The sequence below is a fragment of the Chrysemys picta genome, chromosome 16 (assembly GCF_011386835.1).
Source record: "Chrysemys picta bellii isolate R12L10 chromosome 16, ASM1138683v2, whole genome shotgun sequence".
In the NCBI taxonomy this organism is placed as follows: domain Eukaryota; kingdom Metazoa; phylum Chordata; order Testudines; family Emydidae; genus Chrysemys; species Chrysemys picta.
In genome coordinates, this window is record NC_088806.1 from 31,518,086 (window position 1) to 32,085,946 (window position 567,861).

Sequence of the window (567,861 nt, forward strand, 5' to 3'; positions counted from 1 at the left end):
TCTCATGTGGGGCTAGATTGTCATAACAACCTCTCCAGTTAAGCACTTAAATAGGGGACAAGTTTCCAGAAGTGCTCACTATCCAGCAGTTCCTATCGTGACACTTATGGACAGAGTTTCAAAACATCTCAGCACCTAACAGGCCCCCAATCACTGAGCTCATTGGAGAATCTGACTCTTAGCATCACCAAATCCTCCATGTATTTATTACCTTATTACTCAGAATCCCATCACTGACTCAGTTTAAGTATTTCCGCACAGCAAATCTGGCAGCAGGTGCTGTGTGTTGCAACTGACAATGGAGTTAGCTCATTGGGGTTCTGTCAAGTACATTATGACACTAAGATATCACAATCCTTCCATGGTATAATTGTCCCTCGCAAGAACCTTAACTCAATGGATTTGGAACCAACAGTGCCCTTCTGTTCTCCTGCTATTGAGCACTGGGAGCTTTCAGCTGCTAGGTAGCTGAGCTCAGAGCATTTAAACATTCCCGACCTCTGCTCTCAGAAAGAAAATGAATACAAATTATTCAGACACTCACCAGAGAGTTTGTAGCAGACCTCCAGCTTCTCACGCAAAGTGTCCTCCGCTGACTAATTCAGAGACCTACAGAGCTTCTATGATGGCCTAAGCGAATCAGATGCTTGAGGTTGCACGTGCGGGATTTATAACGTAGTCTGTTTCAGATCTATTTGTTCCATTTGCAGGGAGATGGTCGCTTTAAAGTTAAAAGGGGAAGGTGCTAACAATCAGAAGGCAGACAGGGTTTTGGTGAACAAAGGGGAAGAGGATTGTAGACAGATACTTGTAGATACACACAGCACTCACATTACCAGAGGAAAACCTGCTAATCACTACTTAGAACGTGCCTGAAATCCAAACTTTTAATCACAGCAGACCGCTCCAATCAAATTTACTAAACATATCCTCTTAATGGGGCCACAGATCCTCAAAATTCAGCTCCCTGGCCTCCCCTTACTCTTAGCCTGAGCTCCTGGGACAAAATAAGTTATAAAATAACCAGCTCAAGGAGGGATGAGGCTCAGAACCCCAACGCAGACGGTCGCTGTATGAATAGTATAGCCCAGCTTATGTCTTTGTGCCAAGAAGCCGCTATTTAAATGCTAACTTTTATGAAGTCATGTGTTTGATGTCATGCCACTCGCTTTACTGTTTAGATTCTGACTGGAAAGGCAGGATACTTGGCATACACAGTTATCTGCTCTGTTGACAATTACCTTCCCCACCCTGACTCCCAATTTCAACAGCACTGTAATCGGGGTCCTAGTGGGGAGCCAACTATGGTCACTCAATTAGGGTGAACTGCAAAGAATGGGGCAGATAATCCTCATAAAACTGGTGGATATTCCAATACTTAGATTTACCAACCAGCACAAAACAGCTTCTTTATTACCTTACTGGTTACTCAGAAGTTCAAACACCACAGTTCCCTCAGGCCCCCATCCAGGTGCACACGTCAAGTATGGTGAAAATTTCTGTAAAACTTATTTCCTCATATAAAAAAAAGGGTTCTACCAATCCCAAAGGATCTGACACATTAACTCCCAGGTTAATGAATATTCCAGATCTTACCCAAATACACGCTACAGCCCATTCTTATTAAACTAAACTTTATTAAAAAACAAGAGAGAGTCTGTTAAAAGTTCAATACGCATACAGACATGAGTTCAATTTATTGAGGTTCAGATTCATAGCAGAGATGGTGAGCTTTGTAGTTGCAAAGAGTTCTTTCAGAAATAGTTCATAGGTCCAATGTCCAAAATCATATTCAGGGCATACCAGCATAATTGGGACCTCAATCTTGTGCCTCAAACTTCCCCTGATGAAGCCTAAGCAGATCTGTGATGACAGAATCAGGACCCAATGATCTTTTGTACAATTTCATGTCTTTTGACAAGTTGGAGTTCAAAAGGTAATTAGCATGACTTTGAAGGAGGTCCATCACCAGTACTTAGCTGTAGAATTAACATAAAGCCATTTGCTTGTTCCTCCACCATTCACAGATTATTTTCTATACATTTCAAAAAGAGAGATGACTACAGAGATATCCTGTGTTTAAAATTTATTTAAATGATAGGATGTTCTTTTGACTTGAACTATCAGAATACAGCACAGACAGGGACTGTGGATTACATCTTGACCCTACTCATACATATGTAAATACACAAAAACACAAGTTATCTCCCCATGTCTTGAGTTTTTGCAGGATGTTTAACCCTTTCTGGCCATGCGTCACAAACACAGATCCTGCTTCACTTCTTTCCCTACATGGGTGTTGTTACACTGCTGGTGCGATCCATCCAGAGCTGGATTTCCATAGAGCTGACAAAGTAAGAGCCAAATTTTACTCTGACACACAGAGCAAAGCCACGAGCTTCAGGAAGTTAGTATCCCTTTGTACCAGCGTAATCGAGCACAGGATTTGGCCATTGTTTGTAAATGCTTTGGCCTCCCTTGCAGTGAAAAGTTCTGTAGAAACATGAGGTTATTTCTGCAAAGCACTGAGCAGTTAGCTACTGCCCAGACCATAAAACCAGTTCCCTCTAGCTTGCCAGTAACTTTTGGTTTGGACAGTCACTGCGTCACTAGTAAGTGCAAACTTATAAAAACCCTTTAGCTACGGAAGGGGAAAATTCTTATCATTGTGCGTTGTGGTCAAGGCAGCTACCAGGAGCCGGCCCTGAATACCATGTTGCTATGCTACTTAAAGACACAGCCTCTGGACTAGACAGTCAGATTCATATGGCACTACAGCTTACACCCCATTGATGGGCTACATAGCACCATGCGGACAATGAGACACCCGTGCCAGAGTTTGTGGATGGGGATTGGAATATGTGGTCTCTCTTCTATTTAAATCTGCTCCTAAGCATATTTCCCATCATCACCATGACTCTTCCTTAACCCAACAGCGATCAGTCAAGCCAGATAGCTTCACAAGCTCCTCTTCAAACTCAGCCATGTGTCTGCCTATTTCTAGCCAAATAAAGAAAAACGTGGCCTGGAATGAAACAAAATGATATATTGGCCATGACACAGCAGCGCATCTACAGCGAAAGGGATCATCCAGCTAATGCCACACAGAGAAAGCAAGTGGGATAGCGGAGATGAATGTCACTGCCTCCCCCCTCCTCTCTCTTTCTTATTGGGCAGGGTTGGTGAAAGAAGATACTCCACCCCTTGCAGACTATGGGGCAGCAGTGAGGTGGCCAGCCTGCCGGCAGCTTCGTAATTCCCCATTCACCACTTGCACATGTAAAAGTTCAAACTCACTCCTGAAGTTACAGCAAATTTTGAGCTGCAGAGTATTATGGCAACTCCGCCAGGCCCCAGCCCAATGGGTATAGCAGGTGGGACAAGGCTCTTTACAATACTCTCATTGAACGAGAGACTGGGATCTTTAAACCTGCCTGCTGTTGTGTAAATGCAGGCACCAAATGCTTAGGCTTACAGGCAATCAGAGGCACAGGCAGACTGCCGGAATGAGGCAAGCCACTTCTCAGTTGAACAGCAAAGGAAGGGCTAAGACAAGATACAACTCTGTTCCCAGCTAATTCAATGGTAACACGCCCAGACTTGCACAGAAGCAGGAGGGGCACCCAGAAACCCAAGAGTTCCACAGGCAACATCAGAGTTGTGTGCCGAGGTGCAGTCCCTGCAGAGGGGGACGCACGCAGGAAGACGCCTGCCTCTGTTGGTCAGTCTGGGAGCTGTACTGGGTATCCCATGCAGCCCTCAATGGATAGAAGCTATAAAATGGACTTCCTGAGATGGCAATAAGTGGTAAGTATTGCTCAGCCTGCCCTGGAAACATAAGAATACAGAGCCTCGTATGTTATCCACACTGCTCCTTGTCCCACAGGACTCTGCTGCTCACTACAGAGACAGGTCAGAACTACAACAGGAGACAATACTATGAGCATAGCACCTCTGTCCTCACAATACTTATTGTTGGAGCTGCGGGTGGAGGAAAAGTCAGGAGAATTTTCTCCCCCTGAAGCGCTCAGTGATTACCCAGCCAAGCAATGCACTGAGCCCTCCCTGGATAATGTGCATTAGTATTTGCTAATATACTGATGCACTGTTCACCTCATTCTGCAACTTCAGAGCCTCTCGGTAGTTTCCTCTATCCACCCATGAATTTCACAAGACTCACTAGACACCTCCCGGCCTGTCTATGATGAAAGCAGCTACAGATGGAGGCATTTCACTTTATGGACCAGGGAAGCTCTCTGCACCATTCTCCTCCACTCTCAGCTCCATAACACTTGTAGAAGAGAAAATAAAATGTGACAAGTGCGACGGCTAACAGTGTCCATCAATGTTCAGTGCAGGCAGATGCTGTCTGCCCTGCTCAGCACAAGAGAGTCAGCCACTGCAGCATTAATGGTCACTTTTGCCATTTCGAAGCCCACTGAGCAGAAGTTTGTTCAGCTGTTTCTCAAGGTCTGAGCCTATGAAAAGGGGAGGAATTTGGTGGTTTTTACAATAGAGCCAAAGGGTTCTTCCCTTAGACATTGCCCTGAGATGGTGGTCCAGGCAGACGGAGCTGGGGGCACCCTAGCCACTATTTGCCATTATTAGAGGAGAAATAGCCACAAATTAGTCACACTTCATTTTTTTACAAAGAACTTCATTCTAGGCACAGAATTATCTGGTGCTGCAGATTGCTGGGTAATGAAGATTCAAAGCAAATAATACCAGGGTTTCATTACAATGCAGCTGGCAGCTTTTTAAAACCTTAGCTGAAAGGAGGGGAGGCACAAGATGGTTATTCCATCATTATAAGGCAGATGACACCAGGAAGCAATGAAAAAGCAGCAAGCTCCTTTCAGCCCACACTCAGATATGTCCTTTGCCCAGTGGGCCAAATCCAGCCCTCAGTTATGCTGGTGTAACACTTTAGCACGGCTGCACCAGTGTAACACAAGACACTTTTGCTAGATGTGTCTCAAGACCACCTGCTTAAGGCGCTACCTCTCACTCCTAAGCAGCCTGTGCTGTAGGCAATTTCAACGTAAGGAAACTGGAAGACAGTCATGTGACATAGGGAACAATGCGACAGACACAAACTCTACACCAGAGAATGTGCTGAGTCAGATTGTTAGGAGAGAATGGGCTTGTTTAATTGGAAGCACTGTGGTTTCTTTAAATTGAAAACTATATTTCAGGTTTATCTGCCTCTGCCTTAAGATATTGCCAAGTGGGTTTTGAATACAAAAGACTTACTTTTTTTTCAATAAATAACAAGATTTTAAAATCATCATTCCTATGGCTGAATAAAAGTTGATTCTCCCATCTCAGAATTCTTCTCCCAACGCGCCAAGAGCCACTGGGTATCCAAGGGTCCTAGTGGCCTTCTGGAAGGGATTTTCAATACTGCACATTCTCCCTTCTTCTGCAGCTTTGGCCTTCCATCAGTACGGTTCCTCCTCATCCGTGTCCTGGACAGAAAGTATTGGGAGAGCGAGATTAGGCACGAAGACATGAAACAATTCAGATGTTCAGCACAGACATGAGCTGGGCCAGTTCAGACAAGAGATTAAGTGTTTCCCAGAAGCTGCTCATTTTGAAAAAGCCAGCACTCCTGCAAAGGCCTTAGGCCTAGTGTCTCTATACGAGTCTGCAGTCAAATCCTTCTGGCATGTCACTGAGGAGCCCAGTTAAACTGGCACTGCAAGAAATTCACGTGGAGCAGGTTTAAGAGAAGTAACAACCAAACCTCAAGCACAAGGCACCTGCCACACCAACCCCCAAGCACTAGCTTCCTTTGAAAGCACCACTCCCTACAGAGAACCGATCCAGAACAGCTCAAGCAGCCATTTCCTTCCTGCAAAATCTCCACACGAGACTGGAGAGCCCCCAGCCTGGTGCGTTTAAAAGAAAAGCACATGCACTCAGTGCCTGTAAACGGGCTTGTGGGCAGCCACACAGCACTGCTAATGCATCTAAATCCTACTGCTGAAGTCTGCCTCTGCTCCTAGCAACCCCATGCCTTCAGATCCCCAATATCTTACATTAGTGACCATGATAATCTGGCACTTTCTCGCCTTATGGTGACCTCAGGTCATTGTTCTGACACAATAGGAGGCGCAAACGTACCTGCCTTATCAGCAAAAACCTCCACTGGTTTCCCACCCCTTTCATGATCCAAGTGCAAGCAGCTTCCTTGGTTTTGCTGTGTGTGACTGATTTTACAATTGAAAATATTTTCAATATTTAAAGATGAACAGAAAAACACGTCACATCAGCATCACTGAGACAAGGCGCCTCCTAGAGTGCTAAATATTCTGTTGTCAGCTAAGAACAACTTCTCAAATGACTGATGAAACAGTCAACATGAAATTAACAGGATTAAATCAAACTAAACTAAACTTTACTGAGCGATCAGAGGAAACTATCAGATTAATCCCTCCTTGTTTTAAAAAACTCTACACATTTGATCAAGCCTCTCTCATTGATCCCAACTGTCTCCATTCCTTTGCCTGCTGCCTCCAGCAAATACCACCTGCTTCAGTCCTGTCCCTGTACACAATCTCACCACTGTGTGCGAGGGAACCTTCTCCACTACTTCACCCGTCATCTGCAATAGCCTCCGTCTCCCACATCAACACCAACTTTTCAAAAAAAAAAAAAAAAAAAAAAAACTTTCTGCTTTCTCCCCATGTGCCCCTGGTTTGACCCATGGTAAGTGGAGCAGATTAGGCGACTACATGAGACAGAGACATGGCAGTGAGGGTTGTAGGCTTATTCCCCAGCTCTGTAGCACACTGGGAAGGACACGCTAAGAATGCTCCCTCGAATCACGCACATCAGGGCGCGTGTACTGGGATGTAACGTGCCTTTGGCTGTGCTTGTTCAATGCAGCACGAGGAAGCTTGGATATGCTTTCCAACAAGGCAAGTGCAGAGGATGGAAGGAGAGTTTAGAAGTTCCAGTACAATAAGTTTAAAACCAAAGCCACTGCAGGTACTAGAAGAGGTTGGTGATGGGGTGATAGCAAGTGAACAGAAATAGAAGCAATAGAAGGCACAGAAACCAGAGAGTTGAAAAAGGGTTCTGTTGTGACCAGAACAGCATGAGTATGGAGATTTCTAATCAAAAATACCCAAGCTAACCCAAGTCTGCATGCTACCACCTTTGGAAGAAAGTAAAATGGAGGTATGCGTTTCTGCCTCCAGCCTCTCCATCTCTGCACTGCTTACCCAACAGACACAGCCTACTAGCCCTGCTCCACCTTTGGAGTAAAGAGACTCACCACAGTCTCTGCAGGAAAGGGGCAGCTGAGTGAGTTAAGAGGTTAAAGCACTGGTTTTTCAGCACTGGAAACTTGGGGTTTGATCTGGATTAAGTCTCACGTGAAATGAATTTGGTGGGTCTCAAGCCAATCGCACGCACCCAATAATGCAGCACTTTCTACATGGAAAGCACTGAAAGGCATCAGCTGAGCTGTGTGAAGAGCTCACACTAAGCTCTCGGGCACTATCCCTGGCTCTAGCTACTGCTCTCAGCCCTCACTCTCATGAGAGCTAACAGTGATACAAACACTTACAAGAATGCTTATTTGCACTTACCACACACTGCAAACACCATGGGCCCATCCTCCCCAGGCAGGTGCCCTGCTCCGTGGGCTCAGGCCTGCAGAAAAAGCACAGTGTTAGGTCAACGTGTCTCCCACTCACGCCCCAATACAGCCCCGAGACTGGGATTGTTTTCTAACACACCGGTCACTTTCCCAGTCCCTTTGACTAATTCATCAGAAATGCCTTCTCTATAATTATGTTTTAACTAGCAAAGCAGAAGACCAGAATGTTAGGCTCTTTATTTCAAAGGTTTGGCCATTTGATTTAGGTTTGCCATGCAAACTCCTCCAGCTGTCTTTTCATCACACTATTAACCACAGAAATTGCTGTTTGGCTGGAAAGTTTCAGCTGCCATTAATCAAAATATTTTAGTTAAAAAGACTGTGAATTTAATTCTGACTTGACATCCCAGAAGAACAAAGTAGTGCATTTACAAGGGAGCCAGTTAGTATTAGAATAGTGGGTTTTTGTGATACAGACATTCGGACTGAGACCCTCCACACAGCTTACTGATCTGGACTGGGTTAAATCTGGCGATGGAAGTGAAAGGCTCTCTATCTCAACAAACAGTTTAGCTCAGCTGCCCCACAAAGAGGATGTACAGCACACATTTCACTCAGTTACTTTCCCACAAGGTGTTTTCAGAGACTAACTACCAGCTGACTTGTTCCCATTGACAATGAAGTCTCACTGACAGAACCCCAGATGCTGTGGGTTGAGATGTGGGAGGACAGAAAAAATCCAACCACGACCCCAGGCCAGAGGGGAAATGGGGATTAGGTTCAATGTAAAACTTACTCATCAGAGACTTCAATGGATGATTTCTTATAGCCAGATTTTTTTCTATGCTTTAGGACTCCAAATTTCCTTCCCATCCTCACCAGCAGCAGAATGACCACAATGGCAGAGGGGAGGAACACTAAGATGGATAGCAACACTGCTGAAGTTAGCTGGAAAGAAAAGCCTGCAGGAGAGAGAGAGAGAATAGCAGTAGAATATGGCTTTGTTTTATCTCTATGGCAAATATTAATCCAGCACACAGCATCCTGGCCTTTTTTATAAAAAGCACAGGGCTTGCTGGGGTTAAAGGAACTTGTGACAAAGTCCGGTCAGGGAACTCAAATTCAGAACTAGACTCCTCCCATGGAGGGGAGGACAAAGATTACATCTATCTGGCTGCAGTGAAGGAGCACAAGTTAGGCTATGTCTACACTGGCAACTGAATGACAAAACTTTTGTCTTTCAGAGGTGTTAAAAAAAACACCCCCCCAAAAGACAAAAAAGTTTTTGCCAACGACAAGCACCGGTGTGAACAGCACTTTGTCAGCAGGAGCACTCTCCTGCCAACAAAGCTAACCCATTCGTTGGGGTTAGAAGGTTTTGTCGGCAGGAGAACCAACAAACAGCAGGTACACGGTGTGACTTTTAGCAGCACGGCTGTAGCAACACAGCTGTGTCGCTAAAAGCTGTGTAGTGTAGACACAGCCTGAGAGCAGCACATTCAAAGCCAAGTGAGAGGGGAGTCGCATCAAACTGATGGACACACCCAATCCGCAAGCCCAAGGACCGCTCTCTCATACAGGGTAGATGAGGCATTTGCCTAAGGCAGCTATTCGTTAATGTTTGTGAAACGCCAAGTCACTGTTAAGATATCCGCTCCCAGCAATGCTACCCGATTAATGCTGTACCCTCTGCGGTGGGAATCCGGGACTGCCAATCTTGTGTACTGAGCCTCTGCTGAGGGATGCCCATCACCTCCACTCCCACCTCCTGTCCCCTGTACATGCGCTGACCCCCAATGAAGTTTGGGATGATCTGAACTCCTAAGACAGACACCAGGGTAGATGCCTGCTCTTAGGAAAATGCTGCTGGCTTCTTCCGTCTCCATGCAGGACAGACACAACCTTAAGTTTTCACCAAAAGATCACACACCAAACTGCATGGATCTCAATTTATCTAGCTGGAAAGGAGAGGGGCTGAGCTGATGCCCTGGTTGCATTTAAATCTGTAGTTCCAGGAAAGCTAGACACCAGATCTGGTGCTTGGACTCCAAAGATTTCTGGCAAAACAGGAATGCACTCATGATATATAAATAGGGAGAATATTGCCATGCTAGAGACTTACCCCTGTGTGTGACTGTCAGCTTGGTCTGGGGGATGTTGTGGTGCACATCCGGGGGATTCTTCACAGCACAGGTGAACGTCCCATTGTCATTCATCGTCAAGTTTTGGATAGCAATGGAGGCATCACCTTTGGCAACGTTCCCAACCCATGAAATTCTGTCTCTGAATGTTCCCACTACAGCTGGGTATGCAACAGACTGATAATGAAAAATCTGAAGGGGGAAGACAATAATTGTTCCAATAAGTCATTTTCCAAAAAGGAGAGAGAAAAAACCTCCTTTCGGAGAGTAACGGAACCAAAATGAACGACCCTTTCACAGGCATCCCACCTCAGATACACCAGGGGCTCACAAACCCACAACGCTGGGCACTATTGCACCAGCTTTTCAGATCTTTTTATATTTTTACCTAGGGGGAAGAGAGAGGGTGGAAATGCATGTCAGGGTCTTCCATATCCATGATACAGCCCCGAGGATCTCCCTTCTTGCCCACCAGTCTCCAGGGCTCGCATCAGAGTCACCATCATCTTTCTGACTATGGAGGATCTAAGAAGAGGATGCTCTGGTGCAGTGGTTCTCAACCTGCGGCCCGCTTACAGCCCAATCAGCACACAGCTGTGGCCCATGTGACATCCTCAGGGCCATACAAGTAATATATATTTTGTGTGGATGTGGCCCACATAACACATAGAAAGCTGCATATGCGGCCCACAATGGTAAATAGGTTGAGAACCACTGCTCTGGAGGTTAGGGTACTATCCTGCGACTATGTGACCGTGGGCAAGTCACTTAGTTATTCTCTGCCTCGGTTTCCCAACTGTCAAGTAGGGATAATAGCACATCACTACCTCGCAGGGGTGTTGTGAGGATAAATACATTAGGATTGTGAGACACGATGGTAATACCTGAGACAGACAGCTTTTCAAGATAATCAGTTAAAGCAACAAGGTGGGTGAGGTAATCTTTTACTGAACCAACTGTCGTTGGTGAGACACACAAGCTTTCGAGCCACACAGAGCTCTTCTGCAGGTCACGGCTACAAATACACCGCATGCAATCAGTTCCTTGGTCATCTGGCAGTGCCAGTCCAGAAATGTAGTGCTCCCTCCCCAGCTCTTTGTAAAGCACTGGAACCTTGTCACAGGCATGGCATGACTGAATGCTGCAGCTCTGCAGATCTGACTTTAGTTCACAAAATAGTGCTAACTTCCCTTCAGTTCACTCCTGCTGGCTGGCCACAGGGGACTTACCAGAGCCTATTTCACACAGACACCACCGCATCCTTCCAGTTGCAACCTACCATTCCCAGGAGCTCAACCTCAGCTGAGCAGAGGAACTCACTGATGATTTACACAGAGAATGAGACATTTATGAACGGATTTTACATCTATGCACCTGTGACTGGATTTCATACCACTGCCAACAATAACTGGTAAGAGCCCATAAATCCTTTAGGACCATCTGTCATCATCAGTGCCTGCAGACTGGCTCTCCACACACACCGCTGCCACTCCAAGATAAGTTATACCTGCATTCTGCCACATGGCAAAGCTGCCACGGTATGTTCTGCACGGGAAGCTTTCCAAACCACGTGATCCCCAGTGCATTTATATGGATGCCTAGTTTGCAATGCGACAGTCATCTCTTAGGGTTCTAATACTTTGCATTTACATGGTACCATTCGGCCCAAAGGATTTCAAAGAAATTCAACCTATTTATATACAGCAGCACTGAAATGCAGTCACATCTGCAGTGGAAGGTGATAACCAAAGAGCCCACCACACAGCAGAGAAGCACACTGAGACGAACACTGACTTTTTACACAAAATGCCACGGGATCTTCAACCGTCCCACAGAGTTCTGCCCAGCTGCAAGAAAGATTCTTTGGGACACTCATCTGCAAGCACTTACTGTCTCCGTACGACCACCTGTGAGGGGCTGGTAACTCCAGTCTACAGTCAGCTTCTGAGTTATGGGAGAGACGGAACTGAATGAGCATTTCAGGGTCACCTGTTCATCAACAAAAGCTTGTACTTCAGGATCCACTTTAATTTCCAATGAAAGAGCATTGCAGACACCTGGTGAAACGAGCCCCAAAGAGAAAGATTAGATGGGAATTTTTGTAAGGGACACAAGTGAGATAGCAAAGCCGCCCCAGTGAAGAACTGATGGCTGTCTGAATCTGCACATACATCTATCCCATCCCCTTGCACCCACCCAACCCCTATTGTTCCGAGGTCACTACCAAAGCCCTCCATTACCCAGTCAAGGGGATAAACAAGCCAAAGAGTAGGTAATCGAACGCAACTGGACCAGAGGGAAGGTCCAAAGTGCCAACTTCAGGGCTCTTCTTCTCATTAATAAATCAGCACACAGTCCCTCTCCTGAAGTTCTGTTCTGCATTTGCTCATGCCTGTCTTCTTTATTTTGTAAGCTGTTTGGTGCTGAAAACATGCTTCTTTTTAAGTTTGTAAAGCGCTATATAAGTTTATGGCATTACAGAAGTGTTGTCCATAATAAATACAAAATAGGGAGACTTGAAAACAAATTACGGTATTTTTTCCAGAAATGTAAACAAGTCTTAGTCCAACTGCCTGGACTGTAGAGCGAAGGAAGCAAAGGGAGGTGGGAAAAAGTCACAACTGTCAAGAATTGTAGCCAGGGTCTCAGAAAGTCTGATGGGGAAAAACCATTGGCAAGTGAGTTTATCAAAGGACTTCAAAAAGGGATTTGTTCCATCATCATAAAAACATGGTAAGAAGATAAGAATGGCCATACTGGCTCAGAATAATGGTCCATGCAGCCCAGTATCCTGTCTTCTGACAGTGGCCAATGCCAGGTACTTCAGAGGGAATGAACAGAACAGGCAATGATCAAGTGATCCATCCCCTGTCATCCACTCCTAGCTTCTGGCACTCAGAGGCTAGGGACACTCAGAGCATGGGGTTGCATCCCTGACCATCCGGGCTAATAGCCATTGATGGACCTATCCTCCATGAATTTATCTAGTGCTTTTTTGAACCCTCTTATACTTTTGGCCTTCACAACATTCTCAGTGATGAGTTCCACAGGTTAACTGTTTGTTGCGTGAAGAAGTAACTAGTCATTCAGAAGACACTAAAAATTAACACTTAGACCATGTAGCACTTTTCACTCAAACATCTCTAAGAGCTTTACAAAGGTGAATGGGAATCACTCAGCACAGTTACAGATGAGGAAACTGAGGCCCAGACAGGTGAAGTGATTTGCCCAAACAAGTCACTGACAGAGACAAGGATCGAACCCAGATGGCCTGACTCCCATTCTAGTGCTCCCCGTCCCCATATCCATTTCTATTGCTACAAATACCTCTAAATGATGGAGTGTCTATAGCCAGGGCCCAAACACCGGCATCAGGGGAGGCTCTGCTCCCTAGACAAAGCCTGGACATTTCAACGGCACTTATGCACCATTTCAAATGCTAAGGCTGCACCTAACGCAAGGCCCTCACTCGCCCCCACCTACTGCTGATGGATCCAAGCTGGGAACTGGTGTGTCCAGGTGACTCAGAAAGCTTGCCGGGGTGCAGCTGGGTTACTGTTACTCAATCACTTCTGGGACACCCCATCTGAAGTTACTTACGCTCCCCACCCCAAACGTCTCACTCTTCTCTTTAACTGCCCCAAAACCCTCTCTGCCTCTAAAACACTGGGGGAGGAGGGGAAGACTAGTCACACCCTCCACCAAAACAGAACCCCCTAAAATAGTTCCCCTAAATGTACAAACCACAGATGTACCCTCCATCAGGCTGCCCCAAACACGCTGCCAACCCCACAATAATCCTCTTTCGATTAATCCCACAGACACACCCCTCCCAAATTCCTGCATCCCTCAACCAAACCCCCTTCTTCACCTGTCCCACAAATCCAGCTCCTGCCCCCATGTCTGGTCTTTCCACCTCCAACCTGGACCACCAGACACACCCCCAACCCCACAAGTCGCCATAGCCCTCCATCCACAACCCCTAGTCCTACAGCCCTCCTCAGTTCCACCCCATCATCCCCAATCTCACAGACCCACCCCTGGCCCCAACTCCTCATCCACCCCCCAACACCCCCAACCCCACAGACCCACCCCCAGTTTCCCTAGGCCCCCCATCCCCACACAGTCACCCCCAGTTCCCCTGGGCCCCCCATCCCCACAGACCCACCTCCAGTTCCTCTGAGCCCCCCATCCCCACAGACCCACCCCCAGTTCCTCTGAGCCCTCCAACCCCACAGACCCACCCCCAGTTCCCCATAGCCCCCATCCATGCCCCGGTCCTCCTGCCCCCCCCATCACCCCCCAACCCCACAGACCCACCCCCAATTCCCCTGGGCCCCCATCCCCACAGACCCACCCCCAGTTCCCCTGAGCCCCCATCCCCACAGACCCACCCCCAGTTCCCCTGGGCCCCCCAACCCCACAGACCCACCCCCAGTTCCCCTGGGCCCCCCAACCCCACAGACCCACCCCCAGTTCCCCTGGGCCCCCCAACCCCACAGACCCACCCCCAGTTCCCCTGGGCCCCCCAACCCCACAGACCCACCCCCAGTTCCCCATAGCCCCCATCCATGCCCCGGTCCTCCTGCCCCCCCCATCACCCCCCAACCCCACAGACCCACCCCCAGTTCCCCTGGGCCCCTATCCATGCCCCGGTCCTCCTGCCCCTCCCCCCCATCACCCCCGCTCCACAGACCCACCCCGGGCCCCCCGCCCATCACCCCAGCCGGAAGCGGAGGGCCCCGTCCCCGGCCCGCGCTCACCGGACAGAAGCAGGAGCCCCAGCCGGAGGAGGCCGCCGGCCGCCCAGGCCCGCATCCCGGCAGCCGCTCGCTGTGTTTACGGCGCAGCCAGCACGGGCCTACCTGGCGGAAGGCAGGGCAAGGCCGAGGTGAGGCCAGACCGGAAGTTAGGCTGCCCGAAGGGCCGGGCGTGCAGGCGCAAGATGGCCGCCCAGGCTGTTTCCATGGCAACGGGCCTGGCCCCAGCACTGGCTCTTTGCGGAGGGGGCAGCAGCACCCACGTACGAGCCGCCGATAGTGCTGGCCAGGGGCTCCTCCACCCCAGCCTGAGCACCAGGCATGTGCCCTGGGCACCCAGGGGTCTGGGCAGGTCTCTGGCTGGTCTAGCCCCGCCCCCGTCCTGTCCTAGCCTCGCCCCTGCCCCTCCCACTTTCCGCACCCCTCAGAGCCCCCAACCCTCCCCCCGCTCCTTGTCCCCTGACTGCCCCCTCCTGGGACCCCTGCTCCTAACTGCCCCCCAGGACTCCACCCCCTACCTAAGCCTCCCTGCCTCTTGTCCCCTGACTGCCCCCTCCTGAGACCCTCCCCCCATCCTAACTGGCCCCCTAGGAGCCTACCCCCTACCTGCCCCCTGACTGCACCAACCCTTATCCACACTCCCACCCCCAGACAGACCCCTGGGACTCCCACGCCCCATCCAACCGCTCCCCACCCCCTGACAGCCCCCCCCCCAGAACTCCCAACCCATCTAAACCCCTCTGCTCCCTGTCCCCTGACTGCGATTCCTCTCCCCACCCCTGCCCCCTGACAGCCCCCCCCCAGAACTCCCAACCTCCCCCCCGCTCCTTGTCCCTTGACTGCCCCCTCCTGGGACCCCTGCTCTTAACTGTCCCCCTAGGGTTACCATACGTCCTCTTTTTCCCGGACATGTCCGGCTTTTCGGCAGTCAAACCCCCGTCCAGGGGGAATTGCCAAAAAGCCGAACATGTCCGGGAAAATGGCGGCTCCGCTCCTCCCCGACTCTTCGGCTCTGTTTAAGAGCCGGGCTGCCCGAGGCCCCCGTGCCTCCGGACCCTGCGCCGCCGGAGCCCGGGAGGGGAAGTGCCTGGCTGGGGGCGCAGGGTCCGGAGGCATAGGGGCTGCCCGAAGCCGGTAGCGCTCGGGCAGCCCGGCTCTTAAACAGAGCCGAAGAGGAGCAGAGCCTCCAGCCGCGGCGGCTCTGCTCCTCTTCGGCTCTGTGTAACTGACACAGTGTAAGTTACGCAGAGCCCCCGCGGCTGGAGGCTCTGCTCCTCTTCGGCTCTGTTTAAGAGCCGGGCTGCCCGAGCGCTACCGGCTTCGGGCAGCCCCCGTGCCTCCGGACCCTGCGCCGCCAGAGCCCAGGAGGGGAAGTGCCCGGCTGGGGGCGCAGGGTCCGGAGGCATAGGGGCTGCCCGAAGCCCGAGCGCTACCGGCTTCACGGTTTGCCGGGCAGCCTCCAGACCCTGTGCCCCCGGCTGGGCGCTTCCCCTCCCGGGCTCCAGCTGCGCTGGGGAAGCGCCGGCTGGGGGCGCAGGATCTGGGGGCTGCCCGGCAAACCCTGAAGCCGGTAGCACTGGGGCAGCCCTTTCCGCGTGGCTGGGAGTGGAAGGGAGGAGGGGGCGGAGTTAGGGTGGGGGAAGGAGCGGAGTTGGGGCGGGGCTAGGGGTGGGGAAATGGGCAGGGCCAGGGCCTGTGGAGGGTCCTCTTTTTTTATTTATGAGATATGGTAACCCTATGTCCCCCAGAACCCCACCCCCTACCTAAGCCTCCCTGTTCCTTGTCCCCTAACTGCCCCCTCCTAAGAACCCCCCCCATCCTAACTGCCCCCCAGGACCCTACCCCCTACCTGTACCCTGACTGCCCAAAATCTTACACCCCAAACCCCCAGACAGACCCCCCCCGAACTCCCGGACCCCCCCCCCGTCTCTTGACTGCCCCCTCCAAAACCTCCCTGCCCCTTCTCCGACCCCCTGTCCCCTTGTTGTTGGCCTTCGCCTAACGTCTGTTAAGAACGCAGGGGAGGGAGGCTCCGGGCACCCAGCCACTCCACTCCAGAGGATGGCCCAAGCAACAGAAGGCTGTCATTCAAACAGTTTGATTTTTAGTGTGGCTACAATAAGCAATGTGACGTTGGCCTTCCCTCCTCTCCTACCCCATCCGGGCTACCTTGTCTGTTATCTCTTTTTTTTTTTTAATTAATAAAGAAAGAATGCATGGTTTCAAAACAATAGTTACTTTATTTTGAAGGGAGGAGGGTGGTTGGCTTACAGGGAATTAAAATCAAGAAAGGAGGCAGGTTTGCATCAAGAAGAAACACACACAGCTGTCACACCGAAGCCTGGCCAGTCTGAAACTGGTTTACAAAGCCTCTCTGATGCGCAGCGCGCCTTGCTGTGCTCTTCTAATCGCCCTGGTGTCTGGCTGCTCAAAATCGGACGCCAGGCGATTTGCTACAACCTCCCACCCCACCATAAACGTCTCCCCTTTACTCTCACAGATATTATGGAGAACACAGCAAGCAGCAATAACAATGGGAATGTTGGTTGCGCTGAGGTCTGACCAACAGCACCAGCGAGCTTTTAAACGTCCAAAGGCACATTCTACCACCATTCTGCACTTGCCCATGCTTGCTGTGGTATGGCGTCTGCACGAACCATAACCCAGGAAAAAAGGCACAAAACGATTGTCTGCCGTTGATTTTATGGAGGGAGGAGTGACTGACGACATGTACCCCAAACCACCCACGACAGTGTTTTTGCCGCATCAGGCATTGGGAGCTTAACCAGAATTCCAATGGGTGGCGGAGACTGCGGGAACTGTGAGATAGCTACCCACAGTGCACTGCTCCGTAAGTTGATGCTATCCACGGTAGCGAGGACGCACTCTGCCGACTTAATGCGCTTAGTGTGGACATAGCAATTGACTGTATAAAATCGATTTCTAAAAATTAACTTCTATAAAATTGACCTAATTTCGTAGTGTAGATATACCCTTAGGTTAGTGTGTTAATACTCTTCTTTTATCCAAACGCTTTCTCACCGTCATGAGGTGGGGGCATTGTGTCAAAAACCTCATTGCATAGTTTCATTAAATGACATCACTGCATCAAAATGTCATCATCTGGCAATGTAATGTCACAATATGATGTGTTTTCATAGGCCTCCAAAGCTAATTTTTGAGCCTCTCACAAGCACAAAACAAGTGGCAATCGTGTACAATAAACAGTGTGCAGAAATATATTCTGAGATGCAACTGGTGTTCTCAAAACTAGGAACATAAAGTTATAAATTAGTTTGGGTCCTCAGCAGAGGAAATTATTATATGCTGGACAGCATGTAGCTATGATTCAAATGAGAAAGCATCTAGGATAAACCAGATTGTAGTGCAACTGGTAAGGTGGGTAGGACAGTGAAGGAATATTGGATTGAAATGGATACAGTGAGATGAAAGGCAAACAGTATTTCTTTAAAGATGACTCTGGATTTACTTCCTTTCATGAGATGGCAGTCACTGACAGCAAAATGAATGTGCTCAGGTATCCCTCACAAGTAACCTAGTCTTTGCAAACATTGGAGCTTGAGTGATAGATTGTAGAGGAAGAGTTGCCAGGAGGCAGGGCATATGAGTAGGGAGGGAAGATAAGGAGAAATGTTGTATCTGTAGCATCTACCTTCCCCACTCATCAAATAAAATAGCACTAGCTGGATTCCGAGATTAAGCAAGGTAGGTAGATAGATCCTACTTAATTTGCCTAGGCCTTACAATACTATTTTGAAGACCTGTTTGCTCTAAACCTGCACCAACTTCCCTTGGGAGTTCAATTTATTTAAGTATTTGTGGGTCAGTAGCTTTCTAATCTCATGCCTCAAGCCACCCTTCCTTCAGAACCACACTTGTTCTAGAGCCCGGTCCAAGAGTCTTAGTTTATGCCTTTTTCAGCCCAACAGTTGCAGGAAGACCTAATGAGTGCACTCTGGCGGGACTGGATATCAGCAGGAAGGCCCTGCAAAATAAGTGTATTATACAAAGGGATCTGAGGAAGGTTACTTAGTGGATAAAAAGCTGGTCCTGATATAAGAGGCACTGTGCAAGTCAGCACATGGGAATAAACACAGGAAGTAGTTGAGAGATGTTCAAAGACCCTTGGCCATCAACTTTCAACTGAGCTCTGGAAAATTACTATGCAGGAACAGCCCAGTCTGGTACGGTAGCCCCAGGTGCCTATCACAATCACCACTTACGAAAGGGATCATTATTGAGCAAAGCAAAGTGCTCCCTTCCAAAGGAAATGAATGCATTTCTGCCTCCCACAAGCAAGCAACCCAGGGACTCCTGCATGTCAGTGCTCTGCACAGTTAACTAGTCCAGTCTCCCAAAGAAAATAATTCATTTTAAGTTATATTTATGGTAGGGTCTTGTAAAAAAACAAAAACACTTTCTTCTGGCGTTGTGGAAAGTTCATACTAAACATACCCACTATGCAGTGTAGTTGTAGCATGTTGGTCCCAAGATATTAGAGAAACAAGGTGGGTGAGGTAATATCTTTTATTGGACTCTTGTCTCTCTCACCAACCAGGGCCGACTCTAGCTTTTTTGCTGCCCCAAGCAGCAAAAAAAAAGTGCCGCACAACCCCCACCCCAGCTGAGTGCCGCACCGCCCCCCCCCCCAGCCAAGCACCGCCGGAACCCCCCCAGAGCACCGCCCCCCGCGCCACCCCCCCGCCGAGCGCCACGCGCCGGAGTCCCCCCCCTGCGCCGAGCGCCGCCGGAACCCCCCCCCCCACGAGTGCCGAGCCCCACGACGCCCCCCCCTGCCGCCGAGCGCCGCCGGAGCCCGCCCCCGCCCCCTGCCAAGCACCACCGGAACCCCCCTCCAGCACCGCGCCTGCGCCGCACCCCCCCCGAGCGCCGCGTGCCGGCCCCCCCCCCCGAGCCCCACGCTGCGCCACACCGCCGGAGCCCGCCCCCGCCGGAACCCCCTTCCAGCGCCGCGCCCACACCGCCCCCTCGCCGAGCCCCGCGTAACCGGAGCCCGCCCCCCCCCCAGCGCCGCGCCGCCGGAGCGCCCCCCCGCGGAATGCTGCGCCGCGCTCCACCCGCCGCCCCTTACCAGGTGCCGCCCCAAGCATGTGCTTGGGTGCCTGGTGCCTGGAGCCAGCCCTGTCACCAACAGAAGTTGGTCCAATAAAATATATTTATTTGACCCACCTTGTCTCTCTACTATGTACTGTGGCATCCATTGTTTTCTTACCATAATGAACTTGTGCAGTAAACCATCTAGTTTTTCAATTAAAAACAGGCAAGTAGGACATGCTTTAATACTAAAAATGGTTTATTTACATACAATGACTTGAAAAGCTCATTTAAAATAAGTTACAGTACAAAAGAATATCTGTCTGCACAGATGGGACACAGCCCCTTACTTACTGTAGTTTCTCTGTGCTGAAACAAGTTTTGCAGCAAAAAAAAAAATGAAAATATCAAACGTGTCGATAACTAAGCAGCTGTTTGATTAGTATAAAAATGCTCATGCACATCATCTAGATACTTCCCATGAGTCTTGATCCTACAAGTTGTTCCATGTGAGCAGCCCCTGCACCCAACCAGAGCCCTGTTGAAGTAAATGGGTCTCCTCTCTCTTGAAGGGGTCTGCCCAAGCAGAACAGCAGGCAGGATCAGGGCCTTGAAATTGACAAGCAGAATTAGACAATTATGTTTGCAGAAGAGGAAGTAGAGAAACTATGGAACGCAGAATGAAGGTAATACTGCTCTAAAAATTGCTATTAAAATGAGTAGCTGAATACAGATGGTACGTTCAACTATAGGATGTGGGTTTCCACAGCTGTGTCCGATAATTCAATTTAATCTGCAGTCAGTTCATTTGAAGATCCAAAATAGTAACAGTACAGACTCCATAGCTGTGACTTGCACTAGACCCTCTATATGATTTTGGGACTTGGAGGACAGAAACAAATTTTGGGTCAAATGACATTTGGAGAGTTTGGCTAAGCTGGGTTTACCTATATTAATGTCTTGTGTCCAATGTTTTGTTTTTAGTTTGAAGTGAGATTGAACTCTGTACAAATACGCTCCTTCCCCAACTCACTGCTCCAATCCTTCTTTCCTTGAAGTCAATGGGAGCTTCGCAGGACCGGAGCCTTTTTAGCCCATGGTGTGAAATGTTCCTCCTTGGAATCCTGCTGTAACTGTATGTGGATCCCAGTTCCAAAGTTAGAGTTGTTCAATGAGGGCATAGAAAGGGTATAAGATCCGAGAGGAGAACAGTAGCTACAGCAGGAAGAAGCTGTTGGCAATTCATTTCTGCATTGGTTGCTGCTTCTTATATGCATTCCAGTGCCACAGCGTTGTGCTGCATACAAGCTTACTTATATTGCAACAAAATGTTATCCTTTAGTCACTTAGGGGTGTACATTAAAACTCCTCTTTTATCCAAATCATCATCACTCATTGTCAGGATATGGGGGCACCTATTCCATTGTGTCAAAAAACAGAACAACTGTGTGTTGAGGACAGGCTGGTTTGCAGTTTCTCTAGGCTTACATTGGGGTAGTTATATGGTCACAGCTTCTGACGGTCCACAAAACGAATTTATTTATGATACCCATGATAGGAAAAGAAAACAAATGAACTGAGATAATATAACAAGCATTTCACAGGCAGGGCCATAAAAACAAAACTACTTGTTAAACAAACAAGCTCATATTTTGATTTAATGCCAATTAAATACAGAAACAACTCCGAGGTGTTGATTATTTGTGTTTTTTATTTTAAACTGAGATTTGCAGCAGCACTGAATCTGATGTGCTCACCACATATTTAGTAATAAGATGTGCTACTAGTAACCTGGAGCAGTAATTAGCATTGAGACAAATTCCTTGTGCAGCAATTTGCATATCTAAAAAGGGAGCTACTTGCATCACTGAGAGGTATCAGTGCTGCTTTGGACCTCCCAGAATCTTGATACAATGGAACCAAGCCATCGAACTTTGATATGAAATAAAACTTTACTGTGATTAGGCACAGCTGGTAGTGTTTATTTAGGAGAGATTCTAGGCTGGAACAGAAGTGGCTGTTGCAAGCCAAACTTGAAGGGCATCTACAAACTGTGCATAGGTCCTGGGAAACAACGAGGGGTGCTGAAGGTCAGGACTGAGGTGAATCAATAGAAATGAGTTCGGGGGAACCAGGTCTGGAACAGCAAAGGGAAGTCCGGATTTTGGTGCATCAGTAGAATAGGAATGGGCAGAGACTGCCATAGAATCTGCCCTCACTGCAGCTGATAATAGGCAGGGTTCTCAATCTGTCACTTTCAGACACACTAAGTCACCTAAAATGTCAAACAAAGTCAAACTGAAAAATGCATCCACTTCTAAATACCATTCCAGCCAAAGAAACGGCACACGATCCAAAACTGTAACACTTTCCACTTGGCGTAACAATGGGATCAAAACCCCGTTCTTGCAATAAGCTGTCCCTGTGATCAAACTGTCTCATCATTCTTCTTATTAGAAACATTTAAAGAGCTTGTGAGAAAGGAAAAATAGTGCAAACCAAATTTAAGAATTAAAGCGAGAACGAATAAGAGTGTGGCAAGCACAGACAGTTTGCAATGGGAATGGGTTAACCACTGCACATTTTCATTCAGAGTGACTATCATTCTTCCCCCCCATTTTCTTTTCTACAAATATGGTGGGGGGCGAGGGGGTTGTTTTGTGGGGAGGGAGGGAAAAACAGTACAAAAAAGTTCAAAAAAATTAAAGGCATTTTTCCAACTTTCTTCCACAGACCAAAATGAGAATTTTGAAAATTCTGTTCCTGAATCTTTTAATTTCTTATAGTTCTCTTGGGATTTTTCCTCTTCAACAGAGCGAATCAAATGAAATTCTGCAAAGGACGTACATTTCTCCAAATGGCTACAATGGGATTGAAGACCAAAGACAACTTCACTGTTGATAGGACAAGTTTCCCTGCGTTGTTTCAATGGAAGGAAATAAGATCTCACACTGTATTTTAACCCCACCGTCTTGCCGTGGCACAGATTTTAAGGTGAACAGGGATACCACAGTTGCAGCATCAGACATCTGTAATTCAGCTTTGTTCTAACATCTGAAATCACAAGGATTAGCCATCTGCTTCTGAAACTTCTGCAGGGGAGAAGCTACGGGAAGGAAAAAAAAGACAACATATTACTACAACATTCTTGGGACTTAAAATAGTGAAGGCAGATGATGATATCAAAAAGTGGGAAGGTAAAATGATGTATAAATGCACCAGCAGAGCCTATTAGTAGCAGCAGGAATGTTCTTCCTGTAATGGCCTTAAAACAAGGAAGGCAAAGGGAATCTAAAAGCACAGATGAAAATGGCACTCTTATTTATCCACAAAACAGCTACATACTGGGTAGCACCTGTTCAAGCTTCCTTACCAATGAGCATCAACCCTGACCTGGAGAAACCTCCTGTAGGGTTGAGAGGGAAGTTCTGTCTCCATTGCCTATTCAGGCCTTGTTCGGTCTCTGAGGCTGCCAACGAGGAAGCCAGTCAGTACTAATGGTGACTACGGCAGTAGCAGTTTTTGTAATGTGGATACCATCACCTGTCTGCTAGGAACTTACCTGAAACTTACCCACTCATTTCACACAGGTCATGGAACAGCCACGTAAAAAACCCTCTTCAAAACCTGCAGCGGGTCAGAAAGCTGTTAGAAAGCACTTACCTGCACTGGATGTACTCTTTAGTCAGAGAACCTTAGTCTTCTAATGGGACAGCTACCTTCTCTTCTGAACTCTTCAGCTTCTCCTTTTCCGTTCTAGAAAAGCCGAAAGCAGCCATCAGACCCCCTGCCCAACTGCCCCGGGTTCTGAGTCACAAGGAGGTAATAAGCAGGGATTCTAGAAATCCGTTTGCCTTGGAAAAACATGAAATTTGGTTTGTTTGTTTTTTTAAAACAATCTTTAGTTTTTACTTTTTTGAAAAAAAATAAAAACTATTAATTAAATTTTAGTGAAGTGACAGCAGGAACCCCGCTGCCCAGGGCGTTTCATTTTACGCACAAAAAAACACGGATTTTTATATTTTTTTAAATAGGAGAATTCTGGGGTTTTTTTATCACTGAAAACTAGACTCCCTGGCAATAAGCCTGTTAAGTGGCAGGTCCACAGACAGCTCCTGGGGTCTGCACTAGGGCGGAAGGGAGAATCTATCATTCGGATTTCAATTGGCTGTGACCCCTTCCCCAGAGGTATCCCTGCATAGGTGACACATCCCTCAGTCCCACTGTCAGCACAGCAGCCCCCTTGATATATCCTTGACCCATTCGCACTCTGCTAAATACCAGTTTGTGTTTGGCTGGAAAAGAAAATACCAGTCGTAGCACTACATGACCCACCCAAAGGTCCAGAGGGATGGAGGTGAATAGCGGGGATGGAGTCAACAACCCCTGGAGATCCAGAACAGCACTAATCTCCACTGGTGCCCCAAATTTGTTCCCAACGCATCTCCCCAGGTGCCCCAGCTGGCTAGCCAGCCGGGAGAGCACAGGGTACAGTAACTCTATACGCTAGAAGACATGGTTTCCTCTAGGTTCCTTTATTTGCATGGCAAGTTCATTACATTAGTTGGTTACATGTGTTTAGGCCACAGCATAGCTGTATGTTCCTGTAAATTGCACAGTAACTCAATCACAGCTGGTTAGACATGATCCCAATCACTGCCCCACTTTCACCACCTAAACCTTTCGGACAATGGGTCCATTGTGATCAAGTCTTTTAATGCCACTACCCATAACACTGCATTCAGCCTTCACTCTGGTCCCCCTGCAAACTGCTCACTAAACCCCAACACATCACCCAGCTGCAATGCCTTTAACTACAGAAACAACGAGGAATCCTTGTGCCACCTTAGAGACTAACAGATGTATTTGGGCATAAGCTTTCGTGGGCTAAAACCCACTTCTTCAGATGCATGGAGTGAAAAATACCGTAAACAGAATATATATTATAGCACGTGAAAAGGACTCCTCATTGTTTTTGCTGATACAGACTAACACGACTCCCACTCTGAAACCTTTAACTACAGAGTATCTTGAGAGCCATGAGACAAGCAAATGCTGTGGCCACCAGCTCCTTTTTACAGCGTTCGGATACTGACCCTTCCTACCAACCTGTAGCTGTTCAGTTTTAAGTGGCTGTAAGCATTCCTGCTCCCTTCTAGCAAAGAAGCTAGTTAAATTCCTTCGGAGCTGTAGTTACACTTGATCAGAAAGTAATGAGTATTTGATGTACCCCTTGGTTTAGCAAACAGAAGCTAGGGTTTCTCCTAATCACACAGGACATATCCTCTGTATCAGCCACTACTCCATGGTGCTGTGCTTATCCTTAGACCAGGCAGAGCAAGCTTCCCCCACACAGACATCTCCACAGTTGGCTTCTATCCTGACTTGATGGACCCCCTCCAGGGATAAGAGGAGGAGCTCATTTACTCTGTGAGCTCCCTGGTGTGACTACCAACAAAGGGGCCAATTATTGCCAGTTGATGGTAGGTTTTGCACTATAGACTCTTGGCTGCCCCCGTGCTAGGCACTGGCCAGACCCCTATGAAGATATTTTGAGGTTTCCCAGAAGCCCCTGTCCTTACAGTTCTGTCTCCACCATCTCAGTGCTCTTCTCTTGCTGTCTGTTCCGATAGTGTCGCCAGACAACTACCATTATCACCACAATGATCATCAGAGCACAGGCAGACCCTATGACCAGAGCCAGGATGTGGATTTCCGAGAAATGCACTGCACAGAAGAGAAACAGGTGAGAGAGAGGGGAGCTTGGTTGGGAAGGGACTTAGCAGAGGGCTGGGAGTCAGGAACTCCCGAGTTCAGTCCTTCCTCACCCACATCCCTTATTGCATTAATTTACTTTCCTGATACCTCCCCTTGGTAATCCCTTTCCCTTCGTGCATTCCCCCACACTTGGTAGGAGATCATCCTTGTGCCAGTTCCCTGTACAGCTAACTTCATATTGACCACGACAGTGCCCCGGGCCACGTACCTTGCTGCACAACACGGAGTTGGATTTCGCCAATCGTGCCATCAACATCTGGCGGGTTCTTCACCTGGCAAGTGAACGTCCCATTGTCAGTGGGATTCAAGTTCCAGACGACGATGGAAGCATCGTTCCGGTCAATGTTCCCATCCCAAGTAACTCGCTCTTTAAACCGCCCACTGGTTGGGGGATAGGGCTCCTCATAGTAGTAGAGCACCTGGATGGTCAGAGAGGAAGCTTCATCATTACTGTGCAGTGAGACTGCGCCCTGCCCTGGGGAGGAGCAACCTGCCTGTCTGGAATTGTGCTCAAGCCCATTCTGCAAATGCTCAGAGCATTTATAAAACAGGCAGGACAGGGATCCCGGTGTCTCCATCTCAGTTTGGGGGCAAGAGAGGCAGCATGGATGGAAAGCAGCCATGCAAAGAAGCCTAGACAAGCATGGTGGGATGGGACTGAGGGGACACGTCCCCCTCAAATTCTCTCTCCCCTGTTGATGTCTCCTTCACAGTGGCTGCAGGTGTCCTGCACCCTGACCCCATTTTCTCACCTCTGAAAGCAGCTGCAACTTCACATTCACCAGGGGCCAGTAGGGAGCCAGCAGGGCCCCCAGGTAGCACAGGCTGGAGAAGGTGCGTGGCTCGGGCAGGCAGGCAGCTGTGCTGCGTCAGCCTCTCACAGCAGAGCTCAGAGACCATCTGACCCCTCAGGGGGGATCCCTCCTGGGGCACACCAGGTTCAGGCTGGCCCTCTCCTGACACCAGTGCTGAAGCTGTGTTACATGCATCGAACCATGGCCCTTGCTGACGTACTTCCCCTCCCACTGTGGCCAGGCAAAGTCACAAGCCAGACCTGTGGCTTCAGCAGGGACACAGGACCAAATCAAGCTGCGATGTAAGCAGGTGCAGCTGCACTTGGCCCCCAGCATTTAACCCTACACCTAAACCCTACACCAAAACTACCTAAAAATGGTTCCTCTAGCCAGGTTCGATGGCCAGCAAAGATAGGACCTGAAACCAAAACTCACTGCAGAGGGGAATTAGTCAAAAGAATCTTTTAATCAGTTAAAGTCAGAGTCACCTACCCCACATGCCTCTGCTAATCTGTATTCCCTACCCACACCCTCTATTGTAAGTTACACTCCCATTGCAGCAAGTTCTATGCAGCGGGAGAGGCTTGTATGAGCAATACCTTATCGCTCAACTGGAGCATACTGGTCCCACTTACAGACTCATGAGAGTTCATTCCCTGGGGCTGGAAGTTCCAGGTCACCGTCACACGCTGGCTAACTGGGTTGGAGCTGGAAAAGGTGCATTTTAAGCGTACATTGGTCCCATTCAGAGCTTCTACTTCCCTGGAAGTGTGAACTTCCACAGCTGCCACAGGCCAGAGTGCTGCAGGAAAAACAGGATGGAAATTAAAAAAAAAAACGCTACAGTCTAAAAGAAAGCACCTCACCCTTTCTTGTCCACATTTAGGGTTTCTGTTTGGGGGTTTATTAATTTAATTGGGCGGGGGGTATTTTTAGCAATTGGAGTTTTAGGTAGATGTCCAAAAATTGCAGGGGAGGAGTTTCAGGGCTCTCTATATATAGTGTGTGTAATGAGCAATCTTGGTAATGTTCCCTAGTGCACTTTAATTTAATACAGTTACAAACAGCACTAGATTAAAGCACACTAGGAAATCTTTCATGTTCCCTGGCAGGGTCTACACAGACCAACTGATGTGCAACACATTAATGTTCTTTAGAAAGCACACCTGTGTAGAATGCACTACCCTATTGTGTAGATGAGCCCTTAGATACAAGGAACCATTTCCAGTCTATTTCCATGTTTGTGAATAAACACCAATTTCATTCTTTGTGTGTCAGGGGTCTTTTATCAATATGTATCAGTTAAAACCAAAAACCAGAAGCCCTATCCACTCAATCTGGGCTGGTGCCTGCCCTATCAGCTCCTGTTAATAAATTACATTAAGAATCACAACAAATAGATTTAATTGATAATGATCTTGCATGTATAGAATCTGAAGGAGCCCAAAGTGCTTCACAGACTTCATCAGCTGATACACAAACACAGCACAAGGATGACATCAGGGTGGAGTTGTTCCTTCTGTCCTTGGGTAGGGCTTGGCAGCACTTCTCTATGGGAATGGAGGAGAGCTTGATCCAAACATGGCTTTTGGTCCCCAGTGCTTTGTACTGGGGAGGCATGGGCTGCTGTAGTTCACGGCACTGGAAATGGTCCTTTTTTCCACATTTATAGACAACGATGCTTGCCCAGCAGTGCCTAAAGTCAGAGGGACTTCTGTGTGTGCACAGTTTCAGAGTAGCAGCCGTGTTAGTCTGTATCCGCAAAAAGAAGAACAGGAGGACTTGTGGCACCTTAGAGACTAACAAATTTATTAGAGCATAAGCTTTCGTGGACTACAGCCCACTTCTTCGGATGCATATAGAATGGAACATATATTGAGGAGATATATATACACACAGACAGAGAGCATAAACAGGTGGGAGTTGTCTTACCACCTCTGAGAGGCCAATTAATTAAGAGAAAACAAACTTTTGAAGTGATAATCAAGCTAGCTCAGTACAGACAGTTAGATAACAAGTGTGAGACTACTTACAAGGGGAGATAGATTCAATGTTTGTAATGGCTCAGCCATTCCCAGTCTTTATTCAAACCGGAGTTGATTGTGTCTAGTTTGCATATCAATTCTAGCTCAGCAGTTTCTCGTTGGAGTCTGTTTTTGAAGTTTTTCTGTTGTAATATAGCCACCCGCAGGTCTGTCACTGAATGACCAGACAGGTTAAAGTGTTCTCCCACTGGTTTTTGAGTATTTTGATTCCTGATGTCAGATTTGTGTCCATTAATTCTTTTGCGTAGAAACTGTCTGGTTTGGCCAATGTACATGGCAGAGGGGCATTGCTGGCACATGATGGCATATATCACATTGGTAGATGTGCAGGTGAACGAGCCCCTGATGGTATGGCTGATGTGATTAGGTCCTATGATGATGTCACTGGAATAGATATGTGGACAGAGTTGGCATCGGGGTTTGTTACAAGGATAGGTTCCTGGGTTAGTGGTTTTGTTCAGTGATGTGTGGTTGCTGGTGAGTGTTTGCTTTAGGTTCGGGGGTTGTCTGTAAGCGAGGACAGGTCTGTCTCCCAAGATCTGTGAGAGTAAAGGATCATCTTTCAGGATAGGTTGTAGATCTCTGATGATGCGCTGGAGAGGTTTTAGTTGGGGGCTGAAGGTGACAGCTAGTGGTGTTCTGTTATTTTCTTTGTTGGGCCTGTCTTGTAGGAGGTGACTTCTGGGTACTCGTCTGGCTCTGTCAATCTGTTTTTTCACTTCAGCAGGTGGGTATTGTAGTTTTAAGAATGCTTGATAGAGATCTTGTAGGTGCTTGTCTCTATCCGAGGGATTGGAGCAAATGCGGTTATATCTTAGGGCTTGGCTGTAGACAATGGATCGTGTGGTGTGTCCTGGATGGAAGCTGGAGGCATGTAGGTAAGTGTAGCGGTCAGTAGGTTTCCGATATAGGGTGGTATTTATGTGACCATCGCTTATTAGCACAGTAGTGTCCAGGAAATGGACCGCTTGTGTGGATTGATCTAGGCTGAGGTTGATGGTGGGATGGAAATTATTGAAATCATGGTGAAATTCCTCAAGGGCTTCTTTTCCATGGGTCCAGATGATGAAGATGTCATCAATGTAGCGCAAGTAGAGTAGGGGCGTTAGGGGACGAGAGCTAAGGAAGCGTTGTTCTAAGTCAGCCATAAAAATGTTGGCATATTGTGGGGCCATGCGGGTACCCATAGCAGTGCCGCTGACTTGAAGGTATATATTGTCCCCAAATGTGAAATAGTTGTGGGTGAGGACAAAATCACAAAGTTCAGCCACCAGGTTAGCTATGTTACAACAGAAAAACTTCAAAAACAGACTCCAACGAGAAACTGCTGAGCTAGAATTGATATGCAAACTAGACACAATCAACTCCGGTTTGAATAAAGACTGGGAATGGCTGAGCCATTACAAACATTGAATCTATCTCCCCTTGTAAGTAGTCTCACACTTGTTATCTAACTGTCTGTACTGAGCTAGCTTGATTATCACTTCAAAAGTTTGTTTTCTCTTAATTAATTGGCCTCTCAGAGGTGGTAAGACAACTCCCACCTGTTTATGCTCTCTGTCTGTGTGTATATATATCTCCTCAATATATGTTCCATTCTATATGCATCCGAAGAAGTGGGCTGTAGTCCACGAAAGCTTATGCTCTAATAAATTTGTTAGTCTCTAAGGTGCCACAAGTCCTCCTGTTCTTCTTTTTGTGTGTGCACAGCATCTGTTTGCAGAGCAGCAATATACAGCCCTGTAATTCCATGACAGACATTTTAGAAGATCTACAGAAGAATTCTTCCATTGACCTAGCTACTGCATCTCAAAGTAATTTTCCCTATGTTGATACTCACCCCTTCTTGTCAGCTGTTGGGAATAGCCCACTTCCACCTTGATTGAATTGGCCTTGTTAGCACTGACCCCCCCACTTAGTAAGGCAATTCCCATCTTTTCATGTGCTGTAATATATATACCTGCCTACCATGCATCTGATGAAGTGGGTTTCAGCCCATGAAAGCTTGTACATAAATAAATAAATTTGTTAGTCTCTAAGATGCCACAAGGATTCCTCGTTGTTTTAGTACCGTGACAGAATACCACTTCTGTTGCTGTAGCAAGTGTCTACACTACAGCAGCTGTGCCACTGTAATGTTTGTGGGGTAGACACAGCCTCAGTATCTGGGACACATTCCAGCTGGGGTGATCACATTCTGCTTCTCTCAGTTCCCCATGCAGTCCCAATTGGAAAGAATATTCCTTATCGCCTCTTGTGTAGCACTGCTAAGTGCTGTTAAGCAGCTACTACGTCCTACTCCAGACAGGGTGGGTGACGTCACTTCTTTACACAGTTTGTATTTATTACATTAAGCATTTCATGCACCGCAGGATGAATGGTGCTCAATGAATGCAAGGTGTCCCTGCTTGGGAGCATGCACAGCCCCTGCTAATATTGTTCCACAGTTACTGCCACCACAGCTGCTTGGTGGTGGTTTGGGGGGTGGGTTTCTGTATCTCATTCAGGACGAAAGGTAACCTTTGTAAGGATATCTCAAAGAAACATCAGTAGTTAACCAAACCGCCCCAGCTGCAGTTTATGAAAACAGGTTAACTCTACTAGGGCTACTAGGAAAGAGAAAAGGGGACTGGAAAGAGAGCAGAGAGAGAAGATGAAAAGGCTAACTCCTAGGGAGGCCTTTCAGCTTTGGAGTCCTGATTCTGCTCTTGCTCACACCACCGTAACTGCAATGATAGAGGCCATGTCTACACTACATGAACTACAGCCCCACAGCTACAGCACTGCAGCGACGTTGTAGGAGGCACCTCCTACAATGACAGGAGGGTTTTCCATCATCTAGGATATCCACCTCTCCAAGCAGCGGTAGCTAAGTCAACAGAAGAATTCTTCCGCTTACCTAAGAACATAAGAATGGCCATATTGGATCCGACCAATGGTCCATTTAACCTAATATCTGGTCTTATAACAGTGGCCAGTGTCAGATGCTTCAAAGGGAATGAACAGAACAGGGCAATTATTGAGTGATCCATCCCGTTGTCCAGACCCAGCATCTGGCAGTCAGAGGCTTAGGGACACCTGGAGTGTGGGGCTGTGACCCTGATCATCTTGGCTAACAGCCATCAATAAAACTATCCTCCATGATATTATCTAATTCTTTTTTGAACCCAGTTATATTTTTGGCCTTCATAACATCCCACAGCAAGGAGTTCCACAGGTTGACTATGCATTGTTTGAAGTAGCACTTCCTTATGTTTGTTTTCAGCCTGCTGCCTATTAATTTCATAGCATGACTGCTGGTTCTTGTGTTATGTGAAGGGGTAAAGAACACTTTCCTATTCACTTTCTCCACCCAATTCATGACCGAGCCACATCTACACCGGTGTTAGATGTAGCACAGTGCTCAGGTAGGTGACTTTTTCCCGTAGCCTGGAACACTGGAGCTATGCTGACCTAACCTTTAAGCGTAGAGGAGGCCTAAGTGACATTACTTCTAATTTATACCAGTGTGAGATCAGAATCTAATCAAGTTAGTTGCTAGAATCAAGCTAAAAGGGTTAAGCTATGTCAATAGAGGTGTTAAGGGAGATTTCACTTGAGTTAAGCTAAACCAATTGAGCTAACAATTGAAAAAGCAAAAAAACACCTTTTTTGGCATGGAGAGAGGGCTTAAGTGACTGGTCACTCCGACACCACCTGCATATTGCAGGCTGTGAACCTCGCCCACACTCCTGTAATAGACCCCTTCCCTAAATACACCTCCCTGACAGCAGGGTGACACCAATGAAACCAATCAGGAAACTCCGAGATAAGGCTGACATCAACCCTCGCCCCCCCAGCACATCGCTAGGGCACGCAGCACACACAGTGTTGGAGGAAATGTGAGAGAACTGTGGGGCCAATGTTACTTCCGTCTTAATTAATGTAGTGCCAACACTATACTCTGCCCTGCACAGGGCACAAAGAAAGCCAGTCCCTGCCCCAGAGAACACAAAGGACAGACCCTGAGCAGTCAAGACACAGTGCTGCCAACTCTTGAAATGTTATTTCAAGGCTCATTATAAGTGGTTTTTTTTTCTGGAAAAGGCCCAACTGCTGGAATCAGGTTATTACCTGAAAATCTCGGCTTTCATTGACAAGAGAAAAGTTTCCAGCCCTTGCGGTTTCAGAGAGAAGCCTGACAAACATGATCCCTTCTGCCCCAGCACCAGACGACAGGTAAAAGCACCCCAAACTTCTGATCTTTACATCTCACCGTTCTCCCTGAGGCCTGACATGCATGTGGTTGGCAATGCTGTGACATACTGGATATCCAGAAGTCAGTGGGGGTGGGGAGGGGAGTTGATTTTACTTTTCATAACAATTATAAACTCTTGTTGTGGGCACCTTGGAAGAAGAGGGTTTGAGTGGGGGCAGACAGTGGCTTGTGAGGAGGGACAGAGAGACTCTTCCCCCCAAAGTGGGCAGCAGGGGAAAATGCCCAGAGATGGGAGATAACTCGAGGAGGGCTGTAGTCTCACCTGAGGGAAAGAGGTGTTACTCATCCCGAATGCCCACACAGTACAACACAGCGGCTTCACACAGCAACTGCCTTTGCCTTCGCTAGCTGCAAAACCCACGGAGCCTCCAGCTCACCAGCGAGGCTCACAACAGGGAGACCTCCCCCCCTTCTGACCTAAATTCACCTCTTCCCAGCCTATTGTCCAGGAAGCTTTTTCCTGCAGAAAAGCACAACATTCACCTGGGGTTGCAGAACATGGTTTTTACGCTAAGGAATGCAGCCCACCTTGCATTATGAGCTTTATTTCCCATTGCCCTCTACGCTACTGTATTCGGCAGTATCTGGTGAGGCTCTGAAATATCCAGAATGTAATTCAAAACCCTGGAATCTGGGCTCTTGCCATCCTCCTCACTCAATTTCCAAAAAAATAAAAATAAATTAAAACAAACAAACAAAAAAACACCACAACAAACCATGCCATTTCCCATCTATGTTCATCTTCTTGAAACCAGGACCTCATTCAAAAGAGGGAACACCTCAAATATTTTTTCAAAGTTTTGCATTTGAAAATCTCTTTTTGGCAAAGATCGGCTTTTGCAGCTAAGTGAAAACCACCATTTTGAAAAAACACCTTAGTGCAAACTTGGGCTGTAGGTGTAAATGTTTTTCACAACCGATCACAGAAAAGCCTGTGTGCATGCACACGTGCTGGAAGTGAAGTGACAGAAGCAATGTAAAACCACACGGGGTCTATGGACCAAATTCTGGATCTCTTTGCGAATGTAAACCCTGTAAAATTCCACTGAAGTCGGGGGTATTTATTCCAGATTTACACAGCTGCAATGGATCTGAAACCTGACCGGTCTCTTTAATAATCTCTTTTTAACAAAAGTGGTGAAAGCAGGGCAGTTCAAAGAGTAAAGTCCTCCTGGCTGGAGCAGGGACTGAGAGGAAAGAGCGTGTAACCCGAGCTCAGAATGCTCAGGCCTCAGTCTCTAGCTGGAACACACCTGAACCTGTTTGTCCAGGACCTGAGTCCATACGCACAGTCACCCATGTAACTCTCAGCAAAATCAGCCCCCAAAGACACTCAGCCACGGAAAGAAATGCCAGAGTTCTCCAGGCCCTGACTTTAGGAGGGAGGGAACTGGAAGAATAGGAGGGTCAAGCAAAGGAGGCAGCTGAGGCCAAAGGGGAAAACGCCCGATTAATTCCTTACCTAGGAGCTGTCCCCCAAGGAAGAGCACAGCCCCCATCCAGCTGGGGCCATGCACGGGGGGTGGCAGGTCCATACTCCAGAGACTGAGCAGGGAGATAAGGGAATTTCTCCGAACTGGGGGAGAAGGGAGCTCCCAGGAGTCCTACTGCCAGACACGCCACTAGCGAGAACTCCTTGCCTTGCCCTTCCCTCCCTGCCAGGGCAGCTCTCAACAGGCGGTGCTGCTCCTGCCTGAGTCACTCCCAGAGCGGCCCCAGCCTGGGAACTAAAAGTGGATCCACCACAGCTCTGTGCACAAAGCAGGCGGATTTTCCTTTCCCCTCTGTGTAGCAATCATCACTCCGCCCAGCTTCCCTCCTCCTCCCACTGGGAACCAGCCCTCTGGTTTTGGGTTGTTTGTTTTGTTTTTTTAGGCAGATTTGCTCCTAGAAGAAAGTCAGCCCCAGGGTATTTACATACAGCAGAGAGCAGGATAGCGTGTCCCTGGCAAAGCAGAGTCAATATACAGGGTGCAGTCTCCATGGCAGCAATACAGAGCCCAGCAAGCCCTGCCACGGTTCCCTTTGCTCAGAGGGATCGTGTCCCTCTACGTGTACCCATCCCGCTAGGGCCGTGGTTCTCCAACTTTTGTACTAGGGGCTGTGAAGCTGAGTTCATTAATGTTTGTAAAGGGCTTTGAAATCCTTAGCCCAAAGTAAAAAAAACAGGAGTACTTGTGGCACCTTAGGGACTAACAAATTTATTAGAGCATAAGCTTTCGTGGACTACAGCCCACTTCTTCGGATGCATACCCAAAGTGTTCTCGTTAAACCAGAGATTACACCATTTTCCAAACCACCCCAGCCCAGGGCTTGCATGGACAGGGCTCTGGCATCCTTCCCTGGCACTCAAACACCACAAGGAAACAGGAAGAGATGTTTTTCCCAGCAACATCTCAATGAAGCGTGATAGACACAAACACTAATTCCCCCCTTGTCAGTATTAGAGGAATGTAAATCACTTTCCAACTCACGGTGGTTGGGACCAGAAGTAGTTACTGTCTGATGTTCTATGGCCTGTGTGAAGTCAATTGGATGTCTCAGTCCAGTTCCTAGTGCCCAATCCTCCACACGGCAGGTGGAAATCTGAGTCACGACTGGCACTGACTTGCTGACAGGCACAGGACTGAATGGACAGTGAGACCAAACTCCCCTCTCGCTCCAAGGGGGAGCCCCTGTAGCTCAGTGCTCAGGCACATTGCCAGAGGCAGCGTGAGGGAAACCTTGCCCGCCTGCCGCCTGTGCCATAACATACTCATTCCCCGAAAGGGCAGAACTAGAGGCAAGAGCCAGGAGACTAGGCAGGCTGATAATGAGAGGACTGGAGCAGGGGCTCTCAGATTTTTCCATAGTAGGAACCACATCCTCATCAAGAGGTTCTCTTGGGGACACCTCCCCATCACCATCCCCGAGCATCCTTGCTGGAAATGACTGAACCTTTTATGCAACTGAACATCTGGAAACAAAGGGAGAATCCCAGCACCATGTGCCCAGCCCGCTCTCTGCAGACCAACAGCATAGCTGGTCTAGAGGGCCTCAGTCCTAAAGCACGGTACATTTCTAGTTCAAAGAGTAACCGGTCCCTGTCCAGTCCACTCTGCACAGCATGTCACCAGACTTTCCCTCAGTTGCTATTCTGAGAACATTCTCTCCATTTCTTTCACTTCTACAAACCACACTTATTGGTGGTTTTTTGTTTGTTTGCATGGTGGGACATTGGTTTCCTGCCACCATCTTTGCTGCAGTGCAAACACTCAGTTTAGGTCACTGTCAGAAAATGTGCTGAAGGTGGTGTGTGTGTGTGTGTGATGCACCTATTCAGTCACACAACAGCTACGAGTTACGTCCTGGGACAGAGCACACAGGAGTGTTTTGGACAGAAGCAAGCTGGAAGGCAAAGGGTACATGAAAACGGCTTGGCTCCTGTTTGCCATAGGAAGTGGAAAGGGAGTACTTTTCAAGGGAGCTCAAGTCAAGTACACAGTAGTGATTTTATGATGAGCTGCAAAGCTTGGGGAAAGTTTCTGCAAGGCCTTGGAGGAGGTTAAATGAAAATGAGCATGAGCGGAAACAGAGCAGGAAAGACGACAACCAGCAACGGGGAAACCCTTTCCCTAGCTCCAATGTACGATGGAGAGCACATCTACCTGTGAGAGCAAGGGACTGGGCACTAAAACTCCTGGTCCTATTCCCTGTACTGCAGCTGAGGGTATGACCTTGGGAAGTTACTCCCCTCCTCTGTGCCTCAATTTCCCCTCTAAAATGGGAGATCATGTTGACTTGCCTCTGGGGATTGTGGGAGTTGATTACTATTTGTGAAATGCTTGGAGATCCCTGAAGAAAAGATGCTATATTAGTGCCAAGGGTTATTTCTGATCCTAAACATGCTCCGCTCACTACTGGGTCAGGGAGGGCAGGCTGTGCCCCCACCTGCTGTTTGAGGTGCAGTCCCAAGGAGCCCTTCCAGGCCTGTCTCTGTCTCAGGTACATATATGGCTCTCCTCAGCAGCACCCACGCAGGGCCTCACAGATGTGCCCAGGGTGTTGTGCCAAAGGAGGGAATTTGATAAGCGTTGCATAGCCCTCCCTGGTGTGAGGAAGTGTGTGCCAGGACATAGGAAGAGGCCCAGCTTTACCCATGTTCATGCAAGTTTGTTCTTGCAGACCCAAGTCATCAATTCACAGCTAAGCAGCAGCAGGGGAAACTGAACACAGCTGCTGCCCTGCCCCAACCTGGAGCCACCAGTCTAGTGGGTGAGCTGATTACTGCAGGGACACCTCATGGGATAGGACGTGCCAGAGGGGGCCAGTCGTTCTCATTTATGTTCGTTCTGCAGAACCCACAGCACCTAGGCTCCTGATACCACTGCAGGTTGGTCTAGAATTACTGTGCAGAGGAATGTGGCTTGAAGTCAGGCCTGAACTTGCAGCAGTTTGGCAACAGGCATCTGTTTTTAACCCTTCACTTTTGCCAGGCAGAGGCAGCTAGTCCACTCCCATTCCACAGACGCGCTGGCTTCCCGTTTTCAGGGGGTGCTGACCCATGGGGATCGCAGGGTAGTGGTTTCAGTGTAGATGTTTGGGCTCACGTAGGCAGGGAGAAGCACTGGGCAGGGCATGAACAGAACCACGGTGTGGACAGCATGAGATAATCTGTGACAACACCTCTTAGAGACCACACTCCCTGTGGGAATTGATGCTTTTGCACCATGTCCCTGGAAATGTAGCTTTTTCTAGTTGTTCCTAGAGAAAGAAAAACATACTAGTGCCTTGATTATCAGCGGGCGGGGTCATATTTCTATAGCACCTTACATCCAAGCACTTTACAAACCCCAGAAAGACAGCACCAGAGAAATGCAGCCACCTCTGGGGTGTAGCGTAGCAGCTAGGAACATAGCAGTGGGAAGGATGGGATGTTTGGACCTAGGATCCTGGAGCAAGGCCCTTTCTCTTCTTATGAAAACTGCCCAGGGGGATCTTTAATGTCCACGCAGACAACCCATCAGCTCCTGCTCAAACAAGTCAGCCTCACTGCCCTCCCACGGCTGGGAACAGAGCCCAGGAATCCTTGTTCCTGGTTCCCTGCTCCTTCAAGCAGCTGGACTCCACTGCCTTTGACTGAAATATTAAAAATCGTTTAAAACAGAGTAGGGAAATCCTGGCAGTGTGTCCAGGCAGGTCTCCAGCAGGCAGGGCATGTCCCACAGATAAAGAGTGCAAGGCAGATTAGGAGACAATGACTAGTCAAGAGACTGAATTTCAAACCCAACAAAGAGCCTTCAGAGAAGGCTGGACAATGGCAGATGATTCACCCACTCTCCTCACCCCCTCTCAGTTCCTGTTCCTGGGCAGCAGCCCTCATTGGCCAGCCCCTGTCTTTCATTCACACTTTGATGGGAGAAGCACAAAAGCCCCAACATTAATTAACCTTTTCTGCAGACCATGAAAGCCAAGGCCCTGCTCTTCCTGTATTTCCTGAGAGGTGGGTGGGACTCAGCCAGACATTTCCAGTGCTGGAGTCAATCTCTTTGCTTACTTAGCAAGCGCAGTGGTCTCTCCCACAGCTTGGCCCTTTGAAGATCACACTTCAGTCTAACAAAGAGTCCAAGCAAGCTCTAGTCCAAGGACCTTACAGCAAGTCCTGCCTCTGTCTCATGGGTCTCTCACCCCATACCGCCATGGGTTTCACCCCACGTTCCTCAGAGGCTGGCAGGGGAACTCAGGCCCTCCCTCTATGCTGGTGTCCAGCCCAGGGACCCTGTAGCTGGCAGTTAAAGTCTCCTCCCTCTGACTCCTAGGCTGCTTCCCATCTCTTCTGTTCCCCACAGAGTGACTGTAACCCCTGTCTTTGTCTTTAGCTGATTTTTGATGCAGCAGCCTCATCATACAGCTCCTTCCTATTGCAAACTACCTGGCTTTATAATGACTATGACCCAGTCCCTCCCCAGCTGGGCTTCACCATCAATTAACTGCTCTCTCCAACCAGGTATGTTAATTGGCCTCTCAGGCCCCCATTAGCCCCTTCCGGGCCTGTGTGGGGTACACACCCCATCACAGGGTCAACCCCAGGATGACTGAGCCACCAGTGTGAGGCGGCTGTGAAAAAGGCAAATGCGATGTGAGGCTGTATCAGGTGAGGTATTTCCAGTAGAGCTAGAAAAGTATTAATACCATTGCACAAGGACTGGTGAGACCTCATCTGGAGTCCTGCACACAGTTCTGATCACCCATGCTCCAGAAAGAAGAATTTAAACTAGAACAGGTGTGAAGAAGAGCTACACGGATGATGAGGGGAATGGAGGGCCTGTCTTATGAGAGGAGCCTTCTTCTGCAGAGTATGGATGCGGGTCATTGCCAGGATTATCTATGTGTATCCCATTTCCCTGCCATTGCAGAGGTCTTGGGCACTGGTGCACTTCAGTCCCTCCTGTTCTCTGCCTGTGGCATGTAATAGTCTATTTTCCTGAGGGCTGTAATACTTTGGTCTCGTTTCAGTTGTTGGGTTCATTGTGCAGGTGCTGGATGGTGCTGGTGGCCTGTCACGTACAGGAGGTCAGAGTAGATGATTAGGTGGTTCCTTCTGGCCTTAAACTCTGACTCTTGCAGTACTTTTATTAACCTCCAACAGCCTGTGCAATGTCCAGGGGGGCTGAAAGCCAGGGGTTTAGCTCACCTGTCTGTACTCGCAATAAAGGCAATTCACAGTGTTAGTATCACAGACAGCCACCCTGGGCCAATGGGGGCGGCTGGGCCTGGCTGGAAGCTTATGGGAAGAGTCCGTTCTTAATCTGCAGCGTCTCCTGTCTAACCTTTCGCCGGCTCAGCAAGTCTGATCAGGATCACGCCCCAGGCGCTGCTGGTTAAAGAGAAGCCCTGAGTGCAATTTTGAAAGAAGATGACATAAATAAAATTTCCACTAGCTACAAATAGCATCTCATTACAGGTAGTGCAGCAAGCCCAACATAGTCATAGTTCCCTGGAGCCTTTAAATAATGAATTTCCAGGAAAAAAAGAAGAACCTGAGCTGGATTTCCCAAGCCAGCTGGGGCTGGAGTCTGGGCATATCTGCTGGGAGGAGGAGCAAAGCCAGATACAGGAAGGGCTGTGAGAGGAGATTATGAACTGGTCTCTGTGCCCCTGATGATATGATACATCCCCTGGTCTGGCTTCTGTGGCCATTAGAGGTGTGTCTACACTAGCCTTTTTCCTTACAATCTCCTTGCACTCTCACAGCACCCATGCAGCGCCACCAGGGGCAGCCAGAGAGAGCGCTAACGTTTGAAGCCCTGTACCAGGTAACTCTGTTTGGAGCAGGTCCAGGCGACACATGAAGATGTCGGCACCTTGCCCTCAGTAACGCCCCCAAAGGTGTAGCTGCACCAGTGTTAGCAAGGAGGGGAAATGTCAGGGTGACAAGGTCAGCGTAGAAGGCCTGGGCTTCACCTACAACTTAGGTCAGGGTAGCTACATCGCTCAGAGCTGTGAACAATTTCAACCTCCCCCGCAGTGTAGTCACAGCTTGGTCAAGGAAAGAATTCTTCAGTTGACCTAGCTACAGTGGATTTACTAGAGTGAGGGAGAAACCCTTCCTTCGCTGTAGCGTCTACGCTTTAGTGCTACAGTGGCGCAGCTGCAGCCCTGCGGCGCTTTGCTGTTGTAGTGTCGCATACCCTGAGGATTGGCCTCTCCCCAGCCCTTGGAGGAGGAGAACTGTGCTCCCGTGGGCTCCCCTGGGATGTCCAGATTTGGAAAGAAAGAGAGTTCCCCGGGCCCTAGCAGGCTACACGGGAGAGGAGAGGATGTTGAAGACGTAGGCGCCCCCCCTGGTGGAATTGTGTGGCTCTTACACTGATGATAAAACACAGACATCTCAACTTCCCCAAACCCACAGCTTCCAATGCTGCCTTTGTTCGCTTGGCTCTCTCCCTCCCAGGCAGATCCTACACTAGCTTCCAGGCTCTTTAACGTGCGGGGGTCTTTGGGACAAGATTTGACAAACTAACGTCCCAGCTGCCCTTGGCAGCTTTTACAGGAGAAGGGGTTTATCTCAACACCCCCTTCCATCTGCATTGTGCTGGCTGCTGTTCGGCCCTGTAAACATGAAAAATGAATGTTACTGGAAATAGGCAAATATAAATTCAGGTTTGCAACAGAAGTATAAATACCAAATGAAAATACGGGCTTGCTTTGAAATCCCACACCGAGCTGCTTGCATGAAAGTGAGACAATGAGCAAAACAGTCAAACAAGTTCCTGTTTGGAGCAGATTGGCAATTCCAGCCTTGACCCTCCTGAGCCCTAGACTGTCCCAGGGCCAAAGCCAGAGCTGTCGCACATGGAAGAGGAGCCTCTTTACAGTTAATAGAACAACTGATGCATGTTAAATAACCCAGTGGAATTCTTCCCTGAGGCTGAGCCCCTGAATCCTGCACTAGGGTCACTGTCTACTGGATGCAGCGCTCTCCTCCCCCGTGCGTGCTCGTTCATCAACGATCATTTTATCAGCACCGGATAAATGGATGCACTTTGGGGGAAGCTTCATGTAAAGCATCAGCCAGGACATTTCACTCCTCAACGCTGTTCTCCAGGCTCACTTCTTTGGGTGGGGGGGGACACCCTGCTTCCATGGACAGGGTTCTTGGCAGCTGGAGCGAGGAGTCACCGAGGGTCTGAGCTGATTAGGGGTGCCAAGTTTGCTTGGACGTATTCCTGGAGGTTTCATCACCTGACATGATCTTTAATCAAAGATTCATCTTTAATTCCTGGAGACTCTCCTGGAAAATCCTGGAGGGTTGGCAACCCTAGATCGGATGCTTATCCCCTGCCCTGCCCCAGGTCCCATAGGGCTGTCACTAGGGGATCCAGCTGAATCATGTGCATAGACAACAGGGACTGGAGGGGGCTAAAAACCAAAACCGATTTTGGGATTGCATTAGTCACTAAAGGAAACACTGTGTGTGGAACAGAAGTTCCTTTATCTCACTTTGTTAAAAATGAACAAATTTAATCTGGTACAAAGCTGCTCATTGCAGCGCTATTCAAGAGCTATTAGTATATTAATTTTTTAACTCTAGCCCCCAAATAAAAAAGTTAGCTACACCTAGGGTGACCAGATGTCCCAATTTTATAGGGACAGTACAGATTTTTGGGTCTTTTTCTTATATAGGCTCCTATTACCCCCCACCTCCTATCCTGATTTTTCACATTTGCTGCCTGGTCACCTTATCTACACCCCTGTGCATGACCAGGGCCCAGGTTTGTTGCTTTTCTGCTCTGGGCAAGGAGCTGCCGCTCTGTTAGTCACAAATTCTACCACTAGAGGGAGAAGAGCCACCATCTCCAGCTCATAGTGAACTTTCCTGCGTGACGAACAGGGTGCGTTTTCTCATTCTGTAATCAGCCAGCGGGCCAGGAGATTGGGAAATGGACACAGAGCCCTGCCCCACCACATCACAGCTCAGCAGTGTAACTAGCTATTTATTTACTTCTGGCACGGGCCACCATACACTGGATTCTTTAAAGGCAGAATCCTTGCTCCAAAGAGCGTGCTGTCTAAAGACAGACCGGCTGATAGACAGGCCTTGGGAAGGCATATATATGGTTATGGTAACAAATATGTCTGTGTATTTTCGAGCAGGTGCATACGCTGGGGTTGGACTAGATACCTCCTGAGGTCCCTTCCAACCCTGATATTCTATGATAAGCTCTTCTCAGGTCATTCCTCTGGCTTGTCATTCCTAGCAGCAAATTGCGTGGAGGGAAGTAGTGGCCTCTCCCGTGCGCACAGGGAGAACGTTCTACTCACAGAGGCAGCGTGGTAGGAAGCCCAGCGATGTCGGGGTGAGAAGCTGACATGGGCTGTGAGGCAAAGATGGTTCCAAACCAGGCCTGCAGTGACTGAAAACCACGACACGGCTCCTTGGTGTCGGGTGAGAAATAAAATTGGTAGGTGCAATCCAGTCCCTAGTGGCTTCCCTAACACAAAAGCACCATCGCAGCTGGCACCCAAGCTGGCAGAGGGGCCTCGAGCAGAGTAAATCCAGCACCAAAGCCACAGAATTCATGAGTTACTCCATTTAATTTTGTTCTGGTCTGTTGGTTCCAGGCATGTTATTCAGCTCCCCTTTACTGAGGTTTCTCTCTGAGGTTCCATACCCCACTCGTCACCACAGCACTTGAACACCTGTTTCTTTGTATTCTTGTCCCTATTGTTGTTGATGTTTTGTTTGACAATAGCGCCAAGGGGCGGGAATCAAAGTGGGAGGCACTGTGCAAACCCCTAGCTTAGGCAGAGGCAGTCCCTGCCCTGAAGAGCTTACAGGCTATTTTATGCTCGTTGCACAAGGTGTCTTTGTCTGCCGCTGGCTTTGCGTTTCTTGCAGCCTGTCTAGTGGTTATGTTTGTTGCCGTCACTTTGCTAAATTAACTGTAACATTTTGAACTTAACTCAGAAAATATTGTTTAAAAATGATGGGAGACTCTGAAAGCAAATCTGCTGGGGCCAGGTTGTGTGTGCTCCTCTCGCCAGGACCCTCTCTGGGCTGGCCTGAGAGTCGCCGAGGTGCTTGTAGCACAGCAGCCCCCTCGCGTTCTCAGTGACGCTCGGAAATGTAGGCATCTCGAGCCTCCGCACTTCCTGGCAGGGGGTTGTTTTATCATAGACATTTGCTGTCTCTCTGAGCCGCTTGCATGTTATGCTGGAAACAGTGAGTCTCCTCCGTGCGCCGCTGCACCGATTGTTAGATGCAATTCTGGGAAACAATCCCAGGCCTCTTTCTCATAAACAGAAACTTGAAAGCGCCTGGGTTCTTTCTTTTTGCAGAGCCAGACTGGGTGATGCCAATCTGATTGGAAAGGACAGAAAAGAGAGCGAGTTGGGGGAACGCCAGGATGAAACTACAGCTTGCCCTGCCTGTTTTGGGGCTCCTGCTCTGTGCGGGTGAGTACAACTGGCTAGAGACCACCAGGTATCAGCAAAGTGACCCCCAAGGGCTCAGGCAAGGAGGGTATTGGCGTGTGCCGATGGACAGTCCGGAGCACCGGCAGCCAGGTGTTCTTACACAGCCTCAAAGACTTACAGTAAAACTGAAGTTGCCGTTTGCTGATGAGAAATGTACCCCACTAGCAGTGACGTGAGGGGCAGCGGAGCAGGAATCACCCCCTGCAGAATCAGAGCAGTCGAGAGAGAGGGAATTGAGGCACTTCCGTCTATATTCCTTTTTAAAAGAGAAGTCAGTTGCTGAAAAGATCCTTGTTATTTATCAGCAAATTCAGTAAACTCCAAAGCCCTCACCAATGGTCTGAACAGGCTGGTGAAGGGTACGGGAGGGGCAGTGCTTTGGGCAGCAGAGTGCTCTGAAATCTGGACTCCCCCGTCCTACTTGCTGTTATATTAAATCGCCATGTGCTCTTGGGCCCGTCGCTCTCTAGATCTCAGCTTCACAATGGGTAAAGCAGGGATAATAGCATCCCCTGAACGGATTAGTGTGTGTAAAGCCAACCAGATGAAAGGCAAAGCATGTGGCAACCTAGATTGAAATGCCCATAGGGAAACGGGCAAAAGAAATTTAAAAATAAACTCTGCAGCCACTCTGCCCGTGAGCGGCAAATGCCAGTTGCTGGCTTTGATGTGATCTGAAAGAGTTCAGGTTCTCTCTGGCCATGATCAGTTTGTGTTACTGCACCTGTATTTATTCCCTCTGTCTAAAACAAAGTTCTGTGCCGGGATAAAACAGCCGATCACCTTGGGGACTGTTATAGGACTGGAAATATCCCCTATCAATTCACTGGTGCTGTTTACAATTGTGGAAGCAGACACAATGATTTGAAAAATCAGCTAAAATTAATTGTCAAATAACCATTTTTAGTGCCATCCAAGCAGGATTGGGCACCTGCAGAGACTGGAGAGGTACGTGGAGAAACAGGAGTGATCACTGGTGTATGGCCAGCTAAAATAACCGGTGCCATCCTGGTGTTCTGACACTGTGATTTGTGGTACAAAGGGAACAGTGTAGGACCAACTGACATTAGGGGAAAGAGAGAAAGTTTCCATTTTTGTTACAAAATCAAAGCCTGGGGGGCAGCAAAGGACAGAGGAATTACAGACCTGGAGGCAGGGGTGGGGGGATTAGAGCAAGTGCCCAGTCTTCTAAGTAGCTCCTCGGGTTCTGAAGGGTTTTTAACGTCCAAGACCATTCCCTGCCTTCGTCCCCATCCCATCTTTGTCTATGTTTCTAGGATTGGGAAGTTTGATAACATGGATTTAAAACATGAATGCTGTTGTGACTGTTTTCCAATGTCTGCATGGCACCCAGGCGCTTGGCTTTCAAATCAGCATTATTATTGATTAGTGTTTTGTGTTTACTCCCTAGATCAGGGGTCAGCAACGTTCGGCACGCGGCTCGCCAGGGTAAGCACCCTAGCGGGCCGGGCCAGTTTATTTACCTGCTGACGCGGCAGGTTCGGACAATCGCGTCCCCCACTGGCCTCGGTTCGCCGTCCTGGGCCAATGGGGGCGGCAGGAAGCCGCGGCCTGCACTTCTCTCGGCCCGCGCCGCTTCCCGCCGGCCCCGTTGGCCCAGGACGGCAAACCGCGGCCAGTGGGGGCAGCGATCGGCCGAACCTGCCGCGTCAGCAGGTAAATAAACTGGCCCGGCCCGCTAGGGTGCTTACCCTGGCGAGCTGCGTGCCAAACGTTGCCAACCCCTGGCCTAGAGGCAGATTGTTAATAATAAGGGAAAGGATATTTTAAATACATGAATCAAGCAGAGAGAGGTAGATTTGCTAATAGCTTTTGTTGTTTTCCTTTTGCAGCTGACACCATGGCGCAGGAGAACAGTAAGTTAATTTTACCATCAATGTTTTTAACCATTATAAATATCTCAGAAGTGCTGCTGCTAAGATTGATCCTGCCATTGCTAACCGCTCAGAGGGAATCTAAAAAATGGGGCATCTTTAACCACTAAGGGCATATGCCCATTTGTCTGAGTGCCTGTATGAGTGTGAGCGTGCAAGTGTGTGTCTGGGCCTAACCCAGAACCCACTGAAGTCAATGGGAGTCTTTCCATTGACTCCAGTGGGTGCTGAGCCAGCCCCTACCTGCATGTCTGTCTCTCTGTGTGTTGGGTCATAGAGAATGTCTTTACTACTTCTTTTTCAAAATACAGATCCAGAAAACTTCATACCTGCACACTGGGTTCCTCCTGGCTCCTTTGCAGTCAGTCGGGGAGTCTTATTATTAACAACAGTTACTGAGTTTCCCCACCTGTAACATGGGGATACTGATTCTGATCTGCGTGAAGCACTGTGAGAGCTACCGAGGAATGAGCTAGGTACTATATTATATAATAGTGGCATTGGGATGGCACCCAGACCGTATTTAGGAGCTGGGCCGGAATCGGTTTGTGTTACTGCACCTGTATTTATTCCCTTTCCCTAAATCAACGTTCTGCGTGGGGATAAAGCAGCCAATCACCTTCCCCTCTAATCAAAGCCTTTGTCTGTGGGATTTCATCTCTGTAGTTTTAGTGAGTGTGAGCTCCCAGCCTCTGTAAAGCAAGTGCTGGCTAAAACCATACACCAGGGCAGGTGGGAACACAGATCTTTCTTTTATTGGCTTAGGCACCTTTCTTTTGTCTAGTGTCTCTGGTACACACTGTGGGTCTGATTCTGACCCCCTCCCTAGCACTGCTTTAGTGTGGTTGTAGCTTCGGAATTTCAGTGCAGTTCCTCACGCTCACAAATCGCTCTACAGAGTTAAACAAAACCATTTCTAACCTCAGGCCCTGATCCTGCAGCAGGCAAACCCATGGAACCACACAGAGTCCTGCAGTTCTCATTGCAGGCTCAGGGCCCAGACCCCCAGCAGGCTCTGTCTCCGCGCTGCACAGTAGCTGTGCCTTTACATTTACACCGTGCAATGAACCAGATAATTTCTTTTCACAGCAAACCCAGGCACCTCACTCCGTTTTGCACTTTGAAAAGGACAGCCAGGGGGACGCAGCTTTGGTTTAAAATAACAGTTGCCTCAGTAAGCTGCTCTAGCCACCTCCGCATTTCTAAAGCATCCACCAAGAGTGGTGCAGTTCAGAACCTCTCCCAAGGGAGGGGTAAACTCCAAGGAGACGCATTTCAGTTTGGTGATTGTTATAGGACTGGAAATATCCCCTATCAATTCACTGGTGCTGTTTACACCGATTTGAAAAATCAGCAAAAATGAATTGTCAAGTAACCATTTTTAGTGCCATCCAAGCAGGATCGGGCGCCTGCAGAGACCGGAGAGGCACGTGGAGAAACAGGATTGATCACTGGTGTATGGCCAGCTAAAATAACCGGTGCCACCCTGGTGTTCTGTCACTGTGATTTGTGGTACAAAGGGAACAGTGTAGGAACCAACTGACATTAGGGGAAAGAGAGAAAGTTTCCATTTTTGTCACAAAATCAAAGCCTGGGGGGCAGCAAAGGACAGAAGGAATTACAAACCTGGAGGAAGGGGCGGGGGGATTAGAGCAAGTGCCCAGGCTTCTAAGTAGCTCCTCAGGTTCTGAATGGTTTTTAACGTCCAAGACCATTCCCTGCCTTCGTCCCCATCCCATCTTTGTCTATGTTTCTAGGATTGGGAAGTTTGATAACATGGATTTAAAACATGAATGCTGTTGTGACTGTTTTCCAATGTCTGCATGGCACCCAGGTGCTTGGCTTTCAAATCAGCATTATTATTGATTAGTGTTTTGTGTTTACTCCCTAGAGCAGGGGTTGGCAACGTTCGGCACGCGGCTCGCCAGGGTAAGCACCCTAGCGGGCTGGGCCAGTTTATTTACCTGCTGACACGGCAGGTTCGGACGATCGCGGCCCCCACTGGCCTTGGTTCGCCGTCCCGGGCCAATGGGGACGGCGGGAAGCCGCGGCCTGCACATCCCTCGGCCCACGCCTCTTCCCGCCATTGGCCCGGGACGGCAAACCCCGGCCAGTGGGGGCCGCGATCGGCCGAACCTGCCGCGTCAGCAGGTAAATAAACTGGCCCGGGCTGCTAGGGTGCTTACCCTGGTGAGCCGCGTGCCGAACGTTGCTGACCCCTGCCCTAGAGGCAGATTGTTAATAATAAGGGAAAGGATATTTTAAATACATGAATCAAGCAGAGAGAGGTAGATTTGCTAATAGCTTTTGTTGTTTTCCTTTTGCAGCTGACACCATGGCGCAGGATAACGGTAAGTTAATTTTACCATCAAGGTTTTTAACCATTATAAATATCTCAGAAGTGCTGCTGCTAAGATTGATCCTGCCATTGCTAACCGCTCAGAGGGAATCTAAAAAATGGGGCATCTTTAACCACTAAGGGCATATGCCCATTTGTCTGAATGCCTGTATGAGTGTGAGCGTGCAAGTGTGTGTCTGGGCCTAACCCAGAACCCACTGAAGTCAATGGGAGTCTTTCCATTGACTCGAATGGGTGCTGAGCCAGCCCCTACCTGCATGTCTGTCTCTCTGTGTGTTGGGTCATAGAGAATGTCTTTACTACTTCTTTTTAAAAATACAGATCCAGGAAACTGTATACGTGCAGACTGGGTTCCTCCTGGCTCCTTTGCAGTCAGTCGGGGAGTCTTATTATTAACAACAGTTACTGAGTTTCCCCATCTGTAACATGGGGATACTGATTCTGATCTGCATAAAGCACTTTGAGAGCTACCAAGGAAAGAGCTAGGTATTATATTATATAATAGTGGCATTGGGGTGGCACCCAGGCCGTATTTAGGAGCAGGACCCTCTTGGTCTGTGCTCAGCACATATGCATAGGACAACAGTCCCTGCCCTGACTAGCTCACAGTCTAAGAACAGTGTTACAGTTGACTCGGATGGGTAGACAATGGGGTGAATTATTTCCCCTCTTTCCATTTGCATTTTTCCACTGGGGCATCAGTTGCACTAACTCTCTCTTTCCAACTTTAATTTTTCTCAGTCTAATTCCAGTCCACAGGCAAACAATCTCTCCCCACCCCCATTTACCTGTGCCCCGCCCACAGTCCATTTTCACTCATCAGAGCCATGCCACGCAGTGTGCATGCTTCTGAAATCTGCATTCCGATTGGCCAGTGAGCAGGGAGCTGGAAAAGGTGGTTTCTGGGATTGAGAAGGTTTACATAAGAACGGCCATACTGGGTCAGACCAAAGGTCCATCTAGCCCAGTGTCCGGTCCTCTGACAGTGATCAGTGACAGGTGCTTCAAAGGGAATGAACAGAACAGGGAATCATCAAGTGATCCATCCCCTGTCGCCCATTCCCAGCTTTTGGCAAACAGAGGCTAGGGACACCATTCCTGCCCATCCTGCCTAATAGCCATTGATGGATCTATCCTCCATGAACTTATCTAGCTCTTTTTTTTTAACCATGTTATAGTCTTGGCCTTCAAAATATCCTCTGGCAAGGGGTTCCACAGGTTGACTGTGCATTGCATGAAAAAATACTTCCTTTTGTTTGTTTTAAACTTGCTGCCTCTTTATTTCATTTGGTGACCCCTAGTTCTTGTCAAGTATCAGGGGGTAGTCATGTTAGTCTGTATCTACAAAAACAACAAGGAGTCTGGTGGCACCTTAAAGACTAACAGATTTCTTGTGTTATGAGAAGGAGTAAATAACACTTCCTTATTTACTTTCTCCACACCAGTCATGATTTGATAGACCTCAGTCATATTCCCCCTTAGTCGTCTTTTTTCCAAACTGAAAAGACCCAGTCTTATTAATGTCTCTTCATACAGAAGCTGTTCCATACCCCTAATCATTTCTGTTGCCCTTTTCTGAACCTTTTCCCAATTCCAATATATCTTTTTTGAGATGGGGCGACCACATCCACACGCAGTATTCAAGATGTGGGCGTACCATGGATTTATATAGAGACAATATGATATTTTCTGTCTTATTATCTGTCCCTTTCTTAATGATTCCCAACATTCTGTTCACTTTTTTGACTGCCACTGCACATTGAGTGGATGTTTTCAAAGAACTATCCACAGTGACTTCAAGATCTCTTTCTTGAGTGGTAACAGCTAATTTAGACCCCATCATTTTATGCATATAGTTGGGATTATGTTTTCCAGTGTGCATTACTTTGCATTTATCAGCATTGAATTTCATATGCCATTTTGTTGCCCAGTCCCAGTTTTGAGAGATCCCCTTGTCCATATGCTTGTTGACCCCCCCTCAAAGAATTCTAGTAGATTGATGAGACATGATTTCCCTTTACAAAAACCATGTTGACTATTGCCCAACAAATTATGTTCATCTATGTGTCTGACAATTTTGTTCTTTACTATCATTTCAACCCATTTGCCCGGTACGGAAGTCAGGCTTACCGGCCTGTAATTGCCGGGGTCACCTCTGGAGCCCTTTTTAAAAATTGGTGTCACATTATCTATCCTCCAGTCATTTGGTACAGAAGCTGATTCCAGCAAGGTTTATTCAGTGATTAAAGTGGTCTGAGAAAAGATTGGGGCATCCATCACAATCCCAGACAAAATAAGTGTTCATGCACAAGAGAGACAATTCCCAGTTCAACTTTGTGAGTTAACTGATTACATAATAATGACGATCAATTTTTAGTTCATGAAGCCATTTATAGCTACTTACTGTTATTGCTTGTGAATGCGAAGAGCGTTATACACCACAACTCCCCCCGAACTGATACATTTTTACATTTAACCTAACAATCCCATTTCCAGAATCCCTCCAAGAGGCAAGGCAGTGCTCAAAGTGAGCCCCTCAGTGACACAGCTCCATGGTTAATTATATTTTTGCTGCGTGTAGGACCTCCTTGCCCTGCCCATTTTAAGCACTGGTTTTACTGAATACCTGTGTTTCTGTTGTTCTTTCTTCCCGTTTTGCAGGGTTCGGGGTGGTGATCTCTAAGACCAAGGTGACTCTCACCTGCCCCCGATTCGTTGTGTCAAGCATAGAATGGAAGAAAAACGAGGCATCGTTACCTGGTGTTAGTAAGGAACAGGTCTATGTGATTGAGGAGTACGAGAGTTCCAAGCATGACGGGGAGTATACGTGTGAGTCTGGGACACCCTCCCTCAAACTTCACCTGAAGGCCAAAGGTAAACGGGAGAGAGCGCCCCTTCCATGGGAATAAGCAGGCACATGAGATGTCATGGGAGGCTACAGAGGCTAGCGATTAATTCTGTGACCTTATTGCCTAGAAGATTCACATGCCATAACGTACGCAGAGGCCTGATTTTCAGGGGCGCTGCTGGGACTGACTTCGACACTCAGCTGCTCTGAGGTCCAGCCAGCCCCCCATGAGCACTGCGATTCCATGGGGGCACTGTTCAAAAGAGTATGCGTTTGCCATGGGATGTGTGGCTCAATTACCCCTCTCTGCACTGTTATGTGGTGTGCTTTGCCCTTGCTGTGTCCTCCACCCCAGAGGTGGCTGCATTTCAAAGGCACTTTATACACCTAGCTTGGGAGCTGCTTTGGGATGGGAGAGGCTGTATAAATGTGAGACTATTATCTCTCCCTGAGACCAGTGACCTTTCATGAGCTTCAGAGAATCATGAACCTTCAGGATCTTGGCAGGAGACTCCAGGTCTGGAGGCTTGGAGAGGGCACAGCCTGGCTTCCCCAGTCCCACTTGGAAACTGAATCAATTCTCCTCCATTCTGACAAAGCCCCTTGCAGCCCATGCACTATCTCGGGTGTCTGGGGAGCTGCTTGGGGAGCCCGAGAATCCCTGCACTCTTTCCGACACAGACAGAAAGGGCTGGGGAGGCGGGGATGAGGAGCATGGAATGAGCTGTTACAACCCTGCTGCCAAGGGCCATGCAGAAAAAACAGGGGACATTTCAGTCACTGACCGCTCCAGCCACCCCAGCGGTGTTGGCAGAGTGCGGTGTGTGTAGGGGGGAACAGAAAGGAGTCTCCCTTCCCCCTTCACTCCTCCACTTACTGTTCTTGCCCCCTCATGATGTGTGCGGTCTCCATCCACACAAAGCAAGTGGGTGAGGTCTGGGCAGACCAAACATGGGGCATTTACCCAGCAGTGTCTCTGGGCTGGGACTTGTGACTCCCACCTCCCGCCGTCCCCCTACCTCCCCCCCCCCCCGCTCTGCCCTTCTCCCTCTCGCTGAGCCCCCTGTCCCTTCCCACCACAGTGTGCAGGAACTGTGAGGAGCTGGATGTCTTGACAGTGGCTGGGATCATCATCGCAGATTTCCTCATCACCCTCGGGGTGCTGATCCTGGTCTATTACTTCAGCAAGAACCGGAAGGGGCGAGTCGGTGGCAGCGCCGGAGTTCATCCGAAAGGTAAGAGCTGGTTCAAATCTCTCCTGTTAATAAGTGGCTGAGTGTCTTCAACTGGGGGAAACGCTGGGGTCAAGCCCCCCTCAGGCTCCTCCTGCTGCTTACCACACCCCGTGCCGCCCTTCGTGTGGGGAAGGTACAGCTGCCATTTTGTGCTGAAAGTGCCCCAGGCACAGGAACCCATTGCACAGGCTGTGGTGAAGCAGCCCTGAGAGAGGCAAAGGGAGGGTGGGGCTGGCTGGAAGGGCTGCACTGCTGCCTCCCCGGCGGTATCGCAGCACGGCCGCCCTCAAGCATTCACACCACGAGTCAGGCCCTAACCGCAGGGAGTTGGCTTCAAAATCAGGAGATTTGATTTAAATGAGAAATATGGGGGTTTTGTCTCTGCTCTCTGAGCCCGTCGGTTGGGTCACATTTTTAGTTCGTTCTCTACAGCCAGGAGGGCTAGAAACTGCCTTGTTTTAAAATGGAAGCTGAGATTCTTGTGCAGTGGGGGCACTAAGACATACATCACAAGTCACCGACACTCCAAAGAGCTGACCGCACTGCATTTTGCACCCCAGGCAGAGTGTCCTTTGATTCAGGGCTGGAGGCCTGTGTCTCGGAGGATAGTCCTGTGTTCTGGGTGTGACAAAGGCCAGATGCTCAGGGCTGAGGTGTCTCAATTGGGCCCCCAAAATCGGTGGACACTGTGTGCCCTGCTCCTGAAACGCCCACGGAGCCGTGGGGATGAGTCACGCCTGCGAAGCTCTGTGTCTGCGCTAAGAATCGGTAGTATTCCACCTGAACCTTCTCCCTGCTTTGCCTTCCAGGCCAGAAGATGGTGCGCCCCCCGCCTGTGCCAAACCCAGACTATGAGGTAACGGGAACTGACGGGGTGGGGGTCCCCCTCCTCTCTTGGCCTTTCCAGAACTATTGGGATTGGGGTCACAGCCTTCTTGGTGGATGATGAGAGCTGAGAAATTACAGCATTGGTCCCCTTCCACCAGGTGCTTTGTTCAGTTCCAGGCTTCACCTGGGTGTGGGGGAAGGAGTGACTGAGCAGGGCCATGTGGCTTCCTAAGGGTAGTTAGCAACAGAAGGGTCATCACAGCATGCAGGGTACAGTGTGCATCCCCAGAGCTGCACGCTCCCTGCCCTGTGCCCAAGTCACACCTGGTGGTTGCACTGAGGAGCCCAGCCCTGGCACAGAGCCAGTTGTACAAGGTACTGTCGCTGTGCTATGTTAACGCAAGAGCCTGTTGCTCACATCTGCTCCTGTTCCCACAGCCCATCAGGAAGGGTCAGCGGGATCTGTACGCCGGGCTGCAGTCCAGGGGCTTCTGAATCGCCCTGCGGATGGCAGGTTGGACGAGAGCAGCTAAGGGCCCCCAGCTTCTGTCCCATGTGATACAGATTCTCGGCAGTCCGTGCTGGGCAGTCGCACATTCTGGGGACCAGCCCAGCAGCTGCAATGGGAGACGCTGCCCCTCCTTGGACACCTTCCTTCCTGCCTTTGATTTGACCCCAGGGAACAGACACTGACTAAAGAAACAAGAAGAAAAGGTTTTCCCCATTAAATAGTTGTAGCTTTCTCCTCTTCGGGCTCCTCCTAGGCTGTCCTGATCACGCTTTCCAAACTGTTGGGGAAACCCTTTCACTCTTCAGTTTTATTTATTTCAGTCACATGCTTTGATTTGTCTCTCCAGCACCCTGCACCATTGATCTTGTCCTGACACTCGGACGGCCTCTTCCCTGCCCAGGGCAAAAAGGGACATTGTCCAGTGTCCTGAGCACCAGCCCGGGAGCCAGGAACACCTGAGCTCTGACCCCAGCTCTGACACTGAGTCCCTCTGTGACCGTGGCGAAGTCCATCCCCCTCCCCCGCAGCTTTCCCATCTGTACTACGTGGGCAGAGACTCACCCGCTTCCCAGAGATGCCTTAAATAGTGCTAGCAAAGAGCAGACCCTCTCGGAGCACTGGGGCTTGGCTGGCTCTCTCCTGTTCCTCTGGTTTGACATTAGTTCCCGTTTCCCTGCCCAGGATAGTAACGAGACTGTCACCACGTTCCCTGGGGCTCGAAAGGGAGATGCGATGGTCACTATGGGCTGTGAAGGGTAGACGTGGCCGTGTGCGCATCCACCATATTCCTCCTTGAGCCCTGTCCCTGTCCAGCTTGTGCTCTGCAGTGTTCTTCTGGCCACCGCTAGTGTTCGGGGGTGTAAGTCCCTGGGCTGCGATCTCCGGGCCCCGGTGCAGTGTGTCAGTCGTGCTCACCTGGCCTGTCTCAGCAGTGACAGAGCAGTTCATTGACAACACCGCGCTGGCTGCCCTCTCCAGCCATGCTCAGCACGCCAGTCCTTGCTGTGGGGTCACACACAGCCCCAACACCCCTTTCCGGAGACCTGCCATGGGGAAAACGGGGCTTGAGCCCTTTCTTGCGTCTCTGGGATGGATAAAGTCGGCCTGGAAGGAGGGGATTTAAATATCAGCAATGGACATCTGGAGCCGCCTGGTTTTGCTGGAGGACCCGGTGGTTCTCTCAGAAAGGTTCCATGTATGGGGCCTAAATAGAAGGCTGGGGGTGTGGACTCTTCAGCACGTGCCCCTTCTCCCCCAAGCCTCCTCTAGACCTTGTAACAAAGGGTCATCTGTGAGCCCCCCAGAAGGGCGCTTAAGTGGCTGATTGAGTCTTTAACGCTTATTATTAAATTACAGTAGCACTTGGAAGCCCCGGTCAAGATCCAAGCCCCACCGGGCTGGGTTCTGCCGAGGAACGTAGTCCCTCCCGAGAGACATCACTGTCTCAGGGGGATGAGATGCGTGAGAGGGGACTGGCACCATTTTTCAGATGGGGCTCCTGACCCCCAGTGCCTTAACCACAGGACATTTTCCCTCTGGAGAAGTCCTGTAGAATTTAAGAGCAGCAAAACCCATAGGGTGGTGTAGAAATTAGCCCAAACCATAGAGAACTGCAGACAGAATGTGACCATTTCCATAGGTTTTTCTTTGTACTCAGCCTGTGGAATTCTATAGCAGGGACCCCCGTTCCTGTTTCAGTTCTAGAGTGTGGTCCAAAACCACATCTAGAAATAGGAGCGTTTTCTAGTAACAGTGCGAGGACTTTCCCATAAGGGCTGTACAAACCCCGTGCTCTGAGTGAGTCTCATCTGGCTCACCTCGCTCCAACCCCCTTCTTTGCTGTACCCTCCCTCTCCTGTTCCATCTCTGGCTCTCAGGCTGTGTCCAGGCTCTATGGTGTCTGTTACCAAGCTGGTGAATTTGTCTGTATTGAGAAAGGCCTGTTTGAATGTTTTATGATGCAAGTATTTCTAAAAGTGCATTATGCAGCCAATAAACGGGGAGGGCTCTGCCCCTGGATCCGCATTGGAGGGTGTTTCCAGTTCATTCTTTCTCAACACAACCGTTACTCAGAGGACTCTGCACAGGAAAGACCCAGGACTGCAAAAGCTGCTGGGGTCACCACTGAGGTGCACTGGCAGCAGTGTACAAAGGGGCCCAGGGCTAGGCAGTGGGGTGAGGGGCAGACAGCAAACAGTGGAGTGCAATGGCCAGGCTGGGGAGGGATGTCATCAGCAGAGCTGGGGGTAGGGCTGGAATAGCTGGGGGCTGCAGGTCAGGCCTGGGGCACGATAAGAAGGTTGTGGTCACTTACACTCAATTTAACAAACAATTTTCAAAAGCCACTTGAGTTAAAATTATCCAGTTTCATGAAGGTGGCAGGACAGTAACAAACGTGGGCAATGGGATTGACTTGTTTCCTTTTCCTGAGAGCCACATGGGCAGCTGGGAGCAGACACCAGTGTCTGGCTTAGAAAACTGACTCTGCTCAGCCCTGGGCTATTGCTCAGAGGGGAGACGTCGCTCCGGAGAGGAAGCAGCAGTAAGTGGGGTGGGCTGTGGTTTAGCCCTGGTGTCTCTGCACAGCAAGGAGTGAGCACCCAGCCACCTTCGAGCCCCGGATCAGTGTGCTTGGCCTGGAGGATGTGGTTACAGAGGCAGGCGCAGCTGGGTTTACCTTGCAAGCCCTACATGTCGAGAGGAGAGAGTTTGCAAGCAAGAGCCAAACAGAACCACCCCCACACAGCCCTGAAACCCCCAGGGCCAGGTTCACTGCTGGTACAAATGGGTGTCACTCGACTGAAGTCAATACAGTAGTGAAGTGATTGACCTCAGCCCCCTGGTGCAGCTGCATTGCCATGGCTGGGGTCAGACCAGGGATGTGATTCATTTCACAGTGCAGACAGGAACAGCTGCTCTGGATGTACAGTGGGTCAGATCCTGCTCCCAGCCACACCCACATGATCAAACTGCTTTCCTCAGGGCTGCTGGCATGAGTAACCATCATCTTCCCCACTTGTCAGCTCACTGCAGTGTCTCCACACAGCTATCTACAAACCTACACGTCCCTGTCTCCTCGCTTGGCTGCACTTGTGCCTACAACCATCATCAGCATCATGCGTCCTATGGCTAGAATTGCACAGAGAAAACCAGTTCCAGAAAGAGGCGAATAAGGGAGCTGACCCTTTCAGATTTGCACGGTTTCTCTATGCCCTGCAGTACCAGGCTCACTCCTGGATGGAGTTACAGAGCAGGTCTGCAATGGGTGACCGAAGTCTCTTCCCAAAGCATGGGACGGTCTCAAGAGCTGTGATTTTTGCCTGACCTATGGTTGCTCCTTCTCTGGCACAAGTGGGGCAGCTGAATGTGGCCCCCAACTTAGGGACCAATAACATTTGAATCCTGCCACTTATTAGTAAATCGCATCTACTTACCCCACAGTAATAGCACTTCACTCCTGGCATTTTGGTCTCATGTCTGTCTCCTACACTAGCTCTAGTGTCTCCCTATAATTACCCACCTATCATTGTGTGGTGCCAGGTAATTACACGATCCGCTATATGACCCTAGAACAGCCGAATTCATACAGGGGCATTTCCTCCATGTTAACACAGCTAGCAGCTCTCTGGTGCTCACTAAAATGTGTCACCCAAATTCTTAGAAAGCCAGGAGGAGACCACGACCCACAGGTGTCTGCGACCCGCATGGGGAGGGTGACCTGGTTTCTGAGGTTTTTAACTGCTTGCTGCTCCCATCTGTTACGTGCCACCCATTCTCTGAGAACTGTAATAACCTGTAAACGGATGGTTTTATTCAAGAGCGGGGAGAAGAGGGGGGGCCTTTGGAGGGAGAGGACCCCAGAGAACTGGGGCAGTCAAAGCTGTTGCTGGCCAACAAAGTGTTCCAGTAGCTGTAGTCGACAGGAGAGGTGGAAAAGGCTTCATAGGTTACATCTAATGCATCGCATGGCGGAGGCATGTTTGTCAATCCAAACGCTGCGTTCTACGGGCATGCAGGAAACTAACCTCTGGGACATTAAGGAGCCCTCCCATCAGATCCTGAGACACTGGCCTCCCAGACTTCCCTAGGAGGGCCAAGGAATCTGCCTATCCCTGCTTCACACCCCATTGAGTGCTTTTGGGAAGGAGGAGAAAGGCACTTATGATCCCTTAGCATTTCCCCGAACGGGCAGCGTGATTCCCTCCCCTGCTCCTGTCCTTTCCACGCTGCAGGTGTGGCGAGTGGGTCAGGAACTGGGTGCCCTGATGGTTAAAGAGGCCCTGCTAACGTGAGGCCTGTATGTTCCAGGCTGCTTTCCAAAGGCCGACATGTACAGTAGGACCCAGCTGCTTTTTGCTCCATCACTCGGTACCTTTTGTTCTCTAGCCTCAGGCTCTCAACCCTTTGGCCAGAAGTCTGTCATCGTGTCACAAGAGCAATGAACTTTCCCCAAGAACAAGCAACCAAGGGGTTAAACAACTGCTCCAGGCAGGCAGACATCCCTGCTGGGATCCTAGAGAAATCCCCAAGGCTCCGACCCGGCAGGAGAGCTCTTAAGGGGGCACGTTGCTCAGGGACCTAACTGCCAGCCACAGCGGGTCCCCATATGGTGCTGGGTGAGGATACAAACCAGCCAGGGGGTGGATCTAACGATGTGCACACAGGACACTGACCTTGGACTCATTCGTACTGGGCTGAGGCCAGCCCTGCTTGTCTCCTGCTCTGAGGAAGCGCTGCGGTGGGTTCATGCTGCACTGACCAGCCCATCATTCACCTCCGCTCGCTGACCAGACAAACCCCAGACAATTCCACCCCTTCACCACAGCCCACAAAGAGCGTCGGGCCAGAGTGCAGGAAACAGGCCTCTGCTCAACCAGACGGGGCCGTGGGCAGGGATTTCCCGGTGATTGACGCAGGGGAGGCAAACACCCAGCTTCTGCTCTGACACACCACGTGGCCTTGGTGGAGGCCCTGCCCCTCTCTACCCCTCAGTTTCCCCATCAGTAGAATGGGGCTTACAACGCTTGCCCACCTGAAGCATGGCACTATTATTTAGGGTCACAGAGGGCAGAGCTGGGCTCCATCCCAGACTGACAACTGGGCTGCCACTCGTAATCACCCCCGGAAAGGCAGGGTTGGAGTGGGGCAGCCCCACACCCTAAGAGCTTGTCTGCTTTCGGCTTGTCCCTTTAGCAGTGCCCCCTCTAGTCACAGAAACAGAAGGGCCCGGCTAGGAGTTACCCTCTGTGGGCCATGGGAGGAGCAGGCTGACCAGCGGCGTTCCCAGAGCCCCCTAAGGTGGAGAGGAGCTGAGCGGACTTGGCTCGCTTCGCACCATCATCCCCGCCTGCTGATGGAGAGTGCTCTGCCCTGCCCCCCTGGTGCGCGAGCACCTCCTCTGCAGGTTGTTTTGCTCTGAGCTTTTGCTGTTTCCATTTCCTCCTCTGTCACAGCAGAGCCGTATCTGATCTTGGGGAGAGCTTGCGTCAGCCCCTCTCCAGCAGCAGCAGCACACCCAGCTCAAAGCATCTCCAGGTTTAGTGCTGATGGTTTGCCACCACGCGATCAGGCCGGCTCGCGGCCTGGGTGTGCGCTGGGGGAAGGGACTGGCCGTCGGGGCCTTGGCGGCTTCAGTCGGAAGCAGAAACTGCACATGTAAAACCAAACCTATTTTGGTACAAACTCCTCTCCCCAGCCCCAGCCAGATCACAGGGGGCGGAGGGGCTGTCCTGCACTTCGCAGCCCTCTGATGGAAGACGCTGCAGGATGAGCCACAACGCCACCCTTCCTGCCACAGGCACTCACAGGCAGTTTATAGCTGCTGGGTGTCTCTCCCCTGCCCCCGCTCCCCGGTCTCAGTGTTTTTCTCCCACGCAATGTTAAAAACAACCAACCGCTAGCTCAGCACAGCCAGTCTCCACACCCAGCAGGGGCGGCTCAGGGCCCGGCAGAAGCACCCCACCAGTTTGGCTTGTTGCACTCGGGAAGGGCCCATTACTGATCACATGGGGTCCTGTCAGACAAGGACACTCCATCAGCTGCAGGCCTGCCTGCCATGGCGACCTTGGAATGAGGACAGCTAGGTAGGATTCTGCTCCTCTCACCAGCCCGGGCAAAGCCTCTTTATTGCCAAAGCAAATAATCACAAAGAGCAGAGAGCTCTACGAGCTCCCTTGGCACTGCAGGGAGCCAGAGGGATTTCAGACAAGCAGGGCCCAGGATCACGTGCGAGCAGAGATCATCGATTTCTTAGACACATTAGTGAGATGTCCATCACCATGGTTTCTGGCCACCAAGCTGCAGAGTGAAGGCTTTGAGGGCTGCTTCAAAGACAGCAGGATTCCCCAATATTGTTGGTTCCCATGTGGAAAAGAGAGAGGATGAAGGGCCAAGGGTCACAGTTGATTAGCCCCCAGGTGCTCTCCACTCTCATTTGCGGGTCCTGGTGACTCCTAGGCGGCTGTACTGCTCATTGTCCCGCTCACCAAGGGGCTAGGAGGGAAGGAGAAGGTCAGGCTGCTTTGTAAAGTGTTTCTCTGCTATTCAGGGTCATACACTGCACCCACCACTGTGGTACTTGACCTCAGGAGCTGGGAGCGTGGGGTTCTGATAGGATAAATGGGCACAGACAGCACCTCCCATATCTTCTGCATTCAAAGCTTCAGTATGAAACAGGCAGCCTCAAAACAGAGGAGATGTTGCCTGCACCCACATATCACAACCCAGCCACTGAGTTCCCAGCAAGCAGGACCTTCCAATGAGCACAGTTATGTATTTCAGAACCAGCTGGGAGGAGGCCAGCCAGTGCTCATTTCCCACCATTACTGGTCGGCTCCATATGCCAGTTCATCTTACTGATGCTGGCCTTTCCCTGCCCTCTCCTGCAGTGCTGGAGCAAAGTAGTTGGCACCAGTTTTGGGTTGGGGGGGGGAGCAAAAAAAAAATTATACAGGCAAATGAATCAGCCTGTGCACATCTGGGTCTGTCTGGGGGCAGCCTGTGCCTGGGTGTGTCTGCGATGCTCCTAGACAGGTACTTGGGAGCGTGCTGCTGCTCTAGCCCTTCCTGCCCTCCTGCATCCACTACTGCAGGCGCTCTGCACAGATCAGCCTACTTCAGCGAGAAGGCAGGTATTTAATCTCAGCCTGAAAGTGTGAGAGGGAGGGAGGGGCACCTGGGGCTCAACCCTCAGGAGGTTGTCACTGTGGCTTAAGCAGCCAGCAAGGCACTCCCCGGGTACCGGGGAAATCCCCAAGCAACCAGCACTCTGCGGGGGTGCTGGAAGGAGGGGTGCAGCAGCACCCCCGGCTTGGCGGGGTTTCCCTCACACACAGGGTTTACAGTCTGGTTCAATGGCTCTCAGCCCCCCCACTGTACAAACTGTTCCAACGCCCCTGGCACCCTGTTCCAGCCGCAGGGCCGGAGGGGGGAAGGGGCACAGCCAGAGGGCGTCCCAGCTGCAGGGTGTGCACTGGGGCCGGCTGCTCCAGGATGATCCTTACACCGGGCAAAGTGGGGGTGCAGCATGACCAAGTCAGACCCCCCACACTTCCATTCTCCCTGGTGGGAGCGTTCAACACCTGCTCTGTACAGATCTACATCACTAGCAAGGCCAGGAGCCTCTCCAGGCCCTGAGCGATCTGCACCAGTCCAGATTTCCGAGCACTAAGTGATGTGAAAGGCTGGCCCAGTGACCACTCGTCACTCACCTGGTAGAGCTGCTCATTGGCGATCAGGTTCTGTCGGTCAGAAGCTAAAATAAATCAAGCAAAGGTCAGTGGGAAGCTCGGCAGGAGGGCAGCATTTTCAAATGACCCCAAGTGGTGATTCTCTCTCCCCCACTCTGCACCTTGTACCACCACTTACACCTGCACAGCACTGGGTCCAACGCCACCAGTCTGACTCACTAGCATTTCACACCCACTCCACACTTCCTGTGCATGGGTGGTAACAGCGACACCAGGTGCAGGGCAGCGGGCCCAGGGCCCCTCTCTGCTCTCCACGGACAGCTGGGAACACATGTTGCTTTTGCTAAGCATAGAGCTTTGTTCACACTAGGCCTGTTCTGCTAAAATTTCACTTATTGCTGCCACTGGTTCAGCCCCGCCAGTGGGGGCGCTGTTGTCAAAAAGGAATCAACATCTACTGGTGTCACTGGGTCAATAACATGGTGCTTAAAATGCTGAGAGCTACAGGAGCCCTATCTACACTAGGGCTCCCACTGTCCCAACTATTGGGAGAGCTAAGCTAGCAGTAGCAAAGGTGGGAAACTATTTGCGCAAAAGCCAAACGTAGGCATTCCCTCGAGATTTACCCTGATGTCTCTGCCTAAAATTTCACCTCTCCCCAACTGTACTCTGTGCTGGCTGCTGCCCTTCACTCCAGATATGGCTGTGTTCCCTCGTGCTGACTATACAGTTTGTAAAGTTATGGGAATTTGTGAGGAAGTTACAGAGGATCAGCCCAGAGGTGGGTGTCCTGCAAAATACAGTGTCTCCTCCTGCTACCCCCTTGCTCAGGCAGATACCCACACTCACAGATGACAGTTTCCCACAGCAACATGCAGACACGCAATCACATATGCAGACACCCTCAGACTCCCTCCCCCTGGGCTGACATGCAGTCCTTGAGACGTGCATGTAGGGGCTCCAGGCACCAAACCAGCATCATGTGGGTGAGTGTGATGGAAAGACCCCAGGGATACTGCACAGCGAGTCCTGTCCAACCAGACATTCCCTGTCCCTGCACTGGGCAGCAGAGACACCCCTCCCCCGAGCTGGACAGAGGGGCCTCCCCGTCTCACCTCGTAAGCGACGGCCACTGTCTTGGCCGGTGATGCAGTACACGGCGATTGCCAGGAAGACCGTGGCGATGACATCAGCTACCACGATCCCCGAGATGGTGGCTGCATCCAGCTCGATGCAGTTTTGGCACACTGCAAAGCCACAGACACAACACAGAGTACTGAGAACGGGGCACAACCCTCCACACCCACCCACCTCCTACACACCCAGCTCAGCGGCACAGGGAGCAAGCCAGCAGGAGAGCCCCAGAGGATTTCTCTGTTCCCCCTACAAGGCCCCCCAGTTAGAAATATAACCTCTCTAACACACACACATTCCTCTGCTCTCCCACCTCTAAGGCCCCTCTCAGCCAAAGGCGACTGGACAGGACCCCCGAGGGAGCCTACCAACGCAACGCTGACCAAACAGAACAGTCACTGCTCAGCAATTCCCATTCCCTGACCAAGGCAGGGCTCGGCGCACCCAGCCCAGGGTTCCTGCTCAGAGCAGCCAGCGGTGGGAGTGCAAAGTTGGGATAGGGCAGGGAGCAGGGTCTCTGGTGTGTCAGGGCAGAGCGCTAGCTCCTCCTGAGCCACAGGGCCAGTCCAGAATGAGCTGCAATCATGCATGTGTGCCTGGCGATCCAGGAACCACCCATGCAAACAGGCACCTGCCCAGGCACAAGTGCACATCTTAGTGCCTGCTGCCCGGGGGCCAGTTTTGAACACTGGGGCCCCCATGCCACCACCAGTCCCAGTCTGAGAAGTGCTGAGATTTCTGGCTGAGCACTGAAAGTTAGAGTTCAGAGCTGGAAGAGCCCAAGCAGATCATCCAGTCTCCTCCCTCCCCTACTGGGCCAATGCAGGATGGTTCCTTACAAGACACACAGCCTGGGGGGAAATTTGGGGACTGAGAAACACACACATCTGCTACTGCTGCAGCTTTACAGAAAGCCAATGGAGAAATGGCAGGTGTGTCTCACAGAACATTTTAAAAACTTTAATTTCCAGAACAAGGCCATTTTTCATCAAAAAAATAAGTTTGGAATTAAAAATTCCAGCCAGCTCTAGTTTTATAGATCAGAGGCAAACTGACTGGTGAACGTACTTCGGAAATACACCTGTACAGGAATGATATCATTTTTGCACTTATAAACTCCTCTTGGGTCGTCCGCTTCTGCGCCCAAGTTCAACTCTGAGTTGTTGTTCCCTAAAGTAATTCCATCTCTCTGCCAGTTTATGTCAGGCTGGGGGCTTTGAAACTCCCCGCACTTCAGGACCACGTCACGGCCACGGATCTCCACCTTTACGGCTGCTGTAAAACAAAAACGAAGGCTGGGAGGTGACAGGTACAAAGCAGCCCAGGGGCTGAGCTGTCATCAGTAACTGAAAAAAGAAGAACAGGAGGACTTGTGGCACCTTAGAGACTAACAAATTTATTAGAGCATAAGCTTTCATGGACTACAGCCCACTTCTTCGGATGCATATGCATACAGTAACTGAGGTTCAGAACTCAGGTCTCTTACACAGGCACTTAGAAAGGAGCCATTAGAAAGGAGACCGAGATGGCGTCTCATAGAAACCCCTGAATAAAGGTGTTCTCACTGAGAAAATATCCCTGATAATACAAGCAACAGAGGGTCCTGTGGCACCTTTAAGACTAACAGAAGTATTGGGAACATAAGCTTTCGTGGGTAAGAACCTCACTTCTTCAGATGCAAGCTTTCGTGGGTAAGAACCTCACTTCTTGCATCTGAAGAAGTGAGGTTCTTACCCACGAAAGCTTATGCTCCCAATACTTCTGTTAGTCTCAAAGGTGCCACAGAACCCTCTGTTGCTTTTTACAGATTCAGACTAACACGGCTACCCCTCTGATACCTGATAATACAGTGATAGGTATAATATTCAGTTATACAATTCAGTTTATAGCTAGATAGATATAGATATATAAAACCATTGATTATATTAATAATTAATCATGTTGTTATATTGTGCCAATTATTAGCAATAAATAACAACGCTGGGCCTGATTCTGCCAACACAACTCCTGGGACAGTGCCTACTGCTGGGAGGGAGCAGTCCTATTCGCCCCTCTGGAGCTAGTGATGGTTGGAGTAAGCTGTACATCCATAAGAAGTGTTTGTAGGATCGGGTCCTTAATTAGCAGTATCTAATATCATTATACAGCACTTATTATATTAATAGAATATTGCAACTGACATTTTACCAGGGAGATTTTCACTCAAGCACAAAATAATTGGGCCCAGCATCCTTTGACCTGCAGTAAATTCTGGGCGTGGATATGAGGCCCTGATCCTGCACATTATACACAGGCTGAATGGTAAGTGAAAGGGTTTGCAGATTCCGGGTTATTAATAATTAGTGATGGCGGATGGAATTTTTTAACAAGTTTTTAAAGTAAAAAAGGTGGGGAGATCAGCCAAACCGGATAGCAAAAGGTAGTTCTGTGGTCAGCTCTGTAACTGGTGAGCAAATTAAACTGAAAACCGATTACAATGAAAACAGTGTAAAATTCACAAAATGTGTTTCCGGTGGGGGCAGGGTCGAGCCCATGGGGGTCACTCCCCAGCCTTCAGAACACAAAATAAAGTTACTAGGATTGTTGTTGTTTGAGCACTGACAATGAGAGCAATGCAGCTCATACTGCAAAGCCTCGGCAACACAGACACAGCTGAGAAATTGGATTACACCCTCCACCCCCAACACACACACACATCCCGTTTTTCAGTCACCTCCAGTCTAGGGGTCTAATTCCTGTACCTGTTTGTGTTTGTAAATCAGGTAGTTCGGTGTCTGCTAGTTGCACACTCAATTGTCAACAGTTCAAAAACGCAGCCATAATTATTTGGAGGTGCAAAATCTTGACTGCACAAAGATAGGCTGGCTTGAGGTCTGTCCCTACATTTATATATGTATCATTAATCGCTTATATTAAGATTGCAATTATATTCTAAATTATTATGAGAGAAATACATTTTATTGCTAAAATCATTATTAATCAATAGCTTAATGGATATTAAACTGCCTGGGGTGGGGACTCTGTTCGCTCCCTTTTCTGTGCCCAGAGATCCATGCTTAAAGAGAATAATGATAATTTCATGTTTAAAGGAGCTCAGAAAGAGGCTTTGAGGAACTACACCAACAATTAAAGCAAATATTGAATAATAACAACAATAAATAAATAAATAAATAAATAATTGCTACTAACAAAGCAATATCAAAAGGTAACTGCAAACTAGACATGCAGTTAAAGGGACAGCTTCAACTCAAAAATCTCACTTCTCTATGGAGCTTTATTCTCCTCAAATGACTGCAGTTAGAGAAGGTAAAAGATATTTTCTCTCTGTTTTTGGGTTTACAGTGTTTGAAGTCAATGAGGTCCTGTGTGAACATAGTGCGCTCTTGCAGGGTCGGGGCCTTAATAGTCTCTTTCTCCTCTTCATGAGTCTTTCACGTGGCAACAGGGGCAGAACGGGCCCAAACAGCTTCATTCTGTAGTCCAGTGCTTTTCCCCGTTAATTGCACTGATTACCACAATGTTGGGCCTGATTCTGACTTCACTTGCATCAGTTTTGCCCTGGAGTAACTTTGCTGACTTCAGTGGTGCTATTACAGATCCGCACTGGGGTGATCAGGGATCAGAAGCGAGACCTTTACATTTGTCGTTGTACCAGTTTGGCCAATTGTCAGTTCTTGGTTTCCCCATTGGAGAGAACTCAGAGCCATTTGTCCATCAACCCTCTTGGTGACAATTCACACGCTGGACTGGATTCTGAGGCCTCATATCCCATGAGTGAGGAACTGGCTCTTTTCCGTTATTTGCTTTTCCTGCTCTAAGCTGCTGCCTAGTATTGCCCTGTACCCCCCCCCCCCCCAGGGAGGCAGTTCTGAGAGTCGTGGGCCCAATCCTGCTTCCAGCTAAGCCAATAGGAGTGATGCCATCAACTTCACTGGGGGCAGGATAGGGCCTAATGTGAATCAGGGTGCAGTCTATCCTACTGTAAGGCAGGCTGGGCTTGTAACAGGCACTATACCAGCCAGTAAGTCACCGTAAAGGGCTTACCTTATTATATATGTCTCTTGTAATGTGCAAAAAGAAGAACAGGAGTACTTGTGGCACCTTAGAGACTAACAAATTTCTTCTTTTTGCGGATACAGACTAACACGGCTGCTACTCTGAAATCTTGTAATGTGCTTTCTTTCCTTGGGACATGAATCGATGCCCTGCTATTCAAAATGATTACTACAGAAGTGAGCATGCTGCACAGGTGAAAGGTACGACACTGACCACCCCAGAGACTGAAGCCTTGTGTTTATCCCCAGAGCAATAGGGGCATAAACAATGACCACCTGTGCTCCCTCCAAGTCCCCCTCCCTCCCCAATGAGCTCTAATACAAACATGGGATGCAGAGTTCTGGCTGCCACGGCTGTGAAATAGACACTCTCTGTGACTTTCAAGAGCAGAATGCCTCCTCCATCCAACCCTGACCAAAAAGGGCTTTAAATGAGCTCTGTAGGGTTTTTTACCTTTAGGTTTATTATTGTCTTGTGTGACGACACCTGAGAGGGGAAAAGAAAAAATGTAATTTAGAAGTGCCACAAACTCTCCTGCTTCAGAGAATAACGACAGGACATAGGAAGAAACCGGCCAGTCTCAGAGAGAGGATAACAAGGCTATCTGGGCCGCTTCTCAAACCAGGCTCCTGCTCAGATCAGGCCTGGCAATTCCTATGTTCCTGGTTCCATTTAGTTATAAAGACCAACATTTTCAAAAGTAGCCACTGATTTTCAGTGTCTGGTTTGAGCTTCCCGGGGCCTGATTTTTAGCAGTGCCGAGTACCCACACTTCCAACTGAAATTAATGGGAGCTGCAGATACTAAATCAGGCCCACGTTGGCTGCAACTAGGCACCCCAAAATTGAGTCACCCAAATGCATTGGCCATGTTTTAAAATGTAGGCTTTAGTGATTCTAGAACTTGCTACCCAATCGGCGCATTGAAGACCAACTCCTTCATCATTCTGGCTAAAGGCTCAGCGATCCACTCAAACTTTTTTCCAGGGCTGGGTTGACTGAAGGGAGCATGCCAAGATATTTTGGAGTTGGGGAAATCTATTTATATGGCATTAAGGAACTATTTGTTTTTAATCTTTGTATGTGTACTTAGAGACTGTCAAACATACGTATTCTATAAGTCAGATGAAATAAAATGCAGATGTCTCTTCAAACTCAAACATATAAACACACTTGGCACAAATCAAAGATACAAATATTAATCTAATCTAATTAATTTAAAATAAGATTTAATTTTACCTGCACTCAGCAGGTGCTAAATGTTAAAATTTCACCACCCTTTGGGGTGTGTTCAGCAATCATGTCCCACGTTTAGCGCCATGAACAAGAACGGATAACACAAAGGGGCAAAACATACCCAACGCACACTCTGTGCAATTCCTCTGATTGGAATAGTGTGTAACTTAGGGCACAATGTGGCCCAAAGTTCCATTAACACCAACAAAACACATCACAAACCTACTGATTACATCTGAAGAGAAGTGAGTCTGCATTAGCCAAAAAAACACTTGGGGAAAAGGGGATTGCTTCCCTTTGTTATATGTATGCACTCTCCAGTGAGCTCTACAAACTTTACACACTATATAATATTAAAACAGATTAAAACATCGTATGACTTATTTGCCTAAAATTAAATTATTCTTGGTCACAGTATTTGAGTTTGTCTCACAGAGTATTTAAAGTGATCATGTTTTAGTTGCCAAACTGAACTATATCACCACATGGTCTTCCCTCTCCCCCACTTTAAACTTTGTGAGTGACCTTAATGTTCATGGAAAGCACAAACAGTAGAGATGGAAAAGGCCCATTAGATCTTATTGAGTCCATCTCCCAGCGAAAAACAACCTTCAAAACCAAATCTATATAATACAGATAAGGGTGTATTTCTTAAAAAGGAACTAACAAGATGTGTGCCAGCCCTAACGCTCAGAGCTTTGCCTGCCTATCTATCTATCTGGCTATACACCTTCCCCCTCCATTGATTTGTCTGTGTTTAGTCTTACAGATTGTTAGCGCCTCATGGCAGGGACTGTCTTCTTACAATGTCTTTACAGCACTGAACACATTTGGGGCATTATGGTAATAAAATAGTAATTAATTATTAATAATGCAGGATTGAAGATCTTACCTTTGATGATAAATCCGACCGTTATTACACTGACAAGATACCCAAGTCTCCCCATGGTCCTTCTCCTTAACACTAATGTGCAACTGCAGTTATTTCCTCACTAGTGTAGGAAAAATTACTTCACCCGCTTAAAAAATATAATACAATCAAAGGTCTCTTTTCTAAATGGCAGAGATATGAAACCAGTAACAAGAGCCTTCTCAGATGTTGGCAACAGGAAGCCTAGGAGTGGAAGCTTCTGTCTTCTTTCCTCTAAGAACGTCAGTTTAAAGACGTCAGGGTTGTTACCGAAGTTGTGTAGCTGTCACCAAAGTTGCTGCCAACGCAGATCAGAATACAGTATTCAGCTGCAAATAAAAGATTCTCCCACTAAAAACAAAGAAGGAAAATTGTGCCTAACTTGGGCATCTCCACAAAGTAGCCATACTGCAGCTAACTTCTTTAGGTCCAAATCACACCCAAGGGGCATTTTCTCAGGTATATTATGAGCTGAATTAGACAAGAGTACTCTAACAAAAATCTGTGGTCACCTCTGACTTCAGGGGGTTAATACCCAGCCCTGCCACTCCAACTTTCTCATCTGTAGCAGGGATAGAGTTCAGGTCCTGCTGCTCCAGAAGCACAGGCTAGAAGGGAGCTAAGGAGAACTGCTGTTAGAAGCAGAGGTATAAGTTATGATACATGGAGCAGTTCCTACTCTATCCAGCACACGGGAATGGTGCATAAGCACATTAGCTAGCTCATAAAATATTTTGGTGGTATCTACGCACATGATTAACTTGGTCCTTTGGCTTTAGGATTAGTGTAGCCATTTCTCACCAAATGTGTTTGCTTTAACGTTATTGTTGCCCACTTTTGTGTTCAGCAGTGATTCCCAAGAAAGCCCTTTGCAGGAATATCCATAGATTCATAGGCCAAATGGGATCACTGTGATCATCTACTCTGACCTCTTGTGTAACAGGCCAGAGAACTTCCACCCAAATAACGACTGTTTGAACTAGAATATATTTCAGAAAAACATCCAGTCTCGATTTTAAAATGGCCAGTGATGGAGAATCCACCACGATTAGGGTGACCAGATGTCCCGATTTTATAGGGACAGTCCCGATTTTTGGGTCTTTTTCTTATATAGGCTCCTATTACCCCCCACCCCCGTCCCGATTTTTCACGTTTGCTGTCTGGTCACCCTAACCACGATCCTTAGTAAGTTGCTCTAATGGTTAATTACCTTCACTATTAAAAATTTACATCTTATTTCCAGTCTGAATTTGTCTGGCTTCAACTTCCAAACGCTGGATCCTGTTATAACTTTGTCTCCTAGATTGAACAGCCCATTTTAAATATTTGCTCCCCATGTAGGTACTTCCAGTATGTGAGCAAGTAACCCCGTAACCTTCTCTTTGTTAAAATGAACTGAGCTCTTTGAATCCATTAATATAAGGCATATTTTCTAATCTTTTAATCATGCCCGTGGTTTGTCTCTGACCCCTCTCCAATTTATCAACATCCTTCTTGAATTGTTGACACCAGAACTGGACACAGTACTCAAGCAGTGTCCACACCAGTGCCAAATACAGAGGAAATATTGTTTGTGACCAGCTTACCAAGAGATCACAATTATTATGTATCAGTGACCTGTCCTCTTCATTATTTACCACTCCCCCATCGTTGTGTCATCTGCAAACTTTATCAGTGATTTTATGTTTCCGTTCAGATCACTGATAAGAAACGATCCCTGCAGGACTCCAGTAGAAACACACAATATTGAAGTCCAGGTTCTTCTCACTCTGTTCCTGTGATTCCCAGCAGTCATGTCTGTGACTCCAAATGAACAGAATACCTACTTATTTGCAAATCAAGCCAGTGTTTTATTAGAAATGATTTGTGTTGAAACAGTTCCACCTCGTGGGGAATCATTTTTAAACAGAGAGTGAGAACTCCTTTTCAGCTGCTACACAATTATTAAAAAAAACTAATCAGTTTGTGCAGGTGATCTCAGCTTTGACAAGCTAGAACAATCTGGGTGAGGTCAGTACTTTGAAGCAAGCAGGGCCGGCTCTAACGTTTTTGCTGCCACAAGCAGCAAAAAAAAGCACCGCTCCGCCGACCCCCCCCCGCCGAGCGCCACGCCGCTGGACACCCCCCCCCCCGAACGCCGCGCCCCGCGCCACCCCCCCGCCGAGCGCCGCGCCACCGGAGCCCGCCCCCCCCAGGTGCTGCGCCCCGCCAGAACCCCCCCCGAGAGCTGCGCACCGCGCTGCCCCCCGCCGAGTGCCGCGCCGCCGTAGCCGCCCCCCCCCCCGCGGAATGCTGCGCCACGCTGCTCCCCCGCTACCCCAAGATTGGCCGCCCCTTACCAGGTGCCGCCCTAAGCATGTGCTTGGTTGCCTGGTGCCTGGAGCCGGCCCTGGAAGCAAGTCTGTTAAAGGAAAACCCATGCACTATAGAAAATTGGATTTGTGATTAGCTCTGTATGTGGTCCCTGAGTTAATAGAGAACCCACTGATCCAGCATAGTACTAGGGGATGCTGGGCTGAGTTTCTTAATTTGGGTGAAATGTAAAAACGAAGGACCAGATTTTCAAAGGTATTTAGGCACCTAAAGATGTAGCTAGGGACCTAGTGGGATTTTCAAAAGTGCCTAAATACCTTTAAAAATCTAGCCCTAAGTGATAAGGACTTTACCACTTGAGATTATTAACAACCCCTTGCCACACTGTAATGACACAAAGCCCTTTGGATGAAAAGTGATTTATAAATAGGGCCTACCAAATTCACAGCCATGAAAAACGTGTCATGGACCGAGTAATCTGGTCTTTTGTGTGCTTTTACCCCATACTATACAGATTTCACAGGGGAGACCAGCGTTTCTCAAATTGGGGGTCCTGACCCCAAAGGGAGTTGTAGGAGGGTCAACAAGGTTATTTGGGGGAAGGGGGGTGTCACGGTATTGCCAGCCTCACTTGTGTGTGCCTTCAGAGCTTGGCGTCAGAGAGCAGCGACAGTTGTCCCAGTCGCTCAGCTCTGAAGGCAGTGCCCCCCACAGCAGCAGCACTCTTCCACCAACACAGCTGCATCTATGCTAGAAGTTAGGTTGACAAACTATGTCAATCAGGGGAGTGTTTTTCCACATCCTTAAACAGTGTAGCTAGTTCAACCAAACATTTAAGTGTAGCCCAAGTAGGGTAACCAGACAGCAGGTGCAAAAAATCGGGACGGGGGTGGGGGTAATAGGCTTTTATATAAGAAAAAGCCTCAAATATCAGGACTGTCCCTATACAATCAGGACATCTGGTCACCCTCAGCCCAATACTTTTTATTAGACCAACTTCTGTTGGTGAGAGATACAAGCTTTTGAGATACACAGAGCTCTTCTTTAGGAATTTTTCTGTCGTTGTTGGAACATCACCTCCCCCAACAACATTTGCTATGCTGACACTCTCTCCTTGATGTAGCTGTGTGGATAGGCGGGTTTTGCCAGCACGCCTGTGTCGCTCAGGGGTGTGTTTTTCCACACCCCACTCTGGTAGCTAAGCCGAGATGTTAAATGCAGCTCAAGCCCTGGAAGATTGTGCAGTCTCAGGGCTCACGGCGTGCCCAGAAGCCTGGCCCTGGACTGCGTTCAGCCTGGCGTGGCAAAGGCCTGTGACAGCTTTGGCGCCCACCTATGGGCGTTGTCGCCGTGAGCGTGCTACGAGGGTGTCCCCCGGGGAAGTACCGCCAGCCCCGGGACAGCGCCACGCGCTGCTTCGCCTGCCCCGGGAGCCTTCGGGAGGGACCCTGCCCCCGCCCGCACGCAGAGGCGGCAGCCGAGCCCCGTCAGCCGGAGCCGGGGCGCGCGGGGAGCCAGCCCCGTTACGGGGGGGGGGGGGTGTGTGGGAGAAACGAGCGCCTGGTCCCCCTCCGCCCAACACGTGGCGCCTGCCCACGTGCTCCCGGCCGCCAGGCGCTTCCGGCGCGGGGAGGTGACGCGCGGCGCGGGGCGGTGACGTCCGCGGTTGCCAGCCTGAGGCTGAGCAAGAAGGGGAAGCGTCCGGGCCCCGGTAAGACGCGGCAGCTCCGCCCCTCCCCCCTCTGGCGGGCGGCCCGTGGGGAGCGGGCCTGGGGGGCGGGGCGAGCCCCGGGCCTGCGTGGGGCGGCCGGGCCCTGAGGCGGCCCCCGCGCGGGGCGGGCGAGTGGCCGGGCGGGCCTGGGACCAGCCGCGGAGCCCCGCGCCCCCGCTGTGCGGCTCGGGGCGGCCGGGCCGGCCCGGGCCGGGCCTCGGTTCCCCTCCCCGCCGGCAGCCGCGCGGCGCTGGGCTCAGGTTCCCTGTCCGGCCCCGCACTGCCTGCCCCGGGCTGCCCCGGGCCCGGAGTATAGCGGGGTTAACAGCTCCATCGGTGGCCATTAGCTCGCAGGTCCGGGTGCACCCGATGGTGTGAGTGACCCTAAATCTCCAAGGGTCAGACACTGGGGTTGGAGGACGAAGTGTTTTTGTTCAATGATCGTGACTTTTAAATCTGTATCATTGAACAACAAAACTTCAGAAACAGACGGAAAGAGAAACAGCAGAACTAAAATTCATTTGCAAATTTAACACCATTCATCTGGGCTTGACTAGGAGTGGCTGGCTCATTACAGAAGCAGCTTTTCCTCTCCTGGAATTGACACCTGCTCACCTATTATTGGGAGTGGACTACATCCACCCTGATTGAATTGGCCCTGTCCACACTGGTTCTCCACTTGCGAAGTAACTCCCTGCTCTCCATGTCTACACTATGGGATTAATCCGAATTTATATAATTCGAATTTGGGAAACAGATTGTATAAAGTCGAATGTATGCGGCCACACTAAGCACATTAATTCGGCGGTGTGCATCCACGTACCGGGGCTAGCGTCGATTTCTGGAACGTTGCACTGTGGGTAGCTATCCCATAGTTCCTGCAGTCTCCCGCGCCCATTGGAATTCTGGGTTGAGATCCCAGTGCCTGATGGGACAAAAAACATGTGTCAGTGTCTAATGCCTGCATCTGTAACTTTCACTCTATGCATCCGAAGAAGTGAGGTTTTTACCCACGAAAGCTTATCCCCAAATAAATCTGTTAGTCTTTAAGGTGCCACCAGACTCCTTGTTGTTTTAACAAAAACAAGAAAGCCCAATAATTAGAAAGCAAAGAGGAAAAGGACAGAGAGTGCTGAGGTAGATATGGGCAGGAGAGGGAGAATGGTCAGAAGGAAGATGCAGCTGCCTGTGATGCATGGCATGAGGAGACATGGGGAGGGCATTCCAATTTCTTTCAAGGGGTTTTTCACCAGAAGAATGTTGGGAGTCACTTCTATACAATATTGTGCTTCTGGGGTTTTCTTGGATTTGCTCCATCTGCAAGTTGTGGCACAGGAGCTACCTTTTGGCTTGAATTAGAGCTGTTAGAGCAACAAGGTGGGTGAGGTTTGTTATCTGTTAGAGCAGTCATTTGAATGACATTTCACTATATAACAAATAAAACATTAGCAGCAACTGTCATACATATAAACCTAAATGCTCAATTTTTTTCACTAACTTGAATAATGTGATTTGATGCAGAACTCTGTCTCCATTGAGGGGAAAGAAGAAACGTACTTAGTGCTATTGTGACTTTGTGAGTCCTTGAATTTTTCTGCAGGTATCAGCTGTGTAAACAGGCTGAGTAAGTTTGTCCTTTGGCTTTGCACTAGATTGACTTGTGTACAGCAGTATTCCACAAGCTGCGATTCATGGTCTCTTGAAATGTCTAGAAGGGGATAAATATAAATTGCTCTCTCAGTCTGACAGGGATGTTGTAGTCCAGTGTAGGAACAACCAGGGCTAGTTCCTTGGCTTGCATGTGTTACAAATTAGGAAGTTATTCCATGGCAAACCAGCAAAACTCTAGGCTAAAAGTTAAGCTATTTTGCTTTCTATACTGCCTGTATTTCTGTAGGGAAGGATAGGTGGAGTGGTCTGCCGAGTGTTGCATCTGATTATTGTAATGCTCTGATGAAGAATTAATAACTTTTAGAAGAAATAGTAAGGATCAACAAATGGACTGGGCTTCCTTTCCACCATTAGCTGTCCTCTTTGGGTATTCCTGCCAGCTCCCGTAGTGCTGAAATGGTAGGAGTGCTAGCATAGACCAGATCCCAGCATTCTTACCAGTGATAAAAACAGGAGTACTTGTGGCACCTTAGAGACTAACAAATTTATTAGAGCATAAGCTGTCGTGGGCTACAGCCCACTTCTTCGGATGCATACAGAGTGGAATAAATATTGAGGAGATATATATTGAGGAGATATATATACACACGTATATATATCTCCTCAATATTTATTCCACTCTGTATGCATCCGAAGAAGTGGGCTGTAGCCCACGACAGCTTATGCTCTAATAAATTTGTTAGTCTCTAAGGTGCCACAAGTACTCCTGTTCTTTTTACGGATACAGACTAACACGGCTGCTACTCTGTTACCAGTGATAGCAGATCTAGACAACGTTGCTGTAAAAACATCTGTGTCCTGACTCCATTAGTGTTCCCATCATGGATGTGGTTTCCCAATTAATGCTCGTGTAGGCATGGCCTTTGTCTGCAGTACTGCAACACTGTTTCCATGTAAGATCACTTACTGTAATAGGTACTAAGATACCTTAACAAGAAATGAATTTTGTTCGGTACAGCTAAGCATCCATAACTGAATTCCCTTGCTCTTTTCAGTTTCAGTTCAATGCTTAATTTTAATGAGTTAAAAGGTATCATTAAACATTGAAAAAATGTATCAAGGTAGAGCGCTTGTGTACTCCTTCAATTTTAATAGATGTGAAAGCAGGCATACCATTTTTAATGGTGGGTTCTTAGACGTGTAGTTAAATTGTCTTAAATCTTGGATTCCTAATTGAAAAAATCCTCCCCACTAAGGCACTTCTGGTTTTATTTTTAAACTTTAAGAATTGTAGTTGCTGCTGTTAACCACTGCTTTGTGATTGTCATACCTGTTCTTTCTTCAGCCCCTCTCCCCATGTCTGGATGGAGCACACTTTAAAGTGAAATGACAGACCAAGAGAATAACAACAGCATCTCAAGTAACCCTTTTGCAGCCCTCTTCAGCTCCCTAGCTGATGCCAAGCAGTTTGCAGCGATCCAAAAACAGCAGCTGAGGCAGCTCACTGGTAAGAGGAGAAGGGAGACCAAACAATGCAGCTCCGGTTGCAGAGGGTCTTCCCTAACAACATATCTATAAGGTTTTCATACTCTGGTCTGTGTTAACTATTCAGATTCAGTACCCTGGGCAGGTTTGGGACCATCCATAAACAGAAATATTTTTCAGGCCTGGACACTTGTAGCCAGGAGTCAGAATTGTCGGGTGGCCACAGTATTATTTGTATGTCAATATAGCATCTTACTTTGTGCACTTGAGGTCTGATCCAAAGCCCATTGAATTCACTGGGAGTCTTGCAGTTGACTTCAGTGAGCTTTGGATCAGGCCCTAAATTGTTGAGCCAACTTGTTTGTAGTCCACTAGAAAATCTTGGGGGAGAAGTCTGATCTGAATTCAGGACTGGGAGTTCTGATCCCAGACTGAACACTTACTCTTGCTTTGACCAGGTCACTTGTGCCTTGATACCCCCCACACCCCCAGGTGCTGAGCACAGGGAGCTGTGGGTGCTGCCTCCATTTGGGGAATAATTAGATTAGCTATGTCACAGGAAGTCCTTACGAATTAATGTTCTAAAGATGGACATTAGTGTATAAGGGCTAAATATTATTATTTAAAGCAATACTCTTGTCTTACCACATTCGTATGGGAGTCTTTTGGGAGACAAGGAGGGAGAATGGGAACTGGGCCATGCACCATTGCAGAAGGCAAGTTGTAGAAGTAGCAAGAATGCTTGGGAAAGGGTGTGGATGTCTCCTTGGCCGTTCACCAACCAATCTGAATGGGCAGGGTGACTTGTTTCTTACCCACAGAGTGTAGTGCTCTATTTTATTTTGTTCTGACAGTAGGTCTACTTTGCTTTTCAGTAGCAATTTATCTGACGTGAAAGGTTTAAATTTCTTGTTCTAAGACTTGCACTGTTTGACGGGTGCCTGTGTTCAGACAGTCTTTTCAGAGATAAATGTTTTTAAATGGCACTTTGTATTCTACAAAACAAAATGCCATTGCTTCCTTAATTCTTCAGTGTGGTGTGCAGACAGTGTATGGGCCTGTAACGCTTCTCCATGGCAGTGCCAGTGATGCTGGCAATCGGTGAATATAGTGTGTAGATAGGACACAGGGTTCTTTATCAACTTGTTGTCCAACCCTGGTCTGAGCAGGGTGTTACAAAATGGTGTACATCACAGCCTACATCATCACTACCTTCAGCAGAACTGCACTGTAGCCATAGTGTGCTTACTGCTGTGCTTCCAGATAATGAATAATTCATGGTTTTACATGTAGAAACCTAAGCGTAGGTGTTTGAAATCAGTGACGGCACAAAGATGGGCAGGACCTGTGCATGTCGCTGATAGTGCTCCCTTGGGTTAATTCAGCCCTTTTTGTTCCCAGAGACACACTGCTTACCCTTCATGCTGCAGTGTTAATTTCTTCCTGGGCCAGAGACATGTTTATTTACTATCTTCTGTTTTCCAGCAGATGAAACCTCAGCCAGCCAAGATGACTCGGATAACAGTGTATCAGAGAGTCTGGATGACTGTGACTACTCTGTGGCTGAGATCAGCCGCTCCTTCCGCTCCCAGCAGGAGCTGTGTGAACAGCTCAACATCAATCACATGATCCAGAGGATCTTCCTCATCACCCTCGACAACAGTGAGTGGACATGCAGTGAAGACTTGTGTTACCCACCAGACTCTCAGGGTTATAAGATTTATTTGGCAAGCACAATAGTTCAGCCATGGGAGTAGTTATGAGTGTGTGTTAGTCTGGAGCAATCTTGGCTCCCAGGGGTTGAGATTAAGTCTGAAGACTAGTGTCAGATGTGTGTGATTGCACACTGCAGTCATTATTATTTATTATTTGTATTACTGTAGCCTCTGACTTTAGCAGACACCATCACACATCTCATCAGGATCATCCACTGAGCGCACCTCAGGGGTCTCATACTTGTGTTGTAATGCTTCTCTCTACCCGAGAGCTTATTGAATGTGCTCAAATTATGATTCTTCCCATCATTCTTCATTTTCTAACATACTAAAAATGTAAAATTAATAAGAATCTGAAAATATTAAGCTATATAATTGCTTAAATATATGCATATAGTTATGGTGTACCCTCCTAGGTAGCAGAAAGATGTAACAAATCTAGTGTAAAGGCTCTATTTAGTTACAGAGGGGTAGCTGTGTAAGTCTGAATCTGTAAAAAGCAACAGAGGGTCCTGTGGCACCTTTAAGACTAACAGATGTATTGGAGCATAAGCTTTCGTGGGTGAATGCCCACTTCATCAGACACAATACATCTATTTAGTTGTAAATCAACATGTTTTAATGGTTATATAAGCCAATGAGAATGCACCTTTCTTTAGAAAATAACTGAACTACAAATGGAAAAGTTTGATTAAAATTGATAATTTAAATTGAGATTTTCCACTTGGTGATTTAAATCAATCCAGCCTGGAATAAATGTAAAGCACTAAAATGGAGTTTGTATTATCCCCACTTGGCATGACCATGCAGCTAGGATATGGTTCACATCTTGCTTTCCTAAAACCCCAGTCAGTGCTGATGTGTTAGCCCCTTATTTGTAAAGTTCACTTGTAGGGATTGGATGGGAAGTGATTTACTTGATCATCAGGGTGATTTAGTCGATGTTTCATAGAAATGTAGGACTGGAAAAGACCTTGAGAAGTCATCAAGTCCAGCCCCTGTACTGTGGCAGCACCAAATAAATCTAGACCATCTCTCACAGGTGATTGTCCATCCTATTCTTAACTATCCCATTGTTAGAAAGTTTTTCTTAATATCTAACCTAAATTTATCTTGCTGCAGATTAAGCCCATTACTTCTTGTCCTACCTGCAGTGGACATGGAGAACAATTGATCACTGTCCCTTTTATAACAGCCCTTAACATATTTGAAGACTATCATCAGGTCCCTCCTTATTAATCTTTTCTTGAAACTAAACATGCCCAGTTTTTTTAACCTTTCCTCATAGGTGAGGTTTTCTAAACCTTTTATCATTTTGTTGCTCTCCTCTGGGCTCTTCCATTTGTCCACATTTTTCCTAAAGTGTGACTCCTAGAAGTGGACACGGTACTTCAGTTGAGGCCTCCCCAGTTCTGAATACAGTGGGACAATTACCTCCGTATCTTACATCTTAACTGGATGCTCCAGTTAGTGCACCCCAGAATATTAGTTTTTTTGGAACTGCATCACATTATTGATTCATATTCAGTTTGTGATCCACTGTAACCCACAGATCCTTTTCAGCTGTACCACTATCATCTGGCCAGTCATTCCCCATTTTGTAGTTGTGCCTCTGATTTTTCCTTCCCAAGTGAAGTATTTTACATTTGTCTTTATTGAATTTCATCTTGTTGATTTCAGATGAATTCTCCCATTTGTCAAGCTCATTTTGAATTCTAATCCTGTCTCCAAAGTACTTGTAACTCCATCTGTCTTGGTGTCCTCTGCAGATTTTATATGCATGCTCGCCACTTCATTATTCAACTCATTAATGAAAATATTTAATAATACTGAACCCAGGCGTGACCACTGTGGGACCCTACTAGATATGCTGTCCCAGGTTGACAATGAACCACTCAACTACTACAGTCTTTCAACCACTTGTGCACCCATCTTATAATAATTTCATCTAGACCTCATTTCCCTACTTTGATTATGAGAATGGTATGTTGGACTGTGTCAAAAGCCTTACTAAAATCAAGATAATCATGTCTACACTCTCTCCGCTTCCCCCCTCCCCCAATCCACTATGCCAGAAACACAGGCAAAGAAGGAAATTAGGTTGGCTTGGCATGATTTGTTTTTGACATCCATGCTGGGTATTCCTTATAACTGTAAGCACCTGGAGGATGACACTAATAATTTGATCCAGTATATTTCCAGGTGTCAAAGGTTAGGCTGACTGGTCTATAATTCCCCTTTTTAAAAATAGGTACGTTTGCCCTTCTCCAGTCCTCTGGGACATCATCACCTGTCCTCCACGAGTTCTTGATGATAACATAATGGTGCCAAGATTGCTTCAGTTAATTTCCTAAGAACCCTAGGAGGAATTTCATCAGGACCTGCTGACTTGAGTACATCTAACTTATCTTTCCCAGGGTTGTTAACATTGCGTTGAGCGACTGATCACCATTAACCTTTTCAGTGAAGTCTGAAGCAAAATAGGCATTCAACACCTCAGCCTTCTTGATGTCATCAATTATTAGCTCTCCTTCCCCATTAAGATGAGGACCTACAGTTTCCTCTCATCTCTCTCTTGCTCCTTATGTATTTAAATAACTTCTTATTGCCTTTTATGTCCCTTGCTAGGTACAACTCATTTTGTGCCTTAGCCTTTCTGATTTTTGTCTCTATGTGCTTGTCCTAGTCTTTTGTATGCCTCCTTAGCAATTTGTCCATGTTTCCATTTTGTGTAGGATTCTTTTTTGATTTTCAGCCCATTAAAGAGCTCCTGATGGAGCCATATTCTGTCCTATCTTTCCTTCACATTGGAATAGTTGGAATTGTGCTTTTAATATTGTCTCCTTAAGAAACTGCAAACTCTCCTAAACTCCTTTATCCCTTAGATTTTCTTCCAATAGGAATCTACCAGTTCTCTGAGTTTGTTAAAGATTGCTTTTTTGAAGTCCTTATTCTGCTTCTCTCACTTCTTCCTTTCCTTAGAATCATGACATCTATCATTTCATGATCACTTTCACCCAAATGATCTTCCACCTTCACATTTGCAGGCAATTTCTCCCTGTTGGTCAGAATCAAGTCTAAAATGGCTGTTCCTCTGTTTACTATTTCCACTTTCTGAAACAAAAAGTTGTTCTCAAAGGCAGGAAAGAATTTTGCACCTTTCTTGGTGTCATTTGGCTATGGGTGAAGAATGTGATAATCCCAGTGGAAACCAATTATACGTTGATTGACTGGCCTGGTATTAAAATACCTACTAGAGCACACTTTGTTCTTGCAAAGTGAGCTTCTGTATGTATGTGTAAATTGGGAAGTTCGCTCTCTTATGGGGCTAGCTTTAGTGAACATTGGGAAATTACAATTCAAATGGATTTTTCCCAAACTGATTCTTAAACAGGATTCTGGTGTGTACCTGTGTGTTGTGCAGTGGATGTTGTATTATCGTTTGTGTACCTTTTAAAAGATAACTGGTATATCATGTTCTAGAGTGAAACCTGTTTTTAAGCAATCATACAAAAACCACTTGCTCAGAAGAGAGAGCTTTTAACTAAAGATTCAACAGAATTCCATAGGAAACCTTGTGGCAGGAGGATGGTGATATTTGGTAGTTGTTTACAGCAGTTCGCTCCCTCTAGCAGGCAAGGTCCAATGTGCTGAACGCACTGTCGGTAGGCACGTATTTGTGGTGGTTTGTTTAAGTGGATTTGATTATCCCCAGGTGATCCCAGTATGAAGAGCGGCAATGGAATTCCTGCTCGCTGTGTGTACCTGGAGGAAATGGCTGCAGAACTGGATGAACAAGACTGGCTTGACATGGAAAACATTGAACAGGTATCACCACTTCTCTGTCAACTTGTCTCTTTCAGGTTGGTGTCTGGCAGTCCTGAGCTAAAGAAGGTGCCGTGATTAATAAGCAGGTACCTGATTGCAGAGTATCTCCTCAAAAGTCCGGTCCCAAATGGGTATTTAATGACTCCTATTTAAAGATCAGGTCTGCATAAAACATTAATGATATGGGAGGACAGCTTAACCCGTGCACATGTTACTGAGAAACCAGTGTGCTCAGCTCTTTTTTTGTTGTTTTTAGACTAGGCTAACAATAGACCTTCTTTTGGTAATTTGCTTTGGGAAGCAGCGGCTGTGGAGAGCCAAACTGGCTGCATTCTGGGCACTGGGAAGGCACTGTGGGTTAGGTATAGGTGGTTATTCCTCACCAAATTGAGAAGGTGTCATTAATTTCTGTTCACGGCTTTTGTTAGCTGAAATTGAGATTTACTGATGGGGACGGTTTAGTTCTTACAGTGCACAAAAAATCTGGCTCTCAGCTACTAACAATAACTTGAACTCTGCTCCTTCCCTGCACAGCATATTAGAGTTTACCCTCAAGTGCAGACTTGTTCACGAATGGTCAAATGTCTGCTGCCTGTGACAACTGGGCTGGAAGTGACTTCAGGCTTAGTGGCTGTGAGCTTTGGAGTGCTTATAGGGTTAGCTAATACTAGCTCCTCCTAGTGGCTGCAGAGATCTGCTGCCAATGTGGGAGACTGAATGGGAAGATACAGATTAGGAGTCTGGTGACAGAATGGTTAAAACCCCAAGGCCTCTCCCACTCCTCCAGTTTAATTTGCTGTGTCCGTCTTCTGGAAGGTAAGAATGCCTTTGCTTATAACAGTGGACAGTGGGAGTTGGTGCTCCAGTACACAGTTCCGCCTCCATCCACCTCATCAAAACATTGTAAAGAGACCCGCTCCTCTAACAGGACTGTCATGCTAATGCTTGTCAGGTTTTTTTTTCAAAGGCAAGGGTTACAGACCCCTATTAGTAAAACTGCTGCAAATTTTGAAGGTGGCTGGAGAAGCTGTTGGCCTAGCAGACTGGGAAAAGTCTGGGAAAAGTCTGAGAACCACTGGTCTAGCACTGAACTCTCTATATTTCTCAGTAGGGAAGGAAAGCCTAATGGGCAAAAAGGAGCCGTGTTAGGATGATTCGGTGTGGGGTGTTTTTTGTGGAGGGAATGAGGAGGGTTGTGACTTTAGACACTTGGGATTGTGTGTTTATTTTCAGTATATTTTTAATTGTGTGTCTAGGCACTCTTCACCCGCTTGTTGCTCCAGGAACCAGGAAATCACCTGATTTACATGACCTCTGTCAGCACACAGAATCTTTCAGCAGATAGAGACGCAGGAGAGAAACAGATTCTTCGCTACTTATATGCCTGTTACCAGAGATCAAAGGAAGAGGTAGGTAGGCAGCCTTGGGAAGGGGAAGTAGCATCATATGCGGTCTGATTACTGACCTGAAATGAGCAAGTGGGCAGACTATCCACGTATACCGGTACACTTCAGGGGACATCATTCCTTCTGTCTCAATTCCTCTTTCCACGCAGATAACCAAAGTGCCAGAGAACCTGCTGCCCTTTGCAGTTCGCTGCAGGAATCTGACTGTGTCGAACACTCGCACTGTTCTTCTCACCTCAGAGATCTATGTCAACCAGAATGTCTATGAGCAGCTGATGGACCTGATGCTGGAGGCACTGAGAGGAGCACGTAAGTTATAACTACGTCTCTTTCTCCTGGTGGGTTAGTAGTTATCCTCAGATGACCAAATATTGTTGCTTTTTCTTTCCACTTTATAACAAGAACATCAAACCCAACGTCTCTGCTATTTAAGGTCCAAGCTTGACATTCAGAATCAAGTGAGCCATGTAAGCAGTAGATAGTCTTAGAGAAATGCCTAAAGTAATAGGGCAAGTTTGGTGGCCTTAGGACAGCTCAAGGTCTTGTGTCAAGGTGAAAGTAAAACCAGTTGACGCTAGCAAGACAAACTAACCCCACTAATAGAAACCTGGGGTGAGTGCAAAGCTGGCTGAACCGTATTTTACCCTTTGAGGGTCTGGACATTTTGTTAACTCTTTGTCTTGTATATTTTCATAAACGTAATGGGTAAAATCCTGGTGCCCTTGAAATCGAAGGGAGTTTAGCTATTGACTTGAAAGGGGCCAGGATTTCACCCACTGTAAATAACAGATCTGATCTAATGTACAAATTAAAATCCAAACTTATAAGTTACCTAAGGGGCAAGGAATAAGAATAAGTTCTTTAGACATCTTGGAAGAGGAGCATCTGACCGTGTCAGGAACCTTAACTAATAGGTCAGTTCCTAGAGTTTAAAGTAACCTTTGAACAGGAGCGAGTAGAGTCAGAAATGGGATGGAGCCTGTGAACAGCTCAGTTCTTTTCAACACAAAGTGTAGGGGAAATTGCCGTCTGCTTTCTTGGTTTTCTGTGTCACTAGCGAAGTTAACACTTTGGGCCAAAGTGCAGTCCATGGATACCAGTCACCCAAGAGCCACTCCTGGGGTCCACTGAATTTTATGGGATTGGTGTTGAGAGGAGAACTGGTCTATGAGAGAGTCAGTCTCTCTCTCTCTCTCTCTCTCTCTAACAAAGTATTCTACAGAATAAAATACTGAGACCCCCCCCTTTATAAGGGATTTAAAATCGGAGGGGAAGTTCAAATATGTTTAGTTAGTGTCCTTATCCCATCTGAAAACACAACTATGTCCACTTGGCAGGAGGAAAATGTGTCTAGTGATAAGAATGTTTCTACTGTCCTTGTCAAGCACAATTGGTTCTACTTTAAAATGTATTGGAAATTCTTGTCTCTTGATTTAATTTATCCCTAAGTAGTCAATATCTCAGGAGTCTCTAGATATGGACTTGCTAAAGCATGAGCTAACCCATGCAGCCCCCCAGAGCTTGCTGTACGCGTGACCTGCCATCCGGCTATGGCTGGTATTTGACAATATGGTGTTACCTAATTGGCTGATGGTGAAGGATTATAACAAGATGAACCTGAAGTGTTAATGGGCTGAAGCCACTAAAAATACTTTGAATATTTCTGTTAAATGTTTTTCTACCCCTGCCCTTTACTTCTTTTCTTAGACTTTGAAGATGTGACTGAGTTTCTTGAGGAGGTCATAGAAGCCTTGACAATGGATGAGGAAGTACGGACATTTGGGGAGGTCATGGTTCCTGTGTTTGATATTCTGTTGGGTAGAATCAAAGACCTGGACCTTTGTCAGAATCTGCTGTACACATATCTGGATATGCTCCTCTATTTCACCAGACAGAAAGATATAGCACAGGTAAGTGTGTGTTAGTGCTGGTGAAAAGTGCTAGCTGTCCCCTGGAAAAGTGCTACATAGGCGGCAGCAGAGCAAATTCCCTCTACACTGTCCCACTAATATGCCTCTGCCATTACCCAGAAAGACTACCTCTACATAAAAGAGAGTAATTCACTTTCTGTGGCCCTTTGACGCTTAGCCTTGCTGATGAGCTCGCCAACAAGGAGAGAAACTGAATACGTCCACAGGCTGGTGGGTCTGATGTAGATGTACCTTCCTGTGCGGTGGCTAATGGCTTTTGCTTTGGCTTTGTTACGAAATGACAGGCTGGATATGTGCAGGGCTCACATTCTGCTCTGGTGAATGTGCACTCTCAGTAGTGTGTTGCTATGACCCATGCATTCCAGCTGTAGTAAAGGGATTGTGTATTGGCTGTGTGCAGCATCCTACGTGATTCACAAATTATGTATTTATCTTCATCCTCTCTGAGAAAAAACAAGAGTGAGAATGAAATAATTTGTTCCCCCGTTCCTTCTCTAACAAGTTACTCCTACTGTTCTCTGACCACTCCCAAATCAACAGGTTCTCTTCATACTTTTATGAACAATAGCATGCACCTCTTTCATCTCTTTAGGTTTTTGTAGACTACATTCAACCAAAGGACCCCACCAATGGGCAAATGTATCAGAAGACCCTGCTAGGAGTCATCTTGAGCATCTCCTGCTTGCTAAAGACCCCAGGCGTAGTGGAGAATCATGGATACTTTCTGAATCCATCCCGATCCAGTCCACAAGAGATCAAAGTGCAGGAGTCCAACATTCATCAGGTCGAGCTGAAGTGCATCAGTGCCACTTTCTAATACTGAACCACAGTGTGTATTCCTAAGGAAAGGAAGCCTTGTAATGGGTTACAGCAAACGACTTGGGCTCAGAAGATCTGGGTTCTGTTCCAGGCTCTGCCACAGGATGGCTGTATGACCTTGGCAAGTCACTCCACCTCTGTGTGCTGTGATGCTGTTTCCCCACCTGTACAATGAGGATAGCACAGACCTCCAGGGTGTTGGGAGAATAACTCCATGGATGTGGATAAAATGCTTTGGATTGCTCAGATGGAAGGTGCTGCAGAACTGCAAAATCTTAAAGAACTTTCTAGACATTAATGAATGAAGCATCACAAACCCTGGAAGATAGCTGTAATCCCTGTTCTGCAGGTGAGAAGACTGAAGCACACAGGTTCCCCATAGAGAGCCTGGCAGATCCAGGAGCAGAACCCAGATCACCTGGCTCCCAGTCATGTGCCCTACCACAAGACCATCTTTCCACCCAGTCACCTATAAAGAAGTTTGGTTTTACTTTCCTTTGAAACAATTCATTATATCTCTTAAAGTGTCCTCCTTGCTTTTTGCTGTTGGCTTCAGGGTTGCTCTGTTCATGACATGTTGTCTGACAGGAGACACTGGTAAGGGGGCGTGGGAGCTACACCTATGGGTATGTCTGCACTCCAGCTGGGAGCATTCTTCCCAGCATGGGGTTGACAGACTCGCACTAACTCCCTCTGAGCTAGCGCACTAACAATTGTCACATGAACCCACAACTCCAGCTAGCCACCTGAGCTCGGACCCAGGGGCAGGCAGGTTTGGACTTGGGCTGCTAGCCCGAGTCACTGCCCAGGCAGCAATGTCCACACTGCTATTTTTAGCATGCTAGCTGGAGCAGAGCTCCCATGAGTGTCTAGCCAGGCCGGGAGGCAAGCTCCCAGCGGCAGGGTAGGCAGGCCCTAAGGGACTTTCCAGAAGATTAGGATGACTTGTGAACTCTCAGACCAACCTTGGAAAGTGCAAGTGAAATGGGTCTTTTTCAAAAATGCCTTCAATGATGGATTGGGTTTTTTATTTTATTTTTTGTGACAGTTTATGGCCCAGTTCCATGAGAAAATCTACCAGATGCTGAAGAACCTGTTACAGCTGTCTCCAGAGACCAAACACAGGATTCTGTCCTGGCTTGGAAACTGTCTCCATGCCAATGCAGGCCGTACCAAAATCTGGGCTAACCAGATGCCAGAGATCTTCTTCCAGATGTATGCCTCGGATGCCTTCTTTCTGAATCTAGGAGCTGCCCTCCTGAAATTGTGCCAGCCATTCTGTAAACCCAGATCTCCTAGGCTTCTCACCTTCGATCCCACCTACTGTGCCCTGAAAGAGCTGAATGAAGAGGAGAGGAGAAGTAAGAACGTGCATATGAAAGGTAGGTATGCTAGAAATGTTATGCTCGCCTTGTGTTGCATTTGCTTCCATCTGGGCTCACAAGCACTTTGTCTCCCCTACAACACTATACCTCATGCCTCTCCAGGAGGAAAAGGAGGCAACAGATTAGATGGGTAGTGGGGAAGGAATAAAGAAGCTGAAAAAAGTTAAAATATCACCCACACCAAGTCGGGTCTTTCTGACTGTGCTGAAGTCCCCTTCCCAAACCCAGCGGGGCAGTGTTAATTCACTGGTGCTTTTAATTTATTTAAGGCTTGGAAAAAGAAACATGTTTGATTCCAGCTGTGACTGAGAAGGAGCCAGAGTTTGCCCACAGCTACAATCTGGTGACCGAGAATTTAGTCCTGACACAATACACCCTCCATTTAGGATTTCACAGGTAACTCCTCTGCTAGCCTTGTAAGTCTAGGAAATGGTGGTTATAAACAGTGTTGATAACAGGGAAGTGCCACACAAACCTTTATTTCTTATGGATGTATTTTAAGCCAGGGTGTGTGCAGGCTTGTGGGAGAGATTCTTTTGCCTAGGCTCAGGTAACGTCTGGTGTTCTCAAACGGAAGAATGCTAAATGCATAAGGGAAATGTGTGTTTTTAGTAACACTCTGTATCCATTCAATATTTAAAAAAAAAAATAAAAAAATCACCAGCCAGAAATACTCTTGAACAGGGAGTATCCTCCCAATATCTCAGAGGTCCAGTACTGTTATGCCTGTTTTTCTGACTGTGCTGATGACACCTGAGCTCCAGGCTATAGCTAACAATTCAGCCTGGGGTTTATTTCACCTGTGCTCAAATAAAAGCTAACAAGCCCATGAACCAGGTATTATCTTTGGGCCTACTGAAGAGTTGGACCCCTGGTTTGACTTTGATAATGTCTGGTTCATGGGCTTGTTAGCTTTCATTATCATTTAGCTGCTGATCTTTCCCCAGAAGAGAAAAGGCCCATGTCTCCTGACTGTACTGGAGAGTGTCACTGTCTCAGGATACTTGTACTCTGTAGAATATTTGAACTGCCATAGTGAGTGGGTTTCATTTTAAGCAGGTTAGGAAGATAACTGGCTGCTCTTCTCAGGAAGTGGTCTGCTGGACGCTAAAATGTACCGTTCCCTTAGCCTCCCACTGTGAATTGTTGCCGGGATACTGTGAGGTCACTAATGATCCAAGCATACTCACCTTCCGTGTGGTTTATTATCTAAATATAGAAATAGCCGAAAATTATGCAAATGGCTTTGTTGCTGGGAAACTGAAAATGTATGCAAGGAAACATCACCACATTACCTAGAAAATCACTGACTTTGGTAATCTGAGGATTTACAACTGCATAGGCCAAGCTAGCCATCTGGTGCAGTTAGCACTGGTGGATCACCAGATTTTTCATTCTGCAGACCAGTTTGTAAGAGAGCTCCTTTTCTGGAACTGCACTCTCCCAATCGCTCACTGTCTGATTCCGACAGTATTCCATTTGGCAGACCATCAGACAGTATTATTCATGGGGGATAATTTGAGGACAGTGGATTAAAATAACGCTCACTCAGTTGCATCCTTCTTTCTGCTTATTCAGATGGAATGGAGCAGTTTCTAAAGCTGGTACTGACTGTGCCCTGCTTTTTTCTGCCCTCTCAGCTGCTTCTGCCAGCTGCACAACACCGCTCGGTATTACACAGGCAGGGTACAAGTAGGTGCACATTTATGAGTTATGTGGGCAATTTGTATTCAATCTCTTTTCATCTAGTCTCTGGTATTCTCATTTTTGTTTTGTGGGCAGGTTGCATGATCAGATGGTAAAAATAAACCAAAGCCTTCACCGGCTGCAAGTAGCCTGGCGAGAGGCTCAACAAAGTTCCAGCCCTGCAACAGACAGTCTGCGGGAGCAGTTTGAACGCCTGATGACTGTCTATCTCTCCACCAAAACATCAGTGACTGAGCCACAGATGCTACAGAACTGCCTGAATTTGCAGGTGTCCATGGCAGTTCTCCTGGTCCAGCTGGCTATAGGAAACCAAGGGACTGAGCCTATAGACCTGACATTCCCTTTGCCAGTCGTGGAGCACAGTGCACTGGCTTACGTACCAGGTGAATGAGATCACTCAAGATCACTGCTTTTCATTAAGACAAACACACCTTTAAAGGGAGGGGGCCAAGCAACTTCTCACCTTAAAATTACTTTAGTATCCTTTTCAGTTTGCATTATGTATACAGTATATGGTCTGACTCTTTCGGAGGTGCTGAGCGCCTGCATTTTGCAGGAACTCAACACCTTGCAAAATCAGGGCTGTAGGCCCTGTACAGAAACAATGTGAAGTTCTGCTCCAAAATTTCAAGAGTGCAGATGACAAAGTGATGAGCATCATAGAAATGATTGAGAGCTTAAACTTGTGATTCTAAACAGATTGTGCAAGCTAAGCCAGGTTTGGGCTGGATGTGTGCTGGCATGGGAATTGTCCATGGAAATTCTGAATTTTCCAGGAAGTGATGTGATGTTGGTGATCCAGTAGATAGCGCTGTTCTGTGTCAGAACTGAACCAACACCCCTGTTTGTTGACAGGGGTCACTGTACTGGTGGAAGTGCTGTCTTTCAGATGAGACAAACTAAGGTCCTGGCCCCTTTTAAAAGTATCAGGCACTTTCTGTACGAGCTGAAGTGTCCAATCCCAATGTCTTGCCAGATTCCAATTTAGGCAGAATGTAATTACTCATCTAACATTTCCCCTGCAGTTTCAATTGGATATGGATCCTTCAGCTGTGGTTTACAGTTATGTACTGCTAAACAGCTACCAAGTTTCACCCCAAAGGTGACTTGTCTCCATGGTGGGGGTGAAATGATCTCCGTATACAGTAAATTGTATCAGTTTGGGGATCCTTTAGAATTGGTTTTTTTTTTTTTTTTTTTTTGTAAATACAAGATGTTCCTGTTGGGTCTAGAGATACAGTTTTTACAGGCTGTGCTGGCATCCTCAATAATTGCTTCATTTGTTCATTGGCATTAAACAACCATGTTAATTTTAATCACCATTAGAAGCACTGGGGGGGAAACATAAAGGGAAGGATAGAAAAGAGTGCCTGAAGGAACTTCCTGAGGAGACACTAATACTTATGACTTCTGTTCACAGAATTCTTTGCTGATAATTTGGGTGATTTCTTCATTTTCCTGCGGCGTTTTGCTGATGACATCTTGGAGACTTCTGCAGACTCTCTGGAGCATGTCTTTCACTTTGTTACTGTTTTCACGGGTGATGTAGAGAGGTAGATAAGTTTCCAGCCCTTTGTCCTTTTACATTTACTGCAAAGCATCCAGAGAGAGAAACAAACAAGTAAAAATCATAAGGGGTGTCTTGAGGTTTGATGTAAACGTTAATGACTCAGCTGATCTACCGGAGCGATAGCCAAGAATTTTACCCACGAGAGGCATAATAAGCAAAGAACTTTACCCCAAAGCACTTGGGCTTCATGTAAGGCACAAATGGGAGTTCAGCATTTAGTTCCTTGTTAAAGTCAAATTAACTGTAATGTTGGGAGTCTATCTAGTTACAACTGGTTGTTAGTGAACTTTGAGTCACGATGGACCAACAAAAATTGCTTTCCAGAATCCATTGGTGCTAACGTGTTTGTCCCTCCTTTATGCTGATCACTGGGGCTTTTGATTGTAAGGGTCAGACTGAAAGAAATTTCAAACCAGATTTTTATTTCCAAAGACAGGAAATAATTTTGCACCTTTTTGTTGCTGTTCAGCTGCAGGTAAAGAACATTACAACTAAGGGCTGGGCCAGTTAGAGAGAGTTTTAACCTTAGTGACCAGCTGTGGCGCTAGGGGACAGATGTTCAGAAATGAGCGCTTGCAATTCCAAGTGAAGTCACTGGGAGCTGCAAGTGCTCAGCACCTTTGAAAACCAGGCCCCATGCACCCAGTAGAACTTGTGCTGTCTTTGAAAAATGGAGATTTTGCTTTGTTCATGACTGATTTGGGAAATTTCCTGCTTTCTGCAATTGGATGTTTTGCTAATGATCAAAATAGGGGTTGTCTAGATTGGTCTATTTTAGTTGTTTCTGAAACATCTGTTGCCTCGGTGCTTGTTGCCTAAGCACTGAACAAAATTATGACCAGAGTTATTGATCCTTGTGGTAAGATATCATTGTGTACACTGTGTTCATGCTATTCATTTGTTAATATTTGTGTGTGCATAATTATATTCATGGCAACAACAGGAGCAGGTAAACTCCATCTTCTCCCTGGGGTGCTATTTGCAACTGCCCAGCATGGGAGTTGGGAGAACCGGGATCTGTTCCCACTTCTTTCACTGACTCTGCAGTTTTGGACAGGTCACTAAACCCCTGTGCCCCACCTATATAATGGGGACAATAATGCTTAACCGTTGCTGAATGCTCTCAGATATATTAGTAAGAGCACTCTGTAAGTTCAAAATACTTCTGCTGTTCTATAAGTAGGAGACAGAGGCATTAGACAGGTTCAGCACATAGCTGATATAACAGAATGTTTGCCACCAAAACACATTTGGGCTAGGGCAGAAGAATCACAACTGATGAGCAAGCACAATGTGCAGTAATATGCATCACCGAGAGTGTGTTCTAGGAGGGATGAGGCCAAAAGCTTCAACCTTCACTCCCTTTGTAACACTTCGGTCCGAGGTTTAACCACTAGTGACTGAGAACAACCATGGCATGCTGTTAGGAATGCAAGTGGTAGGTCAGGTTATGTCAGAAGTTTGGCTGCACAAGTGTAGTGGTGTTAGCCAGCCCTTCCCCATGTGGATGGCCTCAATCTTTGGGATTCTCTTTGGTCACTCAAATTCCCCTTTTGCTCTAAACTGCCCTATTATATCGGTTTTTCTTTTCCAGGATGAAGAATCCTCACCTGCGAGCCAAGCTGGCAGAAGTGTTGGAAGCAGTGATGCCTCACTTAGATCAGGTCCAGAACCCGCTTGTCTCCAGCATGTTCCATCGCGAGCGAGTGTTCTGCTCCTACCACCACGCTGCCCATCTTGCAGAGGCACTCATCAAGGTCTTTGTGGATATTGAGTTTACAGGTAAACAGGGAAGGGGAGGGATTTTGTCTCTTACCCTGAGAAGAATCTGTGGGAGGATGTCTGCATGCTGTGACATACCTTGTTCTATTGACAGTGGTGCACTAAACCTAATCTATTCAGGCTTGGTCAAATCCATTAGACCATATTAGACAGATGGCACTTTAGCAAACATGCAGCTATTTTGAATTGCTGATGCATGCAAAACTGCAACATATCAGGAAAATAGATGCTCTGGAAAGCTACATTTCACGGTCTAATCAGGTCTATTAACGCACTTCTCTAGCCATGCCCACTAGGGGTTCCATCCTGCTCCCATTGAAGACAGCAAAACTCACATTGATTTCAGCATGAGGGGGAAATGCCCAGCTGAGGGGGAAATGAGCACATTTCCACACTCACAGACCTTCCATAGATCGCTTTTCTCAGAGACTCCTCCAGACACATCTGTATTCTTACCGCCCTACATCCCAGCCACCATCCTAGCCAGGATTCTCTTCTCCCTCTTGATCACCTCAGTCCGAGAGGGAGAGGTGCTCCCCTCTCCTCTCACAACCAGAGTCTAAGTATGTTGTCTTCACAGCATTTCTGGCCCCTGCTTCCTGGACCTGGAACTCTGCATTCGACTGACCCTTGCACACTAATTTTATATCCTGACATTGTGCTCGTTTATTCAGGGTCCTCATCCCTAAGAGGTATCCAGCAGCTCAGTAGACTGAATCAGCACTGCTTGCCTTACATGCTGAGTGGTTAATCCAGCTCCCACTGAAGTCAGTGATAGCCTTGCTACTGATGTCCATCAGAACAGGATTGAGCCCTTTGTCTGATGGGGGGTGGTTGATGCTGTGTGCTTCAACTTGGTTGCTTCCTGTGAGCTGACAGTCAGCACTTGTGCTATTGCAAACCACTGCCAGGGAAGTGGTTTCAACAACACAAACACAGTGAACTCCCAAGATACTGTTATTAACTGGGATGCTTATTCCAAGGGAAAATGGAGCAAAAGCATCGATGTACCAGTCACTTTTTAAAAGTCTCTTACTTTCGAAGGCACTAGCGTTGGCCTCTTTCCTGTTTCTTTGTGGTAAAGAGGCCTCAAAATCAGGACAGTTATCTCCCCGGTTAACTTTAACAACTCCTTTAAAATAGTACAGGAACCCCTCGGATGTCAGAGTCCTGTCATCTTCCCCAGACTGAGCCAGACCAGTTGCCTTAGTTGGGTAAAACTCTCCAAGTGCATGTAAAGTCTGTATAAAATAAAGTCCCTGGGCTCTGTGAAGCTTATACAATATTGGAGAGGCATAGCAAGAAAAGATCATGCAACAATGAGTCCAGTGACAATGACAAGTTTATATTTGAAAGTAGCGTTTAATTGGCTCTTGCTTCCTGACTTTGGCTGTGTTTCAGGAACCTGCTGTGAAAGTTATTCCTTGCTGAGCAGGGTGCACTGGGAAGTCAGCTTTTGCGTTTTCTCAAGGAAGTGAGCAAGTGTCGCTCTCCCCTGGCCTGATGCTAAGTGTGAACTGTGGAGAGGTTAAAAATACAGTGCCGATTCTTGCTGCTGAATTGAAACTTCCTCTCCCTTTTGCTTTTATTTAGGGGATCCACATCAGTTTGAGCAGAAGTTTAACTATCGTCGACCCATGTATCCCATTCTCAGGTACATGTGGGGGACAGATTCATACCGGCAAAGTATAAAGGTAAGCTAAGATAAGCACGTCAGTAGTTTGTTTGGTTTGTACAATGCTGTATTAAGTGTTGAGTTATGTGTCCTTAAGTTTGAACTGTGGTGGAGCATTAACTCATCATTTCTGTGTGTGACTCATAGGGTCTGGCTGATTATGCCTCGGAAAACCTAGAGGCAATGAACCCTCCTCTCTTCCTACGCTTCCTTAACTTGCTCATGAACGATGCCATTTTCCTGTTGGATGAAGCCATACAGGTAGGGCTTGGAAGGCGCTCTAGCTGTGGCACCAGAAGCAGGCACAGCTCCTGTATTTGAGATGGCTGATTAAAATACCAGACCTATATCACAAGTGAAATTAGGCTTATCCTAGCTCCTAGTGATGTGTGTCTACATCAGATGCTTTTCAAGCAGTTTGGCAGAGTTCAGCTAGATTGATAGTCTGCTCAGGGGAAACCAAGAGGTGGAGTACTGAGAGGTGCTGGAGGGCATGATTGAAGGACATTGGCAGAACTGTGTTGGGACCTGGGACTAGAACCCCAGGGCTCTTGCAGACCAAGATCAGTATTGGGTTGGTGTGGCTGGAGGGAGGGAGGAAGCCAAAACAAAAGAAGGTTTTTCAGGTCAGCACTGAAGTACATTGGCACAGTCGTGAGGAAGTCTACCTGTTGCTTATCTGAGCTATAACTGGCTCATGTGAGTCTTCTTGCGGTTTGTGATTACCAAATCCCTCTGGCCTCCTTTGCAAATGCCTTGTTATCTTAACAGATGCTGCTGTCTCAAGACAGCCTTGTCCTTTGGGCTTACAAGGCATCAGACCCAGATGAACTTCTTTGTCCCCAGCGTGTGATTATTTTCTAACCACATCTTTTGGAGCTACTTCTTGCTACTATAAAAAGGGCCCTTTGTTTGGAGAGCTCAGCTGTGTGTCCCATGGTGGAAGTGTGGGCCTGGGGACTAGCGGATGAGCCAGGCAGCATAGATGTAACCCACCTGCTTGAAGGTTTATAGGTTCTTCCTAATGTTGTTTGTGGTTTAAGTGAATGTTCTGTGTTTGTTTGTTAAACGTATGTGGCCGTGGGAGCCTTGTGTAAACTCCGAGAGAAGAGCTCCTGTCATTGACAGAGTTGGCTCGCTGTGGGACTTACTGTGACCTGGAACTCTGCTGTGTGAGGTTCACTACATCACCGGGAATACAAAGAGATCCACAGCTGCAAAGAAACTTAAAAGTTACTTCCATGTTATGGCTGAATCTTACTTAACCCCAAGAAATGAAATCCTTGATTAATCTGCTTCACCCTTTACTCAATCCTTCTCCGCCCACCTACCAGTTTTTCTCTCCTAGTTTCCCTGATCCTTTTTGAGGCCCTATGTAATTGTTGCTGATCTCTTGTTCAGCTGCAGTGAACTAAACTCTTTTTGGAATCTATCAGTCAGCGCTTCTGCTGGTAGTAGGAAGCTCGTGAGAACTTGTGCTGACATGGCAGAGGAGAGGTCCAGTCTGTAAATTGGGTTCTGTTGTGCCTGGCACCCAGAACTTCAACTGATACTCTGTGTTAATTGATTTCCTTTCTTGGTTTTGGTTTATTTGTGTAATTGGTGCTGGTGACAAATACCCAATTGAAAGTACTTAGACTTAAATTCTCTGTTTATCTACAAGCTACATTGATCACAGGCAGCAGCAGTTAAGGCTTCCCCAAAACTGCTCTGTCAAGGGGCTTCAACCTACCCTCAAGGGAAGAGAGGAGTGCCTCCATGGTCCAATTCAACCCAGGCCCTCTTTCCTGGGGTTGCTAATTTTGTAGTGATGTTTCTCTGATGTGCACATCTGCCGTCTAAGAGACTTCCTGAGACCTACTGAACTCATGGAATGATTTCCCATCTGAGAGGCGATGAAAGCATTCTGAGCTTGCCAGGTTTACTAAGTAGACCATTGCTCACTTCCTCTGCTTTATCTTTACAGTACCTCAGTAAAATAAAAGTTCAGCAGATAGAGAAGGACCGTGGTGAGTGGGACAACCTGTCCCAGGAGGCTCGTCGGGAGAAGGAGTCCAGTCTGCAAATGTTTGGTCAGCTGGCTCGCTTCCACAACATCATGTCCAATGAAACCATCGGAACCCTGGCCTTTCTGACCTCGGGTACGGACAGCAAATCCTGAGAGAGTGGCAGTGGTGGGGAGAGCTTTGCCTGGTTTAAGGGGTTGGTGCAGAAAGGTTGATTTATTTTGATGCTCAGAGAGCTGTTGTCTTTTATTCCAGAGATTAAGTCCCTGTTTGTGCACCCTTTCCTTGCTGAGCGCATCATCTCCATGCTGAACTACTTCCTGCAGCACCTGGTTGGTCCTAAAATGGGAGCATTAAAAGTCAAGGATTTCAGCGAGTTTGACTTCAAACCTCAGCAGCTCGTTTCTGACATCTGCAACATCTACTTAAACCTTGGGTATGTGAGGGTGTGAGAAGCTGCAGCGGGGCAGCAGTCCTGGAGAAATAGGACCCCGCTACACAATGGATTCATGTTGCTGGGGTGGCACAGAAAAGTTATTTCTGGGTATTTATCTTGGTAATTCCATTAGCGGGATGCTGCTGAGGACCAAATTCTCTCCTGAGTTGACTGCAGTCAGCATAAATCCAACCAGAAATTATTTTGAGTTCTAAAACTTGTTTTTAAACCACCACCCCTCATCTGAGCAAATAAATGTTTAAGACTTTAAAGAGGGACTCCGAATAATGGAGAGTCTATCTATTAAGTATAGCAGACTTTTCTCTAGGAAATCTGGCCAGTATAATGCCATTTCATGTGATATATGTAGTTCTGTTTACACTGGGAGCTGAACTCTACTAGCTGTAATTGTGTTTAAACATGGTGGTGTCTAGCAGAGTTCTCTCACAATCCCCTGGCCAGTGTGTCGTGTGGTGGTTTTGTATGTTGTGATGTATTGATTGATTGATTCATTCATTTTTGTCTTTTTTTGAAAATCATGGTAGCCAACCTATGCTATACACTGGCTCCTTGTCCCTGGTAGGATATAACACATTTTATAATAGCGTTTTAAAACACCCCCACCCCACCCCCAAACCATCCACACTAGCAAGAGAAAACACCTACAACCCTGACAGCAGTAGCAGAGTTTTTAAATATGGTTGTAGCTAGTATAAAGCCTATCCCAGTGTGGAGACCGGCTAGAGGAAACGACTTAGCTGTTATGGTTATTATTCTTTCACTTTGTCCTCTCCTGTATGTTTACTGAAGTAATTCAGCTGTTGTGCGGGTCGATGTCTCTGCAGCCTAGCAAATCACTCCTTTTTTCACAAATGTCAACGCTTACATTCTCTTTCTTTTTGCAATTGTGGTTCAGCGATGAAGAGAATTTCTGTGCCACGGTGCCCAAGGATGGGCGCTCCTATTCGCCGACACTGTTCGCTCAGACAGTCAGAGTCCTAAAGAAAATCAATAAGCCTGGCAACATGATAGTGGCTTTCAGTAACCTGGCTGAGCGGATCAAGGTGAGAGGAGTAAGAGGGGAGGAGGACAGTGTTGGTGATTTCATCCATTTATCGATGGTCCCTCTAAGCAGAGTTCTCTATTCATATTTTACTATGAAAGTTCTTGAATGTGCCCCTCAGCTCCTTATCTGATTTATCTCTCTCCTTCTCCCCTTGTCTTCAATTGTGATTCCCCCCAACACCCACTCACGTTCTTCAGTCTCACTCTGGCTCCCAGTCCCAGTATACCTCCCTGGGCTCCTCGTCCATTCACAGTGTCGTTCTGTCCTGGGACTCCATTTCGCAGTTTCTTTGCCCTGGCAGTCCCACTTCTCCCCACCCCGGTGCATCCTGGCTTCTTGTCAGATTTATCTCCTGTTTCCCCATCCATTGGTAGCCAGTCCTTGTCTCCTCCCACACCCTGACTCCCAGCTTCCCTCTCCCCTCCAGTCTGTCTCCCCATCCTCCTTGTGTCAGTCTGCTTCCCCCACCTCTTCAGGGTCTATCTCTCGTCCCCCTTTGCATTCAGACTAGGCAGCTTCCTCTTGCTCACGGCCTGGACAGCAGCAGCAGGGTCACTGAGGCTATGTCTACACAGGGATAAAAGGCGCACGTCTGGCTGGGGTCAGCTGACTTAGGCTCGCAGAGCTGAAAAATCATTGTGCAGACATTCGGGCTTGGGCTGGAGCCCGGGTTCTGGGACCCGGTGAGCAGGAGGGTCCCAAAGCTTGGGCTCCTGCCTGAGCCTCAACGTCTACACAGCAATTTTTAGCCCCAGAGCCAGCTGACCCGGGCCATCCATGCTGTGGGTCTTTTATTTCTGTGCAGTGTACCCTGTGTGCACAGGAGAGAGAGACTCTCTCCTCTTCCTTCCCATGCCCAAACTTTGCACAGCCCACAGCAGCCTAGAGCCGCCGTTTTGAGTAAATTCCTGCTCAGACCCAGGCTGTAGCACGCCCAATGCAGACAGAATCTTCTGGGAATTTAGTTGCTAATATCTAAGAAGTCTCTAATGAGCATACGTAAACTGCAATTTTTTCCCAAGACCAAATGTGAGCAGATTCTCACAAGGATGGCAAAAGGCACCTCCCTGATACACAGGCCAGCCTCTTGCCAAATTTCAAGTCCCCTCTCCAAAGTGTGGTAGTGCTTGAGCTTTTAAAAGAAAAGTTTGCCAGAATATTTTAACATGGGCATAACAACTTATTTTCATAGCTTCATTCTTGGAGATGGCTGAAATTCTCCAAAATAAATTAAGCCTGAGGCAGACACCTGCCATGTAAAATTTCAGCCCAAACAGTTCAAGATTGGCAAAGTTATAAGCAATGAAACCAGTGTCTTACTATGTGAAGTGTTGGGCAACTTGAACAATAGGTTAAAAATACCATCCCTGCTTGTAATATGTGTACGTAGCTTTGTAAACATGCATGGTGTTTTACAAACCAATAAAAGATGATCCCTGATGCAAAGAGGTTAGTCTACCTAGACAAGACAGTATGCTGTAACAGCTTCTGGAAACCCCCTCAGAGATAGTCAGTCTCCGCTTCAGTGCAGGTTTTGATGGAAAGTTACAACCATGATGCTGCTCAGTAGTGATAGCCATGCTCTTCCAACCATGATGTGGGTCAGTAGCGATAGCTATGCTCCTCCTAAAAGCTTCCACCCCCAATTTTGCCCTAAGAGGTTTCTGTCCAGCCAAGGGAAGGCTGGCAATTCCTGTCTTCCAATAGATAATTATATTTTTGATGCTTTTGCTGTGTCTGAAACTGAAACCAGGAACTGATTTACATTCTGATGATACTTTAACAACTGTAACTATGCAAATTAAAGAACTATTAGACTTCAAGAGTTTGCAGAAACAAAGCTGTGTGCCCAGTGTTTATTTGCATGCCATAGCTGTGATGTGTTTTCTGGGTTCCTGCAGTTTCTTAGCCATGCTGATATCTGAGCTCTGGTTACAAACCAAAAGGTTTGGTAGAGCATCCAGTTATGTGCATGGACACATTCTGCCAGGTACTTTGCGAGTGAGAAGTGCCTGACTTTCTGCATTGCTAGGCTCCACCCCTTTGTGAATGTGCGAACTTGAGCTGCTTGACAGAGCTTCACAAAACCTAGTGTTAATAGTTGTGCATGTATCTACCAGTCTCTTGCAGACCGACAGCAGCAGGAAGAGGAGACCTATGCAGATGCATGTGATGAATTCCTTGATCCTATCATGAGCACTTTAATGTCTGACCCTGTGATGCTGCCATCTTCCCGAGTCACCGTGGATAGGTCAACTATAGCCAGGCATCTCCTCAGGTATTCAAGAAAAGTTAATTGTGTCTGAGTGAGGAGTTAGTGATTCACTAAAGGTTTGGTGGGGAGGGGTTAGTGCAGGGGTAGGCAACCTATGGCACGTGTGCCGAAGGCGGCATGCGAGCTGATTTTCAGTGGCACTCACACTGCCCGGGTCCTGGCCACTGGTCCGGGGGACTCTGCATTTTAATTTAATTTTAAATGAAGCATCTTAAACATTTTAAAAACCTTATTTACTTTACTTACAACAATGGTTTAGTTATATATTATAGACTTATAGAAAGATCTTCTAAAAACATTAAAATGTATTACTGGCACGCGCAATCTTAAATTAGAGTGAATAAATGAAGACTCGGCACACCACTTCTGAAAGATTGCCGACCCCTGGGTTAGTGTTTTTGCTTTCAGAGATTCAGGCAAGACAGAGTGGACATCCCCATGCATGCATACAGTCATTCTCCTTTCCAAATTCCCCACAGTTGCTCCAGAGTTTAGGATCTTAGTTTTGTTATATTTGGAACTGACTGTAATCCATCTGACTCTCTAAAGTGCTAACCATTTATCTAGCTGTGTGCAGTTTGTGTGCCCTGGACCCTGTGGAATTCAGCTTTCTGAAACTTAGAAGTTGCATCCATGTCCAGATTTGCACAGACCAGATTGTTTCTCGTGTTTTTAATGGAATAAAGCATATGAGAGGTGCTCAGGCCTACAGATTGAAGGGGTGGGGTGGGGAGATTAAGACTTTTTCTTTTATTTAAAGGTGATTTCAACATTGGGAAAACTGCAGGTGTTTCTTCACCCTGGTTTATTCAAAAGTCAATGGATAGGTTGGACAGTTTAGTGAGTACAGATAAAATCCAGAAATGTCTTCCAATAAAGCATGAGTATAGGAGATTCCTTTTTTCATCCAAATAATAGCATATTTCAGTCTGTCTCTAAGTAATCATCTTCTATGTGTTAAGAGTCAGAGGTTTGCTAACTGATCTGGGTTGTGGCTTAAGTTCTCTCTAAAGTACTGTTGTATACTCTGGTACTGAAGCTTATTGTGAACCTGTTCTGCTTTCCTTGAAATTTTAGCCTCAGATGTACCACTGAGAATGATGCGAGTGATGGTGTCATTTTGGAAGTGTCAGTCTTCTGGGGGATGTTTGGGTGAAGCCTAATGATTACACCTAGTGGCTCATTGTCCACAGGCAGGTCTGATTCACTTGATGGAACAGAGGCTGTGCCTGTCTCTGCTTCCTGTTTCTTGGCTTCATAACATCAGTTTTTAATCATAGGACAGTACTGTCAGAGAATGAGTTTCCTTGACTTTCTCTTTCTTATAGTGACCAGACAGATCCTTTTAATCGGAGCCCCCTCACTATGGACCAGATCAGACCAAACATAGAACTGAAAGAGAAGATCCAGCAGTGGCTTGCAGAGAGGAAAAAGCAGAAGGAGCAGCTGGAGGACACACTGAAATGAACAAATGAAAAAACATCCTGACACAAATGAACAATAATTTGTCTGCAAGAGAGCGAAATCCCCTTGCAGAGATGATGGCTGGTGCTCCAGAGAACCTGTGAATCAGCGCTACCATATACTCTGTACCCAAGATTGCATTTTGTGCATTGCCACTAGACTTGGAGCCTCTTGCTTAGGCCCTTCCTTTTATCCCCTTCTATTTTTTGTTTCCATTAAGACGTCTCAATAATATCAGAAACCTCAACTGCACTACAGCTTCTCAGCCCAGGAATCCTAAGTCCCTTCTTGCTCTGTTGGCCACTGGTTAATTTTCTTGTGTTGTTTGTTCTTCACAGTGTTCACTGTTTCTAATGACTGTCATGTCACACATCTCAGTGGCTGTCAGCCACCACCAAAAAACTCTTCCTTGTGACTGAAGTTTCCTCTCTGTTACTCCTGCTTTGGCTCCAGACTTGTTTAAACTATGTAATGTTCTATCATATGATGTTTAATGTGAAAAAAAATGCCTTTGTCCACAGTAGCTCTTAAATTTGAGGCTTGCGAGGATGGAAGAGGTTCTTATGCAATTTTGTCTGTAAATATTGGTTGTGTACAAGGGTTCGTGTTCAGCATGGTACATTGCAATGGGGCAGCACTGAAGTCAAAACATTTAAAAGATAATATAAAAGTTGGATGTGAATCTCTTAGGGATAGTTGGACTATTTAGCCGTTGCTATAACAAAACTCTCACTGGGACTAGGGAGGTCATGCTGGAAAAACATGCTACTGGTTTTAGAAAAGTCTCTCACTTGGCTGTCGGGGTCAATACCTGCTGTTTTACTCAAGGGGCAACCATGCAGAAACTCGACATATCCAGACACACAGGACAAACTCTTCTCTAATTGGGGTTCCTTGAGTCTCCACATCATTTAAATTAACCTTAATTAGTCATGATCATCTGCTAGGTTTGAGAGCCTGTTGGAAACGGCACTGTCTGTGTATAGACTGTGTACATATTCATACAGGTACACTATAAATCCTGCCTACATTTATACTGTACTTTGTGCATGTTAATATGTATCCAGTATGTATATATACTTAGACACATGCTTTATCAATAAAAATGTCAGGCTTCAAGTTTCTTTGAAGTGCATATTTGGTCTTAAGGTGAACTTGTTCTGAATGGGAGATCTGGGGCAGGTATAACTCCTCTCAAGTGACACTTTATCTCTGTTGTTGTATACAACTATTAAGCTGATTTTTCCCCAGCTGTGGTCATAACCATACCCTTCTACTGGGGACATGTCTGCAACAAGAAGTGCAGAAACAGCTGACATTTTTATAATGAAAACTAAGAGTGAAGCTTGGGCTTACTGTGCAGGTTACCTTAAAGAATCTGTTAAAATGAGTCTACTCGATAAGACCTTAGAACATAAGGCTTCGTCCCTGAGGGTCATATGTATGTGCACTCATGCAAACCTAGAAGTACCAGAATTTGAGCCAAAATAAATAGTTTAATATATATGTTTTATTCTTGAGGGGCAGGTGTGTGTTGGTTAGTTATACTTATGCATGAGGGAGGCTTACTATTCAGCTTGTAGGAAGAGGGGGTTTTGTGCTCGGAGGAAGGGAGTACTACAGGGACAACTATCCAGAGCATCAGGCACAAGGCAGAAAAATAAGAAACGTGATTTTTGTGGTGGCTATCTCCAACCCAGCAACAGTGCTCTAGTTCAGAGGACTTCACCAAGATGGTCACTGAGACTTACTATAATTTTTCTCTCCTAAAACAAAACATGGTGTAGTGTTTACCTAGCTATGGCAGTGATATAGGTTCATAAATGCCTTAGAGCCACTGAGAACACAAATGGGAAGAAACTGGGGAGTCTGAGAGTGTTAAATCATTAAAGTGGGAGGACTTAATCTTAAATTATTCAAGTGTTTTGGAGGCTGCCTTGGTAGGAGACTCTAATCCCAAAGCTGTAACCCAACAAGCAATTTTGTAGAAGTGGCATTTTTGGCAGTGCACAAGGCAGGGGGTTTTCTTCCAATAGGTTTAGGCTTTGCTGACCTGCACACAAATCATATCCCATAGGCCAGGGGTAGCCAGTTACTTTTTTTTGTCAAGGGCCAAATTTCTTGGTCAAGATCCAGACTACAGAGAAAATAATATAAAAAAAGTTAAATAGCAGCACGTGGGCAGGGGCAGGAACCGGCCACAGGAGGCTTCTGCGCGTGCGCCGCTTTGGCTCCCTCGAAGAGACCAGCTTGGCGTTGCGCGTGAGCAGCCGTTCATGGCCGATAGGTGTCTTCGGCAGGCGCCTGATCAAAATGTTGCCTCTGAACGGGGAAAAAAATGCCCCCCGCCCCTTCCCGCAGGGCTGGGCGTGCGCCCGGGCCGTCTGGGGGTGTGGCGAGCGGCGGCGGTGTGAGGCGCTACCGGGGCAGCCCTGACGCCGGGGGCCTTCGGGGTCCTGCTGTAGGTGACATTCAGGCTCCGGCTCCTTCCTCTTCCTCAGGCGCTGCAGCTGCCCCGCGCCGGTTCCGCCATGGCCCAGGCCGCCCAGAGGCTGGTCCAGCGCGTCGCCACCCAGGGCCCGCAGCTCGTGAGCGGTGAGAGCGGGCGGGGGTCTGAGCGGGGCTTCTGGGGGCGGCGCGGCCCGGCCCGGGACCGGCTCTCGGGCTCCGGCCCGGCCCTGCCCCAGGGGGCCGCGGGGAGCCGCGAGCGGCGCGGGCCGTGCTGGGGGGGGCAGGGCAGCGCCTCGCCTCGCCTCGCCTCGCCTCGCGCTTTCTGGCGGAGCTGCGGGCCGTGCCCGACTCGCCCGCCCCAGGTCCAGAGCGGGGCCTGGCCAGCCCCGGGACCGCTCGCGCCCTCAGTGAGCCAGTGTGACTGTGGCCTCCGCCCCCAGCGCGGGGGCCCGGGGGGGCATCGATTCCCTACGTCGGTAACGGTCCAACTCGGGGTGGTCAGTAGCTGGCCTGGGCCACGGGCCGCACCCAGCCCGCCAGCTGCTTCCAAACGGACCCTGACATCTTATGTGCTTATTATCTTGTTTGTTGCTTTATTTGGAGTCTGGACCTTGACTATCCCTTGGGCAGGAAATGGGGGCCTTGACTTCACAGAATTCACCCCCCGGTCTAAGCTGTCTGTGTGCGATGGTGAGTGTATCACCAGGTGGTGTTTCCGTGGAAGACTTGGCTGAATGGCCTTTGTCACTGGATTGTTCCACCTGCTCCAGTTGTCTGAGGCTCTAGGCCTCTGCTTCATTTTACTTTCTTCAGTTGCAAGAAATGGATTTTTGTCGTTGTCCAGGTGACTCACTCTCTGTATCTTGTAGCCTCTTACTTTTTAGCTGAGCTTCTTTCTTTTTAAGTGAGCACTTAGCTAGAGGCTGTATCATACTGTTCAGTGTCAGTGAAAAGGGGAAACTAAACAACTAACAAACTTGGCTATTGTAAGGTTCTGTAGGATTTCATTGATGACGAAATCTGAGTTTGCAGTAAGTAGAGTTACTAAATGCTAAGGGGTGGGGAAGAATAACCTTAGAGAAATTACCTTGTAATGAAGGAACATCCTTTTGAAACACAACTGCCCTTCAAATTAATACTTCTCAGAGGGCTTTATAAAGGAAGGTATTTTTCCTATTTTAGTGATGGGGAAAACTGAGGTACAGATATGAAGTGACTTCTAAAGGTCATGCAGCAGAGTCCATATATCCTTTTCCAGTTCAATACTTTACCACACGGGCAAGTAAACAAACATGGTGGAGAGAAAAAGCGAGCTTATTACCAGCCTCCTAAATGTAAGGCCCATGTCTAACAAGGCATTCCAATTGTAATGGGAAAGGGGTTAGAGGCAATTGATCAGGAAGATGCTTAATAGCCATATTTCCAGAGATACTGAGCACCTGTAAATCTCACTGAAGTCTGAGAGGAGCGAATGCTTAATGCTTTCAGAAATCAGGCCTTTCCACCATGAGATGGATCCTCTCAACATCTTCCTTCTACCCAAAAGAAACCAACCAATCCCAAACCACCTGAAATAAACCAATCTTAACCAAAACAGTAAATTAACAACATTGAAATATAGTGTGTGTGTATATATATTTTAATCAGAACTCCTCCCCTCCTCCCCCAAAAAGGGGGACATGCCAGAGATTCCAATGAGTCTATGATGGATTTTGCTATTACCAATGTTACATGTAAAGTGCACAGATGCTGTGGTGATGAGCAGCAGTATAAAACCAAATTAGAACTGCTTTTCCCCTGCCCCTACACCTGTATCTTTAAAGACAAAGATTGAGATGGATAGGGTGCACTAACTTAGGCTCCGATATTTGAAGTTAGGATGTAGTGATAAGGGAAATGCTGTGTGGTGCAGGACGTGGTGGATTGTGAGTGTAATGGATGTGACAGGTATCTATGAAATAGGGAATCAGGATAGTGAGTTGCTAATAGCAAATATATAAGCTTTGTTTTTGCTAACAAGCTGTATCCGCTCTTAAGAATTCTGCCTGTTCCTCCTCCCTTTTTTTTTTTTTTCTTTTTGTTCTGTGCTAGTCTTGATACCCACTTTATCTTGTACTTTTGGCTCTTTCCACTTGTAGATATCTCAACTGGTGAGAGCTTTGTAATTACAATGCAGCTTTGCCTACAGTAGCTGAGATTCTTTTCCATATGAAATATATGGTCTACTCTGTAATAGGTTTTCATTTAAAAATACTGCAATCTGCCTGTCCAGCTGGGGAGAATATCTCTAACATCAAAATGAAATGTCTTGAAGACTCAAAAATAGAAAAGGTATGACCTACTGAGGGCCAAGAAATATTAAGGGTATTAAATACGAGGTAGTCATTAATAAAACTTTTTACTTCTGTGAGGTTAAAATAAGTGGCTCTATATAGTCTAGGACCTAGGTTGAACATCTTTTGAGGTTTGAAGACCTTAGCTATACTCTAAATCATGTTGCAAAACAACTACCATGGCAGTTGAAGAAAGCATGGGATTTGGTGGAAAGGCTTTCACTTGAGCAAGGGCCCTTGACTTTGGAATTCACTTTCTCAGTTGGTCTAATAGACTGAATTTTTGATCTTTTGGGTGCAGTGCAGAGTGTCTCTCTTTTTCTGAGACTTTCACTTTATGCTGGGTTTAATTTGGAGGGTGGGTTTCCCTCTTTGAATTATTGATGTACAAGCATCCAAGTGAACTCGGAATGTTTTTTGTAAATTAAAAAAATATTGGGTTTTTTTTTTTGTCAAACTTGTGCTGAATTCAAGGTCATTTATTCTAAAACAAAAGATGGAATCTACCTTCATGAGCAAAGACTTCATTCAGCTGTGATTATGGAAACTGGAGAATTTCCACCACAGTGTTAATTATCCTAATAGTGTAGAGTGAGTGTGTGTGTGTGTGTACACTGAGACTTGTATTAGAGATGTAATTTGCAGGCCGCATAGTTTCAAGTTTACCTATTTAATTCTCTTGCACCATATAGAGCATAATTGTCAGTAGTTAAACTCTTGTGATTAAACGCTCTCAGCCTATGCAAGGATATTGTCTTAGGTGCAGAATGCTGCAGGAGTTCTGATTGATTCAAACAATAACACTGTTTTCACATTACCACTTCTGCAGCTTTTGGGGAGAGGTAGTTGTGCTGCCTAACTAGAAAAAGCTTAATAAAATGCATTTCAACAAGTCCCACAATGGATATTAGCCAAGATGGTCAGGGATGCAACCTCATGCTCTGGGTGTCCCTAGCCTCTGATTGCCAGAAGCTAGGAGTAGACAACAGGGATCACTTGATGATCGCCTGTTCTGTTCATTCCTGCTGAAGCACTTGGCATTAGTTACTATCAGGAGACAGGATACTGGGCCAGATGGACCATTGGTCTGACATAATATGGCCGTTCTTATTAAAATGGTTTGACTAGTATAATTCTAACATCTAATTATTCATGCTTCCAATATTGAGGCATGACATCTTAAGAATAGGAGCAACTAAAATGTCTCCTTAGGGTACGTCTACGCTTACCGGAGGGTCCGGCGGCAGGCAATCAATGTTCTGGGATTGATTTATCGCGTCTGGTTTAGATGCGATAAATTGATCCCGGAAGTGCTCGCCGTCGACGCCGGTACTCCAGCTCGGCGAGAGGAATACGCGGCATCGATGGGGGAGCCTCCCTGCCGCGTCTGGACCCGCGGTAAGTTCGGACTAAGGTATTCGAATTCAGCTACGTTATTAACTTAGCTGAATTTGCGTACCTTAGTCCGAAGTGGGGGGTTAGTGGGGACCAGGCCTAAGATTCTTACTATTTAAAGTCCATAACACTCTCTGCTGGCAAAGAACAGTGCTGATATTGATCTTCTATACTAATCATTGTCTGGCAACTTAAATTTGTAGCTAATTGATTGACAATTCACAACCAGCTGGTAGAACTAGGTACTGACCTGAGGTCATCACATTTTAAACCTTTTTATACAGGCTTCCTGAATGGCTGAGTTCCTTGTGATACACATGTTCTGTACTTTAATGTTGTATACAGCCTGATTAAGTGGAGTTGGATGTTGGGAGCACTTTAGACCAGTAATCTCCCCTGGCTTCGGTAAGCTTTGGAGTGGGATGCCAGGTGTTCGTTTTCACCTAAAAACCCTTAAAAGGTTTGGGACCTGGTTACTTGTGAGACTGCCTCTCTCCTTGTGAGGTGCTGCCACAGTTGAGATCAGAAGAGGTGCTTGAGCTGGAGCTTCCTCAATATAAATGAGGAAGCTGCCGACAGGGTGTTCTGTGAAGGGTCTTTGATATTTGAAATCACCATCCCACACCTGGTCTGCCAGAGTCCAGATCTGTTAACCTTCTGAACACGCAGGTAAATTCACTTATTTCCCCTTTCTAAGGCCTGGTCAACATTGGGTGGGGGGGAGGGGGATTGATCTAAGTTATGCAACTTCAGCTACGTGAATACTTAGATCGACTTACCGTGGTGTCTTCACCGTGGTGAGTTGACTGCTGCCGCTCCCCCATCGACTCCGCCTGTGCCTCTCGCGGTGGTAGAGTACAGGAGTCGACAGGAAAACGCTCGGGGATTTATCGCGTCTAGATGTGATCAATTGACCCTGTTGGATCGATTGCTACCTGCCGCTATGGGTAGTGTAGTGTAGACATACCCTTAGTTTGAGGGTTTGGGGTGTGTGTGTGTGTGTATGTATATAGGCAGTCCTTCATGTTGTGAGTTATTTATTTATGGAATAGGCAGCTAGAGCACTGGAGGGTTGCTTAGAGCTGAGTTTTTAAAAATTAAATAAATATCTGCTCATTACCAAGGAGCAGCTCTGACTCTTCAGACTGGGTGCATGTTTGATGAAAGTGGTAAATGAATGTGATGCATGAATAAATATTTGTGTCCAACCCACACATCTGTTTCTTTTAGCCTCCAGTGGATTCATCCTGGTATTTTTCTCTTCCAGCTGCTGTGACTTACTCCAGGCCTCGTTTGGCCACATTTTGGCACTATGCCAAGGTTGAGCTGGTTCCTCCAACCCCTGCTGAGATCCCCAAGGCCATTGACAGCATGAAAGCTCTGGTCAAAAGCTTTCAGTCTGGTCACCTCGCACAGCTCACAGTCAAGGTAACTGCAGGCTAAATAAGAACAGATCTGAATAACAGAAGTGTTTCCCCTGGGGTTTCTCCAGCCATGCTGGTTAACACATTTTTAGCTGGGCTACATCTAGCAACATAAAAAGAAGCCCAGAAAGTGACTTGTGTTTGCTATTTGGACAGAACAGTTAATTTGGTAGACAAGTTGTTGATAAAGCCAGGCCGAACCTGTGCTCTCAATGAGCTCCTTCTGTGACACAAAAGAAGTTTGACTGGACAGATCACTTCTGCCTTATGGTGGCTTTTCCCCTAGTGAGCTTTTATACACATTTTAGTATGGCCAGATGTTGATCTTTCCACTTAGTGTCTGCCGCTGCCTTACTGTCGAAGGGACTTCTGAATGCACTGCCACCCTTCTGATAGAAATATCAACATAGCCAGCACAGTGTGTAGTGTGGTATGAAGGGATATTGGATAATTGACTAGTTTGGAATTGCTGCTTGACCTTTGCAATAACAACCAAAAGCTTAAGGCTAGTTTTAAAACACTGCTACCTTCTACAGTGCAATGAGGAGGAGTGGGGCTGTGTTCTGTTCCTGCCAAGGCAGTGGTTCCCAAACTACTGTACTGGTGACACCTTTCACACAGCAAGCCTCTGAGTGTGACTTTCCTTTTAAATTAAAAACACTTGTTTATATACTTAACACCGTTATAAATGCTGGCAGCAAAGCGGGGTTTGGGGTGGAGGCTGACAGCTCACAATCCCCCATGTAATAACTTCATGACCCCCTGAGGGGTCCCGACCCCCAGTTTGAGATCCCCTGTGCTAAGGGCTGTAACTCTTTTGGCTTAGGCTCATAGATGTATTTTCCCGGTAAAATATTCTATCCTTAATAGGAATGTGGGCATTGACAGGCTGGATCAGACCAGTAGTTCTTCTAGTCCAGTATCCTGTCACTGATGGTGACAAGTACTAGATACTTAAAAGGATGGTGCAAAAAACCTAGAGTTGGGTAGCTATGTGATAACCTGTCCCAAGGAAAGTTTCCTTCTAACTCTTAATTTTTAGAGATCGCCTTAGTCCCTTCTCAACTCTTGCAAATATCTGTTATACATTTGAATATTCATGTCATCGATGTAAATAGCTCTCTATCTCAATCAGTTTTGAACTTGCTGCTTTTCAGTTTCATTGAATGCCCCCTTGTTCTTGTATTGCACAATGGGGTTAGCCTCCAGGCACTTTTATTATTTATATTTTAAAGCAAGGTCCAACAAACCAGTAATTTCTAGGCCCTTTTTCCAACTTGTATACCCCCTTCCTGATCTGTAAAGAGTAATTCAATAATAGACTTCTTTCCCTTAGGAATGGGAGTGCAAAATGAAGACTAGTTCTCTGAACGTATTACCTGCAGATCTGGTTCTTTAATTGACTAGTCCGGGTCTTCTGATGGATGCCCCTTTAACTCTTCACATTTAAATCTCTCTTTCTGAAGTTACCTCAGCATTTTGAAAACCTTGTTCATTTATATGGTGTCAGTCTTCAAAATAACTTTTAAAAATAAAAATGGGTCGTCTTTGCTTCAGAATTAGCTAAAAAGTAGAGGTCTGATCTTATGATCCTGAAGCATCGCACTTCTGCTGCATATTTCTCTAGAGTCTAGCAGATGCAGTTTAAGAGCTGCAGGTATTTTGTGTACAGGGTAATATTTTCCAGGAACGTATTGAACCACTGGCATGCTAGCTTAAAAAGCTTTTACTTGTGCCATGAAAACCAATAGAGCTGTTGTCATTAAGGAGTGAAACACTTGAAGAACTTATAGGTTAAGAGTTGAATAGCATTTTTAATTACCAGCTTTTCATCTAGTAGAGTATAGATGTGCTTTTGGCAGCAGGCTTTTCTTCAACATCCATTCACGTGAATCAAATGTCAATAGGTACCAGATCTGCCCACCAGTACTGAACAGCTATTTCATAGGTCTAGTGTATTGCTTGGCACTAAAACTTGGATGGTCTTTTCAGTATTTATGCTTTAAAGCATTCTCTCTGAAGGGCTCTGAAAGCTAAGCTGTACTTAAGACTTGAGTGCACATTAGTATGTACCATGATTGCTTGGGTGGGGGGCAGTAAATTGTTAATAGCATTCTTGGCTTTAGCTAAAAATGCTATCTCATTAACTTGGGTGGCTTTCTTGCCATCACAACCAAACTTTGTGCATGGTTAACAAAGCAAAGGGAGACGTTACTGCAATAGCAAACATTCTAAATTGTGGCTTTCTTTCTTTCAGGAAGCTCTGAGGAACGGTTTGGTGGCCACAGAGGTGCTGATGTGGTTTTACATCGGTGAGATCATAGGCAGAGGCAGCCTGATTGGATACAATGTTTGAAGACTAATCTTTAGTAGTCTTACGTTTCACTTCTTTGTCCCCTAAGTCTGTAACAGTATTTGACAAAATAAAACCAGGAAATGATGTGGAATTGTGGTGGTCTCTGTTAGTGGTATTTACAGTGTGAGCTTGTCCCCATCCTGTTAGCTTTGCCAGCTGTGAAGAAAGCATCAGTTAGTATCTAGCTGCCTGGAGGCCATCCCTCTTCAAGCATTACCACACACAAGGAAATAGTTATACCCCATCCTGCTTCCATAACACTTGAAAATGTGAATCTTTTACCATCGCAGGTTAACTTGGATTGAAACTTTTTTTCTGGTCATTTAGGACTAGTGCTTGGGGAATGTCTACTGGCTATGAAACCCTTTTGTTTGGTCTGCCAAAGTGTTTATAGCTGGGGATTGTGAACCTCAGATCTGCATCACACAAGCTGGACTTTTTTACTTTTGATTCTGACCGTTTTAGCAGCAGCTGGTATGGAAACCAGTAGAAGCCAGTGCTTTAAATCACGAAACAGCAACGTGGCATCCCAGATTTATCAAATGGTATAAAGCATTCTCTTTAATTCTACCAGGCTGAGTTAAAATATGTCAGGTATATGTAAAGAGCTGGAAGAAAGAAGGTAATCAGAATAGGCCTCTAAAATCTTACCTCACAACCTGAGAGGTGTAAATCATCCAATAATCAATAGTCTTGCTGTGTTCATCTGATCCATATGGTTAACTCTTTTTAAAAAAAACAAACAAACAAAAAAAAGTGGGGAAAAGGGACAGTTTTAATCAGGCAGAATGCTTGATAACGCCATTTCTGCTGAAAGTTATCTGTTTGATGGGACTTATTCTTTACTAATTATATTGCCATAGAAAATAGAGTTTCTGTTAAATTACCTGCTTTTCCATCTTACTTTTAGCAAGACTAGTAGTGGCTCAACTTAAAATCACCTGTTAAGCCTTCTGTAACCAGGCATTACTGCTAGTCAGATAGGTGACAAGTGTTTCTCTACATCATAACTTCATTTAATACATGGCTTCACTAGACAAAATCCAGCCTCCTCCAAAGTAAAGATGTAGAGCAAAGCGTAGCTTCTGTTCCTTCAGCAGGATCTCTAGGCCGTGAAGTTACAGCATTGATAGAAAAACATGATTCATCTTAAGTTTGCTGGCTCTACAGCTTAGCACCTGACCTGTGCATAAATAGAAGATATTGGCTTACGCTGCTAATAACTCCATGAGCACAAAAGTTCATTAGCAAGGACAGAGGGAACAAGCACTACATTTCCAACAAACTTCTGCTGAAATGGGCCTGTAATCTCCGCTACTTCATCGCTAAAGAAAACAAAGTAGGGGCTCTTTTCTCTGTGTCCAAAAACACTATACTTGCTGTGAAACTGGGTATTACATGTACTGGAAAGTAGCTGTTTCATAGCTAGCAAAATCTAGTGAGTTGGAATCAAACCTCTATGCTAGCTATTTTGATAGGGAATTACGGTCTGCTACAATCCTCTCTTGGCTTGCCCTGTGATCTTCTGAGTCTTGCTTTCAGCTCCTTGGTGAGCCTCCAGTACTCTGGGCTCGGCTGCCCTTTGTGACATTAGAAATCTCTTGGAATACTAGGCTAATAGTCCATAGATTACTCTTGTCTCTGCAGCAATACCATAGGCTTTTGTCAAAACTTTTTTTCAGTAGGAAGTCTTGCATTTATCATTTTATTGTGTAACATCCCCACTATGCTTTCTGAATAAATACCTAACTTCACCTGCCCCTGAACTATAGCCAGTTATGAGGTGTAGTTGCTGCTGTTCTATTGCATCGACATTTTGGATGGAAGGGAGAACATCCATTTGAAACAGGAAGTGTTGGAATTAGGCCAGGATACCACTGGTAACAAGCCTAGTCTTAAGTCCCTTGATATCTTAAATGACCAGAAGTTGTTTGGGACTTGACAGTTCTAGGAAGCAACTTTTTTCCATTAGTTCACTAGTGAAAGGGGAGGAGGAGGATGGAGAATGGCACTACCGAACTGCTAGCAAAATACTCTGCAGTATTCTTATACTAAAACAACAAGGAGTCTGGTGGCACCTTAAAGACTAACAGATTTATTTGGGCATAAGCTTTCCTGGGTAAAAACCCACTTCTTCAGAATCTGTTAGTCTTTAAGGTAACACCGGACTCCTTGTTGTTTTTGTGGTTATAGACTAATACGGCTACCCCCTGATATTCTTATACTAGTAAGCAGTTTGTCATTCACTGACTGGCAAACGTTAGACCACCTATTAGATACAATCTCAGCACACATTCCACTTTTGATTTGATATTTTGCATTTCCAGTAGCTAACTTGCTTCAGAGATACCAATACCAGACTCCTTACCAAGCCTGCTCTTATACTATTCCTACCCCTGTTCTCTAGAGATGGGAGCATGGGGCCCCGACACCTTTCTGTCTGTACTACTGAGAGTCTCACATCAAATGCATTCATATTAATATGAAGAATTCCTGAGCCAAAAGATAGGATACCTCATCATCTGGTGGAGCTCAGGCTTGAGGGAATAAGCTGAGACACCAGTAAGAGAGAGCAACCTATTCTGCTCTGTAACATGAGCCACTTAAAGCTTTATTCACATATGCCAGCACTGCAGAAGTGTGCCTTTCACACTTTGAAAGCGTAACACAAATAGCAGGCTCACCATATACAGCTCCGATGATGGAACAGAACTCTATGAAGTACTAAGCAGGAGAGATGCTGACTTTTTCTTATGGAGCAAAAATGTCTTGCTCATAAGCCACAGGTAATGAATTTTGACTGGTGTCTGGCTGACCTTGGGCACTGCTTTCAAAACAAGAGTAGGTAAAAGAATGGAGTGCTTTTGTCACCGCTTCCTTGGGCAGTCTTGGAGTAATCTTTGAAGAACTAACGCCAGCTGCGTCCTGGTGGTGCTCTTGCTTCTGATGGATTACTGAATTGGGGCACAAGCATAGTCTGCTGCCAGCTTTCAGATGACAGATACAACTATGACCCTGATTAGCTGTAGCCATTAAAAAAGTATTAATAATATTGCTGTAGCAACTAAAGGCCCAAATGGAGATTGGGCCTCTCTGCTAGGCATTACACAATAAAAAGATGTGCTCCTTGGCACATTTGTGTGTTTGTTTTTTAACCCCAGGGTCCTGCTGAAAACTCTGGGACCAATTCAGTCCCCTATTAGGTGCCCTTCATGCTGCTCTACAGACAGAAAAGTTGCTGCATGTGGTTTTATGCCATTCCTGTTGTGTGGATGGAGTGCTTGACGATTCATCTTTTCAGTGCCTCAGAGCAGCTGGCAATTGGGGTAAGCTACTCTAAATTACACTGGGGAACAAGTTGGCCTCTCAAGATCAGGTTATGGGTGGCATAAAGGTGACTTAGTCACCTTTGCCTCCATCTCCTGGTTTGTGCCTCCTGAAGGCTGCAGCATAGAATCTGGCTCTTCTGCCTACTTTTCCTTGTTTGAAGTAATTTTTTTTGCTTCCTGGCCCAAACTGCTGGGTGGTGCTGTGTATACCAAGGTGGCTGTATCTTGGTGACAGATGAATATTCATTTTTATTACCCAACCTAGATTAAAGCCCATTGTGCTGTACAAACACTGAGTAAGAGACAGTCCCTGACCAAAGTTTACAATCTAAATAGGTAAGAGAGGAAGTAGCAGTATCCCCATGTTACAGAGGGGAAAAGAAAAGTGAGCCAGAGAGATTAAATGATTATTTTATGTAAGCTATTGAGAGCCTTTCTAACTGCTGTGTAGATTTAAGAGTGTTACTGCCATCCTCACAGACAGTCCCAGCCAGGACTTGGAGAATTCAGAGGGCTTTAGGGGAAACAATATGTAAAAATTGTATTTTTAAAAATGGGTGTTCTCGTCTCTTACAAATACTGCTCAGGTGGTCTGAAGTTTTTACATCAAACTTCCAGGTCTACATTTATGCTCTTTGCATTTTGTTGCTTGGCCCATGAAAATAAGCCTGTTTTGTGGGGTGGGCGTCTGATGCACTACTGCAACATTTGGGTTTCAAATCCTGCAGGGGAGGCTTGTGATGTGGAGGTGGGAGGGGGGGACTTCTCAGAGGATTAAAAAAACAAACTTGTGGCAATGTTTCCATTGCTGTTTGATTTGGACTTTGAGTGTGACTGCTCCTCAGAGCAGGGATCTTTCTTGTTGTATATGTACATCTCCTCACAGCGTGGGGCCCCCAATGTGCTACCACCATTCAAATAATAATCTCTGCATGGTAATAGCTTTCTGTATGGTTGCACTGGAGGGAAAAGACAAGTAGTGCCAGTAGAGAACTCCGCCTGCACTAGGACCCAGGAGCGTTTCTCCTCTCTGAAAGCTAGGCAGGATTTGTAAGACACCCCAAAAGCTGCTGAACCAATCATTCACAGCTGGGGCCAGTGATGGGCAAGACTCCTACGGGTGGAGCTTGGGCTGCAGAGAGGCTTAGGGACTCAGTTCCCAGCTGTCTGGAGAATGACAGTATTGTGGAATTACGTCACCCGCAACGTGTCTCAGTAGCTGACTCAGAGTGGCTTTCATCGGTGATAAGAGCAAGTAACCCACCCTCCCAGCAAGCAAGGAGACTGCTGTGCAGCATCTGCATAATGGGAGACAGGCTAAGCATGGATGGAAAATCCTGAGCCTCCTCTGGTATCCTTATCCCTGCTTCTAGGAGTGGAGCAGTTTGTTGCTATATAACCTGGGGCTAGAGGGCAGGGTCTGTGCTGGATGGCTGGAGCCTGCAGAAAGCAGATAAGAAGCTGTAGTTACTGTAGTGTTGCACCATTTTCTGTACAGGTTTTTCCTAGGCTACCTTAGATGGATCTTTATGAGAAACGTTAGCTTCTGACGTTTAACCAAACACATGATGAATGAGATGCTGCTGGCTTCTACTGCCTCCTCTGCCATAGCATTCAGGGTTAATTAAAACCCCTTAGCACAGCTTTGAACTGTTCCTTGCATATTAAAATCAGTACTCTTTTCCCAGCAGACCCTGCATTTCTGCCGCTGCCTGATGTCATCCCCTTCCCTGCCTCCCAGGGAAACAGCAGCCCTAGCTCTGCAGTGCACATTGCAGTGGAGATTTATAGCTATTCTCCTGTCTCTGAAATTACTTTAAATGGGGAGTGAAGTACAAATGCCTGCCCACATTTTAGGGGAAAGTCCCTGATGCAGCGTGTTTAGCAGAATCAGGGACAGAAAGAGGGCATTGAGTCAGCATGAGAGCTGCAACTGAAACCAGTGTTAAGTGCACACTGACAATAGTTAGCAGTGACATTAGACTTAAAGAAGAGCTGTGTGTGGCTGGAAAGCTTGCCTCTTTCACCAACAGAAGTTGGTCCAATAAAAGATATTACCTCACCCACCTCGTCTCTCTAATTTCAACTATGAGGCATTTAATATGGAAAGAGAAGGCATTAATCTTTTCTTCCACAGCATGCCTGTACCAGTTCGTGAAATGTGACAGGGCACAACACAAGTTAAGAAGCATTGGGCTCCATCACTATTTGGGTGGGACACGTACAAGCTGTGCTGTGAGAAGTGGGGTAAGTGACTCAGAAGGGGGGGCTCTTTCTTGACCGTGTTGAAGTTTTTGCTTCAGCTTGGTGTTGGCATGCTGTGCTGCTGGAAGAGCTGTCTTGTAGATGAGATATTCAGCTGAGATCTTGGCAGTTTGTGGTTATTAAAGATCCCAGTATAGCTTTTTGCAAGCAGAGGGTTGTTATGCTGGCTAAATTGTATCTCAGAATTACACACTGCCTTCCTTCAAGTTTAAGTGAATATGAGACTCTACTGTTTGCACTAAAACTTGTGTGTAGAGTTGTTGGGCATTGCTAAGCAGCTAGTGGATTCCACCCCAGAGGTGGTTGCATTTCAGTGGTGGGAGGAAATGGTCTCTGTTTCTAGCTTACATTTGCAACACCCTCTCAGTGTGAGGGTACTCTGAGAAATGTATTATTATTATTATTAATGCTATATTTTTCTCTATAGCTTCCTCGCTGAATATCTTTGCTAATGTCATTTTCTATATGCAGGATGCTGCTATTTATCCTTCCTTTAACAGGGGCCCTCCCAGCCTTTTCCTCACTGGTTCTATTCAAGGGCTTTAGAGGGATCATCACCCCATGCACTATGCTATGCGCAGTTGGCTTCCTATTTCAGTTTATTTGTATTTGATACAACTTCAGATTGAAGCATTTTCTACACAAAATAAATCCCCGTATGTTTATATATGAAACACAGACCTTTATAGAGGTCCTTGCAGATACAGCTGTTGAAAAGGAAAATCTTGTTGGCCAAACTGCCTGGGCAATTGAAATATACATAAGAGAGTATTTGGTCCCTGTTTGTGTTTAGTTCATAAAATTAATTCAGTTGTACAAGCAGGAAGCTGAGAGTTACCACTAGAGGACATACTTCCCACCTGCCCCTTACAGCCCCGGCGTCTCTTGGAGAAGATCTGCTTAGAACACTTACTGTTTTGTCAGCCTTTGGTAGGTCATGATGTGTCTCAGCAGCTTGGCTTCCGTATCCCCTAACAAATAGGGCCCTTGCAGAAGGCAAGGCAGTTAGATTTTCCTCCATAAGAACATAAAAGGTGACTAGTCAAACTCACGCAAAGAAAGATGCACTCTTCTCAATTGCTTTCAACCTGGATGTTGTTTGAAACTAATTAGGCCTTTTTTTAAATAAATTCTCTGTACAAGATGAGCAGTAGAGCCAGCGCACAAGCACCAAATGCAGACTGGCATGAGCAAATGGAGAGAAGGGTCATCACAAGTGTCAATGTCCAGCATTTTCTAGGCAAACTCCCTCTCTGGCAACTGACACCCCAGAACACAGCTAGTCATAGAAATCCAGATGGGTACTCTCTGCCCTTCATGAATGCTAAGTAATTGAGCCTCCCAACCCCCTTGCAAGGTAGGTCAGTCACCTCCATTTTATAGCTGGGGAAACCGAGGCAAAGAGAGATTGAATGACTTTCCCAAGTTTGTGACAAGCAGGAATAGAAGTCAGGGCCTCACCCCCAGTCTTTAATGAGAGACATTAAAGTTAGTGTGTTTTTAAAAGCCAAATATTTGCATCTAACCTAATACAAGCCCTCAATATCCTCTGCTCTGAGTTTAGCAAGCAATTGGTAATAGATCTATTACCTGTTCCCCCATTCCGTTTCCAATTACTCCACAGGAAAAGGCAGAGAGACTAACCGCATTATGAATGAGAAGCCTTGACACTGAATTGTGCATGTACTGAGCTCCAAACTTTCTTCAGAAGACCATCATATAGGTGTAGCCTGCACATACAGTACTTTCTTTAGAGGCTACCTCGGATCTACTAACTCTCTTCACACACACACACACACACACACACACACTTGCCCTTTTATATGAACTTTTCTCCCAGCATGTCTGGCTCGGAGTTGGCCCTTTAAATCTGGCAATGCCAAGCAGGTGTTGCCCAAAGTAACCATTTTATAGCTGGCAGTTGCTGACTGATCTTCCCTTGCTAGTAAGTGCCTGTTCTGTTTTTCCCTCTACCTGCTGAGGAGATGGCCCTTTTCACAAAGGGAGTCATCTAATTTGAGACAGCACTGAAGTATGATGCTCTGTTTAGCGTAGGTCTCAGTAAGTACTCTTCTTCCCCCTCCTCAATAAAGCCTACGCAACAGCATATGAATCTCACCCCAAGTTTGGCTGTTCATGGGCTTTCCTGCAGGGTCTTCTTGTCTGTGCTCTAGTTCTATCTGACCAGAGGTTCACACCTGCATTTCCAGTGACCTACTGGAGTTAACCATGCTGTGCCAGCAGCTTTACTCAACGCTCTCACTTCTGTTAATGGGAGGGGTCAGCATCCAAGCATGTGGCTGCATGTCCTTCCATTCTATTCTAATCCCTCCAGGTAATCCAAGAATGGGGGTTTGGAAAACTTGTTCTACTGGATTCAAACCTGATGAGGAAACGTGCAACTTCATTTGGATACAAGGATTTTTATTATTATTATTTTGCTTCCTATCCTATGCTGTTCTGTAGCATTGCCATGTGCTGTTAAACATCCTACCAGGTAAGACTGTATGTCACTTGAGAACCAGGTGAATCCTGTATATGATTGTGTAGAATGAGTTTGCAAAGTGCTTTGATGGTATTTGGTATGAAAGGTGCTTGATTAATGTATGATACTATTATTAGATTGTGGGAGGGAATTGACCCTCTTTCTCCTTTGAATGGCAGTGAAGGTGCCCTGGAACAGGAAGATATCTCTAGCAATTATGCATCTCCCACATTTGTAACTTGTCACACAGTACCTAGCTGTGAAGGGAAGTTGTCAGACTCCTTAATGATAGGCTGCAGCACCACTAATTAATTAGAGAAAACAGTCCTGTTTGGGATACAATTGTGATCTTGACTTCCAAAACAAGTGCACTAGCCCTGGGGCAAAAGAGCTACTTCCTGAAGGTAAGTCACCAAAGCTCTTGTTATAATTAACTCAGGCTTCCACTGCAGCTGACCTCTCTATGCTGTTAATCCCCACCTACATTTACTGCTGTGTCCATGGATGAGAAGTTACTCAGGTTCAGACAAGTTTGATACAAGAAGGGTTTGTGATGCAGATGGCACATAAATGCCATATTGCAGAGGCTGCCAAACTCACTTCATTTTTGGACAGGAGATTAGACTTGACTAGTGCAGTGGCAGAGAGGACCTGGCAGCATTCCACCCCATTCAGGGTGCAACCTATTTTAATGGATTAAAAAAAAAAAGTCTTTATACAAGTTTTAATGAAAAAACACCCTAATAATGCTCCCAAAGCAGGACTCCTTCAGCATGACAAGTGTGAAATAAACGGATGACATGCCTACCAACTCAAAATGGGCTGGGCCAGTTATGCTGTATACTCTTTGCTACTACTGCAGATATTAGTGTTTGTTTAATGACTTTTCTCCCTTCTCATCCCCCTTCTCCTTGATTTGACAATGATGCCTTAGGGAAACCCAGTACATTATGTTAAAAAATTAGGTTTTATTTTTAAAATTAATATTAATGGCATTTCTAATGGTTTTTAATTAATTAAAACAGCAATTTGTTGGGATTTAAACTGTCTCCTGCAGCATTCCTAAAACAAGGTGTGCTTCTCAGATCAGAAGCCAAAGCTCAGGGTGGGAGCTTGTTACTGAGAATATGTTACATCATGTGTTGTACTGTATATTTGAGGAAACAAGTCCTGATAGGACATCTGAATTGGATATCAAGCCAATTCTTCCATGACTGATAAATTGGGAGTTGGCAGCAGGTGGACTGTGATTTAGGGAGTGAAATCTTAGAATTACTGTTCTTCAGTCAGGTCAAAGTACTTTTGGTTACTTACTATTTTTTATTAATTTATTTTTCTTCCAAGAATAAAGTTCTTGCTATTTTAGCCTGACTTCCTCTGCAGAATTTGCAACCAGAGAGTTCTGTGCTAGTGCAAGAGAACAGAAACTGATCAGAGTCTAGGCTATTTTCATTGTTCAAGGTGAATTAAGTATAAAAAGTAAACAGACAGCACAATTGATGCCAAGTGAATTAGATAGTTTAGTTAATGGGTGCACAGGGTCAGAAAAGTTTATATCCAACAGAGAACACTCCCTCCAAAACCGGGAATTGAAGTCAAGCACCCTGAATCTCTGCTTTTATTTGATGTTAGCAGATAGCTATGAAACCTACTGGCAAAGTGTGTCTCATCACCCTTTAGTGGCTGGTCCACATGGATAACTGTACACATGCTACCCTTACTGCATTGGCTAAAGTGGTGGAGGTCTGTGCTGTGGATATAAAGGGGTGAACCCTGCTGATCACCTGAGTTGGGGGTCAATATAGTTCCACTTGATAGAATTTCTTAACAGTCTTTAATTACATGATCACATTCTATTTTTCCACAGGACTCCTGCCTCGTTCAATGCACAGGTTGATTCTGCTCTGGAGGATGAATCAGGGTTATGTAGTGAAGGAGACTGTCGTCTGTAGGACCGCTACCTCATGTGTCGCAGAAGTTGGAAGGTATGTAGTGAATGAAGCAGGGGATTGCAAGAAGAGAAAGGATGGTCTCATGGTTAAGACTGTATCATCCGGCATATGCATAAAGGAGCTGAATTAAGGTTGTACAGGCAACCTTAAATCCTGGCTTTTCATAACTTGAGTGCTTGACTTTACAACCTTAGCATTCTTTTAACTTGGAGTTTTGGATGTAACTTACCAATTTAAAAGAACAAACTGAAAAATCATAAATTCTGTCATGTGGAACAATATTGACCCACAACTTGAGTCATCAACAGAGTTTGGACCTTTAGATCACCAGCTTGACTTTGCATCCTCAACGTTTTAATGGAGATGTTTGTTGTAATTATCCTTATTTTACAGATTGGGAACAGAGACACAGATTAATGGATTTGCCCAAGGTCACCCAGGGAGTCAGTGGCAGAGCTTGGAATTGAACCTCCCCCACCCCATGTCCTAAGTCCCATTCTAGTGCCTTAGTCACCAGATCATACTTCCTCTGTGCAGCCGCATGGTAAGGAGCAGGAGACATGGGCAATTGATTTTTGTTTCAACTGCAAGCGTGTCCAGAGTGAAAGCCCCACATTGGTAATAAATATTATGACTGAACTCCCCTACCCTGGGAGCCAGAGCTGACCCTCAGGCACACCCTTCTTCCCACTCTGCCCAGCCCTGGGGGCCAGCAGCAATGTCAGGCATGGTCCTTATTGCTGTTCTCCCTTCGAGCTGAAAATACAGCATCCAACGAGGGCTCGGGAGGTGGGGCTCTGGGACCTCGGCGCTGGGAGGGTTTGAAAGAGAAAGGAAAGCGCACCAGGAGGAAAAACAGGCGCGTGTGCAGCAGCTGATGGGTGGGGAGCAGCACAGTGCGGCTGGGGATGCAGTCATCACTTGCTGCTCTCTAGAGACCTGACTGCCCTGACAGGCCTGGCTCCCCTCACTCGAAGAGAGGGGGTGGATTCCAAGTAGCATCAAAATTGTCTTGTAACCTGCTCAGGGATCTTCCCTCTGAAGACTGGAAATGTTCCCTTGATGGCCATATTGTGTTTGTAAAGACTGGAGCAGTTCATCTTTTGTAACTATCCCTGCCCTGCTTCCCTTCGCTCTGGGAACTGGGATTTCAGCAAGAGGAGGTATACTGGGACGTGGGCTTGGCCTGGCCTAAGACAGCTCACTGAGGCAGGGTGGAGGGAGTGAAGACAATGGATTCTGCTGGCAGTTGAGCCTGACCTAAGAGGAGGGCAGCTGCTGTGGCACCTGAAGTTGGAGAGAAGAGGACTGAAAGGGGCGGGGGGGGGGGCATTAAAATATACCATGGAAGCATAAGGGGACAAAACAGACTGGGGGAAATGGATTGGTGGGCACCAGAGACATGAACAGGCCAGGGGTCCACATGGGGCAAACAGATTTGGGGGACAGGAGGTTACAAATCTGACTTACGGATTTCCAGGGGGTAAATCAGAACGGGGGAGGGGGGGAAAACACACAGGTAGAGCAAAATAGATGGGGTATTACTGGGTGGAAAAGGAACTCCTGCCGTGAATGCTGTGAATGGGGGCAAAAATAGATTTGGTGGGAACTTCCCATCAGTTTCAGGATATTCAGGGACGCACCCCCATGCTCTGGGTGTCCCTAGCCTCTGACTGCCAGAAGCTGGGCAGGATGACAGGGGATGGATCACTCAATAATTGCCCTGTTCTGTTCATTCCCCCTGAAGCATCTGGTCCTGGCCACTCTTGAAAGACAAGATACGGGGATAGAAGCAGCACAGACATAAGCAGCTGTGGAGGGCACAGAAAAGGAGGTCACTTCCCCACCTGCTGATGTCCATCTGTGGAATGCAGTGCATGACGAGCTCAAAACGAGAGAGAGAGAGAGAGATTATTAATTCATGAAATAGAAAATACTGCAAGATGCCTTCCTTTAGTGTGACATTTTCTATAGCTTCAGTTTCAGGATTCTTTATTTCTGATGCAAATAATTCTCAACAAGGAAAGTGAAGGGGATGCTAAATGTATGTGAAGTACAGGCTACGTGGGGACTAAAATTAGTGATGTCCTTTAAAATAAGGGGCGTTTGATAAGTAGGAGAGAGAAATAGAAGATTTCACCTGGTGAAGAACAGGGGAGGGATCTAAGTGTCACAGTGGTTCACCAGTACATGTTTTGGAAGTTGACAAGCTCCAGAATCTCAATTTTCATAAAAAACAAGCAAACAAAAAGGCATATGTGCGTGTTCATTCTGCATTTAGCTCTGGACACGGTGAGATCCGTGTGGGTTCGTGGGGGATTGAGTTCAATGGTCTGGGTCCAGCTCCTATGGAAGATCTGTGTCCCTCACACATGTGATCTGTGTGGGAGACAGCCACATGCAGTAGTCAGGGCAGGGTTGTGGTGCCTCACTAATTCTTATGCAGTTTGGTTGGGTAGAATTTTCTGTAAGTAGGTTTTGGGATTTGTCAGTTGCTACAAGTTTTCAGGCTTGCTCCATGGTGATGGCTTCTTCTTGGCTTCCAATAGGAAGGAAGCCACCTGTAGGAGGAAAGTTCTGCCCAGAATGAGTCTGATACTGACAGCCAGCTGGAGGCTCCAATCCAGGGTGTGGCTGACTGTGTGTTGGTCTGGAGAGATTCCCTGTGAGAACCTGAAGCGAAAAGGTCTGTGTAAGGAGGTTTGGGATTGTTGTATCAGAGTTGTGGTCCATGTGGATCCTGAAGTCTCTCAAGATGATGAATCTTGTGAGCTCTATCCCTATCAGATTGTGTGCATCTCTCTCTGTCCCTCAGGGAAGCCTTTGCTGCCTGGGGATCTCATCAGTAGGATGCCTGTATTTGTTTTCTCTGGATTAAGTGGATGCACTAAAAGAATTGTATTGAGTGAACTTTTTCTGTGTCTTTGTGTAGAAGGGAATGGAATTGTGACTCTGTCACCAGGCTCCCTAGGCCAAATAGAGCAGGCAGGGAGGGGAGACTGGGGGTCCCTTCCAGTTACAGGGCTTGGGGTGGGGGCCTGCCGGTGCTTGGCAGCAATGGGACAGAGAAGTGCTGACTGTGTATGGGATACGTGATCCGGCTAGGGGTGTGTCTGTCTGAGGAGGAGCTGGTAGTGTATGGGGGGGTTCCTGACTGTGCAGGAGCTGACAGGGTATTGGGGAGCTGTCCTTTTATGGGGGAAACTGGCAGTGTATTGAGGGGTCCTATGTAGGAGGAGGGAGGACTGTCACTGAAGGGTGGATTGTCAGTGTATTTGGGGGGGGCGACAGCGAAGGGGGAGGGCTTGTCTGGAGGAGCTGTCAGTGTAGGTGGAGTCCTGATTGGGAGAACTGGCAGTGCCTGGGGGTCTTGGCTGGGGGGCATGTCCGTGGAGGGGGCTGGCTGCAGGGGCTGTCAGTACAGGGGGGTCCAGGCTGGTCTGGCTGGGGGGCTGGGCTTTTTTGGGGGGGCTGGCAGTAGAGAAGGGTCCAGCTTGGCGGGGGGTGGGAGAGAGACTCTGTCCGAGGGAGCTGACCAGGTTGGGGGGGCAGGCTGGAAGAGCAGAGGGGTTCTGGCAGGGGGAGCTGGGCAGGTTGGGGGGGGCGGCAGGCTGGCAGAGCAGAGGGGTTCTGGCCAGGGGAGCTGGGCAGGTGGGGGGGGGAGGCTAGCACAGCAGGGGGGTTCTGGCCGGGGGAGCTGGGCAGGTGGGGGGGGGGCAGGCTGGCAGAGCAGGGGGGTTCTGGCCGGGGGAGCTGGGCAGGTGGGGGGGGGCAGGCTGGCAGAGCAGGGGGGTTCTGGCCGGGGGAGCTGACCAGGTTGGGGGGGGCGGCAGGCTGGCAGAGCAGGGGGGTTCTGGCCGGGGGAGCTGACCAGGTTGGGGGGGGCGGCAGGCTGGCAGAGCAGGGGGGTTCTGGCCGGGGGAGCTGACCAGGTTGGGGGGGGCGGCAGGCTGGCAGAGCAGGGGGGTTCTGGCCGGGGGAGCTGACCAGGTTGGGGGGGGGGCAGGCTGGTAGAGCAGGGGGGTTCTGGCCCGGGGAGCTGACCAGGTTGGGGGGGGCAGGCTGGTAGAGCAGGGGGGTTCTGGCCCGGGGAGCTGACCAGGTTGGGGGGGGGCAGGCTGGCAGAGCAGGGGGGTTCTGGCCGGGGGAGCTGACCAGGTTGGGGGGGGCGGCAGGCTGGCAGAGCAGGGGGGTTCTGGCCCGGGGAGCTGACCAGGTTGGGGGGGGGGGGCAGGCTGGTAGAGCAGGGGGGTTCTGGCCCGGGGAGCTGACCAGGTTGGGGGGGGCAGGCTGGCAGAGCAGGGGGGTGCTGGCCCGGGGAGCTGGGAAGGTGGGGGGGGCGGCAGGCTGGTAGAGCAGGGGGGTTCTGGCCCGGGGAGCTGGGCAGGTTGGGGGGGGGGCAGGCTGGCAGAGCAGGGGGGTGCTGGCCCGGGGAGCTGGGCAGGTGGGGGGGGCGGCAGGCTGGTAGAGCAGGGGGGTTCTGGCCCGGGGAGCTGGGCAGGTTGGGGGGGGCGGCAGGCTGGTAGAGCAGGGGGGTTCTGGCCCGGGGAGCTGGGCAGGTTGGGGGGGGCGGCAGGCTGGTAGAGCAGGGGGGTTCTGGCCCGGGGAGCTGACCAGGTTGGGGGGGGGCAGGCTGGCAGAGCAGGGGGGTTCTGGCCCGGGGAGCTGAGCAGGTTGGGGGGGGGGGGCGGCAGGCTGGTAGAGCAGGGGGGTTCTGGCCCGGGGAGCTGAGCAGGTTGGGGGGGGCAGGCTGGCAGAGCAGGGGGGTTCTGGCCGGGGGAGCTGACCAGGTTGCGGGGGGGCAGGCTGGCAGAGCAGGGGGGTTCTGGCCGGGGGAGCTGACCAGGTTGGGGGGGGCAGGCTGGCAGAGCAGGGGGGTTCTGGCCGGGGGAGCTGACCAGGTTGGGGGGGGCAGGCTGGCAGAGCAGGGGGGTTCTGGCCCGGGGAGCTGACCAGGTTGGGGGGGGGGGCAGGCTGGCAGAGCAGGGGGGTTCTGGCCGGGGGAGCTGACCAGGTTGGGGGGGGGGGCAGGCTGGCAGAGCAGGGGGGTTCTGGCCGGGGGAGCTGACCAGGTTGGGGGGGGGGGCAGGCTGGCAGAGCAGGGGGGTTCTGGCCGGGGGAGCTGACCAGGTTGGGGGGGGCAGGCTGGTAGAGCAGGGGGGTTCTGGCTGGGGGAGCTGACCAGGTTGGGGGGGGCGGCAGGCTGGTAGAGCAGGGGGGTTCTGGCCCGGGGAGCTGACCAGGTGGGGGGGGGGCAGGCTGGCAGAGCAGGGGGGTTCTGGCCCGGGGAGCTGACCAGGTTGGGGGGGGCGGCAGGCTGGCAGAGCAGGGGGGTTCTGGCCGGGGGAGCTGACCAGGTTGGGGGGGGGCAGGCTGGTAGAGCAGGGGGGTTCTGGCCCGGGGAGCTGACCAGGTGGGGGGGGGCAGGCTGGCAGAGCAGAGGGGTGCTGGCCCGGGGAGCTGGGCAGGTGGGGGGGGGCAGGCTGGCAGAGCAGGGGGGTGCTGGCCCGGGGAGCTGGGCAGGTGGGGGGGGCAGGCTGGCAGAGCAGGGGGGTTCTGGCCGGGGGAGCTGGGCAGGTGGGGGGGGCAGGCTGGCAGAACAGGGGGGTTCTCGCCGGGGGAGCTGGGCAGGTGGGGGGGGCAGGCTGGCAGAGCAGGGGGGTGCTGGCCGGGGGAGCTGGGCAGGTGGGGGGGGCAGGCTGGCAGAGCAGGGGGGTGCTGGCCCGGGGAGCTGGGCAGGTTGGGGGGGGCGGCAGGCTGGCAGGAGGTGTGGGGGGGGGGCTCTGCCTGGGGGGCTGGCAGTAGAGGGGGCTCCAGCCTGGCAGGTTGGGGGGGCTCTGGCCGGGGGGGGGGGCGCCTCTCGCAGGAAGGAGGAGCGAGCAGCGCTCCGTGAGTCCCGGGCCCCCGGGCCCCCCTGCGCCAGGGCAGCCGGCCCGTGCGCTCAGGTCCGCCACGGGCCCATTGGGGGGCCCCGCGGCCTGTCTATCGGCCGGGTTCTGCAGCGCCCGCACCGCGCCCGCATGGACTATCCAGGCCCCGGGGCCCCGCGCCGCCCGGGGCAGGCAGCGTGCTCGTGCGCAGGCTGTGCCGCAGCGCGTGCCCGCGCCGCCCTGCCCTTCGGCCCCGACCCTGTATAACGCTCGGAGTTATGCACAGCCCGCCGGTGGGTTATGCCGCAAGCAGGGCCCGGGTACCCCGCTGCCGGGGCCCCGCGCCTGGCACGGGGCTCGGAGTTATACAGGGCCGCTATGGCCGCGTTACGCCGCATCCAGGTCCCGGAGCCGCGCTGTGGTTTCGCCGGTGCCCTGGGTGACGGCCCGCATTATGCAGGGCGTCTATGGGTGACGTATGAATTATCCAGCTGCCCGGGCCACCCCATGGCGGAGCCCCGCACTCTGTATTGCCGCGGCTGCTATGCAGCGCCCCTATCGGCGCGCGAGGTGTATCCAGGCCCCAGGGCTCGGCCCGGCCCCGCTCTCTGGCTCGTCGCCTCACAGTAAAGATGGCGCACAGCGGTCGGTGGCGCTTCCCTGCCCGGCCCGGCAGCGGCGGCTGGGGCCGCCGGGGGCTGGGGGGGTCCCGCCTCCGGGTCCCGGCCGTGCGGAACCTCCGGGCCCCGGAGCCGCCGCCTCAGGCCGGGGCGGGCGAGGGGGAGCTGGGGGCGCCGGGCTCCAGCGGGGCGGCGGGAAGCGGGGGAGGCGGGGCAGTGCCGGGCTCCGGCGGCCCTGGGGGCCCCGCGGCCGGGGTAGGGCCCGGCTTCGATGCGGCGCTGCAGGTCTCGGCCGCCATCGGCATCAACCTGCGGCGGTTCCGGGCGGCCTGCGGGTCCGAGGCGGGCAGCGGAGAGGTAAGGACGGGCCGGGGGAGGGGAGAGCCTGGCCCGGGGAGCCCCGCGCCCGGCTGCGGGGAGCAGCCCAGCCCAGGCGGCTGAGCCAGGGGCTGCTTGCCCCGGAGAGCATCTCCCGCTCCGCCCTGGGGCCGGAGGGCACACCCCTTCCGTGCGCACACCCCGCGGGCGGAGCGGCCCCGGCCCGCGAGCCGCCTCCCCGGGGGGAGCACCGCACCGCACCGCACCGCACCCCGTGGGGTCCGGCTGCTGCCCCCCGGACAGAGCCGGCTGCTCCCCGCCGCTGCCCCGCTGCCGGCGGGCACACCCCCTCTGCCTGCCTGGGGAGCAGGCCACCCTCTCCCGCGCGTGGTACACAGCGCAGCCCGGCGCAGGTGAGCTTCCCCCCACACCTCCTCCGCCAGCTTCCCCGGGCTGGCACCTGCCCACCCCTAGCGGGGTGCGGGGGGGAAAGGCCCTGCTCCCCCGAGGTGGATGTGGGAGAAGGAGGGGATGTGGCAGCAACCGCAGCAGCGTTTTGTAGAGCAGGAGATACTCCTCCCATCCCATCCCCAGACTGAGCAGACACTCCCCACCGGCCCTACTCGGGGGCGAAGAGCAGCCTGCCGCCCCCTCAGAGAGATTGCTTTTCCCCAACTCAGACATTTTGTTATTGATCCTCTTCCTCAGTTCTTTCTCCAGGAGGAAGGCGCCCTAGCAACTGCCTCTCATGGGAGGAAGGCTAGGAAGGAGGGGTGAGGGTGGGTGAAGAGCATGTGCTCCCCACCATCAGTAGCCGCAGAAGGATGTGGGTAAAAAGCTTCCCCCCATCATCAGCAGGTAGGGCTGATAAATGATATTTACTCTTCCCTCTCTATTGTGAGCAAGCGAGGGTGGGTAAAGCACATTTGCTCCTTCCCTTCTCTTGATCAGGAGAGGATGGGTAAAAGGAACTTGCCCCTGTCCCCTTTTATAAACAGAAGGCGATGGGGGTCCACGTCTGACGCTGGATCTTTATTCTGTTCCTTCTAAAAGGGGAGTTATACAGATAAATGCCCCTTCTGATATGTCCAGATATTAGAGTTTCTACATTTGTTTTCTTTAGGATTGAATGGGTAAAGGGATTTAAATAGGTAGGATTGGGGAGCATGAACAACAGCTGCTGGGGGCTGAGGAGGGGGAGGGGAGGGATGCTCTGAAGTGCGCTTGACTGAAACAGAAAGGGAAAGATGTCAACAACCAGCCGCCTCCTGTGTGCCCTGCTGTTGGTGCCACAAGCGCGCTCACACAAATCCCGTTCAACCCTTCTCCCTTTCACCACCCTCAGCTGCACCTGGACTTGGAGGGAGACCCCCAGGGGCAGAAAAGATGGGGGAGAAAGCAGCTTAATTGCAAAAAGGGGCTGGCATTTTTGTAGAGTTGTTCATCTTCCTGCCTTAATTTTTTTCTAAGCGTTTCTAAGGCAGCCAGATCAGGAGTCTGACAACAACCCGCCTTTTGACAGTGCTGGGAAGACATGATGGGGGCGTGTTACTTACTACTAGCTGCAGCATCCCCTTTTCTTGTTTCTCTCCTTTTTGAAGTACTACCATTCACAGCCTTCCAAAGATGGAATTTTTTCTGGCAACATACCAGGAACATACTTACTTTTGAAGGGCCAATTCCATATCTTGATTTAAAGGAAAACTCTCAAAATCACACTCTTAAAAACCAACAGGATTGCTTTCTTATGTTAATAATATCCAAAGTTATTAAAAATGAAATAATTATAGAAAGCTAATTGCTTCTCACAATTTTTAGTGTTTACTTTTTGTATTATCCTCATCCTGTACAGTAAAACCTGGCTGGTCAGTTTCAAATGTTGTTTATAGTAATTTTCACTTTCTGGGGCAGTTTGCTAGCCACTAGCACAGTCCTACAGTATATGAATTTCATGCATTGCAAGGGGATGTTTAATTACAAACAAACTATTATAACAATTTAATGAAAAAATTTCTTTTATTGTAACCTGAACATTTTAACAAAAACAAATATTTTGTTTTAAACCACTCAAATTACGCAGGGGAAAACATCCCTTTACTTAATAACACAAACTCCCTTTGGCTGGATATAATGATTAAAAGATTAGGTTAAATTAAAGTTACTGTATCAACTTGAAGGAAGTTAGTATCTTATAAATATGAACAGGAGTACTTGTGGCACCTTAGAGACTAACAAATTTATTAGAGCATAAGCTTTCGTGGACTACAGCCCACTTCTTCGGATGCACTTCTTCTATATGCATCCGAAGAAGTGGGCTGTAGTCCACGAAAGCTTATGCTCTAATAAATTTGTTAGTCTCTAAGGTGCCACAAGTTCTCCTGTTCTTCTTTTTGCGGATACAGACTAACACGGCTGCTACTCTGAAACTTATAAATATGAGTTGACTGGCAAAAAATGAAATCTGAACAGTCAGCCTACTGATCATAGAATTATTATTTTGAGGCATAGGAGGCAGGGGTTAAAAAGAAAAGAGGATTTATATATGGTAGTGGATTTTTGTCCTTTCATCCCCATGTGTGTTTTGGAATTTAGAGACAATTCTAATATGTATTAGAAAATATTTGTGCCTTTGAATCTAAGGACATCATATAAAGAAAGCAATGAGGACAAACTTGTCCTTTACTGTTAATGAAGAAAATATTTCTTGTCTTAGAGGTAAATGCATTTACTAAATGTTCAACTAGCAAATACTTTAAGATAAGTAGAAGAGCAATATTTTATGGTAATTAACAACCTCTAATTACAACTCTGTATGAGAAAGAGCTTTGTTTGCTGGTAAGAATGGTTTATCTATTAGGCTATGACAAATGACCTTTTAATTTTTATTAAGCTGCTGAAAAACTCCTGTCTTCTAGTGTTATGGGATGGGGGGGGAAATGAAGTTTCCCTGATAGTTTATTGGTTGTAGCCTGTGAGGAAGCATTAGTTGAATTTCAAATGACATCATATAAACCGGTATGGAGCAATACCTGAACTCCTGTTCAAATTTATTTAAAACTACATTGTGAATGGTATTCTGAGACTCCACAGTAGCAAGGCAGATACCCAAACACACTAAAAGTGCCATACAACTTTAATAGATTCAGTGTTTTTTCTCATAACTGGTAGAAACATATTGCTCCCTCCTGTGTTTTCAGTAGGTAGTGTTTCCCTAAGATCAGACTAGCTGTTAGTCTGTTGCTTTTCAGGGACTTGGTTATTTTAACAGATGATCTCTGAATATGGAGGTCAGAAGGTTGGGAGCATGTTCATCATAAAGATTACACTAATCTGAAGTAATGCAGCATATTACTCAAAATCCAGCTCAAAAGTTTGACTCCGTTCCCTGTTGAATGGGATGGAGTAGCATTAGGTTTACTATCTGGCCAATAGGGTTCTAGCCCCTGATTGTGACAGGAATTTGGGGGCAAAGCTTCTTTATCATCCTAACTGCCAAGAGTCCAGTCTCCTTTTACCTGGGACTCATTGTACTTAAGTAGTGTCTTGTGAATAGTTGCATAACATCTACATTGTTCGTGATTTCCATGAAGTCAAGGATTTTTCCTGAACTAAGCTGATCAAAACCTGCTGCTTACCTGCTCTAAAATGACTCATCCTGAGTTGAAATCTTAGTGATTATGTAATATTTTATAAGTCTGAATGGAGCTAAATGTAATGTCCAGGAATCCTTGGAGATCAAAATAGCATGTAAGAAATTGTTGTATTATTGTGTAAATTTGTGTTATGGTCGGTACTATTTTTTAAGCAGCTTTTACTCTGGTCTGGTCTCTTTTATGCAACTACCAAAAATGTGCTGTTAACATTGATTCTAATTTAATGCAACAAAATCAGAAAAACTCAGAGTTAAGTGTTGCACTCAAACTTTCACTCACCTCTTTGTGCCATGGTCCAGAACATAGTCGATCTTACTTGTTATACTGCATGTGCTGAAAATCCTGGGTACAAAAGAGACAAAGAAAAACAGAGCAGCTCTTTCAGATATGACTTCTTGTTTCTGTCCATTCAGTGAAACTTTAACATTATTAACATAATTTTAATTTTCTTTGTTACTCAATAATAATTTAAGGGGTGAGGAAGGCCAATGGATCTCCTCCAATTCCCAGCCAATGTTGATTTTATGCGTATCCTTTGCTCCTAGTACAGTTCAGTTTCTTTCACTGAGCTGCGTTACCTTTTTTTTTTTTCAATCTGTAGAATGAAATACTAAAATGTTAGGCTTTGACTTAGCAATAGATGAGGGAGTTTTAACATAGTAGAACCAAAACAGATTGAAAAAATCTTGTTCACATCAAATCCTTTCTACTTGATCTGAGTGGAACCATTACCTTGAGTTTAATAATCAGGAGGATTCTGGATAGCATTTGTTTACTTATTCTCTAGACTATAATATGGAATTTTTGTATAGTAGAAACCAGGAAAAGTGCTTATGTACAACTGCTCTTTATCAGAGTTAAATGTCGGCCAGCTATGTTGTTTCAAATAATGTTTAATTGAAGCTTTATGTTTAATTAAAGCTATACTTAGTTTCAACTTGATGCAAGTTAAAACAGTTACAGATCCCTGGAAAAGGAGTTTAAAATGAAAGTCAGATCTTAACAGTAATTGAAGTGACACTGGTAGTGTTGCTGTAATTATAAATGGATCATAATCTTCTATGAGGCAAACATCAGAGCTTTAAAGGTTCACTAATGGGTGACTTGTTTTGAAATTGCACTAGATACATGTGTTGGTAGGAGTGGCTTTCTATTACTGCCATAGTCATGCCTGAGCTGAATAGCACAGATCATTTCTTTCCTGCACTTGTATTAAAATTTTGTGTCTCATAACTTCCTCTCCTAATTTTATGTTAAAGGGTCATTGTAAAACTGTGTGTGTGTTTAATTACTGAAGTACAGTTACAGAGCTCTGCCTATTAGTGGTAGCTTATTAAGTATATGTGGCTGGAGAGATTTAGACTATTAGGTATTTATGTAAAGAAAATCCTGACCGATTAAATGCATGTTGTAACCAAAGATATTGAACATTCCTGTTTTTTCACACCTGGTCTTCCTGAATTGTTCTAGGCTCCTTCATAAGAAATATTAAAATTGAAGTATAAATTATAACCATACTAAACCAGGGTCCTGTTCGGGTTCTCTCAATGTTTCCTTACTTTGCTGAATGCTGGTTGTATGCAGCTCTCAGAATACAAGTATGCTGGGTTGTAGATTGTGAGAAAGTTGATTCTTTCTGATGGAATGTTTTATGTCCAACTTTTCAAAGAAGGCAATGATTTATAATGTACTGTTGGGTTATCTGTTACTGTGTCTTGGCATGTTAACAGTATAAGCATCAGAACTCTTTGGCATCATGGTTCTCTCAGCTATGCCACTCACAATACAATCCTTAAAATGTTTTATTGAATTAACATTGTGTCATCCCTTCCTCCCCCGCTTAGTTTTCAAGTGTAGGAGTCAGATTATTGAACTGTGGATATTATCATACCACATCCGATTCAGTCCAAGGAATCAGAGTGGGTGGGGACAGTCGATAACCTGTTGCCTCCTTCAGGTAGCAGTTAATCTTTCAGCCATTCTTAATTTGGGGGAGAAGGTATAAAGAAGTTCTCTCTTCATTGTTAGGGTTGCCTTTCCTCCCATACTGTTGCATGTGTTCCACACAAACACACAATGTTTTGCTATATGTGTTCCATAACCACTTGTTACAAGTTGCAAGAGCACTGCCCTCTCTTTTCCCTTTTGAAACTGTTTGTGATGGATATACATACAGGATTTACAAACATAGGTGCAAAAGCCTGCCACCTGCTCCATTTATTACCACTTAACCCTTTGAGTGCTCTGGCATGTACTGCCTATAGCTAATGAATTGGCATTTCAAGGACCTTTTGATTTGTCTTGTTCAGCTGTTCCCTCTTATTTTATATATTGAAGTCATAACAAGATGATTTTGGGGCATGGTTGAGAGGAGGAATAGGGTATGCAACAGAGTTAAGATTAGGAACCTGGGCAATTCAGTCAGCATTTAAGTCAGTCAGAAGATGTTTGTCCCCACCACATAATTTTTTGAGATTTGGTTTTGAAAATTTATCTAGCAAACTTTTATTACTAGTTTAGAGTATATTTCTAAATTGATTCTTAGCCAGACCCTTTACTTACCTGTTTCCACCACTCTAAACAGCCAGACAAATGTTGTAGAGTGGTGATCATAGGCATTGCAACTTTGTGGAAGCAATAACCTGGGAGCTTCCATCCAAGGAGACTACAGTTATGGCCCCACATATCTCTGAAACTTTACCCAAATTCTAGCTGCATGTAAGGGTGGTAGCAGAAATGCCACTGATCTTTAAATTTGTTAAAAGAATTCTCATTGGCTTAGGTATATAAATGCTGAGGCTAGAAGGCATTTTGCTGGAGTGTTGTTTTGGGAAAGTTCAGATTCCTATAAAGAGAAAAAGGTTACCTGCTTTAAGGGTGGGTATTTCAGTTAGAGGAACTACGTTGTATTGGTATGGAAGGGACAAGCAAAATTCCCACTCTTTTTATTCCCTTTTCAATTCATCCTATAAAAAGCTTGTCTAGAACTTAGCCTGGACTTAGTAAAGCCATACTCTCAAATCGAGAGCCAAATGGCTTTGTTGATGGTTCATCAGTATGAGACAGACAATGGTATCATTGCTGAACCCTCACCTCTGATTCCTGCTCTCACAGCCATTAAAATACTTGTCAGGATACAAAGAGGATCTGGAGATCTCTCTTATGAGGTTATTGAAAGATGCAGTTGGCCATTTCCCCTGGACTTTCTTTACAGATTGGAACAGCATCTTTAGAATACAATTATATTTATGTCCAGAAGTATCTGAATTGTTTCAGTATTCTGCTTTGATGTGTCTGGGCAACTTTGACTGTTAAACATAAAATGGACATGAATGATTAAAAAAATCTACAATTTTTTAATCTATTCTCAGTTCTCTGTTTATCCTAAGTATTGCTTTCTAAATGTCCCACTTAAGAAACTGACAGGAGCAGAACTAGCTTAGCAAAAGTGGTGCATTGACAGGACTGTTCAGTTTCCCAAATTCCATCTGCTTCATTTTTCACTCATTGAGTGCAGGATACTGAGGTGATGCACAGTTTCTGTATAACACTTTGGGTGACCCTCTGCTTCACAGCCCTTACTGAAAGGATGTTGCCATCAGAATGAAACTGTTTCAGGTGTTTCACTTTGCAGAAAGCATTTCCTGTTCACTCAGAGTGAAAATTGTGACTAGAGATTATTCATATAGACTCAAGAGTAATGAGAGCTTGGGCAGGGTTGATAGAACACAACTAGAGGTACACCATCAACTACCTGGAAAACCTTGGACTGATTAAATATTTTGTTAGAGTGTTGTGTTTTAAGTCTAAAAGTTCTTTGTGGCTGCTGCTTGGGATTTAGGTCATGGGAGTGATCTTTGCATTCATCTTAACTCTGTAATAGCACTGGATGTTTTCTGAGTTACACCTAACAAATATTATCTGGCTTTAACAGAGCAGACTAAGCCATATACTACTAATGCTCCTCGAATGCGCACTGTAGTAATTTTGTGAGAATAGGATGTTCAGTTTGAGTTTGTAATTCTAAAATTAGTTGTCAATTGAGACTCTGGAAGCTGGAGTTCTGATTGTGTTTATGCCGCTCTTCCTGTTACTTATAATTGTTAAGGATATGGGGAGCCAGTTAAAAATGTAGGGTTCATTTTGAAGCAGAATTTCTTCTATTCCTGTTCCTCTTTAGAGCTTGTATTATGTGGAGGCAACATCGTGAATAATTCTGCTGTGCTTTCTGAGAAGTCTTACAAGCTGATTTTGCTTTGTACCTCTATTTCTAGCCTAAGTGCCAACAGATGTGACATTCTCATTCTCAGTTTCTGGACAGGCATTCACTTACAAGAATGTGGAAGTCAAATGAGCCCTCACTTTGCTAGGCTGGATATAACAAGAACGCCAAATGCTCTGGTGCTTGTAAATGACAATGCAACTCAGAGCAGTAATTTGGAAATTCAGGGATGTGCTTATTGGGGTAGCTTAAGGATCCAGTTATTTTGATCAGAACGTGCACATGAACATCTAGCTTGATGCTGACATGGTAATTTGTTGCTTTGTCGTCTTTTCAAAATAATGGGAGTGCATTAGATGTTGTGCCAGTAACTACTGGACAGTCTTCAGAGTTAGCTTCTGAAGTCAGACTCTCGCTTGTCTTTCCAAGGAGAATAAGATACTGTAGAACTGGTACGCTTTTGAAGAATGAACCAAAAACTAGGGTGTAGGAGATGAAGTAAAGTAAATCATTGTTCAAATACTTGTCTTTAAATTAAATATGCCCCCTTCCCCCAAGTGCTGCCTGGAAAGTTGCATTCTTATTTCTAGTACTTCTGCCTGTCAGTTTTGATGACAAGAATGATTCCGTTTGCCTCTAAGAATCCATATTATGCTCCAAAACTGAGACACCAGTGGAATCAGTATCTTTAGGAGAACTTTCCAGTCGAAACCCATTTTAAAAATCAGAATTCCTTGTTCTATCCAAAGATGTAATAACTTTGGAAAATATTGTAATGTTGCCCCAAAGTCTTATTAAAGTGGTCTGTTAATTCATAATCATAAAGATTTAAATATGATTTTCTCTCATTGAATTACACTGGTCGTAATGAAAAGATTTTGTCCATTGAGTAAGAACTTAAACCTATGAACTGTCTGGCTAGTCTGTAATATTTTGATAGGAGAGTTTCAGTGTATTTCTGCCCTCTAGATCTAGGGGATGCTCCCTGTCTGCGACATTGGGCTTTTCGCCTCCTTGTCATACTGGAGGGACTAGCCTGTTCTCATCCTTTTATTTATTTTCCCAAGTGACCTTTTTGTGTTGCATTATGTTTTCTCGGGTAAGTGAAGTCATGTTTAAAATCATCATGTTTTTAATCACCCTGTTATGCTTTATGGTAACTTACGTTAAGATAACCAGAGCAATTGTGTTCGTGCTTCAGTCTCCTCAGGATGGAGTGTCAATACCTGTCGCATCTTTAACTGATTCAGCATTCTCTTTACCAAGGCATCTGCTCCTCTCCCTGCACCCCTCTATTAGAAATACAAAGAGTGAGGGGGAAGTGTTCAGGAAGAGAACATAGGGGGAATATTTAATGCTTCTCTCCCTTTTCCACCTGACCGACTTCATATGGACTGCAACAGTTGGGGTCCCTTCTAATGACTCACAGGAAATTTGCTTCTGTTGCAGACCATAGGGAGGCAAATTGAGAGGGGGAGCTCTAGGAGCCATTTGCCTTCTGCTACACTCTGAATTCCTCAGCTCTGCCTCCTCATTTGAACCACTATCTTCCTCGCTTTATTCCAGCATTCTTCAGCAAGGCACCTGTTCTCTCCATCCCCTCCAGAAATCTGCTCTACCTCATGCTCTTTTGAACCAGAGACTCGGTGATGGAGAGAGGTGTGTTAGGATCTTAAGGAAGTGGGATAAGAAGACGAGGGAAAGCACAGAACTTTCTTCCCTATTCCACTCAGTGTGCCTTCTCTGGTTTGTAACAGCAGGACTTCCTTTTTATGAGCCCCAGGAGGTTCTCAACTCCTTTACCTAGTCCCTCTACTTCTTGCAGACTTCACCAAAAGCCCAACCCCCCTCGAGCACCTTATGGCCCCTTTTCCCCATATACCTCTCAAGCATTTAGGTGTTATGAGATGCTGCACAAGCATAAGGTTGGGGGTGGCGGTGTCTCTTAGTGTTCAGATAAATTGTTGGGAGCCCTTGATGAGCCTCATCAGACTTACTAGGGAGTTGATGTATTTACCCAAGTGAAGCCCAACTCTTAAAGGTTGCAGGAGACGGGCTCCCCTTCTGCAGAACTGAGGGAAGGGGTTAGGAGAAACTTCTCCCTTTCCTAATCTTAATTCTCTGCTAAATCCTATGTTAAGACTAGTAGGGAATTAAGGAAATTTATACACACACCCCTCTACCTTTAAGGTGAAGCAAAGGTTGCACATGTGAGTCATGGGTTTGAATACATGTTGCCTTTCAAAAACTTTAAGGTGGGTGGAACCTTCATACATTAGAAACCTATTAAATGAGCAGTTGTTGCACTTCTCAAATAAGTCCTTAACTCAGCCCCAGAAACAATGCTCTAAAAAAAAAAAGTAGGAAGCATTTTATTCATCTATAAAGTTTTTATTTTTTCTTTGATTTAAAAAATACCTGGAATGCCTTAATTTTAATTGTACGGTTGGTGGATTGCTTATGGCTTTTTTCATCATTCATACAAGAAATTTTACAGTACTTTTTGTGCAGATAGCACAGATGCTGAAGGCAATCCTTCTTCATTAAGGACCTTGATCCTGTAAGGGGCTGAGTGCATTCATTGCTTCACAAGATTTGGTTCTGTGATGATATGTGCCAGCCAGTTATCCAAGTATCATTAGACATAGAGCTAGCATGTCTCCATATGTAAATATTATATGCCTAGATCATCCCATTAGAACTCTTAAGTGAAAAGAACAAATGTTAGTATGGGGACAAATCATCACACTTAGTATTGGAAACATGTTTCCAATAAAAAAAAAGATAAAATGAGTTTGCTGTGGTGTATGTTTTTGATACTCTACATGCAAAGAAGGGAATATGCTAGGCTGGTTTTCTACAGAGGCTGTTAAAATAGTTTGTGTCTCTTGTTTGAGATGTGCAGCCTTAACTTTGCATTTGCTGAGTTTCTAACATTAGAGGTGTTTCGTTAGCTAAAATTCATGAAAGATAATATGTACTCAAGCCATTGATATATGTCTGCAACCGTAACTTTATCCATAAAAAACTTTAAGGTGAATATTATTGGAAATGACTTTCAAGACTCTAAACATATACACCCATAGTGTGCAAGTAAATATGCAAATTATTTTTTAATCCAGGAATTCTGCTTTTTTTTCTTGTTTGGTTTCCTTTCAAACTTTGCACGTAATGTAAAGGATTGCCTTCTGAAAACTAGTCTTTCTCATGAAGAGTTGTTGGGAGTGGACAGCATCCACCCTGATTGAATTGGCCCTGTCAACACTGGTTCTCCACTTGCGAAGTAACTCCCTGCTCTCCATGTGTCAGTACATAATGCCTGTAACTTTCACTCTATGCATCCGAAGAAGTGAGGTTTTTACCCACGAAAGCTTATGCACAAATAAATCTGTTAGTCTTTAAGGTGCCACCAGACTCCTTGTTGTTTTTGTAGATACAGACTAACACGGCTACCCCCTTATTCTTTCTCGTTAAGGTAAGTTGCCTGATATTTTTATTAAACTACATTGTGGGCCATCTGAATCTTTGGTCTCTGGATAAAAATCCTTAAACATTTATGTTTGCCTTCTTCTTTACCAGAAAGAAGATAACTCAGGTGTTTTAACAGGCATTTATAGTTCCTCTCTTCTTTTCTCTGAAGCCCCATCTTCAAAGATTTCCAATATACACAAAATAGAAGTGATCTTGCAAAGAGCTGACCATTGGTCTAAATGTATGAGAACATCATAGACTACTGTAAAGCAGAAATGTGCCTGCAACTGTGATCTTTTGAGTTGCAGAATAAATTCTTCAAGGCAGAGAATTATTGTCTTCACATTGTGATGCACAGGATACCCCTGGATGTTTCTTAATACTGTTCTTAGTAGTTCTGGCTTTTAGATCAGTATAGCATGTCTTTGTTCTTTCTGGCCTCTTTCTACTGACAGGGAAGATGACACGAACTCATAAAGAACATCCACAACAAGGAATTGAGAAACAAAAAGCAGATTTGAACGTCAGTATATTTTGATGATTTTCCTTGCTGCGTTGTATTATTTCAACTTCTCCCTTCTTTGTTAGAGTAGTTTTCTAGCAGGAATTAAATGATTTAAAGGTCTGGTTGGTCTTCTGAAAATGTGAGTTGAAATTACTTATTTTTAATGGCCAGGCTTAGGAATTCAGCAAAAGGTTGCTAATTATGGAATTATAGCTGGTAAAAGGACAGTTTAATAAGCCAAAATTGGTCATTCCTGCTCACCCCCCAGAAAAGTTATATTTATTAAGGATTGCAAAGTATTTATATGTGCCTAAGGACCACTTCATCCTCAGTTGAAATATAAATATAGTAGCCACTTTATGGTAGTCATTCTGCACAATAACTTTTAAAAGGGGGAGGGGAAGTGAAGAGTAATGTATCCAATTAAAACTATACTAGGGAAACGTCGATAGGCGGAGTATAAAAATGAGAGTTGGATTTGGCCAAGTAGCATGCCACACAGCATCGTTGTGGGGGCACCATTACACTACCGACCCTGAGAAGAGGGCTGCGTATTGAGTCACTACAGCTCTTGGGTTTTTCCTTGGTGTCTTCTCCCGACTGCATGTTCCTTGGTCTTTAATACAGTTTAGTTTATGGAGTCTGAAATCTCAGCCTAAAGTCATAACCAGATGCACAAAATTCTGCCTTTCGAGGTGAGTGCTGAAAAAGTATTACATTCTTTGTCATCTTAGTGACTCACCATCTACATCAGAACATGGAGGTTATTGGTTTTATGGTTGGCCTATAACATGTATGCTGGATTCTTACAAGATATGATACGTGGCCCACTTTCAAGGAAGGAGCCAGTTAAGCAAATGGCCAAATAGGTCTCTGAACCAAAATGGAGGCTGGGAAATCTGACTTTATCACCTTGAAAGTGGCTGTTTTAAGAAGGGATACATGCAAAATCTGATTCAAAGGCATTTTTTTATGGGATTTATTATGTGAAATTAGAAATCAACAGCTGTCACCTTTTCTGATTCAGAAAATAAGAAAAGGTATGAATCATTCATGTGGTTCAGCACTAGGTGGGTGAAAGCATTTACTCCAGAGCAGTGTGTTGTGATACATTACATCTTGCCCCTTAGTGATTTTTATGAATTATTTCCAATTATAGGAGTGAGAGCTTTAAATAAAAGTTAGTATCAAGGATGTTTCCATCAAGGATGAAATTTTGCAAGGACTTTTAGTGGACAGAAACTCCATTGAAACAAAAGGAGCCCTTATAAAGTTATGAGTTGTGTCCATCAGCACTTCTTGACAGGTTGGGTCTTGTATATTTTCATGGAGGCTGGATTTGTACAGTTTTGGCTTTTTCCTTCTCAGAACATTACAGGAGTGGTTTATATGTTTATGATTAGATTTTTAATGTTATTTAAAAACAACATACAAATTAAGAGTGTTCAGATAACACAATATTTAATGATATTCGGTATCTCGCCCTGTTTGGGACTTGTAATGGTCTACCAACAGAGAATGACTTTACATGCCTTATATGCTACAATTGCCAGGCAGTTTGGGTTTGGAATAAGGTATTATTTTAGCTTAAACTCTGAATTTCTTTGCCTTTGTGGTTGGGCATAATCTTCTGTTGAATAATGTAAATAAATCTTTGTACTTTTTGCTTTTTTTCTGCAAATACTTTTGTGCATTTACGTTGTGTTTTGTATTGTGGTATGCTTCTTGCATAGTTTCCTGATGGGCAAACCACACTGGATTGTATCAGAGCAAAAGTCAGTAAGACCTCTTTTCTGTTGTTTTTTCAGTTTTAAAATAGCTCATTGGAAGTTGAGTCCTTGAAGTATAGCTATTATCATCAGTCTTAAAATATTATTTATCTTTAGCCCAGTCCACCTAATGGTTGAAACTGTGCTAGCAAGGACTATGTTTTTGTCCAATTCTACTGTTTCTATATCAATGGTTCTTGAACTGTAGGCCATCAACTATTGTGTTCATAATCCTTCCAGGTATATTGCAGAACGAAATATTGAGAGCCAGTCAGTAGGGAGGTTGAGAGACTGCCTAGTGAGCTGATTTGTTTTTTTTTAAAAAGTCTAAAAAGTGGTCCTCAGGATCAAATATTTGGAGAGCTGCACTTCCATTATACCACTGTTATCACAAGGTTCTGCGTGGCATAGAGTTCTCCACGGATTGAAACCTGTCCAGTCTCCTTTCCTCAGGGTTTTGGTCCATTGTTGTTCCATTCTCATTCTTTTTCTTCATCCTAGCATTACAACCTATTGCTGTTGGATAAGAAATTCTTTCCCACCCAGCAACTTGTAGCTGTGCACCTTCAGTTCCAAGACACAGCCTCTGTGCCTTCAATCCACAGGTTGTTGTTGTGGTACTTTACGGGAGGAGGGGTTCTACTGTAGGTGGCTGGGGTGGAAAAAGTGGGGGGAAATAGGACACAATTTGGATTGCTGAGGTGAATGGGAGGTCAGAAATGACATAAAATAGTACTGGATCAAAGCTGTGTGGGCAGGGAATGTGGGGGATGGAGGCAGCAGTGGACCATTGCTATTGGGAGTCCTTGCTAAACTTAGCCTCAAGGGAAAGGAAGTGAGGCAACTGGAGGGGATAATGGGGATTTTGAGGTAGAAAGTGAAACTAAATTGACATAGGAAGGGAAAGAAAGAAGGGACTTGTGGAAACATTGCAGGTCTGGAGGACTAGGGCTCTTACCTGAAATTGGAAAGGAATATGGACTAGTGTTCAGAGAAAAGGTTGGGAGTCTGGACACCTGGGTTCTATTCTTGGATCTGGCAGAAACTTCTTTTCATCTTGGGCATGTCACTTACCATCATGATGCCACAGTTTGCCTATCTACCTTCATGTTTGTCAACAACTTTGATCTAAAGAACTCTGTAAATACTTTAAGGATTTGGGAGCTCTGGTCTGTAAAGAATAAGCATAAGTGGTTTCTTGCCTGCACTTAGTACTAGGCTACAGTTTGTTTGAAAATGCTGTGTGTCTATGTTCTTGGCAGCCTTAAATCAAGGAAAATGTATTTGGGACAAATGGCTCTTTGGGATAGGTTTTGGAATGTAACTGATCATATGTAGCTTGTGATTTTTCTGTGCTCTCTCTTGCTCTCTCTCATTCTCTGTTTGGAGAGCATAAACACATGCTAAAATATTTGATGGAGTTGAATATGTAGATTTTTAACACCCACTCCTTTTGTCAGTTTTGTAGAACACTCCCCCCCCTCCCCGGAAGGATTAATCCTTTCTAAGTCAGTTCTGTGTAACATTGTTTACATCTTGCAGTGAGCCCCACGTGTTCAAGGGGAGTGGCAAAAGAGACATGACAAGGCTATTGCTCATTGCAGTGCTGTGTGCAAAATATGAGCCCTTGAGTGATGCACTTCTGCAGCATTCCTTTCACCGCTCTGCTCAGATTTCAGTTTAATTTTATTAATCTAAATTCTACCTTAAATTTAGGCACACAACCCCTGTTTTTCTCTTTCGGTAAAACAGTAACTAGATCTTTAAATAAATATTGTCTTTATATTTTTGAAAATGTATTTGATGTGTATTTGTAGAAGCAAGTGGTTGAGCTTTGCTTTTTTTTTTTTTTTTTTTTTTTTTTTTTTTTTTTAACCAGTGTTTTTCCTTTTCCCCTTCCTTCCCCTGGCATCACCGCCACAGCACTGGAAAGAGAATGTGTAGTAGTGAAAAACTAGCAATTTCTCTTCTCTTCCTTTCCCCCCCAACAATACTGTGTGTGTGTGTGTGTGTACATGCACGCGCTCTTTAATATAAAATACAGAGAATTGTATTTCTATGTGGCAGTCTGGTATTTCAGTGCTACTTTGAGGCCTATACAGATATTATAAATAAATTTGAATGTCAGCATAATCAGAGCTAAGCATATCTTTCTAGTATTGAGTCCATGTTTAGATCTGAGATTTTTGAAACTAAGAAATCTAAATTTTGTGTTGGGCCTTCTCTTTCTGGATATAATTTGCATTATTTACAGTACCTGTCTTTGCAGCTCGTATTAGTATTGCAGTTCATGGATTTACCAGTGTGCCCCTGTATATTTGTTGGTAAATTCCCAGAGGTCTGTGAAATGTGTAGATTGCCACCTTAGTCCATGAGAACAACACAAAAAACAGAATGCAGTGACTTTTTTTGTATTTAATTAGAGCATTGAAAACCAGAGGCAATTTTTGCCAGGCAGGAAAGAATGTCTCTACCTTTAAATATTCACTTAAATCTTAATGTATTCTTAGAGTAGCCAGTAGTAAGAATTTATACAAATTATATTCATTTGCATAAATTTTTTTAAAGAGACAACTCACTGGAACACATTTTTATTCAAAATTTTGAATGAGCTTTTGTTCAGAAAATTGCATAGTATTCCGTAAACTGTCCAGTTCTTTACTACATTATTATGAGATGGCCTTTAGTTGGACCTTTCTTTGTCTTGCTGAAGGATGTTTCAGCTACTGAAGGAGTTTAAAACACAAGGACTCCAGAAACATTTTATCAAGTTAACCCCCACATGCCTTTCATGTCGTAACTTGTGTGAAGACTTGTAGGGAGAATTTTCCCATTGCAAACTATGTAACTGGGTAATAAATGGCAACTTAAAAATGTAATTTCTGGTGACTAGACAGAATACAGAAATCATTTAAACTTTCATTCTGATTTAGTTTTTTACAGAATATTTTGAGAGATTATACATCTTCTAGGCTGATTATGTTTAGTCAGAAGGGTTTCTTAAAATACTGTCGACAGTTCCCATCAAGAGCCTATAGCATAAAGCCTCTGACCTCAGCTCCTGGAATTATGTGATGACATCAGACTCAACTTTCATTTGAAGAAGAAAAAACAAAACCTCTAGCTTTTATGGTTGTAAGTAGAAACTTGTTCACATGAACTAAGTGCAACTGACCTAGTGATGTTTGCAAACAGCCTGAGAGAATAACTGAGATGTTTGAACTGCTGCATGCATCTCAGTATGGTGTTAACGCTCAGATGCACTTTGTGGGAGGCCAGGCCAACACCACCATGGAACTGTAGGACTTGTATATGGCAGGAGAAAAGTGCAGCAGGCCCAGTCAACCCATCTCAAGCAGATACACGCCATATTCTGAGCTAACTACAGGGTTGTGGCTGTCACCTCTACCTCTCCAGGGGGAAGAGGGGACTCCTGATGAGAGAAGGGAGCCCTGTGCTTCTGCCTTTCTAGAAGTGGGGTCCCTGCCACCACCACTTTTAGTGGGATATGACAAAGCCACGGGGAGCTCTGTGTCATGTTGTGCCTAGAGCCCTGGATTGTGTTAATTCACCCCGCCCCATTTCTGTGCCAAATAGATACAATCTGGAGTCTGCCTCTTGGAGTAAAAATATGTGCATGTTGGGCCAATTTCTGACCTCAGATATGTATGCATCTCACATTCAAGTCATTTGATGTTATATGCTTGTGTCCCAGGGCAAAATTTGGCCCTAAGAATATAGATTAGTATGTTTTTGTTTCATTCAGCAATCGGTTTACATAGATTTTTCTCAAACATTTCCTACTGAGAATGACAATTAAGCAGGTTAGGAGCATACAGTAGCTGTAAACAACTGGCTTGACAGCCTTTCAGCAGAAACTCACAGACATTGATGTCCATATGTGTGGTTTAAGTTCTTAAAACCAAGCTCTTGATGCTTCAGTGGTTGCAACTGGGTTTTGTTGCCTACTTTGCAAAAAAAATGGAGCTGGAAAGTGTTTTTCCTTCACATATAAGACACAAACTTTAAAAGGTTTTGTATTGTTTTTCAGGCAAAATATTGTGCCATAGATGCAAAAAAAAAGCTTTGCTATTGGTTCATCTTGGCTTCCTTATCAAGCAAAGTTAAAAATTAAGAGGTGGTCCAAGCTAATTCAGTGAATGGTGCTATTGGTGTACTGTATTGGCATTGTTAGAATTTTTCTTTTCTGTGATTGATTGGCGTTGCTACCTTTTATTTTTAATCACTTACGTTTTTGTAATACCTCTTACCCAGAAGACTCTCAGAGCTCTTTACAAACTTAAACTGTTAAAGAAACTGTACAATGAGGGTCACTATAGCCATCTCTGAGGTGGAATATTACACCATACAACAATACATAATAGTTTAAGACAGGAAGTAGAGTGTGCCACATCATTTGAAACTGCAGAGGAACTTTAGAGCAGGAAATGTAATTGCCCAAGTTGGAATTTGGCTAGGACACCTGGATCAACATGCTGCTCTTATGAAATGTACTATGAAATCTTTAATTACCCCAAATGAATAGGGCTTTTGTTTAATATGTTGTCCAAAAAGTCTGTCTTAGCAGCAGTGCCCCAAGCCATGTTGGAGGAGTATTTTTGCATTTTTCAAAAAGGAGTACCATCTACTGATTCATTGATAGCCTTCGTTTCAGTATCTAGGTGTTCCTCAGTTGTCTCCCATCCAAATATAGATTTAGCCCACCTCTGGTTAGCTTGTGATTTAGTCAGTTGCCCCTCCCCTCCTTTTTTCTCCTATTTTTTTTCTGTTGCAGTTGTGGAAAGGCTAGGCTAAAGAAATAAGTCATGCATTTCATTCTGAAGGCAGTGAGAGTTGTGGTCATTCTTTTAAAAACACTTATCTTTGTTGATTTGTCAAGAAAAATACTAAAACAAAAACATCTGTGGAAAAAAGTTCAGTAATTTTGGGCCAGTTGCTGAGAAAGCTCTGTCCTTTGTTTTCAGATGTGTTATGCTTGAGGTTGACAGTTTCTTCGAAGTGTAACTGTTGATAGGGGTCTTGGTCGCTTAGCAGGTGGTGCTTCTGTAGGTAACTTGGTCTATTGTTATGGAGGACCTTAAAGATGAGGACTGCTGTCCTGTAACTCGATGCCTTACAACAGTGGTTCTCAACCTATTTACCATTGTGGGCCGTATATGCAGCTCTCTGTGTTAAGTGGGATGTCTCCACACAATATATACTACCTGTATGGCCCTGAGGATGTTACATGGGCTGCAGCTGTGTGCTGATTGCGCCATGGGTTAAGAACCACTGCCTTATGGTAAATCAGTCTGCGTGGAGCACTAGAGTGAGGTGCTTTTCCGTGGCTGATATCACTCAGGTGGCCTGGTATTCTATTCTGGACAAATTAGAGCTTTATTTGAGCGGCAGCACTCATTTCTGAGTAAGTAAGTTGCAGGAATCCAGTCTGGGAGTCACAAAGGGGTGGATTAATATAGCCAGAATTTTTTCTGACAACAGGGTACTACTACACCTCTACCCCGATATAACGCTGTCCTAGGGAGTCAAAAAATCTTACCGTGTTATAGGTGAAACCGCGTTATATCAAACCTGCTTTGATCTGCTGGAGTGCGCAGCCCTGCCCCCCCAGAGTGCTGCTTTACCGCGTTATATCCGAATTCGTGTTATATCGGGTCAGAGGTGTATCTTGTTGAAAGATGGTTTCAGCAGCTGAAGTTATTTGAATGTCTAGAAACAAGGATGAATCCAGAAGAACTTTGAGGCTGTGGACTGAGTTGCCTATTGTGTCCATGCTTGCTCGAGGATGGGAAGGTGTATGGTAGCTAGCTTTTCAGAGTGTTTAAGTCTTCCCACTTCTGATTGTTGAGTTTAGTTTCCATCAGCTGCTTTTCATCCATTTGCTGATCTCAAACAGTGACGGGAATAGTTAGGTGATAGGGCTAACCATGTCCGTGAGTAAAAGACCTGGGTATAATCTGTATATTGATGTTTAAGTCATGATTTTCCCAAAGAAGTTTAATGGAGTTGTTGAATAGATTGGGTACTAATATGCAGGTCTAAAGGACTCTCTAGGTGAACACTCTGATAAGGGAGGATAAGTTGCCCATCACCACCTTCCAAGTGTGAGCTGTAAGAAGGGATTACTTACAACTCACTATTTTCCTAGTAACCCGATACCTCTTCAGGGTGGGTTAGTCGTAGGCTGTGGTCTACAGTGACAAGGAACCCAAAGACCTAATAATATAAGCATAGACACCTTCTTTTCTGTCGGTGGACAAAAGATCATCCATAAGCATGACTAATGCCATTTCTGTTTCATGTCCTGGCCTGAAACATGATTGGAATGGGTCCAGGATCCTGACAGTGGGAGGGTATATCAAAGATGGCTTTTTGCTATTTTTTTGTTTTGTTTTTCAATTTAGTGTACTCAGTTGGATAATGGATGGTAACTTGCAATGTTCATAAGGATCAGTGTTTGCTTCCCTATTCACTTTAGGGGATGTGGTAAGTTCCATTTTCATATGGGGTGGATAGTTGTCAGGAGGAGATTTGGACAAACCTGAGGGTCTTTTACTAACCAAGAAGTGTCTGGGTCAGATTTGCATGGCTTCAAAACATTTCTTGTTACCCAAAGAAACTTATACATGAACTTATAAATTACCTAGTTTAAGGCACTGGTAATATAAGGGAACATAAGTCTATTTATCCGTGGAGCTGATAGAGCATAAAATCTGTATTGGAAAGGTTTCACTCTGTGTGGGAGTTCAGCTCTGATCCAGTCCTCCTTTGGTCTGAAAATTTAGACCTTGACTATACAGGAAAGTTTTTATATAATTTCATTTTTTCAGTATAAACTGCCTTGTGTCCACACACACACTTTTTTTTTTTCTCTTGTGTCTTAACCTGTGTTAAGTAATCTGCTTAGGAAGTAACATAACTCTATCCCAGAATGAGGTATTACAGGTATAACATTTGTGTGAATGCAACCCTGTTTTGGATTAATTATACTGCTTCTAGCAGTCTTCCAGTTGCTGTCCCACACTACATTGTTTCATACCTGGATTGGTCTGTTTGTTTACCTGTGGACCCTCTACAGCTCTGGGGTGATCTTGACTGGATGTCACCTTTTTCTATTTAAATATTGGCATGCAGCCAGGTGTGCCCCTTTGTAATTCCAGCTCGTGGCATGTTAACACACCGAGTCACATACCCATTATAGCAGCCATGCTTCTGGTTGATCCTATCAGGAGGCCCTGGACTTTCTTGACTTTTGGGAAGAGGAGCACATCCAAGCCCATCTGAGCAGCAATCACCAGAATGCCAAGATCTACTAGAGGCTGCCAGAACAAATGCAGGAAAAAGCAGTACTATTGGGACGCAGCCCAGTGCTGTGTCAAAGCAAAGAAGCCTCCGACAAAGCGACAAGAATGCAATGGACTAAAACAGGACCGCGTGTAATGCTCCCAATAGTTGCCTGTACTAAGAGGAGCTGGTCTGGATTTTTTTCAAAGGAGAACACCTCTGGGGTTTTGGACAGTTTGGAATTGATTAATGAAGGCATCCAAGCAACCAGAAGGAGATTCTCCCAGACAGCCAAGGTCTCTTTGGCACACCCAACCCTGAGCCAGAGGCCCAGGAACCAAAGATGCCACCCGAATCTCAAGTGGGGCCCCAGCCTGAAACTGCTGAGGAATGGAGCTGTACCAGTAAGTATTATGTCATGTATTGCAGTACAACTGTAGAGGGGGATTTAAACAACTTTGTTCCAAGTCCAGGCTGACCATCACCATGTTGGGAGGACATTCCCTGCCTGCTCAGCTCCCCTTCGTCTCTCTGTGTGCTCAAAATGGCATCTGTGCTGGAGATTTCAAGCTCAGAAGGGTTTATTTCCCTTAACTAGCACCTCACACACCCACTAGTCAAATAGGTTGCCTCTCTAACCCCCTTTCCATGCTGTTTGATTCTCCCTATCCTTCATGGTGAACCATGCCCTCTTCCTCCATTCAAGATGGAAGCACTGTCGGAGTTAAAACCTCAAATACAATAAACATGCCTCCCATACAATGTAAGAGCAGATATTGAAAGAGAAAAAGTAATAGAATAGTTACTTTGGCTCACAGTTTGATCAAGGCCTTGTGCTGCTAGCCACCTTTACATTGTATGAGGTAAATTGTCAAAATTAGGCTACAAGGGCATTTCAAAATGAGTAGTCATTTTTATTTTTCATTCAGCATTGTTAACCCTTTGGGTTCAAACCAATTACTGCATGGGTGTTTGTTTTGCAGTGCTCTCTGTGCTCATCTGCAGTTTTTGTTATAAAACAGAATTGAAAGCAAAGAGAGTGCACTATTTGATATATACGTTGCAAGACAATGCAGCGTTCTTGGCGCTGCTCATATTGGTGGTGTGCTTCCCTTCAATTCTTGTACCAGCTATGGGGGCATCATTTTGGTAAACAAAAGTGCTGCATATCTTCCTGGTTTGCTCATTTTCTTTTTGAACATGATCCTTCTCTGCCTCTTGGGATCACACCTTTGGGTAACATCCTTCAGAGTAAGCATAGCCTCCAGAGGTGCACGTGTAATTACTAACCTGCCCCGTTTGCTCCCCCAGCCCATACACCGCCCCCACCATTGGTACAGGGGCCCTATATAAGGGAGAAGTAAGGGTAGAAAACATCTTATCTCCAAGCTCACACCAGACTGGACAGAGCAGTTGGGAATAGTGTTCTAAAATTGTGAAAAAGCAACAGTTTATCATTTTGTATTAGGACAATAACTACTTGTGCTTTTTCTCTGTTCTTCTAGTGCCTGAAATGCTGTGGCCCTCACAGACAGGGGTCTTATCAGCTGCTGAATGCCTGGCATACCTCTGAAGGAAGTGAAAGAGGGCAAAGAAGGACAGGTTCAGTGACCTCATGACTGTATCCTATCAGAGGGCCATAAAAGCAGAAGAGGGAAGGGAAGATTTCCTGCAACAGTCTTAGAGGCTCTGAACAGACTGCATGGACAAGGACGTTCAGGAGGAGGGATGCTGGACCTAAAGGAGAGGCAAACAGCTCTGCTGGAGAACATTGTGTTGCTATATTCACAGCCACCACCCTAACTTAGCCTGGCTCTGATCACTGAGGAGAACCCAGAATACTGGGGAGCCCCTTTGCACGTCTCCAAATGACAGGGCCTTCCCACACCATTCCGCCCCAGGACAGCGAACAGTTTCTACTCTTCTACCTTTGCTTTTTTGTGGGCCCTTAAGCACAAACTTGTGTGCACTCAGCACTCTAGTCATGTTCTGCCACAGTTCCATTGGTTTTAAGTTTGCAGTATAATAATGAATCAATAATGGTTTTGAATATGTAAAACTCTGCTGAAAAATTTAATTGAGGTATTGCTTCTCCCTAATAATATCTTTACACAAACACCTTTCTTTCATTTTCTTGTTTACAGTACACTAGGTTTCCACAAGTACACCCTGGCCTGAAAGTTAGCCCAAAACACATCCCTTACCCTGTTTCCCTGACTAGTTGGATCACCTTGTGGAAAGGCAGCCTTTTTGGCTGTTCATAATGTACAGAAGTGTCTCCACCTCCTTCTCCCACCCACTGGTGAGGATCTCTTGCTTGCTCTCTCAGATGATGAGAAAAACAGAGCAAAATGCACTTATCCCAATAGGCAAACATTGTTCAGAAACATCCAGCCTTGCCATGAGGCACCTCTACCCTCCCTTCAGTCTTTCAAATGCACCTTCCACTGTCATTCAGCAGCTCCTCAGGTATAGTCAACAACTTCTGTCTCCTGTCTGATTATCCAGTGTAAGGCTTCATAAGTCAGGGAACCAGAGAGTTAGCTGGGTCTCCCAGGATGACAGGAGGAATCACAGCGCCATTAATGTCTGTAGACCTGGGAGAAAATTTTCCCTTTTTCAGTGCAGAAAACAGGGCAGAGGTTTTAAATAGCTTGGTATCATGGATCTTTCCTAACCATCCCACATTAATACAGTATCAGTAAACCTTGCACAAGGATCAACCAGGGCTTGCACCATGGAGAAATACCCCTTTCTGTTGACAAATTCTGAGGCTTGGTGTGGGGGGCAAAGAATGTGGGGCAGGGTGGTTAAAAAATGATGATTTAAAAAAATAAATACAGATTTTTATATTTAAATTGGAATTTTTCTTTTTAAAAATAAACTGTTTAAAAATAAATCTGAAATTGTCAATCTATGTTAAGACCTAAGCTTGTTATAATTTATTAAAATTATTTAAATAGTGTGTGAGCCCTCCTCAAATTTTAATGACTTGAAGGGTACAGTTATATACAGAATTAGGGAGGAAATCATCTTTAACTTTTGAAGTCAACTCCTGCTTTATAAATACTTTACAATGTCATGTCTGTTGTTTTCAATTTTTCAGTGGAGCAAGTGCTGGTATTTATATTTTTCAAAACGTGTAAATATTTTCAGTTTTTGTTGTGCAGGAAAGCTTTTGCCTTAGTTACTTTCGGATTCAATTTAGCAAGCAGATTCAGAAAGACTATTTTCTTCATTTGGACTAGTTAATTCAAGGTTCAGAAACAGGGAGTTTGAAAAAAACTAGAAAGCTGCTTTTCCTCCTTAAATCTATGAATAAAAAACAGGGGTGAGAGGAGGGGATGGGATCTACTAATTGGGAAAACTTGAAGGACATAGGCAAGCTTTTCAAAGTTATTTAGGCACTTGAAGATGCAAATAGGTGCCTCGTGGTGATCTTCAAAAATGCCTACACCAGTAGGTAGGTGCCTAACTCTCATTTGACTTCAATCTGTCAATTCACTAACTACAGTTATGACTTCTTTTGTTTAATAAATCTGTTAGTTTTAAATGCAAAACATGTTTTGATAAACTTACTTTTTTTGCTTATGTATCCAGCACATTTAAGGAAGCTTTATTTAACTACTAAAAAACAATTTTAAAATATTATTTTTATACATTTTTAATTGAATTCTACTTTCCATCCAAATGCAGCTTGACATGGTTTCCCAAAAAAAAAAAAAGAAAATCTAATGTCATTAATCACTTTCTTGCATAATAAAAAAAAGTAAAAATTAAGACTCTGAATAAATGTATTTTAAGCTATATAACTGCTTAAATAAATATAAAGCTATAGTGTTGCAGTAAATTTGATACCTTTTTGTTAGTGGCTATATTTGGTTGCAAATGAACGTATTTTAATGTTTAGTATGAACAGCCAATGAGAATGGACATTTCTGTAGGAAAATAAGTGAGGTAAAATGCCAAACAAGATTAAGATCAATGATTTAAGTCCAGGTTTCCTGTTTGCTGATTTAAATCATGATTAAAATTTAGTGATTGAAATCCCTGTGATTGAAATCAGTCCACCCTGGCATGGGTCCTGTCAATGGCCCCAATATAACTTGGGGATCCCAACTGTGCCAATCCATTAATAAACTTCTATGCACTGGCAAGCCTTATGACCCTGGGGTAGCAGCACACTCTCAATAGCACGATGATAGTCCTGACAGTTGGGTCTAGCAACACCAAACTGGTAAGCTACTGCATCCTGAAGTTCTGCCACCATTGCTGGTCATCCCGCTTCTGCAGCACTGTCCTGTCCCACCAGTCAGTGCTAGATGGCCACACCCAGAAATGGTATTTCAAGTGAAGCTGTTCCAGGAAAACGTCCTGCCAAAGTAACAGCTCAATTTTTTCATCCTTCTCCTCGTCTAGCCGTCTCACTGTGTCTGTCTCCCAACCCATCCAAAGCCATTCAGTAGTTTGAATGATGAAACATTTGGTGGAGCAGTTTGTTTGTGTTAATGATTCTCAAGATTGCGGTATTCAGTAGTGTTTCCTCTACTGCAGTTTGAAAATAGTGCTGGCTTGCAAAAAACAGTAGAAATTATGGGATGACAGGAGAGGAATCATGGGACTTTAGTTTGAGCCCATGTCCCAGAATTTCAGTAGGTTCCAGTGGACCTTCCACAGTGCAGCATGACAAAAATCCCAGAATGTGTAGGGTCTTGCAGCAGAACATTGCACCATGGGATATTTGCCCAGAATGCTGTGTGGTTATTTTTCAAAAACACAGAGCTGTGTGGGCACAGTGATTTCGAAGGGAAATAGTTTAAGTTGGCATAAACAAAGTGGTGTGGACACATTCTTTCACTATAGTTATACTGGTATAATTGTAGTGGAAAAACTTATACTGAAAAAAACATTCCAGTGCCAACAAGCCCTTAGGGTAAACTGTGTAGTTCCTACGGGTTAGGTCTCTCTCTCTAGTTTGTGGAGAAGAGTGTATTGTGTCGTACAAGGTACATTCTCATCCGAATGTGCTGTTTATTCCCCTCTCAACTCTTTTGATCATTCTGTGGCTATCCCCCATGACTAGATACTATTTCCTTTTTAGCCACGGTTTGCTGAAGGAACAAGCATTGCTATAGAATAGATTTTTTTTCCTGGAATTTTTTGATGGTAGTTAAATTTTTTTAAAGTTCATGCCCATGTTTTTAACTTTAAAAATCACTTTCATTGCAGGATGAGCAGTTCCTAGGTTTTGGCTCAGATGAAGAGGTCAAAGTACAAAGTCCCACCAAATCTCCCACAGGTATGTTTAGCTCATAGGATTGGAAGTTGAGTGGCATGTTGTCACTTTGCATGGTTTAGTCCTGCCTCTCCCTGTTCCTATTGCAATAGCTTATTCTAACGAGAGTTCGCTGGAAAACAATTGTAGGTCTTTTTGTCCTACTCTGAGTGGACCACTTAGAGAACTGCTGTTTCTGAGAGTCTGTGCTTCACCCATATCTAGCCCAGGCTGTCCTACTTTAGGATCTGCTCTTTGGCAGGGTCCAGCACTCACAATATAAAGCGCTTCTTAGAGTTTTGTCATCGTATAACAGGAGATATGTCAAGCATTTTTGAATAGAAATAAGGCTGACCTCCTGATCTTTTGATGTGGATTTGGAGTCCTTCACTTGCTCTTCACTCTCCAGTGAGTGTAATTAAAGTGAGAGGAGCCTTTTAACCCACTGGTCTTTTTTTATTAATGAGAGGAGGTGGTGAGCAATGACAAAGCAAGCAAAAATGGAAACAGACGAACTAAAATTAGACCTGCTTAATCTTCCTATTTGTTACAACGTTATATCTTTCACTTCTGAAATATAAGGGTTGGAGTCTTATTGAAGATATTAAATTACATTGGGCAGTCTTTATTAAATTTACTTTCACAAAAAAACTCTGAATTAAAGTGAACTTGGGTAGCTTTCTCTGGATCTTTTATTATATGGAGATATACCTATCTCATAGAACTGGAAGGGACCTTGAAAGGTCATCGAGTCCAGTCCCCTCCCTTCACAGCAGGACCAAGTACCATCCTTGACAGATTTTTGCCCCAGATCCCTAAGTGGCTCCCTCAAGGATTGAACTCACAACCCTGGGTTTAGCAGGCCAATGCTCAAACCTGAAAAATCATAGACTCATAGGACTGGAAGGGACCTTGAGAGGTCATCTAGTCCAGTTCCCTGCACTCATGGCAGGATTAAGTATTATCTTAGAAAATGGCAACAATCTATTTATTTCCAGAAATACCAAGTGAGGATGGTGGGGAGCTCCCATTCTGCCTCAATTCCAGTTCTACATGCTGGGTATGTGGCAGTGGGTGGAAGTGTGGGGGAAGGAGATAAAGAGATCCTGTGAAATTTATGCAGATGTCTAATACACTAGCACTCAACCTATTCCAGCTGATTGTACATCATATTATCTGTCTGGCATTAGTTTTATTGTGGAAAATCTCAACAGCCAGTTGATCCCGGTACTAATGATGGTACTAACCTAATATTGTGGAAACCCCTCTGCAAACAATTGCTACTCAGTTGTATGTAGCAGCAGTGGCCCTAAAAAAAAGTTGTAACCTTTTTTTCCTCCCCTCTCATTACATTACATTTTTTTTGAGAGAATGGCCCTGAAATCATACGATTGAGCATGCACACAGTGCTCTTTAAACTCTAGTAGTAGCATCATCAAGATGTAATTTAAAGAAGTCTACAATTGCTTTTTCCAAGTACCAGCCTGGCATACGTAGGTTTCAGTTTATTTCTAAAAAACCTTAAGGACTTTGAGGGAGTGAACTTCCTTTTCCATTAGGAGGATGTTTTCAAGAATTTTTGAATTTTAGTTTAACAGGAGATGACACTTGGAACCAGAGAAGCCATGAAAATTGGTCAGGTTCAAGTCCACTATGAAGATGGCAAATCCTGTGCATGTTTTTTGGCTGGGAGTCACTTCATTCCATCAGAAAGAAATGGATTCACTGTAGTTCCTTGTACTCCCCATTTCCATGCTACTTTGATACTATGGCATGCTTTCTTTTGGAGACCTAGAGACAATTCCATCTTACCTAAAAGTTGTATGTGTTTGTGGAACAACAAAATAAAACCTACATCCAGTCTTTTGATTCAAATCGGCAACTGTTTAGAACTGACTCTATCATGGTCTGTCTGTCTGATCTATCATGAAGCAGGGAAGTTTTGTGGGAAAGAGAGAGTGAAACTGATATTAGAAGGTTAGACTAACATTTGAAGGGAGACTAACAAATGAAATGTGAGTAAATTTATGCCTTAACTGAAGGTGTGATGAGGTGTCTTTTGCTAATGATGGTCTAGTTTTATGAGTGTGTCCAACCCTATGGTAGGCTTAAGTAGCCAAAGGGAGTGATGGGTGAACATAACTTGCCAATGAAGATATGATGCATTTCTCTGAAATACTGACACAAAAGTAAGCCTTAATAAGGGTAACCCTTCTGATATGCAATCAACACTGCCTAATCTGGGTTTTTTAACTCCATTTTGTTTAGTGTCTCTGATCTGATTTAGTGAGCCAATGGTACATCCTTGATATGAAACTATTCAACATTTGAATTTGTGTGAAACCAAACAAAGATGGAGGGCTTGTGAAGAAAGGTGCAATAGCTTATTATACTTCCTTTCAGCTCTGGAGCCCTACGTTCAGATTTTGATTTGGTTGCAAGTGAATGAGTTTGATCGTCTTAACCTAGACTTGAATGGATAAATGTCCCCATTACAATATTCTACCCAGCTTGGCCTAGACAACAATGTCTGCTTAGGAGAGACTTTGTACTACAATCATGTGAATGTCTCCGGTAGTCGCTGACGTGCATTGGGAGAGCTGTGTGGGGACCCAGTGTGGACTATAGGTTGAGATTAAGGTGCATTGGCAGAAGTGGATAATGAAATCTTGCACAACACATGCCTGACACCAGTTCCGAGTGTAGTCACAAGCACTAAATTTACTCCAAAATTAAAACAAAATCTTGAATTAGTAAAATATCAGTTTTGATTCACGCTTTTCCCAAATGCTATTCTTGGCGGGGTGGCCTTTGTATTAGCAGTGGGAGTGGATGATAACCAAGAAAAATATTTTTTTTTAAATGAACTAGTTTTGAACTTTTTTCATTCTTTGTATATGATGTTTCAGGAAAGTTGATCTTGGGAGTTACTGTTCCCTTCAAAAAGTTGTTTTTGGTATTTGTTTTTATAAATGTAAAAGTTCTTTTGGAGGAAAGATATTTGTACTTAAAGTACGTTTTGGAAAATAAGCTCTTTATTATAAGGGAAGTGTTTTGTTTGTCTGTGGCAGAACCCTTTTATGTACAGTTCTTATTAATAAGTTGTATTCATAGTGGGTTGGTGGATCAAAATTATGGTAGCTTGTTCTATGCATGTAAAGTTACTTGTGATGAATAAAGTCAAATGTGACCTGGATAGTGTTGTAACAGCATACAGAAAAGCCTAACATGTGCTCTGCATTCTCTACTTCCCCCTCAGTGAAGTCTAGTCCACGAAAACCTCGTAGGAGACCCAGAAGCAGTCCTGATCCAAGTTCAGCTGCACACTCAGACTCTTCGTCAGTGTGTTCTCCCCTGAGCAAGTCTGAAACCATGTCCATGGAAAAGGTAAAGAAGAAGGAAATTAAAAGTGGGGAAAAGAGACGAGGAAGACCTCCAACTCTTAGTAGTGTGAAGTTCAAGTTATCACAAGTAAAGGACACATCAGATATTCATAAGGGGAGCAAAGAAACAAAAGAGAATCTGAAGAAAATAAAAAGGGCACCGTCCACTACATTTCAGCATGCTGCAAAAATCAAGAAGTTACGAACTGGTAAACTCTCCCCACTGAAGTCTAAATTCAAGACTGGGGGGAAACTTCAGATTGGGAGGAAAGCGGTTCAGATTGTGCGCAGGAGAGGAAGGCCACCGTCTTCGGAACGTTTAAAGACTGCCTCACCACTAGTCATTAATTCACAGCTGGAGAAACCCCAGAGGGTACGTAAGGAGAAAGATGGCACACCACCACTTACAAAAGAAGAAAAGACTGCTGTCAGACAGAGCCCCCGCAGGATTAAGCCTGTTAGGATTATTCCTTCTACCAAGAGGACAGATGCAACAATTGCTAAGCAACTCTTGCAGAGGGCTAAAAAGGGGGCACAAAAGAAGATTGAGAAAGAAGCAGCTAAACTGCAGGGTAGAAAGGGAAGAACTCAGCTCAAAAACATCCGGCAGTTCATCATGCCAGTTGTGAGTGCTATCTCTTCGCGGATCATTAAAACACCCAAGCGATTCATTGAAGATGAAGACTATGATCCTCCTATTAAAATAGCTCGCCTAGAGTCCACACCAAACAGCAGGTTTAGTGCTACATCTTGTGGGTCCAGTGAAAAATCAAGTGCGGCTTCTCAGCACTCATCTCAGATGTCTTCAGATTCCTCACGATCTAGTAGTCCTAGTGTAGATACATCTACCGACTCTCAGGCGTCCGAGGAGATGCAGGCACTTTCCGAAGAGCGCAGCAATACTCCAGAAGTTCATACCCCTTTACCTATTTCTCAGTCCCCTGAAACTGATAACGGTGATAGGAGAAGCAGGAGGTTTTCAATGTCAGAAAGGAGTTTCGGGCAAAGGGCAGCTAAAAAACTGTCGACCTTGCAAAGTGTGTCCCAGCAGCAGTCCTCTTCCTCTCCTCCTCCACCTCTGCTCACTCCTCCCCCACCCTTACAGCCTGCTACTGGCATCTCAGACCACACGCCGTGGCTTATGCCTCCAACAATACCGTTGGCTTCACCTTTTCTGCCCACCTCTGCTGCACCCATGCAAGAGAAACGGAAATCAATTCTACGAGAACCAACATTCAGGTGGACCTCTCTGAAGCATTCTAGGTCAGAACCACAGTACTTTTCCTCAGCAAAGTATGCCAAAGAAGGTCTCATCCGTAAACCAGTATTTGATAACTTTAGACCCCCACCACTGACGCCAGAGGATGTTGGCTTTGCATCTGGTTTTTCAGCATCTGGTGCTACGGCTCCAGCTCGCTTGTTTTCTGCTCTTCATTCTGGAACAAGATTTGATATGCACAAAAGAAGTCCTCTGCTTCGAGCTCCAAGATTCACTCCAAGTGAGGCCCACTCCAGAATTTTTGAATCTGTAACCTTGCCTTCATCTGTTAGTCGAACCACTGCAGGAACTTCTGTGACAGGCATATCTTCTAGGAAACGAAAGAGAAGAGTGTTTAGCCCGATCCGATCAGAACCCAGATCTCCTTCGCACTCCATGAGGACAAGAAGTGGAAGACTTAGTACCTCTGACCTGACAACTCTCACCCCTCAATCTTCTGTCTCTTCCTCACTAACTAGCATGTCTGTTAGTTCTCTTGCCACTAGTGCCTTAAACTCAACTTTTACTTTTTCTTCCCCTCCCCTGACCCAGTCTGGGGAATCAGCAGAGAGAAGCCAGAGACCAAGGAAGCAGATCAGCACTCCAACTGAGCCTTTCTCATCCACTAATCCTACTCCTCTGTTTCCCTGGTTCACACCAAGTCCCCAGACAGAGAGAGGGAGAAATAAAGACAGGGCTACTGAGGAACTGTCCAAAGATAAAGACGTTGACAAAAGTGTGGAAAAGGACAAGAGCAGAGAGAAAGACAGAGAGCGAGAAAAAGAGAACAAACGCGAATCAAGAAAAGAGAAAAGGAAAAAAGGGTTAGAAATTCAAAGTAGCTCCGCTTTATTTCCTGTAGGTAGAGTGTCCAAAGAAAAAGCTAATGAAGATGTTGCAGCAGCATCTTCCGCTAAAAAAGCTGCAGGGCGGAAGAAGTCTACAGCAATAGATCCTGTAGCAGATGCTGCCGCTGTGGCTCTTGTAGATATGACAGCTGGCAAAACCAAAATGCCTAAGAAAAGTAGAGGGGGCTTAGAAAAATCCGATCTAGATCTAAGCCCCACTGTTCCGCCCCTGGAGAAAGACAAAGCCCTACGCCTCTCTGCTCCTTCGTCAAGCACTGTTAAACATTCCACTTCCTCCATCAGCTCGATGTTGGCTCAAGCGGACAAACTTCCAATGACCGATAAGAGGGTGGCCAGTCTCCTAAAAAAGGCTAAAGCCCAGCTGTACAAGATTGAGAAGAGCAAATCCCTCAAACAAGCGGATCAGCCAAAAGCCCAGGTATTCTTTCAGACTTATTCATGAGCGGGCTTTACAGTGCATTTTGTTTTGTACTTGGATTGAAAATTGTTAATGTCATTCAGATGCTGAAAGAGAACAAATAGCATATTAATTTGAATAATTGTTAGAGCAACAGATGGTAACTAATTTGAAAACGAGAAGCACTGGGCAGAAGTTGAGGGGGAGATAAAGCTGCTGGAGTCAGTTCAGGATGGAGTTGCACACGTTTTCTGAGAACGGTGCAGTGTAATTGCTTAGTAGATTTTTCTGGCGAAGTCTGGTGGAGATGTTCATCTAGTGTATGTTGAGCTTATAAAGGCAAGGCTATGGCAAATCATATAGTCATCTCTGGCCCCTTGATTTATGTTTCTGGTACCCCACTTGCTTACAAAGCTGACATCCAAAAATGACAGTGGTCCTTATCTGATTTTTGTTTAAGGTGCGTATTGCCATGATCTCGGTCTCGTGGGATGGAAGTGAGATCCCATGGGATTTTGAGTCTAAAGGAATGGGACCTCACACATCCCTCCTTCTTGGCCCCAGTGTTCTGTCAAATGCTCTCACTGTAGTCCATTTTGGCTACTAAAAAAGTAGACATCATACAGACACATTTTCAGGTAGTGGTTCCTATTTTGGTTTAAACCAGAATTTGGCCTGCTGTCAGTGGTAACATTCAGGAATTGCGGAAAATATATTTTTTTCAGTAGAAAACCTCCAAAGTTTTTCTCCCTGCCATCAAGTTCTGAACCCTCCCACTTGTCTACTCTATACCACTCCATGCACTGTTGGCCAGTTTCACATTAGGGAAAAATTACTTGTTCCTAAAATTCAACTTTATGGGAGTATATTTGTTCATCAGAAATAGCCCTGAATCTTTGGGGGGCAAATCCTGGGAGAAAAAATTAAATTACTCGATTTCTTTTAACAGCAGGGATTAGAGGCTGGTTGTGCTGTAATTTCTAGAACCTTATAAGGGGGAATACAGCCTTATTTTCATATGTCCCACTGACTACAAGGCTTTCAAACAGCCTGATTCACTTCTCTGTCAGGGTAATTAGACTGGTAGGATGCTTTAGCCTCTTTTATCCTAATTATCCGTGCCAGCTCTGATGTTTTGGTACTGATGCATTTTACATGAGTATATAGTATTAAGGAATTCAGGTCCTTGAAGTAAGAGGTTAAAATTGGTTATGGAACTCTAGTAAACATAATAAGCGTTCTGCTTTACTGTTCTCTAAAGTACATCTTCACTGGGAAGGAGGCTATGAAAACTATAGCTGACTCTCAGATTCTTATGTGACCTACAGTTTGAGCGTTTGGTTTTAACCACTACCTTTTTCTTTAAGTGTGCGTGTGGTATTTTCCAAGTTCACTCAGAATCCTTCTTCAGAAATGCCTGTGTTCTTGCACACCTGAAACTTAGGGTCAAGAGAGTGATTCATCAGAGACTTCAGTGCGAGGACCACGAATAAAACATGTCTGCAGGAGGGCGGCTGTAGCACTAGGCCGTAAGCGGGCAGTGTTTCCTGATGACATGCCTACTCTGAGTGCCTTACCATGGGAAGAACGAGAGAAGATATTGTCTTCCATGGGAAATGATGGTAAGTTCAAGATTTTCATCTTGGGGTCTGTGGATTCATACAAAATTTTGATGCTGTTGCCCATTAGTTTAGTTTCTTGTGGGGCAATACTTATATGGTTGAATATATGTTTCTATAGAATGGACAACATGCTGCATAAGATTATACAGGGGAAGGTCTGAGTTAAACAGATATCAGATATTTTTAATAAACTTCCAGTCTAAAAGGTAATTCATTAATCCGTTGACCTCTGTTCATTTGATATTTCATGGCACAAAAGTTTTATAAGTTTTTCTCATCTGAAATCTTAAACAAAAAACACTCAACTTGTATGCCTCTGAGGATGACCTTACACTTTTGATGGGATGGATGATTTCTGAGTAAACTTAAGACTTCTGAAATGGTGCTGGTGGCCGCTGAATTCACAGCAGATTTTTTTTGACAGATAAGTCATCAATAGCTGGCTCAGAAGAGGCTGAACCCCTTGCTCCACCTATCAAACCAATTAAGCCAGTTACCAGAAACAAGGCACCCCAAGAGCCTCCAGTGAAGAAAGGTCGGCGCTCAAGGCGCTGTGGGCAGTGCCCAGGCTGCCAGGTTCCAGAGGACTGTGGTGTCTGTACTAACTGTCTAGACAAACCGAAGTTTGGTGGGCGCAACATAAAGAAACAGTGCTGCAAGTAAGTGTATATTTGACAAGCTGTTTAGCTAACCCTTGCGTTGAGAGAGGAAGCCCTGGGATTATAGGTGGAGATTTTCTCATTCACTGCTTAGAAGCAGAGTTGACAGGCTTTGAAGGGAATCCCTTTTGTTCAGTCTTGGCTGGTGTTGGGTAGAGGTAGGTAAAGGACAAAAGAAAAGGAAATTGCTGGAGTATTTTTGCTCTGAGTTGTGGACACCCCTTCTTCTCTACTGCTCCCCCTGCTTTACTGCACTTCCTAAAAAAACTTGAGAGGATTGTAAGGCATGTGATATAGCAAAATGCACTGATACTTTATAGGTAATTTAATAATTAGGCAAGATTGAAATTTATTTTCTCAGATAATATATAAAGAAGTGGATTTCTTGCAGCATATGATATCCAGTGTGTATTTAACATGCAGTGAAGGAAACTCTGGACATTGGCTGAAAAATATCACTTTTGTTTCTTGATCCTTTTTATCAGTTCATCTAAACATTTTTGTGTACAAACATCCCTGGATTTGGAACTTACCTTCCTCCTCTCTACAGTAACTGCATTAGACTGGTTTTACCAGCCTGGATAATCTGTTTGAGAAGGCAGCAAGTGAAGTGGCATAAATAAAGATTGTTGTGATATGAAGGCTATTTATAAAGTATAGCTGTGAGAATTGCTGCATAGCATGCAGCTGTGTGAAAACAGTCTGCAGAGTACAATCCGTAAGTAGTCTGTCTCCAAGCAGCTTTGCCCTGGCCGTGGACAAGGTTTCAAAACCCGGGGTCCTGCTGCAAGAGCTAAAGGAGAAACAAACGCTAATTCAGTAGACAACAGATATTGTATTCTTAATTTTATATGAAATCTAGGAATTTAAGTTATGGCAAAATAACAACTTGATGACCTTATCTCATCCCACTCTGTATAAATGAAGGGGCTGTTCCCATGTGGGAGGGATTCCATTCTTATGAACCAAGTCCAAATTAAGTCACCAAATGGTTGGCCCTACCCTAATTAGCCTTAATCAAAATTCAGAGAACTTGCAGTTGATGGATTTGACATTGTTTTCCAGATCTTCTGTGCCTCTCAAATCCTAGTATATGAGAAAGGGAACTGATAGAGATATCACCATGATGCTGACAGAGCCACTCTGTTTCTTGTGGCACTATTCACATACCTTTGCATTGGATGATTGTAGTAATTATAAGCCAAAAAGAAACTCTAGGATTCCTCAGTCTTAACACTTTTGAAGAAAAAATGAATGGTTCAAAAATGGTAATGGGAATATTGACTGGTGAAAAGGCTTTTTCAGCAGCAAACCCTGCTGAAGGGTGCTGCTGTCGTATATCAGTTTCTGACTGTTCCAACTTATCCCTTTCATCTCAGGATGAGGAAATGCCAGAATCTGCAATGGATGCCTTCAAAAGCTTATCTCCAGAAGCAAGCTAAAGGTATGCAGTGTGTATAATGGACCATCTTTTTGAGAAGTGGGTACTAAATTCATATCTGAAGCTTTTGTGGCTGCATTGAGCAGTAGAGCCAAAGACATAAGATGCGTCTCAGACAAAATTATTGCAGAGAGCATGATCCTGTAGCCCATACCAGAGCTTCAGGGGAGGGTACAGAACAGGGCAATTATGGAGTGATCCATTCCTGTCTTCTGTCAGTCAGAGGTTTAGGGTCACCCTGACTGTGGATTTGCGTCCATGACCATCTTGGCTAATAGCCATTGATGGACCTACCCTACGTGAACTTTATCCAGTTCTTTTTTTAATCTAGTCATGCTTTTGGCCATCACAACATCCCATGACAATAAGCTATGTGAAAAAGTACTTCCTCTTCTTTGTATTAAACCTGCTGCCTATTAATTTCTTCAGGTGACCTCTGTTTTTTGTATTGTAGGAAAGGGTGTAAATAACACCTCTCGATTCATTCTTTTTGTTCCATTAATAATTTTAGAGACCTCCACCCTTTTAGTCATCTCTCTTCCAAGCTGAACAGCTCTAATCATTTTAGTCTTTCCTCATATGGAAGCTGTTACATACCCTTGATCATCTTTATTGCTCTTCTCTGAACCTTTCCCAGTTCCACTGTGGGTTTTTTTTGAGATCAGGTGACCAGAACTGGACACTGTTTGAAATGTGGGCATGCCATGGATTTATATATTGTCATTATAATATTTTTCTCTTATTTTCTATCCCTGTCCTAATAATTCCTAACATAGCATGTTAGCCTTTTTGATTGCTGCTGCACATTGAGCTGTTTTGAAAGAACTATCCACAATGACTCCAAGATCTGTCGTGGCTTGTACCAGCTAATGTAGAACTCATCATTGTATATGTATATTTGGGATTATTTTTTCCAATGTGCATTACTTTGCACTTATCAGTGTTTGAATTTCATTTGCCAATTTGTTACCCAGTTTTGTGAGATCCCTCTGTATTTCCTTACAATCAACTTTGGACTTAACAATCTTGAATAATTTTTTATCGCCTGCAAATTTTGTCAAATCACCATTCACCCCCTTTTCCAGACCATTAATGAATATGTTGAACATGACAGGACCCAGTACAAATCCTTTAGGGACCCTGCTGTTCACTTCTCTCCATTGTGAAAACTGATAATTTACTTCCTATCTTTTGTTTCATAGTTGTGAAAAAGAAAGAGAAGAAATCCAAGACCAATGAAAAGAAAGAGAGCCATTCTGGGAAGAACCAAGTGGATTCTGGACAGAAACCAGCTCCTCAGACTGTTTTAGCAAAAGAAGATAATGCCTTGAAGAAGAGCAGTGAACCTGCCCGAAAGCCAAGTGAGGAGAAAAATGAAGAGGGAAATACCTCTGTCCCAGTGTTGGAGTCCAAACAGGTCACTGCTTCTGGTGCCAGAAAAACTGGCAAACAGGCACCTCAGCCATTGCAAGTTCCCCTTTGTCAGCCGCCTAGCTCAGGACCACTGAAAAAAGAAGTATCTAAAACCATACCTAGCGAGCCCAAGAAAAAACAGACACCCCTACCAGAATTAGGTAAATGAACAAATGTAATGAAAATTATCAGTCACTTGTTCAAAAACAAACTAAAAACTAGATTATTATGTAAGAACTGAGAGTATTGTATATTGGCTATTAAACATCATTGAACAGTATAAAACTGGAAAATATTTTATATACTGGTGGTATCACTCTAAAATGTTTTGGGAGTTGTTTGTTATTTAAATTGGATTTCTTTATATTAAACTTAATGTGTGTGTGTGGGAAGGGATAAGGATGTCTTATCTGTATGTTTTAGTTTTCCATTCAAACCCTGGTAACCTTAAAACAGAGATTTATAGTGTTTAGTTAAACTTTTGTTATTATCCATAGTGGCACATCACAGTAGAGTGAAAGTGCTAAACAAAGTCAAGAATCCCTACCTGAAAAAGTGTAGTCTAACAGATATGGATTGTTACTATATGGGCAGTTTTGAGGCAGTCTGTCAGTGTTGCATGTGTTATGCTCTGGGGAATCAGGTGGGTTTTCAGGAGTGTTTTGTGGGGAGTGCATGTTTGCTGTGTTGTTTAGGAGGCTGCATAAAGCATAAATGGTGGTGTTTAGTCACTAAAAGAGTTAAGGGAACAGTTGGGAGTAAAGATTGGGCAGATCAGGGAGCAAGGCCTAAAATATCTTTTCCTCAAGTGCATTATTTCTCTTCTGTTTCCTGGAAGTGGTTATTCATTCCAAGATCTAAACGTGATTTTTCTTTCCTTCCCTAGGCATAGAGCAAAGCAAACAGAAGAAAGTTACTCCCCGTCCAAGTTTCCCTGTGAAACAGAAACCAAAAGAAAAGGTGAGATTGTTGTTGTTTTTTTACTACATATTCAGCAAATTACAAGAATTTCAAAATTAGTTTCTATTGTCAAATACAGGTGTGCAACCCTAACTTACCTTGTTGTGGGCTTTTCATGATTAGGTAAAGTTATTAGTGTGACCAGCATTTTTAGAATTAAACCCAATCAGAATTAAATTCAGTTTCTTGCCCCTGGAATGTCAATCTAAAATAGACTTCAGTTTGATTTCTATCATGTTTCCAGATCCTTTAAACACTTTTAAAGGAAGAAGTTTCCATTACTTGTCCCAAGGGCAGAGTTTGCAGTTTCTTACCCCTCCAGACAAGCCTTACAGATGTAAAAGGCTCCTCCTACCTCCATTGTACCAAGTTCCCAAATTACACAACATGCATTTAAGACATAATTGATGCATGTCAACTTGTTTTACTAAGAAATCTAAGTAACTGCAAAAATGAGTTCCATTTTAACTAACAAAATATGAACAATTTTAATTTTTAAAAACAAGTGTGATGTTTCAAAATAATAATAATAATAATAATGGAGGTATCCCATCTCCTAGAACTGGAAGGGACCTTGAAAGGTCATGGAGTCCAGCCCCCTGCCTTCACTAGCAGGACCAAGTACTGATTTTGCCCCAGATCCCCAAGTGGCCCCCTCAAGGATTGAACTCACAACCCTGGATTTAGCAGGCCAATGCTCAAACCACTGAGCTATCCCTGCTGGTAACTGCAGCTTTTTTTTAATTTCCTTTGAAAAACAAACAAAACTGCCCATTTTTTAATTCCATTTAAAAAAAATGGAAAATTTATATAGACATTGATTACCCACAGAGTTGCCGCAACATAGTAAGTTAAATACCAGCATTGTCTTGGATGACAGAATGTTGTGATTTTAGAATGCAATACGACAAGCATAATTCTGTGCATGAAGTGCTCTAAAAAGGATGTGCAAAACTGATCTTCTGCTCACACTTTCTATAAGAACCTTAGTTCTGAGATGCACTCAGCTTCTTTGTATAAGAATTATCAAAGATTTATTTACTCTGGTCAATCCTTTCGTAAAATAGTTATTTGGGGTTGGGATAAATGCAAATGTCTTTTCTTTACGCTTTAGGAAAAACTTCCTCCAATCAACAAGCCAGAGAACAGCACACTGAATTTGCTCAGTACGCTGTCAAATGGAAGCAGTTCCAAGCAAAAGACACCTACAGATGGGGTCCACAGGATCAGAGTGGACTTCAAGGTAAGGGGTAAAATATCTTGGAAATATTTTGAGTGTAATTGGCTGTAAAATAAACATTTGGAGCGGTTTTCCCCCTCAGGAATGCTATTTTTAACTTTTTTAGTAAGTGATGTACTGTGGTATGCTCTATTCTAAGATGATATCAGTAGGAACCTCAGTATCTCTCTGAAAAGTCTTTCTGCTGTTGGAAGTTCTTCCATCTTCTTTATTACAATGTCAGTGTTGGATGAAGAGACTATTAGAACTTTAAACATAGTTCTCAATATAAGAGCGAGAACGGATGAACAGGAGTTGCATTGTCAAGGAAGTAATTTCATCAAGGTGGAACTGTAAAACCATGACAGCTACTTGAGTAAAGAGAATTGGATATTCTGTTAATCCTGTGCTGTTCACAGCAGCACTGGGATATGTTCGGGAGTTAAACAGTTGAATTTTGCATCTTTTTTTGTACATTAGTCACTTAAATATATAACATAATCAGCACTTTCCTAATCCACCGTGGGAGTGGGAGTCTCTCTTCTCCAGACCCTCAAGAAAAGTTTTAAAAGCAGAGGGTGTACTGAGGTCTTGTATTACTAAGACTTCATACTTTTATAAACTATATTACAGTAAACTGTGAAGTATGATTAGACTAATCAAAACATAGAATTGTGAACATTAGTGTATAAAGTATGCCTTGTGATATGTTGTCCTTCTTATATTCACTAACTAATACACAAACCTGTCAGTTACAGTGGGTCCACTCAGCAAGAATTAGTAAGATGTGACTTCTGTTTTTAATTTATATTATATGACTGGACCTAAGGTATGAGTTTTTAAATGTTTTGAAACTGAAGCTGCTTAGGTACGCTGACTAACAGCAGTTGTGCAAATGTTGTGCTATACTTTTTTTTTTTTTCCTAATGTTGCATTTCTCTTCTGCTTGATGTACTCTTTTGTGCTTTCAGGAGGACTGTGAAGTGGAGAACGTTTGGGAGATGGGTGGGCTAGGCATTCTGACCTCGGTACCTATCACTCCCAGGGTGGTCTGCTTTCTCTGTGCCAGCAGTGGACACGTGGAGGTAAAGCATTTTGTTCTGCTGTTGATCTTAGAATGTTTACAAGCACCGAAGTATTCAGCAATTGTGTATGCATTTCCTTTTTTGTTAAATCATGTTAAACAAGAGGAAATTCAGGCTATAAGCTGTAACTCCATCCTTTGCTAACCCTGTTGTGTCCGACAGTACCTAAACACGTGGTATACGAAATCAGCTACTGTTTGAAGAGTTCTGTAGTCCTCCAAAAGAAGTGATCTGATCTATGTTAGGTATTAGGGTAACATTTTTAAAAACACCTAAGTCCCATTTTCAAACATGACATGGGAACACAAATCTCATTGAAAGTCAGTGAGACTTAGATGCTTTTGAAAATTTTGCCTCACATGTATCTCAGCCTGTTAAAGGTTTCATGCAGTAGGGGATATGTTTGTCCCTGAAAAAAATACCTGTAGTGCTTTGTGACCACCTAGACAGAACAGGACACCAGTTGAAACTTCTGAGTAGGGCTGTCAAACGATTACAAAAATTAACCGCGCGATAATTTGCACTGTTAAACAACATTAATAGAATACCATTTATTTAAATATTTTTGGCTGTTTTCTACATTTTCAAATGTGTAGATTTCAGTTACAACACAGAATACAAAGTATACAGTGCTCACTTTATATTTATTTTTGATTACAAGTATTTTCACTATAAAAAAATGGTATTTTTCAGTTCACCTTATACAAGTACTGTAATGCAATCTCTTTATCATGACAGTTGAACTTACAAATGTAGAATTAATACTGTTTTATTTTTGAATGCAGTTTTTTTTTTCTACAGTGTAAAATTTTAAAGCCTGCAAGTCCACGCAGTCCTACTTCTTGTTCAGCCAGTCGCTCAGACAGATAAGTTAGTTTACATTTGCAGGAGATAATGCTGCCCGCTTCTTGTTTACAATGTCATCTGAAAGTGAGAACAGGCGTTCATATGCACTGTTGTAGCTGGCGTCACAAGATATTTATGTGCCAGATGTGCTAAAGATTCATATGTCCCTTCATGCTTCAGCCACCATTCCAGGGGACATGCGTCCATGCTGATGACAGGTTCTGCTCAATAACAATCCAAAGCAGTGCGGACCGATGCATGTTCAAAACAGAGCAGGGGGCATACAATTCTCCCCCAAGGAGTTCAGTCACAAATTTAATTAGCACATTTTTTTTAATGATCATCATCAACCTGGAAACATGTCCTCCGGAATGGTGGCCGAAGCATGAAGGGGCATACAAATGTTTAGCATATCTGGCACGTAAATACCTTGCAATGCTGGCTACAAAATGCCATAGAAATGCCTATTCTCACTTTCTGGTGACAGTGTAAATAAGGCTAGGTCTACACTACCTGCCTGAATCGGCGGGTAGAAATCGACCTCTCGGGGATCGATTTATCGCGTCCCAACGGGACGCGACAATCGATCCCCGAATCGACGCTCTTACTCCACCAGCGGAGGTGGGAGTAAGCGCCGTCGACAGGAAGCCGCAGAGGTCGATTTTGCCGCCGTCCTCACAGCGGGGTAAGTCGGCTGCGATACGTCGAATTCAGCTACGCTATTCACGTAGCTGAATTTGCGTATCTCAAATCGACTCCCCCCTGTAGTGTAGATGTAGCCTCAGAAGAGGGCAGCATTATCTCCTGCAAATGTAAACAAACTTGTATGTATTAGCAATTGGATGAACAAGAAGTAGGACTGAATGGACTTGTAGGCTCTGAAGTTTTACATTGTTTTGTTCTTGACTGCAGTTCTGTAACAAAAAAAATCTACATTTGTAAGTTGCCATTTCCTGACAAAGAAATTGCACTACAGTACTTGTATGAGGTGAACTGAAGAATACTATTTCTTTTGTTTATTGTTTTTACAGTACAAATATTTATAATAAAAAATATACACTTTGATTTCAGTTACAACACAGAATGCAATATCTATGAAAATATAGAAAAACATCCAAAATATTTAATAAATTTCAGTTGGTACTCTGTTTAACAGTGCAATTAAAACTGCGACATGGGTGCTTAAAGTGGTTTGTGTGTGAATTCCAGTGTAAAATATTTGAATGCAAATACTTGTTCTGTGAATTCTAAACCAGGGTTAGAAACAGAATAGAGAGCAGTTGGGTTTGGTTGAGAAGTCAACAGTGTTTGACATGCTGATGTTTTTTCCCCCTTGTAGTTTGTGTATTGTCAGGTCTGTTGTGAGCCCTTCCACAAGTTCTGTTTAGAAGAGAGTGAGCGCCCTCTGGAGGACCAGTTGGAAAACTGGTGCTGTCGTCGTTGCAAGTTCTGTCATGTATGTGGAAGACAGCATCAGGCAACAAAGGTACTATGTGATCATTTTGAGAGTGCTGTTTTCTTTGCCCATCATAGAATCATAAAATCATAGACTATCAGGGTTGGAAGGGACTTCAGGAGGTCATCTAGTCCATCCCCCTGCTCAAAGCAGGACCAATCCCCAATTAAATCATCCCAGCCAGGGCTTCGTCAAGCCTGACCTTAAAAACCTCTAAGGAAGGAGATTCCACCACCTCCCTAGGTAACCCATTCCAGTGCTTCACCACCCTTCTGGTGAAAAAGTTTTTCCTAATATCCAACCTAAACCTCCCCCACTGCAACTTGAGTCCATTACTCCTTGTTCTGTCATCTGGTACTACTGAGAACAGTCTATATCCATCCTCTTTGGAACCCCTTTCAGGTAGTTGAAAGCGGCTATCAAATCCCCCCTCATTCTTCTCTTCTGCAGACTAAACAATCCCAGTTCCCTACTTCCAGGAACTCTGTTTAGTTTAATTTATTTAAATCATTTAATATAGGACTGTATGTTTTGTGGGCTTAGTATTGGGATAAAGAACCTTTCAGTGCATGTGACAACATAGGATTGTCATTCTGGTGAATTCAGATTGACTAATTTACATATGACCTATTCCTGGCACACTGAATATTGAATCTAGTGTAAAATGGATTTTTGCATTTCTGTAGCAGTTGTTGGAGTGTAATAAGTGCCGAAACAGCTATCACCCTGAGTGCCTGGGACCAAACTACCCAACAAAACCCACCAAGAAAAAGAAAGTTTGGGTGAGTTTGCTCTGCTTGATTTATGGTCATTAGGAGCTACCAGCCAAAGCTCAAGCTAGTCAAACTGCAGATCTTTGATACATGATGGGGTTTCTTAGAATTTGTAATTCTGTCATAGTCTGTGTACAGCCTATTAAAGGGTGCTTACTGTTTTATAAGGTAAATTTGAAAAAGTTTTATTATTAAAGACTGGCTTTTGAATGCTCTCATGGTGAATGAACTCTCTAGCATTGTGTGAATGAAGAAGGACAGGGATACAAGAGGAGACACCTGTCTTTTAGCCTTATTATGAATCCTCCTGAGCAAACTGTGTGGACAGGGGCCAGGGAATTCCCTTATATTAGTAAGTAAACACATAAGATTCCATTCTGACATTACTGTCAGTGGACATCGGTATGGTGATGGGTGTGAATGGGATTAGTGTGCTAGACTGTTCCTTGTATTTCAGGTTGTTAGCTCTTTGGGGAAGGGACTGTCTTCCTCTGCACAGTGGCTAGCACATTTTGGATACTACTGTAATATAAATAAGGGTTTTATGCTAGTATACCTATGGCTTTGTCAACTTTCTACATTAGCCCTGCCTAAAATAAGAGGTTGTACTGAATGTCTTAAGAATTTTGTCCTTGTCAAAACCATGGTTGTTTTTTGTTTGTTTGTTTTTTTCAAATTAAAGAAAGGTTTGAGATTAATTGTACCACAATTTCTAATGGCAAAAGTGCTAGACTAAAGCATATTTTTCTGTTGCATGGTCAGCTTTTTACCATAAGGAGGGAAGCATCTTCTCTGCTACCGATGTTGTCTGAAGTGAGGGAAATGCCTAGCCATCTAACATGGGCCCAGAGATGCATATATGTGGGATTCATTCACTCACACTCACGTTAAATAATAAAAATTGTGAAATGGATCTTTAGAACCCTCAGAAGATAGCAAAGATGCTAACTCCTGTCAATCTCTGTCCCCTCTTACAGATCTGTACCAAATGTGTTCGCTGCAAGAGCTGTGGTTCAACAACTCCAGGCAAAGGATGGGATGCACAGTGGTCTCATGACTTCTCACTGTGTCATGATTGTGCCAAACTCTTTGCTAAAGGTACAAAACAGTTGCAGTTGCAACATTGTTTATGGTGAATGTAGTTTGAAGCTATTCGCAAGGCGATCACAACCATTGTAAGGAAATGTTATCACAGAATGAAGTGATGGCCTATGAGGCAGTTGAGCAGTGTTGCTGATTCCAAGCTATAGTGCCACTCCAGTGTCATGGCCAAGAACCAGTGAAATCATAAACTATGGACGCTTTTGGTATGTGAAATCAGGGGAAGTAGGGTTGCTTTTTACAGTGGTTAACCAAGGAAAGTCAACACTGCCTCTTAGTGACAGACTTTGGGACTTCCATATAATAAGCACTATAAATTGTTGCAGGGTTTATTTCAGAACTGTTGTCTAAAGATCCATACCAGCAGTGGAGAAGGGGCTACAAAATTTAAGACCGGATCATGGCCTGATTTAGACCATGTCTATATGTATAGCACTGCAGTGGTGCAGCTGTGCCAGGGCAACACATGTGGTGAAGACGCTCTAGGCCAACGGGACAGAGCTCTCCCGTTGTCATAAAAAAACTACCTCCATGAGCAGGATAAGCTATGTCAGTGGGAGACGCTCTCCTGCCAACATAGCACTGTGCACATGAGTGCTTATGTTGGTGTAATTTATGTCACTCATGGGGGTGGAATATTCACACCTCTGAGCAACATAAGTTTTGCTGGCATGGGCTGTAGTGTAGACATAGCTAAAAAACCAAATACTTTGGGTTAGGTGACCTCTTCCTCTTCCTCAGTCTCCCATGTCAGTTCAGGATCTGAATCTAAGGGGTATGGATGATAAGGGGAGGGGTAAATGACTAGATCCTGGTAGGAAATTAAGTTTATCCCACTTGCCAGATTAGCAGGATAGGTTTTTCTGTCTTATTTTGCCTGTAGAAGTATATCTTTTTCTCTTTCTCACTTTTCCCTACAAAGCTATCTGGTCAGTCTTTTATTTTGTTACAAATCTTGCAATAAAGGTAAAAATGTAGTGCCTTCTTATAGTGGAATTGTAAGACCCACATGGACTGTAGTGTATTTTTGTAGGCATTCTTATTTTTACTGTGTGTTGTAAGGGTAGAAGTAGGAGCAGTTTACATTTGTGCGGGAAGATTTCAGTGGGTTTGCTTCTCAGAAATATAGTAAGCAGCCAGACAGCCTTTGAGATGTGCATGCAGCAGCTGGAATGATGATTGAAGGTCCTGGCTTATTTACAGGAAACTTCTGCCCACTCTGTGACAAGTGCTATGATGACGATGACTATGAGAGTAAGATGATGCAGTGTGGGAAGTGTGATCGCTGGGTCCACTCCAAATGTGAAAATCTTTCAGGTGAGGCAAATTGTCTTTACTACTCAGCAGGCTCTCCTTGGCCCCTGGACCAATAATATGGCTGCATTAAAAGTTTCCATGTATGGGTGTTGCCACTAGACTACAGGGATCAAATTGTAGACATTCCTCACTACTAGAGTGTATGTTGGGCGGTATTTTAAGAAAAATATTGATCTTCCTACAGTTGAATCCAGGTTTAATACTGACAGTTTTCTGCAAATTTTGATATCCTCCTTCACAAGCTACCTAACGTAATAGCACCGTAGCTGAGTTCCACAGTTACTCTCTATGCAAAGATCATAGAATCATAGAAGATTAGGGTTGGAAGAGACCTCAGGAGGTCATCTAGTCCAACCCCCTGCTCAAAGCAGGACCAATTCCAACTAAATCATCCCAGCCAGGGCTTTGTCAAGCTGGGCCTTAAAAACCTCTAAGGATGGAGGTTCCACCACCTCCCTAGGTAACCCATTCCAGTGCTTCACCACCCTCCTAGTGGAAAAGTTTTTCCTAATATCCAACCTAAACCTCTCCCACTGCAACTTGAGACCATTACTCCTTGTTCTGTCATCTGCCACCACTGAGAACAGCCAAGCTCCATTGATTGTTGATGGGAAAGACTGGGTATCGCTAGACAAAGCAAGTGTGGTATATAGAGTGGTTCCTTTTTTCTTTTTTCTTTTTTTTTTTTTGGCCTCTCCCTTTACCACTCCTCTAGTTAAGCAGCTCAGGTTGTGTTTGTTACTTTTTTTTGTCTCCAGATGAGATGTATGAAATCCTCTCTAACCTTCCTGAGAGTGTGGCATACACTTGCATTAACTGCACAGAGCAGCACCCTGCCGAATGGCGGCTGGCACTGGAAAAGGAGCTGCAAGTTTCTTTGAAGCAGGTTTTAACAGCCTTGTTAAATTCCAGGACTACCAGTCACTTACTACGTTACAGACAGGTGGGTTCACCTCTGCGTTGAGCACAATTTTATGAGTTGCCCATCTCCAGATTGAGTTCTACTGTTGCTAGATGTCTTCTTTTGGGAAGTTGATTCATTGTACTTGATAAATCAAAGTATATGTAATTAAGTTTTTATTTTATATGGTAATCTACGTAGGTAGACATGAAGGATATATAATCTTTAAATTAGTGTAGGACAAGTGGTGTTTTAGGGAGAGGGGGAATTTGGGACTTCAGCAGTAACAATGTCTCTGACTGAGGGTGGAGACTTTATGGTTGTAAAAAGTGGTCAGACTTGTGGAAATGAATTTGTGTTCCCACAGCTGATCACTGCCCTTTGCACGTGAACAAGCGGCTACTTGCACCCATGCTAGGAAATGTAATAAATTGTGAAAATCCTTGCAGAGGTGCCGGGGAATTGCCCCTGTGTAGTTCACAAAGCTGTGTTTTATGAATTGGGTCTTGTTGCTGCTTAAATTCAGCAGTGAAATTTCGGAATGTATTCATTTTAAGCTCTGCTGCCGAATGATTTTGCTTTCCTGTCCAGGCATCGTTATGCATGTGTTTTTTGCCAAAGTTCTGGGATAGCCTCCCTTTTGTGCACAGTACGGTTGAATTGCAATAATGGGATAATAAAATATCAAAACTTCCCACATATGCTTATCATTTCCTGTGTGAAGTGACACTGTGGAACTACATTATAGGGCAGTGGAAGTTTAGGTCTCTTGTTTTGTATTCCCTACTCTGCCACTGTGCAACCCAGGATAAGTCCCTTCCCCACTCTACCTCATTTTATCCTTCTGTAAAATGGAGTCTGATTACTTACCGCACAGGATGACAATAGGCTTAATTAACGTTTATAAATCACTTTGAGGAACAGCAATGTACAAGTACAAAGTATTACGTGAAGGCAGGGTGTTCCGCAGGCATGTATTTGTGTGGCTGCATTTCTGAATGGTCTGAAAATTGGTCCAAAACTTTGGCAGCTTGCCAGAAAGTTATTTTGTACAGCACAATAGGTGAGCATGTTATTTTGGATAAAAATGATCAGTTCATGCCTTAAGAAGGAGTCTAAATTAGACACTAAACAGAAAGATAATAAATAGGAGGGTGTGAGCGAGGGGAAAGAATAAAGATTATGACCGTGAAATAGCAAAAGGAATTATTATTGTAGATTGCACAACATTTTAGTTCCACAGTGAATTATTTAATACAATTTGGTGACCATGTCTGAATGAGGAGTAAGGGTAGAAGTCAGCAGTAGGAATCAGTTTAAAAAGAGAGTCATTTTTCCCATTTATTTTTTTGAGGAGGACTCAGAGCTTTGTCCATTGAGCCTACTGTTCTTCCTACTAACATGTGACTTTGTTTTGTCACCTATCTTCATTTCTGCAGGAAAAAGTTAGTGCCTTTAAGTGTGACTCTCACTCAGTATAACGCTGGATATAGAATGTTTGTCCTTTTCCTTTGAATGTTAACAGGCAGCCAAACCACCGGATTTAAATCCTGAGACAGAAGAGAGTATCCCATCCAGAAGTTCTCCCGAAGGTCCAGATCCTCCTGTTCTAACAGAGGTCAGCAAGCAGGAGGAGCAGCAGCCTCTGGACCTGGAAGGAGTGAAAAGAAAAATGGATCAAGGAGGTTACACTTCCGTGGTATGTCAAAGTTAGGGGGTAACTTCTCATTCTTGTTATAATTGCTCAGTTATAATAAATCCCCTTTTCTGGTGACTATAACGCCATCTTTGTGAAGTAGCTCATAGAATGCCTAAGTCCGATCTTTATTGAACAAGGAAACTTTTAAAAATATTAAATAATATTAAAGGGAAGCTTTTAAAATATTAAATTTACACCATTTTGTTGCATGTTGTTTTACACTGAGAAGGCATTTAGTTACAATTATTTCTGTTGCTGGTGAAAAATCTGTATCCAAGAAAACAGGAGGAGAGGATACCTTTTGTGTGTTACTTCTAACTAAATATATATAGCTCAGTGACTTCATTGATTTTGTTTTCATCTGAGTTCTCTGGAAATTAATTATTCATATTTAGAAGGAAGAGAGTCTTGGGAGCAGTATATGTAAAAATGCTAATATAACTGAATCAGCTTGCTATGTAAGGAACCAGCATTGAATAATGTGATAATCTTACCAATTTTATTTTTTTCAGAAGCTTTTTCATTTTAAGATAATCTTGCCTTTGAATGCATATTCTATTTCCACTGCAACCACAGGCCGTGTGTCTTTAAAATAACCGCAAAACTTGACCAAGACACTGTATAAAATGGCAGTTTAGTTACCTCATAAGATCTGTTTTGCTTCTCTTGGTATTGGGTGAGGGAAAATCATGTAAAGTTCCACATCACTTAGAAGCAACCCCGCCAGTCAATTCGCAAATCATTGTGCAACTTGAGGTGTAAAGGGGGCAAGATCTGAGCTTTTGAGGAGGAGCATCCCATTCCGTGGGGGCTTACCATGCAGACTAAGAATTTGGAGATGGCGCAGGTGTGCAGAAGAGGGTAACGTTGATATGAACTGTGTGTTTTCTTGTAGTTGGAATTTAGTGACGATATTGTGAAGATTATTCAAGCAGCCATTAATTCAGATGGAGGGCAACCTGAAGTTAAAAAAGCTAATAGCATGGTCAAGTCCTTCTTTATTCGGGTGAGGAATACAGTTTATTTTTAAATGCTGCTTTCTACGTAATTACCTCTTTGTTTTAAAATTTAAAAAAATAAAAATAAAAAAAAAAGTTTGTCCCTTGATTCCCAAACTTCCAGATTAGCTGTTTGTGCTGCCACTGGAATTCAAAGAGTTCATCACATTCTGTGTACTTAGCATCTTTCTGGTTAAGCTATTGGTTAGTTGGCTGTCCTTGGGAAATAAGTTAGTACCTTGGCACAGTTCTCAACCTTAATGAAGTCTTCTTGGCTGACCTGAGATCTGCACATTTGCTGTGGATTTTGGATGAATTTCTTTGATCTTTTCATTAATATTTTCTTATATTTTAATTTAGCGTTGTTTTTATTTCAGCAAATGGAGCGTGTTTTTCCATGGTTCAGTGTAAAAAAATCCAGGTTTTGGGAGCCAAATAAAGTAACAAGCAAGTAAGTAACTGTTCTGTATCCAGAAGCAGCACCCTGCAGTTTGTCAGCTGTCAAAGCAAAAAAAGAACAAGACATGCTGTTAGTTAGTAGTAAAAAAAAAACAGTCAAATTCCCAGATGGGTTTATTGGATGCATTTTGTGCTTCTGAAGCTGAGAGACTAAAAGCATGATATAGAGCCTGGTTTTGTGTGTGCTGATGTGGTGTGAGCTGCCCTCTGTCTAGCATCGCCTTCGTTCTGTGTTTATATCATCCCTGAAGGAAACAGACGACAGCAACACAAATGTTGAAATGTAACTGATTGGTAGTAGTGATTAGTTGAGAGCAGAATACAGGTTTTAAGTATTGAAAGGAACTGTAACTGGATACAGACTGTAGGTTGTTTACAGTATCCAGGTCACTTGGTAGAGCCAGGTCTGACCGTTGACTCCTCTTTACATTTTCAGCAGTGGGATGTTGCCGAATGCAGTGCTGCCCCCTTCACTTGACCATAATTATGCTCAGTGGCAGGAGCGTGAAGAGAATAACCACACTGAACAGCCCCCTTTGATGAAGAAAATCATTCCAGCTCCAAAACCCAAAGGGCCTGGAGAACCAGATTCACCAACTCCGCTGCATCCGCCGACACCACCTATCTCTAGTAAGAAACCAGATCCCTGTAGAGGTGACCCAAACCCTGATGTGCCCATCCTTCTCCAAAATCTTGAGAGCCAAGGGGTAGACTGTATTAGCTCCACACGGAGACTTGTACATGTTCATTCTTTGAGAGAATTCTTGGGTGTATTTGAATAATCTGTGAATGGGTTCATGGTCTCTTGCTAGTTCAGCCCTTATCAAGCAATCAGCATATTTGCTGTTTGCTGGAACTGATTGAGGCACATCCAGGATCCTGGCAGCTCCACTCAAGTAAACTGGGCACAAGGGCCGGCTGTAGGGAGAGGAGAAGAGGGCAGCAGGACCTAGGCTGCTGGGGTGGGAGGCAGAGAGGAGAATGGCAGGGACACGATACAGAAGGCAATATGAAGTTGCAGAGCAGTGCCGGGGCAGAAGAAGAACAGCTCCATTAAGGACACCAGGAGCTGCAAGGATAGTCACCACAAGCGAGATCAAAGGAGGCTCCAGTTGGTCATGGGAGCAGCCCTATATCATGGGACTATTACACAGGAAGTCTCAGCCCTTGGGGTGGTGTCTGTCTTTTCTTCATCCTTTTTTCTCTCCCTGCCCATGAGGAGGGGGAGGTCAGGGGACTAGGTGTGAGACCTGACATTCTACTGGTCCCTCTACCTGTCTCTTCTGGGTCAGGAAGAGACAAATACATAGAAATGCCTGGCTTGAAAGGAGGCTGCAAAGGAACACCTTAAAAGAACTTAACCTGAACAGTTGTCTGGGATTCCTCTGCTGAGCCATGGCCAGTATCATGTTCATTTCTCCCCAGAAAGTGGCCCTGTAGCCCCTGAGGTCTGCCTTACTGACCCTGGTCTTTGGTTTGAAACATTCAGGCTAGTAATGAAAGCTGCATATGCTGCTATTTGACTCTTCTACATTTGTGCACTTAAAACTCTTAAACTGACAAGTTTTCTAAATAAGTATTTCCCTCTCCCACTCTCTCTTTAAGAACCAGTTGCCAAGAATAAACATTCTTTCTTTTTGCTATAAGGCTCTGATAGAAGCCGGGAGGATAGCCCTGAACTTAATCCACCTCCTGATGTGGAAGACAATAGGCAGTGTGCACTCTGTCTGAAATATGGTGATGATAGTGCTAACGTAAGTATCTGCACAGCACTCTCTCTATAATAGTGACAGAGTATGACGATGGATTGTCCTTTTGAGCTGCCATTGGTAACAGGATAGATGCTTACTGATTTCTCTGGTCATAGTTAATATTAAAGTAGTATTGCTTGCATTAGGTCAAAAAAACCTTTTTCTTTAAGCCTGGTTTGTTCTGATCAGGAGTGTGGTTTGGTTTTAATTCCAAATTTAATTTAATTTTATTTATTTATTTTTTATTTTTTTGGCATTTTAAGAGTCACTCTTTTGTTACGAGTTCACGAAATAATGCATAGAGGGAAATTATGAGCTGCATTTATTTCCGATGAAATTTCTGATTCTGGGACACAGACAGAAAACCTGTAGAAACAAAAGTTTAATTTTTCAGCTTCCAATAGCACATTGAGCATATAACAGGTTAAAATTGGAGCTTAACTACTATTTAGGCTGTCCTTTTTTTAAACTGAGATTACTGCTAATTTGCTAAACTTCCTTTTTGGGTGGATTGAAATCCAGTGCAAGTGGAAATTTGCTGGGATCTTTGTGCATTGCTGTACCTTAGGACAGTGGTTTTCAACCTTTGTTGAAATGTCTAAGATTTCGAAAGGAGTGCACACCTCCCAGGAGTCTGCAAATGAAAAAAGATTGAAAACCACTGTCCTAAGGAATCTTTGAAAAACTATTTATTACATGTTTTTCTTTAGGATGCTGGACGTCTCCTGTACATTGGCCAGAATGAATGGACACATGTAAACTGTGCTCTATGGTCAGCAGAAGTGTTTGAGGATGATGATGGGTCTCTGAAAAATGTACACATGGCTGTGATCAGAGGGAAGCAGTTGGTGAGTATAAGCAACTGTGGCTTGGTTAGGGTTGAGACTGGAGTCCATCTAAAGGAATTCTTGTGGGTTTTTTCCCTCCTCTCCCTTCCTATTATTAATGTAAGTTTTACCACTGTCTGTAACATAGAGTATGTTCTCTAACTAGTCCTTCGGCTGGCTGGCTGGCATTTGAAAGCCTACTTTTCATCCTGATGCAGTGTGAACTCCTGGTATAGAAAAATGTTGGAGACCAAAGGGTTAATTTGCTTGTAATAGGAGGGCAACACTTTATGGACTCAGAATTTTACAGGGGAATCTCCCATGAACAAATTCTTTGTGAGTTCAGCACTTAAGAACCATGGCAACAATGAGGGATGTCAATTGCACAGCTAAATGTTGCACTAAAATATGAAATGTATAACTACATACTGCACTGTGACTCCCTTCTGAGAACAAACGTTACTACATGACCGCAGGAAGGGGGATCAAAGCCTGAGCCCAGACAAGCCCCACTGCCCCAGGCGGAGGGTCCAAAGCTTGAGCCTCACAACCCGGGCTTGGGCTTCAGCCCCAGGCCACAGCAAGTCTAACACCAGCCCTGGCAACCCCATTAAAATGGGTTTGCAACCCACTGTGGGGTCCTGACTCACAGTTTGAGAACTGCTGCTATATATAGTTAGGACTTTCTGGTTCATCTCTGTCTGCATTTGCCTTTAGCGGGGAGGGATAGCTCAGTGGTTTGAGCATTGGCCTGCTTAGCGCCCAGGGTTGTGAGTTCAATCCTTGAGGGAGCCACTTAGGGATCTGGGGCAAAATCAGTACTTGGTTCTGCTAGTGAAGGCAGGGGGCTGGACTCGATGACCTTTCAAGGTCCCTTCCAGTTCTAGGAGATAGGATATCTCCATTAATTTAATTTAATTTTAATTTATTTAAAAATTTGATTCTAGTGAGGCTTGGGTAAGAGAGAGACGCTATTCCTAGATCAAAATTCCAGGATAACTGGGCTGAAGAGTGTTAGTTCAAAATAAGTTATTGACTGAGCCAAAATGGCTGCTTGCCATTTGTGGATGTTCATAAAATCCAGGATAGGTTGGTTACTCTTTAGAGATCTCACCTACAGAGAGAGACATCATCATAAACTCTGCAAAAGGTTTTTCTAAATTCTGACCAGACTTGGAAAATGGAGTAACCTTCTTATTGTGACACAGTGGCTGCTTTCTTTCTAGAAGAAAGGAAATGGGGCTGAAGGCAATGGCACAAATCAAATTGAAGTAATCTGGCCAAATCTTGGTATTGCATCATTTCCCCCTAAACAATGATTTTCATATTAAAGCTTCAAAAATAGTGATAAATTGTGCCTGTATTTTGGCCAGCAGCAAGCCCTACAGGAGGGAGTAGTTGCCATTTCTAGGTCAGGGGTGCACATGCACAATGGTGCAGGCTTCATCCAAGCATACCTGTGTGGTTCTTGGCCTGAAGGATAAGCAGGATAACCTCTCTGTGGATTTTGAGGGATCCAAAGTTTAGGTGGAAAATAGTATGGTCTTCAGGGAATTTTCCTCTTTCTCCACTGCAACCCCCCCCGTCCCTCCCCTCCCCCTCCCCCCCGCGCACACATGTGCGCTGTCTCCTGTGGATGGGTTTTTGGATGTGAGCCTATGCAAAATAACTCATTGTATAATTTTTGACTTTCATTAACATAAGCTCATTCAAAGTCTAACCCCCTTTTTCAGTCTGTGAAAGAAACAAATGATAGTGACATGATGATTTGTTCGAAAAGACGTCTCTGTAATTTTCCATGTTTTGGCTTTGTAGAGATGCGAGTTCTGCCAAAAGTCAGGCGCCACAGTAGGCTGCTGTCTTACTTCCTGCACTAGCAACTATCACTTCATGTGCTCCCGAGCCAAGAACTGTGTCTTTCTGGATGATAAGAAAGTGTACTGCCAGCGGCATCGTGACTTGATCAAAGGAGAGGTGAGATCACACTCTCATACCCCTTTTTGTCCAAGGCTTGGAAGAACTGTAGCAATAAGCATTTTTATTTCTTAAAAGGTTTAGGTGAATGTCCTCTTCATGAAAGTAAGGATCTGACACACCAGTGGGCAAGAGAGGTTAGTGATGTGACTAACAGCTCTGGATAGGTGTGGCAAGTGCTGTATAAGTCTCCACACAGCCCCATCTGAGAGACCAAATCAAGTATCCGTTGAGCGAGGCTGGGTGAAACATGCATGTTTCCTTTAAAATTAATGTGTTGCTCGGGGGGTTCTTGCTCTAGGTGGTACCGGAGAATGGGTTTGAAGTTCTTAGAAGAGTTTTTGTGGACTTCGAAGGGATCAGTTTGAGAAGAAAATTTCTTAGTGGCCTGGAGCCAGAAAACATCCACATGATGATTGGTAAGGCCTGTGTCTCTTAGCGGTTGTTCTATCTTTTGGTGCTGGAATCTGATCTCCTCTCTCTTCTAGAACTCTTCTTGTCCTCTTTCTGGTTTAGGTTCAATGACTATAGACTGCTTAGGAATTCTGAATGATCTGTCAGACTGTGAAGACAAGCTGTTCCCCATTGGTTATCAGTAAGTATAAACTGTTGCATCATTAGGTAGATCTTACTGTACTAGACTCTTATCAGTCATGGGCTCGATCCATAAGTCTTTATTCAGGGAAATTTCCATTGAAGCTGATTGTAGCTTGCTTGAGCAAAAACTGCTCAAGAACCTTGGGATTTGGCTGGCATGACTCCAAATAGTACAGGAAGCATATAGCCTCCATAGTTTTGAGAAGATGAAAACTGAAGACAGGAATGTGGAGGTCTCTCTCTACATTAGTGACAAAATTTATTTTACTTTCTAAATATTTTCCAGGTGTTCCAGGGTGTACTGGAGCACAACAGACGCTCGGAAGCGCTGTGTGTATACTTGTAAGATCATGGAATGTCGACCTCCTGTCATAGAGCCAGATATCAATAGCACTGTAGAGCATGATGAGAACAGGACAATTGCTCATAGTCCAGCACCCCCAACAGGCAAGTCTCTTAAGATACTTTTATAGTGGCAAATCCTCTGTATATTTTTTTCTTCAACCATATGGCTCATTATTTTTAGTAAGCAGGTGAGAGATATTCCAGAACGTGAATTTTTTGTCCTGTGCTCAGTGTCCTGTGTGTTCTTGGACATAGAACTTGACACAGAATACCCTCTGTGCTGCAGAAGTGTGCTCCAGTGTCTTATGATTTTATTTTAGAAAATTGTTTCTAAGGCTCAGGGTTGCATAGGTAGTCTTGGAACCTTGAACCAAAGCTGATGCAGCATTGCCTTCCAGTCTTCAGCTCGAGCGATTGTGTCAGGCTGAGAGCTGTGAACTGACCCATTTGTCACAGGGGTGTTAACTCTGAAACCAAACATTATGCTTTAAATGTCAATATTGGTAAATATTTCACTGCTGTTAGTTTTAGCAAAATCCGCTAACTGCTATGCCTGTTCCATAATTCCAGACTGCTTCCTACTCTTCCACAGATGCTGACAGCCTCAGTTACCTCCTTCCAAGCTGTCAAAACCTCCAGCTTCACTTCCAGACAACTTCTACAATGCAGTTATGCGTTGTCAGTACAAAAACCTGCAGTATATTAAAAACATACACAAAAGGGCGTCTGTCTTATTATTTTAGGCACCTCTGACAAAAATAAAAAACAACCTGAAACAGCTAAATGCACCAATAATCTCCAATAAAATTCCTCTCCTCTTCAAGCCCTACATCCTCAAAAGCCTGAGTATTCAGATAAGCCTTGTATTGCCCCTTGAAGATCAGCTGAACCTAGCTGTTCTGACCTAGAGCGAGGATAGCTCCCAAAGCAATGAATCTCTCTGAAAATATTCTATCACCTTGGGGCTCCATTTCAAGTCTCTCTTGATCACAACTGTGGCAGTATTGCACAAGAAGAGACTGTTTCTCAGGTCGGCAGGTCCTAGGCCATTTAGATCAAAACCAAATTATTTAAATCCTCCATTTTTCATTTAAAATACAGTTGCCACAAAATTTCAAGTTTGCTGCCCCAAGACTGCTGCAACAGAATCCTTTGAGCCTTGCTGTAGAATTGAAATCGATCTTGCTGAAAAGTACATGAGGACTTTGACTGTAGTGCAAGTCTATGGATAGAAGGGGAGAGTAAGGGTTTGTCTACACACTGTGGCAGTGTGCACTAGACTGGTGTAAATTGCAAATTGTAAATTGATCAAAAGCATTGCTCTGCCAATGCTTTCTAAGAGGTTCCTCATGTTAACATAGTAGTGTTTCAGAAAGAACCACATCAGTGGGCACTGGATGCCTTTTAGAGCATGTCAGTAGGGGCTACATGGGGCAGTTGGGGCACACCAGAATGTACACTCCTCTGGTATGCAGTGCTTCACTGAGTACCTAAGTAGGTAGTTATAGCCAAGGCTTGGGAATCAGGAGACTTTTTTATTACTGTAGTGGCAAAGGTGTTCATGGGGCTTTATTGACATGTAAAAAGATAAGGTCATTACCCCAGGGCAAAGTATTGGAGAAGCTGCCACATGGGTGGGTCATAAATTAGTTTTACGTTGTGTGTTTTTTGTTTAAGAGTTTCATCTGAAAAAACGTATTTCGGAGCAAGAAATTAGACTATTACTTCCTGAGGATCTAATACAAGCTGTCAGTGGTTTTATGTTTTGTTTAAAAAATGTATCTTGACTTCTCTGAGTGAAACTTGTCAACAACAGATGGTCCAGGGTTTTAGTTTTTAATGTCTGAATTTTTATTACTCTTACTCTGCAGCAGAAACTCTATCCAAAGAGAGTCGAAATACACCAGAAATGGTAAACCCTCCATCTCCAGATCGTCCCCTGCATTCTCAAACCTCCAGTTCCTGTTACTATCCTCTGATCTCAAAAGGTCCCAGGGTCAGGACACCAATCTATCCCCTAACACAGCGGTCTCCTGGGTCTAGGCCTTTGCCCTCTGCAGGTATTGTGCTGCCTTTCTTTCGTTGTTTTTGTGTCTCTCTCATGCTTTGTTTCTCAGAAGTTCTGCTCACTTTAGATACTCAGTTTGTTTGTTGTGGAGATGATAGTGCAAAACGGAGCATGAGGGAAGAAGAGAGATTCTGGGGGATGTGCGGGAGAGGTTATTTGTCAAGGGCTGCATACTCAAAACAAAATATGCCCAGGAAAAGGCTCTAGAATTGTAATAGCTCTCAGCAGCGGTCATAGTTTTGGCTTATTAAGGTCCCAAAAACTTGAAATGGCACTTTTTAGTGAGACTCAGAATTTCAGTATCTTGGGTGATGTAATTCTTTTGTGTGGTGATCATGTGTTCTTTAAAAAGCATTTGTAGAAACTTTTATAAAAAGCTTTGAAATCCTTTGGATGAAAGATATACCAAAGTTCAGTTTTAGTCAAAAAGAGGGCATACTTACTGAATTATTTCCAGAGTGTGTTGAAAACCTACATTAAGTATCAGTTCAAATTTACTTTTAAAGACAAAATAGTAATCCTCTTATGTTATCCTGAAACTACTTTGCTCTGACATTAACATGTGTAATGTTGCCAGCAGTGAGAGGTAGCAGGTAAAATAACACTTCTGAGTTATTTTGAATTCATTTGTTTAACTTTTGTGATATCTTTGTAAATCAGAATTAGTTCTTGCATTTCAGAGACTTGAAATTGTGTAGCAACGAACCCTACAGGGTATGATTCAGAAATTATCAACATTAGCTTCAAAAGATGCAGAGCTGACAATATTGGATGTTTACAAAGAGACTGATTTTGGGGGAACGCGTATCTTCAGTCTTATTTCTTCATTTTTAATTTGACAGTATTTCTAAAATATATTTTGTTTGTTGAATTTCTTAGATATGTACGTCGTTTGTATAATCAAATGGCATGTATGTGTTGGCTGTGTGATACCCATATTGTTTCACTGTATTTTTTTTCCCTGCTTTTCCTCTTCAGGAAGTCCTACACCAACGACCCATGAAATAGTAACAGTGGGAGATCCTTTATTATCCTCTGGACTTAGAAGCATTGGCTCTAGGAGACACAGTACCTCCTCTTTGTCACAACAGCAGTCAAAACTCCGAATGATTTTTCCCACGAGAGTTGGGAACACTTACTCCAGACACACTGTGCCTGGAGTATCTAGTATCGGATCCTCTTCCGAGCATGAATCAAGCTCAAAAAATATAGACAGCTTCAAAGGGTCAGTGAATTTAAGTGCTCCAAGTGCTTTAGCTCAAAATAGCCCTAACTCTTCAAGCTCTCCGAGAACGGTAGCTACAAGTGGAAATAAAACTTGTCATTTGGGTGGATCTCAGTCTTCAGAAATAAAACACTCTACCAGTTCAGAGTTGATGTCCAAAAGCACATCTTCAAAGGGAGAGAAGACAAAATTGTTGAGCTCAAAGGACTCAGATTCTTCAGCTCATAGCTTTGCTTCATCTGGGAATACTAAAATGTCCACCCAAGTGCTTAGTACATCAGGCATAGAATTAAACATTCATAAAAAGGGAACTTTTCAAGAACCTTCTTCTGCAACACTTTCTTCCAAAGATACAATGCCCTTTCCATCTTTCCATCAGAGAGGCCCAAGGAAAGATAGAGACCTACATATGGACCTCATACAACCAGAAAAAATCCCTTCTGTTGAAGACTTAGATGGAAAGAACTTAAAGCCTGCTGGAATGAGTAGCAGGTCTTCTGCAGCAAGTGACCACGTGGTTTCTGTTTGCAGAGACAGACGACAGAAAGGAAAAAAGTTAACAAAAGACACTTACAAAGAAAAACATTCTGTAAAACCTTTTACAGACTCGAGTCAATTGACCACCTGTGATGAAGGAAGCTTAAAACCAGAATTCATAAATCAGGTTTTGGCAACTGAACAGATTAGTCAGAGGTTGTGTAGTAATGTTTCTGCTGAGAAAACTGGGGATAAGTCTCCACCTACACAAGGGGCATCTAAAGCTCCATTGGTGCAAGTTGAAGTAGCCTCAAAGGAAGCACAGGCTCCTAGAAAACGCACAGTTAAAGTAACCCTGACTCCTCTTAAGATGGAAAGTGAAAGCCAATCTAAAAATGCACAGAAAGAAAATGATGCCGAATCGCAGAGTAAGGGTGCAGAACCAACTGCTTTGACAGAGCTGTCTTCAACTTCTGAAAGCCAAGGAGATGGTTCTGTTGTCCAGGGAAGTCCAAGTGATACTCCTACCCAGGAATCTCAAAATAATTCTTATCCGAATCTGCCTGTTGAAGACAGAAACTTGATGCTTCAGGATGGAACTAAAGCTCAGGAAGATGGTTCCTACAAGCGGAGGTATCCCCGGCGAAGTGCTCGGGCAAGATCTAACATGTTCTTTGGATTAACTCCTTTGTATGGTGTGAGATCTTATGGAGAGGAAGACATTCCATTTTACAGCAACTCAACTGGGAAGAAGCGAGGAAAGAGGTCTGCAGAAGGACAAGTAGATGGTGCAGATGACTTAAGTACTTCGGATGAAGATGACTTGTACTACTACAATTTCACCAGGACAGTGGTTTCCTCAAGTGCAGAAGAGAGGCTTGGATCCCATAATTTATTCAAGGAGGAGGAGCAGTGCAATCTTCCAAAAATCTCCCAGTTAGATGGTGTGGATGATGGAACAGAAAGTGATACAAGTGTTACAGCAACAACAAGAAAAGTAAATCAGGTAACCAAAAGAAGTGGCAAAGAAAATGGGACTGAAAACTTAAAGCTTGATCGAGCTGAAGAAGCTGGAGAGAAAGTACAGGTCACCAAGAGCTCCACTGGCCATAAGACTGACCCAAAGATTGATAATTGCCATGCTGTGAGCAGGGTTAAAACACAGGGTCAGGATTCCTTGGAAGCTCAGCTGAGTTCCTTGGACACAGGCCGTAGAGCTCATGCTAGCACACCCTCAGAGAAGAACTTATTGGATACTTTTAACACAGAACTGCTAAAATCAGACTCTGACAATAACAATAGCGATGACTGTGGAAACATTCTGCCTTCGGACATCATGGACTTTGTACTAAAGAATACACCATCGATGCAGGCTTTAGGAGAAAGCCCGGAGTCCTCTTCATCTGAACTTCTAACACTGGGGGAAGGGCTAGGTCTTGATAGTAATCGTGGCAAGGACATGGGTTTGTTTGAAGTGTTTTCTCAACAGCTGCCAACTGCTGAACCAGTGGATAGTAGCGTTTCTTCCTCTATATCAGCAGAGGAGCAGTTTGAGTTGCCTTTAGAACTTCCATCAGATCTCTCCGTTCTAACTACTCGTAGTCCTACTGTGCCCAGCCAAAACCGCAACAGGCTTGCTGTAATTTCGGAGTCTTCACTCTCATCTTCAGGAGAGAGGTCTATACTGGCTTTACCTTCCACAGAATCTGGAGAGAAGAGAGTTACAGTCACAGAAAAATCTGCCTCCGGTGAAGGGGATGCAACTCTTTTAAGCCCAGGGGTAGACCCAAGCCCTGAAGGACATATGACTCCTGATCACTTCATCCAAGGTCACATAGATGCAGAGCACATAGCCAGCCCACCTTGCGCCTCAGTAGAGCAAGGACATGGCAGCAACCAGGATTTAACTAGGAACAGCGGTACTCCTGGACTCCAAGTGCCAGTATCGCCTACTGTTCCTCTTCAAAACCAAAAATACGTTCCAAACTCCACTGACAGTCCTGGTCCATCTCAGATTTCTAATGCTGCAGTACAGACAACCCCGCCGCACCTAAAACCAGCCACTGAAAAACTTCTGGTAGTCAATCAGAACATGCAGCCTCTGTATGTCCTCCAGACTCTTCCCAATGGTGTTACACAAAAAATACAGCTGACTCCTTCTGGTAGTTCTGCACAGAGCGTAATGGAGACCAATACTTCAGTGCTAGGGCCCATGGGCAGTGCACTTACATTGACTACGGAATTAAATCCAAGCCTGCCATCATCTCAGTCTTTATTCCCCCCCACTAGCAAAGGACTGTTGCCTATGTCCCATCACCAGCATTTGCATACCTTTCCCACAGCTACTCAGAGTGGTTTCCCACCAAATATTGGCAGTCCTGCATCAGGTCTCCTTATTGGTGTACAGCCACCTCCTGATCCTCAACTTTTAGTGTCTGAAGCAAGCCAGAGGACAGACCTTGGCACTACAGTTACCACCCCAACATCTGGCCTTGGGAAGAAAAGGCCAATATCCCGACTGCAGTCACGAAAGAATAAAAAGCTAGCTCCGTCCGGAACCCCTTCTGCCATAGCTCCTTCAGATATGGTTTCCAACATGACTTTGATTAATTTTGCTCCCTCCCAACTTTCCAACAGCCCATTAGATTTGGGGACCCTTGGAAATTCGACATCCCATAGGACTGTTCCCAATATTATTAAAAGGTCTAAGTCTGGAGTCATGTATTTTGAGCAAGCGTCTTTGCTGCCCCAAGGTGTGGCAGCGGCCCCTGCTGCGGCAGTTGGCACTTCACCCAGCATTATTGGACCAGATGCCGGCCACCTCACGACAGGGCCGGTGTCGGGACTAGCATCAAATTCATCAGTGCTGAATGTAGTATCCATGCAGGCCACAGCAGCACCTAGCACTGGTGGGTCAGTACCTGGCCACGTTTTGGGACAGGGTTCTGTAACATTAACTAGCCCTGGATTGTTGGGAGACCTTGGCTCAATAAGCAATCTCTTGATCAAAGCCAGTCAGCAAAGTCTTGGTCTTCAGGAACAGCACATGACTTTGCCACCAGGTTCTGGGATGTTTTCACAACTGGGGACGTCACAGACTCCAGCTACAGCAGCAATGACAGCTGCATCAAGCATATGTGTATTGCCTTCCGCACAGACTATGGGCATGACAGTTGCTCAATCATCCACTGACCCAGAAGGTCCCTATCAGCTTCAGCATATGACACAACTTTTAGCCATCAAAAATGCTTCTTCCCAGCTGGACCTTGCCACCGCTTCAGCACCTCAGTTGTCAAGCTTTCCACAGCTAGTGGACATTCCTAACAACACAGGCCTTGAGCAAAGCAAGGTTTCCTCAACTGCAATGCATGCCAGTTCAGCTTCGCCTGGAGGCTCCCCGTCATCTGGCCAACAATCTGCAAGTAGCTCAGTGCTCGGTCCCACAAAAATGAAGCCAAAAATTAAACGAATTCAACCGCCTTTAGACAAAGCGAATGGAAAGAAGCATAAAACTTCTCACATGTGGACCAGTCCCCCTGAAGTACACATTCCAGACAGAGGGGCCAATGCTGTATCCCAGGTCTCAGCTGCAGGGTAAGAGAAACATATGTTTGCTTTTGCGTATCCTTGAGGTTTTGTTACAGTGGTAAAAAATTGGCTCTTGTTGCACTTGTCCCCCACATCAAATTTCCTTTTTATCTTCTCATAGAGAATCCTTTAGTAGTAAATTCTAGAGTAACATTCACTGCCATCAATGGACATCTGGACAGGGAAAGCAGATTTCTGAAGATGTCAACACACAATCTTTGCTTTCATTCATGGTTGACAGCCCTTACAGATTGTTGGTAACCATTTATTTGGGGGAGCAGAGTCGTTTGCAAACATGGTACCTCTAGCTGTGCTATAATTTAGTTGGTGGTTAGCGATCATGTTGATAGATGCTTTGGATCTATCAATACACACTTTTTATCTTAAAATCTGGCAGCATTTGGCCTGATTAGAACTTGGATTGGAACTCTGCAAGGAAAGCATGGTGGTTATAGGAAATGCTGGTGGTCTGAGGAAGTTGCACTCTTCCAAGTCATTACCAAGAGACTTCTCTGGTACGTTCCTAATGGAAGTACTTTGCTGCTCGTGATACCAGCTTTTTAGGTAGAACTTAAAACTGAGCCTCTGACCAGTTATAGTCATTTGAAGATCCCATGGTACTTTTTGCAAGCGGAGAGTTAGTCCTAACATCCTAGCCAAATTTCTAATTGGACTATTACAATCTGCCTTCCCAAATAACCCTGCTATTTCAAGTGGCAATGGGATTCCGCACACCCTTTCTGTTGTGTGCTGTTGCTGTGTGCTGGAAAACAAGTGTCCTGTTTCACTTTTGGAAATGTCTATATTTTAGTGGCTGGTGAAGTGGGATCCCTACATGTAGTTTGTAAATTGTTTTGAATTCATTCTGCCTTATATTTTGCCCTCTCGTTTCTCTTTTTTCTTGAACACCATGGTACGATTTTAAAATGTCATGGGAGTAGAATACTCAGTTAAATGTTGTTAATAGCATGTTAACGCTGCTGAGATTTAATTATATGGTTAATTGTGTGTAAATGCTTCTAGAGCCTTGGATAGATGTCTTTTTAGTTGTTTAATTATTTAAAGGGTTAAAGCTGTATGCCAGTTAATGTCAGTAATCACATTGCATTTTCATCATGCAACAGAGTTTTCTCTTTCCTTTGGAAAGAGGACTCACAAGTTATAGGGAATGTTTATAGAATTTAAGGCCAGAAGGGATAATTAGATAATTTAGTCAGATCTATATATATTACAGGCCGAAGAATTTCACCCTATTACTTCTGTACTGAGCCCAATAGCTTGTGTTTGCTTTTCATGAAGATGTTTTAGTCAATCAGTCTGCATTTGAAGAGAGTTTACCACTTTCCTTGGTAGCTTGTTCCGATGGTTAAATGCCCCCACTTTTTAAATGTTTGTTTTCTAACTTGAATGTGTCTGGTTTTAACTTCCAGCCAATGGTTCTTGGTCTTCAGGAATAGCATGTGACTTTGCCACCAGGTTCTGGGATGTTTTCACAACTGCCAGTTAACATCAGTTTATAGAATTTAAACTATTTTAAAGAGCAGTTCAGTACTTGGTATATTCTCTCAGTGAAGTACTTATACACTGTAATCAAGTCAACTCTCAATCTTCTTAGGTCCTTTCCAGTCCTACATTTATATCATTCTTTGATTTGTTTTGATAAGCTAAACAGATTGAACTCAAGTGTCTCACTGTATGGCAATTTCTTTCCAGTCTTTGAATTGAAGTAGCATATGTCTTGGTGATTTTACTTGAAGTGCAAATCTGTAGGAAGAAGGGAGAATAAGGACTGTGGACCTGGGTGTTGAATATGACACTTAACATTTTTGTTCAGAAAGTCCTCCAAGTGTCCTCTCTGTGTGACATTGCCAACAGTCCATATGATAAGGGATTTGACCAAGGGCAACCCAGCAATCCACTGCAGTTCCTGGAGGGCAAGGGACCTGCCCAAAAGTACTAGGCAGGTCCCTTGACCTTTTACTCTGGTTAGTTGGATCATATGACTCAGTTCTACAGTTCCTTGATTTTTTTTAACTCAGTGCTGTAAGTCTGTTTTGAAAAGCAATTGATCCACAATCTTCTAGACATAATTGGACTTCTATTCTAAATATTCTAGGCTATTTTTTTTTGCCAGCATACCATCCTTTATGGAGTGTCCCCGTGGCTCCATGCTTAAGATTATGCAAAAACATCCTTGTAAAGATCCTAGAGTACTCCATTCCTTTGAAGTGCAAGTTTTGGATCTGACCTAAAGCACTAGCAATTTGATCTACTTTCTGTCCTCTGGTTTCACAGTAGCATTTGTTCCTATTTTTGTAGTTTGCTGAAATGCTGAATCACTTATGGCAGTCCCACTAGATCCATTAATTCTTGGTCGCAGTAAATTTTTGTTTGTACAGTCTTCTGAATTATCCCAAATCTTTCTGTTCCAGGACTCCCGCAGTGAAGGCAGACATTCAAGATACAAGTATAGATCAGCTACCACAAAAGCCATCTGGGCAGCCTGCAGGGTAAGTATTAAAACAAACCTTTCCCATCAGGTTTTGCAGATTTATATTCAGTACCTTATAAACAAAATAAAACTCTGTTCTTCCTTCCTTGTATTTGTTGTTGTAAATTAAAATACCCCGGTAGCTTTCAGCCTGGAATGTATGTCACTTGTTAGCCACAATATTAAATCCTTGTTTAATCTAGTAGAACAAGATTCATTGTAATAACATAATCCAAGTACATGCCACAGTGATAAATGTCACAGAAATAAATGTTAATGTATAAGAATGTTTTCATTTTCAGTTGAAACCAGCTGGTTTCAGAATACTTGATTCAGGAGTAAATGTGTGGAAATAGTTGCATACCGTTAAAAATGTGTGCCTTATTTCCAGTCTGAATTTGTCTATCTTCAGCTTCCAGACATTGGCTCGTGTTATACCTTTCTCTCCTAGATTGAAGATCCCATTATTAAGTATTTATTCCCCAGGTGGATTCTTATAGACTGTAATCAAGCCACTCCTTAACCTTGCCTTTGAGCTCCTTGAGTCTATCAGTATAAGACATTGTGAAGTTCTGGGGTGCAATCAACTTTTGTCTAGTTAGGGCTGTGTGGTTCATGGTTAATGGATTACATACATTTCACCATGATATTATTGACCAGTGAGTTATTAGTTTTCCAATATAACTTTCAAGGCATATTTTGGACAAAGATGATTACGGTAATGTGTAGGGTGTGAATACAGAGGTGCTTTCCGTCACAGGCATGCAGTTTGGTTCACTGTTCTCTTGCACAGTCAGTTTCTCTCTTTCTGAAAGGATCCTTGTAAACAGCTATTGGAGAGCTGAAAAACTCTTATAGACATATTTGGAATAAGAGTATTATTTAAACTGTGCTCTATTAGAAACTAGAAATTTTATATTTAATCAATTTAAAAATATTCAAGTTGACATTGTCTCTGTGAAACACAAACAACCCCCCCAACTGGTTAGATGGCTCAGCCATAGAAAAAAACAGGAGTTGCCTTCTGTGGGGTGGTTTATTTCCAAGGATTATATTTCATTTTTTTTCCTTTTCCCCAAGGCAAATGGCAGTTCTTACAGAGCCGCAGTCAGTGCAGAACACAGCAAATGAGCAAGAAAATACAGGTATGTCACTTCTTCCAAAAATGCAGTTTCTTGGCAGTCTTTGGTGTTGAACTATATAGTCACTTTCATGTTTGACCGCTTTAAAGAACTCTTAGTAGCCACTGTATTGTTTTCTGCTAGTTTTGGAGGGAGTTATGTTCCAGACACAGTCATGTGAATTGCATGTGTGGTTGTAGTTGTAGAAACTTGCAACTTTGATTTTTATGTTCTCATGTTGCGGTGTAATCTGGCTTTCACTTTCTAAATGGATGTAAAATCCATGCTCAGGACCTCAGTTCTTGATCAGGAAATGAGAGCTTCAGAACAGTTCCAGACTTTAGAATGCCCATATACAGAGAACGGAATTAAAACTGTGGTGGTAAAGCTGTTGTCCCATTAACTGCAGTTTTCTTTCTGTTCATCATCACCAGAAATTGATATTCCTGTAGTAGCTCCCCTAGAGTATGGTTCATGGAGAGACCTGTCTTTGTTTTCCCATTGCCACTGGTGATGGCAGATGGTTCAGTAGGTAGTCCATTATTGTGGAACTTTAACAAGTCACTTAATCTCATTAGCAGAATTGTTCTGGCTGAGTCCACGTGCCTGCATGTGGACATGGATTCTGCTGAAACTGTACAGCGGATTACTATAGTGTATGCTGTTCTCCCCCATGCAGAGTTAGATGTTAAATTACCTTACAGATTCTACAGGTTGTATTAACCTCTAAAGCAACCAGGAGTTGGTTTGCATGAAAAGGATCTCAAAACGAGGGAGTAACCCAGGCACACTGATAAGGGAGGCAGCTCTTACTAAGAATGATACTTAAGTTTTGGTGGCTTCTTAGAAATAATCATCCATTGTTCAAATCTGGGACAAATTCTTTTCACCATTAGGGATCTGTTTGTTTGGGGGGGGGAGGTACAATAAAGCTTCATTCTGCCCAAGTGCATCTTCATGTTGGTCTGTCTGTCTTCCAGGACCCAAAGCTCCTGAGGAGGAGGAAGGCACTTTCAGCTCCCCACTTATGTTTTGGCTGCAGCAAGAACAAAAGAGGAAAGAAAGCCTTGGTGAGAAGAAGCCAAAGAAAGGACTAGTGTTCGAGATCTCAAGTGATGATGGTTTTCAGATCTGTGCAGAAAGTATTGAAGGTGAGGACAATGATTTCTGATTGCAACTTTCTCTGAGCTTTGTTCCCAGAGGTTAAAAACAAAAGATGCTTTTTGAGAAATTGTGCTCTCTGTATCAAGCTTCTTCAGAATAGACTTGTCTTCTCTCAGACATAAAGCTTTGGAACAAAATCCTATGCCAGAGTGCCTGGTTTGTGTTAAATGTCTGCATTGGCCCACTTTGTCTTGAATCCATCGACCAGCAATGTTGTTGGTATATAAAGGAGTGGTGGGACAAAGCAAATAATTAACACAGACCAGGCATTAGGTAATCTACATTTTGTTTCAAATGTCATTGCTCAAGCAACTTATTTGCCTGTGCACCAATACGTTTTTTTGGAGAGGGTGAAAACTGTATAACTACAGGAGAAGTAATGAGTTTATGGCCACTGATTCCATTTCTCTTTATATTTGCCACATGGCTTATTCACACTCTGCCACAGGAGTGTTTTGCTAGATACTGATCGGTACTGTGTGCATACGCATACACGCACAGCCTCTGGACTTGGCTGCGTTACTGCAGACCTCACTGAATGAGAAGACGATCCAGAGACGTACTGAGCAGCTGATCCAGTTACTCCTGATGTCTGATAGATGCAAAGCTTCTTTAATTGTTTTGTCTTACATTTTCTAATCCCAGATGCCTGGAAATCACTGACTGATAAAGTTCAAGAAGCTCGTTCCAATGCCCGTCTGAAGCAGCTATCATTTGCAGGTAATACCAAGCACTGAGGTTGTTTCCTCTTTGCCAGCGAGTGTATTTTAAGAGCAGATAAACCAGTGTCATGAGGAAATTGTCAAACAAGAGTAGAGTCTTCAGAAGAAAAAGGGCAATTGCTTATAGACAGCTCACTTCTTTAAAGGAGAAACATTTTCGGCAGTAAATATTTTGATTGAAGCGGGGAAAAACTACTCAAGGTTTGCATAAATAAAAAGCTCCAATATTGTAGCAACAGTAACTTTTATATGAGAATGATCGGGTCAGTGACTTTCTCTCTTATTACCTGATGCGTTACTTTGTGTCAGGGATTGTGTTTGATCCACTGAGCAAGCTACATTTGCTGTGAAATGTTGGGCTTTTATTGTACAAAGATTAGGCAATTTTGCTGCTTCTTCAAACAAGAAAATTATTCTACTTCTCTTAATGTATGTGGCTGGCCACCTGAGCCTATTTGACCTTTTTATTCTGTGTATTAGCTGCACAAATAGCACTAGTTTAGATGTGTCCTGAAGTTCTGCCATGAAGTTGTTTAACAACATGGTATGATCAGAAATCTCCTCACTTCAGGTCAGACTGCCTACAATGGCATGTAGCCGATCTGCAATGCTAGCAGCAAATACCTCCAACGGCCAGTGATGAGACTCTAAAATGGGAGGGCTATGAGTTACTCCAGAGAATTCTTTCCAGGTGTCTGGCTGGTGGGTCTTGCCCACATGATCCCCATATTTAGGGCCAGGAAGGAATTTTCCCCTGGGTCAGATTGGCAGAGATCCTGGGGGCGGGGGGGGAGGGGGGTTCGCCTTCCTCTGCAGCATGGAGCACTGGTCACTTGCAGGTTTAAACTAGTGTAAGTGTTGGATTTTCTGTAACTTGAAGTCTTTAAACCATGATTTGAGGGCTTCAGTAACTCAGCCAGAAGTTAGAGGTCTATTATAGGAGTGGGTGAGTGAGGATCTGTGGCCTACAGTGTGCAGGAGGTCAGACTAGAGATCATGATAGTCCCGTCTGACCTTAAAGTCTATGAAGCACTAATGTAACTGCATAGCATACAAGTGGAATGCCCAGAGTTACCCTATAAGCTCCAGTGTGGGTTTTTTATTAGTTAGGCATAGTTTATACATCTGTTATAGGAGTTGGCATTCTGACCAACTTAATCACTATGTAAAAGCCACTGTCCTAGATGATTGTAGTTCATCTGCTAGTTGCTGAACTGGGGATAGGTCTTGATGCAGAGACTGAAACAAAAGAATTTTTATTTTAAGTTCTCATTAGAAATCAAACAATGTAGCTAATGCAGGGCTCTGGCAGGAGCTTCCACTGGTTTCTAATGGGCTGGTTTATTTTCCAGGCTGCCTGTCTTCACTGTCTCGTAATTTCTTACCATTTCCTTTTGTCCTTGTTCTAGGTGTGAATGGTTTGAGGATGCTGGGGATTATCCATGACGCTGTTGTGTTCCTGATTGAGCAGCTTTATGGAGCAAAGCATTGCCACAATTATAAATTTAGGTTCCACAAACCAGAGGAGACCAATGAACCCCCATTGAATCCCCATGGCTCTGCTAGGGCAGAAGTCCACCTCAGGTAAGTGTGAGCTTTCTGATGGGCGGGACTTGACCTGTCTACTAGCCAGCGTAAGAGACTTTCCCTTGCAAGTGAGGGGGAATAAACTGTAAACTTCTACAAAATTTAAGCTTTAAACTAAAAACAAGATTATAGGTTAATGGTATCTTCCAAATGTAAACTGATGGCCTGTATATTCCTGAGTCTGCATGCAGCTCTAGTACTTCTTCTGTTGCTCTTAGCTTTGCCAAGCAGTAGGAAATTGAAATTAATAAGACTGCCCACTTTACCACTTCCATTCACAATCCTAAAGATTGTTTATTTGATGTTGCTGCCTTACACAGCTTTGATCAGCACCTGAGGTGAGCATGAATCACTGAGAAGGAAGTGAAAGTTAGGCCAGAGAAGTGATAGAGTAACCGACACACATAGCCCTTGCAGCAGCCAAGATATTGTTGAAAACTAACTTTGCCAGTAATACACATGTGCTTTGCCCTCCAGGAAGTCAGCATTTGATATGTTCAATTTCCTGGCTTCTAAACACCGACAGCCACCAGAATACAACCCCAATGATGAGGAAGAGGAGGAAGTGCAGCTGAAGTCTGCTCGGTATGCAACTGGATTTATGTCTCCAAAAGGGAAAAGGGGAGGGTACTAAGAAGAAAAGCCAAATATTTTGGTCTTGTCTATTGCACCTGGAGGTGTGGTGTTACAACTTTAAATGTACAAAACACTAGAAAACAGATTGTAGAGGACAATCCTGCATTAGCAGGGGGGCTGGCTACTGAACATGGCCAGCCCCTCTCTAATCTGTTTTCATGCTACTGCAGGATGTTCTGATCAGCATTCTGGGAGAATAAGGCAAAAAAGTTTACTTTACTTATATTAAATTTGCAGAAGAGGAGAGCTGGTTAGCAGTAAGGAGTTTGTCTGAGATCTGAGGTTGAATTAAGAACAGCTTTATAACATAATATTTATAGAAAAATACACTGTATTAAACTTGGTTGCTTTCTCAGTGGGCATTGGGCTGCAGTGTCACAGTGACTAAATGTTAGTATTTTTGAAACTATACCGACTAACGCTTGGCATGGGCTCTCGAATAAAGGTGATCACTTAGCAGTGTCTCTTTGTTCTAGGAGGGCAACTAGTATGGATCTGCCAATGCCCATGCGATTCCGACACTTGAAGAAGACCTCCAAGGAGGCAGTTGGTGTCTACAGGTATGGTTTTACTCTGGTGCTTTAACTCTGTCTAGGGCAGAAGGTGATTAAAAATTGAAAACCCTTTCTAAAGTCCGACTGGAACGTTGAAGGGAAAGAGTTCTCTCTCCCCCTTCGTCTCTTCCCTTTCTTTGTTTTCAGGTCAAATCTTTACAAAGCTGATCCTCAGAACAAACCACTTATTCCTGCCAGCTCACCTTGGTGATAGCTCAGGCGTTTATTTCTGGGGTGGGAAGGGAAGCTAAAAAGATTTAGGTTACTTGCATATGATAAAAACACAGTGAGGAGAGTCAAACCCTTCGTCCGTTGATGAAGAGTTAGCCTGTGTGCTAAGGTTTTCTGATCTTCAGTTGATACAACATGGTCCAGTTGCATTGGTTGATCTATTCTCTTACCTTGTTACTAGGTCTCCCATCCATGGCCGGGGCCTATTCTGCAAAAGGAACATTGATGCAGGTGAGATGGTGATTGAATATTCAGGCAATGTTATTCGCTCCATCCTCACTGACAAACGAGAGAAGTATTATGACAGCAAGGTGAGTTCTGTGGCTTTCATCAACGTTTGTAAAAGGCACAATTAAACCCATTCACAGCACTTTTCTCTGGTTGGCGAGCTGAAGGGGGCATTCCCAAGAGGAAACTGATAATTGTCTTTCACAGGGGTTATGGAACTGAAACCCTGTGTAACTATGGAAAAAATATATGCCCTAATGTGTGGAGTCCTATAAAATAGGAGTACTATGTAAGTGCTAATAATCTTCAGTGTACTGTACAAACAGCTGATCCTCACAACCCTCTGTGGGATAAGGAGTATAGATGGGGAAATGAAGGCAGAGGAGCTAAGCTGTTTGCCCCAGTTCAGAGAGGGGATTGGTGTCATAGCCAAGATTAGAACGGAAGAGTTTCTGGCTGCCATTCCTGTGCTCAAACCACTAGATAATTCGTCTGACAACATAAATTGTAGAGGCCAAACAAATTTTACATTCTGATGTGTGTTTGCTTTGGAGAAGGCCTGAATTAAATGCCCATTGTTGGCAACTTCTCCTATACATATCAGCAATTTCTTCTTGAAGACTCTTTTCTGTTTGTGTTGACGTAGACATTAGCAGAATAATGTTGAACTGAAAATAATTATGAAAAAGAGAGAAGTTTCACATTGTGACATCCCAAGTGCTTTCGGACAGAGCCAAAACATGTTTGTGGTGACTTTAAAACTAGTGACTTCCAGTTGCAATGCAGTGTTATGACCTCCAGCAGCAGTTCGTAGAGAATGGGCCCCGAGCCTGGCCAGACTGGGTCTGTGGGGATTGCAAGGGGCATAGATGTGTCTGTGTGGGTGCAAGGGTGGGTTAAAGGGAGTCAAGTAAATGTATCGTGCAATAGGCGTGAAAATTGCACCTGAACTCTGTAGTTTGGGGTTCTAGACTTCCCAGTTTTTCCAGCACTGACTGGAGCTCTAGCATCACTTCCTTTGCTTCCTCCAAGGGCTTAGGAAATATTTGAGCCCTGCATCAGCACTGTGGATTCAAAGGGTATGAGGATAAAATGGCTCAAGCAAGTACCTTATAACTGAAGAGTGGCTGCAGGATTCTAAGGAGATCATGGTTCCACACCAACTATATTTTGATTTCTCTTGTTTAGTTATGGTAATAAACAATCTCCTGAAACTCCAGGCAGGGGAGAGGACTCTTGGCTTCCCTGAACTCTAAATGCCTTTCTTTCCTCCATGCCCAGGGGATTGGCTGCTACATGTTCCGCATTGATGACTCCGAAGTGGTAGATGCCACTATGCACGGAAATGCAGCCCGCTTCATCAACCACTCATGTGAGCCCAACTGTTACTCCCGTGTAATCAACATTGATGGCCAGAAACACATCGTCATCTTCGCCATGCGCAAAATCTACCGCGGGGAGGAACTCACGTATGACTACAAATTCCCCATTGAAGACGCCAGCAACAAACTGCCTTGTAACTGTGGCGCCAAGAAGTGCAGGAAATTCTTAAACTAAAACTTTCATTAGCTGTGAGTGAGCCCTGAAGGGCCTGGGGCGAACCAAAGTTACAATGCATTTCCTTCCCGCCTTTTGGGGGGAGAGGGGAGGACAGAGACGGAAATGAAGATTGACGGGGGCTCAGGGACGTAAGTGATGGCTGCGCTTCTCCGCCAGAGTCCACATCTTCATGTCTCACATGCGCACACTTATCTTTTGTGAAAGACACGGATGATCAGAGAAGATCCTCAATATGATTGTTATACTTTTTCCACTTCCCCCCCTTTCCTTCTTCTCCCCCCCCCCCCCCTGTATTTGTCATTGTGGGATAGTGAGCGGGAGAGGGGGAAGGGTGGATGGATGAGGCAAAACAGACCAAAACCCATATGTGGGTAGAGGCCTCAGATTTTGTCCTTTGTTGTTTCTGGTTTGTCAGGACTCTGTGACCAGCTTTGCCAGGAACGGCAATGTGGGGTTTTCAGTTTCCTTCGCTTGCTGTGTCATAATTTAAAAAAGCACAGTACTTGACTGAGCTTTTCCTCAGGAGAGAGACTGTATCCCATCAACCAGCTCCATGAAGGATGTTCTGAGTGTCTGGTTCCTTCCACCATGCATTTCCAAAACACTATTTGTGAGCAGGCTGGGTCTTATCCGACTTCTTAGAGCAGCCATAGGTGGCCCCAGTGCATTTCTCTTGGTTGGTCTGTCCTTTATTGGGGCCTGGGAAGAGTAAATAAGACTAGGGTAACCTACAGCAGCCTGTAAGTGAACTGAAAAGGGTTTCAGTAGCATTTTCCTCTGAAATTCCTGTTTTTGTATGAGAGAGTTCCTAGCTATTTTAGTAAAGGAAGGGGCTGTGTTGGGTTTATGCCAACTGATTACAGTGATTCACTCTTCAGGATTTACAACCCAAAGTGGAAATCCTTGTCAGCAAAGGCCTTGTTTCAGTAATTAAGTCCTTTGTAGAGTAGGAACAACTCTTCTCCCATGTTTCTGCCGTCAGAAATCGGCACTCTTCTTTGGTCTAGGGAGAGATCTGCTTCCTACCTCTGACCTGCCCAAGCAATGGAGATCCATGAGCCGAGAAGCAGGACCTGCAGCTGTCCGAAATGGAGAGCAGCTCTGATAGCCAGCCCGTGCTCCCAGACAGAAACCAGCAAAGGCGGTTTGCAGAGATTGCAACTGGAGAAGCTCTGCTCACGTGGTTTAAATAATGTAGTAGGATAAATGAATCAGGCAAATGAGTGATTTCTCTAAGCACATCCCTCTCTCTAGATCCATTTCTAGGTTACGGTTACGTCAATCTTCCTTGTAAGACATAGGAATAGGCACCAAAAGGGGGTTTTAAAAGCTCAGTAGACATGCAAGGCCAAACACTAACAGTCTGAGCATACTCCTTGTAGCATTTAAAAATGTTTTTAGGAAACCAGTTTGCAACTGCCACAATTAAACCCACCTGAGTGAAATAGTAAATCCATTTAAAAAGCAAAACAGAATGACACTAGTCCTGGTTCAAGCGGGATAACTTCCCCCCTTTTGGATCCAAAAGAGGGGAAAAAAAAAAAAAAAAAAGAGCCCCAACCCTATTAAATTAAGTGATTGGATTTTACTCTGTTCTGTTTACAGTGTAGTATTTAAGGTTTTATAAATGTAAATATATTTTGTATATTTTTCTATGAGAAGCACTTCATAGGGAAAAGCACTTATGACAAGGCTATTTTTAAACAGTGGTATTATCCTAATTTAAGATAATCTGTTTTTAATAATTTTTTTATTTTCATAGGATGGTTATAGGAAATATCTGGCTGGACATAGTCTGATCCTTCCTCCTGAGAGAGGGATACTTTTATTTTTATTTTACTTTTAATCTTGTTCTCCCTTGTTGACTTAAGTAACTGTTTCCTGGAAGCTTTGGCTGAACCTTAATTATATTGATTTGTCAAGGGAGAGGGCATGGGGAACAATCACCCAACTCAGGAGGAGTTTGACTCAGTGGAACTTTATTTGAACATCTGTGTTAACATTTTTTGGTACAGTTTTCCTACCGCTGGGCAGAAAGAGGCATGATTCTGCCTTGACACATGCCACTGTTCTGTTTATAGAAAGGTGAAGGAGAGGGGGTAATAATCGCTATCTTTACTTTTTTCCATTAGTTTGTTCAGAGCTCAGAATTAGGAATATGGCAGGAAATACGAATTTTTCCACCTTGCTCTTTCTATTTGAATCTTGCAGAGCAGACATGTCCTCCTCAGTAATTCACTGATCCTGCCAGGATACTTACTGAGCGTGAGTGGTCCCTGCACCTCTGGAGAGATCACTTTAACTTAAGCCCAGGACTGTGATTGGTAGCAGGGAAAGCCAACTTCCCATCACTCACTACTGTGTTTCTAAAGCAGCTTCACTGGATAAAGAGACAGAGTGGGTTTTCATTCTCGGAAAATTCTCAACTCTTCAGCCAGAGAAACTTGGTCCTGTGGAAATTGAGCAAAGCAATAGAACCACAGTCCTGCCTTTGTTCACCATCATTGTTAGGAACAGGTGTGGGATTTGCACCCACCAATGCACTTCTCAGCCCTGAGTGCCTCTCACTTGGAAACATATGAATTTTTCCTTTGAACAGTAAAATCATAATGTACTCCTCTCTCATCTGTCCCTGTGGACAGGCCATCTACAATTTGCTGAATTAGCAAATTGAAAGGCTGCTATGAAACAGCGTCAGCAGCCACCTATGGAAATTGGACAGCATTGACTAATAACTCCTAGCGCTCACAGTCTAGCACTATGTATCTGTGCCATTCAACCCCACAGACCTCTTCCTCTGACCTGAGAATGAAATGCAGCACTCAGAAGGGTCAGGAATTGCTGTTTCCTTTTTTTATTGCACTGTGTGATTATTATTTTGTAAAACTTTTTTTAAAGGAAAAATCAAAGTCAAAGCTGCACGTGTTACTGAAATGATTTGATGCACTGACAGTTTGGGAATGCACACACACTGAGAGACCAGAAAGCATGTCTGGGGCAATCTCAGCTCAGAGTCCCTAGATGCAGCTCTTCGTGGCAGTGCTGGGGGACAGTTCCAGTGCTGGACACACCGGTGAATTTTAACTTCAGAATGGTCTAGTTCAATCATTTTCCCCCTTCTCCCTCCTGCTGATATCCCTTAATCTGGCAGAGAATTAGCCTCTGCAGCTGACAACAATCCCATTCTTGTCTCTTGCCAAAAATCTGTGTAGCTATCAGCTATTTAATAAGCAAAATTGAGTCCTCACCAGAAATCCACACTAAGAGCAAGCTCTGATCAGGAAACACTGCTCCCACAAACTCCCTTAGGAAAAAAATCAAGAAGAGGGGGAAAAATAAGTAAAGGAGAAAACAGAAGAGAGATACCACCTGAGTCCCTCTGAGAACCAGGCACTAGAAATTTCCTCTACCGTGAGGACTGAGAGCGCAAATGGATCAGGCTAGAATTTGGTAGAAGGTCCAGCTCACTGAATGCTTTGCTGCTATACCTGTTGTGGCTGCCTTAACTAGCAGCCACTGTGGCCAGTGAAACTGTCTGTAAACCAGAGAAGCTGAATTGTGCTGACTTACAGGCTGGGCCAGGGGTCCCCTTGGCTCCCCACTTCCATTGTTCTCACCAGTCTATCTCCAGCACAGAGGTTTTCAGTCACTTACAGTTTTAAACAAATAAAAGGAAGGTGGGGAGAAGCCTTGGCAGCTAGTATTTAAGTTTTCAATGATTCATCTGTAAGACACAGGCCTATGTGCCCTTTAACCCTGTCCTGCCCAGGCTAATAGTGAGCACAATGCAGCTTCCTCGTATATGAATGTATATTTTATAAGGACTGACATAGATCATGATATCTGAAAATACTAAAAGTCAAACCTTAAGGCATTTATTTTTATTTGTACAAACCAATTTTTTTAAAGGAAAAGCGGGTCATTGCAAAGGGCTGGGTATAATCTTTTTATTTCATTTACTTTCATTTCCAAGCAATACCAGGTTCTTCAGCAAGATGGTCTTTGTGCAGAATCATGCCATTCAAACCCATACTACTGGTCCATACTCAACACATTTGCGAGTTTTTTTTTTTATAACTATAAATATGATATATATAGGAACTAATATAGTAATGCACCGTGTAATGAAGCCTAGTTCAGTATCGGTCCATGGCTTTTAATTCTCTTAACACTATAGATAAGGATTGTGTTACAGTTGCTAACAAAGGCAGGAAAAATAATCAAGCTGTGTACTTCTGGGTTAACAAATGTAAACTGAAGGGGGCTTGCTTGGCACTAGTGCAGAACACCTCAGCCTGAAGAGTGACAGCATTCGCATTCAGGAGCTTGCTGCAGAAATGAAATACTTAGCCCGTAGTTTCCCTGCTTGAGGATTTTTCTGACCTTCAGTGTTACCAGTCAGTACTTGTACAACTTGTTTTTTTGTTTTTTGGAATTTTTTTTTTTTTTGGTTATGAATGTTGGGGTACCACCTGCATATAGGGAAAAATGTGTTCTGTGCTTTCCTGGTATCTTTTTAACAAGGTACTGTAGCTTTGTCTATCAACCAAGAACTATACTTGTGGTGTTTCTTTTATTAAACTTAACAGTCTCTTTGGTAAATACAGATAGGTGAATAATTGTTCAAAAAAAAAAAAAAAAAAAGCTCTACAATGGCAAGGTTATGTTCTAGAAATAATACATTTCTCAACAACTTATCATGTATAACAGATCTTTTATTTCTTTCTTTCTTGTGTTCTTCCAAGCTTCTGGTTTTAAAAAAAAAAGGAAAAAAAAAAGAAAAAAGGAAATGTCTAAAGTACATCAGTGTTAACTCCCTGTCACAGGGACGAAGGAAATACTTTAATAGTTAAAAAACAATGCTGAAAGCTCTGCGAAAGACTGAATGTAAAAATAAAAAAGTGTATATAGTTGTAAAAAACAAAAAGGAGTTTTTAAACATGTTTATTTTCTATGCACTTTTTTTTATTTAAGTGATAGTTTAATTAATAAACATGTCAAGTTTATTGCTGCAGAGGGTGACTCTTGATTTACTTTATTTTTAAAAAGCTGGAGAGGAGGAGGTGTTCCAGTGCCACCATCGCTCAGCCTCATCATATGAATCACCCTTTCTTCAGAAAAGGCACATGGGTATCATGTGGCTTCATTATTACTATTTGCGTTGTAGTGCCATAGATCTGACTGGTGCGCTGCGAAAGAAATGAGTCCCTGCCTCAAAAGGGGATGGTTCTTGACAGGTAACCTTGAAACATAAGGGCATGCAGTGATGTCATGAAATAAAAATTAGAAGGTACAGACGGGAGAAAACCGTGCTTGGGAGGTTTGAGAATGGGTGGTGTGGAATTCGAGCTCCCTTTACCTTTGCCAGGAGCTGAAGAGGAGTTTCCTGCAGTAGCGTGGCTGACGTTGTATGAAGGGATGCAAGTGGCTCAGGCAAAAGGTATGTAGAGAGGGAAGAAGCTAAAAACAAGGCAATTTTGAATTGGCTTCTGAAAGCTCTGGGATATCGAGCAGAGTTGCTTACGGAGATGATGGTGCAGGCAGCAGTAGTAATGGAGAGTGAGCTATTGAAGGGTGAGGAAGGAGGCCTCGTCCCTCCCAAGTCCTTGATCCCTCATGGTCACAGAACAAGTGAAACACCATTTGTAAAAATCACCCAGGTGTTAAGTAGACCCTGTGCCAAGAGTGTGTGTGTGTACTTTGTGACTTGTGTGTGGGATTTTACTGTGGCATTGGGCATCCATGTTCTAAGCTCTTCAGGAAACAGAAACATTCACATATATTCAGCATCTCCCTGTCATCTTGGCCTGTGATACAGAATTAGTTCAAAGCATTATGAAACTCAGCTTAATGGAAGGAAAGTTAGTTATATTAGTGTAATCAATGTTTATATGCTGCTAGAGCCCAAAGGCCTCAGTTGGGATTGGAGCCGCATTGCAGGACACTGTACAAACCGCCAGCCAGCCAACAGCCACAGATACACTGAGGGAATGCGGATCCAATGAATCTGGGGAGGAATTGGCCCTGCTGGGTTAGTTTCATGGATGGTGGATGGCTGGTTTCAGTTGAGGGCAAAGAAAAGAAGGGGAAGAACAACAGGCCCCGCTTGTCACCTCTCCAGCGATGCCCTTTGCTGTGGTGCCTGGAGAACCATCCAGAGGGGCATCCTGAGGCGGACAAGACACTGACAGTGGGGATTTGATCAGGGCTTTTCCTCAGGCATGAAGCCAGCACAGAGGTGTCTGAGGGAGAAACTGCTTTGTGGGCAGTGAAGACTGGGAACACTGGCAAAGCGAACACAGGTTGACATCACCTTAGGTAAGTAGGTCACCAAGTGGAGTGGAGCAACATTAGGGTTACCATGTTTAAAAAATAAAGAGAGGACACTCCATGGGCCCCGGCCCTGCCCCCTTTCCCACCCCCAGCCCTTCCCCAAAGTCCCCGCCCTAACTCTGCCCCCTCCCCTGAGTGCCCCGCATTCCTCCTCCTCCCTCCCAGCCACGTGAAAAGGGCTGCCTGAGCGCTACCGGCTTCACGGTTTGCCGGGCAGCCTCCAGACCCTGCGCCCCCGGCCGGCACTTCCCCAGCACAGCTGGAGCCCGGGAGCGGAAGTGCCCGGCCGGGGGTGCAGGGTCCAGAGGCATGGGGGCTGCCCGAAGCCGGTAGCACTCAGGCAGCTCGGCTCTTACAGAGCCCAGGAGTCAGGGAGCTCAGCAGCCCCCGGCGCCCACTCTAAGGTAAGCCAGGGAGTATTTTTCCCGGACATGTTCGGCTTTTTGGAAATTCCCCCCGGACGGGGGTTTGATTACCAAAAAGCCGGACATATCCGGGAAAAACCGGACGTATGGTAACCCTAAGCAACATTATGAACTGCCTTGAAGGTAAAGACAAGTATCTTTTATTTGATATACAGGTGAAGGAGGAACTGGCAGAGGGACTCAGGGCCTGACGTCAGAATCCCGAGGATAACATCTTGGCAGAAGCATGGTGAAGACACAAGGGGAGTAAGGGTGCAGGAGTCCAAGCCAGATGAGAGGGTTCTGTAGCCAAGACAGTCAAGGATCCAGGCTTGGACAACAATTTTGGCTGTGTATGCAGGGGGGAAAAGTCCAATGTCAGAGGAGACGTGTAAGAAAACTGAAGATTTAACAATGACCTGAATGTGCATCCAGTTTATTTCCATGTCTGTGCAATAGAAACTGGTAGTGCTTTGGGTGGGGCTAGAACCCCTTTCCCTGCCCTCTCCCCCACACATCCTGTTACTGACCTCAACGCCTGCAATGGTTTTAGTGAGTTCAGCTCACATTTGACATTTTGAATGTCTGGACCCTGCAATTCCACTCCTGTCCTTGCCTGCAGTTAACAGCCACAGGCCCTCTGGAGGCTTGATCTGCCTCTAGCATCCTGTCCCTGGCCAAAGGGCCATGTGAACATTAACTTCCCCTGCCGCTCTGCAGTGCGGTGCCCCCATCTCCTCCCCCACTCCTATTGGCTGCTTTTAGGCCAGTCCCCAATTGTGTCTCCAGACCTCATTCCTGGCTTGTTAGAGGTGCCTTTTCCTGCCTCTCACTGTGCTGTGAAACATGGCTACAGCCAAGGACAGAGCGGTTCTGCAAACAATCTTTAACCCCAATACTCCTTTTGGGGATATCCCTGGGTTAGATGAGGAAGAGGAGGCAGCAGCAATCCAAGGAGAAGGTGAGGTTTGATTCAGCAGCAGTTGTACCTCTGGGGCCTCAGATTCTTGCTGGTAACTAAATGTCTGTGCAGTGGCTGTGATTTACCCTTCCAGTGGCGGACTTTGCCATTGAGGAGGTGTGCGCTGGCACTGGTTAATGAAGGGAAGAACTGTCTTCATTGTGAACAATGGCACTGCTGTAATCCAAGAGAAGTCAGTGGAGTTACACCAGACTAGTTGCAGGGATGTTGTGGAATGATCCAGTGTTCCCCTGGCAGTGACTGATAGGGGCTTGGAAGCTAGGGCAGAGCTCACTAAGCGCTGGAAGGAGAGCATGCTGATCTCTAGAAAGACATGCCAGTTGGACTAACTGGACCCTATGGGACTAGGGCCCTCACTAGTTAGCACCTGAAAGCTCTTCTCAGCCCTGGAGGGGGAAATCTCTACAATGCAGACAAAGTGATGCAAGAGAGCTGCCTGCTTGCCTCTTGTCATGCTGCATGTCTGTCACTTAGATGAGAAGAGAACAGCAGGTCCCTGCATCTATGACTCCTTACCAGATAATGGTGCCGCTGGGAGTTGGGGGAGGGCCCCCAGAGCAGGGCCACAATTACAGAAGGTGGGGTAGCAGATACCTGCCTGATCACCTCAGCCTGCCTTCTACATTCGGCCAGTGCAGGCATCTCGGGGCCCCATCGCCTTCCCCCAAACTCACAGAATTGTTACAAATAACCAAGGAGTCAGGCCTGGATCAGGTGCTGAGTGGATCCCATTGGACCCACCCCTGGGTCAGGCAGTCCTGTGGAAAGGGATCACACAGGAGACAGGAAAGTTCCTCTTCTAATTCACTGGGGAACAGCTTGAACACTTTGGCCTTGGGGCCAGGACCCAGGCACTTTGCAGTGAGGTTCCTGGTCTCTCTTTGGGGCAGCAGGTTTAGGTGAATCTGAATGTGTGTGGAAATTAAACTGCATGTTGGATTTAAATGCAGCCTGCTGCCCAGTCTGCATTCCTGCCTCAGTAAAGGGGATCTGCCCAATGGGGATCTGCTGTCACAGCAACCCATGACATGCCTGGGCACCTCTCTCAACCCTTGGTGGATCAGGAAGGCAGAGCCCAAGACTAGCTCAGAGCCCCCATATTAACCCCCTGCTCCAGTGGGCTCTCCTGTCCCATGCCTGGTGGTGGTGAGACTCTCCCCTCACTGTGCCCTGGTCTGGCACAGGGGATCGCCCCCACCCCTCCCAAGCTTTGGGTGTCTGCCCAAAGCGCTGCATAAACGAGGCTTTTCCTTTATGCATGTCACAGATGGAGCTTTCGCCTCAGAGCTGCTGGAGCAAGTCAAAGACCTGGAGCTGCAGGGGGTTTTGGCAGCTGAATCGGGAGATGTGAACACGGCCCTTGAGAGATTCAGCCAGGCCATTCGGCTCCTTCCGGAGCGAGCCTCGTGCTACAACAACCGTGCCCAGGCCCTTCGTCTCAAAGGGGATGTGGCAGGTAAATGAGGAGGGGAGTTGTGCCCATCACACCTGGGTTGGCAGTTACGTTGGGGAGGGCAGCAAACAGATGGTCTGACTGGTTCTGGGGTGACTGGGCCAGGCGTGGGGTCTGATGGGCAGCAATGGAGTCACAGCACAACGTATGTGAATTGCACACAATAGAGAAGTAGGTTCTAGGCTCAGGACTGGGAGCCAGGAACTCCTAGGTTCAATCCTGACATGTGACCCAATGTTTCATGTGATGTACCTGTGACCCAGGACTTTCTTTTGTGGGTCCTGAAATGCCCATTTTTTCGGTCCTATTGTTTGTTCCAGTGTGTAGTAACACTGGGTAGAATTTGCTCTGTATTTACCAGGAACACACTTTCAGAGTGATGAACGGGGTTTGGAGTGGAGTAAGATGAGTAGAGACACTACTGGAGATGCGCTGGGGTTCACAGTCAGTGTTCATGATTCTTGGTCCGTGTTCCATAATAGATAAATTCAGAACAAGTTCTCTCTCCCCTCTGAAAACCTGCCCATGTTGTGGATGGGTCAGGAGCTGGTGCACAGCATAGAAAATAGCAACAGAAGGTCCTGTGGCACCTTTAAGACTAACACGGCTACACCTCTGAGCATAGAAAATAGGTACTTTTTTATCTATTGAATGAACATTTCATGACCCTAAAACAAGTCCTCACAAAAGGACCCTGTTTTTTTTATTTTGAAAATGTTGTTACAGCATCTCAGCTCTGAGACACACTCCGAGGATGGCTTTGGCCACTGCCCTGTGCCCCATCTGTACGAGAGGGATAATACTTCGCTCTTCCAACAGAAGGCAATGGAAAGTACCTAGTGCTGTGCATACTGATCATGGATCTGAACCCCCAGGAGCCCACAGCTGAGTCCCAGCACATTCCACTGACCAGGGGCAGGCAGAGTTCACCCTTCTTCCATTCTGTCTCCACACAGGTGCCCTACAGGACCTGGACACAGCCCTGCACCTCAGCAGGGGCACAGGCCGTGCGGCATGCCAGTGCTTTGTGCAGCGAGGTCTCATCAAGGTGCTGCAGGGGCACGAGGATGATGCCAGGCAGGATTTTGAGCAGGGAGCCAGACTGGGTAGCGCCTTTGCTCGGCACCAGCTGGTCCTGATGAACCCCTATTCAGCGCTCTGCAACCAGATGCTGTTGGAGATGATGAGGAAGCTGCAGAATCCAGACATCTAGGGAAGCAACTAGAGCCCATCTGTCCAGGCAAGGGGTCAGGAGAGGGTTGCCAATGAATCATTCTGCTGGGCCAGGCAGACAGGATGCCCTCCACCTACCCCACATGAGCTGGGGCAAGGGGAGCCTAGATCAGGGGTTCTCAACCATTTTCTTTGAGCCCCCCCTCCTCCCCAATAAAAACTCCATGGTCCAACTGTGCCACCACAACTTTTTCTGCGTATAAAAGCCGGGGCTGCCGTTAGCAGGTAGCAAACAGGGAAATTGTCCGGGGCCCTGTGCCACAGGGGGCCCTGCAAAGCTAAGTTGCTCAGGCTTCGGCTTCAGCCGCAGGTGGTGGGGCTCAGGACCCTGGGCTGCAGTCCTGTGCGTCAGGGCTTTGGTTTTCTGCCCTGGGCCCTAGAAATTCTAATGCCAGCCATGCTTGGCAGACCTCCTCAAACCTGCTTGCGGCCCCCTGGTTAAGAACCACTGGTCTAGATTGGTGCATCCTGAGCAATGGCCAGATGTTTGTGGGGAAGTTTGTCTTTTGCAGAGCCTGAGGCATCTCAATCCTGGCAGCCTCTGCTGGCCTGGCACAGGGCATGATCTGCAGTGTCTTTGTCACAGGCTGGTTCCCAGATGAGGCCTCCAGGCAGGTGAGCCACCTGGCAGGGCCTCCCCAGGAGATGGGCCACTGTGTACAAACCAGCACAAGCCACTTCCTCCCCAGAAGCATTGTCGTTTCTAGTAAAGCGTTAGAACCTCATGAGTGGCTCAGAATCACACCATATTCAGGACAGGCCTCCCCTGCGGCCATTTCTCTCACTTGCCTGCTCCAGAGAAGAGCTGACCCTGCTTCAGCTTGGGCACTGTTCTTCCCTATCCCAAATAAACTCTCGAGTTTGACTGGTGCTTGGCTCCAGTTGTCTGGATGTAATTAATGTTCTTTTCACTTTTAGATGTAAGTAGTAATGAAAGAGTGCTCTGAAAAAACCCAGCCCCTTCCTGTGTCCCTAGCAAATGTAGCCATTGGGTTCTTCGGTTCCCCAGGTCCTTGTTCACATGTCACTCAGCTGGGGCCTGGAACTACACTGGCCTATGTCAGTAACAGTAGCCCAGTGGACTGGGTCTTTGGAAACAGGATTCGATTCCCTGCTCTGGCCCGGATTCACTGTGGGATCATGGGCCAGTCACTCAGTCTTTCTGCCTTGGTCCCTTCATGCGTTTGGCTTGTCTTTTTAAACAGCGTTTTGAGGCAGGGACTCTCTCCATGTGCACATTCAGCACTTAACACAATGGGGCCTCGATCGTGACTGGGGCTTCTCTCTCTTCCTCTTCGATGGTGGTCTGTGAACTGATTGCTTTCCTAAGGCCGGCAGTGGCTTAAGGACACTCTGTCCTTTCATTTGCTTGCACTCCCTCTCCGGGCCCAGCATGATGCGGTTGTGTTTCGGTCTCCAGCACTGACCCCCGCGGCCTGTCTAGCTTCAAACATTTCCCACTTGAAATCATGGCAAACACCCCTCTTGACACGGGTTTTTAACCCTCTTTTCATTTTGTTTCCAGAACATAAGGTCTAGTTCTAAGCTAGGTCAGAATCGGGTAGGGGGCAGAGACTGGGCCTGCTCCATCCTAGCCCACAGCATTGGCCTGGGGTTGCCCAACGGGCATTTTACATAGTAACTGTGTGCGGTAAAATCACAGTAGCACCAGTTAATCCGACCGAAGCGTTCACACGAGCCAGCGGCCCCTGGTGTGACCGGATCCGGTTCGGATTGGTGTCAGGTCGAGCCTTTGGCTCCACCCTCCAGCCAATGGGGTCGCAGCCAGGCTGCAGCGCCGGCCCCAAGCGAGGCTGGGACTGCAGCGGGCGGGCGCGGAGCCAGGGCCGGGCCGGGCCGCTCCGCGAGCTCCGGGCAGCTGCCGCCGGGCCGCGCCGCGTCGTGGGGCCGCCCCGCCGGGATGGGCGGGACGCTGCCCGCGGCCCCTGCAGCGCCCCCAGGTAACCGCCCGCAGCGAGCCGGGAGCTGCAGCCGCCGCGTGCTCGGGGCTCGCTCGCAGCAGAGCTGGGGGGGCCCCGGCCGGGCATCGGCTGCAGCCCGTGCGCCACCCCGGCGCCTCTGCGCCAGGTGTCCCGTGTGCCCCGTGTGCGCGAGCCCTGCCCGTGTGCCCCGTGTGCGCGAGCCCTGCCCGTGTGCCCCGTGTGTGCGAGCCCTGCCTGTGTGCCCCGTGTGTGCGAGCCCTGCCCGTGTGCCCCGTGTGTGCGAGCCCTGCCCGTGTGCCCCGTGTGCCCCCTGTGGGCGAGCCCTGCCCGTGTGCCCCGTGTGTGCGAGCCCTGCCCGTGTGCCCCCTGTGGGCGAGCCCTGCCCGTGTGCCCCGTGTGTGCGAGCCCTGCCCGTGTGCCCCCTGTGGGCGAGCCCTGCCCGCTGCGTGTGTGAGGGCCAAGCCCTGGGTGTGCCTGCCTGCGCATGTGCCCCGTGAAGGCGCACCATGGGGACAGGTGAGTGCGTGTGCCGTGGGGGGTTTGGTGTGAAACCTCCCCCTCCACCCGCCCCCGGTAATTCCCAGGGTGGAGGCCTGGCTGGGGCTGTGCTGACAGACCCAGACCTGCAGTTTGGGTGGTTTCGCTCTGAGTGACGGGGTGGCCCCCGGAGGTCTCCAGGGTGTAGTGGGGGCCGCACAGCAACAGTTCATCCCCTAGCATCCGTGCCCCAGTGATGGATGTGTGAGAAACGCATGGGCAGACGCGCTGTACTGTTCACTGCCCCAGGTGTTAGCTAGGTGATCACCCCCTCGCTTGGCCAGGCAGGCAACAGACACAAGTTCAGGAGTGGGGGGATTCCCTCAGAGCCCACTCAAGGAGCGGCATCCCTGCTCCGCCCTCCCCATGGCACTCAGGTACCATCTGACTCTCTCCTAGCGCTGGGGCACTGGTGAAACTGGGGACCCGAACAGAGCATAGATGGGGCTCGCCAGGAACCTGGCCGGCTGCGGTGCCGCCCTCTCCCACGTGCTGCTGCTGCTGCTCCACATTGAGGTGCTGGTGCATTCAGGTAAGGCCCTTGCGTGGAGGAGAGTGCCCGTGCCCTGGGCAGGCCTGGGCCCTGTGCATGGAGAGTCCATGCAGTTCTGGGACTGGACTTGCCCCCTGCCTCCATCCCTTGAGGGGCCCCCTGAAACAGAGTGAACAGGTGCCAAACCTAGCCCTCTGCATTGGCTGTGAGGCAGGAGGCTCCTGGAGGCCCTGCCTACCAAGACTCCCTTACCTGGTCTGCTGCAGCGTCCTGGGCCCAGGCCGGCCCAGCTCCCCAGCGGCTGTCTCAGCCAGCTCAAAGCAGCCCCGCTTAGATTCAGCCTCCAGGGACTTGGTCCAGCCACCTAGAGCCTGTTTTTGTGTTGGTGACATGGATCCCTGGCGTGTATGGAGCGGAGGGGGGGGGGGGTGGTTCATAGGATGAGCTCCTGGCTCAAGTGTGCTGCTTTGATGGCTTTTCCCTCCTGATTCCCTGGCAGGGCTGGGGGAACCAGATCCCAAGATTAACGGGCAGTCACTGTTGGTGAGCACCATGCAGGAGGATGAGAGCCGGGACTTCACCTGCCAGGTGGACAGCTGGCAGGCCGTGCCCATGCTCACCTGGTACCTGAATGGCAAGAAGCAGGAGACCAATGGTTCCACAGTGTTGACCACCTTGGCGGAGGCCTTTGAGCAGAGCTCCAGCACTTTCACAGTGACGGCACAGCGCGCAGACAGGGAACTGAACTGCTCACTGACAGACCCGGCCTCTGGCAAGACCTCCAACGCCTCGGTGCTCCTCAACGTGCAGTGTAAGGGCCGGCTCCTTGGGCTTTGCCAGGGCTCCTGCTCCGTGCGAGCCAGGTCCTTCGTTCAGAGAACTCGTTAGAGGAGAGACCAAGGGGCACCCCTCCCCACAACACACACCTTAATCCCATCTTGCAGCCCCTCTGCTATTCCAGCCATGCCCCTTCTTTCCCTCTACAGCTCTGCTAGTACCCCTTGATTCCAAGCCATGGCCCCTGGCTAGTCCAGCCCTGCCCCTTCTCTCCTCCCAAGCTCTGCCTGTGCCCCTCAATCCTGACCCCACTATTCCAGCCCTTCCATAAGCCCCCAGCTTTGCTGCTGTTCCTCAGTCCTGGCTCGCACCCCAAGCAGAGGCAGCTGGTCATACAGAGCTCTGAGGTAGACACAGTACCCTGGGCTCCACCAGATGTATTTCGCTGGAGATCTGAGAAAGGGTTGGGCTCAGCTCCCCTGAACAGAGAGGCTAACAAGGCCCCTCCTGCACTTTCTCCAGCCAAGTCCCAGGCACTTAGACACGATGGAATGGGAGAGGCTTCCTTCCCACCCATGCTTGTGTGTCTGGACCAAGGAGGCAGCCAGAGCAGGGGCTGGATTGGAAGGGGTTAATTGTGCAGTGCTCTGGATGCCCTGGCCAGTTGCAAGGAGGCTGTCATCATTATTCTCATTAGCAGCTAATTGGGGCCCTCAGGCGCTCTGTGCTGCCAGCACCTGAGGGATTTGAGCCCCGCACCTCGTAGTCAGATGTGCAGAGAACACAGGACACTGACCTGAATCTGGCACTAATAATAACGAAGCCTCCTCATTAAAATGCTGCACAAACATGAAATTATGGGTTTTCCCTCCCATCGCTGAGACAAGAGGCCAAATTCAACTCTGGCAGAACCCTGCCCCATAGCTCATAAGTCCCTGCTCCCAGCCCACAGCCGTGAGCCCTGACCCCCAGATCCCTGCTCTAACCACTAGACCCCACTCCCTGTCCCCAGCTCTAACTGCTAGACCCTGCTGCCTCTCCAGGGTCAGCATTCACTAGGTTCAAGACCAGGGGCCAGCTTTGTCTTATACACATTTGGTTTGTGTCCTTTCTTGCCCAGTTAAACCGGAGATCATGACGATGAACGCCAAGTACCAGGAGGCCAAGGACCCGGGTCTCCTCATGGTTCTCTTTGTCCTGGTGCGGGCCAACCCCCCAGCCAGCATCACCTGGATAGATCAGGATGGGCACGTGATGATGAATACGTCTGACTTCCTCATCCTGGACACCAAGAGCTACCCCTGGCTGACCAACCATACCGTGCAGGTGCAGCTCAGCAGCGTGGCCAAGAACTTCTCTTTCACCGCAGCCAACAATGTGGGCATCACCAACTCCTCCATCCTGCCGCCGGGTAGGTGGGACCCTCTGGGAGTTGGGCACTGGGGCTGGAGAGCATTGCAGAATCAGGGCCCTTCCCCCACATCTCGTCTTGGTCTGAGGTGATTCACAAATCCAGCAAGGGTGGGAGAGGCTGCAGTCTGTGCAAGCAGGGCTGTGGGACAAGTACCTGAGTGAGGGGATGTCCATGGGGAACTGGATGTTCTAAGAGCTTGTGGGGATGGACACTTCTTTCCTATTACTGCCCTGTAGAGGAGCTGATACCTCCTTTGTCTCCCCAATATACACCTGGAGGGCCTCCTGGAGGGGAACGCCCTGTATCCTACTCCCTCCCCCCCCCCCGAAAGCATCTCTGTTTTGTGAGAACAATTTTACAGAGGAGCCCAGCTGTGCTTGACGCTCCCTGCTCCACCTTGGGGGAACTGGGTAGTGAATGTAGAGACTCATGTTATCCTTCTGAAGCGCAACGTCCCACAGCTGAGAGCAATTATGAGCCAAATCAGCTGAGAGGAAGAAAAAATGTGAATGATAGTTGGGAATACGTTAACAACACCTTACTAGATGCCTAGAAGCCCACAAGGAAGAACACCGTGTTGGTTAAAAAAACGACCTTTAAACCAGGTCGTTTTTTTAACCAACATGGTGTTCTTCCTTGTGGGCTTTTAGGCACATATATAAAACAAATGGAAGAAAGGGGAAGTTAATAATAATGACTATAAATCAGAAGTTAAGAATTGTAGAAAATTAATAAGGGAAGCAAAAGGACACAACTCTGCTGGCCACAGATTTCTCCTTAAGGACTTTAAAAATATATTAGGAATAAAAAGAATCCTAACAATTATATCAGTCCACTGCTAGATGGAAATGGTAAAATTATCAGTAATAATGCAGATAAGGCAGAAGTGTTCAATAAATATTTCTGTTCTGTATTTGGAGGAAAAACAGATGATATAGTCTCCTCACATGGTGATGATAACACTCTTTCCATTCCACTAATATCTCTGGAGAATGTTAAACAGAAGCTAGACATTTTTAAATAATCAGGTCCAGATAACTTGCATCCAGAAAATTGTAATAAATTGGCTGAGGAGCTCACTGAACTATTTATGTTTATTTCCAATAAGGCTTGGAGCACTGGGGAAGTTCCAGAAGACTAGGAGAAAGCTAATGTACCAATTAAAAAAAAAAGATTAAATGGGGCAACCCAGGTGATTGTAAGCCTGTCAACCTGACATCGATCTTGGGCCGGACAATGCAGTGGCTAATATGGGACTTGATTAATAAAGAATTAAAGAAGGATGTAATTAATGCAAATCAACATGGGTATATTGGAAAATAGATCCTGTCAAATCACTTGATATCTTTTTTTGATGAGATTACAAATTTGGTTGATAAACGTAATAGTATTGACGAAATAGACTTCTGTAAGGCATTTAACTTGGTACTGCATGACATTTTGATTAAAAAAAAAAAAGTAGAATAATATAAAATTAACATAGCACACAGTAAATGGATTAAAAACTGGCTAACTGATGGGTCTCAAAATGTAATTGTAAATGGGGAATCATCATCAACAATGTGTGTTTCCGGTGGGGTCCTGCAGGGACCGGTTCCCTTGGCCCTACGCTGTTTAACATTTTTATCAGTGTCCTGGAAGAAAACATAAAATCATCACTGATAAAGTTTGCAGGTGACCTAAAAAATATTGGGGGAGTGATAAACAATGAAAAGGACAGGTCACTGGTTCAGAGCAATCTGGATCGCTTGGTAAACTGGGTGCAAGCAAACAAAATATACATTTTAATACGGGTAAATGTATCCATCTAGGAGCAAAGAGTGCAGCCCATACTTACAGGACGGGGGACTCTAGCCTGGGAAGCAGTGCCTCTGAAAAACACTTGGGAGTCATGGTGGATAATCAGCTGAACACGTATCAGAGGGGTAGCCGTGTTAGTCTGAATCTGTAAAAAGCAACAGAGGGTCCTAAGCTGAACATGAGCTACTAGTGTGATGCTGTGGCCAAAAATGCTAATGAGATCTTGGCATGCATAAATAGGGGAATCTTGAGTAGGAGTAGAGATTTAACCTCTGTGTTTGGCACTGGTGCGACTGCTGCTGGAATCCTGTGTCCAGTTCTGGTGTCCGCAATTCAAGGGGGATGTTGATAAATTGGAGACGGGTCAGAGAAGAGCCATCAGAATGATTAAAGGACTAGAAAACATGTTTTATAGGGATAGACTCAAAGAGCACTATTTATTTAGCTTAACAAAGAGACGGTTAAGGGGTGACTCGATTGCGGTCTATAAATATGTACATGGGGAGCAAATATTTAATAATGGGCCCTTCAGTCTACCAGAGAGAGAGAGGACAAGATCCAAGGGCTGGAAGTTGAAGCTAGACAAATTCAGAGTGGAAATAAGATGTCCCTGTTTAACGGTGAGAGTAATTAAGCACTGGAACAATTTAGCAGGGGTTGTGGTGGATTCTCCATCACTGCTCTGGGAATTATTTGGGGCAAGTTCCCTGGCCTGTGTTATAAAGTCAGACTAGATGATCACCATGGCCATTCCTGGCCTTGGAATCTATGGCTCCCCCATCACAGGTTCATATATGCCAGACAGCCTCTGGTGCCATATGGGAATGGCCAGTGAGCAAGCCCGGGGGTGGCGTAGGCCTGTGTGTGCTGCGTCTAGAGGTCTCTAATGCGGGTGCCTGGCTCTGGTACAGGTCTCCTGGATACCCGTGTGGAGCTGCCCCTCCTGGCCATCATCGTTGGAGGAGCCTTGGCACTGGGGACTCTCGTCTGCCTCAACACCCTCATCATCTGTGTCGTCTGGAGGAAGGGGAAGAAGGCGTCAGGTGAGAGGGACGTGTCCTTGCATTGCCGGTGCCCTGGACACCAGGGCTTTTCTTTGGGCCTGGGAGTGCTCCCTCCCCCAACTGCTTGGGTTATGGGCCCGGGTGCCCCTGCCGCGCCCAGCTCTGTGTAAAGGCCAGGATGCCAACTTTGCCCCTAACGCTCTCTCTCTTCTTTGCCAGGGCTCTCTGGACCTACACCGCCGCCTCCGAGGTAACCCACCCCTGCCCCTCGCTGTGGGGTCTGTTCTGACAGTACGTGGTGGAGGGGTAAAAGTGCCTTATTTATCCCCCTCCTCCACCCTCACTGAACAGCCTGCAAACCCCCACCACACACCTGTGCCTGTCTCTTTAACCCCTTCACTGCTTTGGCATGTGCAGTTTTTGGGGAGGGTCTACTAGGAGCATGTGGGGATTGGCTCAGTTCCATGTGGTGGCCCCTGGGGCTGGGGTAAGTTTGGTGGTGTTGCAAGGTGCCAGATTCACAGTACTGGAGATTGGCGTCCTCTATCCCCAGAGCAGGGCCAGCCCGGGCACCCATGCCCTGCCCCGCCTTGGAGACCCTGTGTAGGGGCAAGAGGGGAGTCCTGGAGGGCCAGCTGGAGCGGACTGTAATTTGCGCCCTTGGGAGCTAGACTGACTCCTGCCAACTCACTTCACAGAGGGGCCCCAGCTGCTGTCTGGGGACAGTGTCAGTCCCTGCCAGGCGGGCAGGGCTCCCTAGCCAGACCTCCCCCCTCGAGCAGCGCTGGTTCCATGGGACATGGATGTAGGAGCAGGGGCTGAGGGCCAGCCCAGCCCGGAATGAGCCAAATCTACTGCCACATAGGCATGACCTGCGGGCAGGACCTCTGGGCAAGAGGCCTGCACTGCAGTATGTGCTGTGCCACTGGAGGGGGATCTTGCAGCCATTCAGTCTTCGTTCTTGTTGCAGCGATTCCAACAACCTGAAGCTGAGCAGCGTGCGACTGCCACGAGAGAACATGTCCCTCCCATCCAACCTGCAGCTCAATGACCTCACACAGGAGGCCAAAGGTGTGTTCCTTACCAGAACTGGGCAGTTCAGAGGGATGTCCCTTCTGAGCTGGGCGCAGCTGCCCATAGCAGATGGGGTGGGATTTCCCATTGACCCAGTGTGAGCTTTTCCTGCATCTGTCTGGGGCAGCGGCTTCCCCTTTGATTGTAGGTCTGTACTTTGGGCTGGGTCCCTGCTGCATTTGGAGGGGGGGCTGGGACTGGACCGGTATCCCCAGGTAGGGGAGTCCCAGTTCTGATGGGGGCAGTACAGACATGTGGACACAATGCGTGTGACTCCTCCTCACTCCAAACACCACCTTCCCCTGACAGCCAGCCGTGGAGACGCAGGAATCCAGACTGAGCGGAAGGACGATGCCCTATCAGAGCCAGAGAACAGCCTGGGCCTTGGTAATAGAGGTAACAAGTCTGGGCAGCTCTCTAGGGGCCGGGAGTGGATCTGGGAAAGGTGGTTCCAGCCTGTGATGGACTAGTGCAAATGGCTCACTACTGGGTGCAGTGTCAGCTCATCATTCTGGGATGTATTAGCAGAAGTGTGGTAAGCAAGACACAGGAAGTAAGTCTTCCGCTCTACTCCACGCTGATTAGGCCTCAACTGGAGTATTGTATCCAGTTCTGGGCACCAATTTCAGGCAAGATGTGTACAAATTGGAGAAAGTCCAGAGAAGAGCAACAAAAATGATTAAAGGTCTAGAAAACATGACCTATAAGGGAAGACTGAAAAAATTGGGTTTGTGAAGACTGAGAGAGGACATAACAGTTTTCAAATACATAAAAGGTTGTTACAAGGAGGAGGGAGAAAAATTATTATTGTTAACCTCAGAGGATAGGACAAGAAGCAATAGGCTTAAATTGCAGCAAGGGAGGTTTAGGTTGGACATTAGGAAAAACTTCCTAACTGTCAGGGTGGTTAAGCACTGGAATAAATTGCCTAGGGAGGTTGTGGAATCTCCATCAGTGGGGATTTTTAAGAACAGGTTGGACAAACACCTGTCAGGGATGGTCTAGCTAATTCTTAGTCTTGAGTGCAGGTGACTGGACTAGATGACCTCTCGAGATCCCTTCCAGTTCTATGATTCTATAACGCAAGAACTGGGGGTGGTGGTCACCAAATGAAATTAATAGGCAGCAGGTTTAAAACAAACTAAAGGAAGTATTTCTTCACACAATGCACAGTCAACCTGTAGAACTGTTTGCCAGAGGATGTTGTGAGGGCCAAGACTATAACAGAGTTCAAAAAAGAACTAGATAAATTAATGGAGGATAGGTCCATCAATGGCTATTAGGGCAGGGAGGGTGTCCCTAGCCTGTTTTCCCAAAGCTGGGAATGGGCAATGGGATGGATCACTTGATGATTACCTGTTCTGTTCATTCCCTCTGGGGCACCTGGCATTGGCCACTGTCGGAAGACAGGATACTGGGCTAGATGGACCCCCCGTTCCGTCTCCTCCACCTAGCACGCCCTGCCTGTGCTCCTCCCACTTGCTGGTGATCAGCAGGCACCGGGGGAGAGGGAGGAGGTGATTGGCAGGGCTGCTGTTGGGTGCTGAGCACCCACTATTTTTTTTCCAGGGGTCTCCAGCCCTGGAGCACCCACAGAGTGGGCGCCTGTGGGTCTGATCCCGTAGGGCTGGTCTTATCTTCTTAATATTATTTAATTTACATGTTTAGATCTTTGCATAGATTGTCATTATTCAAACCTATTTAACTTAAATACTAAAATGGGCTGAAAGTGGAGGGGCTGGTAGGCAACTTGCATGATACACTTTGAAATGGCCGAGAGTTGGGGCTTTAGCGAGCCTGGGAACAGTGTACCACCTGCATCCCCTGACCCACAACCTGGGCTGACTGTGCAGCAGGGCCCTTGTAATGGGATTTCTTTTGTCCTCCAGGTTTCGGCCGGTTCCCGATGGTTGGGAACATTTACAAAGTGTCCAGCATGAGCAGTGATGAGATCTGGCTGTGAATGTGTAGGCAGGACACTCCTGTGGGGGTCCAGGGTCTCCCTCAGTCTCCTGGGATGAGTCCACTGATCCATCAGCACTGCAGACCCATCCAGGAGCTGCTGTTCTCCCCAGGATCCCAGACTACAGCAGCCAGCTCAGAACAAGCTCTCCATGTAACCACCACCAGAACTCCAGGTGAGAAAGTTCCTGTGACGGCAGGTCTTCCACGCCATCCTACCCCAAGGATCTCTGGGCTCTTCTGCTCTTGCACTTGAGTAGGTTAGCTAGTCTCACCTAAAACAGCATGGAGTCTGATTTTTAAGAACTCTCCAGTGTGCTGTAGGGCAGGTGGAGCACCAAGAGTGGGAATGGCCTGTTCGCCTGTCCAGGAGCAAGAGAAATTCATACATGTAACAGCCATGGTCATTTCATGTCTACTCAGTCATGGGAGCACCCAGCTATGTCCATCTCTGAATGGATCAGGGCTGCGTTCTGGAGCTCCTGTGAGGAGTCTGAAACTGCTGGGAGTGGAAGAGGGTGAGGTAATGTCAGCATCTTAGGGAAGCATGTGAGGAGGGGGGATTGGCAGGAAGCCTGGCTTGCCCAAACTCCAATCTCAATCAGTCAGACATTCCCTCTCAGGCCTGGCCAAGTACATAAGCCCAGTGGCTCCTGATGTGCTGCTTGGGGTGGTAGGAAACCCAGAAGATCAGGCTCTAGGTGTTCCAAGCTAGGCTTCAAAAATTAGGGACCACTTTGGAAAACATGGCCTGTCCTGTGTGTGTTGAGGATCATATCATACAGTGGGAGATGGAACAGACTTGTCTCCCCATGGGGCTGGGAGGGGAGAAGCACTCCAGGAGCGGTATAGTGCTGAAACCCAAAACAGCAAGCACTGAGGCCATTATTAGTGAGCTGCTCTAGTTCTGTGTACTCACCCTGATAGGGAAAAGTAAACCTCACCAGTTTGGGATGAGGGAACACCAAAAGAGTGCAAGTACCCCCTGGTGCTTCTCAGCCTCCAGTTAACTCCAGCCCTACCTTGGGAGAGCAGTGCTGGGCTGCTTCTGGTTATCCCATAATCAACCTCTTTGTGAGAAAGAACATGGGGTAGTTTCTGCTTGGAGCCCACAGCTGTCTCCTGGAGAAGAACTAGAGTAATAAAGGGAAGTTCATAATCTTTGAAAAGAACATTTAGGAGAGATGTATCCCTGCTCTGTCCTCAGTTACACTCATGCAATTCCCCTGTGGACAAGGGATAGGTATGGGTGTGCCTGAGGGTAGTTATCACTCTAATTCTTCACCCCTCTGAACCTGGACACTGCAGCGCACACAGGACATTTCTATGTGAAAAACCACTGCAGACCCTAACCATCCATTGCAATAACTGCTGTGCAATTCCTCCAGGCCAGAGTTGCTGCAGCACCTGGGCATTAGGACGGCTTTGAGGTTTTTTAGCCTTTGCTTAGTTAGTGTCTTGCTTATGATCTGTGTGTCTTGCTAGGGCAACTCTCTCTCTCCATCAATGTGCATCTGGAAAGAGCAATTCTTTCCTGGGAGACTCCCATTTGTGATCCTTCTCTCATGCCAAGACGACCGAATAAGCACAAATAGAGGTGCTGGTGGAAATAAATACATCTAGCCATGCAGGCTGTCCAGCCTCTGAGTAATATATTAAGCTATGCATCAAATTATCTAGCAGGTGTTAGCTCAGTTAGTTGTTTTAAGATGCTGCATTGTTAGCTGAGGCATGTTTTTATGTAACTTAGGCACTTAAGAATAAAATGCTATAATCAAAGTGTAATGCAGAGCTCTTTCTACATTGAGTTGAATGCTGCTATGTCTCTGGCAGGAGTTGATGGGATGGAGGGACTTACTTACCTTGTTGTAGCTGCTTTAATGAGGGAGCCTTAGGTGGTCCTCACCCCAAGGATCTCTTTCAGAGCACTGACTCAACAGTGTCTGGAAATTTCTTCCAACAGCAATAAACCAAATAATTGTCTGTAGCGGTGGCTGGTTATTTCTGGTGATCTGTCTTCTCTCCCAAGTGCATGACAATACTGGGCCAAATTCTGCTGGACGTTATGAGTGTAAACCAGGAGTAACTGTGGGATTTACACTACGCTGAGATGGCTCAGAGCTAGTGCCCTCATCTCTACTTGGAGGCTGAAAAAGGGGACATTTCATGTGTTAACTGATACTACCTACAGGAAACAAAGGGGAAAGCAGACCACACTCTGCCTTGAGCTGAAGGCAGCACCACCCTCTCCCTCCTGTCAGTCCCCTTAGTTTTCTCCCTGGAGTGGCTGCTAATGGGCTCCTGATACAGAGCAAAGGTCCATCCACAGCACCACTTTCTCCCCTTCGATTGCTTCCACTGACCGCTCTTCCCTCTTGCAGCACAGGTTCACACAAGCACATGAAGTGTGATGAATACATCACTATTAGAAATGCCTATGCCCATCTCCAGCTGAATGACATGGTTGTGTTTCTCAGCGCTGTTCATCTCTGCAATTAGTGGCTGAATCTTGTACTCATCTTGAAATGGAAACAGCTGCAGAGAAGCAAATCAAAGCCCATTCCTGCAGGGAAGTCCTGGCTCCCTAGCAATGCAGGGTGAGTCTTTGGGCTAAATTCTTTTAAATATTTGCTTGGGGGAAAGAGTCAAGCTCCTGGTCTTTAGCCCCAACTCTGAAGCCTAGCAGTCTGGGGAATGGCTATAAAAGGAGCCTCAAAGGAAGGTTTGAAAGCTAAAATCCTCTGGTAATTGGCAGCACCTTAGGCAGCGGGCAGGGCTACCAAGCAGGCCAGAGCTTTATAAAGCAGTGCACAAGCGATCAGAGGAGCGTTTACAAGGGAGTTTAGGGGGGAGGCCGAGGGGCAGGGGCCCCTCGCTCCTTCCTTCAAAGCAATAAGCTATACTACAGTCACAACTTCTTCACTTAAACAACACCCTTTCATTAACTAGGAGACCATGCAGGCAGCAGCACAGTGGGGGCTATCCAGTGTATTGTGCTGAGTGCAGCATGTATGTGCAGGGAGCTCCTGGCCCTCACAGACCGCGTACGGGCTTTGGAGGCCAGGGTGGCAGAACTGGAGGAGCTAAGGGAGGCAGAGAGGTATGTTGCAGAGGCTTTCTGGGACACTGTAGATTGGTCCCACCTCCAGTCAGACAGCCCCTGCACTGGTGACAAGGCTGAAAGGCCCAGGGAAGCAGAGCAGTCAACAGGTGCAGAGGGAAACCTTCCCATAGCTGGGGTATCCTCTCACACTGAGGTTACCTCTTCTGGGGAGGGAACTCCAGTCATTAGGAAAAGACAGGTGTTTGTTAGTAATGGGAGATTCAATCTTTAGAAACAGATAGCTGGGTTTGTGATGACCAGGAGAACCGTTTGGTGACTTGCCTGCCTGATGCAAAGGTGGCAGATCTCTCGAGGCATCTGGATAGACTTACATGTAGTGCTGGGGAGGAGCCAGTGGTCGTGGTACATGTAGGCATCAGTGACATGGGGAAGGGTAGGAGAGATGTCCTGGAGGCCAAATTTAGGCTGCTAGGGAAGAGACTGAAATCCAGGACCTCTATGGTGGCATTCTCAGAAATGCTCCCAGTTCCACACGCAGGGCCAGGTAGGCAGGCAGAGCTTCAGAGTCTCACTGCGTGGATGAGACAATGGTGGAGAGAGGAGAGGTTTAGACTCATTAGGAATTGGGGAAACTTTGGGGATGGGGGGAGCCTATACAGGAAGGATGGACTCCACCTAAACCAAAGTGGAACCAGACTGCTGGCACTTAACATTACAAAGGTTGCAGAGCAGTTGTTAAACTAGGAGATGGGGAGAGCCAACCACTGCAGAGGAGCATGTGGATCAGACAGAGACTTCTCTTAGAGGACAGTCTATTGATAGAGATTCTCTAGGTTATAGTCAGGAGCAGAGGATGGAGGAGGATAATGTAAGGGCCAGATCAGACAAGAAACATTCACATAAAAAAGAATCTGACACATCAGAAAAAGGGCAGACAAATAAACAGTGACAAGTTTTTAAAGTGCTTGTACACAAATGCTAGAAGTCTAAATAATAAGATGGGTGAATTAGAGTGCCTTGTGATAAAGGAGGATATTGATAGAATAGGCATCACAGAAACCTGGTGGCCTGAGGACAATCAATGGGACACAATCATTCTGGGGTACAAAAGAGATCAGAAGGACAGAACAGGTCGTGCGGGGAGTGGCACTACATGTGAAAGAAAATGTAGAATCAAATGAAGTATAAATCTTAAGTGAATCCACATGTTCCATAGAATCTCTATGGATAGTAATTTCATGCTCTAATAAGAATATAACATTAGTGATCTATTATAGACCACCTGACCAGGACAGTGATAGTGATGATGAAATGCTAAGGGGGATTAGAGAGGCTATCAAAATTAAGAACTCAATACTAGTGGGGGATTTCAATTATCCCCATATTGACTGGGAACATATCACCTCAGGACAAAATGCAGAGACAAAATTTCTCGATACTTTAAATGACTGCTTCATGGAGCAGCTGGTACAGGAACCCACAAGGGGAAAGGCAACTCTCAATTTAGTCTTGAGTGGAGCGCAGGAGCTGGTCCAAGAGGTAACTATAACAGGACCGCAAGGAAATAGTGACCATAATATAATAACCTTTAACATCCCTGTGGTGGGAAGAACATCTCAACAGCCCAACACTGTGACATTTAATTTCAAAAAGGGGAACTATGCAAAAATGAGGGGGTTAGTTAAACAAACAGAAATTAAAAGGTACAGTGACTAAAGTGAAATCCCTGCAAGCTGCATGGGCGCTTTTTAAAGACACCATAATAGAGGCCCAACTTCAATGTATACCCCAAATTAAGAAACACGGTAAAAGAACTAAAAAAGAGCCACCGTAGCTTAACAACCATGTAAAAGAAGCACTGAGAGATAAAAAAGACTTCCTTTAAAAAGTGGAAGTCAAATCCTAGTGAGGTAAATAGAAATGAGCATAGACACTGTCAAATTAAGTGTAAAAAATGTAATACGAAAAGCCAAAGAGGAGTTTGAAGAACGGCTAGCCAAGAACTCCAAAGGTGGTAATAAAATATTTTTTAAGTACATCAGAAGCAGGAAGCCTGCTAAACAACCAGGGGGGCCCCTCAATGATCAAGATACAAAAGGAGCGCTTAAAGACGATAACATCATTGCAAAGAAACTAAATGGATTCTTTGCTTCAGTCTTCACAGCTGAGGATGTTAGGGAGATTCTCAAACCAGAGCCGGCTTTTGTAGGTGACAAATCTGAGGAACTGTCACAGATTGAAGTGTCACTAGAGAAGGTTTTGGAATTAATTGAATTTAACATTAACAAGTCACCGGGACCAGATGGCATTCACCCAAGAGTTCTGAAAGAACTCAAATGTGCAGTTGCAGAACTATTAACTAGGGTTTGTAACCTATCCTTTAAATCGGCTTCTGTACCTAACAACTGGAAGATACCTAATGTAATGCCAATATTTTAAAAGGGCTCTAGAGGTGATCCCAGCAATTACAGACCAGTAAGTCTAATGTTGGTACGGGGCAAATTAGTCAAAACAATAGTAAAGAATAAAATTGTCAAACACATAGAAGAACATAAATTGTTGGGCAAAAGTCAACATGGTTTCTGTAAAGGGAAATTGTGTCTTACTAATCTATTAGAGTTCTTTGAAGGGGTCAACAAACATGTGGACAAGGGGGATCCAGTGGACATAGTGTACTTAGATTGCCAGAAAGCCTTTGACAAGGTCCCTCACAAAAGGCTCTTACGTAAATTGAGTTGTCATGGGATAAAAGGGAAGGTCCTTTCGTGGATTGAGAACTGGTTAAAAGATCGGGAACAAAGGGTAGGAATTAATGGTAAATTCTCAGAATGGAGAGGGGTAACTAGTGGTGTTCCCCAAGGGTCAGTCCTAGGACCGATCCTATTCAACTTACTCATAAATGATCTGGAGAAAGGGGTAATCAGTGAGGTGGCAAAGTTTGCAGACGATACTAAACTGCTCAAGATAGTTAAGACCAAAGCAGACTGTGAAGAACTTCAAAAAGATCTCACAAAACTAAGTGATTGGGCAACAAAATGGCAAACGAAATTTAATGTGGATAAATGTAAAGTAATGCACATTGGAAAAAATAACCCCAACTATACATACAATATGATGGGGGCTGATTTAGTTACAACGAATCAGGAAAAAGATCTTGGAGTCATTGTGGATAGTTCTCTGAAGATGTCTGCGCAGTGTGCACAGGCGGTCAAAAAAGCAAACAGGATGTTGGGAATCATTAAAAAGGGGATAGAGAATAAGACTGAGAATATATTATTGCCCTTATATAAATCGATGGTATGCCCTCATCTTGAATACTGCGTACAGATGTGGTCTCCTCATCTCAAAAAAGATATACTGGCACTAGAAAAGGTTCAGAGGGCAACTAAAAAGATTAGGGGTTTGGAATGGGTCCCATATGAGGAGAGATTAAAGAGGCTAGGACTTTTCAGCTTGGAAAAGAGGAGACTAAGGGGGGATATGATAGAGGTATATAAAATTATGAGTGATGTGGAGAAAGTAGATAAGGAAAAGTTATTTACTTATTCCCATAATACAAGAACTAGGGGTCACCAAATGAAATTAATAGCAGCAAGTTTAAAACAAGTAAAAGGAAGTTCTTCTTCATGCAGCGCACAGTCAACTTGTGGAACTCCTTGCCTGAGGAAGTTGTGAAGGCTAGGACTATAACAGCGTTTAAAAGAGAACTGGATAAATTCATGGAGGTTAAGTCGATTAATGGCTATTAGCCAGGATGGGTAAGGAATGGTATCCCTAGCCTCTGTTTGTCAGAGGGTGGAGATGGATGGCAGGAGAGAGATCACTTGATCATTGCCTGTTAGGTTCACTTCCTCTGGGGCACCTGGCATTGGCCACTGTCGGTAGACAGGATACTGGGCTGGATGGACCTTTGGCCTGACCCGGTCCGGCCGTTCTTATGAGTCCAAACAGCTGCATGAGCAGAGTGAGGGTTATGTCATTAAGGAGATGCTCTGCCCAAGCTGATTTCAGGTACCAAAGACATTGTTACCCTTGCTGAGGTACTCCCACTCGCAAGCACTTGTTTAATGCTGAATCCTCTGGGAATGAGCCAAAGAAAAAGGGTCATGCAGCATTTACAATTAAACACCACGAGCTAAATTCTAACCTCTACTAATTCATCTGAGTCATACGCTGTCCATCTGCCAGTACATACAGAAAAGATAGAGGTTTCAGTAATGCTTTGCCTTGCTCTGCTGTTTGGCTTAGGCGAAGGCTCTACTCCTAGGTGCAGCCCCAGCTCATGAAGAAAGGGTCTTTTTCTCAGCTGAAGCTTAACACTTCTGTCTCTCCTGCTTGTGAGGGTGGATTCGATGGAGGACTCCCTACGTTTCTCCCTTCAGCCAGGGCTTTGAAATGCTGTGGGGGAAAGGAGACTGTGTTAGTGCAGTGACTTGCTCTGGTCACTTAACACACACAACCAGCCGTTTAGAGATAATATATTTAGACCAACAAATGAAAAACAACTCCCCAAAACCATCAGAATTCCACAACGACAATATTGTAAGTGTGAGGCATTCTTTCAACTCACCCCCACAAAAAGGCACACCTCTAAGTAGAAAATTGATGCAATTTGAAAAGCTACTCAACTACATTCATGAAACATAAAGGCTTCCTTTCCACTCTACACAAAATAATCTGTTATTTAGAGAAAGTAACTACATTGATAGATAAATTTGAAGTAGGAGGAAAGGGGAAACATACGGGGCAATGGTCCCCACACCTCCATAAACACATTAATAAAAAATTAAAAGTACATTCACATTCATCAGTGGAACCTAAGTCTCCTTCAAAGTAAGTGAATTTGTGGTACAGGGATTGGCAAATGCTGGAGGGAATGTAAGGGAAGGATTTTTCCATATATAGCAAAAATTGAAGACATTTTGGAAAGTCCTTGGAGACTTAAGAAGGGAAATAACAGGGCATCAGTATTTTATTGAATTGTCCTACAAACTGCTTTTTATAAGAGCCCTAAAAAATTGATTATTCTTTCTCCAGCTGCTAGTAGAAGTACCACAGCATTTGGTGGAAGAGGAGTAACTCCCCTAAAACTAGTGACTGAGATCAAGAAGTGTGGGAAATTCTGGTACTAGAAAAAGTAACAAGTCAGCATTCTACAGCGGAAATGGAATAGCTATATATTGAAAGGGAGGAGGTGGGTTGGAGTTTGCGGGAAGAGGGTCACTATATGCAAGTGTTGGATGAAGGAATCCTTGTGAGTCATGGGAAGCCTGCGAGGTGAAAAATGCATTACAGCTAAAATTGTTAGGAAATAATGGTAACACTTCAGAAAGTGATGTTCTTTGGCCAGGACAGGCACTGTTGTCATGGGCTCTTCAGCAGTGCAGGGGAGCTATTGTGAATTTCAGGACAAGTGGCTTAACACTGCCCCCCCCTTGAGCATTCTAACAGTGATAGCCTGGAAGGTGGTGGACACTGGAGTCACCTACCTGTGAGTTCTTGAACTCTGAATACAGCGAGAAGAGGACGTGCAGGGACTGGACCCGACTCTTATAGACAGGAATGTCCAGAATAGCTAGGACAAAACAACATAAGGATTCTAAGTACAATGCTGCTGCCTGGACGTTGGCCCTCTCCAAGTAGCAATACCCTCTGCGCATCCCCAGGGCTTTGGGGCTTTACACACACATCTGCAGTCACCAGGAGATGCATCAGCTTAGGTCAGGGCTGAACTTGCCTCCAGGTGTCTCTTGCTTTTCCTAACTGTGGTTCCATCTCTAGTGCTACTAGGCTACTGTGCAGTAAGGAGTTTAGCAGTGAAGGGTGAATAGGCCAGAGCCTGCCCCGAATATTCAGAGGGAACAGACACATTTAGAAATAGGGAACCCATCTGTTTCTCCACACAAGGACATGATACTGGGAGCACAACACCCATCTCCAGGAAAAACAAGTTTTGAAATGAAAGCGCTAGGTCAGGGTCATTCACCTTGATGCAATGTGGAACAGCTACAGGTTCTGAAGGGATCTCCTGTCAGCCCGCCCACACCTGGGGCCTGGGGACATAAAAGACTAAGCTTGAATGGGAGGGGAATGCAACTAATGCATCTGCAATACCTCCTCCAAACAGCCCGAGAGCACTGCTGTCGGGAGGAAGTGCTGCCTGCTCAGACACCCCCTTAGGCACATAACACTTCGTAATTTGCGCATGGTGGTGCTTGGAGGATGGTGAGGAGCTAGCACTCTGCTCCTTCTGAGAAGAAGATGAGAGGGACACGTACAGGTCCTTTGCTTACCACATATCATGTCAATATACTCAGCCAGGCCGCAGTTGATGTCCGCAGTTGGAAGGCTTACCTAGAAGGGACATGGAAAGAGTGACTCATGATCCAGCTCTTGTTCAGTGCCCGTACAGCGAGACTACGCGCTAGTGTTACCTCAGCACAGAGCAGGCACAGCCTGCTTTGTATGGATGGAAGCCGCTGAGGCCCATTCATCACTTGGTGTCTCTGCCAACATGGGGGACAATTAGTACCAGCTGTGTTGTTGCTGGCTGTGATGTGGATGCCTGTTCACTAGGAATTGGGCTGAAACTTACTCACCCATTTCACACAGGCATCACAGGGTGGCAGCTTTCAAGCACCACTGACACCTGGCTGGCTTTGAGCTAGAACATACCAAATTGCCTAGTCATTGGTTGCACAGTGGTTTTCCTTCATATCGATACAAGAAACCCAATAGCTCTGAGCCAGCCTGCGTTAATGAGGGATAACACAGAGTAGGCAAATAGCAAACAGGCCAGAGTGAGACAAAAGCCCAGATTATGCCTGTAATACGCAACTGGGGTAGCTGTTAGGCAGGCTGACAACATACCTTTCCCAAAAGCTCCTCAAATTCTGGGGACCATTCCTGCATCAGAGTCTCGATATCAGGCATTGGCCTGCAAGGGGAGAAGAACAACCCTCCACGTAAAGACACAGTATGCCAGCAGTAATTTTGCTGGATGTGGAGCTTCCTGACAGTGCACTGACAACAGACTGGTGTGAATGGGGAGAGCGTGACACAGCAACTGCACTCTTGTCCTCACAGAGGGAGAAAACAGACACACATTCGTGCCTAGGAGCACACACAAGTGTGGTCCTGATTAAGCAGCTTTTATGGTAGTCAAAACAAGGTGCCAACTCCATATTGCAAGAGACAAGAGCAAGTCATCCACAGATTTCACTACACCTGCTATAGAAGGTGAGTTAATGTACTAGACTTCACCTCTGGAGGTCTGGGATCAAGTCTGATTTGGATCACATGGGAAAATGAGTTTGATGGTCTCAGATTAATCCGCACATCTGGACATCACAGTCTATATACGGTACACATCTCTTCACAGGAGAGGCTTGTGGGATAGCAGGGGGACTGCTGGCTGGGACTGAGGAGTTTTGGCAGAGGTGTGTGGTGAGGTCAGGCCTGGAAAAGCAGGGAATATGCAAGTCAGGATTGGGGATACTGGCAAAGCAGGGTGAGAAAGCTTTTCTAATAAATAATAGTCCCTTCCTCAAAGCGCTTTTGCAAAGGTGCTCAGCATCATTATCGCTGTGCAAACTATCCCTGGCCCAAGTGAGTGTCACTCATCACACTCGCTTTAGTGGGGACCAAACTCACTTGCAGAGCTAAAGACACAAACACAAACAGCTGTATGTTTCAAACTCAAGGCAGAGTTTTGCTGAGGAGTTTTGAATCAATAAGAATTCCAGTTAAGACTGGATGAGCCAAGTACAGGTAACATGGAGAGAGTGCACACATTAATTCCTAACTGTTGCCTGTGTCAGAGATTTTGACTTGTACACACAATCCATAGCTGTAACCACTTACCAAGTATCTGATGGGAGATCAATTCATTCTTCACAGTCATGGCAAGAATAACTCTGATGAGGTGATGTTTTTATCTTCTCTAAATAAACCAGGTCTAACTCTGTATCTGCATTTCTAAAACCCCTATCACTGCAGTGCAACATACTGTAGGTCAACAAAGTTCCTCCTCTCTCCTGATTGCATTTTGAAAAGAGTTAACGATAGTTCTTTGCTGTCATACAGAGCCTTTCATCTCAGGGTATCTAAGCACTTCACAAACATTAGAGAAGCCCCTCAGTCCTACTCTCAGGTAAGTTAGTATTACTATCCTCATGACAGGTGTGGAAACTGAAATACAGAGTAAGTGACTTGTCCAACATCAAACAGGTCAGTGGGAGGGGGAAAATAGAACCCAGGAGTCCTGACTCTTAGTCCCCCACTCAGGCTACTTACACATGCACCCTTTCTACAAGGGCAAACTAGACCGATCTGAATTACACAAAGTCAGCAGGAGAGAAATTCCATTGATTAAAGGACACTCAAACTGCATCTCTGCATGCAAGACAAGCGGTAAGGAGTAAGCAGAGTAAAATACAAATGCAGGAGGGTACAGAGAGCTCACCTGGTGTAGTGAACAGTAGCAGGAGGTTTGAAGCGATGTAACTCGCTGATGCTCTCGATCCAGTTATCAATGGCTTTGGGATTCTTCTCTGCATTCTCCAAGCTCTTCACTTTTATTTGCTGCTGAGAACAGAAATGCGAATCTGGAGACATACTTTCCAAGGCTGGTGGGTCCCTGCAAACCCTATGCTTCATTCCTGGCTGGGCTGTGTGGTTTTGTTCTCTTTCCCAGCTGCGCTATACCATCCAGTGTCTGCATACAGGAGCAGAAGAGCATCTGGGAAAGAACACAGTGACTCAAACCAGACAGCAACAACCACAGGGGAATGAAGCTCTGACCCAAGGAAACAAATGGATCCAAAGTCTGTTTATTAAGACGTGTGTGTGAATGAGAGCAGGCACACTGTAGTCTAAAGATGTGGGTGGGAAAGATGTTTTCCTGTTCATGAGAATTTAGTCAAATCCTACCTGTGCTGTAACCATGGCAGTTGTACAGTCACACGGGTTAGAACAAGACTCCCATCTTTCTACCAAGCTTAGTGTGGGGTAACCAGCTCTTTTCCCTTCATAACTTACTGCAACGTTGTGCTGTTTGGAGTTTTCCGTTAACCAGAGAGAGAGCACTGTGGAATCTGACTGTTTTGTGGATGGCTCATCCAGTACCAACAGGCCAAGGTTATCTGGCTTCCCATCAGGACGTGGAACCTGCAGAGCAACAAAGAGGAACTGAATTTTTTTCCCTTCTATATTCAAAACAGGAGTTTGAAGGATGTTTAAAATGAGCCTCTCTAAATTGCTGACTTGGAAGATCAAGTCACTGTGCTACAGACTGGCCTTAGAGAAAGAGGTGAGAGAGAGACAGTTGCAGAGCTGCCTGGCACTTCTGGAGCAGAAAGAGCTGCAGCTTAAATGGGATGCTACAGAAAACAGAGCAAGAAGGAACATCAGAATTAAGGGACTGCCTGAAACCACTGAAGGAGGATGTACATTGCGAAATTGTTAAAGCTGAGCTCACTGGAAGAGGTGAAAGTGGAGAGAGCAAATAAAGCTCTGCTCTGTCCATTTCGGTCTCATAATAGACTCAGAGATCTGATTGTGAAATTTCATCATTATCAGCAGAAAGCTTTAATTATAAAAAAAACAGAGCATTCAGAGCTTTTATTCAAAGGCCTCAGTTTTTCCATAACCTCTGTGCCCTTACTTTAAAAGCGAGAAGAGAGCTGGGGGAAATTACAGCAGCACTCAAGAGGCCAGATATCCACTATAGACGGGGATCGCATTGCCATAGAGACATACTTGGAGATTTTCTGGGTGAAAGTGCAGACGTTCACAGTGCTCCTTCCAAGCATACGGACAGGTCAAAGGGGGGTGGGCTCCCATATACCGAAGCCTGACAGGTCCGTGGGGAGGATGCATGTGAGATTCGGTGATTCACCGAGACATTTGGGAAATTAGACCACCTGGTGAGCCTAATCGATTTTTAGTCAGTGCTCCTGGGATAACACCCGACATTTGGATGGGGGTTAGGGAGTCAATGGACATTTTGGCCGTTAGAACCTCCACAGCTTCAGTGTATATGTAAACTGAAGCCAGGGGAAGTTGTCACTGTTCATGACAACGTTTGCTGGGAGGGTAGGGGACAAGGAACTACCCTGACAGGACACCTACTTTTTCAAGCTAATGATAGCTGAGTGTATGTTGAAGCCACCACGTTGCGAGATATACATTTTAATCTCATTACTGCTACAGGCAATTATATTATTTACTGGCCTGCGGACAGAGTTTTACAAGTAGCCCTTAGGTTTCAGATACCCTTCAATTGGACTAGCTTAGTACCTGATCGATTTCAAAATTTGCTTTCACTGTTACCAGAGGTTCAAAGAATCTCTGAATTACAAGGGCAAATTCACATGCTTCAAAATATATATCAAGTTGAAAAGTATGCCTTTCATACAGCTTATAGAGGGTCTACTTTATGTACTAAGTATGATGTATTGTGCTTTGTGACTAAAACTGTACAACAACCCCATCATATTACTACTATGGGAATGTTACTGCTTGTATTGTTGTTTAGTTTAGGATTATGTTATTGTTGTTGTAAAGGACGTAATAATAGTAATACTTTTCATGTCCATGCTAATCATGCATTGTCATTGCATCCAATCAACAACCCTTTAGATTGAAGTATTTGATGTAGAATCTGCCATCCAAGGCTTGTTACAAATGGAGGTTTAAGGATGTTAGTTGTGCTAGACGCACAAAAGGGGGTATGTGGAAGTAGAGCAAGAACTGACAGGGATTTGAAGGGGATTTCTATGCAAACAGTCTCCTCTGTGAGCAAGAGTCAGGCTAGCTGTAATCCTAACAATGTGAGATTTGTAGAAGCGAGCATTGTGTGAGGCGAGTGGGAAAGGACTGTGTGAGAAGTTGTTGCAACCTTGAGTTAGATAAGTATGGAATGTAGACTATAGTTTAAATTGGTGAGAAAAAGAAGATATCAGGATGACCTATGTATAAACAAAATGCAGCTGTTGCTTATTATTGTATGTAACCAAAGGTATAAATGCTTGTTGTAATTGTTTACCTGTAGAGAGACCTGTTTAGCTCTCTCCCTCCACGCAATTGCTAGAGATAATAAAGTATCTGACTTGCTGCACCCAACCTGAGAGTGAGAACTCTGTTTTTCTCTTGCATGGTGTCAAGTATCAGGGGGTAGCCATGTTAGTCTGGATCTACAAAAACAACACGGAGTCTGATGGCACCTTAAAGACTAACAGATTTATTTGGGCATAAGCTTTCGTGGGTAAAAACCTCACTTCTTCGGATGCATCATTTAAGGTGCCACCAGACTCCTTGTTGTGTCTGTTTTTCTCTGACATGGTCAAAAGAAACACTGAAGGATGAGCTTTTAGGAACATAAGACGTAAACTGGGAGTGAGTCCCGGGGCTGCTGAGCCTTGCCCCCTACCATCACAACCAACCTTGACACACAATCAGACTCATAAAATTGTCCAGCTCTCTCTAAAACTAATTGAGTTGTTTGCCACCACAACTTCTGTTCCAGAACCTCACCCCTCTGATGGTTAGAAACGGTCTTCTAATTTCCAACCTTAATTTTGTTCATGGCCAGTTTATACCCAAATATTGCAACATTTTGGAGACCGGGCAATTATATTTGGAGAAGACTTCAAACGCACACATACGCCTTACTGGGACAGATTGGATAAAAGAGACAAGGTAGACAGGGAAGCAGGTGCAGAATTGACTTCTCTATGCCAACAATTCAATATCTCAGATTGCTGGAGAGAATTGCACACTGGGGAACAAACTCTCACGTTTTAATGCATACCCTCATAATTTATATAATAGAATAGAGTTAATGTTAATCACTAAATCCTCAGTGAAGCAGACTAGTGCTATGGAAATTGGCACCACTACGTGGTCAGGTCCTGCCTCGCTGAAAGTAATATTTGCTAGCATCATCCTAAGATCACTTCTTTGGAAAATGAACTGCTTGCTTCTGCTGGACAAAAATCAGGTTGCAGTAATTAAAGAGGACATTGTTCAATACTTTAAAATAAATGATAAGACAATATAAAAAGAGGTCTTCTCTGGGAGGCAGGTAAAGCAGTATTTAGGGGCCAGTTGATAAGCAGAGCCTCTAAATAGAAAAAAAGACAGCAGCACTTAAGAAAAATAAAACCAGAACTGCAGATAAATATGTTGTGACATTCATAAAAACACAGGTTCAAAAAAGTATATAAACAATTAACTAATATCAGGGGAAACTGAATGTGCTGATGGCAGAAAGGGATTAGAGAGGAAAATATTATTCCACCAATTAAAAACAATCAGCAAAAGACAGTTACACAATGCAGTGAAACATATGCTACTTTTGTTCCTTATTATAAAAGACCCTAAACTTCAGAGTTTGACGTATCTGCGGTAATTCAAAAATATTTGGAATTAGCAGGCTCGCCAAAGATAAACAAAACTGATAAAGAAACTTTAGATAAAGAAATAACAGAAGAAGAAATCTCAAAGGCAAGAACAAGTGTAAAGAAATAAAACTCTAGCACCTGATGGTTTTCCAGGTAAATTTCACATAGTAGTGAAGAAGTTATTAGTGGGTCCCTGAAGGGTATCTTCAGTGCTAGTCTGCTATGGGAGGGACTTCCACAACCTATGAAAGAAGCTACTGCTGGTCTCCCTAAAGTTGGAAAAGACTTTACTTTATGCAGCTCCTATAGGCTCAGATCACTGATGAATCACAGCAAAGATTTAAAAAAAAAAAAAAAAAAAAACTAGTTAGCTGTCTGCCATCCATGCTCTCAGTTTATATAAACCCAGATCGAACTTGACTCATTAAGGATAGACACTGTCAGCCAATATTTAGAGAGTACTCTGAATCATTCATAATGCCAGTTTAAAAAAAAATAATTATGCTATCACTTGACCCAGAGAAAACATTTGATGGAATAGAGCAGAACTTGCTGTTTTGAGTCCTGTCCCAGACATACAACACTGGCCCACAGTTCCTTAATTGGATAAATGCTCTTTACATCAGCCCAAAAGCAGCTGTGGGAATTAATGGGGCTTAATCTCCCCTGTTTGAATTATACAGAGGGACTAGGCTGGGATGTCCATTGTTTCTTACTTTTTGCATTGGCCATGGTGCCTTTGCATTGAGGATAAGGAATAATGAATTTATCACAGAAATAAAATTTGCAGGAACACAATAGAAAAATAACTTTTCAAGCTGATGATGTAATATCTTTTATCTAACCCAAACATTTTCCTAAAATCAGTATCTAAAATAAATCCATGACTTTGGAAAGCATGTAAATTTAACAAAATTATGACAAATCTGAAATGTTAGCTATGAATTTGCTGGACTCTGATAAGTCATTCCTCCAGAAAACATTTGGGTACTAATGGGCAACAAATTCTATAGGGTAGCTAGAAATTCAAATCTCAAACAACCTAGAAGAGTTATAGCAGGGGTCGGCAACCTTTCAGAAGCGATGTGCCGAGTCTTCATTTATTCACTCTAATTTAAGGTTTGGCATGCCAGTAATACATTTTAATGTTTTTAGAAGGTCTCTTTCAAAAAGTCTATAATATATAACTAAATTATTGTTGCATGTAAAATTAATAAGGTTTTTAAATGTTTAAGAAGCTTCATTTAAAATTAAATTAAAATGCAGAGCCCCCCACACTGGTGGCCAGGACCCAGGCAGTGTGAGTGCCACTGAAAATCAGCTCACGTGCCACCTTCGGGACACGTGCCATAGGTTGCCTACCCCTGAGTTATAGGATTAAAATGTCAAACCACCAAATTTTAGCAAATAAAAAGAGATCTGGAGTGTTGGGGTATGTATTCTATTTCTTGGTTGGGAAGAAGAGCCACAGTCAAAATGACATGGATATCTTTCTTGTTTCAAAATCTTTTGTAACCACCCCAGATAAAAATCCTAGCAGGAATACAAAGGTATTGGTCAAGCCAGCCAGCTCAAAATAGTAGCAGAATGGGAGCATTCTAACCCAGTCACACTCTGGGTCTTTATTGAAAAAGAAAACCGTAGCTGTGTAAATATTGCTAGGCTACCAAGGATTAAGAAAAAAATCTAGAAATTTATACAAATCCTTTAGCAAAGGCTATTCTATGGGTCTGTTTAAGAAGTAGGTAAAAAACTTACCTCCTGACACTCTGACGGGGTGCACCAACCCCACACTGGACAAGCAGGGGTTAACGCCACATTATGGACCGAGGAGGCTAAGTCCCCATAAGTGGGTTTGGGCCCCTAGTCTGGCACCCTGTGTGCTGAAATTGCTCCTCTTGCAACAAAGAGAAATGCAAATGCTGCTTCTCTCACTAAATTACTATTGTTTTTATGGGAGAGAGCACTGTTTGACCCTGCACAACAGGAGTTACAGGGGAGGGTCTGAAAGCTGGGTACCTTTAAGAAGGCATCAATGTCCCCAACAGCTGGAATGAAGTCTGGAATGAAAGGCTGCAGTTTGTGTTCAAGCTCTATCATTTGTGGAGTGTACCTGAGAATTACACAGGGAAATTATCGTCCAGAAAAGAAGCATTTCCTTCTGTAAACATTTCACCCCCCAGAAAGGCATCCCAATGCAGACTAGTGCTCCTTCTACTCACCTCCTTATGTACTGGAAGAGCTCTTTAATATCTGCAGACACTGGTAGATACTCGTAATCTGCAGGGTTGTAGGCACTAGAGAAAAGAAGAGATATTCAAGACCAATAGATTCATGCAGATTAACTTTATGGGGTACTTATATCTGATTCTCTGTGGGTGTGTTAGAGGAGGAGAGGGCCTTGGATGTCTTCCCCAGCTTAGCACACCCATCCTGAGGGATGGATCTGGCTACAGAACAAATTTACAGAAGAGATCAAGAGAATCCAGTCTCTGACATCTTTAGGAAATGCTGCAAACTCTTCCTCTTTGAAGACGTGTTTCCATCATAAGAACACCACTCACAACACTGACACCCCCTTTTACCAGATACTCCCTTTTTTGATTGGAGTTTAATAAATAATACCATGATGATGGGCAGCAGACCAGACTTTCAACAAAGTTATATTACAATAAGTGTAATGATATAACAATTATTTCCCTTGGGGCAGGCTGGTTTGCATGCTAGACATCTGTATGTAAATTATGGAAATGAATTGTCTGCAAAAAGGCAGTAAATGTACTCTATCTTTGTGCAGCACAATGCATTGAGCATATTAATGGGCCTCCTAATGTATTAATTAATTAGCCCTCTATTAGCGCTAGTTTATTATACTAAGTCTCAGTTTATGCCAGGCAACTTGGGTACCCCCTACACTGCCTCAAAGAGGCTGATTGCATTGGTTATAAAGTTCATGAGTAGGTATTGGTAGGAAGAAAACTGGGCAGCAGTATTTGAAATCTAAGAATCCTACTGTGTCAATGAACAAGTCAGAATCTTGCTTAGGAATCCAATTTTCAAGCTCTCTAAGAACAGTTCTATTGTATGAACAGTGCATCTTTTCTGATGCTTTTTAAACCCCAGTGACACTCTTCCTGTCCACATGGGCAATGGAATTCCTCCTCCCCACTTAATATAGCTATATCCTTCTATCTTCATTTTCAGGGCTGATACTCTGAAAGCAGCTCCCCAAAACCTTGGATTCAGACTTACAGTTCCCATTGCAGCACTCCAACCCCAGTACCACGGAGCTGTTTGAAGACATTGCACCTGCACATGATCTACCTCAGCTTTTAAACCCTTCATTCCCACACTATCTAACCTAAAGACATATCTGCACAGTATTGCTAGAATGTAACATTCAACTGGCTTGTTAGGAGTCTTCTCAGAATGGAGACCCTGACTTTAATTCACAGGGTTAGTCTCACTGTTATTAGGAATTAATAATCCCTCATACCCCTCCAGAGGGGCTCCATGCTCCTCTTCATCATCGTCATCATCCGAGTCAGTTTCAGACGAATCATCTTCATCCTCCCCATCCTCATTCTCACTAAATCCTTGCTGGGGGGCCAACTGGGCTACCTTCTTCTCCTGGGTCAATGTTAAAACCAGAGTTATGGTGCTGTAGTAAGATGAGGCCCTGAAACAAACGCTTGGTTTCAGAGGCCCGGTATGAGGCCTAAGGCCTGAACTAAAGTAATGGTCAAGACTTTGCTAACGTAAAGCAAAGTTAAGCTGTGAGCCAGAGGCAGCCCCTGCTCACAGAAGCTGGTAAGGAAAGGGCTGATGTTGCACAAATACACATACAGTAACTCCTCACTTAACATTGTAGTTATGTTCCTGAAAAATGCGACTTTAAGCGAAACGACGTTAAGTGAATCCAATTTCCTCATAAGAATTAATGTAAATGAGGGGGTTAGGTTCCAGGGAAATTTTTTTCACCAGACGAGATATATATATACATACACACACACACACACACACACACACACACACACACACACACACAGAGTATAAGTTTTAAACAAACAATTTAATACTGGTACACAGTGATGATGATTGTGAAGCTTGGTTGAGGTGGAGGAGTCAGAGGGTGGGATATTTCCCTTACTGCCAAATGATGAACTAGGAATTGGCTGAGCCCTCAAGGGTTAACTCTCTCACTATACAAGGCAGCAGGAATGGAGGGAGAGATGTGCATTTCCCTTTTAAGTTCACTGCCTTATTAATTCGATCAGCTTGCGGATACTGCAGCTGCTGCAAGCTCCCTCCATCCTGAGCCCTGGTGTGTCCCCCCTGCTCTATGGAAGATGGGGTAAGCGGGGTGCAGGAGCAAGGGGGAGGGGGACACCCTGACATTAGCCCCCCTCTTCCTTCCCTCCCGCCCCGCACAGCAAGCAGGAGTCTCGGGGAGCAGCTCCAAGGCAGAGGGCAGGAGCGGCACATGGCAGTGGGGGGGAGGGACAACTGCAATTGCTTGCCTGCTGGGCAGCTGCTGCACAGGGAACTTAGGGGAGCGGGGAGCTGATGGGGGGCTGCCGGTCCACCCTGGTTCCAAATCCCCACCAGCTAGCTACAACAGGCTGCTCTTCCTGCAAGCAGTAGACAAAGCAGGCAGCTGCCAAAGACATTAGAAGGGAGCATTACACAACTTTAAACGAGCATGTTCCCTAATTGCTCAGCAACTTAACAACAAAACAACGTTAACCGGGACGACTTTAAGTGAGGAGTTACTGTACCTAAAAGGTACTGAACACTAGAGATACCAGAACACTCTGATACTTGCACATTCCACACAGATAAAAAGGACAGGGAGAAAAGGGGAATATGATGGATAGAGTTGTTTTGTTCGAACCAACACATACAAGGTGAGAGGCGGCACCTTACTGCGTGGAGGAGTTGTACCTTGCTATGCAGAGGGGTTGCACCTCAATACATCAGGAGTGATGTGTTACTTGTTTGTACCTGTGTATAAGAATGCACCCCTGAGCAGATATCTTTGTCCGGCCTAGGGGACAATGGAAAGTCCCGCCACTGACTGAGCCGGTCCATTGTCAGAGAGCACATATGTACTAGCAGAACCGTAGATATCTAATCCGGGGAGCTAGAGACTGTGTTCCTCTTCGACAATAAACCTGGCTGGGTGCCTTCGTACCTTACTAGAGTCTGTGGTCATTGGGGGTTCTCTCGGGGGTCTGCTGTGTCAGCGATCTGCGCAGAGCCAGGGCAGCACAGAGAGGGAACACATGCACACAGCCGAATGTTATCAACATTGAAGAGAGCAGAGCACCACACCGGTAGCTTCTGACGACAGGTGCAACATACATTTCCAACAGCCCCATTTCCCAGCTTTATCATCTTTCATTCTAAACAGAAAACACCCTCTGTCCAAAACTGCCACAAATGGGTGGGGCACAGCAGTGTAAAAAACAAACAAACAAACAACTTCCTCTAGTGGCATAGAAAAGGAATGCCAGCACAGGCATTTAATCTTAGTCTGACTCGAATGGTTTTCAGTGGTGGGGGGAATGTTCAGTTCTAATAAATAATAATTTGTCCTTCTCTTAGAGGATCTCAAAATGCTTTACAAACACTACTCCATCCTCTCCCAAGTCCCTGCGAGGTAGCTGATAGTATGACCCTACTTTACAGCCAGAGAAACTGAAATACTGATAGGGGGAACTGGCTCACCCAAAGTCATACAACTAATTGGTGGCAGAGCTGGAAACAGAACCCAGGAGTCCTGATCCAGAGTCAACTTATCTTCTCTAACCTGTAAAAAACACTCCCTGCCTTTACAGCCAAATGTGGGTGTAAGCCCTTGATTTTTCGCCTCTCTCTTTTTATCCCACTTCAGCCATTGCGTGACAATGGGCCTGGTATTCATTATATCCACTCTGGATGGTGTCAGCTGCCATGATGTGAAAATCCCCTTCCAGATCTATTCTCCCTAGTACGCTTAAATTGTTCCATCTGTTCTAATCGAAGGAAAGAACAATCTGACCCCTTCTTACCTTCACCCTAGTATAAATAATGTGTCTTGCCAAAAGATACTGCAACTACATTTCTTTCTACTCAAAATGGGTCAAACAAACAAACAAAAAAAACAACACAAAAACAAAAACTTTCCAAGCTGCTTTGCTGCAATTTCCCCAGTAAGACTCAACATGCAGATAATGAAGCCCCAGTAGATGGGGCTACAAAATGCTGTGATCAGCAGAGAAGAACATGGGCAACCTCATACCTTGTTTATTTCTTCATCATACTCATCACTGCTGTTATCAGCCATATTTTTGAGCTGTGGGCGTGTGGATCTAGGACCTGTTGAAGAGATCACCAAGAATGTATGTTACCCAAGTTTGGGTTGTGGGATTGCAGCATGGATTGTCACATTGAGGCACTTACAAAATGAAGCCCTTACACCCAAGTTTAATAATCATGCTTACTCACAATTTCAACATGCTTTGGCTGAACTAGAATATAATGCAGGGGCTGGCCCTGGTGGAGAAGCTCAAATCCATGTTAAACCAACCATGTCCTAGATGCAGACCTAGATTTCAGTGACAATCTGATCTCACTAGCTTTTTTGCAATGAGCACATTACATTAATAAAAATTTGGGAATTTATTCTATTTTACCAATGAATCTGCTCACGCTCCAATTTTATGGAGAAGACTTAAATCCCATCAGGGTATTTTTAAGAAAATATAATTATCAAAATCAAGTTGCCAATAGCATACCTGAGATTGGTCAGCATTTTAATTTTAAGGAAAGAAACAAACTGTTTTAGTAGGAAAGATAGAAACAGGATGTGAAGTTAGACTTTCCCCTACCTAGCTGCCGTGGAGTTGGTGTGTAGATACTGGCAACCTCTTCTGAGTCGTTAATCTCTAGACTCTCATCATAGGGCTGGTTTTCAACTATTTTGGTCTAATAAGAAACACACACACTTTCGGATGACGTTTACAGGGAAGAACACTTTCTCCTTCCCGTTACTGAGTGCGGGCTCTCCCTAGTTAATGACTGCAAAGCACTTTAAAGATAAAAAGCCTCTTAAATGCTGCCAATGTTAACGGCCCAATCTTCCGCCGTGGGTGCCTCCAGGGACGGTCCCAATGCTGCACGTGGGGGCTCCGGGGTAGTCGGGCGTTTAGGGACCCAGAAGCCCAGCACGGCCAGGGCCCCGGACACCACTGGCAGGGTCGCCCCGCAGGCCCGGGGCTGGCATCACACCGAACGCCACCCGCGACTGTTTCACTCCCCACGCGCCCGCCTGCGGTCCGCGGAAGACTCGGGTCCTGCTCCGGGCACCGTGTGCGGCGCTCAGGCGGCCGAGGGCCTTTCCCCGGCGCTGCCGGGCTCCCTCCCCTCCGCCGCGCCGCCTCCCCCCACAGGCTGGCGCTCGGACACCTGCAGGGCCTCCGCCATGTCCCGGCCTTTCAGGGCGCTGCCCGCCGCCCGGACGCCATCTTCGCCTGGCCCAGCGTGTGTACCGTCACCCTGGAGATTGGCGAGTAACTCTCGCGAGAACTTGCAGCCCCAGCTCTATGGTTTTCCGGTGACCGGATCGGCTCACCCAGAACCACGTCGACAGTCTCGCCCCCCCTAGTGTCTATGGTTATGGGGAAGCTTTGAGCAGCGGCCCCTAGCGGCTGAACAGCTTCAGGGCAAGAAAAGAGTAGACGGCACGTAGGGTTTTATTTCTCCAGTCCCATGCACAGCTCCAACTCTGTTCTAGATCGGGTTGGATTGATCTAGCGCAGGCTCACCCCTCCCAACGCAGGGTGAAAAGGGCCGAGCTGTTCTAGTTCGAGCTAGATGGGTTTACAGCACCGCAAACTCCCATCATCTGAATGCAGGAAGGATGGGAAATGGGCTGCATTGTTCTAGAATGGACTAGACTGACTCCGAGCAAAGCGAATCCTTCTAACTCCTCTAAGACTACAAGGCCAGGGGATCTTTCTAATCTGTCTCAATTTGCGGAGTGCACTTCAAATCCTCCATCAGCCTGTCTGAGAAGGAAAGTGCTGTAGCCATGCGAGTGGCAGGATATTACAAAAAGAGGGTGGGCCAGGTAACATCTTTTACTGGACTAACGTCTGTTGGTGAGCAAGTCAAGCTCTGGAGTTTACGCAGAGCTCTTCTTCGGGCCACGCAGAGCTCTGTGTAAGCTCAAAAGCGTGTCTCTCTTACCAACAGCAGTTGGTCCAATAAAAAAATATGACCTCACGCACCTTGTCTCTCTGGGAAGGCAAAGGCAGGGATCAGGTTTGCTCTACATCAGTAGTTTTCACTCTGAGGGCCATGGATGGAGACAGCAGGGGCAGGATAGGGCAGAAACTCTCTTACTATGCGCAGTCTCCAGATGGACATGCCCGGACTAGTCTGTGCTCTAGATCAATCTAAACCAAACTGGGTGGCAGGGACAGGCCCTCACTCCACGTCCTAGGCCCTGCACAGCGCTCCATAGGGGTCAGCCCGCCTGCTGGGGGCATCTCCCAGAGCGGCCGGGGGGGGAGCTGTGGAAAGACACGTTCTAGAGCAATTGGATCTAGACCTTCCCCAGCCCCCAAACAGGCGGGGAGGGGGCCGATCAGACAGCAGCCCCCGAGGCACCTGGGGCTGGCAGGGGGCTCAGAGGCGGCCCCCACGCCGGGGAGGCGGCGCGAGTCTCCCCACAGAGGGACAGGGCGCTCGGGGGGAGGGGCAAGGCGGAAGGGCCCAGACCGGCGCCCCCTACCGAGGCGGGGAAGAGCAGGACGCTCCCGCCCCCTTGCGTGGCGCCGCTTCCGGCTGGGGACGTGGCTCGGCGCCGCCATCTTGTGGGGCAGCTGGAGGGAGACGCGGCGGCCGCTGCCGAGGCAGCGAGAGACTGAGCGCGCCGGGCCGCACACACGCTCCGCCGCCATGGTAAGGACCAGGCCGCCTCCCCAGCCTGGCCTCCCGGGTAGCGGGCACTCGGAGGGGCTGGGGCCGGCCGGGGGACACGAGGGGAGGAGCTGGGCCCAGCCCCGAAAAAAGGGGGCACCAGGCCTCTTCGTGCCCCTTCCTAGCGCCTTGCCGCGGGGGCCGCTCCGTGGAAACAGGCCGGTCCACTCACCCGAAGCCCCGAGCCTCCCCACCGGCTTGTGTCTCGCTGTCGCTGCAGCCGTGGTTCTCAGACCCTCGCATGGGCCTGGCCCGCCCTGCGCCCTAGCAGCGGCGGGTGCCTTTCCCCGGTACAGCCAGCGGTCCCCTGCGTGTTCATTGCACGCATCCGGGACATGCTGTCGTGCTTGCCCACCTGGGACTGGTCCTCAGAGGAAACGGGGCCTGGGTACGCCTGTGCCCCCTTGCGAAGCAGCCCTCTGCAGGGTTCCCAGACCTTCCTGGAACCAGCCCCAGTGTAACGGAGTGTCTTGGGGCACTCTGCCTCCGGTTCTGCATGGTGCAGACCTCCACTCCCATTCTTCATCACATAAGACCTCTGCAGCAACGACAATAGCTGCTTACAAGGAAAATTAAACTAGTATGGTTTGGATCTCAATCTAATTTGACAGCTGAAAACAAGGAGGACCAGTTACCAGCAAGTGCCTGTGGCCCGGAGTTTGAGAACTTCTGGTTGGAGCACAGGGTTTGGAGTCAGGATTCTTGTAGTCTTCTTCCCATTGCTGTCTCTCAGAGTGAACTTTGGCATGCTGTTTTGCCTCTGTATATTTGTTTCCCCACCTATAATCTGGGACTAATGGTACTGATGTGAGAGTACTGAAAATATTGAGTAAAGCAGTTAGCACTTTTCAACTATGAAATCTATGGAAATGCAAAATATTGCACCCTGCAATACATGAGACAAATGGACTATGTGTATATATGCATATATAAGATCATGATGCATACATTTGATTAAAATTGGCTGTTTGAATTACGGTATTACCATATACGCTTTTTTTAAAGTACTGTACAGGCAATAGCAACCCTGTGATGTAGATGTTCTCAGTTTTAGGTTGGTAAAATTTGAGATACAGAGCAGTTAAATGGTTTGCACAAAATCACATGAATCAATGACAGGTCTGGGAAAATAATTCATTTGTCCTTACAATCCTGTCCTCAGATCCCTGTCCTTATAGAAAATGCACTTATGTTGGTTTCTTTATATAGTCCATGGCCAAGGTTTTCAAAACTAAACACTGACTTTTAGTTCCCAACTGGAGATAACCATTCTCTGAAAATAAGGTATTTCGCACTTTCTGAAAATCGGGTTCCTTTAAGCCATGGCAAATTGGGCATGCAGATAGTGCCATAGTTTAATATTAATCCAGAGTTTGTACAAACATGAAAGAAGAGCTACATGATCTATATATGAACTTAGATCTATACAAATTGTTACTAATCTTGCTTCATGCAAGGGATTTGAAACTGATAGGCAGTTATTTTATTCTCTTTTTATGAACTCAGGTATTGTAGCTATTTATATTGTAAAGAGGCTAGCTTGGCTCCTAATTGCAGTAAATTACATTTCACTCTCCTTCCTTTGTAGTAGCATGGCTTGTACACAATTTCAAGCGTGTGTTTTTTATCGCCAAAGATAGTGTGTAATTTGCTTACATTGCTCAATAAATTAGTAAATGGATTTAAAACCGTTTCATACCCTGTTGGAGGTGGTGAAACATCTTGGATTTGATCAGAGAAAATATTTTTAATTACAACTTGTTAAATGAACTAGAGGAAAATTTGACAAGTCATGACAATCTAGCAAGCAAAGTGCAGCATGAGATAATATACACAAAAGGACAGCTTAATTTAAAAGGACATTAACTTTTGGGATTTCTCCTTTGAATAATTATTCTTCCCTCAAGCTATTTTTGTGATCTTTGAAGTTAATGGGAAAAAATATTTGTACTAAGGGCAAAAAAAAATTGAAGTAATTTGAACCTTTTCTTAGTAAGCAAAATGTGTATTGCATCAAAATCAAGTGCTGTATAACTTAATCCTTGTTTCAGGTTCATAGATCGTAACTTAATCCCTGTTTCAGGTTCATAGATCGTATCAAATCCTTTCTATTCAAATATTGGGTAGTGACTGAGTATTAGTTTGATATAATTTTTCACTATTCACAGTTCACAGCTCCTTCTACAAGGAATTGCTTTGCTATAACCTTTTATTGCTGGGAAAATGCTGTACTTAATTTAGTGAAGCTAAGAACAATGTACTTTTAAAACAAGTTCCAAACCAAGAATACCTAGTTTAACTTTTGTCCTCTATCCAAAGGCATTGTTTGCATAGCACAATAGGGATTTTAAGTACCTTTAAAAAGGCTTATCCCTTTCACAAATTAGTAGTCTGAAAAGAATTGTTATGGCAGGTTGAAAATTTATCTTACTTTTTTAAACGTGTGTGTCATGTGCTCTCTCCACCCAGAAGATACTGTCCTCTCAGTAACAAAATTGTCAATTAATAAATGGAGCCATCCTTCTAAAACCTAGTTGAATATTCGAGTGGCACATTTGCAGTATTAGTTAAATCTAATAAAAGAAATCCAAACAACTGAATCTGGTGTTTGCTAATGTATTCTGTCTTTAAGTACAAACAAGATTTGTAAGCTGCCATATGTAATAGTTCAGCATAGCTTTGGTTATCAATAGGAATTTCTTGAAATATTTGATCTAGTAGCCTTAGATTACTCAGATCACTGGGAAATTTAATATGGTAAAACAGTATTTTCATACTCTAGATCCTTGCAGAGTAGAGACTGAGAATACTGTTAACTTTTCTGAATCGCCTCTCTTGACATGCTTATCAAAGTGCTATGTACATCAAATCAACACTAACAGGCCAATGTCTAAAGCCACATGGTGTGACTGAACAGTGGAATATGCTCAAACCTGACACACACCCTTTTTACAGTCCTATAAGCTGTTCTGTCTGGGTTGTCAATGATTGGGATGAAGCAATGACACATCATCAGCCTTTGCTTCCAAAGTGATAGCTCTTGAGTCAGAGGTATAGTGTCAATTACAGGATCTGTGGTACCTTATAAGCATACAATAACCTGTGACTAGTCCCTTAGGTAAACTTATGTTAAATGCCTGTACAGTTTAAAGGCCTTTTAAGAATATTAAGGCTGTCTTTAGTGTAACCTCATGATTTCTTTTGTGTGTGTGTTTACTGTCTCATTCAAGTGATAGTCAGTCAGACTCAGCCATCCTAGGAAAGTTGAAGGCTGTAAGCATTTCATTATTACAATCCTGTCCTTGCTTTCCATTCACAATCCTTTGCTTCATCTGATGGGAGATCCCATCTCCACAAAGGCTGCCAGTCCCTCATACAGAAGTGCCCTTTTAAAGAGGGGCATTACCTGTGAGTGATGCAGTAAGTATGCTTGGTGCATCTGGACTGTCCAGCACCATGCTCTGAGTCCCTACTAGGCAATGGTTCGAGCCTGAGGCTCACTTCTAACCTGTGCATATCATGGATTTGCATTACTCTCTGAGTTGTTGGACTAATGTAAGGACATTGCTGTCTGGATGGGATATAATCAGTTTAATCAAGGCATACAAGTATTATATCCACTATGAATGGCTTGTACAGTGTGCGGTTATGAGCATATTTTGGCAAAGGGTCTTAAATTTGTCTATATTTGATATTTGCAGTATTTGCTTAACCAACAAAGAGCTCAAAATAAAGAAGCAATGGTTGAGTCTTTATGAGACTTCAACAGAATCTGCCTTGTATGGCCAAACAATTCAATTAAGTTACGGTAATCTTTTTCCAGTAGAGAAAAATTATTTGGTAGGAAGTTGCAGGAGACTGATAGAACTATAAGGGATAAATTGGCATCTGTCTCACTACTTTTGAATTTCATTAGTGTGATAACATCTATGAAAAGCCCAAGAGATGCTCAATTAACAGTAATTAATGTTTAATATTTTATTAGCATAAATGTGTTATCAATTGACTTTTTAAAGGGGTACCGTGAAAAGAAAAATTAAATTTAAACGCATTCCCTCATTTGTTCTTAATGTTTATATTAAAATAGAATTTAAAACAATTCTACCTTACTTTTCAGTATCTCTGCTTTTAGATTACTTTTTGCGGTTACTCAGTTTGGATAATAAAGCTTGGCTTGTCAGTTTAATGATAACATTCAGAGCTCTGTGTTTGTTCTACTCCAACTACACAATGTTCCAGTGTGAATTTCCGGTACAACCTGGGAATATCATTTAAAAAAATCCAATTTGGTGAAAAGAATATTTAAAAGAAATCTCATTAAATCCTTTCTGTTGATAGTAGATGTGGTAAAAATATTATAATTTTCCTCAAAGGCTAAATTTTGGGCCTAAACTCCATAAATGTCCCTTTTAAACAAGCTTATCTATGAAAAAGGTAGCAGCATTTTAATAATGGCCAAAGTACTTTGAAGGCATTGCAGGAGATTAGTTTTAGTAGCTGTGTTCTGACACTTGCCCTTTCCATTTGCAAGTGATCTTTTGGTGTGATTGTCTTCAGTGAGGTTACTAATAGTTCAATGTTAATGGAGTATGTAACTTACTTTGCTACTCTAGCAAGTAGCATTTGAGATCCTTTTTTGTGTGCTTGTGCTTTATTAAGTCAACCTGAAAGACTTGTTCAGAACACTTTTGAGATGTTACTGTACCCTACCCCTGTGTTAAAACTAGTCTATGAATTCAGGTTAGTTAGCTATGTCAGCTCTGAACAGAGTGACATGAATTAGTTGGATTTGGGGGATGGGAAGAGCACCAAAAACAGAAGTGGGTCTCCCCCTAGAAGAGTTCTGTTCTCCATGCTAAGAGGAAGCATGGATGAAAAATATACATGTTCATGTACATGTTTTTTATTTATCACTAAGTATGCTTGGCACTATACAGATGAGCATGAATATATGGTCTCTGACCAAAGAGTTTCACCTACACAAACAATTAACATTATCTCAAAGGTTTGTGAGACTGTCTAGTCTCAGAAAATCTGTTTGCTTGATGAATGAAACTAACCACTGCTTGTATTCCCCATAGGTACTCTTGGCGGCAGCCGTCTGCACAAAGGCAGGGAAGGCCATAGTTTCTCGGCAGTTTGTGGAAATGACTCGAACCCGCATTGAGGGGCTGCTGGCAGCCTTCCCCAAACTTATGAACACTGGGAAACAACACACATTTGTGGAGACAGAGAGTGTGCGATATGTATATCAGCCAATGGAGAAGCTGTATATGGTATTGATCACCACCAAAAACAGCAATATCCTGGAAGACCTAGAAACACTCCGGCTCTTCTCTAGAGTGGTAAGACTTTATTCCAAGCTTAGTTGATACAAAATTCAGATGATCTTGTCCAGAAGCAGTCATGTTACAAAGTGCTGTATTGGAGAGCTATTACTGCTGTATCTACTGCCTCATAACAGAATCTGATTTCCTATGGTCCATTAGTGACCCAGAAGTAGTCATTGAGTCTGATCCCATAAGCTTCTGCACTATTCCTTGACTGAGGCCAATATGGAGGAAGTGTCTGGTTTTGAAATAATCAATGAGATTTAAACCAAAACAGCCCAATCCTTTAGTAAATTAACATTTGTTAACAAGTATGTAGTGCTGTAAACAAAACCTTAGTGCCAGTTGTACAAAATAAATAAGTAGAGTGGATTTAATTCACTGTATGCAATTGCTATAGTAGTAATCCTACTGTAAAAATCTATCTGCATATGTATTCATAATGTCTATATAAAGCTTTGTCTGTCAGCCAAATATAGCCAGGGTAACTCCTGGAAATCACAGCTTGGCTTGGTATCTGCTGCCATTTCAGCCTTCTATTGTTAAAATATAGCTTAAATAGAATATTATATTTAAAGTTAGTCTTAAAAATGCATGCTTTAATAGTGACACTCAATCTGCCTATTAAGCAGTGGAAAAAAGCAATGATTGGTTAATGGCTTTAAATAGATAGCATTGGGGTGGCATTTTGGGGCCAGGTGAGGTTGAGAGGGTCACAGAAGTGATGCCTTTGGTTGAAATTAACCCCAGTGCAGATCCTACACGAGGCCTCAGCACCGCTTAAGTCTCACACCATCAAAATAGAATGTAAGTAGTGCATAGGCCTTCTGCTAAATCTCTGCACAGGGGTGAATTCACCCTGTACAGGAGGGTTAGCTGAGGTAGTCATCTTCTCTTCCTCTGTGGAAACTCTTCTTTAATTATTCTCCCTAACCAGATTCCCGAATATTGCCGAGCTCTGGAGGAGAACGAGATCTCTGAGCACTGCTTTGACCTGATTTTTGCCTTTGATGAAATTGTTGCCCTGGGCTACCGTGAGAACGTAAACCTGGCACAAATTCGGACCTTCACAGAGATGGACTCGCATGAAGAGAAGGTGTTCCGAGCAGTCAGAGAGGTGGGGCAGAGCCATTCCATGTCTTAGTTGTTTGAAATAGTCTGTCGTGTGTCCAGGAATTACTGCTTTTTGTACTGTGAAGTTGCTGTTTATTCCAGGTTTGATCATAACCCTTAATTCTTCAATGATCAGATTTATTTTAACATTTTGTAAACAACCTGTCCTGCCTTCATCTCCTCTTTCTCTCATTGATTAATGCATGGAATAGATCAAAGTCTTAAAGGTCTAGTCAGTCTCTGGTCTTTTTCCTCTAGACTCAAGAGCGTGAGGCAAAGGCTGAAATGCGCCGTAAAGCCAAGGAGTTGCAGCAGGCCCGAAGGGATGCAGAGAGACAGGGCAAAAAAGCACCAGGCTTCGGTGGATTTGGCAGCTCGGCTGTGTCTGGGGGCACAACTGCGGCCATGATCACAGAGACCATTATTGAAACAGAGAAGCCCAAAGTGGCACCAGCACCAGCCAGGTAGGAAACTGGTTCAGGTACACTAGAGCCCTGCCCGGGACTAGTGTAGATCCCTGCAGCAGGACTGGGGTCCTGCAGTATCTGTCGCTGTAATAGCAGGAGCGGGATTAAAATGGTCTGGTGCAGGGCTCTAAGATAGAGCACTTCCATCAGCAAGAGAAAAGATATTGTGGACTGTTTGTTAAAATGAGAGTCCAGTTTTAGGTTGTCCTGCTGATTAACTGCTTTGCTAGACAAGTGAAATTAAATGATAGAGGCATGTTAAAAAATGCACATAATGTGTAAGTGAGGGAGGTACCCATGGACAGTGTGTGTGTGCTAGTGCTCTCTACTACCTTGTGCATATGTCAGTTTCTTCTTCTAGCTAAGTTAGAGCTTTTCTACCAGCTAATGTGTATTTTGGATGTTTTGAGCTTTCACTTTACTTCATGATTCTGCATGTTTGCAGCTTTCTAGTAATCATGGTGCTTCTATGCATGCGGATGCTGAGTGGAATAAAGATGCTGGAGACTCCCACTGGGTTGTTTTAAAGCAGTATTGATAATTTTTGTAAAGCAGAAACCTCTCTTCTGAACTGGGGTGGATCTGTGCTTGTAGTTCTAACAGTCTAAATTGCTGCCCATGCCTGTCGCAGCCATCATATGATCTCTAGACTGTCCTTTTTATTTATAGGAGTTTTTGTGGCACTCACCACTACAGTATCTAAGTGCCTCATGTACATTAAAGAAGCTAACCTGAGAGATAGATTTGTGAGGCAGGACAGTATGATTTATCCTCAGTTTACAGATGAGGAACTGAGGTATGGATTAAATGACTTGCCTAAGGTCACAGAGCAATTGGCAGTGCTGGAAACAGAATCCAGATTTCCTAAGTCCCAGTTCAGTACCTTACCCACAAGACTATCCTTTCTCTTAACGTATCTTGAAAAGGGCTCAAAAAGTAAAAGCTGCGATGTTGGAATGGTCTAATTGTAATGATGTGAAAAAAATTGTGGAAAGATTGTATCTGCTACCATAGTTGTCGGATAGATGCTTACATCTTATTTTTGTCCTTTAGACCATCGGGTCCCAGTAAGGCTTTGAAGCTTGGAGCTAAAGGGAAGGAGGTGGACAACTTTGTGGACAAGCTGAAATCAGAAGGAGAAAATATCATGACCTCTTCTGTAGGCAAGCGGTCCTCAGAGGCAGCCAAGGTTCTCGCTCCACCCATTAACATGGAGAGGTGGGTATTGTCCCGGGCTGTAAGAGGATGCTCTTTTCAGTGTGACTGCAGACTCCAGTGATGGCTTCTAGATCAGTCAGAGCTCTTCACTTTATTTTATAAAACAGATTTCTTCCCACCATTTGATTCTTACATGCTGACCTTTAGCTCTTGTGTAAAATTTTCAAGAAGCTCTGAATTAGTTTAGGCAAAGTCCCATTTTCAAAAGTGACTTAGGTGGTTAGGAGCCTAAATCTCACTGAAAGCTATTGGGACTCATGCTCTTAAGTCATTTAGGTGATTTGGAAATTTTACCCCTCATCTTTTATTTCAACTATTCAGCCTAATTTTTCCCTTTCTCCCAATACTCTTATTTCCTGGTGTCTGCATCCTTCAGATACTTTGAGACAGCTATCTTCCCACCTCCCCCATCTGCTGTTAGCTAAGCTATACAAGTTTTTAATAGTTCTTCATACTTCCATTCCTCTGACTCCTTAACTATTTTTGTTGCTTTTGTCTGGGACTTTTCAGTTTGTTGGCCGATACCAAGTATTGAGGTGGCTGGATCAGAAATCTGCTTTCCCTGTTCTGAGTGTTGGTGGAATCTTGAAGAGTTCCGACTAATTGCCAGTTAGAGTACATGTGTGCACATTTCCGGTTTTCCGTGTTGGAGCACAGAGCCATCTGCTCCCATTAGAGACAACATTATACCAGTTTTATGAGGTTAAGTGAAAAACATGACCAGGGCTGCCCTCCTTTCTAGGCAAGTTTTCATATTGCCTACATGTTTTCTATTCTGTACTGAATAGAAAGCTTGGCAGTGCAGTACATAAACTTGCTTAGTGTCTTTTGAAGCACCAAAGGTGTCCATTTGTTTTTCAGGTAAAATGTAGAATTCCTCCCACTGTTTAGCTCTTCCTTTTGAAAACTGCCTGAGCTTTCTGCAGAAGAAGGGCCAGGGTTCTGTATTTGGGCTCTCATCTGTTCAAGACTTATACCACACTCAGGTGATTCTAGTGTCTTCTGTGTGACTCTGTTTTGAGCAGAAGAGCATGTTTCCATAATTCTGTTCTGCACCACTCGCTCTGGGTCATTCTTTTTATGACAACATCCTCTTGGGCACCCTTTTAAAAAACTTCGTTTGTCCCTGTCAGATCTTAAAAGGAGGAAACAACTATCTTGCCTGTCAAACCAGCGTATTTGGTGTGTATTGGGCTTTCTTTTCTGTGCAGCGTGCATATGAAAATCGAGGAGAAGATTTCCTTGACTTGTGGCCGTGATGGTGGGTTACAGAACATGGAGCTGCACGGCATGATCATGCTGAGGATCTTAGATGAAAAGTTTGCCCGGATTCGCCTCCATGTAGAAAATGAAGACAAGAAGGGGGTACAGCTACAGGTAAGGCTGGCTTCCGTACATGCTTCTGTCATGTATGGTAGCAGCACTGTATTGTATATTTTTATCCAAGTTCTCCCAATAGATATGGTGGAAAATAGAACAGTTACAGTAAATATAAGTGCAGCACAAATAAAGGACTAAATCTCATGCTCAAAAGACTCAAGTTAACTTGAAAATACAGTTCCTTACACTTATCATCATGCTCCCACAGCCTTATCTATCCCGTGATGAACATTGACGCACACTTGATTTCACTTGGACTTTGCAACAGTCCCAGTGTGTTGCTTGACACTAGTTATATCATGAGAGCTTCCTTTGTAAGGAAGAGAATGTTTATATCCAGTTACTCTCAGCCAATGAAGAAAGATTTAATCAACCAGAAAACTGCTCATTTTCCCAGTTACTTTTGCTGTTGTCATTGATCTTAATATCAGAGACCGTCTCTAGAACCACAGCTTCTGAGTTTACAATACTGACTGTAACCCAAGAGACTGTCACATGTTCGACTTTTCCTCTCTCCATGTGGTTCCGTGTGCTTGCTGAGCCCTGAAGATTTCCCCACTTTATATGCCCTGTGTCATGGCCACCATTACAACTCCTACAAACTAGGTAGTGCTGCTGCTTACCTGGTCAGAGGGCCTTGTGTTTAGTGATGGCAGTCCTTATCACTTTCCCAGGGGCTGAGAATTCTTCCTCAACACTCCAGCACCTGCTGCTCCAGGAAGAGTCAGGTGGCAGTAGCAGCTCCTCTCTCTCCAATACAACTTAGATGCTAATCACCAAAAAATGGCTTTGCTGAAATAGCTGCTCACATCTGTTGCTATAGTATAATAAATTCATTCTTTATAATCCAAGTGTTAATTTTCCCTATTTAGATGGTTTAACTTTTGCATTTATCTGAATTTAGTCAAGGAAAACAGTTTCACCGGTTTCTAGTCTGTTCCACTCAGTTGCAGAAGACTGCAAACACGGCAGGGGGCTGTTCTTTTGTTTGTTAAAAATAAATTCAAATTTGAACTTATTTTTAAGTGGAAATATTCCTGCAGATCTCAAGCTTCATTAAAACTTATTTTATAAAAACCTAAATGTCAGCCCCAGTTTATCTGCCAGAATCCCTTTTAAAAGGAAAGCTTTGGAGGAACAGAGAAATAGGCCAAATGAAACTTTTTGGTAAACTGGCCTTTTGTTTCTTGGAGTGAAGTCTGCATTGCCGAGCAACCGTGATCCTGTAGCACTTTGCAGTCAGCAGTTTTCCCTGGCAAAGGTATTCATGTGTGGTCAGGAGCACCTCACAAGAAACAGTATTACCTAGACACATTTGTGCTCTCCATTGAGTTAAAACTAAAACAATGAACAGTTTACCCAGTCTGTGTCTTACCGTCTCCTTCATTTCAGACTCACCCAAACGTGGACAAGAAACTTTTTACTGCTGAATCTCTGATTGGCTTGAAGAACCCAGAGAAATCATTCCCTATTAACAGTGATGTGGGGGTGCTGAAATGGAGGTTGCAGACCACAGAAGAGTCTTTCATTCCACTGACAAGTGAGTGTGAGCGTGCATATGACATTCTTCAGGTAGGATACTGGAGCCTGGGCTGAAGAAGCTGTGACTGGTCTTGGATAGGAAATGACAGCCCATCTGCTACAGCAGGCTCTGCCTTCAGCAGAATGTTTTACTCTTTGATATTATCCAAGGGAAGAAACCATTTTAGTGCCTCTTCCCTCTGTAACAATCACTTTAGCCAGTCAATAGCTATTTTCAGTAATGCTAGATAATACTGAGTGTCTTGCTCTGGAACTCACTCAAGTGGGCTGGCAGCTCTTGGGTGAGATTGAGATTGATGACTATTCCTCCTTCATTCAGTGCTCTCCTGCATTTTTCTAAGTATGTCTTTCTCCAGAGGCCTGTTCCTGTAAAACAGTCACATGATCCAACGTGCGCTTTTGTGCCCTTAGTTAACTGCTGGCCATCGGAAAGTGGGAATGGTTGTGATGTTAACATTGAATATGAGCTGCAAGAGGAGAGCCTAGAACTGAATGATGTGGTCATCACAATCCCATTGCCGTAAGTAGGATTTGGGGATGGGGCCGGGGTCAGCAAGTACCTGTAAATATTCTCTAGGTTCTTTCCCTTTCCAGCAATCATGAGGGTAGCATAGGAGGGGACGGCATTCATGTGAAATGCATGTCTGCGGTAAATCCAGTGCTGTCTTGTTCCCCCATCTGAGGAGCTGAGACTGCCTCTTACCCTTTGCAGACTGACTGTTCTCCCTCTCTCACCCATGGCTAGGGCCCTACCAAATTCATGGTTCATTTTGGTCAATTTTACAGTCGTAGGATTTTAAAAATCGTAAATGTCATGATTTCAGCTACTTAAATCTGAAATTTCGCTGTATTGTAATTGTATGGATCCTGACCTAAAAAGGAGTTTGGGGGGAGGGTGTTGCGGTACTGCTACCCTTACTTCTGCGCTGCTGCTGGTGGCAGCACTGCCTTCAGAGCTGGGCAGATGCAGAGCAGCGGCTGTTGACCAGGAGCCCAGCTCTGAAGGCAGAGCTGCCGCCAGCAGCAGCACAGAAATAAGGGTGGCGTGGTGTGGTATTGCCACCCTTACTTCTGCGCTGCTGGAAGAGGCACTGCCTTCAGAGCTGGGTGCCCGGCCAACAGCTGTCACACTCTGGTCACCCAGCGCTGAAGTCAGCACAGAAGTAAGGGTGGCAATACTGTGACCCCCTAAAATAACCTTGTGAACTCCCTTTTGGGTCAGGACCCCAATTTGAGGAAACGCTGGTCTCCCCCATGAAATCTGTATAGTATAGGGTAAAAGCGCACACGAGACAATGATTTCACAGGGGGAGATCAGATTTAATGGTCCGTGATGTGTTTTTCATGGCCGTGAATTTGGTGGGGCCTATCTGTGGTTCTTGAAGGGCTTTTAGGAGGTGAGCTGTCCCCTTTGGGGTTGTTACAAGTGTGTCTTTAACCTGTGTTCAAATGAGCTAATGTGCAGCTCCTTATTGCCCTGCTGTAGGTCCAGTGTTGGCGCCCCAGTGATTGGAGAGATTGATGGGGAGTATCGCCATGACAGCAGGAGGAATCTCCTTGAATGGTGCCTGCCAGTGATAGATGCCAAAAACAAGAGTGGCAGCCTGGAGTTCAGCATAGCCGGGCAGCCCAATGACTTCTTCCCGGTGCAAGTCTCCTTCATCTCCAAAAAGAATTACTGCAGCATACAGGTATGGCCACCCCCCCTTTCTTATGTGTCCTGGTGCAGGGCTTGCCTAGAAGCCCAATGCACTGCAGTCCTCGGAATGAACAGTTGCAGTGGCACACTAATTGTTTTGTGGATAGTGCCCGGCTCTGCATTCGTAGCACCAACTCAGCTGTGTCACTGATACTCCTGGAGACTGTCCAGCCCTTGCTTCCCTTTGCCCTGCCACATGCTGTGTTGCACCAGCCTCTTCTCAGATAGTTTCTCTTCTTAATCTTTTTCTGCTGGATCTTCCCCAAGAGCAACCTCTTCATTTTATATTGCTGCAGTTCCCACTTGCTGCTTTTCAGCCCTTGTAAGTTGCACGGAGAATACCCTTCCTTCAGCCCAGTGCATTATTCCCACCTGGCACTGCTGAAGGAGTAGGCAGCAGTAATGAGGATGGCTTGTGCTGGGATTTCTCAGATCTCTCAAGCTAGGGAGGTGTTGCTAGATTAGCTCTTAAATGGGAATCCTCCATGAAATGGTTAAGTGCTGCCTGAAGTGGTTGTGATGAATCTACACCATTTGCATTGCTGCAATCGATGCAGCGAGTGTCAGTTTAGCAGGTGTGGTGAAGACACGCTAAATCCATGGGAGAGCACTCTCCCATCGATTTGTGTACGTAAGGGAAGTTGACGGGAAATGCTCTCCTGTCTACACAGTGCAGTGTAGCCACCACGGTAAGTGGGTCTAACTACATCGACTTCAGTTATGTTATTCTCGTAACTGAAGTTGTGTAAGTTGGATCGATTTACTGCAGTAGTGTAGACCAGCCCTCTGTAAGTGCACACAGCCTGATGCTAGGGGCATTATGCTGCTATCTCCTTCAGAAGAGACAGAGTTCCTAGGCACCTGTGTTAAAGATGTTTTTCATGAGCTGGGGCGTTAATGCTGGTATCCTGGCTAAATTCCATCTCAGAAAATCCCACTCAGCTTTTCTAAAACTTGCCCTGCAATTTCAGTTGGATCTGGCTTTCTTCCTCAGTGCCTCTCCTAAGCATTAGTCACACTTGTCCTCATGAGATGGTGGCTAAAGCAATCCATTTATTACAGTGTTTGAGAAGTGTTCTGGGGTGGAAGGCAAAGGATGATCGATCAGCTGAAGCAAATGAAAATTCCCTTTGTCTTAGTGTGAAGGCTTGTTTGGATGGGGTAAACAGCCCCAGGATGTGGAACCGAAGGCTACTTATCCACCTGCCTGGTCAAACTGAGCAGCTGCAGTGTGACCTTTCTCCACCTTGAACCTTAACCAGAAGCAACAATTCAGTTCAATTCTGTCCAGGGTGCTCTGAGCAGAGACTTAGTTGTTACCGTAAATGAAGTAACTGTCTGGATTGTTGTCCTCTAAGGATAGCTGAAAACTAAACTCTTCTTACAAGCTCCTAAGTTGAGGTTGACCTTGTGGCTCAGAGATGATGTGCCCAGTCACCCCAACCCCTTTGTTGTCCTGGTTTGAATTGAAAAAAATCTCTGCTTAATTGTGTTTTGGAGGTAGAATATCAAGTGCTGAACTAACTGTGTGTATTATCTCCACAGGTTACCAAAGTGACCCAGGTAGATGGGAACAGCCCTGTAAGGTTTTCCACTGAGACCACCTTCTTGGTGGACAAATACGAAATCCTGTAACGCCAGCAGCAGGGAATAACAAATGATTTTTTTAAATTAAAAGAAAAAAAGGCTGAAGTTTATTCTGATGTCTGGAACGCCGCAGCCCTCTCTCTGCTAGGACACACGGCTCTGTCTGCCCAACTGCAGTGTTTCTGGGTCACGGGCATTCTTTGGCAGAGAATTGACATGATCATATGGGGGAAAGGCTGCTAATTTCTTTGGCAGATTTTACCGGCCAGCAGTAAAGCAGGATCTCCATTGAGAAACCCTGGCTTTAATACCTCCCCTTCCTCTCTCCCACAAAGCTGGCTACTTAGCTCAGTCCCAGAATGAAACTACACCTCATTCTCTTTCTTTTTAGTATATCAAGAGTTCTGTTTCTTTTTGTTATGATTGTTGCCGTTTTAACTTATCCCCTGCCTCCAGACCTTGTTTCCATGGATTCAAATATGCATTAAAATATTCTATACATGGGCATTATGCCTTCTGGATCCCTTTCTCTGGGGAATGGAATAAGCTGATCTGACTAGGCCTCGGTTTTAAAGCTGAGGTTTTGGGTGGTTGTAGTAAACCTGTTCCTCTCCTTTGCCTGTACTCCTGACTTGCTGTCTGTTCAACTCTGCTTCTCAGTGATGGACCTGCACTTGGGCCAGTTCCCACAGTGAGCCCATGTGCCCTTGGTGTGAGTTAGAGCAGAGTTGTCTCCCAGCTGGCAGAGAGAATGCAGCTTCTGAATTGACTGGTTCCAACTGCAGGAGGGGGGAGCTCCTGGAAGTACTCACTTTTGCTGGAATTTCCTGTCACTGTTTGGTGTAGCCCCTAGGCCAGATGGATAAAATCATTTTGCCTGGTTTAAGTGAAAAATCTTTGGAGCCTTTCTTGATCCGTTTGAATCTTCCCCAGTAAATTGATCCCCCATACCTAGTATGCATCTTAGCCCTTCCTAGATGCAGCTTGTAAAAGGGTATGGCACCTGCCTTGTTCAGCCCCATAAACAGATGTGAATTACTGACATATTCATGCTTGTGTAAGTCTGAGCAGAGGAGATTGATCCTGTTGGCACTTATTGATGGAGTAGAAGGAAAGCCTGGGTTGCAGCACAGAGATTTCAGGTAAAAGTCAAATGTACTGTAGTGCATCTAAGTTTGCCCTGTGGTGTGAGGGCTGCACACAGCCACACTCCCTTGCACTACAGAAAAGGTGTTCCCTCTCTGATGAGGCTGGAATAGCATTGCCTACCCCGTCCTCACTTAAAACACTTCTCACCTACTTTCTTTAGAACCATTTTTGATGACATTGGGTGGTGGTCTCTGCCTGACTACATCTGAGCTGTGCCTGGTCTGATCGCACAACTTCAACAAGGAACCTTGCTAACCACCATTGTAGCAAGGCCTCATGGTTCTATCCAAACTTAACTATTTCGCTGGTTTGTGGGTGACAGGAAATGAAGTTTCTTGCTCATGGAAGTCCTAGAAACGTGTGCACTGTGCTCCAGCGGGAGAACACCTGTTTGAGACTAAGTGCACACCAATGCTTGTAGGGTCACCTGCCAAAGAAGTTAGCTGTCTCTCCCCTGTTCCCTTAAATGCATCAGTGAGGAAACGTAGCTCCAATTCTTTTCATGCGAGGGTGATGTGTTCTGGGGGAGGGGAAGCAAATCCTGTCCTGTAGTTAAGTAGACTATGAATCTTAATTCAATTGTGTTCAAGAGTTGCTTGTCTGTATGATTTTAAAATGGAGTCAAGTTTAGTTTCAAACATCAAAGGAGCATTTTTCTTAAATTACTTTGGGGGTAATATTTAAAAAAAAAAAAAATTTTGTAACCCTGTATAATAATGACTTAGGGAATAGAACACATTCCAGTGTACACAAAGAATACAAATTCTTTAATCAAATAAAGAGTATTATAAAAAGCAATCATCCAAGGCTTTGGCCTATTCGTGTGCTGGAATGGCTCAGCTTTGATTTGTTCACAACACACTCTGGGAGGCAGGGGGAGCCAAGAATATCAGAAACAGTGACCACAGCTCCATGGAGTTCATTGGAATAATCCGAATTGGGACAGCTCATGGGCAAGAGTTCTGTCTTATTTCCTTAAAAAAAAAAAAAAAAAAAAAAAAAAAAAAGTAAAAATGACTGAAACTTCATTAAGGATTTTTGCTCTCATTGAATCTTTCCAGGTTGCATTTTGCTGAGCGGAATTGGATGACCACTTCCCTGTAACAAACACTTTCCAGACTGTTTCTTGCCATATGTTATGTGCAGAATCACATCCAGCAGTGTCTGCTGGCTCTATGTAGGTATGACCTGGATGACTTGAGAGAGGCCGTGACTATTACTCTGTGTAGGTCTTGAGCCTGTTATTCCAATCAAGAAATACTAAACCTGGAAAGGGGGCTGGGAGAGTATTTGTTAGTGAATACATTACAGTATGACTGAAATAAATTAAGAGGACTCAGGTATTTTAATGTTGGGTTAAGCGGATATGGAGACCCTCTAGCCGGTGCCTAACAGCTCTAGCAACAGTTACCTTGCCTTTCTGCTAAGCCTTGGTCCCCTGTAGGCCTGGAGCCAGCCCCCCTGCTGTCTCCTCAGCAGCTCTGTGAGCACTCCATGCTGAGAAATGTCAGAACATCCCGGAGATTTGAAAACGGAGGAGCGCCTGCCTATGTAGCTAGATGCAGGGCAGCTGAGTTCAAAACAGTGAACCAAGTGGTCACAGCGGGCATTGTGAGGTACTGGGAGAGGCCAGTTATGTTGACATAACGAACGGCAGCGTCTACACTGACGCTTTTGTTGCTTTAACTTTGCTACGAAAAGCTCTCTGCCTTTCGTCAAGGGGGTTTGATTTCGTCAGGGAAACAGCACAGTTTTGACTCCAAAAGTAGCTTTGTCGAGTGTACACCGCTGTTTGGTAAGAAAAAGCTGCTTTCATTTTTATCCCATAGTCCTTCCTCGGTTCTGCGCATTGAATTACTAGGAAGACATGGGTTCTTCATATAGACCCCTCCCTAGCTTCACGTGTCCTGGAATGTGGCTACAGAAGACTAGACAACCACTAACTAATTGCTGAGCATTCAGCAAAACATGTCTCTGCCGACACTGCCCAGTTCAACTCCTACGCTGACCCTGCTTAGAGTGCTAAAGACGATGAGCACCAGGTTGCTATTTCTGAAAGTCATTTCCTGCCAGCTCCATGGACACACCTGGGCCCTTGAACTAACTGTGTTTGTGCTGGACCAGGAAGCAAAACATTATGAGCAAATTTAACCAAGTGGGAGGTCTTGTACTGCACATTGCCATTTCAGCTGTCCTGTTCCGAACATTTCCTGAGCTCCCGGGTCAGGGTGCTTCATTATAATGGAGAGGGGTTTGGGTGGCCAAGAGCTGATGTAATTTAAACGATAAATGGATCTATTTATTTTTGTAGTTAATTTGGTTTTAATTTGGAAAGTGTTTGGAGAGAGTCCCTGACTGTGTTTATCCCTCCTCTTCGACAGCAGCTGGCTTTGCTGCTATCTGGAGCAGGGTAATTTAGCTTAACTCTCCTATGAACTGTGAGCATAGCTAGTCTGTTTGTTACCACATCCTCAGCCTCTGATTTTCTGTTTGTTTTTTTAAGCCAGCAATTATATCTAGATTGTTAGCTCAATGTGGAACAGGGACTGTTATTTACCATGCATTTGTTTAGTGCTAATACGCTGGAGCTCTGACATGGTTGAGGGCTCTAGGTCTAGATATAGATGTGAAGAGCTAAAACCTCACCAGCCCCCATGCACATAGTATGTCCCCTTGGTGGGTTTTGAAAATAACTACTAGTTTGGCCAAGTTTATACTGTTCAGCCCAAATGTGTTTGGAACTGCAGGTTCATGCTGTTTCCAAAGCCCAGTGTCAGTCAGGGCCCAAGTGTGTGGTGTATCGCTGCCCACTTCTCTCCCTTCTAGGAAACTCTGGAGTGGCTGAAATCTGCCCTCATGCCTGCTCTCTTCCTTCCTGTTCTCATCCCCCAGCTCTTGGATGTCTCAGCTGTACAGTCTGTTGCATAACTAAAAATGTAGGGCTTGATAGACTGCAGATGTTGACCTGTGGCATTGTCCAGTTTACTCAGTGCCTGTGGGAACTGGAAGCTCAGGCTACAGGCTGCATTGCATTGTGCTTTCATCATGTCATTTGTCAGAGTGGATCTGACTAGGGCGTCTGGCAGTTCCTCCTGTCCTGAGCTGCTTCTCAACAGTGCTGTGTCTTGCTCACTCCATGGCTTCCAGTCTTTAGATAGTGAAATAGCTGCTGAGTTTAAAGACCCATTGGGCTGCAGTGATTTAGTGCCCTGTATCTAGTCAGGCTAAGTTTCCCTTCTGCACAGCTTTGGGAGGGCTCAGTGACTCTGAAGAGAAAGCAGGGCCAGGAACATTTCAAGGGGTTTTGTCTCTTGATTGTGGGAATCTATGCCTTGATTTTTTCTTTTCCCTTTCTCAGCCCTACCTGGCTTTTCAGAGACACCTTCCCAAACCTGTCCCGGATTGGTCTGTGCATGGACCAGGCAAATCACTGCTGCATGCCCCCTCTATCCTGTGTGAGTGAGGGTCTGTGGCAGCGCTCAGCTAGGGAGGTTGCTGCCAGGAAAATAAGGTCTGTTCTTGGAGCTAGGTCTAGGTCAGCAGCAGTAGTAGAGCTCCTCGCAGTCTTTGCCATCTACCTTTTTATCATTAAAAGGAAAGGGTTGGAGAAGTATGAGGGGATGAAGTAGGAGCCAGACTCGGGTTCTCTTCAAAGAGAATAAACACCTTTATAAACATATCAGCATATACATGTACTTACAGCTATACACCCTATCAAACCACTACACACTCCTCACAATTCTCCCCTGAAGAAGATGAAAGAACACATCCCAGGTTGTGACACAGATGTTCCTTACTGCACTCCAGAAAGTGCTCAGAAGTGGTAATGTCTGAGCATGAGATCGGAAGCTGAACTGATTCCCTGGGTCTTTATGGTAAGTCTCTTCCCTTCTGCGTGTAGTAAATGGACAACCAATCTAATTCTCAATTACTGAGGGACAACTGCCACTCATTAATATATTTTACTTTCCACAATCAAATCTCTGTGCAACTTTTCATGAGTGATATGTACCTGGGTATTTGGATTCTAATATCTAAACTGTATTGTTAAATCTATTCACCTAAATTTGGGTTATTGCTGATTATGCACTAGATGTATCTTATGACTTTAAAAACAAACTTTGTATTTGTGGATAATCTCCGCACTATACCTGGCTGTACAGACACTTTTCTCCACCTATGTATTATATAATTTTTTTTAACATTACCTTAAATAAACATTTGAAATCGGTTTTTGCTCCTGGAAGCACCGGGGGGGAGGTGCTGCTGTTTGCAAAGTGCCGTTGAGTCCCTGTGCTGGGAAGGGCTCTAGAAATGCACAGATTTGTTCTCTCCGCAGCACTGACTACACACAGCTCCAGGCGCCAGCCCCAATTGCTGGGTGCAGCCCGTAGTTGCAGGGCTGTGCAGACCACGGAGTATTTTTAACCGGGGCAGAGAAAGGAAGGGGGTGGGGTGGTCCTGGCAGGAATCCCGCCGTCTAGGCTAGAGTCTGACCTTAGGCAAGTCCACTCCCCTCTCCCTGCCTCAATGTCCCCAGCGGCAGCCGGCTGCGAGGCTCAGTCCCTTGATGGTGGCAGAGGACGTTCAGCAGCTCCGCGGGGCGGTGGGTGAGTCCCTAGGCAGCCGGGGCGGGGGCAGGGCCGCCGGGACTGCCCGTTCCTTTGTCCCCCTTAGCCGGGGCCAGCGGGGGGCGGGGCAAGGCGACCCCAGCCTCGTGCCCCCTCGCTCGGCGTCGCGCGGCCCGCGAAGAGTTCCGCGCGCGCGCGCGCGCGCGCCCGCCCGCCGGGGGGGGGGGTCAGTTTCCTCACGCGCGCCGCCCCCCCACCCCCCCGCCCGCGGAGGGCGGTGACCGAGCCCCGCCGCCACGCGCCGAGCGGCTGCTGTGAGGGGAGCGCGGACCTGCCAGGTAAGGGGTGGCCGGGGGCTGGCTCCGGCCCCCCGAGAGAGGGGCACCCGGGGCGGCCACAGGCCCCGACCGGACCGGGCCGGGCCCCTGCGAGGCGGCCGCGGGGCTGGGTGTGAGCCGGGCCGGTCTCCGCTCGGGGCCGGGGGCGGGAAGGGGCGGCCGAGCCGCTGCTGCTGCGTTGGCAGGCGGCGTGTGCCCCGCGTGCACCTGGGCGCGGGCTCGGAGCTGGCGGCGGAGCGCTGGGGCAGCCCCTGGCCGGCTTGCGGTGGGTGGCTGGGCTGCGAGCCCGGCGGAGAAACGGGCTAATCTCGCCGTTAAAGCGGCCCCGGTGCCGAGCTGGGCCGACGGGACAGCAGAGGAGAGGACAATGCCGCTCCCCCAGCAGCGCTGTTCGGGTTAGAGGGGAGCGTGTGACACAGCTCTGCCCCCTACCTGGGTCCGGGCTCGAGCCGTCCCAGAGAAATGGCTTTGGCAGAATTCTTTGCATTTCTGACATGGTCTCCCATAATCTGTAACAGCAAGTCTTTGGCAGGCAGCCGCCTCTCTCCAGGAAGGTGGGGGAGCTCGGGGTTGCGAAGCCAAAGTGAGGGGCGATTCTTACAGACCTGTAGCCTCCCCATTTCGCTGAGAGATGGGATTAGAGTCCCTGGGCTATGCATCCGAAGAAGTGAGGTTTTTACTCACGAAAGCTTATGCCCAAATAAATCTGTTAGTCTTTAAGGTGCCACCAGACTCCTTGTTGTTTTTGTAGATACAGACTAACACGGCTACCCCCTGATACTGGGCAGTTTAGTGCAAATGGCTATTCAGAGTCCAGCTACACACAAGGGGAGGCATCTTGGCTGAATGGACTGATGGCTAGGGGTTAGGAGCCAGGAATCCCAGCTTTGGTGTTGACTTGCTTCGCCTCTCTCTGTGCCCATGAAATGGAGGGAGTGATGCTAACTAACTAGGCTTAAGAGTGGTAGCTGTGTTAGACTGTATCCTCAGAAAGAACGAGGAGTACTTGTGGCACCTCAGAGACTAACACATTTCTTTGGGTATAAGCTTTCGTGGGCTAAAATCCACTTCATTGGATGGATGCATGCAGTGGAAAATACAGTGGCTTAGTGTCTGTGCTTTGGGAACGGTCACTTCTGTGTGAGTGGGGCAGGAGGGCTCTTGTGTGGCCCACTGTTGCCAGCCCAAAGCTGCTGCTGTCCTTGTGGTTATTTAGCCATTGGCAAGTCAAGTGAAGGAACGACTTGAGCATAGAACGCACTTGGGGGAGAGGAAGGTGATCAGGAACAGTCAGCATGGATTCACCAAGGGCAAGCCATGTCTGACCAACCTGATTGCCATCTATGATGAGATAACTGGCTCTGCGGATATGGGGAAAGTGGTGGATGTGATATACCTTGACTTTTTAGCAAAGCTTTTGATACCATCTCCCACAGTATTCTTGCCAGCAAATTAAAGTATAGATTGGATAAATGGACTATACGGTGGCTAGAAAGCTGGCTAGATTGTCGGGCTCAACAACCCATAGTGATCAACAGCTCGATGTTTAGTTGGCAGCCGGTATCAAGGGGAGTGCTCCCGGGGTCAGTCCTGGAGCCGGTTTTGTTCAACCTCTTTATTAATGATCTGGATGATGGGATGGATTGCAAGTTCGCAGATGACACTAAGCTGGGGGGAGAGGTAGATATGCTGAATGGTAGGGATAAGGTCCAGAGTGATTTAGACAAATTAGAGGATTAGGCCAAAAGAAATCTGATGAGGTTCAACAAGGACAAGTGCAGAGTCCTGCACTTAGGATGGAAGAATCCCATGCACTGTTACAGACTGGGGACCGACTGGCTAAGCGTCAGTTCTGCAGAAAAGGACCTGGGGATTAAAGTGGATGAGAAGCTGGATATGAGCCAGCAGTGTGCCCTTGTTGCCAAGAAGGCTAAAGGCATATTGGGCTGTGTGGTGAGGTGACAACTCACCGGCACGGCGCCTCCTGCTGGCCGTCCTGGGAATTAGCTCTCCAACCCAGAGCACCCTCTGCAGGCCAGTGTCTCACCTGCTGCTGGCCCCCCGTGTCCCTCCCAGACCCCGGTGCCCTTCTAGATCAGGGTTCTGCCCCCAGCAGTAACCCCCAATCAGGATCTCCCCACCCCTCTGTCACTACTGCCAGTCATCATCTACCCCCCACTTACTGGGGCAGACGCAGTCTGTAAACCACTCTTCATCGGCAAGGGGGGTTGGACCAGCTGCTTCTGCCTATCTCTGGGCTGCCCTCTGCAGCCCTAGTACCCTTGTGGGCCCTTAACTCGGCCTGCAGCCTGGGGCTTTGCTAGCCTGGAGCTCCCCAGCTCCCTCTGCCCCTCCCCAGCACTGCATCACCTCAGGTACCCTCCTCAGCTTCCCAGGCAGCCAGGTCCTTCTCTCTCTGAAAGCTAGAGAGAGTGTGTGTACTAGCTTCTGGCCCACAGGCCTCCTATCAGGGCCAGCTGGGCCCCGATTAAGCTGGCCACAGCTGTGGCTGCTTTCCCCATCAACCTACCTTTTCCCAGCTGCAGCCTTCTCCAGGGCTGCTTTAACCCCTTCAGGGGTGGAGCAGGGTGACTACCCCGCTACAGGCTGTATTAGTAGGAGGATTGCCAGCAGATCAAGGGAAGTGATTATTCCCCTCTATTCGGCACTGGTGAGGCCACATCTGGAGTATTGCGTCCAGATTTGGTCCCCTCACTACAGAAAAGATGTGGACAAATTGGAGAGAGTCTAGCGGAGGGCAACGAAAATGATCAGGGGGCTGGGGCACATGACTTACGAGGAGCGGCTGGGGGAACTGGGCTTGTTTAGTCAGCAGAAGAGAGGAGGGGGGGTGGATTTGATAGCAGCCTTCAACTACCTGAAGGGGGTTCCAAAGAGGATGGAGCTCGGCTGTTCTCTGTGGTGGCAGCTTACAGAACAAGGAGCAATGGTCTCAAGTTGCACTGGGGGTGGTCTAGGTTGGATATTAGGAAAAACTATTTCACTAGGAGGGCCGTGAAGCACTGGAATGGGTTACCTAAGGAGGTGGTGGAATCTCCCTCCTTAGAGGTTTTTAAGGCCCGGCTTGACAAAGCCCTGGCTGGGATGGTTTAGTTGGGGTTGGTTCTGCTTTGAGCAGGGGGTTGGACAAGATGACCTCCTGAGGTCTCTTCCAACCCTAATCTTCTATGATTCTATGAGGGCTGGGATCCTGTGAAGTGGGGATTATATATTTTGCCCCTTATCCTTGTCTATACACAATCCTGGGGTTCCCGTTGGTTTGGTCCTGGTAGGTCTCAACTTGGCTGTCCCCTCTGTGACAGGGAGTGATGGTTGGTGGGTAAGCCCACACCAATCAATAGGAATCCTGATCTCCCATGCTCATGCCTGGGAGGTTCTTCTATGGACAGACATGCTCTTTCTGCCCCAGAGGAAGCTGCCCAGCTGCTCTGTGCTGAGTTTGAGGATTTTCTTCTTAAAGGGCCACATGCTTTTTCATCCATCTCCATGTAAAAATGCTGAGATGGCTGAATGGGCCTTGATTTCAGCTGCTCCCTGTGCTGGGTTTCCAGCACTTCTCTTTTTAGGACTCGGACACCTTCTTTGTCAGTAGTTAGGGGTGTGAACTGCCAGTAACATTAACACCCCTCACCAAAAGAGGCAGGAACAGAAGCTCTGGTCTTGGGCTCCAGCCCAGTGCACCTTCTGTGAGGCCTAAGAGCATTTTCTGGGGGAATTTCTTCTTCCTGCCTTGTGATACTTTACCTGAGATGTGTGATAATGCTGCCAAGAGTGGGAGAGTCACCAGGTGCCTAATGCTTGGCAGGTCTGCAAATAGTCTCAATTCCCTTGTTACGTCTGTTTGTTGAGCTTTAAAACAGTGGCACTTGGGAATATCTCTGGTTGGACTCTCATGTAGTGTCCCCCCTCATGCCCTGGTGTTTTGGCTGGTGCAAGTGAGCGCTGCTGTTCTGGCTTGGTGGGATTCCTCAGAGCGTCTGTGGGTGGCAGTAGAACAACACCCTGCTGCTCTTCTCTTATTGGACCTGGCCCCTGTCCTGTTCCCATGTAATGAATTCAAACAGCCTTTATAAATGATGTTCAGGTCAGATCTGCCTTGGGCCTCCTGGTGTGTCATATCTGCCACTTGAGATTTGTTGTGAAATACAGGTCAAGAACCTCAGCCTTGTTTTCTTTTATCTGGGAAAGGGAGTGGGGTGGGATGCTGCAGTTTGGATTGAGGGGCATAGGCAGAGCTGGGAGGACAGGGCTGGAATAGCAGGGAGCTATGAGTCAGGATTGAGGTGCATCAGCAGAGCTGTATGCATGTGTGGGGAACCATGGGGGACTGTGTGTTGGGATTGAAGTCATCTGCTGATCTGGGGGTGAGGGCATGGCTCTGAACTGGGATACTAGCAGGGGGTTGCAGGTCAGAATGTGGGGGTAGCAGCAGAGCTGTATGTGCATGGGGGACTATAGGGCAGGGATAGCAGGAGGGCTGTGAATTGGGATTGAGATGTATTGGGTTGCCCAAACTCAAACCCTTCCATGGTACAAAAAGGCAGAATAGAAATTTATCTAGTTAATTCTTTGGAGACTGCAGTCTTGTTCCTAAGCATTAATTTGACAGGAAGTACTGTTGTGGTAAGGTGTTAGCTGTCTTACCTGAGGATTCTACATGTATTAGGTACCCTGTTTAATTGAACATCTGAACCCAGTCCATTTGAATAAACCCTTCCAGACCTGCCCCTAGTGGGTGATGGGGGAGGCAGCGCTTGTTTTATGGCTTCTTTCTGCTCCTCTGGACGCCTCCCTTTGCCTTTGGGTCCTTTATGTTTCCACAGTGTTAAAAAGCAGGTCCCTATTTTGACTCCCAAATCTCCCTGGCTAGCAATACCTTGTGGTGGCAGACAAAACGGAATGTCTGGGGGGCAGGAGGGTTTGCCTGCTGTGTATGGAGTATGGCAAGAGGAGTTGCGGAAACACTTGGGGCTGGAGATGGAGCTGGCAGCTGTGCACACTTTAATGACCCCAGTAGGGGAGCTCATTTCCTCCGGGGAGCTGAGATCAGTGGGTGGGGCAGAGAATTCTTTGTCTCCCAATGTAACTATCTTGGAGCTAATTTATGTTACTGTTATTGCCAGGCGTGTTGTGTCGCCTTGGCAACATGTGACCAGGGCTCCAGTGTGTGTAGTCTTTGGGATGGAGAGTGTGTGGGGTGTTTCCGTCTAGAAGGAGCCATTGGAAAAAAGAAAGAGGGGAAGGAGCCTCTGGGGCAGGCTGGCCTCTCTACTGGGCCTTGCACCTGTGATGACATGGCCAGCTCTGTGCTAAGGGGATCAGAACAAATACTGTAGCTGGAGCCCCAGCCGTGGGGAGCACGGCCTTTGAGATAAGATCAGACCCAAACAGCGGATTCAAATCCAGGCTTTGGGGCCGAACTGCCCTCCCAACCCTCTCCTCTCAACAGGCTGAAATGTGGAGTGGGGAGCCTGGGTCAACTCCAAGCTTTCCTGAGCACTGGACTGTTTCAGCTTGTTGCAGGGATGAGTGCAGGCTGAGCTTAGCCTATTCACAGCAACTGGCCCAGATGGGATGTTTCAGACACTGTGACACCAGCCCGTATTAGCCCTCGCCAATCAGGGCCCTTGCTGCAATTTAGTTACTGTGGGCTGCCTGGCACAAGTCCCCTTCCCACCCACGTTTGTCTCCAAGACAATGCTCCCGCCTCCGACATTCCCAGGCTGGAAGCAGAACAGCCCATTGCTCACTGGGACGGGGTGGCAGCTTTGGTGCCTTAAACACATTAGCAGATGTGGAGTGAATGTGCAGCCAAGTTGAATGCAGGGCCTGGATGCTGTGTGGTGTACCCGTTAACTCAGCTGCTCTGACTGCTTCCAAGTGACTCATTGAAGGGAATAGGGGGTGGGGGGAAGAAAGAGGCCGGGGATGCTATATTTCAGGGCATATAACATAGGGTGCTGCAATTCCTTGTGGGTTACCCAAGTCCCCTCCTCTCATGTGTTCCCTCTGCCACACCTGCATTCAGCCATTAGAGAGGATGATAGACATTGTCCAGCTTCCATATGGTGTGTGTAGATGTACACATGGCCAAATACTGTTCTTGGGCACCCCAGGCCTCCATACTCTAGATGCATTTGCAGGCTGAGTCCAGCCTGCCCTCGGTAGCTGCAGATACAACTAAATGGGGCACAGATGGGTGCTCCTTCACCTTGTGTTTTGTTGGTTTTAAGTAAGATAACAGCAGGTCCCATCTACAAGGTGCTTTATAAGCATAAATTAAGCCAGGCTCACAGTGCCCTTGGAGGCAGGGCAGGGTTATTATCCCCATGAGAAAACTCAGGCACAGAGAGGGGAAATGATTTGGCCACGTGGGACTTGCTGGAGGTGTGATATGCATCCCCCTCTGTTCGGTTGGGGGTGGGTTACAGTTATACAAAGCTGCAGTCATTATGGTGTCTCAAAGGGACCTCACTGGGAGGCTCGTGCAGTGATGCACAAGAAGAAAGGAAGGTGAGCACTTTGGAAGGCAGTATCTGAGTCGAATGGACCAGCTGGATCTCAAAGAGAAACAAACTTGATGAGACACCCAGGAGAAAAAAATCCTCCTTCCCCAACCCTCCTGAAGCCAAACTATGCTCCCAGCCCTACCACTGCATTTCAGAGTGTTGCCACTGATAGCCCCAGCCCAAGAGAATGGGGCAGGAGGGATTCAGCCACAAGGCCAGTTGGCCCCCACTGCTCCCACCTGATGCTTCAGTTCACTGTCCCATCCCCGTATTGTGACCAGGCCACAGAGACTACTCAGCTCACCAAGACTCCAACAGCAGCAGCTGACATTTGAGTGCAAGCTCCAGCCTGAGTTGTCAAATATTTGTAATTTTCATGTCTGAATGAGGGGCTTTGGCAGAGCTGGGTTTAGGATCCCAGTGCTGGAACAGTAGGGGGGCTATGAGTTGAAATTGAGGGACTTTGGTAGAGCTGTGGGGTGTGCAGGGGGGGAAGCCCAGGGCTGGAATAGCAAGGGTCCTGTGAGTCAGGACTGAGTGGCACCAGCTGAGCAAGACTGAAGTTCATTTTTGTGGGTGGCCTCTGTGCACTCATCCTCCTTACGCTGAGGTAAAGTCCTCCCCCTCGCTTCCCCTCCCATGCTCACCTATTCCCTTCCTGGAAAGAACAGAGGTCTTTTTCTTAACTTTTTCAATCATTTTATGTAGGGATTTCTGTGGGAGACATGAGCCCTGTGGATGCCAAGGAGGGAGCAAACGGGGGGAAGTGACCTCATGGGAGAGTGTGAGGGGTGAGCATGGTCTGTGCTGTTTGCGAAGGCTCTGGGGCTGCTTTTCTGGTGACCGTTGCTATTTCATGGTAGCTGAGCCCGACCCTTTGGCATTTGCAGCCTGCGCCTCTTTTCGTGGCAGGAACAAGTGAAGTGTTTTGCAGGCTGCTGTGAGAGAAGAAAGGCTGCCTTGTTGCTGCCAGAGGTGGGGCACCCGGCTGGGCTGGGCCTCACTCCCTTGCTAGCATTCCTAGAACAGAGTCTGCTTGTGAAGGGCAGCAATCACGCTTCGTGCTGGGGCTTCCCAGGAGGTGAGGTGAGAGGCTGGGATGGGGGGCATGGAGGAAGCATGAAATATGCCCCGAGGGGGGCTCCCCAATTCCTTATCTCCTTGCACTGGGGAGTTCCCTTTGGAGAGCCTTGGAGATAGCCAGGTCCATGGAGTGGCCACTGGCTCCCCCAAGAATTCCAACCGGGGCACTGGGATGGGGGAGATGGTACAAAATCTTTGTGGAGAGGTCTGGGGGGGATCAGTGTCCCCCTCCTCTGGAAAGCAGTAAAATCCCTTATAAGGATTATAGCATCTCGATGGTTATGGGCTGGGGGAGGTGCCCTGCTAGGCTAACGTGAGAGCAGGAAACCTGGGCTTGTCTTGTAGTTAGAGTGGGGTGGGAGAGGAATCAGAACTCCTGGGTTCTATTCCTGGCTTGAGGAGGGGAGAGGAGTCTAGTGATTAAAGCTGAAGGGTGTGTATGGAGAGTCTGAGAGTCAGGACTCCGAGGTTCTAGTCCTGGCTCTGGGATAGGAGAGACACCTAATGGTTAGAGCTGGGGCGGCAAGTCTGGGAGACAGGACTCCTGGCTTCTATCCCCTGCTCTGTTATAGACTGCTGTGGTGACTTTTCCTCTCAGTGCTGGAGTTCCCCCATTTGTAAAGGGGGTACCCCCCCTCACGGGAGCTGGGTCAGTTTGGTGCTGCCATGCCCAGATCGGTGGAAGATGCCAGAGCATGGCCCAATGTGACGCTTGCCCCTCACTCCACATTGACTCTGTGGGTTTGGCTGGATCCGGTGGCCTGCTGTGGTGGGAAGGGGTTAATCTCCAAGCATGATTCCATCCTGGCCTCCCTCTCTTCCTTTTCAAGAGTCCAGCCCCCTGCCTGCCTGCCTTTCCTCTGGCCAGCAGCAACCCAGAGCTAGCAGCTGGCTGCAGCTGCTTCTGTGGGGAAGGTGCAAGGGTTGGGGAGAGGTTAGGGCTGTGGGCCCTGCTGGCCTGGCTCTCCCCACTGGGGTCTCCTGCCTTGATGCGCCTGTCACCTCCCCAAGGAGCTTGCAGTACAGACTGTTCTCTACAACTTCTCCCACAGCTGGGCTAGGCCGCACCTCAAGGCCCTGGTGCGAACAGAGCACAGGGACATGAACGCTCTGCCACTGAAGCTGGTGGTCGGTGCTTGGCCCAGTGCCAGGGTGAGGATCCAAGGGCAGGTAAGGTGCGGACCTTAAAACCACACTGTGGCTCGGGAGGTGGCGTGAGTGTATTGGAGCAGCGGAATCACATAAATTCTAAGTCTAGCCCTGCCCAGTGCTCATGGGTCCAACGGGCTCCTTGTCCTGCCAGCATCCGGGCTCAGACCCTGACTTGAGGGAGCTGGGGTCCAGGCCAAACGGGGGCTCCTCTAAACACCAGGGGTGGCTCTGGCCCAACAGGTGGTTGGCGCAGGCTCAGCTGCATGTTGCCAAATGGTGCCTGAGCAGGAAGGGGAGCAGGTCCGAGAGAGCTCCAAACCGCTCCACTAATATGCTATGTGGAAGCTGCATTTCCCCCCGCCCGACCCCATTACTGTGTCTCCTACTCTGCCACCCCCGATCCCGGTGCCACATCTTTCCTCTGCCCCCAGTGCCACAGCCCACAGGAAAGGTCCTGGCTGCACAGCCCACACAGAAAATCTCATTTAGCAGGTTGGAAACTCCTTTTGCAGCCGTGGGAAAGTGGCAGCAAATGGAGAGACGCCCTGGTGGTAATGAGCTAGTGCCCCCTCTCCAACTTGTTCACAAAAACACACACCGGCCCTCTATGCAGCACTGGCTAGTCCTGCCCCTCAGTAGCTGTAGGCTTGCATGTGAGAATCAGGGAGTGAAGGGAAACGGCCCTGCATCACTGTCCAGACAGTGAGATGAGGTTCAGGTGAGCTGAGCGTTGGCAGCTCGCAATGGCAGGAGCTCAGTCCCTCTGACAGCCAGATCCACATAAATTCTCCTGGCTCTAACCCCTGAACTATCACTCAGCCTCACGTCCAGCATGCTCCTTTTACAAATAATATTTCCAACTCAGCTCCTCCACTCCATACCCAGGGCCCAGCTTGGGGGAAGCCTGGCTTCCCTTGGTGTCAGTGGGGGCTGCTATGAAAATTGGGCCTGAATGCCAATCTAGGCACTTCAGTTTGAATTCTGTCTGGTCTTACTTCCTGATGCTGTCCTCTTTCAGCTGCCTATTCCGGAGGGAGCCAGGGTCTTTACTGTGAGCTGATGGTTATTTTGTTCTTTCCCAGCCCTGGAGTCAAAACAGTCTTTTTCCAGCCTTTCATTTTTTCCGCAGTGTGTAATAGCTACGCACTAGCTCCCACTCTTCCTGGCCAGGCTTGTGCTCTCGCCCTGGGTATGGTTTGTGCTAACCACAGACCATGCTTGCTTTGACAGAGTAGGGAAAGGATCTCTCCTGGCTACACTGGTTGAAGCCTGAGGATCGGTAGGCTAGGATTGCCAGGGCAGCCTGTAGATAGCTCTGTCTCTAGGGAGAGTAGGGGAAGCCCAGACTTTGCCCATCTAAGGGGTATGTGCTGGCATTTGTCCCAGAGCCCAGTCATGGGTTGTACATATGCTGTACAGAAGAGCAAATCACAGCTGCCTTCAGCTGGAACCAGAGGAGCATTGCATGCTGGGCTAGCACTGGTATTTTCCACTGGCCTAGGTGTTCTGATAGGTGAAGGCAGCACTGGGTCTCCATGAAGCCCTTGAGGTGCAGTGATCCCAGGCTACACTAGGGCTTTGTCTAGGCCCTCACACTCTACTAACCCATCTCCCACAAATGTCCTGTCTTCTGGATGGGATGTGGACTGAAGTCCTGGTCACTTGGGAGCAATAAAGTTCCCAGGACACTTTCCACAAGCCGGGGCATTGACTCCAGTGTCATGGCCAAAGCCCATCTTGGGTAATTACTCTCTGCCAATCCTGCCCCCAGCAGTTTGTTGGATACAGGTGGTTATTCCCTGTCTGCCCTAACCTGTCACTGTGCTGGTGTGTGGCAGTTGCCACGTTTCACCCCAGAGGTGGCTGTATCTCAGTCCTGAGGGAGTGATGTTTCTGTAGAGCACTGTGGGATCCTTCTAGGTGAAAAGTGCTATGGAAATTTTTCCCCTCTTCATGGTCTGCCTCCAGGCCCTTGCGATGCGTTAGACACAAGCATCTGTGAGATCTGGGTCCCTTTAATACGACCCAGGAGCAACGCAACCCTGTTCTGGCTGTGTCTGTAATGGGTGGGCTGCTAGATGTGTGGGAGCAGAGACTAAACGATCGTTCCATGCACTTGGAGTGGCCCTAGCCCTTGGCAGGAAAAGGCACAAGAAATGCCCAGCTGGCAAAGGTGAGCTGGTGGAGAACAGCAGGGAGCTGTCGAGAGGTCAGGAATCGCCACTGACCCCTGGTGGGACTTTTGGAGTTGTTTTGATCAAGTTACTCCAGCCCATCCTGTTCTCTCAAACCCCGCTGGGGCCAATGCTGACCGGGGGGCGGGTGAAGCAGGGACAGGGAAGCTTCCTGGGGGTAACTGAGAGGAGAGTTCAGTGTGTTTTCCTGAAAGCACATTGGGGCTCTTGGGAGTGTCAGTGGCTGCATTTGTGAACATTGTTCTCCATTGGCAATGATAGGAGAAGGCTAAGTCCATGCTATCATCTGCAATGCAGGCTTAGCCTGTAGATGGTGCACTGGTGTCACACAGCTTGGCTTGCCTTTAGTGAGCCATATGTGACCTAGTTCTGCCTTAATACCAGCAAAATAACATTTTACAACGAGCAGAGGCCTGGTCGGGGAAGGAGGGGCTGGGCTGTCTCTTCCCCAGACAAATGTGACCAGCAACTCTAATTCCTCCCAGACACTTCCTCTGTAGTCCTGTTTGAGCCCTGCATTGCTGCGGGGCTCAGTAGTCCAGTGCATCTTTCCAGCTCTGAATATCCCAGCACAATACTCTTCCATCCGAGTGATTTGTCTACAGCTCCTTGGGGAAGGAGTGGTGGCTGCATCACTTGGGGTATTTACACCAGACTGGTTGAAGAGCTGGTGCCTATATTATAGGGGAGCAGTGCGGCTCTTGGTGGGATGCAGGGGCTGAAGGGTCCAGCAGATCCCAGCCTTCTCCGGAGCCTCTTAACCTTACTCTGAAGCAAAGTCATTCTTGCTAAAAGCGTAGGCTTCACCCCACCCTCATTGCTGACAGGGAGAATGTTAGTGCTTCACACTGTCTCAAAATAGTGGTTTGGGGGCAGCTGCTAGGAACCCAGGTGATACAATCTGCCCCTGACCTGCACTCAGACAACACAAGGCTGGGAGCAGTCCTTATAATTATGTGGTAATGTCACAAGCCATGTGGTCTGTAGTGGGGGAGCCAACAGAACCCAATGAGCCACAGGCCAAATGGAGTGAGGTCTCTTCCCCACAAACTGTCCATCCTCAGATCTGCTCTGGAAGCTCTTACAGACCAGGACAGCAAGGAGGGAGTTACTGCTGCCATCCTGCTGTAGGGTGACCCCAAGATGGAAGTGTGCGATGCATGGAGTGGGGGTAAATTTAGAAACTGTAGCCTGGCCCAGCCTGCTAAGCTGGCCCAAGTGGTCTGAGCGCCAGAGTGCAGGAAATCACTGGCTTGTGGGGTTAGTTTCCTCTCCAAGCTGCTTTATTTATTCTTCCTGCAGGGACAGAAACCCTGCCCAGGATGGTAATGTAGGAGGAGCTGAAATCGGGTTTCAGTTAGTCAGTTTGTGTGTGTGCGAGTGTGTGTTTGAACATGCATGTAAATGTGGGGCATGTGCAGACATGCAGAGGGTCCGAGGCGCTGTGTGCGCACATATGAATGTGTGGGGTTCTAGTTCCCTAAGCAGCACCTGGGAGAGAGACTGGCTGGTGCACGACATCCCTGCTGACTAGTGGGGCGGGCTGCTGGGCAAGCATGGATGCATTGTCATATGTAGTATGTGTACATCTGTATCTGTTCGTCCTTCCTTCCCTGCATCCCAGATGTTGGGTTTTTCCCTCAGTGATGGTTTAGTGATGTAGATTTTTAAAAATGAGCCTCTACAAAGCTGTTGTTCAGTTAAGACTCCCTCTTTTGTTCTGTAGTTATGCCCTCTGTGTACAAGTGTATGTTAGTGAATGTGTGTGAGAGAGAGAATATCTCTGGATGGATGGACGGACAGAGAAATGTAATCTTGAGACAATTTCTGAGCATCTGGAACCAGGAATTTGCCATTAAATGTAACCCTTGGAACGGAGACATGGAACTGAGCCCCTGGCTAATCACGCCATCCTAGGGCACATGGTATGAGTTGGGCTCTTAGCTCAGGTGTCTTGGCCCCATTCTAACCCTGGGAAGTTGCCTGCTGCCTCCCTATAGTTCCCTGAAGTTTCACTGGAAGAGAAGATTCTTTTTCCTGTCCTGCCAGTCTGAGTGCTGTTAAAGAGCTGCTGTGCTGGAGAACTGGCTGGCCCGTTCCCGTACACCTCCCCTGACCAGCCTTGTGCAGGGTTTATGATGGTAACGTAGTTCATGTTTGTAAAGAGCTGGGAGATCCTTGGGTGAATGGTGAAACATGCTCTGCACACGTTCTGTAGCATACTATACATAGGGGCTCTAAGTTACTGTGCTTTTTGGGTGTTTGTGCCGCTCACTGTCATTCCGCATCAGCGGAGACCCTGTGGCAAGGCATGTTTGCAGAATTACCCAGTTCAGTTGCAGTCCAAGCCAGATGCCCCTGTGGTCATTTCCCCATTGACTTGAGCAGGAGCAGGCAGAGAGCAAATGAGGCTCAGGGACTCCTCATGCAAAGCCCAGCTGGTAAAAGAGAGTTATGAGGCCAGAAATTATGCCCCCTGGTGTCCAGCTCTCAGAGCTGCAGCCATCAACTCTCCTAATGCTGGCTCTCTTTAGTACTGGGATCCATACACCCCACCCATTTCTAGAAGAAAATAATGCCAATGTGGAAGCTGGGTAAAAGCCTGGAAGCTGCTTGTGTCTATGGGTAGGTGGGTGGGGGGAGCAGCGTGATGTAGAATGTGTACTGCTGATGACATGTTGCTTTTCTTTGGAACTCTTCATCCAAGTACTTCAAGCTGGTTACAAACAGTCATGAGCTCTGACAGCCTGTGTGGATAGGTGGGTGTGATCCCCACTGTAGAGATGGGGAAACTGAGGCCCGGAGCAGTGAAATGACTTGCCAGAGGTCAGGCTTGGAATAGAACACAGACATCGTGATTGTCTATCCCCTGCTATAATCACTAAACCACTCTCTCCTTTCATTGATTGGGCCTGGAAAATGGGGCCTCTCGATCACTCACCTGTGCTTGCTGGGCTGATTTGAACTTTACTCTCAGCTTGTGACCTTGTGTCTCATTGGTCCAACCTCCTGCATCCCCTGTTGGGGAGGGAGAGGCGCGTCTGTGCAGCATAGCCCCATGCACATCGCTGGTTTGGTTCTGTCGTTGTATTCCTGTTACCGGAGGGCTCTCTCAAGTCCTAACACCCCCTCTGTGTTTCTGGTTGCTTCCCAGGAGAGTGCCAGGCACATTGATGAAGTTGCCATGGAAGCGTCAAACAGGAATGTTACCAGTCCAACCCGCAAAGTCCAAGCAATCATCCAGGTGAGTGTGTGCCGGGGTCACCTCCTCCAGCCAGTGCATCAGCACTGCTGCCTTGTGCTGGGGAGGGCAGACTGAGAGAGGTTTGGGGGCTAATGCCCTGTCCTTCCATCACCAGAGACTGCCACTGGGGTCACAAATGAGCAAAGGTTATTGGTCCTAGAGAGGGATTCAGGGGCGATGCTGAGAGTACTGGCGATACAGCTGCTTAGATCCCCATAGTGATGGGGCCAGCAGGAAATCAGGGCATCCCGAAAACCAAAGAGAGCAGCCCCAAGTGCTGGGAGATGGGCCTGGCAATCCCCTGAGAGTATAGGGAGAGTTTATTCCCTCTCCCAGGCCTGGGCAGTCGTCATATATGGCCCTGCTTCTGTTATGGGCCAAACCCCAATTCCAGATGGGGGTTCTAGATTGGGCAGTTCAGCATCCATCTACTTGTACTTTGGCCCAGGTGGCCCTAAAGGCTCCTGGGGGATCTTGTGGAGAGGGGACATGGGAACAGTTTGCCAGAGAGGAATTGTGACCCCATCACGGTAAGAGCCTGTTGATGATTTGTGGTCAATGAGGCATGATCCCCCACCCCAGAGCTGGAGAATGGCATGGCTCTGTGCCACAGATCCCACCCTCCACTCCCTCCCAGAGCTCAACTCTGAAGGGATCTTGGTATTCTGAATAACCCCAGGACTAGGGTGTGGGTGACAGATGCTGCCATTGGGCCTTTCCTCCCAATCCTATTATGGGATTGGCTGTAAATCCAGTTGGGCTAAATGGCTAGTACCTTGGATCCTATTAAAAAGAACCTGAGCCCATGGAATCCCCCTTGCCCTAGGGCTGGGCTATTGTCACTTTTCATCCTTCTAGTCTCCTCTTCCCCAAGCCTGCAGCACAGAGCAAAGATCACAGCCGGCCTGTCTTGAGATCTGGAGACATGGGGAAGGCCCAGTACCCTCGGACTCCACATCTGAGGAGTCCACTCCTCAACTTGCTAACCCGCTGTCTGGAGCCCACACATGGCTCTGGGAAAAGGGCTGAGGGAGACACCCTCAGAATGTGGAGCCAGGGGCACAGCAGTCTGTGCTTGTGGGGATGCATGTCCGTATTCATGCATGTACATGTGTGTGCATGCAGCTGATGGGGTCTAAGTGAAGCCTGGTTGGATTCTGGTTTACCTGCAGTAGGATCAGCCCAGGGCAGTGAGGAGAGCCTTGCCCTGCTGGCTGCAGCCAGCCATCCTGTGAGACCTCCACGTCCGCTCTTCCCTGTCATATAGAGCAGAAAGATAAGGAGCCCATAAATATTTATGATCCATCTTTTCTGTGCAAAGTGGGAACGGAGATAGAACCTATCTGAATCACTGATTGTGGACGGGCTGCTGGGTAGGAGCCAACCCACAGCACAGACCCCATCTGTCTCCTTGTCCACCCATCCATTTACTGGCATGTTTCAGGGGCTAAAGCAGCTCCGCTGCAGTAAAGGAACCAGGAGAGCATCTCCCAGTTGGAGGCCTCAGCAAGTGGGAGTGAGGGGTGGATGCCTCTTTGTCATGGTTCGGCCTGGCCCAGGGCCTGCAAGGGTGCAGTGGGGTTATGGCTGGCGTGTTTTGTATCCCCACTGCCACTTCTGGCTTCTCCAAGCAGGGGAAGGTTTGGCCAGTGAGTTCTTTCTGGAGCAATGATCCAGTATGGTGGGATCTGGGTTGGGAATTCCCCCACCAGTGCTGGCTCCACCTGCGCTCAAGCCCTAGAGATGAAGCCACCCATGTATGGGCAAGTCCTTAGAACATGCCGCACCCCTGCCTATCATAAGCCCCGCTGGCCTTGCTCCTCATTTCAGGGGTCTTGTTTGCACACCCTCACCTGTGCCCCAGACATGTACCAGCCTTGTCCCCATGGATCTGGGGTCCTTCCATCCCTGCTCCCTCTCGTCCTTTTCCCACATGTGTGGTGCTGCCAGGGCAAGAGCCACCTCCTCTGCAGCAGCTGGTGCCATATCTGCCTCCCGAGATGTATGTCCTCGTGCCAGACTGACAGCTCTGGAGCCCTCTGCTTACCTCCAGAATGGTCAGTGGCAAGGTCAGCATCCACAACCTGGCCTGCGCTGGAGGGGTGAGAAGAGAGGGCAGTCCCAATGGCCTGTTCAGCCCTTGACCTTTTTGCTGACACTGCCCGTAAGGGACTGACTGGGGTGGCTTTTGTGCTGTGGATGCTAGTCCACCAGGAATTGACTGAGACTCACCAAACTCATTGCATTTCCTGCCAGGTGGAAAACCTCTTTGTCCCCCATCTAGGAAGGGCTCGGCCCAGTGACCTCTCCCCTGAGTTCAGGGATGAACATGTTCTAACCAGGGGTTCTGCTTTATCCTTCCCTACAGAACAGTCCTCTGGACCTAATAGACATGGGCAAGGGGCTGAAGGTCCAGACCGACAAGCCACATCTGGTGAGCCTGGGCAGTGGCCGGCTCAGCACTGCCATCACCCTCCTGCCCCTAGGAGAGGGTAAGTTCCCCTTGCCTGTGCTGTGACAATGGGCCGAGGCTGATAGGGATTAGGAGCTCACCTGGGGGAAGGGGTGTCACTTTTCCTGCTCTCCCGTGGCTGAGACCCCCTGTGTAACTTACACTGAGCGGAGACCAACCGTCACACCATGGGAAAGCCAGACTGTGGAGAGGGTGTGTTTGTAATGGGTAGAACTGGAGGCTGCTGGGTTTCCATTCCCAGCTGTGTTATAGACTCACTGTGAGGCCTTGGGCAAGTCCCCTACACCCTAATTTTCAAACTGGCTGTTAATTTTGAATGCCCCATTTTAGGACCCTTGGGCCTGATTCTAAGAAGTGGTCATTAATTTGGGGGTGATCCAACTGGAAACCCTAGGGCCTGACTTTCAGGGGTGCTGAGCACACACAAGCTTCCAGTCATGTCAGCTAGAGTTGTGGGTGCTCAGCGCCCCTGGAAGTCATCCCCTAGGGGTCTCCAGTTGGGCCCCCCAAATTAGTGACCACTTCTGAGAATCTTAGCCTGTACCCCTCCATCCCCATTGCTAAATGGAGCTAATATTCCTGCCCTGCCCCAGTATCTGATATGGACCTCCTGCCTGCCTGGATTGTAGGGTATAGTTAGTGAAAGATTACATGGTGCTTTTGGAGCCCAGATGAGAGGCAAAAGATAGGGCTATTGATGGCCTGGCACGCGAGACGCTGCTGCACTGCACTTGCCTTCTGCCACCGTCGATGCACAGACTGAAGGCAGCGTGTTATCTGTGTGATTCCCTCTACTCTTGCTGACTACTGTCAGTGTTGGCCTGACTGCTGCTGCCAGCCATGTCCTTGCCCCCCCCCCCCCCCCCCCCCCGTCCCCTCCAGGTGTGTGGACTTTGCTGTGATCCACTTTTGTGTGGCTGTAACTTCCTGCAGGGTGCTGAGAAAGCCCCACTAGATGCTGAATGTGGGATTTGGAACCTGGGTTAATCTCACTGAAAATGGGGGTGGGGAGGCACAGTCTGGATCTGGCTGGGATACCCATAGCCCCTGGGGGGTGGGCACTAAATCCCACCCATCTTTAGTCCCAGCAATGGGAGCTGGTGCTGCCACACCCTCTCATCTTGCAGGGACTTGGGTTAACATCTACATTGACGTTCCTGGTTTATGTGAGCTCAGCAGCCCAGAGCCAGATGGGAACCAGCATCCCAGCGAGAGCTGGGCTGGCAATGGGATTCAGATCCAGTCTTGGCTCCCAAGAACGGAGGGAGTGAGAGGCACATAGGGCAGCTGTTCCTTCCCTCCTGACGGTGAGTGGCTAGCTCATTTTTGTGGCTCCCAGAGGCGCTGGAAGCTCTTGAAAAGTTTCAATCCCCAATAACACCCCGCCACCCCTCCCTGGCAGCCCCTGTGAATGGCCCTGCTACAGGGACAAGCACATGATGATCAGAACCCAGTTGTGCTTCCCCATCCCTGAGCCACTTGCCCCCTGCCTCTCAGTTTAGGATCAGAGACTCCAGCTCCTTCATGGATCAACCCCTCCAAACGTCAGCCCTTCTCCAGCAGTCGGTGTTGGGAAGCGAGCCTTAGGCATGCATTTGTGTCCAATAATTGTTATTGAGGCCATAGTGCAGTCTCAGATTAAAGATCAGATTAAAAACCGGAGAGAAGCAAGAGCCAAGCTCTCCCTGGAGACATTGCTGTTAGCAACCTGTCTGCCTCTTTGGCCTGAGAGGCAGGGAGCTGCCAAGTCTGCTCCCTGTGGAGACGTCCAAGATCTTACTGGGAAGGATTCACCTGTGCACGCGTGACATGCCCACAGACCCTACCGAGCCCCCTGCACTTCAGACAGGGAGTGTGCTTCCTCCACCAGGGAGGGAAGGGGAGCAGAGCGGAGCTTCTTCTTGGGCCATGCACTTGTACCTAGTGAGCCTTGCTTTTGGACACATAGTCAGCAAGGGCCTGAGAGTGTGAAATGGGGGGGAAGAGGGGGGCTAGCCAAGAGCTTGGAGTCTGTTCATCACATAATCAACAGAGGAAGCTGCTAGCGATAACTGGATCAAAGGAGAGTGGGAGTTGCCTGCCCAAGGAGGCAGCTGGAGAGTGGGGTTGCAGTGGGGTGGGGGGAAGAAGAGGTGGAGGGGCCACGGGAACTTGCCTGTCTGATCAGAGAGAGTGAAGGAGATAGGAGCAGGAGGAGGAACCTAGGGACACAGTGGTTAGTGTGAAACAGGATTCTTTATCACTAGCCTCCTCCTGCCTCTTCTGCTGCATCTCTGCTTGGGTTCATGTTCCTAGAAGGGACAAGACTGGGATGTGTGGGTTGCTCTTTGGGGGTGACTGACCACCGACATTTAGCTCTCTGTTGTCTGTGCCCAAGTGGCCCCATGTCTTCCCAGCAGTTAATATGCTGAGACCCTGCAGGGATCCAGTGCTGCCCAGGAAACAGCATGATCAATAGCAGCCCTGATAAAAGCCCCCAGGAGCATGGGCTCTGACCTGAGGACCTGCAAGGTCCCATCTCTCTGGCCTGGCCTTTGCAGTCTGGGCCACAAACAGGAGCCCAGTGCTAATCTCTGCAGCCAAGGAGAGAGCAGCACTGTGCTGGGCCCTGCAAGGCTGTCGAGATCTTGCCTTGTGGAAGGACTCCCCTCTCCTCTGAAGTACGAAGCATCCCTGTTCCTCTAAGTGCTGCAGAGTGCGGGGGCCGGAGGGACAAATCAGCACCGCCACACACTCTGTGGGTGCAGACTGCCCTGCCTTCGGAGCTCTAATGGTCAGCCTGGCCTAGAGGAATGAGCACAGGACTTCTGGATCCCATGTCATGCCCCTATATGAGGGGCTTGTACCTCCATTTCCTGAGGTGGTGTGTGGGGGAATCAGTGGCTGTTGGTGGTTTGTGTGTGTGTGCAGGGGGCGATGTGCAGGAGCTGGGAGAGGCTGTTTCAGTCCCTCTCTAGGGGACCCACCAGTGTCTAAAACTTGGTGGCTTGACGCCCAGGCCTGCACTTGCTCTGCAGCATCAGGACAGGAGCTCCCCTCAGCCCTGGTTGCACTCCCATTATTCCACAGAGTTACGTATCCTCCCCCCACCCCTTCCCAGTTCAGGAGCTCCTCTGGGCAAAAACTACAGAGGCTGCTTCCTGCCCAGCCCCCATCTTCCTATCACATGGTGCCCATGCGGGGTGGGGTGCACACCAAGTGGGGTTTTGGCACCAATAATACAGGGTGAGTGGTCCCCTCTCAGCCTCTGTAAATGGGGGTGCTTGACCTGCTTTGGCCTCCCATCCCATGCACATGATCTCCTTGTTATGACCCAAGGAGCATTCAGCAGATGTTTCTCCTTGCAGGGAGGACTATGATTGGCTCGGCCGCTAAGGACATTGTTCTGCAGGGGGCTGGGTTGGCCTCTGAGCACTGCTACATCGAGAACGTGTGTGGGACCCTCACCCTGCACCCCTGCGGGAATGCCTGTGCTGTTGACGGCCTGCAGGTTAAGCAGCCCACTCGCCTGACCCAAGGTAAGGTGCCTACCCTTGGGCATCAAGGCTGGCTGTGGTGGGAGCAATGCATGAGAAGACACTCCTGACCACTCAACTAGCTCCAGGCCTGGGCCCCTCAGTCCCCACAGATTGGTGATGTTTGGGTCAAGTTCTGGCTTTCCTAGCTTTGTAAGGTGGATCCTGACTTCCTCTGACTTTGGATATGTTTGGAGCCAGCTGCAGGTCTGCAGCTAGGGTACATCTTTGCCTTGGAGCTGGGTGAATCATAGTTATCCTGAGAGCAGGTGAGGGTAACTGGGCTTGAGAGAGCGCCCAATGCAACTTAGCCCAGCCTCACTGAGTTTTATGGAAGCTTTATTGAGCTGGGATTGGCTTCAGGGTGAACTTGGCTTGTGTTTTCAGCGAGTCACTGCTTTCAGTGGAACGAAAACCCCAGCCCTGGGTGCAGGCCCAGCACCAGTGGTGACTGCTAATTAGGTGAAGCCCAGTTCCAGTAACTATCCTGTTGGGGTGCTGGGTTAGTGGGGTTGTCCCACCAGGAACAGAAGCTGGCTTGGTTAGTGTGCAGATGGCATGTGGTTCTGATTGCGCAGCTTCATTGGAGTCCTGGCTGCACAGAGATTCCTCCTCCCCATCCCCCTTCCTGAAGGAGCCCCCAACATTTGCTGCAGGTTTGGAGTCTCCTTTATATTTTAGCCATTGAGTGCTCTGACTCAGCTGGAGGGATCTGCGTTTGCCTCCCTGGTTATGTCTACACAGCAAATAAAAATCCGTGGCTGGCCCACGCCAGCTGACTTGGGCTCACGGGACTTGGACTATGGGGCTGTTTCCTTGCTGTGTAGACTTCTGGGCTCAGGCTGGAGCCTGGGCTCTAGGACCCTGTGAGGTGAGAGGGTCTGAGCCCGAAGTCTACTCAGCAATGAGAGAGCCCCACAGCCTGAGCCCTGCGAGCCTGAGTCGGCTGGCATGGGCCAGCTGCAGGTTTTTCTTTGCTGTGTAGACATACTCCCTGTCACCTTGATGAGGACCAGTTCTCCTTAACATCTCGTTGTCTCTGCCCTTGGAAACGGCCCATGTGCCCAGGGGATGATACTACAGGCCCTTCTTGCCAGTGGTTAATTGGAATTTTCCAGGCTAGTATTTCTGAAGAAGTTTCTTGCCTTGCTAGCATGGGTGTGTGCAGTTCCAGAGCAAGGAAGGTTGGCCATTGTGGAAATGCAAGACTCCCAGCTTGCCTCCCCATCCTCTCAGCCTTCCAGGGCTCCATGACGGCAAGGACAGCACAGGCAGCTCTGCTGATGGGAATTTCTTTAGCCATAATAATCCTTTCTAGAACCTCAGTGTGACTCACTGGTCAAGCTTGTGTTGTGTCCCCTTCTGTTGGCAGTTGCATTAGAGGGTAACAGCCTATTACTGCTACCAGCTAATGGGATTACTCCTTTAGTTTTTGTGGTCAGGGTGCTGAAGATTCTTGGGTTCAAACCCTGCTACAGGCTCAAGCAGGGGGCTATCATCATTTGAGAGGTCAGTCTTTCTGGTGTCTAAATGAGGGCTGTAAAGAGGAGAGAGTGCTAGACTGTCTTGGGGGGAAGGCAAATTTGGGACTAAGATGAGGGGTGGATGGGGACAGGTGTGACCCATCCTGCATCCTCAGTTTGTCCCCTAGGAGCAGGTTTGAGCTAGAATCCCTAGTAGCTGGAAGCATGGCATGGACTAGCCCTATTGGCCCATTGCCACACAATGCTGTCATGCATGGTTCTTAAAAAGAGATGCCTGCTGAAATTCTTTGCACCAGGTCACAGATTGCACTGGAAATGGCTCTCTGCTCACCTGTGCCCCAGTTCCTTGCTACCCCATGGAGAAACGCTGCTTTAGGGGAGCTGCCATGCGTTTTGCCGGGTAATCGGGTATTAAGGTCTCTGGCACAAAACACAGAATCCAGCTCCCCCTCCCTGATGCAGAGTTTACACTGTCAAATATCAAAGGTGCATTCTGAGCCATCTTCTGACAGCTGCAGAAAGCAGAGGCAGGATCAGCTGCCAGGAAATTATTAGAGCCTCTAATAATGGTTGGGCTTGTTTGAGGCAGAAAGAGGAATTTAGAGCTGATTGTTTTAAAAGAACTGATCAGCTGACAAACAAACAAGGCTTTTTAATCCAGATGCTTGCTTTTCATGTAATTATTTCAGCTTCTAGGTTCAGCTTTCCTGGGCCATTTCCCAGGCTGTCCCCTTCCCCATCTATCCTTAAAAATATCAGCATGCCTGAGTCACGCCCTCTCTGATGTACTTCCTGTTGGTTTCATTTGCCATGACCGGGCTCCCTCATTTCCCTGCCCTTTCCCTTTGTCCCATGGTTGAGATTTGCCTGGCTTAGACTTGAAGCTCTTTGAGGCAGGGTCCCTGTGTCTCTGCTTGACCCTTTACAGAACTTGTGTGTGTGGGGGGGGGATTGTCCATGTTAACAGGCCTTCTTGTTGGGGTCATTCTAGAACTTTGATTGCCACAGTAACGTGGTGCAATGGCATCGTTCTAGAGCTTGAGATGCCATAGCAATGAGATGCAGGCTTGTAACTGTCATGGCCAGCTGGTGGCATCTGCTCCACGAGGGGGCTCTGAACACTTGAAGAGGAACAAAGGGGCATGAGCCTTGCTCCACCTGGAGAAAATCCAGCTTAGAGGAAATGATGCAGTGTGGCCTCTGGAGTCACAGGCACCATAAGTGTTATGGGATGGCCCCGAGCCAGACCTTCTTTCTCCCAACGGCTCAGAACACATCTGAGCTAGCCCTGATTCCTCTGCCTGCCACACTGGATCAGTCCATATGGCTGGGGGTCCTGAATCCTCGTGCAATGCTTCAGAGAAGGCTGAAACACCCTACCAGATGCCTGGCCAGTTGTGCTGAGCTGTGGGTGGGGTGTGAGATCTTGGCTCAGCTCAAGGCACTGCTGGAGACAGGATACCGGACTAGACAGACCACAGTTCTGATCCTGTCTGATCATTCTGATGGCCGCTGGGCTGTGAGGCAGAGCTGGCCTCATGTGAGGGATAGTCTGAGCTGACAACCACCTTGGACCTGTGTCTCCAGTAAGGTGTTTTGTGAGGCAGCGGGTGCGGGCGACACACCTCTCTGCTGGCAGTGTTTGCTTAGCTGTAGTGTACCTACTCCCGTGTGCTCCAGCGTGGGCTGGCTCTATAACGCATGGCACAAGTGGCCAGCATCCTGTCAGGCCCCTCATCTCCCTCTCAGTACAACTGGGGACATAATCCTCACCCAGCCAGCAAGACTGTCTGTGATGTAAGCTCCTCTGTTAAACCGTCTGCTGTCTGTACCCAGCAGGGAAGGAGCAAGGTCTGTGCTGCCCCCAATTGGGCCTGTTGTCCCAGATGGAAACCCCACATGCTCCCATCTAGCTGACGTGGTGCCTTGTACCCATTGACCTTGATTTGTAGCACAATACAGGGTGCAAAGCAGATTGTATGTGACTTTTTCTAGTACTTATCACCGGGAATGGGGAACCAGGAATCCTGGGTTCTACGCCTGACTCTGTTGCTGACTCACTGTCTTGGGCCCTCTCTGTGCCTCAGTTCCCGCACTTAGAAAAGGGTGCAACGACACTGGCCCTGCTTTGTAAAGTGCTTTGAGATCCTGGCAGAAATGCTAGTGTTAGTTATCAGAGATTCCCCAAGGCACTGGCTCTGCAAGCCCACAGGTCACATGACCTCTTTGTTCAGTGGAAGGAACGGGAGTGGGAGTAAGGACTCCTGGGTTCTTTTGTTCTTGGCTCTGCTACTGGTGCTCTTGGCTTGACCTCTCTGTGCCCTGATTTGTGTCTGTGAAATGGAGATACCAGCTCCCAGCCTCATAGGGGAGGGGAGGTTGAACCAGTTGATATCTTCACCAGGCTTTAAAAGTACTGAGGGTTGGGTATTGCTGAGCTCAAACTGGGATGAAATGGTAATCCTCACATGCTCAGATTTCCTATGGGCGATAATAGGCCCTGAAATATGTGCAGGGGACTCTGCCTTTCTGTACAGGCTGCCCTGCTGGGGATTTCGCTCTTGCTATGCCTCATAAATAAACCCCCAATTTAGCTGTAAATGACACATTCAGCCTTAATACTTCATGGCTGAATGACGTCTTTCACAGCACTGGCCCCGGTGTTAGCGTAGTTACAGCTCGTAGCGGTTACAATGTTGCTGTGTGTGATAAAGCAGCTGCATAGAGCTGCAGGGGGGAGGGGAGATGGGGGGCACAGGGAATGTTTGTGCTCGTTTTTTTGCTTAAATGTTTCTTAGATATTTGTGTTTGGTGACCTGTTTGGTTTGGTGACCTGTTTGGTTCCTAACTGACATTTCTGCCACAGGACAAGTGCAGTTCATTACAATCAACCATGCAGGTGCTTTGGAGGATAAGGATTAAAATTCAAAATGATCTGGACAAACTGGAAAAATGGTCTGAAGTAAATAGGATGAAATTCAACAAAGACAAATGCAAAGTACTCCACTTAGGAAGGAACAATCAGTTGCACACATACAATGGGAAATGACTGCCTAGGAAGGAGTACGGTGGAAAGGGATCTGGGGGTTATAGTGGACCATAAGCTAAATATGAGTCAACAGTGTAACACTGTTGCAAAAAAAGCAAACATCATTTTGGGATGTATTAACAGGAGTGTTGTAAGGAAGACATGAGAAGTAATTCTTCTGCTCTACTCCATGCTGATTAGGCCTCAACTGGAGTATTGTGTCCAGTTCTGGGTGCCACATTTGAGGAGAGATGCGGACAAATTGGAAAAAGTCCAGAGAAGAGCAACCAAAATGATTAAAGGCCTAGAAAACATGACCTGTGAGGGAAGAATTGAAAAAATTGGGTTTGTTTATTCTGGAAAAGAGAAGATGGGGGGAGGGCACGGGGGGGGGGGAACAGACATGATAACAGTTCACGTATGTAAAAAGTTGTTACAAGGAGGAGGGAGAAGAATTGTTCTTCTTAACTTCTGAGGATAGGACAAGAAGCAATGGGGCTTAAATTGCAGCAAAGGAGGTTTAGGTTGGACATTAGGAAAAACACTTTGTAACTGTCAGGGTGGTTAAGCACTGGAATAAATTGCCTAGGGAGGTTGTGGAATCTCCATCACTGGCGATTTTTAAGAGCAGGTTAGACAAACACCTGTCAGAAATGGTCTAGATAATACTTAGTCCTGCCATGAGTGTCTCTCAAGGGCCCTTCCAGTCTTATGGTTCTATGATTCTATCTCAGGACAGGAATGGTAGCGAGTGTAATAGATCAAGACTGAGGGGCACCGGCAGAGCTGTGTGAGGTGGGGAGCCCATGGCTGAGATAACGGGTGCACCTGTGGGTTGGGATAGAAGGGCACTGGCAGAGCTGGGGGTGGAGGAATCCCAGAGCTGGGATAGCAGTGGGGCTGTAGATTGGGATTGAGAGGCACTGTCAGAGGTGATGAGGGAGAGAGCCCAGAAGAGGAATAGCAGGGGGCTGTGAGTTGGGATTGAGGGACATTAGCAGAGCTGGGTGAGGGAAGCCTGCACTGTGTTTTGGTCTAACCCAGGGGTTTTCAAACTGGGGGGTCGTGACCCCGTGGGGGGTTGTGAGCTGTCAGCCACCACCCCAAACCATGCTTCACCTCCAGCATTTATAATAGTGTTAAATATAAAAAATGTGTTTTTAATTTATAAGGGGGTCGCACTCAGAGGCTTGCCATGTGACAAGGGTCACCAGTACAAAAGTTTGAGAACCACTGGTGTAACCTATCTCAGGGTTTCCCCTCTTGCATGTCCTAGTAGTGATTGGCAGCACTCTGCACGCAGATCCACTCCTCACGATGCTGGTTCCTGAAGTCTCTCTTTGCAGGAATCTGACTTGTGCAGAGCATCTGAACACAGCCTGACTGCTCCCAGGGAGCACGGTCAGTGAAAGTGCCTTTGCCTTGCTAACGAAACCCCAGGGATAGGCTAAATCAGATTTGTCCCTGAGTCTAACGTACCCTCTAAATTGAAGATTGCTCCCAGCTACAATCACTATAAACAGACTTGTTCTCACACCCCACTGCTCCTTCTCTGTGCTTGTCTGGGAAGTCCATGCATGAGAGAGTGAGATCCCGAGGCCCAGTGCATCTTCACACTCTCTGCCTGTGGGCAGATAGAACAATATACACACATACCACTGGGCACTGGCCCACAGGCAGTCTAGACAGATGCAGACAGACACGTGTGGACACACGCATGTTTGACTGCCACCTATGTCCATTGGCTGCATTTCTTTGGGTTGTATCTCACATCAGAGCTGGGATGTGATCCCAGTATGTGCTGGCTGCTGTAAGTGAAGCCCAAAACATGCTCTGTGCAGAGGCACCGTGGGCTGTTATTAAGGTGTCATCATTTTGCTGTATGGTATCCAGGGGAAGGGAGCAATTCAGTTAATGATAGTGCAGTAGAGACACAGTCTGATACAGACCTTCGAGAGTGGCAGAGGAGAATTTCTCCAGACCTGACCCTTCCCTCTCCCCCTCCCCCCCAATCTCATTGCAACTTCCTGCAACTCCTTCTGCCCCACTCCTGGCCGTGCCTGGCAGCCTCTCCCAGATGCTCCTGTGCAAGGCTGGCAGGTAGGCTATTGCCCTCTGATACCTTCCCTTTCCAGAGCCTTCACACTTGGGGAGATTTCTGAAGGGAGAAGCTCGTGAATGGAGGCAGGTGATGGATCCGGCCTTGTTCAGAACATTCTCATGAGTGTGTTGTCCTGGAAGCCATCTATCTTGGGGAAGGGATAGCTCAGTTGGGGGAAGGGATAGCTCAGTTGGGGGGAGCATTGGCCTGCTAAACCCAGGGTTGTGAGTTCAATCCTTGAGGGGGCCACTTAGGGATCTGGGGCAAAATCTGTACTTGGTCCTGCTAGTGAAGGCAGGGGGCTGGACTCGATGACCTTTCAAGGTCCCTTCCAGTTCTAGGAGATAGGCTATCTCCATTAATTTATTCTGGTGAGAGGTAATATCACCCATCATTCAGCTTCTTATCTGGATGGATGCAACCAGGAGAGAAATGAGGGCAGGCTGGGTCCTCGGGGTGGGAGAACCCAGGGTGCTGGAGGTGGACACCATCCCACCAAACCCTGCTGCTGCTTGCAGTCTGCTCTATTTGATTAGATTGGCAATAACAAGCTTCCTTGGGTGCCAGATCCTCCCTCCAGCCCCTGTCACAGGAGGGTTCCCTATTAGAAAGGGTAGATATTTAACTCCTTTTCCATGGGAGCAGGGGAACTGGGGAAGGCTGAGGACTTCATTGTGCCCTTCTTTTCTGTTTTCACTTCTTTCCCCTTCTCTGCCTGAATTATCCAGCCCTGGGAGGCACTGTGATATCAAACTGGGAGTCTATTCCTGGCTCTGTCACAGATTTGCTGTGCAACCTTGGGCGAGTCACTTAACCTCACTGTTTGCCTATCTGTAAAATGGGGGTGATAAATGGCTTTGAGAGCCATTGGCTGGAAAACCCTTTGTAAGTACTCAATGTAATTGAGACAGAGGAGTAAATTCTGAACTCTGTTATTCTGGGACATTGCAGATTTGGACACAGCACCATTCTATGTCTTCACCCCCCAAAGACTTGATTCAACTGCCTCATATTAGTGTAAATCTGGAGACACTCCCCTGAAGTCAGAATCATTACCTGCTCTAAATTGATCTTGGTGTGACAGAGATCAGAATCTGGCTGCTGGCCAGGAACGAGCCCAGGCCCATCGTGAGCCCATGGTGTTTCTGTGTGAGGTTCTCCTGCACTGTGTCCGGGAAATGAGTCTCCTTTGGAGCAAGTTTGTCTACAAGGGCAGCAGAAACTGTTTCTCTAACAAGAAACTGCTCTAACAAGCATCCCCTGTGCTATGTACCACTGTTGTTGGCCAAGGATTTACTGTCCTGTCTCATTCTGTGCTGTCTTATTTTGTACAGCAATTAAGATATTCTTTCAATCCTCCTCCTCGTCAGATTGCCCAAGTTGTGCTGCTAGGGGTGGTGCTCCCTGCTATACCTGTACTCTTGTGATGGAAATTACATTAGCAGCAATTAATTCTCTGGATGTAGCAACAGTAATGTTAGCAGGGCCGTCAGCATGGAAGCTAAGCTGTTCAGAATTCCTGTTCAGAATTCAGCCATTTCCTTTGATAATTATGTATATTTTCCACATTACTCTGGAAACTTTGAACCAGATGTGTGAAAACTCACCTTAGAATAGAAAATTACACACTATAAGCGACTCCAAAGATGGAGCATCTGAGGCCCATCACTTAGGCCTATTAGAAAGCAAAGACTAATTAGGCCAAGACACAGGGACTGAAGGCCAACCAGCCCATGCTCTATGCTTATCTTAGAAACGTGGTTAAAGTGTTTCATTATATTCAGCCCTGACAGTGCCATACAATGTGTGTGTACACACACATGAGTGTGTGCATGTGCTCTCTTCCTCAATCTGGAGTCACTCCACTGACTTCACTGGAGTTTTTCTGCTGTAACAGAGCACAGACTTTGGACCACACGTGCTAGAGCATAAAATTTTACATCTTCTAGGCTGTACAACAAGAAAAAAACACCTCAGAACACTTCCAGGTTTCACAAGGACAAAGGGGCTTATTTTCCTACCCTGTCCTTCAGTAATGTTTTTCACTCTACCGCAGTCAATATCTTTGTGCAAAGATGGTGTCATATTTTCCACAGCTGCTTTAGTTTTCCAGTTGAATCACTTTTTCTGATCATACTCTTAAAAAAAAACATTTTTAATTTTTCTTTTACAGTTTGGAAACCTTCCCTGGGGTGTTATCAGGGATTTTGATGGAAAATAATGTAGATATTTTTCTCCGTTACTGAGTCACTCGGAAATCTTCACCACTGTCACCACCAGACTTCTATTATAGTGTAGATTGCCTCTAACTCTGGGAAATGTTTGGGAACATTGGAATTCTTCTTAGCAGGATCACACACACATACTCCCCTCCTGCCAATAAAACATTGCTGATCAATAGTGCTTCCCAGTTCTGTGGGGAAAGAGGGGAAAATACCACACTATATGTATTCCTGATGCTATGCATCCTGAGCACAATATTTTCCTTGTCTACACTGGCACAAGGTTTAACTGCTTCTAAAAATGGCATTACTCCCAGTGATTGATACTGCATCAGTGCATCAAGTTAAATCTCATCCATAACTTTGCTTGAATGCGCTTTGCAATGTGTGAGCTGTGCTGCAAGGCAAAGTAGGATCTTGTGTTTCTGGACGCTTTTTACGCTACCCTAACTAAACTAGCAATTAGAGCAGTGGGGTCGGACGGAGTGAGGGCTCCTGGGTTTTATTCCCAACACTGTCACCGGAGCTCACCGAGCGAGTGAGTTAAATTATTTAAACTTCGAGTTAATTTTGTCCCTAGTATAACTCCTTTTAAAACTATGGAGTTACATGAGGGATGAATTTGGTCCTCTGTGCATGGGTTTCTGCATTTGTAAAATAGGACTGTTAACATTTCCCTCCCCTCTGTAAAGCGGAGAGGCTCTCAGACTAGAGCAGCTATATACACGCAAACTATTCCTTTTTGTGACTTGTTTACCAGAATTGTACTGCTTGTGTGGGAGGAGTATCTCTTCTACTATTTATTTTGGTAGATCTGTGTATTGTACGTGGTAACATGGTACAAACCCCCTAGAGCCTGATTGTCCGTTCTTGGGCTACCCTCTGCTCCACAGAGCTGCATTTGAGATTAAATCTCTCTAGCAGCATTTGACCCTGGCTCTTCAGCCTGTTTGCAAAATTGTTTTTCAAAGCTGTCGTGTGGATTCAGAACCGTAGGCTCATAACCTGTACAGATCTCCTTGGTGTGTTTTGCAGCTATGGTCCCTGCCTGGGGGCTAGTACTTTGCAGGGTAGTGGCCTGTTTCAGGTGTCACCTTATAGCAAGGTGACTTGAGAGAGTTTAGGTCTGGGTCAGGCTATTCAGGGAGTAAATTGCCAATAAAGAATGAATCAGAAAAAAATAAACTAAGGAAAAGCTCCTGCTGAATGGTCATGACAGTGAGACACAGACACCCGCATATTGCCTGGGATGGGGGAGAAATGCAATGGTTGGAAATGGGACTCAGCCACAGAATTCTAAGCACTACTGTTCCCGTGAAATGGTCTTGCTGATCCTGTGAGGTACTGAGCTGCCTCGCTTTCCAGGGACTTACAGTACTCAGCCCCATGCCCTCATTGTGAGGTTTTATATGCAAACAGAAATGCTGCTTTTGTGCAAAGTTTTAAATGTTTGGAATCCTAATGGGTTTCCATCTGCTCCAGGTGGTGCTGTGAACCCTTCCCCCAACTGCAGTAGGCCACTGGAATCCACTGCAAGCCAAGGCTGAACTGGCCATGCTAATTTTAATGCCCAAGCTGGGCATAAAGTGCGGGATGTAAAACAACTATCCGCAGAAGCAGTAGGAAGTAAACTTGTCAGAGTTCACTGCTTTACTAGCTTAGAGCAAGAGACATTAACTGTATTACTCCTGGGGGAATTATGCACCACTGCGCAATGCAGAATTTTGCAGAAATTTACGTGCGCGCAGAATTTCCTTTTCCCCACAGAAAGGGGCTGCAGTGCTGCTGGCCACCACTAGGGGCCACTGGACTTGGCAGAGCCCAGCTCTCACATAGAAGACACTGCAGGGAGAGGGGGAGGGAGCTAGAAGGTTTTCTGGCAGCTGCAGTTCCCAGCATGCCCTGAGGGAAGGAGAGGGTGGCGTGCAGGAAACTCCATGCAAGCCTGGGACCGAGCATCATGCTGTTTCTCCCTTTGGATCCTTGGGCTCTGGGGGGGAAGGGGAGGTGGGTGTCTGGGCTGGGGGGCATGGCTGGGCTCTGTGGGGAGGGATGCAGGTATCTGGGCAAGGGGGGGGGGCTGTGGCTGGGCTGGTGGGGAGGAGAAGGTGCAGGTATTTGGGCCAAGGGGGCCCTGCTACTGGGCTCTGGGGGGAGGGGGTGCAGGTATCCAGGCTAGGGGGCCCCATGGCAGGGCTCTTGGGGGGAGGGGAGAGAGGGTTTGGGTGTATTGGCTGGACTTGGGGGGGAGAGGTTGTGGGTGTCTGCCCCTCCCCCAGCTGGGCTCCGGGGGGTGGGGAAGGGGGCAGAGAAATAGGAACTGGGTTATCATAGGGGTTTCTTTAATTCTACTCCTGGGGGAATGTTCGAGTGTATGTCTGTATTGTTACAGGTATCAGAGGGGTAGCCATGTTAGTCTGAATCTGTAAAAAGCAACAGAGGGCGTCTGATGAAGTGGGCATTCACCCACGAAAGCTTATGCTCCAATACCTCTGTTAGTCTTAAAGGTGCCACAGGACCCTCTGTTGCTTTTTGTATTGTTACAGACATACTTGCTGACAGGTATTTTGAAAAAAATACCAGAATAATTGAAACTGGTGTGATTAGGCAGTGTTATTTTGATAAATAAAAATTGCAGAATTTTAAAATATTGTGCGCAGAATTTTAAAATTGTTGGTGCAGAATGCCCCCAGGAGTAACTATATACATTGTAGTAAATGGCACCACTGCCCTCTACTGGCTGAAATCAGAACTGCTCTGTTGCATGCCAGAAGCCCTGTAGGGCTAATGTATAAAACAGTTTTTTTCTGGCTTGGGTGGCAGGTTCATACTTTGGGAATGGGAAGCACTCAGTTCTGTCCTGGTGTTGCTCTGAAGTTCTGAATGACTGGACATTTGTTAGAGCAGGTGTCCCCAACCCTGCAGTCTGATGGGTGTGTGCAGAGCCCTGTGGGCTGCCAGTGTGGACTGGATTGCAGGATCTGGGCCTGTATTATTTTTATCTTCAGAGTGTTCCCTTTAAAATAGAAAGTGTGGGCCACCATAGGAGCCTACACTGTGGCTGATCTGACTGAGGGGAGGCCCAATGCTGGGACCTGCAAGGAGTGGCAGTGGCTTAGTGTGTTGCACTCTGCACTACTTGCCTGGTGGGCACACTTTGAGGCTACAGCAACCTTTGCTCCCCATTGCAAAAATGGAAAGAAGGTGGCAGAGACAGAGGGAGAAAGAAAGGCCAGAAGGGACAATAAAAGAGGGGGATGAGAGTTATGTCTGTGTGGGGCACGGGGCATGGGCATCCGGTGGATCTCTGAAAAAAAGGGCCTACCCAGGGCACAAATCCAGGCACCGCCAGGCTGGGCTAAGGGAGACAGACGGTGGGCATGGGCGTGGACAGGCGGGATACAGTGGCTGGAAGGGAAGATAGAAGCAGGCAGGCATTTTCCCCTTCTGCTAGGGGAGGGGGCAGTGCCTGCTGCACCCTTCTCTCCCTCCCTCCTGCTCCTGAGAAACAGAGAGAAGCTATACAATGCCTTAAGCGAAGCTTCCTCCTGCAGCCCCCTTCTCTACCCTGACCCCTCGCCCGGCCAAATCCGCTCCAGTGTCTCCCTCCCCTCCCTATTCTGGCACCCCCCCCCTCCTCCCGCTTTATCCTCTTCCCCCCCCCTCCAGCTCTCCTCGCTGTCACCTCCCCTCCCGGGGGCGGTGCGCTCCCCTCCATTGGAGCCGCGGCCGCTCTGTCTGCGGGGAGGAGCCGCCCCCTGAATAGACCCTTCGACTCCGGGGCTGGCACCGGGACGCCCGGCAGCGGCGCGGAGCTCGGCTCGGCTCGCAGCGCGTCCTTCCAGGCCGGTACCGAGCTCATGGTTAGTGCCCTGCCGGGTACTAGCAGGGTAGGGAACGGGGCAGTCGCCTCCTCCCACGGCCAGGCGGAGGGACTGGACCCCGGCCCCGAGCACAGGGAGCTGAGGGGCCCTGCCGGCTGTGCGGCTCCCCAATGCCGGGAGCTCGGGCGCGAGAAGGGGGCGCTGGTGACGGGACCGAAATAGGATAAATGTAAGCGGAGCGCACGGGCTGGCCGAGGGGCGCAGCAGGGAGGGCCGGGGCCAGGCGCTCACGGCAGCCACTTGCTGGACTCGCGGCCGCAGTCGGTGGATTTCGCGTGTGTGCAGCGCCCAGTCCGTGCTGGGAGCCCGGCGAGAAAGGAGCCCGGCGCTCCGTGCCGGCCAACGGGGAGGCCAGGGCTCGCCTCTTATCGCGGGCTGGTCCTTGCGCTTAGACTTTAATTATAACTCCTCCTCCTCGCTATTTTGGGAGGCTAGAATGTGGTACCAGAATTAGCTTTGGGCGCTGGAGCGTGGCAGATGGTAGAAGTCTCCTCCCACCTGGCTATAAACTAGCCAGAGTTGTGTCTTAGTGGCATCTCTGCGGGCAGTTGTGTGTGCGCATTCACTCGTGTACCAGTATGTACATGTCTGTGATGTGTGTATTTGCATGTGGCTTTTTAAAAGGATGTTTTCTTAGGCTACTGAGTATTCTTTGTTTGAAAATAATTGGTCTTGTTTGAACTGGGGAGTGAAATTTATTTCCCCTCTGATGTGTTGGCATTTTTCCTTGAGACCTCGACAGCTGTGCAGCTGAAACTGACTTGAAAAAACGCTGCAAATAGCATGAAATACTAGCTAAATATGTCCCCTGTGTATTATATATACATGTACATGTGGTGAATGTGTGCTTGAGGGGAATTAATTGCACTTATTTTCATATGCGAGTTGCACATGGTCATCCCAAATGAATGAAAATAGAAAGTTTGTTGCCCTTCCAGCCATCAGTGCTATTTATATCACAACAGAGAACTGCTAAAGATACAGTACTAAATTCAGCTCTGGTTTAAGTGGCTTAAAACTTTATTGAAGTAGAGTTGTACTTCTTTGGCCCATAAACATTGTCCTCTAAACACAAGTGGTACACTTTAACTGTCTCTGTCCCCCAAATGATGCATTGGTGTGATTACATGCATCCATCACTCCTGGGAATAGTGAAATCCTGAATGACACACCTCCCCATTGACTTTGTTTTCCTTTCTTTGTGGTTCAGATATTGGAAAATTCCAGTATTTATTTTGGGTTGTTGTTATGTGTTTGGGGGGAAGCAATGATATATCACAATGCCGTTATAAACTGGGTTCATAAGTGGCTGCCACACAGTGCTGTTTGCAATCTTCACTTTTTTATCATAGAATCATAGGGTGAGTATTTTTTTTTCCTCTTTCAGGTTTGTTTATTTTGTGGCTGTGAGAGCAGGAGCAGGTATGGGACCTGAAAAAACTTGGGTGGCTTTTTTTTTTTTAAACTGACTTGATTTCAATTTGATGACACCCCTCTAAACAAAGTGAAAGTGAGATCTGTATTGTATTCCTGGCTGTGAGAGCTGGAATCTTAGTCCCTCTGGGTTGTGAAAGAAACACACTTGTGTCCACATGAGCAGGACCATGGGGTAAAGGGAATATGTCCCATTTATGTTTTGGGGGAGGTCTGGATTGTTGTTGTCTGTTCCTTTTCTAGTGTTCTTAGAAATTAAAGTGTTTTTTTTTACCCCTTCTCTACTCCCCACCACTTTTATCTTTCTTGATGTTGGATTGCATTGGAGCCAGAAATCAGGGTTCTGTGAGGTGGTGATTTATCTTTGAATTTTCTGGAGTGGAGGAAGTCACACAAAGGGCTGGGGCTAGAGCATGGAGGGAGACCTCATGAATAATAATCCAAACCCCAGGGAATAGGGAGGCAGGGGAATGCAGGTTAGTCCTTGAATGTTTAGAACCAGGGAACAGATTGTTTTAAGAGGGGGATTTGCCCAACCCCCTCCCAAGTACAGCACTGATTACATACTGGGGAGCTTTTAGTAAAGAGCCAGGCATGTAATTCTGAGTCTCCAAATGATCTGTAAACCCAGCTGTCAGGGTTTATACAATCCCAGGATTTCTACATGAGACTTTCTTTTTGTGTTAAAAAGCCAAGGAGCATTGGAAACTTGTTGGGGTCTGTGTACAGAAGTGATTTCCCCAAATGCCACTCTCTGCTGTAGGAACCACCTGTTTCTTTAAAGCTCTCTGTCCTTGACTTCCTGCCCCTGTTTCAGCTTTTCTGGGTCTAATGTGGCTGGATCGAGGCAGGTTGGAGAAAAAGCTCCTCGCTCACCTCCTGTGGTTCTTCCCCTGACACTTCCCCCTTCTTCTAGCCTGTTGTTAGAGATCAGAGAATCTTGTGACTCCAGTGGAAGGGATGGGGCTTTGATTAGTGTCTGTAGTTGGAGTTCTGCAGCAGATGTCTTTCTCTCCATGCCTCTCGGGATGGTGGGAGCAGATTGAGGATCCTTACAAAACTTTTAATAAAATGGACTGGTGTTGCTTGTTAGTTTACTAAACTCTCTAAGGGCAGTAGATTATGCTTTCTTGGTCACCAACAGCAGAGAGGTGTAAAAGAGAACTGGATAAATTCATGGTGGTTAAGTCCATTAATGTCTATTAGCCAGGATGGGTAAGGAATGCTGTCCCTAGCCTCTGTTTGTCAGAGGGTGGAGATGGATGGCAGGAGAGAGATCACTTGATCATTACCTGTTAGGTCCACTCCCTCTGGGGCACCTGGCATTGGCCACTGTCAGTAGACAGGATACTGGGCTAGATGGACCTTTGGTCTGACCCGGTACAGCTGTTCTTATGTTCTTATGTGCGAATGGTGGTGGGAGAGAGCTTCAGGGTCTACTGAGGGTGGGAAGGCAGGGTTAGTCTGTGTACATAACCTGTTCCCAAGAGACTTCATGGAGGAAGTGTAAAACTCACACCCAGGCTGTGTGAGAGTTGGGTGTTAATGAGAGAGGGTCCTGCCTGGCCCAGTCAAGCCCCAGAAGCAGAGATGCTCCATGGTGACAGGGCAGAGGCTGCTTTTCATCTATTCACGAAGGTGTGACCATGACTTTCTGCTCCGTCCTTGGAGGTAGAAAACCCCCCAAACTTCTTCCCAGAGACAACTGCAGAGTAGCAAGTCGAACTGATCATGGACTGTAGAGACCATGCTGATAGTTGTGTTAGAAATGCTTAGCTACTTAGGGAGTGACTGGAGTCTAGTAGTCTAGCAAGGAAACTAGAAGTTAAGCCTCCAGCTCTACCATTGACTGTGTGTGGCCCTGGGCCATTTTACACTTAGCCTATCTGTGCTCTTGCTTAACTAAGGCATGAATTGGTTTTAGGGTCTAATCATCAGGTCTGGAATAAACAGATTCCCTAAAACCACAAATCCCCGCAGGGCTAGCTCAGCCTGTCTTCCTGATTTGCATAAATCAAGATCCATGCAGCCAGCTGTGTGTGAAACACACTAGACCTTCAATACCAAGGCCTGATCAGCCCTGCATGGACAGGAAAGGTCCCATGGCACTTTCTGTAAAGTTTTTGTCCAACATTTTCCCTCCCCCACTGCCATGCACTACTTCGCTCCTGTGTCCTTGGAGGTAACCACATCTCAGGTTATGCCCATAAAGCGTGTTGGGACCCTCTGCCAAGCGCTATGGATGTGTGAAATGTTTCCCTCATTATGATTGCTAAAAGGAGGAGTGTGTATTTCTCAAGTAGAGTAGACCTGGAGTAATAGGATTATTTAGGGTGACCAGATGTCCTGATTTTATAGGGACAGTCCTGATATTTGGGGCTTTTTCTTATATAGGCTCCTATTACCTCACACCCTCTGTCCCAATTGGTGTGTGTGTGTGTGGGGGGGGGGGGGGGGGTAGTGCTGTATGCACTGTAGACCAGGGAACTCTGTTCCTATGCTGTGGTTAATCCAGACAACATGTCAATGCTGCTGTAGTCCTAGCTACTATTTCCCAATAACTGGACACTAGTATAAAAGCTATGACTGTCTGAGCACTGGAGAGAAGGCAGGAAACCCAGGCCCAGCTCTAGGTTACTGGCACACGGCTTGCTACACGCCCTCCCCCACATTTTTGTTTCTTAATATTTCTTTTCCCGTTACTTTTATTTTTCCTGTTTTTTTAGCACAGTCTTGTGCTTTGGGGGCTTTCCCCCCTTCCCTTCTTTGTTTGCCTGATCTGGGCCTTTGTTTTCTCTAGCCTCAATCTATGACCTCAGGTACAGGTTATACCAAAAAACCCAGGCTTCAAACCCTGCCAGACCTGCCACGGGTCTTTTCCCTGCAGCAATGGACATTCAGACTGCCTCTGCTGCCTTGGGGTGACTCATGTGCCCTCCAAATGTAAGGTCTGTTCAAGTTTTAAAAGCAGATCTTGAAAGCTTAGGGAGGACAGGATGAACTTGCTGCTGATGGAGCATTCTCTGAGACTCCTGGGGTCTGAATCCCCTCACCTACTTCCTGTACTTCAGCTCCAGGTGCTCAGAGAACCTCTGTGATCATTGTGGCTGCAGTGGTAAGCAAAGATCTTGGGGGCCATTCAGAACTATCTAGACCTTCAACAAAGAAGAAATCCCCTCTCCAGAACAGTAGGGGAAAGTCACCGTCTCAGGAGACCTCATGTCCTGGCATGGGTACTGCTAAGGCGCCCATCTCCTCTGGTACTGAGATCTTGTCACTGGATAAAAAGATTACACCATGTACTGAGAATCACATCCAGTAAACAGCTTGGAGCAGTACCAATATCAGTACTGGACTCAGTGCCTTCAAAACACAAGGACTCTTCTAAATCCAAACTGAAATAGTCATCAGTAACAGTGTCTTTATCCAGCCACGGAGAACACATGGACTACACTTTGGTACCATCTTCGATACTTCCTGATGTACTGATTTCAGAGTACCCAGTACTGTTCAGGGTCCTCTTCCATAAGGAATGTGAGTTACCATTGCTGAGGGGTACCGAACGACATTCCCAGCTGGTACTGACTTATCTCCTGGAGTCGACCCTTCCATCTGCGACAACTGCTCATCCTGGGGTGCTGATACAGCCACTGGTTCCACACCAACCTTTAGAAGGTACTGAGAGGGACTTCCGGTTGGTACTGACATATTATCTGGAATTCCCTTACCAGCCAACAACACCTCAGCCCTCAGTACTGATGCAGTTGCAGGACTCATCATGTTACCAGCACAAACACTGTTACCGGCACCATTTTCTTCTCCTCCCCTGATGGTCATGGGCGAGGACATCTCATTCGCTTCTGAGGTGTCTATACAAGGCTCCCCTACCTTTCCATTTCAGCCACCCCTCCTTGAAGTGCACCCTGAGGAAGAAACTCCCAGCAGGTGGTGTACCCAGCAATATTGGCAAGAATAAGCTTGGGGGTCCAACCCCCTTCCCTTATGCCCCACCACAATGGGTTTTTGAAACCAGGGGGCCCCTTATGGCAAGCTCTTCTACAGGGTTCCATTGTGTAAGAGGTCATGCCAACAGCACCAAGCCCAGGTCCTGTTCTGCAGGAGTTGCTTACAGACGAGCAACAGCCAACTGGGGAAGAATAAGTGCCTCCTTCCCATAAATCTTCCTCCTCACCAGATGCCTGACTCCCTGGTTGTTGAGGTGGTTAATGAATGAAACAGACAACATTGTTGCCGATCAACACCATCTGACAGGAAACTGAAATGGCTAGACCTCCTTGGCCGCAAAAGCTACTCCTTGGCCTCATTGCAGTTCAGAGGAGCCAGTTGCCAAACCCTGAGGGCAAAATATGATTTTACGAATTATTACAAATTTTTCATCTTTTATTGAATATCTGCCACAAGACAAGAGGGAACAATTTCAGGCCCTCATAAAAGCCATAAAATCATCAAGGCTTCTCTCCAGGCCTCTCTTGATGCTGCCAATACAGCTGCAAGTTCCATGGCTATGGCAGTAGTTGTGCACAGAGCATCTTGGCTGCAGTCTCCGGCCTCCCCCAGAAGGTACAAAATGCCATCAAGGACCTTACCTTCGAAGCACCTAAGTTGTGCAGCAGCGCCACGGGTGGATCCCTTCATTCTCCTGAAGATACCCAGGTGACACTACAATCACTGGGCATTTATATACCTGTGACAAAGAAAAAATATAGTAGATCGTAGACAGCTCAGTGGTCTCATCTAGTCCACTACCAGCTCACGAGACTGGCTGAACCCTACAAGAAGAAGCCCAGATTCACTGAAAAGGGCCATCCTCCACAGTGTCACTGCAGTTGGCAACATCCTCAAAACAACCATTTTGACCCATTGGTCGAAGGCCACAAACTGTTTTCCTCTCTGGATCCTACATTGAACCTATTCCCGCTTCCACCCTTATGGGTATCGTCTCTCCTATTTTCTGCCTTCCTGGGAGTTCATTACTTTGGACAGATGGATGTTGGAGGTGATTTCTGTAGGCTATTCCATCCAGTTTAGCATCTTCTCACCCTCCCTCCCCAACCCTCTTCAGAGACCCTACTCATTAGTGTCTGATATCAGGGGGTTGGTTCAAAGCACATCTGGGATCTCCTGAAGCGTTAAGAGGCCTGTCTGTCTGATGTCGTTGCTGTTTGGTTCGGCAGTCTGGCGCCCATAGTGCATTCACTGCCTCCCCGACTTGGGTGTAGTGCCCTTGGCCTCCCATAGCAGTGTGGCCAACCAAGTCTCAATCAAGCCTTGTGCGCTCTGCTGAGATAGCTCTGTCTGTCTGTCATCAACAGGGGTGTTGATCTAGGGGCCCCACAGCAGCAGAGATGCCCCCCAGCTCCCTGCACAGGCCCTCAGTCATTGAGAACCATTGGAGTGTGTTCCCTGGGAGAGGGGCATGTGTTGTGCCAGGCACCTGAGCCTCCTGTTATGGTTGTTCCTGTTGCCGAGCTGTTGCGCTGCTTTTGGGGTGTCACATGGGGTGTCCCTCCTGCCACAATAGAGCAAGTGGTCCCTAGGGCAGTCCTCTCCCTTGGGAGGCAGGGGACAGCCCTGGTGTAGCTGTCCTGGCAGATCTGCCCTGCGGAACCGGGGCTAGGCTACAAAGTGGTGGTGGTGGTGTAGAGTCTCCCTCTACTCCCCCTGGGGAGAAGCATTTGTTTCTCAGCCTGTCTCCATGTCCACATCCTACCAAGTGATGGGATGTCCCTCCAGACGTTTGAATGGCCACAGGATGTTCGTGTTCTGTTAACACAGTAAAGGTTCCAGTTGTTTGCCTGTGACCCGTGGAGGCAAGTGCCATACTGCTACTTGCTGGCTCTGCCTGCTGGGTTGCTCAGCCCAGTATGGTGTTGCATGCTGGGATGCTCCCTCTACAGTCCAGGGGGCAGAAAGCTGATGTTGCCCTCTCTTATTTGGTGTGCTTGGGGTGGAGGACCCAGGGGTGTTTTGATCTGGGCTTTCAGACCAACCCCAAGTCTTAATAAAGGGCTGGTTAACCTCTATACTGGCCCCATGCCAGTGTCAAGATAGGTAGAGGTTCCTGCTTGTGCTCCTCTGTGCCCCAAGCCTTGCTGCAAATTCTTGCCACTGGCACATTCTGTGCGTGATGATAACCTAAACATGAGCAACTAGGTGCTCTGTAGAGCTTCCTCCCCTTCCCTTCATGGTGTTGGATGTCTGTCCAAGCTCTGCTGCTCAGGCCCACAGCACCCACTGGGGGGAAAAGGGGAGCGTCCCAGTCCCTCTCCTTCTCCTATGATTGTTTTTCCCTGCATATCTCACTCCCCTTGCACATCCCACTCCCCCAAGACAGAAGTTCCTTCCCTCCTGTATGCTCAAAGAACCATCCCCTGGAGGGAGGTATTTTCAGCCCTGGCTGAAGCTGAAAAGCAAGGTTCCCCAGGGGATTGGCAAAGTGCTTCAAAGCTAGGCGTGTCTGGGGAGCATTCCAGCTCCTTCCCCTCCCACTGCAGGTCCCACAGACATGTTCTGCAGTGCGTTCCTTGCTCAACACAGAACAGGGGAGGGAAGCTGGGCCTAGGAATGCCACCCCCAGTCAGTGCTCTGGGGTGGGGTCACACATGGTGGCACATCGCTTGCCAGCCTCTGACTTTGGGGTACCATGTGGCAGCATTCTGTCTGGTGCTGAGGGCTAGCCTGGGTCTGTAGCACTGGAACAACATCTCTGAGAGCCCGGCCCTATGGGCAGAGAGCTGACCTGGGCACCGGGTTTCCTGCTGTTTGGCTTTAAGTTTCAACCTTAACTTTTTCCTCCAGTTTGTGGGGGTGGAGCACAGGAATTGGCAGCGGGACTCCTGAGACACTACACCCTGCAGATGTGGATCCCCCGTACCTCTTGCTATTGGGCCCTTCCTCTTTCTGTGCCTAAGCCTAACGTCTGCCCCATGGGCCTAGTCGGGTCTGTAAGTCGTGGGGTGGGGTGGGGTGGGGGCTTGTTTGTGAAGGTTTGTAAAATGCTTTGAGATCATCTGATGGTGGGAGCTAGTGGAGAGCAAAGGGTTAAATGAGTCTGATTTTCTGTATTCGCCATCTGTCTAAGTTAGAACATGACCTGGTTCTTCCCTCGCTTATTCGAGTCCCATTACACAGACGTCGGGGAACTTCCCCAATAGGAGGAGAATCAGACCGGGATATAGATCAGCATTTGTCAGCATACCAAACCCTTTGCAACGTCTGACTCTCCCTCCAAACTCTGAATGTTCAGTTCCTCCCCAGCCAGGGGAAGCAGTTCACCCTCTTCTTTCTTGCTGGTTGGATATATAACAACATACTCTCTTCTCCAGGCTGCAAGTTTGAGATTTCTGTGCTATAGACTCTCTCCTGTCCACTGCAGACAGGAAGGGTCTGTGCTTCTTATTTCTACTTTCCGTTAGCTCTGCCTTCTGCTCCCCTTTGTAGGTCTTTATTCTGGTAACTGAGTCAGGGTCAGCGGTGGGGCTCTACTTAGGAGCGGCTCTGGCCTTTTCTGGGTTGAGATCCTTGCCTCTAAAGTGTGACTTGTTGGCACTGCTCTGGGACTTGGTCAGGCATGTTGATAGCAACAGAAGCAGGGCTAGATGGCAAGCATGGGTGCTCACTCCTTTGCACTCAACAGGCCATGAACAAACAGCACATGGGTCAGCCGGGGAGACTATGCCAGGCAATTGAAGCAGGAATGGTCCTGCCTGTGGTCAGGCCAGAGCCCAGAGGAAATTCCACACAGTCTCTGACCCTTGCACCCTCCAGGAGAGATTCCAGCCCCCAGCATTGCTCAGCCTGGCAAGGAGAGAGATCAGTCCCTTCCTCCTCTTCCTGTGTCAGGTGGCGAAAGCAAGGGCGTTGCTGGATGATGTGAGCAGCAGGTGAAAAAAACCCTTCATTGTGCAGTGTGTGGAGTGCCACCCCAGGGGCAGAGTCAAACACTGCTGGGCCTTGCTGGCCCTGACTGATATTGGCCTTTATGGCTGTGGTTGGGGCTCATGCTTCAGAGCGTGTGCTGGTTCCTGTAGGGGGTCAGGTAGAATAACCTCCCACCCAGGTGCAGCATTGTCCCAGGTGCTCTGTGGTCTCTTCTGCTGCCTGCTGAAGCCTCCATGTTAGGCTAGGAACTGGAAATGCTGAAAATGGTCTGATCTGGTACAGCACATCCTGAGTCCCCTGGGATCAGCTTACAGATGTGGGAATCTTCTCATCTCAGGAACAGTCAAGAAAGAAAGAGGTGCAGGAACAGGAAGCGTTTCACAGACCAGAGGTGTATAGCAAGAGCTGGATGCTGCAGTCTGGCATGGTTATGGATTTGCTCGTACAAATTTATGTCTTCTCCTTCCTCACTGTCTGAAAGGGCTGCTTAGAATGAAGGGACAGGGACTAGCTTCTGTAACAGGCTGGGCTGGACATGGCAACCATGGCTAATTATAATTGCCGTGTGTGTCCTGTTCATCTGTCGCCCTTGAAACACTTTACACAGGTAGGTAAATAGCCTCCTCCTTGTGAGCTCTGCACCTGACCCACCAGAGAGAAGCAGTGTGTCCACACTGAGTCCATGACAACCCCATTCTCCTGAGCCCCAGTCCTGTATCTAATTCACTGCCCCATGCCACCTCCCTGGACAGTCATTGTGTCAGCTATCCTGGTGTCAGTCTAAAACACTCCTGGGATGAGTATCCAAGTACCACGCTGCCCTTAGGCCCCCTTACAAGAATGATCCATGCTCTTGACTATAAGGTCTCGGCAGCTTTGCTGAGACCACACCTTGCCCGTCCTTGGCTGATGGTGCATAATGTAGCAGCTTCTGTGAAAGAAGACATGTGGATGTCATCAGAGAGGCCCAACCAGACCCTGCTGAATAGGAAGTAACTCGCCACCCTGGCCTTCTCCTCTGCCCACTCAAAACTTGTCTTAAAGATATTTAAAGCCTTGACCTCTTACGTGGGGCTTGGTCAGGAGGGAGCTAACAGGAACAGCTACAGCCGGCAGAATTATCTGCCTATTCTCTATAACCAGCACTTTCAAACCTAGCATTAGGCACCTATTGCTGGACTCTGAGGGGCTGAGCATGGCTGTTGCACATGATGTGAGCTGTGGGTGCTCAGCACCTCTGAAATTCAACCACTTATTTGGGTGCCTGATATGGATGTAGGTGCTGGACTTTAGGCTCCTTGTTTTAAAGATGCTCTATTTACTTTTGGATTAGGCTCTCCATGGGCTCTTCTAACACTGAGTTTCACAACCCACTTCCAAGGTGATATTGACCCCATTTTACTGCTGGAGAAATTGAGACAGATCTGAAGTGACTTGCCCTGTGTCACACAATGAATTTGTAGCAGAGCTGGTGCAACCCAACCTATAGACCTAAGGAGTCCTGAAGTGAGGAATATACCAACCAGCCTCTCTCCCTTTACTATATTATCCACTGCAGTAATTGTCATGTGTTGAGAGATTTGTGTCTATATTGAATTATGAAATTAAATTGTACAGAGATGGTCTGGCATTTGGCATGGCTATATCCCCCTGTACCGCCCCCAGGGGATCTTTAAATACACTGTATCCACCTGCATGTTTCTCTGAGTTTCCAGCCAGAAATTGTAACTGGGAAAAAGGGGTCAGTGACACCATTGTTGTAGCCCTGCTGCTCACAGAGACCTGTCCATGTTACAGCAAGGAGCGCAGCGGCTCTAGAGTAGAGGGGATGGATTCTGGCAGGGCCTACATGCTCTGTGGTGGAGTATCCACTCCTCATGAGTGTGAGGGACAGTTGCTAAACACTGCTTGGGACTTGAGCAAAGATTGTGATTTGCAATCCCCTTTCCAGCAGCCCTGGCCACAGCTCAAAATCCTGTCTGTCAATTAAACTTTATTGTAGTTGTGCAGCAGCACCACTATCATTAAGGTTCTGTCACAACGTCTATTTAAAGGTTCCTCTTTCAAAGTACTCTAAAATTGACATGCTGTATCAGATTTCTATGAAATTTGGTGCGCCTCAGGTGGGTGTGGGGTTGGATTAGTGACCCATATTTGGAGTCATTTGAGCCAAGGGTTCCAGAGATATAAGCCCCTCCCTCCCAGCCCCCCACAAACCAGCCATATTAAAAAAAGCTTTTAGGTATGTGGTTTTTGGTTTTGCCCAGCACTAAAGACCAAACTATTGAAGTTGTGCAGGTCAACCTGGTTTCAAACTGTAAAGTTTTACCTAAGGAAATATGTGGCACTCACTAGGACTATGTCTACACCGCGCACTTTACAACAGCAGCCGCACCGTTGTAAGGTGTGCTGTGTAGCTGCTCTTTATTGCCAGGAGAGAGCTCTCTTAGCGGCAAAATAAAACCACCTCCAACGAGGGGCAGTAGCTTCATCGGCAGGAGCTCTCGCTGAAGCACTGTCCACACAGGTGCTTTTCGTCGTTAAAGCTTTGGTTGTTCAGGGAAGTGTTTTTTCAAGCCCCTGAGCAACAAAAATTGCATCAACGAAAGTGCCAGTGTAGACATAGCCTACGTCGTTGGGGGACTCAAATTGAGAACAGTATTGAAGAAAATGTGCACTTGTTACACTGCCCATGCCCCAGTACAGAAAAATGGCTAGAGGGTTTCCATTCCTGACATTTTATATGCTTTAATCCCGACCTTTTTTTTTTTTTTTTTCCTTTTTGACCTTTAATAGTGGAAAGTATTTTGAGGAGGAATCCTGTGGGTGAGAGGAATGGATTGTAAAAGGAGATAAAGAGCTTGTACATTTCAACAACTGTGGGATTGGCAGAGTAAAGCTATGTATTGATGGGGTGTATTGGGGCATTGCTGAAAGAGGGAAGAATTAAGGTTGCATGGGCAACCTTAACTGTATATTTCCTGGTTTTCATAAGTTTGAGTTTTACTCAACTCAGTGGTGTGGAAAGGGATGATATACAGTAGTTACGAACAATACAGGAATGGAGGTGGTTCATAGCTCTGAAATGTTCATAACTCAACAAAACGTTATGGTTGGTTCTTTCAAAAGTTTACAACTGAACATTGACTTAATACAGTTTTGAAACTTTACTATGCAGAAGAAAAATGTTGTTTTTAATCACCTTAGTTTAAATGAAACAAGCACAGAAACAGTTTCCTTACATTGTCAAATCTTTTTTTAAACTTCCCTTTATTTTTTTAGTAGTTTACGTTTAACAGAGTATTTGCTTCTCTTTTTTGTTCCTCTCTCTGCTGCTGCCTGATTCCATATTTCCAGTTCCAACTGAGGTGTGTGGTTGACCGATCAGTTCATAACTCTGAGATTCTACTGTACCACCAAGCAACCTTAACTCTGGGTTAATATAGTTTTTTGGCGTTGAATATATATTTGCTATAAACATTAATTTAGCTGTATGAGGCCCCTTTAATTGTACGTGGGGAAACTGAGCACAAAGCAGTGACTTATCCAGCTCACAGGGAATTTGTGGCAAGGCCAGGAATAGAACCTGGGAGTTGCAAACACCCATCTCCTTCTCTTGCAGCTATACAGTGCTCCCTCTGTTAAGGAATGGGAGGAGACTGGGGAACAGCCTGAGACCGAAAGTAAAGTGGTGTAAGAACAGAAAGCTACCAATAACATGTTAGGAGCCCTACTGCTTTGTAGGGAAAAATTCTCTCCTCTCCCCAATTCCCCTTTGATCGACAACGGGAAGTGTGAGATTGCCTGGGGAAGTGGAGTGAGAGCTCTCAGCAGATACTCGAAGGGAGCAGTTTGTTGATATTGAGGAGTGTTGCCACTTAGCCCGATATAAATATTACTTACCAAAACCTGTAACACCTTACCTGTCCCCAAAAGTGCCCCAGTGCCTGCACTGATGTATTGGGTTAGGGCTAGTTACTGGTTTGCTGGCTGCGTGAAGCTGAATGCACTGGCCACATGGCTAGCCAAGGGACTCCAGGAAAGGCATACTCCCTTTTTAATAAGGTAGTAATTCACTTTCCACGTGGAAACACAGTGCTGGGACCTGGTCTTCTCTGGGTTGCTGATTCGGAGAGTCCGGGAGTGCATTCCCTCCAGCCCAGGGGCAGAGTCACTCTTCAATCCTCCCCCATTTATAGAACTCATCATGGGCCCTGATTTCAGAGGCGCTGACCTGCAGCTGCCAGTGAGGTCAGTGGGCCCAGATAATTTGAAAATCAGGCTCCTAGTCTTCAGTGATGGCCTTTTTACCCCGACAGCCTCCATGCACATGCATCAGCCATGAGTGCCTTCCCCTCTCCTAGGGAATGAAAGCAATCATGTGTGCTGGTGGGAGGCAGGTGGCACGGGTTTGGCATTTGGCGCTGATGTGTGTATGTACAAGGCTTGTGTTTATACGCCTGTCTGCACATCCCCCAAGCCACATTCCACACTCATGGCTCATCACCAGCTTTCTCCAGAGAAGTCAGTTGGTTTTGGCCAAAAAAGATGATTTGCTCGTGCAGACAGGAGCTGTCTTGTCTGCAGTGCAGACTGCCAGCTGTGGCATCCCTGCGATGTTGCTGACTTCCAGTAAAAGGTGAATCCTGCACACAATCCCGCTTCCCCCTGGAACCATGCACCCTATCCATACTTCTGTTTCCCCACCCTCTTGCTCAAGATGCTGTGTACTCCCTCATTTCCATGATGCTTTGGGGGAAGGAAATGGGGGGAGGAGATATACCCTAGATTTCAGCCTCTCTCCTTGGTCCCTGAAGATGGCAGAACAGCCTGTCCCTAGGAAGAGCCCTCAGGGCTGGGCCGTACCTTGAAGCCCAGCTGTTCCTGGCTCCATCCTGCCTCTTTCCAACACTTTCTCTCTGTGTCTTGTGCTTTCTCTCATGAGTGCAACGTGGAAAATAACACTCAAGTGAAGAGCAAAGGCCTGATCTCAGTTTGGAATAGCAGAGGCTGAGTCTATTCTGTTCTATATAGGCTTTTTTATCACGCTTATTACTGCAACATCTGAGCACCTTCCACTAATGCATTAAACAATGTGAATACATGTCTGTCACATTTGTTCTCTCATTCTCTGCCCAGAGGGAGAAGCATTTGTAAAGGAGTGTTTTGGTAGGTTTTTGTTTGTTTGTTTAAATAAATATACCTGTTGCTATATGTTTATATTAGAAAAGACAAGGTCAAAGAAATGTGCCTTGCTCTTGGAGTGGAAAGTGGTGAGATTTGTGATGGTCCTTAGTTCTTGGGGAGTTCATAACACAGGTTCTGTCTCCCTCACAAACAAGCTTTACTCCTATTGTTGAGAATTCCATTGTGCCAAAAGAGCAAGGTTGTTGACCACAATCTTTATCCTAGAGCATTAAACGGTCTTTTAGATATCCTCGGCCCAGGCCATGGAGCGCTTTGACGATAAGGACTGAGACCTTGAACTTGAACTTGATTTGATATTTTATGAGAAGCCAATGCAGAGAGTGGAAGACAGGTGTGATGCATTCATGGTAGCCAGTGCTGCTGAGGAAACGCGCTGCAGTGTTTTCTACTAGTTGGAATTTCCAAAGTGCTGAAAGTTTCATGCCCAGGTATGCCACGTTACTGAAGTACAGCTGAGAGATGACAAAAGCATGAATAACTGAGGCCAGGTCACCTTCTGTCAGGATGGGGTGGAGTCTCCTAGCCAACCAAAGGTGATAGAAAGCATTATTCATGGCCATTGCAATGTGAGAGCTCAGTCAGTGAGGAATCCAAGAGTACTCCTAGACTGGACTGAATTGACAAATTGTGGATGTGAACCTTCAACCTCTGTACTGTGGCTGTAAACTCCTCAAAATACTTTCCTCTGCCCACCAGTATCACCTCTGTTTTGCTTGGGTTCAGATTCAACCAACTGCTCTTCATCCATGAGCTGATCTCATCCAAGCACTGGGCGATCTTGTTGGTAGTGGTGTGGTCGAATGTGGTGAAGGATAGATAGAGCTGTGTCATCTGTATATTGATGGCATTTGAGTCCCTGTGATCTGACCAGTTCACATACTTGCTGGATATAAATGTTGAAAAAGATCAGAGAGAGAATTGATCCTTGTGGAACCCCACAAGCAAGGGGTAGTGGTAGAGGTGCAGTTTCCCATCTTTGGATGCAAACTGTGGGAAGGACCCAAACCATTTTAATGTATTGCTCTGGACTCCTGCCACCTCCCTCAGGTGAGACAGCAGTATCTTGTGCTCAGCAATGTTAAACGCTGCAGAGGCGTCCAGGAGGATGAGAATAGATGTTCATCCGTGCCACAAAGCAGTTTCAGTTCCGCATCCTGTCCTGAATGCAGATCCTACCAGGTCTAGATTGCTGGCTTCAGTGAGATGAGCGTGCTCAGGAAAGGGAGGTTTGGCTAGGACTGATGCAGCCTTGCTGCCAGGCCATGTCTAAGCAGCGCTACAGCTGGGCTACATGTATCCTAACCTGCCTTAGGAAAGGAAAGGAGGATCTGGTGATGCAGGAAGCCTTGGGTATGGTGAGTCAGTGACTGCACCCATAATCAGTGGTCCCAGCACAACAGCCTCCCAGTGATCCCTCAGTCTTATGGTATTTGCATCATGTCTCTGTGCAAACTGGCTCTTATTTCCCTCGCTGCCCTTGGACTTGAAGCTCTTTGGGTGGGTGGGTGGATGGATACTCCCATCTCAGCCCAGGTAGGAGAGAGAAAGGGGTGCAGTAGAGAGCAATTGTCTGAGTCGGGAGCACAGCGTTCCTTGTGCAGGTACTGCTGAGCTCCTCTCTTTAAGATGCACAAGGCTCTTCTTTTCCAAGCTGCCACCTCCTTGCATGGCTCCCTCTGCCCATTCTTGGGAGGCACAGATGGGCGGAGCAATAACCAGTAGCAGAATGTCTGACGGGAAGCGAATGGCTCAGTGGGGAGGGTCAGATGTCTAGTTAGCAAGTAGGTTTGAGGGGCTTCCCCCAAACCACCCCCAATAGGCTTGTGAGGAGCTATTCATTCATAGCCTCATGCCTCCTGACAGGCTGTGGTCCTGCACCATAAGCTCTTGTTCTAGTGCATCCTCACAGCATGTACTATCTGCCGTGCCCGCTGAGCAAAGTGACACGCCAGCTTCTGTGAGTTCCACATCAGCCCTGTGACCCGACGACAAATCTCCAATGTGCCTAAAACCCACCAAGCCCCACCCTCAACCCCTCTGTACCTGGCACTTGGGTGCTCCCTGCTTACGCTACACTGCCAGGCATAAAGGGGCAGGCTAAGGGTTCTCTTGGTGTCTCTCTGCCACCAGAGGCTCCTCAGGCCTGGCTCTTTCATCAGGAGCAGTGTATGCAGCTCCAGTGTGAGCAGTGGGATCACTTCATGTGTCCCAGGGTAGAATTTGGACTTGGCTCGGTGTAAATCCTGCTGGGACTTCCGTAAAGCTCCTTGTGGTCCTTCAGAAAGTGAAGTGTAATGGCAACGATTCTGTGCCTAGCTCAGTGGGGTCCGGCTCCATGACTCGGGATCCTGGTGCTACGGTGATACAAAGAGTGATTCCATCAACATGCCTGCTGTCTCAGGGCAGCTAGACAGCCAGCTGATATATTTGGGACAGAGATCCTGCCAGTTCCCATGGCCATGCCAGAGGTTCCCAACTGCTGGGCTGCGTTCAGTGATGAATCCCTTGGGGGTGGAGTGTGGAAAGAGAGACCCCCAAGGACTGGGGTGGTCATGTTCACTGTGTGCTATAACCTGCTCCATCTCACTCTCTTTCCCCAAGGGTGCATGATCTGCCTGGGGCAGTCAACCTTCCTCCGGTTTAATCACCCTGCTGAGGCCAAGTGGATGAAAAGCATGATCCCAGCTGCAGAAAGGAGTCCTGGGGCCCCATATGGACTCACGGCAGGTAGGTGAATCCTCCATGCTCAGGGCCTGGGAGTGAGGACACCTATGTTTTATTCTTGACTCTGCTGCTGACTCAAGCAAGTCAGTTTCCCCTCTCTGTGCTTGTTTCCCCACCTCTAATGTGGGGATAATAACCCACCTCCCAGGGGGGAGTTGTGTCAGTGCCTGTGGGCCTGGGATTGCTCTGAGGAAGAAGATACCCCCTGTGAGTGTTAATGGCAGCAGACTGAGGTTTTGTGTACACCATACAGCTTTTAGCGGACACGGCTGTGCCGCTAAAAGCCGCGCAGTGTAGCTGCTGTTTGTCGGCAGGAGAAAGCTCTCCTGCCGACAAAAACTTCCACGCCCCCACGAGCGGCAGCAGCTTTGTCTGCACTCCTGCCGACAAAGTGCTGTTCACACCGGAGCTTTTCATCAGTAAAACTTCTGTCGTTTGGGGGGGGGGGGGGAATTGTATTAACACCCCTAAGCAACAAAAGTTTTGCCCACGAAGTACCAGTGTAGACAAAACCTCAGAGTGTAATGAGCTCAACAGAGCCCAGATGTTCAGTAGGGCAAAGGTCAAACCCTGGGCCTTGGAGAGAGGAGTTTCGGGAGGGAGCTCTGCCAGGGCTCAGATCGGCATTTCTGTCCAGTGCTGTGGTCTTTTAGTCTGCAGCTACCCCTACTCTCTGCCAGGTTGTTGCTGCACTCTCTGAGCCACTGAGAGTCACAGTGCTGGGTTTGGTGCCTGGGCAGAGCCGGAGAGTGGCAGCGATGTCAGGCAGGAACTTCTCCCTCTCTCACCAGTGAAGGAAGGGGAGCAGAGGACTCATTGGCTTCTGAAGGATCCGGTGGAGGCTGCTGCTGGAAGTGGGAGATTGGGCTTGATTGACAGGTCTGCTCCTATAGGCCAGTTCTGCCATCACACCAAATGGAAAGGCCATGGTCTAGTTCTGCAGTCCTTACTCAGGCAGCACTCCTATTTGCTTCAGTGGGAATTTTGCCTTGAGCAAGGGCTGCAGAGCTGGGCCTAAGCCTCTCTACTTGGTACGATGGCAGAACTGGTCTATAGGATTTGCAGATTTGTCCATCAAGCCCAGTCTCCTACTTCCAGCTGCAGCCATGACTGACCCCCATTAAGGCTGGCAGTGAGTGACTCTGGGGGAAGCAGGTGAGGTCTGATAGCTCAGTAAGTCCATTCCCGGGAGAGCATGCTCCTAACATGGCCATACAGCCGCACCTTGGTGTAATGGTTCAGCATATGTCCCAGACGGTTGAGCTGCAGGATGGCCTGCACAACCTAGGATTTAACATCTCTCAAGCTTTCTACTCCCTGTAGCAGTGTTTGGTTTAACCCTTCATGTGCTGAAACCAGAGCACCCTCACCAAGATATCTGCTTGACCCTTCTTGGGGCTGGGCAGTGAGGCGCTTTGACTGATGCAGACTAAATGTTGTCCTCCTTAATGGCCCCTTGAGACAGACTTGCTGACTTGGTGCCTACAGTGGGAAGAGTTCAGCGAGAGTCTGTGCTGGTAGCACAGCAATAGTGGGAGCCAGCCTGGGAGATAGAGAGGGAGCAGAGGGGGGAGTTCACAGAGGCTTTCCAATAAGGGAGTCTGGCTGTTGACGGCTAGTCCTTTCCTGCTTGCATTCCTCTATCTGTACAGTGGGGCTTATATTGGGGGCAGTCTCTGAGCACACCCCTTTGTGGCATGGCATGCTACTGCACCAACCTACATAGCTTTCAGCACATCCAGTTGCTGCAGTGACTTAGGCTGAGTCACATCAGAGTCCACCCCTTCCTGGGCAGTAAACTCCAAACAAACACAAAAGCAAAACAATCCTCTATCCCCCGTGGGCTCAGTTCCTAGCCCCTCCTGGGCTCTACTCAGTTTCCATCACTGTTTTATAGAGCCTTGATTCTTGAGGCAGCTCTCCCTGGAGCCTCTAACCCCGGGGTTTCTGTGGGAGCCTCCTTCCAGATTCCCCTCTCCTCCTAGCCGAGCATCTCCTGGCTTTTTATGAGCACTAGGTGCTCTCTGATTTAGTCACCTGACCCCTCAGCAGCTACTCCACCTTTGGGGCTGGGACCAGGCCCCATTAAAGGGCACTCATCCAGTGACAGGGCCCATGACCCCGACTCCTTGTGAGATTAAACTCCTTACTGTTTGGAAAGCACTTTGAAGAGCTGAGTGCTTGGCAGTCAGGGGGAGGTCAGGCTGGCATCCTGCACCAGCAGTTTATAGCAGAGTGCATCCCTCCCCCCAAGCACCCATCATGGGCAAAGTACATCGATGAGGCACTGAGAAACCCCAGGGGTGTATTCTTGGTCCCATTGAGATTACTAGCAGAGCCCTTGCTGATGTTAGTGGGGCCAGGATTTCACCCCAGGACTTGGTGTTGGGACCCGATCGGGTGCCTGGTGAGAGTCCCATGTGAAGCTGTCTGGGGCAGGAGGGCATGTTCTGTGTAAGGAATGCTGGCCGTGGTGGAGCCCTGCTGGCTCTCCCTCCCTCCTGCGATTTTTGTTTCTCAACATTGTAACCACAGACCCTGATCATGCGGTGTTTCCTTAAGCAGTGCTGTCTGGGATGCTAGCCCCCACTTCTCATGCGGGAGCAGTGCTTATGTGGCCGAGTTCCACCTGCCCCCGTTCACTCTACTTTAATAAATGAAACATGCAGGCGGTTTGGCAGGTGAAGCTGCTATTTGCTCATTACATAAATGATCGTTATTGAAGATTCCGTTAAAAACTCCATTACACTGAATGCAGATGTCACCCAGCACAGATCTAGGGCCATCTTGAGAAAAGCCCTGCACTAACTGGATCTCTCCGTTTAGACCTACCAGTGTCCCCACTCCTGCCGGGGGCCATCGGGGCCCTGGGCCCTGATAGAGGAGCTGTTAGGAGTTTTGTGTTTCCAGCTGGTGAAAAAATCCCAGGGTTGGGGACAGAAATGTTTCTAAAATGATCTCTCTGCTTGCTAAGAGATGCCTGCTATTTACGTGTATATGAACAGCATTTACCCTGGTTTGTGGCCTTTCCGTTCCTGCACCCACTGTTGACTCAGCTCAGCAACTGCTCTTCTGTTTGTTAATTATTAATACGTGTCTCCAAAGAGTTTAATTGTAGCAGCTCCTGAGCTGAACCCTTGGCTGAACACAGGACCTGGCTGGCATTTCACACCAGTTCTCCTGGTCACAGGGCAGGTTCCAGAGACCTTCTAGCCCTCAGAACAGCATAAAACACAAGGTCACGAGCCTCATCTGATGTGTCGAAAGCAGGGAACCCTCCTGGAGCTGGGTGGGGGAGCTGCAGGCAGCGCTTGTCTGTAAGGGCAAATAAATGCAAGATTCAAAGGCTGTTTCTTCAGCCCGGGGGTTCCTTGTTACTTTTTTCCATGGAGTGCAAGTCTCCTTCACCTTCTGTGGCTGTTCTCCCCGTCTGCTGCCACTGACTATTGATGGGAGACTGGGCTAGATGGGCCTTGCTTTGATCCAGGCCAGTGGCTATGTGCTGTCTCCACACACCTTCTCAGGCTGTGCAGAGCTTCCATTACCACTCCATACCTCCCCTGCAGCTCCTTGCGTGGTGTTGTGGCCAGGACGTTGCTGTGCTCTGGCTATTCCTGGTTGCCAGAATGGCCCCTTGGGGCTATAGGCAGTCTTCAAACATAGCCCCCAGGAAGAGAAAGCACACAGGTAGGGCAAAGTCTTCTCTGCCCTGCTCCCCTGCTGTCCCTGCACAGCCAGGACAGAATTTGGCCCACATTCTTTACCAAAGCTCACAAGAGAGGGGCCTCTTTGCCCACCCCACCTGTCCTCTGAGACCCACTCCCATCAGGAGAGGCTTGGGTTCTACTCCCTAAGAATGAAGCACTGCAGGGACCTCAGATTCCTCATGCTATGCAGTCACACACAGCCCCTAAACCCCAGGTGTCAGGGGACGGGAGCTTAATTCAGAATGTCATCGTCCCCTTTGCAGACTTAGCAGCCCCAATGGAGATAAGCTCTTTCTCTGTTGCATCAGGGTTGTGTTTGTCTGGGCCTGTAGAACAGAAGGCATTAGCTGTTTGCATGGAGGAATGGGCCGCTAGCTGCAGCATCTCAGGCTCTGACTGCTGTCTGGGCCCGCATTGGCTGTATCAAACTAGCTAGGGTGATGCACAAGGAGAAGAGACAGCCTGTGTCACAAGCCTGGCAGTAATCTGCCTGGGGTAGCTTGATATCCACTAGTGTGTGTGTGAGGGACCACGTGCTGCTGTTAACCTGCTAGCATGCGAGGGAAGGGAGCATGTGGAGCCAATTAGTGTGTCAGAGCTTCTGGAACCCCATGCTTTTCTAGGGGTGTGTGTGCACATACTTTCTAGGCAATTATTTCCTGCATGCCGGTCTCGAGCGCATATCTGGGCTGTCTAGTGTACATGACCCCTAGCACACACACCCCCAGGAGGGCCAGGAACTATGCCTGGGTGGAAATTAGAGAGGAGGGGCCTTACACTTTTAAGACTTTTCCCTATGGCATTTTGGTCTATGGCATAGAAGTGTCCATTCCCTGCATACACAAGAGTCAGCCTAGGATGAGAGTGGGGAATTGTCACTGGTTCCCAATGGATACATCCAGCAGAGCCCTGTTCGATGTCAACCAAGGGCTCCAGGCAGAACTGAATTCACTTTTCTTAAGTAATTTGATTTCTGTCCCTTCACTGCCTCTGACTGCCTCTGCAGTGAGTGCTGGTCCTGAGGGCGCGGATCCCAACACTGCAGTCAGCCAGGGGGCCGTCTGGATTCTGGCTTGCTGTGGTTTCAACACGATGAGATGCTTTTCAAAGGGAGCTGGTCCAGCTAGTCTGAGTCACCTCTGAAAATGGTCTCCAAGCTGAAGGCTGGTCCTCACCTGCCTGTAGCCAACCCTGCCCTGATGTTTTGAAGTGAGAGCTCTGCAATGTCCTTTGCTAGCATGTGTTTGTCTCCCTGATGACTATCGATGGTGCTGGGCACTGGGGAGACATAGGCACAGAACAGGTTGTATGAAGAGGAGGGCCTGGAAAATTGGTAGCTTTATTTTTTTATCCAAAAAATCAGATTTTTGTATTTAAATTAGAAACCGTTTTATTTTTAAAAATAAACTTATTTAAATGTAAATGTGAAATTATGACCAACCTACGTTAAGGCCTAAACTTACTGTAATCTATTAAAATCATTTAAATTGAATAAAAAATATTAAGCCGTAATATTTGCTGTGAAGTTTTGAAGAAAGTCAGTCTCTGAACTGGAAGTCACTGGCTAAGCACCTGGAACCAGAGTTTATTGAAGTGCTAAACCAGCTTTCAACAGCAGTATCTTTTCTGCAGGTGCAAAGAAAATATTTTTTTCAGTTTATTCAATTATTTCAATTCAATAACTAGTTCAGTCAAAGTTCAAAAACCATTTGGAGTTGAAAAAGCAGGAAAACTTGTTTTCCTCTTTCAATCTATTAATAAAAACTAGGTATGAGAGGGTTGAAATCTACTCATTCTAAAATCTTGAAGACCAGAAAAATCGGTTCAATTCCCTAACTACTACTTTTATTTAATAAGTTAATTTTAAATGCAAAACATATTCTGATAAACTTTTTTTTATTTTATATCCAGCACATTTAAGGTAGTTTTTTAATTAATAAAAACAAAATTAAAAAGCAGCTTTTGTGAATTTTTAACTGAATTTGAATTTCCATCCAAATTGAACCAAATCACAAGTAAAAAATTAATCATTATCTGCTTAATAAAAATGTAAAAAGTAAAAATCTGAATAAATGTCTAAGCTATACGATTGCTTAAATAAATGTGTATAGATATAGCATATCCTCCTGGTTGGCAAAAAGAAGCAACAGATTTCATGTACAGGCTGTATTTAGTTGCAAATCAACATGTTTTAATGTTTACCAACAATGAGAATCAACATCTCTTTATGAAAATAACTAAAAAATACAAATGCAAAGCAAGATTAAAATCAATTATTTAAATCAAGGTTTCCTGCATGCTGATTTAAAGCATGATTAAAATTAGTGATTTAAATCAATCCACCCTGCTGGGTCTTTTATGCCCTGCATAACCTGTGGGTATCGATGCCAGGCCCCTCTAAGGGGAAACTGAGAGATTCTTGGGCCTCCCCTGTGCTTCAGAGAATGTCTCATTCTGACCCAGACATCCTGGTCAGCATCTTCCCGCATCCAGTGCCTTGGAGATGGGGTGTGCTGAGAATTTGCTGTCTTGAGATCAGTAGAGGGCAGGGCTCTTATGGGCTTTCACTCTTAGGACAATCCAGCCACTTTGCCAGCAGGAATGATTCTGATTCTGATTCAGAGGTGTTGGGCTTTGCTGGCTGCGTGGCATAGACCTGATACAGGCAAACCTGTGATGCTTCTTATTGCAGGCTGAGCGTGTGCGGCAGACCCAGAAATTCTGTGACCCATCAGCCCCAGCCCTTCCTTCCCTGCCACCCATAGCTAAGTAACTGTGGAGTCAAGGCCATATGTACAGTTGGAGGAAGGAATTGACACACTTTTATTCAGTTAGCTTTTATTGGCAGGACAGGCTGTACAAAAACGCTAGACTGCTCAGGTCTTTGCAGGGCAGGTCTGCTCCCCTCAGGATAGGATCACTCCCAGTGTCTGGGGCTTGATCCCCCAGGGCCAGACGTGTGTCATTCCTCAGCTGGTGGCAGGTGGCTCTGCTGTGTTGTTCTGTCTCCCGTGGTCAGGCGCAGATTTTCCTTGTCTCTCTGCAATGAGACATCTCTTATGATTCTGGGTATCTGAGGAAATCTCTTCCTTGCACTCCCTCATATTTAGGATGTGGGGTGGAAAGTGTCTGTGTCTCAGTCTCTCCTCTGTCCTGCTAATTGCACAGTTGCTTCTTTCTGGGTTCTGACCAGGCCTTGTGGCTCCCAGTTTGCACCTGGTTCTCAATTCGGTGGGAGTCTGCCTTTGTTTTACCATGTCACTATGGCAAAATATTATCTGGTCTCACTTTTCTGGGCAGGGACCTGGCACAGTCCAGCGTGTTGCTGTTCTTGATTTGTTCTTCCCAGTGACAGGTGTGTTGGTGTTTTAAGCATTGGTCGATCACACAGGCTGAAACAAAAGGCTGGTGCTTCCAGATGAGAAGTACAGAGAATTCGGCGTTTGTTTGAAGTATGGCGATCCCTGTGCGTGCGCTGCAATAGAATTTGGAGGCATGTCAGGCTGTTGCTGGTGGTTACCTGAATGGGACAAGCTGACTGGAACAGAGGGAATGATCAAGGGAAAGTTGGTGTCAGGTTTTCTTGGCCTGCCTGTTGCAAATGGGAAGTGCTGTCTTTCCGGTGTGACCTCTGTCTCTGTTCCCTTTCTTGTACAGTCATTTGCATTCTCTCTTGATTCAGGAATACTTGACTGACTGAAATCGGCTTGCACGTCTCTCTTCCAGGTGATGAGAGTTCGGGGTCAAGACTCGTGGGTTTTGTTCCCAGCTCTGTCACTGCCTCGCACTGTGACCTTGGGCAAGTCATTTACACAGGTATAGAATAGAGCTAATGATGCAAGGGTTGTGAGGCTGCAGGATGTCTGTGAAGTGCTTTGGGATCTTCAGACCAAGTGCACATTGTTATTATAATAACCAATTTACTCCTATGAAATAATTCTGCAGGCAGATGTGGTCAGGAATCTTGTGTCTGCGGAAGAGCTGATTTAATGGAAATAAATTAAGCTTTGGTCTGCCTGGAACTGATGAGCAGATTAACCTGCCAATCAATCCCCTCTCTTACAGTAACTGGCCATGAGACCATGGCTTTGCCCATTAATTCAACACTCACTGTGAGCCACTCGTGCTGGGAGTCTGTCTCGTCTTCCAGAAAGCCAGACCATAAGTGCCCCTGATTGGGTTATCGCTCTGGCAGTATTATTACTGCTTCTCCATCCTTCCCCTTCATGATTCTTTTAATTTATTAAAGGGAAAAAAACCCAGCCACTCTCAATCCCGGCTGGGATCTAACCGTGTCTGACACATGCTGCAGGCCAGAGCAGTCTGGTTTCAGCTTGACATTTATGTGGCTTCGAACAAGAGCAATACTTTCTCCATGAAGCCAGCTGGCAGCTCCGACAAGTAGTGGGCATTGGCCATCCAGGGGGCCCAGATAGCTCTGCAAGCAGAAATTGGTGCCCCCCAGGTGAGTGCTGTTACCCCCCTGTGTAGAGACTGGGATGCTGTGGCACTACAAGGGGAAGGGATTAGCTCAAGGTCACACAGTAGGTGAGTGGCAGAGCCAGGAATAGCACCCCGGAGCTCTGGAGTCAGGCATCCTGATCTAACCACTTGACCACATTGTCTTCACAGCTAGAATGACTGAAGTGGCCATTATTGGCCCTGTAGAAGTCGGGTGGAGACAGGAGGGTTGGTCTGTCCATCATTTGGGTATCAGCAGGCACTCGAAGGCTTGTGTGTGCAGAAGGGAGGCATCCTAGAAGCTTGTGACCTAGTTGGCTGTTTTTTTCCCCTCTGCTGTGTTTGCTGGTTGCTGCTGGGAGCGTTCGAGCTGGAAAGGTGCCCTGAGGTTGTGGCTTAATTAATTAGTGTTTGCAAAGTGTTTGGAGATGCTCCGAGGAAGGGTACAGCAGCACAGAGTGATGGTGCTGCTGCTGCCCTTGGAGGGAGCTGCCTCCAGATGTGGCTCAACCCAGCCCCAGAAAACTGTATGGGAAGGGGGAGCTGGTACTCAGGGGGTGCAGAGTCGCTAGGCAGCTTTTGGCCAGCTCACATGTGCAGTGTTTGCCGAAAAAGAGGGAAGACGTCTAAACTCACCTGCTGATGAGGGTCTATCCTGGGGATGAGCGTAAAGGGTTAGTTGAGTGCTATTGCTTCTCGGCGCCTACGTAGCTGTGGGGAGCTCGGGTTCTATGAGGCTAGCATTTGGGACCTTGAGATACTGTGCCATGGATAGTTCTCGCTTGTCCTACGGGGCCAGTTTAATGGGAGCCAGAAGCTTCAATACACCTTGCAGTTTATTGAGCAAGGAGCTGATAACCCCACACTTGTTTAGCAAAGGAATTGGCCATTTGCCACCTGCTGAGATGCCTAGTGTCCTGAGGCATTGGGGGCCAACACAACTTCAGCTCAGGGGCTTGGGGGGTGGGGAGTGTTAGTTCAGACCCAAGTGGCAGGAACTGTGGGAAGAGCCACTTTACATTTATCCCCCATGTCCTGAGGCAAGTGTGTGGCCTGGTCTGGTTTATGGCTGACACATGCTCTTCTCTCCCCCACCCCCAGCTCAGCCTGCTAGACCCTATTTAGAGACGTGTTGTATAGTTCAAACTCTAGACCCCGGGCAAAGGTTATGGAAGCAGCTGGCTCCATGCTGGTTAGTTAAATTCTTTCTAAGGGACATTCAATCAAATCATTTAATTCTCTTCCCCTTTCCCCCCTTATTGTCCCTGAAACTCTTTGAATCCCCAAGACAAGCCCCCAGAAGCCCCATCCCCAAATCCCACCCAGGGAGCAGCTGCCCCTCCCTCCAGTCTGCCTGGATGTCTGATTTTGTGGGTCTTACATGTTCTTCCTTCCCCTGTCCCTGATCGCAGCTGGGGAAGGAAAGGGGGTGTTGACTCGGCCTCAGAGAAGCAGGGGATAGTGGCACTTTGGCTGGGAGGGTGAAATTGGAAGTGCTCTGCACCCTGGCGGACGCTCTGGAGGAGGCAGCACCTCCTCCCTTCTGAGTGGGAGGCAGATGCTCAGCCACATGACGTGTCTAGAGTTGGCTCTCATTTGCTGCAGCTCCCTCCCCTCCCTGCACGGCCGATTCAGTTTTGTCTACAAGACTCCAGAGGAAAAGTCAGGCAGCCCCAGGGACTGATTATTATGTGGACAGGGAAGACACAACAGCCAGTGCCATCTCCGTAGGATGAGGTGAGGTATGTGCAGCTGTTCCCTGCCCAACTCCCAGCATGCCAGTGATAGCACAGGCAGAGCCAGGAAGAGGATGCATTAGCATCACAGGGCTTTGCAGTCTGTGTGCTGGAAAGAGCTATCAAATTTCAGTTGCCTGGGCAATAAGGCTAGTGGGACATCCGGATAGTTACTGGAATATAATCCCCGGGCACCTGAGCTCCCAGGAGATGATCAGCACGGGAGATAACAATACTTCATAAGGGCATGGCTTGCCCTGAACCCCAGGGGGAGTAGAGCAGGGTTAGGGGGGACAGTTCAGCACAGGGCCAGCCCTGTGTGCTTGAGTTTCAGTAGAGGTCCCAGGACCTGTTGCTAAAGCAGCTGTTCTGTACGAAGCATCTCCAGGCGGGAGATGAAAAAGACTCTTGTGTCTGACTGAAGCTGCAGGAGGAATTTAAGGAGGTGGACTTTAGCTAGGTCAGTTGTTAATATTCCTTTTCTTCCGAGATGTGCCCTGGACTCCTAATGGCCCCAGGGAGTCAGGGCCTCTGCGTGGGTCACATCCAGAAGATGGCACCTGCAGCAACCCCATGCTGTGGCACTGGCTTGGAGAAGAGCACTCAAAGGAGCATGGACATTGCCAAGCTGTCTCTGACTGTGTCTTTCTAGTGCTTCCTCTCCTCTCCCAAAGAGGCCAGTCCCAGCTGCTTAAGTGCATGTTTCCCTCTAATGGCCAAGTATGGAATAGCCTGGCTATCGGAAAATGTCTTCTGAAACCTAGTATCAAAGGGGTAGCTGTGTTAGTTTGGATCTGTAAAAAGCAACAGAGAGTCCTGTGGTACCTTTAAGACTAACAGATGTATTGGAGCATAAGCTTTGGTGGGTGAATGCCCACTTCGTCGATGCATTCTGAAACCTAGTCCTCATGCTTAGAAATTGAAGGGTTAATCGCTCTTATCCTGTCTAATGGGGCTGTGGGTGTTCCCTTTTGCATTGCTGGCACCACTTCCGACAGTGCTTAGCATTCCAGCCAGCATGGATATGCAGCACACACCTGTAGTGTGGCTTCGGCCTCCTCCAGAATGCAAAGTGCTGGTTCAGAGCAATTAGAACTTCTATGGGGTATTCTGTAATGTGGGAAGTGAGGAGAGAAGGAAGATTGGGAGGTGGAAATCTCTTGTGGGCGCCTCCTACTGGCAGCTTCCTGCTGGAATGTTTCCTGTGGGAGAAGACAGTGATTTGACACTGGCTCCCATCCCTTCCCCATGTGGCCTCATGGTCGTGGCTGTGGTAGCAGTAAATAGATGTTCCCTATAGAGGAGAGGTAGGCAGGTCCACAGACCGAGCCCAGACCCATCCACCATTGGTGGCCATTGGTTCCTCCACCGCCAGCTTCTTGGAGAGCAGGCCCTGGGCTGCCGTGGTTCCTCTGGAGTCTCCAGAACTGACTTGCAGCTGGGGTTTTGTGGGACAGTGCTTGGGCCATCCTGCCTTAGAAACGGGAGCAGGACCTGAATGTTTGCTCCCTAGCGCAGGCTGGTTCTGGCCTGTCTCTGCCCACATGGCCTGGTTGAGTGGAGGGGTTTGGCATGGGCTGGGCTGTGAGGTTAATGGTGCTGTCTCCTCGGCTAACGTGTGCTCCTGTCTCTCCCTCTGGCAGAATCAGAGTGTCTAGTGAATGGCAACCACCAGCTGTCTCTGAATGATGTCCATAAGGGGCAGGGAGTGAGGCCTCGGCCCAGCCACAGCTCCCTGGTCAGCTCCATCGAGAAGGACCTGCAAGACATCATGGACTCTTTGGTGATGGAGGACTCGAGCTCTCCCAGGAAAAAAATCTCTGCCAATGCCCAGTCCCCTGTGTCCTCAGTGATGAATGGTGGTGGGCACTACTTCTTGTCCCCACCCTTGAGCCCTGGGGCCATGTCTGTGGGCTCCAGCTATGACAACGCATCCCCACCCTTCTCCCCGCTTTCATCCCCAGCCAGCAGTGGCAGCTGCACTAGTCACTCTCCCAGTAGCCAGGAGCAGGGGCCGCCCATCCCCCCAGTGGTGCCAGTGAGATCTTCCAGCTACAACCATGCCATGCAGCCCCCACAGCAGCGGCCACCTCCACCTCCAGGTGGGGGCTCCAGCCTGGACCTGAGGGGCAGCACCATAGGCACAAGTGGGGCCCATCTTGCAGGGAGTCCCAAGATGCAAAGGAGGGCAGTGCATGGCATTCCCCTGAGCCCCAAGCCTGGCCAGAGAGCCCTGCCCCCTGAAGGCCCTGGGCTTTCAGCCTTCTCCAGCACCCGGAGAGCTGCTGAGAGCGCACAGCTGGGCCATCCTAACCAGCACGTGCCCCTGGGGTCTGTAAGCCCGAGCGACTATGTAGCAGGGAGCCCCCAGGCTCAGCCTACCAACATCCCCAGCAGCCCCCGGCTGGCACCCAAATTTCAGTCACCGTCTTCTCAGAGGTTGAAAATTGTGGCTCTTCAAGAGCGTCCACCCAGCCCCTTCAGGGAGGGCAGGGAGCCCCCTGGCGTTGACAGGCACCTGGCCTCCAGCCCCTCCCGGCAGGTGTTGGCAAGAGGCTTCCAGCCCCTGGAGACTGTGGGTTTCATCCACGTCAATCAGGACAGCCGCTCTCTGCAGCCCCCTGAGAGTCCCAGAATGGGCAGAAGGAGCGTGGAGAGCATGAGGGATTTGCCTCCCCTCAGCCCTTCCTTGTCTCGCCGGGCAGCACCCCTGCCCTCTGCCTTGTCTCCCCAAGCAAGGAACCCCCAAGAGAGTCCCTCACAGCAGACCAAACTGGCCAAGGAGGTTCCTGAGAGCCCTCGCATCCGGCGCAAGGCAGCCAAGCCCCTGGAGAGGCATGAAGACTTCTCCTCCTCGTCCTCCTTGACGGGGAAGAATTTGAGAACCAGGAGCCCCTCACCCATCTTCCAGGCAGAACTTGTCTCCCAGCGTAAGCCCAGCTTTGGCATCACCCTCAGCCCTGCATACAGCCTGGGATCACTGGTTGTGCCCTCACCCCGTCAGAGCCCCCGGGCACAGAGGAAGCTGTCAGGAGATCTGCGGCTGCCTGTGAGTACGAGAGAGCGCAAAAACAGCATCACTGAGATCAGTGACAATGAGGATGACCTGCTCGAGTATCACCGATGCCAGCGCGAGGAGCGGCTGCGTGAGCAGGAGATGGAGCGCCTGGTGAGAGGCATGGCATGCCATGGGGACAGGATGGGATGGGGTCTGGTGGGGGGTAGGGCATGGGATGGACGTGGGACCTGGGAAGGAGTCGGAGATGGGGCATAGTGGGGGAAGCACTATGGATAGACGCTGAGCTCTAGGGCAAGGGGGAGCACTGGGTGTTGAGGGAGAAGTGAGGTCTTTAGTCCACACTCGTTGATACTGTTGCCCATTCTGAGGAGCACGGGTAATGCCACAGTGGGTAAAGCACTGGATGTTTAGGAATATCCGGTTTGTCCAAGCCCCTTGCAGCAGCTGGGAAGAGGCTCTTGGTGTTGCTGGAACTGGTTACAGTGATGCTGGCTAGGTTGCTTTGACTTAGACTAAGGCTGATCAGGTCTCAGGGCACCAGTTGGTCCTTGAGAGTGTCAGGAAGGAGCTGCCATCCCACTTGGTACTGTTGGCCAGCTGCATGCTGGGCTGTTTTGCCTCCCCACTGTGCATCATGGGAGGCAGGACACCAAACTAGCTGGGTACGTGGTCTGAACTGTGCTGTTCAATCCATTCCCTGTGGGATTTGATTCCTGGGCCCTTTCTGCCCTGCTGACTTCAGATTCACATGCTGTATATGACTGGCTGCGTCCTCCCACAGATGGGGCAGCAGTGATAGGAGCTGCCCCACTCATTAGTCTGCTGAGCAGCTGGGTAAGACTGCAGGTGACCCTTGCCGGCTCCCCTCAGCACAGCATCCTCAGTTGAGGAGTTAATGTGCTGCGTCTCTGACCTGCATTCATCACAGCTGTAAGCTCAGATGCTATTATCTGCTGACTGTATCCTGGTCCCCTCCAGTTTCACATCATGTCTGGCAAGTTCATTGGAGCCCTGGGGGTCTGCTGTCGCCCTTGCTCCCTGTCAGAGCGGTGTTTGCTGAGAGTGAGGCACTGGCTGCAGTGACCCCCTTTCCCTCCCCCTCTGCTCCAGCTGGCATGCTGCTTTCTAGGAGCAATAGCACTGCGGTTCCTGCTATAACACCCATTACACACCCATGGCAGGGCACATAATTAGTGGTCAGAGTAAGGCACTTATTGGTGAGCCCCAGGCTTGTAGCTTGATACAGAGCCTGGAAAGCTCTTGCCTTGTGTACGTGACCTACAAGCCCCCTGCCCCCTCCCCCCTCAAATGCCTTCAGGGATTTGTGAAGGGGAGGCAGAAAGCCAGCCACAGTGCCCTCCACAGGCCCAGCCCATCCCTCGGATAGGGGAGAGAGCGGAGCGCTCTGCTGATGGCTGAGGGGCTTGTGGCATTGGCTACTGGATTGCTTCGGCCTTGCACAGTCTCCAGGATGCAGAGGGTCTGGGATCCTCCTTGCTCTGGAGCAGTTGTCAAGCCCTCCACTAAGTCTGACTCTGCCCTGTGCTTTCACACGCTGCTGTGGGCCTGACCCTGCTGTGCCACATACTGGTACGCAGACCACATGGCACTGGAAGGTGTATACATCATTGGAGAGCTCTCTAGTTTCTCCACTCACCTCACTGGCACTATACGTTCTTGCTGTCACAGTGACCTGGGATTTTTTATACCCTCGGTGATGTTTTGAGTCTGACTCTTTCCAAGCCCAGATACCAGGGAGCCCAGGCAGTTGCAATAAGGGCTGGTGTATTCTTTGCATAGGGCCTTGGACTTGTACTGTTTTCAAACCCAGACCCTTTCTGCAGTGCATTTTGCTGCAGTTACGAACAGCTGCATACCAATAATGTGCATAGGCCTCTGAGTATCTGGACTCCTTGCTTATCTGGAGAGATTGGGCCTCCCTTCTGAATGCAGATAGCTGGATTATGCAGAAGCCAACGTGCAATTAACCATCATAACAGGACAGGGAACCTAATGGATTCAAGTCAGGACAGTGCTGGCTGGTTATGAAGCTAAGTGATCTGCATTTATGTGGGGTGAACTGTCAATCTACAAAGCCTGTGGGTGGTATTATTGAGTTTCCATGTACAGGGTGCAGTGTGAGCCTACAGGATATTGACTGGCACAGTCTGGCCTGTATGTATAGGACTTTTCTCTAAATGCAGGCCCTCAGGATTTGACCATATGCTCTCTGGGGGATGCCAGACTCCAGCTTCGTGCCAAAGTAATTAGCTGCCTATGCACTGCAGTGAGACCCTGATTTCCCCTCCCTTCCGTGCTAGGGGCCCATTCCAGCCCTAAGGACTCATCCCTGAGAATGGTCCTTCCTTCCCCCAGTACCTCATTGGTTGGGAATTGGTCCTGCTTTGAGCAGGGGGCTGGACTAGATGACCTCCTGAGGTCCCTTCCAACCCTGAGATTCTAGAATTCTAGGATTATGCCAGCCCAGGAGAGGCTTATGGCATGCCTCAGCTGCCCATTGGTGCCCCTGCTTTGGGGATAGCAAACACTGAGGCACCGTGCCAGCTGGAGGTTTATAGCGCCCTTGTTAATGTGCTGTCTTTCTCTCTTCAGAGTCTACATTGGGGAGTGCCTGACTCGCACGCCTGTTCTCTCTGACCTGCGAGTTGATGGTCTCTGTCGCTGGGGAGTGCATAAACCCTCAGGCAGTGGCTGGAGGCATCAGGTTGTGGGAGGAGGCATAAGGGGTGAGACAGGCATAGCACAGACAGGATGGGAAGGTTGCTCCTGCATATCCCCCTCCCTCCTAACAGGAGAGCGAGAGCTTCTGGGCACTTTGTCTGCCCCAGCTATAGGGAGGCACGTTCCCCTCTGAGCAAGGCTGGGTTGGGAGCCTGGGACTCCACAGACGCTGGGCCGAGAGGGGAGAGGGCCAGGTGGGTGCTGGGAATCCATCTTGCTTTGCTGTGGGAACAGGTCAGAGGGCAGCACCCCATTTTCTTAGAATATTCAGATTTAACCCACTCCAAACATGGGGCCTGGCTTCCTAACCCAGCCCCTTCTGTGTCTCTTGGCTCAGCGGGAAGCCGATGTTGTCCTTGCCCCAGGTAGTCTGGTCCCCAGAATGGGAGGGAGGGAGTTATGAAAGCACCTACAGCCCTGTGAATCCACAGCAGCAGAGCGCAGGAATGTCTGGGGCAGTCCAGTGTGGTTGGGGTTCTGCCAGAGCCTGAGCCCAAGGCCAGGCTGTGCTTGGACCTGAACATCCACCCCCAATATTATTAATCATCTTTGCTACAGTAGTGCCTAAGGACTAAGCAAGCATGGGGCCTACTGAGCTAGGGGTGCCAGAGCCTGGCAGGCTGCCCTTGCCCCCCTTGTGAATCCTTCTGGTGGCCAGCGCAGTGCAAGGGGGCCATCAGGTGCCTGGTGCAGGCTCCCCAGGCTGTGGAGGGGGCAGCTAGGCACTGTGGGTTCCTGAGGTACCTGTCAGAGGCAGGTGACTATCCCCCTCTTTTATCCAGGGCCTTTCTGCCTGAGGCCATCCCCTCTGTTCCCCCAACAGGGAGCTGACCTGGCCCACAAGTGGAGCCCACACCCATCCCTCTCTTGAATGTCCTTTGCCCTCTGCAGTGCTTTCCCAGGTCTCCCAGTCTGTCACAGCCTCTCCCAGCCCAGTCAGGTCAGGATCATCAACCGCCATCGCACCCATGGGGAGACCGAGGCACATGGAGGGTGTATGTCTTGCCGAACGTCATGCAGCGTGTCTGTGTCACCGGCACAGCTGGGAATAGAACCCAGATGTCCTGATACCACCGGGTGTCCTGACTCTGTCCTGTATTATAACCACAAGACCATAATTCTCCTCACCCAGACTCAGAGGAGGATGGGGGATCCTTTCTCCCAGGCTGCATCTGGCTGGGGTGGGGGAGGGAGCCCTGTTTACTCAGAACTGACTCAGGTTGGAGCTGCAGTTTGCACTCAGACTGCCTGATTCACCGTCCAGAAATAACCCTGTGGAGTGTGCGTGGAGAGCCATGCAGCTCCCCAGCCTGTGTGATTAGTCTGTCTCTGACTCCCAGCCGGTCACGTGTCTCCCGCGGGGCAGTGGGTTGGCGCCCTGCATGGGGTGGTGCTGAATCCAGGTGGGCGAGAGGGTGAAGGTGAATTGCTTCCCTGCGGGAACATCCGACGGACCATGCAAGTGGGGCTGGATCCCTCTGTGAGTATATGGACCTGGGGGAGGAGGTTATGTGGGGGTGGGGCTAGCAGGAGCAGCTGTGAGCGGGGTGCTGAATCCCTTTGAGCCACCGGGAGCACTTCTCTTGTGGCTGTTGCAGTTCACCCTCTCGGTCTCTAGCCAGGGTCAGTGCAGGTTGGAAAGGCTGCTGCAAGGGTTTTTGTGCACCCTACCCCTGGTTTTCCTTTGTTCCTCTCCCTTTCATTGCTCTGCCCTGACCTTTGCCCCGTTCTCCTCCCTCGCTCTACCTGGGCTGGGAATGCACCTGGAGCAGCGTGGGTGCTTGCGCGGCTGTGCTATGCCAAAACTAAACGCACTCTGCTCTGGCCTGTCAGTCATTGTCCCAAGACTGGAATAGCAGGGGGCTGCAGGTTTGGACTGAGCTGGCAGAGCTGTGGGAGGGAGGTCGTCATTGGCCCTCTGATGCTATGTGTGGTGCCTGCTGCTGTACAATCAGTCCCTGATTTTCATCCCTTTCTGAAGGAAAAAGCTGGCAAGGCCCAGTGTCTGCTATCTGGGCTCTTCAGAGACTTCATCTCAACTTGCAGGGCTGTTTAATGGTTGGTGGCACCTTTGTGGCATGCGACCCGTATCTCTGTGGGTCCATCAGGCCACTGGCTTTCCAGACTAGTTGAGATTGGCTGTGAGACTGAGCTGGTCCGGGTTGTGAGTATGTGTCTGCATATGTGTATGTGCACACGCAGCTCTTCTTGCTTCCTTAGCAGTCTCCTGCACTGATTCACGGGACAGCACTGGCATCTGCAAAGCAGGTGGTCACTCATGCGCCTAGGCAGTGATGGGAGCAGCCTGATGGGAAGAAGTGGAGGCCGAAAACCTTTTGGAATAAATTCCTGGGATTGGGATTGTCAGGCTTTGGGAAGTAATAACAAGGGGTTGCAGGCACCTGGTGGTGGGATGGGGCTGCTCGGGAAAGCACCTCAAGGGGTAGCCCGGTCCCCTGCATACCAGACAAGTGCCGTGTGGCTCGAGGTTCCTTGCAGCGTGAACAGTACCAGTTAGGGACAGAACATGGATTAGTGGTTACAGCAGGGCACTCAGAACCTGGAGTTCTGGGATCAGATCCTCCATGGACTTGGTATGTGGTCACGTTAACCTGTATGAAACAAATGATTCAAACAAACCCTTCCTCGTCCCTCCCTTTCCTGTACATTGGAGTGAGTAATAGCACTGTACTCTGGCCCAGAGCCAGGAGTGTCAGGGAGCAACATCTGGCAGAGGGCGGGGGCAAAAATGTGCTAGGACGGGTTGTGTTGTGTGCACACTGTGTAACTAATGAGCGAGGGGGCCACTTGTTCACCCAGGTAAATCTGGGGAGCTCTGCAGGCTTTTAGATAGACACACGTGTCCTCTCACCTCCCAGGAGTGTGTTAATGAATGAGAACCAAGTCCCTTGGCACCAGGTGGGGATTCGTAGAGCCTTGGAGAGGCCCAGTCCTGCCCCTCATGATCTACAGGGGATTGAACACTTCACTGTGATTAGGAATTGACTGGTCCTGGCAAGTCTGTTTTGTCTCGGTGCTGCTTCTCTTTTGGGGGAGGGGATTGCTTATCTTTTGTAAACAGGGGGTCCCATCTGGGGTGTGATTTGCAGCAGCTTGAGACGCTGTAGGTGACCATGGACACTGCAGAAAAGGTGGGAAGCGGATGGGTCCATGCATTCTGCTTCCCGAGGTGACTAGCAATGTAGATAAATCCCTGCTATATGAGTATGACTTTTGTCCTGAGAACATCCCCTCAATAATACGGCACCGGCTTCTGCTTGGTTTCCTACTCTGGTGGGAAGCAAATGCTGCCAGACTCTGGGGGCTCAGATCATGGGAGGGAGAGTGCTGTGGAATCAGTGATTCTGGGCTGGAAGCAGACAACAAAAGCCATGGAGGGAGCTGGCAGAAGCAAACCCTTCCTCTGGTTGTTGCAGAAGCAGCTGCCCCAGAAGCAGGTGGGATGCTGTGTCTGGGTTGGTTTTCTGGGGGGATTCGAAGAGGATGAGACATTTGTTGGGGTTCCCTTGTTTTCTTTTTCCCCTCCCCAGATGTCCTGGAGCAGCTAGATGGGCTCCATTGAAAGCAGTGGAGGCTGCGCCTCTATCTCCTTCGATCCCCACTGCAGGGCAAGGCAGGCTGGCTCCACACCCATCCAGTGGAGAGGAGGACTCTGGGAGCCTCCCTCTGGGCTATGTGAAGCTGTGCTGCTGAGCTCTCTCAGTGGCCAAGGCATAAAGCTCAGATTGAGTTTCACAGCTCCAGGTGCCCTTCTGGCCAGCACTGCCTTGATACAAATCCGAGTCCTGGGAGAAGCCCTGCTCTTGAAACAGCCCCTGGCACCAATAGGCAATTGTCTCAGGTCCCTGGTTCAATTGAAGAAGAGCGTTAGTCTTATTTTGGCTTTAAACCAAACTTAGTTCAGTTTAACTTTAGTTGCTTAGGAATCAGTTTAAACTAAATGGCAGTCAGAGCATCCACACACTGGCCTGCTCCAGTTCAACTAAAATGGGCTTAACAAACAATTTAAGCTAAACCAGTGCCACTCTCTCGCGTACGCCCAGACCCTGCCCCATGCCCTTGCAGCTGAGCAAAGGGCTGTCTCACTCAACCTGCCTGCTCCTCCCCACAGGGGTCCTCGTCCCATGCAGCATGCTACCCCAAGCTGGTGGGCCAAGACTTGTGATGGGGAGCTGTGTGTTCATCCAGTGGTGGGAAGAACAGGGCCAGTACGCGGGGGATAGAGGGGTGGGGGGTCAGTGTTTTAGTCCAATACAAGTATCACTTCAGGGAGTTTGATGTCATAGGGTGATGCAGGGATGGAGTGCAAGAGGGGAAAGCCCCGGACAGTGGGGCCTGGGTTCACATGCCTCCCAGTTCCTGCTCGCTTGGCCCCCCCCCATATCTGTGTGAGGACCCATCCCAGCAGGCAGCCCACCCACACCTTCCTCCCTGTAACCCCTGCCCAGGAGCGCCAGCGCCTGGAGACCATCCTGAACCTGTGTGCGGAATACACCAGAACTGATAGCACCACAGACACAGGCAACTCGCACCAGCACTTCCCGAGTGATGGAGATGCGACCATCAACATCCTGAAAGCCAGGAGGCACTCCAAGGGCTCGGCCAGCCTGGCTGCCTTGGGCCTTGGCAAGGCCATAGAGGAGACTGGAGAGGCCCTAGGGCCCCAGCAGAGGGAGAGCCTGGAGAAATCAGATGAGGAGAATCTGAAGGAGGAATGTAGCAGCACAGAGAGCACGCACCACGAGGTGAGGGGAGGCAGGGCCCAGTCCGTGGAGAGAATCCACCAGGAGGGATGTGGGGTCAGGGCCTGCCCAGTGCGTGGAGAGAACCCACCAGGAGGTGGGGGGGACCCCGCACGGCGCAGAGCACATACCACAAGGTGCGTGTGGGGGGCCCACAGCACAAGAGAGCACCTGCCCTGAGGTGGAGGGGATGGAGTGTTTTTTGGGGGGGGGGGGGGGGGAGGGCGTGTCCTGCAGGGGACTCAGACTTGCTTATGACCCGAGCTGGGCATGGGCAGTGATGGGTTTCTGGGTGTATCAGAGGAGGGAGTGGCTGTGAGCTCTGGGGCAGGGCTCTCTTTTTGCTGAAGTGATGTGCCCACTCCCTACTCTGTGAATAGCAAATAAGCAGTCCCCCAGTGACATCACCGTTTCTCCCAAGCAGCACGAGGACTCGACGGGCTCCAAGACCAAGGAGGCTGCCCTGCTGGAGGAGGAATGGGTGCGGGTGCTGGGCCACGTGGATGAGCTCAAGAGCCATGTCAAGGAGCTGGAGCAGCAGCTGCAGGAGTCGTCTCATGAGGTGCGGGGGGGACCCTTTCTACTGCTCCTGGTGTGGGGGAAGGGTGCAGGACACCCACTGGGGCCAAGGTGGAGCCCTGGACTGGACAGGGGTGAAGGGCCCTGGCTGTGGGTTCAGAGTGGAACAGTGCTGGGGTAAGTGCATCCGGCATCCCCAGCCCCACTTCTCTGGAGTTCTGTGGGACTCTGCCCTTAGAGAGCTTTGGCCGGGCTCCACTCCCCTTAGACAGGGGAAGGACCCAGACCAGAGCCTTAAATCTGACCCCTTTAAAGTTTTGTTTGTTTTGGGGGGGGAAAGAATGGAAGGTCAGAACTAACCCTGACAGGTTGGGTCTGGCTCTGACTTGAGGCTTCATGGGGCCTGACTCTAATTCCCATGTTTGATGGAGCAGAGATCCAGAGGGGAGAGCATGTGAGGTCTGAGAACCATTGAACCTGGCCATTAGCCTCAGCCCTGACCTCCATCTGGGCCTGACCCAAATCCAGTTGCCCTTCTTGGCTCATCTCTGCCAGCAGAGCCATGTTCCACCCAGGTGTTGCTGTGCCTCGGGGGGCCCTGCCGTGAGGTTGGGAGATGAGGGCTGGCATGGGCAGCACTGCTGTAACATGGCTGTGTTTGCCTAGGCGGAGATGGAGCGGGCACTGCTGCAGGGGGAGCGGGAGTCGGAAATGATACAGCTGCAGCAGGAACAGAAGATCGTGCAGCAGCTGCAAGAGAAACTGTGCGAGCTGGACTCCAGCATCCAGAAGGAGCGGGACAAGGTAAACCCCAGAGCTGAGAGTTCCCCTGTCTGTGCCTTGGAGCAGTGAGTGCAGGGTGCACCCCAGAGCCCCCCCAAAGGGGCTGCTCAATCCCAGGTCCCCTCTCTGCTGGAAAGTGTTGTCCCTGCGCACATACTTCTGGCTCCGGTGTCGAAGAGACTGACCCATCTGGTCACCCGCTGATCTTGGAGGAGAATGGCACGGGTTCTGTGCAGTGCACGCACCGGCCAGCCGTCCCCAAGAAAGCTTGTGTCATCTCCCTCTGGGCCCCCCTTCTCAAACGGTTTCCCATCACCTCCTGGGTGGGCATCTAAAGTGCCATTTCCATGAGGAGGGGGCTGCCCCGGGCACATTTGTCCCCAGATAGGAGGTGCTGGATTTATTGCAGCCAGCTTGAGACAGCACTTCCTCTACTCATAGCATTTCCCTTCTCTCTGCTGTTGTCTGGGATCCTGGAGCAGACTGGCCACTGGCTTGGGAGCTTTGTCAGCCTGTCTGGGGTTGGAACTGTCTATTCTTGGGGCTCTGGTGGGGGAGGGCAGCTCCTTTCGGTGCTTGGGGTGCACTTTGGGAGTCACCTTTGCACTCGTTGAACCTTTCCACAAGGTGCCAATCTCTGGAGCTTTCTCTGTTGGCCTCAGCCTTCACCTGGGCAGCACATGGGTTACTGGCCCATCATGCCCCTTTGCTTCCTACACTGACCTTGGTGTATAAGGTTTTGCAGTGAGTTTGTCAGTTCTGTATATGCCCCACCAATCGTCAGCTCCAGGTGCTCATGTGCAAGTGGTGATGAAGCTGCAGTGCTTTGCTTGCTGGAGACCCTCATGTCGCTCCATTTAAAGCATCATTCAGCTTTGACCATGATGCCACCATGGGGTCATTAATTTCCCAACTTGTTGGCTGAGACATGGTTCCCAGAACGCTGGAGAGGAGGGGGAACAAGAGCCAGACTGCACCTTCCAAAGACCATTATCTCAGCCCCCCTTCCAGATCTGGGGTCTTGCTTGCTCCATGCTTCTTAACAGTGAAAACAATACCTCCACACCTATGCAGAAACGCACACAACTCCAGAAAGAGATCTGAATGCAGTTTCCTCTGTGGTACCCGTGGCAACCTTCCAACCCTCATCCCTGAATGTCCCCTGCAATAACCTCTGCAGGACAAACTGTACCCCCATTCCCATCAGAAACTGCACCAAAACCCCCCTTCCTGCTGATGGTTTCTGCCCTTCACAGCAACAGAACCCTCTGCTGGTGCCCCCTCAGAACTGCATATCCACACAGGGACCTATCTCAAGGAGTCTTGTTGGAGATGATCCATTCCCGTGCAGGAAGGTAACTGGCTGCACTGGAGCGCAGTCCCAGGCTTGCTGGAATGCGTTACTCTGTGGAGCAAGGATCAGTGGGAGCTGAGCGCATTCCCAGCAGTGAGATCAACTTTCACTCTCCGTCCAGCTCTCTGAGAACCTTTGCCCTTGTCCCTCCAGGGATTCCGTACTGCCCCACACAGTGAATGGATGTTTGTGCACTCCTTGTCCTCTCCATGGCAACCCAGTGGGGTGTAGCCATGCTGGCACCATGGCTGGAAATGCACCAGGTCCTGATTCATTTCATTGGTGATTATTTCTGAGGCTGGACGAGGTGAAGCCTGTGAGTGGCAGGACGCAGGCAGCCCCTCCCGCACAGATGCAATGTGCTGGGGTGGTTGTTTTTTAAAATTTTACAGCCCTTTTAAAAACCATTCCTAGTGAAACAACCGGCTCCATATGGAGTCAGGAGGGGGACTAAAAGAAACCACACTCCCAAAGCCTCTGCCGTCTTAACCTTCGCTTTCCTAATCAGTCTGCACTAAACTCTCTCTAACAGCGCCCACTCTGAAATGTGTCTCTAATCCCTCATGCCTCTGCATGCTATGGGGCCCCACATAACCTCCAGCACTTGTGCACACAGCAAACACCTGGGCTTAACTAGGGCAGCTGTTCTTTAGCAATGCTGTGCCCTTGAGACATGTCCTCTGAGCCGCCCTGGACCAGGAATCAGTGCTTCTGGACTAGCATCTAAATCCACCCATTCGTATAAATTCAGATTTCCATTAACGCTGTGGGAGCATGTGAGAGAGAGACATGGATCACTGTTCATAATGTTCCTGGTTTTTAAATTTCCTTCTGAACATTTAATCACATAGTGCAGACAGAGGAGAAGGTGCAGGGGGCACATTAGGGACAATCAGAGTAACCGCAGCTGGACATGTGCCTTTGGGAATATTGTTTGCTTTACACAAAAGATGATGAAAAATCAAAGCTAATAGACTTTCATATTTGACTTGGGTTGAGAATTGAAGCTTTCCTACATGATCTTTATTCACCCTGGTCTGAGGGAGCAACATGGAAATCCACTTCACTAGTGAGCAGCCCCATTGGCTGCTCCTCTGACCAATTAGACCCTCTCTGTGACAGCTATGTGACTGCTTACCAATTGTTAGTGGCATAGCATCCCTGGATCCAGGTTAATTTGGGGACACAGCTGCCCATTCTAGCCTAGCTGTAACCAGGTCCTTTGACCCACTTCTGGTTGTAGTGTAGATGAGTTCCTGGTGTAGCTAGTAGCTTACCCTGTGGGGCACTGACGTGGATTCTCATGTTGATAGGGGGTCTCATGCGCTGTCTCTGTTGGTTACAATGGAATGTTTCCTGGCCTCTTGCTAGGAGTTGGCAGAGGGAGAGGGGGATTGAGTTAGCTCCTCAGAGGATGTTACTCCTACATTTTTCTGCACCGTGATTCTGATGGTTTAACCCCAGGGAGTGGAGAATCAAGCTTGGAACTCTCTAGGTCACCACCTCCCTCCCCTCTGGCCACTGCAGGAGCATTCATTATGGTCTGTCTGTTCTGTGAAGATGCCCCTGTGCCCTGCACCCAGTATGCCCCACTTCATACTGGGAGCTGTATATTTAACGGTTCCTGGGAGCTCCTTAATTCTAAGGAGGATTTTGCCTGTGGCTTCGATGTGGTGACTCTGCTTGCAATGTGGGGTGAGTCTGACCCAGATTGCAATGCAGAGCAATGAGGCATCTCTGATTACAGTGAGCCTCCTGGCTTTCACACTGAAGTGCAGTAGACACCTGGAGTGCATGTGGGTTTCTTCCCAGTCTGGAGACGTGACTCACTCCACAGCACTTTGTCAAGTTAAACAAGCCATCTGGCATGAGGATGCTGGCATGCTTGCGGATTGCTAAAAGGCAGCAGACTACTGCAGGGATGGGGAGGTGGCAGGGTACTTGATACAGCTCTGCCCGGGAATTCTATTGTCACTTAGAAGCAACTGACTTAAGTGGATGTAACTAGCTGGGCTTGTATGCAAATTCTATTCTATGAATAGAAATGAATTGTGTGATCTCATGCATGCGCATGTGTAGATAGGTAGTACAGTGTTGTCTGAAATGCTGGGTGGTCATGAACCTTACTCACATCAGTCTAGTGCAGGACATCTGGCAATGTTTGGCACTGGAAATTTGGACCCTAAAAGCATAACATTAGTGGTTAGAGATTTCCTAGAAAACTGCAGGAGCTTGTTTAGATGAGCCCAAACCCTCCATTTAGCAGCCTCTGAGTGTGATGGGGAGAGCATGGATCTCCTGTTTTGGAGACAGCCCACAGCCTTCCAAGGCCTGTACTCATGTTACTATATGGAGGGATGATACTCAGAGTTATAAGGTGCAAATACTCTGAGGGGTTGCTTTCTAGTGCTTAGAGTATGGGTCAGGGAGTCTGGACTGCTGTGTTCTATTTGTGGCTCAACCACTGACTTCCTTTGTGTTCTGAAACAAGTCACTTCAGTTGTTAGTGCCTCAGCTTACCTACCCATAAAGTGGGTTTCATAACACTTCCCCTCACAAAAGTGTTGGTAGGGGTAATCCACTTCTGTTTCTGACTCTTCAGATAAGAGATTCCCTAGAAGCCACAGAACATTGTGCCATACCTAGGTAGATGATGTAAATGCTGGTGGTCACGGGTTCATACTTTTTTTAAAAACAGTTGCCCAGGTAGCCAGCACTCGGTGCCGAAAACCAGAAATAATAAATGCTAGAGCTGAGCCCAAACTAGTCCCAGATCTTTCATTCATAGATTTTAAGACCAGAAAGGACCATTAAATCATCTAGTCTGATCTCTTATATAACACAAGCCAGATCATTGTATCCAGTTACTGCTGTCTTGAGCCCAATACTAATATAATATAATATAATTAATATATTGCAATAATCTGACCATCCCAAACTTCTCAGCAGTTTAGATCCAAACTTCATGGCTCAAACCATTTGTAACATATTCCGTACTGCCCGGCTGGTGCCACCCTGTAAATAGACGCTTGTGCCCTGTCCAAGCAATTACTGCCACTGTTGTTATCTCATTCAGTCGCAAACTTCTCAGCGAGTCCCGGGGGTTGTCTCATGTAACTATGGATTTGAAAACAATGCAGGGATTGGAGGGAATATTCATGTTTCCTCTTTCTCATTTGCACTAACTGGTCTCATCATTCTGCATTGGTATGAGAGAGAGTCTCACGTTACAGGGTTTTGATGCAGATTTACCCCAAATTAGGGGTAATCCAGTCTGGGGTTTCCCCCATTCAATTTGGTGGAGGTAAAATGGGCAGGATGGGAGGAAGGATCGTCATGGGGCTATTGCTTGGGAAAGGGAGTCAAGAGTTTCCCGGTTCTCCAACTGGCTCACTCTGTGACATTAAGCAAATCACTTGCTGTCTGCCTCAGTTTCCCCACCTATAAAATAAGTATAAACTCCACCGGACGTCTTGAGACCAAAGTGCTGCTCTCATTGGTTACATTGCATTGCTTTGTTAATCCAGGGCACATGAACAGTGGGTTTTTATCATCAATTTTTATGCTGGCAGAACCCCCAAAAGAACCCTAGGAACTGCAGGGGGCTCAGCGTCTCTGAAAATCCAGCATGTTGATGCAGGACTGAAGCCAACTACATATTTAAACTGGGTGGGAGAGTGGGGTGTGAACCAGTTTCTTCCTCTCTTTAGGCCAGGGACAAGTGTCCTCTTTATATCCTCTCTGTCACTAACTCACTGAAATAAAACCTGAAATGTTCCCCAGGACCCAGGGAGTGAACCTGTATTAACTGAGAGGAGATTGGATCTTAGTCTCTCGTTTTTCATGTTGTCCATAAGGAAACCAGAATGCCAGGACATCCCTGTCTATGGAATAGGACATTTGACTGGTAGTGTCTTCTCTACATTTTTCTTTACAATTATTTGATGGTGTCCTGGATTTGAAATATCTGTTTTAAAATGATGTTCCTGAGACTTACTTAAGACAAAATGTAAGGCCTACGAAAATGCCCCTGATGACAGGCTGTGCAGGACACCTAATTGACAAAGCCATTCCCAGTGCTGTGCTGACATCATCCCTGATGATGAAGCCGTGTTAACAGTAATCTGCTCGAGGCCTAGAGGAGCCTGGTATGTGCTTTCTGTAAAGCCTTTGTGTTGAGACGTGAGACTGAGGTCCAGTCCTGTGCAATAACTGTTCTAATCCAATCCAGCCCTGGATGCCAACTGCTTTTGCTTTTTAAATCTTTTGGAAAATGCCTCTTTGACATGCCCTTCCCCTGTCCCCCTTCTCTCTCTGGCTTGAGCCACTGTCTAATTCTCCAGCTTCTGCATGGCGCGGATTTGAGAAGTGTGTTTTCTCTCTTTTTTTTGTTTTGTTTTTTGTTTTGTTTTGTTGTTTTTTCCCTGATTCAGGAAAGGGCAAAGGTTGATGCTGAAAGGAAGGAGCTAGAGAAACTCCAGGCGCTTTACAATGAGTCGAAGAGCCAGCTTGATAACTGCCCTGAGTCAATGCGGGAGCAGTTACAGGACCAGATGAGAAGGGTCAGTTTTAACCCCCACCCTCCTGGATCACTGCCCACTCCCCCTCTCATCTATGCCCATAGCTCCAGCCTGAGCTAGCACTGGTGCCATGTGCCAAACTGAATGCAGTACACCAAGGGCTGGAGGAGGCTGGCATCCAGGTGCCATGGTATTGGTAAGTTTACCACCCAGGATGTAGGCTGGCTGGTGCCCCAGCACTTGCAGAGCGACTCTCCCCTGCTGTTGATACTGTTCCACATGTCTCTGTCTCCGAATGCCATAACACCTCACGGCAGCCTCTCCTCTTGGCAGCAAGTGAGAAGGGGCAGGTTTCTTTCCCTAGTGCTCTCCTCCTTTTCCACCGGCCGCTTCTCTGGTCGCTGCTGCTGTTCTCTGGGGGACGCTAATGTGGCAAGTGCTGCAAGCCTCCCCCTTGTATTAGTGCCTGGAGGGGGAATTCTGAGCACCAGAGCAAATCCGCCTGTCCCCAGATGTGAATTCAGTCCCATCCTTCCCCCACCTGCCAACAGAAACCAGCAATTTGGCTGCTTGGCCAGCTCTGATTTTGACTAGAGACTCCTATCAAGCATGGAAAATGAGCAACCACCCAACACTTGTCTCCTTGAGCTAAATCCTCCATCTTGGTGCTGCTCTTGAGCACCTGCCTCTGCCAGGGACGACTCCTGTGTGGCTGGAGGCCAAGAGATGTAAGGTGGGGTTTCTGTTTGGGCCGTTTTTGTAGAGGAGTCTGCACCAGGGCGCTAAGGAATGAATGTCTCTTTCAGAGACCCTAGGCCTGATTACTTAGACTGGACCTGCCAAAGGAAACTCTTGCTCTGCCCCTTGAACTGCCGTGCAGCAAGGATCCTCGGCATTGGTAGAGCTGGAAGAGGCCTATTGCAAATGCAGGTGCAGCCAGCCCCTGGGTGCCGCACTGATACTGCACCACGTTAGCCTTAATCCAGCCTCTGTGAAAGGAGAGGCCGGCAAGCCTCAGGGGACTAAACTCTGTATCCGTTTTCTGCTGTTTCCTGTGAACATGTATGTATACGATCCAGGCCAGATAATGTCAATATCACAGTGCTGCAGCATTTTTTCCCCATTAGCTGGGATTTTCCAGGAGCGCCTGGGAATGGAATATTGTCCTTTTATTATGCCAAACTCTTTTAGTGCAATAAATTAAAGCCTTTTTCCTGGTCCCCGCAGGAGTCACAGCTAATCCCAGCCTGAAAACCTATGTCCAGTTTAAAATGGAACTCAGCAGATGTCTAATGCAGAGAGTGACATGTAGAGCAGGAAATCAGTGTCTCCCCATTGACACTGTACAGGCCGTTTCCACTAAATAGATGCTAAAGGGTTTGCATGGGAAAATTCTTCACTGAAATGGGGCACGGTCAGGCTGAAAAATAGATATTTTAAATAAAATGCAAAAATCCCAACCAAGCTAAAACCTCACCCTAACTTCAGCTGCTTGTTACTAACAGCCAGGGTGACTGGAATGTAAAGGATTTAAAACATCAGATGCACTATTTCCCCAAGGCAATGTTTGCCTCTTGCTTCCTACACAGCAAAGCTAGCCTGGTCAGTTTCTTTTTCGAGTTCCTGTGCTCCAGCTCCTGTTGGATTTGCAAGAGTTGCAGAGGGCTGTTTACATCCAAACAAAACCTTGTTTAATTAATAACATAATGACTAAAGGCTCTTGCTGTTAGTGTAGAATTTACAAACCCTGAATTGTATCCGCACTTGCCCAGGAGATGCCATCCACCTTTAAAACAAAATAAAACAAATGGTTCTTACCCCAAGCTCAGTCCTGCACTGTCCAGGAGGTGATCTAGCTCAAACCCTGTGAGTCTCGTCCATCTCTAGGCTACGTGGTCACATCCCTGGAGCACACTAACGTGTTGGCTTGGCCATACTAACTATGTTAGTGAAAGACCTTCATGTAACCCCAGCTCGACAGCCCCACTAATCCATGCCCACTGAGTGCCCAGCTGGCACCTTTCATAGAAGTAACTTTTAAGAAAAAAAAAAAGGTAAGGGAACAAATCTGCTGTTTGAATCTCTGCTGCCAAGGATCAGTGGGCTGTGCAGAGCCCCCGCCAAGACTGCTTTGCCCTGACCCTCTTTCCAGCAGATCACAAGTCCCCTTTGTCCCATGGTGCAGGGGCCCTGCACATTATCCCCTACCCAAAGCTATTCTTTCTCCTTCACTGCCGTAGTCAGCAGGGAACGCTCTGGGCTGGACTTCTCTCTGCTGGTGTGTGAGTATCACATAGGTTTGCAGCACTGTGGGAGGACTGGTCGGGCCAGCGAGACTGGTGGGGAGAGTGCACTTCTTGTCTAGAGTTTGTGCGTGTGGAGCAGGAGACCTTGCCTGGGCAGGTCCCTGGGCTGGGCACGATTGCACGTCCCTGTTGAGCAGGAGGTCCATGACGCGCTCAATCCGAGCCACCAGCTGTGCACTGCCCCTGGTCCTCCCAACAAGCAACAGGGAGGTGTAGAGCTTCCCTCCTGCTGCAGCAATGGCGCTTTGCCCCTTGCTTTCTCAGTGACCTGCTCTCCTGTCAGAGCAGTCCCTGTGCCATGGGGGAGAGGGGGGAGGTGCTGCTACCAGGGAGGCATCTCTGTTTCAGAGGGTGCTGAGCATCCATGGGTGTGTGTTTGAAGGAGGCAGAGGCCCTGGAGACGGAAACCAAGCTGTTTGAGGACTTGGAGTTCCAGCAGCTCGAAAAGGAGAGTCGCTTGGAGGAGGAGCGTGAGACCGTGAGCCAGCAGCTCCTGCAGAGCAAGGCTGAGTGCCACCGCAGTATCGCCAAGAGGAAGGTGGGGAGCAGGCCCTGGACCCTTGGGCAAAGGCTATGGAGCCTGGGCTCTCCCTTGTCCCAGAAGTGTCCACTGCAGTGAGGGGGAAACTGGCTTGTCTGTAATCCCCTCCCAGCCCACCTTAGCCTAGGACTCCCCGGCCCAGCTTTGCTCTGGTCTGGTCTGCTCTCCTCTCCTAGCCCAGCCCCTTCCTTTAATGCCCTAGGCCCTGTGCTGTCTCTGTGCTCACAACAGCCCTTTGGCTCCCGAGCACTGTCCCCTCGCACACTTCTCTCTCTGCCCCAAGCCAGCCCTGTGCCTGTTCTGGGAATGGATGGAGGGGCTCCAAATACCTGCCCAGACTGATAAGGCTTCTCCCTCCCGGCCAGCAACTTCTTCCCAAGCTGTCCTGCAGGGCCTGATGCCAGCTCACTCTTGCCTTATTTTCCTTAAGGAGCGGGTGGCTGCATTGGAAAGCCAGGCCAATCACATCCGGCTCCAGGCTGCCCAGGAGTCTGAGCGCCTTGCCAAGGAGAAGAATACCATGCTGCAGCTGCTGCAGAAGGTAACATCCTGGAACCATGCTGGATGGAGAGGGGGAAAGGGGTTCACTGGAGTAGAGTGTGCCAGGCCAGGCACACTCACTAACAGAGTGCACTGCCTTGGGGGTCTGGACCCTGTCTCTGCACTGCTGTGTCCTTCAAGTCCAAATGAGTCCATGTAGCATATGTGCTCTGCTCTCCAGCAAAAGGGTCACGTTACACATTGCCTGTTGGAAACGGAGAGGGCAACTGTGCTGGCACGGCTTGTCATGTCCCTCCCACCTTGAGCCCAGATTTTTCAGCTGGCCTGTATCCAAACACTGCCTCCAATTGGGATCCCAGCTGTACACCCTGCCCCAGGCTCACCTAGTGATAGGGAGAGGGCTGAGAAACCCCTCTGCTTGGGGCTGGGCTAATGCCACTCGTGTAACTGTCACTAGCTGCCTCTGCGTGTGGCTGGGAGAAGAATGGATCTTAGCAGGAACCTCAACGATATGGGTCTCTGTCAATATGGGTGCTGTCAGGAAGGGCCCTAGTGGTTTCTGTGGCTGCCCTGGTGTTGGCCTCACTTTGGGATGTTTTTCAGGACAGCCACTAACTCTCTTGCTATCACCCTTTTTCTCCTTGTTGCTGTGCACTCAGGAGAAAGAGAAGCTTGTTTCCCTGGAGAGACGGTACCATCTTGTTACGGGCGGCAGGAGCTTCCCCAAAACATCATCTGCGCTCAAAGAGGTAACTAGAGGGAAGAGGGATGTTTAGTCACTAGACCTGCCCTCCCTTCGCAGTGCCATGCCTTCCTGGGACTCCAGCTGCCTCGATGGGCCCCTGCCTCTGGCCTCCACGAGGTGTAAACAGTGCTCAGAGTTGTGTGATTGTTGGCACAAATGCCTGAAAGTCCCAGTGCCCTGACAATGAAAACACCTGTCAGCTGGAGAGGGCTCGCTCATTGCAGTGGGGATCCTGTTTCCCTTTGACAGACCCTCCCGGGGGCAGAGCCACCAACACTGTGGAACCAGAGTTTAACCTCTGCATTTGGAGCTGTTCCTTCACACATGGGTTTGCTGTTAGCTGGGTGTGCTAGTCATGCCATGCACCATGGAGATTAGAGACTGGTTCTTACCTGGTTGGCCCCAAACACTGGCAGGGAGAGGAACCTGATCCAGTCTTGGGAGCAGAGCATCATTCCCTGGGTTGCCTTGGACACCTGAAAGGGGGGTGGCCTTTGGCTAACTCACCACAGCCCCCAGACCAGTCTGTGCTATTAGGGTCTGGCTAGCATCCAGTAGCCCAAGAGTGCATGGCATGTGTGAGGATGGGGGTTCTAATGGAAATCTTGCATGGCTGCAGGAGCGTTTCTCAGTACATCCCATTGCTCAGTGGGGACTGCAAGCACCAGCTGGGGCTGGAGTCCCATGTCACGAATCCTTGTTCCATGTGCCGGGGGAAGAGCGTGGCACTGGCTCTGTGCAGGTGCCCAGGATTCTCACTGATGATGCATACCAAGGTGTTCAGCATGGGAGGAGGGGATTGGCCCATTACCCCCTCCACCATCAACTTTATTAAGTACCTTTATTCTGGGGAGGGGCAAAGTGAGCTAGTGGCCGGCTGGCCCTTCCACAGATTCCACCATATTGTGCATGATTGGAATTGGTAGCCAGGTGGGCGTAAGGTGGGAGTGTGTTGATATGGAGACTAGGAGCATCTCCAGGGGAGGGTTGGCTCTACACTGTGGAGGGCACAGACCCTTCTCCTCCCTCCTGTAGTTAGAACTCCCAAGGGCAGAGCTGTGACAATCCAGCCATGGGATATGTGATGCCTGGTGCCTTCAGTCCTGCTACTGAGATGGTCTGCAGGTGAAATCTTCCCTAAGGCTGTGCCATGAAGCTGCAGTGCTCTGTCAGCAGGGATCGGCTGGCTGGAGGCTCCACTAGGCGATGTCCCTGCTTTCTGCCTGAGGCTGTTCAGTTGGGGAGGGATTCCTCTGTGCTGTTTTGATCTCGCTGTTTCTGTGCCTGCTTTGCCCTGATGACCTTTACCCTCCAACAGGAAACCCTTCATATCTCAGAGCCTTATGACCTGTTAGAGGAAACTAAGCCCCAGAATCCCCTGCTAGGGGCAAGCGCTTCCTTAGGCCCTTTCTCCGCCCACTCTTACCCCAAGATGCAAGAGGTAACGAGACTAACTGCACATGCTTGCTTGCTCACTGCTTCCGCTCCCCTGCACAGAGTGGGGCCAGACTGCTATGTGCAGCCATCTTATCAGGGTCTTGTAAATAATTCAGTCGACAGGCAGGCCAGCAGATCTCTTAAATTGGCTTGTGTTGCCATCAGTGACTTAGGCCCCCTGAGATAGGCATGGAAAAGGCTCACTAACAGGGCACCATCAGATTAACAATCGCTTATTTCTCATGCACCTTCAAACACCTGGGATTAACACTCCTCACAGTTGATGCTCTTTAAACTTCATTCAGCTGCACAGCTCTCGTTTCTAGACAGTTTGGCTTCCTGGTTCACTTGCATTGGCACCATACTGTAGTGTGGCTTAAATCCCAACAAAATGCCTTGTACGTGTTTTTCCCTCCCATTCCGCAGACTGCAAGCCTAAAGCTCCCCAACAACATCCCTTTAATTTCTTCTATTTGCCTGTTTGTTTGTTTTCTATTTTTTTTAAATAGCATCAAAGTCTTTGATTTAGAAATAGTGAGAGAGCTGGGAACCGGTTCCAGACCAACTGGCAGGAGAGGTTGGGATTCTTAACTGCAAATTGCTGCCAGTGTCTAAACAGTTTGGGGCTTTGGCAAACATTTCTATTAATGATGCTTGGCAACAGATGCCTGATGCTTCACCCTATCACCTGCGTTGTCTGGCTGGCGACAGCAGGGGGCACTCTGGATGGGTCTCAGGGTCTGCACTGACCCACCCATCCCCTTTGCTGTGTTACTTGGTAAAGGGGGAGCTTGTTCCAATACCACATGCCAATTCCTACCCATCAATTGCTCTTAATTTAGTTGCTTTCCTTGGGCCAGTATCCCAAGAGCTGCGTTTCCCATTGCTACTGTCTCCCCGTGGTGCTGGAGTGGAGCATGTTGGGCCCTTCTGATGGTGGGGTTGCATGTGGATGTTTTGTGTGGTGTGTGCAGTAAAGCTCCGTTATAGGCTGAGTACGGCAGCAGCATGCGGTCCCTTCTCCCACCCGCCTACCACATGTTCCGAAGCAGGCCAGCTGAATCCATTTCCATCTAGCGATCCCTCTGGATCAGATGCTAATTCAGATGCCAAAGGACTTCCAGATTCCCTGTCTCAAACTGTCTCAGGTGGGCACGTTGCAACCAGGTGGCACTAAATGCAGCTAAGCTGCCGTTGGCCCAGTCCTCCAAGTTCCAGGAGAGAGAGAACAGGAGGGCTGGCGACCAGCGGGTGGCACTAGGGAATCCTCAAGCTCTAGTGGAAATAAAGCAGCAGCCTAAAGGCTGTGTACCTTTACCATTTACCTTTACAGTACTAAAGGCTGTGTACCAAATGGCTGTGTACGCCATGGTGGTGAAAGTTGGGAGGTTCCTATTCTGTGGACAGCCAGACAGCCTAAGATAAAGCCAATTACACAGTGGTGTAACTTTCAGAGACTACAAGTCCCAGCATGCTCTGCCCCCATCCAAGTGGCACTCCTGGGATGACAAGTCCTGCCCTGCAGCGCTAGGCCTTGTGTCCCCACAGGCTGCGCCTCTCTCTGGAAGATGAAGTCGGAATGTAAACGAGCTCAGCCACCTGCACTGTGGAGCCTAGGCAGCACGTGTGGAGCTTTACTGCTGTGCCATGGGACCCGTGCATGAGTCTAATTCTCCCCCTTCTCCATCGTGGATTTCTAGGAGTACATGAGGCTGTCTGACGTTTTCAGATTCTACTGCAATGTGTACGGCCCTGACCAGGACACTAAAGCTTCTGCTGTTGCCACTGCTGCTGCTCCACTCGCTTGCTTGCTTGCGGTACCTCCTGCAGCCAATGAGGTACCTGCTCTGAGCATGCTGAGTTTTGCTTACACTGTTTCTGGCTGGGTAGCAAAGCCTGTACTCTAGTAGCTGACACTGAGAGCAAGGTTGTCTTATTGCTCAAGATGGGTCAGGCTGGTGCAAGGGATGGAGCCACCTTGCCATCACCGGTTCCCGCAACGCCCCTTATTGGAGCAGATTGGTTTTGGCTTGGTACAGCCCCCTGGCCTGCAGCTGAACAGGCAGTGAATTCATGCTGACTAGTGAGGGAGGCTGAAATGGTCATTTCTAGTGACTAGGGATCTCTCTCCTCTTATGCTGTAAAATAGAGCGCTTTAGACTCATAGACAGCACTGGGGGGCTAAGTTCCCTCTAAGCTGTGTGGCTGCACAGGAGGTATGTGGACATGCAGACAGGGAGAGGCACCTCTCCGCCAGCCTCGGAGCTGCCAGGGAGAGGCGCCTCTCCCCTGGCCCCAAACTGCTGTGGCGAGAGAGGGCTGGGGGAGTCCTCTCTCCCTGCCACAGCTCCAAGGCAGCCGGCACCCCAAACCCCTCTGCCCCAACCCTGAGTCCCCTCCAACCCCCCAAGCCCCTCATCCCTGAGCCCACCCCAGAGCTTGCACCCCCAGCCAGAACCCTTACCCCCCCCACACACACACAACCTCCTTCTGGCCCTGAGCCCCTTCCTGCACCCCAAACCCCTCATCCCCAGAGCCCACACCCCCAGCCAGAGCCTTCACCCCTCCACATCCCAACCCCCTGCACCAGGCCTGAGCTCCCTCCCAAACCCCGAACCCATCGGCCCCTCACCACACATCACCTCCATATTGGTGCACAAGTTCATTCCGCATATGGATGTAAAAAATTAGAGGGAACATTGCTGGGGGTGGGGTGAATGAGTTAACTCTGTAGTCCTCTGAAGTTGGCTACCTGGGGCAAGGTCCCTCCCTGTTCTCAGTGGAATTCCCCTATGGAGAATTTGACTGCTGGGATCTGCAAGTGAGATATGTGGGATCAGCTTTAGGTTGAATTAGATCTTTGTTACAAAACGACCGTTCAGCTTGGCATAGACAGTCTCAGCTGAATGGCTGGAGTAGCTTTGGGGCTGCGGGTCAGGATTGAGGGGCATCGGCAGAGCCGTGTGGGGGGAGCCCGATACTGAGGTAACTAAGGATGGAGGTGACTTGGCAGAGCAGCCTGGGGAGCCTTACACACTGCCAGCCTGGCCTCTCTCTGGCTCCAGTGGGTGCAATCAGTCCCAGGAGCAATAATAGTTCTGCCCAAAATTAAAAAGTAAAGTGACTCCCCCAGCAGAGCTTATGCAGGTGCCACTTCCGAGGTGCTGCAAGACCTTCAGGTGAGCGGGTGACAGCTGGGCTCAATGCAAATAGCATCTGTTCCTGATGCTGCTCTGTGGAGCTGAGCCAAAAACCTCTGCAGCTTGTCAGGAAGTTAAACTCTTCTAGTGTAATGACCTCCTCTGGGATGGGCTTTGGGGTTGCTGAAGTCCTTGCCTGCTCACCTCTCTGGCTGGCTGGCTCTCATTGCTCTAGTCCTGTTTCCGCTTTTCATTCTGCTGCTTCTCTCTGCCCCAGTACGTGACTGTTGACCAGCTCTCAGGGATTCTGGGCAATGTCAGAGCTGACCTAGGGCTGGCCCCTCCTGCTTCCCCATTGGGCCATCACACTTCAGGCTTCACCCCTCAAGTTGCTTCGTCTGCAGGCTGCCTTCCTTCTCCTGCGCCACCTCTCTCCTCTTCCTTCATCTCTGCTGAGGTTTGTGTCCATTGCATTTCCCTCTTGCCACCCCTCGGGCTTCAGCACCCCCACACTGTGTGCCTGGGATGGGTCCCAGAGAAAGGCGGCCAGGCAATAGGGATCCCTTCTGGCCTGGGATGGAGTCATGCCCAGCACAGACACCACTAGCGTCATCGGCACGTTAGCTTGCCTTGGCGACCTTGGCAAATGCTGAATCATCCATGGAGGCTGATCCATCGCGGTGCAGAACACGCACATGGCTTAGAGGAAGAGCTGGTCCTGCTGCATAATCCCTCCCCAGTGCCACCAGACCAGCCCCTCTCGCCAGCTCTAAAGCCTCAGGACTGATTTAATGTTAAGCTCTCATTTGGCTGTGATGAGGGAGCAGCATGGCTCACCCCTGAGGGTGTGGGTGGGTGGGGGGTGTCCAGCCACAGAAGGGAAGGCAGATGTGGGGCTCCGGGGCCTCTGACCCACAAGCAAGCATCCCGCACTGCCATGTCAGTCCGCAGGGTGGGGGAGACAGGCTGGGATCCCCAGGTTCCTTCTCTCACTGCAAAGCAGAATTGTGTGCTGCTCCCCTGCCCTGCCCAGTGCCCTCATCACAACACTCAGCTGGAGGAGGAGCTAGGACTGGCAGCAAAGGGGAGCAGACCCAGCAAGAGGACTGGTAAGTGGTGAGAGTTCATGGCCTAGGACTGTGTTTATGCCAGGGATGTCTGACATCTTCCTGCGTGTGCAGGATCCCTTGTGAGCCCTGCAGCATGCCATGAGTGGAGGGGGAAGGAATGACACCCTTTTGAGCCCCAAGCTGTGGGTATCTACTCAAAACAATCTGTCCCAATACTCCTGGGTTCAAGGGGGGTTTGAGAATACGTCTCCATCCCAACCTCGACCCTGCTGCACGGTTGCTCTGCTTTGCTACAGCTCTAGGGTTAAGCAGGAGTAGCTGTCTGCACAGCTCCCATTGCAAGTGTTGGTGCTGTGCGTCCCCTCCCTGCCTGTGTCCCCTGCTGCCTTTCATTCATCTCAGCCCCTCTGTGAGGACTCACAACGCTCCCACAGGGCTTTCCTGCCACATCTAGATGGTTTCACTGTAAGCCATGCAGACTGGGGTTGAGTGGCTTTCCAGTGCTCACATTAGTGCCTGCTGCTCTCGCTCCTTGATGATGGGGTTGGGGGTGGAAGATCCTGGAGCTGTTGTCAGCACAGTGCTGGGGTTTGGCTGCAGATGAAGGGTCCCATGTTTTAATTCCCAGGAAGAAAGGGATGGAGCCAGTTTGGGACCCTGGTGGGCTGTAGGGAGCACTGGGTTCTGTTTCCCTCTCCCCACATCCAGGTCCCTGGTCTGAGCATGCAGGGATGGTGCAGGGTTTCTCTGTTTCTCATTCCCTCACTGTTTCATCCTCCTTCCCTCCCCTCCTGTCTCTCACACCCTCTCTCTTTAGATGGAGAAGCAGCTTCAGGGGGGCCCAGTGCAGCTTTCTGCCCTGGATTTAGAGAAGTGGTACATGGCTCATTTCGAGGCCTCCTCCCCTGCCTCTCCTCACTCCTCCCCTCCTCCTCTTCCTGCTAAAGCTCACTCTTCTCGAAAGCTGTTCCAGGTAATTGCCCCACCCACTTCCCATCTCCGGGCCCTGCAGGGGTGGACAGTTATGGCCTTTTGGGTGCTCACAGGCTGCAGGGTTGGGATCACAGAGGTGCCTGGGGAGGGGGCTGTTGGCAGCAAGGCCGGCTGCAGCTGGACTCAGCCAGTTAGATTAGTGAGACTGATCACCCAATAAGGGAGTTTCCGAGCTAGGGATGTTCTGAGTCCCTTCCCAAAACCGGCTGGGATGGTGGGAAGACACAGGTAGTGTGACCCGGATTCCCAGCTAGTGTCAATTGACTTAGCTCCCATGAATCAATGGAGCCAATTTGCACCCGCAGTGGATTTGACCCAGAAGTTGGTTGTTGCTTTGATTTCCCACTGCCTGGCTGGGTCCGTTACTCTCACAATGTTGCAACTGGCGATTTTGGGGGAGAATTATCAGCTCAGGGAAGTATTTATTATTATTTATGCCATGTCATGCCGGCACATGGTGCTTAACAGATGCATTAAAGAGACTCTCCCTGCCCTGTTTTGTGTAATTTAGGACTCGTCTCCACAGAACACAGAATCAAAGTAATGAAATGATTTGTAGTTCACTTTTAGCTACTCCACTGCAAGTCTGTGAGCCCCAGTGCCAAGTGAGAATGAATTTAATGGATTATTTATCTGTGTAAGACCTGTTGCAATAGCTGCTCATGCAGATTTTCCCTTGGGGAACTGATGGTTCAGGTTACAGCCCCTTTAGTTAATTGGGTTCCAGACCAGCCCTTGATCTCAGCTGAGGAACAATAATCTGTTGAATGACACTGAGTGTGGAGAGAAGTCCCCGCAGTAAAAGGCTCCCGCAGTATACCACAAGGCCCAGGCACCAAACCCCAGGAAGTGAGAGCTGACCCTCCCATGTCCAAGTCCGCTGCATGCCGCAGCAAGCTTCTTTAGTGCCTGGGGCTCTGCAAAGGAACCAGAGGAGCAGCTCTGGGAAAGTCTGAATCCTTGCTCTGTACCTGTGCATGTGCCATTCCATCTTGGTGGGGGTTGTACTCGGGTTTGTAGAGAGGTGACGGAACACAACCTTATGGGCTCTGTGCTCACTCTCAATGAGTCCAGCTCACAGGAGCTCAGCTGCTGAGTCCAGAAGTTGCTTTTGCTCCAGGTTGGGACACCGGTCTCCTCACCAGGGGTAAAGGCTCTGCTATTGGAATAGAGTGTAAGGCAACCTAGAGGCCAGTTTGCTCTCACTTGGTTGTCTCAGCCTTTGAAAGCAAGTGTGAGTCAGAGACACTGCACCTTGAATGAAACACAATCTCACTGTAACTGGGTCTCTTCTCACTGTAACAGTGGGAGTTGGTTTTCAGAAGGGCAGGTGTTTGCTCAGAGAGGGCACGTTCCTGGGCCCTGGGTATTTTGTACCCTAAGCAGCAGCTGGCCAGCATGGGGCACATTCAAACAAGATGGAGCAAAGCCCTGGGGAATATCCTGTAGGGAAGGAGCCTGTCCTGAGGGACTGGGGCTGAAGGGACGGAACAGAGATTAGCGTTAACTCTACTGCTGTTAGCAAGCCGGGCCCTCAGGCAGCTGCTGTCTGCACATGCGTCTTATATGTTGAGAAGATGCAGATCCTTCAGGTAGATCCAGGCTGCCAACTTATCAGATCCCATTTTATCCTCCTGTTGCTACTTGGGCTCCTTTCCCCTCTCGCTGCCCCTTTAGGGGTTGAAGTGGTTCAAATGCCATAAATCCTTGTTACGGATGCTGATGGCTAACCATCAATTCTCCCTAAGCCTCAGCCAGTCCACAGGGTCCTGTGCTGTGCCCTTCATCTGCCCTTTTTAGTCATGTCTGTGTTTGTGTCCAGGTCTATCGTGCTAAGATGGACAGCGACACCGGCAGCACCCTCCCACGCACAAAGAGCGGGTCTGCATCATCCTCGCAGCTCAGTGTGGCCACGTTGGGACGCAGCTCCTCCCCAAAGGTATGTACTCGGGGGGGCTGCAGGACCAGCATCGTCACTCATTCCCCAAAGGCAGGGCTTGTTCCAATCCATTGACTTTGGGGGTCCTGGGCTCTTGGGCTGCAGGAAGATAGTTGGGAGACAGTCTGGAACCCTGACTTGACGCCCTTTCACAGCAGTACAGCAGGTTGATCTGTTAATATCTCCATCAGCCAGACTGTTTATAACTAAGGCCCTTTACTGCAGTTTGAGCCCATGAGCCAGAGACTGGGCATCCCACAGGGGCACAACCCACAGGGGCTTCTTCATCCTTGTCTTTTCACATCCCTAGGGTCCCCTGCACCCACAGAATGGCACAGGTAGCCTGCCACGGAACCTGGCAGCCACACTGCAGGACATCGAGACCAAACGCCAGCTGGCCCTGCAGCAGAAGGGTAAGTACCTGCTCCAAAGGCATCCCACAGGGGGTGGGATTCAACCTGCCCAGGGAGTGAGAGGAAGATACTCCTACCGAGGTGCTCCAGACTGCTGAGTAGTTTCTGTGGGAGCTGGGGTTGCTCTGCCCTTGCTTGTGCCCTGTGTCCTGCACAAATATCTCTGCTCGTTATGTGTTACTGCTAGCTGTGGTTCATTAGACATCCTGTCTGGGGAACTCCGAGGGCCTTTCTCATGCAGTGGGAGGAGGAGAAACACCCACTTGCCTGGAGCTTTTACTACTCTGCTCTCCTGAACGATGCAGGCCCAGACCATGATCCAGTCTGGCTGTGCGTCGCAAACCCAGGAGGCTCTGGTGGTGCAAACAATTGAGAGGGGGAGGGATAGGGAGGGTTCCCACCGATCTGCCTCTGGAGGGAGGGTTGGCTTAAGATAAATTGTCTCTTTGTGAGAATGGTCCTGGGTCTCTCGCTCCCTGGGCTGGAGTTACCAGAAACTCAGCAAGTACCCAGCCCAGGTTGGGGAAATCCGAATCCGAATCCACTGGGGAGCTTCTGCAACTCGTGCTGAGCTGAGCCTCATGTACTGCACCTGCCTCCCAGGTGCTGGGGGACCAGTTTGTGGCAGGAGGGAAGGATGAGAACACCTGGGGGCCACAATTGAAACAGAACAATGATCTAGGTTGCTATAAGCCCCTCTCACTCCAAGGGGTGTGTCAGGCTGCTGCCTATGCCACTGGCTTTGGAGTCTGGAGCAGTAGCTGGGTCCATCTTTGGAAGGGTGATGGGCTGAGTTCCCCAGCTGGGATTTGAACCTGTTTCCCGGGAGTCAAGGTGTCTTAGCTGATGCTTGGCCCCTGCAGCCATAAACGTGTCCAGCATGAGGTGGTCTCTACTAATGGGGGAGAGGAAATGAAGGAGTAAGGTTCCACGTCAGGCCTTTTGACAACCTTGTGACTTTAATATGACTGGTCAAGTCAGCTGGAGTAGACCACGAGGATCATGGGAAGGGGAAAGGTCAGGACTCTCACAGGTGGGTGGGGGGATGTCATCACTGAGTTGTCACATGCTGCTTTGCTGTACGTGAGCAGCATTGGCCTGTCTGGCCCCAAGCGCTCAGTTCAGCTGGCAGTTCCCAGGCTCTGTCCATGCTGGGCCCTGGTCATGCTCCAGCATGGCTGTTGCTAGCAGTTGCTGTGACCCATGGCACAAGGCTGTCTTGCCGGAGAGCCCAGCTAGGCCTTTAGCAGTTTGGCAGGATTCTCAGAGGAAGAACTCCCATCAGTGGTAGACCCAGCCATGTTGGGCATCCTGCTGCTAGCCCAGCAGTGCTCCCAACAGATGTCATCTTGCGACTTGGTTGCAATCCCTCTGACCCTGGTGAGATCTGTTAATTGGCAAGACAATAGCATGGTCCTGCAACACAATGAAATGTGGCAGGTCCCATCTGCCCACAGTAACCGTGCCGGGCTGCCACTTCCTGCAGCATGGCTGTTCGAACAGTGTAGATGAGACTAAAACCTCAGCTAACCCAGCAGCAGCCACAGGGAGCAGGCAATGCCCAGGGCCGTTGTGCAGGAGAGGAAGAAGCCAGGAGCCTGCCAGGTTTGGTTTGTCTCTGACACGGATATTGTGGCTTTCTCATGGTCTCTTGCTTTTCCCCTCTGTCCCCTCACCCCCAGCTCCACACGGTGCATCTCCAGCTATTACACTCCCAGGAGAGCCCTTGCAGCCAGGTGATGTGTCAGGTAGAGACTTGGAAAGGCTAGGACTCCTAGATCAGCCCCTTAGGCAGCAGCATGGCTGTGTGGTTCAAGAAGACACCTGATGTCATCTGCCAAGGGTGGGGAGGAGGCACAGACCCAACCCCAAGGCGTCAGTGTGTCTGTGAGTCCGTCTGCTAGCAGCGCCAGACAAACTGGCCAGATGCTTCTAGGACATCTTCCCCCAAGAGCATCCCCAGCTGTGTCCCAAAGGGGAGGTCTCCAGCTTGCACTTGGGAACCAGCTTGTTTTCCCCTGGCATTAGGGGCTGGTGCTGACTGAGGTGGTGGCTTGTTCCTGACCAGCCCAGGGTTTCCCCTGCATCAGAGAGGGAAAGCCCTGAGCATTTTTCTCCCCCATAGGCCATGTCAGCCAACATCTTTCCTACTTTGGTCAAATGAGCTCTGCAGGACCCTGTCTGCCTCCTCTTCCTCCACAGCAGCTGTTTGCTCCTTTCGGTGCCTGTGCCTGCCATGCAAAGCGCCAAAAGCTGGAACTCCTTCAGGAACCTGCTGCCTGGTCCTTCTGCCTCCCTGCATCCCCCTCTCCCTGCTGCACCCCCAAAAGCCCCACCGAGCACGCGAGCAGTTGTGTGGATTTGGAAAACCTGGTATCAGGCTGCCTGGTCTATGAATGCTTTGCCCAGCCCTGCCAGACTGATGCATGCACCCTCCCCTTGCTGCCTCTGCTCTGAGTGCCTGAGGGGATGGGCTGGAGGCCAGGGGAAGGTAGAGGCCCAGCTGGGATGGTCCGTACAAGCTGGGAACCTTGAAGGTTGGATCTGGCTATGTGCATTTTTGGCAGGAGGGAGGAGTGGGTAACTGGAAAAGGTGAGGAGCCCCTTGAGGAGACACACTGGGAGCTTCCAGTGCATCCACCAAGTGACCCAAGAGCACAGAATGGGAGTGGGGTGTGCCGTCGGTGGCCCGTGGTCAGACCTGCCTGATTCCGGTCTCGCTGCCAGCTCCCAGATGGGAATTAGAGCTGGGCAAAGTCGCCATGCAGCAGGGCTGCTGCAGCTGCACAGTGGTGGCAGTGGCTCCGACTCCTCAGGGTGAGCGACTTTCCAGGGAAGCCCTGGTTCCTTGGCTGCTGCATGGTAGCAATGTGCCTCCTGCCCAGAGACCAGGCTTATCCCTGGCTCCTCACATGCACAGCAGGGAATTCCCTTTGCCTTCAGACTCTGCCACCACTGCAGTTCAAATCCACATTTCTCTCTATCCCACTTACTCTACGTTCCCACAGTGCTGCAAAGGGGCTGCCGCAGGAAGGGGGCTGTAAAGGGGTTTGGGTCATGGGTGGGGGAATTCTCGGGAGACTTAGTGTGCTGCTTCCCCTTTGGCTGAACAGGCAGAGATGAGGAGACAGGGACATGTTTGCACTGGGAAACGGATGGGCACGCACAGTGCTTAGCAGGGTGCATATTCTCACACTTGGATGGATGTCATAGGAGATTCTCTGCTCACCGTCATTAATGCTCTGATAGGTGTGGACATAGACATGGACACTTAAACAAATGGCCACATGCTTGTATTTCCAATCGCGCGCTACGCAGACTTCGTCCATGACAGCTGGATGCACTGGGCGGTTCAGACTCGTGCCTTCCTGGCCAGAGATGGCCCAGTAGCAGAAGTTTGGTGTGAGCCATGAGCCCCGGGTAGTCACGGTGCTGGGCACAGAGTGCAGGCTGCTTGAAGGCTGCCTGCCAGTGCCCAGGCCATAGCTCCAGTAGCCAGTCAGGCCCCCTCCTTACCCCTGGTGATCTGCCCTCTGTTCTTCTTCCCTTGGGGTACAGGGCAGCAGGTGATTGAGGAGCAGAAGCGGCGCCTGGCGGAGCTGAAGCAGAAAGCGGCTGCTGAGGCACAGTCCCAGTGGGAAGCCCTGCACGGGCAGCCTCACTACCCCCCTTCTTCCTACCCTCCGCTCATGCATCACTCCATTCTCCATCATCATCCTCCCCATGGCATCGGGCACCGGGCCGAGGACATGGACCACGCCTATGACACACTCAGCCTGGAGAGCTCAGACAGCATGGAAACCAGTATCTCCACTGGTGGCAACTCAGCCTGCTCGCCTGATAACATGTCCAGGTAATCCGGGCGCCTGCACTCTGGGCAGCCTGCGGAGGGGAGGGATGCACACGGGCTGGTCCCTGTCCTGACAACAGGTGATGTGAAGAGAGTCTGCCCCATTCAGGAGAGACCTCAGCACATTCCAGATGCCTGGCCTGGCCTGGCCTAAGGGGGCAGCCAGCTGGCTTGGGGCTGAAAGCCTTTCACCACAGGGCTGCCAGGTTGGTAATGAGCAAAGCATGTCCAGTGGCCTCTGCATGAGGTGAACTGGGTGGAGCTCAATGAACCTAAGGTGCCTACGTGCCTAAGGTCTCTGATGGGCATTTACTCTGGGCGGCTAGCACCTACCATAGCTCACACTTCTGTGGCAACGCTATTTTTAGCAAATTTGCTAGATGAGAGCTAGTACAGGCGCATCTACTCGAGCGGAGAATCACCCCCCACACACATCCAGCTCAAGTGTAGACATACCCTAAGTGCTGGGGGCAGGGACCTGGTCACTAGGGGGAGGGAGGGCTAGTTAATAAGTGCAGGGGCCTACAGTTTCACTGGGTTGACAGATAAGCCATTTGTGAGCATTTCTGACAACTTCATTGCAGCCACCTTCCATCATCCATCCCACACACACCCCAGCCCCGCTCCCCTGCTCTGAGACTCCCCAAACTCCTCAGCACTCGTCTCAGAATCCTTGGGCAATAACAGCCTCCCCCAAGCTGATTGTTGGGGGGCTGGATGAGCCTGGTGAAGCTTGAGGCTAGCTCCCCTTGCTCTGCCCAATACGAGAGCCTGACTCACAGGTGTTGGGAAGCTACTGTGCTGGGCTGTGCACAGCAGCCATGCAAGCTGGGGATTTACTGGCTTGTGTATGCTCTTCGGGAAGGAATCCAGAGCTCAGGCGTCAGTAAAATCATGAATTCTGTCTGGGGCTCTGTCTGCTCTGCAGCAGGGTGTTGGCAGACAAACAAGCCCATAGAGCTTATTCATGTTAATTCTGTCGGTGTCTGTGGTGATTGGTGGTGTGAGGTGATCCTGTGGCAGACGCAGTGTTTAGAGGCAGCTCTAGATGTCTGAGAGGCATTGGGCTGGGGCAGAGCAGGCGATGTGGCCCTGTTTGATCCCCCAGGTCACCCTCTACAATGAATCCCTGACTGCAAACAGACCCCAATAAAACCCATGGCTGGCACAGTGTTCTGCACCCCAGATCCAGGCCCCTCCCTCTCAAGCGAAAGGAGAATTTCCATGAGCTGTTCCAGGGCCTATATATCCCCTGGATTAGTGTAAGCCCTTTGAGACAGAGGTTGTCTTCCTTCGGGCACTACCATAATACACTCATGCAGATTTCCCTGGATGTCAGGTGAACGATCCATGTGTGGATGTCTCCCTGAGGAAGGGACATGCTCCCAAAATGTGTTTGTGGGCCCCTGCTGGGGCTGAGACAGAGATGGGAGTGCAGTGTCCAAGTGCAGAGGGACTCATCATAGCTCAGGACAAAAACCTACACTTCCTCCACAGAGTAGATGCCACTGCCAGTTAATCCCTGAGAGCCCTTTCTGTGAAAAATCATTCCCTCACCGAGGTCTGGCTCACTAGCCTTGGCTCTTTGAGTTCTCAGGGAACTGGGAGTTTGCTTGGCCCTGCTGCCTAACCAGTGCCCAGGGGTGGGCGAGCATGGGATTCCTAACTGCCATCCTTTCCTGTAAGGAGACACTCTCCACCTGTGTGGAGCAGCCAGGCTCCTGGCCCAAGCGGGGATTGCAGGCTGTGATGGTATCAGCTTTGTCTTGCAGTGCCAGTGGGGTGGAGGCAGTGAAGATCGAGGAGATGGAGAAGATGCTGAAAGAGGCCCATGCAGAGAAATCTCGCCTGATGGAGTCACGGGTGAGTGGGTCTGTATGCCAATGCTAGGGAGCTACACTCAGAGCATTCTCACCCTCTTGTTTATGGGGATGCGGAAGCTTTCAGGGAGAGGGGATCCAGTCTCCAGGGCTGTCAGCCATCCACTGTCACACCCACAAATCCTGCATCATTGAGTAGTGCCTCTGGAAGCTAGTGCCGGGCATGGGGTAGGAGGGCAGAGAGGGGATCTTGCCATGTCCTTTACTTGGCAGGAGCGGGAGATGGAGCTGCGGCGACAGGCCCTGGAGGATGAGCGCAGGCGGCGGGAGCAGCTGGAGCGGAGGCTGCAGGATGAGACGGCTCATCGGCAGAAGCTGATTGAGAAGGAGGTCAAGATGCGAGAGAAGCACTTCTCCCAGGTGAGAGCGGGATGTGGAGGAGGGCTGAGCAGGGGATGAGGAGGCAGTCCTTTTCCCATCTGTCTCTGGTGTTAAGGAGGCTGCATGGTGCCGTTTCAGCCATAGACCTAGCATTCATGAATGCATGGAAGGTGCCACCTGTCATGTAGTTCTCTTGGGTCTGATGTTGGAGCATCTGGGGCTGAGGGGTAGGGACAGGATCAAGGTCTCTTGTCCCCTTTTGAGACTTAAGAGGGTGACACATCTGGTGGCAGCATCTTGGATGCTACGAGTGCCATGGGGCCTGTGTTGGCTAAGTGCTCAACTCTCCCACTTCCTTTACTCTCAAGGGCGGCGACTGCCATTGGGGTGGCACTGATGAGGCTGCGTTGCTTCTCCAGGCACGGCCCCTGACCAGGTATCTCCCCATCCGCAAGGAGGATTTCGACTTGAAGACACATATTGAGTCCTCAGGCCACAATGTGGACACCTGCTATCATGTCATCCTGACCGAGAAGATGTGCAAGGGCTATCTGGTCAAGATGGGTGGCAAGATCAAATCCTGGAAGAAGCGTTGGTTCGTCTTCGACCGTATGAAACGCACAGTCTCCTACTATGTCGGTAAGAGCACCCCACTGCTGCCTGACTGCTCCCCAGTCTCTATACAAATACCCCACCCCACCCACCCGCCACCAGTGGTGTATTTAACCCTCAGAAGGACTCATCACATTCATGTCACTGACAGGGTGTCTCAGGACTCTCTCTTCTGCTGTGGCTGCCAGAATCCCTGGCTCTAGCTAACCCATGTGGTGTCTGGCTCAGTTCCAGCTGGGAACCAGCCTCCACCCTCGTCTTGCTGCCTCCTCCTCTGTGAAGCCTGGTGCTTACAGAGCCTTGCCTTTCTCTCTCATGCAGATAAACATGAGACAAAGCTCAAGGGAGTGATCTATTTCCAAGCCATAGAGGAGGTTTATTATGACCATCTCCGCAGTGCTGCTAAGGTGAGGCTTGGGTCCTGTCCGTGGTGTGGGCTGGGGGAGGGGATGGGCTGGCTGGTTAATGCTGTCCCAGGACGGGGGTCCTCTAAAATACAATGGTGCAAGCACTGCTTTACAGCACTGGGCCGCAAGAAGCAACATTCTGGGGCAACAGGATCCCATGATGAAGCCCATTTGCATCACAATACCCACCCCAGTGGTAAGTCACAGCAGTGTGATGTGTCGTGGGCCCCTGGGAGCCACAGATGTCCCACAAACCCCAGACTCACCCCATTGTAGCCAGCAGGGCCCAGGCCCTTGGCACCAGAAGATGTGCCGCTCTGGGCCAACAGGACAGTTGCAGAGCCTGTGCTCTAGAGCCTCTCCCACCCCCAGGGATGGGTGGGATTAGTTACTGCCAAAGCTTCCTGGAGTCCAAATCAGGTTGTGGCCAGTGGCCCAGATGCCAGAAATAGCCTTAATGCTGCCCATTGTCCAGGTCACTGCTGCTCTCTCCACCAAGGGGTGGGTGACTCTGCCAGAGGTTCAGCTGGCATGGGGTCTGGACATGGCTGGGAAGGGGTGTTACCTCCCGGCACGTGGAGGCCTGTGCTGGGGCAGCTCGCCCAGCACTGTGCGCTGAATCCTCTAGTACAGCCTGAGCCATCTCCCTCCTATCTGCGGGGGTAACTCCAGCAAGCACTCCCTGTCTGTCTGCTGGGAGATAATAAATCGAGCATGTGGACATAGTTAAATGTCTGACAGACAGTACAATGCCAGCACTTGGGCTGCTAGTATCTCCCTGGACGTTGCAGAGTCTTGGCCCTCCAGGAATGAGTGGGCAACAGGCCGAACTACCTCTGGGACCTCGTTTTCTGCAGCTTTCCCCAGAGCAATACGACCGTCTGGAGACCTCTGCATGCACAGGCCTGTCCTCACAAATCTTACTGCATAGAAAGCCGGGCAAGTGTAACAGTATCTGAACCCAGGGCAGGCTGAGCTCTTTGTCTATTTCTCTCTCTTTTTCCCCCCCCTCCTCCTTCCTATCCAGAAAGGACTTTTCAACCTCAGCCTAGCAAATGTATGTATCCTGCCCTCCGGGCTCTGCTGTGCCAAGCACTAACCCTGCTTTCACAACGGGTTCCCTTTAACCCTTTACTGCCAGGAGTGCTCTAACCTGCGCTGTGTTGGTACTAACAGCAGAACCCTCAGGCTGCTAGTCCTGGGACCAGAGAACCCTGGGGTTCAGGTGCAACCAGAACCAGCCTTGTTCCTTCAGAAAGCCCATGCGCTCAGCCGCCTCTCTCTCTAACCTAACCACACCAGCTCCCCCCCTCCCCCTACCTTCCCTCACTTCCATCTCCAAACCCCTCTTCCTGGGGGATGGTGCCTTGAGGCAATAAAGTGGCTGCAAGTGCCTTTGGAGTCCCTGGGGAGTGATGATGCAGACTTTGCAGGGGTGAAGGCCCTTTCCATCCCTGGAACCTTGGAGCAGCTAGCAATGCTCCATCAGCACTGAACAAGCTGTCAGGCACCAGCCCATGGGGTGCACAACAGCTGGTCCCCCCTCACCATGAACATAGCTGAGCTCTGGGGCCCCCAGTGACTGGATGAGCAAGGCCCAAACTCAGTGTGTTTTTAACATGTGACTCACCTGAGGGGAGAAATTTCTCACTTTAAAACCAAAGTTGTGAAAGCTGCTACTGGCAGGGTGGTGAAGCAGGGCTGCATTGAGCTCTCTGTTAAGCCCACCCATTATAGTTTTGCTGGCTGGCTTTAAAATTAGTAATAAGTGTGGAAAAATAGCTACCAGTGTCCACCTCTGAATTCCAGCAGCCTTCACCCGGTGCCAAAGGAGAAATTTCAGCTAGAATCTGCTATGGGGAAATGAGGAAAATGGATGTAGCAGTATCTGGAAGCACATGTTGCGGGGGGCAGTAGCAAGAGGCAGCATAATTCTATCTGAAGATAATGCAGCCTGCTGCAAGCCCAGGAGAGTGGAACCACCAATGACCCCTTGAAGGTGAAGAAGCTGCCACTGCTGTTGGGCTGAAGGGAAGGTAGTGTGACTCCAGGAGCAGGCATGACTAGGCCCTGAGCCACCTGCCAGCAGAGTTGATTGAAAAGTCCTGTTGGCCTTTGACAGAGCTGGAGAGTCTCATATGCTGCAGAAGGGAAACATCTCTTTACTTTGCACTGAGCTGTAATTCCATGCTGGCAGCATGGGGGGAACTCTTTTCAGCACTGTCGTCCCTGGGGCTGCCTATGGCTGCAGTGGGAGTGTCTGGCTGACTTCGACAGCTTTCTGAATGAAATGAGTGACTTTTCAGACCCCTGGTATAGTGGAGCAGGGTTCAGATACTCAAGGCTGGGGTCACAGAAGAATCCTATCCAAGCCTGAGGGACAACCATCAGGCCCTTGCATCGCTGTGAAACACTCAAAATCTGAAATCCCACAGGGCTGGCTCCAGGTCTTCATTCTTCTGAGGCCACTGTACTGAGTTCCATGCAGGTCACTCCATGGGGGTGTGTCTTGGATGAGATCTTGAAGCCCAAGGGCCATTCCATTCTGCCTGGACCTCCATCTGCAAACATCACGTCTTCAGTTTCTGCCTTCTTATCTCTGCCTCATTGCAGAGAGCAAGGGAAATCGGTAGGGATGAGCACAGAAGACAGCAGAGCCATGTCTGAGGAGAGCATGGTGGCAAGGAACTGCTAGGGCAACAACCCAGAGGAAAATGGACAGCCCTGTTTCTCCTTGGGAAGCCTGAATAGCATTTCCCTAGCTGGAGAAGACAAGACTGGGGAGGTGGTGATAAGAACTGTCTGGTGGAAGGAGGTGGGGCTCTCACCTGGAGCCCAAGGAAGGAAGTCAAACAGAGGGAGACAGAGTTTGAACCCAGGAGTTCACTACAGCCTGCCTAGGCTCGGGGCTTACCAGAATGGGCTGTGCTTCAGGTCTCTGTGCTGCCTATGCGGAGTTCTAGCTGACTAATCAAGCCAAGTATTTGGACTCTATGGGAATGTCAATGCAAATGCTTGTCGAGGTACGTTCATCCCTGAGGAGCTGACGAGTCTCTGGCAGGGGTCTGCCTTGGGTGAACTCACTGAACAGAGCTCACAGGGTGAGGCAGGAGTGCTGCAGGCCCATAGGTTCAGCCTAAGGAGGCGGTGAAACTGGCTTACCCTAGCAGGAGAGTGAGTCTGACACACTGAAGGGGTTCCTCCTAGAGTCCATTCCAAAGGTGAGGCCGTAGCACAGATTCTATGGATCTGTGACCCCTTTACTCAGCGGTTACGGTGCTCATCTGTGATGGGGGGACCCTGCTTCAATATCCCCCTCTGCCTGGTTAGGAGAAGGGATGTGAAGGGGGACTGCCCAGGTGAGTGCTCTAAGCTATGGGCCACAGAACTGTGGGAGATCTCCCTCATGCTTGCCTCTTGAAGCTGTTCTACTGGGCTTAACTATTTTTTGGGCCAGCCTATTGGAAAGACTCCCTCTATAGTCTGGTGATTAACCTCTGTGCCTAGTGTGTGGGAGCTGCTGGTTCAAGTCCCCCACTGGCCTGTGGAGAGAGCTCTCCACTAGCCCAGATACAGGCTCTGGTCATTGGTGTACGTAGTGCTTATGGGCCTCCTGACTCTTGCCTCTTGAAGTCGTTCCACTTGATTTAACTATTCTTCGGGCCAGGCCAAAAGCCAGAGTCACTCTTTAGTCCAGTGGTTAGGGTACTAGCTTGGGTTGTTGGAGAGCCTGGTTCAAATGTTCAGCAGGCGTTTGCACAGGGATTTCCTGCCTCCTCAGTGATTGCCCTTTGGGGTGGAACATCCATGTCTGAACCCCCTCCCTTTCTCAGGAGGCCACTGTCACCTTTGGACAGGGAGGGGATTTAAACAGGGCTTGCCCATCTCTGACTCTCCCTGAGAGGTGGGAGATCCCAGTTCACACCCCTCAGCAGAGAAGGGGAGTGACCTGGGGTCTGCCACAGCCTGGGTAGCTAGCCTCTGGGGACAAAAGAGTGATTTGGGTCTTTTGTATGGCCACCATTACTCATTAATTAAACCAGCAAGAGCTGCTCTGTATAGTCCACTGTCAATTTACAAGGGCCTGCACCTCAGGCACCAGACCCCCTCCACCGAGGTAGACAGGGAATTTGAACCAGGGTCACTCACATCCCAGAGAAGTGCTCTAACCCCCCCTTACCATCAAGAGCTGTGGAGGCAGACTTTGGCCCATTTATTATGTAGTTAAAGTGGACCAGTGTCAATAGAAAAGACTGAGGGAACCCTATGTCAGAATACCTCCCAGGTTGGCACTTAGGCCCTTCACATGAGAGGTAAGGGAGCCTGCTTCAAATCCCATCTCAACCAAGCACAAAAGGGATTTGAACCAGCAATTCACCCTCCCTGCTGGGGGAAGTACCCCAACCACTGGAGTACAGCAGGATTCAATGTAGGTTCTAGCCCAATTACTGTTGAGTAGGGCTGTCAATGAATTGTAGTTAACTCACATGATTAACTCAAAAAAATTGCAATTAAAAAAAATTAATTGCGATTAATTGCACTTACTAGAATACCAATTTAAATTTATTAAATATTTTTGGATATTTCTATGTTTTCAGTATTGATTTCAATTACAACACAGAATACAATGTGCACAGTGCTCACTTTATATTATTTTTTATTACAAATATGTACAGTAAAAATGATTTTAAACAATAGTATGAGGTGAATTGAAAAATACAAGTACTGTAGTGCAATCTCTTTATTGTGAAAGTGTAATTTACAAATGCAGATTTATTTTTTTTTGGTTACATAACTGCACTCAAAAACAAAGCAGTGTAAGTCTACTCAGTCCTACTTCTTATTCAGCCAATCGCTAAGACAAACAAGTTTGTTTACATTGATGGGAGATACTGCTGCCTGCTTCTTATTTACAACATCACCTGAAAGTGAGAACAGGCGTTCATTCGCATGGCACTTTTGTAGCCGGCGTTGCAAGGTATTTACCTACCCGATAGGCTAAATATTCGTATGCCCGTTCATGCTTCGGCCACCATTCCAGAGGACATGCTTCCATGCTGATGATGCTCGTTAAAAAAAATAATGCATCAATTAAATTTATGACTGTACTCCTTGGGGGGAGAATTGTATGCCTCCTGCTCTGTTTTACCTGCATTCTGCATATATTTTATAGCAGTCTTGGATGATGACCCAGCACATGTTTATTTGAAGAACACTTCCACAGCAGATTCGATAAACGCAAAGAAGGTACCGATGTGAGATTTCTAAAAATAGCTATAGCACTCAACCCAAGATTTAAGAATCTGAAGTGCCATCCAAAATCTGAAAGGGACGAGGCATGGAACATGCTGTTAGAAGTCTTAAAAGAACAACGCTCTGATGCGGAAACTACAGAACCCAAAACACCAAAAAAGAAAATCAACCTTCTGCTGGTGGCACCTGACTCAGAGGATGAAAATGAACATGCATCAGTCCGCACTGCTTTGGATTGTTATCAAGCAGAACCCATCATTAGCATGTCCTCTGGAATGGTGGTTGAAGCATGAAGGGACATATGAATCTTTACCGCATCTGGCACATAAATATCTTGCAACGCCAGCTACAACAGTGCCATGCGAATGCCTGTTCTCACTTTCAGGTGACATTGTAAACAAGAAGCAGGCATCATTATCTCCTGCAAATTGTAACCAACCTTGTTTCTGAGTGATTGGCTGACCAAGAAGTAGGACTGAGTGGATTTGTAGGCTCTAAAGTTTTAGATTATTTTATCTTTAATGCAGATTTTTTTTACATAATTCTACAGTTGTAAATTCAGCTTTCATGATAAAGAGATCGCACTACAGTTCTTGAGGTGAATTGAAAATACAATTTTTGTTTTTTACAGTGCAACTACTTGTAATAAAAAATAAATATAAAGTGAGCACTGTACACTTCGTATTCTGTGTTGTAATTGAAATTAATACACCTCTACCCCGATACAACACGGTTAAGCAGCGCTCTGGGGGACGGGGCGGCATGCTCCGGTGGATCAATGCAAGTTCGATACAACGCGGTCTCACATATAACACAGTAAGATTTTTTTGGCTCTTGAGGACAGCGTTATATTGGGGTAGAGGTGTATACTTGAAAATGTAGTAAACATCCAAAAATATTTAAAATAAATGGTATTCTATTGTTTAATTTTTTTAATCGCTTGACAGCCCTACTATTGAGTTATTTAATGAAGATGGACCAGCTTCAATAGGAAAGAGTGAGGGCCCTCCCTCCTCCATTGGAATACCACCTAGTCCTGCGCTTAGGCCATTCACTTAAGTAGTAAAAGGTTCAAATGCTAACGCTTGTGCCTAATAGAGTGCTTTCCCTGCCCTAATGGAGCCAATTGATTTGCTGAATGCTGCCTAGGGTGCATCATTAACATGGGGAGAGGGTTTCAGTCGCTGCAACAGATGCTCCAATGGGAGCAAGGCTACAGAACTGTTCTAATTGCATTTGTCTTTATTTTCTTCTAGCAACTAGCAGATATTCTCCCCATTCACTTCCGAAGAGAGGTTTGTCTCAGTGCACTTGTCTCTCTGCCTCTCACTCTTTTCTCTTGTTTTGTGGGGTGACTGCCTGACTGGTTGGGTCCCCAGCCTATTTGTAGCAGTTTGCATGCTCACTTGTTTTTAACTAGCAATGCACTCTGCAATGGGCTCTATTCTGTATTGCACTTGGCGTTTCTGGACCAGCAGCCGAAGGCTCCTTCCCTCTGCCTCCGAGCCTCACCCTCTCTCTGCAGTGGGGTTGGGGGTTCCTTTACAAGATTGACTAGGGGTGGACTGTATTGGTCATGCTCACCATACACTCAGAGTTCTTTAGGCCTGCTCCTACCCTGTTTCCCCGAAAATAAGACATCCTCCGAAAATAAGGCCTATTTACAGTTTTGCCTCTCGTTGTAATATAAGGCATCCCCCGATAATAAGACCTCCCCGATAATAAGGCATCCACCGATAATAAGGCATTTTTCATTTCTGAAAAATAAGACATCCCCTGAAAATAAGACCTAGCGCATCTTTGGGAGCAAAAATTAATATAAGACACTGTCTTATTTTCGGGGAAACAGGGTAGGATAGATAGGGGAAGTTTTCCCTTCAACTTTGATAAGAGTAGCATCAGGTACTGTGTAAAAAAAAAAAAAAAAAAAAAAAAAAAGTGACTAGGATGAATGAGCATCCCTTGCATTTGCCATTGGGGTTTCATGCAGGGGAGATCAAAGTGCTGGTTGGAACCACAAGCACTTAGGGGCTGTGAGGGCTGGGCTGAGTAAGATGGGGAGAGAATTTTAGGGGGCTGGACTCTGGGTTGCAGAAATGGAGGAGAGCGGTAAGTATCCCTACCTCCTTTGCTGGACCTGGTCCACAGAGGTCAAAGTGCCACATAGCTGTCTCCTACTGACTCCAGGCAGATGCGATTCACAGATGCCAGACCTGCAGCTCCCTTCTGCCCTTGGTAAGGGTCATGTGCCAAGGTCTGAGCCTCTTTTATACTGCCATTCTGTGCTGGCCTCAGCCTGGCTGGGGGTTAATCTGTGCATGCCGATTGGCTGCTCAGGAATGTGCTGTGGGATTGGTCTGATTCTAGGAGCACCACCCTGCCTGAGTGGATGGATGGCTTACTTACCGAATTTGTAGGAAGAATGTATTATCAGCTGGGAAGTCAAGGCACAGAGCTGATCTGACTTGGCTATGGCCATGTTTGCACTAGGAGAGCCAGGGACAGACCCCCAGGGTCTTGACTCCGTTCAGTAGGTCGCAGTGGCTCTCAGATTGGCTGGTCGTTAAACACAGTAGTGGAACCTTTAGTCCTGTGTAAGCTCCATTCTCCACAACCCTGGTGTCCTCAGTGCTGTTCTGGTCTGACAACACAGTTGGATTGGAATGAGGAGTCAATACAGTAGCTTCAGCTTTTAGGTTTCTCTCCTTGTTCTGGGAGATATCTACCCTGTTGCAGCCATTCCTCCTCCAGGGCTGTGGCTGCAGATCTCAAGTGCCTGGAGTGCCATCATCTCAGGACGTCCTATACTTCATCTTCCCCTTCTCCATTCATTCAAGCTGCTACCTCATTCTTCAGGCCAAATCCTGCTTTCATTGACGTCAGTGTAGGCAGGTTGGCACTAGGGGCTGCCCCCACTCTGCCCAGCAGACATGTCTTCCTCTCTCTAGGATGGGTGGAGTTGGGCAACAACATGACAGGCAGCTGTACAGGCTTGAGCCTCTGACCTAGCCTTGTTCAGGTAGTAGTCAGCTTGATTGTAGTCCCCAGCACTGTTCCATGATGGTGATGCTTTGTCTGGTCCTGCACTGGTAGCCCAGCAGCTCTCTGTGCCTCACAGGCTTTGGCACAAAGATAAAGGACAAATGTGCCTCACTAGGGCCCATTTACCAAAGGACTGCAAATGCTCAGCATGGGGCTGAATCTCAGCACTGCTCTTTCCCTTCCCTCCCCTCCCCTCCCCCCCGGAGCACTAGCTGTAGTTGGAAAAGTCCTCAACAGGCCGTAGGCTGCTGTTGGGGTGTGTGTGGAATTGGGTCTATCACTGGGGGGGAAGAGCTGGCTCTGTAGTTACTGCAGGAACAAGCTCCCCATGTTTTTCTCTCCCCTCTGCAGAGTCCCAACCCAGCTCTTACCTTCTGCGTCAAGACCCACGACCGCCTCTATTACATGGTGGCACCATCAGCTGAGGCCATGAGGATCTGGATGGATGTCATTGTGACTGGGGCAGAGGGCTACACCCAGTTCATGAATTGATGGGGACCAGGAGTGCTTAAGGTGGAGCTGTTCCAGACCTGCCTTCTCTTCTCCCAGATGGATTTGCCATTGACAGTGCCAAGATGAGCTGGAGGCCCCACCACCACCTGGATACAGCAGACAGCCATTTCCCTGCCACCTGGGGTGTTTAGCCCACAGCAAGAAGATCTTGAATACAGGGGAGCTGCCTCCCATGCAGATGTTGGCTGTATCATGCCCTTTGGGCCCTGGTTGGTTACACCTCCCTGCTGACTAGAGGGGCCTGGCCCTAGGTCCAGCACTCTTGCCCTTTTCCCAAGAGAGATTTGGGATGTTATTTGAATAAATGTGGGGTGGTGGGTTTTTTTCGGGGGGGGGGGGGAGAAGAGAAGAGAGATGTTAAAAAAAATAGGAAAAATCAACCCTGTAAAGCCATGATTTTGTTACAAAATCCTTATTTTTTCATATTGTAGCCATTCCTTGTGGAATAGTGGAATCGCTGTTGCGTTTCCCCTTCCGCCTGCACCAAATGCCCTGCGCTTTCTCTTAAACACAGTGTGGGTGATAAGAGTGATGGCACATGCCTAGCTAGTGCCCAGGCGTGGTGTAATTGCTCTCACGTGGAACAGAGAGGTGTTAAGCAAGGCTGGGACAGAGTCCTAGCCAAGAGGGGTTTTTTTTATATATGTAACAGAACAGACTTTTTTATTCTTTGATGGAAACATATCAATGGGCTGAAAGGTACAAAGCGGAAGAGCTGCCAAAGACCATCCCACCGGTTCCAGTGCAAACTAGGCCTGAAGCTGTTGGATTAAGGAACTAAGCTCTCTCAATGCTGCCACTTTTTTAAACTGGAGATTGTTGGGCATCACTATGACAACTGCATCACAGATGCATCTAGCGCATCCTACCAGCACCTGTGACCAGACCCCTGTTTGCTCCACTGTCTGCTTGACTTGTTTCCTTTTCTTGTGCCATTCTCACCAGTGCCAAGGCTGCTGCAGGTGCCAGGATGTGCACCATGACAGTCCTGCCAGATTTACTGCAGCTACCTGTAACAGTGAGGGGTCTGTCCATGTCAGACATCTCTCTGCTCTCCTGTGCCTTGACCACCTCAGAGTCTGGGCATCAGCACAGGCAAGGTGCCTGGTTGTAAGGTTCTGATGGTGTAAAGCTAGAAGTAACTGTGCCAGGTGTGCAAATGCTGTGGGATGAGGGGGAATATTTGTCTGCCAGGGCTTGTGATCTCTCTCATGCACTAGGCACCAAGGTGTAGTCTAATGAAACCAATGGCTTGTTCTTCTGACACTGTGAGCTTTAAAAAGTGCCTCACCCAAAGGAGATGCCAGGAGGGCAGGGCAAGAAGAATGCAGAGCCTGGTTCTTAAATCTAGGTGCCTACAGTTAACTGTCTGCACATGCCTCATGGGGAGGCAGAGCCTAAATTCACATCTAAAAGCCAGATGGTATGAGGTGCTGAGCCCCCTCAGAGTCCCAGAGAGCTGAGGGTGCACAGCCCCTTGCAGCATTGGGCCCATACTATCCAAGCCTGAAGCTGCTCAACCTGTAGAAGTGGAAGCACTGGTGCTTTGAGTGGCTAAAAAATTGGGCCCCTTGACATCTTATGCCCCTTTAAAGTGGCTACCTATACCTACCCCTATTAGCAAAATCCAGCTGAGAGCTAGGAATTTCCAGAGCCTTCCTCTAGGGCTTAGTGAAGAGTTAAGTTTCACAAAGCTGAAAATCCCTTGAAAGAACAAGACTATTTAAATCCCACCTTGCTTTTATAACCTTGAAATCCTTATTTTCCAAATATCTTTTTTAACCCTAGGTATTTGAATTCCTACAAGTGCCACTGCTGTTAGGCCTTGCTCTCCTTTTGTCCAGTTTGTACCTCCCTCTGCTCATCTAGGCTGGGGACAGGTAGCAGCCAGTCCAGCCTCTCTTTTTTCAGTAGTTGTAGACAGACTGCAAACAATAAAGCCTTTTGAGTAACAGACTTGAGGTTGTTTCCACCTTCCCTGCTCTTGACCACAGCCAGCTGGGCCCTGAGCCAAAGGGTTCTCAGTAGGCACTGTGCTGGGAAGATGCCTGCCTTTGAATGTGCTCTGCTCTGCCCTGCCCCTATGGAGTTTAGAATGGTGACAGCCACAGTGGCTGTCCAGACAAAATAAATAATTCAACAAACTCTACAAGTTTAACTATTTACACATTTCTCTGAATGAGGGGGACATGGAAGGGTGGCACACAGGGAACTTTGTGAGAATGAAGGGATAAAGGATCTGTGGTGGGTAATGAGCTGAGACTAGGGGATGTAGGGCCTCAGCACAGACCTCCACAAGAATCAGGCCCCAGTAACCACCAAGGCAGGTATGACAGCAAAGACCAGTTTGATAAACATTAATGACACAGCAAAAGCATGAGAGAATGGCAGGTAGGGGGCTCAGCAGGGCTGCAGGCCCAGGGCTTTAGTCACAGCTATTGTTCACCTGTGGCTGCTTTGCTGTCCCAGCAGGTAGAGAAAGAGGGGGCTGCCCCAGATGAGCCCCCCACACACACTTCCCTAACTGGCTATAAGGCCAGGGTACTGTTCACTACCCATGGGCTTGTTTCCTCTGGCCCGGCTGCTGGGAGCCCAAACCACTTCCCCTATCATTTCAGGTTAAGGAGGAAGATGCAAGCAACAACAATCCAGGCCCTGAAGGGGGTGGAGGGGGAGCCAGAAGTCAGGCGGTCGCCATAGAGATCCAAGAGTTGCAGGATTACACCATTGGTCCAGCCAAATCCCTCCTGGCAGGGGAGAATGCAGCATTAGCAAGGCACATGCTGTTATCCAGGGCTGGAGCTTACAGATGGCTGCAGCAGGGAGACTGATGAACCCCAGCAGCAGCTTCCAGCCCAGCAATTTGAATGGAGGCAAAACAGGGCCCCTCCCCCCATGAGGAAAGCACATCCTCCATGCCTAGTGAGAGATTCTGCGAGCACACATCCCCACCCTATAGGCATTGAAGCATTTCAGTACATGCTCTTACCTGGACTTGGTACTCTCCTCCTGTCCCTGGCTTCCCATCTCCATCCACATTGTACTGAGGAGAAAGATGATTATTCAGAAAGCCCCATTAGAGTGGGAGCTAGAATGTTCCCACCTCACAGAGTCCAGGGAAAGAGGGGCAGGCACAGACTCCAGCTCTTGTGTGTTCACGAGCACAGGTGCTTAAGGCAGAGGAAGCTGTACACCAGGCAGGGGCAGAAAGCAGCACTGGAAGAGGAGGGTAGGGACAGAATGACAAAGACCTCCCAATAGGGGAGACCTGTGGCTGACAAGCCACACCCATGCTCAAGTCCACTCAGGCTGAACTGTCTGAGATTGGATCTGGTGCCTCCACACCTGAGGCCCTGCTCTGAATACAGACTGACAACGGAAGAGTTAAAACAAGATGAGGGTCGTTTAGGGCAGCAGCCCAGTCTCTTTCCATGCAAGCACTAGGCACTCTGAGGTAATCACGACCTGCTGCCCAGGGTCACAGGGGAGAGTGTGTGCATGAATTCCACTTGAGAGCTCCTACCCACAGGGGCTGCAGCCTGCCTATCCGGGACCACCAATGACTTTACCTTTTCGAACATGGCCTGGTACTTCTTATATAAGGCAAAGTTGGTTCTGACCCAGTTCTGCGCCAGGACAAAGGCAATTTCTTTGGCTCTCGAGGAGCTGGACTTGGCCAAACCTGTGAACACAGATAAATGACTGAAGGTCAGGGACCCAGTCACAGGGGATGCTAGAGCTCCTGCAAACACTAGCCTGTCCATCCCTGCAAGAGATGACTCTAGAGCCCTCACTGGAGCTCAAGGCCTCCCCAGGAAGCCTGGCAGGGGCTCTGTACAATTCTTCCACCCCCTCCTCCAAAAGCAGGCTTCCACAGGTTGGGCCCAAACTCTGTGGGTTTTGCCTGAAGGCCACAGATCAAGGCCCTCAGGGTTTATGGACTCGAGCAGCTGTGAGGAGGGTTATTGGTGCCCCCCTGGCTTTTCCACTGAGCAGTATCAGTAGTTGGATGGCCCACTGTAGCAGCAGTTTGGGAAAGGCCCAGGTGGGAGAGTCTCCCCCAAACCAAGATGGCACTGTGACACCTGGGCTCTCAGCAGAGCTCCCAGCCTGACCTGCAGCTGCTGCAGAGTCAGGAACCAAACCCACAGAAACAGGATCAATCCACAAGGCTACAAAGCAGCATCAGAGTGGAGGGCAGGGATTGAGAGGCATAATGCAATACCTAGAGATGGAGCACAGCTGGGACAAGGTACAAGGAAACAAGGGGCAGGTCCTAAAGCAATTTGGAGGTCTGGTACCAAACACAGCAAATTTTCCAATGGGCATCCTGTCCTGCAAACTATGGATATGAGCACAGCAGCATCCTTACCTGCAATCACCATATGCTGCAGTGGAGGCCAGGCATTGGGCAGGTCCCACTGCTCCCCAGTCCTGGCAAGTGAGGTAGGGATCCCGTTCTTGTAGGACAGCACTGTGCTCCCCTGCAAACATAGACAGCATATTGAGTGGTGGCACTGGGCTCCCCAGTGAGTCACCATCCAGGAGACAGAAGGCCACAGAAGGGATCTAGGGAGACAGGACTTTGTTGGCTAACCTGATCAGCTACTTCTAGCCCAGCCCAGGTCCTGAGGTCCATCAATGGCTATTAGCCAGGATGGGCAGGAATAGCGTCCCTACCCTCTGTTTGCCAGAAGCCGGGATTGGGTGACAGGGCATGGATCACTTTGGGGCACCTGCCATTGGCCACTGTCAGAGGACAGGATACTGGGCTAGATGGACCTTTGGTCTGACCCAGTAGGGCCATTCTTATGCTCTGGGATGGGAACAGGCATAGCCCAGTGTAGGAAACGGGCTCTAGGGGTCACTAGTGGGTTGTGCTAGAGGAGCAAGTCCTGGGAATCTCCTGGCAAATACTTGGGATGGGGCCACATGAGAACTGGGCTCCAGCTCCACCTTGCTCTGCGCAGACAGCATGTGCCAGGCTCAGTAGGAAGGTATGTGGTACCCTCCACTGTCTGCAAGGAACACTCCCCACGTGATGGGCTAATGGCGACTGACTGGTCTGTTGCGGTGAGGAATCTTACCCACATGAACCCAGCTCACCTCTAAGTACCGCACTGCCCTCTCAGCTGCAGCCTGGTCTGAGAAGCAGTCAGTCCACAGGGGTGCCAGGTTGGAGGGGTAGAAGGCTGGGTTTGGCTGCTTCTTCAGGAGGTTGAAGTCCAGCCAGACTCCAGCAGCCTCATTCCAGAAGACAGCTTGGACTGCCTCAAGCCTGTGCTCCAGAGCGGCCTGGAACTGGGCAGCCTTGATGGTGTTTCCTTAGAGAGAGAGAGAGAGAATGGCTGATTACACTACTGAGGGGCTTGCGGAGCATCCACAGATTAACTACAGCAGAACGCAGCCTCTCCAGTCCCAGTGCACTCTAAACAGCATAGCCTGTGGCCTTTGCTCAGTATTAGAGGGGAGGAAGCTGAAACCCACTCCAGCTCATGCAGAGTCAGCTACAGTCTTCCAGCTCCTATTTGCTGCCACAGCCCCAGGATGGGGAAAAGGCAGGTGTCCTAGACACAACTGATCCCTACAATGCCCATCCCCTACACACCTGATGCCCTCCCTAGGCTCCCAGCACCTGAGAATTAAATAAACATAGAAATAAATGAAGTGAGCAGCAAAGTGGCTTTACCTGGGGCAGAGAAGAGTTAAACGGCTTCCTGCTCCCACTTGCAGGAAGATGCCACTAGGCAGCACTGCTGTTTACACAAGCTGCTCTGTGGGCAGCAATGCTACAGGATGCTGGGCCCTTTCCCCACACAGGGGATGTTGCCCCAATAACAGCATCTTGTGTCCCTGTCTCGTGGAGGGGGGAAGAGATTCAACAGGCATCAGTATCTCCAAGGGAGGCACTTCCCAACAGGCTCTTTACCCAGTATCCTGTAGAATGAAGCCAGCAGGTGCTCTGTCTTGCACAGAAAGGCATTCAGATCCACTGGCACTACAGCCCTGGCTTTGGTATCCTTCAGTGTCGCAGGGAGCGGGGGAGACCAGGAGAGGAACCAGCGAGAGGAAAAGTCCCAGCCTGACTCGGCTGCTGATTTTAGCTCTGCCCAGAGCTCCTGCCTGGCATCTGCAAGACACACAGACTGGCACAGATACTACTCAATGTCCCCTGTGGCAGAAGATTTAGTACCTCTGCCCAGGGTGACCACTGGCAGGAAACAGCAGAGAAGGGATCTGGGGCTTGAACACAGGTTCTGACGGGACGTGTGTCAGTGCAGCTGGAACCAGGTCCCCAGACTGGGGCAATGAGGATAGAAGCCTCCGTTAGAGCATGGACCCTAGAGGCCAGAGCACTGACCCCCAAGCACAGACAGACATAAGGGCCATGCTGGTTCAGCCGGAGCACGGGTTAAGCTGCTTCTATCACACTTTCTTAGCTCCATCCCCAGGCTCCTTAGAAAGAAGGAACTGTTAGAGCACCAAGCCTGGGGAGCCTGAACAAATCCTGTCCTGCAGAACTGACACAATGTTCCCCTGGCTGAATCATGTAGGAGCCTGAACCCAGACAGTCCACGGAGAGTGAAACCATCTGGTGGGCATGATCCCACCACCCAGCTTCCCAGGAAGGACACCAGGATTCTGTGCAGAGAGCTCCAGAAGTGATCACAAGAAGCCATGGCCAAAAGGAGCCTAACCCCCAATGTCACCACATCTGTGCCATGGCCTCACCTCCCACAGATGCGTATTCCATATCCAAGCCCCATCCCAGCTCTCAGGAATCTCTCCCTGCCTCCCCCTGGCACATGGGTGCCCACATTTAGGTGCAGTCAGTGAAGAGCAGCACAGGCTGTTCTGTTCTAGTGGGCATTAGAGGGACAGCATCTGTCACATGACAGAAATCTCTCTTTACCTTCATTTAAGTCACTTGCCAACTCCCAGTCTTTGCTGTAGGACTCTGGTCTGCAGGGGAGGGTGGACAGGGATTGGGAGGCAGAGAGATCACCAGGTCAGTCCAGTTCTTAGTCATTTCCTTGCCCTAAGCAGGCAAAGGCCGGGATGCCTGGCATGCAGAGACAGGTCTCACAGTGGCTGTGCACAGGGGAAGCCAGAAGCTGAGGTTGTGGGTGAAATCCTACCAGTGGTCCTACAAGGACCAGCTGCCAGGCACTGCAGCGTGATGACCCTGTCGGACATTGAGGGCAGCACGAATCCCATAAGGCACTGCTTCACCCTCAGCCCACCTTCAGCAGTTCCAGATCTCAACCAGCAACCCAGCTGCTGGGCTGGAGAGTGCCTCGTCGAGCTGTCTGCCCAGTGGACCCTCAAGTCTCCAAGGGACACATTCCTCGGGGTAACAAGAGGCCATGATACCTTTGCCTGCAGCTGCAGGTCTTGCCTGTGCATGCTCTGGGACAGGCGCGGCTCTGTGCAGCAGCTTGTTTTCTGCAGAGGCTGGAGAAGAACAGCCCACTCTGCACTGGGATGTCAATGTCCTATCACAGGACAGGACTGGGAAGAGACAACACAACCATGTCCATTGGCACCTGTCTCCATCACAGGGGACGGGGAATGGTCTGTGAAACACACTCAGTGCCACTGTAGAGCTTTGCTAATGACCTGCATGTGCAACAGCCCCCAAAAGACGGGGGCGGGAGGGAGGATTATCCCCCTCTGTTGCTAGAGAAACTGGGGCATGGGAGGGACGGGTGAGTCACTTGCCCAAAGCCACACAGTGAGTAAGTGGCAGAGCTGGGAATAGAACCCAGGAGTCCTGACTCCCCCTCTAGTGTAACTCCATTAGATGGTGCTTGTTGGGATGGTACCTGGGCTCCCCGATCTGAACGTTGTAGTAGTTCAGAGTGTGATTCCTGTCCCCAACTGTGATGCTCACAGAGCGATTCCTCTGCCAGAACTCGTACTCTACCTCCAGCAGATGGATATTCTCCCTGGGAATCAGACCACAGGCATGGTCAGTGTCTCCTCACGGAGCAGTCTCTTTTCATGAGGAACAAATCACCCAATCATGGGTCTACCCAGGAATTGGGGCGACAGGAAGCCCAGTAGGGAATGAACCGCTCCAGGGAACTTCCCAGTGGGCTTTGCTCGGTGTAGACTTTGAAGGGCATACACAGCACAGACCATGACCTGCAGCAATGCTCCTGCTGCCTCCAACACATGCTGGCCAAGCAGAGTGCAGACCAGACTGGCCCTGGGACCAGTCAGTAGATGGCTCACGTGGCAATGCAGTACCAAATATTACAGCGATGGGCTCTTGCTGAGACTAGCCAGGCTCATTGGAGCCTGGGGTGTGCTTGGAAATCTCAGAGGAGAAGAGGGCATATGCAGGGGCATGTGTGCACCCAGGGAGGGGGCTTTGCCTATTGGTAAAGGGGGGCGGGGGTAAGAGAGTCACAGACACCTGGAGTACAGAGCACCAGGCTCATGGTCACTCAGGTCCCATCCTGTCTGCACATCAGCCAGTGCCCACCCTCACTGCTATGCAAGATCCTCATTGGTGCCATAGGAGATGGGGGAGCTTTATTATCTTAGGTTACAGGGTGCCAACCCATGTCCTCTACAGCCATCCGAACCTGATCCTGAGGGAGAGCCCAAGGGATCAGCACCAGCCATGGGGGATGGGGGAAGAAGTAAGGAGAATCCACCCCTGCCCCCTGGGACATATGGGGTACTGGTGACTCAGACTCATAGACTTTAAGGTCAGAAGGGACCATTATGATCATCTAGTTTGACCTCCCGCATGATGCAGGCCACAAAGCCGTCCCAACCCTTTCCCTTGACTCTGCTGTTGAAGTCCCCAAATCCTGTGGTTTAGGCTTCAAGTAGCAGAGAATCCTCCAGCTAGCGACCCCTGCCCCATGCTGCGGAGGAAGGCGAAAAACCTCCAGGGCCTCTGCCAATCTACCCTGGAGGAAAATTCCTTCCCAACCCCAAAGATGGCGATCAGTAGAACCCCGAGCATGTAGGCAAGACTCTCCAGCCAGACCCCCATTGGCCATTGATACTATTTACCAGTGATGGCACGCTGTTCATTTGACTAGCAGAACCTCATGCCCACCTGAGAAACTCTATGTCATTGGCGTGGGCCAGGTAGGCATCCATCATCAGAGTGAGGAAAGGTGGTTGGCTCCGGCGCAGGTAATAGACTCGCCCTCCATTTGGGATGTGCCCATACCTGCCCATCAGGGGAGAGACCATGTGTTACACAGCCCCAGGGGAGGAGGATGAAGGGCCCTGCAGAAGCCTCCCCACTTCCCACACTGCACTCGGAGCAGGGCCCTGCAACTGTGAGGAGATGGCAAAAGTTGGAGGACAAGATGACTATGCTCTCATGACAACTGTCCCTGCCCAAGGATCCTCAAAGTGACACCCTCTCAGCAGAGGGCACTGCCAGAGCCACGGTTGTGTCACTTGGTCAGTTCCTCATGCTTGGACAGGGAACGAGTGGCTTCAGAGTTGAGGGAAGAAGGTAGTGAGCCTCCAGCCAGCCTCCTCTCTCTACGTGCCTTAGGGCAGGGTCTCACCTGTCCACCAGGTACAAGAAGTTCTGTATCATCCCCTTGGCTGTGGTTGCCATTTCAGAGAGGAGCAGCCCTTCGATCACCCAGTAGGAATCCCTGCAGCACAAAAGAAGCAGCTGCACGAGCGATACCAGATGCTCTGGGCTTGTGGCCCTGCATGAACCAAACGTAAGCTGCTCCATGCGGACACCCGATACTCTCCTGAGCATTGGGATTCAGGCCAGGGCTGAGGACAGTCTGTCTGCACCCACACCTTTCAGTCATGGCCGCACCTAGTGTGCGACAGGACAGCTTGTCACATCGTTTCAGCAAGTACAATTATTTGAAACAACCCCCATGTATGTTGGCCAGGAGAACAGTGCCAGTGACAGCCAGGCTCAGCAAAATTCACCAGCTCAACCGGCATGGGGCAGAGCCAGGGTTCCAGCTGTGGCTGCAGCTAAGTCAGTTCGAGGTGTAACCAGTACAAGGCTCTAACACACCAGCTGTTACTCACCAGTAGTAAAATTCAATGAACCTGCCACCGGGCACCATCAGAGGGTGCGGCACATAAATCTGAGAGTAAAACATCGGGCGAGTCCTAACGTCATCTTTGATCTGAGAGAGAGATGATCCAAGTTGGTCACCACTCCCCACAACCCTTTCCCACAATCCCCAGCACCCTGAGCCAGTCGCCTCTCCTCCAGCCCCCACAACTAGCCTGGGCCGAATCGTCACCACACTCGCATTCTTTCCAAATACAGCGCACAGAAGCAGGGTCACCCCCCACATATCTCTACCTTTCTCCCTAGGGATTTCCACTTGGCATTCAGATCCGATGCCCATGCCTGGAGTTTCTGGTCAGAAATCTTGGCTAAAATCTGGGGGCTGGAAGATAAAGAAGGAAACATATTCAAGAGAGGAGACAGCCACAACCAAGCCCCTAGTCAACACAGGCAAGGGTTGCTTCCAGAAACTGCATGTGACATACACTGCCTGATATAGTGCAGCAATCTATGGGTCACAGCACCCTTCTTGGCTTCCACTCCCCGCAGTGCACAAGTCAGAATGTGGCTAAATTAGCAATTTAGCTCTAGAGTCCCAAGCTTCAATCCTCAGTAGATCACAGATAGATTTGGAGGCATGATGGGTGTTAGCCTGAAAAACCAATCTCATGTTCTAGTCCATTTCATAACAACTGGCACCCTCTGCTCAAGCCAAGCCAAAGACTAAACTATCAGCAAGGTCTGCAGGTCAGGATGGAGGGGCATTGGCAGAGATGAAAAAGCAGGGAGGCTGTAGGTCAGGGCGAGGTACATTGGCAGCACTGTGAATGGGGAGCACTGATTACACCTTGCACTGATTACAGCTACCACATCCCCCAGGTAGTAAAAACAAATTCATCACTTCCCAAGAAAGCTGTAGTCAGCCCCCATCTCCGGAGTGGGACAGAGCCCAGCACAGTGCAGTCTGGCTCCCTTACTTCCATCACCAGGGCTCAGGCTCATCATGCCACACTCACGCTTGCACAGGCCCCTTTGTGTTCTATTCTGTACCTGCTCGTCCAGTCCTGAGGTTCCCATTGCTCGAACTCCTGTCCAGGGTCACTGAAGGATGAGCTCACAAACTGTTGCAGCTGCTCTTTGGACAATATCCCCCCCGGAGTCACATTCACTAGCTGCTGAAACTTCTTCAGAACTAGGTCTGGGAAAAAGAAAACAGCCTTCACTGTCTACTGCCTTGGCTGAGGTTCTGCTGAATCTGCCAACAAGGGGACCATAAGTGGTGAAGCCACAGTGACTACTTGGTGTAGTATGTACCAGGGCACAGTGCCACTATTCCCAATAATTCACCTGTGCATTAGTACCAGAATTCCCAATTATCCTGTATGAGTGTGGTGAGATGGGCACAGGGCCCAGCTTGTACCAACAGGCGGGTGTGGGGTTAGACTGCAGGTATCTGGCAGGAGGGAAAAGAGTAAATACAACAGTTCTGTGGCCCTAGCCATACTGTCATTGCTGACCTGGAGACTCCCGCAACGGCATGTCAACAAAGTGTTTGTCATCAGAGAAGAGCCTGGCCAGCTGGACCTGCTTCAGGAGGTCCCCAGTGCAGTAAATCTGGCTAAGGAGAGAGAGAGAGAGAATTAAAAAAAGAGTGAAATTCAGACACAAGCAGGCATGTTCTAACCCATGCGGTCCAGGCAATTCCTCAGGAAGCAACCAGCTTATTTCTGCTAGATACAACCTGCTTCATTAACTGCAGAATGATACAGGCTTGCTAGCACAGACAGCAACCCACACATGCTGGAGCCTTAAGGCAGGGGCCAGTCCACACACCTATCACACCAAGCTGTGTTCAACTGGGGGGGGGGGGGGGGGGGGGAGAAAGGGGCAAGTAACCAGTTGCACAGTCAGTCAGCCAGCCAAGGCCTGTTAAACCCACTTATCTGTAGGAGTTTAAATGTGGTCCCTTAATTCTTAGGCATGGATGGTGCCTAAGAGACCATTTACACTGCAAAATCAATTATGACTTGGTCTTACCTGACAAACAGGACCAAAACATGTCAACTATTTACAGAACCACATAACAGACCTGTAAAAGTACCTGGCTAGAGCATGGCTCTGTGACATGCAAGGGCAGGCCATATGCACCAGTCAGGCACTATCCCAGCTGTGTTTGAAGGGACACTGCCTACTTGGAACCCTATCAATGTTAATTAGGGTTTAAAGTACTTCCATGTCCCGCCTTCAACTCCCTGACTCTCTGGGATTGTTCTATCACATTTTCCTGTTTAGTATCAGGGGGGTAGCCGTGTTAGTCTGAATCTGTAAAAAGCAACAGAGGGTCCTGTGGCACCTTTAAGACTAACAGAAGTATTGGGAGCATACATCTTGCAAGTCTTGCATCTGAAGAAGTGAGGTTCTTACCCACGAAAGCTTATGCTCCCAATACTTCTGTTAGTCTTAAAGGTGCCACAGGACTCTCTCTTGCATTTTCCTGTTTTTTTTTTTTTAACCTATACAAACAGTACAGAAAGCTGAAAGATTCTGCACAGAGTAATCATACTGAAATGAGAGAGAAGATTATTATTATAGGTTGGGTTAAACTACTTTGAAACTGGTGAGTGTAAACTTCATTCAAAATAAACCTAAGAAACAATAGGGGCCTCAAATTAAAACACAGACTCGTGTCACCATTCAATGTGGGTGGGAGGCTTTGCTGGGGATTGTTTGGTATAGTGGTGTGTTTCTCTTCCACACAGACACAAGAGAGACACAAAAGTAGTAGAAAGCCAGAGGCAGCCTGAACAACCACTGAGAGCATGACCCTAATGTGATGATCGGGCCTACAAATTTATTCTAATTGTGAGCTCAACAGTAAAAAGTACATGAAAGTTCATAAAGTGTCACATTAACCTAGAACAAATGTTTATGGGAAAAGGTACAGAAGGGAGACTGACTGAACTAATCTAAACAAAAAGGCCTAATGATACAACTCCAGGATTGTGCTGAAATCATGCTTGGTAAAAAACGAAGATGTAGAACCAGAAATTAATCAATCAAAATTGGTGTGTTGGATATTAGCCCTACTAGTGAACAAATAATAAGGGGATAGGCTATTCCACCCATCACTCCATTTTTGGGTTATTGAAGAAAGAATGGATGGGGCAGCCTTTCACAGCTGCCACCCCCACCACCTTCGTCCTAATCCTGGGGGATGTCTTGACCAGACCGGGCCAAAGAGAAGACTCTAGATAACATTACCACCTATATCACTTCCAGCTGAATCCCAAACAACGCCTGAGATAAAATGGGCTCAGACTTTAACAGCAACAGCAGCTCTAGCCCATCTCAACTAACTGTCCTTTTGGGTAAACGAGAAGTTATTACCATCTTTGAGGCCATCTAAGAAACTGCCAAACAGGATTTTTCCTTCTAAAAACTTCCCAGCTAAAGGAAAAGGGAACAAGGAAATGTTGCTAAAATTAAAGCCTTACTTAATGTTGGGATTCCCGCCGAGACCTTTTCTACTATCCTTATCCAGAACACCTCGTCCAGTTCAAGGAGAACACTTTATCTAGCTCTTTGGAATCCAAAACCTCGGACTGAATCTGGACTCGTCACTAAGGTTTCTTTATTGGCAGCTCATAAAGCTATCCCTAAGGTGATCGGGCTCAGGTGTAGGGAGTGGGTTAGGGAGCATAACAACTCCAAAGTACGTAATTATAAATCAGATTATATACATATTCTAAAGCACACTGACACATGCGCATTACATTCTAGATTGTATCACATACTTCATGGTTGTCTTACTAATTCTGTGAACCAATCCCTGTAGAGATCATGAGCTGTCTACGCACTATAAAGTGTGCTAGTAAGCAAAGCTGCAAGCTTATCACATACCCCTCTTGCTACTATTTCTTTATCTACTAGCTATGTATTATTTACAAGGCCATTTGTGCATTCATGCTTTGTCAATTGTTAACCTATTTCCTTACTTCTGTTTTCTTTCACTGGCCTAACCCCACCTGTGTGACCCCACTCCTCCCGACGTGACCTTGCATGCACCATGTGTGCAAGGTCACAGCAGCGGGATCAGTGCGGTATGGTCTTCAAAACAGCATCCCCTGTCCAATACATGTGATTTTGTCTCAGTACCAAATGGGTGACAAACCTTAGAAAAGCAGGGTTGTCCTGTTTAAAACCAGATGAATGGCCTGTCTAAGTGAGCTCCTCAGCCATCTCTTTTAAAACTCTTGGATGCAAGTTATTTGGACCTGATCATTTTAAAATGTCCAACTTTAGTAGCTTCTGTTTAACATCTTTCAGAGATACTAGTGGAATGAAAAACCATCACCACCATATAATGAGACTATCCCTATACTATCTGTTCCCCCCCACCCCATTATAGAACAGAAATATTTAAACACCTCTGACTTTTCTACATTATTATTAAAAATTCAACCATTTCCATCCAGTAATGGACCAACACCATTGTCAGGATTCTTTTTGTTCCTAATATATTTAAAAGAACTCCTTATTGTCCTTAACACTGCTAGCTATAGATTCCTCTGTGTCCCTTTACTTCCCTTATCAGTTCCTAACTTCTAATTTCTTTTTACTATCAACTTCCCTTTTCTTCCATTTGCTATATATATTTTAATAGATGCCTTCACTTTCCCTCTAAAACAGGTCAGGTTTGTTTGTTTTTTTAAACCATTATGGCCTTCTTCCTCAATTGTAGGATTGTGGCTTTTGGGGCATCTAAGGTGTTCTTAAATGATTCCCAATTATCATTCACATGTTTCTGATTAAATTCTTCCCCCCAGCTGATTTGGCTCATAGTTGTTTTCAGCTTTATGAAACAGGCCCTGTTAAAGCACCAAGTATTCTGCTTCTGCATTATAAATGTGATCAATTCACAAGTTACAAATTGCAAGCTAGATTCTAGCCTACCACAGTTCTGCTTCTGCTGCCCCCCCCCTTCTCCCACAAATATGCTACCCCAGAGTGTATGACCAGCACTCTCCTCCCTTGATCCAATTCCCACAGCATCTGGGCTTGAGCTTCACCTACTCTTTTGTTCCTTATGCTATATTTATTTTACACCCACAGAAATTATGTCGACAATTGTTTTCAATTGTTTAAACCCCCCTCCGCCGCCCATACGTATTTAAACTCATCCATTGGGGCCCATCACTCTTTCCAAACAGGAGAGGGTAAATTAAAATGGGAAGCTTGTTACCCTAGTCATAAAGATAAACTGATACAGTGCTTTCCATCCAAAGGCCTCAAATCATATTACAGAGGAAGTCAAGAAATAGAGAGGAAAAGTGACCAAGGGCAGAATCGAAGGGTTCCCCGTATAAGGCTCCTGACCTAACCAATAGATCCTAACCCTTCCTGCAGTGAGAACTTCTCTAACAACATGCAGCAGGAGGAGAGATGGACCACCCTTTTTAGCAGCTTCAAACGGGCTCTGAAACAATCAGGCAACAAAAGCTCAATAGACTATGCTAAAATTAAGTTACCTTAGCCATTCAAGATTTGAATTTCATAGCACAGGGATGCTGCAGAGTTACTGGCAAAAAAGTGTAGTTTCAGTAACCAGATCTCTGCTCATTGACTCCCTATCCCACCAGTGTAGTATCTGTGCACCTCACTGTCATGCATTCATCACAACACCCCTGTGAGGTATGGCAGTACTATTATCCCCATGTCACAGCTAGGGAACTTAAGCAGAGACTTGCCCACGGTTACAAAGGGAGCCTGGGGAAACTGAACCCAGGTCTTTGATGGCCCAGGCTAGTGTCTTATCCACTGCACCATCCTTTCCCTACTTCCTTCAGAACTCAGCCTATAGAACCCTTTCATGTACACAAAACTACATGACACAGGTGAGTGCTATAGGATATTGACCATTCTTCACCTGTCAATCTAGCACCTTTCAGAGTTATTTTGCATATTACTACAGAGCTTGAGGCCCAGCTGAGATTGGGGCCCCACAATGCTGGGCTCTGTACAAATAGAACTATACAACCCAGCAGAGCTAACCATCAAAACAGAGGCAGAGGGGAGCAGGGGAGGGATGGATCATGCACACCAGCAGAGGGGAGGAGAAGGGCCCATAGGAGGGTTGGGAAAGGGAGGGGAAAGGAGTAAAGATCTTAGAAAGTGTACACACACACACACACCTACCTACCTTACATGTCACTCAACATATTCTTATTGCTCCCCAATCTTCTACCAGCACTGTGCGTCTAAACAGCTCCTATTTGTATAGCACAGCCCAGGACACTTTCTTGGCAAAATAATTAGACTATGTCCCTGCCGCAAGATCAATCACCAGGAGACCCACCAACCCCCCAGGGACCCAGGAAGTAGTTACCTCTCACAAGGAGGTGGGAGCCCATTGACCAGTTCTTGCCATCCTGGCACAGAAACAGAGATGCCAACAAAAAAGCACCAGGCTGTCACCAAAATCCTTGCAGAGCAAGCCATTTGAGAGGAGAAGAATGAAGTGTTTGCTCTTCTGCTGAATCATTAAGTTAGTTGCACCAGATTCCACGCACCTGTGCAAAGGTCTGTGAAGCAAAGTCTGAGATAAACTGCATGCATTAAGGGGGGCTAGCATTAGATTTCAAGAGGTGTGGCTGCTTCTACAATCCTTGGCAAAGAAAATTATTTGGAACTATTTACAGTAGCTTTAACTCTCAGACACACATCAATAAAGACAGAGTTTTCAGGCTATTAACCCACTGATAACAGTTCAAGTCTCTGGCGCAGGGTGGGGTAGCTCCAGGGGCTCTTTTGGCACCATATGGCAGTAGTGCACCCCATCATGGGGTGAGGATGGGGAGGAAAGGAACGGAGTTCAGCAACAGAACAAACATGTCCAAGTACACTGTATACTACAGAAAAAGGCCTGTGTGGAGGGACTTGTACTCCAAGCCCCAACATCAGGCACCTCATGAGGGCACAGAGAAGGCCAGAAAAGGAAAAGAGCAGGGAGGGAGTGAGGATGGATCCATGGATGGACAGAGGAAACAGAAGGAACCAGGATAGATAAAAATCAATGATTTAAAGAAAAAAATCGGATTTTTTTTTATTTAAATTGGATTTTTTGATAAAATGCTTTTTGAGGAAAAAACCTATCTAAAGATAGTTTTAATTAAGATATCTTTGAGCTATAATGTATCTCATCATGGAACAAATTATAAATTCTAATTCTATAGTATGAGACAATATATTCATGTAATGTTTAAGAAAAGTTTTGTAAAAGAGTTCCAATAGTTCATGGATTAGGGACCCAATCTGATGGGGTTCCAGGGGCTTCTGTATAGATTATTTAGGTTAATCTTTCTATCTACTCAATGGGACTCAGTGCTCAGTCTAGAAGATACTATCAGAGATGCTTAGTTTTGCCGTTCTCAAATTGTGGATTTGTGTCTCCAGAGATAAAACATTTTTGCTGTTAACAAGCATGTTAAGATAAATAATATATAGAGGGGAGAAATAACAGACCTCAACTCTACTGTCCCTCTGCAAATTTGTATACACAGAGTCAATCCCTTACTTCTCTGTAAAAGTGCAAAATTTCAAAAAGTTCAATGAATAGAAGATTATTGGGGGCAGAATAGATCTGGACAAGGAGAAGTCTGGAGATAAATGTGAGAAGGGAGGGACAAGACCCAAGAACCTCTTAAAGCCAACTGGCAAGGAGGTTATAGAAATGTCCTAATTCTGATTCACCAAAGAACGTCATGTGAAAGCTTAAATAAAAGCCAGGGTCACACTGATCATTAAAATCATTGTGAAATGTATGTACAGATAACTCCATATATGGAGTCATATATATATACTGGAAATACTTGGATACATGATCTAAGACTGCAGGAGTCACAGGAGAGAAACAAGTTTTCTTTCAGACAAAAAGATGTTTATCAATCTCTCTCCGTTGGATGTAAATTAAGTATTGTCCCTTTACATACAAACTTTTGAAGAAATGTGAAGTCAACAGGGCTGCAGCACACTTGAAAAACAATCCATGGGATGGTTATACCTCCCTTATCCTGCACCTAGGAAGTAAACAGGAATTGCATTTACAGACTCACTATCACCATTGGTTGAAGATGTTGCAAAAGTCTTTGGGTGTGAAACTTCTTTAGACTGCAGGTTAACTTATACTTAAGTTTAGTCTCTAGAAATCATGTAATTTGTATTTATATGTAACCTTTTGTTCCCAATATCTTTACTGTCTCCTGAATCTGTAGTCCTTGATAATACACTTATTCTTGTTTTCACTATAAAGATATACAAGAGCTGTGATATTAAGTCAGGTGCTGATCCTAAGTTAACTCACACAGGCTGGCATGTACACTGTTCCATTGAGGATAGCAGACCTAGTATTTCTGAGAGTCTTCAGTGGATAAGGGGCTGGATACTGAAGTGAATGCTTCAAAGGGGCTCAGGGACTGGGATGCACCTATTGTTAACCTGCAAGGCAAAGTAACGGTTGGCATAGCCCAGAGGTGTGTGCTTGGGTGGCTAATAGACTAGTGGTATCAGGGAGCTGACAATCAGTTAAGCACAAGAAACGTCCCTCATGCTAGAGCCAGGGGAGTAACAAGGTGATTCTCAATCCTGGGTACCCCGAGAACCATCAATGTTCTCCATAGCCCAGGCAACAATCGAACTAAGTCCTTTTACCATGAGGGTCTCTCGCATTTCCTCTCAGATTCTATGAATATGCAGGGAGCAACTTCATTTTGCAACAAGCTCCTCCAAGAGTCCTGTTTGTTTTAAAGATCTGAGTTTAGTGCTGATTAAAGATGCCAGCTTACCAACCCTGGAGACTGACTTTACTATTCACCCACTCCACACAGCAGGGGCAGTAAGTCAGGCTTCCAGCCCATGCACTGCCAGCATGCCTCCAGCTTGACCTGGAGGAACCCCCAATAAGGGAGTTCCATCTCCTAGACCCAGCTAGGCATTGCCCTCACAAGGGGCCAGTTAGTACAAGAGGGACAAAATGGAGACCTGTCTCCTAGCAACTTGATTGAGACCTACCAATTTGTTTCATAAAAGCTACCAAACAGCCTCAGATGGGGACAATTTTTGGTCCTTTACATCCTTGCCCTGGATTTTGGCAACAAAGGCTCCAGTGCTGGTGTGTCTGCGCCACCCCCAAACTCTCCAGCCCATTAAGTCCATTATTTTAAATTATCACTTTTGCCAGTATCACTGGAAGATACAAGTCTCACTCCCTCCCTCTTGATATTTTCCATTTGGCAAGTAGTAATCCCTTTCCTTTCCCCTCCCACCCTACATTTAGAATGGCATTTTAAGATCACTGCTGCTTCATTTTATTTCACTAACAGTCAGGAGAGATTTTATATCAGTGATAGTTATATGAAGACAAAAGTCACTTCCCTTCTGGTCCTCCCACAAATTCTGGCAGCTACTTGTAGAGAGAGATGTGCATTTCAATAGAATGGGGAATGTTTCTTTTAAACCTGTGCTGCACTGAGATTTTTTTTTTTTTAAACTGAGCAGAATACTCTGCATCAAGCTATTCTGAGGCAGGCTGCTACTCACAGTCCTCTTCAGAACGATACAAACACACATAACAGGCAGTCAAAACACAACGACCCATGCCTTGCAGTATTCAGGAAATGCTTGAATGCAAAGAACATCCTCTTCCCAAAACCTCTAATGCACTCCAGCCAGTTTAGCACCCCATGCTTTCCGTGCTCTAGACAAGACTTTGGGGATCTCTACACTCCAATCGGCGCTATGACTGCAGCATGCGCAAACATACCCAGTATTCCCAGCCTCAGGGGACCAAACTCATGAGTTGGACACCAAAAAGCCTGAGGTTTGTTTATTTATTTATTTTCACACACACACACACACACACACACACACACACACACACACACGGGTTTTTTTGGTCTGATTTTTGAACTCCCTTTGCCATCCCCAGTGCAGGTAAGAGGGAGACAGTCAGTACTGGGCGAGGTGATTCCGGGCCCAGCTGCAGCTCTCACCCCTCATCAGCCCCGCCCCCATAGGCGCTCACCGCCCTGAGGTAAGCCCCCCTCAGCCTCACCTCCGCGCCTTTGGGAGCTCTTCCCGGGCCTCCGGGGCAGCTGCAGGGGCTCCTCGCGAGCCGGGGGCCCTGCCCGGGCCGGGCGTGGCAGCGAGTCGGGGAGGAGCAGATCCGCCATCCCGGTTGCTCGGAGGCGCGCGCAAGCCCGGCGCCTCTTCACCCCCCCGCCCAGCGTCGGGTTCCGTGGCTGAGGGGAGAGAGAATGAGCGCGCGCTCTACCTGGCGTACTTTTGATTGGCTGGCTGCCCCTGGACGAATAACCAATCAGAGGGCGCTCATTCCCCAGAGGACTGGTCGGGGGCAGACTAGCTGCTGTGCTGCTGGGTCAGCCCTTTGGAAGCCAGCAGGCCGTGCTCCCAGGCCGCTCTTAGTGGAGCTAGCTGGGGTTGTAGCCCGCTAAGGTGCCTGCAGCTGCGGCAGTCACCCTCTCACGGCCCTGTAGACAAGACTTTTCCTGTGTCCTGTCAAACTGCCCCCCCCCCCATTTTTTTTTTTAAATAAGGTAACAGCACATCACTGAGTGGTATCAAGCCACTTCGGACAGTTGACATGAACATAAGATTTTCTATTCCAGATTAACAGAAGCCTCTACCCATTTCAGAAGGCTAATACTACCTCTAGTGTAGTTGATCAAGTTTCATAATTAAGTATGGCACATAGGTAAGGTGTAGGAGCTAGTTTATAAGACAGAAAAGGTGTTCTGGTGCCAAGTGCTAAATAAAATGTAATCCCTAAAATTACAAAAAAAGGCTAAAGAACTGTAGCCAAAGACATTACTAAAATTTGACCCAACACCAATCCAGGGGTAGGATCTAGGGGTGGAACCTCACACACACTATTTCAGGCACCTGAGATTCTTACCACCATGATCAAAGACAAGCAAGAAGTTATAACAAGGTTTCTGAGTTTTTCCTTCCCCCCCATAATGAATGAATATTAGGAATCTTAAATTCAAAGCAAGTCTCATTAGTAGTTTACCACAATTAGCTTACTTTTCTGTCTGAACAATCTAGTGTTAACTGAAGTTATTAGAACTTTAAGTTACAACATACAATTTTAATATACCATTAAAATTACTATGAGAACAGTTTATTTCCTTGGGAGTGCTTTTGAAAACATCTCACCAATGATGCTGAAGTCTTTGGTGGTGTCATCACATTGCAGAAGCAGTGCTGGAATAACAAGTTGGTTCTTCTTGATGGTGTGTGATGGCTTGTTTACCTTTTGCTTGTTTGGAGATGAAATAAACAGGAGTGTGTTGAGTTGGTATCTCAATTCAGAGAGATTTACACTCTTCTTCCATAGTCTCACTGAAGGTGGAAGACTCCTCTTTCAGGGGCTTGGCAGGATTCAAATATCAGCTGCTGTCACTTTTACTGGCTCAACACCTTTATAGGATGGTCCTAGTAGCATCTTCAGTTCCTAAATATACAACCTGCTAATACATACACAGCAAAGTTGTAAATCTTCAACATCCTGGTCATATTGCTTGTCTCGCTGATGGAAAACAGTGCCATTTACAGTCAACTATTTAGTTCATTTGGAGATATTCATCAAGGTTTAATACCTGAATTTGTTTCAAATTACTCCAAACCCATTTCTATTTAAAATTTGCTCTGCTTTTAAATTTTGTAAAAAGCAACAGAGGGTCCTGTGGCACCTTTGAGACTAACAGAAGTACTGGGAGCATAAGCTTTCGTGGGTAAGAACCTCACTTCTTCAGATGCAAGTAATGGAAATCTCCAGAGGCAGGTATATATCAGTGTGGAGATAACGAGGTTAGTTCAATCAGGGAGGGTGAGGTGCTCTGCTAGCAGTTGAGGTGTGAACACCAAGGGAAATTTTGGTAATTCTTAAACAGAGTCTAAACTTAAAATGGTCAAAGGCAGCGTAGTCTAAATACTTAAACATGTGGTTCTTTTCTCAGAGGTTGGTAAGAAAGTTTCTTAAGCACTGCCAGATACCTAATATAAACATTCTATAGTCAAATAGCTTCGTGTAGTAGTAACCAGTTGTAACAAGATTACTTGATTTTATATTCATACATGAATAGTGAGATGTTATGTAACAGTGCTATAAGAAAGTTATTGTATCTATATGCAAGTATATAATGCTAAGTGTTTGCAAGTTACCATCACAAAAGGAGCGTATACCACCTTAGGCATTTAAGGAATTAGAAAGGTTCTAACCACTGTGGTAGAAACCTGTAGAAGTAATCAACATCATTCCCATTTTTACATATTTCCTTAGCATTAAAAACAGACTTTAGAGTGCCTATTCAAAAAACAAACAAACAAAAAACACCCACCTTTCAACTAGAGTATGTCTAGCATTCTTTGTGCAAGGTTAAAACTGAGGTGTCTTTCTGGAGAAAGGGTGATAAAAGATTCCTGGCCTAGCTTTTGTGGCCTTGATAAACCAGGTGCTCATATCCCTTAAAGAAAGGTATCCTGCTCTTTGAGAAGGCACTCCTGTAGGCTATTTTACTTTTAACCAAACAGTTCCCAACACTACTAATCTACAGTAGCTTCACCCATAATTCACAATTGAAGAGTTCTTAACAAATGCTATCTATGCAAGGCAGTTGTCACAGCATTTATATTGCTAGAAAGATGTTTAAAACAAAAACTATGTACAGTATTACAACAAAACAGAAGAGTGGTAAAGGAAAGTGTTATTTGAAAAGAAGGCACCAAAACACTGCTCTTCTGTAGCAAGGTGGACACAGCAATACCAAAACTATAGAACTTCCATATTATAATGGAAAGAACTATTCTTTTTACCGAAGACACTAGTCAGACTCATGGACTTATTTCACGCATAGAACATTTCCAGCTAAAGAGGTAGTGTTGCCTGGTGAACAGCTCTGGTTTCTATTCCCAGATTAGCCAGTAGCCTGTTGGGTGACCTTGGGCAAGTCACTTCACCTCTGACCTTTTGTAAGGGGTTTTGAAATCTACTGATAAAAGCCCTATGTAAGAGCTAGTGCTTATTATACACCCTCCCTATAATTACTCAGTTAATATAATCACAGCAGAGAATATCCATTTGATAAATGCTTCAGCAAACTCAACTGTGATAAGTATGGTATGGCCTGCCTGAATACAAAGGTGCAGCATAATTCATTAACAATGAATCAATTGTTCAAATCAAATTGGTATTTGCAAAGGATGTACTGATTAGCCAAGCCTGTGGGCAGGTGCTTTGGAAGGTAATGTACCCTTCCTGTTGAGGACTGGAATTATGTGGAGTGCTTTATTTCCTCCGCACATGGCTGTCAATACACTAAAATCCTGACTTGCAACAGCCTGTGCTGTCCCAGCCCTATGCCTCTCCTAAGCAGCCTGTCAGTTATGAAGTGGCTTTGCAATATGCACAAAAACCCACAGAGCTGTGCAGAGATTAGACTTTTTACTCTTATTTAAGCTAAACAGGCACTGTAGTAATTGAATGTGTCACTAGCACATTTCCACTGGTTTCAGAAGGCTAGTTAAAATTTGCAGTCCAAGGTCATCGTTCAAACTGGCTCATTTAAAAAAAAAATCTACACATCATGGATGAGCAATGTGTTGGAGATAGGTGTCCTGCACAGTAAGTGCTAATGAAATCCAGCCTAGCACCTTCAACAGAAGCCAATTTGTACACAAGACAGTGCTGCTAACAGTTAAGAAGTTATCTTGCAGATGGCACTGTTCTGCTATTTGCTTCAGCTGTAATACTGCTGCTGAGCTTGTAGAATTCGGCTATACAGAAAGATTGACGCCCTGTTCTGCAATTGTTGCTTTATTTCTCAGGCCAGCCTGAAGTGCACACAGCAAGAACATGTATACAGGATTTGGATGGAGGAAAATAGGAATGAAACTTCTTGCACAGTAGTACAGAAAACTTGTCTGAAGGATAAAAGCAACAGGAAACAGACACCAAGACAAATCTGGAGTTCCAGTGAGCATTTATTGAGCTTAATCAACAAAATCAGGATTTTACCATTCATCTTTTCTGTACTCTGAACTCAGTGAAGATTTTCACATAGTCACAGCCTTCCATCACACACATGTACATACAGATATACACATTCCCAAGGAAAACTCAGCTCCACTGGACATTTGCCAATTAAACAAAAAGCCAATTTTTCCCCTCCCTCCCTTGAATGTTCCAAATTCTAGTCCACCCTGTTCACTTATCAGTGGAACACAGCCCTTTTAACAGGGGACCAATGGATTATAAACTCATTTGAATTGCAAACAAAAAAAACCTTTTTTTTTTAAATAAGTTCCAGTTTGTTTCAATAAAGGGAACAGTGACTATTTTTCTCCAGACACCCCTTCCCACAATTAATGGTTAAAATACAGCAAGCCTGTATCTTAGTATACCCTATCCCTCCCCTCTCCCATCCCCAATTTTGTCTACACAAGAATTTAATAATGCTTCAAATAGGGAAATACTTTAAGCTGCAGAACAGTGAAGGTAGCAAAGCTATAAGGCATACTACCCTCCTCATGTACCTATTTTTCATCTGTCTGACATACTTTTCACTCCAGAGATTATGTATTTGCTGTAAAGAGAAATCTTGGTTTAAAATTGGACTAAAAAGGGTCATGGCATCCAAATATTCTTGGCTTGGACTAATTTTACCAAACTTCTGCAGTGGCAGCAACATTATTCTAGTTCCTGAGAGCAGAGTTCACTCTGTTCCCATGAACCAATAAGCTCCTTGGCATCGGCAGCATTATCAAGTCCATTGCCGGCAATGGATAGTACACCAATAGAATCGGACTCCTGGCATTAAGAGACAGAAGTTCATATTTATAAAAAACTAACTAGAAAAGGGCTTTAAACACAAAGGCTGAATGATGGTCTCTTCATACCAGCATTGTCAGTCACTGATGGAATACAACCATCTGAAGCATTTCTAAATCCTTGGTGCAGACACCCTCCCCACTACTAAAATAAAGAACAAAGTTAGTCAGAATGAGATGATTTGATGCCAACATGTATGCAAAGTCTGTGTGTCGAGCTTTCATGTTCTCACCCAGCTCCATATAAACAGACACAAAGCAGAAGGCAAAGGAAAGATGCTCCCATCTCATTCTGAAAATGAAAATATTTATGACCAACCCACCCCCCTCCCCTTGGCGAAACCCACCAGCTTCAGCAGTGCATTTGTACAATACACTTTGCGAAGCCAGTCTAGATTTTTAGTCACGATTCAACTGGCTACAGACTTGTGCCCCCATTTCACTACCACCTCCTTTCTCTTGTGGGATTTAAGATACAGGGTCTAATATCAGATTTATAGGTTAACAATGTGATTTTTTGCCTTCTTGGGGGAAAATATGGAAAAGCATGTAAAATTCTCAATATCCCACTAAGAACTTGACCACAGAGAACAAATGTTTGACCTGGGGATTATTAAAAGCAGGTACTTCCTCTGAAATAATGAATACATGGAAATGTTGGCAAGTAGTCTGTAAAAATAAGGAGCCAGAAGAAACCTGACAGTCAAGTTTTACACACTCCTTGATGAGGGAGAAATAAAGACTAGGATTTGCCTAGTCATTTGGAGCATCTTTCCTTTTGCAAGTTCATGTACGTTTTAGAGATAACCTATTAGCACCAGAATCAGACCGCTTCCTTCCTCTAGAGAAAGCCACCTAAAAATGGTGCCCCTGATAGTCTAGGTAAGTGCCAATCCTCAGAGGCTGACTTTAATACTTTCAATTTAAAAATTCTGTGCTTCAAGAGGGACCATCAGAACATGGCACCAGGCTAACCTACCACAAATCCAGACAGAGCATGCACTTCTGACTCTCAGCATGGCTATCCTGTTCTCATTGCATGTGCATGCTCTGTCATAAGATAATTTTTATTTACACTTTTCTTTTTATCTTTGTTGCACTAAAATGATCCCTCTTCTGCTTCACTGAAAAAATCATAAGCTGGCTGCAGTACAAGAGCAAGATTTTACTTTTGGTCAAAATTTACCACCCACAAACTCCCTCCCTCCCCCAAAAAGCACCCTAAAACTAGTTTACATTTGGTACGTGCCAACTTGATAAGTGGCTCACAGAGGGCCTGTGACCAAGCTCTTGAGTTTGTACTTTAGTGCAGCATTTGCTACAGTTATTACAGAGTCACTGTAGATTTGGGGGGGGGGGGGGGGGGGGGGGGGGAGGAGAGAGGAGGGACAACACTTTTCACCTTGAAAGTTATCATCAGGAGGCACCTGGCTCTATTTCTGATCCTCAAGGAGTTTAATGGATAAATCTGCCTCCCCCTCCCCAAATAACCCAAACAAACAATTTCACTTTTTATAGTCAAAATGGGGAGAAATTATTATTAATTCCCATATCCATATTCAGGTAAACAAGCATGGTGTGAGTACAGCATCAGTATATGCTGAGTACAACTGACCAAAGGGGACTGCTTTCATCCAGGTGCCTCCTGACAAACTGTAGTTGAACAGGCTAAAAGGAAATTAAAAAAAAAGTTTACTGGTTTTGATTTGTCTCACTCCTTTTGCCTGTAGATCAGGCCAAACATCAAGCATGTTGGGAGGGGCACAATTTAAAGCAACACTACTTGGCCATAAAGCATTCTCCAGCAATATACAACGCAGAATGACAGACAGCAATTCATGCCAAAACATAGATGGCAAGCAGTTTTCTGTGGCTTCAGAGTTAACAAGTTAAAGGATTTGCTTTTTCCTGCTCAAATCTATATAAAGGTTGTTTTGGGCAAAGTATGCACAATGCTGCAGGAGGTGAAACACACAATAGAGCTCCAAAACTGTCAGTTTATGCATTTAAGTTGGTTTTCTATTGTTTCTTTTAAACCCAAATTCACACCTATGTTCTGCTTAGCTACAATGATAGCTGCTGGATTTCCTTCATGCCAAGGTGGAACACAGGTCTTTGCCCTCAGAGCTTGTAAAGTTCCTGGAATTTTAAGAGGGAAATCAAAGAGTACCTCAAACAAGTTAAGCTATGGATTTTGAGTCTTTTCCAACCCAACAAGTAATCTTTTCCAAAAAGAGCGGCACAGGACAATATTGCAAGCACCAGAGCAAACCCACCCTGACAAGGGACACTTGTCTAGGCCTGCTCTTCATAGAAGTTAGAGCACTTTTCAGGTGTTTAGTGTTGCAGAAAACTGAGCCCCTCTCACCGTTAGCTGCTCCCATAATCAGTCTAATCCCTTTAGCCCCAGCAACTTTCATTAAAAAAAAAGTTATATGAACCCAAAACAGAAAAAAAAACAAAAAAAAACAAAACAAAAAAACTTATTTACAAGTTTATACAAGTATACACATCCAATTTTCAATGGGACACTGTGCCAGAGGAAAGAGGGCCATGGTTCTGAAATAAGTCTACATATCAAGTGCTGTAACTACGAATGGAGACTTATGGAAACCAGTCTTTAGTGTTCTGCTAGAGCATACGAGCTTTTCATATGGCTCCTGCAAAAGATGATAGGCTGCTCTTTCCTTCTCGAGCTATGATGTTGCACCTAATCAGCCCAGATTTTTAGTTGTTTTTGTCTTAAATACATGTATTTACAGTGTGGGTGAACTGCAGTTGCATATCAACTCCTCCAATTTAAAAAAAAGTTAAACAAAAAAAAGTGTTACATTACTGATAGTTTCATCTCGCAGCCCTGGGCTTGAATATTGTTTGGGGAGGGCAAAAGAAGGGTTGGGAACTTTTGACCTGGAAAGAAAAAAAGCTGTTGATTCCACGGGCTGTATTTGAAAGGTGATATTCTGAATGGTCTCATAGCATAAGGCACTTTGCACGAATAAGTAACAAGCTGTTTAGCTTAAAAACGGATGAGTAACCAGGGAGAAGTTGAAATGCACTCAGTCAGCTGTTGGAGAATTTGAAATTGCAGACAAACTTCTGTTCATCAAGTTTCTTCTCTTTTCAGGGTTTCTCTTCTTCCCTTGCTGCTGCTGCCCCTGCGCCCCCCAAAAGAAAAAAAAATTTAAAACCAGCAGTTTAGTGCAACTAATGTTCAATCAGCACACAGTGCAAACAAGTGAAAAAACAAAAAAAGTATTCCTTCTTTTATCTTCTTTCTTCCTTGCTGCCAAATTTAAAAAGAAAAGAAAATACGTCTGAGCGCTTTAGTCTTCATAGTTCCAAAATGAAAAGAAGATGAAAAACCCAAAAAGAGAAGGATATCCCCAAAGAAACAATGTGTCACAGATCTGGATCAAGGGGCTTCAGCTTCTGGTGTTTGTAATCAAAGCCTAAAAAAAAAAAAAAAAGATCCTGCAGTTAATTTTCTCTATAATTGTTTTCAAAATCAAGGAAGAAAATACAAAAAAGTAATTCAGTTTTATGATTTAGCAGCTTTGCTAAAGCTAACTGAAGCTCTGGTCGCTTTGCTTGATCAGTTACACAAGCCTAACATTCCCTACTAAATGAAAGGATATAGCATGGTATATGTTGATAACTGCTTTTATAGCAAACATAAGACTGTTGAATAAAGTAATAAAACAGGAAGCAGCCACTCATACTGGGTGATAGAAAGGAAACAGCCCAAAAGATGAGTGCATGGAAAAAAGGAACTTTCCTTTAAAAATAAGAAGCCATCATTTGGTTAAGTGGCTAAGCTCTTTAATTAAAGATTTCAGAACAATTTACTTACAACTCTGAAAGCCTCCTGTATCTCAAACACCCAAATCACAAGTGCAGGCTACACTTCCATGCCTCAGACTACCCACAATACAGACTTTCCGCTGTCAGTGGCTCTCAATGGCAGCTCCAAGAGGTATGCTAGCACCATTCTGCCTTCTGAAGGCATTCTAAACTTGTTTTAACCAATTCCCGTACACTAAATCTTTAGTTAAGGTATTACAATTAGTCACCAACTTTTTCCTTCAAAAAGGAGGCTGCTCTGCCAACCACACAATGGGTATAAGTTAGCCTGTCTTGACCAGAATTATTAGTTTCCCCTTCAATATTTCCAGTGAGGAAACAAATGGTTAATTTTTCCTTGGCATAGTTTAATGAGGTTAAATAGTCTCCTCCTATATCTAGTTTCACAGCGCAGCTCTTTCTAGAATAAATAGATTATGCATTGTTTCAGAGATCCATTAAGATTCTTGATCAATGTTTTGGTTCCTGCTTCCAGAAACAAAAGAATTTACTTTCTCCTTTTCTATCATCTATCGGGAAGATAGTACGACGGAGGATTAGGAGTCAAGCGTCCACAAAGTCTCTGGAGGTCTATGCTGCTGAATATAACCTCAGGGGAGGTTAACTAGCAGTACAATTCCAAACAAACATGAGGGATTTACTTCATCAACTGCAAACATTTTTGCTGAGTAGGCTGAAGCATAAGCAGGAGAATCTCACTCTGTGGTGCTGGGAAGTCAGACTAGCATTTTTTTTTTTTTGGGGGGGGGGGGGTTGTTTTGTTTTGTTAAGCCATTTCAGAGAGACATCTAGTGGCAACCAAGGTGAATTACAGAAATAAAAGGTTTCAGAGTAGCAGCCGTGTTAGTCTGTATCCGCAAAAAGAAGAACAGGAGGACTTGTGGCACCTTAGAGACTAACAAATTTATTAGAGCATAAGCTTTCGTGGACTATAGCCCACTTCTTCGGATGCATATGCATCCGAAGAAGTGGGCTATAGTCCACGAAAGCTTATGCTCTAATAAATTTGTTAGTCTCTAAGGTGCCACAAGTCCTCCTGTTCTTCTTTTTACAGAAATAAACCATCCTCAACATACACAGCTTTTTTCTCCTTCAAGGAGCCTACACAAGCAAATACTGCATCTCCAATAGATCAGGAAATGGGAAAGACTGCAGGCTCCTGGTAGCCTGAATCTGTTCATTTTAATAGGTGAAGTGCTCGGCTCACTGTTGCCCAAACAGAATGCATCTTTCCTTAGCATTCCCCACTTTCTCACTGCAGAAATCACCCCATCCTTCCTATACTCCCTATTACTCCATAACCCAAGGATCATCTTTGGCATCTCCCTTGCCTAATACATCCCAGATAATGTTCAAATCCTGCCATTTCTTCATTCATAACATTGCTAAAACTCTAGTTCAGGCCCTCATTTTCCATCTTGCCTACTCTAACCTTCTCCTCCTTTGACCTCATTAATACTAGGGATGTAAATATCTGTTAAAAAAGTGAACTGGTTAAACAATTAAAATTAATTTAACCAGTTAACCGAGGTTGCTCAGGCCCAGCCAGTGTGGCGGGAGCTGGGGTCCCTCCCACCAGCCCGGCACTACTGGGGCTGGGGTTCCTCTGGCTGGTGCAGGGTCACCAGGGTTAACGGTTAAGGTTGGTTAACGGTAAGTCTAATGCTTACCGGTTAACCTGTTATACCCCTAATTAATACACGCATTGCTTCTCCCAAATCCATTCAAAACAGCTGCTCAGACATTTTTCTTACCCATCACACTCCCTTTGTATGAAATGGAGTACCAGCACAAGGGCTCAAAGTTAAAACTTTGTCCTCACACTCAAGGCCCTTCACAACTCTGCCCCTCCCTACTCATTTAAATCACCTTATTGCATCAGCTTTTCAACTTCCTCCACTCCAGTAATGCTAGCCTCATCCACTTGTTTCTCAGCTTCTCCTACAGCCATTTCTGCACTTTCTTTCTTGCTGAACCTCATGCAAGAGCCTCCTCGAATTGATCCATAAGGCCATTACCCGCTCCCTCACCACCCACCTCTGCTGTAACCCCTATAAGAACTCAGTTAACCAATAGCAGCTGTGTCAGTTGCGAAGAGCCAGTTTCTAAAAAGAAACTGAAATCAAGACCCATAAATTCTCTGCAATAGCTAGTCTACGCAATGAGGTATATTTATTTTAATTCCTTGTGTCACACTCCCTTGTTAGCTCTTTGGAGCAGAGACTATCTTACTGTATTGCCTATACCAGTGGTTTTCAACCTGTGGTCCACAGACGCCTGGGGGTTCGCAGACTATATCGAAGATTTCCAAAGGGATCTGGCACCTACATTTGAAATTAAAGAAGTGGCCTGTACAAAGCCTAATAGAATGGTATCTTGATCAGGGCCTTTGGGTGTTACCAATTAATGAATCAAAGAGGATTATAAGAGTCCAAAATCCAGCAGAGAGCCACGTTTATTGCCTCTTCCCTTCTCAGAGTTTCTTGTGACCAGGCAAACTCTTTTCTTACCTTGAAAACGCACACAAAAGTCAGCAACTCAAGTGAGGAAAAGGCTGCTTCATACAATAAATTAATTGTAAGCATGCTATGCTTATTCATTAATTAGTTCATCCATTGAGTTCACAGCACCTGTTTGTGCATTTTGGCACAGTATTACTGAACAAGAGGGTATGCAGGAGAATGACTGAGTTCAGATACCTGTTTAGATCTAAACAGCTAGTCTGAAGGTTACCTCCTTATTTACTGCAGCTCACCCAGAAGAGCCAACCATGAAGAGTGGAATGGACAAAACAAAAATCAAAGGAGAAGGAATGGTAAGAAAAGTGAAGTGATCCATACAAATCAACTTGTTCTATCTGCCTCAATTTATTTCCCCACTGCCACACACCCAACCTTCAATGCAGTGGCTTTCTGAGCAATCACATACGCACATGGTTAAGGTTTCTCATCATCTACGGGTTCGGTGTGGTATTCTGCCACATACAGGCTCTTGTCAATGTTGCTTGGGATGGGTTTAATTTCAGTTCCCAACTGCTCCTCAATACTTTTCAGGTTGAATCGATCATCATAGGTGATCAAGTTGATGGCCAGGCCCAGGTGACCAAAGCGACCTTCACAAAAAGAAAGACTAAAGTAGTGACAGTTTTATCACACAAGTCTGTAGATTGTCACATGACCAGATTACATGTGATCATGCAGTAATTAAAAAAGGTAGTTTCAAACATGACTGACCAATCCAAACCCTCAAGCACATCAGTACAGTAGCTATTTCAAGTTTCACATCCCCATTTATTGCTGTAGAAAAGGAAAAAAAACGTGACAGTTCTGCTCCCCACAGGAGAAAAACAATGTTCAAAATACACCAATTAACTCTATAGATTTCTGAACAGTCTCCTTTCAGGCTATTGTTCCCTGTCTGGTGTCTGCCCAATGACAAAATTCTATTGAAAAGTTAAGCCAATAATTGTATGCAATGGTTTTGGGGTTTTGGTTTGGTTTGTTTGGTTTTTTTTTTTTTTTTTTAAGAAGGGGGGAGAATGTGCGCAAAATTCAGTGTTTTCTATTCTCCCTCACCCTGATAACTCAAATTTTACAGATTGAGTCCTCACTGATGTGCCTTTGCTAGCTTGGAATTAATAATTTTAAGTTTCAATCCACTGACAGGCATCTGACAAAAATCTTTGGAGTATACACAGGAAAAAAGCATCATGGCTACAAGTGTGTGTTTACCAGAGGTAAATAACTGAACTACATCATCCTGCCTCTCCCCCCTTAGCTTTCCTTTCTTTCTATTCTCTTTAAACCTCTTTCTCACCACAACCCCCCAAAACATTCAGCTTCTCCCCAAAAAACAAAAAAGTTGGTATGTCTATATATGTAACTATTCATACTAAGTTATGGTTGTGTTTAAACTATTTTGAATATATTAATATTGTTGATCCTGTATTAAGATTTATATACACATATACAGTGTCAAGACATTAATTGCAAGTGTCTTATTGTTAATGACCCAAAGTATCAACACAAATCTTCTCTCCCCCTCCCAACAGAAAAAAAGTATGTGTTTAAAATGCACCTGCACACAGCTATTTAAGTAGTTTTCTTAGATTGCCAAGAGAAGGAACCTGTCAGCCTTAGGAGGCTGAAAATATATTTTGATTAAAATATTCAAAAGTTAACAGATATCTGGGCCAATTTCAATACCCTAACCATTTAATCCTGTTTTGTATCATGCTCCAACACACCTTAAAATAGAAGGTCTTTACACAGCTTTTCCCTTGATGAAACGGGAATGAAGTTTGTCTTTCTACAGGCCAAATGAAAACAACCCACCCACTCGCTTCAAGCCATTTTAGAGATACCCACAGTGTTTCAGAATAAAAAGCAGAAGTTTGTTTATTATTTAGTAGCACAGCTTCCCTGAAGAACATTTCCCTTCCCTCACCTGATCTGCCAATACGATGGAGATACGTCTCTGCCAGCTTTGGAAAATCAAAGTTTATCACCACATTCACAGCTTGGATATCAATACCTCGGGTAAACAGATCTGAAACAGAATTCCATTTAATTAATGGATTTTATTTCACCAAAAACACACTAGCTGGAATGGGAGGGTACAACAGGAGCTAGGGGAAAAAGACTACCCAGGATGGAGAGGTTACTTGAGCATGATAAAATACCCTTAAAACATTGTTAGTATATTTAAGAAACTGGAGGGTGAACCTCTCCTGCGAGAACTGCTTATTTTGTATTTAATTTTTGTTTAAAAAAAAAAAAAAAAAAAAAAAAAAAAACTTCCCCTCACCCACTTTGGGCATGGATAACATTGTGAAGAAGGATCAAGACACGAGCTTTCCAGACTTGGTATTGAGGATTCTTCATATGAACAACTCCTCTAGCATTTTGCTTACTTCTTAACATCCATTTCACAACACCCTTTCCCCTTGAAGGAAAGTACACCATTTTCAATTGAATCTCTAAAGGCCTATACAACTTGTTTTCCATCTAATTTAACTATTCTGCCTTACTTCTGATGCATTTTGGAGAAGTTAAAAAGTTACTATTCTTAGAATACAAGCTTCCAATCATGTACTGAATTGATAAAGTCAGCAACACCACTTGTCAGCAACTACTGCAGTGGGGGAATCCTGACAACAGGCTGAATGAAGGCAGGACTGCACAGTGTCACACAGTTCTTTAAGTGTTTGTTTAAAGCAGAACACTTAAAAAAAATTCTTCAAAATAAGAATCAGCAATTTACCTTAATTTTATCTTAAAAAACCCACGAATGTAACAGAACAAAGTTAGTGCAGACATAGTACCAACATACTTTTTCAGCTAATACATACTTTACATGTATAAAAATTAAAAATACTAAGGTTGTGGCAAAAGCTAAATTACAAGAAGGATTCATAGGCAAGTTTGATCCTCAATAGTTGACACAATAGTGTGTAAACGTAAGCTATACTGCTCTATGTAGAAATTACTTTTTTAGTATCAAGTTCGGTCATGACTTATGCACTCGGTGGTAGTTATCCTTTCCAAAACTAAACACCAATTTATGATGAAGTAAGGTAATGACTGCTATCTACAACATATGGGGATGCTCTGCAGGATACTAGGAGCTTGGCCAGACTATATAACTGAAAGTAAGAGGCCCTAAAGGAAATACTACAGTTATTAAAGTTTAAACAATTTTTTTTTGTTATGCTTCAGCTGCTCCTAAAATTATCCTATGTAAAGAATTATCCTATGTACATAACTGCCTTAAAAGCAGTCCATGTGTCAAATGCAAAACTAATCAAAGGGTAGTCTTATAAATTACTCTTACACAATTGTTTAGGTGGGACATGAGTAAAACTCAGCATAAACAGGAAGGATGCTACATGGTTCACGATAATATGCAAATAATGAATGCCTCAAACATTCCAAGTCAGTTTTGGAGGAGGAGGAGGGCAGAAGAATTTAACATTTACCTTTGTCCTTATTTAGCCACAGTTTGCATATATATGCCTGAAATCTCCTGTTAGGAGTTCTCTCTCAATCTTACTGGATAAATTCATGGTGGTTAAGTCCATTAATGGCTATTAGCCAAGACGGATAAGGAATGGTGTCCCTAGCCTGTCTGTCTGTCTGTCAGAGGACAGAGATGGATGGCAGGAGAGAGATCACTTGATCATTGCCTGTTAGCTTCACTCCCTCTGGGGCACCTGGCATTGGCCACTGTCGGTAGACAGGATACTGGGCTAGATGGACCTTTGGTCTGACCCGGTACGGCCTTTCTTATGTTCTTACTGTAACATTTAAATAGTAATGTTACATAAAGATACAAATTGATTGTTTAATAATTTGTTAAAGTAAGCACCTAGGGGAATAAAACAGTGTTATAAGAAATAGCCAGCATGGATTTGTCAACAAATCATGTCAAACGTATCTAATTCTTTGTCTGGGTTACTGGCCTTGATTTTAATAAGGCTTTTGATACAGTTCTACATGATTCTCATAACCAATTAAGGAAACCTGGTCTAGACTGAATTACTGTGAGGATGTGCATAACTGGTTGAAAGATCGTACTCAAAGAGTAGTTCAATGGTTCACTGTCAAACTTGGACAATCTAGTGGGGTCCCAAAGAGGGTCAGTCCTAGGCCTGGTACTATTCAGTAGTTTTATTAAAAACTTGGGTAATGGCGAGGAGAGTAAACATATAAAATTTGCAGATGATGTCAAGCTTGGAGGGGTTGCAAGCACTTTGGAGAACATGATTAGAATGCAACATGATCTTGACAAATGGGAGAATTGGTCTGAAATCAAAAAGATTAAATTCAATAAAGATAAATGTGAAGTAGTACATTTAGGAAGGAAACATCAAATGCACAACTACAAAATACAGAATAAATGGTTATGTTTATTTTTTAGAACATTCTTTAGAAGAGATGTGGACAAACTGAAGAGAGCCCAGAGGACAGCAACAAAAGTGATGAAAGGTTTAGAGGAAAAAAACCCTGACCTTTAAGGAAAGGTTAACACAACTAAACATGTTTAGCCTTGATAAAAGAAGTCCTCACTCAAACTTCACAACTGTCTTGAACTACGTTAAGGGCTGTTATAAAGAAGACAGTGATCAACTGTTCTCCACGTCCACTGAAGGCAGGACAAATAGTAATAGGCTTAATCTGCAGCAGATTTAGGTTCGATATCAGGAAAAATGTTCTAACTACAAGGGAAGTTAAGCTCTAGGAATAGATTCCGGCATTCCCTTCACTGAAGAAGGGAGAACAGGCTGGAGTAACACCTGTCGGAGATGGTCTAGGTTTACTTGGTCCTGGCTTAGCACTAGGGGGCTGGACTACATGACCCCTCAAGGTCCCTTCCAGCCTGACATTTCTAATAGTCTTGAAAGATTCTGATCACTGAAGGCAAAGTATTAGTTTTCTTCATTATGATAAAAAGCAGGTGAATTGATTGTGTATATAGTCTGGTTCCAGTTGCAACCTCTAGAAGTCAAACGGTCTGTTTTTACTACAAAACTGAAAAATTAAACAAAAAGAAAGGAAACACTTACCAGTGCAAACAAGATTCCGGCATAAGCCATTTCTGAAATCGTGGAACACACGATTACGGTGTTCCTGGTAAAGCAGAAAAAAATATTAGCAGCTTTTACAAATTGAAACATGGATCCTATTACTCCGCTCCCCCATGAGCTGGAATAAACACTGGAACATGCAAAACTGAACACACTCTTCAATTCTACTACTACTACTGAGCACTTCTTGTGCTTTCATCCATTTTATAAAGTGCTTCACAAAAGAGGCTTTTGGTACAACTTTTGGGTATAGATATTTAACTAAACTGGTCACAAACTAATGCAGATTAATTGATGCAATCCACCTGGAGGGCAGGGCCAGCTCCAGGGTTTTGGCCACCCCAAGCAGCCCCTCCCCCCCCCAAAGCCGCGATCGTGATCTGCGGCGGCAATTTGGCGGGAGGTCCTTCACTCCGAGCCGGAGTGAGGGACTGTATCGAATTGCCGCCGAATAGCTGGACATGCCGCTCCTCTCCGGAGTGGCCGCCCCAAGCACCTGCTTGACAAGTTGGTGCCTGCAGCCGGCCCTGCTGGATGGACAATCTGTTTAAGAGTGCCTCTTAAAGTAAACGAATTTAAAGCACTAACTGAAGAGTGTCTATCCAAAGGTCTTGTATGAATTTAATTACATCAGCTTCTGTACTGAAAAGCTACACAAAATTGTATTTAGAGAAGGCCTGAAGCAGACAGATTAAGTGATTTGCCTGAAGTCACAATAAATCAATTGGGATTAGAAATCAGGTCTTGGGTTACAGACATCCTAAAGAAAATCTAAAATTTGCAAAGTTACTTATTTTCATTCCAGATATTTTGACTATCAAGTCTTTTTCAAGACAATGGGTTATTTTTGTTGAGTAAAAATATTCAATTTACTTTATTGCTTAGAGATTCATAATTTAGGTTATAAATCAATGTATGAAAAAAAATCAGTCTCTTTCTGCTAACTCAAGTCTTCACTCACTACTTTTGTTTTTACATATCAATAACCATGGCACCACCTTGGCAGCACTGAAAAAAAATTTAAGTAGTACCAATCTTAGGCAACCAGTTTAAATAAACGATAGGCCTGAGATGCATAAACAAATATGCACTGCATTGTGCTGTGAAGATCAGTTAGTTGGAAATCTGATTTGTGCCACTAAGAACCAACTTTTTATTCAGATTTCAATGAACAGTCAATATTGAGAGCAGCCAGAAAACACCATATAAAAGTTTGTTTACAGCCCAGGGAGTATTTGGATTATTTGTCTTACCAGTGAGTAGCAGCTAAAAAATTCTAACATACATTTGTTTTTTATAAATTGGAATTCAAGATTTCAAAATGAAATTCAGTTACAAATGGCATCTGAGCCTACCACCAATTTTTGCTAGTTTGGTGAGACGTGACATTTAATATCAGTACCCGATCAATATTGAAGTCTGGAGCTAAACCATGATGAGAACAGACCGAAAATTGTGAAACATATCAATGGAATCACATAAGACAACTTAAATGTAAAACATGAAATGTGTATCAAAACTGGTTTTAATTAAGGTGTTTTTGATCATGTGACTGAGTTGCTGTGCCAAGAAATATGATCAAGATTTCTTTAACTAAACTAGCTCCCATCTTGAGACAATGACGTCAACGTTAAAAAACAGTACAACACTTTTGAGTTCCAGTTCTTGAAGGACTAGCAAATCCGGACTAAATATTACAATTCTAATTCACACCTGTATTAAGTTTTTATCAGTTGCTTTCAAACTAACTGGTATAGCTTCACACTCACCTGCCTCATTTTAGCATGGATATAGAAACAGGAATAGCCCAGCTGGGAAATCTTCTTGGCTAGCAGTTCAACCCGTTGTGAGGAGTTGCAGAAAATGATTGACTGGTTAATCTGGAGCTGAAGAGAGAGGAGGGGGTGGGGGAGAGTGTTAAACAGCAGCAGCATTTTACTTACAAAGCTTTGAAATCTGAGGGGAATGCATCCTTTTCAGGAATGCAAAACATGAATCTGGGATTCCAGCTAGAAGAAGTCACTCACTCTTCTGTCTGCAAAAAGAAGATAATGACAGTTCTCCCATCAGGAGGTCTGCAGTTTAATAGTACAGCAAGAGAATATGCATTTTCAGAAAAGATCCTGGGCTTCAAATTTCAAAGCTACAGCATGAAAGTAAATAGTCCAAGATATCACTGTTCATTTAAAGAAAGCCAGTTTTTAAACAACAAAAACACTAGGTTAAGGAAAATCTCTTTTCTTGCCAGAATGCATGTGACGTTGTGCAGTCTATATGGTTTTACAAAAATATAACTGAATATAATGTAACTGGGATATGCTTCATGCAAAAGGTCTCTTGTAAGGTATCATTACAAAGCTCATAATCTACTGAGTGTGATCATCCTATTTGTAGAAATGTACCACTCTTGTATCTAAAACTAGAAATATAAAACATAACTCTGAGGGCCTATTGTAATTATGTAAAGTGTGGGCCATTAAGGATGGTTTGGAATCTTGACTCCCATTGCCTGCAGATGGCTGTATTTACCTGTGAGTCTTCCTGTATATGTATGTGCTGGCAAGTGAGTAATAAAGTCTTGCAGTGACATGTGATCATGTCACCTGAACTGGAATCCATCTTTAACCTGGTGCTTTTCCAGTGGGGGGGGGGGGGGAAAGCCCAGAGGGACAAAGGGTTCATAGATTCAAGGACTGGAAGGGACCTCGAGAGGTCATCGAGTCCAGTCCCCTGCCTGCATGGCAGGACCAAATACTGTCTAGACCATCCCTGATAGACATTTATCTAACCTACTCTTAAATATCTCCAGAGACGGAGATTCCACCCTAGGCAATTTGTTCCAGTGTTTAACCACCCTGACAGTTAGGAACTTTTTCCTAATGTCCAACCTAGACCTCCCTTGCTGCAGTTTAAACCCATTGTTTCTGGTTCTATCCTTAGAGGCTAAGGTGAACAAGTTCTCTCCCTCCTCCTTATGACACCCTTTTAGATACCTGAAAACTGCTATCATGTCCCCTCTCAGTCTTCTCTTTTCCAAACTAAACAAACCCAATTCTTTCAGCCTTCCTTCATAGGTCATGTTCTCAAGACCTTTAATCATTCTTGTTGCTCTTCTTTGGACCCTTTCCAATTTCTCCACATCTTTTTTAAAATGCGGCGCCCAGAACTGGACACAATACTCCAGCTGAGGCCTAACCAGAGCAGAGTAGAGCGGAAGAATGACTTCTCGTGTCTTGCTCACAACACACCTGTTAATACATCCCAGAATCATGTTTCCCGCCTTATGCAAAAGATATATAAAGGGGTGGAAGAGAACAAGGAAGAAGAGGAGCCATCATGAAGAATCCCCTAGTATCACCTGAGCTGCAACAAGAGCTGTACCAGGGGAAAGAATTGTACCCAGGCCTGGAAGGTGTCTAGTCTGAGAAAAAACTTACTGAAGCATTTATGATTAGACATAGATATGCGCATTTTATTTTATTTTGCTTGGTGACTTACTTTGTTCTGTCTGTTACTACTTGGAACCACTTAAATCCTACTGTCTGCATTTAATAAAAATCACTGTTTATTTAGTAATTTACTCATAGTATGTATTAATACCTGGGGGAGCAAACAACTGTGCATCTCTCTCTATCAGTGTTATAGAGGACGAACAATTTATGAGTTTACTCTGCATAAGATTTATACAGGGTAAAACGGATTTATTTGGGTTTAGACCCCATTGGGAGTTGGGCATCTGAGTGCTAAAGACAAACACACTACTGTGAGCTGTTTTCAGGTAAACTTGCAGCTTTGGGACAAGTGATTCAGACCCTGGGTCTGTGTCTGGAGCCAGACGGGAGTGTCTGGCTCAGCAAGACAGGGTGCTGGAGTCCTGAGCTGGCAGGGAAAACAGAAGCAGGGGTAGTCTTTGCTCATCGGGTGGCAGCTCCCAAGGGGGTTTCTGTGATCCAACCCGTCACAATGCATATCTCTGCCATTAAGTTATGTTCTGTAGGATAAATTAAGTGGTTCAGACTGGTGTTCTAGTTGCATCATGCTGACCAGTAGCATACTTACCCTGGAGAATAGCGTATTGAGGCAGTGTACTTTCTGCCGCTCAGTTACATAGGCATAGTACTGGGTAACTCCCTTCAAGGTCAATTCCTCCATCAGGTTAATCTCATAGGGTTTCTGCAAATGGGAATTCTGAAATAAAGAGGCGTTTCAAATTAAATTAAGGTAGAAAAGACATGCCTGTCTACTCAAAAAATTAAAGTATTTTCTTACCTAACCTACTATCCTACCATTTGAGATGCATCAAATACACAAAGATGCATCACTTGTCAACATAGTTATGCTAGCACAACCACAATAGATAAAGCCAAACAGGAGTGTGCATCCCCAGACTGCAGTTGCAGAGAATTATTTTCTCTTATTAATATTGGCTATGTACAATGCAAGTTTATTTAATATTCCCATTTAATGTTTTTAGGATACAAAACTAAATCCAGAATGCAACTTAGAATACCCATGCATAAATCACATCAAGGGGAGAAAAAAAAAATTGTTTACATGATGGCACATTTACCTATGTGCATGAGGGAAAAGTCCACACATCCATGCACTCCATACCCAAATGGGCATCAAGAGCCCACTTACCATGAACTTCTGTACACTAAGAGGGAAAGTGGCTGAGTAGAGCAAAATCTGCCTGTTTTTAGGTAGCGTAAGAATAATGTCCTCCATTATTTGAACAAAATCCTGAGACAGCAATTTATCTGCCTGCAATGAGAAGGAAAAAATATATATCACACACACGAGTGCTGCAAATTCCAGATATTTTGGATTAATGTTAAGTTAGAAGAACATGAAATATAACTAATGTTCTCCTCAACCTGTGGGGTAGAAAGCTTGCTTTGAGTATAATGCTTCATGGACAGCTTTATTTACCTACTAGGGAAAAGCTTTACTTCAACTGCAAACATGAGAAATGCAATTTATCCTGCCTCACTTCCAACGCTTCCAATTTAAGAGCTATAGCAGACTGAAGAAGGAAGAGCAGAAGATTACCACATTCCTTAACTGGAATTCATAGATTCTAAGGCCAGAAGGGACCCTTGTGATCATCTAGTTGGACCTCAACTCAAGCCACAGAACTTCCACAAAATAATTCCTAGACTCTATACATCTTTCAGAAAACATCTGATCTTGATTTAAAAAATTGTCAGTGATGGAGAATCTACCAGCATCCTTGGTAAACTGTTCCAATGGTTAATTACTCATTGTTTAAAATGTACACCTTACTCCTAATCTGAATTTGACTTGCTTCAGCATCCATCCACTGGATTATGTTACACCTCTCTCAGCTAGAATAAAGAGACCATTATTTAATACTTGTTCCCCATGTACGTACTTACAGACTGATCAATTCCCCACCTTAACAGAAGAGCAGCCATAATAGGTTGGATGACTGGTCTATCTAACCCAGTATTCTGTCTGTGATAGCAGCCTGTGCCAGATGCTTTAGAGGTAATGAACAGAACAGGGCAATTTCAAATGATCCATCCCTATCGTCCAGTCCCAGCATCACACAGTTGGGAGGTCTAGTGACACATGGAGCACAGGGTTGTGACCTTGAGTATCTTGTCTAACAGCCACTGATGGGCTTATCCCCCATGATGTTATCTAATTCCTTTCTGAATCCAGTAATTCTTTTGGCCTTCAAAACATCCCATGGCAACAAGTTACACAGGTTGATTCTGGGAAATACTTTGTTTTAAACATGCTGCCTATGAGTTTCATCTTGTGTTACGTTACCCTTTGGGTAAATAATATTATCTTATTCACTTTCTCCACACCATTCATGATTTTATAGACCTCTATCACATTCCCCCCTTTGTCATCTCTTTTCTAAGCTGATCAGTCCCAGTCTCACTATCTTCTCATACAGAAGCTGTTCCACACTCCTAATAATTTTTGTTGCCCTTCTCTGCATCTATTCCAATTCTAATGTATCTTGTTTAAGATGGAGCAACCAGAACTGCATGCAGTATACAAGGTGTGGGTGTACCATCAAATTTATATAGTGACATTATGATTTTTATTTTATCTATCCCCTTCCTAATTGGTCCTAACATTGGCAGCTTTTTTGACTGCCACTGTACACTGGGCAGATGTTTTCAGAGGTATATCCACAATAACTCCAAGGTCACTTTTCTGAGCGTTAACAGCTAATTTAGACCCTATCATTTTGTATGTATAGTTGGGATTACATTTTCCCAATGCACATTACTTCGAAATTCAACATTGATTAAATCCATACACCGTTTCATTCCCCAGTCACCCAATTTTGTGAGATCCCTTTGTAACTCTTCGCAGTCAGCTATTTGTTAAGTGAAATAGATTAAGCTCCTTGAGTCTATCACCATAAGGCATGTTTTCTAACCCTTTAATAATTCTCATGGCTCTTTGAGCCCACTCCAAATTTTCAACATCTTTCTTAAATTGGGGACACCAGAACAGGACAAACTTTTCCAGCAGCAGCGCCACCAGTGCCAGACAGAGGTAAAATAACCTCTACTCCTACTCTAGCTTGCCATTTATGGATCCAAGGATCGCATTAGCCTTTTTGGCCACAGCATCACACTAGATTAGGTTCAGCCAATTATCAAGCATAAATCCAAAGTCTATTGGATGTAGCAAGCTATTTCTCACATCCCCACTCTCCCAGCGCCCTGACTCAGATTCAGTTGTTTCAAGAGAAGTTAGAAGGAACGTTGCTTTTACTCTATTGGAGAACAAATGTTTAACAATGGACTCTTCAATCTAGCAGAAAAAGGTAGAACATGATCCAATGGCTGGAAGCTGAAGGTAGACAGATTCAGACTGAAAATTATGCATAATGTTTTTAATGGTGAGAATATCCATTTGAACAGTTTACCAAAGGTTGTGGTGGATTTTTTAAAATCAAGATCAGATGTTTTTAAAAAAGATATGCTCTAGGAATTATTTTGGGGAAGTTCTATGGCATGTGTTGTACAGGAGGTCAGACCCCTTGAAATCTATGAATCTAATGGATCTTTGAATATCAATTTATACTGAGAGGTTTGTATTACAACAGTCATTTTAAATGGAAGAGTAAGAGCTACCCATTTCAGAAGAGATTGTTAACCTAATGCTCAGTGGTCCTACAAAATAAGGGGAAAGCAAAGTTTCCCTATCAGTTTGCTTCTATCGGTCTCTGAGAAAAGTACATGTTGAAAACTCTTCCCTCTCAGATGACTTTCCCCACCCAAAAATGCAGAAATGGATCAATCTCAGCTTTATGGTGTCTACAGAAAGTCTGACAATTTTAATGGCCAGCAATGTTCAATGAGCAGGCCTGCAGAGATGTGTCATTGTTGTAACTTCCTGTTAAATATCTTTCCATGTTTTGCAGATCGTTAAGACAGCAACTTGCCTCATCCAGTACTATCATCTGGACGTGTTCAACCTTTGCTACTCCTTTCTTGATGAGATCCAGAATTCTCCCAGGGGTAGCTATCACCACATGCACTGTAAATTTTAAAAAGAAAATACATTTAGGTGGATTTTTGCTTGGATAAGAAACAGTACAAATACACAACATTGGCTTGGCTGACAATTACACTAAGTCAACTTTAAGGGCCTGTTTGTACAAACAGTTTGTGAAAATTGGGGTGTAAATCTGTGTCAAGGTAGCCTGACATGTACTAATCATCTACGTGGACCCCATTCTCGCTCACTATAAGTTCTGTAGCATGCTCGGAAGTATTCCTGTTTCAAAGCGGTGTAGATCAAAGTGCACTACAGAACTTATCGTGCACTGACGCAGAGTCCACCTGGACAGTTAGCACACAGCATATTTACACCCCAGTTTCCTGCAAACTAGATGCTTGAACAGACCAATCCTTAGAGATGAATGTAGAATGGATGCATAAAACCTCAGCCTGGCTCATAAAAGGCCAATGCTAGGATAATAGCAGCTGAAAGGGAGAGATTTTAGTGCTAGGCTTTGCAGTACTGTGCAAGCCACTAAAGAGCAGCAGCCTTAATTGGGAAGTGTCCTAACCTGTATCATCAAGCCTCATTATGTCATCACGCAGATTGGTTCCTCCTGTTGTTGCCATCACTTTGGCACCTCCCATGTGTTTGCTAACTTGGATACAGATCTGACTGACCTGCAATGCTAGTTCTCGAGTGGGAACAATCACCATTGCTGAAAGAGAAGATACACAAAATCCTCAGCACAGGATGCATTATGTCTTAATACTGCCTTCCTCCCAGTTCAAAAAGGCACTAAATAATGATTATCCTAATGAACACATGCACTCAAACGCTATGATGGCTAAACTTTAGCAGGTTTAAGGAGGTCTATGAAAATTTTTTATGACTCATCATGGAAACTGCATGGGTATTCTTCATGACAAGGAAATATTGCTGTGTTGAAGCACTGTAAGTTAACTGGCATTCCTTGCATGCTATTAAATAGTGCCAGCCACAACTTATATCCCAGCCACCTTTACACCACACTTTTCAGGGCATATAAGCAAGGATGAGGAGAAATTTGTAGTAGTTGAGATTTTCAAAGCAGTGTTGGGGATTAATTTGAATTGAAAGCGTGTCCAAATCCCCAGGTTGCTTTGAAAAATTCAACCACCAATTTTAGGTATTAATCTGCAGGCCATCAAGCTACACTGACGCCTACAATCTTCTAATGTCTCATCCCACAAATACTGACGTGCAGCAGCCAGGCTACTCATGTTAGTTCCTAGATGGAGCTTCATGTAAACTTGTCTTCAGCTCACCTTGTATATTGTCCTTCTTTAAGTCTAGCCGTTCAAGTAAGGGAATGAGGTAGGCTCCGCTCTTGCCCGTTCCATTTTTAGCTCTAGCCAAGATATCCCTACCAGACAAAGCAATGGGAATACTCTCCTCCTAAAAAGCAAGCACAGGGCAATGCAACAGTAAAACAACCTCAACTACAGCTTTAAAAAAAAAAAAAAAAAAAAAAAAAAAAAAGGCCCTGTTTAACACTGACCCCGATAAGGGACAGGAAAACTTTCCAATGCAACACTGAGTTATAAGACCCTATATATGAAAGTACACCAGCCTCATCACAAAAACGACAAACTGATCAAGCAAAAGCATTTCAGCATCCCACTTATGAGAAAACTGCTCCCAGTATCCCATTTATCAATGCCCCACTAGTCTAGCCTGGTCATAGGCAGACTGAATGGAACAGCTACCACAGGAATGATCCTAATGTGCAGGGTGTACACATATTAGGTGCAACGAAGGAGATGGGGGAAGAGGTGCTATCAAACTATCCCATGGGGAGAGAAAGGCTCTCCACCCTAACCCCCATTCCAGACACCAATTAGACCGGAAAAAGGTCTAGGTAGGAAGTAAGGAAAACTGCCTGCGTGACTTCAGGTCCATGTATATATTTTAACATTACACTGTGAAAAGAGAGGGCTTATTAGCTTTTGAAATTTAAGACATCCTCTATGGTGCCAGCTTCAGACTCAAAGACCAGAAGTATTTTTCTTTCTGCTGTTCAGATAAAAGTATAAAACCATTCTTTAAGACTTAGAGCCTGGGTGAAGATAAGCGTTCAGAATGCCTTGTATCATATTCCCCATGATGAGGTGAAACGGCACAATTGTGTGTACTTTAATCCTTCTCCAGTGCTCAATTTAAAAAAAAAAAATGCAGATCACAAAACAAGAGAAACATCAGAACAAGGGTGTGAGAGGACTTTACTGGGGGTTGGGGGGGGGGGGGGGTTGGGTTGTACTAGCTTCCATTGAAGTGCATCTCAGTGACCTTTTGTCCCACCTCTGCTGAGAGGTTTGTGATTAGACTGGCACAGAGTTGCAACTAAGGGGTGAGAGGAACTGCAGTAAGATTCTACAGAGATATTTTGTGATGACGACCTCTGTGGTACTTAGATCGACACAGAGCTATTAAATTTGTCCATAAAAGTGAACAGAGAAGATTGCTGACGTCCATGGGACTACTTACACACTGGAAGTATCTTAGCGAATTGTTGCCTACAACCCCCTAACCTCTCTATGATGAACAGAAGAATCATATGTCAAGCCTTTAAAAGGTAAAAAACCCTAATTTCTATGTTACTGGGTATTTTTTGGTTTGGTATGAAGTGAGTTTCTCAGAAATTATACTGTCAAAGCCTCAGTGTCAAAACTTCAAGGATGCCCAAAAACCTGTAAATGACTGACTATGAGATAGCTAAGATGAAGCAATCAGCATGTGGCACAAAGAATCTGCTCTGTACTAACCTGAATAGGAGATGGTTTTTCCCAGCCCATTTCAAAAATTCCCATCAGCAACTCCCGTTTCAGACAGTAATCTTCAAACTCATTTCCTTTTGTGGAGGTCACATCCTGAGTAGTTAAGAAAGTAGAACAGTAAGACCAGTTCATACAAATTATCCCCATAAACTGGTCCGACGAAATAATCCAGGACTAAGACAAGGCAAAAGGGAGTAATAAGCCCTTTCCAACCATCCATCATACAGTCGTTCACAAAAATCTGTGTAGTGCAACCACGGATAATTAGGTAGTATTGGTTACTGGGGACCAAGCAAAGTAATCTGCATACACACTTAGTCTCTGTTTTGCAGCAAAAGCACTAAGACTTCATCCTGTAGTATTCTTAAAGTAAAAATATACCCTGAGTTTCAACATACTTGAGAGAGAAAGGAAACATATTTGCCAAGTATCTCTAAGAATGTATATTACTATCTACTTTTAATTAAGTTTTAAAAATAGATCAGAAATGAATTTTCTCACTGTTAGCACACCGTCTCTGCCATTTATCTCACATCCTCAACCCCATGCTTACAGTTACCTTTAAAATATCCTTACCGAAGTTTTGATTCTCAGATCTTTTGGAGGGAGTTTTAAAGTCTTCTTCCAGTCATCACCAGGTCTGCAATGTGAAGGCACTAGTTAATATCCCTAAATAATTCTATTCTGTTTTAAGTAACAATTAGTACTTTGCACAAACTAACAAAACCTTAACCTCTCAGGCAGGTTATTTCCCCAGTTTTACAGATGTGGAAACTGAAGTACAGAGATTAAACCATTTACCCAAGGCAAGGAGGACCATGACAAAACAAGAATTAGAACTCAGAAGTCCCTGAATTCCCCAAACTCGGAGCATTATACTTCTCTCTAAACAGCACCCACTTAAATGGTGCAATGTAGTAAATTGGGGAGGAAGGGATAGCTCAGTGATTTGAGCATTGGCCTGCTAAACCCAGGGTTGTGAGTTCAATCCTTGAGGGGGCCATTTAGGGATCTGGGGCAAAATCAGTACTTGGTCCTGCTAGTGAAGGCAGGGGGCTGGACTCGATGACCTTTCAAGGTCCCTTCCAGTTCTAGGAGATAAATTAATTAATGGAGATATCCTATTTATTTATTTAAATGCACCAAAGAACCTGGCCTAATTATTTCACCCAGAAATGCTGCTCTTATCTTAATAATAATTGTAAGAGAAGAGTCTCTCAAGCACTGATTATCTACTCACTCTTATAACCATTAGCAAATATGATGAAAAACTTTTCACCTCATCAAGTTCCCCTCACTATTTCAGAACCAAACATGACAAGTAACATTAGCCAACCTTCATAACCTGTATCTACTCCCAACAGTGTCAAGTGCTCATAGCTAATGTCTTGAAAGACAGTAAGAACCCATAATTCATTTGTCTAATTTGTACAATGCTAACCCATGAGGGGGAAAAAGAAAAAGTTTTCTTCCCACCCCCAGCTGATAATCAATTCACCATGTCCTATTAGCCAGACTCTCAGCAAGGAATAAGATTTTTGACTATTTAAACCAAAACTATACGTTGGACCACTTTTATTAATTGCATTCTTTTCATCTCAGAGGCAGTTTCTTCAAAATTACTAAAGCAGTTAAAAGCATAAGTGTGCTTATAATTTTCATTCATACACTATAGAAGAAAAATAATTATCCATACACAAAAGTGTCTAGTTCTTATAACAGACCAAAACTTGAAACTGGATCTGGACAGTTCTTTCCTCCAATTTCCAACTCCCAAATCCACATTTTATAATGTGTTTTCAGACATTCCTAAGTTGGGGAGGAGGAGTGAGGGGGTTTTAGTGTTGCACTTGTTCCAGGTACACTTCATTCAAACCTGTACTGGTATCAAAAGAAGTGTTAAACTGAGGGGATCAGACATTTTTTAAATAATGTTTTGAAAATCACCCAGGAAAGAAAGTGAATGGTTTAGGTCAAATAAAAACTGGCATTTCCAGTTTTTAAATATTTAACTCTAGTTCTAGCATTTACTGAGAAATATCTACTAAAATGTCATGTAATTGAACTATGTGTGTGTGTGTGTGTGTGTATATACACACACGTGTGTGGGGTGGGGGACAGAGACAAGACAATACTCAGAACAAAGTGACTAAGGTCCATCATGTGTTACAACTTGCCACTTGTATTAAGCTATGGTCATACACACTTGTATTAAACTACAATAGACTCCACATCTTCCCCTCATCCTTAGCATCGATCCTGAACAAGTGATCAGGATGAGAAGGTGTTTCTCAGGGGAAAAGCTATCAAGAAAAGAAATTAAGGTAGGCCATCAACCTATGCTTTTCAATAGTATACAACTTGAGAAAATGCCTTAACTATTAATTCGCACAACTGATAAATAACCAGGATCTGTCAGAGAAAGTCCATTAATTTCACATTTATTTCTGAATTATCAGTAGTTCATATTCTTCATCTGACCGCCCACACTGAATTTTAAAGTAACAATAGAACATAGAACTTAAATATCAACACAAGAAATCTTAAATTCTCTCCAATGCCTGGTAGCTCAAACACTTGTTTAAGATGCTGCTTAACATATACGCAAATACTTACTTAATAGCGGAGGTCATACTCTGTGCTTGCTGTTGAGTGCCATTATTGATTGTGTTGGTGTTTTTCAGCTGGTTCATCTGTTGCTGAGTCTGTGTCCCCCCACCTCCTGGGCCCCCACTTGGTTTTACAGGGCCTCTCAGCTGCCCATTCTGACTGGATAGACCCATTATAACAGGGTTCTCTGTTCTGGCCGTGCTCATGTTTTTCTTTGTAAAGATGTCTTTTTAGACTTCAAAACTTTGAAAGTCAGTACAGAAACTGTAATAACAGTTTATTAGACTCTCCAAAATGAAGAGATAAATAAGTCTTGCTCAATATATGAGTCCTTTATTGCAATGCAGGCAAGCACCTGTAAGTCACTCAACAGTAAAGTAGTAACTTGCTCTGATGCACCGTGGAACAACTTTTTTTTTTTTTTAAAAAGCCCTCTAACAAAGTTGAATTATATCTGAATTCACTCACTTCAGTCTGAAAAAGATACAGGAAAAAAAACAATTAATACATGGACTGAGTGTGTAAAAATATATCACATTACTATTATTACAAACTACTTTGATACTTGAACCAAAGCACTACCAGAACAAGCATCCAAATCCTCGGTACTTTAAACAAAGGCACCCAAAAAATCAAGTGTCACGAATAAACCAAAAATTAAACTTCCCTACTTAAACTGAGCACACAACTATCATTTTATGGCATCATGTGGAACTCTGTAAAAATGTGTACTTTTAACATCTTTTATGTAATGAAGTGCTTTACATATATTAACTACACCCCAGGTATGAGTCACAGAGATTATTTCACCCAAGCTTGAAGTGCAGCCACCTCTGGGGCAGAACACAGCAGCTGTTTACCACCACAAAGCAATGCTACATATCAATTAAGGACAGGAGATGAAGAATACCACCGTATTATAAATTATAGGGAAAACTGGGGGTGGAGGGCACTATGCAATTACTTTAATATCTCAATTGGAGGAAAAGGGGAAGAGAAGAGCACACTAATACAGTAAGCAAGATGAAAATCATCTTAAGTAATCTGAGAAACACTGGAAATCTGAAAGTTATAAATTCTATTTCTATTTAAATAGAAGTTTAATTTTAACAGCTGGTTTAACAGGTAAGATGTACAATTTAAACAATAAAACTTCAATTTCAAAACGGTGAAACCAAGTCCTTCAGTCTCAGTGAATCAAAACAGCTTCCTGTTTTATTACATTCACAAAACCTTATATATAGCATTACTCACAGTGGTTAAGTTTTCTAATTAGAGATGCAATTCAGATACAAATGTATCAATAGGGATTTCCTCCTTAGTTTTTTAATTGAGCTAACACCCTTTGCGTTACATTCAAAATAACTGTCACTGAAAAACCCTAACCCTGAAAAACCTGCCTGGTGCGCTCAGAAAGAGATACATACAAAACAAATTTAAAGTTAGTGGCAGAGTATTGGAAAAGTAACTGTAACTAACTGTTTGGCAAACAAGATATCAAAACACACACACACTCTTTATAGAAAGCTACTAAAGTACAAAATTGTAAGATTAATTTGTTTGAAGTAATCCTAGAATTGTTACTAACAAGTAAACTCTACAGGCCTATCAATAGCCTTTTCAAAAAAGGATTTACAGGCTTGACATATAGTAAGTATCACCAGAAAGCAGCTGCATTTTACACAATAAATGCAAAACAAAGGCAGCATTAGTTGATTAATGCACTCTTATAAAAATGTTGTTTATAAGATACCTCTCTCCATTACCAGGTAAAATCCACCCATAGAATTCAAATACTAACATTCCTTAAAGCGACACCAATATCTAGTCACTTTCAAAAACAGTTAAAAGCAGTTTCAGGTACTACAACCTGCTTCTGAGTATTTCTGCCAACTTTTATGGTTTTATAATCAAGTTTATATTTTTTTTCCAAACAGTCCCCTTTTCCTTTATTTGTTTCAAAGTAAAGACAGAACAAATGACTTACTAAGGAAGGGAAACAATTAAAATTAGTATGTGCCAACAGCACAAAGCAATCTTTTAAAACAAAAAACAAAAACAAAAAAAACCACACACTTTCCTCCAGTCTCTGGTCAGTCATTTTAGATGTACTCTTGTTATGAGTAGGTAAAATATTTTCAGATGGATGTCATTTTCAAGTACCTTTAATTTACAGTGACACTGCCATAGACCCAAAAATATTTTAAAGTGTTTAATAAAATATTTTCATTTTTAAAAAGTCAAGGGAAACATTTGGATTAAGACATTTCCCTTGTGTTACAACTCAAATATCAAAGCATATAGCTAGGACAGGAGAACAAAAAAATATAAACAGCAGAGAAAGATACAGCAAGAGGTAAATTCAACTTTAAACTTTTTTAATAATGTGTTGTTAGTACCTCACTTTCATTTTTATTTTACCTGGCAACGTGCCTTTAAATCTTAACCCACACCCACAGTAGGATTCCAAAACTTTAAAGTATAATATATAATAAAGTAAAACTATATTTAATAAATCTGAACAAACCTAAAATTCAGGGACAAGCAACACCACCAGTTGGAAAGCTAGTGCCCTCTACTAGTAAAGCTCACCACCCCCTATTCTAAGCATTTCCTTTCTTGATTTTGACCACGTATGCAGACTATGGAAGCCGCTGCCTACACATTTCTACTGCCCTTTCTGCAGTAAACATCCTCCTTTCCCCGAGGAACTTTGATTTTTGCCTAAAAAGAGCACACAATGCTACATGAACAAATACAAAATTAGGGGGCGCTTTTTAGGTGACCCCAGAAACCACGTCTTCCATTGTTTGATAGGGTTCAAATAATCCTCTAAAGTCCTGAGGCCGAGGTGAGCTGCTCCAGAACCGACCTACATTTCCTCTAACATAAGGACCTCACTGCAGCTTCAATCAGTTTAGAAATTTCAACCATAGTCTCATCCTTCTCCCCACCTCCCCCCCAAAAACTGAACGTTTCATTTTCCGAAACAATGGAAAGCAGCAGCTTAAACACTTATTGCTTCACTCCCACATCGCCGTGGGCCTCTGCCTGGGAGTGACAGGGGCTTTAGGGAGAGTGTCCGGAACAGTTTCTGCAAAGCTTGGGGAAGGGGGCGATTTCACCAGGCAAAAACAGGGGCAGCCCGGCTCCACCACAACCGAGGGGCGCCCCGGTTTAACAACAAACGTTCATAAGCCGCGTTTATTTGCGGCCAGAAAGGAACAGCCTGTAGGAACAGGCACAACCCTAAAAGTGTATCTGCGCAACATCAGCGGGCACCCGACTCCGGCAACATCCGTCGGGGAAACAAAAGACCATCCCCGCCCCCTCTGGGCCCCAGACACCGAGGGGGGCGGTGCTCCCCAGATACACCAACCCTGCACGCCAGTCCAGGGCAGGGTCCCCCCACCAGAAACACCAAGCCCCCCGGCACCCCTCAAGGTCAGGCTAGCAGATGCACGCCTCCCCCCACTTCACGGCCTCCCCCCCCCCCAGCACCCACACACCCCGCAGCGCCGCCCCTTCGCGAAGCGCCCGCTCGCCCCCAGTGCCCTAACCCGCCTGCAGGGCCCCCTATGGGACACCGAACACACCGACCCCAGGCGGGGGGGCGGATGAGACCCACCAACTCCCTCCGCAGCGTAACCCCCCACCTAGTCCGGAGTGGCCGCCCGCTAGGCCCGGCCCAGCCCAGGCCCGTCTCCAGAGCAGGCCGCAGGCCTCACCAAAGCACAGGCCGATGCCCGCCCGCCCCCATACCCAGCCCCGAAGGCCGCTCCCCCAGCACCCTCATCACCGCCGCCGCCGGCTGCGCTCCCCGCTCTCCCGGGTAAAAAAGTCCTCGCACTCGCCCGTTTGGTGCCTTGTTATGGCGATTCGACGCTCCAAGATGGCGGCTTCCTTCTTCCTCCCGTGTGCCCTCCCCCTCCCGGCCGGGTAGGCAAGCAGGCCGGCCCCTGGGCCCGCCCCCGTTACCTCAGCGCTAGCCTCGAAGCGGCCTCCTGGGGGAGCCGGTGCGCCCCGCACCAGACGCCAGGTCTTCACACCCTTGCCCCACAGGCAGCGGCCCCACGCAGCCACGCCCCCCACCTACCCCAGCGCCCACGCGGAGCCCCCCACGAACCCGCCGTCACCTGCTGTTAGGCGCTGCCGGGCTTTTCCTGCCTAGAGCCCGCTCCGCGAGAAGCCGTGTGTCCCGTTACCGCCTCGCCCCGCGGCATGCGTGCGGGGCGTCCTCCTCAGGCTTGTACCCTCCCGCCTCAGCTCGGCCTCGGCCATTCCCACGCCACGCCACGCTCATCAGCGCTTCTTTTAAAGGGGACAGTCACAGCCTGCGTTCGGCATCTGCTGCTCCCTGCGGGCCTGCCCGAGGCCCACCAGCTCCTCCTCCTCCCCCTCGCGTCACTTAAAGCTCCGCTGCCCTGGACAACACGGGCTCCCTGCCTCCCTCCCGGGCCGGGGCCAGAGCCAGAGCCGCGGCCGCACCGCGCGGCGGGGGATGGGCTGGGTTGCGCGCGGTTTCTTCGCGCACACGCGCCGCCATCTCCAGCCGCGAGGCTGGGCGCGCGATTTCTAGTCGGCGTGAAACGAGGCTCCCCGTGTGACTGAGGCGCCCCAGACAGCAGCCGCGTTCCCCCCCTGCGCGAGGGCCGCGCGCGCTCTCACGTGGGCGGGTAAAAACCGCCTTAACCGCGCCTCAGGGAAGCGCGGCGAGAGGCGTGAGGGAGTTTCACGAGCAGGGAAGCGAGAATGTGCGGGTCGTAACAGCGCGCAGCCAGCCCCCTTCTGCTGCATCCATTCATAAATGGAGTAGCATTAAACGGCTGCTTTAAAGGGGTCTCCGCGTGGCTCTCGTCCCTCCATCAGCGATTCTCAGCAATAAACTGAAGGAAACCCCCGTAAAATCAGCCCTGAGAGAGAGACTTTAAACAGCTGCCTTAACATTCATCCAAGACGAGGGAGCGAGTGGCCCTCCAGGTGAGACAGTGACTTGGTTGGTACATCTTCTCAGTTAAGCGTCCCCCTACCTACCCCCTCTTCATTAATTTTCCTTGAAGTAATTACACGTGCAGAAATAGAACAATGGCTTTTTTTTAATCATCCTTTCATCCAAATCCGAACTACTGTCGCTATTCCAACAGATTTAGAGCCAGATTTAGTGTGATTGTTTCCTCCGCGGTGATATAGTTTTAAAATTAGCGACTTTAAAAATGAAAGCAGAGTTAAGTCTCATTTCTACACTGATAGTAATTAGGAGACTGTGAAATTATTCCTGGCCAGCATGAAATAATTTTATTAAGGTAACTTTAAAGTGAGTCAAATAGAAGTAAGAGTCAGACAACAAAACCATTGGTGATATTCTCAGTTATAACGATCATGGTGACCAGGACTTTCCTTCTATCCTTAATTAGAAATGAACAATTGTGGCAACAAATATATTTTACAGAGGACAAAAATATTTCAGTTTTGCTGCACCCACGCTATATTTAATCTCAGGTGGAAAAATATTGAGTGCTAATGGGGAAAAAATAATTTGGAAACTAAAGCTCACTGTTGAACATGAAGGAAAAACTAATTTTAAAAATTAGATTAATTACAAGGAAAACTTGTCTTAATAGTACACTTAGTTGCAAAATAGAAAGAAAACAGTAATTTAGTAAGCAAGATAATTTGGCTATATTCCCAAAGTATTTAAACTTAGTACACAAGTTCCTATGTCCATCACTCTCCCTGCTTAATTTGTTATAACTATTGAATCCACTTTAGAATTCAAGGTTATTTTTATTTATTCTTACAGCGGTCAGCACTTATAGCTGTTCTGATCTCAACACAAACTTTTTCTCCATGCCTTGTGCCTTCCTTTTATGCTCTCCCACTTAACCAATTAGCACTTTAATTACTTAGCTGCATTGTGGCTTTTAAACCATTAGTTACTAAGACACTATCACATCATTAGTCAATAAAGTACCAAAAAATTAACATTCAAACTATAAATGTTTAATTTTGTATGGCAGGACCAGGAAGAAACCTCTGAAGACATCAGGGAACATAGGAAAAGCAGATTTGTAAGTACTATCAGGGACAAATTTAGGGCCAGGCGACGGCCGGGGCATCAGGCTTGGGGTGCTGTTTTTGTTAGTGACAAAAGGGAAAATAGAATGCTAGAAGTAAAATGTGTCAGGTATTCTGTATGTAGTTTCATTGTTCACTAACCTCCTAGAATGTACTGGACCTTTGTAGAATCTCATCGAACCTTCTAGACTTTCAGACAACTACGTTTTCCTTGAACCTCCTAGAATGTTGTCCGCCATGCCCTCTTGGGTATATAAGGGGCAGGGCATCGCGAGTCAATCTTATATGACAGGGATAAATCATGCATGCAAATTGTGCATCAAACTCGTGAAATGGGCTACAAATGCAATAAAAAATAAGGTATTCAAAAGTTTAACAAATGGAGGTGGGGGGGAGGGCACTGGAGACGTTTCTCGCCTGGGGTGCCATTTGGTCAAGGGCTAGCCTTGAGTACTATATCTGAAACTTTCACCCACAGAGCCTTGTATTTAATAAGGGTTGGTCTCGGGCGTAAGTACGGAAGGTGCTGGAGGGCCTTGCAGTTCTATGCCAGTGATGTGCTGGAGGAAACTCTTTGGCATCAGAATAATAGAAAGGGGTCCCAAGTCCATGGAGAGTTGATTTTCCTGCTTCGAAGGGAGTCAGCCCCTCTCTGGATACTGCTAACGTATCCCTGCCAAGGATTATTTATTTCCATGTATTGTGTTCTGCTAATCAACATAGTATGTTTTTTCAGAAAGAAAATATGTTTCTAGCTAAATGCACTTCATACACATTTGATGCCCAGTAGTCCTGCCTTCTTCATGAACTTTATTTAAATGAGAACATAAATGGATTCACCAGTCTCTCACCAAGTCTGTCCATTGGCTCATCCTGGTACATGGGGGGGGGGGGGGGAAATTTTGGGAATCCCGTGTTAAAATAATTAGTAGTATAGTGTTCTATGCTGACTCCATAATTCACAGGCCATCTCAGCCTTTTTCTCTGGCAGTGAAGTTGGTAAGTCTGGAAAGCTTATGCTCAAATACATTTGTTAGTCTTTAAGGTGCCACAAGTACTCCTGTTCTTTTTACTGTTACACCAGCCAGTTTCTGGTGATGGAACAAGAAGGTGAAAATATCGCTTAACCTTTTTTTCTTTTTACCTAGGTCCTGCAGGCCAAAAGGCTAACCCTGTGTAGTAGATATTGTCTAATGGAGGCTGGTAGCTGGGGTATTGATTAACTTAACTGTGAGAACTTCTGTGGATAATTCAGAGTGCAAGTGGGATGTACAGATGTAATAATTTGGGAATCTGTCTACAAATTTTTGAATTCTGGATGATATAATTGTTGTTATGAAAGATGCTGTATCATGAATGCCTAGATGTATGTGTATCCATCATGTCTTCCCAGCATGACAGCATGTCTTCCTCATACTGAGTACAGTAGGAAATACTTAAAGTTAATGACAATATTTTGGTCACAATATTATTCTAAAAAGTAAAAACTAGCTGCATCTTTGGGAGACCAGTTTTATTTTACCCCTCTGAAGGGAGTAGGGAAATAAAGGAGCAGAACAAAAAATGGCCAAATGTCCAGGAGGGGTTTAATAAACACATAGGAACAGAGGAACCAGACAGGAAGAGGAAGTGTGGGGGTAGGAAAGAGTAAGGTGATCATGCAAGCTGGGCAACGACTTCATGAGGGAGAAACAACACAACAGGCAAAAAGTGCATGAGGCAGGGGACGCTCTGCCTGCCTTCCTGGCCGCAAATGGTCCCCCAAAGAACTCACAAATGAAGAGCTAGTGACGGATATTGCGGTTTAAGACGTTTATTGTTTTGTATGATATGTATACTCTGCTGTGTTTGAAGAGTATTAAGGTGTTAGCCTCTGTGGAGTGTGATAAGTTCTTCACAGTTACTGTCTCTCCAGAGACAATTAAACCGTAACCAGAAGCTTCGCACCTTTGCAGTGCGAAGGAGGGAGAGGGTGTGTTTAAGCAACTGGACTATCTTGGGGGTCAGCGCTTGTGCTGGGGGCCTAGGGCAGGTGGGCTGAAGAGCTCCATTTCTGTGAAGGGATAACTGAGAGTCAATGAGACACCAGGGAGGACAAAGTTCTGCAGCCTGATGAGACCCAGCGAAGCTAAAAACACCCAGGAAGTCAGAGGCTTAGATTACCCTCACAACTTGTGGTCTCTGGGGATCCAGTCACTTATGTGGGTTGCCCACCTATTGTCTTGCCTGTGGACTACATGACCTGCCCATCTCTGCTTTGCATCATACATCACCTGCACTACATCAGTCACCTCTGTATGCCTTCTGATCTCATTTGGTAAAATTCTTCTGCCAAACAGCCATGCAAAGCAGAATAAACCAGGAAACTACCTTTAAAAAACAAAAACAAAAAAACCCTCTTATATAAGCACTAACAACTATCTAATAACACATCTATTGAATTCTCAACCCAGCTAGTACATTTCCATAAACTATGATCCATATACCCAATGTATCTGCTACCTAGAGAGAAGCTACCAGCACATCACTCTGGAGTGAGTCTTTAACTCTCATATTCCTCAAATACCCCTTCTCCAGGCGGGCTAATAAGTCTCTGAGTCTTTCAGGACATTTAATCTCCCTCTCTGATCTTCTCAGTATCTCCTCCTTTCATTAGAGTCTGAGTTTTCTTGTTGCTAGCTTGTTGCTTGTTTCTCCTTTGTCCATTGATAATAAACAATCAGTAGCGCCAGAGTCCATATCGCCTGTCAATGTTTTTTAACTTTCTGGGATTACACTTAGATCCCTTCGATTATGCCAATATTTGTCCCCTTGGTCTGTCTGGAGTACATAAATTCTTGGATGCAGCTGTTCTTTAATTGTATCCCGTTAGCCCCCATTATTAGAGGTGTGAGTCCTCAGGCGCACTCTATCACCTGGGCTAAGAGATGGGAGATCATGGGCCCTTTTGTCAAAATAATATTTCTGCTTCCACTTCTGATTTTCTTTCATCTTCTGTATGATTTCATTGTCATGAGATTATCATTGATGGGATCTGATCTTTCTTCCCACTAACAGCTGAGCTGAAGAAGAGCCATTCTCTAGAGGTGTACTTCAGTAAACCAATAAAACTTTATGCAAATCACCCCCATTGTCAAAAGTCTTTTTCATAAGGTTCTTTACTGTTCATATAGACCTTTCCACAGATCCATTCAATTAGGGGTAATTTGGACTTTTTGTGATTGAAAACTCCAATTTATGCCAAATTGGCTAAAATCTGCGCTGGAGAATTGTGGCCCATTATTGCTAAAGACTTCATGTGGATTTCCATGTCTGGAAAATACTCCTTCATGCTGGCTATCACTGACTTACTACTAGTACTGTGCAGTGTGCAAATTTCTGAATACAGGGAATAATAATCTGTGACTATTAAATAATCCTATGATTGCCAGTTAAATAAAGTCAGTGCCTACCTTCTCATAAAGCCTTTGTGGAAGTAGGTAAGGTCTCAGTGACTCTGCCCGCTGGCGTGGCTTGTATTTCAAGCATGAAAAGCAGTTTCCTACCATATTAGCAATGTTGTGATTGATCCACAGCCAATACATCACCTCTTGTGCTCGTTGTTTGCACTTCTAATCCCTAAACGACTTTGGATATTTGGTAGCACTTCTTTCTGGAGGCTCACTGGTATTACAACCTTGCTGCCCTTGAAAATCACCCCATCTGTCACAGCAAATTCGTGTCTGCAGTCTAATAGTCTCTTATACTTGGACAGCAACTGCTTATTTCTTCAGGCCAGCTTTAATTATCACTTCTTTCAGGATCCCCAATAATTCCTCTTTTTCTTGTTTCCCCTCTTATTTGCTGTAATTTTTTGTTAGCTATGTGAATTGACTTTACAATCAGATCTACAAAGGCTTGCATCTCTATCTCTGAGGCCTTCTCTGGTTTCGTAACAGGAGTCACCACTCTGGAAAGTGCATCCACAATAAACATTAATTTACCAGGTGTGTAGGTCACAACCGAATCATACTTTTGCACCTTTGTCATCATTCTTTGAATCCTTTAAGGTACAGGCGCTTGGCAGTTTGCCAAATAATGCAATCAGATACATGGTCCGTTTCAACATCAGGCAAACAATATTCCTAAAAGATCATTCTCAGTTGGTGCATATCTGGTTTCTGCATCAGTCAGTGGTTTGGATGTATATTCTACTGGTTGTCCGCAATCGTGTTTCTGTAAAATCACTGTGCCTAACCCAGATTGTGAAGCATATGCTGAAAATTTTAATATGCCTGTTTTGGTGCGTACTATTTCAACACTGGCTTTTGTATCAGTTTTGGTATTAAACTTTCCCATGATTCCTCCTGTTCTGCAAACCAGTACCATTAATTTTTACTTTCTAGGAGTTTCCTGAATGCCACTGCTTTTGTAAATAGATTAGGTATGAATTTTCTAAGTTAATTAACCACTCTCAGGAACCCGGGGATGTCTTTCGGTGAGATGTGGCAATTTCAGTGGCTGAAACCTTCCTCTTATCAGGTTTGACATCTTTGTTGGAAATAATATCTCCAGCGCAAGTCAGTTCTGTAACCTCTAAAATAAATTTTTCTCTATTTAGTTTCAAGTTTGCAGCTCTAGTTGCATTCAAGACTTTCTGAAGTCTACAATCATGCTCCTCTTTAGTTGAGCCCCAGATGACAATGTCATCCATTGAGTTGTCAACACCATTAAAATGTTCATAGATCATGTGTATGATTTTTGTGGTACGCTTCTGGTGATGAAGCTATGCTGAAGGGTGGATGTAAGAATCAGTATCTTCCAAATGGGTATTAAATGTGCACAGTTTTGAGCCGCCTTCAATTAATTTTTGCTGCTAAAATGCTGAGGAGGCATCCAATTTACTGAACTATTGTGCATTCACAAATTGAGCCATAAGCTCTTCTCTGGTTGGCAATTTTAAATGTTTTCTTTGTATGGCCTTGTTGAGGTCTCTTGGATCTAAGTATATGCATAGCTGGCTGTTATTTTTCTCCACAATGACTAGGGAGCTCACCTATTCCGTTGGCTCCTAAATTTTGTGCATTGCTTGTGTTGCTTCCACCTTGCAAGCCCAGCCTTGAGTTTATCAGGGTGTGCAAATGGCACCTTTCTACATGGATGGATAACTGACGGAACATGCTTGTTTATCTGGATTGTTTGTTCACCCTGCAAGCATCTCAACTCTTGAAACAGATCATGATATTCCCAAATGAGTACCTCATAGTCAGGTTTAGTATGATCTTGTAGTAAGAACGCCTGTTTTACCAGATTTTCACAAGCTGCCAAGCCTAAAATTCATGACACCTCCTTTGGTACTACAACGAACAGTAGCCTGTACATAACGTTCTTATATTATATGCTTGCAGTGCATATCTCCTTCACTGGTATATTTGTTGCAGAATAACCAGTTACTTTTATTTTTGTCTTACTTTTAAGTTTTGGTCTTATGTTCAGTTTCTTATTAACCTGTGCTTCTGTGTCCAATTTGAGTAGAATAATTATTTCATCCACTTTCATTGGTAATATCCAGTCCCTCTCATCAGTTTTGCTTGATCCCAGAACGTCTACATAAAACTCCTCATCCAGCTTGTCTTCAACTGCGTGCATTTGACTTTTCTGCCTTTGGGATCTACAGCATTTTGCAAAATGTATGTATGTATTTATTTATTTATTTATTTTGGCACATTTATAACGGTTTCCCAAAGTCACAAAACTCTTTTGGGCCATGCTGCGATCCACATCTTCCACATAACTGTCTGTACCCAGTCTACCTGCAGTAGTGGTTTTCATAGTCAGTGGTTCCACTTTTTGATTTGACCTTTTCTGGCTTTTTTGTACTTAGTACGTGGATAGTCCCTGCTGGTGAAGTCAGCTCTTTGACTTGTGCTTTCACAGTTTCTTCTGCCCTGCATCTCTGGAAAGCTTTTTCTAAATTTAAATCTCCTTCATGGAGTAGTCTATTTCTTAGAATAATCTGTGGCATTAAAGACAATATGTTGTCTCTGACCAGAGAATCTGTCAGCTCACCAAAGTTACAGGTTTTACTGAGGGTTCTTAATTCTGTGACACATTGCTCTATGGTAAAAAGCAACAGAGGATCCTGTGGCACCTTTAAGACTAACAGAAGTATTGGGAGCATAAGCTTTTGTGGGTAAGAACCTCACTTCTTCAGATGCAAGTAATGGAAATTTCCAGAGGCAGGTATAAATCAGTAAGGAGATAATGAGGTTAGTTCAATCAGGGAGGGTGAGGTGCTCTGCTAGCAGTTGAGGTGTGAACACCAAGGGAGGAGAAACTGCTTCTGTAGTTGGATAGCCATTCACAGTCTTTGTTTAATCCTGATCTGATGGTGTCAAATTTGTAAATGAACTGGAGCTCAGCAGTTTCTCTTCGGAGTCTGGTCCTGAAGTTTTTTTGCTGTAAGATGGCTACCTTTACATCTGCTAAAGTGTGGCCAGGGAGGTTGAAGTGTTCTCCTACAGGTTTTTGTATACTGCCATTCCTGATATCTGACTTCTTCACTACGCAAGAGGATAAATGGACACAAGTCAGATATCAGGAATGGCAATATACAAAAACCTGTAGGAGAACACTTCAACCTCCCTGGCCACACTTTAGCAGATGTAAAGGTAGCCATCTTACAGCAAAAAAACTTCAGGACCAGACTCCGAAGAGAAACTGCTGAGCTCCAGTTCATTTACAAATTTGACACCATCAGATCAGGATTAAACAAAGACTGTGAATGGCTATCCAACTACAGAAGTACCATCGATTTATTTAAAAAACAAAAATAATAAATCGATGGTACGCCCTCATCTCGAATACTGCGTACAGATGTGGTCGTCTCATCGCAAAAAAGATATACTGGCATTAGAAAAGGTTCAGAAAAGGGCAACTAAAATGCTTAAGGGTTTGGAACGGGTCCCATATGAGGAGAGATTAAAGAGGCTAGGACTCTTCAGCTTGGAAAAGAGGAGACTAAGGGGGATATGATAGAGGTATATAAAATCATGAGTGATGTGGAGAAAGTGGATAAGGAAAAGTTATTTACTTATTCCCATAATACAAGAACTAGGGGTCATCAAATGAAATTAGTAGGCAGCAAGTTTAAAACAAATAAAAGGAAGTTCTTCTTCACGCAGCGCACAGTCAACTTGTGGAACTCCTTACCTGAGAAGGTTGTGAAGGCTAGGACTATGACAGAGTTTAAAAGAGAACTGGATAAATTCATGGTGGTTAAGTCCATTAATGGCTATTAGCCAGGACGAGTAAGGAATGGTGTCCCTAGCCTCTGTCTGTCAGAGGATGGAGATGGATGGCAGGAGAGAGATCACTTGATCATTGCCTGTTAGGTTCACTCCCTCTGGGGCACCTAGCATTGGCCACTGTCGGTAGACAGGATACTGGGCTAGATGGTCCTTTGGTCTGACCCGGTATGGCCTTTCTTATGTAAGCAGTTTCTCCTCTCTTGGTGTTCACACCTCAACTGCTAGCAGAGCACCTCACCCTCCCTGATTGAACTAACCTCATTATCTCCATACTGATTTATACCTGCCTCTGGAAATTTCCATTACTTGCATCTGAAGAAGTGAGGTTCTTACCCACAAAAGCTTATGCTCCCAATACTTCTGTTAGTCTTAAAGGTGCCACAGGACTCTCTGTTGCTTTTTACAGATTCAGACTAACACGGCTACCGCTCTGATACATTGCTCTATGGTGTCATCAGTTTATTGCATGAATGTAAAAAATTTGTCTCTCTCAAAGGTCTCTTTCCTGTTTGTCATGCAATGTTCCTCAAATTTAGTCAGTATTTTACTTAACTTCAGACCTTCCCCCTCAGCAAACTTAAGTAAGTGTGTGTGTGTGTGTGTGTGTGTGTGTGTGTGTGTGTGTGTAATGCCTCCTCTCCAGCAACATGCAAAAAGATTTGCCACTGTGGCTGCTAAATACAATTAAAATCTCTGTTGGAATTTTTTCCAATTCTGTGCAACATTGCCTGACAGTTGCAGACTGGATGGAGGTTGCAACACATTCATTTTTGGCTTTCTTCCTTCTAAAGCTAGCCAAGCTACTATTGTGCTCATAGAATAAATACAAAAGCTTTTGTTCGTCTCTGTTTGTTGCTCCACATGCTCCTCTTGCCTCTGCTTTCAGTTTTAAACCCAGGAGTTAACTTCAAAATTACTGCAGTCTCCTTCTCACTCTGCACTTCTGACATCATGTAATGATATTGGGGTTTATTAAATAACAAACCCGTGAATGAGAAATAAATAAAACTTTTATTTAAATTATAGAGAATATCTGTGGTATACAGCTACACTGTGTTCTCAATCCCCCTGTTTCCAGGGCATATCTCAAAATTCTTATTCATAATACTGTCCCTTATGAGTGAGCCTCTCTATATTATAATCTTGAACAAACATATCTCTATAGACTCTATATTAGGAGGTTTCCCAAATGTATCAAATACTGCAGTGCTCTGTCCCAGTGAAGAAAAGCAAGCTATTTAATTTGTATTGTCATGATTTTGTTAGGTTTGATGCAAAATAACAAATATATAGACTCATAGAAATGTAGGGCTGGAAGGGACCTTGAGAGGTCATCAAATTCAGCTCCCTGTGCTGAGACAGGACCAAGTAGACCTAGACCATCTCTGACAGTGTTTGTTTAACCTGTTCTTAAAAACCTCCAATGATGGGGATTCCACAACCTCCCTTGGAGCCTGTTCCAGAGCTTAATTACAGAGTTAGGTTAGATATTAGGAAAAACTTTCTAAGTCTTCCTTGCTACAGATTAAGCCATTCTCTACTTGTCCTACTTCCAGTGGACATGGAGAACAATTGATCCCTGTCCTCTTTTTAACAGACCTTTGAAGATGATCGGGTTCCCCCTCGGTAGTCTTTTCTCAAGAGTAAGCATGTTTAGTTGTTTTAACCTTTCCTTATAGGTCAGGTTTTCTAAACCTTTTATAATTTGTCACTCTCCTCTGGACTCTCTCCAATTTGTCCACATCTTTCCTAAAGTGTGGTGTCTAGAATTGTACACAGTACTCCAGCTGAGGTCTCATCAGTGTTTGAGTAGAGCAGGACAATTACTTTCCATGTCTTACATACATCGGTCCTGTTAATATCCCCCAGAATATTAGCCCTTTTTGCAACTGCATCACATTGTTGACTCAGATTGAATTTGTGATCCACTATAACCCCCAGATCCTTTTCAGCAGTGCTACCATCTAGCCGGTTATTCCCCATTTTGTAGTTGTGCATTTATTTTTTCCTTCCTAAGCACTCTGCACTTCTTCTTGTTCCCCCCCATCCACTAGTCAATAACCCTATCAAAGAAGGAAATTAGGTTGGTTTGGCATGATTTGATTTTGACAAATCCATGATATCTATTCCTTATAACCCTGATATTCTCTAGGTACTTACAAATTGATTGTTTAATAATTTGTTCCATATCTTTCCAGGTATCAAAGGTTAAGCTGACTGATCTATAATTCCCTGGGTCCTCTTTGTTCCCCTTTTTAAAGATAGCTACTAATGTTTGCCCTTCTCTAGTCCTCTGGAACTCCCCCATCCTCCATGAATTCTCAAAGGTAATTGCTTACAGTTCTGAAATTGCTTCAGCTAGTTCCTTATGTACCCTAAGATGAATTTCATCAGGCCCTGACAACTTGAATACATCTAACTTATTTAAAGATTCTTTAACCCATTCTCTCTCTATTTTGGCTTGTGTTACTTCCCCCATGTTAATATTAGTTGTGTTGAGAAACAGTCACCATTAACCTTTTTAGTGAGGCTGAAGTAAAATAGGCATTAAACACCTCAGTCTTCTTGATGTCATCTGTTATTTGCTCCCCTTCCCCACTAAGTAGAGGACCTACACTTTCCTTCATCTTTCTCTTGCTCCTAATGTATAAAGAACCCCTTTTTATTGCCTTTGATGTCTCTTGCTAGGTGTAATGCATTTTATGCCTTAGACTTTCTGATTTTTCCCTACATTCAAGCCCCATCCGGCTCCCATCCACTTACCTACATGCCTCACTCCCTCTAGCCATCTCTTACCTGCCTGCAAAACTCTACCTGTGCCACCACACTGTGGCAAACATCCTCCACATTTGTGAGGCCTCTCGTAATCCTCCTTCCCTGGATTGGAGTTGATCTGAGCAATGGAGAGTGATGGACAGGTGTGCCAGATTTTCAAAGGAGCCCAGCATGCAGTCAGTTCTAATGCAGTCAGTAAGAACCATTGGGTGCTTGGCTCTTTTAAAAATCTGTCCCTTAGGAGTTTTACTTTCTGCCATGGCCCAGCAGCACAAGCTAAACGGCATTGGGGCTAGTGTGAGGGCAGGTGGTTTAGGAGTGTACAGGCTGTGCTGGCCTATGGATGTAAGCAGTTCATTTTAAGGTCTACTTATAAATTTTTAATTTCCTTCAGGCTGGTACTTGTAAAAGTTATTCAGACTGAAAGTCGTCTCTGTTTTGCATCTGTCTCTATTCCACTTTCAGTTCTTGTTTTGATGCAAAGATTCATAAAGTCTCCTTTCACGGGAATACCCCAAATGTTGTCGTCATCCTGCCACCTCTTCACCATTAACACTCCACCAGAACTACCCAGATTGTCACATGGCTCCGATGACAGATTGAAATTCCCTAGGGGATGAAGTCTTTTCCTAATGTCAAAATGACCAGGAATCTCACTTCACTCTAGCTGCTGCAGGGTCAGGTTTCTCAGCTCTTCATTACAGGAGAAGAGCAGCTTGGCTGGGCCTGATGATTTCTCTTTGAGCCAGAATTTCTATTATCCCTTTTATCATGGATGATAAAACTAAGATTGTTTGCTAGGTGGTCCTGGGAGTCAGGATTTTATTTCCAACTCTACCACTGACTCACTTTGTAACCCTGAAGAATGAGTCACTTCATTTCTCTGAGCTTCTCTGTACATATCTGTAATACTGAGATGCTGTTGCCCTACCCACGTGAAGCTTCATTGATTATTCAGAATAATTTGAAAGGCACAATATGGGCCTACTTCTGTGAGATACTGAGCACTTCCTAAGCCATGCAACAGTGACATTAAAACCATGACACCATCATGAGACCAACTCTGGAGTAGTGCGCTCTCCTTAAAAGGACTGTCGGGCTAAAACCTTGGCACGGACCCTTTGAATTCTCTTGCAAATAATTAAAGATCCATGGCTCTCTTTGCAAGAGTAAGGGTATTACCCCCAGTGTCCTGACCAGGCTAAGCCTGGGCAAGTGCATGCTGCCTACTATCAGCCCTTGCTTTAATTTGATAAGGTATGGTTATTCACCTAAAGCCAGTAAGTTGGTAGGTGTTGGACATCTGGGATGTTCTGAAAGAACTTGGTCACAAAGAGACTATCTGTAATAACTAAGGCAGGGAGAAGAGTAGAAGATAGATCATCTCTGTCTCTCTTCTTCCCTTCATCCCCTGGAAGGCACGGCCCAGGTCTAGGGCAGGAGATGGCTGCAGTCCCCTGGACAATTAAGCACTAAGGAGAGTGGCTGTTGCATGTAGTTCCTGGGGAAGGAGACCAATAACACCCCTCTGAAAGGCAGCCATACAAAGGGTTGGAGGTGAGAGGCTGTAGCAGTCCAGTGGCCTGGCAAGATGGAGGCTGGGAAGAGACAGCCCAGTAGGAATCTGCCATGGTGATAAGCAGGGGCCAGGGAGCAGAGTGGGCCTAGGAGAAGCTGCTCCAGGGTCCCAGAATATTAAGGCGATGCTGGCTTACAGAAGGTGTGGAAGCTGCCAGGGAGCACGGACGGTGGCAGATTCAGCGTGAACCAGGAATGGAAGGGGCAGTCCATTAGATGCTGTAGAAAGGCACAGGATGCAACTAGGCTGAGGGGAAGTTTCCCCAGGGAAGGGGTAGATGTAAGGAGAGGAGTGGAGTTCAGAGTGAGACCAATAGGGGAGCAGCTACCTACTCCAGCAAAGTAACACATGACAGATGGAGAACTGAGCCAGACACGTGGGTCTAGTGTATACAGGAGAGCAGGACAAGGTAAGTCTGAGGAGGGGCCTTGCATTGTGATGCCAAAAGCTGAAGACTGTTGAGCAGAGAACATGTACCTGCCAATAAGGAGATGATGCAAACGGTGTCCCATGAGACCAGTACCACCACCAGGGCCAGGCCCTATCTTGCAAGTCTTAAGAACTAATTTGTCCTCCCAGGAAGGAATAGAGTTGAAGGTGCCTGATGAACCGTGACAGGAAGGTTAGCCTTTCCCCTGATATTGCCCAGCCCTGCAAGGCAGAGTTGACTTTTCACTGGCACAGGTTTTGCCCCTAGGGTATCTGCTTCCTTTCCTTGTAGCCAGCCAGCCATATCAGATAGTCTTTTCCTGTTAGCTGTATGTGTGTGTGTGCACACATGCATGCTGGGGACTCACGGTGTTACAGCCCTTACAGCCCAGCCTTTGAAGTACCTGCAGCCCTTGCGTTTGAACTTTTGGTACAGTGTCTGAAAAAGCTTGATGTGCCATGGTATCCATGGAACCCCAAAATATTGGCAGTGCTGCAGTTTTTGAGGTCTACTCTTTTGTGCCCAACTCTGCTCGATGCATTTCTTCCTGAGAGATGCAGCATTTTGGCAGTGGCTACAGCGAAGGCCCCTCTCATTTTGTAATTTTGTAAACTGCCTGGGTGCGTGCAAAGATGTTTAGTCACTAAATAATAGGGAGTTCGGGGGGGTCCTGGTTTATCTTAACTGGCTGGATGCATCAGTTTCTTCAGGCTCCCAGCAAACTCAGCTTGAGAGTCTGGGAAAGGAAGGGTAGGACACTATCAGGGGTGTCATCAGACATCACCGGTGTGGTGCTCTGCTTTGTTCAATTATAACAACAATCAGAGGTGTAGGGGTGTGTGTGTGTGTGTGTGTGTGTGTGTGTGTGTGTGTGTGTGTGTGTGTGTGTGTTTTCCCTCTGTGTGCTGCCCCGGCTCTGCAGATCTTGTAAGAAAAACATGATGACCACAGACTCCGATAAGGTACGAAGGCACCCAGCCAGGTTTATTGCCAAATGAAACAGTCTCTAGCTCCCCGAATCAGATGTCTACATAGTACATATGTGCTCCCTGACAATGGACCGGCTCAGGCAGTGGCGGGATTTACCACTGCCCTCTAGGCCAGACAAAGACAACCACTCAGGGATGCGTCCCTAGACACAGGTACAAACATGTTACACGTCACTCCTGACATATTGAGGTGCAACCCCTCTATATAGTAAGGTGCCGCCTCTCTCCTTGTACATGTTGGTTCGAACAAAACAACTCTAGCCATCATATTCCCCTTCTACCCATCTTTAGGATGGGTCAGCCTGTTCCTTGTCATCTGTGTGGAGTGCGCAAGTATTGGAGTGTTCTTGATACCATCCTGGCACATGTTTATATCTCTAGGGCCTGCCTCTGGCTCACAGTTTAACTTTGCTTTATGTTAACAAAGTCTTGACCATTACTTTATTTCAGGCCTCAGGCCTCATACCGGGTGTCTGATACAAGGGTTTATGTTTCAGGGCCTCATCTTACTACAAGGGGCAGGCTGTCATTACGCAGCTCCGTGCAATAGCCGAGAGTTGCTGGACCTGTTTGGAGGTAATTCTACCTCCATGCTTTGCTGCAGAAAGTTGAAAGGTCAGAAGCCTGTTCCTAAATGGAGGCATCTTGTTGCTCCCTCATGTCTCTGTATTTGTAAGGCTCATGCCTAGCAGGGTTATACCAGATACATGCATGGTTTCTGCGCAGACTGGCCCATAGTTCACACCGTTGGAAGATGTTTCCAGCCTACATTTCCCATGGCCCCATTTCATCCCATTTGCTTCTAGTTACACCCTATGTACTATAATAATAGTGTGCTCTTTGGTAGAACTTTTCAGCTGTAGATTTCAAAGCACTTCACCAAGGTCATTGGTATCATTATCCCCATTTTGCTGATGGGAAAACTGAGGCATAGGGAGGGGCTGTGACTTGCCATGGTCACCCAGCTGGTCAGTGACAGAGTTAGGAATAGAACCCAGGTCTACTGCATCACAGTCCAGGGGGCTACATTGCCTCTCTAAATGATGCCCTTCTCTTTTTTAACGCTTATGTCCTTCAAGTACCTGTAGCTATCTGCCTTCCCATGGGCGTTTAGTCAAATTTGCTTCTTTAGCTCTCTGTCCTTCCAGCCGCTAAATACTGTGTGTTGCTCTTCCCAGTACTGTACTATATGACTCTGGTACTGCAGTGTCCCAGACAATTGCATTCTGGTGCTCATGAGCCTACAGAGGGCCTTGCTCTGTCAATGTACCAGCCAATGTGCCATGTCCTATTCCCCTGGCAACAGCCTGCCCTAGCAGAGTGTGAGCTCTCTGCCTCTTGTTTGGATAGCTGCTTTTCAGCCGTGACTCCTGGGCCATGAAGGCGAGTCCACACAGGCCACAAAATGAGTGTATGTGTCTGTCTGTCAGATAGGGTGGGTAAGGTACTCTTTTATTGGAGCAACTTCTCTGGTTAGCTGTCTCTCTCCACATTGGCAGGCAGGAAGTGGCAGGGTGGGTGTGGATGAACAGTATATATTCCATAGGACCAGCCATGTGCCCAGAACAGAATGCAGCATCTTAGGGGCAGAGGTGCTTCTCATCACAGCTGCCTGCTTGTCTTCAAGCTGATTGCCTTACAGGCAAGGGAATGTGGACTCACTGCAGCGGTTCGCTGCTCCTTTGTGGAGGGGCATAAAGGCCAGTAAAAGCATGGAGTGTGCCCCGCACTTCGTCTGCATGACTTCCATTCAGACATCCTCTCCAGCATGGCAGCCTCAGTGCCAATGCACTCTGCCTTGCAGAGATCAGGCATTACCTTTGTCAGAGCTTCACACCTCCACAATAAGGTCTCTGTCTGGGGTGACCATATTTCCCTATGCTGAATATGGGACAGCTGGTAAAATTACTCCTGTTCAAGCAAATTCAATGGCAGTATAACCATTCAAATTAACATCAAGTTGACTGAGTCTCTTTTAAAAAGAAATACTGAGTAATTGGATTCTTTTTATTTACCTTCTTCTCTTTAAGACTTAAGGGCTCACAGAGGGAGAGGTGATACATACACACTCTCTGGTATACCTCTCTCACACAGGGCGGGTGACGACCCGACCCTCCCTGCCAGGCTCTCTCCACCCTCCATGCCTGGCTAGGCCCCCGGGATGGACCCACCTCTCCTGATACCTGGTGACCTATCTTCCCAAGGCAACATGTGGGGGGGAACGCAGGGTAACATGCCCCCTCTCCTCAGATTTCTGCCAGGGTTCACACCAGAATGGGGCCAGCAGCAGCCTTTTGGCACGGTGCAGTAGAGAAGAGATGGGAGCTGCTTCCAGTGCCGGCTGGAAACGGGTCCGGGGAGCAGGGCCCCGCTGTCTGAGACCTGGCACACAGAAGGGGCTATGCTGACAGACCAGCAGGGGGAGCCGCCAGCCCCGCCCACTGCATCTTCACTGCCTGCCTTGCACACCCACCCCCATTGTTGGCCACTGTAACACCCCACTCACCACTGGTGGGTGGATGGCTGGTGAGCCAGGATCTGGCCAGCAGCTGGACCCACCTGTACTGATGGGGGGTAGACAGAAAATACGGGACAATTTGCCTGTTTTTAGAAAAAGTCAAGACACCTGCACGAGGGCTGAAATACATTACTGTCTCTTTAAAAAGGGGACATCTGGTCACCCTATTTCTGTAGAAACAAGGATGAAGAAAAGAAGGCCAGGATACCATGCTGCTCTGTCCTGCTGAGCTCATGGTTGGGTTTAGACACCATGAATTTGCCCTTCCCTCTCCCACTGATTTTGCAACATTTTTAGACAGGGCAACCAACAGCCCCTGCACACCAAGCAGAGACATCATCCTTCTCAATGGGAATTTGAGTAATGCAGTAGCTACATGGGTACTGTATAATCAATTGGACTCTCTTACTTTACACAGAGTGGTGTACAAATATTAATTAATTACTTATCTATTTCCCCATCCCTGCTCCAACCATTCTGCCAGTGTCCTTCTGGAGCAAACTGTTTGATTACTTTGGATAATGATGAGAGCCGAAACAGAAGGAAGAAGAGAAAAGCTGAGGGCTTAAAGCAGCTGGTGCTATTAGAGTTAGAGGGCCATGACAATCCAGTCCATACCCAATTCAGGGCATTTTGGGGGTTGGAAACAAACTTTTCCCATGAGTAGAACATGTCTTAAAATCTTAAATATTTTTTGTACATTGCCCAAACCCAGTGCAGTGTCTTCTATAAAAGCCTCTAGACTCTGTATTTTAAAAATCAGTTTAAAGTAAAGATGATAGAGCGAGATTCTAATCTGATGCTCAAATAGGTCATTCTGAGCTTTGAGCTCATTTGCCTTGCAAAGTTGAAAAGCTCAATACTTTGTTGATGAGAACTAGATTCCCCGCCCCACTCAGTTAAATTATTAACCCCTCATCAAAAAGGGAAGTTGGTTGATAGTCTCTGTCAGAGCCACTACCCAAACCACTGGAGGAGAAAAACTGCCTCTCAAATAATGGGGCCCTACAGCATCTCTATGAAGAGCTATGACATGGTAAGTCACGCACAGCTCTTTGTTTTTACAATGTCCATGAGGTTAGGTTGAGGATTCTGGGGGGTGACCGGTATTCTATCTGGGCTGAGGAGCTTGGCTTTTAACCTCTCCCACCCACAAACACATTTTCCCCCTTTAGGTTAGATAAGTTTGGTCTCGAGCTAAAATTTCAAACCAAGGTAGTTAGACCCCAAAGCATCTATTTAGGGATGTTTTTGCTAGCAGATGAGAATGCCAGCCCTTCTCACATGCCATGATTACTTGTGCCATATCTTTAAAGTGTTTTCATCAGTGCTTGGCTCTACAATTCTCCTGCTGTCGGGGCTGGGATTGCCGGCTCTGTTCTTGTGGCCAAAAGGCTCATTCTGAGATGGTGGGAATCAGATGCGTCTCCTTCCTAGGTTAACTTGCTGAGAGAGAAGCCCACCTTGTGTAGTCATTTAAACCAGCAGAGAGTGGGTTTAAAACACGTATTCTGACTTGACAGCATTTTACACCACTGTGCACTGGTGTAAATGCACAAGGTGCAGTGCCATGGGAAATCAAACCCACTAACTTTAACAAACAGGAGTAATTGGGTAAGCTACAATAACCTTGGGAAACACATGAAAGACCTACATCCCACAATAACATAATTGTACACTCATATCCCTGCCTGCATTTTATCCTTTTCTATGAGTGGGTCGTCTTGCGGAGCCTGCCCGAGAGCAGTGCTGTGGCGTATTTTTATTAGAGGTTTTTTTACCAGGAGAGAAGCTATACTACAAATAGCCTAGATCTGAATTATAACACAGTATATTCCATCTTCTAATTAGCCTTGTAAATTGAAAACAATAATATCTTTTAAAAGATGATTGTTCCATGCTAAGGAAAGCTCACGGCAGATTTGCCACAAAGCCTGGCTTTTAAATAGAGTGGCTCAGAAGTTTTTCAACTTTTTTTTTTTAATTAAAGATGACTTTTCGAAGGAAATTGTGTTTTTTGTTTCTGTTCAAATCAAAACATATTCATTCCATTTTGGTTTAATTTTTCCCCTTACCTTTTTTTCCCTTGTTTCCTTTGAAGGGGGGTGGTGGTGGAAAGGTGAGAAAAGGGAAAAAGCAGCCCTCACCTCCCCCCCCCCAAAAAAAAAAAAACAAACAAACCCCAGAACAATTTTTGATTTGTTTGGTTGAAAAATCCTGTGAAAACTTTAAAATAAAATGAACAATTATTTTTGTCAGTAGTTTTTTTTTTTTTTTTCAAACGATACTTCCCCTTCTTTGATCACCCTGACCCCTCCTTTTAAATGAAAGGCTCAAGCAGGAGAATCATGGTGGTGGAGTTTAGCTGGGAGTAAGGCAGAGCTCACTCCTTAATGAAAAAAGTGAAAAGTGGGCAAAGCACGGTGAGCGGCGGGTGGGGGTGATCAAAGTACAGAATCCAGTGGGTAAGCTCCGCAAAACAACAACTAACGGAATCTTAGACCAATTCTGATTTTTTTTTCTTTTCACCCTCCTCTTGGTTATATGTCTTATATATAAATTATCCTATTGGCAGAAAAACATCTAAAATCAGTGGTGTGTCCTTACTGCTTAACCTGCCCAGGTCCAGACAGGGGATGTAGTCTGTGACAGACACAAAATTATTCATGCAGGGAAATTAAAGTGCTGTGGGATTTGTTCCTTGGTTGTGAATAACTTTCCAGAACTTCAGCTCCATGACTTTATCTCATCTGTAAATGATATTCAACTGTGAGGGGAACACCAGATCTGTGTGGAACATGGATGACTTTGGGACTGAAGAGATGGGCAATTGTGAGGTAGAGTAGAATCAGTTTAATGTCCTCCTAGCACTTAAGGGAGGCTGAACTTGATGAACTAATAGGGGGATGTCTTTTCCATCTCTATTTTCTAGGAGCCTCTTAAGCAGAAAGCCTGAGGGATTGCATTAAATAAATTTAATCTAATCTACCTTCCTGCAAGGGGGGAGGGGGGAGAGAGAGAGAGACACACACACACACACACAAAATTAGTGCCATGGTTGGCTTGCCAGTTCTGTTTTATTTTACATGTAATTCCCCATCATTACACACACATACCCACAGCAGTGACAAACAGAAGCTATTACATAATTCTCCTGTTCTATTCCTTCCTCCTTCCTTATTTTTAGGCCCCTTTTTCCTTCTACTAGAGGCTTTCGCAAGCACACACATGTTTTCCCAGCAAATCCATCCTTAAAGCAAAATGTTGAGTCCCTGGCCAAGCAGCAGGAGTTGGAAACAGCCTATTGTCCCTGCGAGTCATGGGGACTAATCTCTGCACCTGCCATACTGAATGCTGTAAGGTCCCTCACATCTGTGTTCCAATAGCCCTAGTGTGTCACACTCTATGTAACTCTTGTTGCTGCGCTCCAACCCCTTTCTGCTTCAGCTTGGATTCAATACCTAAATACTTTGTCTCTTTGACTCATCTCTGTCCGCTCCCACCCACACTTGCTGCTCTCTCCCAGCCTGAGACGTACATGAGAGGACAGCGCAGTCACAGCACTGTGCACATTTCCCAAGCCAGAGGCGAGTGGCTTACAGTAAAAAACAAACAATACCCTACCTGTCACCTTATCAGAGATGAGATGGTGGTAGATAGTGGTGCTCGAGTGCTGCATCTTCTGTTGTAAATGCAAGGTGATGCTGACAGCCACTCTGTGCAGTTAAAAACCGTTTAGCACTGTGCAGTCACTGCTCATGTTTTGAAGGATTGCTATCCTTTTGTTTTGCCACTATGCTGCACTCTTGTGATTAATCCTGCAGTCCCAAATTGTTCTGCAGCATCTCCTCCTCTCTCCGATGCTTGGAATCCCCCAACCCTTCCCTGGCTCTCAAGCAGCCTGTTTTGTTTTATTTTGCGAAGGGAAAATGTAAGTGTTGTAGAGAAGGAACCTTTGTATGCATTTGATGAGATGCTGTGCACGTTCATAGTGTCACATTAATAGTACAGCAGCTGGGGGGCTGCAGATGGCATAGATACTGAGGGCCCTTTGAAACAAGAACCCCTTAAGGATGTATTTATCAGGCATGAGGTTATATAACCACCCCAGCATTGGGTTAGACCTTGGCCATTGGCCCTTGCCATGATCAGTGCTATTAGCACAAGTTCCATGGGCATCATTAACTCCTGGTATGTACATGAACTAGGCAGTTGCTAGGAAATATTTTTAGGAACAGAAAAATATGAAATTAAGGGTAGTTTAAAGACTCCCTTTGCCGTCTCTCCTCCTTTGCAGCTATTTGTTTTGCAGAGTTTTAGTTAGTGGAGGTGAGTGTTGGTCCCTCCAGGCTGGTGCCCTGCTGTTGCTTTAGATGAAGGCAGAAAACCTGACCAAGGTGTGTGGTTTCTTTCCTGACCTCTTGGCCTATTGGCTAACTCCCAGGAGGAGGCGCTGGGGAGACACGAGTAAAGCAGCACCAGCACCTTACTATTTTCCAAAATTGCGCTTTAAAGATTTGCGTGAGTGCACAGCAGCTACAGCTCTCTGCCACAGTGCAATGTCCCAGGGGTTGCTCTCTACGGGCGAGAAGCTAACAACATGCCATTGCCTCAAGCGAGGCCATCACTTGCTACAGCCAGAGATCGCTTGTGTGTGTTTCAGGGGGGTGTCCCCAACCAGGGAGCTTTCTGCCTCTGCCATGTGGCCTAGGGTCTCATGACTGGGGAGATTCACACTCACTGTATTTCACAGGACACTTGAGATGTTTCTAAAAAAAAAATGCAACCAAAAAAAGAAAAAAAAAAAGCTCTGAAAACAGCTCAAGCAGGAACTATGGCTAATGGGGGAAGGTGCAGCAGGTGCAGGCAGCTACAGCTGGCAGTGAAAGGTATGAAAACAGCAAGCAGAAACTTCCGCTGTGGTCAATGCAAGTCTCAGTCTCCAGAGAAGGTGTTTGGGAGGGGGAGAGTGTTCAGCCTGACTGCAGGGGAACCCTTACCATCTTCTAGTTAGTATTTGTTGAGCTGTCCCTGCCCACAGCCAGCCCCTGCAGCCACCCCCTCTCTGCACTCCCCTGCCCCCAGCCAGCCCGTGTTGCTCCCCCTGCCTCCAGCTAGCCCTGCCCCCCGCCCCTGTCTGCAGCCAGCCCCACGTCCACTGGTACCCTGCAGTTCCCAGGGCAGTATCCCTGCACACCTGCTTCAATGAGGGGGGCAGGGAGCAGCTGGGACCCACACATGTGCACACCTAGGGTGACCAGACAGCAAGTGTGAAAAATCAGGACGGGGTGGGGGGTAATAGAAGCCTATATAAGAAAAAGACCCCAAAATCGGGACTGTCCCTATAAAATCGGGACATCTGGTCACCCTAGCACACCCCCAGGGTGTGGCGGGGACCCACACATGTGAAACGGAGCTCATTTCTAGTTCAGGCCCATCTTTTGAAAAAAGAACTTTAGGTAGGGTTAACATACATCCGTATTTTCCTGGAGATGTCAGGCTTTTTGGTTCTTAAATCGCTGCCCGGGCGGGAAAATACGGACGTATGGTAACCCTATTGGTACAAAAAATACATACTGTGGCACATTCCTTAAATCAGAACTTTTTATAAGGAACCGGTTGTTAATTTTTTAGCAGCTTATCACTGGCTATCTGTGACATTTTTGCCATGAACCCTTGCTTGGCCCTTTGTTCCTCTTCTCCTCATTGATTTCCACCCTCCCCTTTTACTGAGCACTCTTGTTTTGGCTAGCAGGCTCTATCCATTGCCTGCCTGGAGCAGCGCAGAACAGTCAGAGCATGTGCTCCACTGTGAGGGCTGGGCTTTGCCAGCTTTCTAGTGCTCAGGACTTTGATTTGATTTCTGCTTTGAATAAAAAACTTGGTGTGTGATACAGCTCCATGGGTGCCAAAAGGACTATAAAAGTGAGGAGGGCAAGCCCCCCCACCAACAGGATCTTCTCTAAGTCCCTGCCTTCCTTCACTCCTTACTCTCCTTGCTGGCAGCCCAAGGCCTTTGGGTAGTGGGTCCATTCTGCTTCCCAAACCTGGTTAGGCCCCAGCCCCTAGAAGCCACTGCTGTGGTTTCAGCCACCAGCAGGTGAGGGACCAGCTGCAGGCATGCAAGACAACACAAAACCGGAACTGACCAGCATGATGCATGTGCCACAAGGCAGAGCAGAACCCAGCTGCCGCCAGCCAGGCTCAGTGTGCTCCCTCCCAGCCAGGTTTTTAAAAGTAGGAGGCAATGGCCATCCCATCTCCACTGCCTACGTACAGCTCACTCCATTGGCCAGCTGCTGCATTGTTCCCAGTGCAAATCTCACTTTGTGTGGCAACATCACAGCCTGCGCATTGGGCGTGGACCTGATATCACAAATTCCCAGCAGTAGTTCAGCCCAAGGAGCTCAGACAGCCATGGTGTCACGCTGCGGGACAGTACTGAGTCAAGAGGAGTGGCAATACATTCTCTGTCTCAAAATACAGCATGGTTTGTAATCACCCTACAGACAAATCAAAGAAAGTCCTTAGGGCCAGTGTGTGAAGGTAGTTTTGGGAACAGAATATGGAATTAACATGATAGAAAACTACAGAAAAGTTAATTAGAGGGACACAACCAAGCCAGGTAAAATGGGCAACACAATGGTGACTAAAGTTCAGTGTTGATAAGTACAAAGTAATGCACATAGGAGGGGAAAATGTACTATTCGTAGCCCTTACAGGGTTCTGAATTAACTGCATCAAGTAAGGAAAGGGCGTGAAGGTGGCCAGCTCGATGGAGGGCTCTGCCCAGTGTGCAGCAGTGCTCAGAAAGCAAACAACCTGAGTGTCAACAAGGAATAGGGTGGAGAATAATATGGAGAATATTCTAATGCCTCTATATAAACCAACAAGACATCCTCCTCCAGACAGTCTGTGTAGTTCTGGTCCCCCATCCCAAAAAGGATACAATGGAATTAGAAGGGTTCAAAGAAAGATGACAAGAATGATCAAGGGCTGGGAAAAAACTCTATGAAAAGAGACTGGGATTGTTTACCTTAGCAATAGCTGAATAAGAGGGGACCTGATAAAAGTCTATACAATAATGAATGGGACAGACACAGCCGATTGGATGCTTGTGTTCACCCTGTCCCATAACACAAGAATAATGGGACATTCAATGAGATTGAGGGTGGCAAATTCAAAACTAACCAAAGGAAATACTTGTTCACGCAGTGCGTACTTAGACTGAGGAACTCATTGCCACAGGAGATAGTTGAAGCCATGGACTTAATAAGATTCAAAAGAGATTGTATATTTATATGGATAACAAGAATATCAAGAAATATTTTAGTTAATGATAAAACATGTAATGGATGGGAGATAAATGTTGGCTTAAATGCTGGAGTAGGAGGTTCTAATGATCAAAGATCAGGATGAGACCCTCACTGGCGGCAGATTATCTCACATTTGCTGCTGGAGGTTTCCTGCACCTTCCTCTGAAGTGTCTGGTGCTGGCTATTGTCCAGAGGCAGGGCCTTGGACTTGATCGGCTAGGTGACTAATCTTGTCTGGCATTTCCTATGTAATGGTTGGGCTTTCTCCTGGGAAATGGCTGTACAGAAACTGCAGCCTGTAATGGGATTATTCTCCTCCTGTTCTGCAGAATTTGCTGGGGGAATTCAGTGACTACAATGACAATGACAACACCACAAGATCCTACGATGACTACTTTTGTCCAGAATCAGTCTCGTCACTGGCTAGCGATCCCACACATCCTTTCAAGAAGATCTTTGTGCCCTTAGTTTACCTTCTGATATTCCTTCTGGGGACCTTGGGCAATGCCCTAGTATTGATCATCCTGGAGCGTTACAAGCGCGCCCGCACTACCACCGAGAACTTCCTCTTTCATCTAGCCTTGGCCAATCTGGTGCTAGTGCTCACCTTGCCTTTTGGCGTGACCGAGAGCTTGACCGGCTGGATCTTCGGCACTTTCCTTTGCAAAGTCCTCAGCGCTGTCCACAAAATCAACTTCTACTGCAGCAGCATGCTGCTGGGCTGCATCAGTGTGGATCGCTACCTGGCCATAGTGTATGCTATCCACACCTACAGGAAGCGCAGAGTCAGGTCCATCCACCTCACTTGCCTGGCCATTTGGTTCATCTCCCTGGTGCTGACCTTGCCCGATCTAGTGCTCATGGAGGTCTGGTCAGACAAGAGCAACCACAGTGTCTGCAATTTCCAGCAAGTTGGGATTCATGGCAGCAACATGTGGCTGGCAACCCGCTTCCTGTATCACATTGTGGGTTTCTTCGTGCCCCTGCTGGTTATGTGCTACTGCTATACAGCCATTGTGAGGACCCTGTGCCAGTCTCAGCGACTGCAGAGGCAGAAGGCCGTGAGAGTGGCCATCCTGGTCACAGGGGTGTTCTTACTCTGTTGGAGCCCTTACCACATGGTCATATTTTTGGACACGCTAGACAAGCTGGAAACCTTACCGAACGATTGTGCCTTGGCGGACCAGCTGGGCACCAGCATCATGGTGACAGAGGTGATTGGCTTCACACATTGCTGTCTCAACCCCATCCTCTATGCCTTTGTTGGAGTCAAGTTCCGCAACGACTTCTTCCGGATCCTCCGGGACCTGGGCTGCATAAGCCAGGAGACCCTGCAGGAGATCCTTGATGTGACGAGGAAGAGCAGTGGGATTGAGTCGGACACCATCACTTCTGTCAGCACCTTCTAGTGGGGAAAGAACTGGGCACGGGGCTGAGATAGACCTTGGTGTTCCTGGCCAGCAGAGCATGTAATGCCTTTGGTGCAGGACTCAGCTCTGCGCCTCAGTATCATCCCTACCACTTCCCTCCTCTCCACAAGAAACTGAGGTCTAAAGGCCACCATTCAAACAGCAAATACTTGCCAACTGTTACCACATAGTTACTTCCTGTGCTAAGTATATGGAGAAATGGTTTGTGGTAGCCCTTGGTAAATACTGACTTTACATAGCAACCACTGCAAAGGGGCTTGCTGGGACCCTAGTAAGTTAGCTCGGATACTGCATCCTTCCCACTGGAGGAGCCCCATGTGCAGAGCCAACCACAGAATTGGGCCCTTAGAAAATGACAAACAGGAAATTCCAGACGACGGAGAGATTTTTATCAGAGAAATGGAAGAGCATGATTTAGTCTGTGCAGCTCATTAAGGTTCTCAGAAGAAAGTGAAACAGCCCGATTATTGCTTTTAATTAGAAACCGTTCTATGTTTAATGAAAGTCATGTAAAATATGACAACATTTAGAGTACGTTTTAGTTAGTTTGGAACGTAGCTGCATGTTACACACCGTTCTGGTCAATACAAAGGACTGGACACTGCTCTTCTGACTGCATCACAGAATCTGGAAGTAGAAGAGGCCTATAAGGCAGCCAGCCCATCTCCTCCAGCCAACGTGGGGTTGTCTCCTGTTGTGCCTTTCCTGGGGCTTTGGGCAGGTTGAGTGCCTCAATCCCCAACGGCGGCGTTTCTGCGACTCACACTGGGAGACTCTTCCATAGGCCCAAAGACTTTACTGTCAGGAATTCCTTTCCTGCCCATCAGCTGCATACTTTCTCACTCACTTTCAATCCATTTTATTACTATTAATAATTCCAGTTACTGACTTACTGGAACTAATTGATTTCCTTTGAGGGTGAATATTCTTTGAGCAGGCTCTGTCCAGCCTTGTAACTGAATGCTGGCACAGACCCTCTCCTACTTTGATTACCGGGGGGGGGGAGGAGGAGGGAAATAAGGCTGAATGTGTTACTGATTTGCTTTGGGGGTCGGTTGCTGTATCTCTTGGTTTTAAGAGCAAGGATTCCCATTATTCCAGAGTAAAACAGAACATGGAAGGAGAAGAGGAGTTTGGGGGGGTGGGAAGGAGGTTGTTTTTTTGTTTTTGTTTTTTCAGGGGGGGACAAGGGAAAGTTTTTGCTATGCTTTGTACTGTGCTTTCAGGCATTCTAGTGCTACTTGCATTGATGGTGTTTTTAAAAATTTCACGCATTAGATTTTAGGGTAAAAAGGTCTGAACTTTGACTTCATACCAGAGTTGTGGGTACCCCGCAGCGCTCAGGATCAGGCCTCTACACAGACATGCACCAAACTAACGACAGCAGTTTTAACCCACAGCTGGGGTTATTTCAGTGCAAGTCTGTGTAGAGCAGCCATAAGGGACTCTGTTTAACTGGCTGTTTTCCATTAGCTATTGTCACATCGACACGGACAATGTATAGGCAATGCTGCTGCTGCTTTCTTTATATTTTTCTTAATAGGTAATTTTAGCTTGAAATGTATGTTATAGTTCTGTCTAAAGAGCCATTGGCCACCACTCATCCGAGGCACAACCTAACCACAAATACGTTTGTAAAAATCTGCTCCAAAATTAACCTGATTTTCTAGGCAAAACTAAAACTATTTCTGCTGAACAGTATTAATTTCAGTGTTGTCAAACTGCCCATGTGGCAGAGTGGATGTTTGAGCTTTGTGCTAAGGTTACTAGTAGCATTCACCCAATAACAAAAAGAGACCAACTACAATTCACTCACCCCTTTCCAGAAAAATGATCTGTCAGAAGAAGAATCTGTAGGGAATGATCCATATTTAAAGGATCACCATTGGGCTAAATTCAGGCCAAAATGGAGCATTGGTGAAGCATTTTACCAACTCTAACCCCAACAGGAAAAGTCCAAGGTTTAGAGATTTTTTTTGTTTTTAATTCCAAGGGATGCAACTTTAACAAAAATAAAAAACAAACGTTCCCTGTGGTGTTCACACCACAGCCACTGAGGATCCCAGTGAAGCTGATGAGGTGATTCTTATGGTCCAAGCAGGGAGAAATGCCGAAAAGTTTGTTTAAACTGTGCTACTGTGGCAAAGTCCAGCTACAGTTTGTACATTATTTCAGTGTTCATAACTCAAAGGGGAATTTTGAGAGGCTTTATTTTTTTTATTATAACTTATATCTTGTGTCCCTATAAACTCACCATAAATTTTGTCTGCTGAGTTTTTTTTAAATGAACTATAATGATTAAATAAAGTACTTTTTCCACCTCGCATGTCTCATGCTTCTGCAGAAAGTCAGCCAGAATTGTCAATATTCTGAAACACAGCCAGATCAGAGAGACCAATGAATAGCTGCTGGCTGGTCAGATGCCTTTCTGATAAGTTCTGTATGGAGATAAAAGGAGCCTTTCATGTGTTGCTTATGAGGCTCAATGGAATTTGTTCTTTTCACTAGTGCTGCAGCAGGCTCTGTTATTTTAGGGCACATGTAAGAGCCAGGTTTTGCTCAGTTTTTAACCAAGGACTGCCTAGACCACCCATCACTACTGTACTGAGACATCAGCTAACCCTAATAGGTTACTATAATCTACTTTATTCACGTTTCAGAGTAGCAGCCATGTTTCCTGTATCCGCAAAAAGAACAGGAGTACTTGTGGCACCTTAGAGACTAACAAGTTTATTTGAGCATAAGCTTTCGTGGGCTACAGTCCACTTCATCAGATGCATAGCATACTTTATTAAAGTTTCAGATTTGCCAACCCATAGCAGAGTTGGACTCAAAGCTCAGCCACTTTAATTAAGAAAAAAAATCAACTGGAGCTTGTTTCATTGGAGAGGTCTTATTAAAGTGCTCACAGTGCATTAGGCCTGAGGAGAGTTGGTGTTCCCAGGTTTCCATAATTGCTGCAAGACCTGCCTGGTGGCAAAAACACTTATTTGTCTGCCTGCGCATCCAAGTTTGGCCCTGGCTGCAAGAAGAGGCAGCTCAAGAGTGAGAGACTGCATGGTCTAGCAGTCTGAGCAAGGGATTCTAAAGCTGTGACACTAATGCCTGATGTGGCCTTGGTCAAGTCACATAGACTTAGTTTGACCATCTCCAAAATAGGGATAATACACTGCTCTACAGTCCTGCCTGCTATGTGACGCTGCAGCCCAGTCTTGCAGATCCATGGCTACCTGGCAACAACTCATCATCAAGCAAAGAGAAAAGAGTGAGTCAAAGAAAGAGGAGCTTCACCAGGGCTTAAATTCAGCTGGAGCACACCAGAGTGGAGCTCTGGTAAATAGTTTCAAACCTGCGGAGGCATCGGGGCTAAAGTCCCAAGCCCTGGCGCCCCTCCACCCCCAAGCTAAATCCAGGAGCCCCTAATGGGGTGGGGTGCTCCGGGAAATAATCTTTGAGAATTTAAGCCCTGGGCTTCACCAAATCACACAGGAAGTTGGACATCGAATGCAGCAAAGTCTGTAACAGATGTTACATGCCCAAATCACTGAGCAGCTCCAAACAGGTCAGTGCAACAGGGCAGAGGAGCAGTGATCATGTAAGAAATAGCTTCTCTGGACTGAGAACTGGACCTGCCCCGAGCCCATACCTGAACAACTGGGACAGATGGGCCTTTGCCTAGATAGAATCCAAGGCTCAGCCTGGTGACACACAGTGATTGGCAGCTATCAAAAGGACAGTGCTACCAAAGTTTGGTAATCAACAACACAGGCACACAAGTGCACATACAGCAAAGCACCCACAGGGACATGTATCTCGAAGACCCAGCGTTACTGCACAAGGTGAGTAACTTCTTTCTGCATGCCAACTGACAATACCCTGGGCCCCTATAATGGGGTCAGCACCTGCCTCTCACAAGTGCCCCCTCTGGTTGGGTGTGTCTGCAGTCTTTAAACTAGTCCAGCCCTGATGTTGGGCTGTATCCCCAGGGCTTCCTCCCTGGAGCCACTATCTTCCTGTGGCCCTCCCCAGGCTCAGTCCCGGCTCAGTGTCCACAGCCCGCCCAGAGTTCCTTCATTGCTAGCAGGGCCCAGGGGATCAAATTGTCTTTGGCTCAGTCCTAGCAGCCAGCCAGGAGCCTCTCGCTCCCCCATTCCCTGCCTCCACTTCGCTGTCCATTGTGCTGCAGATCCCTCAGCTAGACAGGCCTGCAGTCCTTTCTTCTCCAGCTTCCAGCAGCAAGTAACTGCTGCGCTGCTCTGCAGCTCCTTTTATATGGCCTTCCTAGGCCATGATTAGCTGCTTCCTCTGCAGCCACTCTAGCCTGCTTGGAGGACTGCTCCACTGCTCCTCCGCTGGGATGAGTGTAGCAGGACCCTGAGGCCACCAACAAGGGGCCTCTGGGCCTAGTCCACCCCATCACAGCCACAGAAAGGCAGGGGGGAGGGGTTCCCTCATGTTTGCCTCTTGAAGCTGTTCCACTTGACTTACCCACTCGCTGGCCCCTAGAATAGTTGAGATGCCTTCTCTAGGCCAGTGGTTCAGTGACTGCTGTAGATTGTGGGAAATGCTAGGGCAACACACCCACCCTGGTCTGTTAAGAGAGGGCTTGACTAGCCATTTCCTGTATCCCACGTGTGCACCCTTAACTTTGGGCTTTCATGATGGGGTGGTTCCTCATTGTTGCCTCTTGAAGCTGTTACACTTGAATTAACTATTCTTTGGGCCAGCCCATGGGCAAGACGTGCTCTGCAACCTGGTGGTTAGGTTACATGCCTGACCTGTGGGAGATGCTGGTTCAAATTGTCCCTTGGCCTGTGGAGCAGATTGAAGAGGGTTCTCCTGCAGCCAAGGTGTGTGCCCTGGGCTTTGGGGTATAGTGCTGAGTGGCTCCCTCACTCTTGCCTTTTGAAGCTATTGCAATTGACTTAACAATTCTTCAGGCCAGGCCAAAAGTTAGAATCCCTCTATAGGCTGGTGGTGAGGGTACTTACACCTGGGTTGTTGGAGAGCCTGGTTCAAAGCCATACTCTGCCTATTCAGCAGGGGATTGCACAAGGATTTCCTCCCTCCCAGGTGATTGCCCTTTGCAGTGGGACATCCTTGTCTGAACTCTTCCCTGGGAGGTGGGAGCCATCAGTTCACACCCCTCAGCAGAGAAGGGGAGTCACCTGGGCTCTGCCACAGCCTGGGTGTGTATCCTAGCCACTGGGGACAAAAGAGAGATTTGGGTCTTTTGTATGGACCGAATTACTCATTAATTAAACCAGCAAGAGCTGCTCTGTAGAGTCCACAGTCAATATAGCCTGCACCTCAGGCACCAGATCCCCTCCCCTGAGGCAGAGGGGGGATTTGAACCAGAGAAGTGCTCTAACCCCCATACCATCAAGAGCCGTGGAGGCAGACTTTGGCCCATTTATTATGTAGTTAAAATTGGACCAGTGTCACTAGCAAAGACTGAGGGAACCCTATGTCAGAATACCTCCCAGGTTGGCACTAAGGCCCTTCACTTGAGAGGTAAGGGAGCCTGCTTCAAATCCCATCTCAACCAGCACAAAAGGGATTTGAACCAGCAACTCACCCATTCTGGAGAACGTACCAAAACAACTGGACTACCAAAGGATTCACAGCCTGAGTTTGACCCAATTATTATTTAGTGGCGGTGGACCAGCTTCACCAGGAAAGACCAAGGGAGCTCCCACATCAAAATACCTCCCACTCTGGCACTTCAGCCATTCACTGGAGATACGAGAATAAAGTTCAAATCCCAGCTCAGCAAGCAGAAAGAGGGTTTGAATCAGCAACTCCTATGTTCTTAGCCAGGAGTGTAATGCGTAACTTGTCTCAATATATTGAAGTCTGCTGCACTATCTCTCTGTGCAGAGCTGGGACAGCACATGGAAAGAACACACACACGTACACTGACTGACATCGTTTGCAATCAGGGAGTGAAGATTATTTTGTAGCCTTTGACGACTAGCTCCAAGGGAGCAGTCAGAGAATAAAGCCAACAGTGCTCCTTTCCTTCACTGCTTTTGCCCAGCAGGAGAGAGACTGGCTCAGGAGCATCCATGGCTCTGCAGTTCTGAGAGAGCAAGAGGGCTTAGACACACATGGTTTATGGTGCAGAGAGCTGGGCTGACAGCAGGGCAGGGAGGGAATGGGTTCTTTTATTGCCTCATGGTAGCTGTTTCCAACTGAATGGAGAGGATGAACTACCCAAAAAGCAGCTACAGAGGGTTAACCAGTGGCCTAGCTCAGCAGGACATTGTTGATCATAGGTGCTACTACAGCATCAGATCCTGCTAGGAGCAGAAGACTGCTGTTGGCATCATTGGAAAGGATTGCAGTTAAAAGCTAAGATTTGACTTGTAGTTCGGATAATCTGGGCATTAACAACATCTCTGCCCTTCACATGGCAACAACTCTCCTCATTACTCAAACATAAGTTGGAGAAAACAACCAGAAGAAAAGCATGTGTCCAAGCCAGTTCTTCGCTGGGGCACTACCAAACAGCAACTACCAGCTATATGTGATTTGATGTGAGCCCCCAAGTACAGTGGGCCACACTAGCTAATGTTGAAGAAACTCAGACCAGTGAAGACAGGCTCCAAGGATCAGGTTTTGAAACTTCTCTTTTTAATAAAAAGGCACCTATAAAACAGGTCAATACATTACAGGCAGCACAGATACCCAAAAAACAAGCCTAAAAATTGTTTCAAAATAAAAACCAATAAGATGTCTTCACATATTGTATTTATATATTTATATTTTTATATATATATTTATATAATGGTACAAAATGACTGGGGAAGTTTCTCCATGGGATGACAGAGAAAGGGGGGTCAGTCACTGTTACCTTGACATGAAAGCTAATTCTGGACATGTGATTGCTTAAAATTGCATTGGAAAGACGTTTTCCTTTGTTTGGAGCAGGAAAAAACATTGACATATCATAGTTAGAAACAAAGGGGCATCCATAACCATGATTGGGTAGAATTCAGCACACAAAACTGAAGCCAATAAATGAAGCAATAAAGCACAAGACAAGATGAGACCCAGCGCACAGCAGAGGGTGACAGAGCAAACAAGGGGTGGCTACTGTTCACCTCTGAAAGGCTCCCACCATATTGCTGATGAACTAGACCTGTTTGGGAGATGGTACCCGAAGCAAAAAAAGGCACCACTCAGCCTTGCCGGCCTCCAGATTCAGACATCATGAAGACTGGCTGCTAGGGCAGTGGGGGGTTGGTTACAACTTCCCAGTTGGCTGCTCTGAAGACCAAACAAAAAGTGCCCCAGGAGGGCCAACAGCCTTGCAAAGTACCAGAATTTCACTGTTGTATTGAGGGCGGTTGGGCTGTAGGCCTTGCTCCTTCCCAACTGTCATGCATTCTAAAGTGGGATAAATATCATCACTGTCACCTTCCCTTTCTGTTACCTGGAATGCCATCACTCCCACCTGCATCTGCAAGTTCTCTCTCTCGCTCTTCTACACAGCTGCACTGACTTTCCTCACACAGACATATTGCAAGTTGCAGGCCCTGACTCATGTGAGGACAGTGCTGACAGAACAGAGATCCAACACCTCAGGACCTTTCTCAGCTAGACTAGATGGGTAGGGGGAAGTGTAGGAGGTCTACACACTGGAGCTTTTAATCACTCAGGGGTCAAAGCAATGGCTGTCTGGAGACAAAGCTTAATTTTATTTAAAAGATTATGGCTTCAAATAGAGAGACTTAATGGTGGGGGGTGAAATGCCCCTTAACGTATGGGGCCAGGGGCTTTTGTGGTGCATGGGGCTTGTGCTGGTCCTGAGCAACTCCCAATGGTGTTTACAAGGGAAATACTAGCAGGGGTTACCCCCAACAGCACTGCCAGGGGGCAACATGGAGAAATAGGGAAGGTTTGTTTTACAGTATGGTTTGTATTGTTCTGCTTGAACCAGCTCTTCCAGCACCAATCTCCCCCTCTCCAGTCTCTGAAATGGGTAAACAACCACCCCGGTTAAAAAGCAAGGTGCCTGAGTGCACTTAAGAGTGGGAGGTGGAGGAGACAGCCCTCTTGGCCCTTCGACAGGGCAGGGCACTGTCCCAGGCAGAGATGGGCAACGCAATGGGTTGTTCCCATTTTACCAAATGGGACAGAGCTGGAAAAGTGCCTCTGGTTTTAGCCCATTGCTGTTCTGAGAGCCACACTCATGGTCCCTAGACACAGGCCCAAAGCAAAAGACCAGAGCTCAACACCCTTCCCAGCCAGCCCCATTCCCACAAAACACCCTCAAACTTGGGAATGGTTCTGTCTAAACTTTTTGGTTTCAGCCCATTGGGATCTGGCCTAAGAGACTGTTGGGCTGGTGCAGTTCAGCAGCCTTTGCTAACAGATTCACTCTTGGAACCACAAACAGAAGGTTCACTTTTCATGCAGTGCTTCTCAACTTCTCGGTGCAGAAGCTTTATTTCTCCTCCATTGTGCTGCTTGGGGAAGGGGCCCCTTTGCTATGAGAGGGGCAACAAAAAGGCTGGCTTTTCTGAGATAAACCTCAAATTGGTGGTAGATTAGGGTGCCCCATGGTCATTTGGATCCATTTTTTAGAATATTTTCCTGCAATCCACAGAGACTGCATGCACACATGGATTATCTCCAACCTCCCTTCAAAAAGCGGTCATAGCACACTCTAAGAACTCTCTGCAGGAAGAGGGTGCCAGGCATGGGGACACTCCCCCACACGAAACTTATGCTTGCAGTCCTTGCTTTAAGCAGCCTACAGCGGTAGTGGAAATGAAGTCCCAGCTGCTCCTATGAGTAACATGGAATGACCTGTGGAGGAGACATCTCCCAGCATAGCTTCTAAGACCAGATGAGACCATTGTGATCATCTAGTCTAGCTTCCTGTATAACACAAGCCATGGAACTTCCCTGAATAAATTACTGTTTGAACTAGAGCTTCGTTTAGAAAAACATCAGCTCAGTCTGAGCAGGAGGCCTCTTGTATCCAGGTGGAGTATTGCATGCAAGGACTTGATGTCTCTACAGGCTGCACATCCATAGTAGAGAGCAGGGCTGCTGCAGGTGGTTTCAGGGTATAAAGGTGGCCTTACAGCTGCTGCCCAACTGCCTCTAGGGCCTTTCATGGAGGAGTCTGGGATTCCAAGATTGAGAAAATGCTTGGAGAACCTTTACCATAAAATGCCTGCTTTTATGCATCAGGCTAGCTCTCCCACAGAAATGTGTGCACTTCGGAGGCAAAGGACATAGTGCAGCAGGGTGAGATGCATGAACTCATGTAAGTGGGAGCAGAGCCAACAAGGAGTATGGGATGCTTTGGTGGGGGTGTGTCTGTGTGTCTTGAGTTCCCTCCTGGCCTCTGCACAACACATCCAGGAAGCACAGGATGAAATCAGCCAGTCAGAAATCCCAGTGTTCATTCTGCTATCTCCACTCCACAGCGACATGCACACAACACACAGAACATCTGGGGATGGAGAAGGGAGCAGGGAGTGTCATGATTGGGTGGAGGCCTCATGGTCCAGTTACTTGTTACTTGCAGAGTGGGATCAGACCCCCCACCCTTCCCTAAACTAAACAACTGGGCCCTCTCCTTGCTCATGCTACCAGCAGCTTCACCACGCAGCAGAGACAGATAAAGACCACTATCCATCCCAACCACCAAACAGCGTCTCCCACAACCAACACTGTTTTATAGATATCTCAGCAGCTCCAATCCTGCAGGTGGATCCATAAGACTGGGTGCACCCCTGAACCGAGTACAGGCCCAGAGGGTCTGACTGCAGAATCAGGATCTAAGATGTGTATATATGTCTGTTCAAAACCATGCATCCCCGCACACAAGCTGTTTTGATGCATGAATGATGTGGGGCTGGCAAAGAGGCTCTTTTGCAGAGGGCTCTCTCAATACCCACTCACCTCCTCCCACTCCCCTAGAACCTCCTCTGCAAGAGTTTTAAACCTTCATACATTGATTTTTTGAAAAGTTTTGTTGTTGTTTTAAAACAGAAAATTGAGGCTTCTATTAAAACACAGAAATACAGACAATTTAAAACCAGCACAAGTTTCTGCCTTTCCCAGCCCTATTTACAGCTCATTCAAAATCTTGTTGTACATTTTGGTTGTTCTTTAAAACAAAACAAAAAACAAAGAAAACCCACACTACGAGGAAAAAAAAAAGGAAGATTTTACAAACTGCCGTAGGGTCTGGAAGCCCCCGGTCACCACTTGGGTTTCAAAAATAATAATACCCCCGCCCCCCAAAAAGGATTCACATCAATTTTACTGCACATCTGGTTTTCCTTATAGAGGCAAATCCAATATGAAAAACCCTCCGCACCCCCACAGGCCCCAGCCTCCCGACCCTAATCCAAATAAAGGTTTAAAAAAAAAGTTTCTACAATCGGCCCTTGCCCCTCAGGACATGATTAGAAAGGCAGGTTCGCCATGTTTCCAGGCCCGGAGATGTAGCTCATTTGGCTGTCCAGTGAAACACTCCTCTGCCTCATCTGGTGTGTGACCATAAGGTTCTGCTGAGGTGGGGGCCCCATGAGGGAGCCCTGAGGCGACATCATATGACCCGACTGGGCGTACATTTCCCCTGACACAGACATGCTCCTCTGCTTAGCCTGCATCAGCATGAAATTCTGCTGGGCCATCAGACTCTGCTGGGGGGACATCATGCCCTGGTGCATGCTGTTCCCCATCATGGCTTGCTGGGGTGGCATACCTGTCCTGCTCAGCATGGACACCTGTCCAGGGTGGCACATAGACATGTTGAGTCCCCGCTGCATGCCCTGCTGCCCTGGAAGGCTGGGGGTGCTCATGCCTGGCCGTGTGGGTGGCTGCTCAGCCATCATGTTCTGCAGGTTCATGAGGTGGAGGTTGGAAGGCTGTGATTTCGGTGCTTGGCTGTCACTCTTGGGGAAATACTGCAGGGTGCTGCTCGGCTTCTCTGAAGGGATGATCCTGGAGAGGTCAAACTCAGGGATGCCCGTAGGTGTGGGGCGGATGACCTCACTGAGCTCAGGGTCATTCAGCACTGAAGCCACACCCGGAAGCACAGTGGGATAGGGATCTCCAATCCGAGGAGGGATGTTCTTGCCCAGCATGTGCTGCTGGGGGGGCATCTGGCCAGGCTGCTGGGAGGGAAGGTCCTCTGGTGGCAAGGGCATCCCGGGCGGGTAATGTTGCTGCATCCCAGCCCCACCTCCTGGCGTCATGGGCATACCCGCAGCTGGAGACTGCATGGCATTGTGGGGCTGCTGCATGCGGGGGAACACCAGCTGGTTGGAAGGGATCATCTGAGAATTGTTTGGCACAGGGCCGCAGGGCTGGTTCAAGGAGTCCTGGGGCCCTGGAGGCAGCATCATGGGATTTGGGGGGGGCACACCCGCCCCCTGCGCACCAGGGTGCATCGGAATGTTGGCGCCCAGGGGATTCGGCGAGGACATCATGGACGTCGGGGGTTCATGGGAGAGTGGCTGCTGGCCAGGCAAGTTCATCCCCATGGGACTCTGCGAGGATGCAGGCCCCACTGAGTTCAAGTGCAGTTGATTTGGCTGATTTCCTGTGATACCTAATGAAGGGGAGAAGGAGAGTTAACTCAATGCCCATGCACCTCCTCCCACTGCATGCAGAGAGCATGTCCCTGGTGCTAGCAGCTCTCTCCATTGAAATCAGCATCTAAGCAGAGATCAGCTCCAGCCAGGTTCCCTGGAGTGTTCAAACCTGGCCCAGCTCTGCTCTCACTGCTAGACCCATGGAGAGGGTCTGCCATAGAGGGTCCATCAGGGCAGTAAGGTCAGCGAAAGAGTCCCTAAGCCCAGGGGACTCTGCTGTCAGACCTGATACCTGCTCAGTACCCTCACCCAGCACCTCATTGCCATGGCAGCATCACACCCTGCCCCATACCAGCCAGGTGCTAGGCTGTACAGGGGAGAAGTGAGCACCACAGAGCACATGCTTGGGAGGCCAGCCCCTCCCTCTCTCACTGAGGCAGTAACGGCACATCAGCACTGCATCTGGGAGCCAGCCTCCAGCCCGGGGCCACAGATTTGTGCTAGCATTCTAAAAATAGCGGTTTAGATGGTGCTTCGAAGTTGCAACTGTGGCTGGAGCTTGGCTCTCAAGCCCACCCCAGGCATCAGAGCCTGAGCTCCCGCCCAAGCTGTAACGTCTACACAGCTATTTTTAGAGTGCTAGCGTGAGTCTGTGGACCCAGGCTGGAAGGCTCACTCCCAGATGCAGTGTAGACTTGCCTTAAGAGGGCCCGCTGGTAGGTGCTGCTGCTTCTGATGAGAGCTGCTCCAGACCTCAGAGCTGGCCTAGTGCAGGCAGGGAATAGGTGGGGTTCAATGGATGTTACCGCAAGACTCAGTCGGTCATTGGCCATACATAGGGCTTGTGGCTCTTACCAGCCCAGCAGATCCTGTTCCCCTCTGTTGCTACGCAGGCTGGGACAGTACAGCACAGCAACCTCTCTACTGTGTTGAGCACAAGGAACACCGTCAGCACAGCCATTAGTTGGCAACCTCTGTGCAGCTCCAAGGTGCCCCCCAGTGGTGGATACCGAGAAGGACAGCACAGCTACCCACCTAGCGCCCAGCACTGCCTGGCTTACACAAGGCTCACAGCCAGCATGGGAGGGAGGTGTGGGCCCCCCACTGTGGAGGTCAGAAAGACTTTCTGAAATCAGAACTAAGGAGTTCTCAGATTATGCCTCTCTCTCAGCTCTGACTGTGCAGGCCCTGGGAACCTGCATGGACTGGATAGCCCAGTCCCTGCTCAGGCTTTCCCATCCCACTGGGACATACCTTGCTGAGACCATCTGAGGTTTCCTACACAGCAGAGCTCTGGGCTGGAGATAGTGGTGATGATGGGACATCTCTGGTAGGAGGGGGAAATTTAAGGGCATCCCAATGGTCACAGCCCCCTCCCTCCTCGAAGCAGGGCAAACATGGTTCCTGGAAACCTAGGTCTAGGACTCAAACAAGGGGAGTGGCCAAGTACTAGAGCATGGGCTGCCATCCCAGAGACAACACTCAGCAGATGGTTGAGGGAGGAACACTGGGCATGTGGGGGCAGAGAGGAGATGACAAAGAGGATAGGGAGATAAGTAAAATCTAGGGGGTGTTACATCATCCCCATGCCCGGTGGCATGGTACATGTAGCTCACATGAACACTGCATCTCCCATTATCTGTTTTATCCGCAGCTGATCTTGGCTGTGTGCTGGGCTAGAAACTCTAGTGTCTCCTGGGCTCGCTATGTTTGCCAGGCAGATCAATGGCACATGGAGAAGGCAGCAGCTGGCCCTGGCCAGTCAGTAAGAAGCAGATGGCAGAACAATGCCAAGCAAACAAACACTTGCCAGCTTCGCACCGGGTTCTGGAAGCACCCAATGCCTTTGCAAAGCTGCGGCAAGCTGGGAAACCAGCCTGGGAAGCCAGTTCAGCAGTTCCATTTAAGGAGCTTAGTCAATAGTATCCAGGGAGCTAGAGTTTCCCCCAAGGCCTTTGGTTACACCTGAATGCAGGACAGCTGGATGGGCTCCATTGCTTTTACTTGTGCTAGTGAGAACACTGGGAGCCCAAGACACTCAAAGACACCCATACCTCAGACCTGACATCCCTATGTCTCACCTAAGGAGATGTAACCCTTGCAATAATCTGTACCCCTAGCATCCTGGTGGATTTACAGGGACTACAGTTACCATTAATAACCCAACTGTATTATACTGCAATTAACTGGCTGGTGTGTATATGGCACTGTTGCCCTCTGCTGGCTGGAATCGGAATTGCTTGCTGTGTGTCAAGGCCTCATACTACTAACAGATAGTAATTTTCCTTGAACTCAGTTGGTCAGGCCAATGCTTTTGGAGTGGGCGATCCTGGGTTCTAACCTGCTGCCTCTGTGACATTTTGAGAGGCCACAGCAAGGATGCAGTCATGAAGTTTACTATATTAAGTCATACATTTGGGTAGGAGTGATCCTTCCACAGCATGGTGCACAACAAGGATTACACCCTGTCCTGTCCCTGTAGAGGGCTCACTGAGTCTTCTCCCTTGTCCAACTTCTTCCTCAGGCTTCTCCCTGTGCCTGGAACAAACGCTTCTCTTCCCTACAGGATAAATGCTCTCATCTGACTCAATTAACCCTTTCGTTCTCCTTGCTTTGCAGCTCCAAATGTCTGTTCCTATTCTGACTCTCAATTAGCACACTTTTCTACAACATGTCCCCAAGGTACTTTCTAGTCATCAATGCACTGAGCCCCATGCTCCAACAGAGGTAGGGATGGATAGGGAAACAGGAACAGACAAGTTAAGTGACTTGTCCAAAGCCACAGAAGAGCTTGTCCAAAGCACAGTGGCAGAGCTGGGAATAGAATTCCTGATCTCCACTCTGAGCATCAGAACCACACCCAGGTGTTCTGCCTCCCAGGCCTGTGTGTGAGCCACAAGACCAGTCTTACCCCTATAAAGCCCAGCTCCAGCTTGCTCTCCCTGCTGGCGCAGACACAGTCCCAGAAGAACGTACCTGGCATGCTTCCTGGTGGGAGCATAGGCCTGTCTGGGAGCAGCTCATCATCAGAGGTGGCGATGGTTTTGATGGCATTGTGGTAGAGTGGTGTGGAGCTGGGCATGGCATACTTGGACATCTGTGACATCATCAGCGAGAGGGGGTTCTGGGAGGGGGATGGATCTGGAGAGGAAGTAAAAGGTATGTTGGGATTCATGGTGCTAGAGGGATTACTGGCTGGCGCAGAGGAACTGCTCCTAGGCCCAGGAGGGAGCGAACCTGCAAGCAAGAGAGAGAGAGAGACCAGCTTAGTGCTCCCTGCAAGCTGCAGCCTGCTCCCATCGGGCAGCATCCCCAATTCTCTGCTTGGAACACTGATGGACCCAAACCAGGCCTGGCCCCCAACCAAAACCCCCTATGGACTCTGGGGAAGTTCTGTGCTGGGACCACCTGCTATGGTTGACACCAGAGCCAGACACCCCAAACTATGGGGGAGTTAGATCTGATCTAGTCCCAACTTCCAAGCTCTGGCCCTTCCCTCATGAACTGAAGAAGGGGAGGGGCAGGTGCTGAGGGGAAGGCACTGAGTTTGAGGCCTTTTTCTAGACCTGGATACAGAAAACTTTGCCCCTTTTCCCTACCTGCTTCTTTTTAAAGTTCCCGCTGGATGCCTGGGGGCAAAATACACACTAACTTCAAGAGCAAACACAGAGAAGTCAAAAACTGGGGCATGCGTGTGCATGTCAAGTATGCGGAGGCCAAGCGTGAGTAAGAAAAATGCAGCAGTTGGTGGCCTGGCCGACAATCCGCTCTGGGTGGAGTACAAGATGGGACTGACGCCACTGCACTAAGTAGCTCTGAGCACATGCTGCCTGCACCATGCAGGGCTACCTGGAACCGTTCTTCCAGCACTAGATACCTCAGGGGCCTTACCCTGACATCCCTTCCCTGGATGTAGCTGTGGGTAGGTTTCTGGCTCTCAGTGTGTATTGCGAGGATGCAAATTACCCTGGTGGGCAATGGCTCTGCATTCACTCAAGGCCTCCTCAAGCAAGTAGGCATGGATGGGAACAGCCTGTTTGTACAGGGGAATGGGGTGGGGGTTTGCTGGGAAGAGGTGTTAACCTTGCTAGAAGGCATGGGGAGAGAGGTGAACCAGCCCCCTAGTACCTAGGAAGGAACCCTGCTTTCTAGCCCATCCTGTTACCCCTATATGAGTGGCCGTAGAAGAAAGAAAGTGGGGATGGGGAATCCTTGTCATATCATCAGAGGGACAATGAAAGACTCAAGTCAGGGCCAGGGGAAACTGAAGCACCAAGAGGTGAAGGGACTTGCCCAAGGTGACAGTGGCAGAGCAAGCCTTAGAGTTTTGAAGTCCTCACTCTAAGACTCTGCTTTGACCATTAGACAATGCTGCCTGCATAAATAACTGGATTAAATTCTGATCTACCTGAAAAATGTCTCCCCAGACAACAGGACCTGGGGCCTGAGAAAAGAAACACAAGGAAATGCAGGGAGCTGGGCATTGGCCAGAGACATCTTGCAATCCCCCCAACCTTGGAGTGCACCAAGACAGGTTTGCTCAGTGACAGACACACTCCCACTGTCCCCTCCTTTCAGTGCACTTCCCCAAGTCAGGACACATGTTTAAGGACTCTGTCTCCCATCAATCCATTTTTCCATCCCTACCCAACCCTGGAGAGCATGAGCCACTCAGCAGAGGGATTTGGGAATGCTGGCATCCTGGCTCCCCATTTCTAATTTGGTCCAATGTCTCCCTCCAAACCTCTACAGTGCACGTTAGGCTGCCTACTGTTTTCCTCCTTGTGAATAAGAAAGCACAGCATCAGGGGTGAGGTGGGGCACAGCAAATCACTGGCATTAATCCCCAGAAGAAGCAAGTGCAGGCTTGCATGTGTCGGGCAGGCCAGGCTCATTCAGCTCACCAGGAAAGAGCAGTCCCTCTCCAGGGTGTATGCATTTCCCCTAATCTAGGCTCTTGCTCCCTTCTTCCCGATGCTGAGCCACATTGCCCTGAGGCCTGGTGCATGGCACAGAAAGGGAGATGGTGTGTTCTATCTCTTTGGAACAGGAACTGGGCTGCTATCACAGCACTTCCAGCTGCCAGACATCCCCATGGGCCCTACATGCCCACTCGCCAACCCCAAATCAAAGATTTGGGCCCCAAATCCCAGCACAGGGAGAGCTGGCTATGGGAAGGCAGGTTCCCACCACTGCCCTGCAAGGAAATAGCCACGTAATCATTACTAGTCTGAGTATATGGAAAATATGGGTCTGGAAGCCACAGAATTATTGGGCCCTATGAGAGTGACCAGCAATGTGCAGAGACCTTTGGAGCACCAGGTTTAATTCTATGGCCCTATCCCACTTACATACACAGTTTAGCACAGCTTACCCTGATCCAGCCCTCCCATGGAAGCTGACGAATTCATGCTGATAGGCTGCTTGCTCTGGCTGACTCCTGGACTTGGCAAGGTGGTTTTGGGAGATGGCACCCACCCGGGTGAAGGAACGGCCATGGAAGGGGACTTCAGGCGGCTTGGTGAGCTGGTGGGAGACCTGACGTTGAGGGAGGAGCTCATCACCTGGGGCGACTTCAGGGGCCCAGACTGGTTGGAAGGTGGCATGCTGACCATCTGCGAGGGCGTCTGGGGAGACTTCAGATTGGCAGATGGGGAGGGGACAAGCGGTGAGTGCACCTGGCTGAGCGTTGGGGACTTGAGGTGGGCCATGCCAGGGGAGTTCATCTGGGTGATGTTGATGGTGAGGTCGGAGGGCCTGCGGCCCAGTCCCCGTGAGGGTGCCGGGTGCATGTTGGCTAGGTTGCCCCCTTGGGTGGGAGGGGGATTGGAAGCTGGCGGCAAAGGGATGTGGCTGAGCCTGGTGGTGCCGCCGATGTTCCCAATGGACATGCCACCCTGTTCAGGGCTGAACATGTCTGGGGCACTGCCCATCTCCTGGGGCATGCTGGGATAGGGGCCCTGCCCGCCTGAGAAGCTTTGCTGCCCTTGGCTGGGGAACTGTGAGGGGATCATCATCTTCTGTGGCCCCCCCATCATTGTGCCACCACTACCATTCTGAGCCCTCACCCTGGCCAGATCCTCAGGGCTGATGCCCTGGTGGCCTATCATGTCAGGGCCCCTCATTTTCTGCGACATCATCATCTGTTGTTGTGGGGTCATCTGGACATTGAGGTTCATGTTCATGTTCATGTTGACATTCATGTTCATGTTGAGGTTCCCAGGTCCCATGGGCGCATCCATGTCTCGGAGGCTCGACTGGCTCATGGGTGGGCTCAATATCCCCCGGGTACCCGTGAAGTCCATACCTATGGGTGCGCCACCTAGGCTCTCTCCTGGCATCTGTCCAGGGAACATGGACGGGTCGATCTGCCTGTGAGCCTGTATCATCCTCTCCATTTCCAAACCTTGGCTCATGGAGCTGCCAGACATCCCAATGGGCCTCTGCATCACCACCGGGCGCTTCTCCATCAGCTGGTGCCTCAGGATCTCCTCCCTGGCTCGGGGGTTCATGAACCGCTCAGGGTCCCCTTGCCCTGAAGGATAGGGCAGGCTCCCTTGTGGAAAGTTCCCTGGGCCTCCTATTGGAGGCATATCATCATTCCATCCCATGCCAGGCCTGACTGGCCGCTGCATAGCATTCATGGGCCCAAGGGCATCCATGGGCACATTCTGCATCCCGCCAAAGCCAGAGACCCTCTGCATCTGATTTCCAGGGAACCTTGGCCCTGGGAAGGGGGGTGCTCCCCTCATCTGCATGGGGTCCTGGACCTCAATGGGCCCCCTTAGCTGGTTGCCCATCCCTGGAGGCCACGGCTCCCCAGGTTTGCTGTGATAGGGTGGTGGCGGCCCCCGAATCATCATGCCACCCATGGACTGTGGGATCATCATCTCCTGCATGGGTCGACCATGGATGCTGATCTGCTCCTCCTTCCGCCGCTTCTCCTCATAATACTCCTCCTGCAGCTTCCTCCAGGCCACTTGCTCTGGCGTCAGGCTGTCCTGGTTCAGCCGCTGCATCATGATGTTCATCTGCTGCCCCATGTCAGAGCCTGGGTGGTGGGGGACCTCATGCTCCAAGCTGGGGCCCCCCAGATTCTGCGTCTGTGAAATCATGGACTGCAGGGGCTCTTCATACTTCTTCATGCCCGCAGGTGGGAGGGGTGGCTGGGTGAGTGGGGCCTGCGACTGGGGAGTGGGGCCACCCTCACCAGCACTTTGGTTGGACTTCATGAAGGGCTCAGCCTCACTGCTGCGCAGCAGCAGGCGCTCAATGTCCCGCAGGGTCTGCAGGGAGCGTTCCCGGTGCTCCAGCTGCTCCTTAGAGAGCCCCTCTGAGTTCATGGGGTTCCTGGGGCCCAGCACTACCTGCCCATTTCCGCCTGCCCCAGCACTGGTACCATCTCCCAGTAAGTTAGAGCTGGAAGCACTAGAAGAGTCCACCTGCCCAGGCTGCATCGGGTTGGTGGAGGCGTTGGGCGTGTTGGGGTGGTTGCTCCCTGGCTGGGTGCTGCCGCTGCTATTTCCCACAGAGTTGGGAGTCAGGTCCCGCCGAATGTCCTCTCCCGTCCCTTCCTGGGGTAGGGTAGTTGGTGCAGGCAGAGCTTGCTGACTGATGCTTTGGGGTGGGGGGGGCTGTGCTGGGGGGGGCTGAGGCTGTGCCTGGTTGCCCTGCGATGCTGGGGGCTGGGACTGTGGAGTGCTGGAGGCAGGTGGGTTAACTGGCAGTTGCTCGGCGACTCCCAGTACCTTGGGAGTCGGAGCCTGTGAGAGAAAGGGGAAGCCAAAGTCAGCAAGAAACACGTAAGGCAGGTGTGTAGCCCCAGACCTTGGGTGGGCTTTGAGCCCTGAATCCCTACAAGAGCCAACTGAGCCCATCCCCCTTGAAAGAATGTGAGCTGCAAGTGGGGTCAGGGTGTGACTGGCCGTGAGGACATTAGCCAGCAGCACGCACAGACAGGAGTGTCTGGCTCACACCCAGCCATACCTGGTCTAGCTTTGCCCGGGGTACATTCTGCTGATGATAGGTCAGGATGGAGTCTGCTCGCCCCTGCAAGACGGCTTCTGCGGCACTAAGAGAGAGAGCAGCCAGTCAAGAACAGCAAAGTGTCAAGCCAGAAATACTTAGCAACAACCTGGGTCCACAGGCTCAGAACTCCCAGCAGGGCTCCCTTTGCCCGCTGGCCCCCTAATGGAATGCCCAAGCCCCCTGGGCTCATGGTGGAATCTCAGAGGAGAGTTGGCACTGAACTTCCCCCTCTTCTGCACAGATCTCAGGGCATCTCTCTGACAGGAAAACATCTGCCTTGCAATTTCCCCTTCCCCACCCCCTGAACTGTGCATTGCGCTGGGCTCTGCACTGGTTGCTGTGTGCTGCCAGAGGGATATAGCCTGGGAGGGAGACACTGGGATATGCTAGGACTAGAACCCCATGTTCTTTGCAAATGTGAAACAACACAAAATAAAAGCAAAAACAACTATCAAATGAAAAAAAATCACTGTACAGCAGGGGCTGGGCCCAGCTCCTTGCACTGGGCTATGTGACCTGGCGCACAGGGTGACAATGCTGCTCAGGTTTAGCCTGGCCATCCCTCTGCCATCATAACAGGAAGGGATGGGGGAGTGCAACCGGACCAAATCTGAGTGAGTAGCATTGTGACCTAGCAGATGATGTTGCAGCACCACTCACTGAAATTTGGCCCAGCCACACCCCAGTCCTCATGATGGAGGGGCAGCTGGGCCAAATCTGAGCAGCACTGTGACTCCGTGTGCCAGGTCTCAACACTCAGAGTGGGGAGGTCCTGCAGGATAGGAGCTGCTGCAATGGGGTGAGTGTGAGGCAGGCTCGCTCTGTGCCCCCTCAGGGCCTCCCACTTCTCCTGGGGGCAGGACCCAGCCCCTCCCACATGGATAAAACAGCACAAAGTTCCTGAAAAATAAAAGGAAAAATTATAAAAAATAAACAGAATTTCACAGGACTTTAGCTATGACCTAAGCAGGCACTCTAAAGCTATATGTTCCCCAAGAATCAGCGGTTGAGATACTGCAAAAGAATGAAGGGAGCAAGTCGAGGGCACCCAGTAATCTGGAGCGTTAGCACCCAGTGCCTCCCACTGCAATCTGTTCTCCCAGGGCCCTTCCAGATCACACCACTAATCCATCTAACCAAGTATCCTGCCCTCTGGCAGCAGCCAACACGTGTTTCAGTGTTCCTATGACCTTTTATTATACATCTGGCCAAATGCACTCTGTGGTTCCTGTTGCAGCTGGCAGAGCTAGGGCACTACCAGGAGGCAGATCACATTTAAGATGAAATCTCTCCACCAGCAGCTGACAACTATGCAAAGGAGAATGCGGATTGGGGGATGGGGGGAGACGTCATGCTAGGGGCAACCCAGGGAACCTCCAGTCCCCACCTTCTCCAGAGGCTGCAGTGCTAACTGCAGCATGTAGGAGGCAGCTGTGGTAAACCAATCCAAGTGGCCAGAGCCAATGGGGAGGACTGGGGAGGACACAGGGGTTTACCGCTTACGTGTTAGCAAGGTGAGTGGTGAAGACGTAAACAAACTGGGAAGGCTGCTTTCCGGCACCACCACCTCCACTGCCCCCAGCATCGGGTCGCAGGCCAGGAGCAGCACCATGTGGTGCATTGGAAGAACTGGTCTCATTCAGGTTCGGCAGCGGGTTGGACCCAGGACCAAGCTGCGGGGCTGTGGACATTGCAGGATCTGCTACATTACAGTCTGCAGAGGGCACAGGAGAGAGCAGCTGTTACCAACAATCAGCATAAGACAAACTGCTGGGAAGCACCGCGCAGGATGCCAGAGCTAAACAGCACACATTGAATGTCTGGACTAAGGGCAGTTACCAGAGTGAGGTGGGTATAACACAGGAGTTCAGGGCTGGAATAACAGGAGTCTGGGGGGTCAGGATTGAGAGGAACCAGCAAAGCTGCCTATGGTGTGGGGGAGCCTGGGGCTGGGATAGTGGGATCTGCAAGCTGGCACTGGCAGAGCTGTGCGTGTCGAGGGAGCCCAGGACGGAAGTAGCAGGGAGTCTGAGTATCAGGATTGTGGGGCAGTGTCAGAGGTGAGTGTGAGGAGAGGATTCAGTGTCTTTGCTCCAACAGTCTACCCTGAAGTTTATCCCCTTACAAAACACAGGAAAGAACATGTGTTGGGGAGCAGGGCCTCTCTCCTACATCTTCCCGCCAGCAGGGCAGGGCTATGCATTCCCCCAGCCTCCAGCAGATGGCAGCACACAACAGGGCTTTTTCTGGGCCTGGATATCTACAGCCTCCCAGAGAGATGTGAGGAGCAGGGAGTGGCTTAGTTCCTCCCCTTCATTTTCCCTCCTGGTGAGTGATCAACCTCAAACACCCGCAGCCTTCCCCTTCCAGGGCAATTTCCAGAGAGACACTCCGGGAACACTGCACACTGGAGCGATAATAATTAATCATTATCAATTATTTAATAATACTCCTACTTAATATTAATAATAATTGTAATTAACAACAACACTTAGTGCTTTGCATTTGCACAGCGCCCTATGGACAGCTGGGGGGTAGTTAGTAGATATTCTGCATTAGCACTTCCACTTGCACAAAGCCCCCTTGAAGCCAGAGCCACACTCATCCCCCCAGGCCCTGAACTTGACTGGGAGTGCAGAGCTACTGCACCTTCAGGTGAACTACGAGGCTCTAGCATTAAATAAAGGACGAGGCCGGGATGGGTCAAGGCCAGGATTCACCCAGAGCTTCCTCTGTGCACTGTCCAAACTATCCTGTGTCTCTGAGCAAGACTTCCCTAGAGTGTCTGTGCTGGGAGGGGAACCAGGCTCTTGTCTCGGTCATGGGGGCAGTCTGAGGAAGGCTCACTCCTCCCCATGTTATGGGGATCATGGTGCCTGTGTTGGCAAAATTCTATGCAGAACTGTTAAAATCCAGCCATTTTAAACAGGAGAATGGCCATTTGTTCGCCAGCTTGTCACACATGGCAGCATCCTGACAATCTGCTTACAGCGAGCCTCAGAAATAGCAGTTAGTCTTACCTTGCACCTTTCACCCATGGATCACAGTGTGTTTTGTAAAGGGCAGAGCAGCATTATCCCTTTCTACTGAGGCACAGAGGAGAAGTGACTTACCAAAGGTCACCCAGTGAATCTGTGGCAGAGCCAAGAAGAGAACCCAGTCGTCCTGACTTCCAGCCTAGTGCCCTGGGCTATACTGCCTCAAACCCAGTGATCTAAAGGGAGGAGCCTTGAACAGCAACTTGCTGTAAGCCCTTGTTTGTTTGCACTACACTGAGTCAGACACAAGGGCAACTCTGCAGCTCCTTGTATGCTTGTCCATTTTCTTTGTACTGCCTGCCTTGCTCTGCACCCAGCTGTAGGCCTTCACAGCAGAGGGGAGGATCCTCGCTCTAGGATGATGCAGAAATGCGCATTTCCAACTGGCAACTTTCCTGCAGCAAAGATAGTCAGACTCCCATACAACTTTATGAAGCATTAACATGGAACAGCAGCCTTGAAAGTTGACAGTGAAACAGTCAAATAAGTTCAGTTACTGTGCGTTGTGCTGCAACATTGCAAGTGGCTAAAACATCCAATTCTTGAGCAACAGTCTTTGCCATAAATAATGCAGGCAGAAGGCGCAAGGCCAGAAGAGGAAGCTAGTGCACTACTAAGACTTTGAGGCTGCTGTGCTTTGCTGTCTTCACTTTCCTCTCCCTCAACCACATCTCTTCAGCCTCTGACTCCCTGTTGCAGGGCAGTTCACCAACATGGCCTGTTAGCTGCATCGTCCCACCCTATAGTGTCTATATTAAAAGCTTTGAAGTCACTCTTGGAAACATCCTTGAACCTGAGCCTAAGTTGGCCCAGTGGCCTTGGAGCATCCACAAATTCTCCATACAGGAGATCCTTCAGAATGCGCCCATCATCTATCCATTGCAGATAACAAAGCCAGCAACTGTGTTTAAGAATAGTGATTAGACTTGGCAATTTTGCTTTCTCAGGTACTTTGGTGTCAGAAACTTTGGTTTCTCACTTGATATTTAGAATATGAAGACGACAATGGGTGTGGAAGGTGTTTAGCCTACTCATGTCCACTGTAGGTGGTCCAAATCTTGCCACTATACAGCAGTATAATTAAAATGCACAGCTGGTAGACCCATACCTTGGTGTGGGTCTGGGGGATGCCTTTCCAATGTGAGAATTAAGCTCATCATATAGAGGTAGGTTATCCAGAACAGTTGATCCTAGATAGCAGAGCTTGTGACAAATTCTAGCATGGTACTAGCTATTAAAACTTTTGGTGCAGTCCACACACGTGTGCCATAATCATGGTCTTCTTTAGACCAATGATTAGTCCAAATTTGTCACAAGCTAGTGCAAAGCTACTGCCACGTTGCTAAAGGTCCTCTTCACTGTGTGCGGCAAACAGTGCGCTGTCAGCACAAAGAAGTTCCCTTATCAGCAGGTGTTTGACTTTGCTGTTAGCTCTTATATGTGCAATGTTGAAGTGTTGTCTGTACACCCTCAGTGCTAGATGAGAAAGCATGACAAAGCAGCAGAGAGAAGAATATATCGAAAAGTGTTAGTGCCAAAACATATCTCTGTTTAATACCACTGTGGATTACAAAGCAGTCAGCTTGATCGTTATCATATTGGACTGTAGCCTTCATGCCATTGTGGAAAGATTGAATTAGACTGAGGAGGACTGTGAGTGGGGGAGGGGGCGCAACAAATTCTCTTGCAATTGGAAAAGACCCATTCTGCTGACCAGGTCAACAGCCTTTGTAAGATCTATGAAGGCCATGTAGAGAGCTTTTCCTTGTTCTTGACACTTTTCTTGTAGCGGCCTTAATGAAGACTATGTAGATAGCTGATCTACTGGCACAGAAGATACAGTGACTCTCTGAATATATGCGTTCAACAAGAACCTGGAGTCTTTTGAGGTTGACCCGTGCGAATGCCTTACCAGCAATCCTAAGGAAAGAGATTCCTCTGTAGTTTTTGCAATCACTCCATTCTCCTTTGTTTTTATACAGCATTAGGATGTTGGCATCATTCATGTCTTGCAATACCCCTCCTTCCCTCCACCAGGCAAACAAGACATTGGGCAGATGTTTAAGTCTTATTCCAGTACTTCAGCTGGAATTCCTTCTTTTCCTGTAGCCTTTCCTGGTACTAGGGAGGTGATTGCCTTTTCAAGCTCATTTATAGACGGTTCAGACTATCAAAGAGTTTGATATAGAAGCCTGGGGACTGCATTTAGTGCTGCTTCAGAAAGAGTGGTTTCATGTGACTAGAGCTTGTGATACTGCATCTATTTGCTTCTGTTGATGATGTCGTCTCCATTAAGAGATTTGAGTGGGCAGTCTTCCTGGCTGAAGGTACTATTGCTTTCTTGATTCCATCATCCTCTTAGACCTCCATTCTCAAAGGACATTTGTATCTTTTCACACACAGAGAGCGAGAGAGCGAGAGAGAGAGAGAGAGAGAGCCAGTACGATTGAGCACGTTGCCTTGATGTTTGTTGCAATGTGCTCTTAGCTATTCTGAGGTTAGCACATATTTCAGGAGAGGGGTTCATGTTGTAGTGGATATACAGCATGCATTTTGCTTCAATAACTGGAAGCATACTTCAGAGTATGTGGCAAACCAGTCTTTACCATGTACAGTCTTTTTACTGAAAGCTAAGATTGCAGCTATGTGGATGGAGAAGATAACAACGCGAGTCCCTTATGTCAAATTGGGAGCCTGGGTTGGAGAGGGTGTGGGGGAGGTATTCATGGCTAAAAGCGTCTGGAGTTTTAAGAAATACAAACCATCATGAATATTGATCTAGGAAAATCTCCTCTATCATTTTAGGGGCAATTGCTCTGATTCACAAACTCTTAGCTTCACACTTTTCTTAATGTTCCAGTTTTACCATGTTCCAGTTGCTGTGAGCAGAATTTAAACACAATTCTGGAGAGAAAGGGAAGTGAATGGGATAGATCGATCCAGGGAAACAAATCTAGCTTTTTCTTCCAGCAGCTGGGGAACTTGTCTGTTGGGAAAGCCATTGGCAGGATGAAGAGTGAGAATGTGAAGGATGGACCCAAATGGACCTGACCCAGCTGCCTCAAAAATATTTTCACTTCCACAGTTTGAAAACAGTTGAATTCAAGATGCAACAAATCAAAGGATTTTGCTGTTTCTGGAAGGCAGGAGGGACCTTCAGTTTGTTCACAACCCACCCCCACACAGACATGTCAGATCACTGTGCTATTTATTAGGCCAAGGGAAGTGCCTCAGCTTCCAGCTAAACACAAAATGACTCTTTTTTTAACATATGAGATTCCAATGGGTGGGGAGGGAGGACCGAGACGGGGGAAATGAGGAAGCGGAGGCTTAAAAGTCACATGAAACCTATTGATAAAACGTCACCATTCCCCAGAGACTTACAATAAAAACCGTCAGGGCCTCAGAGCAAGCTTTTAACTTGATTTAAAGCCTTGATCAGAAATTAAGGCAGTGTGCAGTGCACTCTGGTTAACTCAGCCCTGTCCAGATTCTTGGCAGGCCCTGAGCATTTCCCTCGATGCCAGAGCACAACCGCCTGCAGGCAGGGTTGTAGTGACTCCAGAGTGGATGGTCCGACAGTACAGTGTGAACAGGGATCTAAATCCATGCGGGAGGCACTCTCTGCAGCACAGCGCTCACGGAACATGATGAACTCTGTGCATGCACACTGGCCTGCAAAACAGCACTGAAGCCAAGTCAGTGCCAGCCATGCACAACAGCCCAGCGTGGCCAGCCACCTGTCATGGGGGTTGGGGGGGAATGTCCCCTCATGGAGACAGGGCCAAGAGGGCCTCCTACCCTCACACTGCATTCAACAATCCTCCAGCACACTACCACCTAAACCACACTGCACAAAATCCACCTGCAGAGCACCATACCACACCTCCCTCACAATACATACACACTGTGTGCAATACCACAACCCTGCAGTATCAACACACGCCTCACCAAGTGCCCTGTTAAGCCAGCAGACAGCTTCTTCTGGGAGCCTTTGGTTGCCATCGCTTCCGTCTCGGACAGACTCCAGGGCAGGAACTAGGCATGCAGTGATCTCGGGGCTGTTTGGGGAGGGGATACTCACTGTGTGTGCTGCTGATGGGTTTGTCGTCCTCCTCGCTGTCCGGACCTGAGCACCATTCGTCCCCGCTGTATGGCTGTTTCCTCTCCAGCACACACCGACGCTTGCTGCGGGGAGCCACCTCACCTGCAATGGGATAGAACCTGTCAGAAAGCGGAGAGTGCCATGGCACAGCCATGGACTGAGTAGGCTGGGGCTCTGCCCCACCATCTCCTGGCACTTAGGGTCATGCTAGCAAAACCAGCCAGGGGAGTCCAATGAACAGAGGGGCAGATGTACAAGAGTTCAGCTCCCTGTGACAGGCGTCACCCTGGCCCTGACAACCAGCCTCTGTCTGCATCTTGCACTAAACCACAGCAATCCCACCCAGCATGGAGCCATGTGGACTCCTGCCCAATGACTGAACAGCCCTACGTGGGTCAGAAGCCCTGCTATCCCCAAATAGTGCAGGACTTGCATCGAGTCTCCCTCCCTACATTGCACAACTTGGAAGCAGCATTTCCATCTCTGCCCAGAGACCATTGGCTGAACTGTGATGTGCCTGCAGCAAGGCCCTGGTTGTGCTGTGGGTGAGGACCTGTTAGCATGGCTTTGCAAAGAGGCATTTAGCAGTCAGAGCCCAGGCTGGGAACCTGCTACCAGGACCCGTTCTCCAATGCAGTCATTCCTCACCTATGGGGGGGGGGGGGGGATGGGATCACAGCCTGAGCTGGGTCCAAACTGCTGCCACAGAACTGTTTAAAACAGTGGGAGATTGTTTGTCAGGGATCTGGAAGCTTTTGCTGGAGCCCCAGCACCGTCCCGGAGCTGCGACCCAGACATTAGCCAGAGGAGGCAAAGCTGCTGCTGGAGTGCTGATCAGGAAACCTCCCATCTCTGCCATTCACAAGAGCTCAGTCTGGCACAACAGACTGACATGGGGGCTCATTAGAGGCCTGTCAACTCCCATCTCCCTGCTGGCTGCAGCAGAATTGTTCCCAGCAGGGTCCCACCCAGAGGTTTGCCCTGAGTAGCAGAAATGTGCCAAGCAATGGGGCTCCTACCCTCCCTTTGGGAGACGATACCGCAGCCTGAGCCATCTCACTGAGTGGGCACTTTCCTGGCATCCAGCCCAAATTTTCCCCTCTCAGTCTCAGTCAAGTTCTTCTCCCTTATTGCTCCTGCTCTAACTCCCCTCCCTGCATGGGGTTCACATTCCCCAGCTCTCCTCCCAGTCAGACACAATGAGTGCTCTCCCTTGACATCTTGGCCTCAGCATTTAGACGCTCTCCCCAGAGGCCTGAATCTGCAGCCGTGTATGGTGACTGGCAGGGAGAAATGCACCACTGGTTTTCATACAAGAAAAATCACTAACCACCCCTTCCTGCCCCCAGAAAACGGCAACTAGTTCCAATCAGAGCAGAATTAAAGGGGAAGGGGGGGGCAGGGACATGATTGCAAAAAAACATAGAAGCTCAGCTAGGCCAAAGCAACAGGTACATGCTGCACTGGGGCAGGGATGTAGCTTTTGCCCCAGAGATGGCTTCCTGCCTCATGGATTCAATGGTCTCTCAACAAGGCAGCAACAGGCAGGAGAGCAGTGCGTCCCTCTCCCAGGGTTTTGTCACGTTCGGAACCTGGCCTGTTCCATTCCACCATCATCAGAACATAAGAACAGCCATACTGGGTCAGACCAAGTCCATCTAGCCCAGTATCCTGTAATCCGACAATGGCTAGTGCTTCAGAGGCACAGAATGAACAGAATAGGCAATTATCAAATGATCCATCCCCCTGTCGTCCAGTCTCAGCTTCTGGGAGTCAGAAACTTAGGGATATCCAGAATGTGGGGTTGTGACCCTGACCATCTTGGTTTTGGATCTATTCTCCATGAACTTATCTAATTCTTTTTTGAACCCAGTTATACTTTTGGCCTTCACAGCATCCCTGGAAATCAGTTCCACCGGTGTCCAAGACCACCCAGCAGGCAGGAGGAAAGAGTAACATACAGCAAGGATCAGCATTGCCAACCCAGCATCCATGGGTTTTTTTGGAGGGGGTTGGGGGTGCGGGTTGAGCCTTGTATTCACATCAGCCCATCCATGGTATGTGACCAGGAGAGAGAGCTCTGCACATATCTTTGCTAGTAAGCATCCTCGCCAACTGCCTCAAAGGATGAATCTCAGGCTGCAGCTCTATAAACACAAGCAGCTTGGAATACGAGATACTTTATTATTCTTTGAAAGGAATCCATATACCTAGAGCCCTACCACATTCACGGCCATGAAAAACGTGTCACGGGCCGCGAAATCTGGTCTTGTGTGTGCTTTTACCCTATACTATACAAATTTCACAGGGGAGACCAACATTTCTCAAATTGAGGGTCTCACCTAAAAGGGAGTTGCGGGGGGGGGGTCGCAGTATTGCCACCCTTACTTCTGCGCTGCCTTCAGAACTGGGCAGCCAGAGCGCGGCGGCTGTTGGCCAGGTGCCCAGCTCTGAAGGCAGCGCCCCGCCAGCAGCAATGCAAAAATAAAGGTGGCAATACCATACCATGCCACCCGTACTTCTGTGCTGCTGCCTTCAGAGTTGGGTGGCTGGAGAGTGGCAGCTGCTGACTGAAGGCCCAGCTCTGCAGGCAGGAGTGCAGAAGTAAGGGTGGCAATACCATACCAGGCTTACTTCTGCGCTGCTGGTGGTGGTGGTGGTGCTACCTTCAGAGTGGGTTCCCAGCCAGCTGCCACTGCTCTCCAGCTGCTCAGCTCTGAAGGCAATGCCACCACCAGCAGCAGCACAGGTAAGGGTAGCAGAACCACATCCCCCTACAATAACTTTGCAACACACACCCCCCCACAACTCCTTTTTGGGTCAGGACTCCTACAATTACAATACTGTGAAATTTCAAATTTAATAGTTGAAATAATGAAATTTATTATTTTAAAATCCTATGACTGTGAAATTGACCAAAACAGACAGTGAATTTGGTAGGGCCCTACATATACTCAAATGCTACCTGGCTCCTGCTGCGAGCGAGGGAAGGCTTTGGCACTAAGCCCAAGGTTGCGGGGCAGAGATTTCCAGGGGTGGAAATGGAAGGGAGATTTAGGGCCATTTGAGGGATTGGTGCCATAATACCCTGCCATTTTATGACACTTGTACACTGAAGATCTCAAAGCAGTTTGCAAGACTGGTATTGTCCCCATTACACAGAGGGATAGACTGAGGCTCAGAGATGGGGGAAAGACTTGCCTAAAGTCACACAGGGTGTCAGTGTCAGAGCCAGGAATAGAACCCAGGAGTGGTGACTTCCAGTCCTCTGCTGTAACCCCCAAGACATCACACCCTCATTGAGCCTCTTACACGGAACAGTGTTTAGAGGCCAGATTCAAGATAGACATCAGTGAGCTGTAGCTGAATTGGGAGGCCAAAGAACTTACATAGGAGAATCAGGCATTCTAGACTGAGTTATTTTAATAATTCACCTGTTCAAATCAATGCTTCAGTACACTGAGCCAAAAGCATAGTTGGATTCAATAAAGGATTGAACATTTACATGGATAATGAGAACATCCCCATCACATTAGCTAGGGCTATGAACTCTCACATTCCAGGGGATTAGCCAACCTCCCACTGTCACTGAGGAAGAAACCTTCCTTTTAAGCAGGACATAGTCTATAATGGTGTTTCTTGCACCTTCCTCTGAAGTAGCTGGCACTCGCCATGGTCAGGGACAAGACATTGGGCTGGATGCAGCTCTGGTCCAAGCCAGCCCGCCAGTTTCTATGTTCCTATAGAAACCTAAACAGATCTTTGATCATGAGACATGCTGGAATATGGGCCAGAGCAGCAGTGCTACTCCTGGGAAGAGCAGCTCCAGGTTACCAGGTGTAAAGATGGCCCCTAAGAGGAACCAAGGATACTGCCTGAGGTTCTCACTTTGCAATTCACTGGCAAAATGCTCCCAGGTCTGCTGTGGTGAGTGTCACATGCAGCCCTTTGGCACAGTGCTCTGCAGTGCCCAACAAGCTGTGGGAGGCTGGTTAGAACAGGGAAGCCAATGGTCAGGAAGTACTGACTCAGCCCTTTTCCAGAAACCATGTGATTTAACTCAGAAGTCATCCACTGCAAACAAAACCACTAACTCCTCAACCAGTGACTCTCACACCAACTCCCTCTAACTAAGGCTAGGCAGAAACAAAACAGCTGCAAGGGCACCACAAAGAGTGAGATCTCTGGCAACAGCAATTAGACAATTAACAAAACCTGTCTCAGTTCTGTGCTTGGAATCTGCACTATTAGGGGATTTTCACCACAACTCCTGATGACATGCTGCAGCTCACTAGGGCCCTAGAAGCAAGTACAAAACGGAGCCCAGTATGGGGTATGTAGGGTGTCTGGGGTGACGCTGCCAACCAGTGCAATCCAAGCATTCCCCAGCAGAAGGTGCTGTGAGGAGTAGTGTAGGAACACAGGCCATGAGTGAACTCACAGTTATTCCAGCACCACCTGCAGGGAGAGGGCAGCCCAAGGGTGCAGGAGCACAGGCTGAGTAGGGGAGCTCCTAGCTAGCCCAGCAGGGGCACTGCAGGATCACAGGCTGCAGGGAAGGCTCTTAGCTGTTCCACACCCAGTTCCCACTAGGATGCGAGGGACAGTTCAGAGAGAATCTCTCCAAGGCAAAGGTTTTTGAGAATTACCTTTCGATTCCGTGTCCAGTGAGGGGGTGCTGGCTTCCCGCTGCTCTCCTGAGTCCACCGAGATGCTTCGTTCCCGTTTCACTTTGCCCTTCAAGGACCCAAAGTTTGGGACAGCGTTCTGGCTGTTTTTCAGTCCAGAGTTGCCAGGAGAAATCTGATTGGCTTTGCTGCCATGATTTCCCGCCCCCACGCCCTTAGACCCCAGGTTGCAGGTGGGTCCTTGGCTCACATTATGGTGCTGAGACTGGGTGCCGCTGTTACTTGTCTTTCCATGATTGGTCAGTTTATTGTCAGGGTGCATTTGATTGGCTAAAACTTCTGGCAGCGACAGTGGAGGGAGCTCCAAGTCCCTGCTGTTGCTTCCCTTTGGTCAAAACACCTGCAAAAAGAGAAAGCAACCAATAAACCTCCGTGCTCTACATGCCTACCCCACCAGGAGTGCCTGTGGGCCTCCCCGCAAGCCTTCCAGGGTGCCCACAGCCCAAGTGCCTCCTCCCCTCCCTCCATCGAGAGTGCTTGCACCCCTTGTGCCTGTCCCCCATCCCAACTGAAAGTGTCTGTACCCACACCTACCACTATAAGTAGAGTCATGTGTGGATACGAAGTTTATATTCGTATCTGCTCTGCAATCCACAAACATAGTCCATGGATATCCTCAACCCCGCAGATTTGCAGGGTTCTAACTTTTAGCAAAGCCCAGCATGCCCAGTTCAGTAGTCTTGGCACATTACACATTACTAAGGATGGACACAAAATTCTACATACTGGGTCATCCCATGACACCACCTCTTCACCCCCCAAAAATAAGCTTTGCAGGCCTTTTTGCCAGGAATAATGGGATTCACACAGTAATATTTTCTAAGTTGCCTATTTAAATGCTACATTGGGGACCCAGGAGATCACAACTGTCACTGTGCTGCATATCTGGCTGCGTGGATCTTCAAGGTGGCAGCAGGATAAATCAGGCCCTGACCATTTGAGCTAAAGGAGAAGCCTCCTTTGCTAGAAACAGTAGATCTATGACACACAGAGAAGCAATTCCACCAAGTAGAGGCAGGTATACAAAAACATGCAGGCATATATACCCACCAATTCAATACGGTATGAATAAAATGGGGCTATTTTCACTCAAAGCTTGTCCTCTCTTGAATGGAAGGACATCCAGCACAATTCTTCCACACTTTCAGACAGATGTGTGTGGATAAATTGGAGAAAGTCCAGAGGAGAGCAACAAAGATGATTAAAGGTCTCTAGAAAACATGCCCTACAAGGAAGGATTTGAAAAAAAAGAGAAAAAAAAAGCTTTATTTAGTCTGGAGAAGAGAAGACTGAGGGGGGGACATGATTACAGTCTTCAAGTAGGTAACAGGTTGTTATAAAGAGCGGGGTGATAGATTGTTCTCCTTAACCACTGAGGACAGGACAAGAAGCAATGGGTTTAAATTGCACCAAGGGAGATTTAGGTTAGACTTTAGGAAAAACTTTCTGTCAGGGTAGTTAAGCACTGTAACAAGTTACCTAGGGAGGCTGTGCAATCTCCGTCTTTGGAGGTTTTTAAGAGCAGGTTAGACAAACTCCTGTCAGGGATGGTCTAGATAATACTTAGTCCTGCCTTAGTGCAGAGACCTGGACTAGAGGACCTATCGAGATCCCTTCCAGTCCTACGTTTCTAAGATTTTGCAGGTGTTTCCCAGAGTACAGAACAAATTTGTACAGTGAACAGAAATACAGAGCCCTCAGGGCCTTAGCACCCCAAATCCTACTGCCCATTTCTCAGCCAGCCCCAGTTGTTGCTAGTACTGAAAGAGCCTTTCCGGTGCTTTGCAAAACACACGAGACATGATGCCTACCAGTCAGCATGTGGTTCAACCAGATGGACAAGAGGTAACAACCCAGCCTACTGAGGGGAGGGATGCAGTGGGGGAGAAATCCAGGGAGGGCAGAGAGAGCAGGAGGTGAGAGGGGGCTGTTCTGAGCAGGAATTAATGAACAAGGCTGAGGGAAGGAGACAGTGGGATGGATGGAGGAGTGGGGGGCAGAGGGATAAGAGAGAGGCAGAAGTGGGAGCAGGCAGAGGAACCAGCCAGCCAAGCAACAATCACTGCTCTTGTAGGGGGCAAAGCGGTAGCTTTAGCACCCGCTACAATGGCCTGAGACAGGAATGCTTGATGGATGGGAAAAGCTCCATACCAACCAGAACTTCCAGCTGGATGTTGTGGTGCAGCATGGGGCTGCCAGGGATAATGGGGTGAGGTCTTCACCACACCAGACCTTGGGCACAGTTCTCTAGATAGCCCCACAGGGTGCTCAGAGGGAAGACGGGAGCAAAGGGCACATATGGGAGGCTGGGGAGCAGCAGGTGTGTGTGTGTGGTTTGTTCAGGAAATGCAGATTCAGCCTTTATTCAGCATCTATTTGACTTAACACAGGACTCTTCCACCCATATCCTCATCCCGTCCCTGGAGCTCTCCCATGTCTCTGCCCTGGATGCTGGGATAAGGAGTCTTGCGGTGACTGGAATGAGATGCCAGGTATTTGCTGGGTCCATTATCTGCTCTGGGGAGCCATGGAGCACCACTCACAATTCAATGGGCTGCCTAGGCAGCTGCAGCCTGCATCCCTCATGGCTTGTCATTGTTCCCTGCATGCAACAAACAACGGCTCACTTTAGCAGGGAGCAATAACCCCAATGAGGCCAGAGTAAATGCAGTACCACAATGGGAGGAGAGGAAGAGGCAAGTGCACTCAGAGTCACCCAGGCAGAGACAGGGGAAGCAAGTGAAAGGGAGTGGTGTCTTCCCCTGCCCTGTGCTCCTGACAAACCAACAGCAGTGTGAGATGGCTCCTGCACTTGAGAAAGGAACAGGGCAAAGTGTATCCAAACTCTCCATGAGAAGTACCCTGCATACTGTGCCAGGATCTTCCAGAGACACACCCCATGTCCCTCTGCTGTGTTGGCCCTAAAGATACAGACACTCCCCTTCACTCCGTTTTTACTTCCTGGGGGGAGCCTCCAGCCATCTGTTCGTGGAAGCTGCTGTGGTGTTCTCTGCTTGTTCAGCTCTGTTAAACTCTCTACTCTGCCCACAAAGGAGCCTCCTCCCGTGCATAGGCAAAGAGATCACCCCACCACACCACACACAGGGTACCAGCCCTTCTGCCTGGGCTCTGCTGCATGATGCCGGGCTGCCCTACCCATACGCTGAATACAGCTATTTCTGCCAGCCAGGGACCAGAAGCGGTGGGCACCAACCCAAACCCCAGGGCTCTAAATAGAACTGAATCAGCTCAGCAGTGGGATGGATGCCCTTTCTGACCTGCTCAGAGTGGACCTGGGGACACGCAATGGGGAAAAGCCAAGTCCCACTCTACTGCAGCAGGATGTTGGACCTTGAACAAGATGCAGCAAAGCAGCCAGTCTGCCTGCTGCAGATCTGTGCTGTCCAAGAGACAGGAACGGCCTCGGGGTCAGGTCAGCCAGGACCCAAACTCAGGCAACCTGCCACCAGTTCCCCCATAACCCCTGCAAGTCCCGTCACAGTTTTGTGCCTCAGTTTCCCCATCTGTAAAATGTGGGATGATAGCACCTGCCTTGCCAATGGGTGTGAGACCAAACCAGATGGGACTCAGAGGCCTGCAAGTGCAGTGCTGCCACACAGCCTGCCCAAGCATTTCTAGTTAGTGAAGTGAGATCCCTCCTGCACCATTTGGCCTATCACTGCTTCCTAACTAGCAAGTCATTAGTGGCTCCCTCCTCCTCCTTATCCCCACACACCTAGCAGAGGGCTCTGCTTTAGCCTAGAGGAAGATGGTGAGCCATGGTGCTGATTAATTTTCACAGCACATAAGGGAGTAGCTAGCCCTTTAAGTGTCAGCCAGTCTCGCTTGCTTGCTCTCTCTCTCTAGGGACCTATTAATAGCAGCTGGAAAGATCACATCACTCTCTGGATATTTATACCCCTCATTCCACACTAGGAGAGATTTATGTCAGTGCTGCTGTCCCAGTGCCTGGCCAATTGCTCTATCTAACTGCTTGCCGGGGGAGGGGAGCAGAACAGGGAAGGAGACACTGGGAGGATGAGCGAAGAGGAGGAGAAGGTCCATATGGTGCAAACTGCAGCATTAAGCACACAGGCTGCCTGCAGGGAGCCCTCAGCCCCTCTGGAAGCTGCTATTGCTGCCAGACGGCATTCCAGAAAGCAAGCCCTGCAGCAGTTCCTGCTGCTGGTGGCCTGGAGCCTTTGCCTACTGCTGAGAGATCCCAGAAAGCCAGCAGTCTATGCAGCACATTACACTACAGCCCTGAGGGTCACACACTTGACTTGAGGCTGGGGCTCCACTGGCAGGCAGAGAGATGATGCCATCCTTCCTCTCAGTAGCCATCCCCTTGTGCACAGCATGCAGGATGCTTTGAGATCAGCAGGGTATCCAAAGTTTCACATAGACACAGCACCTCATTGAAATGGATCTCAAAGTGCTTCACCAAGTACACACCCAGCAGCACCAGGATACTGCCAGTTCAGGGAGGTGGGAGAGCACAGTACTGTATGCGTCAGTGATGGGGGGAATCATGGCCAAGGACTGGAGTGTAAACTTCTACTCCTAGGAAATGTGCCTAGGCTTGGTGACACTTAATGACCATCCAGGGCAGAGAAGAGGCCCTTGGTTTAAAGGCTGAGTTCACAAATCACACATACCCACTAAGCTGCTAGTACTTTTGGGGGCGGGGGTAGGTCTGAGTCAGCCTTGCTAGAACCCAAACCCATGGGTTCTGGAGAGTCTAGGTGCTTGAGACCCACCAGCCACCCCATCCAAGCAGGCTTGAAAGTCCCTAGAGACAAGACAAGGAACACTTCAAACTGGGAGATTCTCTCATAAAAGCCCCAATGCTTGGAACATTTCCATTGTCCATGGGTGACAAAACCAGTGAGCAGACTGACTTGATCACTATGGATTCTGCTGATAGGCTCCACAGGGGCTGGGGCCTGTGCTGCCAGCTCAAGGGCACAGCTGACTAGAGAAATGCCCACTGTTCTCACTTCAGTCATTAACCCTCTGGCTGCCCCTCTGAACTGCACAGCACCAGGACAGAGTGCTCGTGGTCCGGGCAAGAGTCAGCTCCGCCAAGCACAGACAAAAGTGGGACAGAGCCGCTCGCAAAGAGTGGAGACAGCACCATCACGGTGGTTACAGGGCTTCTGTGGGTGATGCAGTGAACCTGCTATATAGACAGCCCTTTTAGCAATAATAAAATCATTAAAATAGTGAAGGGGAAAGGTAATGTTTAAATTAAAAAGTTAACAAAAACGATTTACATCCTGCATGCACAACAGAGATCCACATACCAGGCCACCCCAGAGGCACCCCAGCCAGGCACAGACAAAGACACGGAAATTGTCTGAGCAGTAGCCATAGTTTCCTTCCGAGTCTCCCACAGCTTGGACTTTGTGCTTGGAGGGGGACCTATCTGCTGTGTTTGGCAGAGGAGTTAGAGAGGACTCTGTTTGCTGCTGTTTATTAGGCCATGCTGCCTTTGGGGATGGGTTCTCTCAGATCTCACTGGCATTGAGAGGCATTTGGATATGAGGTGCCCTGTAAATAAAAGTTCCCCATTGCAAGGGATTCTCCAGAGCAGAGTCCTGGTTCCTTCCAGCCCAGCTCCATTCTAGGGCAATTAGCAAAGCCCCTACCAGGCCATGCCTGGACTTGGAAAATAAGTCATATTTTAAAATGTGTTAGCTAACACGTGTTAACATTAGTGTAGACTAGGATGGAACAACCCTGGGGGGCCTAGTGACCACCATTGCCAGTGAGCTGCCCCCATCTGCCTGGTCAAGCCATGGCTTCAGAAGATTTCTCTTTAGATCAGGCATTTGCCTCAGTTCCCTCCCCCTTAGTTACAGAATCAGGTGAGTTTTGTGCTCATGAAAGGTTATCACCATCTCCCTGAGCCAAACACAGTGTAGATAGCCACACACAGCTCTCTGATGCCTTCTCAACCTTGACCAGCAGCCCCCTACCAATTCCAGCCCTGGGCTTCCCACACACCGCTTTGTCAGTGCCCCTTGATACCAACCAGCAGCCCCTGTTATTTCAGACCATGGCTCCTCCCTCCCTCAACACTGCCAAACCCCAATCCTGAGTCAAGCCCCCCTGCTAATCCAGGGAGGTTCTCCTACTCACATTCTAACTAAGTCTGTCCTCCCTTAGTTTGTGAGATCCAACAGGATTGCAGCCAGAAGCGACTGCCTGCAAGTTTTTACAGTGCCTTCGGTAGTAGCAACAGTTGCATCCTGTTGAAGATACATAGAGAGATAAGCCACTTCCCCCATCAATCTCTCTGCAGGGAGATGATGGACTTCTGGGTGAAGGGGCAGATGAGGAGTTTAGGGAAATTGCCCAGCAGACATGTTAAACATCTGGACCATGGAAAGTGCCTACATGGACCCAGGGTGACAAATGACCCAAAATATCCCTGGAAAGGACACATCAAAGAGAACGAGGCTGCACAGAAATGTGGCTACCTTGACAATTACTGACAAGACAGCAGGTTTAGCAGAAACCTTACCCTTACCTGGCAACTTTAAAGACAGCAGCAACTTTTGATTCCTAGTTGTTAAAGCAAGGAGCCAGGACTCCTGGGTTCTATTACTGGCTCTGCCACTGTCTTGTTGAGTGACCTTGACCAAGACACTTCATGTCTATGTGCCTCAGTGTCGCCATCAGTAAACGGAGATGATAACCTAGTGTGCTAAGGGATAAGTGAAGCTTAATAAATGCCTCTACAGCCTTTTGAGATGCTAAATGCAAAACATCACAGGCAAATATTTGGTTCTCTGCACACTCAAAAAGCCGCAGACCTAAATCAAAAGACCTTTAGACAGGAAAAAAAAAAAAAAGCTAGTTTCAATAAGTCTCTTGCAGTCTCAGTTTGATCGATAGAGGAGGAGGAGGAAACTCCAGGCTGAGGAGTGAACCTGACACACACTCAGTCCCGGAATTGCTAGCTGATATTTCAAGCAACTTGAAACCCTGGTGTGTTCTCGGAGGAGTTTCTGGTGAATCATGCTCCTGCTCATACTGAAAGGAGGATAACACAGATTCCTGACGCAGCCACAAGAATGCAGAGGCTCCCCCGCCCCCCATCTCCAGAAGGAGCAGGGAAGCCACCCAGCAGCCAATCCGCCTGCCCTGCTACTTCCACATTTCAGTGCAGACTGACACCACTGCAGTGCAATCCTTCAGTCACACCAGCCAGCAAGAGGGGAGCGCACAGCGCACTGACAGAGCAACAGCAAGAAAGGAAGCAGGGAAAACCAAAAAACAAGACAATTAGAGAAGGAAGGAGACTGACCATGTCAGTGACACCTCTCTACCCGTCAGCAAGGAGACACTTGGTCAAGAAGTCATAACAGGCCAGAGTAAATCTGGAGTTACATGGGCACAGGTGAAACCAGAATTGGGCTCTCCATGTGCTGTGCTGTCATGCCCCATAGAATGCAAATGCCCAATGAGTGGACACATGGAGAGATAACGAGGAGTCCGGTGGCACCTTAAAGACTAAGATTTATTTGGGCATAAACTTTTGTGGGTAAAAAAACCCACTTCTTCAGATGCACGTAAATCTGTTAGTCTTTAAGGTGCCACCAGACTCCTAGTTGTTTTTGTGGATACAGACTAACACGGCTACCCCCTGATACATGGAGAGATGGGGCATGACAAAGCAATGCAGCAAGCAGAAATATTCATCCCTGCCCCTCTCCTCCAGCCAGTCCTTTTGGTAACAGACAGGTTCCTACTGCAAATACCCAGTCTCTCACATGCCGCTAAACCGCCCCCATCATGCCACAAGAGGCCCTGATCTGAAGTACCTCATGGATACCCCCAAACCTTCAACCAGGAAGTCCTCACTTTGAAACGAGGGGCCCAGGACAGAACCACTGTTTCCCACAGAAAGCCCATTAGGCACCCTTCATGGGTCAGCAAAATAAATGACCCCAAAGACTGCTCCCCACCAGACAACAGGACCCCCTGCCTACAGATCTCCGTTGGGAGCCTATTACTGGCCAATAACATCTCATATGGAAAATCCTACAGAGGTCAAGAGTAGAGATGGTCGGAATATTTTCAGTGATGTAGTTTTGTTGAAATATGCTGTTTTGTTGACACCAAAATGTTTTATTGAGACTTACTGATTTCACCAAAATTGTCAATAGGAACGTTTCTGAAGTCCAGGGCTCTCTAGTCACTTCTGACCAGAGAGAGAGAGACCAGAATTGAAAACTTCAGCTGTTCTGACACAATTTCTTTTGATGAAAACATTCAAAATGTTTTGTTTCCATTCCAATGTGGAACAAAAGCAAATGTCAAAACCTTGAAAGTTGTCACAAAATGAAATGGTCATTCTCCAGCCAGCTCTAGCTAAGAGACAATGATAGGCACTGCCAGCACAAAGCAGGCATATACACAAGACCAGCATTGTGTCTCTAACAGAGAACACCAGAAACCTCACAATAGAGGAGTATGGACTATCCCAGCCATAGGGGAAGAGTTTTCTCACCCCCTACCTCCAAAGTTAGTGGCCACTTTTTTGAAGCACAAGGGTTTATATCACTGCTAAAATCAAATGCAATCCAAGCCAATACTATGGACATTCTTGTTATCCACATAAATGTCTGAAACATTCTTGAACCCTGCAGAGCTCTTGGCTTCAATGCACCATGTGGCAGTGAGTTCCACAGACTGATTGCGTGCTGTGTAAAAAAGTGCATCAGTTTTAAATGTGCTACCTTATCAATAAAAGAACAGGAGTACTTGTGGCACCTTAGAGACTAACAAATTTATTAGAGCATAAGCTTTCGTGGGCTACAGCCCACTTCTTCGGATGCAAGTGGGCTGTAGCCCACGAAAGCTTATGCTCTAATACATTTGTTAGTCTCTAAGGTGCCACAAGTACTCCTGTTCTTTTTGCGGATACAGACTAACACGGCTGCTACTCTGAAACCTACCTTCTCAATGTCACTGATGTCGTTCACTCCTATATCACAAGGCAAGGGGAATAGAAGAGCCTGACCTCTCTTCACTATCCATTCATTTCTAAATCTGACAGAATAATGAAAGTGTATTGGACTCACAAGCTCTATAGCAGGATTTAAACAGCCCTTCAGAAAGAACCTAATGCGCTGTTGGATCCTACAGGTGATTAGAGTAATTTTGACAGAATCCTATTACACCCACGAGGGCTTTTTCAAAGGGCAAGAACAATACTTTACTTTTCCACAGTGTTATTGGGCCAAGGATCTCAAACCATTTTAAAAGGGATGAACACTCAAAATCCCTCTTCCATTCTCTGCCTAGGGATACACATCCCCCACGTTATAGATTTGGAAACCAAGGCCCAGAGAAGCTGACAGATTTGTCTAAGAACAGAGGGAATAAGGACAGAGAAGGGACAGAACCTCCCCCTAAATACTGCTTTGCACCTTCCCCATTTCACTGCAGGTTGCTCATGCCATCTGCCCCCAGCAATGGCCAGTCAGCAAAGGGAGCTCCCCTCTGTGGTTCTCTGGCTATAGAAAATGCTACTTCCCTGCTCGAGCATGGCTGAGACTCCCTTGCAGGCAGCTCCCCTTCCCAGTGATTCCCGAAATCAGTTACCTGGTTTGCTGATTGCTTTGGGGTCTCAGCCCATTTGGCAAATCCTCCCCAGCCGCCCCACACATGTCAGATGTTACAGGGAAGAGTCAGGTTTCAGAGTAGCAGCCGTGTTAGTCTGTATCCGCAAAAAGAAGAACAGGAGTACTTGTGGCACCTTAGAGACTAACAAATTTATTAGAGCATAAGCTTTCGTGGACTACAGCCCACTTCTGTATGCATCCGAAGAAGTGGGCTGTAGTCCACGAAAGCTTATGCTCTAATAAATTTGTTAGTCTCTAAGGTGCCACAAGTACTCCTGTTCTTCTTTTTTTTAGGGAAGAGTCAGTGCTCCATGCTGTTCTCACACACATAGCCCAGCTATTCAATGGGACTTTTTCAGGGGTCATACAGAGATCAGATAACCTGATTCCCAAAATGGAGGAGAAGCCAGTAAGAGAGCTGTAGTGATCCCATTGCCCCACATATGAGGTGCTGCAGCTACCCACTTCCCAGCACTACAGGCCTGCAGTGATAGGGAGCTCAGGCAAAAAAGCCATGAATATCTAAGGCACTTGCTGGCTATTCAGGCCTGGGGAGCTTTGATTTCTATTGAGGCAGGAGCTCTCCCGCACTGAGAGCGAACAGGCCAGAGTCACAAGCTGCTGTTGGGAGCCAGCGGCCCATACCCAGCATCTGGTAAACATCTCAGAACTCTTAGATTGCAAGGGGAGGTACTGGCACTGCTCAGACGGAGCTGGGCCTCGCAGAGAACAGAGCCCCAGCACGGCTGGGCTCAGGCAGAGCAGGTCCTGGTAGAGGAGATACTCATGAACATTAACCCCCTCCCCAAGTGCCCGATGAACAGCCCCAGATCCTGTTACCCAGAATCTCCTGAGACCTTGTCCTTCCCCCAGCACCCTATTCTGCTACCCAGAAGATCCCAGGACCTCAGCCTAATCCTCATTCTTTGTTACCTAGACAATTCCTGGGGACCCCCTCAGTCGCCATGACATGCAGCTGCTTAGTGGGGGCAAGAGCATTGGTGAGATCTGGACTGCAGCATGTAAGGGGAAAGCTGCAGCTTCCCTATTTGAACCGCTCTCCCATGTGACGTTGCCAGCCCTGGCGCAGCTCTGCAGTCCAGCCCCCCTTGGCCCAGCCACTACATAAGATAACAGGATCCCCTTATGTAATTCTCACCATGCTTGTGTACTGATGTCATTGCTGCTGCAGGAGCAGTGACCTGCTGTGGAATTCTGCAGCCTCTGGCTTTTGCTCTGGGTGTGGACCTCTGCCCCCCACCATTCTAACCATCCCAAGGGTGCAGGGCTCTTGGGCAAGACCTTGAAACCCCAGCTCATCATTGCTCTCCCATGGGTGCTATGGGAGAGCCACGGCTGGGCTTGGTCAGTGTGCAGTGCATATGCCTGATGCACCCACCTCTGGAGTGGAGAGTATTTCAGCAGGGCTGCATATAGAGTTTATGAAACACTTTGTGATCCTTCAGGATTAAACAAAATAGTATGATCCCAGGACTCCAGGGAGTGGCCAGTGAGAGGGGCCATAGGCAGGCAGGAGAGATGCAGAGGACAGGCATCAGGAGCAGTCTGCAGACCCACATTTACCTGGATCAGGATCCAGGCATGGATGCTGGTAGGCTACTAATACTGCCAACTCCCTACCTGTTGCTTTAACACCTTAACCACTGTCCCTTTCTGTGGCAGAAATTTTCTTTCTACATGCCCATTGTGCATTGGCCCTTGAAAGCATGAGTGCTCCCATCCTGAAAGGGAGCAGCACAGGTGCTTTTAGCCACATTTACCAGCTGCAGCTGGCAGAGTCAAAAGGATTAGTCTTCGGGCGAAGAAATTCCAGCAGGAGAGCAGGAAGGGCTGCTGAGAAGATCAGGTCCTGGGCTGTGGAGCCTCTAGATCTAAACCCAGTAGGAGAATGGAAGCCATTACCATTTCATGGCTATTTGGTGGCCTCTGTTCAAACACATCATGTGATGGGATGCTCACCCCACACCGGAAAAGGAAGGGGTTAAAAGCAGCCTAGGGAGGCTGTGCAGGGATCAGCCAATTGGAGAGAGGCTGCACAGAACAGTCAATCAGGGCCCATAAAAAGACAGCTGCAGGGACAGAGAGACAGCTGCTGCAGGGAGCCTAAGGAGTAAGGGCTGTGTTCCTAGTGGGCTGCAGGAAGGGTAGCACCTTGGACAGAGCAGTTGCTGGCAGGGACTGAGGGAGCAAGCGGGAGCTTCTGGCTGGCTGAAAGCCCTGAGAAGAGGGTGAAGAAGGTGCTGGGGTCACAGGGAAGTGGCCCAGGGAACAGAAGCAGCATTGAGTGAAGTTAAGGAGATTCAGCAGGAGGCTGCTATCTACAGGGTCCCTGGGTTAGGACCCAGAGTACTGAATGGGCTCGGGTCACCCCCCACCTGCCACTGGGGAAGTGGCTGGATGGTTGAACTAAAATACTTTTCCCTCCCTCCCTCCCCCCCATTCCCCCAAAGTGTGAAGAAACGGATGGTGATACACCTGGAGGGCTGAATCATGAAGAGAATGCTGCGGTAATTGGACTGAGACTGGTCTGTAAGTGGAGACAATGATGGGAGAGGCACCACCTGGAGGGGGCACACCGGCTAGCGGAGCTAATCCCTGTAATGGATAGCAGGAGGCGCCGCTCCAGTGAGTGGACTGTGTCACACAGCACTACACTTGGCACTAACTGTTCCTTTTCAGCAGAGATGGCAATGACTGAAAGTGCCACGGTGCTACACCCCTCACCTGCAGGCAACCCAGGCCCCTCAGTACCTCGCAAGGAATGGGGAAAGGCCTGGGCATTTTGTGACAAGGCTATGCACTGCCAAGGAGGGGACGAGAAAGACGGTAATGAAGAGGCCCTCCCAGTCCAGCTGCTCGAAGTTGGGCCAGGCCATGTGTTGCCAAGACAGCGCTGGCCTGTGGTACCCAGCAGGTGTCTGCACTGCATGAGAAGGGAGTGCTGGGCTCCCCATCATCCCCGAGGGCTCCTGTCCTCAGCAAATCCATCCCCTTCCCAATTCACACATGGTACCCAGCCCCCAATCCCCACCCCCCAAGATCACACCTGGCTCCCTATTGAAGAGGCGCTCCACTCCTTCACTCCCCATGCCAAAGGCTGAACTAAAACAATCCGTACCTGGCACCATTCCCTGCAGGCCCTACATACGCATGTGGCTTTCCAAAGGAGTCCCTGGGTATTTCAGACAGCAGGCCTCTGTACAACACCAACAGCCTGTCCACAAGCACCACAGCTATCTCTTCGTGCCAGCAGCTCAAGGGTTAATGCTATTTTAGCTCAGGCTGCTCACCTGATTTGGGAGGTCGGGGAGGAACCAGTGTACAGACACTTCACCTTGAATGGTCCCTTGAAATGTGTGTTAACTACTTATGCTAAACAATCTTTTCCACTTGGTAATAAGCTATGACACTCTTGTCTCCCAGACCCGAAGAAGAGCTCTGTGTAAGCTCGAAAGCTTCTCTCTCTCACCAACAGAGGTTGGCCCAATAAAAGATATTACCTCACCCACCTGGTCTCCCTAGTTTCTCCTAGAGGCAGCTCTGACTGAATCACTAGCAGCAGCCAGCAGAGTGGATCAGCTGCTTTATAAGTGAACTTGCTTCCTCAGCGTCTCCTTCTAATGTTCCTCCTCTCCACACCCCTCTCCTGGAGGCAGCCTGGCCCCTGGGCACAGAGGGCTTCACTGGGCCTAGGGCACTGCTAGCTGCTATCATTCCATCACCTAAGAACCAGAGGGGTTCAGGAAGGGATTGCCATATGCAAGTGTCAGTGACTCACATGAGACTCAGCCTCATCTCCTGGGGGCAGAGGGATACACACTAGCTCAGGTATTACCTAGTAACATCAGATGCAGAGCTCCCAGCACCTAGTCTCCATCCCAGTGTGCCTGGGGCAGGGGTCCCACACAGGGCACATACATCACTTCTCTCCGCCCCAAGAGAGGAAGGGAACAATCACACTTTACATTTTTGTAGCTCCTCTTCAGCAGAGAGTCTCAAGGGGCTGCACTCATGAGGGAAGCAGCTATCATCCCCTTCGGACAGAGGAGAACGGGATAAGTCAGTGCCAGGCCTGTAATACCCAGACTCCCTTCCCTGAGCCCCTCCCTGCTCTAACACTAAGGTCAGTCTCTCCCTCAACAGTCCCACCTCCCAAGGGTCAGCAGGCTACTAAGCTCAGTTTTCCCAGGGCTCACACACGGGGCATTAGTGCAGGCCAGGCACTTACACCTCAGCGAGCAGCAAAGCCCAGGGGGCTCCTTCCCTTTGACTAAACTCTCCCTTCGCAGGTGTGGCATACAGTTCCAGCAGGAACCCTGTGCCCAGGGGATCAGACAGGCCACTCACACTCCCTGTCTGCACCCAAGGTACATTCCACGCCAGCGAGGCCCTCACACAGAGTTGCCTACCCTGTCTTCTTGGATCTTCCTGTGTGGGGATGGTCAGTGCCTCCTGGGATTAAACCCACAGGCCACTCCAGAAACTTGGAGCAAATCGAGGGAATTTGCCTTCAGCTCCCAACATGGAGGAGCTGTCAGCCAGCTCAGGCCAACCGAACTTCAGCACACCGGAGATTGCAATGAGGAGACTTTCAGTGGCAACTTGGTGAGTAGCCTGTCTCTAAACCTGGCCCGTGGACTATGATCTTGTGCCACTAGGTGTCACCGTTGCCCAGGGGATTCAGTTAAACTCCCAGGCCTTACAACAGCTGGGACTGAGAACTGGCAAACTCACTCATCTCCAGCAAGGCAGACAACCCTGACACCGCACAGGAATGTTTTACCTGCAATTTGGACCCTTTCCCTTGGCCCCAAGTCCTGAATCTGGGAACAGGAGCATTCCAGGGAGCAGTTACTGCAAGTGCTGTAGATGGTGGCATGGGCGAGTAGAGCCATGTACCCCTTATGCGCCACTGGCAGGAACCCAGCAGACGCCAACTCAGATAAACAGTGCATGGAGAATTCTGCTATGAACTGCCAGAGAAATCTCAAAGCACTCCTCCATCCTAGAGCAGCTGAAGGCTCCTCAACAATCTGCATAAAATCCTCCCAGAAACGGAGACTCTAAGCCATGCAAACTGCCATCACCTCCTGCTTTGAACAGGGGTGCAGCCCATGTGGACTACAACTCCCATCGTGCAATGCTCCAGCTAGATCCAGGTAAACTAGTCATGTTGCATGCTGGGACCTGTAGTCCAAACAGTCCGCCTCTCCATATCGAAGAACAGGGTAGCTGCTACGTTCATTCTGCAACCAGCAAAGGTTTGGCTCCGTGGAGCCTTACAGGGCAATGAACAAGACTAATTTTAACCCAAGGGCAGGGGGAATTTGAATCACATAAGTGTGCTCTGGTCCTTCTCTACATACCACACATATCAGCTGCAGCCCTAACTTTCCTGGGTAGCCTCTAAAGTGCTCCTGTTTGGGAAAGATTTAGGTTCCCCTACTCAGACCTGATGGCCCACTCTGAGCCCCAACAGCTTTGCATAAAGGGCATGATCATCTCTGAGTAGCATCAGGGGACTCAGGCTGGACCACTTACACCCTAGTGAGCAGTTTAAATCACAGAGACGTACATCTGTATAACACTACCACCGATGGGAGGCACTGGCATGCAGGGAAATGATGGAGACAGTTGGGAGTGCAGGGGTGGTTGCCCTGTACTGCTCTCACTCTGCACAGAAAGCACTTTCTAACTGTGCTGCCTCGTATGAGCCTGGGCTGCAGATGAGACATGAGAAGCCACCAAACACTCCTCTGAGATTATAAATAACAGGCCCGGCATGCAGCGAAAAGCTTTGGCTCTATATTTAAACCTTGACTGAGGTCGCTTCCTTTTCCTGGCAGCTCCCCACACCCCCCTTTGCTCTTATTTGCATGCAATCATGACTAAGGCGCATTGGGGTTTAAGGTTAAAGGGGAAATAGCCATGCATCTGCCTGGCAGGAAATTCCACCGTGGGCGACCTTTCACCTTTTACAGTGCAGCGTCAGAGCAGGCAGCTAGAATCCTGCTAGCAAAGCAGTGGCAGTTGCCTGTAAGAGATCGCCAGAGCGGAAGGAGCTGGGACAGTCTCAGGGTGTCGAAACTTCAGCACAGGGGCCTCTGGATTGGGGGTGGGGGAGACAGGGGAAGGGGAAAGAAAAGCCCAGAGAGGGATGAGCAGGCACAGAGCACTCCCCCCTCCATCACTGTATCAGAGTTTGGGTTTTGCACTGCTGTGCAGAGTTTGGACACCACTAGGGGTTTTCCCACCTAGCATCCTGAAAGGGCATCAGCTCCACCAGCCCCCTGTGCTTCCTGTCCCAAAAGCCTTCCTCCCACCTTCACGTGAAGTTTCTCAGGCTCTCTCATTCTGGTGGGCGCACATAAGTGAGACACACTCCACAGCACTGGCCCAAGTCTCAGGTTATTCTGCTTTTCTATAGGATATAAGACCAGTGTCTCCAAGCCCTTTAGGTTCCCTATTTTCCTAATTCTCCAATCACCCTACGAAGTACAACAGACTAAGGACAGGAATTGCTCCCCCAGCACTGAAATGCAGCCCTGCTCGGGTGAGGCATGGCATAAATTTAACAGCAGCACAGTTGTGCCACACAACAGCTTACTTTTTAAGGGGCAGGCCCAACAAACAACTTTTCCTAGTGCTCCCTACAGAGACTCCTTCTGCACAGAAGGGAAAGATGCCTTGTTAATTTATAACATCCACAAAGTTGGCAAGGAGGTGAGAGAGAGTGAGTGAGTGTTTTTGGGGGATATGAGTAGGGTTGCCAAGTTTGGTTGGATGTATTCCTGGAGGTTTCATCCCACGACAATCTCTAATTAAAGATTAATCTTTAATTCCTGGATCCTCCAGGACAATCCTGGAGGGTTGGCAACCCTAGGTATGAGTATTCTTAAGCCGTTTCCAGTCCTTCACTGACAACCCTGGGGGGGGAACGGGGGGGGGGGGGGGAGCACGGCGGCGCTGGGGTGTGTGTGTCTATTTTACCACTAAGCCAGTCCCTCAGGAGCAGCACAGCAGCCCAGTCTTGGGAGTTAGTGGGTGATGCAGGTGGGGATGCTGAGTCAGTCAGCCTGACAGAAGCTACCTGGACACTCACCTCATAAAGAGAAGAAAGGACCAGAGAGAGGCCAGGTAATACTGGAGTGTCTGGACCCCACAGGCAGGAAGCAAGGTGCTCCAAACAACAGGGGTTATTGCTGTTTCAGTGTCACCACTTCAGCCAGGTCACAGAATGGAAAGAGCCATTAGGATTACAGATCATTCCCCTGTGGGGAGGGATTGCAGGCAGGATTGTCAAGACCCAGCAGACAGGCAGCAGGGGGAAGATACCCCTTGGCTTTCCAACCACAGAGTCCCTAGCCCCAAGTGTTTAGGGCTCATTCGGGGCCCATTTCAAGGTATGCAGTGGCTCCTGCAGCCAACAGGCCTTGTGCTCTGTGGCCAGGTGTTTGGATTCTGCAGCTATGATGCAGCCAGACAAAAATTCTGTGGCAGCTTCAGTTATGTTTAGTGCAGTAACTCTGGGAATTAACCACACATTCAACATGTGACTGATTTTCATAGTGACCTGTTACTGCACTGAAAACATGTGTGGGGTAGGAAGCTAGACATTGTTTGGTAGTTGCATAGTGGGAATTGGGGCATCTGGCATTGGGATGGCAGCTTACTGACAGTCACTGTGAAATAAACAACTCAGAACTGGAGAGACTCCCCCCAGGATTCTGGAACAACTAGTACAGCACCTCCTCCCTTTCCTCACCCCAACCCTCACCATTCTGAAGCATAATTCTGTAACAGAAGGAATGCTGTGGCAATTCCACAGGGCTCTGCCTTCATGTGACCCTGAGACAAGTCCTGTTGTAACGCATCACAGGTCGGCGTTGAGTGGGCAAGGACAGAGATTGGGTCTATGCAGAATTGAAGGTACCAGCCTGTTCCAAAGAGATGACTGCAGCTTGAGCCCCCACCTCAGCCGGGCTGAGTCTCTGCAGTTGGAAGGGGGAAAATAGTCACCTCTGGGCCTGAGAGTTTGTGCCAAGCTTCAACTCTGAATGGATTTATAATGTTTATAATTGAAACTCAGCCAGACCCTTAGCTACAGAGTCTTCGCAGAGGAGACACAATATATCAACATGCACGGGAGAAAAAAAAAATAGTAAACCCTGTGCTAAAACACACAACAGCAACACCTCAAGCAGCTTCCCTCGCCCCTTCTCTCCAGAGACACGGAATGAACCTCATTTTACAGATGGTAACGCTGAGAGAGAGAGAGAGAGAGTGTGTGCGCGCGCGCGTCCGTCCAGCACCGACCCTTCCTCCCTGAGACATAAAGAGTCAGAAGGAACCACCAGATCATCTAGTCTGACCTCCTGTACATCACAGGCCACCAGCACCATCCAGCACCTGCACAATGAACCCAACAACTGAAATGAGACCAACGTATTACAGCCCTCAAGAAACTAGACTATTACATGCCACAGGCAACGAATAGGAGGGACTGAAGTGCACCAGTGCAGGAGGCCCCCACAATGGCAGGGAAATGATTGAGATACACCCAGATAATCCTAATCTTCACACAGTGAAGAGGAAGCTGAAAAAACCCTCAACAAGGTCCCTGCCAACCTGGCCTAGGGGAAAATTCCCTCCCAACCCCACATATGGAAATCGGGTAGACCATGTGCATGTGAGCAAGAACCTGCCAGCCAAGCACCTGAGACAGAGAATGCTGGGTGCCACTCAGCACCCTGGTCCACCCCTCCTATATCCTATCTCCAGCCACAGACATCCCGGATGTTTCTGCGAAAGGAGATTAAAATATGAAAACAAAACCCAGAATACATTGTGGGAGGGATCCTGTCTTGACCCCTGCAGGTGGTCTCTGGTAGTGGGAAGATGGCCGGCGTAGACACAGCCATAGCAGGGAACAAAACCCAGGATTCTGGGTTCCCACAGCCCCCTACTCGGCAGCACTGCCTTACATTCACTATCCATTATACTCCTCTCTCTCTCTCTCTCTCTCTCTCTTTCACACACACACACGATGCTGTTTCTATCCATGTCCCCCTCCAGACAGCAAGCCTGTATCCAGGCTGTGTGAGTGCATTGGTGAAGCATGTCTGTTCCTTCCAGGGCTGTCTTTAAATCCATAGAAGTCAGAAACCAGAGAAGCCCAAGAGCAGCTCCTGGGCTCACGATCACATTACAGCACAGGAAGGAAGAGGGCACTTTGATCAAGCTGGGATTGCTTTAAATGGTTTCCATGCCGATATCTAAGCCACTGGAATTAGCGCCCCAACATCCCAAATATATCTCCCCACACCCAGAGGCACTTCCTGTCCCAGACCCAGTGCCAGAGTAAGAGGGGATGGATGACCTGGATCTTTCTTTGTGTGCAGAGGTGCAGGCTGGGGCTGCCCCCAGAGTAGCAAATCACCTTCGCTAGATACCACAGGAAGCAGCACCCTAGAAATATGCAGAATACTCTCTCCCTGCTCTCGTTTGGGGAGAGGACGTAGAAGCTCAGCTGGACCCCCTTCTCCCTGCTTGCATCCCCTCGGATACAGCTCTCCTTGGGGGATGCTGGGATGGCATTTTCAACAAAGGCATCTATTACCCATCTTCTGAAATGGTAACAACCAACAGAAGTCTGCGGGGAACATTAGAATTGGGGCTCCTGCTTCCCAAGCTGCACCACTAGCCCAAGGGCAACAGAAGCTCTCCCCTTTTGCCCCCTACATCTTCCACTTTGCACTTGCCCAGGAGCACACTGCTGGTTCTGCAGCTGGTAACCAGAGGGTTAACAGTGCCCAGGGAACTGCAGAAAGTCTCCTTGCTTTTGGCAGGAACAATGGGGCTATTGTGGGAGGGCAGGCAAGTGTGGGCAGATCTCTGGCACTGGGAGTTACCAAATGGGTGTATTGCTCCTGCCATGCACTCTCCTCCTCCATGGTCAGGTACAGGAAGAGAATGAGTACATCTCCCTGACCCTGCACACAAATCTAGATGTGGTCAGAGCCACACAGGACACAGCAATCCGCTGCCAAAGGTGGCCGAGCCATCCCGAGAAGATGCATCATGCTGCTGAACAACCTGGCTTCTACTGCCTCAATGATCATTTATTAAGGGAACCAGTGCCACATCTGAATAGAGACAGATGCATTCAAAGCTTCTAGAGTGCAGCAGGATGGTTCCTTGCTATGCTTTCTAAGCCATTGAGTGCTAGCTGCAGAGCATGGTTAGCAACATAATTGGAGCTATTCTGAAGTCAGGGGGATTGGTGGCAGGAGGTACAAGGCTCTCCCTTCACCCCGCAGGCATATTCCAAGGTAGGATTCCAAACATGGGGCAAAGGTGGTTGGCCACAGAAGCCAAAAAACTCTCGATCCCCCTCTCCCCAACTCTATGATGCCAGCAGGGCACAACTGTAAGAGAACATTCGGCTCCCCCCTTGGCCAGTATAGGATCTACTGCATAATTAGGAGAAAGATAAAGCAGCACAGGTTGGAGGGGGGGTGTGTGTGTGAAAGAGGAGACAATCATGTTAAACGGTGAGGGGCACACAGCAGCAATTACCAGGTGCTTAGTAGGGGAGATGTCAGTTAAATTTATTAGTGCTGCTGAACTGGAAAGAAGGGAGGAGAAGAAAGATTGAGATGGCAGAAAAATTGAGACAATGAGTGGGGGCAAGCCAGGCCTCAAAAACCACATTGTTGCCTGAAGTACACTAGAGTTTCCAGCAGCCCAGCCAAGGCTCCAGGGAAGTTCTGGGAATTGCCAAACAGCACACATGCAAGCTCCAAGGACACAAATCTCAATCTCAGACAGGAAAGAAAAGAAGCAGGGCAGGGTCCAGGGAGCAGCTCCTGCCCTTTAAGTTCATATGGTGGAAAGTCTCCTCTGGGGTGAGTGAGGATTTTAGGCATCAATGGCACTCTGTCCCCTGCATGGCCAAGCCCTTTACCAACATTAGCCTACCCTCTCGACCTCTTCAGCGAGGGCAGAAAAGCACATCCCCAGGTTTCAGACGGACGCACAGAAAGGGGAAGTGACTTGCCCATGGTTACGCAGTGAGTCAGCAACTGAGCTAGGAAAAGAACTCAAGAGTCCTGATTCCCAGACCCTGCATTGGTCCAAATCACTGAAATGTGCTGAGTTTGGCCTCCCCGAGTCACTCTGGATGTTTCATGCAGTACAGACAGGAGCCACAATCACAGCCCTGTGTGAGTCAGAGTACAGACATTAACACCCCAGGATCCCAACCTGCTAGGAACAGGCACTGGTACACACCATGCTGGCTACAGTGCAGTAGAAAGCCTAGTGGGTTAATGGGTAGCTAGACATTGTGATGCATGTCCGTCTCCACCTCAAGCCTGGGCCTCCCCCCTCCATCTCCCACACAGGCTAAGTGACCAGGCTCTCTCCCATCAGCAGCTACAGTCCAGTGCCACCCACTAATCTGACAGCACTAACCTTGCAAGTGTGGCCAGTGTCTCCACTGTCCCTTCACTCGGACTAGGCCAGATTCTCCTTTGGGTATCAGCCTCCTGCTCTGGCGCAGGAGCTCTGCTGGCTTCCCATTCATTTCCAGACCAAAGCGGATAATTTGATTTGTTATGTTTAGTGGCCTAAGTGGATTTGCCCAGCATCTCCCCTCTCTGCCTCCCCTCCCCGCTTTTCACCTGTTGGTCCAAGAGCCTTCTCCACTGCAGCTCCTGTGTCACGCCAAGTCTCAGGTGAAGACATCACTTTCTCCCTTGCCCCTTACTTGCTCTCTTCCTCTGAAGTTACTCATCTCAGCAAAGCCCTTTGGGATACTGTGTAAGACACACTATACAAGATAAACAGTACAGTATAACTTCAGGTCCCAATCGGGGAGCTCACTGCTCTTAGGGGAAGGGCTAGGGATAAGTCTGCAGCCATTGGCAAAGCACTGACAGGTTGTATTCCATGCTCCATGACCAGCTTTGCTCAACTAACTTAGTCTGTTCTTCATCTAAAACATCAGGAACAGGCCACAAGAAGAGGTCAGATAAGGATCTTTTTATGGAGAGGCCCAAGCACCTTCACAGGGGAGTCTGCCCAGAAGCAAATGTTTCTCTAGGCTGCAATGTCTGCCCCCTCAGAAGACAAGGCAAGAGTCTGGGTGGCCATTGGCATAAATAGGGGAAGGAAGCTAGCCCTGCCTTTGTTTGGATATCTCTAGTCCTGCTAATCCAGCAACTGTAGGCTCATGAGCATTCATAGCCCTAGCTCCTGGAGGCTGCTCAGAAGAGACAGACCGGCCCCAATTTAAACAAGACAAACGGAAAAATGAGCACAGCTAAGCCAACAGCCCAGGCTGACAGTGCAGAGACAGTCACGTCCCCCCACACAAGGAATCAAGAGGAGCATGTTACCCTGGATTTCCAAGCTGGATCACTAATTGATCTGGATAGCAGTGTGACTCGCAGAGACAGAAGGGAAAGGACCACCCATATTTGGATTTGGTTCTGTTGTGTGGGTCCTCGCAGCTCACTTCTGGAACAGAGATTCTGTGCCTGTGCCTTTAAAGGTGGTTCCAAAGACCACACAAGGGTTAAATCCACCTATAAATATCAGTTCCCAGCAGGGCTGCTGCTCTGAACCCTCCAGCCATCTGTTCTTGCGTTCCCCCCTCTAGATTGTAACATCTGAAATACGTTCCAAACTCTTAGGAGTTCTACCAAAAATAGACTAGAGCTAGCTTAGCTCTGCCGCATGCCTGTGTGTGCATGAGCGTGTCAGTGTGTGTGTGCGCCTGCGCCAGCGTGAGCTTGCATCCATGTGCATGTGACCAAGACCGCTCAACTGAGCAAGTGTACCCATGTCAGCGGGTGTCTGTATGCATGGGAATGCCTGCTTGAGCATATCTGTGTGAACCTGTACAAGCATGCCCATGACAGTGGGAGTCTGTATTTGCGTGCACATGAATGTGCGTGTGTGAGCGTGCCCACACCAGCATGTGTGGACATGAATGTGCCCACATAAGCATGTCTGTCTGTGTGCAAAAGAGGCCCATGGGGAATGTGTAACTCTTGCCATGCTGCATTCTCTGGTGTCAAGTGGAGGCATGGTAGAAACCAGAGACTCAGGCTGAGGCCTTCTTTGTATCACTCCTGCTGAGGCAGGCAGGTACCCAGCCACTGTTCATTTTGAGCATTCCCTGGATACTTCTGTGAGAGCCCTATAACACCCCCCCACACACACACACACACAGTCCCCAAACCCTCACAAGGGCCCACCCAGACAATGAATGCAGGCAGTGAGTACATGGGGTTCCATTCACCAAAATGGGGGTGGAGGATGGGGTATCTGGGGTATTCTGTCTCCTGGCTGCCAAGCCCTGTAAACTAAACAGAATCAGCCTTGGACATCAGAACCTGGTTAGAAAGGTGACTGAGGCCCTACCGGGATGGGGCTGCAGCCAGAGCCATGCTACCTACCACCACAGCACACCACACTCAGGCGTGGCTGGTGGCTGCAGGGTTTCCCCAACCAATGTGTATACATAGATTATGGAGGCAAGTCTTGTATTATGCACATTGCACCTGACTGAACTCCCACACACGCTGTCGGGTCCTCTCTCTCTCTCTCTTTAGGGACTCATACAGCCCCCCGACTGTAGTGTCTAAGCCTCATAAATATCAGGGGATTTACCTTCACAACCCCCTGTGTTACTAAACCCATTCTACCGAAGGGACAACAGGCACAGAGAGATTCAGCAACTTGCCTGAGGTCAGACAGCGTTTCCAATGGAGCTGGAAACTGAATACAGATCTCCTGAGTCCCAGCCCAGTGCCTTACCACAAGCCCATGTTTCCTTTCTAAACACCCTGCATTAGCTTGTCACAGGGCTCTGCCCGGGGCCAGACAATTCCTCCCTAGCCCATGCTGGTCAAGAGGACTCGGAGCAGCTGTGCTTGCAGCCTGGGTTGGGCCTGTGTTTTGGAATGACCCCCTCCTTGCTCTTAAGGAGACTTTTTCTCCAGTCTCATTTTAAACAAGTTTAATCTCCAGGTTAAAAAAACCCACCCTGACCAGAATTCACATAGAGGGACCGTCACAAGGGCCCTGCCCTTGGCTAACCCAACACCCCAGGATAAAAACAGAGCACATGACCACAAAGCACTGAAGGGAAAAAATGAAGGCCAGTCAGCAGGCGCCTATTTCTTCATAGTGAAGGCTAATCAAGGATTAGCAAATACCCATTTTTTGCTTCCAGCGATCTCCAGGGTGAATATGTCTCCCCAACAATTTGGCTGGGGTCATACACAGTGAAACTACAAAAGCAGGAGGGCCGGGGATCAGGTCACGGGGCCCCGAGGGTTCTACTTTTATTCAGATTATGGCCCCAGAAGGGATCTCCAGGATAGCAACCTTGGTCACAAGTAGCACCATGGAGTGGATCAGCCATAGCACAGCACATGTGGGACTGGACCTGCCTTTCAGACACAGTCATGGTGTCTGGGAAGTGTGCTGGATTATAGAACCTGGGGAAATCTTTTCTATCTGTTTATTACCAAGATGTAACAGGACTAAACTTACTAGCTATGGTGGATGCTGCCACCCATCCAGCCCGGGGGCACTGCATTTCACTATAACATGCTGTCAATCAGCTTTCCATTTAATATGCTTTAAAAGAGACAAAATGACTGCCAGGGATGGTCAAATAGTAGAAAATACTACTATCCCACAACTTCCCATGGGATTTGCCAAATGCTTCACTAGCTGAACAGCCATTGCGCTAATATGTTACTTGGCCCTACAGAATCAGGAGGACAGAGTTAAGGAGCAGAAGTAAATTCAAAGTAGAACAAGGCCCAGATCCAAATCTGCAAGCTGCCCAAAAGCTCAGGAACACACACACACACACACACACACACACACACACACACACACACTTCTTATTGCCAGCCCCCTGAAAGGACCCCTCTATCTCCAAAACTGAGTGGTCTCGCCCACCTTCAAGTTTTTTATATGCCCAAGACAGGACCAGTAAACATGGGATCCAGCAATGGATGTTACGGACCAGATTTTCCCCAAGAACCTAGCACCCAACATGCACCCCAACTCTGGCCCCAATTGTGGGCACTAAGCATTTGAAATTCTGGCCCTTAAGTTTCAGCCTTCTGGGAAACAGCCACACAAGCAGAGCCACCTTGACAGACCGAGTCAACACAGCCCTAGAATCTTCCCTGAGAGAGAAAAAAATAACCCATTGATCCAGTTATTGATTGGATGCAGGAGTTTGTTTGTGTTTGTTTTAAAGTTTGCCCATGGGTCAGGCCTTGTTACAAACGTTTTTCCTGGTGATTACGTTAGAAACAGGCTGTGCCAAGCTCCGGTCACCTGCCTGGGGAGAAACATGAAGGCAGGTGTGGAAGTTAAATAGTCCCTCAGGGACGCTTCCCTCCTCCCACTCCTTCACCATTAAAAACAATTGCTAGGATAGAAGAACACCACAAACAGCTGTAGTGTGGGCCACAAAACAGTGTGTGCCCTGTGGGAAAGAGTGGATCAGGCAGTGCAACAACTGCCTACAGCAGAAAATGTCAAAGGGGGACTGATTGCCATGAAGTTTAGACAGGATTTCCATTTGGTTGGGGGCAGGAGAGGAGGTTTGGGTGGAGGGGTTTAAACAACCCTGCCATTAACAAATCCATGTTCATGGTTCTTTTCCTTCATTTCAGGAAGAATGACTGGGATTTAAAGATTTCTGCAGCATTTGTAACCTAACCATTGCAGCACTAGGCTAGGACAGGAGAGCCAGAAAGGGAAACTGACCAGAAAATCATGGAACTAACCAATCTTCCAAGAGAATGGCAAAAAGCAAAACACAGGAATAGTGAGGAGGAAGCTGGTTTTCAGAACAATCTCTGGGGTTACTGCCAACGTCAGTTAATTATTGTAATTATCATGTTGAACATGCATTCTCAGTGCTGTGACTGGCCAAGCTCATGTTTGCACCAAAGCCAGCAGACTGCAGTTTTCACACTGGGGTGCCTCCTATTAAGCTCCCAAATAAAGGTGCCAGTTCTCAGAGCTTCTGAGTACACATGGCTCCCACTGAAGTCAGCAGCGTTAGGTGCCCAGGGCTGGAACTGTTGGTCTACACGTCTAAAGCACTGTGATGCATCTGAGCAGCCTGCAGGTCATTCAGACTTAATTAATGTTTCCTCCTCCAGTCCTTAACAGGGCTCCTGGCCCCCGTTCACCTTCTCCCCCAAGCTCTACTGATGTGAGCTCAGCAAGTCAGTACTGCAACACTGAGGGGTGGATTTCTGCAGCCACATGCAATAAAAAAAAAATCCCAAAGTATGTTCATTGGGGGACTTTGGTGTTTATGAAAACAACAAACTAAAGGCACTGAGCATTGCCAGGCATAGTACAGACAGGATCCCACACCACACAGCTCTGCCAATGCATCTTGGGCCAGCAGTCATAACACCCTGGAGAGAAGATCAATTCATCTCATTGGTTGCAGAATGTATCGGATTAGCAGATTAGCCACACTCTGCTAGGGGGCCTTTTCAGGTATTGATAAAAAGGGGAATTATTTGAAGACCATTAAATATGTTTAAGGAAATCTGGTGCTAGACAGGACTGGGCTTTCTGACCACAGAGACATACGTCCACAGGCATTAACCCTTCTTTCTCCCTACACCTTCTGAAGCCGGGGGAACTGGGTTTTAGAGACTGAAAATGGAATAGAAGGTAGTAGGGGCCTAGGGCTAGGCACAAGCAGGTGCAGTATATATTTCCCCAGGCAGCTGTACTAGTGGATTCTCATCCTAACCCTGGAGCACCTCCTACTGTCCCAGCTCCAGGGGTCCAGGCCCTCCACAGCTCTGCCAATACCTCTCACTCTTGATCTGCACTACCCTGTGTGATTCCAGTCCTAGAGTCTCAACAAAGCTCTGCCAACACATTCCAGGTATCACCTGCATCACTTGCCCTCTCTCCTCCTCAACTCCCCATCCCCACCAGGTTATCCCAGTTCCTGAGCAAACTCTGGCCTTGCCTACACTGCAACATGTTCACAGCTGTGCTCAGACATGGTAAAGAACGGTTACCCACCTTCTCGTAACTGTTGTTCTTCGAGATGTGTTGTTCAAGTCCATTCCAAATCAGGTGTGTGCGGGCGCACAGGCGCAGTAGCCGGAAGATTTTTCCCATAGCAGCATCCGTCGGGTTGGTCTGGGCGCCCCCTGGAGTCGCGCCTTCATGGTGCTCAATATAGAGCCCTGCCGAACCTGCCACCCCCTCAGTTCCTTCTTGCCGGCTACTCCAACAGAGGTGTAGGAGTGTGGATATTGGAATGGACATGAACGACACATCTCGAAGAACAATCTTCCATGCATGAGGTGAAGCGACTCGAGGTTCAGATGTTGAAGTCGGCCATGATCTTGTGTCAGAAGGTCCGGGAAGAGCGGCAGGGTGATTGGGGCTTCCATGGACATGGCTAGGGGAGATGTGTATCAGCGCTAATGGGGCCAGGCTGGTGCTATCAATATGACCTGAGCTCGTTCCCTCCAGATCTGTTTCTGACCGTCAGAGGGGTGAAATATTGGAACAGCCTTCCGAGGGAAACGGTGGGGGCGACGGACCTGTCTGGTTTTAAGATTAAGCTAGATAAGTTTATGGAGGGAATGGTTTAATGGGATAACATGATTTTAGTCAAAGGAACAGCGTGCCATGGCAGGTAAATAGTATAATGGCTAATAAGGGTCAGGCTGGAGAATCTTGCCTACGTGCTCGGGGTTTTACTGATCGCCATATTTGGGGTCGGGAAGAAATTTTCCTCCAGGGTAGATTGGCAGAGGCCCTGGAGGTTTTTCGCCTTCCTCCGCAGCATGGGGCAGGGATCGCTAGCAGGAGGATTCTCTGCTAATTGAAGTCTCTAAGCCACAGGATTTGGGGACTTCAACAGCAGAGTCAAGGGAAAAGGGTAGGGACGGCTTTGTGGCCTGCATCATGCGGGAGGTCAGACCAGATGATCATAATGGTCCCATCTGACCTTAAAGTCTATGAGTCTATGAGTCTATGAAACAGCAGTATGGGTGGAAAGCATATAGGAAACAACCTCACCAGTGGAGGAGGAACGCACCCACGCTGGAGCCCGGGCTGTGATTTTGGAAGGAGCAGAACTGCTGGCACTTCCTATTGTGTGACGTGGTGAATAGGTCTATCTGAGGATAGTATCACCTCTGGAAGATTGAAATCGCGATGTCCAGGCAAAGGGAACCACTCATGGCTATGAAACGACCTGCTGAGGTGGTCCACCAGCTCGTTCTGCACCCCAGGGAGGTATGATGCTTGCAGGTGTATTGAATATTCTACACAGAAGTCCCACAGCATGAGGGTTTCCTGGCACAGTGGAGAGGAGCATACACCCCCGTTTGTTGATATAGAACATTGCTGTTGTATTGTCCGTCATGACTGATACACATTGTCCCATTAAGCATGCCCGGAAGGTGTGGCATGCTAGGCGCACCGCTCTAAGCTCTCTGACGTTGATGTGGAGACCCAGGTTTGCCTGAGACCAGAGGCCTTGAGTCCTGCAGTCTCCCAGATGTGCTGCCCAGCCCAAGTCTGATGCATCCATCACTAGTGACAGAGACGGCTGTGGAGTGATGAAGGGGACTCCGAGCATACCTCCTGAGGGTCGAGCCACCACAGGAGGGAGTCGAGGACTGGCCGAGGCAGGGTCCCGATCCTGTCCAAGCTGTCCTGGGCTACACTAATGTGAGCCACAACTGAAGAGGTCAAAGCCTGAGTCTGGCATGCTGCACCATGTAGATACAGGCAGCCATGTGTCCGAGAAGCTTCAGGCACTTTCTCGCTGTGGTGGCAGTGGGAAACTGTCTGAGGCCTCGAATTATATCAGTCAGGGTCTGAAACCTTGCTTCTGGCAGGTATGCCCTGGCTTGGGTCGAGTCCAGTACTGCCCCTATGAACTCTATCCACTGGATGGGGGATACAGTCGATTTTGCTTTGTTTAGAAGGAGACCCAGGTTGTCGAAGGTGGCTCTGATGAATCTGACCTGAGCTTCCACTTGGGTCCTGGAGTGGCCCCTGATCAGCCAGTCGTCGAGGTACGGAAACACCTGTACCTGGTGCCTGCACAAGAACACGGCGGCGACTGCCATGCACGCGGTGAAGACTCAGATGCTGCTGACGGGCCGAATAGAAGGATGGTAAATTGGTGGTGGGTACTGTTGACCACAAATCTGAGATACTTCTTGTGGGGGTGAGTGATTGCAATATGAAAATATGCATCCTTCAAGTCGAGGGCAGCATACCAGTCAGCTGGATCCAGAGAGGGGATGATGGAGGCCAAGGAGATCATGCGAAACCTGAGTTTCTTCACGAACTTGTTGAGTTCTTGCAAGTCCAAGATAGGCCTGAGGCAGCCTTTGGCTTTTGGTATTAGGAAATACCGGGAATAAAAGCCCTCACCCCTGTGCTCCCGAGGAAACTCCTCCACTGCCCCTAGAGATAGGAGCGACTGCACCTCCTGGATAAGGAGCTGCTTGTGAGAAGGAGCTGTTTATTTGTGGACAGACGGGGAAGGAGGGTGGAAGGGCGGGAGGACACAGAATTGGATAGAGTATCCCTTCTCTCCCGTGTGGAGCTCCCAGCGGTCCGAAGTGATACAGGACCATGCATGGTAGAAAGGGGAAAGTCGGGAGGAAAAGGTAAGGCGGGGTAGATCCAGTTTCTATTCTGGTGTGCCGTCCTCGACCGCACCTTCAAAAGGCCGATTTGGGGCTGGAAGGTGGTTTGGATTGGCCAGAGCCCTGGCCTGAGGACGGGTGTTGTCTTTTCCTGCCACACCTATCCTATCTCATAGAACTGGAAGGGACCTTGAAAGGTCATTGAGTCCAGTCCCCTGCCTTTACAGCAGGACCAAGTACTGTCAGATTTTTGCCCCTGATCCCTAAATGGCCCCCTCAAGGATTGAACTCACAACCCTGGATTTAGCAGGCCAATGCTCAAACCACTCTTGTTCCTCCTCCGAGAACCATCCTGGCGGTTCTGCTGATAGAACCTCAGAGGAAGTTGCGGCCTAAAGTGTTTCCACTGTGTGGCAGGAGTGTGCAGGCCCAAACAGGGTGGCTCGTGAGTCTTTCAGGCTATGCAGCCTCCTCTCTTTTCAGAGAAAAGAGTCACACCCTCAAATGGGAGGTTCTGAATGGTCTGTTGGACCTCACAAGGGAGCACCGAGACTTGGGGCCAGGAGCCCCTTCTCATGGCCACCCCAATAGCCATGACCCTAGTGGCGGCATCAGCACCTGAAGAAGTGAGGTTTTTTACCCACGAAAGCTTATGCCCAAATAAATCTGTTAGTCTTTAAGTTGTCACCGGACTCTGTTATTTTTGTGGATACAGACTAACACGGCTACCCCCGATACTTGGCATCAGCACGGTCCAACACGGCCTGGAGGGAAGCAAGGGAGACTAGCTTTCCCTCCTTGGCCAAGGCCAAGAACTCAACTCGTGAGTCTGAAGGGAGGAGCTCTGCAAATTTGGCCATTGCCGCACAGGTGTTATAAAAGTACCTGCTGACGACGGCCTGCTGGTTCGAAATATGGAGCTGAAGACCCCCTACAGAGTAGACATTTTGCCTGATAAGGTCGAGTCGCTTAGCCTCCCTGTTTTTAGGGGAGGGCTCCTGGGACCCCTGCCACTCATACTGATTAGCAACATCCACGACAAGAGAGTTGAGAGGTGGGTAGGAGTACAAATGTTCGTAGCCCTTGGAGGGCATGAAATAACACCTCTCATTGTGCTTGGCAGTGGGCAGCAAGGAAGCTGGTGTCTGCCACAGGGTCTTGGTGGTATCCACAATAGTTTTAATCAGTGGTAGGGCAATACAAGAAGGTCCTGAGGGGGCGAGGATATCCACCATGGGATCGGCCTCCTCGACCACCTCCTCAGCCTTAATGCCCAAACCCTGAGCAGCCCTTCGCAGCAACTGTTGTCCTCAAGCGCTCGGGCTATGCCTGCCAATGCCTCATCTGGAAATGACGAGGAAGAATCCACTATAAGCAGCGGATGCTCCCTGCCATCAGCTCCCATGGGGTCCTGCGACTCTTGGGGGAAACCTCAATGCCGATGGAGCGCCCGTCAGCGCCAGGGCTGTCAATGCCGAACTCAGTGTTGCTGTGGGCACCGGAGACACTGGTGGTACCGCCAGTGGAGCCAGTGCCGAACCAGCTGCCTGAGCCAACAAAGGTGGCAGGGCCATTGTCTGTGCTGCTATCGGTGCCAAAAATGCTGTTGGCGCCGGCGCAGAGATTGAAAGAGTCACCGGTGCTGGAGCCAGCAATGGTGCTGCAGCCGATGGCGTTGGCGTGTGGATAGATGCCGAGGCGAGCTGCGCGGTTGACGGCGGGACGAATGTGGTTGAGGCCACTGAAGAAGCTGCAGAGCGGTGCCGTTGGATCCCTCCCTGGCTTTGGTGAAAGTCCCATGGGGTCCAGAATGGCCACTGTGGTGGATTCTGCCACTGTGATGGCCACGCCTGGGACTCTTATCTGTCTCTCCCTGACCTCGATCGTTGGCTCCCACTCCTCCAAGAGCGGTAGGAATCAGACTCTGACTCCAAGGTCTCAGAGACTGAAGACCACGGAGGAGCCAAGCTTCGGTGCCTCGAGTGTCAAGAGCTTGGGGAGCGAATAGGCTCTCTGTCTGAGTGGGCCGGTGCCGAAGGATGTGGAGAGGGGGAATGCCTCGACATCATTGCAGGCTTCCCTTGACTCCACCTGGGGGCGGGATGGGATCGCCAGTGCAGGAGGTTCCTCCCTCCTAGGGGGTGAGAACGGCACCGTAAGGTGCAGCAGATCCCAAGCAGCTTCAAAAGCTTCCAGTGTCGAAAGAAGCGGCAGCTGCTGGCACGTAGATGAACGTGGGGGGCACGGACTCAACTGCCTCGCCTGGGCAGGAGTCGACATGGCCCTAATGGGGGATCCCGAGCTGTGGCTCGCTTGGGGTCTCACTTCCTTAGATTTAGCCAGAGGTGACCGACTGTCCAGCTTTTTCTTCTAGGGGTAACGACAAGTGAGATTGGTTCCTGCTCTCCACTGGGCCTTGGGAGGTGCCAATCCGGTGCTGCCAAGCATCCCAGGACAAGTCCTTTCTCTGCACCGAACTCGATGACATCGCCGGGGTGCTCGATGACATCGCCGGGGTGCTCCGCGTCGATGAGGAAGTGTTAGGAGCCAGGTCCTGAATGTGGGCATAGAGCTGCCTCCATGAGGATCACTTTAAGCTACTGCTCCCTTTCTTTAAGAGTTCTAGGGCAGAACTCGCGGCAGATCTTTCAACAATCCTTTTGGTGACCCTCCCCTAGGCACCGTAAACACAGGGAGTGTGGATTGCTCTATGGCATGCGCTTTGCACAGACCACACAGTTTTCAAACACCGGGGACTGTGGCATACCACAGTTCCACGGAGTTGGAAGGTGGGTGGAGACCCCGCAACAACTGTAATCACTAACTAAGAAGATAAACTAACTATATGCAAACAACTGGAGTTGAAAGCGCTAAAGCAAGGGCTACGGGGAAGTTCCAGCCACCATCACTGACAGTAAGAAGGAACTGAAGAGGTGATGGGTCGGCAGGGCTCTATATTGAGCACCATGAAGGCGTGACTCCAGGGGGTGCCTGGACCGACCCAACGGATTATGCTATGGGAAAAATCTTCCAGCTACCGTGCACGTGCGCACGCACACACCTGATTGGAATCGACATGAACAAGCACTCGAAGAAGAACACTGCATAGCGTACACAGGACCACTGCCATTGAATCAAAACGGGAAAATGGTTTATTTGTGGACAGACACCTTTAGGAGGAGAGCCATTTCTCTAGTGTCCAGCTTCCCTGGTGCAGAGCAGGGGGCTGAGGCGAAAGCTACGGCTTAGACCCATGGGGACCCCCAGCAACTTCTCTTCATTGCATTCCCAACCTTTTTTTTTTTTTTTTAAACACATCTTAAGTTCACTTCATTTCAATGGAGTGAAGTAGTCTAGAGTCCATTCTCTTTATGAGAGGATTTATTTCCCCTTTTCCATTTCTTAGCCCATCACATCCTCTTCTGCTAAAATAAAAACAGTAAATCAATTTCTCTCCTTCCTTGCCTTGGAAGTACGGATTGCAATTGAGTGGTGATATTACGTGAGAAAGCAGCAAACTAGTTCAGACCAGTGTGAATATCCTCAAATACCCGCATGACTCACAGCAGCCAACCGGCTCCTTGCATTTATGCAGGCCCCTCGCTCAAGCACACAGAAGCCAGAGTAAGGCTGAGGCATTTGCCAGCATTTGTAATAATAAAATCCAAACACACAAATGAAGAAAATCTACCTCAGAAACCGACTGGCCAATTTGCATTAGAAAATTAATCTCACCCCAGGGAGTCTCCTTGGCCTGTTAAATAAGTGCTGCTACTGTGAGGTGCTGTGCACCGCAATTCCTGTGCACCCCAATGGGAGTCTGATTGCACGCTCTTGATACGGCACGCGGTGAAAAATGGAGACGTAGGGCAGCCATGAACACTCAGTGCAGCAAGGAGCTGACTTGGCAGCAAGAAGAGATGTCAATCACCTGCTTCAATGCCACCCACTGTCTCCCCACTCCCCCGGAACATGTCACTGGGCTGCCCACAGAAGTACTATTGAAGTTAGACAGGCAAGAGCCAAACCAGCAACAGCCAAAGCACAGCCCACAAGGAACCAAATGCTCCCTCCCTCACATGCACCCTGCTTTTCTCCACGTTTAGATGTAGCTGGATGGTGGGGGTAGGAATATTTACATGGCCAGAGCATGGCCGCCCAGGACGAGAGACTGTCCTGGCTCCCTGCTCTGAAAAGGAGATCACTCTCCCCTCCCTGCTGCAATTGTTCACTCCACATGGACACTCAGACAACTAGAGAGTGCTTCTCCATTCCCATTTGCCACATGCCACTGCGCGCACACATCATGTTGGCACATGGGCCCGGCTGGCACTTCCTCCTGCAGGACACACAGAAAGGAGAAGGGACTGTGGCCTGTTAAGAAATTTCCAAAGTGATCAGAAGTGTCCTGGCTAGTTACCCGGCACAGGGATCCTCCCCAACAGAGCCACACAAGGGTGGGCAAGTCCCAGCATCAAAACTGAAACTCCTTTGCAATCAGAGAGCATCCAGGAGCTCCCCTGTTATTTTCAAAGGGCATCTCCAGTTTGGGTGGGTTAGTGACTGGGTCAATGAGGACAGGACCTTATCATCCATCCCAAGTAGCAGCACCCTGTCCCTGCAAGCTACCGAGGGGCAAAGCACTGCCTTCCAGCACCCCATCCAGGCATCTGGTGGGTGCTCAGAGCAACAAGAACTGAGGGGCAGGGACTATCTACTACCCTGCACAGCAAAAAGCACAATGGGACCCCCTTCTCAGTCAGACCCTAGATGCTAACAGAATACAAATAAATCCTAATAATGGAGGCTGATGCCCCAGCTGGGATGAGCCTCTTAGATGAAGCTGCAGCACGGAGACAAGTCAAGCCGTAGTTTGAGATAGTCACTAGAAACCCTCCCAATCATCTTGCGGGACTGAGTTTGCTGCGTCTGCCCCCAGTCTCCAGGGTTCCACATCAGCAGTCATTGGTACTAACTGGCCCCCTTGCCAATCTCAGAAGAGGCACTAAGGACTGACTGGGCCATAGAGATAAGCTTGCCTCATGCCCTGATTGGGGAGAGACTCTGGGTGTGACAAGCAATAGGGAGGTGGCCCTGAACCTCCCCATCTGTCTTGCCCTGGGTTGTAAGTTGAATACCTCATCTATAATGACACTGCAGTGATGGACCAGGAAGGGTGACAGAGCTCCAAACCTCCTGCTTTGCCGAGGGCCCATGTTTGCAGCAGTCAGTGTCTCACATGTTCTAGAAGAACATGCGAGTCCTTTACTTGGTCCACAGACCGGATCCCTGCACCAGCCACGACCCAGAGACCACACTGGCACCCAGAGTTTTCCTCCTCCTTTGGATCCAGCATGGCAGCGGATAGTGAGCTGCAGCCCATTTGGCTTTCCACAGGATTGCCAGCTCTGCTCCCAGGGAAAGTTCTTCATTGCTTGAGACACAAGAAGCAGAGAGAACACAGCCAAATCTGTGGATCCCAGACTAGGTGCCAGTGCCGGCAAAGGACCTGATGAACTTTCCAGCAGACCACATGTTCTGGAATCTCTGCACAACCCCACCACAGCCAGGTCCTTACAACATTCCCTTTAGAGATAATCACACTCTGTGCAGGGCTGACAGTAACAACTAAGAAAGCACATACACCTCTTCCCCCAAGGCTCTGCTTGCAGCACCCCCAAGAGATCCCTGGAAAGACCTGTGCAGAGCAAGAACCTTAGCAGTACGAGCAGCAAGGGTAAGGACTCAAGCACAAGAACTGATGGAGAACAGAATTAGCTCACCACCCAATGTAGAGCAGCCAAATCTAGAGCTATCTAGCATGTCATAGCTCTGGATGTTCCAGATGGTTAGCCATCTGTTAGCCAGCTACAGAACCATGCAGTGGCTATGTCTGATCTAGAACTGCATGCTCTAGAATTACCCAGAGCAGCTAAGATTTGGATGCCCCAGATCTGCATGTGCAGGGGGTGCTAGAAATAGCCAGCAACAGCCCTTTATCCCCTGCTTGAACCCTCTGCTTTATTAAGCAACAGAGGGTCCTGTAGCACCTTTAAGACTAACAGATGTATTGGAGCATAAGCTTTCGTGGGTGAATGCCCACTTCGTCAGATGCATGTAATAGAAATTTCCAGAGGCAGGTATAAATATGCAGGCAAGAATGAGTATGGAGATAACGAGGCTAGTTCAATCAGGGAGGGTGAGGTCCTCTGCTAGCAGTTGAGGTGTGAACACCAAGGGAGGAGAAACTGCTTCTGTAGTTGGATAGCTATTCACAGTCTTTGTTTAATCCTGATCTGCTGGTGTCAAATTTGCAAATGAACTGAAGCTCAGCAGTTTCTCTTTGGAGTCTGATCCTGAAGTGTTTTTGCTGTAAGATGGCTACCTTTACATCTGCTATTGTGTGGCCAGGGAGGTTCAAGTGTTCTCCTACAGGTTTTTGTATATTGCCATTCCTGATATCAAACTTGTGTCCATTTATCCTCTTGCGTAGTGACTGTCCAGTTTGGCCAATGTACATAGCAGAGGGGCATTGCTGGCACATGATGGCATATATAACATTGGTGGACGTGCAGGTGAATGAACCGGTGATGTTATAGCTGATGTTATAGCTGGTTAGGTCCTGTGATGGTGTTGCTGGTGTAGATATGTGGGCAGAGTTGGCATCGAGGTTTGTTGCATGGTTTGGTTCCTAAGTTAGAGCTGTTATGGTGTGGTGCGTGGTTGCTGGTGAGAATATACTTAAGGTTGGCGGGTTGTCTGTGGGCGAGGACTGGCCTGCCTCCCAAGGTCTGTGAAAGCGAGGGATCATTGTCCAAGATGGGTTGTAGATCACTGATGATGCATTGGAGAGGTTTAAACTGAGGACTGTAGGTGATGGCCAGTGGAGTTCTGTTGGTTTCTTTCTTGGGCTTGTCTTGTAGCAAGAGGCTTCTGGTTACACGTCTGGCTCTGTTGATTTGTTTCTTTATTTCCTTGTGTGAGTATCGTAGTTTTGAGAATGCTTGGTGAAGATCTAGTCTCTGTCTGAGGGGTTGGAGCAGATGCGGTTGTACCTCAGCGCTTGGCTGTAGACGATGGATCGTATGGTGTGTCCGGGGTGGAAGCTGGAGGCATGAAGGTAGGCGTAGCGGTCGGTGGGTTTTTGGTATAGGCAGGGCCGGCTCCAGGCACCAGCCGACCAAGCACGTGCTTGGGGCAGCACCTTGGGGCAAGGCGGTGCTCGATTTTTTATTTATTTATTTTTATTCGGTGGCACGGCGCTCGGGGGGGGGGGGGGCTTCGGGCGGCGCAGTGCTGGGGGCGGGGCTTCGGGCGGCGCAGTGCTGGGGGGCGGGGATTTCGGCGGCGCTTGCAGGGAGGGGGGAGGGTATGGCGGGGCAGCAAAAAAAGTTAGAGCCTGCCCTGGGTATAGGGTGATGTTAACATGAGTTATTTGTACTGTGGTGTCTAGGAAGTGGACCTCCTGTGTAGACTGGTCCAGGCTGAGGTTGATGGTGGGGTGGAAGCTGTTGAAATCGTGGTGGAATTCTTCCAGGGTCTCCTTCCCATGGGTCCAGATGATGAAGATGTCATCAATGTAGCGTAGGTAGAGAAGGGGTGTGAGTGGACGAGAGCTGAGGAAGCATTGTTCCAGGTCAGCCATAAAAGCTTATGCACCAATACATCTGTTAGTCTTAAAGGTGCTACAGGACCCTCTGTTGCTTTTTACAGATCCACACTAACACGGCTACCCCTCTGATACTTGACACCTCTGCTTTATTAGCTCTCTCCTGGGATCTTCAGGATGTAGGCTGAGTAGGAAGCAGCCAGAGTTGTTAAGTCTCACAACATTTGATGTTTTTCTTAAGGTCCCAGCTCCTGGAATCCTGTGATTACAGGAAAATTTCAGCTCTCATTTTAAAAAGTTTCTAGCCCTTGTGGTTGCAGAGAAAAACTTGAAAATGGTTCCCTCACCCACATGCACCTTCACTGACACTCTAGAGCAGTGGTGGGCAACCTGCGGCCCATCAGGGTAAGCTGATTGCGGACTACGAGACATTCTGCAGGCACGGTCCCACGCAGCTCCAGTGGCTGTGGTTCACCGTTTCTGGACAATGGGATCTTCGGGAAGCGGCGGCCAGCATGTCCCGGTGGCCCACCATTTCCCACAGCTCCCATTGGCGGGAACGGCAAACCGCGGCCACTGGGAGCTGCCGGGGGCCATGCTTGCAGACAGTTATTGTCCACAAAATGTCTTGCGGCCTGTAATCAGCTTACCCTGATGGGCCACAGACTCCTTGTTATTCCTCCCTAAAGTGAGCCAAAGGTGGGATCTTTCCCCTAGGGTGTCAGAGAAGCAGGAGAGATGTATGAGATTTTGGGACCTAAAGGAGGTAGCTCCCTCCAAGCCATCAGCAGGCTGTGCAGGTCTGAGCCAACCACCCTGAGGCCAAGAGCTATTCCTGCTAGAGCAGCAACCTTTTGGGCAGGAATGCTCCTCTGAGGGAACGTGGGGGCATGCGACAAGTGCAGGGGCTGGCAGCCTTTCTGAAAGCCCTGGGGAAAAGCTGTACTTCCAAGGCTGGGTGCTCTCCCCTGGGAATTAGCAGACCCCAGGGGAGACCTATGAACGCAGTCAGTAGCAGAGAGAGGATTTTAAACCCTCCTGCTGCTGTTCACATACAACCCCCTCCGTACGAATTGGGGGTGTGTGCATGTCTCAGACTCATGTACTTTGCCCTGGGAGTTGGTGCAATGGTCTGGGAGGGAGTGATGCAATTTCACCTCTGTGGGAGACGGTAATAACACTTAGCAATCGGAGTGCTTCCCAGTGCACAAACATTAACTAATGGCTCCTTGCAGTACCTCAAGGATGGGTAGGCATAGACACAAGCACTGCCACCGAGCCCCAGCCGCTGGCCAGATGGACAGCCACCAGCACGTGAACTCTCCCCTCTGCCATCCAGATGCAAAGCATTGGGGGAAAAGCCAGGCACAGGGACATCAAGGCCAGAAGAGTTTCAAAGCCAGGCACCTCCAGAAGCAAATGGCTGATTTTCAGAAGTGCTAAGTATCCACAACTGCCATTCAGCCACTTGGAACTAGGGGTAGGTACGCAGGACCTCTGAAAAAAATCAGGCCTCTCATGTACTGTATTTAGGCTGCTAATTTTGGACACCCAAGCGTGAACACTGACCCTAAGTTTCTTTCTGAACAGCCTCCCCAGTTCTGTGCCATTCAGGCCACTTGCACTGTAAACATTTAGAAATCACAGTTTTCACCTCTCACCTCCTCTCATTCCCCAAACACCTGCCCTGTGGCTGGTGCAGCAACCCCATGCCAGGGGGCCTCCTGTGGTACAACAGGAAGAAAGGGATTAACACCAACTAGCTTGTGTGGCCTCAGGCAACCTCTCTGCACCTCCATTAACTGTCAGTGAAATGGGGGTAATAACTGCCTCACATGGGTGTGGGGAAGCACCACTAGCTGCAAACCTGGAGACTGGCAGATAAAGTTCTAGAAAAGCGCAGAGCATTAGCTTTAGAATTTGAAATGTCCAGCCTCCCACCCCTTCAGAAACTCCATCACCGTGGGTTAGAGAGTGTGACAAAAACAAGCTGCCACACAGCACCTTTTCCTTTTAGACTGATTCTCAGAACAAAAACCAGCTTCCACTTGTCCCGGCCCTGAGAAGGAGTGAGGCAGAAAGAGGTTTGTTATGAATACATGAAACTGTCGCTAAGTGAAGAAGAAAAAAAAATACCAAAGGGAGAAGGAGGGAGGGGACAGAAACCACATTTTTATTTCTGGTGGCCAGCCAGCTGACTGACTCAGCCAGTTTGGTCTCCTGCCACATAGATTTAAAAACAAAACCCAGCTCTCAGAGAGGGGAGAGCAGGGGATTCAGATGAATGTGCTTTTTTGTTGACTGCAAATGGATTCTAGACCAGACCAATATGTATTTAGGAAAATGGTTTCTCTATCACGCTTTGTCAGTAGAGTCTCGGGCAGTACAGCACACAGCACGGGTCTCTGGCCACACTGCCCTCTGAAAATGCCTTGGTTTGAAAATAAAATAAAAGCCCAAGGCTAAACTAAGGTCTGCTTCCCCTGCAGATCCCTCAAGATCTTGAAAGAGCTTGGGAGAAAGTACTACTTGTTTGATATGTGCTCCCCTAGCCCTGGTAATGTCTATTGTATCGTATAGTTGAAAAATAGCTAAGCCAAAGCAATATGCAGTGGGAGAGCTGTTCCTGAGAGGGGGTTTGGCTTTGTGCATGTGTCTAGAAGTGAGAATGGACTTGGTTTCTTTCTTGCCAGTGCAATGATCCACAGGTCCCAGGTCTGCAGCTCTAAATCTTGCACACTGAGGGTGTTTCCCCACCTTCAGGGAGACCCACAGTCTGTCTGAGGAATCTGCATATAAGCAGCAGCAGGAGCAGGGAATAAATGTTTTTAAATATTGACTCCTATTTTATTTATCTGGATCCTGTAGTGCCCAGGGCACGGCAGCATTTCATAATGAGTGCACACTGTTCTCAAAATGCCGTTCAAACATGAATAACTCCCCACACCCTCTGCTGCAGGACCTACCTGTACGGCAATGCTAAGCACTGATGTACTCAGCACAGTACCAGACACACACAGCTTACAGTCTCACCTGGAGCTATCAGTGAAGTCATAAGGGAAAGAGCACCAGCTGGCACCTCCCTGATTTCTTGTGCACAGATCGCATGCTTTACAAATACCAGTTGGTGAAGTCACCTGCGTCTCCCGCACAGCAATCACTCACAGAAAGTGGCCAGCTTGGCTGGAAATTAATTCTAGACTCACTGCAGGGAATATGGAGGGAGATGAATTACCTGAGGAATTCGAAAGAGTTAAGTGTGGCCACTGTATTTTTATTCCCATTTGTAGATGATGAAACTGAGGCACAGAGAAGCTAAGGAATTGCACAAGCCAGTGGCAGAGCCAGGAATGGAACCCAGGAGTCCTGACTCCCTATTTCCTGATATGACCACTAAGACAATATTGCCACTCAATGAACTACTGTAATCCAGCCCTTTAAACTGGCATTTTGTGAGCTGTTGTAGACAATGCTCCTCTATCAAGGTACTATCTGTAACACAAGCACCGATCCCCTTGCCGCCACGTTTTGTGAGGAGTCTCAGTCCACAGTCAGAGCAGGCACAGGATTCTACACGTGTACACACTGGGTAGGGGTCGAGGAGAAAACTGGCAGGTGCAGAGACTCCCTGGAGGAACCATTCTGGAGAGGCCCTGACAAGGCATGCAGGCATCTCAGTGAGCACAGCACTATGCAGAAAGCAGCCGGACCAGTCAACAAGAGGCTGACCGCCAAGTCTAACAAAATCTTCCACAATGAGAGTCACGGTTTGCAGCTTAGAACCGGCAGCCCTGAAGATCTGCAGAGCTACAAGCCCTTGGGCCACTGGGTTGGTGTCACCTTTGGAGGAGAAGTTCCAGGAAAAAGAATTGGGGCGGGGGTTAGCAGTGGAACTAAAAGGGGAGATTTAGTGACTGTCGGGGAAAAAATGGCTGCTTTATTGCAGGCAGCTTGTAAACTCTGGAGCCTGAAGGTCTGGGAGTAATTTCTCCCTCCCACGTGCTGGGCTCAGTTTGTACTGGGGGTCAGAGGTCAGTGCTTTTCCAAAGCATTCTGGGAAAGAAGCCAACTGGAGCAAGCTGCTAAACACCACTCCTGCAGCACACAGCAAGCTGCTGCACAGAATTAACCCTTTGCATGGCAACTGCTCCGCTGTGTCTGTCCCAGTAAGCACAACGCTACTCGCTGGGATAAAAAAAAAAATGGAGTGGTGGAGGAGGATGATCCTCGGTAGGGGAAGCCTTAGAACATGCTCCCCTCAAAACACGAGGAAGGTAGTGGGGAATGGTCTGAGAGTTCTTTCCTTTGACTGGGGTGGGAGGAGATAGAGGGGAACTAGCAATGAATTGTTTTCTCCCCCTTGTGGAGGAGGAGGTGGGGGACCCCAAATAGCTGCTAGCTTCGCTTGCATTTCAGTCAGGCCCTAGCCTGGGGATAGGGGAGATAGCTCAGAAGCAGACATCAGCAGAACAGGAGCAGAGGTGCACCTCCTCAGGTGTGGGAGCCAGTGCGACAGTTGCACCTAGGGCCTGGAGTCAAAACACCAGCATATAAATCTCAACTGCTTCCCAGCTCACCAACAACCATAACTACGGCAAGAATCAGAGGCGCCAAGAGCACCTGACATGTTAGGGCTGCAGTGCCTAGCACTGAATTGGGGAAAGATTGGAGCAGAGCACAGCAAGACCTATCTGCTTTGTAGTGAGGAATCAAGCTGTACCCAGAATCTAACCCTATCCCAGCACTGGTCACGCTCAGGTCCAAGCACTAGGGATGGGAGAGAATGACAATTATAGACCACAGGGGACATAGGCCATTTTAGGATTTGAAAGAAGAAACCATTACTCCCTGTAACTGGTTCTTCGAGATGTGACGCAGATGTGTATTCTGTACTTCGTGCAGCGGAGCCAGAGAATTTTTCCTAGCAATATCTGTAGGAGGTGGCGCTTGCACCTCGTGCACATAGCTCCTCCTCTGGCTACATGAGGTGGCAGCACCTCGACCCCCCTCAGTTCCTTCGCACCAAACACCCAGAGACCAGACTCCAATGTAGGGCGGATGGAGGGTGGGTCGTGGAATTCACATCTGCATCACATCCTGAAGAACCATCATTACAATAAGCAACCATTTCTTCTTCTTCGAGTAGATGCAGCCATGTATTCCACTTAGGTGACTCACAAACAGTACTAACCCCAGGAGATGGGGCTCAGAGTCTACCTAAACAAGGACTGCAGGACCGCCCTACCAAAACTTGCATCTGCGGTTGATATGGCAATGGCATAACAGTTCATAAACATACGTGTCGATGACCATGTAGCAGTCTGCAAATGTCCAATATGGAGATGTCACTGAGGAATGCTATTGACATTGCTTGCGCTCTTGTAGAATGAGCTCACACCTGCTGAGGGGTGTAACTGAAACTACTTCATATACAGTCTTGATACAGAACGTCATCCATTTAGAGATCAGGTGTGAGGAAACCCCTTGCCCCTTCATACGATCTGCATATGACACAAACAGACAAGGTGAAGGATGAAACAGTTTAGTCTGTTCAGACAGAAGGCTAGACATTGACTGACAGCTTTTGCAAGGCGACATTGCTCCTTCATAGATGAATGTGGAAAGAACACAAGTAAATAAACTACCTGGTTCAAACGTAACTGAGAAACCACTTTCGACAAAAATTTTGGGTGCGGTAGTAAAGTCACTTTGTCCTTGGAGAATTGTGTATAAAGAGGCTCTGCCAACAGAGCCTGCCACTCACACTCTCTTTGCTGATGTTATCGCTACCAGGAATGCAGTCTTCTGACACAAAAGCAGAAAGGGACAAGATGTCAGGGGCTCAAAAGGAGGTCCTGTCAAAGCCATTAGGACTATGTTAAGGTCCCACAGAGGAACCGGCCCTCAGACCAGTGGATGGAGATGAAGGGGCCCTTTTAAGAATCTTGGCTACCTTGGCATTGGACATCCAGCTGAATATAGTAATGCAGTGCATTACGGGAACCCTTAAGTCAACTCCAACACCATGACTACCTGTTCTATCTAACATTGCTTCCCCGCCAACATGCCGAACTACAGTGACATTCCACGAAGCTCAGCAAATCCAGGAAAACAGATGTCTTTCTGTCCACCAAGATCTTGACAATGCACCCCACAATGTCTTAAGTCCCGCAAGCCTTTCTGGGAACATTCATTTAGTTTCATGCAATCAAGCTACGATCAGGAGGAGGCTTGGAAAGCAGATTGGGCTAAAGAGGACTTAAAAAATAAGCACCTTGTGCCAGATCCCATGCAGAAGGTTCCTGGGTTTGACCTTCCATGGTCATCTTGGTCAACTCTGAACCGAATCCGAACCAACCATAGTAGATGTGGACATCTAATGCACAAATGGAAAATCAAGGACTCCCTGGCATGCAAGCATGGTTGCCCACAACAGACCATTGAACATATCACTACCTACTGTCCAATTTATAAATATGAAGGAGGCATCACTGCAATAAATTCTGCTACTCCTGTTGTAGCCATTTGGCTCAATCAACTTCAGGTGAAATTGTAGTTGCTGCTCTACACCAACCATATGAAAGAAGAAGCGAGTCCAGACTAAGGGCCCCTCGAGAGCTGAACAGATGACATTTCTTCTTGTCCCTTGTAGCAAACAGGTTAATCACTCCAATGCCCAAGGCTGCGAACATGACCCGGAGGACACTTTTCTTCAGGGACCACTTGTGACTCAGGGAAAAATTCCTGATTTGATGATCTGCAAGATGATTCTGGACCCTGGTCAAATGATCAGTTATGGGAGTGATAATCTCCTCAATACAGAACTGCCACAACCTTATTGCCTCGACAAAGCCCCCGGGAGCGTGCTCCCCCTTGCTCGTTCACAAAATGCAGGGGCAGGCAAACTTTTTGGCCTGAGGGCCGCACTGGGTTTCGGAAATTATGGCGGGCCAGTTAGGGGAGAGGGCCATGGCCCAGCCCCCACTCCCTATCCACACACCCCTCCGGGACTCCTGCCCCATCCAACCCACCCTGTTCCCTGATGCCCCCCACTCCCTGTCCCCTGACCACCCCCGGAACCTCTGCCCCTGACTTCCCCCTGTCGCCCCATCCAACCCCTCCTCTAATTCCTGACTGCTCCCCTGGGACCCCTGCCCCCATTCAACCACCCTGTTCCCCACCCTCTGGCCGCCCCACCCCCATCCACACTCCTGCCCCCTGACCACCCCCCCAAACTCCCCTGCCCTCTATCCAACCCCCCCACTCCCTGGCCCCTTACCGTGCTGCCTGGAGCACCGGTGGCTGGCGGCACTACAGCCACATTGCCCGGCTGGAGCCAGCCACACCGTCACCATCGCACAGCACAGAGCACCAGGTCAGGCTGGGCTCTGCAGCTGCGCTGCCCCAGAAGCTCGCAGCCCCGCTACCCAGAGCATTGCGCCGGCAGCGGAGCGAGCTGAGGCTGCAGGGGAGGGGGAACAGCAGGGGAGGGGCTGGGGGCTAGCCTACTGGGCCAGGAGCTCAGGGGCCGGGCAGAAGGGTCCCACGGGCCGTAATTTGCCCACCTCTGACATAACACAGCACAGTGGTATTGTCATTAAGTATGTGAACCACTGAGCTCCTGATACGGTCCAGAAAAACATGACAGGAATCATAGACAGCCTGAAGCTCCAGCATGTTGATATGCAGTGAGGCCTCTTGCTCAGACCATAGATCCTGAACTTTCAGCAACCCCAGATGTGCTCCCCAGCTTATCATGGAAGTGTCGGTGACAAGGACCTGGTTGGTAAGGGCCGGATGAAGGGAATGCCCTGACAAACATTCTCCAGAACCATCCATCACTGGAAGGAGTCCAGGACCAGTGGAGGGAGACAAACCAATCTGAAGAGTCAGACTGTAAACTGTCCTGTGCCACATTCAAAGGGGGCAAAAAAGCAACCTTGGAAACTGTACCACCTGCATGGAAGTGTACATGTGACCCAAGAACCCCAGACACATCCGAACTGTCATGAAAGGCTTGGGTGTTTCTCCAAGCTCTTTGCAGTAGGCAGTACTGAAGCAGACATTCTCCAAAGAACCATAGCAGGCTCCAGGAGCACATCATTAACAGGGAGGGTGACACTCCACAGGCAGACAGCTGCAGGATATCCAAAAACTTATGGGTATTCTCCTGCAGAAACTCTGCTTGAATACCGAGGGAAGCAGCCACATGCTGCAAAAGGTCCTGGTATGCCTTGAAATCCTCTGGTGTCGAAGGAGAGGAAGAGCCAGGTACAGCAGAATCATTCAGGGATGAAGACAAAGCACTTAGCTGTGCCAGACCCAGACTCTGTTCCAGGACTGACAGACTTGGAAGGATGATTCTGGAGGCTCCCTGAGGGGAAGGTTCACCAGTGCCTGGGCCTGCAGTGGATCCATGGTCACTGCCATAGACATACTTGATGATCTCTCCTTAGAGCTTGATGAGGAGTGGGACCTCCACAACCAAGGAGCATCCCATGGATTCCGTGGAGGCTACTGGCATGGATAGGGCATTGGTGGCCAGAAGGCCCCAGGGAAGGGGTCCCTGTGCTGACCACGACACAGGCACCAATCCTGGTACCCATAATGCTGCATGAACAGCCTGGCCCCCGATGCAGGTCAAGCAAGAGAGAGCAGGAGGAGGAGGATCCCAACCTGTATGCTGAGGAATTCCTGACTTGAGGGGACAAAGGTGGAGCCAGCCCTAAGCATCTGAGCAATCAGACTGACTCATCCGTAGCCCAGAACAAAGAGAGAACTAGCACTGACAGTAGAAACAGTATTGCTCGTACCGAGTACGCTTCCGTTGTTTCTGGTGTCAGAAGCATTGTCAACCCGGAAGTCAGCACCGAGGAGACAGACGCTGCTGAAGTAGAGGGTGGTGAGTGCTGCCATAGTAACATCAGCAGCGCCGACAGCAAAGGTGCTGAGAAAGTTCCTGGTGCTACAGAGATCTCTTGTGCAGAGCCCGGCACTAGCCTCACTTCCACTGACTGTGAAAGGGAAACATCAGGATGTGGTGCCAACAGACAGGTTTAGCAGCCCATTCAGCCAATGGGGCTATAAATGACACAGCCATTGCAAATTCTTGGACCGAGGGAGAGGTTGGGACAGAAAGGCAAAGGAGGTCCACTGCCACCTGATACACCACCAGCGTGGAAACAGCCAGTGCTGGTATCACCTTCGGCAATACTAGACTCAACAGACACTCCAGCGCCAGAACTGAAGTCGACGCAGTCCTTGCGCAGTACTGGGGAGCAGTTAACAGGACCTGCTCCATCCCGTATTCCAGCATTCACAGCATGCTGGTCTGTGCGCCTTCTGGAGGAGGCATGAGTCCCCACACAACCTGGAGTGGCCTCCATAGGTCTTCTGTGACCTTTTCCCTGGCGCACTTGATGGGGAACGCCTCCTCCATCTCTTCAGAGATGCATTGGCTCTAGAGCATGAAACGTCAGCACTCTCAGAACCCGAGGGTGACCTCCACTCTGATGAGGGCCTTGGTGCCAAAGCAGGTCACATGGCCTGTTTGAGCAGGTTGTGCTTTAGACAAAGATCCTTCTCCACCTGAATCCATTTCGTGAATGATCTGCAAATTGAACACCACCCCTTGATGTGGGCTTTGCCTAAGCACAGCAAGTATCGTGTGTGGGGATTGTTGATAGGTATCATCCACCCATATGACAGATAATGTTTAAAGCCTGGTGAGGGCATCACTGGTGAAATTTTTAAACTAAATCTAACTAGTGCTAAGTCTAACTAACACTATACTAAGAGCACTACTTAACTAAATACAATTAGAAAAAAAAAATTACCAAGGAAGAGAGAGGTTGTGAGGTTAGGAACCAGACAGAGCTCTGACTCTGGCCACAGATAGTAAGAAGAAACTGAGGAGGGTCAAGGCGGTGTTGCGTAGGGGCTACGAGCATGAGACGCAAGTGCCGCCTATTACAGGTACTTCTAGGAAAATTCTCTGGCTCCGGTGCACTGGCTGAGTAGAATACATGGCTGCATCAACTCGCAGAAGTACTAGGCAGCCCAATGGGTCCGGGCCTCCCTCAAACCCCCACCTCCCACACATTAGATCACAGCAGCACCTGGAGGCCCCATCTGGGTCAGGACCCATTGTTCCAGCACAGCACAGAACCCTGCAGTATAATCACGAGAGGCAGTGCTTCCTCCCTGTGGCTCAGAAAAGCTTGTCCTATGCTCCTGCGTAAGGAAATCCCTGCCAGGCATGGTCCTTCTCCCAGGACATGAGCTGGCACCTCCTTCACCCCCATTTCACACCATTTTGAATAGTTTCAGTCCCCCTTGGAAATGGTGGCGTATACTTCCCTTCCTGGGAACACAGCTAAGTCACCAGCCTTTTGGGAAAAGCTTGGTTCCTGGTTTGTTTCCCCTAGGCCTTGACATAGAGTCTTCCCTCTCCCACTGTGTAGAACCAATGTGAATGAAATTGTTTTTAAGTTATCCACTGTACCATTGTAACTTCTGTTCACCATTTCATTACACTTGCCATTTTGCCTACATTGTAACTTCTGTGCCATATTGTAATTCAAACCCCATTTTAAAACGCTTACTCCATTTTGTAAGGGCTTGCTGCAACCTTCATTTTTGCAAACCCTGCTGTAATTTTATTAGTCTAGTTAAGATGTGTGAATGAGGGATGTAGGGTGATAGAATCAACCTCCAGCACCAGCCCGTCCTGATGAGATAAAGTTCAAATACCAACGGCTGAAGAACTAGACAACAGCCCTAACTCAAGCAAGAAGCATCCACCTTAAAAAGAAACAACAGAAGGAAGATCAAAGCCAGGTCCCAGGCTGACAGTCACGCCTTCAATTGACGGGTGATCAAGTACCAAACCCAGAGGCGGCGTGACACAGCGAGACCTAGGGACTTTGAATCCAAACTAAACTCCTATAAAAAAGGAAGGGTGAGATGAGAGACTTTGGGTAACATTCTGCTATCAACATCAAGGAGCATTGGTGCGCGCCCGACAGAGACCCGGCTCCTCCTCGCGCTCAGCTTTCCTGGCCAGTTAGCTGCCACGAGCTACGATCCCAAGCTGCGAACTCAAACTACAATCAGGACTGGTAACTATCCAGCAGCTGCAGAACATTTTGGTGTGTGTGTGAGTGTATGTGTATAATAGTGAGGTATTTGCTAATAGTTACAGACTAATAATAAATGTGGCATCTTTGCCTTGACCCCTAAAACGATCCTGTATAAGTTTGTGGGACAACAACTGCAGGTAGTATGCTGAAAGTTACAGTCCTCTTCCCACAGGTCCCCCATTTACATCAGTCACTCTCTTACAGGCATCTGGCCCTTGATGTCCCAAGACTCTGAGCTCAGCCACATTCTGCGCACTCACTGATCTTTCCTCCTGCACTGGGTCCCTAACATCAGTATGAACAACACTCTGCTCTGTCCAGTGCCTTCTACCCCAGATCTCAAAGGCCTTTAGAATCATAACTCCCATGTAATCCTACTCCTGCATCTCAAATGGGCCAAGGAGGCACAGGCAGAGCCAGAGAGAGAACCCAGGAGTCCTGGCTTTTAGCTTTCAAGCCCTCTTTCCTCCAGCTTGGAGATAAGGATGCCAACATCAGCAGCCATCTTGGCACTAATCCTGGTGTCTCCACACCAGCCATCTTCTCCCCACAGTGACTTCAATATCCAAGATGGCTTTTTCTCTGCTCCATTGTGCTCCCCTTTGGACCAGCAACTGGCCTTTACATGGACTTTCTGGTTCTCCCCAGCATCTCAGGCAAACACAAGTCTGTTAGCCTCTCCTCAGGCTGCTGATGCCACTCCCATTTCCAAGGGGCGGTTTTAACACCATCTGCCTAGGTTCCCTTATCTCTTTGGCCCCTTCCTTCCAGGTTCTGGGACAGAGCTCAGCTGACCGAGTATGGGAAGGGCTTTGCCGTCTCACTCCTACGATGCTGTAGTCCTGGATCACCTGTGCAGGCAAGAGCCTGGCTTCCTGAAGCCTTTCGACTTCCTTTCCCAGGGACGTGTGCACATATTTCTGGCCTCCAGCCCAGTCCTGCCGCCCCCACCCCTGCCAAGTATCTGCCAGCAAACAATAAGGCAGAGTTCCGTTATGATTTTCGGCAGCAACCCTCACGTGTTGCATGAACTCACACACAGCCCCATCTTCTAGGGGCCTCAGGCTCTTTCACTCTCCTCATCTTCCTTACATACAAAGGCTTGTTGTGCTAACAAAAGGATGGGCTTGTGGTTAATGCCCAGCCAAGAGACCTGGGTTCTAATCCCAGCTCTTGCTACATGACCGTGGCCCACTCACTTCCCCCTTGATGCAATGGAGCTGATCCCAATCACTGCAGTTCAAGATCTTAGTTAATATAAAAATACACCTCAACCTGCTCCCATCCTGCCAGCTGCACGGGACTCCCTGCAGTGCCATTGCCAGCTGCAAAGAGATTCCTCCAGGCCCTGGCCCCACCAACTGCCCAGACATCTCCACAACCCCCAGGGCCCCATCCTTGCCCTGCTAGTCCCTGTCAACATTAAACAAAGGCTCCTTGGGGCAGCACCTCCTTCTTGGTTTTGTACATGACCACACTCATTGCTGGTGCCTGATAAGTACATAAGAACGGCCGTACTGGGTCAGACCAAAGGTCCATCCAGCCCAGTATCCTGTCTACCGACAGTGGCCAATGCCAGGTGCCCCAGAGGGAGTGAACCTAACAGGTAATTAAGTGCCAAGGCCCAGCAACATGTCTGAAGATGGCCCTTCCCTTGAAAAGCCTTTGCTGCCAGACCAGAAACACCCCCTTCTCTCACACTGTTCCCACACTGAGTCCCTAGCTGTTGCTTAGGTCAATCCCATGGATCTAATTACCTCATCATTTCCTTGTTCCCCCAAATGGCCCCACCCATTGGTCTCATTCGAATGCCATGCTAAGTATGTCCCTGTATGATTTAACTATTCACTTGTGCCTCTAAGTGCACCCTCCACTATTGCTCAGGTGCCCAGCACTGGCAAGGGTGGCACTGTTCCCCCATACAGGCTTCTTGCTAGACAAACTGAGGGTCCTGTTGTGTGACATCATGTCATTGATAACTCATGTGCCAGGTACGGTTACTTTACTCTTTATGACTAACAGAAGTATTGGGAGCATAAGCTTTCATGGGTAAGAACCTCACTTCTTCAGATGCAAGACTTGCATCTGAAGAAGTGAGGTTCTTACCCACGAAAGCTTATGCTCCCAATACTTCTGTTAGTCTCAAAGGTGCCACAGGACCCTCTGTTGCTTTTTACAGATTCAGACTAACACGGCTACCCCTCTGATACTTTACTCTTTATGTCAGCAGTAGATTCTCTGATCTTGGAGGGGCTCTTGTTGGGCTTTTCCACCCCCCTGGCACCAACTGAAAAGACGCTGGTAAGTGTGAGCAAAATCAACTCCATCTCCCTTCACCTGGAGACTTGTGTCTTCTTGTAAAAGCCCTGTTGAATCTCTCTCTCACACACATCATGCTGCTCCCACCACAAAGCAGCAAATCCCCCACCACATCCATTCACTCATTTCCAAACTCTCATGTTTCTGTCCCACCTGAAATCCTCTAATGCCTTCCTTCCAAACCTGCCTTTACAGTCACTACTGCTGCACCCTTTTATTCTCTACTATTTCTTCTGAGTAGCAATCCATGCATCTCACCCCTGGGCTGTCCCACAGTTTACAGGCCAGCTGCCCCTTCATGTTTCTATTTGCTGTTCCCTACCCTCTCTTGGGAGGAGGGGTTACATAATGGTGATTAGTGACACTGCTCCAGGTCATACCCCCCCTCCTCCCACTAACATTAAAATTCCTGCAGGGAGATGGGAACTTAAATTCCCAAGGGATTTTCCATTTCTCTACCACATTTTGTCTCTGTTGTAGCTGCACAAAGGGGTGGCATCGTAGACCACACCCCAACAGGCATATACCCATCTCCAAAGGAGCTTTGAGGCTAGAAGCACAAAGCTAATGGGCCTCAGAGAATGTGTGTCAGGGAACGAGAAGGTTGGGGAGAAGGCAAAAGTTGGACTTCAGACTATACCATCTTCCCCTCCTTTGGTGCCCCACGTACATACTCACAGAATGCCACCATTCTGGAGCGCTTGCATGTTCACACACAGGGGCCCAGCACGGCAAGAGGCCAAAAATAAATAAATAAATAAATAATCAAAGCACTCCAAGGCTGGGAGACTGGAGTCGCTTCTGTGACTTCTGAAGGCACTGAGTCTCCAGGTCACGGTCACAGGGGAAAGAGATCCATTAACTGCGTTTTTCCAGCCCACTGGAGGGGGGCGGGGGGAGAGAAGAGAGAGTTTCTTGCCCCAGTTAGACACAGTGGGAGGAAACGGACACTCATTCTTGGAGAAAGGGGCCAGTTGCAAAGCCGCAGCAACACACACTGTACTGGCAACCTCACCCTCCATGGGATACGTTTGAGCCAGACACCAGACTCTGGTATGTGGCCTTAAGTTCACAGCTGAACCGCACCTGTCTCTACTCCAGCCAAACCAATCCAAGCTCCAAATGTCCCAGACCATGTATGTCTGGGCCCTGGGCTCCAGGTGGAGACTAGCCTGGAGGAGGTTTGCCTGTCACAAGCCAGATTGGAGCAAGTGACACCCAGGCTCCCTTAAGCCTTTCGCCTCCACCATCCTCCCTGGATTTTTAACCTACCATTCAGTGACAGGGAAAGCTGCTTGGATATTAGCCAGCTCCAGGGAAACCACCATTTCAAGGTCCAGTGAAGGAGCCTATCAGAGCAGACGGAAGCTTTGGTTGGGGTGGGGGAGTGATGTAAAGAGCAACTCAGTTCAATGGAAAGCCATTGCAGCCTGCCTACCAGGAGGTGGTGGGGGGAGGAGGCAGCAGATGTCCGCCAAGGGCCCACTATGCTCCAGTCCAGCAATAGGAAGGAGGCAGGGGCTGATGTCACTGCTGCTGCATTGTAATTGAACAAACATGACAGCTTGTGCTGAGAAAGCTTAAGTTGCCTTTTTCCTCCAATAACCACTGCTGTGAGAGATGTGAAGCAGAAATCCCAAGACCCTGAACTCAGGGTCAGAGGAAGAGATCGGGACAGTGATTGGAGAACCTGGATCCAAGGAGGGAAGAGCCCCACAATAAAACCCATCAGTCCCTTAACTAGGAATCTCAGGCAGACACAGCGCAAGTGGCTCTCTCAGTGTATTCGGTGGAGCTGCAGGCCCTTGTGCCAGGGCTGCACTTGGGTCCGAACCCCCCAAAGCCTGGTAGATAATATCTGCCCGGTCTCAACGTAACCAACAGACGGTTACTGAAACTCCTCCCCACCTCGCAGTGGTTGTGGCATAGATGCCTGATGCAGTGATAGTATGTCACTAGGAAAAACAGGAACAGACCCCAGGAGTCCTGACTCCCAGTCCCCAACTTTAAGTACTAGACAATTCTAAACCCTGTCAGGGACTATTCAGGTTTACAGTTTCCTCCCTCCCCCATACACTTGGGAGTGAAGGCCTGTATTTCCCCCCTTCATTTTTCAAACAGATGATACAGAATGCAGCAGTCATTGCCTTGGCAGGCAGCCAGAGAACCTAGACCAAGCCAAGTCCCTTCTCTGCAGATGTGAGGTATCAGCTGGGCTCTAAGGCAGCACACGTGGTTCTGGTTTCCTGTCTCTGGGTAGAGAAGGTTTTGGCTCCCTTTCTGCAGTATGAGGCAACCTGGGGAAGCTTTGCATTCAGGTTCTCCCTAGTAATACATCCTGCTGGGCACAGTAGCAGAGAGAAGCTTCTAGACCTCAACCCCCACTTTACCTTTAGACTCTGTTTTGTGCCACCTGGGATGTAGAGTCCTAGGGGAAGAGAGTATGGAGAGGGGATAAGGAGCTGAGATAGCACCAGGGCAGAGAGCCTGCTCCATGGCACCAGAGCCCCCATTAGTGACAGAAATCTTGAACCTTGAATCTCTCTAGATGCAGAGACTAAACAGCCCAAAAAGGCCAGATTCCCCTCTCATGGCTTGTATTATTCCCAAGGACTTTAAAGCCCCGAGTATAAGTATAGTTGCCTTCCATTTACAGAGGGGAAGACTTGGCCAAGGCCACAGGGTGGACTCTATAGTAAAACCTGAAATGAAACCCAGACCCATTTCCCAACCACTGATTGTGTTGCCTCCCTCAGCTTGTTTCCACTGCTGTTCATATCAAACGATTCCTGGTCTTTTCGGGGGGCAGATAGAGGCATCAGCAAGTATCGGGGCAGATGTGGATCCTCATTAAAAAGTTAATTATATGCAAATTAAATTGGGACTTGTGATTCCTAGCTAGTTGCCAGGGTAGCTTTGGGATCAGGGCAAAGCATGGGCTCCCCCCCTGCTCTAAGCTATGATCCCAATATCTCTCCTCCTCAGACCTCAACTCAAGAGTCATACATTTGAAACTAGCCTTGTGAGCTGAAATGTTCCCACTGACATAAGACCAAGATGCAAAACAGAGTTTGGACAACCATAATTCTGCTATGGGAGCAGGGCAGGGCCATGGTCATATCCATCTGACCCTCATGTTGGGACGGATGAAAAACAAGACTTTGAGCTGAAAGCTGAGTTTAACAAGTCGGACACTATAGCCAGCCTGATGCGTGTGTGAGGCAAAGGCCTGTTGCCCATAAAGTGATGGAAGGGTAGAAGAAACAATGAGAGCAACAGGCACCTCCAGATCGTTCTCCAGGGGTGTTTATTAGCTTAATTCTCCTCCACTTTATACAAGAAGGAAAATACGAGTCACTGAGTGCCCTGACAACATTCACAAATACAGCTACAAATAGCAACAACAGACTCAGTCATCCAACTGGGCCCCAGCCAACAATGGCCTTAGGTTGCAAACCTAAGCAGCAAGAGGTGGACATTCCCTGGAAAGGGGGAGGGCTGATATGACCCCTGCCGCCTCTTCCTGCTGCTTCCAAACAACCAATCATCACTGCAGCCCTACCCAATTTGAGCCTCAGCCCACCTTCATCCATGCCCCAATCACAGCCAGATACCACATAAGGCAAATTACTGTTCCAGCTGGTTTTGGTGAGATGGATACAGAGCGCAGTAGAGACACTGCTGTGTCACTATAACACCTTCTAGGACCTGCAAACACATGAGAGAGACAAGTATTCTCCCCTTTGACAGATGGGGAAACTGGTGCACAGAGAGGGCTCATAGCAAGGCAGTGACAGTCCGCAGGAGAACCCAGAAGTACCAGAGTAGATTTGTTCAAATTTGGTTGAGGCTTTGTGAAATTAATCTAAAAATTGTGCTATTGCAATTTTAGATTAAAATTTCTAATAAACTGAATAATAAATGCTGGGATTTTAAATGCCACAGCTCCCAGGGGGTTTTATTTTAATTTTACAAAACAGGCTAAACAAAATATTGAAACTTAAGGTCCTGACCCTGCAAACATTTAAGTAGGAACTACTCTCAGATTCCCAGTGACTCTCATGTGTAAGCGTTAGCAGCAATCAAGAGTTAAAATTTAATTTTTATTAGAGACTTCTCTTAGTGGCATAAAATTTTTGTTACTTCAAAACAAAATAGCTCCAGCGTTATCAAAGAAAAGTTTAGACTTTCAATACATAAAAGTCACAATAATTTTGTTACTTTTACATAGGCCCAAATTTTCAAAAACAGACTTCTAACTCCATATTTAGGTGCCTACGGTACCTTGAGATTTTCAAAAGCACCTGAAGTGACATAGCAGCACAGTTCCCATTGATGTCAGCATGCAAACGCTGATGGAGTAGCATAGCCTGGTCAAAGCACTGCAACTTTACTGACTTGTGGAAGTTCAATACATCAGAAAGTGTTATCATCTGTAAATATAGCACAAGCTATTTGCTTATCTGTTTTGCATTTGAGTTTGTGTTGTTCTCACAGCAAGGATGCTAATGAAAGGCCTGGACTTATCTTTTTCAGCATAGAAAAGCATTTTAAATGTGAAACTTATTAGCAGGGGGAAAAATTGCTGTGTAAAAACTGAAACTCTACTAACAATTAGGAAACTAATTAAAGAAATAAGTACAAAACATCCACTTCAGCAATTTAAGACTATAAAATGGGAAGCCACTGCTGGCATCATGCAAATAAAAAATCTGTTGGCATTTTTTTTATTTGTTTGTTTTAAAAGCATGATATTTGTCAACCTGGAGAAGTCTCAACTCCCAGTCTCTGGGGCAGTTACTGACACTGTACCACTTAGGGTACGTCTATACTTACCTCCGGGTTCGGCGGTAAGCCATCGATCCCGGTACTCCTGCTCCGCGAGAAGAGTACGTGGAGTCGACGGGGGAGCCTGCCTGCCGCGTGTGGACCCGTGGTAAGTACTTTGTAGTTCAAAATAAAGTACTTCGTAATTCAAAATAAAGTACTTCGACTTCAGCTACGTTATTCACGTAGCTGAAGTTGCGTATCTTAGTTCAAACTGGGGGGTTAGAGTGGACCAGCCCACAGATACAGCCATTTGAAACCACATGGGCTGCATGTTCTGAGGCCTGGGGTACACATGCCAACAGCCATTTCATGCCCAACCACCCCCATGCTGTCCCATTCCACCAAGGCTTCCATTCTGAAAGAAGTCTGGTGGCTCACAACCCTAGCAGCTCCCTTCACACATTCAGTGGTGCTCTTCTCTGTAAACCCAGCAGCAGCCAGCTCAGGTGGCACATTTTGTTCTATAAGTAACTGACCATGAGAGAGTCATTTAAAACCCTCCAAGGCCTTTTCTACAACGGGGTTCAGAATTTGGCTATGTACACAGTGGAGGTCATCAGTCTGTGATTTTCGGTTTGGGGCAGAGGGAGGATTTCTCCATGAAGACCAGGATATAGACTAACCCATTCTTTTCCTGGCCAAAAACCAACTCCTGTGCACCATGCTCAAGGGAATCCTGAAACCAGCAGAGCCATTGTGAACACAGCTCTTCCCAAGAGAGCAGATAGGGTCTGTCTCTGAGCCTGGGCTTGAATGGAGGTCATTTAGACTGTGCTTCCAGAGACTGCCAGGAGCCAACATGGCATGCAAAAAAACACACACAAAAACAAAAACACAAAAAAACCAACCCTGACTGTATGTACATGCATGCAGAAACTTCCCCCTGCCCACGTGTGCACATACACACAGTCCCCTCATAAATACACCTCCAGTTCTGTGCTTTATAGCAAAGCACCTACATTGCTGAGAGAGTGGCTGCTTCCCTCATTTTTCAGACCCAAACTTTTCCACTTCCCGCTGTCTAGCCTGGTTTTCAATTACTGGGCATCAGCCCTGTCACTCTGATGTGGAGATAACCCAGTACAGACTTAATACTCCTTCACCAAGTGGCACTGGGAGATATTGAGCCTCAGCCCAAACCAGGGCATGACCCGAGAGTCACTTGGGCAATAGAGGCTTTAGTTCTGGAAGTGCAGACATCAACAGGGGCTACAGGTACTCCTAGAATCGGGCCCCAGACCATGCTAGTTCTGATGTCAAATGGTACTCTGCAGAATCACAAATGCATCACATCCCAGGAGCACCTGGGACCCCGTGCTGCTCCCATCCCACCCTGCTATTCCCTGGAAACCAGACACAAGTGGCAGCTGCAAGTTTGAAGGGGAAGGTCCAGTGCTGGATCTAAGTGAGGAAACATTGGGATGGCTGCATTCATACTCCGCAGCTGGGGGGTGGGGTGGGGGGGCAGCCTCCAGGCTTTAGCCCAATAAAATCCAGATTCCACCCATAAAATCTGTTAGAGAAAGTGGGGGGCTGTTGCTCACTTCCCAGGTTGGGGAGGGGAGGTGGCCCATCACTCACTGCCCTGGGGAGGTGTGCCCTCCAGCCCCTGTGCAGCAGAAAACAGGGAGGAATGGGGCACAATTCTGGTGCCTGCTCCCCACTCCTCAACTTGCTTTGGAGGCTGCCAGGCTTGCTGAGGCTGCCACATCAAATAGCCATCCAGAGCCATGCTCCTGACACAAATAACAAACAAGCCCTCAGAGCGGACTAACACAAGCCTTCATCCACCCAGGGCAATGCACTGCCCACATCTGACACTCATTCACTCTGACTGGCAACAGCTGATGCCTACAGATCATGCAGAAACCCCTCCCAACCCAGAGAAGAGGCTGTGCATCTCCCCAGGCAGCTGCATTTTTACATATTCCACCTACCACCCCCTCCTCACAGATCCCTATGGGCCATGAGAAAGGAACCGGCGACACCACTTTAACACACACAAGGTAGGAGCTGCATATCAAGCCGCTACACAGCTAGGGTAGCAGCCTGATCACAAGGCATGGACACATGGGCACCCCCCTGCCCAGACACTCTGGCCATGCTAAATCCTAGTCCAAAGGGACCTCACAGCGGAGTGGGTGAGTTCACAAGCTCTGCCTCCTTAACAGGAGACTTTCAACTCCAGGCAGCCACCTCCAATCCAGCCCAGCACAACAGCAATGTGACCAGTTGGCAACTGTTTAATGGTTACCTATAAGCAAACTGGTGGCTTCCAGGAGATAGTGACCATGCCACAACTGATCCATGCCACAACTTGGAGAAATGGGCTGAGGTAAACAGGATGAAGTTTAACAAAGACAAATGCAAAGTGCTCCACTTAGGAAGGAAAAATCAGTTTCACACATACAGAATGGGAAGAGACTGTCTAGGAAGGAGTACGGCAGAAAGGGATCTAGGGGTTATAGTGGACCACAAGCTAAATATGAGTCAACAGTGTGATGCTGTTGCAAAAAAAGCAAACATGATTCTGGGATGTATTAACAGGTGTGTTGTGAGCAAGACACGAGAAGTCATTCTTCCGCTCTACTCTGCTCTGGTTAGGCCTCAGCTGGAGTATTGTGTCCAGTTCTGGGCACCGCATTTTAAAAAAGATGTGGAGAAATTGGAAAGGGTCCAGAGAAGAGCAACAAGAATGATTAAAGGTCTTGAGAACATGACCTATGAAGGAAGGCTGAAAGAATTGGGTTTGTTTAGTTTGGAAAAGAGAAGACTGAGAGGGGACATGATAACAGTTTTCAGGTATTTAAAAGGGTGTCATAAGGAGGAGGGAGAAAACTTGTTCACCTTAGCCTCTAAGGATAGAACCAGAAGCAATGGGTTTAAACTGCAGCAAGGGAGGTCTAGGTTGGACATTAGGAAAAAGTTCCTAACTGTCAGGGTGGTTAAACACTGGAATAAATTGCCTAGGGAGGTTGTGGAATCTCAGTCTCTGGAGATATTTAAGAGTAGGTTAGATAAATGTCTATCAGGGATGGTCTAGATGGTATTTGGTCCTGCCATGCGGGCAGGGGACTGGACTCTATGACCTCTCGAGGTCCCTTCCAGTCCTAGAATCTATGAATCTATGAATCCCTTGCTGGCAGTTTCAACAGAAGTCCCAGGGAGTCTGCATTCCCCTTTCATTCTAGTCGAGACCACTCCAGAACAAGGAGGCACCCATTCACAGGACAACACAGGGCAGCCTGCTCTGCCCATGTTCTGAGAATAGAGAGGGTGCCAGTCTCCTGGGATAATATTCTGTCCACCTGGGGAGCAGATTCAATCTGTGAACAGACCAGGCTCCTGGACTTCCTTGTGTCAGAAGGGCCGTGGTGCTCCTAACCCCTTTTTCCTCACAAGATTATTGCCCAGGCACTATGTCACTAACACATTCTGGGGAGGGACCGTCTAATTGACTCTGCAGGATGGGGCCCTGACCCCGGTGGGGCCCCTGGGTGCTGCCACAGTAGAAATAATAAAACTCTGGTTTTTATATTTCATTTAAACACATAATTAGCAACGATTAAATGACTAATAACTATCCTAGTAGCCAGTAGCAGAGTTCCCCACTGTCTGTGTGAGGAGCATTTGGACAAGTTCAGGCATCAATGCAAAATTATCCACCCATAGGTGGCCCCCAATTCCTAGCACCTGAGACTTTCCTCCCCTCCCCTCCCACTGAGTCAGCATTATGCCAGCTGGGGGTGAACTTTCCCTGTTCCTCCTCAGCCCCTTCCAGCTCTGCTAAGCACATCGCAACAGATGACAGGTGATTTGTGGGCTGCAGGGGAGAAGGGGAGCTGTTGGGCCTGTCTCCACAGAACTATTCCCCAATAGGAAGCCAGATGCTCAGGTACAGAGGGATTCAGTACTTCATGGAATCCAGGCTGGTGGCCTGGTCCCATGCCACTATCATTCACTCTCCTGCCTCCCCAGGGCCTGTCACTGCTTGGTGGATTCCTCCTATTCTCACTGCCCAAGTCTCTGAAATCTCCTTTGCTCCACCATGCTCCCCACCCCGATGGCCCTTTGCAGGTCTTACCCCATATTGTACACAGCTCTGAAAGGGTGCAGCCATGACAGTTTCACTCTACCATGCACCAATCACTAGCATCCCCACTCCAATGCACATTGGTTGAGGGGGGCAGCGGGTTATGGCAATAAGTGCTATACAAAATCCTTCCTGTCTTCTTTTCCAAGCCTCCCATCCCCCACTCAACTGGGACCCCCTCATAAAAATAAGAAGAGACAGACGTTACTGGCATTTCCTTTCTCTAAAAAGGCTGTAAAATTTTCCGAGCGCAGCCAGAGCGAAGTTTGTCAGGAGCTCAGCTCATTAGGCGGCTGCTCCGGGAGCCCCGCGGGAGGTGCAGGCTGCATAATTCAAAACAGCTTGGACCCTGGAAAAGAAAATAGAAATCAGGCCCCAAGAATGGGGGGAGGTTCTCCTAGGCCCCAAGAATGGGGGGAGGTTCTCAGCTCCAAGTGTAACCCACCCTGCTCTGGGAACACCCACCTCCGTGGGGCTCTGGAGGAGCCTTGGCCCCATCAGAAGTGCAGTGGCCAGCCCGAGAGGACCTGGCACCAGGCAGAGGAAATTCCAAGCCTGTTGCTTCTGGCAGCCAAGCTGGGCCCTGGCTTAGTCCTCGGCAGCCTGGAAACCGGCTACTCAGCAATTTTCTTGCCATCCAGAGGGCTCATTCTAAACCACAGCTTCACCCCCCTCGAAAACATCACAGCCTGAGAGGCAGAGTGTTCTGGAGGCAAAACTTATTTTTTGAACAACCACCAGCACCAAGGCCCCCAAGCTGGCCTTGGTGACAGTTCTGGAGTTTGGAGCTGCGGCCCCATTTATGTCCAAGGGACAGGGAGGGCAGAAGAAACTTGCTCATCCCAGCCCTGTTTCTCTCCCCAGTTTCTTTGGCCGTGCAGACACTGGACACAAGCAGCTTTCAGCTCATTCTATCCACCCATGCTTGAGCCTAAGCTGTGGCCAGACTAGCTCCACTCACATCTCGTCTGACCCAATCCTCACTGGGGACCAATACAGGATTGTCTCCTACCAAGGGAAGGAGTGAAAGCAGCTACACCATAGGGCATTACACTGCTTCATCCAGCTCATGTCAAAGTCACCTGGAGTTTCATCCCCTGGCTCCTAGTCATTCTCCCTTGGAGCACCCCAAGCGATTCCTCCTCATCCCAACCATTTATGCTCTCAGAAGACTCAGACATTTGGGTCTCCCAAAGCCTCAAACTATGCATATTTAGGGCCCTGCCTAGCCCAAGTTCAAAACCCCAAGCCCACTAATGACAAGAGCCTCACATTATATCATCCCTAAGGAGTCTAGAACACTTTAGTACCCAACTGCATGAGGCAGAGATCACTTTACACACTGTTGAAATGCAGCCATCTCTGGCATGGAGCATGACAGCTGTTTACCACTGCATAAAAACACCACACAATCATTTAGGACAGACAGAGAAGGAGACCTTTGTATCGACTGAGCAAGTTAAACCAGTATTTGCTTTTAAAGAAGACTGAAATGCTCAGTCGAGTCTTTATCTGTATGATGTGCTGATTGACACAGGCCTGGCAGGACAGTTATCACTCCTGGACATAAGTGAGTTGGGGGAATCCACCACAGCCAGGACAGGCCACATATATCTTGACTGCAGACAAGTGCAGCCTCCAATCGGCTTCAGTGGAGTTACACCCCCTTACAAAAGGACTAAATTTGGCTCTAGGGGTTGAAGCTTGACCGATCAGGCAGATTCTTAGAGGAAACATCATGTCCCTGGCAGGCTGGGGTGAGTTATATTGGCAGGGCTAGTGTGGGGGAAACTTGCCCTGCCTCTGCTCAGGCTGCTCCTGCTCTGCAGATAGAGAAGACACCAATCTCTAAGACTGCTGGCTTGGAGCCTTTCCACCAGTGTTACGTTCGTATGAGAAAGAACCAAAAATGCGATGACTGGACCTGTGGGTAAAGTCAGCAGGAACTCAATGCAGATACGAGGATGGTGCTCAGTTGACAAGCTTGCCAACATTCAGATCCACAAACAACATGCTCTGGGGCAAAGTCCAGCCACTCAGCTTCCTCCCCCAAACAAGGATGCAGCCTTATCTGGAGACAGGGACTGGCATTTTGCTGGAGCATGCCCAGCCCTCTCTACAGCAGGAGAGCGCAGTGCAACAAAACACCCTCTTGTGTCTCTGGCTCCATGGACAACAAATGTAACATGAAGAACAAACACAGGCACAGCGAGGTCCAAATCACTGTTTACTAACTATATACAACATGCAGGTCCTAGCCACACATACACAATGCTGCCCTGATAGGGTGCTAAACACACAACAGAGAGAGCACCATGAGAAGACTCACAAACGATTTCAAGACATACTATCCAAGTCCTACACATGGCACACCACTTATCAAGCTGGGATGCTTTGAACACAACTAGGTATTTGGATCCCAGAATCCACAGTCATTAGGTCTAACTGAACAGAACACCCAGTAACATATAGGAAGCTACAATGTACTCTCAGAAATACAAGCAAAACCTGGCATTTCCTTTGCTTACATTTTAAGGAGCATAAAGGCTGTAAACATTCAATATTTTGGGCAGCATCTTTATACAAACTATGTCTTCAAGACACTTTCCAGCTAATTCCTCTCCCTCTGTTTCATCATTTAAAGAGGCAGAGGCAAGAAAGAGGAGAGGTTTTCAGCTGAGCTATAAAAGAGAGCAACTGTGCATGGTCTATTTCAGACAGCAGGAGATACAGAGGAGAAGGCTCTTGCAACTAGTAGTAGCAAGGGACAGAGAGACGGGAGTAACAAGGTTAAAAACAAAATCAACCCAACAAGCATCTTTGAGAGTTGGGAGACAGCAGAAAGGCCCATATGTTCTGCTGGGCTCTGCTTGCTCCTCAGCAGCCAAGTGCTGTGACCTCCCACACTCATCAGGCTCAGGGAAGACCAGCAGGCAGAGGCAGAACAAGGAGCACTCTGTGGTTTCACTCAGTATTTCAGGCCATCTCTCATACAGGAGGAGTTTGGCTCCACTTTCCAAGTCTCGCCCTCTCTCTGGCACAGGACGCCAACCTGGCTCCTGGCCCAGGATTCGGCTCCAGTGAAGCTTCTCTTCAACCAGGGAGACACCCCGTCCCCAGGCACAGAATGCAGCCAATTCCTGGAGCTGCTTATCACCTTGGGGAGCATCAGCCACAGCCCCACAGCCGAAAACCCCAGAGCAGGCTCCTCACCCCGACTTTCACTAATGCGTACTGGGGTTCAAGGCACCTTGGTGTCATGGTTAGAGCAGGTGATTAGGAGGCCTCGGCTCTATTTCTGCTCTGGGAGGAAGTGGGATCTAGCAATAAAAGCCAGAGAGCCCGAACTCCTGGGTTCTATCCCCCGTTCTGAGAGGCCGTGGGAGTTAGCGGGAGGAGATGGGGGTTGAGCTGAGGCTCTTGTGTTCTGGTCCCTGGTCTGTCACTGACTCTGAGTCTGAAGAATCTCTCTCTACTCTCAGTTCTTCTGATTTTCCCACCTGGAAGACTGAGAGAGCACTGCTGCTCCCTTCCCAGGAGTGCTGGGAGGATTCAGGTTTGTGAAGCACTTGGAGCTCCACAGCTGAGAGGTGCTTCCAAAGAGCCGAGTGTTGTTATTGTTCAGCCTGAAGACAAGCAGGTCCCAGCACTGCCTTCTGGAACCTCATATCCCGAGGAACAGACTTGCTTCTCCCAGCCCTGATAGATTCAACATGGAGCAGATCCTGTGGGCCAGACAGAGGCCTGAGCTTCTCAGAGACTGTAGAAGGAAAGAAGCCAAATGGAGCCAGAGAGCGAGGGCTGAGATGTCTATCCCCAGGGAAGGGGGGGGACGGGACTGGAGGAAGGGAATGAGCCACAGGAGGGACTAACAGTTCCTAACAGACAGAGCCCCATCCCTACCACAGAGATCCTGCTCAGACTTTTATAGCTACATCCAATACCACTGCTTCTTGGGCATGCCTACCACGTCTCATTGCTCACAAGTACCAGTGCTGCAGGATGCATGGGCCATTCTCACTGTGTGCCTGCCCCAAACCATCACACCCCACAGGTCCTCCCCCTCTGCTCCCATTCAACAGCAGCAGAGCCAGAGGAGCTGGAACCACAGGCTGGCCTGCCCTCCCACTCTGCCAGGAAGGGCAAAGGGGAGCAGACTCCCCAAGAGAACAGCCTGCCCCTCCAGCAGCAGGCCTGATACAGAGGGAGGCAGTTCCTGGCCCAATTTCCCGCACCCTGGATGGTTCCATTGGATTTGGGGGGTGGGGGGAGGGTAATCAGGGCTCAGAGAGGAGCCCTTCGATTATCCACATCCAGACCCTGTCAGCTGGGGAGGAAAAGCCCTCCCCTGCCCCCTCCAGAAGGAACTGACAGCTGAGTATATGAAGGAGGCCCCCCGTCCCCCACCACTCTCAGTCTGAGCAGCCTCAACAGACTTTCACACCTCCAGTGACCAGCTCCTTGCTGTGAAAAGAATGGGATGTCACTTCCTCCCTGCCCTACCCAGGAGTCTCCAGTCTCTCCTCTGCCTTGCTTCCTCGTAATTGACACTAGCACTGAAGAACCCCACAGGCCATGGCCCCTTCCCAAAGGAGTCTCCAGTGCTGGCCTCTCCCAGCAGGGCGTGCTGTAGGGAGCAGGGCAGGAGTACTGGCTGCAGGAGCACTCATAACTACTCCAATCCCAAGGGTATTTCACAGCCCACATCATAACCCAGGCAGCAGCATGTACGGGGCAGGTCTCAACAATGACCTACTCCCACCCATACAAAGGAGGGAGCTGGATGCCAAGCAGAGGGGGAGCAGGGAGCCCTGCTTGGACCTGGTGGGGAGGTGGAATCTCACTGTCCTGATCTCTGGGAATCGGTGCAGGCCTTGGTTAGTCATGACAAAGCCTGGCTTGTATTGCACAAGCCCCCTTCTCCTCCTGCACTGGAGAACAGAATGCCTGCTGCACTTACAAACACAACCCTGCTTTCCAAGGAAGTTGGATACGTGCACGGGTCCTGGCAACCCGCCCCTTGATTACGTGGCTCTCTCTTAAATCAAAAGCAGGTGCCAGTGACATTAACTGCTTCCTCTGTGCCAACTCCTGACAGGGAATAGTCTGCAGCAGGTACGGGCTCCACAAGGAGGTGACCCCAGATAGAGGTAATTCAGTACCCAAACCCACAATTGGTAACTGGGTCTGACAGAGGACAGGAAAGAAATGGATATCCACGGGGGCTGCCTGGTGCCAAGCAGGTGTCCTGGAGATTGTCCTGTGGAAACACACCATCTGGGAGAAGCAACAGAGGGTCCTATGGCACCTTTGAGACTAACAGAAGTACTGGGAGCATAAGCTTTCGTGGGTAAGAACCTCACTTCTTCAAGGTCCATCTGACTTGGCCAGTTCTGGTTCACAGGGGAAGGCTGGGCAAGGACAATAGAGATCAGCACATAGACTAACACCCTACCCTCCTCCAGCATTTCTCAGACAGGAAACCAAGGCATTTTACATGCACAACTCCTTAGGAGGTATTTACAGATGGGAAACTGAGGCACCAATAGCAGGAATGACTTGTCCAAGGGTCACACCAGGAGTCATAGATGGATTGAATTCTTGGTTCTAAGAATCCTGATTTCCAGCCTTCCCTGCCTCCCCCCTCCTTATCCCCCCCAGCCCACACCAATATATCTTGTGGTTACTATCAGAAATGGAGAAGGACAAGCAGCAGCCAAACTCCTAGGTCCTTTGCTCCAAGATGTGTGTGTTTCCCCGGGCAGTCTGAACCAGTGACTTCTGGGGTCATTTTTATCCAGGATTCACAAGTTCAACCCTGTGGAGAAGTGAGACACAAACAGCTCAGGGAACTTGTACTGGCCAGTCAGCACCTTCCACAGGAGAGAAATAAATCAGGTTGCAGTTGGCTGAAAACTGGAAGGGACCAAGGCGTATAGTCTATGCCAGAAAAGAGTGTGTTTGCCAATAAAGCTTACCCCACTTTCCCAAACAAACTAAGCTATATCTGCAAACGCATTTCCCCCCATAACTGCATCTACACTAGAGCTTTTGCTGATATAAAAATGTCATTAACCCCTCCCCCCCCCCCCCCAACACACACACTCTCCTAACAGAGATTACTATCCCAGCAACAGCTTTCATTACAGACCTGTCCTGAGTCTCTACCCCTGCAAGGGCAGGGTCCAGCACCCTGAGGAGAGGATGCAGTGGCTGATATAACTCTGGGTCTTTGCCAGAACACCACCATGTGGAAAACCACAGCTGAAGGGCAACTTCCAGGGTCCTGTTCAGTTGAGACTCGGGGCGGTGGGTATTTCTGGGCAGACATCCAAGGTGACCAGCATGGCCATCTTATGCCATCACGGCTCTGATCTTAGAATTACCTGAACAAAGGAGCAGGAAAATGGATGAGCAAAGCCTCACATGGTCCCCACAGCATGTGGGATGGGTAGAAAATGAGCCTCAACTTTGTGCCAAACTGGAAAATGTTTTTACAGAAGAGTGACAGTGAAGGGTCTGGAAACGGTAAGTCAGCAGCGAAGAGCCAAAAAGAGCTATGTCTGTCTGACCTGGCCACCGGATGACTGGCAGTGGAATGCAATTGCTGCCCACAAGGCTGTGATTCTTGGATAGGTCCAAGAGCACAAGCAAAGGAGGGGAGGATTCATCCAGAAGACTCATTCCATGGAAGAATCATTTCTCTAAGGGACTAGGTGTCCATTACTCAAGACATTCACAGCTGAAATGGACAGACACCAGGAGAATGGAGAGCCGGGATCCAGTCTGCCTTGCTCACTAGGGATGGGCCCAACCAGTCTTCCCCACCTGTAGAGTTCATTTCTACTTCTAGATCCCCACAAGGACAGACAGACAGAGAGCAAACAAGCAGACAGCAGCACAGAGATGGGTAAAGTCTCACTCACGAGAGCAGATGAGCCCGATGCCACCAGCTAAGGCAGCAAAAGGAAACATGTCATGGTGTTGGCCATAAGTATTGGCCATAAGTAAGAGACCAGGCACAAGAAATGCTGATGAGACTGGCAGTGACTTGGACTTTGCAACTGTTGTACCTGACAGGGGAAGATGCATCAGACCTGGGGTGGGTGGGGGTGGGTTAAACCCAGACAAAATAACTGCAGAAAAATCCCTTGGCCTCCAGGCTGCATAGGCCAGGAATGTAGCTGAGGTACCTTGGTGAGGTAAAGGAGAGCCTTCTGTCTAGGTAAGAAGCAGCTATGATAAAAGGGGAATACCCCGTCAGGTGTCTTCACTCAGGAAATAGAGCTGCAAGGGTGAGAACTCAGGGGATGCTGGCAGGAAGGTGGACTCCGGGGGGAAGAGAAGGCAAAGATCCCTTCCCAGAATACCAAAACTTTGAGAAGCTTGTGCAAACTGGGTTGAATTGTCCGCAAAAGAGACAGACAGAGCTGACAAAGTCTTAGAGGTCCCAAACAAGTACAAGTCCAGTACTTGGCCTCAGGCCCAGTCAAGAATTACTCCAGATTTACACTAGTGGAACCAAAGCAGAGTTTAGTTCCAATGCATTCTAGGCAGTCAGCAGCTACACTGAGACAGCATTGCCTAGCGATTAGAAAACAGGACTGTGAGCCACTAACTCCCATAGGTGCTGGTACTAGACGTGCTGCTGCATCATATACAGGGTTTACATTTGGGTTCAATGGCTCTCAACACCTCTGCTATACAAATTGTTCCAGCACCCCCGGTAATGCCTGAGTTTTAATCTCAGCTCTGACACTGCCTTGGGTAAGTCACTTCAAATACTAGGCCTCACTTTCCTCCCCATCTGTAAAATGGGGCAATAGGACCCATCTTACAGGAGATGAGTTAATAGGTAGAAGGCTTTAAAGTAATATTTTGTGCAATGTGCATGGGGTCAGACTAGATGATCATGATGGCCCCTTCTGGGCTTAAAGTATATATTATTAGCCTCCAGCAACAGGGTTTAACAACAACAACAACAACAAAATAATCTTGGTTTTAAGCCTGTATTCTTTTAAGTATATTTTTGATATTCTTCCTATAAACCCTCACCCAGAAAAAGATTAAGTTCTGGTTTTGGATTTAGAGAGAACTGAAACATGATTAAGGCACAAAAACTGTGAAAAACAAGATCGATTTCTCCTCAGTTCACTATGCAATATAGCTTAGAGAGGGAGGAGAGGGCATCGCAGGATATTTATGTCCAGCAGAAATGGTAGATTAGATGTAAAAAAAATATATCTATAGTATTAAGGGTTTGGATGCTCAGTTTTGACACAGACTCACCATGTGACCTTGGGCAAATCACTTATCCTCTCTGTGCCTCAGTTTCCTTCTCCCTCACTGTGTAAAAGTAGGGAGAACAATGCACACCCTCCTTTGCAAAGATCTTTGCAATTGATGGCATGTCATTATTTCCTGCTTGGCATGAAGCAGCATTTGGTAAGGGTGGCGAGAAATCAGGGCTGTGTTCACAGGAGACTAGAGTCCACAGGTCAAGAGCAAGCAGCTAAAACCCTCGTATTCCATTCCATTCCAGCAACGCAGTCCTAAGCGTGCAGTTGTTTGTGCCTTCAGTGTTGGCAATGCTCTGCCTTACATGCCCAGGACGCAGGTGTATGACACCACAGCGGAACACCATGTCATGTAGCACTGCCCCAAGGCATACAGACGCTGCATACTACACCACAACAGCATGCCCTGTCATGTAGCATTACTTACATGTACAGAAATGCAGCCCTCTCAGGTTTCTACCCCAGCAAGTGGCTGCTAGCACAAAGCAGCGCCGGGGCAACTTCACCACCTCCTCAACACAAAACAGTGAAGGGCACATTAATGTGGATTTGGATGGGGGAGGGAAGGTTAATGCAGAAGAAAAAAGGAGCTTTGCTCTTTGCAAACTGACCAGGCATCCTTCCTTCCCAAGTGAGAACAGTGAGCAGCCCCTGGTATGATATTCCAGGGAATGGGGAGAGCTTTTCCCTGTTGTCTATTTCACTGTTAAGAGACCGGCCAAAATTGGAACCATTTATCCAGACGCTACCTGAACTTCAATAGTTCCAGATAAAATGGACCCCAGTTCCAAGCCACCCCAGGGTTTGGACCCAACTGGTGACGACTTGTAAAACCCAGATCTGTCTCAGACAGAGCAGGCCAGGCCTGGAGCATAAGGGGAAAGCTGGGTGCATGGCAGGTAAGCCTGTCACACCTGTAGCAGAGCCATCAATGAGTGTACTCTGACCCCGCTCTTGGAACTGCTGCCAATGACAGTGCCCTCACAAAGGGGAAGCACTGCAGCCTAAGAGAATGAGTGTCCAAACATAAAAACTAAGCACCAAGGGCCAAAGAGATTGGAGATGAGGCTCATCACGTGCCCAGAGAGAGGGAGGTGCAGATAGGGCCTCTGTCCCATACATCCCCAAGTCAAAAAACTCTCCATGCAGTGAGACGTGAACAGAAATATTTAGCAAAAAGAAGAACAGGAGGACTTGTGGCACCTTAGAGACTAACAAATTTATTAGAGCATAAGCTTTCGTGGACTACAGCCCACTTCTTCGGATGCATCCGAAGAAGTGGGCTGTAGTCCACGAAAGCTTATGCTCTAATAAATTTGTTAGTCTCTAAGGTGCCACAAGTCCTCCTGTTCTTCTTTTTGCGGATACAGACTAACACGGCTGCTACTCAGAAATATTTAGAGGGCTGGATCCCCTGCATCATTGCTCCAGAGCTGTAGGCAAGTGCCCTTTGCACATTGCAAACTGAGCAGAAGGGACAGAAATGAGATACTGGAAAACCACCCAATACATCCAGGTTCTTCTGAGGCCAGTGCCCTTTCCACAAGAAGTTCTTGTCACCTCTGTCTAGGAACCTCTCAATGCTGCCACCTCCACCCCCTAAAAACAAAACAGCTCCATGGGAGTTGTAGTACAATGTCTGATTACGCCTCTGTAAAGCCAGCTGCAGGCGCTAATCTATTACTTTGCCATGCTGCATTTGCTGACTGGCCTGTGTTCAGTCTCTATGCACAGCAGTCTGCAGCCCACCATGATTTCTGAGCACATGAAAAAAAATAAGAGAAAAGCAAAGACTTCTGCTTGAGTAGCCAGACAAACAAGAGAAAGGAAAAGACTACAGCGACCAGAAGCCTTTGGGGCCACGCAGCCAACCTTCGGTTGCCAAAGGGCCTGCCTGCTCTCTTCACACTGGCTGTACTTTGATTCAATTCAGTGACTTCTACCCAGTCACTGGATGCCTGTGCTGTCCATCACCCCCTGCCTATTGCCAGCTAGGCTGACTGAAAATGACAGCCATAATCAAAGATCTGGGCTTTGAGGTGATGTTCAAAAGAAACTGTCAATTTCTCACAAAAATAACACACAGACATAGAATTGTACTCCAAGTCAGCAGCCCAAGATGAGCTCCCAGAGCAGCCCTGCATACCAACAGGCAGCAAGGGAGGGCACTTCCTCACAAACAAAAACAAAAAAGCAAGACGACCTTTAATTTTAAATTCAAAACAATTAAACATTTGCAACTACAGGTCTTAATTTGTTACCAGGAAATCTAAGCACAAGGCACACCACATTCCTCACAAATCTAAGAGGAAGGAAAAAGTAGAGTTCCCCACAAGGACCCTTGCAGTCTCCAGGGGAAAATAAAGATTAGGACTCTGACCAATCTTTTAAGAAAAATACTTAAGAAGTCTGCAGCATGCTGGAAAAAATACTCCCTCTGCCCAGCCCCAGACTTATCACTACACCATACAAAATGGACCTGCCTGTAGGACAGTCCTCTCATTTCAAAACACTCAGGCATTGAAAGAAAGTGATTGGGAGACTACTTACCTTTCTCTTGCTCCGGGTCTCAAGAAAGGCCAGAGGTATTTCCCATAGTGATCCTGTGCTTTTTTCCTTTGGGCTTTTCAGCAGCTGTCTGCTCCGTGAAGCTTGTTAGAAGGGAGCTGAGGATCTGGAAGCTGCTGGGGGACAGCCATGCAGTCAGGGCTCATGGTCTTCTTTACCAACAGCCTTCCAGCCAGCTGCAGGGGGCTCTGGGGAGTGGATCATGCTCTTTCCACACGCACTGGAGTCTCACCTACATGCACAGCACACACACACATTTCAAACACTCTGCCTCTCGCACACACTTTCACTCCTTTAGTTGTTTCACTTTCACTTGAGGAGAATTCAGACTCAGTTTCTGGTGGGGGAGGTTGTTGGTTGGCTGATTTTTAGCAGCAACTTCCCTCTTGCCTCCCTGAAGTTACAGGAACCTTCTCCACAATTTTCTTTTTCACCACTCTTGATCCTTATTATTGTTTAACTGTCTGTTAGATCCCTCCAGCTAAGAATCTCTGTGTTTTTGAGAGGATGCTGTTTTAAAGTGGGCAAAGCTCTGTGTATGGAGTACTCCTTTCTCTCCCTCTTTCTCTTCCTGAGTCTGAATAATCATTTGGAGAAACAGGATCATTCACTTTGCCTTCATACAAGAAGCCAAGCAGTGCCCTGTCAAAATAAAAGCCCCAGTTTGCCTCTTCCACTGATTAACTGCTTCCTAATCTAGGTCTCCTCCTCTGGCCTCCCAGTGGCCTGACTGAGAGGAACACCTTGCAAAAAGAGATGATGGGAAACAATTAACCCCCATTGCTAAATGCCTCACCTGCACTTATGGCCCAGGGAAATAATGGCAGGAGAGGCAAAGTTTTTGAAGGACATTGATGAGGAGCATTAAAAATAAATACATTATTTAAAAAAAAATCAAGGAAACTCCAAAAGAGCAAATCTTATAATGTTATACACTCAGGATTGGTGCTCTTGTTTGCTCCTAGGAGTGAAAGAAGAGGAATGAGTTTTTTTCAGATATAACGAAAGTTGCCCAAGCTAATGGCAGACGACAGACAGCCCCCATGTAGGCAAGCTTAGCAAATTGGCTAAATGTCTGCACCTGAGTCTCTGGCTTGGTTGGCACAGTAATTAAAAACAGCCCCAGAGAGCCCTAGCCCCTACCAGCTCCTCCACTTGCTTGGGAATGAATTAAACTCTGACAATTAAGAGGGAGGTTCATTGTTGCTGCTGTGGATCTGACTCACTCATTGATCTACTAATGATCAGATCATATGAAAACTCTCCTCAGGATTCTAGTAAAGGGCAGGATCCCTACTTTGATTAAGAGACCAATCCTGCCACTGACTTTAGTGGAGACTGGGGGTACTCAGCACTTCTCAGGATCAGGCCCTAAATCCTTTATTTGCTTTTTGAACTGTTGGCTGTGAAAGCGTAAGTCTTTCCTTTTCTGAGTGTTTTATTACAGTAGGGTCACCAAAATCCCTATTCAGGTCCATCTCCTCACCAATGCAGAATTGTTCCCTCCTGGTGTGACTTCTAGCAGGTTGTGGCCTATTCCAGTTTAAAGCAATGATTAGTCCTTTACACATTCACAGTCCTTTCCACATGGCTCATGGATGTCACCAAATGCCAGCACTTTTCTCAACAAGGAAGAAATGTACTTGACTTTGATTTTTCAACAAAGAAAGGTTCTTAAAGTACTGTACCTATTGGGTCATCCAGTGCTCTGGATCTATGACGCTTTTGGCCTGAGACATTCTGCTGCTGCATGGAAAGGTACAGTGTTGCTTCACTAGGGGGGCTGTAACTACGCAAACAAGAGTTACATTTCCATGCAGAAGCAGCAAAACAGAAATGTTCAGCCTAAAGCCACTCATTTTAGAATGAGGAAAATGCCAAGAACAAAAGTAAAGTTTCCAGGAGAGAGTGCAGCATGTGTTATCTCCACAACAGGTGCAGCACCTCAGAAGAGAATGGCAGCTGTCTTTGTTTTGTGTGTACTGTACCTTTACGTTTCTGCTACCTCTCCCAGAATGCAAAGACCTCACAGTTGCAAGCTCCATACACCCAGTCATGCTATGCTAATGCTCCTGAGCGAGGCTTTGCCAGACACCCAAGCAGACTCAGGGTGAGCTGAGTGCTGTACAGTTAATAAGAGGGCTGGGTCATCTGTCCGACCGACCAGCTCCGAAATGGGAATTTAGTAAACTCTGGGGGGTGAGTGGCAAATTACTGGCTATTAGAACTAATGGGATTATTGAGTACTTTACCTAAAACTAGCAGGTATGTCAGAAGCTGCTGTTGTGAGCACCCACATCTCCACAGGTCTTTCTCCCTTCAGTATGCAGGAAGATCAGAGAAGAGCCATCCTGGGTCAGACCTATGGTCCATCTAGCCCAGTATCCTGTCTTCCAACAGTGGCCAATGCCAGATGTTTCAGAGGGAATAAACAGAACAGGGTGATTATCGAGTGATCCATCCCCTGTTGTCCAGTCCCAGCTTCTGGCAGTCAACCCTAGTTGTCACCTGCTGCTCAGTTTAAAATCATGCATGATCGCATTGGGAGTTCACACCCTGTAAGGGAATGGCAGAGCCTAAATGCTCACCATGGTCACGCACCCTTGCAAGTGGCTTTTCAGGCATGTGGCTATGCAAAAAGTATATGTGACTATAGTTACTCAGGAGTCTGTTTACATACATGCTGTGGTCCATGTTTAGTCAACACCAGTATCACTAAAGGTTAGTCTCTATTTTGCATGTACATGTTTGTGAATGTACACACGTGTGGGAGTGAAGTGTACCTGCGTGCAATCCAGACTATCCCCTTGTCACAGCTTCTGTCCTTTAGTCACTAAGCATCTCTGCACCACCAGGCCCTGACTCCAACACCATTTAATTCAGCTTAACAAATCCCAAACCGATGCCCTGCTAAGTGGCAAGAAGAGGCTTCTCAGACCAAACTCCAGCCCCCTCTGCTCCATCCTCACCCCAAACTGTCCAGGCTTCCTCTCTGAATGAAACCCCACTAAACCGCATATTCAATCCAAATCCCTCACCACTTGCATCTTCCTCTCCAGAACCCCAGTCTGCAGGTCCTCACTCCCATGAGGAACCCAGGCATTCCACTCTCTCCTTCTTCCTTCCCCTGGGCCCACAACTTCTGCCGAGATTGGTCATTGAGTCTTCATCTCTTCTCATCTGGACAACTCCCAACCACCAATCTTACTGCCTTGAGCCCCTACTCTTCATGCATGGAGCAGCATCTCCCCTCTCTTGTACCTAGAACTGGGGCCTCACAGCAATCCTCTTCCACTGAAATCATCTTGGTTTCCTGTCCCTTCCAGAAACCATTATAAAATTCCCCTCCTCATTGGCAGGTCCCTCCATGGGTTTGACCCCCTCTTCCACTCATCTAATAAGGTCTAGGGGAGTGACAGGGTGGGTGAGATGGACCAACCTCTGTTGATGAGCGAGACAAGCTTTCAAGGCACACAGAAGTTGGCCCAATAAAAGATACTACCTCACCCACCATGTCTCTCTAATATCCTGGGACCAACATGGCTACAACTAAACTGTATACAGGATCTAGTGGAAGTGTTTTAGAGTCCCTCTCACCCCAAGATCTAAATAGTCCTTCCTTGCCCATTTTCCTGATAAGTTCGGCAATAACCCTGCAGGGCTGTCAAGCTGGGACAGTTTGAACAAGGAAGAGTTTACAAAAAAAGTATAAGCAGGATTTTCAAACATCTAATTGAAACTTGCAGCACCCCAGCACAAAAGGAGTCTCTCTGCAGGTTTGAACCTGGGAGAGGAGACGGTCAGGCTAGGAGCTAAAGGAGCAGAGGAGTGGAGGGGGCAAAGAGGCTTAGATACAGTTTGGCATATGCTCAGATGGAAATAACATCTATTTCAAATGCACAATTTGCTTTGGCTGGGTGGCAGGAATAGAGACTTCCAAGTAGCGGATGGCATGCACCTCAGGAAATGTATTCCAAGTGGAAGCCTGCTGTTGGTAAAGGCATGACAGATACAGCTGAGAAAGGACACAGCTGGCTGCCTGGGCTCTTTGCATGCCCCCGCTCTGCCTCCTGCAACAGAAGGGAGCTGTACAACACACACACATTAGTCTATGAAACCAGCCCACCCACTTTCGGCTGATGCCAGCAGCATCCTAACCAGGATGTGTCACCCTCCTGTCTGCAGCACACTAACTGTTCAGGGGTGGGTTGGGGAGAGTGGAGACGGCTGGAGGCAGGGACCACTTGGCAGCCTCTTAAAGCATTGCAAAGCTAAAGGGGATCCAGGGACAAACAATCAATCTCAGCCGATGGGAAGCAGCAGCCCTAATTGGAAATGAAAATACACCTTTCCCTCCTGCTCCATGTGCATACACGAGTGGCAACAGCCAGAGAGAGAGAGAGACACCCTATATTATTATTAACCCTCCCATGGCCAGCAGGGAGGAATGTCACAGCAAGAAAGCAAATGTAGCCTCTGGCAAGCAAAGATCCAGGAGTCAGGTCTAGCCTTGCAGCTGTCTTGTCAAAGTCTATGATCTTTCAGATCTCACAAGCTAAGCAGGTATGGTCTAGGTAAAAAATATTGGATAGACCTCAAAGGAATACCCAAGAGCTGCAGGGAGCAGTGCTGGTATCTTAGGTAGATACTGTTCTTTGCTTTCAGTCATATGGAACCAATGTGAAAGCATGGCACTGGGGGCACTGTATTGCAGGGAGCAGTGTGGATAGCTTACTTGGGGACACTCCCCACAAAGTAACTGCTGCGCTACAGGGAACTATGTGAGTAACGCACCAGGGCATGCTCTTCTACCAAGTTAGCACTCACCCCAGTGTCCCAGCCTGACGCTACAGGGTACCATGTTGCAGGAGGTGCCATCTTTTGTGGAAGACATAAAAGTGCAGCATGCAGCAGCCTTATCCATAGGATTCCTCAGCAACCCTCCCTCATCCTCCACCTGAGAGCAGGCAAGGTGGGCAGCTTGAGAAGGAGAGCACTCCCTCTGAGATCCCCAGTAGGAAGTAGCAATGAATGGTGGCCCAAGCACACTCTAAAGTCTCAGAAACCAGAAAGCAAATAAAATTACCCTCAACTTTTTGCAAAAAGAACAGGAGTACTTGTGGCACCTTAGAGACTAACAAATTTATTAGAGCATAAGCTTTCATGGACTACAGCCCACTTCTTCGGATGCATACAGAGTGAAACATATATTGAGGAGATATATATACACACATACTCTCTGCATATGATATGCATCCGAAGAAGTGGTCTGTAGTCCACGAAAGCTTATGCTCTAATAAATTTGTTAGTCTCTAAGGTCCCACAAGTACTCCTGTTCTTTTTGCGGATACAGACTAACACGGCTGCTACTCTGAAACCTCAACTTTTTGTTTTTCAGATCTTAAATCTTGTGATTTTGTGGGTTTTTTTGGCTGCGTGACATGATTTTTGGAGGCTTGGGGCTGCCCGTACTAAGGACAGTGAGTGGCATGATTGTTTTCTGACCTGGCAGGGGTTGGGAGGCTCGGGGATTTCATGTGTGCAAAGCTACAGGCTCTCTCTGTCCCCCAGCCTGTACTGGGACAGAACTGGGACTCTGCTGACTGACTCACAGGAACTGCAGCTGAGGGTTTGTGCACCACTGCCCCCTTGTGGAGTGTGCCTAAACTGCTGATTCACAACAGCTTTCTCTGCTTGGCTGAAGAGGTGCCAGGCAGGCAGTTGGAATGTCTTTGCCTCTCCTCGAGGAAACATTTTTCCCTGCCTGACGTGTGCGTCAGTCACACAGAGAACTTCAAGTCCTACATGTCACAGGTTAGCGAATCTGCTGAGGAAAGAGTGGAAACAAGGGCAATGTTGCCTTCCCAGTAGGATCTGCACATAGGTGTTAGAACTAGGGGTGCTGCCACACCCCCTGGCTTGAAGTGGTTTCCATTATGTATAGGGCTTACAGTTTGGTTCAATGGCTCTCAGCACCCCCACTCTACAAACAAATTGTTCCAGCCCCCCTGGCTTTGCACCCAGCTTCGGATCTGAGGATGGAACAGCTGCGTCTACCAGTAATGATGCTTTTCCTCTTTTTTAGCACCTGCCATGTGAAAAATCTCAGGGCATTTTGGGATGTTAGTAATGAAGCCTCCCATGAAGTAGCTGCCAGTATTAAGCTTACTTTTCAGCCTGGGAAACTGAGGCACAGGGAGGGAAAGTGAGTTACAGTCAGAGCTGGGAAAAGAACCCACGAGTCCTGGCTCCCCAGTCTCATCATTAGACCCCACTCTCTTCCTACAGCTATGGTGTTGTTTTTTATTTGGACTATAAAATAATAAACTAAGACAAAGAGAATCCGTGTGAATGTGTGTGGACAGGAAGGTGACATCGTTAACATTCATACTGTACTCTAACAAGTGAGCAAACCATACCCTGTGCTCCCCAGACAGGAGCAGGAAATGATGTAATTCATTTGACAAATCATATTTATTGACGCCATGTTGTTCCTTTGGTTGTTTGCATTTTGGGTACAGAGCAAGCTGGGGCAGCATGAATAAACACAATATGCATGAAATTCTGCAGAATTTACCAAAGCCAACTTCAGATATTGCAGTCAAGAGACACCCAAGGGAAGAGAGAGACACTCACTGTTCCCAAAACCCAAAGAGAAGGGATCAGAATTCTCTTGTGAAGATATTTTCCCCAAGGCACTGAGTGGTTTTGCCCCTGAGGAGACCAGCAAACAGGCTGGAGTAGAGAAAGGGGACAATCTGGCCACAGTGCCAAAATAATACAGACATCTCTATTCACCCCTGTATAACAGCAACACTGGCCCTTCCTTGTAGGAGGATCTCAGCTTGCTTCATGCAGCCACACATGGACCCTCCTTCTTACAGGCAGGGAAACAAAGGCACAGATAGGTGAAGCCAAAGATCCCATAATGAATGCATGGCAGGGTCCAGGGCTTTTCACCCCTCACCCTCTGCTCTCTGACCACACTGGCTCTCACTATTGTCTCAGAATACCAGGCAAGTCTCCAGCATCCCCAGCGTTTGTCTGTGAAATTCCTAGAAGATATGGGAGCCTCATAAAGGTCCCTGCTCTGAAAGGGCCACAACCTGGAACAGCACAACATGTTTCGGATGCTTCTCTGAAGTATATCTGAGCACCTGCCTAGGGTCCTGCGTGTGGGTCAGACCCAAATGTTTTCAAAGCTTGAGGGGCAGGCATTCTCACTCAGCCTCCAGCAGGTTGCCTAGCCCTACTCTCACATCATGGGCCCAGGTGACCGGCAACTGGTGAGATAATGCAATGCTGGGCAACTTCTGGATCTAAACTGCTCTAGCAGTCGGGATTCTGGTCTGCACCCCCAGTCTGCATGGGGTTGGGGATTTTCACAGCTTCACCCTTCCTTCTCTCCCCATAGCAATGTAAAGTCACTAATATAGCTAATGCCCCATGAGTGTAGCCGACCACAGCATGCAGAGGGTTAATAAAAGCACCCGACTGCTGCCGTCTGGCATGGTGGCGCCCCCAACACTCTCTGTGGAAGGGGTATAGATGCTGGCAGCGCCTTTCTCCAGCTGTGTCCAATCCAGATGGAACATACCAAGCCCCCTGTTCGCCAGGCCCTCCAGCCACCTTTCCCTTGTCCTCTTTTTCTTTCTCCTTAGCCTCCTGGGCTCCCTATATCACAGCACCTCACGTCTCTCCCAGGCTGTGCGCATGAAAGCAATAGAGTGAGACTGGGAAAGGTCAGCAGGAGGACCAGGCGCTGCCAGCTCAGTGCTGAGCCTCTGTCTTTAATTAACATCTGCTGGGCAAGCCATCCTCCCTGCACTTGACTCTTACTCCCATCTCCCCTTCCCCTCCTCTGTCATTACGCCCACAACCGGAGAGACAGGAAGGAGAGGCGATGGGGGAAGCAGAGTCCCTGGAGCTCCTCACAGCCTCCCTATGCCAAAACCAACAAAATCCCAGCAGCTGATTCCAGGAGTTGCCTGGTACATCAGCATGTTAATGAGTCCGAGGCTGAGCAGCCCAGACCGGCTGCTACCTGCTTCTGCCACACACGGAGCTTTCCTGACTTCGGGCCATTTGGGTTTTTTCCTCTTGTAATTTTTTTCAGTAAATTCAGCATTAGCAAAAGATGCTGTCTTGACAGCTCCATAAAGCGAAGCCTTCTCTCCATTGCCAGTGCACACAATGGCAGGGCAGGGCAGGCTCCTCCACGCTGCCCCAACAATGTGCTGCCCTATTGCCCTCAATGGACCCCTCCAGGCACTTGGAGATTTCAGGCTCCATGGCCCAGCCAGCCCTTGGCTGGCAGGAACAGGACAGTTAAATCGTATACACCCATTCTCTAGAAACCCACCACACCAGAGACCTACCAGACCCATCCCCGACAGGCCAATGACCAGCAATCAGCAGGTAACAACTGTCACTCACTACTGCCTGGGTAAATTGGAACCAGCAATCCAGCAAACCCCACTCCTTTCCTCATCTCCTGAGTTTGAAATTACATTTCACCATAATGACAGGTTTCAGAGTAGCAGCCGTGTTAGTCTGTATCCGCAAAAAGAACAGGAGTACTTGTGGCACCTTAGAGACTAACAAATTTATTAGAGCATAAGCTTTCGTGGACTACAGCCCACTTCTTCGGATGCATACAGAGTGGAATAAATATTGAGGAGATATATATACACACATACAGAGAGCATAAACATACAGAGAGCATAAACTCCCACCTGTTTATGCTCTCTGTATGTGTGCATATATATATATCTCCTCAATATTTATTCCACTCTGTATGCATCCGAAGAAGTGGGCTGTAGTCCACGAAAGCTTATGCTCTAATAAATTTGTTAGTCTCTAAGGTGCCACAAGTACTCCTGTTCATTTCACCATAGGTTTCTGTAAAACCCACTTTTTGACTCCACTGTTATTTCCATTGCAGAGAAGGGGCCCCATTACAGCATGTGTGCTGGGATGGGGAGTAGGATAAAGGAAGAGGAGGCAAGCGGTCTGCTGGATGAGTCAATGCTGGGGTGTCCCTGCCCCAGTGCTCCAAATAGCAACTCCTTTCCTCGCTATTGGGGGGCGGGGAGGGGATATTGCCTTCCCCACTGTTCAGGGAGTCTGTGATACAAACTGGCCCAGATCACTGCAGAAAACTGGGAAGGAAAAGAACTTTGCTTCAATACCCATCTCCCCACCCCATAAGTAAGGACCCTGTTTGGAGCTGCGACCTCAAAGGATCAGGGAGTGATTATCTCTTACTGTCCTGGCCTGACCCTGACCTTAATCCTAACCCATCAGCCTGTGTAGCTGTTGCTTCCTATCATTTTCTGTTGACTGACAGATGGTAAGCAAATGCCCTAAAGAAACTTCATGAGCTATTCTGCAATGGAGACAGGTAGAAGGGACAGGCTGGATCCTGTTGCAGATGTATTGGCACAGGGTTTAATTTAGCAACAAAATAGTTAATTGTTTTAGCATGAACTAAGCTGCACTCACTGTGAGATGCCATCTTCCTGTTGGCTAATTGTGCCTGAGAATAGTTTTAAAAAGTGATGCACTGTTCCAACTAATTTTCTAGCCCGCACCTGTATTTAATGGGTTAATCCAGAGACACAGGTCTGATACACAGCTCACTGAGAACAGAGGGCTGGCTTCCATCCCAGATAAATGGTGGTATTCAACCCTCAGTTGTTTGGAATCTCTTTTCTACATTTGATAAGAGTTAGAGATAGGCCCAGCGTACAAAATTCAGGTGCAGATTTGGAACCTCCCCAACCACAGTTGTCATCTGGTCCAGGTTTATTGCAGGCCCGTTCATACCTTGGCATTTTGTTAAGGAAACCACGCAGCTGACTTGTGATTCATTATATAGTAACCAAGCTGAAGAACTCACACTAAGCCCCTTGAGAAGCCCTATGCAGGAACAGAAGGGCTGCAGACACCTGGGATGGCGCTGGAGGGGGACAGAACCACGTAATAGGCTCCATCCTGATCCCAAGGGGCTGGTGGAGTTTGGGATAAATGGGATCTAGATCCCGGTCAGTCTTGAGTCTGCTCATCTCTGCTGAGCCCCTTTGCCCTTCCCACACCAGCCCCAGCCCGATGCAGTGACAGGGGGTATGTTTATACTGCAATTAAAAACCCATGACTGGCCTGTGCCAGCTAACTTGGGCTAAGGGGCTGTTCAATTGCTATGTAGACATTTGGGCTCGGGCTGGAGCCTGGGCTTTAGGACCCTGACAGGTGGGAGCGTCCCAAATGTCTACACTGCAATTAAACAACCCCTTACCCCAAGTCAGCTGGCATAGGCTAGCCATGAGTTTTTAACTGCAGTGTAGACATACGCAGGGAGACCCATGTGGGCAAAGCCCTTCATTACATCCATGAATTAGGACCAATTAACCATACCAGAGTTAATTACATGACTCACAGTTAGCTGCTGGAGCCATGTCTCAGTGAAGTGTTTCCTCGGTGTGTCTCTCATTCCAGCACTACGCAGCAGAGCCCCTGGAGAACAGAGAGCAGGTGAGGTGTGGTGAGGGTAAGTCCCTGCCTTGTGCTGCAGCCCCTGCAGGCAAGTGCTGTGAAATGTGCCCATTCTGACTTGGCATGCTCTGCACTCACTTGCACTGCGAACATGAGGACACAGAGTGCAGGGTATTGCCCCATCAGTCCCTGTGGAAATCAGCTCCACAGACTACACTAGGGTCAAGCAGGAAAGGCAAGGCCCTTTGCTCTGCAGTGAGGACATCAGCTGCGAGGATCCAGCCCAGGGTGTCTTTGTGTGCTCAAGTGCTGGACCCTCCTGCTCCCATAGAGGCAGCATACGTGGCTCTGGCATTTGGGCTACACTCTGGTACAGATGGGGCTGGACTCATCTATATCCTACCCTCACTGGAAACTGCTGCACAGAAGGCATAAGCCAAAAAGGGAGAAGGGATGAAGGCTGCACCCAAGCTGGGAAGGGCAGATGATGCCATTACCGCCATTAAGCTGTTTTGCCTGCCAGCTCCTCCTGACTCTCCCCTCAGATCCTGACAGCCTCCCATGCTCCCCAGCTTTTTGGGGTCTCAGTCTCATTTCTGTTTGTTTTTTTATGGTACCACAAGCTGCTGTGTCAAAAAAACCACACCCAACAACATGGGCTCCAAATAAAAGTAGGTCTGTGCCCAGCGCAGAAGTCTCCAGGCTGGCTAGGGAAGAATGGGTTCCCTCATTACAAGCTCATTAGAGTCTGAGCAGCGAGGCAGCAGCACCACCTATCCCACCTCTGCAGCTGCCTGGGCAGCATGTGCTCATTGGTCGGATGGATCTGAAGAGAGCCATGATGAGGATCTTCTCTTCACTTTTATAGCACCTTTCATGGTAGGACCTCAGCCTGCTTCACAATCCCTAACTCATTAACCATCACAGCCCCATCGGCACAGGATCACTGCCCCACTGCACTGAGGGGAAACTGAGACACAGAGCAGTGTCCTGGCGAAGACCACCCAGTGACTCTTGCTCAACGTTTGCCTCCCAAAGCTAGGCATAAATCTCAGGAGTCCTGATTCCAAGCCTCCTGCTCTAACTGCCAAGCCTGGGTTCTTGAGAGTTTCATGTATACTGCAGTTCTAAAGACACAGGTCTGGGCCTGGTTTGGGGTGGCAGAGAGGAGAGCCCCATTCAGCTAAGCAGTCACAGTGCAGCTACTGCACCACTTTCCTACAGAGATCTAGAGCTGCCAACATTCCAGAAGCATTACTGGGTTGCCATGATTCTGGATGCTTGTGTAGCCTCAGTATCCCTGCTATGCCAGATGTACCCTGCATACCTGTGCAGTCCCAGTGCTGCCCCAATCCTACCTGCACTGCCCCAGCACTGTCATTCCCGTGCCCACTGTATGCCTGCGCAGTCCCAGTGTTGTTGCAATCTTACATGCCTACTGCATCTCAGAGGATTCCCTAAACCCAGATCCATCATGGTGTATGCAAAGCCCTGGCACTGCTGTGAACCTGGACATCCCCTGACCAGGGAGATCAGCACAGCTCCTACTGGACTGGCCAAGGGAAGTTCCTTGGCAAATCAGAGGCCAAGGCCCTTGCTATGTGCTTTGACTGTGGTAACATGCAGGACTCATGCAGCAATTTAGGCCTGTCCTGGAGCAGCCAAATTCTGGAAGGAGAGAATTAGCCTGATTTCCAAACTATCAGCTGTCTCTCGCTCTGATCCTGCTGTCAAAGAGGGGTGGGACAAGTGGTGAAAGGTTCCTATTCCGTTGGTCTCAGGGCTGGTGTGTTTGTTGCACGGAGACCCACATAGACCTCTGCTTTGCTGCCAATAGATGTGGTGTCTGGCTGGCAGACCAAGACATGGGCAAACACAAACCAGCCATCTGGCAACTTGGGATCCCTGTGCTCCAAGTCAGGAGAGAGCTGGTGTAGCCCTGGGGCCAGCTGAGGGTGGAAGCTGTCTCTCCCATCACAGAGACAAGGTGGGTGAGCTAACATCTTTTATTGAACTAGCTTCTGATGGTAAAAGAGACAAGCTTTCGAGCCACACAGAGCTTCAGGGCTGCCCAGATCTTAAGAAGAACTCTGTGTAGCTCAAAAGTTTCTCTTTCACTAACAGAAGTTGGTCCAATAACAGATATTGCCTCACCCAGCTGGTCTCTCTAATATCCGGGGTCAAACACAGGTACAACATCTCCCATCCTAGGCAGACAGCAAATGCACCATTGGGAGCCAGAGACTAAAAGCCCAGCCTGAGGAGTAAGACCTGGATCCTAGTGCAGCAAGGGAGGCTGCTGGGGCAGCCATCAGCAGAACTAACCTCCTGGTCTGCTGTCAGCACAGACAGCCACACAGTGCAATGAGGATGGCAGGGACCAAAGGGTTAAACCATTTAGCAAGGCCACCAGTGTGATAAATGTAGCAATCAGCAGAGACAGCCCTCCCACTGCCACCTAGGGCTAGGGCTGGCTGGGGAGAAGGGAAGATGGCAGAGAAAGGGGTGGGTTGGGAGGACTTTTATCCTGATACGGCTCCTTCCTTCCAAGTGAGGGTTTGGAAAAACTGAGCAGGCAGGGCTGGCTCTGAAATCGCAGCGCCTCAGTGACACAAAGCCAGCCAGATCTCCCTGCTGAAATAAAGGAGAGTTAGAGGCTGGTGTGGGCCAGGGACAGGCAGACATGCATCCTGCCTTGCTTACACCCCTGCATCCTGCTAGCTTCAGTGG

General features: G+C 47.5%; 17 protein-coding genes and 1 non-coding gene across 111 annotated transcripts in view; 10 read left to right on the top strand and 8 right to left on the bottom strand.

The window, feature by feature from the left end:
- LOC101932619 (junctional adhesion molecule-like) overlaps positions 1–719 on the bottom strand; it is a 10,704-nt gene extending 9,985 nt beyond the window's left edge. For 2 of the 4 annotated variants that reach the window (XM_008165570.4, XM_065569170.1), the window contains exon 1: positions 545–719. The gene's annotated coding sequence lies outside the window, so the exon portion shown is untranslated. The other 2 variants (XM_065569171.1, XM_065569169.1) reach the window with 1 other exon arrangement.
- A 1,352-nt stretch (positions 720–2,071) lies between these two features.
- Positions 2,072–14,894, bottom strand: MPZL3 (myelin protein zero like 3). Of its 5 annotated transcripts, none has more exons than XM_065569174.1 (6): positions 14,514–14,894; positions 11,641–11,807; positions 9,732–9,942; positions 8,406–8,571; positions 7,599–7,662; positions 2,072–5,468 (listed from the first exon to the last, which is right to left on the bottom strand). In XM_065569174.1, the coding sequence occupies exons 1-6, from the start codon at positions 14,566–14,568 to the stop codon at positions 5,442–5,444; spliced, it is 690 nt and encodes a 229-aa protein (XP_065425246.1). In that variant the 5' UTR covers positions 14,569–14,894; the 3' UTR covers positions 2,072–5,441. The 5 variants fall into 5 exon arrangements, with proteins under 5 accessions (XP_065425246.1, XP_065425244.1, XP_042707746.2 ...); XM_065569172.1 differs by having other exon boundaries at positions 14,616–14,877; XM_042851812.2 differs by lacking the exon at positions 14,514–14,894 and adding an exon at positions 13,078–13,635.
- Positions 14,895–19,827: 4,933 nt separating this feature from the next.
- On the bottom strand, positions 19,828–34,304 carry MPZL2 (myelin protein zero like 2). The gene is made up of 6 exons (XM_005299767.5): positions 33,924–34,304; positions 26,794–26,960; positions 25,573–25,783; positions 25,169–25,313; positions 23,250–23,342; positions 19,828–22,692 (listed from the first exon to the last, which is right to left on the bottom strand). Exons 1-5 carry the CDS (start codon positions 33,994–33,996, stop codon positions 23,282–23,284), a joined length of 657 nt encoding a protein of 218 aa, XP_005299824.2. The 5' UTR covers positions 33,997–34,304; the 3' UTR covers positions 19,828–22,692; positions 23,250–23,281.
- A 4,182-nt stretch (positions 34,305–38,486) lies between these two features.
- Positions 38,487–55,121, top strand: LOC101932898 (T-cell surface glycoprotein CD3 epsilon chain). 4 transcript variants are annotated; one of them, XM_065569178.1, is made up of 8 exons: positions 38,487–38,594; positions 43,283–43,399; positions 45,274–45,297; positions 47,643–47,666; positions 50,336–50,548; positions 51,605–51,757; positions 52,567–52,613; positions 53,024–55,121. In XM_065569178.1, the coding sequence occupies exons 2-8, from the start codon at positions 43,351–43,353 to the stop codon at positions 53,078–53,080; spliced, it is 567 nt and encodes a 188-aa protein (XP_065425250.1). In that variant the 5' UTR covers positions 38,487–38,594; positions 43,283–43,350; the 3' UTR covers positions 53,081–55,121. The 4 variants fall into 4 exon arrangements, with proteins under 4 accessions (XP_065425250.1, XP_065425249.1, XP_065425248.1 ...); XM_065569177.1 differs by lacking the exon at positions 38,487–38,594 and adding an exon at positions 42,261–42,389; XM_065569176.1 differs by lacking the exon at positions 38,487–38,594 and adding an exon at positions 43,042–43,166.
- A 4,059-nt stretch (positions 55,122–59,180) lies between these two features.
- LOC101940477 (T-cell surface glycoprotein CD3 gamma chain-like) lies at positions 59,181–68,810 on the bottom strand. Its single transcript, XM_005299769.4, has 6 exons — positions 68,102–68,810; positions 66,428–66,460; positions 62,987–63,193; positions 61,900–62,031; positions 60,806–60,849; positions 59,181–59,588 (listed from the first exon to the last, which is right to left on the bottom strand). The coding sequence occupies exons 1-6, from the start codon at positions 68,154–68,156 to the stop codon at positions 59,526–59,528; spliced, it is 534 nt and encodes a 177-aa protein (XP_005299826.2). The 5' UTR covers positions 68,157–68,810; the 3' UTR covers positions 59,181–59,525.
- A 3,201-nt stretch (positions 68,811–72,011) lies between these two features.
- On the top strand, positions 72,012–101,423 carry UBE4A (ubiquitination factor E4A). Of its 7 annotated transcripts, none has more exons than XM_065570319.1 (21): positions 72,086–72,143; positions 73,665–73,767; positions 75,100–75,261; positions 76,728–76,901; positions 80,670–80,782; positions 82,039–82,191; positions 82,338–82,497; positions 83,896–84,098; positions 84,712–84,903; positions 85,987–86,320; positions 86,593–86,719; positions 88,106–88,413; positions 89,451–89,583; positions 91,195–91,382; positions 92,976–93,076; positions 93,205–93,318; positions 95,024–95,198; positions 95,319–95,499; positions 96,416–96,563; positions 98,686–98,843; positions 100,169–101,423. In XM_065570319.1, exons 3-21 carry the CDS (start codon positions 75,141–75,143, stop codon positions 100,305–100,307), a joined length of 3,222 nt encoding a protein of 1,073 aa, XP_065426391.1. In that variant the 5' UTR covers positions 72,086–72,143; positions 73,665–73,767; positions 75,100–75,140; the 3' UTR covers positions 100,308–101,423. The 7 variants fall into 7 exon arrangements, with proteins under 7 accessions (XP_005299828.2, XP_023958735.2, XP_042707744.2 ...); XM_005299770.5 differs by having other exon boundaries at positions 72,090–72,143; positions 76,725–76,901; XM_005299771.5 differs by lacking the exon at positions 73,665–73,767 and having other exon boundaries at positions 72,012–72,143; positions 76,725–76,901.
- A 1,266-nt stretch (positions 101,424–102,689) lies between these two features.
- Positions 102,690–110,354, top strand: ATP5MG (ATP synthase membrane subunit g). Its single transcript, XM_065570336.1, has 3 exons — positions 102,690–102,899; positions 107,751–107,911; positions 110,165–110,354. The coding sequence occupies exons 1-3, from the start codon at positions 102,836–102,838 to the stop codon at positions 110,261–110,263; spliced, it is 324 nt and encodes a 107-aa protein (XP_065426408.1). The 5' UTR covers positions 102,690–102,835; the 3' UTR covers positions 110,264–110,354.
- A 5,367-nt stretch (positions 110,355–115,721) lies between these two features.
- KMT2A (lysine methyltransferase 2A) lies at positions 115,722–205,111 on the top strand. Of its 10 annotated transcripts, XM_005299774.5 has the most exons (38): positions 115,722–115,839; positions 118,193–118,354; positions 120,210–120,327; positions 153,257–153,326; positions 156,562–159,230; positions 160,654–160,831; positions 161,256–161,490; positions 162,870–162,934; positions 164,134–164,505; positions 165,231–165,304; positions 166,419–166,547; positions 167,495–167,608; positions 169,794–169,940; positions 170,597–170,692; positions 171,661–171,781; positions 172,988–173,101; positions 173,860–174,044; positions 175,528–175,701; positions 176,597–176,707; positions 177,077–177,150; positions 177,595–177,788; positions 178,806–178,912; positions 179,620–179,757; positions 181,552–181,710; positions 182,012–182,129; positions 182,227–182,305; positions 182,594–182,754; positions 184,524–184,712; positions 185,699–190,016; positions 192,443–192,520; positions 193,582–193,646; positions 194,603–194,773; positions 195,432–195,506; positions 196,918–197,092; positions 197,573–197,680; positions 198,208–198,291; positions 198,698–198,827; positions 200,026–205,111. In XM_005299774.5, exons 3-38 carry the CDS (start codon positions 120,307–120,309, stop codon positions 200,299–200,301), a joined length of 11,574 nt encoding a protein of 3,857 aa, XP_005299831.2. In that variant the 5' UTR covers positions 115,722–115,839; positions 118,193–118,354; positions 120,210–120,306; the 3' UTR covers positions 200,302–205,111. The 10 variants fall into 10 exon arrangements, with proteins under 10 accessions (XP_005299831.2, XP_065426339.1, XP_042707741.2 ...); XM_065570267.1 differs by lacking the exons at positions 115,722–115,839; positions 118,193–118,354 and adding an exon at positions 118,632–118,746; XM_042851807.2 differs by lacking the exons at positions 115,722–115,839; positions 118,193–118,354 and having other exon boundaries at positions 120,207–120,327.
- A 2,711-nt stretch (positions 205,112–207,822) lies between these two features.
- TTC36 (tetratricopeptide repeat domain 36) lies at positions 207,823–211,579 on the top strand. Its single transcript, XM_005299777.5, has 3 exons — positions 207,823–208,002; positions 209,291–209,479; positions 210,433–211,579. Exons 1-3 carry the CDS (start codon positions 207,888–207,890, stop codon positions 210,687–210,689), a joined length of 561 nt encoding a protein of 186 aa, XP_005299834.1. The 5' UTR covers positions 207,823–207,887; the 3' UTR covers positions 210,690–211,579.
- A 949-nt stretch (positions 211,580–212,528) lies between these two features.
- TMEM25 (transmembrane protein 25) lies at positions 212,529–223,700 on the top strand. Of its 4 annotated transcripts, none has more exons than XM_065570331.1 (9): positions 212,529–212,670; positions 213,589–213,721; positions 214,182–214,493; positions 215,580–215,870; positions 218,585–218,716; positions 218,897–218,927; positions 219,648–219,748; positions 220,061–220,147; positions 221,641–223,700. In XM_065570331.1, the coding sequence occupies exons 2-9, from the start codon at positions 213,631–213,633 to the stop codon at positions 221,712–221,714; spliced, it is 1,119 nt and encodes a 372-aa protein (XP_065426403.1). In that variant the 5' UTR covers positions 212,529–212,670; positions 213,589–213,630; the 3' UTR covers positions 221,715–223,700. The 4 variants fall into 4 exon arrangements, with proteins under 4 accessions (XP_065426403.1, XP_065426404.1, XP_005299835.2 ...); XM_065570332.1 differs by having other exon boundaries at positions 220,061–220,138; XM_005299778.5 differs by lacking the exon at positions 212,529–212,670 and adding an exon at positions 212,889–213,168.
- A 2,677-nt stretch (positions 223,701–226,377) lies between these two features.
- IFT46 (intraflagellar transport 46) lies at positions 226,378–244,782 on the bottom strand. Of its 4 annotated transcripts, none has more exons than XM_005299781.5 (12): positions 244,631–244,782; positions 244,054–244,150; positions 243,465–243,541; positions 240,678–240,811; positions 239,404–239,478; positions 239,201–239,294; positions 233,817–233,945; positions 233,242–233,360; positions 231,648–231,714; positions 231,071–231,131; positions 230,267–230,352; positions 226,378–229,175 (listed from the first exon to the last, which is right to left on the bottom strand). In XM_005299781.5, exons 1-12 carry the CDS (start codon positions 244,646–244,648, stop codon positions 229,080–229,082), a joined length of 1,053 nt encoding a protein of 350 aa, XP_005299838.2. In that variant the 5' UTR covers positions 244,649–244,782; the 3' UTR covers positions 226,378–229,079. The 4 variants fall into 4 exon arrangements, with proteins under 4 accessions (XP_005299838.2, XP_005299837.2, XP_065426406.1 ...); XM_005299780.5 differs by having other exon boundaries at positions 233,242–233,363; XM_065570334.1 differs by lacking the exons at positions 226,378–229,175; positions 230,267–230,352; positions 231,071–231,131; positions 231,648–231,714 and adding an exon at positions 231,965–232,235.
- Positions 244,783–245,990: 1,208 nt separating this feature from the next.
- ARCN1 (archain 1) lies at positions 245,991–262,431 on the top strand. The gene is made up of 10 exons (XM_005299782.4): positions 245,991–246,130; positions 251,230–251,493; positions 252,416–252,595; positions 252,850–253,055; positions 254,112–254,276; positions 255,488–255,653; positions 257,049–257,196; positions 257,610–257,718; positions 258,685–258,889; positions 260,443–262,431. The coding sequence occupies exons 1-10, from the start codon at positions 246,128–246,130 to the stop codon at positions 260,530–260,532; spliced, it is 1,536 nt and encodes a 511-aa protein (XP_005299839.1). The 5' UTR covers positions 245,991–246,127; the 3' UTR covers positions 260,533–262,431.
- A 3,627-nt stretch (positions 262,432–266,058) lies between these two features.
- Positions 266,059–375,242, top strand: PHLDB1 (pleckstrin homology like domain family B member 1). Of its 50 annotated transcripts, none has more exons than XM_065570268.1 (30): positions 266,061–266,243; positions 275,208–275,325; positions 280,657–280,746; positions 283,115–283,238; positions 286,567–286,737; positions 316,599–316,724; positions 324,155–324,244; positions 328,269–329,794; positions 336,856–337,152; positions 337,571–337,711; positions 338,335–338,472; positions 339,708–339,806; positions 344,239–344,367; positions 347,014–347,169; positions 347,603–347,713; positions 348,333–348,422; positions 349,737–349,859; positions 351,556–351,693; positions 353,273–353,452; positions 354,883–355,038; positions 356,881–356,997; positions 357,308–357,410; positions 360,969–361,263; positions 363,033–363,123; positions 363,354–363,500; positions 363,830–364,100; positions 364,395–364,480; positions 365,508–365,537; positions 370,990–371,028; positions 373,127–375,242. In XM_065570268.1, the coding sequence occupies exons 1-30, from the start codon at positions 266,164–266,166 to the stop codon at positions 373,265–373,267; spliced, it is 5,403 nt and encodes a 1,800-aa protein (XP_065426340.1). In that variant the 5' UTR covers positions 266,061–266,163; the 3' UTR covers positions 373,268–375,242. The 50 variants fall into 50 exon arrangements, with proteins under 50 accessions (XP_065426358.1, XP_065426344.1, XP_065426359.1 ...); XM_065570273.1 differs by having other exon boundaries at positions 363,881–364,100; XM_065570269.1 differs by having other exon boundaries at positions 266,062–266,243; positions 337,574–337,711.
- TREH (trehalase) lies at positions 374,105–394,658 on the bottom strand. 5 transcript variants are annotated; one of them, XM_065570323.1, is made up of 15 exons: positions 394,548–394,658; positions 384,833–384,933; positions 384,366–384,513; positions 383,610–383,697; positions 383,327–383,427; positions 382,834–382,926; positions 382,368–382,484; positions 381,115–381,237; positions 380,202–380,251; positions 379,218–379,418; positions 378,395–378,612; positions 377,661–377,772; positions 376,858–376,970; positions 376,278–376,331; positions 374,105–376,035 (listed from the first exon to the last, which is right to left on the bottom strand). In XM_065570323.1, exons 2-15 carry the CDS (start codon positions 384,852–384,854, stop codon positions 375,898–375,900), a joined length of 1,578 nt encoding a protein of 525 aa, XP_065426395.1. In that variant the 5' UTR covers positions 384,855–384,933; positions 394,548–394,658; the 3' UTR covers positions 374,105–375,897. The 5 variants fall into 5 exon arrangements, with proteins under 5 accessions (XP_065426395.1, XP_023958771.1, XP_065426396.1 ...); XM_024103003.3 differs by lacking the exon at positions 394,548–394,658 and adding an exon at positions 389,701–389,881; XM_065570324.1 differs by lacking the exons at positions 384,833–384,933; positions 394,548–394,658 and adding an exon at positions 393,424–393,713.
- Positions 394,659–397,355: 2,697 nt separating this feature from the next.
- On the bottom strand, positions 397,356–447,994 carry DDX6 (DEAD-box helicase 6). 7 transcript variants are annotated; one of them, XM_065570329.1, is made up of 14 exons: positions 447,874–447,994; positions 422,601–423,068; positions 420,561–420,624; positions 419,973–420,077; positions 418,476–418,605; positions 417,740–417,886; positions 417,110–417,204; positions 414,310–414,432; positions 413,728–413,856; positions 411,438–411,554; positions 409,648–409,711; positions 406,530–406,631; positions 405,016–405,195; positions 397,356–401,671 (listed from the first exon to the last, which is right to left on the bottom strand). In XM_065570329.1, exons 2-13 carry the CDS (start codon positions 422,798–422,800, stop codon positions 405,020–405,022), a joined length of 1,452 nt encoding a protein of 483 aa, XP_065426401.1. In that variant the 5' UTR covers positions 422,801–423,068; positions 447,874–447,994; the 3' UTR covers positions 397,356–401,671; positions 405,016–405,019. The 7 variants fall into 7 exon arrangements, with proteins under 7 accessions (XP_065426401.1, XP_005299846.1, XP_065426398.1 ...); XM_005299789.5 differs by lacking the exon at positions 447,874–447,994 and adding an exon at positions 426,731–427,260; XM_065570326.1 differs by lacking the exon at positions 447,874–447,994 and adding an exon at positions 426,731–426,972 and having other exon boundaries at positions 414,310–414,428; positions 417,106–417,204.
- LOC101945857 (uncharacterized) lies at positions 427,165–429,957 on the top strand. Its single transcript, XR_002888440.3, has 3 exons — positions 427,165–427,574; positions 428,612–428,662; positions 429,818–429,957. It is a non-coding gene; the product is annotated as an uncharacterized LOC101945857 (transcript).
- On the top strand, positions 445,122–455,318 carry CXCR5 (C-X-C motif chemokine receptor 5). The gene is made up of 2 exons (XM_024103072.3): positions 445,122–445,285; positions 451,895–455,318. The coding sequence occupies exons 1-2, from the start codon at positions 445,247–445,249 to the stop codon at positions 452,972–452,974; spliced, it is 1,119 nt and encodes a 372-aa protein (XP_023958840.1). The 5' UTR covers positions 445,122–445,246; the 3' UTR covers positions 452,975–455,318.
- Positions 455,319–463,025: 7,707 nt separating this feature from the next.
- On the bottom strand, positions 463,026–565,139 carry BCL9L (BCL9 like). Of its 4 annotated transcripts, XM_065570316.1 has the most exons (9): positions 554,620–555,216; positions 485,472–485,646; positions 484,383–484,761; positions 479,713–479,835; positions 474,094–474,304; positions 472,549–472,633; positions 469,937–472,325; positions 467,539–467,799; positions 463,026–464,579 (listed from the first exon to the last, which is right to left on the bottom strand). In XM_065570316.1, the coding sequence occupies exons 3-9, from the start codon at positions 484,681–484,683 to the stop codon at positions 463,429–463,431; spliced, it is 4,521 nt and encodes a 1,506-aa protein (XP_065426388.1). In that variant the 5' UTR covers positions 484,684–484,761; positions 485,472–485,646; positions 554,620–555,216; the 3' UTR covers positions 463,026–463,428. The 4 variants fall into 4 exon arrangements, with proteins under 4 accessions (XP_065426388.1, XP_065426389.1, XP_065426390.1 ...); XM_065570317.1 differs by lacking the exons at positions 485,472–485,646; positions 554,620–555,216 and adding an exon at positions 565,076–565,139; XM_065570318.1 differs by lacking the exon at positions 485,472–485,646 and having other exon boundaries at positions 467,539–467,703; positions 554,620–555,210.
- Between the last annotated feature and the right edge of the window lie 2,722 nt (positions 565,140–567,861).

Coding starts and splice junctions, on each gene's coding strand:
- TMEM25 (XM_065570331.1), top strand. CDS start 213,631: ATGGGGCTCGCCAGGAACCTGGCCGGCTGCGGTGCCGCCCTCTCCCAC. Junction 214,494..215,579: donor GGTGCTCCTCAACGTGCAGT/GTAAGGGCCGGC, acceptor TTTCTTGCCCAG/TTAAACCGGAGATCATGACG. Junction 218,717..218,896: donor GAAGGGGAAGAAGGCGTCAG/GTGAGAGGGACG, acceptor CTTCTTTGCCAG/GGCTCTCTGGACCTACACCG.
- MPZL3 (XM_065569172.1), bottom strand. CDS start 14,718: ATGGAAACAGCCTGGGCGGCCATCTTGCGCCTGCACGCCCGGCCCTTC. Junction 7,663..8,405: donor TCCATTGAAGTCTCTGATGA/GTAAGTTTTACA, acceptor CTTTTTCTGCAG/GCCTGAGCCCACGGAGCAGG. Junction 5,469..7,598: donor CATGGTGTTTGCAGTGTGTG/GTAAGTGCAAAT, acceptor CTTTCTGTCCAG/GACACGGATGAGGAGGAACC.
- CXCR5 (XM_024103072.3), top strand. CDS start 445,247: ATGGGGCCCTACAGCATCTCTATGAAGAGCTATGACATG. Junction 445,286..451,894: donor CTATGAAGAGCTATGACATG/GTAAGTCACGCA, acceptor CCTGTTCTGCAG/AATTTGCTGGGGGAATTCAG.
- ARCN1 (XM_005299782.4), top strand. Junction 257,197..257,609: donor GTCTTTCATTCCACTGACAA/GTGAGTGTGAGC, acceptor TTGTGCCCTTAG/TTAACTGCTGGCCATCGGAA. Junction 257,719..258,684: donor GTCATCACAATCCCATTGCC/GTAAGTAGGATT, acceptor GCCCTGCTGTAG/GTCCAGTGTTGGCGCCCCAG.
- TREH (XM_024103003.3), bottom strand. CDS start 389,813: ATGGCTTGCTCTGCAAGGATTTTGGTGACAGCCTGGTGCTTTTTTGTT. Junction 381,238..382,367: donor AATGACATAGAGTTTCTCAG/GTGGGCATGAGG, acceptor TCTGATTCCCAG/GGAGAATATCCATCTGCTGG. Junction 377,773..378,394: donor GGGCAGTGCGGTACTTAGAG/GTGAGCTGGGTT, acceptor CTATGTTTGCAG/GGGAGCACAGTGCTGTCCTA.
- ATP5MG (XM_065570336.1), top strand. CDS start 102,836: ATGGCCCAGGCCGCCCAGAGGCTGGTCCAGCGCGTCGCCACCCAGGGC. Junction 102,900..107,750: donor GGGCCCGCAGCTCGTGAGCG/GTGAGAGCGGGC, acceptor TTTCTCTTCCAG/CTGCTGTGACTTACTCCAGG. Junction 107,912..110,164: donor TCGCACAGCTCACAGTCAAG/GTAACTGCAGGC, acceptor TCTTTCTTTCAG/GAAGCTCTGAGGAACGGTTT.
- UBE4A (XM_005299771.5), top strand. CDS start 75,141: ATGACAGACCAAGAGAATAACAACAGCATCTCAAGTAACCCTTTTGCA. Junction 75,262..76,724: donor GCAGCTGAGGCAGCTCACTG/GTAAGAGGAGAA, acceptor TCTGTTTTCCAG/CAGATGAAACCTCAGCCAGC. Junction 88,414..89,450: donor TGCACTGGCTTACGTACCAG/GTGAATGAGATC, acceptor TTCTGTTCACAG/AATTCTTTGCTGATAATTTG.
- BCL9L (XM_065570317.1), bottom strand. CDS start 484,683: ATGCACCCTGACAATAAACTGACCAATCATGGAAAGACAAGTAACAGC. Junction 474,305..479,712: donor ACCCATCAGCAGCACACACA/GTGAGTATCCCC, acceptor TGCCCTCTGCAG/ACTGTAATGTAGCAGATCCT. Junction 472,634..474,093: donor ACCACTCACCTTGCTAACAC/GTAAGCGGTAAA, acceptor TCTCTCTCTTAG/TGCCGCAGAAGCCGTCTTGC.
- DDX6 (XM_065570329.1), bottom strand. CDS start 422,800: ATGAGCACGGCCAGAACAGAGAACCCTGTTATAATGGGTCTATCCAGT. Junction 406,632..409,647: donor CCGGAATCTTGTTTGCACTG/GTAAGTGTTTCC, acceptor ATTCTGTTTCAG/ATCTGTTTACCCGAGGTATT. Junction 405,196..406,529: donor CCATCGTATTGGCAGATCAG/GTGAGGGAAGGG, acceptor CTTTTTGTGAAG/GTCGCTTTGGTCACCTGGGC.
- KMT2A (XM_065570263.1), top strand. CDS start 126,709: ATGCAGCGCCCCTATCGGCGCGCGAGGTGTATCCAGGCCCCAGGGCTC. Junction 176,708..177,076: donor TCAAGTCCTTCTTTATTCGG/GTGAGGAATACA, acceptor TTTTTATTTCAG/CAAATGGAGCGTGTTTTTCC. Junction 198,828..200,025: donor AGAAGTATTATGACAGCAAG/GTGAGTTCTGTG, acceptor CTCCATGCCCAG/GGGATTGGCTGCTACATGTT.
- TTC36 (XM_005299777.5), top strand. CDS start 207,888: ATGGCTACAGCCAAGGACAGAGCGGTTCTGCAAACAATCTTTAACCCC. Junction 208,003..209,290: donor AGCAGCAATCCAAGGAGAAG/GTGAGGTTTGAT, acceptor TGCATGTCACAG/ATGGAGCTTTCGCCTCAGAG. Junction 209,480..210,432: donor TCTCAAAGGGGATGTGGCAG/GTAAATGAGGAG, acceptor GTCTCCACACAG/GTGCCCTACAGGACCTGGAC.
- IFT46 (XM_005299780.5), bottom strand. Junction 239,295..239,403: donor CTCTTCCAGTACATAAGGAG/GTGAGTAGAAGG, acceptor TGTAATTCTCAG/GTACACTCCACAAATGATAG. Junction 233,946..239,200: donor ACATTGATGCCTTCTTAAAG/GTACCCAGCTTT, acceptor GTTGCTCTGCAG/GTTCCACGTCCTGATGGGAA.
- LOC101940477 (XM_005299769.4), bottom strand. CDS start 68,156: ATGGGGAGACTTGGGTATCTTGTCAGTGTAATAACGGTCGGATTTATC. Junction 63,194..66,427: donor AGACAATAATAAACCTAAAG/GTAAAAAACCCT, acceptor TTTGTTTTACAG/CAGCCGTAAAGGTGGAGATC. Junction 62,032..62,986: donor TGTACAGGTGTATTTCCGAA/GTACGTTCACCA, acceptor GTGGCTTTGCAG/TGTGCCAAAACTGCATCGAG.
- LOC101932898 (XM_065569178.1), top strand. CDS start 43,351: ATGAAACTACAGCTTGCCCTGCCTGTTTTGGGGCTCCTGCTCTGTGCG. Junction 51,758..52,566: donor CGCCGGAGTTCATCCGAAAG/GTAAGAGCTGGT, acceptor TTTGCCTTCCAG/GCCAGAAGATGGTGCGCCCC. Junction 52,614..53,023: donor TGCCAAACCCAGACTATGAG/GTAACGGGAACT, acceptor CTGTTCCCACAG/CCCATCAGGAAGGGTCAGCG.
- PHLDB1 (XM_065570268.1), top strand. CDS start 266,164: ATGTCCCCAGCGGCAGCCGGCTGCGAGGCTCAGTCCCTTGATGGTGGC. Junction 356,998..357,307: donor GACGCAGCTCCTCCCCAAAG/GTATGTACTCGG, acceptor TCACATCCCTAG/GGTCCCCTGCACCCACAGAA. Junction 365,538..370,989: donor TCAACCTCAGCCTAGCAAAT/GTATGTATCCTG, acceptor ATTTTCTTCTAG/CAACTAGCAGATATTCTCCC.
- MPZL2 (XM_005299767.5), bottom strand. CDS start 33,996: ATGGACCTGCCACCCCCCGTGCATGGCCCCAGCTGGATGGGGGCTGTG. Junction 25,314..25,572: donor ACTCCGTGTTGTGCAGCAAG/GTACGTGGCCCG, acceptor TCTTCTGTGCAG/TGCATTTCTCGGAAATCCAC. Junction 23,343..25,168: donor GAGATGGTGGAGACAGAACT/GTAAGGACAGGG, acceptor CGGCTTTTCTAG/AACGGAAAAGGAGAAGCTGA.